Source organism: Ictidomys tridecemlineatus, chromosome 9 (assembly GCF_052094955.1).
Source record: "Ictidomys tridecemlineatus isolate mIctTri1 chromosome 9, mIctTri1.hap1, whole genome shotgun sequence".
Lineage (NCBI taxonomy): Eukaryota > Metazoa > Chordata > Mammalia > Rodentia > Sciuridae > Ictidomys > Ictidomys tridecemlineatus.
In genome coordinates, this window is record NC_135485.1 from 63,168,124 (window position 1) to 63,676,989 (window position 508,866).

Below are 508,866 nucleotides of genomic sequence, written 5' to 3' on the forward strand. Positions count from 1 at the left end.
TTTTTAACTTGCTTTGCTCTTTGAGAAAAATCTTGGAACATTTCATTTGAAATTTCTAGATTTGAACAAGAGACTATTGTACAAACTTTTAAAAAATACACCCTCCATCTCATCCCTAAAATCAATATGCCATCCTCACAGATAGATACTGGTAGGTAGGTAAAACAAAATGAAATTGCCACTTAACAGCACAAAAGTCCTCACAATGTTTAGTGTTTAACATTGTCCTGTAATGATCAGAACACCACTATATCCTTTTCTATGGTGTATATAAAGTAGCAGTTGAGAAGTCAAAGTGTATTTTTTCCTATTGAACCAAGTTTTTTAAAAATGTTTAGTTATAGATGGACACAATGCCTTTATTATTTTTTTAATGTGGTGCTAATGTTTGAACTCAGTGCCTCACACATAGTAAGCAATTCCAACTCAAGCCTCTGAACCAAATCTTGTGGAAATTTCACTCAAGCTGACCATTTTAAAGCAATACTTATTCAAAGAATTGGGGGTCTTTTCCCAAGAAATTTTTTAAAATATTTTTATTTTATTTACTTTTATGTGGTGCTGAGGATCAAACTCATGGCCTTGCACATGCAAGGCAAGCGCTCTATGGCTGAGCCATAACCCCAACCCCGTTTTTTTTTTTTGTTTTTTGTTTTTTTTTTAATGTTGCTTTTGCACAAAATGTTGAGGCCATAGTAGAATAGATGACAAGCCTATGAAGCTGAAGTTTGGGAGATTTTCAGAGAATTACATTTTTTAATTTTGCTCAAAGACTAAAATCAATTTGATGGTGTATAATACATTCACATAACTTTTAAGTAAAAATTGCTTATATGTGTTACTTTAATTACAACCAATTAAATCTTAATAATTAAGTGGTTAATGATTAAAGAAATGCCCTTAAGTTTTATGAAGATTAGAAAAAGACCTCTGCCACTATCATGAAATGATGCACTGAATAGTGATGGGTGGGTGGGCAGAGGCCTTGCTTATCCACATTAGTATTCCCAAACTCTAATATCTTAAATTATTAAAATGGCTTTAAGACTGGAATATTAAGTTGCTAACAAGATATTCTGCTTAACAACTAACACAGAACTTGGAACAATTCAGAAAGTTATATTTAACTGTGTGGGTTATCACAGGTTACTTCAATTTCAGTTTTACCCCCACCCCCCTAGTTATTCAAACTTGGTTTAGTTCTGAATAGATTTTTGTCATTTTGCACTACTGGAGATTTAATCCAGGGGCATTACCATAGAACTAAGTTCCAACCCCCTCTTAAGACCTAAAAATCAAATTGCTGAGGTTGGTCTCAAAATCCTCCTATGGTAGCCTCTCACACAGCTGGATAGCAGATGCACCATCATATCCAGCTAGAATAAAACTATCCGGTGAACTAATAGACCTTAAGGACCGAATTAAAATCTCAACTCCAAAGCCCAAGTAAAAAAGTACCTTCTCATTTCCCCTTCAGATTCTTGATAAACCACGTAAATTACGTAGTGTAGATTCTCAAAATCATACATATCAAGACTTAATTGAAGAGTTTGTATTTTGTTTAAAAAGCTTTTATTCAGTTTGATCAGGGAGTAGGACAATCTCAATGCCAACTTGACACCTAATCATAAATCTGAATATACAGGATCCACTACTCTATATTCCATACCTTACAACAAAACTTGAAATTTATCTCCCTTTCCTAAAATTGCATATTGAAAGAATAAATATTCCCTTTCAATAGCCAACCTTGATACTTGGCCGTACCAAAACAAGGCCAAGACATCATGAGTCAGCTCAGCAAGTACAAATATTGTTGGAACAAAAGTTGCACACATCCAATGTTTAAAAAAGGGGAGGGTACTGGCCTAAAAAAAACACTGGTTTAGTGTTAGACCAATTAATCTGTATGTGAACATATATGCCAGCCCTAACATGGAAGGAACCATGGGAACAGGGTTCCCTAAGTCCAATGTAAAATTCAAAGTTTGTCTGCCCAGGAATCTTTCAAAACCTAAGTATAAAAACTTCCAATGCACCAGGACTAATGACCATCACACTTAAGACCAATATTAACCTAAGCATTTCATGCACTAATTGCCCTAAAAGTGAGATTTACTAGCACTACTAATAAAGACCACATTCCTAATACCTAATATAGCTTCCGAAGATTGCCAGCAAAAATACTTCAGTGTGGTGGGGGCTGTGACCAATTTTTAATTATTCTGCCATTACCTTCAATTGTAATCTTTTAGCCAAACTTTTTATTTGTAGTACTGGGTATAGATCCCAGATGCTAGGCACGCACTCTACACCACTGAGTTAAATCCCATGTAAAATCTAGCGAAAACATGGTCTACTAGGACTAGGTTTGAGACTGGCGTCCCTAGCTATCCAGAGAAAGGATGGAAACCTCAGTTGATGGGGAAATTAGTAATCCTCAGATTACTACAAAAATGGGTGACATTGTGGTTATTTATAAAGGACCATGGTTTCTCCCTGTGGACAGTATACCCTACAAAATAAATGGTGCCATAATTATTGCTTATTTAAAATTACACATTTACAGAGCTATGTAGTACCTGACGCAGAAAAACAATCACATAAGGAAGCATTTATTTGAGGTTTAACATGAAATCATACAAATAAAATTTGTATAAACACAAATCCACATTGAGTCATAACACAGATAGCAAAGGACAAAGTAAAAACAAAGAAAACTAATTGGCGGCTATATACAGTTGGACACAGTAGTTGTGTCTTGTACACTAGAAAGTCTTTTACAAAATAATCATCTTAGATCAACAGAAGATCAGTCTTCAATGTCGTCCTGCAAGATGGGTTTCTTTAGCATCTCCTAAAAGCAAAAACAAAAGAGCAATTAGATTTGTGCCACTGTCACAAGCTTTCAAAGGTCCACTTTCATGAATTGTTTTTAAGTCCTCACTTTATTCTTTTCTTCAAATTATTAAAGATCACATGCATATTTATTGGCAAAATGCAGCTTGGGAAATTGATAAACTCACCCTGGAGTTCCCAAATGATATTATTAAATTCAAATCTGTTCAGAGAAGAATCTGGGAACACTATCTTCCCATATTCAAAGGTTGAACTTAAGGCCTACTAGAAGCATCTCTAGTAAGCCAAATAAAATGCTACCACAAATGTGAATTTCCAATAGGCTCATTATATCACAAGAAAACAGATTGCTTTGTGCATATGATCTTTAACTTATATCCCAGATTTAAAAGTTCTTGTTTTGGTTTGTAGATTTCACTATTAGCTATAAAAAGAAAAAGCAAGCATTAAATCTTAAAGAATGAACACTTAAAATGAGGCTCCACAATTGAAATACAACACTAAACAGAAGACCAAAATGATTAAGCTGTAAAAAGGCATTTATGTACTTTAACTCCTGTAAAAAACCATTTAAGTTAAGTTTAGACACTTAATCTCCAAAAAGATTAAAAAAAAGAAGCCAAAGTCTGAAGTTTTCCACTTTAATCTTTACGCTGGTACATGAAGTTGGAAGAGACCATACCACAGGACAGCGTTTTCTGGTGTATGCCTTGCGCTCTGCCCGCAACGTGCGACCCCCAGAGATAGACGTGGTCAGGGTGACACACGGCCTGCAATGAAGTTCCCGCTGGCGGGTACAAACAAGGTATAATGTCAGAGTTAGAAGATAACATTCTTGTTTTCCTTAAGTTGTACCCATTTCAGTACTTTACCTGTTAATAGTTCTAAAAAAGTTTAATTATTCCTCTAGACCTCCTGGTACACAAACAGAAAAACTCTTAAGTTTTTCTGTAATACTAAAAAAAGTGAGATAAGACTTTAAAGTTAAAGATCTATAGACACTTTAGGCAAAACAGGCTCATAAAGCAATTAACAATTTAGTAAAAACAGGCTACATAATGTTGTTTTTACTTAGTTTTCATTTGTCTATTGATCTTTAAATTAAATTAGACATTTCCACTGGTTTCTTATACTCTTATACACACCTGTTTTCTCCAATGTCCTCCTCTAGTATGGCTGGTAATTATTTTGGTGATTGCCACCCCCTCGAGAAGCCTTGCCGTAAGTGCTCTGTTGACCTATTTGGAAAAGATACAAATTTGGCTAAGTTTTTTATACAATGGTCTCTTCACAAACATTAAAAAGCTTTCAAATGTGTAAAACTTTGCATGCTAAATATGAAAATAATCTTACTGGCCAGTAGTCATAAATCATATATCCTAGTACTTTTCCAAATCACCATGATCTATTACTATAATCTCCTCATGATCATAATATACCTCACAGAAACAACTCCAAATATTAAAAAATAGATGGAAAACCCCATACACAAACAATTTCAGAATGGGAATGTACTTCAATACTGAATTTCAATACCATTGGTTTATGAAATTAAGTTAAATATTCTTACCACTGTAGTCTGCATATCCCTGTCCATATCCATAGTTCCCATAGTTATACCCAGTATAATCATATCCGCCATAGCCACTATAGTTCTGATCACCACCATAGGCACTATTGTAATTTCCATATCCTTGATCATAATAGTTATTAAATCCTTGGTTCCAGTTTTGGCCCTGACCTGAAACAATGCACAATGATTGTTAGGAAACCACTTCTGACCCCCAATTCTAACACAAAATGATGCGTTCTTGTCCCCTGCTCTGCAAATTTTAGAAGGCAGAATGGACCAAATATTGTTATTTACTGGATAGAATGTTTTTACTGTTATTAGGGGGCAGAAAGTCCAATTGTGCCAGTATCGAGTTTCTAAATATAATGAATAATCAGTTATCTTTTCCACTGAAGGTTAAGATATTAGGTCAACCTTAAGAACTTCTGAGAAAACCTATCACACCAAGTTTTGTCAAGTAATACTATTTCTCTACAAGTGATGACACTATTTGTCAAAAGTGGCCATTCTTAAACAGATGAAACCAGCTAAGCTAATTTAAATAAAAAAGCAACCCCCTTTCCCTCAACTTGTCATTTTTTTCGTTGTTGGAATAGCTTTAAAATTAATTCAACTTTGCTCTTTCTGGGCTTAGTCTTACTTAGTAGCATATAACTTAAACCCTGGAATCATTACCCAAGAATTCTCACCTCGGCCACGACCCCTGGTACCACCTCTCCCACCAGCTGCAGCACCTCTTCCTCCTTTTTGTTGTTGCTGTTGCTGCCTATATACCTCTTTGGGCTGTGCAACTTTGATTTCACACTATAAACAAATTCCAAAAAAAAAAAAATATATACAGAATTTTACTGAAGTTTTAACATTAAAGCATTTTACTCTTCTCAAATTTGTTACTTTTTTTAAAAGTCCTCAAATTTACATTCAATATATTTCAATAACTTTACCTTCCCAGAACCAATTTGATGATATCTGCTTTCTAACAATTTCTTTACTGGCTCTTCATCTGTATATGTGATAAAACAAAATCCCCTTCTTTCGTTTGTTTTTGTATCCATGGGAAGTTCAATATTTTCAATCTGCAATGAAGAGGCATGTTCAAGATCATCCAATAATAGTAAAAAGCTACCAAACTGTCTCAGAACACCAGGTAATTTCCTAAAAGACATCATTATTTTATCATTAGCCTTAAAAAAGAGTTGCTATATATGGAACATTAACAGTAAATTACCTTTTAATAGCCTTTTGTACCCAGTCCATACACTGATCACATCAAATTATCTGGGTTTTGTGCAAAAGAAATTAGATATTGGTTTTCGTTACAGCACAGAAAGCAACAATTAATTTACAGTCACTGGAAGGCAGTTGAACAGTGACATAATTCTGTCTTCATGAAAAATATTAAGTGGTCCTATACAAACTTAACCAAGGATAAACATTTATGAACACAACCAATACAAGATACTTGTAAATATCAGCGCACCTCTCCAAAGGCTCCAAAATATTCTTTAATTTGTTCTTCAGAAGTATCTGGGCTCAATCCACCCACAAAAACCTTTTTAGGGGGTTCTTTCCCTTTCAAAGCTTTGGCCCTTTTGGGGTCTATCAATTTGCCATCCAGTTTGTGTTCTTTCAGTTCCAAAACCTAGAAGACAAATTTGTTGACAGCAATTAAACCCCATAAAAACTGGGGGGGGGGGACACCAAAAGAGGCACAGTGCAGAACACATTCCTACCTTATCAACACTAGCAGCATCTTTAAAAAGCACAAATCCAAATCCTCTTGATCTTCCAGTGACTGGATCTGTTTTAATCGTACAGTCTACAACTTCCCCAAATCGAGACAAATATTCAGTCAGATCTTTCTTGCTCGTATCCCAGCTCAAGCCTCCAATAAACATTTTACTAGAAATAAAAGTTATTTTAAGTTTAGCAGTAACTTAAATGACTGCTTCACTCCTGGAAATTAATCAAATTGTGAAATAAGCATAAGAAAATTTACACTAACTTCAAGCAACTTATTCTACTTTTGCAGACACGAACAACTGACCACAAAAATCTCGAAATTGCATCTAGGGCACCCAAACAGATTACTTTCCACACGGTGTAATGCAAAGTTTAAAATGTGGCCAAGGTTCTGCCAGATTCCTCAAGCTCCGAAAATCCAACTTCCTGAACAGATCACTCACTCACAACTTTCATTAACTCTAGTTCTCAGCTGTCACGCAAACATCCTACCTAAGAACTCAAATGCCACTCATCTATTAGCGCCAAAATCAAGAGTTTCTTAACTGGCTCCGGAAAAGCTGCGAGGGGCAGTAAAAGACAATGAAGAGGCGGCGGCAGCTGCAGCATGTGGTGCAGCTAGGCCGGCCCCTCCCCCCCGGCCCCCAGAGGCGCCTGCGCACTCGGAACTCCGAAGCAGCCGCCCTCCTCCTCCAACCCCTCTGCCCTTCCCCCACCCTCCGTGGGCCTCTCGAGTCATCCTCGCCGTCTTACTTTCCTCTTCCCTCCCAGCTACTGGGGCCCAGTGGGCACGCGGAGAATCGACTCGGGGCAAGAATGGGGGCAGCACGCGGCTCCCGAGGGACGAAGGGCGCGTGCGGCGCGCTGGGGGAGGGGAGGAGAGAAGCGTGCGGTACCCGTCATCCTGCTGATTCTTGCTCGCGTTGATCTTGGATCCCTCTGCGAATTCTTCTATGTTGCTGTACTCGTTCATGTCCTCCATAGTGGCGGAGCTGTCGGCAGTGGGGTGCTGGCGCGCAGTCCTGGTCCCGGCAGCAGCGGCGGCGGAGCGTTGTATGGAGCTGGATTTAAAATGGCGGCGGAAGAGATCCGGGCGCCGCCTGCGCCCTCCCTTTATAGCCGCCCCGCCCGCCAATCGGGAGGGCTGCTGGGCGGTGACGTGGCGCTGGGTCCGGCGCGCCCCCTGCCGGGCGGAGCCGGCAGCGAGGGAAGGGAGGAGTGGGGCGAGCTGCCGTGGCGCCCTCGGCCGCCAATGGGAAATGCTACGGGAGGCTAAAGTAGCGGGAGCGGAGGGGAACAATGGCGGCGGCACATGGGAAAGCCGGGGCGGGACCTCCATCGCGGCCCTCCCGGTGAGGAACGAGGGAGGGGACGCGGGCTTGGGATAAGAGAAGAATCAGATGAGAAAAATAAAGGGGCGAAAAGTCCTGGGGGTCAGAAATCCCGAGCAGCGCCGTCGCGGGGCCACAGTCCTTCTTGCCTTGAGAGCCTTTTGTCTCTGGCGTCTGGTCCGGCCCACTCCTACCAAAGAACCATCAACCTGCCTTTTTGCGCCCTCGGTCCCCCTGTGCGGAGCTGCTGCGGCGGCTGCTCCTATCGACTAGCGCCGGGGCCGGACTGCTCCGGAAAAAGGCGGACTGCGCCCGGCGCTGGCGGCTGAGGCGGCGAGCGCGCTCGCCCACCGCGCGCACGCGTGTTTCGTTCTCGCGCTGGCTGGAACAAGCCGAACAGGAAGGGCGCGCGCGGCGGCCCCTCTGGGCGGCGGCGCAACACCAGCGCCTCTTCCGCTACCACCTCAGGTGCCCAGGCCACACGACGCGGCGGATCTCTCCCGCTGCTCGGCCGCAGCCGGGGTCCAGCACTGCCTCAGTGGCTAGCTGAGGACCCGAGGAGGGGTGGGGTCTGGTCAAATCACTGTAGATATGCAAGAGCAGAGGCAGTGGGCGGGGTGGGGGCTGGGTGCAGTAGAGGGCAAGGGGCACTCACATCCCCGGCGCGCCACTCGCGGGGCTCCTGTCTGCACGTGCCCCAGGCCTCTCCCACTCGTTCTACCAGTCTGCGGAGGGCGCGCGCGCGGCTCCCGCGTTCGCTTCTTTGTTCCCGCCCACGCGAGGCCCATTTTGACGGATCCCGTTCGAGGCAGGCTGGCGGCCAATCGGAGCTGCCGCCATTTCCTCCCCGCCTCTAGGAACCCACGAGAACCGCCCCTTTTCGTGCCCACGTGGTCTCGGCCTGCTTCGCTGCCTCGTTTAGTTCTGACCCCTGGACGGCGGTCCTCTCCACTTGCTAGTCCGCGGAGGTATCCTTTCCTGCTTGCTTCAGACCCCACGAGGTCGCCACCTCCGAGGTTGCTGCGGGGCTCTCGGAAGCCCGAGACTGTCTTGAGGCGCAGCCGGCGCCACCCTCCACCCTCCCTACCAGCATTCCGATTTCCGTGGTAACATCTGGGAGGGAAATGGTCGTGTTTTCGGTGCCCGCTGAAGTCACTGTGATCTTGTTAGATATCGAAGGTACCACAACCCCGATTGCTTTCGTGAAGGTGAGGGGCGGGGAAGTTACTTGTGCTAAAATACAATTGGAAATTTGAGTATTGCAGACTCTGCACTAGAAATCTGAAGCTTAGGAGAGGTGCAGCTTTACATCCTCTGGAATGGAGAAGGAGGAGGTTGCTTTGGATAACGGGCGTGCTTTCCTCATGGCACCATCTTCTCCGTCCTCGGTTCTTGCTCTTGGTTAGATGCAGCTGGATGGGAAGAGATGGTGGTGGTTGCAAAAAAAAAAAAAAAAAAAGGCTCAGAGGGGCAAGTCCCGTTATGCGTGTGCCTTGTCACCCGGCAGGTGAGCATCCTGATAGTTCTCTGTGGGGCCTGGCGAGGCTGCGGTCGTGATTTAGTGGTTCTTGAGATCTGGTTCCTCAAAACGGAAACACCTAAATGTCAAGATGACATTCCTGGTAGCCTTGATATCTTGGGCGGTAATGGTCGCTCTTCGTTCCTTTCCTTGGCTGCTGTTAGTGACCCAACTGCTCACTGGTATTTTATTCAACTAGGTTTTGTGGTTCACAGCACTGATTTATTGAACTACTAGACGCTTCTAGGTTCCGTGCATTTTCCTCAGAAAAACATGGAAGCTTGAAGCTTTTAGTCAAAGCATCCTCCTGTTAATCAACACTGTGCATGTAATCACAAGCTTACTCTTTTCATTATAGCAGGCTCCTTTCCTAAATGTATTCCAGTCGTCTGCCAGAATACATACTAAATGTTGTCTTAGGCCATGATTTCTCTTTAATAATTCATTTCAAATACAAGTATTAGAGATGCTTGGGAAAATGTAAGAAAAACTTTTTGATTCGAGAAACAGCAACTTGTGTTTTAAATTCTATTTCAGTTTATTTTTAAAAGAACCCGTGAAAAGTGATTTTTCTAGATGTAGGTTATATAAAATCTATACACATATAGAGCTCCAGATGTCACAACTACTTAAAAAGTTTGGAAGAATTACAGTATTTTGACATCTTAAACAAAGATTCTGAAGAAATCTAGTTGGACATTTTTTCCAAGTATTTAATCACACCAAGGACGTCAGGATTGCCCAAATGCTAATAATTGTGTTGGCTTTCTTTTTTTCTTGTGACAGAATGCCTGATTTCTTGGTTTTCAGAGAAAAAAAAAATGATTCCTAATTTTTGTGGTTATAGTATATAGCTACTTTACTTAGCTCCATTGTGGCTCTCTTACTTTCTGCTGTAATCAGGAGATCAGGGTAGTAACAGATTTTTTTTATTAAATATGTACCATTCTTGGAGACTTTATTTGTGGAATAAAATGCCTCATACAATTCAGTTTTGTAACAAAGTTACAGATACCCTTCCCTACCTTTTCTTCCCCACTGCATAACTTTATGATAGGCACTTCTTGAAAACCTTATGACAAACTTATTCTAAATCTGAGAATTAAAATATCCTAGCAACCTAAATAAGTTGATTTGAGTTTGACACTAGAACTCTGGTGGAATAGCTCACGCCTGTAATCTCAGCGGCTCAGGAGGCTAAGGCAGGAGGATCCTGAGTTCAAAGCCAGCCTGAGCAGCTCAGCAAAGGCCCTATACAACTCAGCAAGACTCTGTCTCTAAATAAAAAATAGAAATAAAAGGACTGGTGATGTGGCACAGAGGTTAAGCACCCTTGGATTAAATCCCAGGAGACCATTTTGAAACTCAAGGCAGGCTGCAAAAGAATAATACAGGAATATTTAAAGGATAGATCATTAGTAGTATTGTTAATGTTTTTGTTACATATGATTTTATCAAAACCACTATTTCCAAAAGTTTGTTCAGGAGAATGTTAGGTCCTTGGATGTTTGTGGTAATTATGCAAATAAATCCATTTAATGTACTTTTGGGAATGCTAGTCTAAATGTATTCAGCTAGATTTCTTAATTGCATGATTTCTCAGAGCCTTTGCGTGGTAATACATACGCACATACATGGTGTGTCTTGAGGATAATGGCTTTTTATAAATTTACTTGAAAAGAAACTTTAGCATAGTTTTTGCACAGTTTTTTAAAGGACATTCTGAGTTGGATCCTTAAACTTGTAAGCATGGAACTGGGAGTTGAATGATGTTTTATGTGTTGAGCATATTATTAGTCAGATTAGGTATATGAACTTGCAGCCCTGCTTCCTGTGGAATGATGGAAGAAAACTGAGTGCTGTACATATGTAGAATACATAATAACTCATTCTTAAAGATTATGATGAGTGTGTACTATTTACTAAGGCTTTAAAAAGTTGAACAGTTTGCCTGGGATTTGAACCAAAATTGTCTATTCGAGAACTCTTATTCTTTCCATTATTGAATGCAGTCTCTGTAATGAGACCACAGTGTTTGGTCTTTTTTGCTTGGCTACTTTATATATTAAATAGCACAGTTGATATGAAAACATTTCAGTCAATATGAAGTACCATAAAAGTATATATTAACAAATTTCAACTTATGTCACCTCTTGGAAATAGGTTTAGTTACAGATCCTTGGACAAAATAAAGCCTTACTTTATTTGGGTGTTTGGTTCAACAGTGAGTGTTTACTGTAAAAAATCAAGCATTGTCAGAAATTGCCTTTGAAGTACCCTTAGAAAGTGAATACTCTAGAGCTTGCCCATCTCTTTTTTTCTTTTTTTTTAATTAGAGCTTAATGGTTTACATAGTTGTTGGGTTCATCCCAGCAAACTCAGACATACATGGAAATAGACTTCAGTTTCTCTACGTAAATCAAATGCAGCTCGTTTTTCCTTTATGGATGAAATATTCCTGCTTCTTCCCTTGAGCATCAGATGAAGTAGTTATTTGGGATTTTGTGGTGATAAATGAATAATATGTCATGTCAATTATTAGCCACACACTGAACCACTCAGACTGTAAAACACACTAGGGAACTGAGACTGCCCCCTGGGAATTGACTTGGGTAGAATGGTAGACAGATTGCCAACACTGTTGTTATATTTTCCCTTTTTCTTTTTTTGCTGAGTACTTGAAAGTGTTTGTGTGTACACACACACACACACACACACACATACACAAATACAATGCCATGTAAGTACATAATGTAGTGCCAACAGTTCAGGATATCTTATGAGATGCCATAGAACCTTCCCGTTTGGGAAGTAATGGTCTCTGTTTAGTCGGTTGCTCTGTTAGGGTATGCCTTTAGCCCTAAGGTTCCAGGGAACATCAAACAGTGGTTGAACTTACCAGCTATTACATCTTTCTCCCTCGCCTCTTTTTTTTCTTTTGCCATAGTAGGGATTGAACCCAAGCCTCATTCATGCTAGGCAAGCACTCTACCATTGAACTACATCCCTAGCCTTTTTAAATTTTTATTTTCAGATAATCTCAGTGAGTTGTCCAGGTTAGCTTCAAACTTGCAATCCTCCTGCCTCAGCCGCCCAAGTATATATTTTATTTTCTAAGTCATAAAATTTTCAGATTTCTCTCTACTAATGCTATAACTGGCTAATTTCTCATAGAAGTTGATGATTGCAGGTTCTTTGTGAGAATCATTATGATTGATTGAGAGCAGAGCCAAAGTAGAACTCAACTTTATCTTTAGAGTTCCCACTGCATCCTCAAAGTCACCAGCCCTGTACCTAATGGCAGGCTATGTATCTCTAGAGTTGCTTTTTTCTGCTACTGACTCTGATCTTTACAGTGTTGATTTCCCAACATTTTTTTGGTCATCAAATACAATTGCAGCAGGCACTGCCAATATAAATTTATGTATATATATCATTGTACTATTACTAAGTTTTTAAATAAAATGAGATGACACTCTAGTCAGAATGGTAGCTATTAAGAATACAAACAGTAAGAAGTCTTGGCCTGGATGTGAGGAAAAAGCCACACTCATATGTTGCTGATGAGACTGCAAAGTGGTGCGGCCAATATAGTGACCTTATAAAAGATGAGATTACAATAATAAAAATGACTGTTGTTATAGTCTCTTATCCATTGTATCATCTTGCATGCCCCAGTGTATGCACATACTATGGTGCAACCACTTGATCTTTGTCACTGGTGATGTAATATGCATTTTCTTTGTGCATTGTGTTATTCTACTGTTTTTAGTCTATGAATGAACTCCATCAACAGTCCTTGCAGTTATCCCATTGAGAAACCTGGGACTATTTCTGAATTTGGGGAAAATGATCTCTCATTCCCTATTTTTTTTTAATTTTTTTTAGTTGTAGATGGACACAATATCTTTTATTTATTTTTTTTTTAATTTTTTTTTTAGTTGTAGTTGGACACAATGCCTTTATTTTTATGTGGTGCTAAGGATCAAACCCAGCAGCTCGCACGTACTAGGAGAGCACTCTACCCCTGAGCCACAACCCCAGACCCTTTATTTATTTATTTTTATGTGGTGCTGAGGATCGAACCCAGTGCCTCACACCTGTGAGGCAGGCGCTCTACCCCTGAGCTTCAGCCCCAGCCCCAAAAATGCTCTATATTTAGAGTTAGTACACGTAACAATAGTTGTGATAGTCTATAAAGTTGCTATGAACACTGTTAATGAATACTGAATCTTTATTCCTAAGTTTCTACAAGCCTCTGGTCATATTTTCAACTGATCAATGGTAACCTTATTTTACGTGTGTTTCTGTTTGTCTTATTTAGTATGTATTATTGATTTGTTAACAGTGAGTCACAGCCAATAGCACTGTAACTAATGCTTAAGCACAAAGCTTATCTAACATGTACTTTTTCCACAAGGTACCTCATAGCCTTCTTGAATTGGAACTCTAGATAGTTCTTTAGCACTTTGCTTCATTTGTAAGATTGTGGTGCTAATGGAGGATGGTAAGACAGTGGTTAGGAGCTGGAGTTTTAGCTTAAAGAACAAGGTGTTTGGCAAAGTTTTGAACAAGACTAAGGGGAAATACTGTTGCTATTATTACTATTGTTTTATTGGAAATATAACAGAAATGCCTGACAAACCAAAAATCTCATTTTTTTAATTTTTTGAGGTGGGTTCTACCTATGTTTCCCAGGCTGGCCTGGGCTCTAGTGATCCTTCTGCATCAGCCTCCCAATTAGCTGTGACTACCAGCCTGTGCCACCATGCAGAATCTCTTGGAGAGATCAAAGCTACATTAAAAAAATGAATGTGGTATCAAAATCAAGGGAATTGGTTCTAGTAACTTCTTGAAGTCATCTGCCCACATATGTGAGTGGGTTTGCCTTGATATTGGCATTTGATAAACTTGGGTTTGAGTCGTGGATTTACATTTGTGCCAGCAGTGAAACTGCTTTGAATGTTTCATCTGTTATAAGACATCACCTTGCAGGGATGTTAGGTGAATTCAAGGAGACAATGTGAATTCCTTTTCTTCCCTTCCATTATTAGAGTCTAAGTCCCTGGGCCAGTCAGATTCTCCCTCTGAAACTCACTGGAGACACTGACATTCTTTTTTGAGCTGCTTTTTAAAAACCTTATTCCAATTACTTGCCTCCTTGATAACCTTCCTCTTGTTCACTTGTGATTCATTACACTTAATTAGATGACAGTTATCTTTAATTACAATTTAATCTCCATAGTGGAATTTATAAGACACTTTTTTTGTCTTATCAACAACACATTTATTCATTTTGAATGTGGATGTTGAAATCAAATGTTTATTTCTAAAGACTTCAGTTTTCAAAGGAACATACATTGGGGGTTCCTTCCCATTTACCTTAGGAGGATAGGATCAGTAGAGTTATGATTTCTGAGCACCTGTGGTCTCAGGGAGCTGCCAGAACACTGAAACTTCTTAATAGTTTTGAATCTAGTCTTTGAAAGGATATTTAAGGAATAGTTCTAATACTGCAACTGCTAGAAATAGGTATGGACCATTCCAAGAAATAATAAATGCTGGTTGTTAAAAGGGTTCAAGCAAGTCTTGGGAAATCATTTTAAGAGAGTTTTAATAATGAAAACAATTTAAAAAGTCACAGTAAAACTAGCTAGCCTTTGTACCAGACTACATCATTAGTCCAAGTAAAGTAAAGCCATAATGAGATGGCAGGTCTACTTCATTCTTCACTGATTAGACCACATCTACCGGCTTTTTTTTCCCTTTCCCCTAACCCCCTCCCCACCCCAGTACTTGGGAATTGAACCCCAGGGGTGTTTTACCACTAATACATCTCCAGACCTCTTTATTTTGAGACAGGATCTTGTTAAGCATCTGAGGCTGTCTCCGTTGTTGAGGCTGGCCTTGAAATTTGATCCTCCTACCTCAGCCTCCCTATTCTTGGGATTACAGGTATACTGCACCACATTTGGCCAGGCTTTTGTTTTTCAGTGGCAAGTGACCATATTTTAGAGACAATGGTCAAATGAGGGTAAATCTGATAGAAAGGAACTAAAGACATCTACAGAGCTTGTTAAATTATCTAATCCTTATAATAATAATTTATGATAATGATTTATTAAAACATGATAATAATGTTTTGCCTATTAAACTTTTAAGGAAATAGAAAAAACTATTAATTGTATTAATAAGCTAATAGTTTTAAGAAAGTTATTAATAAACTATTAAAACTTATTGAGAAAAATTAAGTATATTACTTTAACAAGATTATTTAAAATACTAGGTTTTATTACTAACAATCATCCCCTTTTCCTTTCTATTGAGAACAGACTGGAAATGAGACTACCCTTTTTTTTTTTTTTTTTTTTTAACTTCTCAGCTTCTTGATTTACAATGAACCCTGCCCTAAGGAAGAAAGTACAGTGTTGTTTATTTATTCCTGACAAGGATACTTTTGAGTACTTGTGACTTAAGAGTAACAACACAAAGAAGGGTCAAAGAGATCCAGATATTAGAATCATTCCCAAACACATAGTTTTTGCTATTTCTTAACTAGCAGGGTGACATTTATTTTTATGCCATTTAAGTGCATTTAGATTCTACCACACTCCTGACTTAAGAGTAGCATATCCCTTGTGAATTTAATTATGTGAATCATAGTCACAGATGTGGCTAGTGCAGTCATAGCATGGTAGAGATGGAGGTTATATCACCCAGAAAGACTATTCAGCTGCCTAGCTCACCCTCCCATGACCACGGTTTCAGGAAATAAAAAGTTGTCTGGCTCTGGGAAATGTTTTTTAACTAGTTCATGAAAGATCAGTATAGGTAAATTTAAAACCTGATTTATTAAGTCTCCCTAATATTATTGCTATAGGTATCTGACACTAAACTCCTATGTGAAAAATAGGATGTTTTCCTTAATCACAGAGAAAGATGTTAAATGGGAATCTCATCCAAGAAAGTGACTTAAACTGACTTCGACCTAGTAGGGAAGCATGGCTTGACCCAAATATAATTTTTCTTCAGATTTATCATATCACAGCTGATTCACTACCTGTGTTGATGGGACTCTTTTCTCTTGAGGGTACAGTCTAGCTATTCTGATTTGAAATTTGGGTTTTACTAAATTCTAATAGCTAGAGATGACTTGACTATAATCATCAATTGCATTCAAGTTTCCCCTCATTTTTTAAAATTTTTATTTATTGATCTTTTATTTTAGGGGTACTAGAGATTGAGCCCAGAGGTGTTTTACCACTGAGGTAAATCCCTAACTCTTTTATTCATTCAAGATGGGGTCTTGCTAAGTTGCTGAGGCTGGCCACTTCCAACTTGGAATCCTCCTTCATTAGCCTCCTGAGCCACTTGGATTACAGGCATATGCCACCATACCCAGCCAAGAATGTGGTACATTATAATTATACATAATAGTAGGATTCATTGTGACATTTGTACATAAACATAACATAATATGATCAATTTTATTCCCTAGTACCTCCCCCTTTCACTTCCTTCCTCCTGTCCTCTGTTTGGTCTCCCTTCTAAATTTGTGAAATTCCCACCTCCCACCTTTTTTTCTTTCTTTCTTTCTACTTTCTACATATGAGAGAAGACAGAATGGTTGACTTTCTGAATCTGGCATTATTTCACTTAACATAATGCTTTGTAGTTCCATCCATTTTCCTGCAAATGACATAACTTTGTTCTTTATGGTAGAATAAAACTTTATTGTATAAATACATATCACATTTTTTTATCCAGAGTATGCAATTTATTGTTAAGAACAAGCCAGTTATTTTTCCTTTCCTTTTTTCCTCTGAGAATAATGAAATAATCTTCACTATTGCTTTTAAAATTTTAAGTTCTTAAATACTAAAAACATTTGCACTTCATGTTTCCCTTGGAATACTTTTTTAAGTAGTTTTATTTCATTTTATTTTTTAATTGCTTTTGTTTTTTAAATACATGACAGCAGAATGCATCACAATTCTTACTACACATATAGAACACAATTTTTTCATATCTGTATATAAAGTATGTTCACACCATTCATGTCTTCATACATGTACTTTGGATAATGATGTCCATCACATTCCTCCATCATTGTTAACCCCCTGCCCTCTCCCCTCTCCCCTCCACCCACCCCTCTGCCCTCTCTAGAGTTCGTCAATTCTTCCCGTGCTCCCTCTCCCTACCCAACTGTGAGTCACCATATTATCAGAGAAAATATTCGCCATTTGTGTTTTGGGGATTGGCTAACTTAGCATTATCTTCTCCATCTGCATTCATTTACCTGCAAATGCCATGATTTTATTCTCTTTTATTTCTGAGTAATATTCCATTTGCATAAGTGCCACATTGTTTTTATCCATTCATCTACTGAAGGACATTTAGGTTAGTTCCACGGTTTAGCTATTGTGAATTGTGCTGCTGTAAACATTGATGTGGCTGTGTCCCTGTAGTATACTGTTTTTAAATCCTTTGGGTATGGACTGAGGAGAGGGATAGCTGGGTCAAATGGTGGTTCCATTCCAAGTGAGGCCTGAACTTCCTTAATAAAACTCCTGTAGTGCAAGAATTAAAACCAAAAATCAATAAATGGAATGGACTCAAACTAAAAAGTTTTCTTCTCAGCAAAAGAAACAATCTGCAAGGTGAATAGAGAGCCTACATCTTTGGAGCAAATTTTACCCCTCACACATCAGATAGAACACTAATCTCTAGGTATATAAAGAACTCAAAAAACTAAACACCAAAAAAAAAAAAACAAATAACCCAATTAATAAATGGGCCAAGGACATAAACAGACACTTCTCAGAAGAGGATATTCAGTCAATCAACAAATATATGAAAAAATGATCATTATCTCTAGCAATTAGAAAAATGCAAATCAAAACTACTCTAAGATTCCATCTCACTCCAGTCAGAATGGCAGCTATTATGAAGACAAACAACAATAAGTGTTGGCAAGGCTATGAGGAAAAAGGCACACTCATACAATGCTGGTGGGACTGCAAATTGATGCATCCAATATGGAAAGCAGTATGGAGATTCCTTGGAAAACTTGGAATAGTTTTTTATTTTAAATAGCTGTACTTTAAGTATTATTCTTTTTTTTTTTTTTTGTACCAGGGATTAAACTCAGAGGCACTTGACCCCAGCCCTCTTTTGTATTTTTTTAGAGACAGGGTCTCACTGAGTTGCTTAGTGCCTTGCTGTTGCTGAGGCTGGCTTTGAACTCACAATTCTGAATTGTCTGTGCCCAAGCTGCGGGATTACAGGCATGCACCACTGCTCCTGGCTTTTAAGTACTATTCTTTGGAGGAAACTTTATTACCTATTTTTTTCCAAAGGAAATTTGAATAAATATTATCATTATAACGATTTTATTTTTATTGATTCCATGACTTTCTCATTGAAACAACCACTTGACCACAAAGTTCATCCACATTTTGACTTTAAACTTTTATGAGGTAACTTCTTTAATTAGATTTTCAGAAAGTAATATAAATTGCTGTTTATATAGTATCCCCTTCAGCATTTAATGGAATTTATTCATAATTCTCTGAAGGGCAAACTCTCTTTTTAATTTTCTAACGTTTTCTTACATGTATACTGCTAAACCCTAACAACCCTTTAGATGTTGGGTGCATTAAAAATACTCACTTATTTATAGAATCCTGGATTAATTGCAGCATTTGTTCATACTAGACTGTTTGAAAGTTATAAGTGGATTATAACTGAAGTTAAAGCAATTGTAATCACAGATATTTCTGGAATTATTTTTGCAGTTAAGGGCTTTGCATATGTTGGGCAAGTACTCTGCCTCTGAATCTACATCTCCAGCCCTTTTTATTTGATTTTGAGACAGGGTCTTGCTAAGTTACCCAGGCTTGCCTGGATTTTACAATCCCTCCATCTCAGCCTCCCAACTAGCTAGGATTATAGGTGTGCTCCACCACACCCACTGTTTGTGGAATTATTATTTGGTGGGGGTGGTACTGGGGATTGAACTCAGGGTCACTTGACAACTGAGTCACATCCCTAGCCCTTTTTGGTATTTTATTTAGAGACAGGGTCTCACTGAGTTGCTTAGCACCTTGCTTTTGCTCAGGCTAAACTTGCCTCTCGGCCTCCCAAACTGCTCAGATTACAGGGGTGTGCCACAACACCTGGCTTCTAGATTTGAGGGGGGGGATCTGGATGGAATATCTTTGGTTTATTAATTTTTATGTGGTGCTGAGGATGGAACCCAGTGCCTCACACATGCTAGGCAAGTGCTCTACGGATGAGCCACAACCCCAGCACCCCCACCCCCCAATAATTTTTTAAGCCTAAAATTTTTCTGTGGGTAAGGTTGGGGAGAAAGCAACAAATTTTTGTTTTGGGGTTTTTGTTTGTTTGTTTGTTCTTAATGACTAAATTTTCTTTACACAATTTTATTGCATATGGAATGGGCAATAATTATTATTATTTTGACATTATTTAATCGTAAGCTTGCATCATCTTATCAGAGGTGAATCAGTAAGATTTTAAATTTTACTATTTCACATATTTTAGAACTAGAAGATTTAATGAATTTTGCAAAGTCCACAGATAAACATTTTGGAGAGCTGAGGCCCACTGTTGTTAGTACTGTGCTTCTATGACCACACCCCATAAAATAAAACACTTTTAAATTGGTTTTCTTCTCATCTAGGGGCTTAGAGTGTCTGGGACTTAGGAAAATTATTATTATTATCTTTTTTGACAGTGCGATTGCTTTCTTAAAGGATCTTTCAGACTACATGGGCAGAAAAACACACCAAGAGTTATAAACCTTGGTGTGCTGAGTTTAAAAATGAAGAGTCAGATTTTTAAAAAAAAAAAAAAAAAATCCTGCTTAAAACAGTATTTTCTAATGTGATTACTTTTTTTTTTTAATTTTTGTTCTTATACATGACAGTAGAGGATGATTTGACTTATTTCTACAAACGTGGAGTACATCTTATTCAAAGTAGGATCCCAGTCTTATGGTTGTACATGATGTAGAGATTCGCTATATTGGCATCAGATTCACCATTTTAGGTTGGGAACCATTTTATCTAGAGGCTCCAAAGTTTTGATTCTGAGGCAGTGCTGCTTAAATTCTGGTAAGAAAGTGCCTGCTAAAGGATCAACCCCACTCCAGCTATGACACAACTCCTAAGCAGCTTATGAAATTTCTCTTGTGGACTATAAAGCTGCTCTGTGATTGCCAACTGACTGCTGCTCTCCTCAGAGGGACAGCCTTGTTGGTTTGCTTCGGGCCACTGACTAAATCTCTTGCGTGAGATTGAGTTGTGTGGTGTGGTCTTTGGACTTTGTGTGAACTCTGCAAGTAACCTTTCTCACTGTAGTGTCTTCATATATATACATATGAAATTTATGTCAGATTCATTCCACTGTCTCTCCTATTCCTATCTCGACTATCTTCCCTTCGTTCCCCTCTAACCTACTGAACTTCTATTCTCCACACCTATTGTGTGTTAGCATCCACATATCAAAACATTTGACTTTTGATTTGGGGAGATTAGCTTATTTCATTTAGCCTGATAGTTTCCAGATCCATCCATTTTATGGCATGTCGTAAAGGCACTCTTTTTTTATGGCTGAGTAATATTCTATTGTGTATATATACTACATTTTCTTTATCCATTCATCTATTGTAGGTCACCTAGGTTGATTCCATAGCCAAGCTATTGTGGATTGAGCTGCTATAAACATTGATGTGGGTATGTCACTGCATTTAAGTCCTTTCAGTATAAACAAGGAGTGGAATAGGTGGGTCAAATGATGGTTCCATTCCAAGTTTTCTGAGGAATCTTCATACTGCTTTCCAGAAAGGTTGCACCAATTTGCAATCCCACAGCAATGTATGAGTGTACCCTCTTGCCCACATCTTCTCCAACATTTATTGTTACTGTTTTCTTGATTGTTACCATTCTGACTGGAGTTAGATGAAATCTCAGTGTAGTTTTAATTTGTATTTCTCTAATTGTTAAGGATGTTGAACATTTTTTCATATATTTGTTGGTCTGTCGTATTTCTTCTTCTGTGAAGTGTCTGTTCAGTTCCTTTTGCCCATTTATTAATTGGGTTATTTGGTTTTTTGTTGTTAAACTTTTGTTTTCTTTATATATCCTGGAGATTAATGCTATATCTGAGGTGCAGGTGGCAGAGATTTTCTTCTATTCTATAGGCTTTCTCTTCATGCTCTTGATTGTTTCCTTTGCTGTGAAGAAGCTTTTAAGTTTGATACCATCCCATTTGTTGATTCTTGATTTTACTTCTTATACTTTACGAGTCTGCTTAAGAAAGTCAGTTCATAAGCCTACATGATAGAATGTTGGGCCTATATTTATGTGGATTTATCTCTGTGTCTTTTATTCTGTTCCATTGATCTTCATGTCTGTTTTGGTGCCAGTACCATGCTGTTTTTTATTATTATGGGTCTGTAGTATAATTTGAAGCAACATATTGTGATATCCAACTTGCTCTTCTCCCTAGGATTTCTTGGTTATTCTGGGTTTCTTATTTTTCCAAATGAATTTCATCACTGTTATTTCTAGTTCTCTGAAAAATGTCATTGGTATTTTGATAGGGATTACGTTGAATCTGTGTAGTGTTTTTTTTTTTTGTTTTTTTTTTTTTTTTTGGTTGGTGTTTGTTTGGTTTGGGGTTTTGGGGGGGGGGAGCGGGGGGGTACCAGGGATTGAACTCCACCACTGAGCTACATCCCTAGCCCTATTTTGTATTTTATTTAGAGACAGGGTCCCACTGAATTTATGAGGGCCTCGTGCTGGTGAAGCTAGCTCTGGAGCCACTGGGTTTACAGGCCTGCTCATGGGTGGTTTTTACTCATGATTATATTTCTGATTCTTACCACCTGGCTTGTTTATATGAGTCATTCAGCAAATATTTGAATAAATGAGTGAATGAATTTAAAAATAAGAAGCTTTCTTGAATTCAATTATAGATTCTCCCAAAGTGTAGGGTCTTCTCTGCAGTGTGTACTTGTGTTCTACACTCACAGCTTGTCTTTTTAGGCATGTTATTCCTAAAACTGTTTGGGCTATTATACCTTGATTTTATACAACATTCTGCTGTACCGTTTACCTCACCCATTGTCCCACAGTGTGTTGCACTACCTGACTGGCTTCTTAACCTTACTGTCAGTGAGGAACTGTTTTCCTTATCATCTAAATCCACTTCTCCATGATCTGCTCAAGAATTAGCATATCTTGGCACAAAGTAGATACTGAAAAATATTGTCAAATGTGCCACAGTTTGATTTGAAAAGATATATATACTATATTTGTTTATAAAAATATAAACATTTTGACTAGAGAGAGTACTAAAGGTGTAGCTCATTGGTTGAGTTTGTGCTTGGCATGAATAGGGATCTGGGTACAATTAATCTGCAGTACCAGATAATAAAATTTTGACCAAAGAAAAGTCATTTGCAGAGCATATGTTGCTGATAGATTGTTTATTAGTGAATTGTTTTACATAATACTTTCTTACAAAGAAAGAATTGTAGTGATCAGATTTTTTTTAAAAGAAAGAGAATTTTTTAATATTTATTTTTTAGGCGGACACAACATCTTTATTTGTATGTGGTGCTGAGGATCGAACCCAGCGCTGCACGCATGCCAGACGAGCACACTACTGCTTGAGCCACATCCCCAGCCCGATCACATTTTTTTTTTAAATACTTGTTATAGGGTGTCATTTTTTTCAGCAGCCATTTGTCATTTTTCAGCACTGTGCATTGGGGGTATCATTGGGAACAAGACACACTCAGTCCATGCCCTCAAAGATCTGTGCTCTAGGAACATAGTTCAGAAGTTGGTATCCTTTTTTTTTTGGTAATGGACCAAGTAGTAAATATTTTGGATTTTGCAGGCCATATTGTCTTGGTCCATATCCCCATTTCTGCCATTATGGCCTACTAAATAGCCAGAAACACTGTGTAAATAAATGAATGTAGCAGTATACCAAATTTGGCTCTAGAGTTGTAATTTACCAGCTCATGGTATAGTTCGCGTTTCTTGGTCTCTGTCTCTGTCCCACTCATAACAGCAAATTTTTGCTAAGTTCCATTGATTTATCTGTTAAAATTAGCTAAGGTGAGATTATATAGAAGAACTGGATCTCATCACACAACTGGCAAAAGCTAAAATTCTTTGTTTTACTCATTTATCCAGGACATTTTATTTCCTTACATCAAAGAAAATGTTAAAGAGTATCTGCAGACACATTGGGAAGAAGAGGAGTGCCAGCAGGATGTCAATCTTTTGAGAAAACAGGTTGGAATATTTTCTCTCACACATTCTCCTGTGTCTTATAGTTGAGGATGCCTAGAGTCTTAGAACGTTCTCTGAGCATACTGTAAAATCAATGCCCTCAATTCACAAGGGAAGAAAGTTGTAGTGACTTGCCAATTTAGGAATTCACAGTACATAATTAAGGTGCCAGATCATGGCAGATTGTTGTCTATAAAATTGTCTCTTTCAAAAGCTGTTTAAATTACATGAACATATTATTCATTAATAAAATGAAGCCCTTTCTGGGTAGAATGCAAAAGGTTTTATGCAATCTCATTGCATATTTCATTAATGTCTCCAAGTGACAGCTTCTTATCATTTTCCACTCTACTGCCTCAGGGCATGAGTCCTTACCACCCATTTTACAGTGCTCCTGCATCCTCACACCCTGACACATGCCACACTTCTTTTTTTTTTTTTTTTAAAGAGAGAGTGAGAGAGGAGAGAGAGAGAGAGAGACAGAGAGAGAGAATTTTTAATATTTATTTTTAGTTCTCGACGGACACAACATCTTTGTTGGTATGTGGTGCTGAGGATCGAACCCGGGCCGCATGCATGCCAGACGAGCGCGCTACCGCTTGAGCCACATCCCCAGCCCACATGCCACACTTCTTACCCATCTCACCCTAGGCCTGCCCTTCAGACTCACCTTGGTGGCATGTACTTCATCCTGCCTCTTCTCTTACTCAGTCCTCATTCTGTGTTCTTCTTTCACATTGTGTGCTATGCATCTTCTGTTCTCTTGATTTTCTTACCGGAATTGCTTTAGTGGCAAAGATCAACCATGAGGAGCAGCAGTAACTGGCAGTTAGTTTTCCTACACTGGATATTATAGAGTGCTCTCTATAATTCTGCTATTTAATATTACAGTTTAGGAACTATAGTCATGTTCTTTGAATCATGGGATATTTGGGTTTGTTGAATTTTCTGGATAACTCAGGGTTGATCTGAAGTATCCTCCCCCCCACCCCCCAGTGATTACCTTCTTTTCTCAACCTTGTTCTTGAAACATGCATACATAATCCCCATCCCAGACTCACATGCGCTCTTTGCTTTTTTTAAGAAACAGCGCTGGGGATTGAACCCAGGAGCGCCAGGAGCATTTTATCTCTAGGCTATATTATTTTGAGACAAGCTCTAACTGATTTGCCAAACCTGGTGTTGAACTTGTAATTATTCTGCTGGGATTAAATGTGCACCATCATGCCTGGCTTCCCTTATTAGGATTGCATTGTCACAAGGTTATTCTAAGTAGCTTTAGGGTTTTTGTAAGATGTGGGAGATTATAGTAGGCTGAATGTGAACCAATTGCATTACTTCACTAGTTTCTTTTCATTAAGTCTAGCCATAAACTAACTTATGAGATTTTCTGTTTCTACTTTAAATTAGTTATAGTACAGAGAAAATGATCAGATGCAATTGAAAATCCTGGTTTGCTGATCCTAATGAGTGAACAAAAAAAGACAGTTGTTCTTATAATTATGTGCTCATTCTCCTCACATATAGTATGCCTTTTGATTTAAATTTCAGCTTTAGCAATCTAGGACAGGTAATATAAACTTATTAATTATAATCCCATTTCTTTTAGAGGTCATTCTCTTAGGAATCATTTGCTAGGGCTTATGATGACTGGAGAAAATTTATCTGCCTGGTTTGGGGGGCTCATTTTTAATGACTTTTTTAAAAACTATGCAAGAAACAAACTTCATGTTGTTTCCAATTTAAAGGCTGAAGAAGATGCCCACCTGGATGGGGCTATTCCAATCCCTGCAGCATCTGGAAATGGGGTAGATGAACTACAACAGATAATCCAGGCCGTTGTAGATAATGTGTGCTGGCAGATGTCTCTGGACCGAAAGACCACAGCACTCAAACAACTGCAGGGCCACATGTGGAGGGCAGCATTCACAGCTGGACACATGAAAGCAGAGTATGTGCTCAAGTGACTAAAATATTTCACTAAATATGTTTCTCATTAGTCTTCTCTCTCCATTATAAGCCACATTGTTAGTAAAATGGACACATTAGCATTGTTTTAATCTAACAAATGAGCTGTTTTGTTTTTCAAAGCTGAGCTGAAAGGATTTTACTCAGCTGTATCCCAAGATGTTCATGTCTGGCTTTGTGGATGGTTGAAGTTAATTTTAGACCCAGTTTAAAACAACTTCCTAGAAAATGATGACTTCCTTGAACTAAGTCATATTGGATTCTTAGCATACGAGTGACAGCACTATTGGTCTATTTCCTCAGAACCAACAGATCACCTGCATTTTTGCCTTGTTAGAAAAAGAGAATACTGTGAATTATGAGCCCGTTATTTTGGGATTACACAAAATGTCAGCACTGCCACTTTTGCTAGCTATGCTCTTGCAAGTGTTTTCCACAGATCCTGTGAGTCTTGGTTAAGGGGTTCCTGATATTCTTTGCCTAAGGAGGCTCTAGAGTATCATATTGCTGAGAAATTCTTAATAAGAAAACCTTTGGATCCAAGACTTGTTTACCGCTACCTATATTTATTTTGTATTTCTGTCAAATGAGATGTCATTCCTTTATATGATAAACATCATGTGCCTTTTTAAAGGATATACTGGGATTTCAGGATATGCCAGTGATCTGGGAATATTCAGCTGGCTTAATCTATAAAACATTCAAAAGTGTGAAGCCAAGAGATTGTTTTCCCAGTAGTTGGCCTTTCTTTTGGTTCTTTAAAAAGAAGAATTGGTTCCACATCGCAGGTTCTTTTACTTTTCTTTTTACTTAGTTCCCAGGATATTATTTTGACCACTAAATATGGCAAAAACTGTAGAATCAATAGGAGACGTGGAATGTCGGGAATCAAAAAATCAAATACTGTCAAGTCTCTTAATTGATTTGTTCAGAATAAAGTTTTTTGTTTGTTTTTTCTGTGTAAAACTGTAGACTTTCTGAGTTCTTTAAAAAATTAATTCCATTATCTAGCTTATAGATTTGTAGCATTGAGCCCCCAGACTTTTTTTTTTTCCCTCATTGTTTTGGATGAACATATTTCTAGTTCCATGTCTTAAAGCACAGTGGACATAAATTAGCCTTTTCTTTTCATTAATTACATCAAAAATTATATTACAATGTAGTTTTAATTAGAATGTTTTGGTTTTTGCTTTTAAGTTCTTTAACAACTTTTAAAACACAGTTTATTTTGTTCTTTTGAGATATACATACATGACAGTGGAATGTATTTTGGCATATTATACATACATGGAGTATAACTTATTCTAATTAGGATCCTATTCTTGTGGTTGTACATGATATGGAGTAACCCTGGTCATGTATTCAAATACAAGGCTAGGAAAGTTATGTCCAATTAATTCTATTGTCCTTCCTATTCTCCTCCCCACTTCCTTAACAATTTAAAAACCCACTTTCTTATTTCCTTCGTTTACCTGTAATCCCTTTACATTGTCAAATTGTTCCATATAATCTGCTGTGTGATCTTGGAACTCTAGTAACATTTATTAGAACCACAGGAGTTCACACTCTATGTAGAGTTGGTTCGTAATGTTACCATTTGAGCACAAATAGAGAAGATTGTGTCATCTCTTTTCTCTGGTTTTCATCTGACTAATGATGTGTTCCTGCAGTTTAATTTTGTAGTTTTCCCTCCAGGTTCTTTGAAGATGTAGTTCCAGCAGTCAGGAAGTGGAGAGAAGATGGAATGAAGGTGTATATCTATTCTTCTGGAAGTGTGGAGGCTCAGAAACTATTATTTGGGCATTCTACAGAGGGGAATATTCTTGAGGTAGGTTACTTAGTTTGCTTTGTTTTGATACTATCAAAGCACAAAATAATAAAAGGAATGTACTACAGTATAAACTAAATCATTCAGATAATTACCTTTGTACATGCTGACAGATTGTAAAGAGAAGTAGAAAAACTTGAATACATTATAGTGAAGGGAGAAATGTTTTGTTTGGTGCTAGTTTTTTGATCAAAGTCTCAAACATTTTTGTGGGTTTACCTGCAGAGTTTATATTAAAAAGGTATATTCCTGGTCCCTGCTTCCTAGCTTTTTTTTTTTTTTTTTTTTTTGTAGTGGGGATTGAACCCAGGGACACTTAACCACTGAGCCATATCCCTTTTTATTTTTTATGTTGAGACAAGATTTCACTAAGTTGCTTAGGGCATCTCTAGGTTGCTGAGGCTGAGGCTAGCTTTGAATGTGTGGTCCTCTGTCTCAGCCTCCAAAGCTGCTGGGATTATAGGCATGTGCAACTGCTCCTGGCTCCTTCCTAGCAAATCTTAATTGGCAGGTCTGGAAGGAGGAACCTGGAATTTGCTTTTATAAACATCCACCCTAAGGATACTGATGAGGATAGTCCTTGAACCAGCTATTATATGTGTGTAAAAATAGGTATACATGAGTTAGCGTATTCAGGAATACATCCTCAATAAATCAGTTATCTTGCCAGTGTTAGGAAATCAACAACTCAAAAGAAACTAATGGAATGCTTCTTTTGATTGTTTTAAAAAAAAAAAAAAGGTAAAAAGAAAACAGTCACTTTTGTTATTGAATATATAATTTCCTCTATATGAAGTAAAATTTACTGTCTTGAAAAAAAATAAAGATGCAAGCTGGCCACGGTGGCCTGCAATCCCAGAGGTTCATGAGGCTGAGACAGGAGGATCGAGAGTTCAAAGCCAGTCTCAGCAATAGCAAGACACTAAACAATTCAGTGAGACCCCGTCTCTAAATAAAATACAAAATAGGGCTGGGGATATGTCTCAGTGGCCAAGGGCCCCTGAGTTCAATACCTGGTACCTCCCCACCCTCAAATAAATAAATAAATATGCAAAATAGGATCATGCACAATGCTAAGAAATACATAAAGACTTCATTTTTTGTTGTTGTTATTCTTTTTTTTTTTTCCCCATTGTGCTGAAATTGAGCCAAGGACCTTGTGCACACTAGGCAAGCAAATGCTTTATCACTGAGCTGCATCCCCAGCCCTAAAATAAATATTTATTGAGCCCCTGCTGTGTACAGAGAATACTTTGGCTTTGGAGGTTGTCATATTCTCACTTGAGTACTTCCCTACTTTTTTTTTTATTAGTTTCTTTGTTTTAGTTAGGTATATATATGATAGCAGAATTCATTTTGTTGTATTGTACACAATTGCAGCACAACTTTTCATTTCTCTGATTGTGCACAATATAGCATCGAAACTTATGTGCAGTCATACATGTACCTAGTATAATGTCCATCACATTCCACCATCTTTCCTGCCCCCATGACTTCTTCCCTCCCCTTCCCTCCCTCCCTTTGTACCAGAAAACTTCTAGAATTAATAAATGAATTCAGTAAAGTATCAGGATATAAAATCAATACCCATAAATCAAATGCATTGTATACATCAGTGATTAATCCTTTGAAAGAGAAATTAGAAAACTACTCCATTCACAATAGCTTCAAAAAATAAAAAATAAAATACTTGATAATCAACAAAAGAGATGAAAGACTCTGCAATGAAAAGTACAGAACACTATAGGGGACTGGGGATATAACTCAGTTAGTAGAGTGCTTGCCTTGCATGCATAAAGCCCTGGGTTCAATCCCGAGGATGGGAAAAAAAAAAAAAAACCCACAAAATACTAAAGAAAGAAATTGAACATCTTATAACAAATAATGAAATTCTTTAATAATTTAAGACTGTTTTCTGAATACAGATATAAACTTTTCTGCTCTAACTAATGAAATAGGCAATAATAAGGTGAAAGTAGATAGGACATCATAATTGGACATCATAATTATCTACTGAGTTCAATAATAAAAAAATCTTCTTTGGTTACTAAATAAATCAAACAGAGAGGAAGCATGCAAAGACCAATCTTAACATTTTTTAAAAGTTAAATCTTAATATTGCCTTAATTTGGTTTTGTGTCCTCTTTAGACTTAGATTGTGAAGAGTTCTGAAGACATTCAGAAGATTACATCATAATAGCTGAATATAAATATGGACTTACTTTAACTACTGTTGATAAAATTAGCAAGTGATAATTAGAGAAATCTTTTCATTCTAGGATCAAAAGGGTAATATTTAGAACCTTTCACAGAGGAAAATCCAGCCCAATCTAATATGTAGTTTACATATAGCGTTTTTAAAGTAGACTGTAGGACATGTATATTTTAGATAAGTTTGGAAGTGCTAATGAAAACCAATTGGATTCTTTATTTTGTTTTGTTTTAGTGCTGGGGATTGAACCCAGGGGCACTGAGCTACTACATCCCCAGTTCTTTTTTTAAAATTTTTATTTTTAGATAGGGTCTTGTTAAATTGCTGGGGCTGGCCTCAAACTTGTGAACATCCTACCTCAGCTTCTTTAATAGCTTGGATTACAGCTGTGTACTACCACATTCAGCTCATCCAAATGTTTTTTACTGTGAAATCTTTATATTTACCTTTTGGAGCCTCTATAAAGTCCTCTATTAAGTAGATTTTCAATAAATATTTACTGAATGAGTGAAGCCACTATGATTGTCATGAGATTCAGAGGGAAAGGATACTAAATAAAAGGGATTTAGTGTGTTGCAAGTGTACTTATAATAGAGTTAGTGTTTCTCCTCTCTTTGTTCAGCTTTTTGATGGTCACTTTGATACCAAAATTGGACACAAAGTAGAGAGTGAGAGTTACAAAAAGATTGCAAATAGCATTGGATGCTCAACCAACAACATCTTGTTTCTAACAGATATTACTTTAGGTGAGTAATTGGGCTTTCTTCCTCCTTCCTTCCCTTTTTTTTTTTTTTTTTTTTTTGAAGTGGAGTCTTACTGTATTGCTCAGGCAGGCCTGGAGCTCCTTGGGCTCAAGTGATCCTCCAAGTAGCTGGAACTACAAGTACATCCCACTGTGCTCAGCTCAGACATATTACACTATATACTTCAGGAGAGGAGTTGGGCCTGATAGTATCAACATATTTCTTAAGTGAGAATTCTTGAAATACAATAGTTTTATAAAAAAGAAACAGCCACATGACCCACCTTCCTCTCCATTTACCAGTCCTTCAAGGTTGTGAATGGGAATAACACTGAAAAAAACTTTATTCTCTTCATTTTTCTCCATCATGGTACCCTTTACATCACTCTATATGTACACATATACACCAATGACGTGGGAGTATAGCAGAGGGAGACTTAATGTTATTGGGATGATCATGCAGGTCAGACCATAGGTGATGGTTAGTTAAGGACAAAAGAGTCACAGTGAACCTGTACCAGATGCATTTAATAGCAATGAGATCAGTTGTACACTTGTGGAAGGGGTATAAGAGAGAGAACTATAAATAGTTGAAGCAGTTTTACCTGTCATTTTGATCAGTGAGCTGTCCCATGATGAGTAGGAGCTTCATCTCTGCCTTCCTTCAATTGGTCTCTTTTCTCGAGACACCTATCGGGTAAATCTTGGGCTTCATTGTATTGATTTACCTTTTAAAGACTTTTTTTTTAAACTTAGCATTGCCGTTCGTATTATATACAGTACATTAGCATTATACATTATTACTTTAAGGGTTTAATGTGCAAAACAGCATGTACTGTCCTTTGTTGTTAGTATAAATTATTTTAATAATAGTTTAGATCAAATTGGAAACTCAGGTTTTAGCATCTGTGTAAGAATGTGATCTAGAGAATTATAACAAACATAAGTGAAGAGGTAGGTGAAGAGTGCTTGGATAATGTAATATCTGATTCTTATTTGCAAGCCCCTTGCAAAGAAGGCATTCCCATGTGGCTACTTTTATTTATTTATTTTTGAGGGCTGGGGACAGGGTCTTGCTAAGTTTCTGAAGATGGCTTGAACTTAGGATCTTCCTGCCTCGGCCTCCTGAGTAACTGGAATTTCAAGCCTGAACCACCAGGCCTGGCTGGTTCCAGCATTTGATTGTGTAGTCATTCTTAGAGTTCATGCATCTCCTTGTGGGCTTACTTTTGCTGTTTATAATTTACTTGCATTTGAGGGCAGTCCTACATATTTGAGTTTTTCTATTCTACTTTAGATTATAAATTTCTCTGGGACTGAGATCACACCCCCAAAAGAGCAGTTCTAACAAACTGGATCTGTGGCATTAGTCTAGAGAAGGATGTTAGGGGGAGGAGGAGGCTGTTTTCTTGTCTAGGTGTCTCTACATGACTCCTGGGCCCCTTGGAGGGAGATTCAGTGGCCTGTATATAAGATTACTCTCTCTAGACCTTAGACCTTCCTGTTTGTTGTCACACAACTAAGTTACTTCTACTGGTCTGGACTTTCATAGAGGGGGCCCAAAGGAACATCCAGGTTGCTAGCAAAGGTTCTTGCAGATAATGTATATGATCTATATTCTTTGTCTTCTGCTGACACTTAATCTTTTGGTCTGATGTAATAGGTGAGAGTTTTAAGTATATAAGCAGGTGCTAATTTGCTAAACTGATCTTTTTTTTTTTTTTTTAATCTTAACTTAGCGTAGATCATTTGATGTGTTCAGAAGTTACACTGCCTTTTTCCAAAAACAGTAATTCTTAATATCTTTGTTCCTGCCTTGGACTCCCAAATTGCTGGGATTACAGATGTGTGCCACAGTGCCCAGCTCTTTAGCACTTTAGATGATAGATTTCTGCAAGCTTAGAATGAATGTCTGCTTTGTACCATCTCTCTACCCAGTGAACCACTTGTTGATGAAATATATGATTCCACTTTTGATCCCCATGCCTTTTCTCTATCCAGTTTTTTGGTTATATTGATAATACTATAGTTTCTTTATATTCTTTTTCTTAACCACTTTTTTTTTTTTTTTTGGTAGTTGTACATCTATAATTTTAGGTCTTTTCTCTTTTCACTTAAGCATTTCCTTTGGGTTGCAGTTCCATAAATTATCTTCACTTTAAAGAATAGAAGTAATCCCCAAATGGGCCTCAAAATGAAATACCTTTCTCTTAGTCCTTTAAAAGAAGGTTTTATTTCTGTCCCTCATCTTCTGCCAGCCGCACACCCCATTAGGCAGGGTAAGAATTTGGATTATCTGTAGCTGGGATGAGGCCAGGTAGCTGGCTGCCTGCCTTTCTCTTTTCTGTCACTTCTGGTCCTGTGTTTTGGTACCACATGCTCAGGCTTCCACTGCCAAGGTAGAACAGAAAACCAAATTGATATCCCAGATGGTACCTAAGTATGAAAAAAAGAATTTAACGACCTCTTCTCATTGGAGAAAAGAAAAGCGATCCAAGAGTTTTAAGTCAACAAGTATTACTTAAGTGTCTCAATATTATACCAATAGAGCCAATAGATGCTTAAGAACAAAACTTGCCCTCTGTGATCTAGTTTATGAAGCCTGAATATGAAACAGCCACTAGCTAGTGTCAATTCCCAGATGGACTATAATGTCCCAACTTAGTCAAGATCCTGGATGCCAGTCGAGATGAAAGCTTTATTTAAGGAACTCATGCTCTGCAGCCAATTAAACTGTGTTCCTTTATTCATGGCAACCCAGAGTGTGATGGCTACAAACAGCAACCTCCTCCATAGTATATGCAGCCTGTTGCTTAAATGGGTTTCCCTAAGGGACCTTGGAAATGGTGCTTTTCAGTGGAAGTTCATATCTCCAATCTAGGCTCCAGAAAGGTCTGGTGGAGTATCTTTAGGAAACTTCAAGACACAGTGGCAAGTGTTCACGTTGGCCAAGTCGTCATGTCTATCCACACGAAGCCACAGAACAAGGAAAATGTTGTGATTGAGGCCCTATGTAGGGCTAATTTCAATTTTCAGTTCCCTAGCCACCAGAGGATCTGCATCTCAAAGAAGTGGGGCTTTATCAAGCTTAACACTGATGAATTTGAAAACATGGTGACTGATAAGCAGTTGTTCTGATGACTGTAAGGTTATATATATATCTCCAGTCATGGTCTGCTGGACATGGTAAACCCTGCACTCATCAGTCTGGGAGGTAGGGGCAAGTATAAGGCAGCTGCTTTTTCTGCTGACAAGAGTGGCATCTGCGGTTTGCTTAATGATAGCATTCTTACATGAAGAATAGAGTCTTTAGCACTTGGTTTGCTCAGGGTCCCTAGGAAGGTGACAGGCCCTTTCATAACAAGAGCAGAAAGTAGACTTGTACAAGTGGACAGGGTTAAGAAATGGCTTTCCTCTTTCAGGAACAGCTTATCTCTCAACACTGCTGTCCTTTAATTAGTCCATTAACAATCTGCTACTCTTTTCCAAAAGTTGCAAAACTGCCAAAGCTTCCTGTTGTGCCAAATTTAAATTACATAGACTTTTCCAAATTTTTTTTTTAACCTGTTAACTTGACTGTCCTAAGAAGCCACATCTCTCTTACCACAGATCTTGTCCTGTTTGCCACTCTGACTTTCTCCGTTCTCCCAGATATATGTGTGTGTTTTATTTTTGCCTAGAATTCCTCCTGTCTCTGCCAGTTTTTTTTTCCCTAAAAAGTGCAGATAGTAAATACTTTAGTCTTTACAATCTGTCGCAGCCCATGTGACATTTATTCAGTTTCCCCAAATCCAGGCTGATGAGGGGATTGGAAAAAAGATAAACAGACACAAATGTAGAGAAAGCAGTAATCCTAATGGGAGAAGACTGGCCAGGAGCAGCTCCCCAAGTTTATTATATAGGTTTAAACATCAAAAGGATTTACTGTGAGAAAACTTTCAAGATAAACAAAACTAAGTTATGGGTAAAACAGCTCATTAAAGGTTGTCAGCTTGCGCTCACAATTCTCTACCTCCAGGCATTTAAACTCAAGGCCATTACCAATAAATTCTGTGAGCTGCACAGAATCCCTTTTGAAAAGGGCATTACCATCAGCTAAGCAATCTCGATCAGCACCTTTCTACCAAGAGTTCTCCAAAGGGCATCATCTCCTCTGCCTTTCAAAGAAACCTATCATTCATTCGCCACTCCAACAACAATCCATGTCACAGCTATTTTCAGCTCTCTCCTTATAATGCAAAAGTAATCAGATGATACACAGATAAATGGGTGTGGCTATGTTCCAATACAATTTTATTTACAAAAGCAGGTGGCAGCCTATCAATTGCCAGCTGTAGGTCTAGAATACAGATGATGGAATCAGACTACAATTTCAAATTTTAGCCCTATACCACCTGTTAACTCTCAGTTTCATATCTTTAGGATGGAGGTAATGATACTATCTTGGGGTTGCTATGAAGATTTCGATGAGAAGGGGAGCTCCAAGAAAGTAGGAGCTTTATTTTATTCACATATTTCTGATCCTAAATAGTACCTAGCACATAGTACATGATAAATTCATGGGATGTATTAGTGGTTATTTTTCAAATAGAAGTAAAATAGAGAAAGTAATGTAACCCAGATGTTTTAGAGATATCTCCTACAATACCTAGTTCAATTTGACTAGTCCTATTTTTACTGTATCCCTCTGCTGCCACTGCCCCCCCAACACACACACACACACAAACTCTTTCTCTCTCTCTCTCTCTCACACACACACACACACACACACATCCATGTATCTTAAGATGTTCATAGTCCAATGAAGAGCAGAATAACAAGTAGTTATAAATTTATATTGTGATAGAGGTAAACACAGAGTGTTAAGGGAGTATATGGAATGTTCTGAAAGTCAGAATATTTTGAGCTGCATTTTAATGAGCATAAATTTGCTAGGCCAAAAATATAAGCAGTTTAGTCAGGGAGCATGACATGTTGGGGCTTGGAGATGAGGGCAAGGCACTTCAACCTGATTAGATTATAGGATTCCTTTTGTGCCGTATCTATTTAATTGATAGATACTGCCAATTATCTGCCCTTTGGGAAATAGCTCAGTTGCAGGAAGGAATGGAGGAAGGTTATGGGATGGAACATGGCTCTGACCTGCATTCATAAGTAGCAAACTTAATAAAGCTCAGAAATGTAGGATACACTACCATTCTATCAAGTCCAGTTAGATCCCCCTCTCCAATTAAAATACATAACATAGTCAGCCCCAGTGTGCCCATCTTCTAGCTTCAACAAAAATCAAGGCCAAATGTTCTTCTGTTCTTACATCCCCCTGATGACTTTGATGCAAATTGTGGATGTTATAGTTTGATATTTCTGACACATACTTTGATTTTCACAGAGGCCAGTGCTGCTGAGGAAGCAGGTGTGCATGTAGCTGTGGTGGTGAGACCTGGCAATGCAGGATTGACAGATGATGAGAAAACTTCCTACAGCCTCATCACATCCTTCAGCGAACTATACCTGCCTTCCTCAGCATAGAGGAAACTTCCATAGAAGACCAAACTGTTCCTCAGAGTTGTCCCCCTAGTGTCTAGTTTTATTCTAATGGCAAAGTAACTTACTTCTATACATACATATGTATGCAAGTATATGTATGTGTATGCTCATTAATTTTCATGGGCACATAAGTGAGGGAAAAAAAAGTCTTAAGTTCAGTGAAGAAACTTATTTAAAGATGCTCTATATGTAGAAATAGTTTGAGACCCTAACAGTAACCCACATTGAGGGCAAATTGTAGTTGATAGAAGAATACAGATCAAATGTGTTATGAGTATCAAATCCTATACCAAAATGAGAACTTAGTTTTGAAAATTATTCAGAGGCCTATTTTAAATACTGGAAATACTTCAGAGACATTCTTAACAATTCATTTCCCTTGTTTAATGGCGAGTTAGAAGAGTTACAATAGCTGTATTTCATATTTGCCTCCCTTGGTACAAAAGATAAATTTGTTTCTGCTCCAAAAGAGCAAAATAAGGAAAGAAAATTTACCTGAGTCTAGATCAGTCAAGTATTTGTTACTGAAGAAGAAAATTACTAATCATGTGGCACCCATAGCCAGTACTCACCTTATCAATGAAAAACATGCAGATATAACAGCTAAAAAGGAAATGTGGTTCTTTATGTCCAACAAAATGATTCTAATTCTGCTAGTTTTACCAGTTGCCTTTCTAACTTTATCTTCACACAGTTTAAAAATATATATTAATTGCTACTTACTATTTTTTAAAATAAAGTTTTTGCTGAAATTAGTTCATAACACCCAGAAGAGCCCTAATATGTAATAGTTTCCCCTTGAATGTGAGAAATGTAAATTTTATAACAGCATTATTTATCCTGGTTCAATTCTAGTAGGATTCCATGTCAGTTTTATGTTGTGATTAATAAAAGCATTCTCTTCTTTGTTTTATAGAGGTCCCTGAACTATACCACATATTACCATAATCAAAACAAAACTCAGATTGAAGAAAAATTTTTTAAATAAGAATTTTACTTTAGTTTTGTCTTAATGTGTATGAAGCATGTTTTAATGAAGTGCCAGTGGAAAAAAATCATGGCCAGCATTTGAATTATATATATATGTGAGGTTACTATTTCATCTGGGTTCTAAAAGCTTCAGTGTATTAGTGGAGTTTCTTATATTTATGAGAGTCTTATGTTTGAAGTATATCAGATAATGCTTGAAGGAGGCAAGTATTTTTCCTAATGAATTCTGGAGAAATAATTTTAGGATGTTTCAAATAAAGAGAAGGAAGTACTCTTGCAAATATGAGAGGACAGGGGATAGAAATGATTTTACGTTGATAATTTTGATCTTCTAGTAGCTAATTTAAAGAATCTGAAGACGACAAAATGTAGTAGAAAAATAGAAATATAAATAATTTTAAAATGGAAGTTGTCGCGTTCCTGGAGACCAAAACACTCAGAGTCATTCCAGGGGAACTGGGCTGCGTGAAATAACCACACAAGAGACAGAAATACCTTTTTCTTTGGGGCTTCTGTGTCACTTCCTCTGACCTTAAGGGTTTGCAGAAAAAGAGCATGCATGCAAGCTGACTCCTTTTATTGAGGAGAAACCATTCAAATGAGGCAAGGAGTCAGGGTTTCAAGAGGCTGAGTCTAGCTTCATTATGTCTGTTGGTTGATATCTAGGAAGGCCACATCCAAGGGCAGAGTAAGAGAAGGGGACACACAAAGTGCGTTTCCATGGAACATTCAAGTCCAAACAGGGAAAAAGGGCAATATCTCAAAGGAACAGGTGAGTGAAGCTCAACCCATGGGGCTGCAGGAAGGCATGCCTACGAATGAAGACACATTTAACTGCATTTTTACTATTCTCAGGATCCAGATCGGGGCTACCCCTTCAGCTACTTAAAAGTTGCCAGATCACGGAAGTGACAGTGCTCCAACCTATTAGGAGAAGAAAACACTGGTCACATGAAATAATGGCCTCCCACAGGGAGTAATTTATAAATGATGGCAAAATCAAGAACGATAATAAAAGGATGAATTTTATATATTTTCAGGAAAAGTTCATGGATAGATGTCAGAACAGGGTATCCCTTAGTAATCATAAAGAAGGCACAATGCAAACTTCTCTTTCAAAGTGTTAGAAGCCCATAGTGGTTCCAAAGTCCCAAAATGGCTCAAAGGAGCTCATGAACAAGAAAAAAAAGGGTGAGGTCTAGAGAGTTTAGGACCCATAGAATCCAAGAATTTATTTTATCTTTTTCACCCAGTGGTGGTAAAAAGCAGCCAGTGGGGGCCCAAAGTGGAAGGGGAATGGGTGCTGGGTAGGAAAAGGGGGAGGAAAGAAATTCCTGCAACAAAGGTACTATTACAGGAACTGCCTGGGATTGTCCTTCCTTTCCCTTAGAAGGGTCAGCTAGCTGTGGTTGGCTGATGAAGTTTGCCTTTACCTTAGGCCAAAGATTTGTAAGTTCAAGGCAGGCCTTGGCAGTTTAGCAAGGCCTTAAGCAATTTAGAACCTATCTTGAATAAAAAGGGTTGGAGATGTAGCTCAGTGGTAAATGCCTCTGGGTTAAATCCCTAGTACCCTACCCCTCCCCCCAAAAAAGTAAGGAAGAAATGAGAAAATTATGCACCAGAATCTAAATTAGGAATTTAAGGGGCTCAGTATCTAGCCAGCAAAGAATTGGGGTAGAGAGGCATTTACTGTCTGTGATGAAGAAACTTCCTGAAAAACTATAATTCACACTGAGTAGAAAGATGCAATATCAGATTCAGTTTGTCAAAGTGGGATGTGAAAGGAGGGAGAATAAAGGTGAGTTGAATATTTCTTAGGTCCTAAGGAACGTTAGGGACAGTTAAGTATGTTGGAGATGGATGTTTGTAAGAACTTGAGGAATCAGTAAATTGGTTAAGAAGAATGAAAGATAACTGCAAAAGTGGGTATTGAACTAGGAGGAAAATTCATATAAAATTCCTTTCTTATGAAAGGAAGGAAAAATTCCGGAGATTCAAAAAAATGAGAACAAAGGCATTTAATTTTCTCAGCATCTTCATTTGCAGAGAATATAGGAGATAAAGAATTTTGAAAGTCATGGCACTTTCTATTCCTGGGTCTTAATATGAACCTTCTAGTAGATTTTGTTAGTTGGTATTTTAGGAAGAGAAACCTCAGACAAAGGATTCTCTAATCTTTTTTTTTTAATAATTATTAATGCATATTAATTGTACAAATTGATGGGATTCACTGTGACATTGAGTATTCTCTAATTATATCAGCATTTCTGGTGTACAAAGTTTTCCTATTTGGCCTTCTGGAAGTCTTATCTTAGTTGCTGATTATAACCCAAGTCAAGTAGAGAATTGCATAAGCAGAGATTGATCTCTATTCCTGAGACAGATTCATGACAGACTTTTCCCAGCAGATGGTGCTGTTTCTCCAGAAAACTAGGCCAGCAGATGGAGCATTAGGCGGGGAATGAGTATGGTTCATTTATTTATTGATTGATGATTGATGGACACAATTTTATTTTGTTCATTTTTTTTATGTGGTGCCTCACACATGCTCTACCACTGAGCCACAACCCCAGTCCTAAGTCATTTATTCTTAAAAGCCAACAGCATGATATTGCAAGAGTCAGACTAGTTGTGGAAAAAAATGGCAATGTTCTCAAATGAAATCCACCCACTAATATTCTTCCTCTCCTTATCCCCTAAAGTGCATTTTTAAAAACAGTGATTTGGGGTAAATAGTTTTTCCAGCTACTGTGTTTTAAAAAGGCTTGTTTTCAGATTTTTTTTTCATTCCTATCAGAGTATAAAAGTTGAATATAGAATGTGCCAAAACAATTTGCTATCCTACCACCCATGCCTTGAAGGCAAAATGATATTATTCTCAACCTAAGATTTGGGAATACTTTGCAGATTTTGCTGATATACTTGGAATAACTAATAGAAGTAAAATTCACCACTCTCCTTACAAATTAACCCCAAATCTACTGTGAAGGGTCATATTCCCCACTGCCGTAGTACATATATTCTTAGAGGAGAGGGACTGTAGCCAATAATGACAACAAAAAAACTAGATGCAAGCAAGTGCTATATTTTTTACCAGGGAATGCAAAACACATGACCTTCATCTGAATGTGAAAGACTAGATATCGAAGAAGCTAGGAGAAATCATTTCATGCAGATAGTACAGCAAAGATCTAGGGCAAAACTTGGCCTATTCAGGAATTGGGAAGCCAGTGCCTGGATGCTGTCAAAAAGTACACAAAAACCAGATGATTAGGACTGGTACCCCAGTAAAGTGTCTGAATTGTGTTTTTTGGTGGTGGTGGTGGTGGTTTTTTTTCATTTTACTTTGTTTTTATTTCAATGTTACATGCAGTTAAAAAGAAAAATAATTAACAGGATTATTAGCATTTACAATGCTTTACAAAGAAAAAGGACTTTAAAAACAATTTAGTTCAGACTTAAGAAAAAGCTCTAAATACTTATAGTAAATCTATTTCCAAATGTTCAGTTTGGACCAAAATTTAAGATAGCATTTGGTAGATATTTATTTCTATTGTCTATTTGTAGTATTTTTTATATAACCTCTGATTCTTGGGATATCCAGCCCCCATTTTCCTAATTCAGCATTGTATTCTAAGTGTGGTGGGAAGTCACCACAGGATTTGAGCAGGGGATTATAGGATCGATTTACATTTTTAAGTAATTCTTTATGAGGTGGAGAATGGATCACAGGTAAGCAAGGTCATTTATTCTTAAAAGCCAACAGGAAGACCAGTTAAGTATGCCAGAGTTGAGTAAATAAGGGGTAAGATTTTTAGAAAATAGGAGGGGGAATAGTTAGGAGAACTACCAATGGACTGTGGAATCAAGGACATTGCCACTGCTGCTCACAGTCACAAAGGTGGCCACACATTGCAATGCTGGGCCTCCAAACTCACAACTCTGCAACCTTGCATGCCAGTTGCCACTGTCTTGCTTCTCTTTATAATCTTTGTGTTTATGTTGTGTTTCAATGACAGTATCTAACTTCAGCCCAGGACTCAATGTGTAACAGTATCTGGGAAATGTTTTTAATTTTCCAATTCCTCCAATTAGCAGGTGCAATGACAATTGACAGAGCCAGTTGCTGGATCTAAGATAGGAAGCTTTTACAGCAGTAAAGATAAAGGAGGGTGGCAACTTGCCTTAGGGTGATAATGGTGAAAACAGAAGTGGGCACTTTCAGAATATGTTTCAGAAATGTCAAGGACTGCAGTTCTTGATTAATTGAATTTGAAAAGATAGGTCCTAGGTTTTTAGCTTGGATAGATGGCACCACTAAAAACCAGCAGTGTCACTGACACAATGTGAAAAGCCAATGCTGATATTGATTATAAATAAATAAATAAATAAATAACCAAACAACAATTGGATGTAAGTCTAGAGTTCAGGGCCCTGGATTGGATGGAGATCTAATTCAAGAGTTTATTGGCAAAGAAATGCTATGAAAAGCTTTGGGATCCTAAACTGAGCTTTTAAGTTCCAACATGAGAGTTTGAGCAAGGAAGGAGGACAGCAAAGGAAAAGGATTGGTATGGAGGAATGAAAACCAGGAGAATGGCACAAGTCAAAACAGGAGGGAGAACTTACATCAAGCACTGGTAAGAATTCAAGGAAGTTGAGATTACCAGTGGCCCTTGGATTAGACAAGTACAGTTTCAGGAGAGTACTGGTAATGGCAGAAAGATTAGTTCAAGTTGAAGAGAGAATATGTTGTCTACCTAAATATTTATCAATTTTGCTGGTTTTTTTCAAAGAATCAACTGTGGTTTTGTGGTTCTCTATTTTGTTTATATGTACTCTCCATTATTTTCTCCCTTCTGCTTGCTTTGAGTTTAGTTTGCTCATTTTTCTAGATCTTTAAGATGTTTAGGTAGTAGTTTTGCAATCTTTCTTAGATGAGGAAGGGTACTAGGGATTGTACTCAGGGGGTGCTGAAGATGGCTTTAAACTTTCAATCCTCTTGCCTCAGCCTGCTGAGTCAATGAGCAGGTATATACCACCACATCCCATCATTCTTTCTTCTTTTTTAACATAAGCATTATAACTCTCAATTTTCCTCTAACCACTGATTTCACCAAATCCCATAGATTTGAGTGTATTGTGTTTCTATATCTATATATTTGTCTCAAAGTATTTTCTGATTTCCTTTGTGACTTCTTGACACACTGACTATTCTAAGAGTGTATTGTTTAATTGCTATATATCTGTGAATTTTCTAAGGTTTTGTCTACTGTTGATTTCTGATTTCATTGTATCATACTTTGAGAACATCCTTTATACAGTTTTCATTTTTTTAAATGTATGACCTAACCTAAGACCTATTCTGAAGAATGTTTTTTATGCACTGGAGAATGTAATTTGCTATTGTTGGATGGAGTATTCTATACGTGTCTGTTAAGAGCTAGTTGGTTGATAATGTTACTTGAATCTTCTGTTTCCTTGTTGATGTTCTTTCTGGTTACTGTTATTCAATGTGAGGTATTGAGTTCTCCATCTATTATTGTTAAAATATTTTTCCCTTCAATTCCAGTTTCCCTTCATATAATTTGATGCTCTGTTGTAAAATATGTGTGTGTGTATGTGTGCGTGTGTGTTTAAAATTCTTATGACTTCTTGATGGGTTGGCCCTTTGATATTATAGTGTCCGTTGTCTCATATAATACTTTTGGTCTAAAAGTTTATTTTATCTAATATTAGTAGAGTGACTTCAGCTTTCTGTTTACATAGAATATCTTTTACCATCTTTTTACTTCCAATTTATTTATGTTTTTGAATCTAAAATGTGTTTCTTGAAGAGAGTGTATAATGGGTTATGTTTTAAAATTCATTCTGCCATTCTCTGTCTTTAAATTGTATTAGTTTCCTGGAGCTGCCAAGAACCACAAACTGTTTGCTTAAAGCAACAGAAACTTATCCTCTCACAGTTCTGGATGCTAGATATGTGAAATCAAGTTGTCAGGAGTCGGTTCCTTAAGAGGCACTGAGGGAGAATCTGTTCCTTGGCTCCTAGCTTCTGGTGATAGTGAATAGTCCATGGTATTTCCTGATATAGTGATGCATTAATCCAATTTCTACTTTATTTCACATGGCATTCTTCCTGCATCTGTATCTTATAACTGCTGTGCTGGATTAGGGTCCTATCCTAATCCCATGTAATATCATTTAAATTATATATACAATGATTTTCCAAATAAGATTGTATTCTGAGTTTCTGGGGATTAGGATTTCAACATATTTTGAATGGGCGGGGAAGAGGGACACCAAATTTAACCCATAACAGCAAGAATTTGTTAGGCTTTTCAGAGCCCTTATTCACCAAAACATCTCATTCTTCAGCCTTTCTTACCAAAGTTTTTGGTTCATTTATTGTTTGCCTCAGTGTTACTCATTATTCCAGGTAGCTGTAATTAAAATATTTGGGAACTGGCAGAGTTCCAAGTTAGGTAGGTTAAAGGAACATCATTTGAGCAGGTCCTCCAAGGAGCTACAAGACAGGTTACTATGGACTAAATTGTCCCTCAAAGTCATATATTGAAGTCCTACCCACAAATGTGATTACATTTGGGGACGAGGAGTTAAGTATTAGTTAAGATGAAATGAAGTCATAGGAATGGGGCCCTAATCTCATAAGATTGGTAACCTTATTAGAAGAGGAGGAGACACCAGAGTTTATTCTCTCCCATGAGGACATAGAAGGTAGCACCTACAAGCCAGAGAGTTCTTGCTGGAAATGTAATCACTTTGACCTTGGTGGACTTACCAGACTCCAGAACTGAGAAATATCTACCCAATCTATATTATTTTGTTACAACAGCCCACACAACCACAATTCTTCACAAATAAGATGCATTACTTTGCTTGCTATGGCACTCAGAACCAGAAATAGGCTGTTATCTTCAAGGCCATCACAGAATTGGTACCTAGATAAATTAAAACACCACAAAGCCCTGTTTTTTTACTGAGATTTTTTTTTAATAAGTGTTCCCTGCTTTGCTGTGTATTTTTGCTTAGTTTCCAGAATCCCATAAAAGTTGTTTCTGATTTTTTTGTTTTGGTGCTGTTGTACTTCCATTTTAACCGATATCACCCCACGTTGCTGTTTTTGTTGTTGTTTTGGTAGTGCTGGGACCCAAACCTAGGGCTTTGTGCATTTGTTAGACAAGCGCTCTACCACTAAGCTAAACCTGCAGTCTCCATGTGCTACTTTTTACAGTATGACATTGACCCTCCTCTTAAGTCTGGATGGAAATGTATGATGCTTCAACCAAAAGAAGTCAACAAACATGATGCTTTGTGACTTCCCAGGCTTGGTTATGATGCAAGAACTCTTTTTTTCAAGAGCTGGGAGTTAAACACCTACTCTCATGTTGTGGGAGAGCCCAGACTTGCCTGTGCAGAGGAGAACAAAGCCCCCCCCACCAAGTTAACAGCCAGTTTTGATCTCCAGATAAGGGAAAAAAAAAAAACTAGCCTTCAGATGCTTCCAACCTCCACTCAGCATCTTTCAGATGCCATGAAACAGACACGAGCTATCCAGGCATTGCCTGTAGTTCCTGACCCACAGAATATATGACTATCATAAATGGTGATTTTATCCCTACATTTTGTGGCAATGTAGTCAGCAGCCACAGTAACTAAAATGGGGCCAGGCAGTGGACAGGATTTTTATCCCTTTCAGCACAGAGAGGTTTTAAAGTCTTGTGCAAGAGTATGCAGTTAAGGGGCTGAGGATATTTCAAATCCTATCTAGAGCTTGGGCATTTGACATGTACTGGTTGCTGCAGACATCATAGGAAATAACCCTGTTTATAATGTGGACTTTCCTCCTCAAGACATAGAGAACTGTTTGCTAGAACAAGCAGAATAACTGTATTCTCTGAAATCTGACTATATTAGCATTGTTTCCTAAATGCCAGAAAGCGGGTGGGGAACAACTATCAGTCATCCATTTGTTTTAGTATCTGTTGAGCATTTAACTATTTGCCATGCACTGTTCTAGGTGCCAGGTAAACATACACAAAAATCTTTACCTTCATGGAACGTGCATTTTAGGGGTGGAGAGAGTCTGATAACAAAGTAAAATGTGTCAATGTCATTCCTATCACAGGACCATGTTTTAAAGATGTTTTAGAGCATAATAGAACTGTAAAGAGGAATAAATAGTGCTGGGTGTTCTTGGAGAAGTTGCATTTGGAAGTTCAGGGGCTTCCGTAAGAATGTAGGCCCAGCAGTAAATGGATGGAGCTGGAGAATATCATGCTAAGTGAAATAAGCTAGTCCCAAAAAACCAAAGGCCAAATGTTTTCTCTGATGTGTGGGTGCTAATTCACAATAAAGCAGGGGCAAGGGCTAGAGAAAAATAGTTACTTTGGATTAGGTAGAGGGGAGTGAAGGTAGGGGTAGGAATGATAGTAGAATGAATGGGACATTATTACCTTATGTACATATATGACTACATGACTGGTTTGATTCTATATTATGTGCAACCAGAAGAATGAGAAATTATACTCCATTTATGTATGATGTGTCAAAGTGCATTCTACTGTCCTGTATAATTAATTAGAACAAATTTTTAAAAAATAAAGTGTAGGTCCTTGAGTATGAGAAGAAGGTAAGAGATTTAAGTATATGGAAGAAGATTGTCTAGGGCAGAGGCCACAGCAAGTACAAAGGACCCGAGGCCAGAGCACACATGGCTGTTGAAGAAAAACAAAGAGGCAGGGGAACTGGAACAGAGAGGGAAAGGTGAAAAGCAGGTCTTGCTGAACACTGCAGGGCATTTTAATGATTCATGTTTTTAGTGAGTATAAGAGAAGCCATTGAGAATTTTTAGCAGAAGAGTAATGAACTAATGAAACTGAAATTTGAGATGAAACTCAATTCACTATTTCTGCTAGCAGTGGGGTCTGCACAAGCTGCAGGCCTCTGCAGCCAAGAAGTGTTACAGCTCTTAATGGTGGGCTGTGCCCTCCAGTGTTGGAGCAGATTCCAGCAGCTCATTGTCAGTTTCTTCTGGGTTCTTGTCTCATGGATTCTAAGAATGAAATCCAGAAACCAGAAAGAGCGAGTGTAAGAGTAGGATTTCTTCAAGTGTGCACAGAAACAAAACTCAGACTGAAGGAACAGGAGAACCTATCAGGGGTTGCCATCTGAGTGTTTAGGGGTTTATATAGCACTTAGGTCAATGCTATTGATCCAAAATTATGCTGGATAGGGTTTGTAAAAGTACTAATGCTGTTGGTTAGCCCTGAATCCCATTCAGGTTTGCCTTCCATTTTCTCCTAGCTCCTCAGGAAGCCAGTGGTTAAAGGCAGTGGATCACACATGTTCCATGGATGGAGGGAGGGGTCTGGAGACCAGCACTGCGTGGAGCACACTTCTTCAGCAGGCATCCACACTGTGTGCAGGCCAGACTGCTGTGAGGGGACAGGTTGGCTTGCCCCAGCCCACCTCAAGGTGCTCCTCAGGCCCTACCTGGTTTGATGGGCTCTTTACAGCACCCTGTGCTTCAGCCTCCTGGGCCACCACTCTGTTGTTTCAGCACTTCTCCTGCTGCTTCTTAGCAGGGACCAGTGGGCTGGCCAGGAATCTGTCACTAATTTAGCTTTCTTTTATTTCTTTTTTAATGTAAAAGGGATTGGAACCAGGGGCACTTAGGCACTGAGCCACATCCCTAGCCCTTTTTATTTTTTGAGTAAGGTCTTGCTAAATTGCTTAAGGCCTCACTAAATTGTTGAGGCTGGCCTCAAACTTGAGATACTTCTGTCTCGCTCGGCCTCCCAAGTCACTGGAATTACAGGCATGCACCACCTGGCTAATTTAGCTTTTAACAAAATCATTTTGACTTCTGTATTAAGGACGGTTGGAGGGAGCAAATGATGGAAGCAGAGAGACAGACTTTGGAGGGTTATTCTAAAACTTCAGAATGGACAGTAGTGGCTTTGACCAGATGGTGGTAATAGACAACTGTAGTCATATACTTTAAACGCAGACCAGACCAGAGTTGCTGGCAGATGTGGAGTGTGAGAGGGAAGAGAAGGGAATGAGAGAAAGGAAAAGAGCAATCTGAACAACTGACACATGAGTGTGCTTAACTTAGATGACTGGGAAGTCTGCATTTAAAGGAATAAGGTTAGATAAGCTAAACGTGAGATACCTTTTAAGTGGAGATTTCATAAAGGTGGTTGAATATACAGATCTGGCATTTAGGATAGAGGCCTGGGCTGAAGAACTTGAGAAAGGTCAGCACATGGACATATTAAAAACTAGAACACTGAATGGGGTGACCAGAGTGTGTGGGTAGACAGGAAGAGTTTCAAGGACTGAACTGTGGGTTACTCCATTATTAGGATGTCAGGGAGAAGACCCAGCAAAGGAAATTGAGGAATGGTAGTGAAACAGGGCATGATGTTCTGAAAGCCAGGTAGAGAAAATGTTTTCTCTGTTACGATGGGTTCTGTAATGATTTTTTGGAGCTTCCACTTAAGAGGAACGATGATTAAAGAAGCTGTGAATACTGTGGTGGTCACTAGGTTGTTTACAGGTGTTCCTCCCATTCTGGGCTCATGGTAGCAGTGCCACTCTTAAATATGTCCACATGTCCTAACCAAGGAAATGTAAGCAAAGTGGTATTTGTCACCTTCTACAGAAGCTTGAAGAGCCAGTGAACAGTCCCTCGCATGTTCTAGGCTATGAGCAACTGTGGAAGCATGAGGAAGCCTGGTTGGCCAGAGACAGGCAGATTTCCTGGCTGACCCTGATAGACATCTAGTATGAGAAATAAACGTGAGTTTTGTTAAGATAGCAAAACTCAACCAATCCTGAAACAAAGCCTGAAGACAAATAATAGTGTCCCAGGCTCCAATTATAACCAGCAGGATTACAAATTTAAGGATGTAAAAGTTTTCTTTATAAGGGATAAATAAAACCCAGCAGCAAATAACACAGATAATAGTTTTCCTCTCTGTCAGTTCTCCATTAAATAACTATTAACTTTTCTTCTTCAGAAACTTCCAAAAGTAGGGTTGTGGCTCAGTGGTAGAGCACTTGCCTAGCATGTGTGAGGCACTGGGTTCAAGTCTCAGCATCATATATAAGTAAATAAAATAAAGTTCACTGACAACTAAAAAGATTTTTTTTTAAAAAAAAAGTGATTTTTAAAAAAGAAACTTCCAAAACATAGTTTAGTGTATTTCCAATTTTGTTCTCTGTGCCATGCAGGAATGCTCACTTCAAATGCAGATTCCCTGGTCTGGGCCCCTTTGAATGCTGATGTTCTTCCCCTAAGAAGGCTTCATAATCTTGTTCTTTATTTAAATAATGTGTGGTTTGGTACAAAAATATTTGTGTCTTTGTCCCAAGTTCCTGGCACAGAACTCTTGGAACTCTTGGAATTTACTGAGTGATGGAAGAGGTGTCTTCTTCGGTCTTGACCCCTTTTGATCACAACAATTAATACTAATCAATTAATACTAATGAGGTGACTTAGGTGGGTGAACCTGGTTAGCCTCAGAATGTGGCTGGTCACCTGAAAAACTAGGTGCTTTGACCTCCAACCTACCAACTTCTAGGAAAGGGGTGGGGACACTGGAGGTATAGATATAAAATAAACTCTGAATGAGCTCTAGAGAGTTCCTGGATTATAAACACCAAGGCACTAGGAGGATGGGATGCTCTAAGGACATAGAAGCCCCATGCACCTTCCCCTGCTCTGCCCTGTCCTGAATTGTAACATTTATAACAAGCCAGTGAAATGTAAAGCGTTTTCCTGAGTTCTGCAAGCCATTAATAGCAAATTCTTGTACTCAATCTGGACATAAGTGGGGACAGTCTTATGCAACTGAACCCTTACACCTGTGGAGTCTGATACTAACTCCGGGTAGTTAGAGCTGTAGACACCCAGTTGGTGTCCAGAGTCAGAGAACTGGTTGTTGAAAACAACGTACCAATGTAACACTGAAGTTCAACATCATGTCTCACTGCTTACACATTTCAATATTAGAGAAGAAATGTTAGTGCAAGAGACAAGGAAATCACAATTCTGCATAAAAGAATTTTATTTAATGGCCAGATCCCAATGAATAATGTTAGCCATTGCTTGATTCTGCTCAAATGTGCTATTAGGTATATTCTTAAGAAAGTGTACAAGTGCATCACCAAAAGCTGTCTAATTTGGATTGTGGAGAGTAAAGTAAAAGTTCATAAATCTTTGTTCTTTGATAAAATTTTTAAAATATAAAAATGAAAAAAACAGAAAAGCAGTATTTAATAAACGTCACCTTGGACTATTTACAGTAAGATGCCTTTTTATAACAGAATACTCTGCTTGATTCTTTTCCTCACATTTTACTTAGAGGTATTCCCATGTCTTTATCTGAACCTTATTCATGATTTCTTCCTCTCGTGTCTCATATGAAACAGCCATCTTCTCTTTTCACTCATCTTTGAGTCTCTAATACTTCTTTTTCCTCACTAATAAATGATTAACAGTTCTATTCAACAGACAATTTATTGAGCACCTAATATGTGCCAGGCACTGTGCTAGGAGGTGGGGATACAGATGAAAAGACACCAACCCCCTTCCTCAGGAAGCTCAAGAGTTTGGGTTGAATTTTTTAAATATTTTCACATATTCCACAAAATCCTAGGCCCCTAGAAAGTACATTTGGAGATTTCTGGAAACAGTGCATTCATTGGGAATCTGTCCACTCAGCCTACTGCCTGCCTGTGGAATTTGGAATTCTGCTCTTTGTGAAGCAGAGCCTAAAACACCCACCTACAGTTGGAGTTCCCAACTCTTATCAGCTGGAAACCACATGTCGGGCAGTAATATTTTACTTTGCTTCTACAAATTCCAGATTTGAAAAGCCCTTGATCCAAAAACTACCAGATTTGAGCAATAGCTACATATTAAGAAAGTCCTCCCTGATTTGGAATAACCAGATGTTCTCAAACTCCTGTCTTAGTTCCTAAGTGTCCAGCAGGAGCTCTTGCAGTTACCTCCACAGGCTCAGACTTCTGTGCATTTCTGTATGAAATGTTCCTTTGTTTCAAACATAAATCTGTAGGTGACTTTTTTTTTTTCTTTTTTTCACGTTTGAACCAAAAGCAAGCTCAGTTCTTGCCTTTGGTCTACATCTTCTTTGTCCATGAAGTGAGACCCATGAGAGTTACTTTTAAAAGGTAAACATGAAAGAGAAAACAAAAACTGTACATGACATACCACGGAAGCAAAAACTAAACCACAGCCTCACTGCCCCCATCCAGGGCCATGCCTGGCAGACCGTGTCCCTAGAAGTATTCACAAGTGGTGATCTTTCTCAGGCACAGTCAATCAAGTCCAGATCATCCAGGTGGGCTCTCCTCTTCCAGTCTAGCATGTTCCTTTCCTGAGACCCACACAGCCGACCACTGAACAACGATGAAGAGTGCATTGGTGGAAAGGGATAGCTGTGCCTTTTCCAGGCCACACAGGGCCAGATCTCCACACAGTGTCCATCCAATTTGGTGATGCTCATCCATTCAAGAACTAGAGCCAGATTCACAGCTTCCTCGTGAGCTAGTTCCAAGCCCTTTGGACCTGAAGGCAACTTAGGGAGTTGGCATTATTCTCTTGTTCCATTTGCCTCCCCCTCCCACCCCCGCTGTGGTGGAGAGATGGTGTTGGAAAGAGGATAAGACAAGCAAGGCATACTGAGAGGAGGAGGGGACCAAGGAGTGATCATGCACAAGCTTCTGGCTCTGTCGTGCATATATTTTCAGTATAACAGGGTGAATTTTGACACATAAGGAAGGGCTTGTGCTTTTTCATTAAAGAAATAACTCGCCCTGAAAAGCTCATTTGGCAAATGTGGCCACGAACGTGTGTATGTGTGTGTGTAGGCAATGTGTCAAGAGGTGATGCCTCACGTCCTGTGAGTGTCCTACGGGCCCTTCCCCATTGCCACACCCACCTCACCAGCACAGAGAACCTGATGGGTTACACCTGGTCGGTTTGATATTCAGAAGCTTCTGACAGACTTTCTGAGAAGCTCAGGAAATTCTCCTGGTACTCAGAACACACAATCTCGTAGCGGTAGTGCCGGAACTCCACGGCAAAGGTGCCAAAGTAAGACAGGAAGCACATGACCAGGCCCCACTGGACCCTGGCTGCGTACATGTGGATGTCTTGGGCCATGAGGATGAAGTCTGGGGAGAAGCAGTCAAGGAGGGCACCCTCATCAGCCACACTCACCAGCAATCCCCTCACCAGCAAAACCGTGTGCTTCCCAGAGCTGCTAAAGGCCAATATTTGCATGAGTAATAACATAATTGTTGAACTCTTTGTGCCAGATGTGCTTCTAAAGGTGCTTTCATGAATAATCTCAATTCTCACAGCAACCCTCTTATCATTTGCAGTTTTATAACAGTAAAGAAACTGAGACCACGTGAATAAGTAACTTGGCTCAAGGCACTCAGGCGGACAGCAGTCGGTAGGGCTGGATTCACACAAGCACTCTGACTCCCAGGCCAGGTGTTCAACAACTGCACTCTACACCTGCCTGATGGAGTGTGGGATTAACAAAAGAATTACAACTCCAAGGTAAATTAGTGAATCAAAAACATAAAGCTATCTTTTTAAAAATCACTATGAACAACCAGAGGTTTATAGTTCTATCTGCAGAAATAATTTTGAACATACCAGGTTGCTAACGACCTCCATGTAAGCTGTGTTGGGCTGTGCTATGCTCTAATACTGTTGAGTGACCCCCTTTCCTCTTCTAATTTTCACCATTCTCTTCTAGACAATACTGTATAATCCCTGACGTCATAATATCACATTAAAACTTATGCCCAGGTGAAAACATGCAATTTAAAAACAAATAGATGAAAACCCTATTCCTGACTGTATCTGGTGTGTGTATGTGTGTGAGTGTGTGTACATATAAACAACTGTATATACGGAGAATAGGACCTCCAAAAAGGGTGAAAAGTTCATAGCATGTTTTAATGAAGGGCCAAGAGGCTGAGGACTGACTACATTTATTTAGAAAAATCAGAGATGTCTCTTAGAATGAGTTTTCTCTTTAGAACTTAGGCCTAGAGTTTGGGGAGATTTTCAGAAAGTAAGAATATCGAAACTATTTCAGCCAAGCTTTGTTCTCTTGATGAGGTCTGGATCCCTTCACCCAAGAACCAAGAAGTATTCTAAGTGTTCCAAAATGACATGGATCAGAATCAACTATAAGCTCAAAACAGAATCATTTAAAGTCTGCATAGTCATACTAAAGCAATAGTAACTTAAGTTAATGGAGAATGATTAAATCAAACCTCAAGTGGCCAGTTTTGACTTTTTTGATTTTATGTTTTTTTATCAGGTTGCTGGCAAGCAGCAAGTTTTTTGGTTGGTTGGTTGGTTGTGTATGTACTGGGCATTGAACCCAGGGGCACTTTATCAGTGAGCTACATCCACAGTCTGTTTTATTTTATTAAGTTACTGAGGCTGGCCTTGAACTTGCGATCCTCCTTCTTCAGCCTCACAGAGTCACTGGGATTATAGGCCTATGCCACTGTGCCTGGCAAGAAGCGAGATTTTTGGCTTGGATTTTAAGTTCTTAAGTGTCCTCTGTCTAATGTGACTGCAGAGCTTCCGAAAAACAGTGAAATGATCAAATGGCCGTTAGTGAAGGAAAAGGAAATAAAAAGCTCTAAATGTTCCACTAATTAGAGAATGTCTTTGAAAGCTAAATGTTTTCATTCTCTAGGGAGAAAATGGTGCAGTAACTGAGGGCAAGAACTGAGCCCAAGTTTATATCTTTTTTGGAGGGGCAGGGGTGGAGGCATGTTCCTGGGGAGTGAATCCAGGGCACTTAACCACTGAGCCACATTCCCATCCCTTTTTTGTATTTTATTTAGAGACAGAGTCTCACTGAGTTACTTAGGGCCATGCTAAATTGCTGAGGCTGGTTGAACTCAATTCTCCTGCCTCAGCCTCCTAAGCGGCTGGGATTACACAACCTCACTGGTGTGCAAGTTTAAATCTTGATACACTATATACTACTTGTGGGATCTTGGGAAAATTAGCCTGTGATCCCATTATTACCTTTCAAATAAGGATTAACAGGTACCTTGATACATTAAAATTTCTGAGAATTATGCTGTACACATGGTTAAGTGCCCAGTAAGCACTGGTGATTAAAGATGTATAAGTGTGTGTAATTAACCGTCTAGGAACTTTGACTCCCTTCTCTGGTTTCCTGAGGAGAAGGAGGAACTATTAGAAGGCACACTTGTGGATTTAGCTCCACCCAGGGATGACTGATCTGACTGGTGGGATTGGAACTGGTTGGCTTGTATTGGGCCAGTGCTCCATCCTAACCAGCTATCTCTGGGATTTGTCTGGGGTTCATGGAGTGAGCCATTTTCTGCCTTTCCCTGGTTTCTATGCTTGTTATTGGATGGGTAAGTTGAATTGCAGGGTGTAAGAGATGAGGCCTACAGCATTCTTTCCAAACTTCCTAGAATAAAGGCTCATTTCTTCTTCCCCATCTGTCTCCTTATGTCTGTTCTCAATTGGTTCAAACTCTGAGGGAAGGAAAGGAAATGAAGAGCATCCTAAATCCTCAAATATTTGTTTAGGAAAATTACACATGCAATGACAATCTAGTTCTTGAGTTTGTTTCCCAGAAAGGCTTATTTTCCTGAAAGATATAAACATCCTAGTCCCTTGAAATTCATTTTAGAATTAATAAATTAGATAACAAGGCTTAATTAAATCATAATAAAATTTTTTAAGATGGAGAAAAATTACCATTCTCTTTGGGTTATGTATTGTATGTTTTTCACAAAAGGAAACTTCTGTCATTAGTGAGGGAAGAATGCATGACACCACTCCTACAAATTGAAACAATCTTAAGATGGCAGAACTTGCTCTTAGTTCTCCATCTCTCTTGAGCATGAAAAACCAACCTGAGAGTTTTGGTTTTCACACTTGTTTACTTTTCTGTTTTGTTTGAAGATTCTGAGATGAAGCCAGGAGCAGTGGTACACATCTCTAATCAGAGCAGCTGGTGAGGCTAAGGCAGGCAGATGGTGAGTTCAAAGCCAGCCTCAGCAATTTAGTGAGATCATCTCCAAATAAAATATAAAAAGGGTTGGGGAATGTGGCTTTGTGGTTAAGCACACCTGGGTTCCATCACTGGTACCAAAAAAAAAAAAAAAAACAACATTCTGAGATGACGTGAGAGTTATCCCAACATCCTGGGAATGGCAACTGTCTCACAAACAACTTACCTGTGCTTTAATCTCACTAGTAAAGAACCCTTCACATTCAAAGGATACAAAGGACTACACAGAGAGTGATAGATGCTGACAGAATAACTCTCGGAATTCCAACTTTCCGTCCTTCATTCTTGATGTTGACTTTGAGTGTCAATGCAGCCTGGATCCAGCAGGTCAATGTGCCAAATCCAAAAGTCAAGGAGGTTCCCACATTATGGATTTCTTCATCCTTTGTGAGCTAGGGATGAACAGACCATGGCATGTGGGAGCCCATTTAGAAAAGAAGACAATGCAAGCTGATGAAATATTCGAGGGGAGAAAGATATCTCAATACTGAGATGAGAGATTTTAGGATTTTAGAGTCCTCCATCTCCATTGGGTCTTTGTGTCTAGTCTCAAATGGTTCAAACTCTGCAGAGAGGAAGGGAAATAAACAGTACCCAAAACCTTAAAAACATTCATTCAGGAAAACCACTTAGGAAGTGGTCATCTATTCTTTGAATCGATTTTTTTCAGAAAAGCCTTTTGGGAAAGGAAATGAAAAAACCAGACAAGTTACACACAAAAAAAGGAAATATCAAAGTTCGTACAAGCCTACATTCCCAAGTTTATTCTTCAGGCTAAGAAAATAAGACACAGGATCTGTTCTTTAGATAGGATAACCAATTCTGGTCAAGTCAAGATTGAATTGGCATAGACAACTAATCACTCTTGGGCTGTTCTTTACTTCTATAAAACTGACCTGTCTGTGTGATGGGTCCAACTCCATTCAGGAGAATTCTTTGAGTTTTGTTTTACTGTAGTAATAAGAAAAACTGCCATCTACCAGCTTGATCGTTATTTAGAGACTCATTAAAAGATAAAAGGATTGAAGATTGATAGGCAAGGCTTTTATAGAGTCAGGTTAAATGAAAGTCATCTGGGTTATTTCATTTGGGGGACAGAGATATAAAATCTTCAAATCATCCCACTTATTTAAAAAAAAAGTATATAACACTTAAATCTCTCTTTGTAATTACATGCAATTTAGTCATACATATAGGAAAATAAAATTATTGTTGAAGGGAAAGCTTTTAAACCATGCTGTAAAATATCATTGTGTTGTTTAGTATGGTTGTGAATAGCTTTTGCATCAAATGAATATTACTTCTCCTTTATAATTTTTTTCTATTGTTTTTAGCTATAGGGTTCATTCTCCCATCCAGGCCCATCCCCTTGTTTGGAAGAAACCACTTTTTCCTCATAAGTCAAAAAATATATCTTCAAAATTTGTTTAAAAATAATGATTCCTCAAATTAAATTTCCCTAGGATGTTGGTTTTCTGTGCCATATGCAATCTATTTCATTTCCTTTTTTTGCCATTTTAAATGTAAATTTAAAAATAGATAATAGTTATGTGGTTCAAACTTTTAAAATTTACAAAAAAAAAAATGGTATAGATTGAAAAGTCTCTTAGCCAGTATACATCATCCACCTGGTTTCTCCACAGGGAACTACTTTGTTGTTTGTTCCTTGTTTATTTCCTATAGATATTCCTGCAAGTGTTCTTTATATCTACTGTCATTCATTCATAATTTTGATTATTTGTGGTTCATCAAGACTGTCCCATCTCTGTGCTTCTAGGACTTTACTATAGATCCAAATGGGCACTTAACTCATCAAAACCATGGTCAAGAGAACTGATCATCACTGAGCATGTTACAACCTACCTGCACCTGCAGCACAGGCAGGCAAGTGAGGGAAAGGCCCCCACGAAGATTCTAGTAAAAATGCTCTGTGCCCTAACAATTTGGGTCTTTTTAAAAAAAAATTTTAAAAAGATGTATTTTGTTTTGGTTGTAGTTGGACACAACACCTTTGTTTTTATTTATTTATTTATTTATTTTTATGTGGTGCTGAGGTTCAAACCCAGGGCCTCGCACACACTAGGCGAGTGCTCTACTGCTGAGCCACAACCCCAAGCCCACAATTTGGATCTTAACAGGATAAAATCTCAAATACTCTCTTGATAATTCATTACCCTAACAAATATGTTCTAAAAATGCAGCTTTCTGGTTGTCTAACTTGATATGTGATGGGATTTAGAATAGTTTTAGGAATTTGTGGAACTGCCTGTCAAACAACTCATCAAGTGAAAAAATACTTATTTAGTTCCCAAGAGGAAGTCTTGGGGAATATGTGATCCTGGCTTAATGAATTAGCAGGAGTGAGAGTTAAGACAGGACATGCTCTTAGAAAATCCACTACCAAATTTTCAGTAAGAACATTTCCTGAATGCTCATTAGATTGCTGAGGGTCTTGAATACCTACACCATTTGTATTTCAAATCTAAGAAACAGGAGGAGTGTCAGGATCACTGTTTGCTCACAAGGAGAAAATCTGAAGCAATAGTATGTATGGCATAGGTTGGAGGATGGTATGGAGGGAATGGAGGCAGGAAGATCAGTCAACTACTGCAATAAATTAAGTCATTTAGGACAAGAAGTGGGTGATGGTATTGGCAAGGGAAATTATTCTTGCAGATTGTGATCTTAAGCTTCTAAATTTCTAGGAAGAAATTAGGATTAGTATATCTTTATACAAGTTATAGGTGTTCTAGAGAAATTCTGAGCTTTCAAACTGGATTCCATAGGGGCTTACTAACTTGAAATGTAAGCATTCATCAAATAGAATATGTGGTGTTTAATTATAAAAAGGCAATGATCCTAAGTTTTCTAGAAAGACACATTAGGATGCAATTTGCTATTTTTAATAAAAAGTGTGACCCACTTCCAAAATCTTTGTCTAAAACTATTAATAGCTACTTCTTACAATAGCCTTGCTGTAATTCATATGCAGAATTTTCATATGTCTCACATGTGTGACAAGAACTGGCTCAGAGGGCTGGCTGCTGGAGAGCCTGTGACAGTGAGAACCACTGTTCCTAATTGTTTTTAAGGTTGATGAAGAATTAATATGGAACACATCGTGACTAGCTGCAATAATCATACAAGTGAAGGCCTTAATGATATGAGAGGGAGGTGAAAAAGGCCAAATGAAGTACCTGAAAATTACCAAGTAAGGTCATTCCAAAGGAAGCCAGACACAGCGCCACCAATCCACTAATATTCAGCCATGGGTTTAAAACCTTTGGTTTCAGTTGTATGAAGCGCAGAACAGCTACCACAAGGGCTAGGAATAAAGCAAAATCTTAAAATTAAAAAAAAAAATGTAAATCATTCACCTACTATGAGGCAGAGTTCTCCACCCACAACGTGCACAACTCAACTTTGCATCATACTCCATCTTAAGTCTCTGAAAGGACAGGCAGTTTTACAAAGACACTTTCCATGTAGTGCTTGTGATTATTTCGATGTGTGGCAACACCACCTGGGGGAAGCCAAGAGGACTTGAAGCAGCAGTGCTGTCTATTATGGGGGTGATGCAAGGATGACAGAACTTTTAGTAGTGTTGTTCCAGAGTTTGCAAAAACAAGGTCAGCCAAGGGCAGACTGGCCTCAGAGAGCATTGCAGAGGTGTGGCACAGAAAAAATGAGATGGGGACAAAGACCTGGAATTCATTAATATCAGCCATCCTTTAGCTTACAACAGTGTTAGAAAACATGAGGCAGGAAGGTGGGGGGAGAGGTCAAGGTTACCACATCTGGGCAAACCTGTGTTCCCTGGGCCAGAAATCATCCCTGGGGATAGGAAGGAAAGTGTACAAATCCCTTCATTATTGGTTTGTTTCACTTCCCTTTGATGCTCCCAGTAGGTGCTCATTGTCAAAGGACCAAGACAATTCAAATTAGAGCAGTTAAAGTAATCACGTTCATGAAATCTGCATCCTAACACCAAAGATGGTGGGGACAGAGGTTGGTATGTACTCAAAATCAGACCTGGTACATCAAGAAGACTCAATTCTTTCAAGGGATATTAATCACCCCATCTCATTTGTTCCATGCCACACCTCTATAATGCTCTTTTAAAAGGCCACTCTATCTTTTGAAGTAACTTGGTATCTAAGAACTTGAAGAGAAAATGAGGGAAGTTACTTGTATTTCAAATCTGACTTCTAATAGTAACCTTGGGGACAGTTACCACTCAAGCCACTAGTCTAATAATCACCTTTTATTAGAGACTTAGTACAGGGATATTTTCATATAGATACAAAAAGCTGGAAGAGAATGGTTTACAAATGATGAAATGAATATAAATTGCATCTTTTAATTAATATAAATTTTATGTACATATAAGGAAATGCAGTTTCTATTGCTTAAGACAATTAATTTTGACATTAAGGTTTAGCAGGGAAGACAGAAATTCAAGAATTACCCTATTTATATTAGCAATTATGTTGGTAATTATTCACTAAAGGTTTTGCCTTGATTACAGGCCCTTATCCATAATCATTAGTTTAAAAAAAATCTTCCATACATTTGCATTTTCCAAGGATGCTAAATTTCATAGTGTCAGGCTATGAACTCAAAGAGTTGGCTTTTGGCTCCAAGTACCTCTGATCACAGAGTGGAATAATACTGGATCTTAACTGGATTTTGGAACCAAAATACAGATAAACCATGATTTGTGAAATATCAACTTATTCAGCCTTGATATAGTTTTAGTACATGTTTCACCTAATGCCCACTATGGATCAGAAAATTAATCAATTCTATTTCAGTGAACAACAGTTGCTCAAACAATTGGTTTGAGATACCTAGTTAGGAGTTACTTCAGAAGTCTATTAATAATAACTATAGTTAGAAGGTGAAAGCTACTTCTATCCTAGAAGGTGAAAAGTAAACATTGTTATTAATTTTTAGGATGAGAATAGGAGAAGGAAGTGGGGGCAGGAGTAATTCCACATACAGCATTCTGACATAACTTGGTCAGCTGATAAAGAAGTCATTAGATTAGGACTAGAGAGTTCAATGCAGGGCACCATGGGATTTACTTGCTAATTAATTCTGCATGGCTGTAAGGGAGTAATGACAAAATACCAAGGTGGCACATTTAATTTCTTTTAAAAATGATTAGTGAAACATATTACTTTGGGAACTCCCTGCTGGCCATTTAATTAATTGTAGAATAAGACCGTGCTGGAACCTTAGCCTAGGTGAAACCCAATCCCTCATATAGCTCATGTAGTTTAGTCCCTATGCCCAGGGGAAGGGATCTGATGGTCAATCTCTGAGCTAACTATTTCTTGCCAGTAAACACAGGACTTGTATTATGTCTTGGTCCCAGTAATGCTAAGCTTCCTATTTGTAACATGGGTGATAAGACACTTTTTCATGAGCAAGTGATGAAATTACATAGGAACCAGAAAGCTATGTGGAGCCAATAATTCAACCCAGCACTCTTTGTTCCAAACACCATACTTTGCCCTTTTCTCCTGTTAATTCCATTATTAATCAGCTCAGATGAGGCACAATTTCCTTTTAAAACAGATTCTACTTGAATTTTTAGAATGGCAAACTAAATGAAGAGACTGACCCTATAAATAGTCGTATTAACTTTTGGTTTAAATGAAGTCAGATTCAAACTATGAAGTCCATTGTCAACAAAGTGGTAGTTTATACCTTATTGAAAAAGACAGTTGGGGCAAGAGGACAATTTCAAAGGCATCGTTATATATGCTGACCAACTTGTACCATGTTCACCTGATGAACATGACATGCTGTTCAGTTTCATTAAAAAAAAAAAAATTTTGAGGCAAGAGGACCACAAGTCCTGGGCAACTTAGCAACATCCTATCTCAAAATAAAAGCTTTTAAAAAGGGGCTAAGGATGTAGTTCAGTGGTAGAGTACTGGTCTAACATGTTCAAGCCCAAGAATCACAGTGGGAAGAAAATTAGGTTTTACTAGATGGTTTTTAAAAGATATTAAAAATCTACTCCTTTCCTGTTTTGAGTATGTAGAATCTTTGCTATACATGTGCCCACTATTTAATTTTCCTGTCTATTTTAAGAGTATAAATAGAAAAATTGTATATTTTAAAAAATTTTTTTAATTTTGAGACCGACTAGGTTTTTAAAATTCAAAACTCTGAGTAACATCTCTTCATTACAGCTCTAAACTGGTGCCTGGCCAATTCTTTTTTGTTTTGTTTAGTTTTACTGTTTATATGCATCCATAATTCCTATTTATGACTGCGGTAGAACACGACAGTCAATATGTTTTGGCCGAAGGAGGGAGAGAGGCTGCTATTAGGTGACTGAAATCATTCAGCTATTAGCTTCATCCTCAGCAACCTCCCCGGGGGCAGGAAATAATAGTCCTCTCAAGAAATTTATCTTAGGTCTTTTTTCCCCCTAGTGGAAAGGAAAATGTGGATTCAGGACAAAGAGCATAACGAATTCTGTAAAGAAAATAATTGAGCATTCAATCTTTGATTAGCCTGTCAAAAAGATAAAAGATCTTTGCTAACTAATTTTAATAAATGCTACACTTACTCATTTTTAGATTATAAATTATAATCTATAGGGCTGCTGAGAAGCAGTCACTTATAGGCAGTGCAGGCTATTTCTTAAAGGTAGTTATGTTATCTAAAGTAATAGTCTGATGTCTAGCAGGGACAGACCTGGGGAGATGAAAGTATCCACAGTGGAACAAGAATCTTTACTAAATGGATTCTTTTTCACTTCCAGAGTTTATAAATAAATAATTGTTGGTTTGCTCCCACTGAACACTAATCTTAATCAGTTTTGTGTCTACCAGATGGTCCTTCAAATGCTGAAAGATAATAAAGACTAAACACTGGATGTTGCAATACCTCCAAGCAAGAGCTGGTAAAAGCTTAATTGCGTCTTGGTGGAGTAGAAAGAACTGAAGAATAAGATGATGACAAATGTCATCTGGAAGAGGGGAACTTGCTTGCATTGCTTTGTTTTTGGAAATGCTTTTATAATTAGTTAATCATATGTTTTATAACTGGTGAATCTCATGAGCTGTGCAAACTGGTTTATACAACAAAGACTACTGGGAAATATCAATTTGTTTAAAAAAGAAAAGAAAATAATATGTAGCCTCCCACATGTTTGTTGGTTTCGTTAAACCATAAAGGAGGACAGCTTGTGACAGCTTTTGTATAAAAGCAGGTTTCTACATTTCATGGTTAAATGAGGTAGTGTTTATAAAGCACTTAGCTTTGAGCTTGGAATAAAAATGATGGCAATTAATTATTGTTATTGTGCCCTGTGGGGTGATCAGATGAGTCAGTGCCAACCTGCAGGCCTACATACTGTGATGGCAAAGAGTGTGTGAAAGGCCCCGACTCTGTGATTCACAGTTCACTCCTGGGGCTTTGCGATCTGTTAAATGCAAACATTCCTTAGCGGGCACTGGGCACAGTGGTGCACACCTGTAATCCCAGCAGTTTGGGAGTCTGAAGCAGAAGGATTGTGAGTTCAAAGCCAGACTCAGTAACTTAGTAAGGCCTTGAGAAACAGTGAAACCCTGTCTCAAAGTGTGAAAAAGGGGCTGGGGATGTGACTCAGTGGTTAAGCACCCCTGGGTTCAAACCCTGGTACAAAAAAAAAAAAAAAGTGTATTCCTTAGCAGGCATTTGTGCCCCAGTATGAATAAGTTCACTGGATCTTTTCAGAAGAAAGTGTCAAGAGTAGAATAAAAAAGGAGTATAGGGTTCCTGATAATTCTGAGGCTGAAGGCAGTATCCAAGCAAATCGATTGTGACCAGCCCTGGTCCCACAGCTGCTGTGAGTGTCAGCCTTCTCAATACCTGTGAGAATCTGGGCCACGAAAACCCTGACTGGCATGGGCAGGAAGATAAGAGCTGCTTCTCAGCATCAGGATAGTTGACCTTCTCTTCATGGTCATGTAGTAGCCCATGCCTTCCAGACATTTCCTGCTTAGGTGAATGGGACATACTTTGAGGAAGCTTGGGTAGGGAAAGTCTCTGACAAAATTATACTTAATTCCAGGGAGAAATCTTGTTAACTTCAGAGAAGTCCCCCAGTATGCTTCTCTAGGGATGTTCTCCAAGTTTCTTTCGTTTTGAGCTGTCTGAACAAACTGATTCTGCTTGTGTTGCATGTTGAACTAAGAAGGTCCCATGATTTCCTAAATTCTAGAGATATAACCTTTCTTAGCAAACATTAAAAAAGAAAACATTAAGAGTGAGTAGATTTTTTTTTTTTTTCTGGTGAGGAGGAGAGGATTTACACAGAGATGAAGTAACTGGTCATGTCGTTCAGAGACGGGTACCACAAAGGCTGAAAACTCCCTTGGTAATGATATTTTTATCTCTTATTTGGAGTGAAAGCCTCTCCATCTAAAAGAACCTTTTCTAGAAAAACACTGTGGAAAGATTGAGCTGACATTAGTCTTCTCCCAACAATGTGACAACAGTGACAGATAGCTGACCCTTTGAAGGATATTTGGAAAGCCTGGCCTTGAGGAGATGGTGTACAAGTTGGACTTGAGCAAGGAGAGAACACGCATAGTTACCACTATCTCTGGAAGACTAACAGGCTCATGCAACACCTGCGGAACTAGGGGACGGGATATTAAGGGAAGGTCTTGGGCCCTGAAGAAAGTAGAGGAAATCAGGGTCAGGCAGGAGCACTAAAGGTTGCTTTTTGTCTTAAGCCTCTTTCCTCATTTGCCAGCTTAAAATGTATGTGGGCACAGAGGAAGGCAAGAGCCTAATGTCAGTGCTGCTCTTTAGGCTTAAGACAGGGTCTATAAACAATATTTATCACAGAACCCAAGCATCTTTTTATATTTGCCAGTGAAGGAATGAATAAGTCATTCTTTTTAAAGCAAATGTATTGCACCACATCACATTCTGAGGCAGGATTTCATGGCACATGAAAGATATTATTTCATGCAGCAAAAGAAATAAAGTTCAGAGTATGCTGAAATGATAAAGACAAACAAAAGGAGAGAAATGCAAGGCAAGCAGGAGGAAGTAAAAGGATTTATGAGGTGGGGAGAAAAAGGCTCCTAAAACAAATAGCTGGCTTGGTATATTGACATGATATGATACTAAATTATCAGCGAGGCCCACCATTGTTTTGATATAGTTTGGGGCAATGTTAAAAAAATAATAGACTGAAGTGCATCACGAATTCTTCATGCTCCTCTTACCTAGGAAGGCTGCCATGTTCATCACTTGACTAAACACACAGCTCGCAGGAGGATCATCCCCTGCAATACTTGAAAAAGATGAAATGTTTTATAATTACTCAAAATCTCTAATCCTCCCAACTTTTCCTAACATCCAACAGATCAGGTGAGAATTATAGAGTTACCTTATATAAGGTGCATGCTTCACACCAGATTTCCTGGGTAACAAACAACAGAGAGAGGCTTAGGTTAAAGCGTGGTCACTGCTGCAGTTCAGCTCTGCCACTGGCAAAGGCTTCGCTAAAAGGCTGAACAACAAACTCCCCCAGAGATAAGCTTTACCTTTCAGCTGAATTTAATGGTAATATTTTTTCGTCTTCCACAGCTATAAAGTACCTATCAGGAAAGAAAGATAAGTTGATAAAACAAAGCAATTTTTAGAAAAATAAACAAAAAATTCCAAGAATCATTTGTTTCCCAGTTAAATAGACTAAACTATTCTAAATCATACTCATTCTTTTCTGAGAAAATCCTTTTTAATAACATTTAATTCTTTGAAGTTCCAATGTTATTTTTAATATTTTCTTAATTTTCAAAACACCCCCAAGGGCTGGGCTTGTAGATTGGTGGTGAAGCGCTTGCCTTGTACGTGTGAGGGCACTGAGTTTGATCTTCAGCACCACATAAAAATAAAATAAAGGTATTGTGTCCATCTACAACTAAAAATAACATAATACTAAAAACATTTAAAAACACCCTCAAAATTTATGGCAATGATTTTAATCTGCAGCTTTTTTTTTTTTTTTTTTTTTTTTTAGGACTAGCGATAGAATCCAGGGCCTTCCATAGAATAGGCAAGTGCTATACCACTGAGCTACATCCCCAGCTCCCAAGGATTATAGTTTAGAAACTAGAAAACAAAGAAACCTTCCAACTTTGAGTAAATTGAAATTACATTTCTTAGAAATAAATATCCACCACTCTTTTTTTAATGTTATTTTTTAGTTGTAGGTGGACATAATATCTTTATTTCATTTTTATGTGGTGCTGAGGATTGAACCCAGAGCCTCACCTCACGTGTGCTAGGCAAGCACTCTACCACTGAGCTACAACCCCAGCCCCTATCCACCACTCTTAATGAATTTAAACTAAAATTTCTTAAAGTGATTTATTACTTGAAATAAGCAATTTTTGTGGTAAGCCAGGACTTCCAATGTAATGATATTCATCTTATAAACATATCAGACCTTGTCACAAATACTTGAACTATGAACAGGACTGTGAATGGAATCCAGATCATGTTAGTATCAAATTAGAAAATCTTGCAAATAATGAATTTACATGACCACTTTATAAAATGTTCATTAAAGGAACAGATGAACACAAAATCAGCATTCTTTATTACCTGCTTTGCATATTTATTACTTAATCTTATTTTAAGTAATAAAAGATGAGAAAATAAATGGGGACCTTAGTAAGATTAAATTACTAAGCATATTATCTTAACAGATTTATAAATACATCCATATAGATATGTCACATATTCTCAAAACTTTGTTTTTAGCTCACTGCATCTGAATCTTTAAGTCATCAAAAGCATACTCACACTATCCACAATCCAGCTGAAGTAAACAAAGTAAATACAAGAGGTAGAAACATCCATACACTGCATTTCTTCCCATCCATGCCTGTACCACTGAAATAAAATGAACAGGTGTTAATAATTAAGGCAAAAATTTACCTAACTCTTTCAAGATGGAAAGGAATTCAGTAGGGGGAATCTTGTGAGCAGTTAACATAGACACAGAGTCTTAGCTGTGATCTGATGCCAAATTTCTGATGAAAACTTTTGAGTACATTTAAGAATGGATAAAGGGGTTAGGACTTTTAGAAGAGCTAAGTACCAAAGGCAAATTCCAACCTACCTTTAGTGCTATTAACCTTTACAGGTTTATGGACCTAAGTGCATAAGTATGCTCCCAGGCAGACAGGTGTTATAAACAAATAGTTACTAAATAAATCAGCATCACAGGGGAAAAGAGCAAAAGCTTTGCAAATCTGAACTTTTCTTGTGACTTTACTGAGCAGCTATCACAGTAGACACAAAGATAAATGCTCTAGAAAATAATGCATTAGATTAGCTCAATGAAAAAACTGGGGAAAATACAGATGCTGGGCATTTGGGGATATAACATTTTCACAGCAAAAATACATAAATTAAAAACTCCCCTCGTCAGGCTCAATGGTGCACACCTGCAGTTCCAGCTACTCAGGAGGCAGAGGCAGGCGGATTTCCTGAGCCAAGAAGTTTGAGACCAGCTTTGGCAACACAGTGAGACCCCCATCTCAAACTAATAATTTTAAAATTCCCCGATAAAAGTAAAAACTAGAGGCTTTAGAAGTATCTAGGAAATACTGCTCTTCTGCCAGGGATGTGGGAATGGGCTGATCGTGGGCTGGCCAGCGCTGATCCTGCTTCGCTGGCAACACCTGTATAACAACATCACCTGCAAGGTAACAGAACTGGGAGTATCCAAAGCTGAAAGAAGTGGATGGTGTGCTTGGCTGAGCAGCAGCCTGGGAGAACGCAGACTCTACAGCAGAGCCATGTCCCAATGCGAACATCCTCGAGCTTACTGCATGCAGCTCCAGACCCGCTCTGCAGAGGATCCCATGACCACCTTCTACAGGCGCTGCAGAGCTCCCTTCGGACACCACTGGAGGGACTAGGGCTGGCCCACCTGCGCAGTGGACACCCAGCAGGATATGAATTGTGTGTTCTGAGACTCTTTGCTGGTGAAGTGGGAGGTCCGCCCCTTGGGATGGGAGACCAGGGTGTCAGGAAATGGTGCCTGCCTGCCAGTCTGGGAGTTGCTGTGTGGTGGTGGGGAGACCCACAGGGAAGTGTGCTTGGTTCAAAGTCCTGCACCTTCTGCTTTTACCTTCACTAGGCAGATGACATTTCCTCATACCAATGAACAGTCTACTGTTTGCACAACTTAGTACATTAAATATCCCTAAATACTTAACTGTTAATTATAAACCTGTAACCAAAACTTGTTCTGGATGTCACATTAAAATGAAGTCTAATAAAAAAAAAAAAGGTCTAGGAAAAATTATTGGTACCAAACAGAAGTAGCTAATTATCACTTTGTGATATATTTTTGCCTAAAACCATCAGACAAAATCTATTAGACATATTGGATTCCAGCATAATCCTTAAGGAAAAAAAAAACAACACTTCTAAGAAAATAATGTACCCTAGTGACCTCCACTGGTGACTTGACAAACATAATGATAATGTGATTAAATGACATTTCCAGTATTAGATTCCCCTCGGTATTCATTATTTTGAATTTTACCACAAGTTTGAACCTGCACTGCCAAATTTCTGAGTAACCTTCATGACATCTGCTTTCATGTGCTGAGACTATGGACCTTCCAAATGTAGACATCAGATAGAAGAACATCATGCCCCGTTGAGGCTGGGAAACCAATCCCTCTGCAAAGAAGTCTGAGTTCCTAGTACAGTCCTCCCACATAAGGTGGATCTTTCTGACTAGGAGACAGACACCTGAATCTAATAACAAGCCTTTAACATTTATGCCTTAGTCTCAAACATATATCTGGGCAGAAATGTTAAACAAATGGTAGAATCTAGGAGTTGGAAGGCATTTGAGGCACTTTCAATCAATCCAATTCATCCAATTCACAATTATTGATACCCTACTTGTGCTAAGCACTCTGCCAGACTGTGGAAATACTGAGTTGAGGTCTAATGAATACGATGACTTATTTATTTATTTATTACCAGTCTATGCGATATATAGAGTAGTCTCTCCTTATGTGAGGGGGATACATTTCAAGACCCCCAGTGGATGCCTGAAACCATGAATAGCACTCAACCCTATCTAATATTTTTCTAAAACATATATTTTCACTTTAAGAAAGCAGTTTATGTCTTTTATCTTGTACATCTGTGTTTAGTTTTTCATCACTGTGACCAAAATACTCAACAAGAACAACTTGTAGGAGAAAAGGTTTATTTTGGTTCCTAGTTTCAGAGGTTCAGCCCATGGTGAGCCAACTTCACTGCTCTGAGCCCAAGGTGAGGCAAGTTGAGGGGGCGGTGGAGAAGTATCGCTTATTTCTTTGTGGCCAAGAAACAGAACAAGAGGAAGGCATCAGAGATCACAGGGAAGATGAACCCTTCCAGAGCAAGCCCCCAGTGACACCTCCTCCAGTCGTGGCCCCAGTTACCATTACCTGCCTACATTATCACCCAGTTATTCCATTCAAACTAACATGAACTGATTAGGTTACAGCTCTCACAATGCAGTCACTTCACTTCCAAAAATTCCTGCATGAACACAGAAGATTTTGGGAGACACTCCTATCCAAGCCATAACAGGATCTAAATTGCCAGCATCACTATCCTTGAACTTTGGGCTATTAATAAGTAAAATAAGCATTACTTGAACACAAGCACTGAGATGCCATGATAGTTAATCTGATAACTGAGATAGCTACTATGTGACTAATGAGCAGAGAGCACATACAGAGTGGATACACTGGACAAGGGATGATTCAAGTCCTGGGCAGAATGGAGTGGGACAGCATAAGATTTCATCACATTAGTCAGAATGGCACACAATTAAAAATGTACGAAATGTTCATTTCTGGATTTTCTATTTAATATCTTCAGACCATGGTTCATATGGATAACTGGAACCATAAAAAGTAAAGTTGCAGTAAGGGAAGATACTATAGATGCTTGGTCCATGACTTTCCAATCTATGAAGAACAGTGACTGTTTTAAGCATAAACAATATGGCCAGGCAGGATCTATTCATATTTATGTCCAAAAAGTTATAGATTAATAACAAAGCTATCAATTATGCTAACAAAAATAATTCCATCCAAAGGAGTACATAAAATGGCAATGGTAATTGAGTAGATAAAACAATTATTCTAGATTTGCCACTGAAACAGGGTGCTCTGGCAAGTTGAGATAGTTACACTACAAGACTTAGAAGCTCTAGTTTCCAACCCCAGCTTTGCCAAAAACTGACCCCTTATGGCCTAGATTAGTTACATCATTTTCCTATCTCACTACACCAACATTAATGAATTTGAAGAAAGGGAGAGAGAAGTCAAAAACTGAGTTCTTCCAGGGTGGTAGTACCTTGGAGGTTAACCCAAGTCCAGTATTGTATATCTTTGCAGTAAGAGAATGCCCTAATATAATCAGAATTATCAGCCACAGAGAAAAATGGTAAACATTTTTACATTAGATTGGTGACAAAATCAGAATGCCAATATATGAAGGTAGAATGAATGAGAAACATAAGTGTCAAATACTCAGATTGTCTTCCCTTTTAGGAAGATCTATGTGGAAAATCAAAATTTGAAAGCAGGGAGGCTAGATGAAGAGAGTTAATGAGACAACTCTAAAACCATGCCAGCAAGCTACAATAATTCTCTGCACTGATTTCCTTCAAAGAGAAGCAGTCTGGTGGGACAGAAATGGTATGGTAAGGCAAAAGACCCCAACCCAATTCTGCCATTCACTAGCAATGTCATTCCATCTCGTAAGCCTTAGTCTAACTGTAGAGATAACTCTGTTTTGTGGAATTGTGCTAAGGGTTAATGATGCTGAGATTAAACACCTCCCACATAATCCGTGTTCAGTAAGTGCTGTAATTCTAACTGCAGAGCAAATCCACACTTGCCTTAGGACAAAGTTCCTACTCTACAGGACGGGCCTCAGGACAACTTGACACTTTCTTATTCTCTGGGATCCCTCTTTTCTAGCTTATCTAGAGAGGTGCAGACACCCTTCCTGATGGTAATAATCCTTTTCCCCCTCAAATGACTTCCCCTCAAATTAAAATCTTGAGGTCTTAATAGTGAAGGTTTACCTTCCTGAGACTCTACTGCTTTGCTGTTTTTCAGTACGCATGTTTTTCAGTGCTCATTTGTTTTGTTTGGCAATTACCTAAAATGGTCAATGGCTAAAAGTACACTGTTTTTCTTTTATCAGTTTAACTCTCAAGGGGTAACCTATGTCCAAATTCCGGGAAACTCACAGTTTCCCTGGCTTAATAATATGAAATATGCCTTTTCTTAACTTTGCGAGATGCCTTGGGAGGTGAAAAGGGTAAGCCTATGAATGGCTGTGTTATCAGTTTGCAATGGAACTACTTTGGTTTTCTTTAGGATTTTTAAAATGCTGGCTATGCTTTTTTTTTGTTTAAATAATTGCAAATTCACATGCAGTTGTAAGAAATAATATAGACAGATCGTGTATATCCTTCATTCTGTCTCCCCAGGGTAACATCCTGCAAAAACACAGTATTATATCATCAACTAAGAAACTGGCTTGATACAACCCTTCAACTTAAATCAGATTTCACCAATTTTATGCACACTCTTTACACGCCTGTGTGTGCACGCACATGCAAAGCCCCCTTCTTACCTTCTCTATCTTCCTACCCACTTTGCTCTGCAAAAGACCCTATGAAGTGTGAAGACCTCCAGAGACCAGAAGACCCCAGTGAAAAACTCTTATAGAAACAGTTTATGGTTCTGTCAACCTATCAATGCCCCATATGACAGATCTTGATGTTTCCATTTCTTTTTCCCTCTCAGGTAGGGCTGTGTTGATCAAAGATGAAGACTGTGTCATATCTACTTCTCTTTCCTAGTCCCAAAGATTCTATTTGTTCTGCTTTAGTCTATATTCAGCTTTTAATGTGATCGAAGAACTCAGAGTAGATAAACAACATTCATGAGCTCTCTGTTCTTAGTGCTGGAGGTTTGTGGAGGGGCCAGGAGTTAAACCCCACTGACTCCGAGCCGCTCTGGCTTGGCAAGTTCAGAGAATGCACTTGACGGGAAGTACCTCTGAAAAGAATAAATGAATTGATCTGTGAACAGTGAGGCTCTGCCTCACTGTTGTCTTGAGAATTAAAGTTGTAACTGAGAGATGGTTCTCTTCCTTCCATGCTTCCAGATACCATTAAAATAAACTGCCCCATTGCTTCCAGTCACACTGAAAGTGGTACCCAAACTTTGATTACATTTCCTAGCAAGGATAAATTCCACTCTTCCAGAGCTAAATAACCAAGGTAGCTACCAGCTAGAAGAGAACACTTTTCCTTGCCTCTTTCAGGAAAGACAGGGAGAAAGAAGGAATTTACACACTCCTAAGAGTTTTACCTTTGCATCCTGAATTGTACTTCTTTTTTTTTATTCTGTGTAATATTTACTCTTGATAATAATCTTCTAATAATTTTTCATAGTTAAAAAAAAAACAAGGATAAGTGTTCCTATGTCCTATATGGCCAATTATATCTGGAACAATGTTACCTAATGAGTTTCTGACAAAAACAGGAGAAGAGCCCAAATTGCATAAACTTTCTTGAAAGTTCTGGCACTAAGATTTTGGTTTGGCAGAATGTCTTCCAAATAGTATCATTTCTCCAAATGACTCGCAAAGCTGTTATCCAGATGGTCAGATCTTCTTAGAGAGCCAATGCTGCCAACTTTGTACATTCTACCATGTGTTCGTTTCTTCCAATAAATGTCATTCTCTAAGTTTGAGTGATCTTCACTCTCTTTTACTCAATCTGTGGTATGAGTAGGGATGCTCGGTGGGGACTCCTCCACACTCTGAGATGGTGAAAACCTTCATCCTCTATCTGTTCTAACTTCTATCTGTTTGTGACCTGGCATCCTTGAAGTTCTCATTTTTCCCACAGAGAAAAAAATGAACCATGGCAAAAGATTGTGGTGACTCCCACATTTTTATTACTCTGCAAGTCTTCTATCTGCCAACAGCCAGGAGAATATTTACAGTCTCCTGGAGGCAAAAAAGAGGTTTTCTATGTTCACATGACCTTGTTACCTAGGACCCCAAATACTTTCTGAAAAAGGGTCTTTATAAAATGAAAAGAACTATGATTATTAATGCTTTTATCATCAAATTCCAAACATAGTTCTTACAATCATATGAGATTTATCATTGACAAAAATGTCGTTATATAAACTATGAAGCTCCAAAGCCAAAACTACAGCATGCTGTTACCAATGCTGATCCTCCAAGACGAATTTTCTAATTTCTCAAGTGTTGATAAAATATCTCCAATCTACAAATAGAAAAGTAAAGCACACTCGATCATCTTTGTACCTTTTTAAACTTTTGTCAATGAGAAAAAGCTTCTAATAATAATTGTGATGTGTCACAAAGTTAATACTTTCTGGGGCTGGAAAGAATCTACTTGTTATAATTGAAGATTTGTACTACCTGGGACAGTAGAGAGAGGAGAGGCAGCTTTAGTTGTAAGACCCTGGAGCCAGATGACCAGGGCTTGGAATCCCAGCCCTGTCACTCACTAATGGCAGTTGTATGGCCTTGGTTAAGTCCACTCTGTGTCTCAGTTTCTTTCTTTCTTTTTTTTTTTTTTTTTTTTTTTTTTTTTTTTTGGCGAGGGTGGCGGTACCTGGGATTGAATCCAGGGGCACTCAACTACTGAGCCACATCCGTAGACCTTTTTGTATTTTATTTAGAGACAGGATCTTGTTGAGTTGCTTAGTTGCTAAGTTGCTGAGGCTGGCTTTGAACTCTCAATCCTCCTGCCTCAGCCTCCCAAGCCACTGGGATTATGGGTGTGTGCCATGGTGCCCAACTGTGTCTCAATTTCTTGATCAGTAAAGAGTGAATAGTAATGGTACCTACCTCATGGGGTTTTTATGAAAATTGAAAATATAATGAAAACACTCAGAATAGTGCCTAGCCTACAGATGGCCTTTCAATAAATGTTAACTATACTCACACACCATATAACGACATTTTTGTCAATGATAAATCTCATATGATTGTGGTCCCCTAAGGTTACATTGCCTAGTGACATTGTAGCCATCTTAGTTTGTGTAAGTACACTCCCCCGTGTCCCATAGGAGGAAATCACCTAATGACAGTCTTCTCAGAAGTATCCCCATTACACGGCACATGACTGTATTCTCCACTGAAAATGCTATTTGGTGTCGTCAGTTGTCTTTTTTTGTTTCGTAATTTATCAGGAAATAAGCTCCCTGGCACAGTAATTTTTCATTGTGTTCTCAGGGCCAGCTGGAATGGAGCAGAAAAGATTAACAAGCCACCCACTAATGACCAGGACTGTCACAGTATCTATGAACCAAGAGCCTTCTGGGAATCTTCGCCATGTGTGTCATGGGAAAATGTAAAGGCCTTATATTATGTTGTAATTCACTTGCAATTATAAGTGGTAATGACAAGGACTATCTGTTTTGTTTTGTTTTTCCCTAAAATGTTTACAGACTCTTGGATAGCAATAACAAGTGGAAATATGCACTACAACCAAGAAATAAGTCATACTCCTTCTGCTAACAGTTATAATTTTGTTTTCACTATATCCTAAGTTTTGGAAGGCCCAATAATCAGGTGCCCTTATATATCATCAGATATAAAACTATTCAATATGTAAGGTCGACCAATGCTCTATCCACACCCCAGCAACATTTCTCATGAGCCCTGGCAAAAAAATATATATATATATTAGTAAAGGATTTCTGTAAAATATTACCACTCCCAAAGAATACAATTTCTAATTAGAACCAATGGTGATTGGTTTTTTTTTTCCCAATCTCTTTTGATTTCTAAAAGCAATTACCTTCAGTTAATTGACAGATGACGACAGGGATCCTTTGATATTAGTGGCCCAGCAGATTCTTTTTCTTAGAATAGATGGAACAGAATGTCCCAACATCATTCACAGAATAATTCCAGAAGGAACTCCCTTCTAGTATTTAATTTAATATGATATTAAAATTTCTATGCTAAGATAAAAATACTGCTCATATATGATATCTAAAGTTGCCAACCAAAACAGTCATTTGTCTTTCTCCTAGCTACCAGAAATCTAATTTTCTTGAGGTCATCAATGTGCTCAGCCCAAGGATGCAGGTCATGATTGATTAAGGCAGGCATGGTTGTCTCATTTTTCTTTGACAGGTACCATTCCAGAGAACCTTGCAACTGGCCAATGAGATGTGAAGGAAAGTCCACTGACTTGAGCAAAACTTTGAAGGGTTTGGATCCCTGATAATGGGAAGCCTCTCCCACCTATCATCCTCCTTTCCTACTTGGGTTGATGTAGTAGAAACAAGTATTTAGTGCTATGGTAGCCATGATATATCCATGAGACAATAAGCATGAAGACCCAAAGCCAACATACAGAGGATGGCAGAGCAGACGGTGGAAAGAATGAGTCCCTCACAACATGATTAAGACACTTCACCAATTCCCAGTGTTGCTATCCTCCAAACTTCTTATAATGTAAATCAATTAAAAGTCTTTATTGCTTTATTACTATAAGCTAGTATAGCAGTAAAATCCACTCTTCCTTCTTCCATTATAAATTGCCAAATGGCCACTCAACTGTATTAGCAGCCTCCCTTGAAAATGTGTCCCTGTGAGTAATTCTCTGCAAGGATTATGAGTATAGATATATGTGATATTAGTGTTGTGTTATATAGGAAAATGTTCCTATTTTCTAGAGACACATACTGAAGTATTTAGGGATCAACTGCCATGATATAAAATTTAATTAATAACTTTTTTATCAAAAAGGTGATTTAGAAATAAAGTGGGGATGGCTATATAACATTGTGAGTACAATTAATTTATACACTTAAAATGGTTAAAATGGAAAAATTTTAAAGTATATTTCACCACAATAAAGAAGTTTTTAAAAAAACCCTATTCATCAAAAGTAAGATGAATGCTATCATAAAAAATAACAAATGTTGGCAAGGATGTGGAGAAATTAGAATTGTTATTCAGTACTGCTAGGAATGTAACATGGTGTAGCTATTGTGGAAAACGGTCAATAAGTTCCTCAAAAATTTAGAAACAGAATTATTATATGATGCAGAGATTCCACTCTGGGGTGTACAACCATAAGAATAGAAAGTGAGAACTTGAACAGATTCATGTTTATAGCAACATTATTCACAATAGCCAAAAGGTAGAAATAACCCAAGTGTCATCAATGGATGAATGGATGAACTAAATATGGCACACACATATTATGGAATATCATTCAGCCTTAAAAAGGAAGAAAATTCTGACATGTGCTACAACATGGATGAACCTTAACAACAGTATAAGGTTCTATATGTCCTTATATAGAAGGATATATGCTATATGAAATAGGCCATTCACAAAAAGATAAATATTGTATGATGCTGCTTATATAAGGTATCGAAAGTAGTCAAAATCAATAAAGACAGAAAGTAGAATGGAGGTTGCCAGGTGTTGGCTATGGGGTGGGCAATGAGGAGTTACTATTTAATGAGTACAGAGTTTTATTTTTTGCCATTGAAGTGCACAATTAAAATGGTAAAGATGCTAAATTTTATGTTAGGATATTTGGCCACCACCAAAAAAAAAAAAACACCAAAAAAGAATACACATATAGAAAATGAATATAAATAGTCTGTACCAACAAAGTCTCTTGATCCTTAAAAAAAAAAAAAAAAACTACCACCTTACCTAACTTGAAAAGCAGATCACATTCCTATTAAGTCCTACAACTAGACTTATTTGCAAAGAGAGATACAAAAGAATTTAGAAATGTGGGGCCTTGAAGGGTTGGAAAAAGCCAATGACTTCTATACCTCAAACAGTACGAGATTAGAGATGAGAATGTGGTGTTGCTCTACTAGAGTTTGGATCTGGAATGCCCCATAAAGCTCATGTGTTGAAGCTTGGTCCCCCTGCAGCAATGTCCAGAGGTGGGGCTTTCAAAAAATGACTGGATCATAAGAGCTCTGACCTCACCAGTGAGTTAGCCCACTGATAGTTAAATGGACGACTGGGAGGTAGTGAAAACTATAGGCAGGTGGGGCATGGTTGGAGAAAGTAGGTAGGTCATTGGGGGCATATTCTTGCTCTATCTTGTCCTTGGCCCTTTCCTCACTCTCTGCTTCCCATCTGCTATGATCTGGAAAGCTTTGCACTGCCATGCCCTTCTGCCAACACGTTCTGCTTAATTTCCAGCCCAAGGCCATGGAGCCAACTGACCATGAACCGAAAGCTCTGAAACATGAGCCAAAATAAGCTTTTCCTCCTTTAAGTTGTTGGTGTCAGGTATTTTGGTCACAATGATGAGAAGCTAACACACTATCCCTCCCAAGCGTGCTATTTTATAGCCTTCAATACAGCTGTCCTGCAATCAAAAGAGGGAATACGGAGGGCAAGTATGCACAGGAGTAAAGCAGGCAGAAGATCTTGAAAAGAACACTGGGGAGGGCTGGGGATGTGGCTCAAGTGGTAGCGCGCTCGCCTGGCATACGTGCAGCCCGGGTTCGATCCTCAGCACCACAAACAAACAAAGATGTTGTGTCTGCTGAAAACTAAAAAATAAATATTAAAAAATTCTCTCTCTCTCTCTCTCTCTCTCTCTCTCTCTCTCTCTCTCTCTCTCTCTCAAAAAAAAAAAAAAAAAAGAAAAGAAAAGAACACTGGGGAGATCACTGGCATGTGTACCAGCTGGAAGTGAGTAGAAGCCAGGTGAGCTCCTGAGACAGCTGTTAGCAAAGGGACCACAGCCAAGCCAATAATACCTATGGCTGCCTACTCTCTATACATTGGCACCAGCAGACAGTGGGCTGAATAGTGGGGTGTGAATAGAAGGGGAGATAACTTGCCTTTCAGTTCCAGGTGGGGAGGCCGTTAGGAACCACGTCTGACCCTCATGGCAAAGAGGGTGTGTATAACCCAGAGACCATGGGCTTTTTAGGTGGGTTATTTACCGATAGGGCTTTGTTTGTGTCCTGAAATAAAGCCAGTTTGTTCTACCGGTAGGAAATAGGGCATTCACTGATAGTTGGTGGCTAGAGAGGCTAACTATGACAAAGACTGCTATCTATGAAAAACCCATTCTCCCCTTCTTCTATTGTGATAGAAGAACAGCTAGATATATGGCTGCCTAGCTATGACACTGCCTGGCTCCTCTATGCTGGGACTTAGCCACATGATTCAGTTCAGTTCTTGCCTGAGACTAAATTCTTTTTTTTTTTTTTTAGAGAGAGAGAATTTTAATATTTATTTTTTAGTTTTCGGCAGACACAACATCTTTGTTTGTATGTGGTGCTGAGGATCGAACCCGGGCCACAAGCATGCCAGGCAAGCGCACTACCGCTTGAGCCACATCCCCAGCCCAATGACTAAATTCTTGCCAATGGAATGTGAGCAAGAGGGATGTGTGCCACTTACTAGCTTGGGACCCATGTCTCTCAAATATTTATTCCCTATGGACTGAAACAGCAATGACCAAAAGACAGAATCTATGTTGTAGATGCTAGGAAAGTAACATGGTGTAGCCATTGTGGAAAACAGTCAGGAAGTTCCTCAAAAATTTAGAATTATTATATGATGCAGAAATTCCACTATGGGGTAAACAATCCCAGCTGCCATGAGCTTCTTCTCCCATACCTACATGGAAAATATCCACCCTAAACTAGTACATGACCTAAATAAATAAATAAACAGACTTCAGTTTTAAACCACACTATTGTTGGATTTCTTGTTACAGGAGCTGAACCTTTTACTCAGGCTAATACATTCATGTATTCTACGAATTGAAGTCCAAAATATATCATCTGATAACTCACCCTATTTCTTATCAAAATAACAAAGTCTCTCTGACCATAAGCTACTTGAGAGATACCTTGATTCTTTTTGTCTCTCTCTTTAATAATTATTTTGAGACATGGTTTCACTAAGCTGCCCAGGCTGGCCTTAAACTTGCAATCCTCCTGCCTCAGTCTCCAGGGTAGCTGAGATTACAGGTGTGCCACTGCACCCAGCTGAGACATACCTTGATTCTTTTTTTTTTAAAGAGAGAGAGAGAGAATTTTTTAATATTTATTTTTTAGTTTTCGGCGGACACAACATCTTTGTTTGTATGTGGTGCTGAGGATCAAACCAGAGCCGCTCGCATGCCAGGCGAGCGCGCTACCGCTTGAGCCACATCCCCAGCCCCCACCTTGATTCTTAGATGACACTCATTTAATAGAACTCTGCCCTGGAAATCAGGTAATACTCAAGAGCCAAGGGTAACAAAGTAACTTCCCTCAGTCTGTGGAAGAATTAAGGCCAGGGAATGGCTTCCTTACTTAGCAGTGGCCAATCTTTGATACACAGAATTGTTAACAAAGATTTTATAAATAAACACATAAATCTTACCTCTAAAGATTTAGTTGTATTTTATAGCTCCTGAGTAAAATGAGTATTCACAGTATCCTTGGAGGTATAAAAAACATGGGATACCATTACTGGTTTTGTTTTACAGATGACAATGAGGTGATTGGTCTTGACATGCCTGAATCAGCAGTTCTAAAGAATCTTTTCTAGTCCTTTTGCAATATGCAATTATTTCATGTTCTTTCCTATTCCAAAGGCAAGAAACAAAACAAAAACATGTAAAGCAATCTGACCACAAGCTCACTGAAAATAAGATCCCTGAGCCTGGATGCCCTGGTCCACAGCTTTGAAACAACATCACAGCATCTGGCCCTCGGTGCCAGATCCTAGTGCCAGACCCAGCAGCGAGCCCTCAAGACGCTGTCTCTGTCCGGCTAGCTTTGACATCAACACCTCAGGCCTAGTTCAGTGTTGAGAAACAACAAACAGGAAACAAACCAGAGAGAAACAAGAAAGGCCCCACCCAAACCCCCAGAGAACAGATAGGCCAAGTAAGTCCAAGAGATCTGAGAAACAAATTTATATGGAATCTTATGTGGCTGATGGTTGAAGGCCAAGATCAAGAAATGCCAGGCTAATGCATGTGACTATCAAGCCCCAAACACTGAACCTGTATCTCCCCATCAAACAAGCTGGGAGTGTTATACCAAAGGCGATGATCAAAACGGTCATTCTTCTACACCCCACTATAATGGGGACTCAGAATGCAGCAGGACTCATGTGCACGTGTCCTTAATCCAGAGTCTCTGGCTTCATATGTAGGCACTGCTATGTGGTAGCTCTGAGATGCTGTGCAAATCACTTAACCTCACTAAGCCTCAGTTTTCTCATCTGCAGAAGGGTTATAAGAATACCTACTCTTTTAGGCTGCAATGAAGACAAGAATTAACACACATAAGACTTTTTGATGAGCACATGACAAGCACACGCAACTAGAAGCTACTATTATAAATGCATGCATTAATATCGCTGATGTCCATTCCATTTGTTGTTCAGGGAAAAAAAGGAGAAATGCAGATTTATTCCAATTTAATGATGACTAGTTAGGAATTCAATGAGGAATCTGAAAGAGAAAGTAAAACTGGCTTTCAGGGTTCTCTTGGAGAAGCAGAGTCTGATGACCTTGTTTAAAAAAAAAAAATCCTTCCAATAGTTTCTAAGAAATTACTTTATGCTGATGACTTCTCCGAAAGGACAAAAAAACACATGAAATATAGTAGACCCGAGGTTGCTTGCTGGAGTTCAGACAGATGCTGAAGAAGGCTGTACATCATCCTGCATCCTTCCCCCAGCTAGAAGAACTAATCAACAACTCAGAACCCAAACTCCCCTGAACACACAGAGCCACTACATCACCAGAATGACAAACAGCCAAACAAGGGACTTGTAAAATGCAGTTAACTGCCTGATGCCTGTTCTTCTGAAGCCAGTGAGCATTCCACACACCTGGTGAAAGGTGATCTGATGCAGTTTCTCCCTTCATACAGTACCCTGTACTAAAAACAGCTCAGAATAGACCTCATCAATGGTCGACCCTCCCTATCATCCCCAAATCCTCCCCCATTCATCACAGATGATGTGATTTTATGCTAATTTTAAGCACTCAGAAGGCCTCAGGTTATGAATAAGAGTGTGTCCACAGAATTAGGGCCTTTCTCATGCTAGGCCATTGCTACCGTTAGGCTCCATCCCCAGCCCCAATATGGTTAATTTTAGATGTCAACATAATGGGGCCAAAGCATACTCAGATAACAGACAAATTTTTATTTTTGGATGTGTCTGTGAGGGTGATTCTGGCAAGATTAGCATTAGAATGAGTATACTAAGTAAAGTCACCCAACCTCACTAAAATCTGTTCTCACCAATGCGCTGTGGCAGTGTCCAATCTGCTGAGGGTCCAAATAGAACAAAAAAAGGTCGGGGAGGGACGAACTCTCTCCTTGAGCTGGGACATTCATCTCCTGCCCTTGGAGATCAATGTTCTTATTCCAGCATTAACACCAGTGGCCTTCCCAGGTTCTCAGGCCTTCAGACTCAGACTGAGTATCACCACTGGCTCTCCTGGGTCTCCAGTGGCACTTCTAACCTCCATAACTGCCTGAGCCAATAACAAAACTCCTGTCTCCTGTTGGTTCTGTTTCTCTGGAAAATTCTGACTCATACAATCATCACTGAGATGTCTTCTCAGTTAGTTAATGAAGTCAAGTATATAGCTCTATGACACATCCTCACAGGGACTTCCAGGTGTGCTGCTAAGAGGACTGGCAATTTTCCACTCTCCTTCAAAGAGTAGGAAACATCCAGCTCCAAAGGCTGAGGCAGGAGGATTGAGAATTCAAAGCCAGCCTCAGCAACTTACGGAGGCCCTAAGCAACTCAGCGAGACCTTGTCTCCAAATAAAATAGAAAAAAAGGGCTGGGGATGTGGCTCAGTGGTAAAGCACCCCTGGGTTTAATCCCTGGTACCAAAACATAAAAAATAAAAAAATAAAGTAGGAAACATGACCAGTACACAGCATACACAGCAGCTAGCAGGAAATCAAACTCTAAACTGCTCTCTGCATTGGGCCCTGGCTGCCATGCCCCTCAGTGGCTCTCTAAAGGCTCTACTTGGTCCGGAGCTACCTCCACTGGGCATGCTCTCCCAACCATCCCTTTTCATTACCCCCTATGCCAGTTTGCCTCGTTGGCCCGTTTCTATTTCCCTCTGAAGGTAATTATACATTGATACCTCTCTCTTTTAGGTAGAAGGGAAGGGCAGGGTGTGAGTGGGGGAATCATCTCCTGTAACACCTATACAGTTACCCCGAGTTCCTCCCCTTCACTCCTTATACTGTACCTAGACCAACAGTCTCTTCTGCACTGTGGTTGGCTGCATGGTTTCTACACTGTGGGCACTGTTGTAGTAGCCCACTGCCACCTGCCACCTGCCTGTGCTTCTTGCTTTCCAGCTACAGAACCTGCACCATTCACCCTTAAAGCAGCATTACAGAACTTTGTAGGGTGCCAAGAACGCTATTTGTAGCATATGATCTGTATCCTCAAATTAGTTAAACTCTGTAATTGGTCTGTGCCTGCGGTGAATTACAGACAGATTGGTTGAGTGGGGATGCTGAACCAAGAGAACCCTCCAGAGTGTCTGAGCAGTGCTGTTCAGGGGAAAAGTTGCTTTGGTTCTCAGTATGAGTGCTAGTTTTCTGGAAAGAAATAATAGTAATAGCAATTGTTATAGTTTGGAATGGGATGTCCTCCAAAAGCTCCTATGTTAATACAGACTTATTCACAAGTGAAATGACTAGATTGTGAGGGCTATGACTTCATCAGTCCCTCCCATATTGAATGGACCAGCTGGGTGGTAACTGTAGGCCAGTGGGGAGTGGCTGGAGGAGGTGGGTCACTGGCTGCACCCTCTGGAAGGGGGCCTTGTCCCTATGCCCTGCCCCCATTACCTCTCTATTTGCTTCCTGGCTGCTATGAGCTGAGCAGTTTTCCTCTGCCACTGTCCTTGTGCCATGATATTCTACCTCGCCTTGGGCCCAGAGCAAAGGAGTCAGTCAACCAGGGACTAAACTTCTGAAACTGTGAGCCAAAATAAACTTTTCTTCCTCTAAATTGTACTTGTCAGGTATTTTGGTCACAGCAATGAGAAGCTGACTAACACAGCAATTCAAAAAATAGACAGATAAAATAGACAGATGGGATTTTATCAAGCCAAAAGCTCCTGCACAGCAATCAATTGACAGAGTACAAAGACAGAACAGGAAAAAAAATATGTGCAAACTATACATCTGTCAAGGGGTTAATATGCAGAATATAGGAGGGACTCAAAATAAAAATTAAAAAAAAACACCTCAATTTAAAAAATGGGCAATAGAGCTGGAGATACAGTTCGGTGGTAGACTGCTTGCCTACCATGGGCTCTGAGTTCAATCACCAGCACAGCATAAAATAAAATAAAAAGCAGTATACTTAAATACACCTATCTCAAAAGAAGACATACAAAATGGCCAACAGAGATATGAAAAAAATGCTTAACATTGAGGATGGGAAAAGGCTGATCAATAGGTAGGGTAGTGAGTGATAGGATAGATCAGTTCTGGTCACACAATAGGATGAAGATGGTGATGGGGTGATAATGATTGTACAGTATACTTCAAAAACCTGGAGAAAGAATTCTGCATTTCATCATGAAGAAATGACAAATGTATGGGGTGATAGATGATAATTTTAAGTTGATGTGTAAAACATAAAAATTGTTAAACATACCTATCAGTTTAAAACAAATTAAAGAATAGGGATTTGCCAAACTAATCTTGCTTTAAAAAAAATTCTCCTCCTGTGTAATGTTCTAAATCTGTTTACCATCTCACCTTTTGGCCTATAATATAGTTTTCTATGTGGAATTACTCACAAGAAAAGATTCTCCTAAGCAAACAATTAATATTACTTTATCCCCATTGTGAATACTTTTCTGCTCAAGATTAGAAGTTATGACTTTGTTATTGTGCATGAAGAAAGCTGCCTATCTAAGTGCTTAGACCTTAACTTGGGAAGACTGATGGGTGACATTACCCTGCGTAAGTCAGCTCTGCTCTTTGACTTCATACACACATTGAGGGCAGGGGCCAGCTCTTAGAAAGTTTTATTCTCTTCACATACATCAGCAAGACTTGTGGATTGTATATACACATGGGATTAAAAATTGGGAAGTAAAATTCCTAGCAATGCCACACCCTACACAGTTACTTTTAATAGTTCAATATGTATTGTCCCAGGCTTTTTTCCTCAAGTATATAAATTTACCCAAATGTGATTTTTTTGTTTGTTTGTTTTGGTTTGTTTTGTATCAGGGATTGAACCCAGAGAGACTTAACCACTGAGCCACATCACCAGCTCCTTTATTCTATTTTTTATTTTGAGGAGGTCTCACTAAGTTGCTTAGGGCCATGTTTAATGATTTAACGTTTACACGTCAAGACTCATGCTGTCCTCTTGATCTTGTTCCCCAACCTGCTCTGTCCACAGCCTCCCTTTCTCCATTAATGGTGTCTCTCATGTTAAAAGCAACAGGATCATCTTAGACCCCTCAGTTTTTTGCGCACCTTATAGTCAATGGACCAGGAAATCTTGAACCAAACTTGATCCCAAACCTAATCACTTCTCACCATAGCAGCTAGAGAGGAGATGCTTTTAAAAAACCAATCAGATTATGCTTTTTTTTTTCCCCCTTGCAGTTCTGGGCTTTGAAGACTCAGGGTCCTATATGTGCCAACCAAGCACTGAGCTAAATTCTCATTCATTCATTCATTCATTTAGAAACAGAGTCTTGCTAAGTTGCCCAGGCTGGTTCAGATTTGCAATTCTCCTGCCTCAGCCCACAGAGTAGCTGGCTTCACAGGTGTGTTGCCACCACACCTGGTGATCGTGTCATTCTTTAACACCATACCCTGCCAAGCCTCTACCTCAAAAGCACACACCCATTCCCCTCCGACTCTGCCCACTGCAGTCCTCTGGCTCTGGCCACTCCAGCCTCTTTGCAGTCCTTAACTCGAGCATTTCTTGAGCTGCACGTGTGTTGTATTACCCCTTTACAGCACTGTTGCCTCTTAGAAATGCACAAGGCTCTGTTTTGGTGAGCTTTTTTGCTGCTGTGACCAAAAGATATGACAGGAACTATTGGGGGGGGGGAATTTTTTTTGGTGGCTCATGGTTTCAGAGGTCTTAGTCCATAGATGGCTGACTCCATTCTTTAGGGCCCTGAGGTGAGGCAAAACATCATGGCAGAGAGTGTGGTGCAGGAAAGCTGCTCAGGACATTGCACCAGAAAAAAAGAGAGAGACTCCCCTCATCAGGTACAAAATAGGTAACCCAAGGCACGCCCCCAGGGACATACCTTCTCCAGCAACACCCTACCTGCCTACAGCTACCACTCAGTTCATCCCTATCAGGGAATCACTGGATTCATTAGGTTAAAACTCTCACAACCCAATCATTTCACCTCTAAACTTCCTTGCATTATCTCACACATGAGCTCTGGGGGGACACCTCATACCGAAACCATAACAGCTGTTTCCTCACCTCTGTGAGTCTTTGCCAAAATGGTCTCTCCCTGGCAGGGAGCCCTCCTGAACACACCATGTAAAATTACTCTCATCCCTTACCCCCAGGATTCCCTTGGTCACCCTGCTGTATTTTTATCCAGAGCAACATAGTCCTATATTTTATCTATTTGTTTTATTCGCTGGCTTTATTCTTTCACTAAATGTAAGTTCCACAAGGGTAAGGCCTTTCATCTTTTGTTCTCTGCTTTGTACCCAGTGTCTAGATCAAAGCCCTGCCCATAGTAAGGTGCTCCATAAATATCTGGTGAAGAGTATACAACCAGAGATATGAAAAACTGTGCTCTATATGTGTAGTATGAATTGTAATGCATCCTGTTGTCATATATAACAAATTAAAATTTGAAAAAATGAAAAAAAATCTGGATATGGCATTATGTAAAAATGTTGATGTGTAACCGATGTGATTCTGCAATCTGTATACGGGGTAAAAATGGGAGTTCATAACCCACTTGAATCTAACGTATGAAATATGATATGTCAAGAGCTTTGTAATGTTTTGAACAACCAATAAAAAAAATCTGGTAAAGAATAAATTAAAGGTGCTGCTCCAAAAAAAATGGAAAATAGATGATTTTTTAAAAGCCAGATAAAAAGCAAAAGCCTTGGTTTAAGGAAACATAAATGTGAATGCAAGTAACAAGAGTATAACGAACGTGATGATAACTATATGTACCCTAAACATAGAGACCTATGCTTACACTATAGGAAGGGTGACTAATTCCAATTATGGCGATGGAAAAGGCAAGAGAGAGTGACTTTTGAGCTGGGCCTTTGATAACGAGCACAGCTGCAAGATGCCAGAAGGGAAAGGAAGGCCACCAGCAAGAAAAATAACATGAAAAGAAAATGCAAAATATTTGTGGAGTAGAGTAAGTGGTGACCCCAGGGGGCTGACGCCTGGACATTTGTTTGAGATGGGAAGTGGGAGGTGGCTATGGGGCCTGCACAGCACACATAGGACGGGGACTTGAGGATCATGGGAGTGCCTGAGGTCCCTTTGTTGGTGACAGGGTAAAGATGGTGCTTTGGAGGGTTAAATTTGTAGTTGCTTACAGGAGTCTCCAAAAACACAAGACATCCGAAACAGGTTAGGAGGCCACAGGAAGGACTGATATCCACACGCTATACCTTGAGGGCTCTCTGGTCTGGAATGGTGGCTGTGGCCTGTTCTTATATTCTCACCAAAATCTACAACTGGCCAAACTGAAATAATATGGAGAATCCAAAACATTGACTATTGTCAAAATGACTTTTGACATAATGAGAGCAAATTCCAATAAAACATCCCAGGACATAGACTGGAAATCAGTTAGGGGTCAGCAGCACTCACAGCTTTATTTCCCACTAGGTTAAATGATAGATTTACAAAGGTAAAGAGATGGTTTCAGGCTTATTTAGGATATGAGTATTTGAAAGCATGAGATCAAAAGTGTACTGCCACGAAAGGTATGAGATAGCCAACTGCATGGCCCTTAAGCACCAGAGGAAGAGGAGGTGTTTAAAAATATCCACTGATGCTTGTGAAAAGACAGTGGCACAGAGTTTATTCGGGATTATAGCAACTGATACAAGCACCAATGGGATCTGCAGCTGGAGAGAGAGACTGGACTCAAAAGCACTGACAAGTGTGAATCAAGAGCCAAGGAACAGAATGGGCCAGCGGATGGAAAATAACGAAGAGGAGAGACCAGGGGAGAGGGAGGATTCAGACTACACCCACCTAGAGAATTCTCAGTGCAGACAGACAGGGGTGATCAGGTATCAGCTGGGGGTGGTACAGAATGTCAAGTGTCCAGGGTAGGGTATTTTTAGCAGGCACATACATACACATCTTAAATTGACTTAGTAGGGTTCTTCTTTTTTTAAACTTTTTTCTTTTTTTTTAACTTTTCTTTCTTTTTCCAATAATTTTATTTTTATGTGGTGCTGAGGATCAAACCCAGGGCCTCACATGTGTTAGGCAAGTGCTCTAACACCTAAGCCACAACCGCAGCCCAACACAGTTCTTGATAAACCTGGATTTTATAAAGCACACAGATGGGCCTAAATGGAGGTTCAAACTGAATGAAATTTGGCCAAGCAAAGAACCATTGTCCGAGGATAGGGTCTAAATAGCCTATTTTATTAAAACACAACTACCAACATGATCATAATTAGAGTGCAGAATCTAAGGTTATCCCAGAAGTATTATTTTATTCTTTTTTTATCTTTTTCAGCAAAGCCAAAAATTCTAGTTTTTTCTTTCTTCAGACATTCATTGTACATTTAGATTCTGTACGTTTCTAAAGAGATGTTTCAGGGAAACCCTGAATTTCATCCTTTAGCTATAATGACTAGTCTATATCCTTTAAATCCCAAATTACTTGCAGCTTTCTCTGGTTCCTTCAGAAAAATGTCAGGTAAGATATTGTTTTATTATTCTTTCTTTTGTGGTTGTTGTTGTTGTTTCAGACCTGGGGATGGAATCCAGTGGTGCTCTGCCATTAAACTATATTTCCAGCCCCACTTTTTAATTTTGAGACAAGGTCTTGCTAAGTTGCTGAGGTGGGCCTCAAACTTGCAATCCTCCTGCCTCAGCCTCCTACATTACTTATACGCATGTGCATCATGCTTGGTTTATTCTTTCCTTCTTATTTTATACACAATAACCCCCAAAAAGGGATTATATTTTCATTCAAGGGACAAATAAATATTCAACAAGAGTTAACACAGGCCTTCCTTGGACAGTGGGGAAGGTACAATATGAAGAAGGTAAGAACTCTGTCCTCCAGATACAGTTACAAAATCACCAAAGTAAAGGCAGAAGCTGTCCTAAAATAAATAAGCTCTACAAAGCCCAAAGCAAGCCCTGCATGATCCCACCTGAGGAAGCTGGGCAGAGATAAAGAAGAGGAGGAGACATGTAAGAAGGTTGGGGAGAAATTCACCAGGCAGCTAAGAAGAAAGGGTGTTCTGGCTAGAGGCTTGAACTTTGGACAAGAACATGATTTGATTAGGAACCAAATGAGGGCCATGTTCCCAGGGAGGATTACAGGATTGCAGAGCCGTGGACTGTTGGGGAGGTGGAAGCCATTGCAGAGTTCCTGGAGAGAGACATGGCTACTCTAAACCAGAGCAACAGCGGCTGAGACATCAGGAGATGAATTCAAGGAATGTTGTGGAGGCAGGAGGGGTGAGTAGAAAGAATGCTTGTGGCATCTCACTCTTGGAAACAGGGGAGACAGGGCCTGCAGTGCACGCCTTTCAGTAACTAGAACCCCTCTCACCAAAGGAAGCATAAAAATAAGGAGAATGCATTTCTTGGGTCAAACCATGCTTGATCCCATCTGCTATGTTGGGAACGTATGTTGGGAATATATGTTTGGAGTGAAGTCGGTTTGGGCTTGGTAAAGGAGAATGAAGTTACAGCATGGCTCGGATCTGCAGATTTTGTTCTAAAAGAGGGGTATGTAAACGAAAGTATATTCTGGGATCCAATCAATACTAAATAAAACCAAAAGGGTTTCCAAAATCTAGTTCAGTGATTTTTGCCAGTTCAAGTGGCCACAACCATAAAAATCTAATTAAAGATGGAAGGAGAGGAATGAGAAAAAAGATTTATAGAAGACTTATGAAAGCTCAGTGGTGATGAGGATAGACAGAGTGGTTAGAATAGCTCTTTAATTAAAGAATAGCATTCCATTCTTTGTCTTTTTATTGTTTAACAAAGACAAAGTGATATCCAGTCGCTTCTCTAGGGCAGAAAAAAAGCTGAACAGCTTTTGATTATGGTTATAAAGGGACAACCACAGCTATGATCAGCCTGTTTTGCCATGAGCTACAGAACAAGTCCTGAACCTGTGCTACAGGAGACCAGGTGGTCACTCCTTCCCACATGGGTGGCACATGCAGTCACTCTCTTTGTGAGCAGACAAAGTGGTAAGAGGCTCTGCCAGCTCTAAACCTGTCCTTGTCCAAGGCTTGGAAGAGCAGGGACAGGGAGAGCCTACAAAGCATATTTCTTAGGCAAAAGAATAACTTTCACAGGAAAATGCAGGGACCACTTTTGGGGTTGGGGCTGACGAGACGAGGCAACTATATTTGAATCCAAAGGAAGCATAAAAATAAGGAGAATGCATTTCTTGGGTCAACCCATGCTTGATCCCATCTGCTAAACTGGCCTGCGGCTGAGGTAGTCCAAAGTAGTACTTAGCCTTTCAAATCCACCTGCCTGGGAAGTATTTCCTAGGGAAATAATAACACTAAAAATAATCAGAGCAACAACAATGATGATGACATGTTAGTGGCAGTTGTGCCAAGAACTTTCCATGCACCCCCCCTTATTAATTCCTCACATGAACTCCATGGAGCAATGATGTCCTCACTGCCAATTTACAAGGAGAATACAAAGGTCTCCAGAGCTTTAATGTGCTCAGGGCCACACAGCGTGTAAGTGGCTGAGTCCAGCCTCTTGGATGATCCTCACTACATTCTACTAAACTTCATTATCCTTTATTACACTTACCACTTGCCAGAACCTCTCAATTAGCCATAATGCTTAGATGTTCTAATTAATTAATTTACAAAGCTTTGTTTTCAACCCTTACTGATAATCTTTCTAAAACCCATCCAAGCCCGGCTCAAGGCAACATACTAAGCACAATTATACCTTTCAGTGGTGACCAAGGATCTTTTGTTGAGACTAATGATTTTGTCTCCCTAAAAGGTCTTCCCTGTGTAATTTTTACCCATCTTTCTAGAACCAATGCCATCAGCAGCTCATCTAGGAAGGGTTTCTTCCCTCACTACCCAACCCATACTTGTTTTTTTTTTTTTAAGTATGGTTGGTTGGTTGGTTGGTTTTTGTCTTTGCAAAAATTGACCATATCTCAATTTTTAAAAAATGGATGTTGTGGTGATTTTGTGTCAACTTGGCTTATTTGAACTACATTATCTAGAACTCCATTTCCTTTCTGGTGCGTTTCTGATGGGGCTGAGCCACAGGAGACATCTTCACATGAGATTTGGAGGCAAAAGTGAAGCAACAGCCTTTGGGAAAAAAAAATACTTTGGAGTAAAAAATGCTTTGGAGGCACAGGGCCATTTTATTTTTACACTTAGAAGGCTGGACATGTGTTTTGTAGCTCAGACATATCATTGTCTATCTGCAGCTTGATTGGGGACAGCTGTGGAGCCGGCAACTGCTCTTTCTTCCCCTGGACCCTCTGGCTTCTCTGATTGGGTCAGGAGTCTACTTAGCTCCATGATGAATGGTACCCTCTTCTCTTGCAGGACTCCCATTGTCAAGGTTGGAGGCAGTGGGGACCAACCCAGCTCTAGCATCCTCATGGGTCCCTTTCATGTCATGAGCTCTGGCAACTGCTTATGGAATAAGTTTTCCTTCCCTCTCCTCACATGCTTCCTTGACATCCATCTTTCCCCTCCCAACTGTCTACCAGAAATGCATGTCAAGCCCCAACCTCAGATATGAAGACAAGACTTTCTACAGACAGTTTAACCAGCTCTATAACTGCACACATTCCAGGCCCTGTAACCAATCACATACTTGTGTATAGAAATCTCCAATGTGATCTCCCTCTCTTTGAACCTCTGCAGACACAGACAGATAGGAAGTAGTTGAAAGGCTGAATCCAATGAAAATATTACCTTTGGATGTTGATGTCTCGTTCTGATTATTTATTCATGCCTGTAAGGCAGGTTTTCAAGGAAAGAGGGAAGGAAAAGAAAGGGTAAGGAGGAAGTGAAAATAGGTCACAGGGCCAGAAAAAAATAGAAGTAATTTAAGGTAATGTAATATATGTCTATTTTGTGCCAGGCACCAAGCCTGGTGCTAGAAATACACAGATGAATAATAACCTGAGATCTCATAATCCATGGGGGAGGAGAACTCTTACAGAGCTAACTATAATGGAATAAGTGCTACATAATTGGCATGAATAAAACACTATGGAAACATGGAAGAGGAAGTCATTAATTTTGTCTGAGAGGATCAAGGAGGGCTCTGCAGATGAGGCAGCATTGACACTGGGCCTGAAGAATGTGTGGGTAATTCCCTGAGTGCAGGGGCTCTCAAACCTCAGCAGGAAGCAGAGTCACCTGCGGGACTGCTGGCCCTACCCCTGGGTTCCAATTCAGTAGGTCTGGGGAAGGGCCTGAGTGTTTGTATTTTAACAAGTTCTTGGGTGATACTACCCTACTGGTCTGGGACCCACATCTGGAGAGTCACAGCTATAGCGAAGAAAGATGCGGATGAGGGTGGCAAGCATTCTACATGGCAGGGGCATATGGAGAGAGGCATAAAAATTCATTGACCGTGTTCCCTGCTCTCCAAAGCCCTCTTTCTTGTTCTCCCCTCTCTCTTGCTAGTTCTACTTATTTTCCTCTGCCCTCTTGACCTACAATCCTGGAGGGGTCAAGTCTTACAGTGCTCCCAAGGCATGACAGTGGAGATGTCCAGAAAGCAGGAGACTTCTGAGTCTCGAGTTCAGGCAAGTGTTCAGACTGGACCTGTTGACTTGGGCATCTAAACATAGGGGCAACAGCACAGGACAGAGGGGGCAGCACCTCAGGAGAATGCGCAAAGGGAGGGGTTGTGTCAGAGGAGAGCAGACAAAAGCTGAGCAGAGCCACAGATGGGAATGAGAAACATCAGGGGCAGGGGGACATTGAGAATGTCGCCAATGGAAGTGAGCAGGAATAATCAGATGGGAGAAGGACCAGAAAGAGTTCTGTTATGGAAGCCAGAAAGGATTGGCTAACTCTCTCCAAGGCTGCAGTGAGGTCAAGGTGAGGCTAAGGGATTCACCAAGGCATACACCAGTGACAGTGACGGCCTGTATCAGTTTCAGTGGGGTTGTGGAGACCCAAGTGCCACTGCACAAATTTACAGTATGAGGAAGACAGAGTGAATGCGCACTACTTTCAAGAGAAGCCTGGCTGTGAAAGGCAAGAGATGCATTCAGAAGTAAAGGGAGTCAAAATGGCCAAGAAAGAGGTTCGTTTTCCAAAAATCAGAGATTTGAGCATATTTTATGGTCACTGGGAAATCAGTACACCAGGGCTCCAGATTCTGTAGAAGAAGCACCCAATGGACAGACCGATCATTAACCACAGCAGGGAGGAGGCAGAAGTACGAAGAGTTTCATGCCTAATAATCTCCATTTCCTCCTTGAAAGTAAAGAACAAAGACAATGGCTTCCAAGAGAGGGGAGGTAAGGATAAGAGAGAGGAGAGAGAGAAAAGGAGAGAAAAAACAATGAGGATATAGGAGCCCGAAGAGTTGGACGTACTCACTTTGAAGTTTGGAGGGGGTGAGCAGACATACAAAAACCATCCTATTTCATGTTAAGGGCCTAAATTCAGCAGAAGATCCTGATTTTTTTTTCTCTCTCAAATTTTAAAACCATAGAATGGTGGCCACAGATATTTTCATTATAATAAAGAAAGGAAGGAAGAAAAAAAAAGAGGTGACAATGTTAAAGTTAAGGCAACATTCAATGAATTTTTTAAAAAAGAAAAAAAAAGTGTTTTTGTTTTTGTTTTTGTTTTTTGAGACAGGGTCTTGCTGTGTTGCCCAAGCTGGTCTTGAACTCCTGGACTCAAGGGATCCTCCCACTTCAGCCTCCCACTTTTGGAACTTCGGGTGTGCACCAACAAACCCAGCTTAGAGAGAAATAAATATAAAAATTAATCCAAGAGCTCAGCCAGGTACAGTGGCACAGACCTGTAATCCCAGCGGCTCTGGAGGCTGAGGCAGGAGGATCTCGAGTTCAAAGCCAGCCTCAGCAACAGCAAGGCAACTAAGCAACTCAGTGAGAGTACCCTCCCCCACCAAAAAATAAAATACTCCAAGAGCTCAAATTTTAAAACCACTACCCCGACCACAGAAAATTGACACATCAAATGTCTTCAAATAATAATAATAAGCAAAATAGTGATAAAAAGAATCCATAATATATAGATAGATAGATAGATAGATAGATAGATAGATAGATAGATAGATTAGAGTGTGTATATATGTGTATACTTATTTATATATAATGTACATTACAGGTAACTGAGAGCAATACAAAATAATCCCTGCCTATAGACATGCAAATTCTTTTGTCAAGTAGAAGATCAATTGATTGCCAGTCTCACTCTCCCACAAAATAACCACTTTGGCTTCCATTTGCACATTCAGTATTGTTTATCTCTAATTCAATACTGTTGATCTATAAACTCGTTCTTTTTCAAACACTCTTTTAAACTGTTTACAAAACCTACCAGGTTCCCGTAGTGATTAATGAGTACAATAAAATCTTTAACATGTGTTCATTTTTATATCTGTATGAGTGTAATGCATTTCTCTTTTTCTGAAAATTGCCCTTTAACAATTGTAAAACTATTATGGAAAAACTAATTTTAATGTTAAAATAAATTGGAAAAATATGGTAAGGTACCCAAACTTTTTTTTGAAGATTGACTGTTTCTGATGCTGAAAACTGACAAGCATATCTCCCCAAAATGAAAACTATAGAATAATTTTATTTCTGAATACAAATAAAAGATAATAACCCTTTAATATTGATACAGTTTTACAATTATTTACAATTTTTAACATGTCTTCAGTTTTTGCTTAAACAAACTAACAAAAAAAAGACATCAATGATTATGGTTCTTAGATTTTTGTGGGTATATTTATCTATTCGTGTTTCTCTTGACTCCATCTTCTTGAAATATATTGATTGTTACGCAGCTGCCCCCCAACATGGCCATAAGTATTTTGATAATTTTTGAAAATGACCATAGTATAAGGATCATTCAGCCAAAATTGTAAAACAAAAAAAGAAAGAAAGACTATCAATGAGTCTAAAGGCCACAGAAATGTTATCTCATCAATTAAAGAAGAGAAATCAAGATAACCTACCATCTCAGGTTATCTTGATTTTAATACCAACAGATCTAGATTGTTTTAGGAGAGGTTACCACCTGCAACTTTCACTTTACTGAATTTAGGTGAAAATTTCTCTTTCAAAACCTTGGCTAAAACAACTCTATAGTTTTGCTAGGCCAGACACATTTTTAGAACCAGAACTCTGGTGGTTGTTGAGAGATTGCTATTCTAGGGCAATAAAATTCAAAATATCTGGAAAGAATAAGCCACCACAACTAAGTATAAGTTATTTCAGCAGTGTGAGGATGGTTTAGAACTTTTATTAACACATGCATTTTCAAAAAGGAAAATATCATTTATATATTAAAAAGCCATTGAGTAAAATTCTACACACATTCCATATTTTTCTAAAGCAGCCTTAAAAAAATGGGAATAGTGTACATCTGTAATCCCACTGATTTGGAAGACTGAGGCAGGAGCATTGCAAGTTCAAGGTCAACCTGGGCAATTTAGACTCTGTCTCAAAATTTAAAAAATAATAAAAAGGGCTGGGGATATAGCTCAGTAGGGAAGTATTCACCTAGTATATGCAAGGCCCAGTACCAAAACAATAAAAAATAAAATAAAAAACAACTGGGAATAACAGGCTATTTTCTGGATGTAATTTTTATAAAAATTCTATGTAAAAATCAATAGCCAGCACCCTTCTTAACCATGAAAACATAATAGAGGCATTCCTTTTAAAATCCTAAACAAATTAAAGGTGGACATATCTATTAGTATTTATTTAACAATGTTCTGGAAACTTTGGACAATGTGGTGACTCAAAAACTGGAAATAATAGGCGTGATGTTGTAAAGAAGGAGGCAAAAATCATTTGATCCCAGGTGATGCACTTGTACCAACCATACCCTCATCTCACACCTGCAAAAGGCTTAACTGAAAAGCTATTCAGTTTGACAGGAGAGCTGGGCAAAGTGGCTGGATACAAAACAAACATCTAAAAATCAATAGCGTTCCTGTGTAGTAGCCATAAAAATTACAAGATGTAATAGAAAAGAGAACCTATTCAACATGTGCAAGATGTAACATGTGGAGGGGAAACATTGCTAAAAGCTAAAAAGATGACCCAAATAAACGGAGAGGCAGCAAAATGTTGTCACTTCTGTGCAAAATACTTCAAAGTAGTGTATTTCTAAATGGGGTCCAGGGATTACTGCCTCAAAATAATCTCAGATTCTTATTAACAGACAGACTCCTGGGCTTTAGCCCTGCTTATAGAATCAGAAGGGAGGGAGAGAAAGTTTGCAAGAAACTTCTTTATCACACACTCCCTATTGTGATATGAACACACATTAAAGTTCAACACCCACAGCTTTAGGTAGGTTTCATCAAAGTCCATGAAGGGGGCTGCCCTCACCCATGTTAAGGTATTTCATTCACTTAAACATCAAGTACATACATAAAACATCATAAACTTCAGTAATAAAAATAATGTAATCTTGTACAAAAACCAACAAACAAATCAGCAGAACAGAATACATAGCCTCTAGACAAACTCAAAGTTACAGAAGTAAAATTTGTTTCTGTGTCCATTACAGCATCACCAGAAATGCTGCATTTTTTTCCATCCAATTTGGAGGGCTTGTCTGGAATGGTGTGATGGTACATGGTACAGAGGCAACTCAGGTTGGGAGGTCACCGGTACACCTCAGGGGTACAGTGAAAACCAGAACAAGGTGAGATCATGGAATTCCTAGTCAGGAGATGTGGCCCATATATAGAAAGATATAACAATTATTAATATCCAAAAGTGCTTTAAGTTGAACCCAAGGTCATGCAGGCACTGACCAAATGGGCAACACTTTGCAGCAGGTGCCAGAATGAGGAGTAGCCTCAGTTTATGTATTTAATAATATCTAAAAGGGGAAGGCCCACAAGTCTGAGATAAACTTTAAAATAGGATTTCACAGGCCAGGGTGTAGCTCAGTGGTAGAATGCTTGTCTTGCCCTGGGTTCAATCCCCAGTACCACAAAATAATAGAGTTTCTTGGCAGAAACACCATTGACATTTTGCAGTGGCTAATTCCTCATGGGGGACCGGCCGGCGCACGTAAGATGCTTAGCATCATCCAGGCTTCCACATGTTAGATGCTCATAGCATTCCACATCCCTGATGTGACAACCAAATATATCTTCTCACATTGTCAAATGTCTTATCACAACTGCTTTAAAGGAATCAACAAGGAACTATTTAATGAATATGTTGGGAAAATCAATTTCAAAATGAGGGGAAACCCATCTATGTAGATCCTCATGCACATAAATAAGGTCTGGGTGAAATAAAGAGTAAAATCTTAAGCTCAAAACTGTAACATGGTTAGGAAACTTAGGTATATATATTTAACATCTGTATAGGAAACCATTTTCTCAGTTTTTAAAAGCAAGAAGAAATCACAAAGGAAATACTGGTAGTTTTGATCACAGGAAGCTAAACCTCTGTAAAACGAACAAACTGGGAAAATATTTACAAGCAATATGAACAAGAGCAACATTCTCCACATATAACGACAGCATAATAAAAAAAACTAATAATGTGTCAAAAGGAAATGGGCAATATGTAAAATGGACTTACTGTAGAAGAAATCCAAATGTCCACAAAAATCTTGTTCAACCTCACTAACAAAGAAATTTTTAACTAATGAATTTCCATAGTTTCCATTTCTTCTCTATCCAAGAAACAAAGATCTTTTTTTTTTTTTAATGGTACTACTAAATGCAGGTAAGTAGGAAGACAAAGGGGTATTCTCTTATCCACTGATGATAAATGAGCCAAGTTCTTATACATACTTTGGAAACAATTAGCTTAATAATTCTCAGGAAACTTAGGAAATCTCCTATCCATTGACTTTTTACTCCCATCCACACAAATTTATAGTAGGTGTAGTATGTTGAATTGTGTCCCCTCCAAAATGATACAGTTCCTGTGAGTATGACCTTATCTGGGAATAAGAACTCTGCAGATGCAATTAGTTAAGGCTCTAGATCATCATGGATTTAGGTGGGCAACTAGTGTCGCACAGCAAAGGCCCATGGACAAGAAGGCAGGGACTGGAGTGATGTTCACTCGAGTAGAACAGACCAGGAACTGTCAGGAGCTGGAAGAGGCGGGGAAAGATTCTCCCCCAGAGCATTCAAAGGGATCATGGTCCTGGTTGTGGGTTTCTGGCCTCCAGAACTGTGAGCAAGTTTCTCCTACTTTATGGCAGATTTTTGGTAATGTATTGTAGCAGCAGGAAACTAAAACATGAAGAAAACAATCAGAGGCACCAACAAAGGTTTACATATAAAGATGCTCATATCTGCATTATTTATAACACAAAAATTAGGAAAAACTTGAAGCAATGAAAAACAGAGGGTTATGTAAAAATATACCCATAATATAAGATGCAATCATTGAAATGTTTTGAAGAATTTCTAATGCTTTAGGGAAAATGTTTAGAGTGTGTATACAGAAAATTCAGGACACAACAGTATGTTCAATGTGATCACCAAATGGAAATGTATTAAAACACATACTTATTTACCCTGATAAATAACATGGGTTAAAAAAGAATTACAAATAGAAGACAGCACATATAGTCAATGGTGCACTAAAAGATGCACATCTGTAGTTCCAGCTACTTGAGAGGTTGAGCCCAGGAGCTTGAGACCAGCCTGGGCAACGCAGCAAGACCCTAGCTCAAAAATAGAACAAAAGTTTTTTTTGGTTTTCTTTTTAAACATTACTTGAAGGAGTTTATTCAAAGAAATATAGAGTTGTTGTTATTATCAACATTATTCATTAAGGAATCAACTCAAAGGATACTGAAAAGACACTTGATAAAATCCAGTGCTCATCTCTTACAAAGTATCTAGGAAAACTAGGAACAGAAGGATTCTATAATGAGCCTCTCATAAACCATCAGCACTATCATTCTTTGATGTGAAAAAGACAGCTTTCCTCTTAAAAATGGGAATGAATTAATACTACATCATGATTATTAACACTGGTCTGGCTATTTTTACCCATTCAGTAAGACAAAAGACAGAAATAAGGGTCTAGTTATTAAAAACTACAGCAATAGAACTGTTATCTGCAACAAAAAGATCAAAGAACTGATTACACTGTTATTGGAAATAGTGAGTGTTCATACAAAGGGGTGGATAAAACAGGCTTCAATCATACAGGAAAAACGTAAATGTAATAGATTTATAATAGCAACAAAACCCATAAAATACCTAGGACTACCTGTAATAAGAAATAGAAGTGAGCTGGGCTCAGTGGCACATGCGCATAATCCCAGCAACTCAGGAGGCTGAGACAGGAAGATGACAAGTTCAAGGACAGCCTCAGCAATTTAGTGAGACCCTGTCTCAAAAATATAAAATATAAAAGGTCTGGGGATGTGGCTCAGTAGTAAAGCACTTCTGGGTTCATCCTTGATACAGGAAAAAAAAAGTAGAAATGGACATGAAAAAGTCCCTCAAAAGTCTGCTAAGAGACAAAAACCTGAACAAATGTTCCCAGAGGGTAAATTAGAGTGCTTTAAAGAAAACCACTGTTGGCAAACTAATCAGAGATGTCAATAAAGAAATTGAGAGGATTCATGTGGAATTTGGCAGTATTTCTACTGCTCAACTGGAATAACTGTCCTAATAGAGGCTTCCCACCACCCCCTCCCCTGTTCTGGGAATTGAATCCAGGGGTGCTCTACCACTGAGCTACAACTGCATCCCTTTTTTTATTTTGGGAGATAGTGTGTTTCTATGATGATCCTCTCACCTCAGCCTCCCAGTGCCACAGCACCCAGCCTGTTTTAAGGCACACCTAACATTGGTATCTAAGTCTCTTTCTAAAATCTATTTACTGATGAAGAAAGTTTGCTTGGGAGTTTCACAAAATAAGTCATTCAATGTCTCCTCGTGCTTTTTTAATTAATATTTCATTACCTAGGAGGCTTCACAGCCTACGGGGTATTTTTCTTAAAAAGGTGTCCCTCCCCCATCATGATTATTATTGCTTTTGCTCTTTATTTTCCTTTTTATCCTGGCTAATTTCCTCTAAGGAAATGCAAACCTCGGTAAAGCTTTGTGGTTATTTAAAAGAAGTACCCACTGAAACCTTTTTATTTGCATATCAAACTATATTTTTATATTGACATAAAACAGGCTGATTTTTTTTGTTGTGTGCTGTTTCCCATTGACAAAAATTGTATATATTTATGATATGTTTTTGATGTTTTGATATAAGTGTACACTGGAATGGATAAATCAAGTTAATTAACATATGCCTGAGAACACTTGAAATTCACCCCCTTGGCGATTTTCAAGTATTTGATATGCCCTCATTAACTCTAGTCACCCCAATGTACAATAAGTCTCTTGAACTTATTCTTCTAAGACAGGTTGATTTGGATTACAGCTGTCTGACTTTAGACAATTTGTATAATCACAGTGCATTCTAATTTATTTATTTTTGAAAAGTAGATTAATGTACCTATCTCAAATATTTGTAATGAGGATGCAGTCACCTAATTATTACCAAGCAGAGTGTTTGGCACATACTAGAAGTTTCATAAGTATGATTGTTTAATACATTATATACTTTCTGAGTTTCTATTTCATTCTTTAAATTTCCCAAGAGAGTCTGCTTATGTAACTACTTAATCCTTTTCTGTTTTGTTTTGTCTGCTACTAAGGATTGAACCCAGGGGCACTCTGCCACTGAACTACAGAGTCGCTGGGATTACAGGCATGCCCCACTGCACCTGCTTTTATCCCCCACTTGATTCAGTCTCATGTTATGGCTGAATCACAGTTGTTCACCTGTGTCTGCTACGGGAGGCTGAATGTCTTAGAGGAGGAAATGCTTCATTCACTCACCCACACACCTCCTCACCCAGTCCACTCTTCTCAAGCCAGATGCCCATCATGAAAGAAAAGAAGAAAGGGGAGAAAGGAAAGGGGGTTGATGCTGATTATAGTGACGCATGTACTATGCACTCCAGCAACAAAATTTTATTTGATTATGTCCTAATTTAATAAAATCTTAGTATTTCAGAAGATGTGCTAAGTTAGTACAGAGAGGTGAATTGATATACACAAATCAGACTAAATTAGTAAGGGGTCAAAAATAAACCATAAATCAATCTGCCCACATTTACTGAATTCCCACTAGGTACTTAAAATGATTGTGGGGGTTCTGGCTCCTAATTTTATAGTCTGCCCATGGTTTCATAGTGCAAAAATGTGGATCTACTAAAATAGGCAGTCTCATGTATCTTACAAGCCAAACCATACAGATTTATGGATCCCATAACAATAATAGTGGTCCTGTCTTGCTATACAACATTATTTTGTTTTACCATATAGAGTCCAGACTCCAGGACTTTATTTATGTGCAAGTGGGGTGGAAGTACAGCTGCCAAGAGGAAAAAACAACATTTATTTATCTACTGTACGTACAAAACTAGCACAATTTTCCCTGAATGCCAAACTGTAAAGCCTATAATAATTTTAACATTATCAAGTTAACCATCTGAATCTTCAAATCAGAAGATATTACTAAAAGTGGCGTCTAATAAGGCTCTCAGTTAAATATAACCAAATGTTATAACCAAATATGGGAAGAAGCCAACATTCAGGAAGGGGTAGTGTTTGTGAAAAAGTGGGCCTTCAAACTGCGGGCAAATGGGAAGAAGGTCCTTGACTTTCAAGGTATTCCATTTGTTCTGATAGACCCATTGTAAATCGAAAATATGGCAAGTCAAATATGCATTGAGCCAAGTGTGGCAGCACATGCCTGTAATACAAGCAATTTGGGAGGCTGAAGCAAGAGAACTGCAAGTTCAAGCCCAGCCTGGACAATTTAGAAAGACCCTGTCTCAAAATAAAAATATAAAAATGACTCAGAATATAGTTCATTTGATTGAGCACCCTTCCCTGGGTTCAATCACCAGTACTGCAAAAAAAAAAGAAAAAAAATGTATTGAATCCATCTAACCTTTTGAACATCAAGTCCACTGTATAGTTGGTTCACTCTCATAATCACATGGCTGGCTGGAAGCATCTCAAGAAGGTATCCTACAATATAGTGCTAACTCAAAGAAAAGAGCAAAACTGGCAATTCAAAGGACCCTTTCCACTGAACACATTCACTTCCTCTCCCATTATAAAATTGAAAACTCCTAGATGGAATTTTCCGAAGTAGGAAATGATCTATAAATAGATCAGGCTGGGGAGGACATTTCACGGTGGGAACCATGAGTACCAGTCACAGGACAGAACTGGATCCAGGTGAGGGTCAGCCCAAGCCTACATTCAAGAGGAACTAGAAGAAAAGTATGGATAGATAAAATGGGCTCAGAGGAGATGTGGCCTCAAATACTAAAACCAGTGGGTTGGATGAGGCTGTGAATGAGAAGATGCTCAGGGGTCTTTGTGTGGGGCAGACCTAGGACAGTGGATGAAAGATGAGGCAGGCAGCAGGATGCACCAGAGCAAGAGGTAGAGAAGCCAGTGCGGAAAATACCGCAGCTTTCCTTGAAATCATGATTAACATAATCTTAAACATCTATAATGCATGGGAATTACCAAAGTTATTTTTAATTAGCAAATGGTGGAAAAGAGAATAGGTAGCAGTCTCAGGCTGGGGCAGTTTGAACAGGCCTTCTTGGAACCTTGTGCTTTGCATCAAGGTGACCAACTCTGTCACGAAATGGATCCAAGTGAAAGACACACTAGCTGGGCTGCAGAAAATGTGAAACAGAAAGGACTTATAGTAATCCTTCCTCATCCACAGTTTCACTTTCTGCAGCTTCAGTTACCCATAGTCAACTGTGGTTGGGAAATATTAAATGGAAAATTTCAGAAATAAACAGTTCATTAATTTTAAATAACTTTTATTATGGTCAATTGTTATAACTATTCTTTTGTATTATAGCTAGTGTTGTTAGTCTCTTAACTATGCCTAATTTGTAAATTAAACAGTCACAGATTGTTTATATATATAGGGAAAAAAAACCCATCTGTGTGTGTGTGTGTGTGTGTGTGTATGGCTCAGTACTATCTTGGAACATATCCCTTGCAGATAGGGGGTGGGAGACACTAAACCATTAGTTAAGAGGGAAAGACACATACTGTAAGTACTTCATATGCATCCAATAGTTATCAGAACCTCATGAAATAAATGTTAGCTATGTATGAAGTGCACTCTGCAAACCCCCTCATGTGCTATGTCAATGACTGTATGTATATGGCACTTACTCTGTGCTAGGCACAACCACCCAGGGAGAAGGTAACTGTCACCCACTCTTACAGATGCACACAAGCAATAACCTGCCCCCCATCATGTTGCTGGGAAGGTTGGAGCCAGGATAGAACCCAAGAGGTCCAACTCCAGAATCATTTAAAAATATAGCTTCTCAGTCATTTTGATATCTAATTTATTTTCAATAACATCTCTTTGTAAAATATTTATAAATCTTCACATTACTCAGACACAGGGGAGCAGGGTGCTGTGGAATGAAGGGCCCCAGGGCAAGCCTTCCAGAGCATCCTGCTATCCAGCCCCTCTGAACCACCGGTGGCTCCCACACTGCAGCTCTGTGCCAGGTGACACGAATACAAAGATGAACACACAGTCCACCCCAGGCAGCTCACACATGATTAGGAAATGAGCAGCGGTCAGAGATGGGTCCAGGAACTAGGGAGCTCCAGAGAAGACACTAATGCAGCACTGAGGGCAGGAGGGGAAGGACTAAGGACCCTGCGCTGTCTCCAGGGATACAGAGGCAAGCAGAAGCGAGAGCATGGGTGGGACTCTAAGGCATCCATCCACTTGCAGGAGCCAGAGTTCCATGCTCAGAGCATGATGAGTCAGGCAGGGAGTGGTGGAAGACGAGCTAGGGGGGTGGGCAGCTGCCCGGCAATGGGGGCAACTATGCTGTCGCTGACAAGAGCAACTGAGGTGTTGTCTCCTGTGGCTTTTACTACAGGGAAATATGTTCATTGTAAATACCTCAGAAAGCAGAGATCATGAAAAAAAGGAAAATGAAAATATTTTAAAAATCCAGACTTTAGACAACCACCATGACATTTTCATATATAACCTTTTGTCTGTATCTATGCATAATATATCCATCTGTATATATACTTACACAACATAATAAACATTTTTCTTTGAAAATGAAATGTAAAAGGTGGTAGGTATATACGATGAAATATTATTCAGCTTTGAAAAAGGAAGGGATTTCTAGCACCTGCTATCATGTGGCTAAACCTTCAGGGGAATTATGCTAACTGAAATACCTCATCCACAAAAGAAACAAATACCATATGATTTTACTCACTTGAGGTTCCTAAAGTAGTTAAATTCACAGAGAGAAAAGCAAAATGATAGTTGCCAGGGGTTGGGAGAGAAAGGATGAGGAGTTGTTTAGTGAGTATGGAGTTTTTGTTTTACAGGGTACAGAGCTATGGAGCCTGGATGCATTACAATGCAAATATGCTCAACACTGCTGGTCTACACATTGTATAGTAGTGAACTTGACCTTATATGTATTTTACCACAATTTAAATACAATTAAATAAATAATTTTAAAGTAACTCATGTGACAAAGCTCTTTAATAGCCTTTCCATTTATTATTTTTAAATTTCTTTTTGGTAACAGGGATTGAACCCAGGGGCACTTAACCACTGAGCCACATCCCCAGTCCTTTTATATATTTTATTTAGAGACAGGGTCTCTCTGAGTTGCTTAGGGCCTAAGTTGCTGAGGCTGGCTTTGAACTTGTAATCCTCCTGCCTTAGCCTCCTGAGTTGTTGGGAATACAAGTGTGAGCCACCACGCCAGACCTATTTTTATTTTTTTTCTTTTCATGTAAGATGCATACATCTCTATCATGATTTATTTAATGTAGGAAAATTATTATTATTTAGAATGAAGAAACCTACAAATTCGGGTTGATGGGAAGGGTCCAGTAAAGAGAGAGTTACAAGACCAGAGAGAGACAGGAATATCAGTAGAGCAGAGGTCTCAGGCCTGGAGGAAGCAGAAGGAGACGGTTAGGGAGCCCAGGTGATATGCTGAAACTGGTCTGAAACAGAGGGAAATAGATACCACATCTTCTGAGTTAAGAAAATAAAGAGGCATTTGTAAGGAAGTTTGGGCAACTGAGGGAAGTAAGGAGACTAGCCATCTCAGTTAAGTTAGAGGAAGGGAGGCAGGGTATAGAAGAGGAAGAAGGATACACAACTTTGTTCAGAGCACAGGATACTGAGGTGAAACTGTCTGAGGGAATGTGAATGGGAGATTGGGAACAAGTAGCTATGGTTTAGTGGTGGTGAGTTCACTGAGGAGATCCAATGGATTCTGCGGGCATATTCATCAATGGACACTGAGGATGCTGCTGTCACCATGGACCAAGACAAGTTGGTGAGGATGGGAGATGGGGAACACGTGGAGCTAGGTCCTCTGTTCTTTAAGAGGTGAACAGAGTGACTGGAAGCTGGATGAAGAGCAGCAATAAGAAGAAATGTGGCTGGCCACCCTCAGTCTCGTTCAGCATAAGACTTCTAGAGTCGTTGCCATTTTCCTCCACAGCACCCAGACCATACACGATGCTATTTTTATCTATTTCTGGTCTGTCCTCCCAGACAGACTGTCAAGCTCCCTGAGGGCAGAAGCATTGTCTGTTTTGTTCACCACTCTGTTGTAGATAAAGGCCAGTTAGAATATTCCTGGAAGTTTACTAAAATAGCAGGAGGGTCTTCTATAGGAGGGAGCTATTTTATTGTGTTCAGTCTTTGAGGGACAGAGAATGTCAGCCAGGGCTTCACCCCAGGCTATGGGCCTTTACGTGTCCACTTCCCTGACCATCTATCTGCCCATTCACACACCTATGGTGCTATGATGGGGACGTCAGCGCTTACCTGTGGATGCTACTCAGCCAGTGGAACATGATGGAACCACCTGGGAAGCTTTAAATTAGGAAAAAAAAAAAAGTCTGGCATCTGGGTCTTGCCCCTGGAATTCAGATTTAATTGGTCTAGGGTGCAGCTTGATTTTTACTGCTCCTCAGGTGACTTCACTGTGCAGCCTTCCCCCCTGGCTTTCTTGCCACTCCTCCTAGCTTCTGGTGCTGTCCAAGGTAGCATCTCACAGAGAACTTTGTCACTCCAGTGTCTGCCCAAGCCTGCCATGCACAAGGGTCAGTGGTCTGTTAGGACAGCCCAGTGGAAGGACGCTGCACCTCAGGACAGCACAAGAAGCCAGATCACACAACTAACTGTACTGAAGAACACTACACCATCGTGTCCACTATAAAACTGTGCTGTCCAATTGCCACACAATTGCTACTAAAATTTGAATCAATCAAAATTACTGTGATCCAGTTACTCAACTCTTAGGTGGTCGTGTAGGAAGCAGTCACCAGTAATTTGTAAACAGAGGGTGTGGCTATGTCTGGTAAAACTTTATTTCAAATGCTTTGGGATCCCTGCCCTAAAATAAACACATGCCCTAAGATTTTTTAAAATTGCATAATATGACCTTTATACAAAACAGACAAAGATTCAATTGGAAAGAGAAGGCAAACGTGGCAAGCAAGCAAACCAGGAGCCAGATCAAACTGAAGTGAGACTTAGGGTACCACGTCAGATTCATATTAAGTCTGCCCGGAAAGACAGCATGTCGAGAACTAATGTAAAATATTCATGGACTCCAAGTAGAGTGGAGTCTCATCCTTCTGTGATGGCTGCAGTCATGCCAAGACTCTGGGAAATAAATTGTGCAACTTCCAAAAACTTTTTCCAGCTCTTAGACTCTTGGTAGGGAGCAGTTACCATCCAGAACAATCCTCTTTAATTTTCCATGTGAAAAAAAAAATGAGTTAAAACCTTTGTTACAGGGCTGCAGTTGTAGCTCAGTGGTACAGCACTTGCCTAGTATATGCGAGGCACTAGGTTCAATCCTCAGCACCACATAAAAATAAATAAATAAATAAAATGAAGGCATTGTGTCCATCTACAACTAAAAAAAAAAATTTTTTTTTAAATCTTTGTTACAAGTAAGAAGGGAGTTACAGTAAGAAAAAAGTTATCCTGAGCCAAGGACCATGCTTAGGACAAATACTGCCTGTTAGCTAATCAAGAGCAGGATTTCTTTTTTTTAAATTTTCTATTTGTCCTTTTTAGATATACCTGACAGTAGAATGCATTTTGACATATCATACATATATGGAGTATAAATTCCTATTTTTGTGGCTAAAAGGATGTGAAGTTACCTGGTTGTATATTCATATATGAATATAGGAAAGTTATGTCTGATTCATTCTACTGTCTTTCCCATTCCCATCTCCTCTCTGGTCCTCCCATATTCCCCCTGTCCAATCCAGTGAACCTCCACTCCCCCCACTCACCTGCCTATTGTGAGTCAGAGATGCTGATCCACATATCAAAGAGAATGTTATTAGTTCGGTCTTTGTTTTTTTGGAATTGGCTTCTTTCACTTAACATGACAGTCTCCAGTTCCATCCATACCAGCAAATGTTATAATCTCATTCTTCTTTATGGCTGAGCAATATCCTATTGTGTTTATATACACCCCATTTTCTTGATGCATTCATCTATTGAAGGGCATCTAGGTTGGTTCCATAGCTTAACTGTTGTGAACTGAGCTCAAGAGTAGCATTTCTCAACTGCTACGTTCATGGCTCTGTTAGTAGACACTGACTTTGCTCAGCAGCTTTATCTTAAAGGATCATGATGTACCCCTTTTTGATCATAACTGTATCCTTTCTGCAAATTAGTTACTGGAAATTTTTTTTCTTCTATTTTCTCAGAATCATGTACAATCAAAACATTGGTATGAAATGGCACCTAGTGTCTTTTTCATTTAAATCAATGTTTATGCCACATGTAAGAAGAAATTAAAATGGAGGTATCATAGGAAAGATAATCAGCTTTCTCAAGAATGACTGTATTAGCTGGTTGCACCCCTAAAGCTCAGGAAATAATGCCAAGAATTAATAAATTGGATGGCATCAAACCAAAAAAACTTCTGCACAGCAAAGAAAACAATTAGGAATATGAAGAGAGAACAGAATGGGAGAAATCTCTTTAGCTACTCTTTTAACAGAAGATTAATATCTAGAATATATAAAAGAACTCAAAAAACTTTACACCAAAAAATAAAATAACCCAATTAATAAATGGGCAAATGAATTAAACAGACTCTTCACTAAAGAAGAAATACAGTTACAAATAAATAAAATAATAAAATGAAGGCATTGTGTCCATCTACAACTATATATTATATAATGTTCAACATCATTAGCAATTAGGGAATGCAAATCAATACTACACTGAGATTTCATCTCCAGTCAAAATGGTAGTCATCAAGATTACAAATAATAAAAATTACTACAGAGGATATGGAAGAAAGGAATACTTTCACATAGTTGGTGGGATTATAAATTAGTGCAATCATTAAAGAAAACAGGATGGAGGTTCCTTCAAAAGACTGGGCATGGAGACTCCATATGACCCAGGTGCACCACCCCTCAATATTTATCCTAAAGAATTCAATTCAAGGTCTAGGGGTATAGTCAGTGGTAGAGTGCTGGCCTAGCACATGTGGGGCACTGGGCTTGATCCTCAGCACCACAAAAATAAAAAATAAAAGTTAAAATAAAAAGGGAATTAAAGTCAAATGGAATGAGATGAACATCATTATCCTAAGTACATGTATGAAGACACGAATGATGTGACTCTACTTTGTGTACAACAGAGACATGAAAAAATGTGCTCTATATGTGTACTATGAATTAAAAGGCATCTGCTGTCATATATAATGAATTAGAATTTTTTTAAAAAATAAAGTCAATATATTAGAGCAATATGTGCATACCCATGTTTATAGCAGAACAATTCACAAAGCCAAACTATGGAACCAGCCTAGGTGTCCATCAACAGAAGAATACAAAAAGAAAATGTGGTATAAATACACAACTAAGTTTTATTCAGCCACAAACAAAAATGAAATTATGTCATTCACAGGAAAACTGATGGAACTAGAAACCATTATGTTAAGTGAAATAAGCCAAACTAAAAGGTCAAGGGTTGTATGTTTTCTCTCATGTACAGAAGGTAAAGAGGTAAAAGGAAAAGAAAGAGGGGATGGTTCTCCTGAAAATCAAAGGGAGAGCAGTAGAGGAAAGGGACCAGAGGATAAGAAGAGGGAAGGGAAGGGGAAATACTGGGGGATGATAATGGCCAAATTATATTATATTGTGTGGATGTAAGAATATGTAGCAACTTATTAAGTATCATTACGTACAACTATAATGCACTAATAAAAATGTGGAAAGTTGAAAAAAAGAACAATCATATTAGCTGTTAATATAAAAAGGAGATAAAATGGTTCTTGTGAACTTTGTACTGTCATTGACAAGACTGGAAATTTTTCAAAATGCCATACTTTTAAAGTAGAGGACATGTAGGGACACACCACCATAAAGGTAGAGAAATGCCTCCCTTAGCCTCCTGCTGCTGCATGAAGGTATGTTTTATTTGTTAGTATTTCCATATAAATACACTTTAAGTTGCCGTAGAATTTAGAAATTACAATACATATATATCCATTAGAAACTCCAGGACAGTTACACTATAGATTTCTTAAAATTTTAATTTACAAACCCTCCTAGTTCAGTAAAAAGTAATATTTATTTTTGAATTGTTTTACAATAATATCAACATTTCTTAACTAACATCTACTCACCCATGAATCAATAGAATGAAAATAATCTGAAAGGATATTTTATTAACTAACACATTTTTAAAAATATGACACCCATTTTGGCTATGTAGTCAGTTTTAATTTATTTTTTAAGATTTCCAATCAATGCCATTTAAAATATCTCTTTGACAGCTAAGTCATCAGAAGTGTAAAAAAAAAAAAACAAGAAGAAATCTACCTCGTTAAAAATGAAATATTTGATGAACAGTAAGGCTGTGCTATTTTGGGAGACATTTATGTTTACATTCAGTTGATTACCATTATAATTCATTATAATTGCTGCAGAGTTAAATAACACCATTTAAATTACAGACTAATTTCCTCTACTGCCATAGTTAAGCACAATTACTTCTTCAGCTTTGTCTACACTTGTCTAAAAGTATTATGTGACATTCAATGTTTTTTCAAAGACAGTTCATCTGGCCCCTTCGTATTCCACAGATTGAGTCTGCATCACTGTCCACAGAGATGGGATTTTCTGTAGCTTTGAACAATATCTGAATATCTTAAGGATTTTTATATGTTAGGTAAAGCCTCTGGGGTTTCTAAGGAGGAAAGTGAGCATAATGGCAAGCTGTGGACTCATATTCTACCTAATGTAGGTGTTGGATAAGGGATCACTTATATTTAGTTTGATCTGTAAGAAAAACTGAAATCTACTTCGCAAAATGAAATGAGCTTTACTTTCTAGATTGCATTAAGAAAAAAATTTCTGGCATCAATTTTAAGACATCTCATTTTATTTGGAATTCTAAAACAATATTATTTATTTATTTACTTATTTATATATATATGTATATATATATATTTTTTTTTAAAGACAGAATTTTTTTTTAATATTTATTTTTTAGTTTTCGGCGGACACAACATCTTTGTTTGTATGTGGTGCTGAGGATCGAACCCGGGCCGCACGCATGCCAGGCGAGCACGCTATTGCTTGAGCCACATCCCCAGCCCCTTTATTTATATTTTTTACTTCTTTGATGTGGGGCTGGGAATCGAACCCAGGACCTGGCAAATGAGAGGCAAGTGCCCTACTGCTGAGTTATACCCCAAGCTGTTTTCCATTTACTTTATTAAAAATACATCATGAGGGCTAAGATGAGGGAATCGCAAGTTCAAAGCCAGCTTCAGCAACGGTGAGGCATTTAGTAACTTAGTAAGACCCTGTCTCTAAATAAAATATGAAATAGGGTTGGGGATGTGGATCAATGGTTGAGTGCCCCTGAGTTCAACCCCCGTACCAAATAAATAAATAAATAAAGTATGGAAATTTAAAAAAAAATACATCATGAGGCACTTAACAGGCAGGTAGTGGTTTCGAAAAGCAAATAACTTAGGATACAATAAAAAAGTGAGGGATTTATGAGATGGACATATCTATTTAAAAGTATTTGTCACTATTTACTACAAACTAGTATGCAAAAGTTAGTAAGTGGTTAGAAGAAAAGGAAAACACCTCTGAAGACATAATTTGCAGTTAATGTCGGGGACACTGACATTTCTTTGGGCACCATGATGTGTTTCCAAGGGCATTAACCTTCAGAGACCACAGGCTGGCAGCAGTGAGGTCTTTCCAATCTATTCCAGATCAAAAACTCCCCTCTTACCCATCAGGCTTCATATTACACAGAAAATAGCTACTGTCAGCTCCCTTCTGCACATGTGCAATGCGGCACAATGTTTTGAGTGTCACAAGTCTACAGACGACCATCTATGTGACGCTATCACATTGCAACTTAGGATGACTGAACACGTGATCAGCCATCAGACTGCCCTGGTTCAGATTCTGACTCCACCACTGACTGGGATGTAGGTACTGAGGGGTAGCAGCAGTGACTACATCAAAGGACTGTTGTGGGAAACAGGCTAATATATGCAAAGCACTCAGCCTGGTGCACTTGGTAAACGCTCATTATTGTTAGTTACTACATATGTCTTAGATCCTGAAGTGGATCCCAAGCCTAGTTTCATAGGCAATATTTGGCATCATGATTCAGTATGCACATATACACTTATATAATAACAACACAAATGATGAACATCCATATATATAGTGCTTACTGAATATGGACCAAGTTGTGCACAGTCATAATTTAAACCCAGAGGTCCAATTTCTCTAGGGCTTGTAGCCACTATTCTCCACTGCCTTGTGGCCTTGTAGGTGATATACCTGGAAGAAACAAAAGTTTTATCTAACACTGGAAACCCTCACTAACAAGAATGCACAGAGATGATTTCATTCTATCATATATTCTGTTTCAAAAGAAAAATGCTGATCCTAACTTGTTAAATTGATTTCAAGACCTAAGACACGAAGTTTGAAAAATACTATGGTGTTGTATGAAATGTTTTGATTTGTTTTTTAAGAAAATATCAACATAGATTTTTAAAAAGTTAAATATGCATTTCATTTCAGGAGTTCTACATTGTTATTGGATTTGTGGAGAGCATTTCCTAAAGTTATTCCTAAAGTTATTCAAGCATCCCTATTACCATGTGGGATGGACACTAATTTGGAAAACTTCACTGTAGGGGGTTAATATCCTCAGGACTAAGACAATGTTAGGTTTATCTTCACCTACAATTTAATTAGTATATCCAAACACAAATGTCTAAATAAGTAACTGAGGGAGAGTTCCTCCCAAAGAAGGGGAACCCCCAGGGCCTTGAGGTCTGGCCTGGAGAGAGGTATATAGGTCCCTAGACTAGGAAAGGAAGGATCACTCACCCCAGAGTCATGCAGGGAACTGTCTTATAAAACACTAAATATGTGTTTCTTGCCACAGCCAAAATAAGAGTTTAAATCAAAGCAAATTAGTTTAAAATTGAAACAACATAGTAGATGCTAAATCAAATCCACTTAATAGTTCTACTAAAGATAAGGGTAGGTTGTATTTTAAGTGGATTTATTAACCCCCCAGGCTGGGCTGGGCAAGGGGATTTGGGTTTGAAGCCCTAGGGAAAGAAACTAAGCAAGGGCCCAACAAAGAGAGGCCTTGTGGGATGGACCCTAATTTGGGAAACTTCACTGTAGGGGGTTATTATCCTCAGGACAGAGACAATGTTAGGTTTATCTTCACCTACAATTTAATTAGTATATATTTAATTAGTCATGATTTAAACCCAGAGGTCCAATTTCTCCAGGGCTCCTAGCCTTCAGCTGCTCCTTGAGCCAGAGGTACCCCCGTCAGACTTTTCACAGAGCTTCTGTTACTGCATGTGTATGGCAGAGGGGAACAGTTCTGCATAACTTCCTACTTCCTACCTTTCTTCAAATCCCCACTCTCCACCTTGAAAAAAATGAAAAGTACAGAAACCATCTCTGAGAATACATGATCTATACTGTGCAGAAGAGCATACAATGCTGAAGTTCATGAACATACACATGGGGTCAAGCATCCAAACAGTTCTGGGTGATGCTTATTTTGTGGAAATTAAAAAGGTAAAGCTGTTTTTAGAATAGAATTGAACTTCAACATAAAGCACCTTCTTCAGAGTAAATGCAAGTGCTTCCTCATAAAACAGAATAACAGTCAAATCTTAATTCCCAGCATTATCAATGCCAATTTCTACTGCCTTGTAATTAATGGATAATTGCCATCAAGTGCTATCTCTATAGGAAATGGGTAGAAGGATTTAGAGCTGTACTGTCCAGTATGATAGCCTCTAATCCTATGAATCTAGTTAAATTAATTAAAGCTAAATAAAATTCAAAGTGAAGTTTCTCAATTGCACTAGCCACATTTCAAGTGTTCAGTAGTGGTTCATGGCTATCATATCTGACACACTATAGAACATTTCCATCACCGCCGAAAGTTCTGTTGGACAGCACAGATCTAGAGAAAGCTATTTATAGACGTTAAAAAGGAAATTTCTCAGTTGATAAAAGAATTGCAGGTCCAACCTACCAGAGCTGGCTTGACTCAGAACAGTGTGGGGTTGAACTGAAGGTGACTGCCAAAGATTCCATTATTATCTCAAAATATCATCCCAACTATTCTCTCCAAAATCTTTTTGCATTAAGACTTTGCATTGCCACAAGTAATTTTTCAACATTCAAACAACATAGCAGAAAATATTTGGCAATAATGACACTTAAAGGTTCCAATAATTTCATAAGCTAGATTGAAAGTGACTAAATCAAATATATGTGTGTGTGTGTGTGTGTGTGTGTGTGTGTGTGTGTGTGTGTAACTATCAGCTTTGGAAATAAAAGTCTATAATTAAAGTAAGTAGGGACATACTTCTGTTTATGATAAGGAAAATGCAAATTGCATACCTGGGTCTAGTCCCTTTTGTTGATCTTTGATGAACTTAGAGCCAGCTTCCATAATACTTGAACTTTGTAGCATGTTTGGGTCACTTTAGCACAAATCTCATTTGGGCTTCATAAGAACCTAATCATCACTATACTACTGACTCAGAATGCTATAGATTTCCTTAGGAAGGAGAAGACTAACATGTTAAGTTATCTTGTCAGTATCTATTTTGCTAAACTGATTACTAAACTGATCCCAAATGGCTAAGATTGCAGGGGCCAACTAGCTTTACTTCCACCTGACTCCAGGCTGCCTTGCTAATCTGGCCACTGTACTGCAGAGATGTGAGCCACAGGGGAAACCAAGAGTGCAAAGTGCCCTTTCCTCTTGACAATCACAAAGCAGGTAAAGTAAGCCCCCCAAACCCTTGCAAGGTTGTTATAAACATGGTTATGGTAGTTCTTTAGCAAAGGCTAAACACAAAGTATTATTTTGTTCATAAAAACAATTACTCCACAAGGAAAACTATCTCTAACCCACAGCAACTTGTAAAAGGCATTTAATGAGAAATATATGAATTAGGCAACTGCTATTAAGATAATGCAATGCTGATTTAAATAATCCAAACAGACTGCATTCAGCTAACGGCAGATTATAATAAACATGCATTTTTCAAATACTTTAATATGTTTGCTTAATGTCATAACATCTGTCAACTCGTCATTATTGTTAGCAAAACTTCTTTACCCTTTTATTTACCATATTCAGTTGTGAACTTCCAACTTGGGGCACTTGCAAAATATTTATTATAAGCATGTAATAAATATAAATACAGAGCACACAATTAAAATTCCTATGCTTATGCCTTGAAGATTAAACTCACATTTCTAGTTCATTAAGAGATGACAACTACAGTTAATCTTGAAAACATGGTGTCTCTAGGTCACATACAAGAAAAAGTTTGGGACTTAATGCATGAGAACCAAGACTGTAGAATTCTTTGATCTGCAAACATCACAAATACAAACCTAGTAATTTTTTTCTTGAAACAGAAAACTTTAAGTAGGTCAGCTTATTAACTGCTATGATGGACTTTATACATTCACATTTGCTTAGCCTTTTGATGAACTGCAGCCCAGAATGGAGTCACAGAGTCACAGCCCTGCATTACTAAAATCTATCTTCAATTCAAGTAGAGAACTGAAGAAGCAGAAACTAATATTGCCCTTCAGGCTTTGTTATTGTAATACAGCCAAGAGCAGTTTTGTTCCGTTCTTTAACATGTCATTAGTATGCCTGCTTCCCTAACAGGAGCACACATGTTAAGCCAGAATGGGATCACTCAGGGAGAAGTGCAGCTTTCCTTCCACCTGGGCCACGTTATCACATTCTAAGTCACAATCCTGGCTCAGTCGTGATATGATCTGGCCGGAATAAACCCGACCAAAAATATCAGTGAAGTGTTTGGGATATAATAAAGTGCTGAAGAGGTAGGAGTGGGAGGAGAGGAATAAATAGGGAGAAAAGGAATGTGAATTTAAAATGGAAAAAACCTTCATCCTCCCTTTGATTCATTTAAAGACGGGAAACCACTAAACAAGGGCTCTAACGAAACATCCATCACTTTATTATTGCATTGGATAACCAAGGAGCCTCGGAAACCCACCCACCGCGGCCACCTGGAGAAACTGAAAATCCCATTTCTTCCCAAATGTGTGCGCCTAGGAAAGAGGAAAGAAAGCAAGACCATGCTTTTCAAGTGAAGGGCGGTGCACAGGGCAAAGCAAGTTAGTGCCTCCTTCCCGATGCCCTGCTTCCCTTCCCGAGACCGCCTGACTTGGCTAGCGGCGAAGTGAACGCAGAATGGCAGAGGGACCGGGAGGTCAAACTTCGGGTCGTTTTCCTTCAGGGGAGTCTACCCCATAACCGAAGGATGGGGCGCGGGGTGGAAACACCTGTCAAAGGGCCGGGCCGGGGCCGCGGCCGGCGGGCGGCGCAGGGGCTCGGCGGACGGCACTGCGGTGCCGGGGACGCGGTGCGCGGGCTCCAGCGCTCAGGGCAAGCGGCGAAGAGCCAGCAGCAACACCATCACTCGCTCGGGAGCCTGCGCCCCCGGAAACCAAGGGACGGCCCGCGCCCGCGGCGTTCTGGGGAGGGGTCCGGAGCCGAGAGGGGCCCCGCAGCCCGGCGACCCGCCGCCCCAGTCCCGCTGCAGCGCCCGCCGCCCCGGGTCTCCGCCTCCGTGCTGGGCGCGGAGCCGGGCCGGACGCCCCCTGGCTGCCAGCCGGCCCGGACGGAGGAGGGGGCGCCGCGCCTACCTGCTCCGGTGCGGCGGGGCCGCGGTCGCCTAGCGGGGCCGTGACCTGCGGCGACGGCGACGGCGACGGCGACGGCGGCGGCGGCGGCGGCGGCAGGCGCGGTGGGGAGGGCGCTTCCTTCAGGAAGGGGTGGGATCTGCCCGCCCGCGCGCTGGTCCCCTCCCGCCGCACCGCGGCCCGCCCCCGACTTATTCTGGGGTCCCCGCTTCCAGGCCTCCCCGGAGAACAGAGCCCGCCGGGTCTCGGGCTTAGACCCCCCCCCCGGGCCCCTCATAGTCACCCGGGGCTGGAGCCGGGTGTGGACGGTCGAACCTCTTCCTTCCAAAGCCTTTGTGGACGCGTTTGCCTGGCGCTCCTCACCCAACAAAAGGAAGGACAGAATCAGGGATCCTCCGCCTGGTGGTTATTTATTCCTGACCTGTTGTAACCTTCTGGCTGGCTCCCTTCTGTCCCCACACCTAGGGTTTTTGCATATAGCAACTAAAATTCATTTTCATGCTCACTGGCTGAATGTGGTTCTCCGACACTCAGTGCTCTCCCGCGGTTTTCTTTCATCCTATGGAACAAACAGGGCCAACTTCTGACCCTGTCGATGAACTGCGGCGGACTCCAAGGCCGCCCTCCCAGCGCAGGCTCGCTTTTTTCCTCGCGTGTTTCGTCCGAGTCCGTCATAAAACTGCATTCATGAGCATTTTAATAGCTTCCCCCACCCCAGACCCCGGCCTCCCAGTGGCACCATTCTAGCAGCAGCGCGGGTCAATGCCATTTTTTATTACATGCCCATGGTTAACTTAGGATCCAAACGCAGCCTTAGTGTCCTCCTTATCCAAACCTCCCCAGTCTGACCACCTTGCTTTGGAGAGTTTTCAGACCATACCGATCTTTTAAACTGTTGCCTCTCAAAGCCTGTCTCCCCGATTCAACCTACTCAGATTCTCCAATTCAACATTCTTTTCCAGAACTCTCCTGTTCCCCACCGAGATTTGAGATTATTGTCTACGTGTATGCACATTGATTTCTTATAACTGTTCTGTCCTAGCTGCTGGACTGTTACTTTCTCGAGATCAGTCGGCCTTCTACTGTTTTTCCTTACCTTAATGAATGTGACTATAACTTATCCAATTAAAACAGAAAAAAACAAAAACTTAATCCTAGTCTAGTATCTGCTGAAAATATAAGCTAAATTTTGTGGGGCTTAACGCATGAGTATTTTCCTGAGGAGAGTAACTGACTTTCATCAGATTCTCAAAGTGGTCTATGAAATCTCCCAAAGTTTAGAATTGTTTGAGGCCCATCCCTGAATCCTGTCTCTAATGATACCCCTACTCACTGTCTTCCTCTGCCCCTCATTTCTTTCTGAGATGGCTGAAAGAGCTTTTCAGCTAGACCTCCTTCCAATTTCTTGTTTTAAAACCTGTAGATCCATCAAAAAAATTGGTAGTTCCTCTCAACTGTGTCTGAACGTCAGACTCACCAGTGGGGGCTTTAAAAATATATATATAAATGCCTAGGTCCACCTCAAATGAATTGAATCAGAGTTTGGTTGGGGACCAGGTAGAGCCAGGACATGGGTATTTTGATGATGAAGCACACCCGATGTTTTAATGCTTATAACAGTCTTGTTATCCTATTCTTGGGAATAGGATCCCTAGTTTGTAAATTTACTTTTTACTTTTCCTCTTCTCTGTGGAAGGATTGAGAATCCCTGCACCATGTTTAATTTACTTGAAATTTTTCATTTTAATTTTCACTTAGAGCCAAGTTTTTGTTGTTGTTACTGTTTGTTTGTTTATTTTGTTTGAGCCACTTTTGTTAAGAAACTAACTTGAGTGTGTTTATGGACAGCAGACTCAGTGCCATTTATCAGCAGTACTAAATCACTGCCACCTTCATCTCCAAAATGTCCATCCAAATCAACCCCAAGAGTGAAATGAATTACATTCCTGACAGTGATATTGACTGCTTGAAACAGTATGTTAAAATGCTGGCCATAGAAAGTGTGGATTGTTATAAGCAGATTCTGCTAATATTATGAAAGTTCTGCTAAATTATCTAGAGCTGGAGAGAACTGAAGATAAAATATAAGTTTAACTGTGATTTTACTTTTCTTTTATTGTTTTTGGTATCCCACTCATTAAAATCAGTTGTCCACCATGTATTCATTGTGACCTTAGATATTTTAAAATTGTGTATAAGTAAGATCAAAATACCATTTCAGAACTGGTTGTCTTAAAAAAAAAAGTGCATAAGGATTCACCCCATACCTTTAAATGACCTATGAAGAGTGTTCCAAAATGCTTTAGGCTGTGAGGAAAGGGCACAGAGTTAAAGAATGAGCAAGAAAGAAACAAGACTTAAGACCTAGAGATGATGCCAGTCACAAATTTTGTTGAGTGGATGGAAATTAATATTCAGGGACATGGTTATTCTACAGGACCACAAGGAGCCATTGTGATTTCTACACCACACTACTCTATAAGTTGGCATACCCCTTCTCTGGTAACCAACACAAGGTTGCATCCATCTGAGTATGATGTCTGTTTTTCTTATGTAAGTGAAGTTGTTATGTAACTGAAATGACAAAAGAACATTTACGATTATAAAGAAATTCTATATTCCTATTCATTTTCTTTTTCTTGGGCAATCAATTTGCTGTTGTTATTTAGGATTCAAATCACTTCCCTTATTCATTTGAACAAACAGACTTGAGAAGCACTGCTTAAGAGATTCTGGAAATCCCTGTTGCTGGTCAATTGCAAGGAACTCTGTTATAATAAAAGTCCCTGTATAACAAAGTTATTGCCAACCTTTATCCAATAACCAGTAATTTCAGTAGTTTCTAATAAGCAACCATACAAAGCTTATTGAAATGGCATTTTATCTTTACCAAAATCTACCTATTAAAAAAAACCTTGCAAGAGGCAATTGGACAAAGAATAAAAATACATTTGGTAACAGGATGCTCAACGGGAGCTACTATTTTCTCCCATTTTGACAGAGTCCCCAGGTAATAGTTGCCAACTCTTCCCACATAGTAAACAAGGTGCTGAATCACCATGTGTGTTCCCTTAAACTCTCACCTACCTTAAGGAATAAAGGGGTGGAAGTTGATGCTGACCAGGCTGCTGTGGCTTAGGGAAGGTGTCAGCAAAATCATCAAAGTCGTCAGTGTTCTAAGAGCCCCTTCTCAGCACCGAGGGGTCCTTTCTCTCATCTGGTAAGAGAGACTTTAGGCAGACATCTCAGAGAACTGGGTATGTGCCCGCTGCAATTTGGAGAACACTGTGGACTGGTGTCTGGCTCACGCCTGAGAAAGCAGAGTTGGCGAAAGTCTCCTGAACACCAAGTAGGGACTGTGTGGAGGAAGTAATTTACTCCCCCAGGAGACAAATCTAAGTGTGACACAGTGTGGGGCTGACTTTGATCCTGCTCAAGAGGACCACTTGGAAAGGCAGAGAGATCTCGAAGAAAGAGGTCAGAGTTTGCCGCCAGATCCTCAGAGTAGGGATAAGAATCTGAAGCCACCAGTCAGAGGCATTAAGAACTTGCCTGTGCAAGGGAATTAATGAGATGTACCCCACCAGGAGTGGGGGTAGTGAATGGGGATCCAACAAACCCAGAGAGGCACCCACAAGAAGAGGTGGAAGCATTTGCTATGAGCCAGGGAAGCCATGTCGCCTAGAGCTATCCCAACCTTTCTACATCCTTAGCTCTCTCTTCCCCCACTTCCATCCTACAAAAGTGAGGGTAATGGAGGGGAGAAGAGCCAGACTGCAAGAAATACAGTGCCTCCCATCACCCCCATTTCCCACTGAAATTTGGAGGACTTTTTGATTCTGTGTGTTATTACACTATACCAAAAATATTAATAACTGAAATAAGATTGTATTTTTGGCTGATAGTGACCTGAGGCCTTTTTATTACTTGAAAGTTACTTGTAGAGCCTATGCGTTCATTCATCCAAGTGGCAGGAAAACAACCAGCCCCACAGAGCAGGTTGGAACAGGGCTGGTGGGAGAGAGCTAAAGCTGTGTCATGTTTATACCACGGGTCCTACTGGGTCAGTGTATCGGCTCTACAGCAATCCATATCAAACCTCTGAGGATGTCTCTTCTGGCATTTTACCTGAATTAAGTGAAATGTGTCAAGAAATCCCTTTGGTGAGTGTATATAAATTATGACTCAAGCTTTCCCATAAGCAAGTTAGCATTAAGGATACAGGATTAAAGAGCTGGGATACTCAATGTTGGTTTAACCTTCTATCATAGCTGTCTGCTGAGGTTTTCTCATCTTTAAAGGGCTCAGATTATATGATTGTCAAGGTCTCCTTCGGTCAGAAAATTCTATTTTCAAAAGGCTACAGCATGCCATAGATCAAGGACCAATTTTCCAGGCTGTGCTGCACAGGGCAAGCAGCCCTCACATCAGCATATCAGGCGTGGGAGCGGAGCAATGGTTTGGAGTGATAAGGAAGAAGCATTTTCAAAATGAGGTACTGACAAGTATCAAGGTGCCTTCCTTTGGAGGCGACTTGTGGCTAAGGGTGATGTGATTGCCTTGGCGACGGTTTCCACATTAGGTACTTGGCGACTGTAAACTGGGAATCCCCAAGCACTTTTCCTGTATTCTCTTGTGTGTTAGGTATTATCACTTTCGCTTTCCTCCTCCCCCGGAAATCAGAATTACAAAGCCATCTGAGACTGGTGTTCCAGGGGGGAAAAACCTCAAATAAAGATCAGATTCCATGTTCTAAAACCTACTGTACCTCCATTTTTTTCCCATATTAACTAAGGGACTGTTGTTTGCTACAGACTAATCCAAAAGGGTATGAACAGTTTTGATTTTAATCAATCCCTTCTTTGGACCTTTTTGCCAAAGATGCATTAAGTTTATGGAAGATATCCTTTATTTATTTGATTTAAAAACACCTTCTAAATGGGAGAGCTCAAGATTGATCATTTTTAGGGTATAGTATTCTTTTCATCAGAAATGGCTGATTTTGAGAAATTTAGGTGGTTCTTATTCAGTCTGGAAGTTCTAAGCAAGCTTCAGCCCTATAGTTTTATTGCCGCACTCTGTTGTCTGGCACACAGTCTCTATCTACCCTTTGAACTCAAGAGTTAACACCAGACAGAGTATTGAGCCTTCTTGGATCCTGCTATGCAGAACAGCTAGTGTTGGATAGGTTGGTGCCCTTTCTTCACTAGTTGCTAAATATCACCCCTGGTTGGAGGCTGTTTGAAAACACACCCCACTGTACTGGGGATTGAACCCAGGTCCTCACATGTGCTAGGCAAGCCCTCTATCATGAGCTATACTACACTGCCAGCCCACTGACATATCTTTTTGTCCTCCATAATCCTCTATCATTGCCCTTCCCTCTCTCCTCCCACCTTTAAAAAAATGAAGGTCCCCCACTTTATTTCCAAGTCTAAATCTACCAGTTCTTATTTTTTATCCTGTCCTCTCTCAGCGGGCATCGAATCCCTCCCTCTTCTTAGCCTACATATGTATGACATTTCTTCCCCCCTAAAGTCACCTTCCTTAGATCCTGCTTTCTCAGGCAAGCTCCAGTGTCGTCACTTCTCTTCAAGGAGGAATTTCTCAGGTGTAGGTTTTACTTGCTACCTCCCCTTTACCTTCAGTCTTTGCATTACTTTCAGCTCCCAGCAGTCTGGGTTCAGCACCTAGTGTGCAGGCCTGTGATCCCTGCAGCTCAGGAGGCTGAGGCAGGAGGATCAGGAGTTCAAAGTCAGCCTCAGCAACTTAGCAAGACCCTAAGCAACATAATGAGACCCTATCTCTACACAAAACACAATAAAGGGCTGGGGTTGTGGCTCAGTGGCCTTGCACACCTGGGTTCAATCCCTGGAAACAAACAAACAAAAATGGCCCTTGTAGATTCACAGTGAATGACTTCCAAGGCACTGGGTTCCCCTTCCTGCAGGGACTCCCACTCTACTTTGCTATCCTCAAAACTCACATGTGCTTTTGTTCCTGAGTGTCCTTGAATCTCCTGGATTTCCTTCCCGCTCTCTAAGTGCTTCCTGCATACTTCTTCACCGGCAGCTGCTCCTTTAGTAACATGGTCCTCCATAACTGGCACCCTGTGCTCTTCTCTAACACTGTGGTCTCTCCCTCTGTGCAAAGTTATTTTTTTTTTCCTGATGACCCCCCAAATGCTTATACATTCTGGGTCTTTCACCAGCCAGGCAGTGCCTTTTTCTCTTCCAGTGATCTCATATTCACTCAGTAATTAGGTCCTACATCTTAATCCTGCTTTGACAGAGTCTTGGGAATCTTTCTCCTTTTCACCTCTTCGCCTTAGTGGGCCTGCTTGCTTTGCTTTCTTTTCCCTTTCTTATGATTCCCCCATTTTCTCTTTTATACTTTATTTCACTTTCTTTTTGAATACATAGTTCTACATGCTGAATTAAAAGGTGAAAAAAATCCAAATATATAGAATGAGTAAGTTAATACCCTCTCATTGCCTCCAACCCCTTCCTTCTGACCTCCAATGTTAGCCTGGTATGTATCCTTTGGAAATCTTTTCATGCTTATACAAACTTATGTTCACATTTTTAACATAAAATGGGTTTGTAGCATATATGTTTGTGTGTTTGTTTCTGTCTTTTCTGACTTCTCTGAGGATGTCATAGATATCCAGTGGAGTCAATAGAGTGCTAACTCATTTTTTTGAAATCATAGTTTTATTAAGATATGATTCACATACCATGCAATAAAGGTACGATTCAATAATTTTTAGTGTATTCTCCATAATCAACTTTAGTACATTTTCATCACCTCAAATAAGTCCCATACCATTCTCTAATCCTCCCCACCCCCATCTGTCCCATAGATTTTCCTATTTTGGATATTTCATATAATTGGAGTCACATAAATGTGGGGGGTTGGGAGGGTACTGGGGAATGAACTCAGGGTTGCTCAACCACTGAGCCATATCCCCAGCCCTATTTTGTATTTTATTTAGAGACAGGGTCCCACTGAGTTGCTTAGTGCCTCACCATTGCTGAGGCTGGCCTTGAACTCATCACGATTCTCCTGTCTCAGTCTCCCTAGCCACAGGGATAGAGGAATGTACCACCATTCCCAGCTACATATATGGTGTTTTGTGTCTGGATGTTTTAACTTGTTCATCCATGTTTTAGCATGTATCAGTACTTAATTCCTTTTTTTTAACCAAATAATAGTCCATTGAATAGACATACCACATTTTATTTATCCATTCATCTGTTGATAGACATCTGGATTTTTTCCACCTTTTCGGCTACATGAACAATTCCACTGTGAACACTGAAAACTTGTGCTTATGTTTTCGTGTTCATTTCTTTGGTATATATACATAGTAGAGGAGTGGTTGGGTCATATAGCAACTCTCTATAGAATCTTTTGGAGAATTGGCAAACTCTTTTCCAAAGTGGCTATTCCATCTTTCTCCATATTCTTACCATTTGTTATTATCTATTTTAAAAACTTTTTTAAAAAAAATTATAGCTCTCCTAATGAGCAAAATAGAGTCTTGTTGTGGCATGTCCCTGGGGGCCATCTTTAAAGCCCTTTTCATGAGCTTGTTGGCCATTTGTAAATCTTTTTTGAATAAATGTCTATTAGGATCCTTTGCCCATTTTAAAATTGGGGTTATTTGACTTTTAACTATTGAGTCATCAGATTTTTTTATATTTAAATGCTTAGCATAAATATTTTCTCCCATTCTGTTGGCTTTCTTTTTATCAAGGCATCCTAACAAGCATAAGAATTTTTAATATTGATGAACCCCAAATTACCTATCGTTTGTTGTTGTTACTGATGCTTTGGTGTTATGCTTGAAGACTTTGCCTAACTCAAGGTCACCAAATTGACTCCTGTATTTTCTTCTAAGGGTTTTATAGTTTCAGCTCTTACCCAAGTCTGATTCATTGGAGTTTCTTTTATGTATGATGGGAGGGTGGGGTCCAACTTCATTATTTTGCATGTGGCTATCCAGTTGGCTTTGCACCATTTCTTAAATATTTTTCCCCTTGAACTATTTTGGCACCCTGGTTGAAATCAATTGACTGCAAATGTGAGAGTTTATTTCTGGACTCTTGATTCTGTTCCATTAATCTGTATTCTAATCTATTGAATTTATGCCAGTACCATCCTGACTTCATTACTTCAGTAAGTTTTGAAATCAGGATATTAGCTGTGGATTTTTTGTAGTTGGCCTTCATGAGGTTGAAGAAATTTCCTTCTATTCTACTTAAATGCTTTTGTCAAGAACTAATGATGGATTTTTTCAAATCTTTCTTGCGTGTCTATTGAGATGATCATATTTTTTGTCCTTTATTCTATTAATATGATATATTACACTAATTTATTTTCAGATGTTAAATCAAACTTGCATTCCTGGAATAAATCCCTGTTGGTCATGGTGTATAATCTTGTTAATATATTGCTAGATTTGATTTGTGAGTATGTTGTTGAAAGTTTTTGTATTTATATTCACAAGATATATTGGTCTGCAATTTTTTTTTCATATCTTCATCTGATTTTGATATCAGGGCTAATTCTAGCCTCCAAAAAAACTGAGCTAAGTCTGGGCATGGTGACACATGCCTGTAATCTCAGCGGCTCAGAAGGCTGAGGCAGGAGGATCGGAGTTCAAAGTCAGCCTCAGCAACTTAGCAAGGCCCTAAGCACCTTAGCTAGGCCTTGTCTCTAAAAAAGGGCTGGGGCTGTTGTTCAGGGGTTAAGTGCCCCTGGGTTTAATCTCCAGTACAAAAAAAAAAAAAAAAAAACTGGGCTAAGACAGTTTAGCACCTTAGTAATGTGTCATAATTTGGATGTATCCCATATATTTAACCATAGCCCTTTTGATAAACATTTATGTTTTTTTGATTTTTTTGCCACTATTAACAATGTACAGGATACATATACTAATGTGCTTGTGTTTTACTTCTGAAAGAAATTCTTAAACATGAGTTTTCTTATTCAAAAAGTATATATTTTTAGTATTAGTAGATGTTTCCAAATATATTTTCAAGAAAGTTTTAACAATTTACACCATTACCAATAATATATGAAGATATTGGTTTCTTTACACCTCTCCAAGACTGTTATCATTATTTAAAAAAAAATTAAATTGTCAATTTGATTCCTTCTACCTCTCTGACTACTATTTTTCTGTGGGCTAATTATGAGGAAATTTTTATGTATTAAGGATAATACTCCTTTCTCTATTATACAGCTAATACTTTTTGTGGGATACTAGAGATTGAAATCAGGGTCACTCTACCACTGAACTACATCCCCACAGGGACTCATTAACTTGCTGAGGCTGGCCTTGAACTTCTAAATCTCCTGCCTCAGTCTCCAAAATACCTGAGATTACAGGTGTGTAAATTATTTTAAGTTTGTAACTTTTCCTTTGACTTTGGTTTTGATATTTTTGACTAAAATATTTTTAATTTAGGCTCAAAGCCAGCTTCACCTTTCTTTTTCTCTCTCTTCTCAAAGTGACTTCTGGGTTTCCAGGCTTACTTGAAAAGATCTTTCAACCCTAAAGTTATTCAGATATTCTTCCAGTTTTCCTCTAATGTTTTAATTGTATGCGTGTGTGTTTTAGATTTGATTTTTCACTTTTAATTCTCTGATCTATTTTGATATTTTTATTTATGTTACAACATAGGGATCTAACTTGCTTTCCTTCCAGTTTGACAGATAATTTTACCAGCACTTTTAATGAAATAAACTACTTACTTACCATCAAATTGTCACCTTTGTCATGAATTAATTTTAATAACAATTTAGATTCATAGAATTTCTGGGCCCTCTGGGCCCCTACTACTTTACTTTAATAATTTTAATAGGGGAAATTTTTCCTTGCTGTTCTATTTCCCATCTTTCTTCTGTGTCCTTAGAAGGACATGTCTTCTGCCATATTGTAGTAAACATTTGCCTCCTCAGCCCTCTCCTAGTATGTGGTAACCATGCAGCCTGGGTGTATTGGTATTGGCTATGGCAATAGCCTCTCTAGCTACATTACTTTGTTTATGGAACAATGAGACCTAAATTGGTCCAATAAGAGTGAAACTTGGGACTTTTCATAAGTAGATGAAGAAAGAATCAAAAATCCCTGGTTTTTGTTGATAGCAATCTTGCAACCACAAGAGAAACCAGTCTGGAGATGATGCCTTTACATGGAAAAGGAAAAAGCCAAGATAATCACAAAGAAGTGAAAATGAGATCTTGATCAAATTGTACCTGAAGTCCATCCTACTTTTGGACTTTTCAGTTTTACAAACCACTAATTCCCTTCTGTGTTAAAAGTTAAAGTCAGGATATGGCAAGGGGATATAACTCAGTGGTAGAGCCCTAGCCTATCATGCAAAAGTCCCTTGGTTCAATCCCCAGCACTACCAAAAAGAAAAAGGAAAAAAAAAAGTTATTTTTCACAATAGAAAGTAATTTTAACTGATGCACATTTGGATTTTGAAAGAATTTTTTTTTTAAATTTAGGTTTTAAAAAAATTTGTTCTTTATAGTTGTAGATGAACAGCATGCCTTTTTGGGGGGAGGGGAATGCTGAGGATTAAACTCAGGGGCACTCAACCACTGAGCCACATCCCAGCCTTTTTTTGTATTTTGTTTAGAGATGGGGCTGACTGAGTTGCTTAGCGCCTCACCTTTGCTGAGGCTGGGTTTGAATTTGCGATCCTCCTGCCTCAGCCTCCAGACTCGCTGGGATTACAGGAGTGTGCCACCTCGCCCAGCAGTATGCCTTTATTGTATTTGTTTATTTGTTTATTTTTTACGTATTGCTAAGGATCAAACCCAGTGCCTCATAAGGGCTAGGCTAGTACTCTGCCACTGGGTTACAGATCCAGTCCCCTTCAAAGAATTTTATTTCTAAAAAAATATGATAATACTCTCTCATTGTTCCCAAATACTTCAATGTTACTGGTTGGCCATCATGCTATTCCAGCTGTCTGGCAGGGCCTGACCCTATCCCACTTCCTGGCCTTACTTCTAATTACTGTGGTCCCTTCTGTGCACACACATTCCTGAAGCCATCTCATGTTCATCCTCTTAGTTCCACTCCTCTACCTTCACTCCTCAAAGTGCAGCCTTCTACTGACGTCATCATACTCACACCTTAACACAATTCCTCCAGCGTGTTAACTGAAAAGCGGCCTGCGCAAGGCGATGGGGACAATGACATGAGTGAGAGATGCACGCTGCCTCGGGGAGCATCCTTCCACTGGGGGAGCAGACTCAGAGCCATTTCCGTGCATGTGAGGCAGGCACACTGCCTTCCCTCTAGCAGGTGACGAATAAGCATTTGTTGGAATGGGACTGAAGCTTGTGGTAACACAAACATCGATGCTAGACCTTAGAGATTTATTTATGCAACGATAAACAACTGAGAGGAGAAATTAGGGAAGCATATGAAATGAGTAAGACCCTTTCCAACTATAATGTGTGGGTATTTTCTTTTGCTATCTTTAGTTTCATTGTCATGGGTAATCCTGGCCTCAAAAAAGAAGTTGGGGAGGGGCAGGGTTGTGGTGTGAGGCACTGGGGTTCGATCCCTGGCACCACATAAAAATAAAAACAAATAAAATAAAGGTATTGTGCCCATCTACAACTGTTTAAATAAATAAATAAATAAATAGAAGAAGTTGAGCGAAGTCACTTTTAACATCTTAATAATATTCCATAATTTGCCAGCACCCCTCCCCCACCACCCCTGTGACCTGCAGGGACTGTGGTGGGTGGGCAGGTTGGAGGCTGCTGATTGAGGCGGGATACACAGAAACATTGTCACTAAGAAAACCGCGGGGGCCTCAGACCCGCACAATCAGGGATAGAGTGCGGCAGATGTGAAGAGGGGCCTCTGCTTTGTTCACTTCAGTACTCCATTATCCTAGCCCAGGTCTCCACACAGAAGACCAGCACTCAATTGCTGCCTCCTGGGCTTCAAAACACCCCCATCTTCTCTCACAAAGCCTCTCTCTCTTTTCTCCCCACCATTACCCCAGGCTATTTGCTTCTTTCTTGCCCTTTTCTCCTTAATCCATTCTGTCCCATCATCCCAGATGTGGAACACCCACGAAAACTTAAATATAACATAATTATATAATAATAAAACATAACCATAATAGAATGACTAAAATAATAATAATATATCTAAGGTATCACAATCATGGTCTCCAATCTATTTTAATGTACCAGCATCCATTTCCTTGAAATTCACAGAACTTGGGGTTTCATGGGTTAAAGGCTGACCACCTTTGTTGGAACCAAGGTGACCTGTGGAAGAAGGGGCAATGATGGATTCTAAACTCCCCTGGGGACATCACCTAGGACACAGTTTGTAATAAACCTCAGGCTGTGTATTTCAGGACAGGTTCCTGAGAACCAGCCCTGCAATCTCAGACCATGGTATCCACTGTGCTAACCTATCAGACTTTTTATTTTTATTTTTATTTTGGTACTGGCAATTGAATCCAGGGATGCTTAACCATTAAGCCACATCCCCAGCGCCTTTAATTTTTTTTTTTTTTAATTTTCAGACAAGGTCTCTCTGTATTACTTATGACCTCCCTAAATTGCAGAGGCTGGCTTTGAACTTGCAATCTCCTGTCTCAGCCTTCTGAGCTGCTGGGATTAGAGGTGTGCACCACTACGCCCAGCCCTGCTAGCTTTTTACATGCAGCTCAGCACTGCCTATATACCTTAATTCTTTCCCTCACCTTTGGCTCCTTCCAATGCACCAGTTGAAAGGTAGGCCTCCAGCGCTACAGTCTGCATGCTCGGCCCTGGCCTTCAGACTTCCCATCTCCACTCTCCCCTCAGAGGGCCCCTGCAGCCCACAGTGCCCTGAGACTTGGAAAGGCAGGCTGACTCCATCCTTTCTCTGAGAGGTGCTGGCTGAACCTCTCCTTGGCTGTCCTTTGTTAGCAGTTTTTGTCGCTATAGATACAGTGTTTGAGAGTAACAGAAGTGCCCTTGTTTTAGTTTTCTATGATGCTTTCCACCGTTCGGCATGCACGCCCAGTAATCAAGATTTAGTGAGACTGAGTTTAACTCCACAGCACCACTTTGAGCGTTGCCAGTAGGCAACACAACAGGCTCTCGAGTACTGGGTGGGAAGGAGGGCCCTGTGGAAGTCAATCAGGCCGATTAAATCCCACTCCACCTAACAACCTCCCGTCTGGAAACTGACAAGAGAGTTCTTGCGCCACTAGCTGACTGTGTCACCTTGGGCCAGCCAAATTCTCTGGGTCTCAGCCGTAAAATTAAAGTCGCAGATCTGAAACAATCTTCTAGCTAGCACAGACTCTGACTTTAGATCCAGGGTCACCCATTCATTCACTATCAGGCTGAGAATGTTACTGTGGTGTCCTCTGTCCTTTCCCATTTAGAGATTTACACAAATGAAACCTGATGAGAAATTACACCAAGAGCAGCCTGGGTTGATTAATTAAAGCTTCTGACATGAGATGGGGCATGATCATCAAGGATGCCAGGCAGCCAGCCGCTGTCCTTGCTGGCAGAGGGGCAGGGCTGGCTCAAGTCTTTTTAAGCTGTAATTGGTGGGGCTACTTGTGGCTTTCTGCCCTTGAATGGAGCTCTAACCAAACCATGCTTGCGGGCGTGGAGGGACACCCCTGCTCGCTCTGCATCCCTGGAGTTAGGCCAGAACCACGGGAACAGTGGCTTGTCTAGAACAGCTCTGCCCGTAATCCAGTTGCACATACATGTATAGGTCCGGCTAATATTTGAAAATCTCAACACAACTCCTTCCACCACGTGGAAACCTTCCCCTAGACAGAGCAACGAGATGCACCCACTTCAGAAAAAGAAAACCAAATCATAAATACAGATGCTCCTTGGCTTACGTAGGATGGGTTACATACTGAGCACATGGCTGTCATTAAACACACACACACACACACACACACACACACACACACACACACACATACACACACACACCACAAATTGAAAATATTGTAAGTTGAAAATGCACTTTATCCACCTAACTTAAGACAGATTCAGGCGAAGACTTGTAAAACAAGTTTCCCTTCAGTACTGTGGGATCAGAAAAAGAGGAGACCAGGGAACAGGACAATGAAGAAAGATTTGAAGTCAGGCATTGTCCAGAGAAAGTTTCATTTACCACCAGTGCCAATCGGCCTCCGAGTGAGTGCCCAGTTGTCTTCATGACCAGTGACAGTGATTGGCACATGCCTGTCTTGCCTTCAGGGATGCTTGCTACTCCTCTGACCTCCCCACATGGATGCACGAACCTTGCTGACCACCCAGAAGCACAGCCTGGAGGTAAAAGTGGGCATATCGACATCTATAGTGGTGGTGAAGGGAAGGGGCAGCCCAGGCCCAAGATGAGAAGACCTGGAAGATGGTGAAGTCGTCCACTGAGCCAGCATAGTGAGCACATGGCTGTCATTAATCACACACACACACACACACACACACACACACACACACACACACCCCACAAATGATCCAGTGGACTCCTCTTTATTTTCTTTGCCATCACTCTACTTCAACCTGTTCATAGTGGGTCTCAGCATCTACTCTCTTTTTTGGGGGATTGAACTCAGGGGCACTCAACCCCTGAGCCACATCCCCAGCCCTATTTTGTATTTTATTTAGAGACAGGGTCTCACTGAGTTGCTTAGGGCCTCGCTTTTGCCCAGGCTGGCTTTGAACTTGCAATCCTCCTGCCTCAGCCTCCTGAGCTCCTGGGGTTACATACAGGTGTGTGCCACTGTGCCCGGCTTCTCATCTACTCTTGTCTGCTCTCAATCCATTCTCCACACAGTAGCCTTGGTAATTAGAAAACACATTACAGAAACCATGCCTCTCATTAATGGTTCTCCTTTGCACTAGGAATAAAACCCAAATGTCTTCCCTTGCCAACAAAGTGTGCTGTGGCCTGGGGCCTGGATACCACTTCAGCCTCATCCAGGACCCAGTCCCTCACTCCAGCTTCTGGACCAGTCTAGATCAAGCCAAACTCTTTCCTTCCCCAGGGCCTTTGTACCATCTGTTCTCAATGCCTAAAATTTCTTCTCTTGGCTACTTATGTGGCTGACTATCTTACCAGCCAGATGTCATTTAGTTATTCCCTGCCTGCCCAATTTAATAGAAGTTCTTCCTTCTATATCATCACTATAGATATTTCCTTCATGGCATTTATCACAACCTATAATTATCTTATTTACATATTTATATATTTGTCAACTTATTTATTGTTGATTTCTCCTGTCAGAATACAAGCTCAGCAAAGTCAGGAGGCAGTATCCTTTGTTCATTGTTTTATTCAAGTGCCTAGCTCACTGTTCGGCACATAATAAACATTCAATGAATATTTGTTGACCAAAAGAATGACAGTAGGTAAGACATGCCAAGATCATGTATTTCCACACAATCACACATACACATGATGCTCTCACTCCTAATAATGCTGACTATGTGGCGGACACTGTTCAAAGTTCTTTATATGGGTTAACTCACTTCGTTCTCACGTCACTCTGTGAAGCAGGTGTTACTGTTATCCCCAGGTTACAGTGGAAGAAACAGAGTCACAGAGTGTTTAGAGTGGCAATGAACTCAGGTCACAGTGAATTGGATGGAGGGGCGTGTTAGTTTGCTAGGGCTTCTGTAATGAGATGCCAGAGCCTGGATGACTTAAACAGAAACTTATTTTCTTAGTTCTGGAGACTGGAAGCCCAAATTCAAGGTGCCCCTCCCCTTGGTTTACAGATTGCTGCCCTCTTTCTGCCTAGTCACAGGGTCGACCCTCTGGGCATGTGTGGCCCTGGTGTTTTGTCTTTTTATAGGACCCCAGTCAGATCCCATTAGGGTTCACCCTAATGGCCTCCTTTCAAGTTAATCCCATCTTTATAGGTCCTATTTCCAAAAGATTCACATTCTGAGATTTGGGGCTAGGGCTTCCTTATATGAATTCGGGTGGGGGACACAATTCAAGTCATAGCAGTGGGGTTGGCCTTGAACCTCAGAAGTCTCTCTCAGGCTTTTGTGCTTATATTCTTCATGCTATAAAATCTCTGAACAAATCATAACATATTTAGCATATTTTGAGCTTGTTGGTGTGGCAGACACTCTTATTTGCCCACTCAACCCATCCCACCATGCCCACCCCCTACCCAGCATCCTGAAGCATTTCTCTTGCCAACAACTTGACTTTGGTTTGGGGAGTCAACATGGCCAGTCCAGCACTAGGACCATCGTGATAACTTCACCCTCCTTTGCTATCTAGTGGCTTTCTCAGCCTTTCTTGCATATGGGGATGGTGACATGTGACCTGATTCTGAAGAGGTTGGGCTGGGAAATTCCACAAACACAGGAGATGGGGGGGCACGAAGAACTCCCTGATGCCACCCTTTCTCTTGCTGGGTCTTTGGGCCTGTTTGGGGGCTACAACAACCATGTTACCACTATGAGAAGAGGAGCAAGAAAAGAAAAGGCCCAAGTGCTCAGGATGGTGGACTAGAGATAAGGGGACCTGGATGGAGTCTGATCACATCAGGGAGTTGCTGAACTGAACCACCATCGCTACGTTCCACTGTCTTGTTAGAAGAGACCATTAAATCTCTCTACGCAGTTTTTTTTTTAAAGAACACCTTTATTGAAGTATAATTACCTTATCACAGACACCATAACTTCACCTGTGATAAGCTTGCAATTTTAGCAAATTTACAGAATTGAACAAATACTATGTCAGTCCAGTTTTAGAACATTAATATCACCCCCCAAACATTCCTCAGGCCAGTTTGCAGTGAATCCTTGTTCTTACAGCCCTGGTCATTCATTAATCTGCTTTCTGCCTGTACACATTAGCCTTTTCTGGACATTTCAGAAAGTACTTCATGTGTGTGTGTGTGTGTGTGTGTGTGTGTGTGTGTGTGTGTGTGTGTGTTTGCATGCGCAGCTTTCAGGACTCTTAAGTGCTACTCATAACACATGGACACACAAATAGTAAGGGAACCCACAATCAGGGGACAGCAGGGTAGAAGGAGAAATCCTGCTCAACCACATGGTATAATGGAAAGAGCCCCCAAGTCTAGTTCCAACTTTTATCTTAATCAGCCTCGTGCCTTTTACAAATTTCAAAACTTCTCTAAGCTGATTTTTCTTATCCATAAAGTGAGGGCATCTTAGCAAAATGTTTTTTAAGTTCCCTTCCAACTCTTAAGATTCTAAACCACTTATTTAAGAAATAAAAGCAGTATTTGAGATATTTTTGATAAAATTTGGTGTCATTCAGTGAAAACCTAAGACCACAGCTACCTTCTATCACTCTGAGCTGGCTAATTCTACTAAATAGGAGAATCGAAGGTGTTACAAAATATCTATCACCTGGGAGTGGAGGCACAGACCTGAAATTCCAGCTACTCAGGAGGCCAAGGCAGGAGAATTGCAAATTTGAGGTCAGCCTCAGCAATTTAGTTGTGACCCTGTCTCAAAACAAAACCAAACAAAAGGCTGGGGATGTAGCTCAGTTGTTAAGTGCCACTGGGTTCAATCTCAGTACCAGGGAGGAAAAAAGAAGAAAGAAAGAAAGAAAACAGGGGCAGGGGGTGGGAGATGCTTATCAAAGAAAGAGATCTGAATTAAGCAGGAAGATTATATGCAGAAGAAAATGGATTAATTGCTGTCAAATTTGGAACTCTTGTCAGAAGCAAGGGTGAGAAGTGCTTAGAACATGTTCTACTTATGGCACGTTTGAGTGTCAAGATATGAATGTTGTTGCCTTTGCAAAAGGAACACTATAAATGGAGTGCGTTGGGAGACCACCCATGATTGTAGAGAAGTAGGATCATGTTTTTCCTTAAAAGTTTTTGTTAGAGCGCACTTCTGTGCCAGGCTGCCTAGAGGAGCCTTCCCAGAAGAATGGTGTGGCTTGGTGGTGGGATTTAGTCATCTCTGGGCGGAGCTGGGCACCTGAGCTTCCTCTTCTGGAGCCGAGATGCTTAAGACAGCTAGTGCAACGAACAAGGGTGAAAGCCAAAGCAAGGAACCAGAGAGATGGCTTCCTCCCTTAGGTCCCGTGGCAGTCGATCCTAAAGGTTGTGTCACCGTAGCCATCCATGCCAAAGCTGGCTCCAAACAAAAAGCTGTAACAGATGTGACAATGGAAGCCTTAAATGTAGCTATGGTAGCACCTCTGTCAGAGGGAGAGGCTGAGCTCTGTCGGTACCTTTCCAAGGTTTTAGAACTCGGGAGGAGTGATGTGATTTTGAATAAGGGTGGTAAATCTCATGAAAAGGCGGTGAAGCTTTTGGCCTGTACAACTGCAGAAGAGATCTCAGAGAAATTTAAAAAGGAAGCTGAAAAAATAAAAATAAAAGCACAAAATGCAAAGTACATCCTTGAGAAGCTTTTTAATTTCTATCAATGAAGAGGTTGCTAAATAGAAAAAATATATTTAAATTCACAAAATATACTTTATATTTATATTATATTTATACATATTATATATTATATATATATATAAATTCAAATATATATACATATGTAAATTCACACCAAAAAATGGGGGTGAGGATGTGGGGAACTAGGCACACGCATACATTGCTGGTGGGACTACAAATTGGTGCAACCACTCTGGAAAACAGTATGGAGATTCCTTAGAAAACTTGGAATGGAACCACCATTTGACCCAGCTATCCCACTCCTTGGTTTATACCAAAAGGACTTAAAATCAGCATACTGTAGTGATGCAGCCACATCAATGTTTATAACAGTTCAACTCACAATAGTGAAACTATGGAACCAACCTAGATGCCCTTCAACAGATGAATGTATAAAGAAAATGTGGTATATATAAACATTGGAATATTACTCAGTCTTAAAGAAGAATGAGATTATGGCATTTGTCAGTAAATAGGTGGAACTGGAGAATATCATGCTAAGATATCAGTAAGCCAATCCCCAAAGGCCAACTGTTTTCTCTGATATGCAGAAGCTAATTCACAACAAGGGGAAGTCCCTAGGGAAGAATACAGGTACTTTGGATTAGGCAGGGGGAGTGGGTGAGGGGAGGGGGTATGAGGTTAAGATGGATAGTAGAATGAAACATACATTAATACCCTATGTAAATATATGACTACATGACCAGTGTGATCCTACATCAGGTACAACCAGAAGAACAAAAAGTTCTACTCCATTTATGTATGGTGTGTCAAAATGCATTCTACTGTCATGTATAACCAATCAGAACACATTTTAAAAAATGTATTTGCTGCTGAGTGTTGTGGTCCACACCTATAATCCCAGGACTAAAGAGGCTGAGGCAGGAGGATAGCAAATTTGAGGTCAGCCTCAGCAACTTAGTGAGATTGTCCCAAAAATAAGTACTGGGTATCAACTGACATTAATATCAGCACTATACTCTTGCCATCATCAGCTGCAGCCATAGATGAGCTGTGAATGGAAGAGCTTAATAAAAATCAGCATAGCATTCTGGGGGATTCAGTTTGCTGGATACAATTCAGAGGAAAGAATATTGCATATTTTATTATTAATTTTAAATTGTGTTAAGCATCTTTTATATCAGTAAAATTGTAAAAAAAAAATGTAAAAAAAAAAAAAGTACTGGGAACAGCTCAGTGGTAAAGGGCCTCTGATTTCAATTCCCAGTATTAAAAAAAAAAAAAAAAACCCAAGTCTATGTGTTACTGTCAATTTTAAAAGTGTGATGATGATGGTGTTTTAGCTATTGATTTAAATAAAAAAAAGATTTCTCTGGGATGATGGGACTGCTCTGTATCCTGGGTTTAACAATGGCAACCCAAATCTGTACATGTGAAAATTCATGGAACTACACACACACTGTCAAAAGCAGTTTTAGGGTATGCTAATTTAACAATTAAAATAAAAGAGTCCTTATCCTTTCGGGATACATATTGAGATATTTGTGGATGAAGTGATAGAATTTTCTGGTGTTTGCTTCCAAATAATATAGAAAGGAGGGACGTGTTGAATTGATGATTTTGTTGGAACTGGCTGTCTCATACTCTTCAGGGGCTCATTATGCTCTCTTCTCACTTTTTATAATCTGTTCAAAGATTTTCATTATAAAAGAGTTAAAAATAAAAAGCACTGGTGAGCAAAAACCGAGTTTCCTCCTGCTTGAGTGGAAAGTAGGCAGAAGTGGGAGATGGGCCTTTCAGAAAATAAGCTCATTACTGATCTCCAGACTGACGGTCTCTCTGAGGTAATAGGAGGAAGGTATCTTCTCTCTATATAACTTACCATGGCACGGTATGAGAAAGGAATTTTTCTGTGTATGATCCAGCTGAGCTCACAGTATTTTAAAAATTATCTTTGTATGGTGTCAGAATTAATAGATACCATTTGCTCAGCACCTGCTTGTGATCATCATCAAAAACAATCCTTTGAATAACAGATCTGAAATCTTTCCACCTTCCCTAGAAGACACTGTTCTCATTTTACAAAGGAGAAAAACAAGTGTTCAAGGGGGCAGGTTCTATAGGTAGTGAAGTTGAAAAGCAAATCCCATCTCATTCCAGGGACTGTGCTCCTGACTGCTGGGCACAGAGAATAGAATAGTCTCAGTGGAGACTATTCAGAGCAGGATGCCCTTGACCTGCTCTGTGTGCCCTTCTCCCTCTTCTGCCCATTTTCCTTCTAGCAGCTTGCACCTGCCACCTTCTTCAGAGGATTTCCCAAGAGCTGCTGAATTTGTTCTGTCCAAGTCCAGAGAGTCGAATATGAACAGAGTTATATCCCCAAAGCCTGCAACTGCCTGATACAGGAGTACCAAAATTCAACTCCCTCGCCTTGCCTGAGCTGACACGGAGGTGTGATTAATATTCTGGAGCTCCCCTGGGGACAGACTGGGATTCACACCTTTGCTCAGTCTTCCCACCTCCCTGGCCCACTTCTCTGCTCAGTTATGGTTTCTCCTGGGAGCATTTCCTTAATAAATCCCTTGCTCATGAACCCCAGTCTCAGGGACTGTTTCTTGAGAACCTAGCCAAAGACAACTTCTTTCTATTTACATGCAAGTTCATTGCTAGTAATTCCTTAAACCCAGGAAATATTTGTGAGTGCTTATATGTTTGTATCCATGTGAGTTTATATGTGCTTATGTATTTTTGTATGCAATATTACATATGGTCATGACTGGAAATAGGAGGGACAAATAATACCTTCATGTCAAAGGAGGGACAAATAATACCTTCCAGGAAGATCATACATTGGCACAAAGGAGTGTAAGAATGTGCTCTTCCCTGTGTACTCTTGAGTACTTTGGCAGCACCACTAAATCAGAAGGGATTTTAGAGTAATCATCCAAATACTAGCTGCTAAATGAACATTAATTTTTATCTGGTTTCTCGCTTTCTCTTTCCTAGGGATTGAATCCAGGGGTGCTCCACCACTCAGCTATACCCCAAAGCCCTTTTTATGTTTTAATTTCAAAATTTTAAAACAGGGTTTGACTAAGTTGCTGAAACTGGCCCAAACTTGAGATCCTCCTGCCTCAGCCTCCCAACTAGCTAGGATTACAGGTGTGCACCACCATACCCACTGCTTTAACTCATAACAATGGGGAAAAGCAATAAGAAAACAACCTGATAATGTGTGTTGAAGATAAAGGAGAGAATACATTTGAATAGACTTGACACTGGGCCCTCCAGTCTTAATAAAGCTTTATATTTGCAGAGAATAGAACCCAACTGTGCCCCATATCCCCTTGAGAGGGTCTTTCAGTTTGTAAAGGATTCTCCTCATGGTGCTCCATTAGCTCCAAGAGAGATTGCCGAGCTGAACTGGGTGAACTTGTAGCCAACCCACCTCTGTGACTTTTAGCTATGTGACTCTGACAAATCATTTCCCATCTCTGAGCCTCCATTTCCTAATCTGTAAAATGGGGCAAAAATAATCCATCTCACCTCATTATTAAGAGGATTAATGAAACACCATAGGAATTCAATAAATGATCATTATTACTGTTAGTGGAGCTTCACATTTCCTCCGTTGAATGTTTTTAGTAATTGCATTGAGGTTGGAGAGATTGTATGGAGGCTGGTATCACCACACATTGCTGTGGGCAGGGAACACAGGCACCCTTTACTAAGAAATACAGCAGATGGGGGTGGGGTGGGGCTCAGCGGTAGAGCCCTCGCCTAGCAAGTGGGAGGCACGGGTTTCGACCCTCAGCACCACATAAAAATAAATAAATAAAACAGAGGTATTGTGCCCATCTACAACTAAACAAAATTTTTTTAAAAGAAAAGAAATACAGCGGATGGGAGCAGTCTCTTGCTAGATGGACTTGCTCTTCCCTGGATTACACCTCTTTGCCACGGTATATGCTAATTTATCTGTTAAGGTGTCTCTCTCCATCACTAAGGAGAGAATTCTTTGTGCTCCACAATCTTATCTCCATCAATGTGTGTCTGCTTTTAGCAGCTGAAACAGCAGGTTCTCAGCAAATGCTAGTCGTTGAATAAAAGCAAAACTGTGTAAGTAAGGGGGATGTGGGCAGACGTATTCTAAAAGAATCAAGCTAAAGGGAAAGAGGAATTTACACAGAGATGTCCAAAGAAACCACATTCATAATAGAAGGAAGGAAGGAGAAAAAAAACCAGTGTGAATGTCCATAGTAGAAGAATTTGAGGATTTGAGGGTAGTGAAGCTATTTTTTTATGATACTATCATGGTAGATACATGTTATTTTTCATTTGCCAAAACCCATAGAATCTGAAAACACAAATGTTGAGCTGTCATTAAACAATGGGTTTTAGTTAAAAATAATGTTAAAAAAAGATATATCTGGGGCTGGGGATGTGGCTCAAGCGGTAGCGCGCTCGCCTGGCATGCGTGCGGCCCGGGTTCGACCCTCAGCACCACATACAAACAAAGATGTTGTGTCCGCCGAAAACTAAAAAATAAAATATTAAAAAAAAGATATATCTAATCAATTAAGGTATTATGGAACGGTGACAACTCATTAAGTCCTGTGTCAACATGGAAAAATAATGATTGGTTGTTAAATGAAAAAGAAACATTTTTATCTAATGATGATTATAATCCTGTAAATGTCATATAAATGTATACAAACAAGGACTGCAAGAAATATGGACATATGGAAACAGGTTGCTTGATTGCAGTCATGATGTTGGGGATGATTTTTTTACTTTAGAATCACTACAATTTTTGTGCATGTGAAATTAGACAATGTTGGGCTGGGGATGTGGCTCAAGCGGTAGCGCGCTCGCCTGGCATGCACGCCGCCCGGGTTCGATCCTCAGCACCACATACCAACAAAGATGTTGTGTCCGCCGAGAACTAAAAAATAAATATTAAAAATTCTCTCTCTCTCTCTCTCTCTCTCTCTCTCTCTCTCTCTCTCTCCTCTCTCACTCTCTCTTAAAAAAAAAAAAAAAGAAATTAGACAATGTTTTAAAATAAAATCGAGGAGGCAATTTTCCACAATGAAGCAATAATCAAGCTTTCAGAGATCAGTGGACCCTCAAGGTCCCTTCCAGCCCAGGGTCTGGCATCTGACAGCTAGTATAGTACTCTGAGACGACCCGAGCAGCTCAGAAGCAATTGCTTGTGCCTAACATCTGTGTTGTCAAAATATGACAGAAAAGGGCTGGGCTGTAGCTCAGTGGTAAAGTGCTTGCCTAGCACGTGGGAGGCACTGGGTTTTATCCTCAGCAGCATATAACAAATAAGTAAATAAACAAAATGAAGATATTGTGCCCATCTGCAACTAAAAAAAAAATCATAGAAAAATAGAATCAATGCAAGTTGTGAGAAGGTTGACCCCCTAACTCTAAAAGAACTTTCTAAACTTTCAATGAATATTTTCTTATATGCCAGTCACTCATCTCAGTGCCAGAGATCTCAAAATAGAACAGGACAAAACTCTCACCTTCAAGGAAGTTAGTTTCAAAACCCAATAAGGAAGAGAGACAGCAAATAAACAACAGCAGTGTACTATGATAAAGGAACAGAGAGGTCGTGGAATAGATACTGGGGATGTCAATGAAGTCAGGTTTGGTGCAAAGAATAGCACTTACTTCAAATTGCCTGAAATCAAGGAGGGATTATCAGTAGGGCAAATGTCTTGGAACCCAGACAGAAGCGCATCCAGGAACTGTGGTGAGGAACATTAGGAAATCAGAGTAGCTAGATCTCTCTCCACCCCCACCCCCGCCATCTCTCATTCCTTCTGGGATAATGGGGTCTTTCATCTCCACTTACCTTGACACATCAATTCCTTTCTCTTTCTCCAGACTAATTTCACTTCTGTTTTCCTGTGGTTCAATTTGGCTTCCTGCAAGTGGCCTCAAGCTATCTTCAGATCCAACACAGCTAATTAGAATCACTGGCTCCTAAGTCCAAATTCTTGAGAAATAGAATCTGCTTTTTTTTTTTTCTTTTCTTTTGGTGGTACTGGGGATTGAACCCACAGCCTTGTGCATGTCAGGCAAGCACTCAACCAACTGAGCTATATCCCCAGTCTGAGAAAGAGAATCTGATAGGTCAGGCTGGGGTCAGGTCCAGACATGGTTGGGGACAGGAGTCATATGCCTGCTGTTTCTTCAGCAAAGAACGTGGGGACAGACTCTCTGAGACGGGGCGTCTCCAAAGCAGGCAATTGACCAACATACTTGTATAGGAAAAAAGGGAACTAACCATGACAAGGCATGCTATGGTCAAAAAGATGTTTAAAGCTGGGCATAGTGGTACACACCTATGATCCTAGCTGCTCCGGAGGCTGAGGTAGGAGGATTGAGAATTTAAAGCCATCCCCAGCAACTTAGAGAGGCACTAAGCAACTCAGTGAGACACTGTCTCTAAAATAAAATGCAAAATAGGGCTGGGGATGTGTCTCAGTGGTTGAGGGCCCTGAGTTCATGAGGCTGGAGTGCAGACTTCAAGTATAATTAGAAGGTAGAATCAATAGACTTGACTGGATGATGGAAAGAGGGCTGGAAACCCGATCAGTCTAACACATAATTGCTCTTGTTCATTCTGTTTGTTAAGAATACTCTAAAATGTCACTGTCCTTGGAACTGCCAGGGTTTTTTCCATAGACAAACCCAGTGAATTCCCATGTATCAGCAACAGTCCCCGGCATTCATCAATAAGTCCAACTACAAGGAAAGCAGAGTAACAGGAGACAGACTGATTCCTTGGAGGAATTTGAGAAATTCATCTATAGTTTAAGCTTCTTGCTGCATAGTCCATTCCAAGATCATGTGCATATATGTGCACGCGTGTATACACACACACACACACACACACACACACACACACCCCAAATTTCATGGTATGAGGCAGCATTTTTTCCCCTGGCTCTATTTATTCTCCTTGTTTTGCATAGTGTATGGAACAAAATTCCCAATGCTATTAGTTGAAGAGAGTTACCATCAGCATATGTGATGTATTACAGTATGTGTGCATGTAAATACAGCCTATTTACAAACACAGTGATGGTGTGCGGATGCATGTTTAAAATCAAGTTTTGTGGGCTTTTATTTTTAACAGAGGAGTTGCCTGTTTACAAATCCTTATTTGTGTTTTGCTCAATTATCTCTTTCTATTTCTGCTGCCATCAGCTTAACTCCAGGTGTCTCAACTCGTGCTACATTATTACAGCAGCCTCCTAACTGACTGTTCTATCCATGGCCACCAGATTTCACATCTTACAGCATCACTTTCTAGTGACACTCCCTGCACACTGCCTTCTGCATTTCCTTATTGCTTACCAAATAAAGTCTAAATTCCATGTCTTCGTGCTATGGTTTGGACTTCATGTGTTGGAAACTTAATCCCCAGATTCACATATTAGTTATATTTGGAGGTGGGGCCTTTGGAGGTAATTAGATGAGTTTGTGAGAGTGGGGTTCAGGTAATGGCATTAAAGCATTCAAAAGAAGAGAAAGAGAGCTCTGAGCCAGCATGCTTGCTGTGTCTCACCATGTGAGGCTCTCTGCCATATTGTGGAGTCCCTCACCAGATGCCAGCACCACACTCTTGGGCTTCCCAGCCTCCAGAACTATGGGCCAAATAAACTTCTATTCTTCATAAATTACATAGTCTCAGGTATTTTATTATAGTAACAGAAAATGGACTAAGACACATAGTCTTCAACATTTTAGTATTTAGTGCCCATCAACCTTCCGAGCACCTTTACTAGTCCTCCATGCTTTAGCAAAATTGAATGACTATCTACCACATTCCTAAATACATATAGATTTTTCAGTTAGTATATGCTTCTCCTTCTGTCTGGAATAAATATCCTTTTATTTCCTTTTCTTCAACTAGCAAGCTAATCCCAGTTTTTCTGCTGCATCTTCACTAATACACTCTGCAGGAAGTGATTGTGTCTTCTTCTGCACACCCACATGCTTAGCATGTACTTCTTTGTTTTAACCTTTATTTTTTATTAATTTGTTTTTTATGTGGTGCCAAGGATCAAACTCAAAGCCTCACCAGTGCTAGGCAAGCACTCTACTACTGAGCTACAGCCCCAGCCCAGCATATGCTTTAAAAATTATATATATAAGCATCTCATCTTTCCTTACAGATGCTACTTTGTGTACTTTCATGCTGTCCTATCTTACGTGTGCTATACTGTGGCTATTACATTTACTCTTAACTGTGACCTAATATCAAAATTATGAGCAAATAAATGGTGGTTGTTGTTTAAGCCACTTCATTTTTGGAGTAGTTAGTTACACAGTGAAACAAATTGAGAAAGTCCCCAAAGTTGACCCAGATTTTCTCCAAGAGGCGGAGAAGAACTCTCTTGCCTCTGGAGACAAGAGCAACCAACTTGCTCATACGGTTTCTAAACCTTGTTGAGTTGGATACAAGAACTTCTCTGACATTTAATTTTCTTTAACAATTGACCAATGTTTCCAAACAGTTCTCAGGGCCTGCAGCTTTGCCCTCACACAGAGTAATCTCTCTAAACGTCTCAGGCACTGCCCTGGAGAGTGAAGGCCACAGCCTTGATGGCCCCTTCTTGTTTAGGAATCTTCGGAATAGTTAAGTCCCCTGAGCCCTCTTTGTCTTTCTCTGAAAAGATTCAGCAGATCTCTGTGGAAAGAAGGCTTCCTTGGCCTGCCCTGGTACACAGGGCTGTTCCCTCCAACGTCCATACCTTGAGAACTTTGAGATATCCAAAGTGCCTTATGAATCCCATGCAAACTGCATCCATCATTTCCTCACTGAGTATCTCTCCCTTGGTTTTGCTCTCTGGGCATTTCAATTCTTCTGCTTGATGCTTCCTCTGTTTGTTTCGAGTATCACTCCAGCATCTTAAATCAAGAGTTCTCTTCTGCTCCAGCAGCTCTCATAGTGCAATTTCTCCTTCTACTTCCAAAAGGCAGCAGCAGAAAGAGAGTTACCAGAGAATCCTGGGGTTGCTGGGAATCCCATAGAACATTCCCTTTCCTTCACGTGGGACTACATGTACTACACACTCTAGGGTGCAAACCAGTGTCCCCTTTGGAGCCAAAGGACCCAAACATAACTGTAACATTTGACACATGATTTAGGTTGTTTTCTGCTACAAAGAAGAGAAAGCCCTGATAATCAATAAGGAGATGTATGACTGTGTAACATGAAGGACTAAGGTAGGGTAGATCTAGGCCTGGCTAATCCAGTGACTCAACAACATCAATGTCCTCCATTCTTCTATTCCCCCTGTGTCATCCTAACTTGCTGATTTTCCTCCAGGCTAGTTCTCCACAGAGTCACCAAGTGTTCCCATAGTTCTAGGCATCTTTGACCCCAAAGGACCGTCTCATGCCTGTGTCTTTCTAAGATCTGAAGACTTTCCTAGAAGTTCCTCCTCACCCTGTCCCTCAACCCCAGCAGAGTTCCTCTCCTGCTTCATTAGTCAGAACTGGGCCATTTGCCTGCCGCTTAAACATCACTGGCTGAGAGCATCAAATCGTTATTGGCTTTGGCAGTTCAGGGATTACCACTGAGATAAGGTGAGGGACTTCCTTCCTAAGGGAAGGACACCTGGACAATCAGGATTCTGTTGGCAAGGAAGAAAGGGCACGGAGAAACTCACTGTGTCCGCAGTACAGAACCCAATGTCAGATTGGTCTGTGGATAGAAAGGCCCGATGCAATGGGGCTGTTTTGAGGATTAAATGAGACAGTGCATGCAAAAGCACATATGTTAAGTACAATTTTTAAATGAGTTTTTAAAAATAATTTCATTTTATAGAAGGAAAGACTTAGGACTGGGAAAGTTAAATGTTATCAAGTTCACCCAGGCAGTCCTCATCAAAAGTGATCTGACTTGGCCTGTGTTCTCTACAGGTGACCAGCATGCACCTTAAAATAGTCTTCAAACACTTCCCACAATCAGGCTTCCTGCAGCTCAACCACAGGACCTCCCAGGAATATAAGAATGAAATACAGGGCTGGGAATATAGCTCAGTTGGTAGAGTGCTTGCCTTGCATGCACAAAGCTCTGAGTTCAATCCACAGCAACACACACACACACACACACACACACACACACACACACACAAAATGAAATACAATGTAAATATTAAGTAGAAGCTGAAAAAAAACCCTATTCTGTAACAAAAAGCTTATTTTAAAATCATTGTTAAGATTTTGGGTTTTGTTTTTGGTGCCTGGGATTGAACTTGGGCACTGTCTGACCACTGAGCCACATCCCCAGCTCAATTTTGTATTTTATTTAGAGACAGGGTCTCACTGAGTTGCTCATTGCCTTACTTTTGCTGAGGCTGGCTTTGAACTCACGATCCTTCCACCTCGTCCTTCTGAGCTGCTTGGATTGCAAGTGTGTGCCACCGTGCCAGACGAAGAAATCATTGTTATGTTTTTTCTGACATATAATTTGTTTAATTAGTTCTACTGTTAGTTGCTACTAATTGACACTATTATTGTTGTATTGCTTAAATTATAGCATTTATGTCACAGAAAACAAATAATACAGTATATAATACTTTCAAATAAATGTTTACTTTATATATCTTCATGTGAAAGTAATAACATGTATGTGTATAATTATCATTTATAAGAGTAAGATGGAAGTTTGGGTCTGTTATACAGAGAATGGCCCTGTCAAAAAAAATTTCATCATGAACTCTTCCAGTTAGAGTCTAAGGAGACAATTAAATGTAATGTGACATGTAATTCTGTATGGGATTCTGGACTATAAGAAGGATATATGGGAAAGACTAAGAAAGCCTGAAAAATCTATGGGCTTTAGTTAATAATAATGTATCACATTGGTTCATTATTTATGATTATGTGCCATATTAATATAGATGTTAGCAATGGGGAAACTGGGTGTAGGATATATGGGAATTCTCTGTCCTTTTTTGCAAACTTTCTATAATCTAAAACTATTCTAAAATTAAAAACTTATTAACAAATAAAATAGAATCTCAAATGGAATATTGTTGAGAAATACTATTCATGATGTGTAGGAGGGAAGAAGAGACCCATGCCCAGTGTTTGCTGTGGCTAGAAGACGAAGAAGTCCACAAATAGGGATAAAATAGAAATTAAAAGGAGACTCAGAAACTATATACCAGTGTTGAAAGAACCCCTGGCAGGAGAAGTTTGGAAGTAGGACACTACTGCTTAATGTGTGTCAGGCTCACAACGGGTTCAACTCCTGTGGAGCTGCAGGAGGGGGCTGTTTAGAATGAAAGACTTAACTACTCTGGAAGTCTTTGCAAAAGAGGATGGATTCTGTGCTGGATATTAAGTCACTGATAATGAACTAATAGTGGTTTTAGGTGACATTTGATTGCATGATACACTGTGCTCAGCATTTCATACATATTATCTCCTTCATTCCTCAAAAAATCCCATGAGATAAAGGAATTGCTATAAATTCCATTTTTCAGATAAAGCTGCAGTTCAGAGTATTTAAGTGGAGTATACTACCTCCTACCTCCTCCTACTTTGGCAATGTCATTTGAATTTCCTTGTGATGAACTTGTTTTATATAGCTTTATATTTAAAAAAAATTTTTTTTTCTGGTACTAGGGATTGATCCCAGACACTTTACCACTGAGATTTTTTTTTTTTTTTTTTGATACCAGGGATTAAACTCAGGGTTACTTAACTACAGAGCCACATCTCCAGCTCTTTCTGCTTTTTTTTTTTTTAATGTATTTTGAGACAAGATCTCACTAAATACTTGGGACCTGCTAAGCTGCTGAAGCTGGCTTTAAACTTGCGATCCTCTTGTCTCAGCCTCCTGAGTTGCTGGGATTACAGGCACCACCACACCAGGCTACCACTGAGCTCTTTTTAATTTTTATGTTGAGAACAAGGTTTCACTCAGCTGCCAGGGTGGGCCTCAAATTTGTGATCTTCCTGCCTCAGCCTCCCTTGTGCACTATTTCACTTTTCTTAAAATATGTTAATAGATGTCTTTTTTAGAATTGAAAAAGAGAAAGCTGGCGAGGGTAGTTTAGCACACACCTTTAATCCCAGAGGCTCAGGAGACTAAGGTAGGAGGATCCTGAGTTCAAAGTCAGCCTCAGCAAAAGCGAGGCACTCAGCAACTCAGTGAGACCCTGTCTCTAAATAAAATACAAAATAGGGCTGGGGATGTGGCTCAGTGGTTGAGTAACTCTGAGTTCAATCCCTGGACAAAAAAAAAAAAAAATTGGAAAAGAGAGGATGGGGAACTGAATTATGCACATGGTTGAGGTTTTCTTTTGAATAGTTTTAGAAATGATTAACTTAGTTCTTGGTAAAATGTTTGTCTTGCTTCCTGTTTATGTACGGCACCCCTCCTTAAAAATCTTTGCTCCAGTCTAAGTTATTTCTTTGTGTTCTTGGTGTGGGAGTCATGATATGTTGGAAAATTTTGAAATCTAGACCATGAAATAAAATATTCTGTGTTTAAACTGTAGCACTAATGACACTGCTAACCAAACAACTATGTACCACTGCTTGCTTTCTGGCTGGACCTTGTTCTGTCATCTGTAGATTAAAATTCACAGTTAAAGAATAGTAAACCCAGACAAACAATACAGTGGTAAGATCCAGATTTCAGTTCTTAGTAAATGTGTCCGGATTTTGAGAACTGCCCTTGGGAAAAAATCCGAAGTAGGCAATATTTCCCTGGGGAACTCCCCACCTGTGTTCTGTGACCCCAGCTTCCTTTCCTTTCTGTTGATGAGGTATTCAGAGTGCTCAGCCTTTAGCACCCCAGACTCTCCCCACTACCATAACCTCTCCACAATAGCACCATCCCCCAACCCTCAGGTTCTGTTCTTCACAGCTGGTCCTAGTCCCCACAGGGGGGTTAGCATAAGGGATCAAGTAAAACAATTTATTTTAAAGCATTAATGATTGAAACTGAACTTTTGAACTGAGATGGTCTTAATCCAAATGAAGCTGTCATTGCCTGGATTTCAGGCAGTGACTAGGAGAAGTGACAGAAGCCTGGGGCCATTCTTGACATCATCCACATCATCCACAGCAAACAGCCTCCTTAAGCAACTTATTTAACTTTTTTAACCCTATCTGTAAAACAGGAACAATAATAGGATTGAAATAATGAATGTGGAGTACAAAGGAGGCTCTTTGTCAACAGTCAGACCTGTCACTAAGCTATCGCCCTGGTGACTCCTGCTGGGTTCATAATTGCACAAATGTAACCAAGTAAGCACACATTTCCAGATGCACCTTCCTAAGCTCTTCCTCTAGGATGTCAGACCTTGGACCAGCATGGTCTCATGTAAACCTACAAGTAAACCTAGAAAAGATGGCAAAAAGGGACAATGAGAAGGAGATATCCATGGGCTGGTATTCTTGGGGGCCTGAGGGTTCCTGACCAGAAGACTCTCAAAGTTGAATCTCATGAATTTCTTGTGTTAAATATGCCAAGAGGGTAAAGGGATTGGATGCACGTGCCTGTGGTCTCCACTCAGGAGGCTGAGGCAGAAGGATCCAAGCCCAGGAGCTTGAGGCCAGCCTGGGCCATATAGCAAGACCCCCTGCCTGAGGGTGTGGGAGGAAGAAAAATGGGTTAGGACCGACAGCATTGAATGAACCAGGGAACTAAGAGATTCAGCTACTGACTGCTCCTTTTTATAATACACATACACATACACACACGCAGGTATTCTGTATTTGTTTTTTTTTTTTTTTTAGGAAGTACTAGGAATTAAACCTAGGGATACTCTACCACTGAGCCACATCCCCAGCCCTTTTTATTGGAGACAGGGTCTTGCTAAATTGCTGAGGCTAGCCTCAAACTTGCAATCCTCCTGCCTCAGCCTCCAAAGTCACTAGGATTGCAGGTGTGTACCACTGTGGCCAGCTGGCATTCTGTATCTTTGTTTCCCCACAGAAATAAAATTTTGTGCTTAATTATTAACAAAAGACTGGAGGGAAAAAAACTGATATGTATCTATAGGGAATTTGTCAAACAAATGCTGGTAATCCACATAATGGTAATCCACTGGGCTGTTGTAAAAGAGATCAGCAAACCAACTATTTACTGGTACAGGAATAACTTCACTATAGATAGAACACATAAAGGTGCTCCTTTTTGAGTAAGAATGGGGAAAATAGAAATACACATATTTACCTTTGTTGTATTTATTGAAATAAATAAAAATTTATCTTTACAGAGAAAGTGGGTAGGAAAGTGAGATAAATAGAACAGAAATAGGAACCAGATTATTGAGAATTTTATCTTGTTCAGATATTTGAGCCATGAAAATGCATTAACTATTCAAAAGTTTCTATGATTGAACCTGAAATATTTCAAAGGTACTGAAGTATTGTCAAGCATTTACTATCCCATTCTCAGTGAAGTAGGTTGAGCTTAACCTGTTGAATCCGTCAGACCCAGGAGGAAACAGGCTTAGAGTGATTTGGATGAGTTTTCCCCGCCCCCATGCCATTCTTTGATCCTGAACAAGTTATTTAACTTTTTTAACCCTATCTGAAAAACAGGAACAATAATAGGATTGAAATAATGAATGTGGAGTGCAAAGGAGGCACTTAGTAAAAGTCAGCTGTTCTCACTGTCATTCTGCCACAGCTGGTCCCTGGGCTGAGAGACTGGACTCCAGGACTCTTGACTCCAATACAGTTTGTATTTCGCCAGAGCCTATGTAGGAAAAGGGCGGTTCTTTGTTGTTCATAAAAATTTCTTAGAAGAAAGGCACCGTCTAAGAGGTAAGAACAAGTTGGTTATAATAAAAGAAAAGCCTCTGAAATGAAAAGAATAGATAATTCCTCTAAAAGTTGTTCCTTCCTGTAGTCACCATAGCACTTTACAACTTAAGTGCAATGGGTGAATTAATATGGTGTCTGGGGCTTGGTTTCAAATAATATGGGAGTGGAGGAAATGGGGTAGGTGTAGATGAAAGAAATCCGCCATGAATTGCAACTCTCGAGGCTGGATGATGGAAACCCACGCACTGTTCTGTTTACTTTGTTACATGTTTAACTTTTTCCACTTAAGATGTTGACAAATTCTCCAATACTTCTTTTATTTGAGGTGGAGGGATCCAGGTCACTTCCTCTTAATCTTGTGGGCTCTGTGACTGTTTTAATCAATAGAATACAGTGGAAGTGACCTGTATTAGGTTCATGGCTCAAGTATTAAAGACTAGTAAGTTCTATAACCCCCCCGCCCCACTCCTTGGGAATCCTCTCCTGGGTGCCAGGTAAGAGGAAGCTTGATGTCCCTTGCCGGGAGACCACAAGGAGTGGGTCCTGAGACAAGGAGAGGGAAAGGGATCCAACTTCCCAGTCACCCACAAGGAGCTACATGTGTCACAGAAGCTTTCTTAGACCTCCTAGTCCAAACAAGCCACCAGTTAAATTCCACTGAGTGACCCAGTTGTTGTGACACAGAGGACAGGATTGACCAGTGAAGTGCTGCTCCGCGACCTGGCCCACGGAGAGTGAACTTATGAAATGGTTGCTGTTTTAAGCCACCAAGTTTGAGGCAGTTATATTACACAGCACTGAATTGATAATCATTGATAATTGATAATCAGGAAATGGCCACCACCACACACGTGAACACACACACACCGGGTGCAGACATACACGACCCCCTTATGCACATCTACACATGATACCACACACACATACACCAACACTGCTCTTTACCAACACATGATACCACATACACGCACAGATACCACACACACACACCATACCATGAGCACACACATGCTATGCACACTTACACATGATAGCACACACACATGTACAACATCACCCCATATACACACACATGACACCATACACATGCACACACACAATGCATGTGACTCCCCACATGCATTCGTACACACACACCAACACATGACACCATACACACACCACGCATGCACACGTATACACACCACACACACATGATACTACACACACATGTGAGCACACAAAACACACCAACACATCACACCATGCACACACACATACACACCACACATATGCCCACATACCATACACACATACATACATAACACCACACAATAAACACACACAACACCTTACACACATGCACACACACACACCACTCACCCAAAAACACACCTTTTAAAAGTAAGTGCCTCATCAAGGAAAGAAAACTTCAAACCAATATCCCTGATGAACATAGATGTAGAAATTCTTAATACTGGCTAATCATTTACAAAAACATATTAAAAAGATAGTGCACCATGATCAAGTGAGGTTCATCCCAGGCATGCAAGCTTGGTTCAACATATGGAAATCAATAAATGTAACTCATCACATCAACAGTCTTACAGACAAGAATCACATGATTGTCTCAAGAGATGCAGAAAAAGCATTTGAGGAAATTCAGCATCCATTTATGTTCAAAACATGTTCCTACTATGGATACTAGGAACATAGTCACACTGTAAAAGCTATGTACATTAAACCCAAGGCAAATATCATTCTAAACAGAGAAAAATTGAAAGCATTTCCTCTAAAACCTGGAACAAGACAGGTACACCCTCTTTCACCACTTCTATTTGGCATAGTCCTTGAAACTCCAGCCAGAGCAATTAGGAAAAAGAAAGAAATAAAAAGGGATACAAATAGGAAAAGAGCTCTTTACCAACAGCATGATCCTGGAGCATTTAGGGTGTGAGTACCAGGGACTGAACTCAGGGACACTCAACCACTGAGCCACATCCTCAGCCCCATTTTGTATTTTATTTAGAGACAGGGTCTCACTACTCAGTGAGACCTCACTTTTGCTGAGGCTGGCTTTGAACTCATGATTCTCCTGCCTTAGTCTCCCAAGCTGCTAGGATTACAGGCGTGCGCCACCACACCTGGCCCCAATGACATGATCCTATATTTAGAAGACCCAAAAAAACTCAACCAGAAAACTTCTAGAACTCATAAATGAATTCAGCAAAGTAGCAGGATACAAAGTTAACATACATAAATAAATTATGTTCCTATACATCAAAGATGAATCAGTTGAAAGAGAGATCAGGAAAATTATCCACTTCACAATAGCCTCACCGCCCCCCGAAAAACAACAAAAACAAACTTGGGAATCAATCTAACAAAAGAGGTGAAAAACCTCTACAATGAAAACTACAGAGCACTGAAAAAGGAAATTATAGAAGATGAAATACCTCCCATGTTCTTGGATAGGCAGAATTAATATTGTCAAAATAGCCATACTGCCAAAAGTGCTATACAAATTTAATGCAATTCATATTAAAATTCCAATGACATTCTTCATAAAAATAGAAAAAGCAGACATGAAATTCATTTGGGAAAATAAGAGGCCCTAACCCTACCCACCAATTAGACTAGTCCTGCTGGCTCACCTGATCCTTACCCTCTAATCAAAAAGCACCCCATGCCAACTGTCAAACCACCCCTGGCTCTATAAATATGCAGAGCTGTTCCTCAATAAACGGGCATTTGCTCCGACGACAAGCCTTGTTCGTTCTTTCAGGTATCAAACTAAAAAGCTTCTTCACAGCAAAGGAAATAATCAAGAGTGTAAAAAGAGAGCCTACAGAATGAGAGAAAATCTTTGCAATCTGCACCTCAGATAAAGCATTAATCTCCAGGATATATAAAGAACTCAAAAAAAAAAACCACCAAAAACAAAACAAAACAAAACACACACGCAAACAAACAAGTAATCCAATCAAGAAATGGGCAAAGGAATTGAACAGGCACTTCAGAGAAGAAGAAATATGAATGGTCAACAAATATGTAAAAAACTGTTCAACATCTGTAGCAATTAGAGAAAGGCAAATTAAAACTATACTGATATTCCATATCACTCCAGTCAGAATGGCAACAAACAAGAATATAAGCAAAAATAAATGTTAGTAAGGATGTGGAGGAAAGGGTACAGTCATACATTGCTGGTGGGTCTGTGAATTAATGCAACTATTCTGGAAAGCAGTAGGGAAGTTCCTCAAAAAACTAGGAATGGAATCACCATTTGACCCAGTTATCCTATTCCTCAGTATATATTACTAAGGACTTAAAATGAGCACATTGCATCAACACAGCCACATCAATGTTTATAGCAGCTCAATTCACAATAGCTAAGCTATGGAACCAAACTAGGAGCCCTATGGATAAAGAAAATGTGATATATATATATATATATATATATATATATATATATATATATGTGTGTGTGTGTGTGTGTGTGTGTGTGTGTGTGTACAATATCACTCAGCCATAAAAAAATGACTTTATGACTTTTGCCGGTAAATGGATGGATCTGGAGACTATCATGCTAAGTGAAATAAGCCAATCCCAAAAAACCAAAGGTAGAATGTCTGTCTGATGTGTGAATAATAACACACAACAAGAGCGGAGTGGGAATAGAAGTTCAGTGGGTTAGACAAAGGGGAATGAAGGGAAGGAAGGGGGATAGAAATCGAAAAAACAGTGGAATGCATTGGACATAACTTTCCTATGTTCATATATGAATACACCACAGTGAATCGCCACATCATGTACAATCACAAGAGTGGGATCCTAATTAGAATAACTTATACTCCATGTATGTATAATATGTCAAAATATACTCTTTTAAAAAATTGTTTTAGATGTTGATGGATCTTTATTTTATTCATTTATTTATATGCAGTGCTGAGAATCGAACCCAGTGCCTCACACATGCTAGGCAAGTGCTCTACTACTGAGCCCCAGCCTCAGCCCTCAAAACACACTCTTACTGTCATGTATACCTGAAAAGAACAAATAAAAATAAATAAATAAAATAAGTGACTGAATTAAATTTGAGAACTTTACACATCGGGCTACCTAAAAAGTTTCAATTTGATACTCTAAAGTATAAAATTATGAAGAACTTGGTTCTCAGTTTGACAAAAATATTTAAGTATTTGAGTCAGAGCAGCAGGATCTTTTTAGTAATTAAATTGCAATAACAGATTGTGAAATTTTTCTTTCAATTTGAGTCGTCCCACTAGTCTTCATTTGGTGTCAATTTAGTTGTTGACAAAACTATAAAGGGGTACAAAATTCTCAGATCTTCTAAGAACCTGTTACAAATAGATCCAGCCAAATCTCAACTGAACGGTTTTCGGTGGCTGCTTTTTTATAATTTCCAATGTCATCCTTTCAGTTAGAATCACGCATACTTCCTGGAGTGGATATAATCTTAATTGTTGTTTTTTGAGCAACCATTGATTTTTAAAATCCAGTATCTTCATCATTCACTTGTACAAAATGTACTTATGTTGATTTATGTGGTAATTTCATCTCGTGGAGTGATTTCTGTTTATTTTCATACATGATGTAATTAGCAAAATAATAACAAAAGAAAATGAAAGGACAAATCTTCAAGCCAGGGTTGCTGGACTTCATTAAAAACCTTCCCCAGGGGCTGGGGTAGTGGTTCAGCCGTAAAGTGCTTGCCTAGCATGGGTGAGGCCCTGGGTTTGATCCTCAGTACCACATATAAGTAAAATGAACATTAAAAAAAATAACCATCCTTGTGAGTGTGAAGTGAAAAAAAAAAATTGGAAAAAAAAAAACACCTTCCCCAGTGGGCCAGATTGGACATTGGACAGTGAACTCAAACACCAGGTTCCCCAGAGGCCTTTCCTGCTGTCCTCTATAGCAGCTCCTGCAGCTCAATCACCTTCCCCTGCTTTATGTTTTCTTCATTGTAATGAGGAAGGCATTCCATTTTCCATTTACGTGTTTGATGTCTTCTTTTCCTGTCACTGAAATGTGAGCCGAGGACAAGAACAATGACTAGCATATAGTGGATGTTCAATACATTTTTTATTCAGTGAGTGAAGATTTTTATTCTGGCTAATTCAAGATGGGAAATCATCCAAATGTATCCAAAAATGGGGAAAGTTTGAAAAGTTAGATCTTTGCAATAGGGTTGGGTTAGTGACTAAATTTCAAAATTGGATCACAAAGAATGGGGGACTTGAAAGATTTTGCCAGGCACCTCTAGGTCTGTGGGACGAGACCACCATCCTTCCAAACACTCTTCCCTTCTCCTGGGAAGAAGGGCTATATAATTGCTTACCTGTTCTGAAATGGCAAGAGGCAGTAGGGCATCGGTTGCCTGAGGGAAGGACAGTTCATTTCCTATGGCTGAGCAGGGAATTTCTCCCAGATCTGCTTAGTACCTATTGTTCTAGGGAAAGAAACATCTCACTTGCATAAGGGGCCCTGGGGCCTTCTGACAAGAGTGACCAAGATTCCTTCTAACAACTTATCCCTGAAATTCAGTTAGACTACTCTTCTGGAGTAGATTGGGAAGGCCCTAAAGTCACCATTAGGATCAGGCAGAGGGTCTTTTAGAATAAAATTACCTTGAAGTTAGGGAGAGATGGAGCTGGTGGTTAGTTGTACTGTGAGCCAAAAAGGAGAAATGGTGTCAGCAATCATCCTGGTCCAGGAGCAGGGAGATGAGTCTAACCCAGGAGAATACCTCAGAAGATAGAAGTGTGTTGGGGAGGTAGCCCTAGGAGTACTGACTTTGCGATGGCCTTGGTCAATATGACAGCTCACTCATAGGCTCAATCTAACTCTGTGCAGTAGCTAGACTCAGGTTACAATTTCTATGATGCTATGAGGATTGGATTTTCTTCCCTGGGTCCTGGATAATGAACAGGACTCAACTCCACCCCAGAAGCACCCATCTCTATCCCAGTCATCAGCAGACACTCATGGAGCTAGAGAAGGAAGCTAGACTGGACTTCCTGCCAATCTTAGCAAAAGGAGATTCAAGTACCGCACTTTTGGATCCTCTGAGCTGGAGTGTAGTACATTACACTGTAAAGTCAGAGATCCTCATCATGTGCTGCACTGGGTTGAATAGTGTGCACAAAATATTCGTGTGCACAAAATATTCACGTCCACCTGGAACTTCAGAACGTGAGTTTATTTCAAAGCAGAATGTTTGCAGATGTAATTAATTGAGGAGTTCAAACTGGACTGCAAGGATGGGGATGGGCTAAAATCCAATAATTGGTGTCCTTATAGGTCCTGTGAAGAGAGAGAGAGAGAGAGAGAGAGAGAGAGAGAGAGAGAGAGAGAGAGAGAGAGAGAGAGATAGATACACGGGGTGAAGGCCATGTGAAGACAGAAGCAGAGAATGGAGTTCTGCTGCCGTAATCCAAGGATCACCGAGAAAGGCCAAGAGCTACAAGAAGTGGAAAGAGTCAAGGAAGAATCCTTCCTTAGAACTTTCAGAGGGAAGACTTCAGGCTTCTGACCTCCAGAATTATGACCAGATTGTGGTATTTTGTTGTAACATCTCTAGGAAGCCAACACACATGCACCTATAGACCTTAATGTTGAAAAATAGATATGTAGATAGATACATGCTCACACATACATGTTTATTCACTGGAGAGAATTTGCAGAAAAGTGGCATATAACATTTACTACAGGAACATGTATAAAATGTTAATGGTGCTTATTTTTTTAAATATTTATTCTTAAGTTTTAGAAGGACACAGTATCCTTATTTTACATTTATGTGGTACTGAGGCTTGAACCCAGTGCCTCGTGTATGCTAGGCAAGTGCTCTACCACTGAGCCACAACCCCAGCCCAATGGTGCTTATTTTTAATGGTAGGCTATTGAATAGCGTTCTTTTGTTTCTTCCAAATTTTTCTAATGAGCAATTGTTACTTTAATAATCAGATCCAAATTAGGCGTTCACCTAATCAATGCTTCTGACACATCAATACCCAAATCTGTGAATCCCATGGCTTTCGTTCCCATTTGAAAAAGTACTTCTATGTGTATTTAACCTGTATTGCCCACCAAAAGTATTTGTCTTTAGTTTTTTAATGTCTTTGCTTAGTTTTCTGTTAAAAGATAATTCTCACCAAGTTAAAATACTTTCAAGTTTGCCTCGGTTCCATGGGGGTTCTGAATATTTCTCAGTTCTCCCTTTCAACCATGCCAATGTTGAAAAACAGTTGGTGGTTCTCGACTCCTTAGGAATAAATAAAAGTATCCTGATAATGGCATCAAGCAGCCCTTACTATGCACCTAGCCCTCTTTCAAGTGTGCTGCCTATATTGACCTGTGCTAGGAACCTCCTACAGCTCCAAAATGCCCACTTGGGATGATCCATGAAGCGGTAAACCTGCCTATGAGGTCCTGTTACTCCCTATTTTACAAATGAAGAAACAAAGGCACAGAAAAATCAAGAACTTGCCCAAAAGATCCAGTGCAGGGATTTGAACCCAGACTTCAAACTCCATAACCCTAAAGATCCTGTACCATTCTGCCCTGCCCCAGTAGGAGAATATGGGAAAGTTCATATAAATATGAAGTGTAACTTTTTCATTAATTTTTTAGGTGTTTATTTAAAATCTACATTATATCTTACAAATAAATGTGATAAAGAGTAAAGAAGTTTAAAGGGCTCCCCTACATTCCTAGGAAGTGAGGGTGGAATTGCTCGTGTATATCTGGTCAACCATTAGGCAAGGTCACGGTCAGAAAATCAAAAGCCTGCAGAGACAGACTGACACGGTGCACAAATCAAGGATGCCTGACTTAGAAACCTCATCCCCTTCCATTCCCCTGAGGCTCAAGTCCAGATGTCCTCACAGACACCAAGACCCTGCCCACCTTCCCGGTTCTGTGGGCTTTCTTTGTGCTTCTGGTACATTTCATCCTTTCTGACACTTTAGGGCCTTTCCTGCACTTGCTGTTCCCTCTTCAAAAGCCCTCCCTTCCCCACTGCCTTTGCCAAAGAAGCTCAAATAAAATCCCACTTCCTTAGTGAGGTTTCTTTTGACCCTCGCCCCCACCTTGGGGAACACGGTGGTTAGATCCTGCTCCACTTTTCATAATAGTCCAGGCTCTGAGGTCTCATCAGTCTTCACCATGCTTTAGGGCAAGTATCTAGCTCACCTAAAGCTGTCTCTGTAGCTTCCATCACAAAGGAATCATCTGGAAATGCTTGTTGACTGAATTCCTGACCAAGGGAAATGAAGACTCACTCTCTTCTGGGTACACATATGCTTTGGGCTTAAGTTTTACCATGAACAAAAGCAATCGACAACAGCACACAAATCAAAGCACAAAGTTAACAAAATGGTGTAAACCATATGGATGAAGCTATACTACATAGCGACCTAGTTAAAAACAAAAGTTTATTCTAATTATTTATCTTTCAAGGGAATCAGTAATTTCTTGAAGTGACTGAATTACAAGACATGGCTTGGAGTTGACAGTCCCTTTAGGAACAGAAGGAGGGCATCTTCTGGTGGATTTGCTATTGTTGCTTTGTTGTTGAGACTGAGGAACAATTGAGTCGTTTGTTGCAGCTAAGATGAAATGATTTGCAAGAGCTGATTTTAGTCTCAGTGTTTGAAAGACCTGTTGAATTTTCCCCACTAGAGGCCACAGAGGTACCAAGGAGGCCACACAGGGGCCTGACAAAGCTTGCACCTTGCAACTGCCCTCCAGCCCTCAATTTGTCTGCCTACCTTTATCCACAGTAGTGCGTGCACACTGCAGTTTCACTTCTTTCTTCGTTCTGCTGAGATAATTGCACATTTGGGGAAGGGCATCTAAAACACCGGCAAGAAAACAAGAAAAGAGAAAGGCAATTCCTTAGGGTCCTTCTATTAATTTACGTCTGTATTCTGGAATACTTTCCCTGGGGCTCCTTGTTTTCTGTATTTACTCCTCAGGATTGGAGTAATTGCATTTCTGATTTCTCTCATATGGGTGGCCAGAATTGGCTTAGTGGAACTATTTTAATACCTCAAAGGATTCTTTTATTCTGCCACGTTGGGTTTCTTTGTGTTGTTCATCCCTACTGCCCTTCTATAAGCTCTTTGTCCCCACCCTTTTTCAAATTGTCCGCTGTTTGCACACAGTTTTCTTTCCACACTGGGAATTGTTTGCTGAGATGTCTCTGTTCTGCAAGCAAATGGGAAAGAGGCTGGCTACGGTGGAACTGAGTCTTCTCTGGGTCTGAGTGAACTTGGCGACAGCTTGAGTTATAAATTAATTTCTGGGTATCTTGCAGTACACCAGAACTGTGGAGGTACACACCATACCACATGTAGAGGTTTCCACAAAGCTTTTGATCAAATCTCGAAAACTACCCCTCTTTCGGGGATCCCCTCTGTGTGACTCACTTGCTGTCCTTTTGGTGGAATTATTGGTTTTAAATGAGAAATAATTATTTTTTTAGGGTAGATTTTCCAAAGTAGCAGTTTAACTGTGGTTGTTATCCTTCCTTAAAGGGACTTTCTTATTTGGGAAAGAGAAAGAAAAAAGGGGAATTCCACTAAAAAAAAAAAAAAAAAAGTAGTCAAAGGAGAAAAGTGAGTTTGAAACACACTCATCAAAATTTAGAAGTAGATACTACAATATCAACAAATCTCAGTGCCATTTTAGATACTGGAGCATGATCATTGATTAATCTCTCTGGTTGCTTTGTCTGCGCCTATCTTTGAACATTGGTTCTATGGGAACAGTTGTCAAGGAAACCCGTATGTTGCGGCTCTTCTACGAGTTCACTCAGCGGGTCCCTGACTCTGCAGCATGGCTGTGTCGTGGGTTTTTGTTTTTTTATAGCTTATTAGAGTTTTATCTTGATTAATATGAATAATCATCAGAGTCACTTGGTGACTTGTACATTTTTACATGTAAATATTGTATATATATATATACACACACACACACACACATATATACACTATACACACACACACATACACATACACATACATATATCTTGTGAGGAGGCATTGAAAAAAGTGAGGCTGTCATTTTGTTTAGCAGCTGGGTTTAAATTGATGTGCCTTCTAACAAAATTCACTAGTATTGTGTACAAATCACCACCCTCAAAGACTTTTATGAATGCCTTTGAAATAATGACCTAACAAAAGTATGAGTCATGGGCTGGGATTGTGGCTCAGCGGTAGAGCGCTCGCCTAGCACGGGCGCGGGACCTGGGTTCGATTCTCAGTGTCACATAAAAATAAAGGCATTGTGTTGTGTCCACCTACAAAAAAAGAAAAAAAAAAGTATGAGTCATGAAAACTGCCCAGATTTCAAGTCATGAAAACTACCCAGATTTTTAACTCTGTGAAGATGAAAACTGTGGTCTAAATATTATTCATAGGCCACATTTCTCTACAGATATTAATATAAAACTCATGGATTGAAAGACTCCTCACCCTGTCAGTGTGAATCTCTAAATTGTTTGGCATAACCTTCAGATTTTTCCTGGGCTTACCCCATGACTTCTAGTGTAAGAGTTCCAAACAGATCATTTCTTATTCGTTTAGTTTGGCAAAAATCCATAAAAGTTTATTATTGACCCTATTCTGAATTTAACTATTCCCTTAAGGCATATTTTAAATGAAATCAGGAACTTGGAAAAATTGTGTTTCCAATACAGTAAGAAAGTAGCAGATCAACTTTTCTAGCCCAGTAACTTCTGATACCTGTGAGCTATTAAGTTCAAAGTCTAAATTAAATAGCTTTGTTTTAGCTTCACTCATCCATCCATTCACCCATCAATCCATACTCTATCCATCCTGTTCATCTCTGCAGCACTCACTTTGAGAAAGCCTCAGTAATAAAAATGAAAGACCCTATGGCACATGTAATTGAATTAACTACTTTCTTTGAGTTTTCTAGTGTTGTTAAGAAAGTGCCTTTCTCTGAACGCATGTGTACATGGGTACACACACACACAGTTTCTTTCTGCACCTTTTGTTAGTGGCTATTCACTCTGTGTTAACACAGCTCATCTCATGGTGACATCTACTGTATGGAGATAGTAGGATGTCATAAGAGAGGGCTGATTGTGTGCCTGTCCACCAAAGGTTTCTTCACTGGTTGGCATTTTGACATCACTATTGCAGACCTTGCCCTCAGCTCTGAAGGCTCAGAAGCATGCCTCTTGTCAGTTTTCCTTGAAGAGAGACTCACTGTAGCTTTGTTCCCAAGAGACTGAAAAGTAAATCAAAAGGTTGGGGTATTAATTACAATGAAAAAAATGCAACTGACACATCTGCTATAATACTTGGTGGGTTCTTATCCTACGAGAGAAATCAAATTATAATTCGAAAAGTGTGTGCTGAGCATGAACCAGAGCAAAGGAAATATGAGTCTCTGTATCTACTGGCATTAGATTCTGAGAGTCTGATCATCTAAGTCTATGGTAGAAATATGTAGTACCTGGGACTGCACAGGCAACCATGGGCCAGATACACTCTGCCTGTGCAGACCCCACAGATCCTCATGGCTGGCCCTGCAGTCTACAATGTCTACCTTCTCTCCTTTATCCCTTATCCCCTAGGTACACCAATACCTGATAAAGTTGTAACTACTTTACACATAAACAACCTGATTTCACCAGAGGCGATACCCTGATTAGTTTGATTGATAGTTACTGTTGGTTCCATCCTTACAAAATGCATTTCTTTCTTTTTCCATTTTTTCTACAAGTTTAAATTGATGCATTATAGCCATACAAAATGGTGAGATTTTTTGTTACATATTCATACACACAATATAATAATAAGATAATATAATTTGGCCAAAATCACTCCCCAGCATTTTACAGGATGCATATCTACAGTTTTATTCTAAGAAGTATTCCATATTTTTAGTTTGAGGAAAAGGATTTTCCTGACTACGGCTTCTGTTTAGTATTCACCCTTCAGGTCTTATTGGTTGTTTTTGTTGTTGGGTTTTTGTTGTTGTTGTTGTTTTTTGGTACCAGGGATTAAACCCAGGGACACTCAATCACTGAGCCACATCCCCAGTCCTTTTTGTATTTTATTTAGAGACAGGGTCTTGCTGAGTTGCTTAGGGCCTCACTAAATTGCTGAGGCTGGCTTTGAACTCTCAATCCTCCTGCCTCAGCCTCCTGACCTCCTGGGATTGCAGGTGTGCACCAGAGTTCGAGACTTCTTGGTTGTTTTCAAGATAATGCTTTGAGTTTCTGTTTTCAGCAGAAATCTAAATCTGTTCATACTCTGGATCTGTTCCACTTCCTGCAGCTTCTTCTAGTTGACACCCAGAGCCCTTAAAATCACCAGCCAAAGAGATAAGCATTTATGATCAAACAACATGCACTTCTATAATATACTGATGGCTACAATTGATCCCAAGCATGGCATAATGTACTCGTGGGATAGATAAGATTGCTCTGTTCAAGCCCACGAAGTATCCAAAAGTAGATACGCCACAGGCAGTGAAATGATTTAGGTAGATAAATCATAAGCTCCTTCTTATTTCCCTTAGTTCAATGCCTTTAATATGCACGTGACATTCAGGGAGTGAAAGTTTATTTTTAATTTCTCTTTAATTAAAACAAACATTTACTTATTAAACACCTATCGTATGACAGGTTTCATATTAGGCATTAAATGAAGAATTTAGAGAAATAATTTGTTTCTAATATAGCACAAAATTAGTAGATTAACTTTACTAGCTTGACAACTTTATATTTATGTCTGTGGGTTATTAGATAGGTTATGGAGATAAATACGATATAGTCCCCACCCTCAGAAAGCTTACCATCAGCTGGAAAAGGCAAAATATGCATATATTCCTCTACTACATATTTACTGAGAATTTATTATGTACCAGCCATCTAAAACCTGGGACTGTTTCCCCAGATCCCACTGTGCTGATTCAGCTCTTGTTGTGACCTCTCCCTGAGAGAGCAATTGGGCTAATTACTAAAGCGAGCATCTTGAGGAGACAGATATCAAGGACACAAAAAAGAAGGCAAGAGACCCTGGTGAGATTTTAGGAGAGGGGTGTGGATCATCAGGGATGTAGATAAACATGTTAATAGTAGCGGGGACTGGAAGTTGAGCACAGAGGATCATTGGAAGGGGGTCATTTGTGCCCAACACAATGCTCCTCTAATGGGCAGTTTTGGCCTAGGACTTCCCAGTGACCTGAATGAGAACTCAGCTGCAACCAGGCTCTTCCTACTCAGTTCCTCCTTCCACCCCGAGGAAGTGGAAGCCTGCACCATGGCTCCAAAGCTCTTCCTGGTTATTCCTGCTCCCCTGCCCTTGATCCTCACTGGCATTTCCCTAGATAAACCCTTTGTTTATCTAATTCCACCTTGGTGTCTCCCCAAATGGATACATCTTACACGGGGGAATGGAAGGATGGAAGGATTCCATGTGAGGCACCATGTGACAGATGGAGCAGGAATGAGCATGGGACTTACAAGGCTAGATGCTGAGAGCTGGAGAATAGGATATTAGAACTTAATAGATCCGGAATTGAGCGCTTTGGGTGAGAGAGTCCAGAGAATGGCCATAATTGCTGAAGGGGAAAGGAAATGAAGGTCAGTGATATTGGACAGGAACTACATGGCAAGAATGCTAGTTGCTTACTCATTATGGATAGAACCCTGCTTTTATTCAGAATAGCAATGGAGCCTGCTAAGAGAATATAATTAGCTTTCTTTGCAGTTAGAGATGAATAAAAATGTGTAAGTAAAAGTCATTGGGTGTGTGGGGGGGTGGGAGTTAAGGAAAAAATTTGAAGTGAAAATCACCAGGAAGTTGTGCTCATCTGCCATTTCTTCTCCTTTCTGCCAATTTAGACCACGAAATATTTTAAGGATGGAATCCAAGGCCAGGATGGTGGAGCAGAAAGGCAGGAGTTCCTAATAACATGAAGTTACCATTTTAGCCCTGATCTGCCTTAGCTTCTATACTAGTTTTATATAAGAGATCCCTAAATTATTAAAACTACTTACCTGTATAGTTCATGTATAGTCAAACCAATTCTAACAGAGAGAGATAAGTTGTTTGCACGGACACAAACATCTTCTAGAGGTCAGAGTGGAGAGAAAGTGTGTAAGTAAGATGGCAAAGTGTTTAGCATAAGGGGGAATGTTCTGTAGGCTATGGACGAGAATAACAAGAAGGAGAGAGGAGTTATGTGAATGTGTACGTTAGGGGAGGTCAGTCAAGAGAGAAGAGGGTTTTGAATGAGAGTGGAGAAGTGATGGTGCCATTGGAAGCATCAATGGGAAATGCCAGAAGATATACTTACCTCTTCTCTCTGGCCCCAATGACTGGAGCATTGAAGATGAGATTCCTCTACCCTTGAAGGCTGAAATAGAAGTGTTTGTTTCCAATGGGAATCTTGGAAAACAATTGGAATGGACAGAGGAGCTCTATCAAGTGAAAGGGAGCATCAGAGGGAATAGAGTATAAAAGAATATTGAAGTACAAATGTATGAAAAAATGTTCAACATCTCTAGTAATTAGAGAAACGCAAATAACAACTACTCTGAGATTTCATCTCACTCCAGTCAGAATGGCAGCTGCCAAGAATACAAATAACAATAAGTGTTGGCAAGGATGTGGGGGAAAAGGCACACTCATACATTGCTGGTGGGACTGCAAATTGGTGCAGCCAATATGGAATGCAGTATGGAGATTCCTTGGAAAACTTGGAATGGAACCACCATTTGACCCAGCTATCCCTCTCCTCGGTCTATACCCAAAGGACTTAAAAACAGCATACTGCAGGGACACAGCCACATTAATGTTTATAGCAGCACAATTCATAATAGCTAAATTGTGGAACCAACCCAGATGCCCTTCAACAGATGAATAGATAGAGAAACTTATATATATATATATATACACACAATGGAATACTACTCAGCATTAAAAGAGAATAAAATCATGGCATTTGCAGGTAAATTGGTGGAGTTAGAGAATATTATGCTAAGTGAAGTAAACCAATCCCCCCAAAACAAAGGTTGAATGTTTTCTTTCATATGAGGATGCTGACTCATAATGGTGGTGGGGGTGGGGAGCATGGGAGGAATAGATGAACTTTGGGTAGGACAAAGGGGAGAGAGGGGAAGGGAGGAGGCAAGGGAGTAGGAAAGATGGTGAAATGAGTTAGACATCATTACCCTAAGTACATGTATGAAGAAACGAATGGTGTGAAAATACTTTGTGTACAACCAGTGGCTTGAAAAATTGTGCTCTCTATGTGTAATTTGAAATGAATTGCATTCTGCCATCATGTATAACAAATTAGAATAAATAAGTAATTTAATAATAAAAAAAAAGAATATTGAAGTGAGAAGAGGGAAGAGGCTGCAGCCAGGACTGCAGGGTTGTCTGTGCAGAGATGGGAAGACTGGACAGAAGGCTTGGATGCCACTGTGATGGAGAGCCACCTTAACCGAGCCTCCTGGAGAGTCAGACCCAGGACCTGTGGAAGGCAGAGGGGAGTGGGGAGAAAGTAGCAGGGCCACTTGGGCTAGATAGGAAGATTTCCTAGAATCTTTCTGCTGTTAAGAGATAAATTTGTGCAAGGTAGCAAGAATGAGCTCTAGTGACAAATTTGATCCTGACTTGAATATGTGAATCCATGTGACTGCTCCATCAGATGTGGGAAGCAGGTTCCAAGATGAAGAACCTCAGAACCTGAAAGCTGCCTGGGGTTGGAGTGTCTGATAAATAGCATTTGCTTTACTGTGTGGGAATTGGAGATTTTTCTGCCTTCTTTGGCATTTCCTTATGATACCCCCCCACACACACACACAAATAATCAAAAAGTCAACACAAATTATGCATCTGGAATTGGAGCAAGGGGGATACCGAGTGAGATGAATAAATGAATTTCATTTATTGCAGAAAGAATCAAGAACTGATATGATAGGAATGAAACACGGTTTTTTGAAATTCGAGATTATTCCAGCCATACTTCTCCTTCCCCATCTCCTTCCCTGTCCTGAAAATCTTTCGTGAAAAACAGGATCAAATATTCTGAACCACAAGGAAGATAAGTGATCCTATTAATTATCTGTCTATTTTTCGTAACAGGCCAGAATCCTTGAAATTAGAATGACCCAAGAAAATACAGTCTGCATATTTGGATTCCCTGTGACATATTCTTTTTTGTAAACTAAATTAATTTTGCTTTTAGGATTTTTGTGGCAGTCATTCCATTTTGGAAGAGTGAGAAAACATGTGGAGTGTTGCAGAAGTTAAAGAAAGAATTACGAAAGATATTTCCCAAAAGTGCATTAAATGACATCCCATGTCTCAACCTAAGCAACTGAGAATCATCCTCCACTTCTTCATCTTCTCCTCTTCATTACACAGATCACGTTGGGGAGGCTGAATAGCCCCACTTGCAGCTAACAAATCTGAACTCTAGAATTAATGAATAGACTTCGAACTTTTCTGGTACTGTTTTTGTCTTTAATGACTTTGGACGTTTTCTTCCTATCGATTAGGATTAAATGTGTTTTCCTAAGGTCCTATTGAAAAAATCCAGAGCCTTGGGCTTCTTGTTACTGTCATTTCTTGTTCCCCACAGTCCAGCAGCTTCTCAACTCTCGCCAACCTTTACCTGTTTTCCTAGAATCCCTTCCACAGGCCCAGGTGGGCCAGGGCATGAGTACTGGATGATGCCACAGGATCTGTGGTCTCTGACTTCCATTTCTTTGTTGGGTATGATCATGGGCAGGGCAGCTCTGGAGGGATCCAGGGACTTTTTCCTCCCCAAGTCAATATGTTATCTCTTGTAAAATTTTATTAAATGAATATCAAAGTGCATCAGTCATGGGCCTGACAGAGAGAGACAGTGAGCGGAGTTTAGTAAGGCCAAGGTGCTAATTGGTGTCACCGGGAAGCAGATGCCAGAATTGGAGTTAGAAACATGACTGATTTACCTGGGGAGAGGAGGCAGGAAAGCCTTCAGTCTCTTGTGCAGATCTGATACCTGTGAAAGAAAAGAGGAGAGGAAGCAGGATTGAGAACAAGAGCTCAGACCCAATAGAGTCTTAGCCTGCACCGTGGGGAGATAGAACTAAAAACTGCCAGTTAGAGGAGTCCTCACAGTGGCCAGGCAAGAGTGGACAAAACACAGCAACAAAAATCATAAAACTGATCTTGAAGGTTGAAGGTGGTGAGTGAACTGCAGCCTTACAGATGGATGACAGGCTTCTTTTTGAAAGAAGAATCAAGAGGTATCCCTGTGCAGTTGTGCCTGGGGCTACTCACAGGCATTTGGGTAGGGTGGAAAGCAACCCCAGCTGGTCAGAGAAAGGCCATCTCCCCAGCAGCCCAAGGGACAGAGAGGCAGGATAGCAAGTGACTGTTGAGGGACAGGCCAGCTTTGGGGAGGGAAGAGGGCACAAACCCCTACACCTTACTTTCCTCCCTCCACCCACCTTTGTTCCCACCAGCCCATTGGTACCATGCACGGTGCTCAGCCTTTCTGGGCAGTGAGCCAAGTAGAGGGAAACCAAACACCGCCATCAGGCAGGGCAGCCACTAAGGGAGAGACATGCAGCTGGGAGAAGGCGTGGGGCAGGAAAGGATGTTTCTTTGCCCTGCTGGGCTTCCCCAGATGTCAGCATCCCAGAGTCATGGCCGGGCTTCTAGAGATTGCTCTCCACCCACTGAGCAGCTCCTCTTGCCAAGGTAAGGGGCTCAGGAACAAGCAACATAGAATATTGGAGGTGACTACGGGAAGAGGGCAGGGGAGGAAGTGAGATAGGAAAGGGGCAAGGGAATTAAGAGGAGGAAGTGGAGAGGGGAGAGGGGAGTGGAAGAGAGAATAGAGACACCTAGAAACAGGGATCACTCAGAACTGCCCAGGCACCGTGCTTGGTTATACTTTCCTATATCAGAGGGTGAGAGGTGATAAGGGGACTAGACTCTGAAGCCAGTGACTCTCACCAGATGAGCCATGTAACTTGTCTGTGCAGTCTAGGTGTTCCTCATCTGCCTGTCTTTTGGAGATCTTGGTCTGGTCGCTGTCCCCTGAAGCCATCGGCACGCTGCCCCCTCACCCTGAGGCATATCTCTTCTTTCAGAGGGCTCCCCTCCCTCTCAGCTCACTTTCTCCAGCTTCTGGAGGTGTTTATCTTGTGATGCTATTTCACAGACATCCAGAGCCACAGGAAACATTAGTTCTACTGCGGAAGAGTGGACAGCGCTGGGCCAATTACTTCTGGCAGCAGTTAAGATAATTTTTTAATGATACAAACAGACCTCGGCCAGTGGTGTGCAAAACAGGCCTGCTGGAGCCGAACCTGGAACTCACAGAGGGTTTCTTAACTTAGTTTGATTGAGTGAGACATTTGATTTGGGCTTCTATTAAGGGGAATAATGTATTAAATTGTTGTGTTGATGCTTGGCCTCTTTTCAGTGAGAGAACATAACTCTTTTTGTCTGTAACATTGACCATATCTCTATCCTACCACCTATTTTATAAGTTCAGGGCCAATTTCTTAAGTGAAGCCTTAGGACTTACAAAGTCACTGATTTTTCTACAACACTTGTACAAATTATTGTGAAAAAATGTGCAAATACTGTGATTGTGAGGTGGGAGATGAGGAAGTTTACTTCATTTTCATGTAAATTTGCTTTCTTCTTAAGGGTTAGGATAACACCCATTTCCCTGACATCCTTAGTTCTATGCTTCTGCCACGAGAGGAGCTAAGTAAATTCTTGTTGATGGTTAAGAAGAAAGGCAAGGTGTTCCCTAGTACTGTTTTTTGTGGGGAAGTTGACATGGTGCTGGTTCTGTAAGGCAGCCCTCTCCAGGGAGTCACTACCTCACATCTGGGGAAAAGTAATATAGCACAAGATGCAGAGAAAGACCCAGCTGAGCTGTCACTTCAAAGGGTGGAACAAGTTGGGGTGCATTGTTTGCTTTTGCTTTCCCATAGTGTTGCCTGGAATTTGGACACTTCTATATTGTAATTTTAGTCTATGAAACAGTACAGGGAAGTCCAAAAAAGACCTTCTCATTTCTAGGCCTGTATGCATTTGCTAACAGCTGCGGTAACATATACCACAGACTGGGAGACTAAAACAGCAGGAATTTAGCTTTTTTTGATTCTAGAGGTTGGAGATCAGAGCTGGTTTCTGAGGCCGGTCTTGTTGGCTTACAGATGGCATCTTCTCCCTGTGACTTCACCCAGGCTTCCCTCCTTGTCTGGGTCTCAATCTTCCCTTCTTATAAAAGGACAATAGTCAGATTGGATTAGAGCTGCTCTTGTGACCTCATTACCTTTTTAAAGGCCTTGTCTCCCAATCAAGTCACTTTGAAGGACTAGGGGTTAGGATTTCAGCACAAGAATTTAGGGGAACAAAATTCAACCTATAATACTGTCCTTGCCTGTTTCACTTTAGCATAGTCGCATTCTTGAGGTTTAGTGGATCACCTGTCTGGGGTGAAGGGCAGCTTTTTTTATCCTGATCATCTCCACGTGGCCCTGTGATGCACAGGCCCGAGAGTTAGGTGTGCCCTGAATTCTCCAGCACTTGTGCTTCTTAAAAGTCGTGGGGCTGGGGATGTGGCTCAAGCGGTAGCGCGCTCGCCTGGCATGCGTGCGGCCCGGGTTCGATCCTCACCACCACATACCAACAAAGATGTTGTGTCCGCCGAGAACTAAAAAAAAAAATTCTCTCTCTCTCTCTCTCTCTCCAAAAAAAAAAAAAAAAAAAAAGTCGTGTGAAGACATTTATAAGTTGAGGCATGCTTTTATCATGAAAGCAAATTTGCAATAACCACTTCTGTATGATCAAGAATATCTTCTAATTTATTGACTTTTGTAAGTTTGGATATCTAGGGCAACAATTTTCTAAAAGCAGGGCCTACTTGTTCTCATAAACAGTAAAACCTCAACAAAAATATTTCAAGGTCCTGCTGTGTGGTTGTCTGTCTCCTGAAAATTCAGGATACAACTGTACATAAGACAAGCATGGGGCCCTGCCTGCCTGGGGTTTTGTATCAAATCAGGAAACAAAAGATTAGACACAGCAATGATAAATCGCTGAATTGAGTGTCCTTCTGCATCTCTGAGTTGCATCCAGGCATGCTGCGTCTGCCCAGGACATATTTAGTGGTCCCATGGTGTGGGCTGAGAAAACACTAGTGAGACCCTCATGGTCCACATGGCTCTTAAATGTGATTGTATGACAGAATGCTTGCCTAGCATGCACAAGGCCCAGCACTGCCCCGAGTCGCCCTACACAAAAAGTGAGGTGTGAATTCACAGCATATTGTTTCACAGATGCAGCCCAAACTAGCTATAGTTAAGAAAAATATCTTTCTGATACAATTTTTCTCCTTCCCTCCTTTCTTCCTGTCTTCTTTCCTTCCTTCCTTTGTAATTATTTTGTCTCAAAGTAGTGTGCTAAGCAAAATTTCAGAAATTTGTGGTGTTGTTTACAGACTGGTTTGCTAGGGTTCTACAGTACTTTTGGTTTCCTTTTTGATGCAAAAGAAATGCTCAAAATGTGCTGCAATTAGTGGCCTAGAAGTCATAACAAAGGATGTTTTTCTCATTGAGAAATAACCCTAATTGTGGTATATCCATAAGCCACCAGCATTTGTCTATTTAGAGCTGAAAGCCAAGTGAGATAGGAGGTAGCAAAAAAAAAAGGATAAATATGCATATGTTCAAAAGAGTAATTGCATTTTTGCACCTATTTAAGATATGCTAATTTCTCTTTCTCCTTTCTGTTTGGCATTGCTAAATTTAAAGCACATGGGGAAATAAGTGAGGTTACAACAGAAGACATTGTATCAATCAGATTAACCAAGGCAAGTTTGTTATGGAGGTTTTAATTATCTCTGAGCTGTGTGGGCCCTCAGGCGATTTCTAACATAGAGGGTAGAACTTTGGTAGCCAAATCATTATAGCACGTGATGGTGACTGATGATGCAAGTTATTATTTCCCAGCATTATAATGTTGCAACTTCCTGGACACAGAAATGCTCATTATTAAGGACATCTTTTAGATGAAAATGTAAAAAACAATTTTAAAACAATAGGAAGCCAAAAAAAAAAAAAAAGCTACAGTGTTTATAAGTATCTAGCCATCAAATGACATGCTGGAAATATCAAACAGCTAAGCAGCTTCATGATGATATCTCTACCAACAGATCATTAAGTAAAGACAGACTTCAAAATAGGGCCAGTTTGTGGAACAGTGCTCTGACTTCAAGTCTTTCTTTTTTTGTTTGTTTGTTTTTTATTTTATAGGGATACGAAACTAGGCTAGTTGTATAGGGATACAAAGCTAGGCTAGTTTCTGGCCAAGTCTTTTGCTTGGATAAAGCAGAATCTAAGCTTGCTTGCTGTGATGGCTGTTCGGTTGTCAACCTGACCAGATTGAGGAAAAATTGAGGTACCGAGAAGTGGAGTGGTCTGCTGTTATCCTATAACTGACAATGTGGAAGAGGTTTTGGAATTGAGTTACAGAAGAATTTCAGAGAAGTTTGGAGAAGACCCCATTCAGTGTGTAGCCTTCCTGCCCATTGCCCCACTGAACCTCCATTACCTCCCTATACGAAAGTCCTTTTGTGTACCTGAATTCCCAAAAATGGTCTTTTCTGGAAGAATGATAGCTCCCTCATTGTCTCAAGATTTCAGCCTTTGAATCAACTAGATTTCCTTCCCATCAACTCTTGTCTTCTGAGTATTGGCTTTTGGGCAGTGAGTGGACAAGCTTAAGACTGATGATAAGTCCAGAAGGCTGATGGGAATGTGGACAGTAAAGGTCATGCTGATGAGGTTTCAGTTGAAAATGAGAATTCTGTTGGAAATTGGACTAGAGGCCAACAATGATGAACTGTGGCGAGGAATTTTCCTACATTTTGTCCATGCCCTAAGATTTTATGGAAAGCTTAGCTTAAAGGTGACAGAATAATTTATTCAGCAGAAGGAAATTTCAAAGCAGCACAGCATTCAGGCTGTGACATGAGTATTACAGGCTGCTTTGTTAGAGTTACAGTGAGAATCAGAAAGAAAAAGGAACAGAACAGATGTATTAGAAATATTTTGCAGGACAGAAGAAAAGAAGTACATATAAGGTTTATATATACAAATATATATATGTACTTTTTTCTGAAATATATATATTTCAGAAAAAAAGTACATATGAATTTTTGATCCAGGAGGGAGTGGTTAAAAAGTGAAGTTCTTCGCACAAGAAAAATAGAAAGATGCTTCGAGGGCATCTCAAGTATGGACAAGACTATAGCCATCACAGACTCAGAGCTATAGAATGTAAATTTGTTTCAGAGATTTTCCAAGGCTAATTCTTTTGAGAAACTAGCTCAGGACAGACATCCTGTTAATCTGAAAGCACACAAGGAATTATTTCCCCATGACCAGCTGACACTTACAGTGCTGGTTTTGCAGGCATGCAGAAGTCAAGAGTTATGGGATCGTGGAGGCTTCTATCAAGATTTCAAAGGAGAGCCCAGGAGGCTAGGCTGTGCCCTGCTCTGAATCACCCTTTGATGTATAGAACAGCGGTTTTCAGGCTGTGCCTAAGCCTGAGTTACTCCATTTTGAAGGCAGTAATTTGCCATGAGCTACTCCACTTTGAGTCCAAGTGCCAAGGTAGAATCACTCCACACTTTGCACAAAGAAACAGCCACCATCTGCCTGGCACCATCATAAGGCACGAATTGATAAACCACTTGTATGTGCCAACTTTTCAAACTGAATCAAGGAGTATCTGGACACGTGGACATCCCAAATCATGTCAAAAACACCAGACATGGAAACCTCTCAAACTTGCCAGATGAGAACCCTACACTCGAGACACATAAAAGGAAGGATGACAGACTCAATAAAAGGAGTCTGGTCATGGTAACACCTTGACCCCGTCACCCGGTCACTCATCACAGTCCTTGCCCAGGAACAAACCTCTGAATTTCCTGTCCCTATAGAGCTTCATCATAGTGTGGGTTCTCATGTCTGTTATGACCACACACAACCCACTCTAAGCTGAAAGCTCAGCTGACACTCTGAGACTGAAACTGCCATCTGTCCAGACCTTCTGCTTTGACAACTCTGTGGAACTGGTTTGTTAAAATCCTTATCTGACCACCCACAGTGACTCTTTGACTTTCTTTGGCCTTCATGTGTCTCTTTGCCCGTGCTCCTGGCACAGTATTCTGTGACTCTGTAGCCGCCTTAACCCTTTCTTGGTCTTCCTGTGACTTCTTATGTATTCATTGTGTGAAGTATGAGTGCCTTGAGGGTTATAGATATCAAAAATTAAGATTGAAATAAAAGAGCTTGTGTTTGCCAGGCTTATGACTACCAGGTGACCCACAAGTACTCAGTGAACTGCTGCTGATGAAAAGGGTGTAGCCTGAGAATTTGTTGTTATTCAATAAATTCTGACATTTTAGAAAGACACAAACATGTTCCATCCATGTTAATGACATATCACCTTATGACACAGTTGTGGTAGGGTTGGAATCCCTGCAAACAGCCCCCCACAGGACAATACAGGGAACTGTGATAGTAACATTAAAGCTGTAATGGAGACCCCAGGAAGATAAAGATTCCAGAAATATGGACACCTGCCAAGGGGAACTGCAGGCAGCAAGCAGAGCCAGCCTGAGAGAGTGGCCATGTGGACTATAACCAGCAAAGCCACAGGGGTGGGGCAGCCCAAGCCCTGGGGAGCCCATATCCCTCCTGCAGTGTGCACCAGATGCCAGATACAAAGCTGTAGAGTTGAATGTTTGCCCTGCTGGGTTTCTGTCTTGCTTCAGTCTGATCCTTTCTTGCTATTTTCCTGTTCCTGCCTTTTGAAATATGAATGTTTGCCTTCTACCTGGGCCACCATTGTGTCTTGGAAGAATATAATTTGTGGTTTTAAGTTTTTTATAGGAGATCACAACAGCTAAGAGTTTACTTTTAAAGGAGACTTTGGACTTTTGAGCAATCCTGGAATAGTTAGGAGGCTCAGGGGACTCTTGGAGACAGACTGAATGCATTCTGCATTGTGAGAGAGACATGAACCTTTGGGAGTCAAAGATAGAATGCTAAAGTTTGGATCTGGACTGTCCCCTAAAGACCTGTGTATTAAAGGCTTTGTCCCCAGCCTCTGGTGCTATTGGGAGATACTGAAACATTTAGAGGGTGGGACTTAGTGGGAGGTCCTCAGATCATTGGAGACAAGCCCTTGAAAGGTACAGTGGAACACCAGTTCCTTCCTCTAACTCTTTTGCATGCTGGCCATGAGGTGAGTGGCTTTGCTCTGTCTTACATATCCTCCATGATGTGTTTTTACAGGCCCAAAGCAACAGGGCCAACCAGTCATGGACTGAAACAACACAACTGTGAGCCACAATAAACCTTTTTTCTTTATAAGTTGATTATCTCAGGTATCTGTTACAGTAATGGATTCCTGTAGTTTCTGATCTAAAAAACGTAAGCAATCAGTGATTATACCTCTTACACATTACAAATGAAGAAGCAGAGCTTTTGCCTATTTTTCCTAAGCTGTTTGAACCCAAAAAAGTACCCATGTAAATATCCTTCAGTTGTGTTGATTCGAGCCAAAGAATCAGGTAATGTACCATAAACCAAACTAACCCAACTGGCCTGCTCTTTTCAGTATCTTAAGACTGACCTAGGCCCCTGGTTTCAAATTGGACTAAAAAAGTGGTTAAAAAGGGTCCAATATATCATTGCTTATTTTGAACATGAGTGCCTTGTCAGCTGGATGTGGGGAACCAATTCCTTAGGAGTTTTAAAATAGCAATTTGAAACCATCCACGCTAAAGTTTCTGTGTTGAGATCTTCTTTCCCCAGCTGGCCGTGGTGGACCAGGTACACATCCTCACAAGCTGACACTGAGAATTTTGACCCTGTGTGTTACAAATAGCTCGATTCAGCAGGAGCTGCAGAGAATAGTGCAAATAGTTGCACACACTGGTTGGTACATCTGGCATAAGCACTTTACGATACTAGAAACCTGTGTCCTTGAGTTCTGAGGAGGAAGTCTAAGGAGCTCTGTCAGCTGTAACAGCCATTCTTCATTCACAGGCAGCCACTGCAGGGCCAGGGAGGAACCAAAGCAGGTCTGCCCTGTCCCACCACCTCAGGTGGGAGAAGCTTGTTTACTGGAACTGGAGAGTCACCACCTGCATGGCCATTCAGTCTTGCTTTGAGATGCTGGCTATTCAGTTAGCCTCATTTACCCTCCACTAATGATCCCAACACATACCTGGAAGGCCCTGCCCATCTCTCCCAAACCCACTCCCACTAGCAATCTTGTCGCACAGCCCAGGATAACGAAGCACCCTCTATGCACCCGTGTTTTGCAATCCATATGCTGTGAACCTAAAATCCAGTTGTGAAAATATAATCACACTCCACCCTGGTGTGGCCCATCACCTTGTCCATCGATAGTACAAGGGTTGCTCGCTCTGCCCAGTCGTTAGTGCTTCTGATATAAGAGCAAGTTTTGAAAATGTTCTCAGTGACAACATGAAAGGTTGCCTGCTAGAGGACTGAAAACAGGGGACACCTAGGTAACACATGGGAGTTGTGAGGGATGTAGACAGGTGGTCCAAGGCAAAGTCATTTTTCTCCATAGTAAAATAGGTCAGGCACCGTACCCAAGGGTTCTCTCAGGGCAAAGACTTCACAGCCCCAGCTAACTCAGGCTGAGAGCTGTGTTTTCCTCTGGAGTCCTGGGTGGTAGCGATGGACAGGATGCGGCCTGACTACTTGTCCAGATGGGGACTCAGAGATATCGTGGAGGCCGAGAGGAAGAGGGAAAGAAAAAGGCTGTGTCCGAGCCAGAATGGCTACACAGACTGTCAGCTTGTTGTGTCACAGGTGCCCTAAGACCAAGACTTTCCTTCCTCTCCTTCTGATATTGCAAATTTAGAAGTCAGGAACATTCCTGGGGGTGGAGGGGAGGGCTATTAACACTAAGGTCCACAAGGGAACAGCAGAGAGAGAACAAGCAGAGGAGTTTCCAGCTCATTTTTAGCATTTCCCTGACGTAGAGGAAGAGGAAGGAAAGGATTTTTGACTAACACCCTGAGCTAAAAATGGGGGAGTCAAAAAGCAAGATTATAAAAGTTAGGATATTTCTTTCCTTCCTTTTCCTTTACGCCCCACATGAGCGGCCACTGAGAACGCAACTCATTTTCAGTCTCTTTTGTAATTGGGGACAGGAATGAAATAGAGAAATGAACCTCCCTGGTAATGCTCTTTCTTATTCACGAGCTTCAATCTCTTTCCTTTGCAAATCTTCTGTCTCAGCTTCAGTGAGCCGCCGACTGAAGCTTGAACACACTGCAGGCCTGACTTGTCCCCTAATGAAGTTGTGAGGCACAGTGAGGAGGTCTGAGCTTCAGAGGGACAGGAAAAAAGACCATACATTGAGTGAGGCACATTCACGTCTTCAAACGGAACAGTGAAGACCCCCCAAAGGGCAGAGCTGAACACGACAAATCAATCCAGTCAACTTCCATATGGAAGGTGAAGCTGAAGCTCTATAATTTAGGGCAGCAAAATCAGGCCCACACGCTGGCCCTCCCCACTTCCAGTCTGTGGCCTTCGGCACACTCTCAATTTTCAGCTTGTGTCTGGGACTTGCCACTCACCCTAAACTGAGTAGCCTGGGACTCTAAGATGCAGTAGGCACTGCATGAAGCTCAAGCTTCCAGAATCATTGGATGCACCGAAGTGCAGCTGTTCCCACTTTGTGGATGAGGACAACTGGGGCCCAGAGAGTCTTAACAGGTTAGCAAAGGGCACTTTCAATATGGTGGAGCCTAGAAACATGCTCTATAGAACACAGCATGTGAGGGCAAGTGTTAGAGTTCAAATTCAGGTCTTAAGACTCTGAGCCTAGTGCTATTTCTACTACCCCAAAGTTGTAGAGCTTTTTCCAATATATTCTGTCATTAATCATGGTGGATTATATTTTATTGCTTCATCACATTTTGTGAATAAGTGAAATATGTGTGACTTTTTTTTCTTTTTTTGAATGAGGAACATTCTATCCTTTCAGCCTCTGTCTTTGTTCTCCCATTCAGACTCAATTAGTTCTCCTTAATTTTTATCCTCCAGGTCCCAGAAAGGACAGGTACTGACTTGAGAGGTGTCTCAAATGTGAGGTCAGACATAGTCAGGACCCTGTTGCTGCCATTTTACATTAGGGCTGAGTGGATCTTAGATAGGGTCTAATTTAATTCTCTCTTTTTGCAGATAAGAAAACTGAATCCAGGAAGATTGGTTTTCTAAAGGTCACCCAGCTTCCCAGTAGCACAGCTGGGGACTTGAGCTGCACTTGAGTCGGCACCCTAATTCCAGGCCAGCTCCATGCAGCTGCCATGACACCTTGGGATATGCACTAATGGAATTGCTTCCCTTTGGCTCCTCTTGACTATATGCAGAGGTTGGTGCTTCTCAAGTAAACCTTGTAGGACCGAGGAGATTAAACACAGGACACGGGGAGATCATTCCCTTACCTTAAACTGAATTTTCCAAAACTAGCCTCAACCTCTTCAGGGCCTCCTTGAATGGGCTTAGGGTAACTCTCTTCCTTTAGATGCTGCTGAGACCTGCAGGGAGGGTTCATATGGAGGAGCCTAGAGAGATCCAAACTTTGTCTACCTCTTCCTGTTTATCATAGGTGTTGCTGTAGACAGAGACGGTGGCACTCAAGTTCAGAGGAGTGAGACTCTGAATTTATCTGTACTAACTAGGAAATATCCTCTTTTTGTGAAAAGATTTCAAATAGCTACCCCAAATGTAACTTTTTCTAATAATGGGCAAGTAAGTTTATCACTTTCAGGGGTCAAAAGTTCACATAAAACATTCCCAGTCAGGATCATTTTAGGTCATGCTGGTACAAACCCATCTTGGAATGCAACCACCAACACTCCATATGAGGTCTTAGCAATAAGTGACTGGAATATGAAGCGGCTGAGAAATGCCACAGGTGTATCCAAAGGGTCCTTACACAATGAGATCTGGTCTGGCAGCCATCAATGGCTGGAATCACTAAGCTATGGGCTAAGAAGTCTATGTCTGATGCAACAGCACAGCTGTTTTGGGATAAAAGATAGAGACTTTGATGGAACAGAGGCAAAACTGAGAGACTCAAGACTGGAGTGGGAGTAGGAGCCCATCTCATCCACCTCTGATCACAACTGATGGAGCATGGAGAAGGAGGTCCTTCATGCTCTTCTGGGTGACATGTAGGAGTAGAGGTTCCTATTTATCAGCTAGAAGCAGAGAAGTGAGAGTGTTGGTATGTGAGAAATGGGGAACAATAACATTGGGGTTTTGTATTCTGCACAGAACTAGCTGGCTTTCCCTCTGACCTTAGGCAGGTGGAATGAGAGAGATCTGGTCTCAGGGTTGTTGGTGTCCAGAGCCCAAGTCAAATGTGGTCATCAAGAAGCATCAAGTGCTTTCAAAATAACATTCTCTCTAGAACACTGGAGGCTAGGGATATAGCTCAGTTGGTAGAGTGCTTTCCTTGCATGCACAAGGCCCTAGGTTCAATCCCTCAAACCACCAAAAAATAAAAAACAAAAAACAACATGTAAGCATGTGGATGACAATACCAATGAATTCATAACTATTTATTGTAAATCACTTGTAGTTTATACATTATTAATGGCAAAATAACATGGTTAAACACCTGCTGGATAAAGAACCTCATTATGATAATTTCTGATTGGCATCATTTCTCTTTCTAAAACTTACATTTTAAGTCCTACATTGTTCCTGAAAATATCTATCTTCAAAGTACTCTTATAACAACATCGCTATAGAGCCTTCCTTTGTATACACACATCTAACACAAAGGGCAGGATTTTCCATTAATCTGACATGCTCTTTACAAGATAACTGGACAAACAAAAATTGCTTTAGTCCAGAAACTACATAATGATCACTTTATATTTTGCTGCAAAATCAATGACGGAGCATGCAAATGAAACGTTAATAGACAAAGAGTTCTAGACAACTTTCAGTTATTAAGATCTGATGACCTGGTGTGAAAAATTATTACACTTATTTAGCAGGAGTAGCTAACGTACATGCATCAGTGGCTAGGATCCATTAGAATACAAATTGGGTGTCTAAACATTTAAATGAGAGCTTCATTTGAGCTTAATTTGATGTCTGGCATGTGTGAGTTATACACCTTTAAAATGACAATAGCAAAGAGAACAAAATCAAACATCTAAGCAGGCATTGATTTATAGGTTGGGCTGAGCATATGGCTAGAGCACAAAACTAGCTTAGTAGTGAACCAATCTCATTTAAAGCAAAGGCAGTGGAGCATTAGCTAGCTGTAAACGGGGGAAAAGAGTCATTTCCATTATCCTCATTTTTTAAAGTTTTTGAATCTCTTACATTAACAATCCAAAAAAAAAAAAAAACCAAAAATAAAAAGCACACAGACACAGTAATTACAAAACAGGAACACTCTTCTGTTACTGTGAAGACCCCTCTTTTGTCTTCTACCCCACCTCTCTGCTCCTTTAGATGGTATATTTAAAAGCAATACTGGGTTAATTGGTAGAAAATAAAACAAATATTCTCTCGGATCACACTGAAAGAGTTAAATATCTATCCTGCCAGGGTTAACATCATGTACAAGCACATAACAATGTATATATGACACATTGTAGCTACAGCGAAGAAATCACATGTCCACATTCTAATGTTAAATCATGATCCTAATATTGACTAAATTTTTTTTTATCAATAGTTAGAGTTGACATCATTTTGAGAAATCAAGAAAATCCCACATCACATAGATCCCATTCCTTCCCCATCCTCCACCCCCTCCTACAAATACGACCCACGAACAAGGGAACCGCAGTGATAAGAGCCGTGAGCCGAGGCAGAGGTGTGGACGCTGTTCCAGGTTCAGCCGCTGCCATCTCCAGTCTTGGCTTTGCGAGCCTCAATCATGGCCTTGGTGGCCTGTTTTCGGTCAGTGGCCAGCCCCAGCAAGCACATGAAGTCGATGAACCAGGTGGTTGGGTTGAAATTTAAGCCAAATTCACTCGCAGAGTAATCAAAGGGAAAGGTGTGATGGTAATTGTGGAAACCTTCACCTGGAAGACAAAGAGAGCCTTTGACATAACTCCACCACTTCCTCTCTGTACTGATTTCTCTGTTGGTGGTGTATTACCGATACCCCAATAGTGTATACACTAATAGTGTCATATTTGTACATGCACATGACAAAATTTAATCAATCTCAGGACCTTTCCTTTCCTTCATTTTCTTTCTCTCCCTGATCTGTTTGACTATTTTACTGATATTATTATTATTATTATTATTATTATTTAGTGTATTTAATTAATACATTATAATTATATCAGTGGGATTGATTGTGGATATTCAAACAAGCGCATAGCATAATTGGGTAGATTATATTACCCAGTATTTCCCTCATGTCTTCCCCTCCTCTCTCCCTCTCCATCTCCCTCCCTTATTTCATGAGATCCCCTTTTTAAAAAAATTCTCTCTCTAGCTTCTGGATATGAGAGAAAAATATTCAACCCTTGACTTTCTGAGTCTGGCTTATTCATTTAGCACAATGTTCTCCAGTTCTATCCACTGACCAGTGACTAACATAATTTCTTTTTTTTTTTTTTTGCAGTGCTAGGAATCAAACCCAGGGCCTCAGGAATGCCAGGCAAGCTCTCTGCCACTGAGCCACATCCCCAGCAAATGATATTTTTCATTCTTTATGACTGAATAAAACTCCATTGTATATAATACCACATTTGTGTATATATAACACTCCTCAGTTATGGGCACCTACTTGCATAGATTTTTGTATCACCCCTTTTTTGTGAGGGTGGTACTAAAGATTGAACCCAACGGTGCTTTACGTCTGACTTCGCTATCCAGTGCTTTAATTTCTTATTTTTATTTCTTGTTTTTTTTTTTTTTTTCAGATAGGGTCTTCCTAAGTTGCTGAGGAACTTAGGAACAGTCTGAGGAACAGTCTTGCTTAACTGTTGAGGCTGGCCTTGAACTTGCAGTCCTCCTGCCTTAGCCTCCTAAGTCATCAGGATGACAAGATATGCCACTGTGCCAGGCTATCACCCATTTTTTTGAGGGTCTATCATGTATAAGACATTATGTCAGGCTCTGTGGGGAGCAAAAGACTTGGTTTCAGCCCTCAAGAACATTTTCTCAGTTGGTTAGATTCAGTGTGGACAGAAAAATAATTCCATTAGTTATCAACATAAAATCACAGGATTAATTTCCTGTGTGAATTGCGGATATGATAGTAAAGACTTCAAGCTGGACTTCTCAAGCTAAATGCTAAGTGGCTGATAACAGATCATCATTTTGACATGTTTATAAAAGAAAAAGAGTCTTTGTGGACTGGAGTGATGACAGCAAGACTTCTTGGGAGAGCCTGGAGGAGGGGAATCAGAATTATTCAGATAAGTAAATTAAGGAGTTAGATCTTTAAATATCCAAAGTCAGCTGGGTGGTGGCACATGCCTGTAATCTCTGGAGACTGAGGCAGGAGGATTGCAAGTTCAAAACCAGACTCAGCAACTTAGCAAGGCCTTAAGCAACTCCGTGAGATCCTGTCTCAAAATAAAAAATAAAATGGGGTGGGGAGGTTGCTCAGTGGTTAAGCGTCCCTGAGTTCAAACCCTGGTACCAAAAAGAAAAAAAAAAAAGTCTCAAACCTATCCATATATTATTTTCCCTCTCCCAATGAGTTGCTCTCCTCCCTTACCATTTTTTCAAAAATATGTTCATGAAAGGTATGAGGGCTTCTCCAAATTGATTTTTTTTTGTGTTTCTTTTGTTTATTTTTTAAATTGACAAAATATATATGTATCATACAAACATGTTTTGAAATATATATATTTACTGTGGAATCACTAAATTGAGCTAATTAACATGTTACCTCTCATACTTATTTTTTATGGTAAGAACACTTAAAATCTATTTTCAGCAATTTTTTAATACTTTTTTTTTTTTATATGGTGCTAAGGATCGAACCCAGGGCCTTGCACGTGCTAGACGATCGCTCTACCGCTGAGCTACAATCCCAGACCTATTTTCAGCAATTTTTAAGACACAATATATTGTTATTAACTATGGTCACCACATTGTACAATAGATCAATTATTTCTTGCATCTAACTGGAATTTTGTATATTTTAACCAATACTCCCAGCCTCCCTGTCACCCCACCCTGGTCACCACCATTCCACTCTACTTCTATGAGTTCAACTTTTTTAGATTCCACATTTGAGAACATGCAGTATTTGTCTTTCTGTGCCTGGCTTTGATTGCTTAGCACACTGTCCTCCAGGGTCATCCAGACTATCACATATGACAGGATTTCCTTTTCTGAGACTAAGAATATTCCATTGTGGATATATTCCACATTTACATAATGCATGTTCTTTATCCATTCATCCATGGATGAACACTGAGGTTGATTTTATATCTTGGCTATTGTGAACAATGTTTCAAATCAGCACAGAAATCTCTCTTTCCACATTGTCATTTCATTTCCTTTGGATACATACAGAGCTGTGGGATTCCTGAGTCAGATCAGATGGGAGTTTGATTTTCAATTTTTTGAGGAACCTCCATACTGTTTTCTACAATGGCTGCACTAACTTACAGTCCCGCCAACAGTGGGCAGTGGGCAAGGGTTTCCTCTTCTCCACATCTTCCCCAGTGCTGGTGATCTTTTGTCTTTTTGCTAATAGTCACTCTAACAGTGGAAGTGATATTCTGATTTACGTTTGCACTTCTCTGATGATTAATTAATTTTGTAAAATTACCTTAATTTTATAAAATGATTTTATTAAGATATAGTTCACATACCACACAATTCACCCTTTAAAACTATCCCACTTGAAGGCTTTTAGAATATTCACAGAGCTGTGCATCCATCACCACAGTGAATTTTATAACATTTTTATTATTCCCAGAGATATGCCCACACTTCCTTGCCGTCTCCTCAACCTCTTCCCAATCCCTCCCAGCTTACTTTCTGTCTGCATAATTTGCCTGTACTGGACATTTTATGTAAATGAAGTCATACAACATGTAGTCCTTTGTGACTGGCTTCTTTCACTTAGCATGTTCTTAACACGATCTCATAGCTGAGTAGTATTTCATTGTATGAATACACTGCATTGCATTTATCTGTTCATCAGCTGGTGGACATTTGGGCTCCTCTCCACTTTTTAGCTACTATAAATAATATTGTCAGCATTCATATACAAATTTTTGTGCAGGCACATGTTTTCATTTCTCTTGGGTACAAAATTGGGGAGTGGAGTCGCCAGGTGCTGTTTTCAGCTGTTTGAGGACTGAAAACAGACTCTCCCCTTACTTCTCGAGTGGGTACTGGTTCTCCTCTGATCCTACTGGAAGAAGGGACTCCACTTTACAATCAGTCCATCACATGGACTCATCTGTGGTTTGCAGTTTTCTTTTTTACTTTAGCTCTTTCCTTCTCTGCCCTTCACTTGGATCATTTTTGGTGTTTTTCGTGGAGTACAGTATGGAGGAGTTTCTTCCTGTTTTCAGACAGGCACTACGTATACACTCCCCGTTCTGCTGGACAATGAAATGCAACACAAGCCTTCCAAGGACCTTTATGAAGCAAACCTCCTGGGAGTCCAGCATTGGCCTGGACAGACTTAACACCAATGTCCAGCTCTGCAGGTTCCCGGCCCATCTATCCCTATATAAGATATGATGGTTCGTCTTCTCCCCACTTCTGGATGTGGTGCCCCTCATTGTGGTCCTCAGAAGATAAGGGGTGAGAGAAAAAGAAGGCGGGGGGAAGAGGGGCAGGAAACATCTCCTCTTTTAATTCCAAGACCCATTTCTACCTTATCATCCAGCTGCTAGCACAAGTTGACAAAATCTTTAGGATCCCTGAGGTCTTCACAAATAGATGACTACTAGAATGAAATAGTGGCAGAAACTCATTGCTGAGTGGCACAGAGACGGTTCCTGTCTAGCAGTAGGAATCTCCCTTTCTGAGTTGATCTCTGTGTTCAGGACACAGCTTACCAAGGAGTCTGAGTTGCTTCTGTAAAGAAGTGGTTAATATTTATGAATCACTTACTGTGTGCCAGGCACAGGGCCACGTGTGTCTTACCAGGTATCAACTCCTATTATCCTCACACCTCTGAGCTAACTGCTATGAGCATCCCCATTTTAAAATGCAAATGAACAGAAGGGACAAGTAATGCACCTAAGCCCATAAGGCTAACAATAAAAGCCACAGCACAGAAGGCTGATTTCATGCTAAGCTGCTAAGCACCATTCTAAACACTAGGTATTAACTCATCTGACTCTCCAACGAACCCAGGAGGAGGTAAGGGCTACTATTATCCTTACTTTACAGATAAGGACATCAAATGTAGGGGAGCCAGATCACTTTCCCAGGGAAAAAGTGGAGGATCCAGGACTTGACCAAACTCACATGACTCCATTAGCCTAGCTCTTAAGCATTTTGTGGTCCCTGGAGAGTCCTTGTCTCCTTTCTTCCCATCTCTCTGTTTGAAGCCTCCTTTTCCTGCCACATGATTGGACAGTCAAGGCTAGAGTGGCCAGGGAAGTTTGAGAGAAAAGTCAACTGCTGCTTCTTCTTTAGGAAAACTTCTGTAGTAAAAATAAATAACTAGGGCTGGGGATGTGGCTCAAGCGGTAGTGCGCTCGCCTGGCATGCATGCGGCCCGGGTTCGATCCTCAGCACCACATACCAACAAAGATGTTGTGTCCGCCGAGAACTAGAAAATAAATATTAAAAATTCTCTCTCTCTCTCTCCTCTCTCATTCTCTCTTTAAAAAATAAATAAATAAATAAATAAATAACTACTATTTATTGATCACCTATTATGTAGCAGGCACTGCACCAAGCAATTTATTTCTTCCTGTAAATCAGAGAAATCACATGAGTTTGCAAGAGCCAGGATTCTAAGGTCAAAGCTCAAGTTCACTCCACTCTACTCCTTCTTTTTACAGATCCCATAAAATAACTGAAATGTCATTCTCCCTGTGGACTTTCAATTCCCCTACTCACCAATGGCGCCCAGAGTGACAAGTGGGTTCTGTCGAGGGCTGACGTGCTTGTCATAGGGCCGGTTTCCATACATGTGGGCAGCACTGTTGACCAGCCAGGTGCCATTGAGGGAGATGGTGTAACGGAGGATGGTGGCCAAGAAATAGGAATTCCACAGACTCTCTCCCCAGATGTACCAGGGCACCACCGTGGGGAACACAAAGCACATGAGCACCACGGTGATCTTATAGTACCTATGAGAGAGGACACCAAGTTATTATTAGGCACCCACGGAGGTTGACGGAGGTGGGAATAGGCTGAACAAGTTCCTAGGGGGGAAAAACACACAAAGGACCTCTGCCAGTCAGCACCTTCAGCTCTTTCTGATAAGGAGAACCTTGTTGTGTTTCACCCTCTCTGCAAGGTCACAAACCCAACGGCTAGGCAGATAACAGATAACAGAGTTTTGAATGGTCGAATGCTATAGCAAGTGGTCAGTCTTATAGTGTACTTCTGAAGAATTTCAATGTTGAGTAAAACACTGAAACATTGTACTTGCCAGACCATATATCTTGGAGGTCCAATAATCCTACAAGCCACCAGTTTGAGACAGCTCCTAGAGATTTCTTTCATCAGTCAACAACCTGATAGGTTTTCTTGAATAATTTCAAGACGCTTAGTATTTCTTGAATAATTTTAGGTGAATGATTCTGTACTAAGTTTGGTAAAAAGGTAGATAAGTTTGCACTTAAAAAAAAAGTTCTCTCTCCATCAGAGATTATATTTCAAACTAGCATAAAAAAATAAACAATGAGTGTAGACACAGGTGTGGTCACATAGAAAGTAATCATTAAAAGCAAACCTTGGGCTGGCTGCAGTGGCGCATGCCTGCAATCCCAGTGGCTGAGGCAGGAGGATCGCAAGTTCAAAGCCAGCCTCAGCAAAAGTGAGGTGCTAAGCAACTCAGTGAGATCCTGTCTCTAAATAAAATACAAAATCGGTCTGGGATGTGGCTCAATGGCCAAGTGCCCCTGAGTTCAATCCCCAGTACCCCCACCCCCACCAAAAAAAAAAAAAAACCTTGGGCTGGGGATATAGCTCATTTGGTAGAGTTCTTGCCTCACATGCATAAGGCCCTGGGTTCAATCCCCAGCACCAACAAAAAAGAAAGAAAAGCAAACCTTTGCTCTTTAGATTTTTGGCCTGAGTATCTAGCAAACAATTACTAAGAACCTACTACGTGGCAGAGCTATTCTGATTCCTTTACATTGATTCATTCAATTGTAATAAAAACTCTTTGATGAAGGGATCATCATCATTCCCATTTTACAGATGAGGCAACTGAGAAAGAGAAAGCTTATACACCTGGCTTTAAGTCACAAGACTAATGACAGTAGAACTAAAATTCAAGTCCAGGCAGAATCATGACAGAGACGATCATGCCATTCTGGCAAATGAAGTGACATCCATACCTGCGCTTTGGAGATTGCTAGCTGTACCTGGGTGTTGGTTCCCATGATAATTATCCTTATTGGGCAACATATTAATTCTTCAGCACCCACTTTTCAATCACGTAGGATATAGGATGGCTGCATTTTAGTGGCAAGTGGGCACCCAGGAAGCCAGAGGGGTGAGCTATAGTTAGAGGAGCCAAGACAACAGAACGACTTGTCCTAGAGCGGGCTCCCTGGAGCCACACGCAGAAGGTTTTGGGGAGCACTCTTCAGGCATATCTGTAAAGAAGGGGGCAGAGCAGCATGGGGCTCAGGGAGAAGCTCGCTCACGATGAGTTTCTGAGGATCTGATGGGGCACTCTGGGATGGGTCACTTAGGGAGTTGTGTCAAAATGAAGATGTCCCCACAGCATTCAATCATTGGCCTCCGGGTGGCCCTGGGTGGGAGAGCTCTTGGGCAAGAGCGATTTCCAGAGAGGACTGCAGAGGCAGGTGGGCGCATGAGCTGCAGTGGGCATGGATGAGAGCAGGGGGCGGGCATGAGACCCCGCTCTGGCCAAGAGCCTGGGAACTGGGCGCCAGCAGGTGAAGAGGCAGGGGTCTGAAGGGAACACGGAAGAGGTACCAGAGCCAGGGAGTGCTTCTCCTCCTCCTTTATACCTCTGGGGAGGAGAGAGAACAGCTGAGTGCAGCCAGCAGAAGGCATTTTGCTACCCCAGCAGCTTCTTCCTCTCCCTCCACTCTCTTGGTTACAACCCAGAGCTTTTAAAGGAGCCTCTTCCTGGTCCTATTCTCACCTTGAGAAGAAGGCAAAAGAAAGCACATGCCCTGAGGGCTTGCTCTGTGTGGGGCAGTGGGCTAAGAGTGTCATGGGCCCTCTCACTGAATCCTCAAAGCAAACTGGAGACAGACACCCTCCAGCCATCAAGACCCTGAGGCTTGTGGAAGTATCACAGCTTCCCCAGCGAGAGGCCAGGCCTCCTCTGGCTCCCCACCCTGCCCCAGGCCTTCTCTGTCTGACTGCAGCTGCCCCAGAGGACTCAGGCCCTGCCCCTGCCTTCTCCCCCTGAAATATTTAAGGAGCCACCTGCAGGCCTTGGCTCTGGTTCTAGAAGCTCAACTCCACTGGGTCCCAGTGGAGGGAGAGAGCCTGGCTTCTTAAGTGTGAGAGGGGAAAAAAAAATCATAGCCTTCAACTGCTACATAACCACTTCCCTAAAAAAGATGTTCTTAAAAAACAAAACAAAACAGAAAGAACAAAAAAGCACTGTCTTCCTTCCAACAAAGCTGCAGCAGGTCAAATTACAGAACTGCTCTCCAATTGTTGTTCCTAGTAGTTGGCTGAGATTACTCCTGTAGGTTCAGGAGAATGGAAGGAGGAAGGAATGTTTAGAGGCAGGTGAGTCTGAGTAGGACACCAACCAGTGTGATGGCTCTTCCAGAGAAAACGGTTTATACCTTCTCCCTGACCATTTCCAACAGATTCTGCAAATCTTTCCCATGTAGCTGAGTAGCCCTTCCTCCCATACACCAAGATTCTCCAGCAGCTGGTCTCTATTTAATCATGGTCACAGCCTCTGTGCCTCTGAACAAGCCCTAGGGGGACTCCCCAGTTTCCTTGCTCAATAACACTCAAATCTGTACGCCTTTGCCAGATGCCACAAAGTCTTCCAGCACCCAATCCTTCCTCATTTAAAACCCTTCCTTTCTTAAACTGGTGGAAGGGAGCAGGGCTGGAGAGAGCCTGCTGGTATTCTCTTGCCTTTTTGCGATTTTTTTTCTTTTTCTTTTTCTTTTTTTTTTATGTTGTAAAGCATGGCAGGACATTTAACTACCCATTAGGCCATTTCCTAGCTGTGTGACCTTGAGCGGATTATTTAATTGTGCTGAGCCTCAGATTTCTCTTCCATAAAATGCTGTACTAACAAATTTATTAAGTGGTCACCATGTGCCAGGCTCTTCCCTACCACGGAGGTACGAAGTGAACTCAACACAAGAATCTCTCCCCTTGTGGAGGAGGGGTGTTCTGGTAGAGAGCTGTTAATCTGACATTCCGATAGGAAAGACACAAGAAACATTACAAATAAACAAGACTAAGAGCATATTCACGGTAAGTACTAAGAAGAGAAAGTAGAAAAGGAGAATATGATATATCAAGGGCAGGTACTGTAATTTGAAATAGGACATCTAGGGAAGGCCTCACAGACACTCTGTTTTTTTGGTAAAGGCTTGAAGAAAGTGAAAAGTTAGCTATGTGGCTAAGACAGGGGAAACCACAAATACAAAGGCCCTGAAGATATTCAGTGGAACAGCAGGAGGGCTGGGGCCAGAGCAGTTGAATTGGTAGGAGAGTTGCAAAAGATTAAGTGACAGGAAAAATGAATGGGGGGACCAAGAGTGGAAAGCTATATAGGAGGCCATGCAATAAGCTAGGGAAGGGAGTATGGTGGCCTGAAGCAAGAGAGTAAAGGGGAGGGGCATGGTCAGATTCTGGATGTATTTCAAAAAGAGAATGATAGTACTTGTTAATAGGCTTGATATTGGAGACAAGGGGTGGAGTTGAGGAGGACACCAGGGATGGAGATGCCATTGGCTGATTTGGGGCGAATGGAGAAGGAGGTGGTTTGAAGTGGCATAGGAGAGCTCAGCCTCAGGTATAGTAAGGGGGAGATGCTTGCTGCCCCTTCAAAACAGGAATGCCAAGGAAGGGATGTTCAGAGGTGACAGGAATAGCCACTCTCATACATTTTCTCATTTGAGTTCCACAACAGCCCCACAAAGTGATTTTTATCACCTCTCTTTTGTAGGAACTTTGGAGAGGTCCAGAAAAGGACTGAGACTTTCCCATGGCCATACCAGTACAGAGCACTGCTAAGCCTCAGAATGAGTTCTTAATCTCTGATTATCTGCTGCCTGTAAGTAAAACCTGGTTGACACATCTGGCCAACCCGGAACAGGTCACAAGAGAGATGTGAATTTACCCAATATTATTTAAGATTGCCAAAAAGTGGAACAACTCAAGGGTCCACCAATAAATGCATGGTAAACAAAATGTTGTCTATGTATATAATAGAATATTATTCAGCCATTAGGAATGAAATTTTAATGTGCACCATAACGTGGATGGACTTTGAAAACATTATTATTAGTAATATAAATCAGATACACAAGGACAAACACTATATGGTTCCATTTACAGGAGATAACTAGAATAGGCAAATTCAGAGACAGAAATGAGAACAGAAGTTAGGGCAATTGGTAGGAGGAATGAGAGGGGAAATTATTGTTTAATGGATACAGAATTTTTATAAGAATAATTAAAGTTTCATGTAGAGTACAGATGGTTATCATGGAAGTACTTAATGCCACAGAACAGCACACTCATGAATAACAGTGATAAATATCGTTATGTTTATTTTAGCACAATAAAAATAAAATTATGAAGAAATATTTTCCTCAGTAATAAAAAGAGCATAAGGGCAAAGATGGTTTCTGTTTTTCTCCAATGATACCCTGTCTTGCTACAATATTTGTGGCTTTGTTGGGAAGAAGCCTGAGTAACCAAGTTGATCCTTTAGGCTGATGGAGCAGAGGACAGAAAGGTCCTTGAATATGCTGATAAGACCCCACACTGCATGGCCAGTCTTGAGGTTGCTTTATCCGCATGCTTTACCTTGCAATGCAGAGCATTTTCCCTTGTTCAAGACAGTTGAGTCAAGATTTTCTGAGGAGTAGCCAAAATCACTGTAGAACACTAGAGTGGATACTGTGGTGGGTCACCCAGATCCTCTGTTAGGATGAAAGACCTTCATCTTCCAGTTCCTGGTAGTGTAACCTCTCGTAGAGAAAGAGCCACTGTGTCCCAGGTCCTGACTCTCCCCCATGACAGCATCCAGTGACTGACAGTTGAGGGGTGCAGTCTACTGCCTGGGCCTAGCCTCCAAAGAGTTGGCTGATGCCTCCATGGAGACTGATGAGAGCCCAGCTTCTTCCCTTGCCTGTTCCTGCTTGCACCCCTTTTTCCACAGGTGTTGGCCCTAAGAACCCTCCTCAGTTAGCTTCCTACAATCTAATATCCACCTCAGAGCCAGCTTGTGGGGTGGCCAGTCTAGTGATATGGATACCCTACTGCACCAGCCAAGTTCCTCTGGAAGCCAGACTCCAGATTCTAGCAGAAAGACTCCCACGCAGAAGGAGCTCCTAACCCTTTGTGGAATAACTAAATAAATGATACTTGGTTAATAAATGACGACTTCTCGGCTTTTCAGGAAAATGAAAACATCACAATGATTTCAGTAAGTCAAAGAGATAAAATGCCAAGATTTCAAAAAGAGAGAAAAAGAGAAAGAGAGATTGAGAGAGAAAGAGAGAGAGGGAGAACCACATAATAAATGTATAACCTACTTTTGGATTCTGTATGAGATGCTTATCTCTTGGGTTGGTTCCAAAGTAGGATTAGGTACACAAAATAAAGCCAACAATCTGATTAAAGGTCTTCTCCTCAGAACCTTACTCCCAGATTTCATTATGAGACTTCCTACTCCTCATTTAAAGGAACAATTTCTGATCATGAGCTAGGTCATTCTCCATCCTGCCAAATATGGTAACTCTAAAAGGTTTGGTTTGGAATGTTAGAAGCTCCCTGTCTTTCTGAGACTCTGGGACAGGTAAAGAATATTATTAAGGAAGAGAAAGAAAGGGATAAGGACAAGAGCAAGGGGTGGTGGATATGGATCAAGGAATTAACCATTAAGTCGGGTTTGAAACCAGAGACCCACATGTCTTAGCTAGAAACACAAAAAGCAAAAGCACTAAAACCACCTTCCAGGTAATTCAAGAGCAGCTTTCTATGGCTGGAAGGTGACACCATTTTTTTTTTCAGAGAGAGAGAGAGAGAGAGAGAGAGAGAGAGAATTTTTTAATATTTATTTTTCAGTTATCGGCGGACACAACATCTTTGTTTGTATGTGGTGCTGAGGATCGAACCTGGGCCGCACGCATGCCAGGCGAGCGCGCTACTGCTTGGGCCACATCCCCAGCCCAAGGTGACACCATTTTAGGACAGGCATGTACTACATGTTGAAACCTCTCCACTCCCACCTCCTCACAGTCCCTCATCACACCAATAACACAACTGGGAAGATGTTTCTCAGCATTTAGGTCAGGACAAGGAGTCCATTTTTACACAAAGGCCATCTCACTCAACAATGCCCAACCCAAGCTCTCCTAGGCAAACACAGATGTGGGTCCTAACCTTTCAACTTCTCCAACTCTTTGAGGACTATCCTCATTCCAATAAACTGGGTCACAACAAAAACAACAGAAATCTTGAAAAGAGGCTGAAACCAAAAAATCATTCCATATGGAAGAAAAAAATTGGGAACTTCTTTCTTCATCTTTTTTTCCCAAATCAGATGTGATAAGCACCTCAAAACTCTCATTTCTCTTTAGATGAAAAAGAAATTGCTGTTCTTGGTCTTCAAGCACTTTCCTACTGCTTGGCTGATCCTAAGCACAGCAGTCCTGAGCTGGTGGTGTGTGAGACCTTGAGAGCAAAATCTATCAGAGCATGCAGGAAGGGGAGCGACTCTGGGTAGGGGGCAGCCTGAGGAAATGTGAAAAGCAGCAAACACCTCAATGGGTGAGAAAGATGCTGCAGCCCCATAAGTGTGTTATAATGTTGAGCAATGAGCTGTCACTAGCATCTTGATTAAACATGCTTAAGTTTTGTGATTTCACTTAAAACCTCACCAGAAATTCATCTCCCTTCAATTTCTACATCTTGTAGGGGACAAGGAAAAATAATGCGGATGCTTACTAAACATTTATTTAGAGGATAAATGATATGGCCTGGCAGTTTATAAATGGATGGAATATTCTCTCCCCTCCACTGCCCCGCCCCCCAGCATCACCCACAGGGAGGTGGAATACGTGATGCGTTTAGATGCAGAGGTGAAAATGGAAGCCCATTTATGGAGAAGCTCCCTGGAGTTTTGCAGAAAATCTTCTAGACTCTTTGAATTGCTTAAATTGAAAAATGGCTTTGTCTCTTCCTGTGTGCAAGTATCTTTTGTTTTGTTTTATTTTTGAGGTTTTTTAAAAACTGTTTTAGTTGTCAATGGTTTGTTTATTTATTTATTTATTTATATGTGGTACTGAGGATTGAACCCAGGGCCTCACACATGCCAGGCAAATGCTCTACCACTGAGCCACAACTCTAGCCCTGTGCAGGTGTCTTTAAGTGAAAGCATTTATGATGGCTATGTTCTGAAAGTTGTGATCAGACTACTCCAGACACAGCTCTGACCTCAATTAGTCCTGACATCACTTCTTCCTGCTCCATGATAGGCATCCCTGTAGAAGAAAACCTTTTAATGGGACTAGCTGATGCAAAACCTGCATCTTCTAGATGCATCTTCTTTCCAGTGCAGGAAGGCAAAGTGGTAAACCACTGCTTCACAAAAGCTTCTTCTTTGGTCCCTTGCAATGCAATGGGGAAATGACATAGTTTTACTTTCTGTCTGCCTTTGGCTTTATTTATAAGCTTTTGAGGTCTGAATGCAGAGGTTATTTGCATCCACCTATCTGAGTTTATCTTTGCGCAAACAATTTGCACTAATTCACTAAGCAGTGAATCCAAAAGTAAACACAATTATTTTAGAATTTTAACACAAAAAGCATTATTTCTACCTCATTAACAAAGAAGGGCTTGAAGAAAATACCCAAGCATGCTAATTATCAAGACTGGTGTGAAGAAGGGTAGACAGCAAATTCTTTGAAGGTAGGGCTTTTCCATAGTTACTTGTATGCAAAATGATCACCCACAGAGTAGGTGCCCCATGAGCAGCCGAACTCTTGATATGCACCAAAAGGAATTGAGGGTAAGGATCATTTGTATTCAGCAAAAGCAGTCAGGTAAATCCTCCTTCCTTGCTAGAGCTTCTCTAGTTCTCAAAGTAGAAATCAAAGTTGATGAGATAGGGTGTCATTATGAGTCTCTCTATAAGATTCTAGTGTCTCTCTCTCTCTCTTTTTCTCTATCCTCCCTCTCTTTCATGTTCCTCCTTCCCTTCCTCACAACATTCGTTATTCTCAACAAACAGACCAACTCCTGATGATATGTAGCATACACAACTAAAATGACAAAATCATTTGCAAAATTATTATTACTTTTTTTTTCAAAGTGGTTGCATTTTCACTTTTTGCTGCTTAAAACTTCATTCTACTTTCACCTTCCCTCTCTGAATGAACAGATCACTGCAGGAGAAAACAGAACCACTTTTCTTAATCTGGGACCTATGAAACTGAATACAATGCATTTCCACATTCAGGGAGCACAAAACCCTCAGCTTTCGTTAGATTCTCAGAGATATTCAATCTCCAAAGGGATGAAAGCCTAACATGCGCATAGTAGGGTAACTACTTTTAAAAAGAAATTGCTATGTTGTTTAACTGTGATTTTCTTCATTTTACTTCAGAATCTGGCCTTGGATTTAAGTAAGAAAATTTAATTCAGTTTGAAGAATGGTCCTTTAAAAAACTAAAATGGTCATTTCTAATTCTTTTGGTAGTAAAATTTTAAAAAGAATGACAGTGACACTAGTTAGCAGTGTGTATGTATGTGCTCCTCTAATCAATTTCGCCTACACACCTCAGTTGGACAGGATTGTTGCCAGCTGACAGAATACAACCCTCCACCCCCATGCAAAGAAGCAATCTGAATTCCAAAACCCTATCAGCAGCCAACCAGGTGCTTTGAGGGAAAAGAGCCAATGAAGTCATTTGAACTACCTTCTTGATCAATATCCACTGCCGAGGCTGAATTGATTAGGTAGGTGGGTCATTGTTTTTGTCGATGACAAGATCGAACAGGCTGGTTGATAAAACACAACTGTTACATTTCACATGTAAAAGACACGACCCTTGTGTACAACACATGCTTCTAAAGATCACACAGTTTCCATTCCTGTCTGTGTTCAGGCTGCATTGTCCTTCCAAAGCTCTCCAGGCCTTTAAAAATCACCTCAAGTTCAAATTGATTTCTTCCAGAAAGCCTACTCTGATAGATCTGCTCTCAGCTGTGATTACTGCATTATTCAACATCCCTTCAGCACAACTATGTTGTAAAAACTCAAAAAGACAATTATTTTAGACAGCTGAGTTTTCCTGTTAGTTGAGGGTGTAACAGTGGACCCTTCACCTTCTGAATATATTCCTCATTGCTCTAAGGTTTATTTAAAATTTTTTTTTTCTCTCTTCTCTCCTCCCCCCCTCCCTAACAAGATTAGAGAGACAGTGTTATCTTTTCTTCCCCTAGTTAATTGCCCTTGAACAACCCACTACAGGAATGAAATGCCTGCTGAGGATCTGGGAAGTGAATATTTCCCAAATTAACGAGGGTATCCTAACATGGCATCAGGGTGCCCTGGGACCCCCTACTAGAATGTAACCCTTGAAGAATTTCTTTAAAACCTCCCTGTCTCTCCAGATTGGGAGAGTCACAGATCTGAAACAGGAGTGCCCTGTGTTTCCCCTTTACTATCAAAGCAATAAAATTTCTTTTTCCCTTTTCTCAAAATTGTGTCCTCATTATTAAAAATTGGCATTGATTGGCACTGGGGACAGGGACGGAGCTTTTGGTTACAAGGGTGTACATGTACAATTACTTAAAGTTTGTGTGTGTGTGTGTGTGTGTGTAAATAAATCATTGCCCATTTTTCTGCCTTCCTAATCAGAGTTTATGAAACAGAACTTGACCTGATGGTGACGAGAGTCTTAGGTTGGGTTCCTCAGAAGGTAAGGCATGAGGCAAAAGGTTATGTGCTACTATTCTATCAAAGGAGCCCAGTCCCAGAGAAACAGAAGTGGGAGGCAGGGAAGGCAGGGACAGGAGAGGATGTTATTGACATCTCAGTCTGGCAGAACCATTTTCCGTGAGTCAACATGGGCAACTATGTGTCAGAATTTTCCTTCTAGATACCAGCTGCCACTTCCCATCTCCACTGCCAACACTCCCCCACACAAACTTCTAGGTTGCAAATGGAGGTGTTATGCAGTGTTTGGGGCTCAAGAGCCCACAGAAGTCCCAGGGCAGGAGGCATACGTGGCGCAGGTGCCATAGAAGTGAGCCTACTAGAAGCACAGAGAGTGGTTCAAAACAAAGGGCCAAAAGCTCAGGAAAGAAGAGGTCAGAAGGATCTACAGAGGTGCCTAACAGGTGTCTCATACTGTGAGGGTGACTTTCAGAAACATGGGGATGTGCCCTGTATTTTATACCATCTAATGAGGTATGAAGAGTGCTGGTCTCAACTAAGTCCTATTTGACTCAGACTACTGCGGACAAGGAAATGTGGGGGACAGGGAATAGCAGGTTGGATATCAGGTATCCAAATACAACCAGAGAGAGTAAGTTCTAGTGTTCCACATAAGAGTGGAGGGACTGTAGTTCACAATATATATTCATAAAATTGTTCAGAAAATATGCATATTTTATGAAGAACTAGAAGATAGGAGATGGAAGGCTTAAACACAAAGTAATGAAAAAGAGATGGAAAAGTCAATTAACTTGATCAGTATATTGTATGTACTGAAATATCACACTGTACCCTACATTTATGTGCTGAATTGTACATGCATAAAGAACAGCATCTGGTGCATAGTAAGTTCTCGATACACAGAAACTAAAATGATAGTGTTATAGGAATCATAAAAAATAACAACTGGAATGTTAGAATTTAGAATATTGTTATTCTAAAATAAGATGTAGACTTACACTTAGCTTTTTAGACTTTTGTATTTTCAAGAGCAAAAAGATTCTCAATGAGCACCTGAAGGAAATCACCTGTGAGCAAATGTTTTGCCTATTTATATGCAAGGCAGTGTCAGCTCATAGTTACCCAGGGTAATACAGGAGGTAGGGACACAGGCAGATGTTGGTGACAATAGAAAGAGGCTTCCAGTAATAAGCCCTTCTTCTAACAACCTGGACCTACAGTTTCAATACAGCTGGTAGTAAGTAGGTGCAGGTAATAATGAGGAACGGCACACAGGGCACAAGATACATAGGCATATTTACATATTAAATAGAGCTCTTTACAGTTTTAAAAATCTTTCCCTGCCTGGGAACATGAATTAGGAGACATTTCCTATTTCTGTTCCTTTTGCTCTGGAAATACTTGACCTTTAGAATCCAAAAATCCCTTCACCACCACTTGGGATTCTGACTCTTTAACACCCTGTTCTTGCCTTTAAGTTTGGTTATTACAGTTACATGTGATGTGTTGCTCTCAACCCATTAGAGCAAATATATTGATTGGAGGTAAGTGAAATTTTTCATTATCACAAAAATCCAACTTCTTAGTTGGGGAGAATTTGAAAGTGTGTGTGTGTGTGTGTGTGTGTGTGTGTGTGTGTGTGTGTGTGTATGCACATGTGTGCATGGGAGAAGGAGGAAGGGAGAGAAAGAGGGAGAGAGGGAGAGATGGGGGGAGATATATATAAATAAATAGGCTTTCGAATTCTGTCCAACTAAGAACTATATTTTTTCTCTAAATCTCTTGATAGTAATTATTTTTGTCTTATTTGACATGGAAGACAGACCAGAGTAGGCTTAAAAGAGAAAGCCATGAACTATACACATCAGTTGAGTCCATGAGCATATTCTGACAAATCACATTATTTCAGCATGGATTCCTGTTATCTGTGTGACAGATTTGTTATTGTTTTATAGGAAAATAGGCAATGTGCAAAGTAAGTCACTTGTACAGGGAGCCAGTCCAAAGCCAATTTCTGACAAGGATTATCCTTAGCTGGTAAGTTGACAGCGATTTCTTTGATTTCTTGTTCAGTGGGAATTTGTCTCTTTCAATCTTTGTAATTTTAGTATTTTAGACTAAGAATTTGACTCTTAGAACATCTTTGGCAATGAGGTGATCTTTCTCCAGGAAGGGAATTCACCTAAGTTCCCTTTGATTTTTTTAAAAAATTTGTTTTATTGGTTCGTCTTAGTTATACATGACAGTTAATTTTTTAAAAAATTTCTGAACTGTGAAAGCATTTCTTTAAGAAAAGCAGGGAAGGAAGAAGGTGAACTTTCCATTCTCAAGTCTGAATCACATCAAACATCTAGACAGCGGTCCTCCATTGGGAGCCATCTGCCTCCTGCCAGCATGACTTTGGACATTCTCTGCAGGTTGGTCACCCCCAGTGGCATCCTGCAACTTGTCTGGGCAGCTCAACAGTTCCTGCTGTCAACCTAGGCTATCTAAGGCCGTCAGGCCAGGTGTCTGGGCACTCACTGTCCCTCTCACCACTGGTGGTACAAGTTCAATGATTCCTGTTGACAATGACAATAAAAATGATAGGTTGAAAAGAAATAAACCAAACAAGAAACATGTAAGACCTAGAGGACTGTAAACATTTAGTAAAATAGACAAAAGAGGTCTTGACAGAGGGATGGACTTGTTCCTAAAGGAAAATAGTGAGAGAGTCTTCTCCTGCCAGTTACAAAGGACCAACTTCCAATGCAGACCTTCTTCAAGGACCTCCAACTTCATCTCCTGGTGGTGAGTTCCTTTCGCTCCTAATAGAATCATCCTCCACATTATCACTTTCATATGTAGACTTGGAGGTCTCTGGCTATTTCCTAAGTGTGTACCTCTTCTTCCCAATTAAATTATAAGATTCGTAAAGGCAGGGACTATCTCTTTTTTTCCACTTTGTACCTTCCATACTCCCTAGTACAGAAATGCCTCTACTTTTAAGCTTTCCATATAAAGAAGTTCACAGGTATGAAAAACCAAGGTAGACAGAGGCATCCATGCTGCCCTGGAACAGCAGATGGAATGAGCAGCCATAAGAGTTATCCAGCCACACACTGTTGGTTAGTCAGGGCTTGATAGCTGGGCTTACACGAAGACAAAGATGTCCTATGAACATCAGCCACATCATCAGTTCAAAAAGTATAAAAGTAGCAAGTGTCTGTAACACTGCTAAAAAGAGGGGCATGATGAAGATGGAAAGAAAAGGAGAAATAGTTTTCCAAAATTGAAAGGCATGAAGGAATGCCAAGTGTTCCAGGGTGCACAGCAGGAAGAATTCTGAAGGTCAGAGAGCAAGTAATGATCAAAAGGGAAGGAACAGGGATTGACCAAATGAAAAGGGCAACCTTTTGAGGTTGCAGCTAAATGTTAGGAACAATGAATGATATCTGTTGGCTTAAACTTTGTTGATTCTGGTGAAGGCCACCAGTTTAGTAGGGAACTTAAGACTAAGTAAGCATGGTGAAAGGGCTGTGGTGACACATTTGCTATAGGCCAAGGATAATTCTATAGGCTCAGAGTTGCTGGATTCAGGGCTCATCCACATCAGCAGAGCATCAAATGCTTGGTGAGATGGCAGTTAGGGTACTTTAGGAATCAGAGGTCACGATGCAGGGAATTATCCAACAGAATGGAAGGAAAAGTACTTCTAGTTTTAAAACTTTGATGGGATCATTCAGTTTTCACTTATAAAAATGCATCTAGAAACTGATAGTTTAAACTTATCTTGTTACTTTGGACTATTTTTTTTTCAAAGGAGCCTATGAATAGCCTTGGACAATCTAAACTCTTCATGAGTGCACCAGCTCCTATTAGGGGATAGGAATTTGCCACCAGGAGGGTGGAGATCCTTTTCATATACATCTCCTTGGTATTTTCATATATATTAACTAACTTATTCTCCCAGTCATTTTGTAAGGTAAATATTATCACTTGACATCACCATTTTATTGTTGTGAAATAAAACAACAATATGTTGTTGCTTCTCTCTGAGAGAGAAGAGCAAGAATGGGATCTTCTGATTCCACAACCATGTTTTATCTCTGCATAGCTGCCTCTGTGTGTTGATCAACTGCATAAAGCAATAATCCAGCGCTAACCTAGGTTATGATTCTGCCCATACTTCTCACACTTAAAAAAATATATGGCTTGGTTTTTGAGTCCATATCTGTTATAAAATGTTCTCACAAAGTCTCACTGTATATCTTTCTTCTGATCTTCAGAATACCTCCAGGGACACAGAAGGGCCACATGGCATCAGGCAGCACTTTCTAAAGTGGTTTCAATGAATATATAACAAAGTCAAACTGTGCCCTCCCAGAAGGCAGCTTTTCAACACGCATCCTGCTGCAAATCACAAAGCATCTCCTAGTGTGGCTTCTCCGTTGAGGCCCTTTCTTGTCTCTGGACATTCTTTGTACCAATAAAGAATAAAGGACATGGCTGAGAGTTCCACCCAGGGTTAAATTTCTCCAATGCTCCTGTGGAAATTGTGCCAATAACAAAATTTCATCTCTCTCCATCTAATCATCCCTTGACACATTCAATTGGATATAACATGCAAAGATGGAGACTGAGGAATTAGAATAAATTATGTCAGAGGAAAAGCTCCTGATAGCTCTGACAGGACAGCATGCACAGAACTCGTCTAAACATTTGTTTTGGGTAATGGGACAGCTATCAACGAATTCATTACCTAAGACAATATTTTCACTTCAACTGCAACTGACAAAGGGTCTCCACAATACATGGCTGTCAGCAGTTTGCATCAGTAAGAGAGTATGTGTACATAAATTTCACAAATATGTATGAATCCCACTCTTTCAATTTTAAAAAGAGACCCAGAGTCATTTAATATTTTTATAAAATTGCTGTCACAAGGACATAAACCTCATAAATCATTTCTTGGCAAGAACTACAAGTTGGGCAGCAAAATGATGGATTTGCTTCTGGTGAGCCAGCCCATTTCTTACTTTAGATATATACATTTGTGGCTAAAAATGCCTCTTTTTTAACTTCTTCCTTTACTACTCTCTTTCCAACTTAGTATCAGCTGGGTTCTTTAGAAAAGGGGTCTTTCACGGAGCAAACAAGCATCAGAGTGGCTATTATTGTCTATGAGGGAATATATTCCAGCTCAGAGCACTGGAGAAAGTAAAAATAAGAAATCCATAAAATCCCTCAACTGTTGATGTACCTATCTAGACCAGGTTATGTGGCCACCCTACCTTCTTCCAACAATAGCAGAGTTTGTTCTTACTCTCAGGCTCTTTTCTGTGGAGTCCCATTGGATACTGTAAGAAAGGTTGGGCCCAGGGTAGAAGACCAGGACTTCCTCTGCTGCCTAGACCTGAAGGAGATGATCAGCTGCTGCTGGAGGACCAGCACAAAGCTTGGTCTTCTTCTGTGGACCATCTTTCGAAATGCAAAAGTTGTAAGCTTTGGGGGGAGGGCAAAACATCTGGGCCCTAGGACAAGGCAAAAGTCTATTGTTTCTGAAAAAGGAATAGAAGTAAGCCAAGTGTGGAATAAAGGACAGAAAGTTCTTGTACCCCAGACAGGCAAAGAGCCACTGTGCTTAAAGAAGGATTAGAAGCAAAAACCTTTCTTAGGAAATACGTTTGTGCCTAGGATCCTGCACTGACCCAAAACAGAGTTCTGCTATTGCTGGGGAGAGACAGGAAGGCTGGGAACACACATGAAGCTTGCCTAAGACTACTGCTGGACCAGGACATCAAAGACACCTCAGACTCATAAAAAGCCACCTACAAAGAAACAAGATGCAGAATTCATCTTGGGTGTAGGATCGAGAGCATAGAGAGTTACTTTGTGGTGCAGGTGTGCAGGGATAGCTGAAAGCTGAAGGTTGAATCCTTAGAAAATTTTTCTGGCACCCCAAGCTCTAAGCACATGGTAAGAGCATTTATCTAGGGCTGGGGCTGGGGCTCAGTGGTAGAGCATTTGCCTAGCATGGGTTCAATCCTCAGCACCACATAAAAATACATAAATAAAATAAATAAAATAAAGGCATTATGTCCATTTACAACTAAAAAAAATTTTAAAAAGTACTCATCTACTAAAGTCTCTGATGCACTAAAGGTAACAAGAGCAACAACTAAATCTAAACTCAACTAAACTTATTTTTTAAAATTTTTTTAATACACGACAGTGGAATGTATTATAATTCTTATTAAACATATAGAGCACAGTTTTTCATATCTTTATATACAGTATGTTCATGCCAATTCATGTCTTTGTATATGTACTTGTGTGTTGTTTTTTTTTTTGTATTACAATTCTTATTATACATATATACCACAATCTTTCATATCTCTGTTTGAATATAAAGTAAGTTGACACCCAATTCGTGTTTTCATACCTGTACTTTGGATAATGATGCCCATCACATTCCACCATCCTTGCTAATCCCCTGTCTCCTCCCTTTCCCTCCCTTCCCTCTTCCCTATCTAGAATTTATCTATTTGTCTCATGTTCTCCCTCCCTATCCCACTGTGAGTCAGCTTCCTTATATCAGAAAAAAAATGAACAGATAAAAAAAATATGGCATGTATACACAACGGAATTTTACTCAGCAATAAAAGGGAACAAAATCATGGCATTTGCAGGTAAATGGATGGCATTGGAGAAGATAATGCTAAGTGAAGTTAGCCAATCCCAAAAGAACAAATGCCGAATATAAACTCAACTAAACTTCTAATAAATTGATTCAACACTCATTCCTTGCCATCTTCCCCCACACTAATGGCCTGAAAAAAAGAAAGGTGCCCATTCTCAAGCATAAATGTTATTTACCTTAGTCTCTTTCTTCTTCTAGATATAATGTCCAGAATTTGATAAAAAGTAATCATTCACACGAAAATGCAGGTGGTGGGGGGGGACTTCAAAAACAATTGTCAAGAGATAAAACAATCAATAGCACCAGATTCAAAGATGGCTCAGATATTACAAGTATCAGATAGGACTTTAAAATAACTATTATGAACATATTAAAAGGATTTAATGGTAAAAGTGAATAACATATGTAAGCAGATAAATTTTATTACAGTGTTAAATGTAAACCTTATGAATAAAAAACAATATCAGAGATGAACTCACTGACAGACCAGACATAGCTGGAGAGAGAATTGATGAACTTGAAGCTATGTAATGGAAATTATGTAAACCAAAACATAAAGATAGAAGGGAGTGAATAAAACAATATATATGTGGGACAATATCAGATGGTATAATATGTATGTAATTGGTGTCCTAGAGGAGAGAAAATAAGGCAAAAGATGAAAAAGAAAATAGCTAAGACTTTTCCAAAATTAGTAAAAGATAAGTTGCAGATCTAACCATCTTGATTAATCCCAACTAGGAAAACTCCCTCACCATCAGCCCCCAAAATGAACATAAACACAATCAAATTACTGAAAAACGAAGATAAAGGAAATATTTTGAAAAGAGTGAGAAAAAAGAAACATTACATGTAATGGGATAATCATAAGAATCACAACAGATTTGCCAGAAGCTATGCAAAGCAAAAGATAAGGTCTTGACACTTTTAGGATGCTGAAAGAAAAAAAAACCTGCCAACCCAGAATTTTATCTCTCGTAAAAATACTTCTCAAAATTGAAGGTAAGCATCTGGGTTGTAGCTCAGTGGTAGAGTGCTTGCCTGGCATGTGTGAGGCCCAGAGTTTGATCCCCAGCACTGCATATAAATAAATAAATAAAACAAAGGCCCATCAACAACTAAAAAAAAAGGTTTGAAGAAAATGAAGTTTAATAAAGACCTTCGGATGAACAAAAGCTGAAAATTTATTACTGATGAAACTTTGCTTTAAGAAATGATAAAGGAAGTTTCTTGGGAAGAGAAAGATCTCAAATGAAAATTAGAACATACACACACACAAATTAAAGGAAGGTAAATACTAAATATATTTTTCTTTTTTAATCAATTTTCAATAATATATAGAGTATGAATATTATTGTTAAAAAAAACTACCATGATACATTTTAAAAACTTCCGAGTACACAATAAAAATTTAACTAATTTTTTTTGAAGTGGAAAGATTGCAAATTATTTTATTTTAATCTTGATGCTTATTTGCATTTCTAAATTGTCTGCAGTGAATCTATATTACATTTTGTGCTAAAATAGTATTTTATTCTTAAGTAATATTTATAATGTTCAGATTTTCAAGAGTTCTAAGCTTATAAAAGATTGCCTTACTTACCCCCCAATATATTATAAAAAATAAGAATAATAGGGCAAAAATAGAGGCTTTTTTTTCTGACTCATATGTCAATGACAATATATCTAACTTAGGCAATAAATAATGATTAAATTAAAGCCTCATAGATGCTGTTTACATTCTACTAACTGAAGGCCTGAAGCTAAAGCCATGTTCATGCCAAGAAAATATTCAGGATAAATTAGAATACTATTCCTTAGGTCTAGAAAGAGAGTCAAGACTTGATAGCTAAATATTAGTGAGAATGGTATCTATTTGTACCAAAATATCTTTTGCAAAATTTAACCTTGTTTTAACTTTTATATAAATATTTACATTTTACATTAAAACTAGCTATGTATTCTTTCCAGCTTTGATTGTAAAAGAATAATTTATAGCAAACAAACATGGAAGAAAGGAAAAAAATTACAGCAAACATATGCTAATCTTCTTTTGATTTATTTAATGAAGGCAATGAGGAGCTAGAATATTAGAAATTCAAGTCCAGAATCCAGGTACCATCTGCAAGGATTATTGCAAGGATCAGAGATAATGTGTGCAAAGACAAAACATGAGTACACAGTAAGCAGTTAATAAATGACAGTTATTCTTGGCTACTGGAGTGCACACAGGATGCATGAAGATACCTTTACCGCCACCAACAATGAAGCTAAGATAATACTTTACAAACAGCAGTTCCAGAATTCCCAGGCCCTGTTGATTTATGTTTTCCATACTTCTGAGAAGTACTTGGGTTCCAGAAATTTGAGAAGTTGTCTTCTCATTTTGCCAGGGAAATTTCTTGCCCAAAGAAATGGATGGCCCATGTGGAGAAAGAAAAATGACTGCTAATGCAGTTGATATATCTTCCCACCCACACACAGAGAAGTTCTCCTAAAGTTCCAGTAGGAAAAGTACCTTCCACAGAGGCAAACAAGTAACAGTTTGACTTGGAAATTTTTTAAAAGCTAAAACAACTGTTGAATTATTTGCCACCCTGATTTCTCCCCCACCCAAATTTTTAACCACTAAAAGGGAAATTTTGGTGTCAGTGCTGCAACCTCAATACTAAATGATCTCTGTCCTGCATCCAGAGTATAATTCAGCTGTTTGACTACAGTAGTCAAAACCTCCTTAAAAGGCCAAAAGCTTAATAAAAACATTGAACAATGTTTTACCTCTTTCATTTACTTTTAACAAAAGGGATCTAATGAAACATACTTCATACTTACTTAGTTGATTTTTTTTTTTATCAAGTTCACGGACCTGAAAGTTTTAGAATTTTAATTTTTGACAAGTATAACTAGATGAAGGGGAAATTATTCAAAGTAACAAAATTATTTCATTCCCTTTTTTTTTTTTCAGAATCAGGAGTAAGATGCTGTGGGTTGAGGAGAAGGCAGAATTGGAAAGACTGTGGGGCTCAGGCTGCTAACCTGAGACTGCCCCCTCAAAAATGAGAGTAAGATTAAAGGAGAGAATATATTTATATTCACGAGGGATGTCTGGAAAGAATAAATCAAAGCAAGACAGAGAAGTGAGAAAAGAATATAAGAGGACCCAAAACTCTCATCTCCCCACCAAAAACAAATCAAAGAAGAGCTGGCTGAGCAGTAGGCTAAATGGTTTTTGTTGTCTGATTGAGCTTGGAGAGAGGAAAAATATCATGGTATTGGGAACACAGCCCGAAGGACAAGGGGAAAAAACACTCCTGTGCAGAGAAGGGCACAAAAGGAGGAACAAAGCTCTGGCAGGTGACAAGATAAAGCCTGCAGGGACAGAAAGGCAAACAGACAAGTGCGAGTGAACCAAAAACAGATTAACAGATGACAGAACAGACAGAGGAGACTGAATAGGGAGAAGCTCAAAGAGGAGCAGGCAGGGGCAGAATGCCTAGTTCTCATTTCCAAAATGGGGAGCTCTAGAAAGAAAGAACAAGTACCTTCCAGAATCTTGTTGTCTTGTTCACTGATAATCTCCAACACCTTGAATGGTGCCAGGTATATAGTGAATGCTCACTTCATTGTTATTGAATGAATAAGTGATATATATATATAGAAAACAGAAAGCTGAACGACCTGAGAAAATGCCACATGCCTCAGGACATTTATCATTCAGTTGGCAGAAAAGACACCAAAGAGCTAGGCTCTGTTTATAGCAAAGCCAAAGGATACTCACCTTGGGGCCAAGTTTGGTTTCCCTGATGTAAAACCAGTCAAGGATCCAAATGAAACAGGCAGGTGTCACACCAAGACTGACTGAGAGGCAAAGGGGTGGTGGAGGGTGGTCAAGCTTAGAAGTTCCTGTCCACACATCTCTCCCCCAAAGACCTGATCATCTAGCCTCTCTCCTTTGAAGATTATTTCTATTGAGTTTTCCCAAAATACAAAAAACCAACCAAAGCTCTGAATATGCTCAGCTATTCAAAAACACTAATATCTAGACAAGAACTTTTCTGCTAACCTAACAACCAGTAGGAAGGGTCCCAGGGCAAATAGGCCCAGGACAGGAGATTTCCCAAAAGCCCTACATGCAAAGACAATGGATTCAGTGAAGGGAGATGGGGTCAGGTTGGTTGTATATCCACAGATGATTCTTCTCACTCCACTGCCAATCTCCAAAGTGGAACACAAGGTTGGTAAGGTAGAGAAGCAGAGGTGAGTCCGCTGCAGACTTGTCTGACAACTGTGGCTCTATGATACTCACAAAAATAGAAATAGGTTTAGGGTTTAGACTGATATGGTTACACAGAGCTTAAAAGGAAAAAAGAAAGGAGGAAATTGACCTCTATATTCTGGGTGGGCATAAGAAGCTTGGAAGTTGCCACTCCACCTGAAAAATAATAAGTAAAAAGGAGAACAAACTAAAAAACTAGCAATTCTTAGATCATTAAGAGAAATGAAGTCATAGGGCAATCTGCTGCTCCCCAAATTGGAGAGACAGATACAGAAACAGAGAAAATCACAACACATTAGGGCAAGCATCAGTGCAAACAAAACAAAACAAAACAAAACAAAACTCTGAATTTGGTTGATGAATTGCTAGAGGATAGGTGTGGACAGGGTTGAAAATCCAGGGGACCTAGTCTGGAGGAGAGGGGTCCCCTATGCTTTATATTTAGGAAAACGTAACCAAGTTTTCACAGTAAATATCACAGAAAAATCCCTTCATGCTTATAGCAGGGGGAAAAGAAAAGGAACATTTTAAAATATTCCAGAGCATTCTGTTCTTCTTGGTAAGGTCTACATTTAGGATTAACTAGTCAACTGAAGGAAAATATCCAACTGCAGGTAGCTCTAGTCTCTAGTCTCCCATATGGGAGAAAGTACATATCAAACTCCAGTTTATTCTAGCCATTTTGCCCTACTTAAAGGGGGAGGGGGAAAAAAACAACAACTGAGAAATGTACATGAAGTTTACAATCCAGAGGCATAAATTCACCAGAGACTGAGATTTAGTCATAAGGCTATAGAATGCTTCTTGTCCCCCCATTCTTTACTTCCACTCTGCTAAGGCCTATAGATAGCAGTACATCATGTCCAGATATAAAGAAAAAATTATGAGGCATACTAAAAGGCAAAAATAAAAAACACAGTTTGAAGAAATAGAACAAGTATGGTAAGGATGTTGGAATTACCACACAGGGAATTTAAAACAACTATGATTAATAACTAGAGGTTCTAATGGATAAAATATACAGCATAAAAGAACACACAGGCAGTATATGCAGAGACAGAAATACCAAGAAAGAACCAAAAAGAAATATTAGAGATTGAAAATACCATAACAGAAATGAAGAATGCCTTTGATGGGCTTATAAGTAATCTGAACTCAGTGGAAGAAAGAAATCTCTGAGATTGAAGAAATATGAATATAAACGTTGAAAACTGAAAAGCAAAGATTTAAAAAGACTGAGAAAACAATACAAAATACCCAAGAACTGTGGGACAACTACAGAAGTCATAACACACTTGTAATAGGAATGCCAGAATAAGCAGAAACAGAGAAAAGATCACAAGAAGTATTTAAAACAATAATGACTATGAATTCCCCAAAATTAATGTCAGAAACTCAACCACATATCCAGGAAACACAGAAAATGCCAAGCAGGATAGATGTAAAACAAAAAGGAAGGAAAGAAACAATCCTATACCTAGTCATAAAATTTTCAAACTACAGAAAATCAAAGATAAGGAAAAAATCTGAAAAAAACCAGAGGGGAAAACCAAAAAACTGATAGAATGGTGAGGAATAATAGATGAATACACCAGTACAGCTGAAGACTTCAACAGCCCTCTACCAGGAATGGACAGATCTATCAGAAAATTTGTAAGGACAAAGTTGAATTCAACACCACCTATCCGTGGGAAGTAACTGACAACTATCAACTACTTGGTCCAACAATAGCAGAATACCTATTGTATTTTTCTCAAGTTCACATAGAACATTCACCCAGATAGACCACATTTGGGCCATAAAACACTCCTTAGAAAATTTAAAATAATAAAAATGATACAATGTCTATTCCTAGACCACAGTAGAATGAAACTAGAAGTCAATAACAGGAAGACAACTGGAACATCCCCAAATACAAAGAAATACAATACATTTCTAAATAACATATGGGGCAAAAAAAAATCTCAAAAGACATTAAACAATTCTTTGTATTAACTGAAAATCAGAACACAACTTATCAAAATTTGTAGGGTGCAGTAAAAACAGTGCTTAGAGGGAAATTCATAGCATGAATTCATATATTAGAAAAGAAAGATCTAAAATAGATTATCTAAGCTTCCACCTTAGCAAAAAAGTTCAAACTAAATCCAAAGCAAGAAGAAGTAAAGGAATAATAAAAATTAGAGCAGAAATCAATTAAATTGCAAACAGGAAATCAATAGAATCAGCAAAACCAAAAGCTAGTTCTTTGAAAATATCAATGAAATATAAGCCTCTAGCTAGGCTCAAAGAGGACACAAATTACTAATACCAGAAATGAACAAATGATATCTAAAGATTCCATGAGCATTAATATAGAGTAACACAGGAAGACTACGAACAGGCGTATGCCTGCAAATTTGATAACCTAGATGAAATGGACCAATTCATTAAAAGGTACAATCTGCCAAAACTCACACAAGAAAAAAAAGATAACCTGAACAGACCTATGTTTACTAAGAAATTAATCAATAATTAATAACCTTCCCAAGCAGAAAGGACCAAACCCAGATGAGTTTACTAGTTCACATATTTATGTGAGATATTGGTTCTCTCTATATACCAGTCTCTTTTATAAAACAGAGGCAGAGGAAATACTTCCTAACTAATTGTATGAAGCTAGTATCATCATAAAACCAAAACCACACAAAAAAGTGAAATAGGGCTGGGGATGTGGCTCAAGCGGTAGCGCGCTCGCCTAGCATGCGTGCGGCCCGGGTTCGATCCTCAGCAGCACCACATACCAACAAAGATGTTGTGTCCGCCAAGAACTAAGAAAAAATAAATAAATGTTAAAATTCTCTCTCTCTCTCTCTGTCCCCCTCTCTCTCTCACTCTCTCTTTAAAAAAAAAAAAAAAAAAAAAAGTGAAATAAATGGTATATTCATTAGAAAAGAAGAAATAAAACTGTTTGTTCACAGATGACATGACCTATTTTGTAGAAAATCTGAAAAAAATCACAAAAGAATCAATATACAATTATAACAAGGTTGCCACTCACTACAAGGTTCATATTAAAAAGTCAACTGGCTTTCTATATACCAGCAATAAAGAAGTGGAATTTTAAACACAATACTATTTACATTAGGACCCCCCAAAATGAAACCCTTAGATATAAATCTAATAAAATATGTATAGATCTATATGAGGAAAACTATAAAATTCTGATGAAAAAAATCAAAGAAGACCTATATAAATGAGACTTATCCCATACTTATGGAGAGGAAGACTTAATATTGCCTATATGTCTGTTCTTCCTAACCTGATCCACAGATCCACTGCAATTCCAATCGAAACTAAAATTCTTCCGTAGATGCTAACAAAGTGATTCTATAGTTTACATGTGGAGGCAAAAGACCCAGAATTGTCAACACAATATTGAAAAGTAAGAACAAAGTTGGAAGACAAACATTATTTGACTTATTATAAATATCAAAACAGTGGAGTATTGCTGTAAGAATAAATTAATAGACCAATGGAACAGAATAGAGAGCCCCAAAATAAACCCACAAAAATATAGCCAAATGATCTTTAATAAAGGAACAAAATCAATACAATGGAGAAAAGACAATCTTTTTAACAAATAGTGCTAAAAAGCTGGACATTCATGTGCAAAAATATATATATATATATATGAATATAGACTCAGACCTTACACCCTGCACAGATAAGTAAATCAAAAAACTAAATGTAAAAACAAAACTACTAGATGGTAACACTGGAGAAAATCTAAATGAATTTAGATTTGGAAAATAACTTTTTAGATACAACACTAAAGACCCAGTCCACAAGAAAAAAAAAATGATGGATAAACTGGACATCATTGAAATGTAAAAGTTTTCTGCAAAAGAAACTGTCAAGAGAATGAAAAGAAGCCACAGGCTGAGGGAAAATGTTTTTATAAGACTTATCCGATTAAGGACTATTATTCATAATATACAAAGAACTCTGAAAACTCAACAATGAGAAAACAAATAACCCAATTTCAAAATGGGCCGAGGATCTTAACAGATACCTCATAAAAAGAGATAAAAGATGGAAAAGAAGTATATGAAAAGAGGTTCTACTTTATATGTCATAGGGAAAATGAAAATTAAAACAATAATGAGATACCACTATACATCCATTAGAATGACTAAAATCCAGAATATTGACAACACCAAGAACTGGTAAGGATACAGAGCAACAGAAACTCATTGCTAAGAGGAATACAAAATAATAATGACACTTAGAAGACTGTTCAGCTATTATTTACAAAACTGAACATATTCTTACCATACAATCCCGCAGTCACTTTCCATGGTATTTACCCAAAGGAAGTGAAAACCGATGTTCATATAAAAGCCTGCGCATGGATGTTTATATGCATATTACTAAGTGAAAGAAATTAAACTTCGCACTAAAGGATTCTAATTATAGGATATTCTGGAAAAGGCCACACCATCAAGAAAATAAGATAAGTAGTTGCCCAGGGGTTGTGGGAGCAGGAGGAATAAAGAAAGAGTACAAAGTACTTTTAAAGTAGTGAAAAGACTCTGCAGGACTCAAAAATCATGGCTATTTAATCCATTATAAATTTGTCCAAACCCATAGACTGTACACCTCCTAGAGTGACTCCAAATGTGTCAATGTACACTCATCAGTTGTAGCAAAAGCCTGCTCTGTGAGAGATGTTGACGATGGGGGACAGGTGGGGACAGAGGTATATGGGAATTCAGTGAACCTTCTCAATTGTGCTGTAAATTTAAATTTTCTCTTAAAAAATGAAGGTTTTTTTAATTAAAAAAAAATGAAAGTGTCCCTGAGAGAAGTGATTCTCATTCTTAAAGGGGATAAAGGACCCATAATCACAGATTAGGGGACAACTCAAACTCAATTGCCTTTCTTCCTGGAATGGCAGTATTTCTACATTTTCTTATCTTCCTAGTGCACCAGAACAGAAGCGTTTTCCCTCTTCTGAATCATTCTATCCACCTTCTCTTGTTCATCCCATCACCATGGTGACGAGACAAGGACCTTGTTTTATGTGTCTGGATTAGCTTCCTTCCTGGATACTTCAAAATGCATAGGACTGTGTCTGCTTATTATCTCGAAAAGAATTTCTTTCCTAAAGTGAGAATCAATGGAATGAGCGAAGCATTAGGAAAAACAGTCTCTGGGTTTTATCTTCATTCTGACATCTCAATAAAATCATTTAAGATTCTAGTTTCTGCACACTAAATGGAGACAGGAAGGCTACCCTCTTGCTTCACACACACACACACACACACACACACACACGCACAATGTGTAAGAGTGAGTAATTACTGTGTTAAGGCAGAACAACTAAACAATTATTGCTAAGTGCTCACCCCATATCTATTCACCTTTTCTACCTTAGGAAAAAAATCAGAATTTTATTCAAACATATTAACCATGAGAATCCATTTCCCCATCTCCCTTAAGCATAAATATGAACAGTGAGAGGTAATTGGAGAGGCTGTGCACATCTTCTGGAAAGGCTCCTTAAAGGTGACTCCACAGTGTGCCCCTTGGCCTCTCCGGCTTCCTTCTGGTTGGACCTTAGTAGTCCACTTGGACCATGACATGGCCCTGAGATGAATGCCACATGCTAAAGGTGTGCAGAAAGTTAAAAGAACCCAGCTCTCTACTGACCTGGTAGTGCTCCCCTCCAGAATTCTTTTTATTGTTATAGAAATAAACTTCTATCTTGCTGAAGCCAAACACACCTCCTGACTGCTAGACCTACTCTCCACCTTAAGGGTGTCTCATTTCCAAGTTCATCCCAACATTGGCCCACCTTAGGCCAAGGTACAGGTGGAGGCTCCCAGCCTGGCCTGCCTCCTTCTCTTGCCACCTCTATCTCTGTCCACTCTTGTGGATATCTAAGCTCACGTTTTTGAGCTTGATTCTCCAGGCTAATCCTGTCCTCTGGCCACCCTTCAGGCCTAGAGTGCACACATACCTCCTACCTACCAAGAAGACAGAACCCAGGGAGAGACTCGTGTAGGTTCCAGAAGTGAGCTCAGGACCACCTGGGCAAGGAACTCTAAGATCCTAGGAACCCAGCCATGGTCTACAAATCAGAGAAGGTTCCAGGTGCATGCTCCTTTAGTCCTGTGATCTTCACAACCTATGAGAAGAAGCTCATCCATTTAAGGCACAAGACCCAGGGCAGGGGCCCTAGTTACCAAGGTCTAAAGGTGATGCTATTTGCTTCTCTCCCTTTTACCTCCTGATGCTCGTCGTTCACAACTTGATAATACAGCCAATCGGGAAGTAGCCTCCTTAGCAGCTTGTTATATCTGGGGAAATCGTCTTTTAGGGGAAAAGTCTGGGACTACAGCTTAAACTGTGTTATTTTCCTGTTACTCTTAATGCTGGGACTATTTTCTTTCATTAGACCATATAATGGAAAGTCAATTAAGCCTGGCTTCCTGCCACTCCTGTCTGTGGCAAGTTGTCATTAGGGTGGCTAAGCACAAGTTTATCAATCAACTGCAATGTCTGTGCTTGTGTGCTGAGTGGACTTGAGGAGCCCCTCTGAGTCCTGGGTCTCGATCATTTGTGCAGTCCTGTGGATGAGGAGACTCTCCAAGAGGCACTTAGCTGGATCTGTTTGCGCCCTGTGAGGGCAGAGAGTCTGCTACAAAGTCTGAACACCCAACCTCAAAAAGGGACAGCTGCCCTCCAAGAACCAGACAGGAGCAGGTGGGAATTTGGCAAGAGAAGAACTCTATAAGGTGCCTCGCTGAAATCACTCTGGACTGTGCCTCAAATGCAGGTGGGCACCTTTCTCTGTTACTTAGGAAGCCCTCCACTCAGCCCAGGGGAATAAGGACTGAGATCTGATGTGACAATGATGCTAACAAGAAGATGCTCCCCTTCAGCTCCCACCCATCACACAATGACTTCCGTTCCTGTAAGGAACCTGTCTCTTCCACATGGCCTGACTGACAGAACCAGTAAAACTGGCTTTGTGAACAGGAAAAAATCAAACAATTGCAGTGCTTTGTGCTTCTTGGAAGCTTTCTTCATTGAGTTCAGCGATTCTACGCTTTATTTTGGATCATGGATCTCTATGTTGGATAAGTACCAAAGGCCATGAGTGCTTCTAAGTATATCTAAAAACTGCTGTATGCCTTTCAAGCAGTGAGACGCGTTAAAAATCTTTCTAGTTGGGGAGAGACTGCCTTTCCTGAGGCTAGCCAATCCTAAATCCTAAGGGACAACTATGGTCCCAGCCTGGAGCTGGTCCCTTCAATGTACAAATCAGAGCCAGGCCTCCTCAGTCTGACCCAGGAACTCAAAGAGTCAGTCTTCCTCCACCTTAATGATTTCAGGCAACCAGGGACCATTCACACAGCTCAGAGCCTGTGGAAGCTACTCAGACCACCCTGTCTTGAACTATTCCTTTTCTTTCCCCAGGAAACCACAATAAAAGCTTAACACTTTCCCCCGGCTTCTGCTTGCTGCTTTCTGACCACACGGAGGCCTCCCCATGTCACCCCTGTGTACTATGCCAAGCTGCTTTTTCCAAGTACCAGTAAATGTAATGTGATTTGTTTTACTGGGCCTCTCCTGTGTCTCCTTTTGATTTTGTACCTGACTGATCATCATATAAAAAATACACAAAACAGGATAAAGAGAGGGCCTGGGTTAATGATTTATGAGCTCCCTTCTGGTGCTCAAGTCCAGGGGTTCAGTATAGCTCTATGAAATGGCAAGTGTGTTAAACAGCCTTTGCCCCATCTTCCCCTGACCATCTCCTCATCTTCCAACTAGCTCAGAGGCTAGTTGCTCCCATAAGGCTGTCCCTCCCCTCCTGTCCCCAGCAGTTATGTTCCCAGGGTGTCCTGTACTATTCTGCAGGTTTCCTCTTACTAGGGTATAATTATAATTAATCTGTGGATTCCCTGCTCCTCTGCGAATTCTGGGAGGACAGAGGCCAATATTCTTGTAAAAAAAAAAAAAAAATATATATATATATATATATATATATATATATATTTAGTTGTAGATGAATACAATACCTTTTATTATTTTTTAAAATTTTTTATGCGTTGCTGAGGACCAAACCCAGTGTCTCATAAATGTGAGGCAAGTGCTCCACCACTGAACTACATCCCAGCCCAACAGAAGCCAATCTTTAGAGCTGTATCCTCAGCATCAATGCCCAGAAGTTAGCTCCAGGGCCTCTGCGAAACAAAGATGTGAATGGATTGTTTCTGATGGGTGCACCTCCCTTTGGTCACCTGACTGGCGATGGAAGATGTTCTCGGGTAACTATTTAGGGAACTTGCTGAAATAGCCTTTGTTCTTCAGCCTGCATTTAGAAACAGTCTTTGGATCTATGTACCACCAGTCCACACATAATGAATCAGATGTCAGCATTTTTTTTTAAAGGGAAAAGATGAAGGGAAAAAAATTCTATTTTTATGATCTAGGAAACCCAGACTATTATATCCGGCTCAGTTCTCGTTAATAAAACAAGAGAGCCTTGCCTTCTCATTTGAGCTCTTCAGATTAATCTGATTGTCCCAAAGCATTACTAATTGTATAGCAACATCATTTATTTCACAGAATTGGAAATGACATACATATCCAACACAGTGACGGTTGAATAAACTATGACATGCTTGACTGATGGATTCTCCTGCAGGCTTTGACAACAGTGTCCACAATATAATCTGAAGTTAAAAGTGAGACATAAAATCATATGCAGTGTGACTGCCATCATGCCAAATATATCAAATATATGTGTAAAAAATTAAAGGAGATGCTACAGAATATTAATAGTGGCTGTGTTTATGGACTCTGGATAATTTTTCTATTTCTCTGAAGTTTTTAGCTTTTTCTCTAATGACCTTTAAGATTTTACTCTCATGGTGAAAAACCAAAATCAACAAATCATTTAATTACTGAATGAAACTGCTCTAAATCTTTTGGCTGTTGATCCTGGGTGTGTCTGCTTGAAAAAGAGCTGTGTTGATGTACAGGGAAGACCCCTGGTGAAACCAATAGAAGCAGAGATGGAAACCTGAGGGACCCTCCAGAGCAGCAGGTGCCTGTGCAGGAACCATCATCGGTGACATGCAGGAGCTCTTGTGATGGGCCAGACACTGTCTGTGGTTTTTTTTTGTAAATCTTCATAAAAGTTGCAGGAGATTAAGTATGCCTATTATTCCCATTTGGTGATAGTGAGGATGGTTACTGGGGATTGAACCAGGGACACTTTATGACTGAGCCACATTCCCAGCCCTTTTTAGTTTTTTATTTTGTGACAAGGCCTCGCTAAATTGCTGAGATGGGCCTTGAACTTGTGATCCTCCTGCCTAAGCCTCAGGATCTCTGAGATTACAGAAGTGTACCATAATGTCCAGCTGTGACTCCCATTTTATAGATGAACTTGAGACTCAGTATTAATACATTTGCTGGGAAGTGGGGAGTACAGTTTGATCCAAGGCAGTCCACCTCCACCGTCTGCCATTTTCTCTCTACCCTCCCTCCAGCACAAGAGGAGAGAGTGCTGGGAAAACAAGCACATTCTGGGCCACTCTTACTTTCATGCAAGGATACTTGTGTCAGACAAAGGCACAGCCTCTATTTCCATTTTCAGCCTGAACAAATGCCATACAGATGAGTCCTCAGAAGACACCAATCTCTCAGTGGAGATGGTCTCTATAAACACTTACCATCTTATCACAAAGCTCTGAGCAGAGCATGGTCCAAAAGCCATCCTCTTTTTTTATACATAAATGCATTGCTTTAGAGGCCATATAGGCCCATTTATTAAATAGTCTCAGCATAGCCAACCTTGCAGACCTGGACCAACATGGATAGAGTACATTCCAACTTTCCAGCTGAGAGGTGAACAACAGGTGCCTCTGTACTTGCCAGAGCAATTACAGTCATATGCTTGTTGAAAGTAGTCACCCTCCAAATACCAACCAACTGAATACACTTGGCTCACACCATTGGGGCACACAGCTGCTTTGAGGCTCCCTGTTATGAAGTCTTATTTTCTCAGCACAGAAACCTACTAGTGAAAAGTCTTTGTGAGTGGAGGGAAGGGGAGAAAACTTCAGGAGAACAGAGCAGGACACCTGGAGAGAATCTGTCCTGTTGGAGTCAAGATTGTCAGTAAAATAAACTCTGCCTTCATCCCTCCCTGGAATCTTTCAATGGGGAAGAGAGGAAAACAGAAACAGGTTTCAGAAAATCAGCCCTGCAAGATTAGCCTGGAGGAAGGGATCCCTGGGGCTTCATATAAATCCATTATAAATGAAATTCATAATTTCAAATAAACTTTCTAACAGGGAGAACTTAATGAGCAAAAGGAAATTAATAAATAGAGGTAAATCCTGAAAATAAGACCCACTCATTAGGAAAATGCTTGAGAAGAATGCTATCCAGGTATGATTGTGCTCTCTTTGCCCGGCCCCTGAGGGACACCTCTGTGATGCGCATTCACTTACTTTCTCTGGAACTGGACCACAGGATCAGCAAGCAGGTCAGAGACGTCAAGCTTTCTCCCCTTCTCAATGACATCTGGATGCTTGCGAACCAACAGCCACCCGACGTGGGAGAAGAAGAAGCCTCTGCGGGCATTGTGAGGGTCAGCATCTGTCTCCGAGTACTTGTGGTGGGCTCGGTGGTCCCTGGCCCACTCGAAGATGTCATTCTGCAGAGAGAATGCAGAAGCCAAGTGAAGGGACTGAATGCCCGGGTGCTTCCTGGGAAGCTGCTCGGCCTCCTGGTCCTGAGGCTCATTTCCACTCTCCTCCCGTCTTCTCCCCACAGTCCCTCCACCTCAAGTTCAACCCTGCAGGGAGGTCTAGGTGGGTTTCATCAGAACAAGAGAAAATCCTCACTTAGAGGGAACCTCAGCTTGTGTGTGAGATGTGCCCATTGCAGAAGGGTTCAGGTTTGTTGGGTGAACTAGAGGGGAGACCTGGAAAAAAGTTCTGGGAGCTACTGAAGCCTCCTAAGAGATAACCTATGTAAAGAAAGAGAGATCCCATATTCAGATGAGGTTGTCAGAGGAGAGGGTTGACCTTGAGTGTGAAAGGGGTGTTGGTTCTTACACAGAACTCTCTGCCTGCCTCCCCCACTTCAATGGGCTTCTAGTGAGATGCCAGTAAGTAAAAACCCCCAAGAGGTACCTCTCCAAACCCCAGCAAAATACCAAGGCACAAATGACTTTGCTTTAGGACTATTCTAACACAGTGTAACAGAAAGAGAGGGGAGGCGACTTTGGCTCTGTGAGGCAGTACTCACCAGTGCTTCTCTACTTGGCAAGGACAGGACAGCACTCACCCAATCTCACAGAACCCAAGAAAGGAGAGGTGCCAGAGCTGGAGTGGGCATCACCCTACTGACCCTCTTGTGCTGGGAGACTCTGGGAGGCTGTTAGGTGGCTGGAAGTCCTGGGTGAGTCATCAAGGGTAAGAATGGATGCATTTAGGCTGTTCTAATTAAAGAGACCTTATCTATAGTCATGGGTCTGTGAGAGCTACAGGCTTTCAACTTAAACTCAGTTTTTCCATTTTTTTTACATAGTTTTTTTAGTTGTAGTTGGACACAAAACCTTTATTTTATGTGGTGCTGAGGATCGAACCCAGTGCTTCACACGTGCTAGGTGAGTGCTCTACCACTGAGCCACAACCACAGCCCCAGTTTTTCCAATTTTTAAAAGTCTACAAAGCTTTAGCCAGACATGGTAGTGTACACCTATAATCCCGACAGCTCAGGAGGCTGAGGCAGGAGGATCGAGAGTTCAAAGCCAGCCTCAGCAACTTAGCGAGGCCCTAAGCAACTTAGAAAAACCCTGTCTCTAAATAAAATATTTTAAAAGCCTGGGGATGTGGCTCAGTGGTTAAGCATCTGTGGGTTCAACCCCGAATACTACCCTTTCTCCCTGACCAAAAAAAAAAATCTATAATGCTTTAAAAATTTGAAAGGCAATGTGATCGAGAAGTACTATCTTTGAAAGGAAATCAATCTGAAAATAAAAATTTATATAGTATATTAGCCTTTTCTTCTTATGAAAATGGTAGAAATATCTTATACCATAATATTCAATACTTGGTAATGTTCTTAGTAGGACTCTTCCATTTCATAGATTGTTGGCTTCATGCTGTTGATAAAAAGGGAAGGAATTGCTTCATTTTCAAAGTTCCAACATCTCTTTTAATCCAAAGGAGGTTCCTGAGTGTTTGGTGTCTCAGGCTCACCCAGTGTTACTAGACGGCTACTCAACTCACTCATCCCACAGCATCAATGAAAACGTTTCAAAGTTGCTTATCCCTTGAGTAAGGGAGAGACAAACAGAGACAGAGACAGGGACAGGCAGTAGAGAATCCGTAAGAAGTATATGCTCAGCTTTGAATCTGAAGAAAGAAAAGGAATGCCTAGAAGTCTGTGTTATGCAAAAATCATGGCCTGGCATACTGTAATATATAAAGAGGTCTTTAGATTTTTGCCAGTGTATTTAAACACAGTAGTTGGGAAAAGTGAGAGCACTTTATTATTTATAGTCACAGAATTTGGAGTTGAGAAATAATTTCAAATGCCAATCCAATTACTACAACCTAACATAATTTATTCCTTTTGCATTAGCTTATTGCTTTTATTGCAGTGCCCATCTGAAAATGATAAAGGAAGAAAGGAGAACACTCTGTCCCCCTTCACAGATGGAAAAGCTAAGGTTTTCATCTAGTAAGTCAAAACAACAATGGAGCAAAAGTATCCCTTGTCCAGTTCTCAGTTCAGCTTCCTGTCAATAAGACCTTGCCCTTATACTTCAAGTGTAGGGGCAAAGTCTTTTGAAGAGCACTCTCATTTTTCTTGTTAAAAGGTTATATCAGCTCTTTAATTTCATTCCATGCAAGTTTACAGAAACTGTAAGTGAGGAGTTCCAAGAGGAATTATTCTCACAAAATTAAACATTATGCAGAAACAAAACTAAACAAACAACCAAAAAAAAAAAAAAAAAGCATGAAGATGACAAGTTGAAACAGAGGTATTTATTTTAATTCCTTTTGCCTGGATAGCTTCCTGTCAGAAGCCACTTGACTGGAATGTGGAAGGAAGCCAGGGCTGTGGCCCTAGTCCAAAGAATCAAGCACACAACTGAGCCCCAGATACTTAAAGGTATATTTTTGTAGTCCTTTGTTATTGTTTTGTTTTAAACTATAAAGCTGCATCCAGTGGGGGAAAAAAAAAAGATTCAAAGAACAAGATGTGAGTCAACAACAGGACAGAAATATAGCAGGATTCATACATTGGACCCCCGGACCTTTTTCTTCCAATTTATCTGCATTTTGCTTCTGCTCTGGAGTGACAGGGAGTGAGCGCGTGGGTGGAGGAGGAGCCTGCCTGTGAGCAGCTGTGTGTACCTATGGTGCTTGGTACAGTCACTGTGTGCTTTTGAGACAAGGAAAAGGGAAAGCAGAGTACAAAGGAGGAAGAGGGGGGCAAACAACCTTGGGAAACGGGGAGAGCCCTGTACTGGAAGCCAAGGTCTAGGCCCAGCCATCTCCGGATCATCTCTCTCCCTCTCTGTGTTTACATAGTGCTGATCATGTTGGTCTAAAACTCTGTGGGTCACCCTGTCACCCTTGCTTCACAGAAAAGTGAAAAAGAATCCAGCACAGAGAGCTGACAAATGCCCACCAAAGCACTGTTGGTCCATCCGTATTCCATCCATGCCTGACCTGTGTGCACAGTGTCATGGGGACATGGGGTTGAACCCTGCAGCAATTCCAGAAGCCTCACATTTTAACAAATTATTAAATCTGCAACTTAGAGTTTATACTTAATGATAGGTTCTGGTAGATAACAGTCTTCACTAAGCAATCCCATTGCCTTCGAAAGCAGACACTTGCCATTTGTTTGCCGATCATTCCTGAGAAATAATTGGCGGCTGAAGGGACCTACATTAGTTCTAAGAGTCCTGGGCATAGCAGAGGCACAGGCAGAAAGGCATTTTTCACTTGTAGCATGCCTCAGTTTGGACTGGCCGAATTTCAAGTATTCAGTAGCCGCATAGAGCTAGTAGCCAGCACACCGGAACTCATGGCTTAAAGTGTCTTATACTTTAGATTTTACGAATTCAGTCTTGCCTACTGTTGAGAATGGGAAATTGGCCCAAACCTTATGAAGAGCAAATGGGCAGCACACATCAGAAGGCTTGAATTGTGCATACTTTTAATCTAGCAAGTCATTCTATGGAAGTTATCTTAGGGAAATAATCATGGTCGTGTGCAAAGATTTAACCACAGAGATACTCACTGTGGTCAACATTTGGGAAAGCCCCAAATTTCCACATAATAGGATTTTGTTGAATATCTTGTGATATAGTAATTAATTAAATGCTACTTGTGTTTATGTGTGCATGAGAGAGTATACATAAAAAGTTTATCTGTATGTAGAAAATTTCTACAAAGAAATAAAAAAAAAGTCTTAGAGTTGCTTCAGTGGAGAGAAATTGAGGGGTAAGGATGAGAACAAATTACTTTATGCTTTTTCTTTCTTTTTTTAAAATATTTTTTTCATTGTAGTTGGACACAATACCTTTATTTTATTTATTTATTTTTATGTGGTGCTGAGGATTGAACCCAGGGCCTCTCATGTGCTAGGCGAGTGCTCTACTGCTGAACCACAATCTCAGCCCCATATGCTTTTTCTTATACTCTGAAATTATTAAAAAAGAGCATCGATTAGTTTTGTAGTGAAAAAAAATTAACAAAAAAGGATGTTATGAACTGACATAGAATGACGAAGGAGAAAGTGGTTCTGTAGAAAGTAGTTTTCAAGCCTTACAGATATAGAGAATGTGGTGAGGCCTGAAGTCATTCCCAGGTCCTTGAAAGACGTAGAAGAACCCATTTTTGAGAAGACACCGTAAGTGCATGGAAAGCAGGGGTGTCTGCCTTTTCCTTTTCTTTTCTTTTTCAATTTTTTTTTCCGTTGTAGATGGACACAACACCTTTGTTTTATTTATTTATTTTTATGTGGTGCTGAGGATTAAACCTCACACATGCTAAGCAGGCACTCTACCACTGAGCTACAACCCCAGCCCCGTGCCTTTTTCTTATATCTATTCCAAGGTATATGATAACGCATGCTGGAGAGGCACATGTATTACATTGACATTGAGATGTGAAAACACTTCCTTTTCTGGGTCAAATCTCTCATCTTGGAGTGTAAGACTTTTTCTATTCATAGTTTTAGTTTTCTTATATTTTGAGGAAACTTTTCTATCTATAGCCAAAGAGACTTGTATACATTGCTATAATATATAGTATGATATTGACTATTATATATAGTGTATGTATATGCATATATTTGTGTGTATATACTATGCAGGATACAGTAGAGTTTTGTATGTAAGTAGTATATATTGTATATAACTAGTTTAAATAATAATGTAACTAAACTGTATGAAATTAATATTCTAGTATATAGTATTTTACAGCTTCATAGTATAGTATTAACATCTTATCAATCTGCAGTAAAAAAGGAAAATAGTTTTCAAAATAATATGTACACTGTGGATTTTTCATAAAAACATGTGTTTAAACAGAAAAAATAAAGGCAGTGTATAATTCAACCTGTTTACAGTGGTTCTCTATGGAATATGAGACTGTGAGTGATTTTGAATTTTTTCTATTAGTTTGCATTTTCTAAATTTTTATAAGTGGGGTTTTCATTTATAATATGGGGAAAAGACATTATTTTTTGAAAAAAGTTTCTGTATTCCTGGATGAAAATGTCCCAGCTTCTTCCATCAGTCCTATCTTACAAAAACTCTGTGAAGCAGTAAGATTCTAGCAATCCAGTCAGTTACTGTATCCTTAGGTCCACCTTCTTCCATCTGGGTTCTCATAGGCACTGATCAACCAATCACACCTCGACTGATGTGGCAACAACCTTGCTTGAACCCACCCTGTATCTATGCATCCAGTAGTGATAAGACTGATAACATCCCCACATGGGGTACCTGCTGAGACTGAAGACATTGAAACTGATCCTCCATCCACAAAGCCCTGGAGTGTCACCTTGGACATAAGCAAAGGCAACTCATCTCAAAAGCTCCAGCAAAGTCTGTTATAAAACTACATCTCCCCAACTTTCCTTTTAAGTTCAAAATAAACTCTTGACTCTAGTCATCTAAACTGGAGTAGGGAAAACTGTCTTTTAATGCTCGCAGAATTTCCACTAGCGGGCAAGATGAAGGCTCAGTGAACAGTGTGTGGCTTGTCCCACAGGACAGATCTGAAACCAGAATCATTGCTTGGTTTTCCCCTGGCCTAACATGTTTGCTTCTGACCAGACACTAATACAGTTGTTGTGTCCCCTAATTCAATTTTGTGGCTGCTTAAAGTTCCAAAAGGAGAACTTAACCAGGTGGCCTCAAAACATAGCCAAAGGGAATTCCACTTTTATTCATAACACGTCTTTATTTCAAGTCAGTAGTGAAATAGAAACTAAGTCCAACATGTCAGCTTGAACAGGAAGGTTTTAAAATAGAAAGTGTGTGTATGAGAAAGAGACAGACAAACAGAGACATTTAATCAAGGGTCAAATCAGGGGAGACACTGCTGCTTCCATTGCTTAGGATCTGTAAGGTTCTTTGGAAATCCACTGTCCCTGGGGTCTGAACTGAATCCCTTCCAGGTCAGATGCCTGGACAGAGGACCATTCAAACCGTGATGAAGATTCAGTGCTTTCCCCGTGGTTGATACTGAGTCAGCACTGATTTCCTTCTACATAATGCTGACAATCTGGAAGAATAGTCCAGAAAGTCCCCTGAAGGGGCCTGGCACTGGTCTGCACCACCTGGCAAATCGTGGCTGTCTGAGGGCAAGCTGCCACCTGCTGCCTTGCCCTCCTGTGGCTCTTGGCCAGTTTTAAAAGCTGAGTGAGAGTTGAAAAGCCAGTCTAAGTGGTTTCAAAAGTTTTTGCTGATGAACTGTAAAGACTGCAAAAAAGTAAATGGATGTTCATATTTTCTCCCGTACTCTTCATTTAAATCTCTTATAATGAGAATGTATTCAAATAAGATTTTTACACTTTTTAAAGATAGATATACTTTTTATAATGGGATTGAATGGGGGGGGGGTTTCCACCACTAAGATACATCCCCAGTGCTTTTAATTTTTTTTTTTTTGAGACAGGTTTCTAAGTTGTTTAGCAAGGCTGGCCTTGAACTTGCAATCCTCCTGCCTCAGCCTCCTGAGTTGTGGGGATTACCTAAATGCACCACTGCATCAGGCTTTTTAAAAAAAATATTTATTTAGTTGTAAATGAACACACAGTGTCTTTATTTATTTTTATGTGGTGCTGAGGATCGAACCCAGTGCCTCACACATGCGAGGCAAGCACTTTACCACTGAGCTACAGCCTCAGCCCCTACATCTGGCTTTTTTAATAAACATTTTTAAAATGTCTTGGCCAGTCTTCATATGAATATTTCCAATTTGAGTTTTTGAGGGATTGTTGGTCAGTGGTGTGACCATATTCTAGTCTCCTGAGCAGTCTAGAAAACAATGACACCTCCATAGCAATGAATACACTTGGCTCCCAGATCTCAATTTTTTAAATGCTATTCCCCACTAAAAGGAACCAGAGCCCTTGAAAAATGTCTCTTTCATACTAGGGTAGGAAAAGTACATGATGGCTTGGTGTGTGCCATTGTGCCAGAAAGAAAGTACTTTAAAAAAGGATGGGTTTTATCAAAAGGTGATATAGGAGTCCATTCATAGGGTCTCTCACTGGAAAAGCAGTGTAATTTGTGCATTGAAATGAATAATGACAGTAATGGATTATAATCCACTAAATTAAAAAATCATGGGCTCATAATAAATAAACAGGAAGAATTATACATATGTCCTTACTGTATGATGCCAACAAACAAATGTCATAGGAATAAGTGATCTGGGAAGAATCACCAATATATGTTAAAATTATTGAGTAAAAGTTTGATAAAGAGAAAATATTTTCATAGGCTAATAATATTTCTACATAAATTATTCATTAATTACAAAAGGAAAAGTAGCAATCTTACAGTGGAGAAACCTGATGGATATCACCCAAGAATTTGAAGTTCTTATCATCAATAGTATGACACAGTGATATCATGCACCTCTTTTTTTGTGTGTGTGGTTCTGGGGATTGAATCCAGGGCCTTGTGTATGTGAGGCAAGCACTCTACCAATTGAGCTATATCCCTAGCCCTCATATACCTCTAGTATGATGCTAAGAAGTATACAAGATCACTAATGTAGGGAGGGTTTCCCATATTTTTTATTGGTGCATTATGATCATACACAATGGAAAAATTCATATAAGCACACAATACTAATGTAGTGTCCATGCAAAAACTCACAGAAACCAATATGAAGAAATATGAGCAAATCCAACTGAGGGACATTTTATAAAGTAACGGGCCAATACATGTCATAAGATCAAAGAAAGAGCAAGGAAGCATTCTAGATGAAAGGAATCTAGAGAAATGTTACAACTCATTGTAATGCATGATCCTGAGCTGGATCCCAGACCAGGGCCCTAGATATAGTATTATATCAACATTAAATTTCCCGACTTCGGTAAGTGTACTAGCTCTATGTGAAAGTGTCTTTGTTATTAGGAAACACACACAGAGGTACTTAAGAACAAAGGAGCATGGTATCTGTAATTTACTCTTCAATGATTCAGAAAAAAAGATGAATGCACATACATACACATATGGAGAGAATAATAAAGCAAATGAGGCATTATGCTAATATTCAGTGGAAGTGGGTGAAGAGGATAAGGAATTCTTCCTACTATTTTTTCAACTTTTCTGTAAAAAAAAATTAAATAGACATTATTTCAAAATAAAAGCTAAAACTAAAAGAAAACTTTCTAAGATGTCCTTATTTAAAATCTGAGTTTTCCCTTTCCCTCCACCCTGATTTAAGTTTTCATCAGTTTTCTTGGGTTCCTGTAATAACCTCCTGCCCCTCGATTTTCATTTCCACAATATCTTCAGATACTACTAACATACTCCTATGTTCATATTCCCCAAACACCTATCCTTCTCTTGCTCATGACTTGAAAACCTCTGCATAAAGCTTTTCTCAATAATCCAAATTTTCTCCTTCTGGGGAAATCAGAAATCTTCAGCTGGCCTCAGCATTCTTAGCTTTCCCATTTGATCTTTTGACAAATATTTGCTGACTGGTTATGGGCCAAGAGATAAAGAAGGACAGGACAAGCAAAGTTATTTATGTCTGTAAGGAGTTTGCATTATACAGAGGAGTCAACACGAAACCCAAAGTAAATGAATTAAAAATAAAATAGTTTCAGACTGAGATTAGAGCTATGAAATAAATCAATAAGACTTCCAGGGAATAACAAAGAGGAGACATTGATACAGGCAAGTCTTCCCTAATGGAACAATTTTGAGGTTGAGAACCTTTGGGAGTGGTAGTGAGGGAGGGAATGGAGAAACATCTGGGGTTCTGGGAAGCATTGGGAGCAGTCTAGGAACTCAGAGAAGGCCACTGGGTTAGTAGCATGGTGCTAGGGTGAGAGTGGCATGTGTTATAGAATAATCACGAATATATCTGATCTTTGTTCCTGGTTCTAGACACAGAGCTTGAAACCCTTGGAATTTCTTGAGAGATAGGAGAGCTTTGTTATGCTAATGAAGCATCTTAGATGAGCCTCTAGACAACCTTAGGATGGAGCAGATCACCAGAAAGACCAGTCATAGGATTAGAGTGCATACTTTGAGATGAGAGAGTGACTGGAGATTGAGTTTGATCACATAGCAAATGATTTAATCAATCACACCTTTGCAATGAAAATTCTGGACATCGAGGCTCAGTAGAGCTTAACACATTGATGAGCAGGGAGGGTGACGGGCCCTGACTCCATGGGGAGAGGGCATGATGGACTCTGAGGCAGGGACCCTTCCAGATTATGCCTCATGCAGCAATACCATTTGGCTGTTCAGGAGCTGCATCCTTCATACTAAAACTGCAGTCCTAACTACAGTACTGCCCAGAGTCCCATGAGTCATTCTAGTGAATTACTGAACCTGGGAGATTATAGTAACCCCAATTTTATATCTGGTTAATCAGAAGTATCAATAGAGTAGGGACACACTACTATTCTACCATCCTTGAAGCTGGTATCTGAGATGGGGGCAGTCGTGTAGAAGGTTCCACTTTAACTTGTGGGGTCTGATGATGACTCTGAGTGGTTAGTATCAGAACTGTACTGAAGGCCACTAAACTGGGTGAAAACAGAATCAGCATGCAACAGCCTGATGGTGCAGGGCCTTCGAGACCATAATAATGAGGTTGGATTTCATTCCAAATGCAACGCTAACCCACTGACAGGTTTGTTTGCTAGAGAGTTGTTTAATTTTCAATAAATTCCCTCTGGCTGTGGAATGAAGAAGGGCGAGCACTGAAGCAAGAATTCCAGTTTGGAAGGCTTGTTTAGTAGCCTAGCCAAGGGAGGCTCATGGCTTGAGCTAGAGGTGGTAGGGACAAGAGGCTTAAAGATCCAAGATATGAATTCACAGCAGAACTAAAGGGAGACTAACAGGCTAAAAGATTGACTGGAAAAAAAACATGTGTAACATCCAGTTTCCTGGCTGGGAAACCTAGGAGAGGAATAATCTGGGAAGAGAAGGTAGAGCAACTTCAGTTTTGTGCACACTGAGTTTGAGATCCAAAAAGATATGTCACTCAGGGTGTGAGATCTGCAAAACACCATCAGTTTACTTCCTGAATCAGACAGAGGCCACAACTACACTGTGGCTCTGGATGAAATGTGACAATCATTTCTTTCTCTCCACCTTTTCACAAATGTTTTCCCATCTACTCCTTTTTTCTTAGACAAATCCTTTTCATCTTCCAAGTTCAACTCAAAACTTCCTTTTGCATTAGGATTTCTCCAACTGCTCAGCCCATAGTCAGTTCTGCAGCACTAAGGCTCAGCATGAGGCTTTGGGCAAAGTAACTTGGCACCATCTTGTAAGGATCTGTCTTTATTGCACACAAGCCTAGCTGGCTCAATTAGATTGTAAAGTCTCATAATAAGGACTATTTCTTATATAGCTCTTGTGTTCCTCATCAGCTTACAGTGCTTTATGCACCCTTAAATTCAAAAGGAATTAACTAGCAGATTTACATCCAAAACAAGGAAAGATCCAACAGGAAGAAGATAAAAATAATCAAATGTTTCTGCCTTCTAAAAGAGTTGTAAAAAGCAAGCTTAAAAGTTTCCATTTGGCATACGAAATTCAATAAATTTTATCATTAATTAAAACTGTTGATTCAATGACTCCTACAGATATTCTATCTTAGGAACTTGATAAAGGCATTGAAACAACCATCCCTGAAACATTCCCATAACCAATGCTCTGGTTAGTATTAGAAGGAACTGGGACAGGATGATTGAAGAGCCTGAACCAGGGTGAACAGGATCCATGGTGAAAAACTGCTCAATAACTAACAAGCAGGAGGGACAGAGGCAGCTAGCAGAAGGCCCCACTGTGTCTGTGAGATCTAGTTTATTTAGCATCTTCATTAATGACTGGGAACAAGCCTTATGCATTTTGTTAATAACATTTTTGGCTGGTACTAAATTAGGAGGTTCAGCAGACATCATTGAGGCCAGAGAAATAACACAGATGGATCTAAAAAGATTAGAAATATGAATAGAAATTATCACAATGAGATTTGGCTTAGGAGAAATGCAAATGAAGGCAGCTGGGGAAGAAATCATCCAAAATGCAAAATAATCAGGAGGTTGGGAAACCTCTCCAAAGAAGCAGCAACATAACAGTGTCTGGCAGGAAAGCAGTGGAAGAGAGAATAAGCAGTGACCGGAAGTGTCATCTCAGCCCAGTGGTTGGTGGCAGGTACCGGAGAAGTAGTTTATCAAGGAACTGCCCTCTGACCACCTCCTTCAGCACCCACGAACATTTCTGCTTGACACTGGGGGGAAACTCAACTAAACTCAGACATTTAGGCTTTAGTTTCTTCAATGATCAGAAAAGGCATTAGACTCATGGCTTCTAAGGATTCCCAGCTCTAACTGTCCATGATTTTAGAAGAAGAGGGCATGGGCAGGAGAGAAAGCACATAGCAAAGGAGTTCCCTGTTCATAACCTTTTAAAGACCTTCTTTATGATCATGGGCAGAATGAATACGGGTAAGCTTAAAAGTGTCACCAAAAAGATTCCAAACTGACAGCACTATCTGTGAACTCTTATTAAACAAGCATATTTTTCTTGCAATATACAAGTGGAGCTAAATTAACATATAAAATCTAGTGATTATTTATTTGCAAAAGTACCCTCTACTTTGCCAAGAATTTCTGCCCAATGCAAACTCTCTATGTGCCTTTAAAGTAAATGATATTTTGTTTGTTTTACAAAAATTGAATTACCTAGAAACAGAAATGCAAGCATTGTATAAAGCAAGTATGATCTGCACTAAAGAGGCTCCACTCTACTTGGGGAGGGGAGGGGGATACAAGAGACCAGCCCTGCTGCTTAGTGCGTGCGAATCTGGAACTGCCTTCTGTGCTCTGGCTCTCTGAGGCTGTCACGCTTTCTTTCCCTTGAGGTGCATTTCCTTAGGTGATTTCTCTCATCTCACCTATTTTCCCTGACCTAGATTCCTAGCAAAGATGGAAGGGAGGTATCTTGGGGGAGGAGCGATTTTGTTCTCTACCTTAAAAGGTACACTTTTTATTGGTGGGAAGTGTAGTCAATCCTTGCAGGTAAGGACAGAAAAAAATAAATGCCGTGCCTCCCATATCAGGCTCAGGAGAGTTTCCTCGGTCTCTCTCCCAGCTCCTGCTCGCACCATTTCATCTGTCAGAGGCTCCTGCCCTGACTGATGGAGTCACGAAGCAGCAGGTATACAGCAACACCGCTGTGATGAACCGATAAGGGCCCCTCATCACAAGTGAAGGATGAGAGAAGCTGCTCAGAGACAAGCATTTGCTCTTTCCACTTGACTTCCAAATAAACCCCAGAGGGCACAACGCTGTGGAAAAAGACAAAGTGAGGCATGAGGGGCAAATGCCTTCCAAAACCAAACCAGGAAGGCTTCTCAGGGCATCTGGATCAGGACCATTTCTGGGGCTGCCTGTTTACACAGGAGAAGGAAACACTATGACTCGCCACGTCCACCCATCTTGAAAGGAGGAAAACAAACCATTTCTGCTATGTGGATGAAAAGCTGCACACGTGAGGCTTGGGCTTATAGTTAGGGCAGGTGGCAAACACTGAAACAGAATCTGTGAAGGGACAGCTAAATCCTGCACAGAGAACCACTTGGGGTCAAGGATTCTTGAACCTGCAATAGTGCTCCAGTGTTTTGTTCTCTTCTGCCCAACTGCCACTACGTGCTGCTGCTAACACCCAGGACATACTGGAGGGCACTGGCCTCCTTGAAAGCAAGGAGGTTAAGTCTCCCTCTTTGATTTGCATGACCCACAGAGACCCAGCCTTTGGGGATGGTCTATGATCCTGAATCTTGCAGGAAAACTCCAAGGTCTCATGACTGTGGTCTGAGGCTTTACCTGTACCAATGAAATGCTATTCCCCTGCCTAATACCCTGCAGTGCCTTACGATGGCATTTAGTCCAATATCCAAACTCCATGCTGGACTAAAAAGGCCCTGTCCCCCTCTCTGGCCTCTTCTATGATTATCTTCTCCCAAACATGGACCAGTCACACCGCCCATCTTTCTGCTCCTTGAACACATTATACCTGTCCCAGACTTCCTTTCGCTCCTCCCTCCATCTGGAATGCTCTTATCCTACTGTTCTGTCCTTTTGGTCTCAGCTCTAAGACCTCAGCAAGGTCTTCTTTGATCACGTTTGTTATGGTTTAAGACATGAGGTGTCCCCAAAAGTTCATGTGTGAGACAATGGAAGGAGGTTCAGAGGTGAAATGATGAAGCTATCACAGTCTTAACCTAATCAGTGCATGGATCCCCTGATGGGGATTAACTGGGTGGTAACTGAGGCAGGTAGGGTGTGGCTAGAGGAGGTGGGTCAGTGCGGGTGTGCCTTAGGGGTATATATTTTGTCCCTGGAGAGTGGAGCTCTCTCTCTCTCTGCTTCCTTGTGCCATCTCCTGAGCAGCTTTCCTCTACCGCTCTCTTCTGCCATGATCGTGATGTTCTGCCTGAGCAATGGAGCCTATGGACTGAGACCTCTGCAACCATGAGCCTCCAAATAAAGTTTTCCTCCTCTAAAATTGTTCTTGTCAGGTCTTTTGGTCACAGTGATGAAAAAGGTGACTGAAAATACATTCTCTAATTTCTTAAAGCACCACTTCCCTGGTGTTGTGTATCACAGAGCTGCATTTGAGCTATTGATAGCCTTCTTCTTGCTCTGGGCATATTTGTTTATTCCTTTGCTTGTGTTCATTTGCTGTTTCTCCCTCTGTAACACGCACATCCTGAGGACAGGAACCTTGTCTGTCTTGTTCTCCGGTGCCTGGATAAATATATATTCAGATGCTCTGAGAAGCATTAGGGCAGGGCAGGAAGCAGGTGGCCTCTGGAGTACGCCACCTGCATTGGAAGCCCTCTCTGTCACTTAAACCCATGTATCCGTAGACAGGTCACATAGCATCTTTTCTTTCTGTTTTCTCACCTGTCAAATGAGGAAAATCTAATTTGTAGCATGTTCTCAGATGGCTATATAAAGTACCTGATGAAGTGCTGGTATGTGGCTAGCATTCAATAATCATCTTACTCTATTCTGTTGTTGTTCTTGTATATTCTTGCCAAAGTCTATGACCCATGGCTTCATGATTCACTTAACATATTTATGTGTAAAGTTTGTTCCATTCACAAATCACACTGTAACCCTAACAGAACAAGCTGCAAGCCATTGCCTCCACATTCACAGTGAGATAAGAGCTGGACAAACTGAAAGCCGACGACTCTTCTTACATCTATTGGAGATCAAGCTCATAAGACATATGGCTGCCCCCTAAACTAGATAGAGGCAGCACAGAGGATCAGGGGAGCAGACACCCAGGAGCAAAGCCCAGAACTAGAGCCAGTGCAGGTTGGAGCACTTGAAACCATAACTGATATATTGCTGGAGGCTCACTGTGGTCAACCTAAGAGCTAAAACCCCTGAGGGTGCCCAGTCCTAGGGGACTCCAACCCTACCATGAATTGTTCTCTCTGATTTCTGAAAAACGTCCCTGGGTTTCCTGCAGGAGGAGGAGAAAAATCAACCATTCTGAATTATGGCCAGAACTCTTCATTCTCCCTAACAAGGCCTGTACTCAGAGAAACTACTTCACCAGAGCCTAACCAACTGGAGTCTTACCAAAGCCTAACTACTTAGGGGAAGGAAAATACCCAACTCAGGAACACTAAACACTAAAAGACTGAGACCTAATCATACAATGCTTCCTGTGTTAATCATCATTCTGTGACCGTGACAAAATACTTGAGAGAATCAATGTAATAAGGGGAAGATGTTTATTTTGACTCTCTGTTTCAGAGGCTCCCATCCATGGACATTGGCATTGGGACCATGGCAGCACATTACAACATGGCGGGAGCATGTGGCAGAGGAGGCCTGTTCACCTCATGGCAACCAGGAAGAAAAAATGAGATGAGGGACCAGGGTCCTAATATCTCTTTCAAGGGCACATCCCCAATGGCCTAACCTCTTCCACTAGGTCTCAACTCCTAAAGGTTCTACTACCTGCCAGCAGTGCCATGGCTAGGGCTCATGGGCTTGTATGGGATGTTCCAGATCCCTATAGAATGCTTCCCTTTCTTCCACCTTATTACCACATCATTAAGGGTCATTACCAGAGGTTGCAGTGGAAAGAATTGAAAGCTCAAGAAGAAGTTTCTAGGAAAACCAAAGACAATGAAGGTAACAGAAGGAAAATTACTTAGGTCAGAAAAATCAGGCCAACATAAAGAAAGAGCATCAGGGGACAAATGAAGATAAAATAAAAAACATATTTTTATTTTATTTCTTAACTGGTCTAAAACATAACAGTTTGCTCAAAAATAATACTAGCAACAATGCATCTGGTGATTTTAGCCTAGAATAAATAAAAATGAATGGCAACAATGGTATAAGGGTCAGGAGGGATAAATGAATTGGGTATTTGCAACACTGCAAAGTGGTATAGTATTTTTTTTTTGAGGTGCTGGTAACTGAAGCCAGGGTCTCAAGCATGCTAGGTTAAGTGCTCTATGGTATAGTATGACTTGAAAGTGTAGTGGGATTAATTGTAAAAATATATTGCAAATTCTAGGAAACCACTAATTTTTTTAAAGTGTCATTGATATGCTAAGAGAAGAGAGAAAATAGAATCATGCAAAAATCAGTAAAAATCACAAAGGACAGAAAAGAACAGAAATAGGAAATGAGAACAAGGGTAATAAATAGAAGACAGGAACGTAGTAGATATTAATCCAACTGTATCAATAGTTACTTTAAATGTGATGGTCTAAGTTAGAAGATAGAGACTTGGGCTGGGGATGTAGCTCCACAAATGAGCATGTGCTTAGCATGCATCAGGGCCTGGGATCATATCCACCCTCCAAAGAGACAAAGGCTATTCAGAGTGGATTAAAAAAAAAAAAAACTGACCCAACCATATGCTGTGTGCAAATCACACTGTAGGGCACCACATAGGAACTTCCATGTGTGAGCCAAAAGATCCCCAGCTGGAAGCTCAGGAGACCTGAGTTTCTGTCTGAGTCTATCCACCACTGACAAGTCATTAATGTTCTCTGAGTTACAAGTTCACCTGTTTGTAAAGATAAGAGGATTTAGACTGAATTCCCTAAGGTCACTTCCATCTTTAAATCTTATGTCTCATGACCCCATGAGGAAATGGGCCATTGTTGAGGAGGATGAAGCATCTAGCAGGTGTTAATTGGACTGGGTTCACAAGACAGTCAGTGCAGCCGGCAGATGTGAGTGTGCAAACACAAGAGCACAAAGCAGTCCTGATGACTGTTCCTGAAAACTGGAGGCAACTGAACAGCAAGAATCCCTCACCTGGGTCCACAAGTGACAAGGACAAAATTATAAGGAAGTTGCAAGCCATCTTTAGGTTGACTTGCATCCTATTAAAAAGGGAGAAGGACAGAACAGAACTCTGGGGGTCGTTGCAGAATGCGAGGGAGTAAAGGAGCTAGAGGGTTTTTACAGTTCCTGTCAGAAATCCTGTTCCATCATCATCTTTTCAAACTAAAAGTGCCCCCACTTTTCCTGACTCATGCCTATCTTCTCTACAGAAGAAACAGAAAAGAGACCTTCAAATGTTTAAGTCCCAATTTTAAGATTGTTCTTAATGATCAGGATCTTGTTTGCAGCATCTAGCCTCAGAGATAACTATGGCATGCCTTGACCATTTTGGCTAAAGATATGGACATTCTGATGGAGGGAAAGTGGGGAGAACCTTTGAGACATTTTAAAAATCCAGGAGAACATCAAAGGGAACTAAGTCAATAGCTGCATTAAGTTGGGGTTGGGGGTCAATGCCCTACATGGGCAGATCACCACATATTTTTTCACTCTTCCAGGTTGTTCTCCTCTGGAGATTAAGTGATCTAGACTGACTGTTCTTTCCCACTGATACCAATATACATAGTTATAGAAGCCAGCCCTATACTTACCTTAAAGACACCCTTTGCTTAGTGACATTGTCATGTAACACCAGACCCACGAAGCACTGAAATTTCCACTGAGATATTCTGGGAATTCTAATATCCCACTAGATGAAAAAGCCCCCTTGAGGGCAAGGATTTTGAGTGCTGTTCATTGTTAGATCCAGTGCCTCTACTAAGTGCTTAATAAATATTTGTTGAATGAATAAAAAAATTCAACACAAATGTGGGTCTTGAAGGAAGTGTGCATAGTCGAATATGATGATTTCTAAAAATGTTTTTCAAAGCTATTCATTTTTTTAAATTTATTTAACAACTAGTGAGCGTTTTCCATATGATAGCTATCAGAATATAGAAATGATAGATAGTATGTGGATTCTCATAAAACACAAGAGGAAGAATAATACTAATAGAACGCTATTAGAAGCTTAATGCTTTTTCCCCCCATTAATTTCATCCTCCTATCAATTATTATTATGCTCCTTTTGCAGACAAAGAACCTGGGATTTGCATAAAAGCAGACCCAACAGCACATCTAGCAAACAGTAGAGCCAAGGATCTTGGTACTTCCCTGTACCATGTATTTTCTTCCCCAAGTAAGTTAAAATCACAGCCCGATATTCTGTTATGTGATGTTTTGTTAAGGACAATTTGGTTTTCAAATATTGAGTTACAAACAAATAATTTCATTGGGAAAATAAGAATCAGAGTTTTAGGCTCTCAGTCACGAGTTATTTATCTTGGAAAAAAAATCCAAGAATAGGGATGTTTTATAACTACTTGAATGTGCAACTGGAGGTTAAAAATAATAAACTGCTTGAACAAAATAAATGAAAATATTGAGTTCAGCCCTGAATGGCATCACAGAACTAAGTCAATGAGTTTCTAAGTGATGATAAACAGAATACAACATTGAAATAAGAACATGGTTAAACTCAAAATAAAGTGCAGCATAGTTCCCTTTGCCAACAGGGAACTAAGAACATGGAACCAAGAAGTAGCCAAGCTCTCCTTTGTGTGTAGTAGGGTCTTTCCTAGGACCCTGGACTAATTTCTGACTGTGCCTGACCACTACATATCCATATCACCAACTGTGTTTCCCAAACTGATCTACGTGTTAAGTCCTGTTTGCTCTGTGAAAGCTGAATCTGTAGAGGGAATCCTAAAGCCAGGGACATGAATTCATAGCCACAAGAGAAACGCTCAGTCAGGCTCTCTTCTAGGGAAGCGGGTGGACATGCCAGCTGTGAGATGTCTGCTTCCCCCGGAACCAAAGGCAGCTTCAGGAATCACCATTCCTTCCTAATGGTGGAAATAAATGGAGCCTGGATTGATCTGCACACATATAAGAGCAGAAACTTTGAAACAAGGTGTTCCCACTTGTGCTGCCTGAATTATTAGGTGAAGAATTAGGGGCAGTGGGGGGAGAATATCTGTGATCAAATCAAAATCCAAACAGCTCAGAAAGTGCCCAAGGTGGTGGGAAATGGTCTAGGACTGGAATTGTCCTAAAGGATAGGGCCCAATCCTGGTACACTGGTGACCTCTTACACTGTGATAGGTCCCTGGAATTTTCAATGATTACATAACAACCCTGCAAATGAAATCATACTCTTTATTTTTACAAATGAATAAAGTGGAGATGAGGACTGATTCACAACCAGCAACCCTCAGAGCAGAATCCCTGAGTCTTCCAACAGCGGGTCAAAAAGCCTTTCCACCAAGGCCTTGTAGGGTAAACTCAGGACACTGATTTGTAAGAATAATGACTATGGAGTCAGATTGATCTGCGTTTGCCCACCTTGGATTTTAGCCCTATAACTTGGGTAAGTTCTCTAACTTCATTAAACTTCTATTTCCTCATCTGGCTCATGAGGCTCTTGTGAGGATCAAATGTGATACACATAGCTCATGCTCAGCACAGAACTTGGCCCCTGGTTAAGCTGGACAAGTGTTGAGGGCTTCAGGACATGCTTCTAGCAGAAATGCTAGAAAAAATGGGGACAGACTGAGAGTGCTCGGGGCCTGAGCACTGACCAGGACCAGGGTAGAGAGTGTCAGCCCACCCCTCTCCTCCTCCCACACTGCCTTCCGCACTGGGTCCCCAGGGCAGAAACCCTCTTTTCCCACCTGAAAAGCCATGGAGTTGGCAGCAGCCAAAAATATCCTCAGGGGCAGCTTGGCCTTGTAGGACCTGTGGCTCCACAAGCGATGGGCACCCGCTGTCACACCCAGAGCAGTGAGGAGGAAGCAGAAGTAGGCTGTAAGACATAGAAGAGAGAATGTCAATAATTGTCACTGAGCCCTTCAATATCCCCACATGTCTTCCCTTCCTGAATAGCAACCCATGTGAAATGACATCAGAGAAAGAATCTGCAACGTGAAGAATTAGTAACTTGAGAAGTCTTTTTTATTGATGGGTAGCTTTCCAGTACCACACAAGAGAGAAATTTCAACCTGACTTCAGCAGGTTTTAAGTGTCATTTCCCCCTCTATATCAAACAGATCTTTAATTTTCTATTGTTTCTTGCTGACCTTGATGCAAAGTCACAAATCTATGATCAGGCATATGTGACCTAGGCCTGCCTCTCACTTCTGCAGTGAGATTGATCTCTGTTCTGCCTCCTCATTGGCTCCCATGCCAGGGTGAGTGTTATGTGATCAGCATACTTCTGAGTGGCTGTGCCTATTATCATGGCACCACAGGCATTGGTTTGAAGGAAATTGGGCCAGACTTAACAGCAATGAAGTCTGACTCAAGGCCAGTGAGAATAGGGATAAGGCTCACCAGAGGGACAGCAAGACTTGTCTTCTAAAGATCCTCACTTATACCATCATGAGGGCCTGAGATAGGAAGATGGCCAACGGGGGACATTTTTCTACAGTGGGGCTTTCTGGGTGTCACACACTTAAATGTATGCCCATCTCTCACACTCATCACAAGTGTTGTTGTACTCATTTTATAGTTGAGGAGCAGCCTCTCTAAGAAGTTGATTGACAAGTTCTACATCTCAACTCAAGTCAGTCTTGTTCCCATGCCTCTGTCCAGAGACCCCCATACCACCATTGCTACTGTTGGTGATGGTGGTGATGGTGATGGAGGTGGAGGTGGTTGGTGGTGGCAATGGTGGTGGAGTTAGAGATGGTAGTGGCAATGGTGGTGGAGGTGGTGGTGAAGATGGTGGTGGTGATGGTCATAATGGTGATGGTGGTGATGGTCATAATGGTGATGGAGGTGGAGGTAGTGGTATTGTTGGAGGTAGGAGTGGTAGTGGCGGTAGTAGTGGATGTGTTGGTGATAAAGGTAGAAGTGATGGTGGTGATGGTGGTGGAGGTGGTGGTGGAGATGGCAGTGGTGATAAATGTAGTGGTGATGGAGGTGGTGGTGGTCAATGTGATAGTGGTGATGGTAGAGGATGTAGTGATGGTGGTGATGGAGGTGTAGGTGTAGGTGGTAGAGATAAAGGTGGTAGTGGCGATGGTGGTGGAGGTGGTGATAGTCGTGATTTTCTCTTTGCCTGGAGGCCTGGAGTGGAATAAGTCCATGGTAGAAAATAGAAGCACAGGGACCCAAAAATGATGACTATCGAGATAATTGTAACTACTATAGTAGTGGCAAAGCCATGTGCCCTTATAATGCTAAATATTTTACTTGATTATCTTACAACTCTATGGGGTTTGTAAAATGAGAGTTCCTAACCACTATACTAGTCTTTGCCTCCAGGAGACATCAAGTAAGTTTTATCTTCTCTTCCCCACCCCCTACTGTCATCTTGGATATTGGATCTCAATCTAATGTAAAAATGAGCTGCTTCCTTATTGGAGGGAGAGTCCTAACCCAGACCATAGGAATGTGGGCTCTACAAAATTCCTTCAAGCACTTAACATAGACAGGGCCCTCCATAAAGAACTGCCAAAGAGAAAGTGTCAGGCTGTTAAAGCCTTGAACTGTGAGAGCAGCTGTAAATAGTCCCAGGCCAAAAATGCATAAGTAGAGAGCCCACCATAGCACTTCTCTGGAAGAATTCTATGGCAACTTAGATCAATATACACAAATATATAAATATACATATTTAAAAGGAGCCCAATATTACATCTTCCAAAAGTTAAGTGTTTGACAGATCTTGTTCTCAGCCTATATTTATGTGGTTCTGAAAACAAGATTTAGTCTTTGCCCTGAGATGAATGAGTCCCTGAATATACGTTGTTTTCTGAAACAAATCATTCACAAATCATCCCTTACTTGAAAGTTTAAAAAGCAAAAACCAAACAACAGTCTGCCCACAAATCACAGAAAGTGCAGCAAATAAAAAGCTCTGATCTTTGTTATTATAATTCAACCTTAGTCAGGAGTCCATGAAATGGATAGTTATTTTCCTTGTCATCCAATGCCTTCTTGTCTCTACTAATAACTTTTTTCAGCTGTCAAGTAGTTAGGAGACAAGTAAAATCTAGAATGGAAAAATTTAATGTGTCTCTACTTTGCCAGTGGGCTGACACTGGACCTTAGATGCAATCAAATTAATTTGAAGACTCCATGAAAAGCATGGCCCCCAAATGAATCACTCCAACCTACATTTCCCAGTCAGACCACTACCACAGACTGTGGCTTTGTCTTGTCCTTTGGGGAAACTCCAAAAATTTAGGAGTTATGTACATGAATGGTGTGTCCATGCCCAAGAGCTCAAACTGAAGACTGAACTGGGCAGTAGTGGAATTTGGTTTTCCATGGTCCTTCATGAAATCCAGGCCTGACCTGGAACAGTACCCCATCTTCCTGATAATGAGAATAAACATTTGACCCAACCTTTCTCTTTCTTCTGGTTCAAAGCCCAATCCAGGGTTAACCAGGGTCACATATCACCAAGATAAGATATGCTGTTTGCAATAATAAAGAATGAGGCCAAGAAGGGAAGACACAAAGATGACAGAGGTATCCATGAGAGCCAGAGGGAGAACTATTGGCCTTGAGCTACTGATTGAAGGCTCAGGAGCTCTGCAGTTCCTCTTTGATCCTATGGGCCTCCCTAGTATATTTCTGAGCTACGATAGTCCACAAATCCTTTTTTCTTATTTAAACTAGTTTGGATTTCTGAGGCTTAAATCCTACAAACCCTCTTAGGAGGAAAGCAACCCTCCGATCATGATTCAAATGAGGATGAACCACAAAAACCCCAAGCTGATCTGAGGATTTACAAACTGTCCCTTTAACAGGACTCAGTGTTCCTGTTTTGATGGGGCCAAGTCTCTGTTCTTCTCTTCTTTGGTGTTTATGCTGATTAATATTCAAACAAAATTTCTGGTAGGGGCTGGCTAGCTGACTCTCAGGTGATAAAATCGACACAGAATTGATAACTTTGAAAACAAAAAGGTGTAATGAGCAACACTGAAACCTTTACCATCTAGCTATGCCTCTCACAGAAAGGTCAATAAAAACCAGAATCACAAGATGACCAAACACCAACAAACAAGTATAATGTCCTGGATGCAAACGAGTTACAGACTGTGGTTAGCTCAAACAAAAAAAAAAAAAAAAAGAAAGAAAAAGAAAAAGCAATGCATTAAAAAGATGTCGAGTAGCTGGAGAACTCCAGGGAGGTCTGCAGGACAGGCCTTTGCCTGCAGCCTCCAACACGGCCCTACCATTTTCCACCTCCTGGCCTTGTGCTATCTCCTCCCCGTAAGTAACCTGCTTCTTACCAAAGGAATATAGCAACACTGATCGAATGCCAGTTCCATGATTAGGTTACAAAACTCTTGCTAGCAGATTCTCTCAAGCTGTTTGTGATGAAGCAAGGCCCACACAGCAAGAAATTGGGGGTTCCTCCAACCAATCACCAGCAAGGAAATGAGGTGTTTCAGTCAGCTTTTTTGCTGATGTTACCCAAAGACCTGACAAGAACTATTTCAGAGGAAGAAAAGTTTATTTGGGGCTCATGGTTTCAGAGGTCTCAGTTCATAGAAGGCTGACTCTGTTGCTATGGGCCCAAGGTGAGGCAGAATATTGTGGCAGAAATGTATGGTAGAAAAAATCAGCTCAGGACATGACAAAATATACACTCCAAAATCACACCCACCACCCTACCTGCCTACCATTACCACCAGGTAATCCCTATCAGGGGATTGGGTTATAACTCTCATCATCTAATCATTTCACCTCTGAACCTTCGTGCATTGTCTCACACATGAGCTTTTGGGGGACACATCATATCTAAACTATACCATGAGACCCTCAGTCTCATAGTCACAAGGAACCAGATCCTGCCTACAACAAAGTGAGTGAGCTTAGAAGCAGATCCCTCCCGCATTGAGCCTTCAAATGAGACTGCAGCCCCAGCCAACACACTGCAGTCTCTTGCAACACCCTGAGGCAAAGGCCTCTGTTAAGCCAGGCTTGAATTCCTGCCCCCAAAAAGCTATGATAAAGGAGATGTGGGTTTGTTTTTAAAACAAAATTTAGAGCAAACTCCTAAACGTGGAGGTAATCTGTTTTGCAACAAGAATTAATATAAGACTGAAGCAGGAACCTTGCCTTCAGGTAAGAAAAGTGCATCTTTAAATTCTAGTTGGAGAAGAGTTTGTCATCTATAGACAGAAAGCAGACTGGTATTGCATGGTGTTAGTGGGGAGGGGGGAGTAAGAAGAGATGGGAGGGTTTGATCAGTGAGAGGGGACAAAAGTATTTTAAAACTGATTTGATGATCCATGCCCAATTCTGTGAACAGATTAAAATCCAAAGAACTATACATTTCAAATGGGTAAATTATACAGCATGTGAGTTATATAACTCAATAAAACCATTATTTAAGAAAAATTCTAGTTGTAAATGGACATAATATCTTTATTTATTTTTATGTGGTGCTGAGGATCAAACCCAGTGCCTTCACACATGCAAGACACAAGTGCTCTACCACTGAATTACAAACCCAGCCCAATAAAACTATTATTTAAAAAAAGCAAATTATTACTGAATTACTAGTCGTTTTTATTATGCATATTATTTTTCAATGTGAAAATTAAATAGATAAAACAAAACAGACAAAACCTGACAGACTGCCTAGGATGCCACTATGATCATCAACACCCCTGACACTCATGCATGGACCCTGAAATCTCCCACCATTGCCAAGAAGATCTGTTTGATCCTAGGCCTATGCCTGAATCCACCAAGATCCAAGATTCTGAGGCAGAAACACCCCAATACCCACAGTTGGGTCATAAACCCAAGCTCTAGCATCCAACATCAAGAAGAAGGAGAACCCACCGCTCCTCGGGCTTCCACAGTGGAAGCCAGAGTCTCCCATCTATCCAGATTCTCCTGTTTGGTGAGATATTGGTAAAATTATTGTTAGTGACCCCATCCCCACCCCTGCCGCCATACCATATAGCAGAAAATATTCCTAGAGAGGTAATAGAAACCAAAAATTAGAGCTCTCTAAATTCTGGACCTGTAAAGAAGGAGAGATAAGACAGCTGCTTCAAGAGCCAGGTATTAGACAGAAGGAAGCAATTATCAGTGTTCTCTAATCCTCACTTAAAATCCACGTCTCTCTAGCGTGAGAGTGAGAATTAATAAATTATAGCTACCATCGATTGAGAGCTTTTGATGTGCCTGGCCCTGCTAGAAGTTATATATAGTAACTCATTTAATACTCACCTCAGGTCGAAAGAGTAGGTAACATCATGATCTCTATTATGCAGATGAAGGAAACTATACTGAACGTGATAGAGGCAGGACACAATCTCAGGAAGAGGCCTGCTCTGAACAAACCTGTTGATTGCTGACCCCTGGAGGCGGCCTGCATTCTAGCAGGAGGAGCATGAATGTATCATTTCCTTTCAGTCAGCTCAGAACACAAGCTGAAGGTCAAAGCCCTTGTTTTACCTTCTGCCTTTACCAGCTCACATGTTTACTCTCCCTCCAACAACACCTTCACCATGATTCTGCACCTGGTTCAGCCTCAATTGGACATAAACATGAGCACCAGGCAACCCAGGATTTCATGGCACAGTTGATTGAGCTCCTAATATGTAGCAGTCCCTTGGCTCAGAGCCAGGTTTGCCTAAGGCTATACCAAAAGGGTCCTTTCCCTCCTGGAGTTAATGGCAGTTTGAAAAGTGAATTAACTGCTATGTAATAGAAATTATGGCAAGAGCCGCAGAGAAAATGAACAGAATACAATCCTTCGCGCCCTTCCTTTCCAACTTGGGCCTGGCATCATGGCTCCTGCACAGCAGGGTGATGAGAAGAAGGGCTGTTCTGCCCTCAACAAGGTCCAGACCTGGGTATACACCATCAACATCACATGCGCATCTGTGGAGTGGGCTTCAAGAGATGTGCTCTTTGGGCACTCAAAGCAATCTGAAAATTTGCCATGAAGGAGATGGGAACTCTAGATGTGCGATTGATACCAGGCTCAACAGCTGTCTGGGCCAAAGGAACAAGGAATGTCCCATGTCGTATTCGTGTGCTATTGTCCAGAAAAGGTGAAGATGAAGATTCACCAAACTCCATTTTGGGTAACCTGCATCTCTGTTACCACATTCAAAAATCTACACACAGTCAATGTGGATGAGAACTAACTGCTGATTGACAAATAAAGTTATAAAACTTAAAAAAAGAAAGAAATGAACAGAATAATAGGCAGGAGATTAAAAGGGGGATAAATTGGTTTGAGGACCAGAGAAGGCTTTGCAGAGGCAGTTCCCATACCCTCAGGATGAGAAGTTACCCAAGCAAGATTCAGGCAGAGGAACCAGCAGCTACAAAACTCTGAGACTAGAAACAGGGATCTGTTTTTAAAAAGCTTCATTACACCTGTAATCCCAGAGGCTTGAGAGGCTGAGGCAGAAGGGTCACAAGCTCAAACCTAGCCTCAGCAATGGCAAGGTGCTAAGCAATTTAGGGAGACTCTGTCTCTAAATAAAATACAAAATAGTGGTTGAGTGCCCTTCAATCCCCAGTACTCGCCCCACCCCAAAAAAGCTTGCATCTGACCACTTCCCCTGCCAACTAGCATGGTGTTACAGTTTGGATATGAGATGGCCCTTTTCAAAAGCTCCTGTGTTGATGTGGGAATGTTCAAGGGTGAAATGATTAGATTATAAGAACTGTAACCTACTCAGAGGATTAGGATTAATAATTTGAAAAGGCTAATTGGGTGGTAAAAGTAAGCAGGTGGGACATGACTGGAGGAGGTGGGTCGCTGGGGGCACACTTTGGGGATCATACATCTAGTCCCCTGGCTCCTTCCTTCTCTCTGCTTCTTGGCTGCCATGTCCTGAACAGCTTTCCTCTGCCACTCCCTTCACCATGATGCTCTGCCTCACCTTGGGCCTAGAGAATGAAGCTGGATGACCATGAACTGAAACCTCTGAGCCCCAAATAAACTTTTCCTCCACTGAATTGTTCTTGTCGAGCGTCTTGGTCACAGTGATGAAAAGCTAGCTAACACAGATGCCTATTGTTAAAAAAAAAATTAACAGAAAATAACCAGTGTTGGCATGGATGTGGAGAAATAGGAACCCTGGCACACTGCAGGTGGAACGTGAAATGATGCAGCAGATGCAGGAGTGTTTGATGTTCCTCAAAAAGCTAAACACAGAACTACCATTTGATCCAGCAACTCCACTTCTAGGTTTATACCCAAAAGAACTGAAAGCAGGGACTCCACAGATGCTGGGACATCCACATTCACAGCAGCATCATTCACATAGTCAAAGGTGGAGACAACCCCAAATGTCCACCAATGTACAAGGCACAGCACAGGCAAGAGAACATCAGACAGGAGGCTGCAGAGGAAGTCAGGACTTGCTGAAGGCCTGCTGGAGACTGTCAGTTAACCAAGGCTCTGAATTTTCTTGTTTTATGAGTAAACTGAGGACCAGAGACATTATGAGCACCTTGTGATCTCCAGGTGAAAGAGCAGGGACTCAAACATCATATCAATCCAGTCCCAGCCCTCTCAGGCTAGTGTAGAGGATCGCATGTTGTAGTCACCTAGGATCTTAAACAGGGCCTGTGGGGATCAGAGACAGGGCTGGCCGTGGGTGATTCTGATGCACACCCAGTGTTGAGGAGTCCCTGCTCTGTAATATACACTCTCAGACCCCCGGTGGTCCACCCTCTTGATTTGCAAACATGGAAATCAGAGATCCAGAGAGTTCTCTGCTGCACTCTGTAACCCACCACTGGATACCAGCCCAGGGAAAATGCTAAGTGACTCTTTCATGTGAATGGCATCCAGGTCCTGTGCTCCCTCCCCCTCCCCCAGGCCTCCACAGAAGAGCCTTTGATTCCAGGCACAGGGCCCAGGCCGTGTGCACCAGGGATCTGTCTTCCACCAAGCAAGTGGGTAGAGGCGGGGGAAGCAAGCCAAGGGGGCAGGCTCCAGGCGACAGGGCCACACCTGAGGAGCAAGGAAGAAGACCTGGTGCTTTGATGTCTGCTTTTCCAGCCAGCTCAAGTGTCTGCAAAGTCAATTCTGCACTTCTGCCAATAAAAGACTGTTTCTCCTCTCTAGTTCTCACTGGATTCTGAAGAGACAGGGAAAGGCATCCAGACCCAAAGATGAATATAGGAGAGAGAGAGAGAATACTAGTAGAGACGTGTCTATCTGCTCAGCCATATGGCATGATGCTTCACATGGACTTAGAACCGAATCCCTGTTAAGTAACTTCTCTGTGTAACAATTTCTCTAAAGCTTGATTTACCTATAAAGTGGGGGAAAAAGGTGTTGCAAAGATTAAAAAGAGGTAATGTGTGCAATTTGAACTATACCTGGCAATTGATAAGCACTGATACATATTATTGCCTCAACTATGAACATACTCCATTGTCTCTGTCAAATATCCTGTTCCAAGGTAACCCCCTCTGAAGACACCCAGGCTCTTTGTCACTCTCAGCTTGTGGTTCTCAGGGTGGGGGCAGAAAAATCTGTCTGTGACTCCCTGTCACTCCACCTGCACCTACATTTAGCAATGTCTTGAGACATCATTGGCTGCCACAACCAAAACTTGAAGGGTGCTACTGGCATCAAGTGGGTAATGGCCAGGGATGCTGCAAGCACCCTCCACAGTGCAGAAGCTCCCTGCAACAGCACATTATCCAGCTCAACATGACAATAGTTCCAGGGAGGGAATCCTGTTCTCGTTTCTCAGGAAAGCTCTCCTTGGAACCGGCCCTGGTTCATTCACCTAACATGACAGCACCCGCCCTTGCTTCTGCACACCTCTCTGGCTTCATGGGAGTGGCAGGAGCGATTTATTTCCTATAATTTAATAAATAAGTTGAAAACACAGGACTAAAATGAAAGATCAGTAGTGTTTTAGGTCACAATACTCAAACTTTAATAAGCATCTTGGTAAAATCCAGATGCTGGTCTCACACCCAGTGTTGTGGTTTGAATCTGAAATTTCCACCCACAGTTCTGCTCTAAAGGCTTGGTCACCGGCCTGTGGTACTATTAGAAGGTGGTGTAAGCTTTGGGAGGCAGAGCCTCATTGGAGGAAGTAGGTCACTGGGGCTGGAGGCATATTTTGTTCCTGCTCCCTCCTCGCTTCTCCTCCTTCTCTCTTTCTCCTTCCTGGCTGCTGTGAGGTGAGCAGCCTTGCTCTGGTCTGCACCCTCCTCATGATGTTCTCTGCCTCACCTCAGGCCCAGGATCAATGGAGCCAAGTGAACACGAACCAAAACCTCTGAAACTGTGAGCTAAAATAAATCTTTTCTCCTCTAAGTTGATTTTTCTCAAGCATTTTGTCACAGCAACAGAAAGCAGACTAACATACCCAGCGATTCTTATTCAGCTGGCTTGAGACAGTACCTACCAATCTGCCTCTGTGTGTGTGTGTGTGTGTGTGTGTGTGTGTGTGTATTACTAAAGATTGAAGGCAACGGGGCTCTACCACAGAGTTATTACAGGCAGGCACGACCACTCCTGACCAACTTCATGCTGCTGACCCAGGTCCCAGAAAGACCAGTTGACCAACCAAATCAGAAAGAAAAAACCTGAAAAGGCTCCCAGTGTCAGGCGAGGAATTCCATGGCTAGTCCCCTTGTTGGATGGTGAGGCAAAGAACCTCAATTAGACCTTATGTCAAGGTTCAAGAATGAGGTCATTTCCTCCTAGTGCTATTTGAACAATTCTCTCAAAGTCAGAACATGTCACAGGGTCTTGGAGCCTGTGGATTCAAGAGCAAAGGGTTTCTTTTTATCATTAAAACCTTTAAATTCTATTATACTTAAAATAACCAGCAGTCCTTCTTTGCCCTCCATCTCTTTCCACTAAGCCACTGCTCATGGTGCCACACTGCATGGCAGGTGTGTGCATTCTCTCAGCCCACCACGGGAACCATTAAGCAACTGCCCACATCTTCCAGGAAGATTCAAAGGAAAAGGAATGGGACAGATCAATAGCCACCCTTATTGTTTCAAACATGCTACCTGTTTTCCTCTGGTGTTGCTTTCATCTTTGGGTAGGTCCATTTAGACAGTTCTGATGTCTTGGGAAGATGCTACTTTTCCTAATTGCCTTAAAAACTAATATGACAATGAGCACGAAAATCAGAGCAGATCACTAAGAAAGACAACACTATAGCACATCTTGTGACCACTCTGCTTTTACAACAGACTGCGCAATTCAAATGAAAAAGGAGGCAAGAGTTGGGGGGTCTTTACAGGACCTCATTCAGTATACACATGACTCACTTCAGACAGGCCCCCAGTTACATCTAACATCTTACCAGTGAGTAAACACGGGGACAACAGAACATCTCTCTTGTCTGCTGTGTTTACCCATTGCAGTTAAATTAAAGAAGGAGCTATTGGTCTCAGCCCATCTTCCCTTCTAAAACAATCTCCAGGAGGCAGGGATTACATCTGTCTTTCCCTGTATTCTCAGCAGGTACCTATGCAACTAACTCAGCTAGAGAAAAATACCCAACCATGCTGACTGGCCTTGCTTTAAAGTCAGGACACCAACTTCAGCTGGGCTTCCGTATTTCCCAGCAACCACAGTGCATGTCCCTGGTCCACGTGTGGTCTCCCTCCCTTCACATCTCTCTCACACCTGCTCCTGTCATCCCGCCTCAACACCCGCTTCCCCACTTTGATAGCTGTGTTTCCAACTTCACTGAGCATATCAGAACTCCCTCAGGCCCCACCACCTCTGCCCACCTCCAGCATCTGAGCCTGGGTACCCCAGGATCTCTGTCACTCCAGATGGCTGCCCACACTACCTTTAAGACCGGCCCTGCCCTGCACATCCCGGCCACTCACCCTACTCACACATTGCCCACCCTACACACTAGCACATCCCCATGGCCGACAACCATACTATTATTTCTCTCATGTTAAAAAGTAAAATCTCAAGACCTCTCTGATGCCACTTCCCCACCCATATCCCAGTCCACTTCCCTGCTCCCCTTTGCAGCAACACCTCCGGATGGATTGGACTGCCTCTCATCACTGATGACAGCTCCGCTCTTCCACTCTCTCTCAACCCCACTCAGGCAGGTTTCTGTCCTTCTCCTCTCATCCCTGCTCCCAGTCGCACTGCTCTTAGCCAAGTCCAGAAAAGACAGGTGTGGCCTCCTGACTCATGGGCAATCTCTAGAGAGCACCGAACCCATCATTACCTGGGTGATGGGGACAACAAAGGAGAGGCACAAGTGCCCTCCAGCCTCTGCAGGAGGAGCTCCTGGGAGGGTAGAGGGAACCACATAGGCCAGGCACGGAGAAGCAAAGGCTAATGCTCCAGCAGGCGGGAGTGGCCTGGTCTGGCTCCTGAGAGGGAAAGCGATGTAAAATAAAGCGGGAGATAGGAAGGGACTCATGTGATGCTGAAGTGATGTATTTGATATTAAGGACAATAGGGTGCCTCTAAAGAATTCCATAGGATCAGATTTAGAATGACAGAGCCAGGTGCAGTGGCACATGCCTGTAATCCCAGGGGCTCAGGAGGCTGAGAAAGGAGGATCACGAGTTCAAAGCCAGCCTCAGTGAAAGCGAGGCCCTAAGCAACTCAGTGAGATCCTGTCTCTAAATAAAATTAAAAAATAGGGCTGGGGATGTGGCTCAGTGGTCCAGTGCCCTGAGTTCAATCCCTGGTACACGTTCCCCCAGCAAAATAAATAAATAAATAAATAAATAAATTTAGAATGATAGGAAAGCCTTGGGGAAGAGGAGCTAGAGTTACACAGTGGGCTGAACCTGGAGACAGGCTGGGTGTGCTCCATGGGCCCACAGACACACATACTCCCTCCCTTCTCACAATGCCCTGTGCCCCAGGAGCATGGCTGGGATAGGCTGTATCCCTTGGGCCTCCTCTGGCTTTTGTTTGGGTTATTTCCAGTACCCAGAGTCTAGATTGGAATTAGAAGACAACTGGCAAGTTTCTTATCCACTGTGGGTCACAATTTTCTTGTTAATAGAAATAACAAGGGGGTCTTGAATACCATTCTACAGTCTGGTACTGAGCTGCTTGTAGTGGAATTAGTTGAGGAGCCTTAAAATATGTGCACATGTCTGGAATTTTAATACTGACAAGATAGGATTTCCTAACTCTGATTCATAGCTTCATGTCCTGGTGTGGGAATACAAGTTCTCATTAAAGAAAAAAAGATCCCTTGATATGAAAATGAATTTCTTAAACAGAATTTGTGTTAAAAGTTAAGTTGTGTGCTGGGCGCATGGTGGTGCACACCTGTAATCCCAGCTGAGGCAGGAGCTGAGGAGGATCTGAAGTTCAAAGCCAGCCTCAACAGCAAGGCCCTAAACAATTCACTGATACCCTGTCTGTAAAAAAAAAAAAAAAAATATATATATATATATATATATATAAAATGGCTGGGGATATAGCTCAGTGGTTGATAGCCCCTGGGTTCAATCCCCAACCCCAACCCCTAACCCCCCAAAAAACAGTCAAGTTGTCACAGGATGTTGGTGTCAGCCTTGACCAATAGCATGCAAGACTAGTTGACCAAATTAAATGATTAGGGGAAAAGATGATAAGAATGGTTTTATTTTGGTTTTAAGAAATTGTCAGACCAATACTGTTCTGCCTCCAGTCTGCTCCTGAAAATGCATGGCAACTAGTGAAGTGGCCGTACACACGCAGGTTAACCATCCCTAACGGGAAAATCCAAACTCTGAATCCTCCCAAACCTGAAATCTTTGAGTGACAACATGACACTACAAGTGGAAAATTCCACACCTGCCTTCATGTGATGGGTCACACTTCAAATACTGCATATTAAAAATGTGGTACAAAATGACTTTCAGACCATGTGTGCAGGTGTATATGATAAATGGATAAATTTCAAATTGAGACTTGGGTCCCTTCCCCAGATATCTCATGATATCATATATGCAAATATATATGCAAATATTACAAGATCTGAAAAGAATTCCAAATCTAAAAGACTTCAAGTCCCAAGAATTTCCAATAAAGAATACTTGGCCTGTAGGAGACTGAGCTGCCAATTACCTGACATTTTACCCAAAACAAAAAAATAAATCAGAGGGTAGGCAGTATAGCTCAGTGAGAGAGCCCATATATGTGATGCCCTTCACGGATAACTTTTTTTGAGGAGCAAGGGGTCGGGGGAACTGGGATTGAACCCAGAGACACTTTACCACTGAGCCACATTCCCAGCCCTTTTTTATTTTTTTTACTTTAAGACGGAGCCTTGCTGACTTGCTTAGAACCTCGCAAAATTGCTTAGACCAGCCTCAAACTTGTAATCCTCTTGCCTTGGCCTCCCCAGCTGCTGGGATTACAGATGTGTGGCTCCATGCTGGGTGACAGATAACTGTTTGATAGCATATACTCGTTTAGACTGGGATCTCTCCCCTGTCCTCCGCCCCTTGCTGGCTTGCTGGTCCCTTCTGTGCTATCTTACTTCCTTCTTCAAAGCCTCTTCAAATAACACAAAACTGGTCTCTGGGAGGAGGGGTGAGACGCATTTATTAAGTACAGGAATCAGTTCCCTGGCACAACACAGGGAGAATGTCAGCCAGCCTCTGCCGCAGACATGTGAGGGGGCTCGCAGGTAGTTTGGAATCAATAGCCACCCTTATATTTCCTAGTAGGGCTTAAGGGGAGACAATAACTTATTCATTCAGAGTCTCAGTTCTCTTACCTGTAAAACAAACAAACAAAAACTATACCCAAGGGGCTGGGGGTGTGGCTCAAGCGGTAGCGCGCTCGCCTGGCATGCATTTGGCCCAGGTTCAATCCTCAGCACCACATACCAACAAAGATGTTGTGTCCGCCGAGAACTAAAAATAAATATTAGAAGAAAATTCTCTCTTTCTCTCTCTCTTTAAAACAAAACAAAGCAAAAAAACTATACCCAAGCATCACCGTGAGACCCAAATGAAAATGCATGTAAGGCGTTTATTCTATCTCTCTACAAACATTACTAGGCAGCCATTGCAAGGCTAAGGCCGGGTTAACCAGGAGGCAGAAGCTCCAGGGGCAAAGGAGGTCCCAGGTCTTTTTCCTTACCCTGGCCCTCAGTGCCCCCTTAGCGCCCCCTCAGCTTCTGTAAGGTGCATTTGAGAACAGCAAACATACTTGCAATTTCTAATTCAGGATAATTCCCGTTATCCGTCCATGTTGCTCCCATCTTACACGAGTATTGAAACTAGAATTTAGGTTAGAATTAGGGAAAACTGATCAAAATGGATAATTCACTGCACTATGGGCAGATTGAACATCCTGCTTATTAATTATTCAGTTGTGATTTCCTTTTGAGCAAAGTTTTATGTGGGAGAGAGGTGTGCATACATTGTATATTGCTATAAATATGTGCATGCTCATTAATGTCTCTGCTTCTAAATGAGAAACTGTAAGATCAAAAGTGTTGGTCCCTCTAAAGGAAGACAAAAATTAAAAACAGGACCCAAACTGGTCAATATTGAGGAAGTAGAAAAAATAATAATTTTTGCTCTCATTATCTGAATTATCTGAATAATTAGAGATCACTATCACCTTATATTTCTATAAGCAATTCATCTATTGCTATAAAGACAACTACTGGTTGAACTTCAGCAACCCAAGGTTTAAGGGAGGAGCTAGCATATACCTCTGCAGCAATTTTTTTAAATAAATAAATAAATAAACAAAACCAAACAAAACAGGAGGCCCAGACCCTCAGAGGGGCATGCTGCACCTTGGGGATTTCTTGGGGAAAGCACTAAGAACAGAAGCCCCAGACACTGCTGCTGGTTTAGGCCTGAATTAAAGTAAAAAATCAAGGGAAATTAAAGTAAAAAAAAAACCAAGCCTCCTGAGAGGTGCTGCTTCCTCTGTGCCGTTCTCCTCAGGGATTTCTTCCTTCTTCCCTCTCTTGTCTGACCTGACAAAGACTCTCACCACGGTGCTCAGTGGCAACCAAACCTTCCTCCCTTTAGCAACTGCAGGCCAAGAACTAAAATGAAAAAAACATTTGGCAGGGAGGGGTACTTGCTGCCTTCTCTTCCCCAAAATTACAAAACTCATTCTTTTCAAGGTTGTTGCAAACTCAATATTTCTGCCTTATATAGGGAGGAAAAAGTTAAAAATGTAATAGTACAGTATTCCTTCACGACACCAAAAACCTCCTTCAAGTTTCCCATTAGAGAGGGCATCGTTAAGGTGTCCAACCTAGCACAGACTCCAGCTCCAGGAGGTTTCTGCACATGTTTTCATTCCTGCAAAGTCTGTTTAAGTCACTATGGATAATCCAAAGCAGTTTTTTTTTTTTTTATTCAATGCACAATTTAGGGCTTGGTTTTCTGATTTTCACTTGACGCATACAATTCCAAGTAATTTTAATAAGTTGCCGTAGCAGAATAGAATTGTTCCTTTGCCTTTTGGCAAACATATATGAGCCCCTTCCATGTGCCATATTTTCTATAAGACACCAAGTTGGGAATGGGTACATCCCTCTCTCAGGAGGCTCACTACTAGTAAATTTCTCAAACTGGTAACTCAGCAGAGGGATTTTTTTTTAATTGATGAAACAATTAAAATTAGAAGTGTTCAAGTGTTAAAAGAACAAAACCCATATGTAGCTTCTGAAAAAAACAGGCCACCTCACTTTCCTACATAGCATCTTTCTACTAGAGCTAAACACCCCTTCCTTTATTCAGCTCCCAGGGTCCCCCACCCCTTACACACATATGCACTCAGCATCAACCCTCTGTCTAAGACCTGCCTGGCCTCCACTCTGGGGCAGAACCAGCGCAAACTTACCAATTGGGCACTGTGTCAAAAGCCCAGGATATGTTATTTCAAAAGAAAAATAATTAATAATAATGAATCCAGACTGGATTATATCTTCTTTATACTAACATGGTTGTAAAAAAAATTTTTTTAAATGTATTTTTATGGAGGAAGGGGCCCACCAAAGTAAAAGTCATAATGTAACCCAGAGTGTAACTGAATTAGACCCCTCCTTTACTTAGAAAATTGGTATTTGAAAGGGAGAGAAGCTGTCATTTATTTTTTTTAATATTTATTTTTTGTAGTTGTACACAATACTTTTATCTTATTTATTTATTCATCTGTGGTGCTGAGGACTGAACCCAGGGCCTTGCACATGCGAGGCGAGTGTTCTACCACTGAGCCGTAACCCCAGCTGGAGAAGTTATCATTTATTGTGTCTTTTTAGAAAGAGCTATCATCATTTCTAGTTGATATGGGGAAGCTCTTCTTTCACAGGGGGACAGCTAATAAATGTAGATGGGTAAGGAGAAATCAGCCCTCTGGGCCTAATGCTGGGCCACATACATTTCCCACCCTCTCTGTAGGACCCAGGTACTCATTACCCTGACTGCTGGGATTGTTGAGGCCTAATAGTTCAGAGATGAGTCTTTTCCCAGAAATCTCCTTCCATAGAAGGAAGCTGCCCAGCCTAACTGGGGCTCCTTCCCCGGGGGCAGCCTGCCTCTGACGCTTAGCTGATAAAGGGGTAAGAGACTTGGGCTTCTGACTCAGTCAGGATATCTGAAAGCACCATCCAGTTCCACAGCTGCCTGCTATATAAACTGAGGCCTCTGTTGCAAATACATTGTATTCGACTTCTCTCTCTGCCTAGTCCTGCTTCCCTTATTCTCTCACAGTTTTACCAAGCACACTCCTTGATAAATCAGTATAGAAATCTGTATTTCACAATCTGTTTCCCAGAGAGCCCAACCTAGAATCAATAATGGAATCAGGTAAGAATCATCAATAGATACTGCTTTGGGTTAAACTGTATCCCTGGCAAATTCAGAGGTTGAAGTCCTACCCTCAATCCCTATGAAGGTGACCTTGGTTGGAGATAGGATCTTTATAAAGGTAATCAAGTTTAAATGAGGTCAGGGGAGTAGAGGGTTAACTAATATGATTGGTGTCCTTATTTTTTTTTTTTTTAAAAAAAAAGGACATTTGGACACAGACACATAGAGAGGAAAGATAATGTGAAGAGACACAGTGTGACCATGGCCATCTACAAGCCATGGAAAAAATTCTGAAACAGATTCTTCCCTCATGGTCCTCAGAAGGAAGTAATCTTGCAGGCAAAGCTTAATTTTTGTAATTCTAGCTTCCAGAACACAAGACAATAAATTTCTGTTGTTTAAGCCAGACAGACTGTGGTACTTTACTGTGGCCAGCAAACTCATACCAACACTAAAACATATACTTGGGAAACATCAACACCCCAACCCCATTGCTTACCAAACGCAAAGGGAAAAAAAAGAATTTCTCAAGGGAAAATCTGACAGCTGCCACTTCACCAAGAGATGAAACATAGCATCAGAAAGAGGACAATTTGAGAGCAGGCACCTTCTGATGTGAGTATGGAGCAGACAGCAGCATCCTTGGACATTCTTGCCAAGTGTGCTTAACTTAAATCTAAACACACAGGTACACTAACTCCCCATTTAAAGAAAATAAGGGGAAAGTGGAAATGATCAAACCATCTGAAATGTGAACATTCTACAAAAAAACTGGACTATCTCAGGAAGTCAATATCAAAGGCAAGGGGCTATTTCAAAGTCAATGAGAACAAGCAACAATTGAATTGGAATGGATGAACTTGGCTGAGTCCTGGTTCAAAAAAAGTCAATTATAAAAGATATTTTTGAGGATAACTGGAGAAACCAGATTTTAGACTCTGAAGTATGACTATGTCCTCACTTTGAGAAGATACATATGGAATTCATTAGGATAAAGAGCCATAACATCTGCAACTTCCTTTCAAATAACTGTGATAAAAATTAAAAATATGGTAAAAATATTGAATCCAGTGATAGATATGGGGATGTTCATTCTTTAAAAATCAATGTGTTTAAAATGTGCATAACAAAGAGTTTGGGAAAACAATGTCACTGAAAGACAATGCACAAATACTGTATTTCATCTGTCTTTTTTTTTTTTCTTTTTGCATCACACATTAACACCGACCAGATGAACTTTAGAATTAGAACACAGATGATTGGCATGGGAAAGTACAGTTGTGGTTAACCGTCGCTCTGTGCAGGCTTTCTAGGGCCAAAGTGATTAAAGTTAAATATACACATACTTCCTTTCCTGCCCACAAATTGGCAAGCCTTAAAGTAAATGGGAAAGACAAAAGCAGATTTAAGAAAAGAAATAATGTAAAAATATTTGCATGTGACTGTTTCGTTCTTCTCTCATCCTACTTCTTAGTTTCCTGGTTTGTGAAATGAGAACAAGACAAACCTGGGAGGGTTATTTTTAGTCTTCAAGTTGAAGAATGTCAAGGTGGTACATAGATACCTAATAAATATCCTTTCAACTGCTCTTGTGCCTGTGAGTGGTAGGTCTCCAGTGGCAGCCAGAAGACCAGAAGTTAGACATTCTGGCCCCAGAGCAGACCTCCAGGCTGTGCTGGACTTGCTGCTGGCACTAAGAGCAAACTACACATTGTATTTTTTTTTCCTAATGAGCACAATAAAGGAAAATAAGAAATTTTCATCTTCTCCTATGCAAAGAAAACAGTGGGTGCTTTTTGTTTATATTTCAGATTGTGCACTCAATACCAATAGGATGAGAAGAGGTTTCCTGAGGATCAAACGCAACACAAAATTAAAATCAAGTAGGAACGGTTTCAGGGGATGGGGATGTAGCTCAGTGGTGGAGCACTTGTCTGGCATCATGCAAGGTCCTAGCTTTCATTCCCAGCACCTACCCCCTAAAAAAGTTACAGAATAAGGAGCTCAATTTTTTTTTCCAGTCATCTGTTAAGACCTTGTAATCTATGTTAAGATCTCAGAATTTCTTATTGCTTTAAAAAATAACCTTCCTGAATTTTAGAAATAAATTAATCTATTTCGCATGAACTGTAGATGACATTAGCCTCTCCTTGGAGCTAAAGGGCAAAGGCTTTCGATGTTTAGCATAAGACCTTGGATGTGAACTCCACCCGAGCCCCCCTCCCCACAGCCCTCCCTCTCAGCACTGCCGGCAACATCTTTCTGAGATAAGACCCACACCTGAGTTTATTTCCACCTCACCATCAGCTATTCACAAGCTCCTTCCTCCTGTCTTGCCAAAAAAAACCACAAAAATAACAGTAGGGGTGGCATGGGTATATTTATTTATTTATTTTTCCTTTGCCTTATTGTCACCACTTTAGCTAATCCATGAAAATTATAAGTCATGATATCTTATGAAAATTCAGCCCTGGGAAGGATCATCTGATTTTGATCCCAAACCCAAGGGGAGTACCAATTCAAGTGACATGGAAAGTCATGGAAAATAAAAGGAAAAGCTGCCTGGGGATTACTTCCTGACACTCCTGAGGCCCTCGAGTCTCTCTGTACCAGTAGGGTGGAGACTGCATCCTTCCAGAAGGTTCTGAAACAGAGGCTCATGGAACTGTGTGGTGCTTCCAGTTTATTACTAAACAATAACTGCAGATATTTTTATAGCAAGACTAATAGGGACATTTCCAACTGGGCAAACTTGAGTCACCCAGACACCAAGATTGAAAGAATATTTTTACTCTGTTAAAGACACAAGTATTTACTTTTCTTAAATAGAGCCCTGTTTTAAGAGAGATATTATACATTGCGATCTAGAACAAACATAACTATTATTGAAATAAAACGCTCATGGATGAACCCAGCCTAATTCCATCTTAAGATGGGGAGCCATCTCGTCACAAAGTCATGAAAAGTTCATTTATGTTTTACTATAAATTACTGAGTTTTATAAACTTGTTTGGAATTCCTGACTGTGCTCTGAACTCACCCATGCCTGGCTCTCCTTGACCAGATAACAACCCTCCCTAAAACCTTAGTGGTGCCTAATAAATCCTGGCTCTCCATGACCAGATAACAACCCTCTCTGAAACCTCAGCAGCGCCTCGTAAATTCTGATGTTGGGGTCTGAATTTACTCCCTACCTTGAAATATCAAGCCATGCAGATCATTAATCTACTATCTGCTCTTGTATGACACTTGCCAGAACCATGCTAGCTGTAAGTTCCCAAGACACCCACTTTGTAACTTTCTGTGCTATAAAAACCTTTTCTTCCCAGAGAGCTGGGCTGTGTTCGGGCGAGACAGCCGCTGGCCAGGTCTCTTTGTGTACACAGTATAAACTCGCTTTAATTTGGTTTAAAATTGGAGTCGGTGGTTTTTCTTTGCGTCCTTGTTCAACATTCATCAAACAGTACTTAATCCTTATTGTATGCAATGCACTACTGTTTTCTATTCTATTTTATTATGTTTTAAATATTGGTCATGATCCAAAAACTAGAACGTTTCATACCCACTGAGAGTTCATAATCTGCAGTGTCAGACTCGCTAGATGGGACAAAACCTACAATTCTTGGTAGACATTCCGGACACATACACCACCCTCTTCAGGCCTGTTCCTTCCTGCCACAAAACTGTCTTGACTGGTCAAGAGAAAAGAACACCTTTTCCTTCTCCTCTACATTTTCTAACTTCTGAAGAGCACCTTTCAAATGCAACTTGAGCTCATCCTATGGAGTGGGGCTGTCCCATCTCTAATGGATCAGGGTCTCTTTTTCTTTATAATCGACATAGGATACCATAGAGATGTGTCATAGAAAAGGCCACCCCATCTCACATCTTGAAGCTCTTGGATTCCCATACTGATGGGGAGAGATTTCCTCACCAGATTGGCCCCTCAGATTCTGAATTCATTTTCTTCTCACCCTCAGCTTCAAGTGTAACTCCAAATTGGACTATAAAACATGGGAATTGGGGGGCGACGGCGATGTGCAGTAGACAAGGTCACTGTAACACACAACTGTGGAGGAGGGCACCATCTGCGTTGCTCTGGAATAGTTCACTAAAAGATGCCAGCCTCGGGGGACACAGTGAGATTGCCTTTTGAGGTGCACCCCTGGCTACCAGCCACTGAGTTCAACATAAGTATTTCGAACGCTCCAGGAGGCAATGATCTTCACCATCTTTGAGTACACAGGCTGCACCCCTGGGATTCTGATCCACCAGTGACTGACTCCCAGAGGCAGGCGCAGATCTATGCTTTGGTTTCCTTTTGGTTCTCTTAGTAGTGGTCTTTTCCTGTCTGCCCTTAGACACCCCAGTGATGGTCAGGCAAAATTATTTTCTGTCTTTGTAGCTGTATCCCTCACCAATTGGTGTTTCCCTGGCTCTAGACAGTCTCACTTTCCTCAGCCTCCCCTCTCTGGCCTGGACCTCTCAATGAGCAAGAGCAAATTCTCATCCTCTCTGCATTATTTTCCTGTCTTAGACTCTTCTACCAGGGAGGCCATTAAAGACTCACATCCTGAATGTACAGGTCGGATATTTGTCTACGTGTTCTTTTTGTTGTTGTTGTTAAGTGAACATATTTTAGTTCTCACAATTCTTTCTTGACATTCATGTCCCCTGGTGTTATTAATTAAGGATCTCCTTGCAGACAGTAGTCAGATGGCCCATCCAAGCAGGCTTGGGTTCCCAACCCGGGTAGCATGTTAGAATCACGTGGAAACCTAAGAATGGTCTCCCATAATCTAGGAATGGTCTCCATGATCCCAGCAATTTGGGAGGCTGAGACAGGAGGATGGCAAGTTCAAAGCCAGCTTCCTTAATTTAGCAAGACTGTATCTCAAAATGAAAAATAAAAAGGGCTGGGGATGTAGCTCAGTGGTAGAGTGCCCCTAGGTTCAATCCCCAGTAACTCACATCCACCCCCCAAAAATCTGGACAGCTGTAAACCTAGGAGCCTCCCAGGCCAATTAAACCAAGAGCTCTGAGGATGGGACTCAGGAATGGTATTTTTAAAACACTCTGGATGATTACAAAGTTATGACCAAGTTGAACAATCATTGTTTATTATTCCCATTTACAACATGTTTCCATATTTAAGACATTTCAACCATTAGATCAGAGGCTCCAACTCCCAGAGTGAAGATACTTTCCCCACCCGACAGTCCAGGAAGGTCTCTTATGAAGGTCACTTCTAGAGCCAAGACTCATATCTTTAGGAAGCAGTCGTTTAAATCAAACCAAAGCCAGATATTCCCCAGCACAACACAAGTTGAGCAACTACACGAAGGACAGCTAACTTATGTACCAAAGTTGGAAGCACTGGCCCCGGGAGGATTTTATCTCTGATGGACAGACCCTCAGGACATCAGGATTAAAATGTCAAGCAAAAAGGATGATGAAGAGCCACAGGCTATAGTGACACAGCTCCCTGGAGGAATGGGGAGGGCTGCAAAGAAGCTGTGACTTCTGACCTGGGGTTTTGAGAAGGAATGAGGATTTTCCAGACTGGAGAAGGATGGAAGCTCTGCGTGGCTGAGGTAGCCATGACTCTTCACCACCAATCCATTTCACGAGTGAGAAAACCTTCTTTGAGCCTCCAAAAGCTAAAATAGCAATACTCCAATTAAAGACTAAGCCACCAGGAGGTATCCCAAGGGTTTGTGGTGGTGGAGGAGTCTGTAGAGTTGCCCTGGAAGGAATGAGAGGCTAGACCTACAATGGTGAGGACCTCCAGGGGGAGGTCGGAGGGAGCATGGAGGCTGGTCCAAGGTTGGAGGTTAGCAGGTGAATGCTGAGCACCAGACTAGGACACAGTCAGTTACCTTTTCTTGTATTTATATCTCATCTAATAAACGCAACTGTAAACTTAACAGACAAGGCATAAATCAAAAAGCAGCAACCAGCTCTGGATTTTTTCTCATCCCTACCACCACCAGCACACATTCTGCATCCCATAGGTCTAAGAAAATGCAATTGTCAATGGGATAGAAAACATTCTGGGAATTCATGAGAGGAGGTGAGAGGACATGTTTAAGAAAAATCATTTTATGTGGTAGATATATGCAATGGAGTTTTATTCAGCCATAAAGAAGTATGAAATTACGTCACTTGCAGGAAAATGATGGAATTGGACAGCATTGTGTTGAGTGAAATAAGTGACTCAGAAAGTCAAGGGTTGTACGTTTTCTTTCATATGTGAAAGACAGAATCAAAAAGGGTTGGGGATATAGTTTAGTGGTAGAGCACTAGCTTACCATGTACAAGCTACCGGGTTTGCTCCCTGGCACCTCAAACAACACAACACAAAGGGACCTAATGAATACAGAGGGAACCTAGTAGAGTTGAGGAAGGGAATAAGGGGGAAGGAGAAGGAGAGGACAAAGGGAGCTTCTAGGGAATGCAATTGATCAAATTATGTGAATGCACAAATATGTCACAATCCCACTATTGTGTATAAGCAATGCACCAATAAAAAAGGAAAAAAATAAACATATCATTATCTTGAACATGAAAGGTAGCAGAATATGTCATTCCAAAAATGTATCTTTTGCTGGGCATGGTGTTGCACACCTGTAATTCCAGAGACTCTGGAGGCTGAGGCAGAAAGATCCCAAGTTTGAGGCCAGCCTCAACAACTTAGTGAGACCCTGTATAAAAATAAAAAAATAAAAAGGACTGGGGATGTAGCTCAGTGGTAAAGTAACCCTGGCTTTAATCTCTAGTACCAAAACATGTAATATGCATAAGGATCATTTTAAGCTGAAAATAATTGGAAGAAGCAGATACAAGAAAAACTCTCTGCCCTTCCCCTATTTGCCTAAAAGTAGATAACAAATTTACTATCAGCAAGGACAGAAGCTAATCATCAGAGACAACTCTAGATCCTTTTCAGTCCAGAGAAGGCACCAGAAAATCTTTGTAATTAACCTCACCAATGTGCCCTTAACTTCCATTAGTTCCCCCATGTACTCACATTCCTACAAGTTATTTTCCTAAAAATGTACTGCTATTATCTATCTATCTATCTATCTATCTATCTATCTATCTTTCTCTCTATCTATTATTTTCAGATATTGTTGTTAGGATACTACATAAGCTCCATTGTTAACCAACCCACTGCACCACTCATCTCTCAGTGCTCCTGAGTGCATGCACCAAGTACCGTGATAATAAATGGGTTTTTGTTTCTCTTGCTAGTGTTTTTTTTTTTTCAGTCAAATGACAGGACCCCCACCAGACAATCTCCTAGCATAGAGGAAAAGAATATTTTTCCTCTCCTACAAACACAAAGAGCTCACCCTCTTAAAAGAGCTGCTACTACTAGAGAAGGCTCTTGATTATCAAAACAAGTCTAATCTTCCTGCGTGGGGTGCCTAGGAAGCCCTCAGACTCATCAACCACCAAACTAGATGCACCACCCGCTTATGAAATTTCAGTGCATTTCAATTCCCTTTATTTTTAACTTCAACTGTGACCGATGTGCCGAGGACCAACAAAGTCTGTCATTCTTAAAAGCAGAAAGCTGGAGGTGGGAGGTTTGGCACATATAGCAGAATTCTCCCTGATGACTCTCCTGCTAGCCAGCTGGTTGTAGCTGGAAGCAGCAATTATTTTGCTGTTGTCAGGAATCCAAGGTGCTGAACACAGCTGCTGGGTCAAGGCCTGGCACAGATCCAGCCTGGCCAGGTCAGCTTTGAGGAGTCTACAGGGCCATGAGCACAGAGCAGGCCATCTGGAGAGAGCGCTGGATTCCTCCCCTCCTATCACAGTCCAGGGGTAACTCTCTCTGCAGCCTTCCTGCCTCAGGGCAATGAGATACTGTGAGCCCCTCCAGGTCAGGACTCAGGCTGTGAGACCCCAGAAAGCAACCTCTATCACAGTTGCAGGAATTGAGAGCATAATCCCAATCCAGGGTGCAAAGGGCCCTTCACCCATCCTGGCTCTGCCCTTGTTGCCTAGAAGAAACAGAGCCCTTATTTTCCAAGTTTATTTGCACCCTACACAGAGCATGCCGGGTGTAATTCCCTTGAGGGTGGATTCTAGGATTTACAGCCCTGGATGGGAAGTCTTGTCACCTTCCACCTGCTGAGACAGTAGGAGCTGGACAGAACTCAGACCTCTGAAATCAGCAGCCATGCAAATACAGGACCCAAGCAGGACTTCCCGCTCCAGAGGCAGAAAATGACTCCAAGTCCCACTTTTTTCTCATTTATACAGTATACCCTTTATAAAAGGCAAGTTGTCACCTGAGTCAGACCACAGCACCTACAGAGGTTACTTCTTACAGATTGCATGTTCCCAACCCTGTGTGTTGTAATTAGGTCCCTGTCCCTCTTCTTGCTTTCCTTCATCACCTTCACCTCTGCTCACATGACATTGTCTTCCAGGGAGGAAAGGGTCTTTTCTGTCTTCCGTTACTTGCAAAATCACCTGCTACCTTTACTTATGGATCCACCCCTCGGCTGTGTCTCTGTGCTGACTACCCATGTGCTCACTATATAACGAGCCCCGTCTTCTCACCACCAAGAATCCTTGCTGAAATTTCCCTGCCTGTCAGATCCTGCTCAAACCCAGATCCTTGCTGGGCTCTGAGACAGCCCCTTTCTGATCACTGACAGCCATGTGAGCCTGGCACAGTCCCTGGGTCCCCATTCCAGACAAAGACAGGAGGTGAAAATAACCTAGGAGAAGAGCTAAGGCAAAGAAATAGAAGTTGGTTTGCTAGAGAGGGGAGTGCCTCTAACCCTCTACCCCAGTGGAAGCAAATGCTATTTTGTCACCACCAATCTAGGAGAAAGGTGAGATGGAGCAGCAGTTCCCAAACACTGGCACGAATGTCAGAGATGATAACAGCTAACATTTATTAAGCATAATACTTCAGCACCAGACAGTGTTTTAAGGACTTTTTAAATACATTTAATCATCACCACAACCCTATGAGGAGTTAAGTACTATTAAAAATTTTCCATTTGACAAGTGAGAAAACTGAGAAATAGGTTATGTAACTTGGTGTATCCAGAGATTAAATGACAGACCAGGCCAGGCTCCACACAATACACACAGCACATGCAAACACAATCGCACACCTGTCTACCTCACTCCTCACTCTGGCTTTGATCCCTTCCACATCAGCCCCCTTCACAGGGTACAGGTAAGGCTGTTAGGAGACATTGAGCATGATGGCCAAGGGCTGTCATGCTGGGTGGACTACTTGGGTTGGAGTCTTGGTCATTACCGTTTAGTGAACTTGGACAAGTTACCTTCACCTCTGCTCACATGACATTGTCTTCCAGGGAGGAAGGGTCTTTTCTGTCCTCTGTTACTTGCAAAATCATCTGCTACCTATACTTATGGATCCAACCCTGGGCTGTGTTGCTGTGCCTGTTTCCTCAGCTGTCACATGGGGGTAATAATTGTACTCACCCACCTCACAGGGTGGATGTGACGATTTATGTAATCTTGCTTATACATAAGCAAGCATAGCACTGGCTCAATAAATGTTACCTTCCTATTGTGATGCCTTCAATTTGTGGAGAGATTTTTTCAAAGGGAAAAAAATAAGGAAAAGGGAAGAAAGCATTTAGAAACAACCAGAGAATAATGTGACTTTGTTGTTGTTTTGTTTTTTTTGTTTTTTTTTTTTTTTGGTGGTGCTGGGCCTTGTATTTTGCATGCGAGGAGGCAAGCACTCTACCAACTGAGCTATATCTCCAGCCCTCTTTTTTTTTTAATATATTTTTTTAGTTGTAGTTGGCTTACTACTGTCTTTATTTTGTTTTTATGGGTGCTGAGGCTCGAACCCAGTGCCTCACACATGCTAGGCAAGCGCTCTACTACTAAGCCATAACCCCAGCCCTGTACAATTTCTCAGGTAAAAATTCATGTGGATCCCAGCTCCAGTCCCTCCCCTGTTCAGAAAGTACATGCTAATGAAACATTGCACATCTGAACTTGGAAATGAGGATCCCTCCAACCTGGGTTTCAGGCACATGACTGATTAAAGCAGATGGTGTTGGCCCAAGACCTCCACTCTCTGGCTTTGAGAACTGCCTGACGTCGTACACAGTATCCTCGGTCAAAGTACAGAAACTCAGGTATCTTTGCGGCTGCAAAGAGGCAAATAAAGGTGGGTCCATACTAGATAGTGCCCTATTTACACAGGTGCAAGGATAAAAAGAAAAATGGACACTATTATGTAAAATGGAGCCTGTGTCCAAACACTTAAATTGGGAGAAATGTGAGACTATGCCTTATGAAGGTTGTTCTTGCAATTAGGGTTGGAAAACATAGCAGAAATACTCATCAGAAGTTGCCAGCACCAGGCATGGTGGCACACACCTGTAATCCCAGCAGCTCTGGAGGCTGAGACAGGAGTATCAAAGTTCAAAGCCAGCCTCAGAAACAGTGAGGTGCTAGGGAACTCAATGAGACCCAGCCTCTAAATAAAATACAAAATAGGGCTGAGGATGTAGCTCAGTGGTCAAGTGTCCCTGAGTTCAATCCCCGTTACCCACCCCCTCAAAATGTTGCCAAGCTTATGAAGCAAGAAGGTTCCAACAAGGATTTAAAAAGGAAGCCTATGATGTTGAGATGTGGCGTTGGCTTAATGAGGAGAGAGGGGGCTTACTACTGGAAGGGAGCTGACACTTTGCTTCCCTCCTCTATCCCATTGGGGCCTTCCTCACTTACAAACAAATAGATAAATAAACCAAAACAACCCAAGGATCAGATCCAAGGTGATGAAGCTCTAGTGTCAAGGAGCTGACCAGCTAACCTGTTCTCCTACAACTACTTGAGGCTCTTGGCCATCACACATCACATTCCCTCTCTGTATCATCAGCAGGGAATTTGTGCAGATCTGAGATGCAGTTTCTGTGTCACGCCAGCTAGTGTTTAAGATCTGCTCGGCTGGGTTGGGGAAGCAGCTCAGTGGTAGAGAGCTTGCCTAACATGTGTGAGACACTGGATTTCATTCCCAGCAGGACTAAAAAAAAATAAAAAATAAAAAATAAAAAAAAATCTGCACAGCTGTCAGAAACCACATGCTGAAGATACAAGAGTTTACTTCTCTCTGTCCTTGATCAAAGACAATATACAGTGCAGACTATTCAATTGTGTTAAACTAATGTTGTAATGAGAGATAAATACATAATGTCAAAGCAACTCCTCACCCTGCCAGTGAATAATCTCTTCTTAGCTTTATTGTTGCTCGGGCCTTTAGTTTTTAAATCTATGGTTGGTATCTGTACCAAGTTGAGTTCAGTCAGCATTATTTTTATGTCAACTTTTCTATTTACTTTTATAATACACAAGTGAATCATTCCTAATAGTATCATATTTCATTTTATAGCATATTTTGTTGTTATTTTTGTTTTAATAATTTTAGGTGTTTTGTTCTATTTTTCTTCTTTTGAGTTATTTCTCTAACACACGATCTCAAATGTGTTCACCAGGCCAAAAGATGTGATGTTTTATGGCTCATTTACACTTTGCAATGTTGCTTTCTGGAAATATAGTACTAATTTATATCAGTATGAAAATACAGCTTTCTCAAAAGCCTGGTCAGATTTTGATTTTATAGTTACAATTGACCCTACCAGTTTAACTGGCATTGCATGGCCTTGGGTCTCAAATTCTTTATTAAGGGGGGCTGAATCCTTTCCCAAAGGTATGTTTCTGTATTACTTGTTGTGTGAATGACATGTTCAGATTTTTTGGACTGTTAATACTGTAAAAATAGTATTGTCCTTGTGAATTTGACTTCCTTCCCTGGGTGTTCCAGGTGTTAATTTTTTTTTCATTCATTCTGTTTATCACAAACAATTTCCTCCTAAGTCACTTTGATGAAAGAAAGTTTTGCTCAGTGGACACAGCTCCCGCTCAGGCAGAGGATCATCAATTCAGCTCAGTTCCCAGTGCCCTATTTTCTGGTGGCTGCACACTGTAATCCTCTCATAAATTTTCCTGAAGGCTGACTGATTTTTAAGTTCCCCAGCTCCCTAATGAACTGTATTCCCAATTTGTCAAATATAACCCAGCAATTATTCAATGTTGTATCATGCACTACTGAATTAAAAAAAAAATCAGGGGTACTATTTTTATGCTTGCCTTTCTGGATAGTTTCAATGTATATTGTGCCTTTTGATTAAGGTAGAATTTATATATTATTATCTCAAAGCATTTAACAATTACTGGGTCAATCTCTGAAAAGTCAATAGGAAGGGCATGATGGGGTAGAAAGAACAATTGACAGCCAGTCCGGTAAAGAGCAAGAGGGAGGAAGACTGAGCATGTGCAAAGACCCACCAGGAGAGGGATGGGAAGGAAAAAAAAATTATGGACAAGAGCAAACTTAATTATTTGAAATGCATTACCAAATGGGCATAAGCTCAATAACCAGCTAAACAAATATCTACTGTGCAAAACCATATAATACTTTTTGTAGCCATCACCACAAAATTGTTAAAAAAATCTATACAATATAAGAACAGTACAAGAAATGTAAAGTATCACACAAGTTACATGATAAAAAATGGCCAAAGGAATTGTATCTTTAAAAAAATTTATCACTGTTGCTTGGCCTTCCTCTGGCTCTGAGGACGATCCCAGCTGGGGAAGAACATATTCGAGCATGCTTCTTTCCTTTCTCCTTCGCAGCTTAAACTATAATACAGCCATTCACCATCTCTTCCACCACTCCACACCCACTCTGAAGCCCTCATCTAAACCAACTCTTGGCCACAGCTTTGGTCTCTGAAGAGCCTTATTACAGGTGGTAGAAAAATTATGCCAAAGAGCTACGTATCCTATAAAGAACTCAAAAAATTTAATTAAAAAAACAATCAATAAATGGGCAAAGGAACTGAACAAGCACTTCACAGAAGAAATACGAACAGTCAAGAAATACCTGGAAAAAATGTTCACCATTTCTAGCTATTAGAAAAAATGAAAATTAAAACTATACCAAGATTCCATCTCACTCCAGTCAGAATAGCAATTATCAAGAACACAAGGAACAATAAATGTTGGTAAGGATGTGGGGGAAAAGGTACACTTGTACATTGCTCATAGGACAGCAAATTGATGTAACCACTCTGGAAAGAAGTATGGAGATTCCTCAGAAAACTTGGAATGAAACCAACATTTGACCCAGTTATCCCACTCTTCAATATATATCCAAAGGACTTAAAATCAGTATACTATAGTAATGCAGCCACATCAATGTTTATAGCAGCTCAATTCACAATAGCTAAGCTATGGAACCAACCTAGGTGTCCTTCAACAGATGAATGGATGAAGAAAATGTGGTATACACAATGGAATATTACTCAGCCATAAGAAGAATAAAATTATGGCATTTGCTGGTGAATGGATGGAACTGGAGACTCTCATGCTAAGTGAAATAAGCCAATCCTCAAAAACAAAATGACAAATGTTCACTCTGATATGTGGATGCTAACACATGATAAGGTGGGGGAGGGAAAAATAGAAGTTTATTGGATTAGACAAAGGTGAGTGAAGGGAAGAGGGGCAGGACTAAGAAAGACAGTAAAATGAATCGGACATAACTTTCCTCTACTCATATATGAATACATGACCACAAAATGGGAAGTTATACTCCTTGTATGTATGTCAAAATATATTCTACTGTCATGTATATCTGAAAAGAATAAATAAATTTTTTTAAAAAAGAGCTCCATATCCAATTGGTAAAAAGGGACATATCTCCATTGTAGTAGACAAAACTACATTGCATTTCCAAGTTATGTTGCTAAATTATTATTATTATTATTGTTATTACGACTACTACTACTACTACTACTACTGCTACTACTACATTGGGCATTTTTTAAGCACTTAGAATATGCCATGACCCAAGATAAGCACTTTATATAACTTAATTCATTTTTTAAAAATGTTTATTTTTTTAGGTGTAGTTGGACACAATGCCTTTATTTTATTTATTTATTTTTATGAAGTGCTGAGGATGGAACCCAGGGCCTCACACATGTCAGACGAGAGCTCTACCACTGAGCCACAACCCCAGCCCAACTTAATTTATTTAATCTTTGCCAACATTATTACCCCATTTTATAGATGAGGCAAATAAAGTTAGAAACTGGGCCAAGATCACCCAGCTAATAATAACAGGATGGAAGATAAGCATGTAACGGATTGCCTCTCATAGGATGGACAAACGTTGGGATGATTTATAGTAAACTGTGATTTTTTTTTCTAACAGTGTGCTGTTTGTAACTATAACAATTTTTTTAAAGACAGTTCAATGTCATCTCTACTGCTTGCAAGTTACTTACTGGGGGGACAAATGCAAGAAAGTTCCAAACTGACTTTCCAGGCAAATTATACAAACCCTCTGTTCTGTTCTTTGCTGATCATCCCACATACAGGTCCTTTTCTTTGGCATTGGTAAGATATTTGAATTCACCCCAGGGACAGCGGTCAGACGTGCAGAAGACAGGAAAGGAGAGGATCCCAGCCTGGAAGTCAAGAGGCCTACCTTGTAGCCCCACTTCTACCGTGAACTCCTCTCTGTGGACCACAGGTTCCTCACAAGCAAACAGATATCATGAAGGGTATGGTTTCTAAGATCCAGCTTTAAATATTTAACAACTTTTGTAGCCTGGTAATGGCCTCGAACTGGTGCCGGGAGATGTGGGCGCAGCACCCCCTACCGGCAGCCTCGCAGCACTGCCTTCCAGGGTTGGTAGCACTATGCCTGCTGGATGCCTGGAGAGGTGGCCCAGCCCACAGGCTTCAAACTGACCCTAACGCTGCTCTAAGGTATATATTTCCTTGTGTATGTGCTAGGATTCAGATGGGGAAAAGTTTTAAGAAGAACCAAATGATTACAGAACAATTGAAAAGAACGTCAGATGGTGGGGATCCAGGGCAGCTAAAAAGGCTTATGCTTTTAGCTTTGTTGATAAAGAAAAGACACAATGAAAAACATTGATGTTTTTAAAGCATGGACTGACTATTCTCTTGAAGAGACCCATATATCCTCTGAAAGTGAAAAATGAATTCCTCTGTAGACCTGGGGTGGGTTCTCAGCTCCCTCCTCCCCTCCAAGCTTGCTTACCAGTGCCAAGCATCTGCCATCTGGGACTGCTCGCCTTCGCCTGCTCAAAACAAGCCCCAGGCAAGTCATCCCTCAAAATTTGACCTGCCCTTCAAGTGTCACCAGCCTCTACTCCATTCCTCCTGCTGGTATCCTATGGGAAGGAGAGGCCACAGAGGCTGGGGTTGGACATTGGTAAATTAAAATCATAGGAGTCCATTGTTTTGGACTAAGCTGTACTAGCCCCTAACAGACTAGACTAAAATATCCAAATGGAGTCACTCATGTGAGGTTCAGACCACCAAACTGAAATGAACCTGTTATCTGACTCTCCCAATAAATCAGGACAGATATGACAGCAAGATCCCTAAACAGGCCAGTTTCAATCTGCATCATAATGAAGGTTTCCTCTACTTTAATCCTGACAAAAAGCCAACCTGAGTAATCTGACGTTAACCAGTTATTTTTCTATCAATCTGTCTTCAAAGGAAACTCCCTCAGAGCAGTTTCTATCAATCTGCCTTTCAAAGAAAATAACTTTGTGATGACCATACTACTTTTTGTTCTTTATTTCTGCTTTCTTCAGTTCTTTTTATGTCTACAAAATCAACCTCCTCTGCTCATCTCATTGGAACACTTACTCTATTTTATGAAATAAATAAAATTTATTTATTGCCTAATTCTAGAATCGAAAGATAAAGCCCACTAAGATCTTTCAGCTAAATTGCTGTAATTTTGCCCTTTGACAGAATGGGTCCCCTGCAATTTTTATTTAAGCGCATTATGGAGCCAGTAACAGGTTAACATCCCATAATGTCCTCTTCAACCAGGCCCCAAGGAAAATCCAATCTACAAGAAGTCAATTTTTCACAGTAAGTTCTGGAGGGTCTCATTCGCCTGACTCCACAGAGGTACTGACTTGATCATAACTTCATTAAGAAAGGACCCTCCAGGCCTGGGATCCTGCTCTCCAAACATTGACTCCAGCCCACCCTGTGGGCTACCCTCTGGGATATTCCCCCAAAGTCAGCCTCAGGAGGCTGTTTTTTTCCTCCTCCTTCCTCTCAACTTCTGAACTCCTGCCAAATATAAGCCAATCAAACCAACAGATTCATTTTAATTCTTCCCCTCATTCTTTACCCCAAACCTACTCAGAAAAAAGTCCAGAAGCAAAGCTGGCAGAGGCAGAATCCACTGTGGAATGTTCGGAGGAGCAAAAGACTTCTAAGTGCCAGAACAGGCATCCCCCCTTGATCCTGCTGGTCTTGTGATGTCACTTTACAGATTGTAAGAAAGTGATGCTGTGTGACTTTCATAGCCTGGTCCTCAGGGGGCCTTAGAGCTTCTGCTTTGGTCTCTTGAAACACTTCCCTGATTGAATAAGAAGCCTCAAGAAAGAGAAGCAAGGCTCCCCGCCAACCACCAGCTGTGTGAACAATAGCAACTCTTAAGAGGCAGCCCAGGTGAAACCAGGAGAGGTGCTACCAGATTCAGGGGAAACCTCCCTCAGAGCAGTTTTAAAGCTCTGTTGTGGGTGATAGGCAGCAACCGAGAACTGAAACGCACACTTTGCCTCTTTTTCCATTGTGTGTGTAATAGAATACCACAATGGGACTCTTTTGGCCTCCAACTCAACTGAGGCACCACTGTGATAGATATCAGATACCCACACAGATGTGAGACAGAACCCCCTCCACAGAATTCACAAAGGACAAACCTGGTTTCATTACTCTTGGACACCTCATCCAGATGAAGGATATGAAAAGGGGTCAGAGCATGGTGTGGCAGGGATGGGTGAGGAGCTGTTCATTAGCCTTAGTATCCCCACCACATCCCTTCCCCCAAGGAAAGGCGGCAAGTTTTATATTTTTCATATCAAGTCCAGGAGGCAGCGTACATGGATCACTTGGAGAGTTTTAAGAATAATTCACTACAGCTGGGTAACAGCAGACATCACCAATCTCAGATGTGTGCTCTGAGACCTCAGTGATGGCAGGAGGAGTGGCATGCAGGAACCCAACCGCTTTTCTGGGGTTTCTTAGGAAAATGTGCCCTAGAACAAAATGTGGACACTCAGAAGAGGAAGATGGATCAGATTGGATCCCGTCTCAGGACCAACAGGAGGGGAAGAGAGACTCCAGCAACCAGAGGCTAAAGGTGGGCAGTAGATTGCTAGGGTCCTAGAAAGAAATCCCAAGGGACCACTGGGATAAAGATGCATCTTCCTATGTCCAGACAAGTTCGGGAAGGAGATGGCCAATGATGCAGGTTCTGCAGAGCCCTCAATGCCTATACCATCAGACCTTGGCCAGCCTCAGATGTGAGGGGTGGAAAACCGACATGAGGTCACATTCAAGTGTTGGAGTCTCATCTTGGGCTGAACATTCTCATTTCTAAACTGAGTCTGAGTTTGCAACACAGAGTGATGAGAGCACAGCCTGTTTCCTAAAAATGAATTTGAAAGTTACAGGCCTGCCGAGTTTTCATATCAAGTTCTTCCATTGAATTAAATGGAGAGCAAAGTGAGTAGAACTCAGCAGTAGAATATATGCTCAGCATGCCCAAGGCCCTAGGTTTTAGGTCCCAGCACAAAAAAGGGCAATGGGGAAATAGTTATTTTGATGACATTAATAATTGAGTTTGTCAAACAAGCTAGTTATATTTATTATCTGTTCTCATTGTGCAGTCTTTTCCTACAGGCAATTCCTCCTCCTTCTCTTCACTCACACTATCCTCCTGATCACACTAACCAGGAAGTTTAATCACTTACCCATCACATGAAATCTACCCAGGTACGAGAAGTCCCTAATGACTCATTACTTAGGACACAACAGTTACTGAGGCCAGAAACTTGCCTAGGCACTGAAGACCTTGGCAGCTCCATCTCCTTGACCGTGGGAAGAGGTCAGCACAGGTGTCTGTTGGCCCTTGGCCAGGCTCACTTGTCTGGAACACAAGGCTTTAATCTGGCTGCCTCAGGGTTCTCAAACACTGAAATCTGGAGGTGGGTTTTTGGACCTCATGCCCAGAAGTTGAAACAGAGAAGATGGGTTGGCAGAACCTGCACCCGGAAGGCCAGGAAGTACGATCAAGTATTTAGCATAACCAAACATGCTTCAAGAATTTAGGTGTCACTTGCTAGTTCTCAATAACTTAATGCATAATCGTAGAGATGCATAATGCATGAAGTCATGACGCAGCTGGATGCCATCTGAGGAGACAGACTGGGCAGAATGAGAGGGGAAAGAATCGAAATTCCAACAATTATTTGCAGGTGATGTGTTGCATTTACTCATTCAGTGTAAGAAAGCTGAAGTGGTAAAGTAACATCAATTTCTTTTCTGTGGGAAGAAATGTGACTCGATGAGGACACGTATTACATGAAGAGCAGGGTGCTGAGCTCCACTTCTGACCGGGGAGTGACGCCAAGAGCTGTGGAAATTTAAAACATGTCCTCACAGTCACTCCCCAGTGTTGAGATTCCCCGCCCCAGGAAAAAAACCTTGCAGCTGGCCGCCAGAAGACCTTGCAAGGTGAACCTTGAAGATTTCGTCAAAGGCACGGCCCTCAGCCTCGCTGGCACCAAGGTCTGATCTGGTGACACCATTTCTCAAGGATCCATTTCTTAGGAGCAGATCCACATTATTCAACCTCACAACCTTAACCAGAAAGATAGTTTACTAATTCACGGGGTTATTCAATAGTCCATATAATGCATTCCTTCCCTGCAGACAGACCTCTGTGGGAGGCCAAACCCTAAGTACTGATTTGCAGTGGAATCATGGCATCAAAACCAGGGAAGACATAAATGGAAAGTTCTGGTCTCGAGGCTAAGACAATCTGAAATGTCGATCTTACAAGGGTCTAATCCAGTGGTTTTTAAACTTCATGTTGGCACCCATTATAAAGTTATAAAATCATTTCATGAAGCACACCCAGATGCCATTTGTAAAAACAAAATAAGATAATGTAGAGTTGAATAGAAAGTATCAGAGTATTGCATGTAAACCCAGATAGATAGGCAGCATGAGTGGTTAGGAGGCCAGCCTCTAGATACAGGGTGATAGAGCCGAATTCTGGCTTTACCAATACCAGCCATTTAACCCTGGGCAAGCTACTGAATCTATGCTTCAGTTTCCTTGTTTGCAAAATGAGAGTAATGGGTCCTATCTAAGGGGTTGTAAAAATTATCTGCTTAATGTCTATAAAAGGCGTAGAGCAGTACCTGAGAAGTGCCATGTGAGTTTGCAGTACTCAGGAATTCTTTATGATGAGAGGCTGGGACAGGAGGATCATGAGTTCAAGGACATCCTTGGCAAAATAATAATATCCTTAAAAAAAGGTTTTGTGAAAGTGTTATCCACAACCTGAGATACTAGAACTGAGATCCCATGACAGCTGGAGTCAGACAGGCTACACAGTACCTGAGAGAAATTGGGAAACTGACTGGTTTCCATTGTCCTTGTATTTCTTCCACTGGGGAAGGAAGCTGGTACAAAAATGAGAACCAGAGGAAAATGTCCAAAAGGACATCCCAGTTGACCAGGCTAGAGCTCTCTTAGGCTGAGAAGTGCATCTTCTCCTTCTTCTGGCTTTTATTTCTGAGGAGTGCTTTTTTAAGTCAACTCAGATGAAAAGTGCTTTTGTTGAGAAGCAATGCCCTTAGTATCTCTTTCCCAGAGAAAGCTCTCATTCTCCGATGACTCTTCACCTTTTTCTTTTCTCTTTGGCTTTCTTCTGAGATCACGATGACCTATTTTGTTCCACTAGTCAAACTGAGACTTGAATTCCCTCTCTTCAGATCAGGTTCTCATCTTAAATTCTACAAGGGTATCCACAGCTCCAATCGACTATTCCATTCCACACCACAAACCCTTCCTTTGTACAGAAATATGGACCGGAAGAAGGTGACGGATGAGGTGGAAGCAAGAAACTAAGATGTTTTCAAGACCTTTGAAGAAGTTTTGATAGAGTAAACAGGGAGAGCTAACAGTATTCAAGCAGAAATGCGTGCCTACTATGTGTCCCTGACTCTGAGGGCTTGCCTTTCTTTTACGTGCTGTACAAGTGTTGTACACGTGGACCCAGTGAGTGTGCATTCCAGCACTAACAGCTCTGTAACTTCTCCAAACTTCACTTAGCTTCCTCCCAAGATTTTGTGAACACTAAATGAGATGTTTATGGAAGTACTTACTGTGATCAGTGTTCAAATAGATGCCACCCTCGCAAGGCTTCAGACAATTGCAAACTTTGCAGGTGGAAGATTATGGATGGACCCAGCCAATCATCAAGGTGCCACTGGCACCTTTGCACCTCTGTGCCTCTGTCTCTAAAGCATTTCCCACAGAACCTCATCCCCGGGTCGGCACTAGGAGGAAACATGAGACACAGGCCAAGGCTCAGTGCAGCTGGGTAAACAAGAAAACTGGCATCCACAGAGAAACTGCAGCACAGGGAGCAGGAGGGAGAGCTGATCTTTGAGACAGTTGAGCTAGTCTCAAAAAGAACAAATTCAATAAATTGCGGGAGGCAGGAAGATTACCACGGGGTAAAAATGAATTACTTGGGGATTTGAGTAGAAGCTTCTGCTCATGCAGCAGTATGAAGGAGTGTTCCCACAGAAGAGTGAAGGATTTAGAGCTGGGAGGAATTTAATCAGCTTCTCAAGCCCATTTTAACCTAAAAGAGAATGATTTAATTTCCAGAGTCTTCAATGAGAACCACAATTAGATAGGGTCAAAGCAGGTGAGAAGGACCCACTCGGTGTCCCGAAACCAGAGAGAGAGAACACTTGCCCTGGAAGAGTCGGGCATGCCCTGGTCCAAGGGTTAGGCTGATTCTGAGCAAGCCCAGCCCACGGAGGAGGAAGCTGGGTGAGAGAAACTCTGTTGTTTATACCCAACTTTCATTTGGATCAATTGGATGAGGACAAATTCAGCTGTGTTTATTTCTATTTAGCCAAACCAAGGATACCAGGATTTTATTTTTTTATTTGTTCTAATTACTTATATATGACAGTAGAATGCACTTTGACACATCATACATAAATGGAGTATAACTTCTCATTCTTCTAGTTGTTCATGGTGTAGATTTACACTGGTCATGTAGTCATATATGTACACAGGGTAATAATGTCAGATTCGTTCTACCATTCTTCCTACCCCCATACCCCTCCCCTCTACCTAATCAAAAGTAACACTATTCTTCCCTAGTCATCCCCTCTTATTGTGAATTATCATCCGAATATTAGAGAAAACATTTGGCCTTTGGGTTTGTTGGGGTTTTTGTTTTGTTTTTTGAGATTGGTTTATTTTGCTTAGCATGATATTCTCCAGCTCCATTCATTTACCAGTATATGCCATATTCTCATTCTTCTTTAAGGCTGAGTAATATTCCATTATGTATATATACCATATTTTCTTCATCCATTCATCTGTTGAAGGACACCTAGGTTGGTTTCATAGTTTAGCTATTATGAGTTGAGCTGCTATAAACATTGGTGTGGCCATATCACTGTAGTATGTTGATTTTTAAGTCCTTGGGTATAGACCCAGGAGTGGGATAGCTGGGTCAATTGATTCCATTCCAAGTTTTCTGAGGAGTCTCCATACTACTTTCCATAATGGATGCACAGGTTTGCAGTCCCTCCAGCAATGTATAAGTGTACCTTTCCCCCACATCCTTGCCAACATTTATTGTTGTTTGTATTCTTGATAATTGCCATTCTGACTGGAGTGAGATGAAATCAGGATGTTAAATTCAAGGTTAAGTAATCAACAGGCAACGGCATTTAATTTTAACATCTGCCTAGGAATTAAGACATGTGCTTCAATCCCTGGGGTAGGTGGGCAAAAAAGATACAAAGGATATTTATTATTCCAGAAAAGTGAAATTAAAGAATTAAAACTGCAGATAGTTCTAAAGAACTCTGAAGCCCAAGAAGGAGTACAAGTGAATTTATAGAGGTCATAGGAGGAAGAAAACAGAATTCAGAGTGCCAAACTGATCCTGAGACTGCAGAATTGGTCTGGGTTGGGGGACAGCAGGTCACATCCTCAGTGAAGAACATTTTTCAGTGGAAAAGGTCAGAGGAAGGAGGTGGCAGTAACTTCTGTCATTTCACCACTATTAGCAATACAAATTATTCATTATACCCTGTGAGTCACTGAAGGACATTGTTCTAAGAGGCTAACAGTCTATTCAAGGACACAAAACATGCATACAAAGAGAGAAGCAAATAATAACACCCTGGACTCCATGAATACCACCCGACACCCCTTCCAGCACTCTGCACCCACTTCCTGCTCCCTAACCCTGGCCAACTCCTGGCCACAACTTTGGTCTCTGGAGAGGCTATAGGTGGATGGCAGAAAAACTCTACTGGAAATAATCCCAAATGTCAACATCATGCAACTTTATTTGAAGGAGTCTTGAATTTTTTAAAATATTTTTTAAAATTTTTAGATGTAGATGGACACAACACAATGCCTTTATTTTTGTGTGGTGCTGAGAATCGAACCTGGGTCCCGCTCGTGCTAGGCGAGTGCTCTACCGCTGAGTCACAATCCCAGCCATGCAACTTTATTTGAAATCATCCACCTATGCCACATTCATGTTTAAAGGAGAGCTGTGATTGCAACAGGCGTATTCAGTATCTCTGAAATGCTTGGGATGAGAAGTGGTTTAGACTTCAGGTTTTTTTTCAGATTTTGTAATGTTTTTATACATATAAAAATATCTCTCAGGAGAACCAGACTCAAGTCTAAACTCAAGATTCATGTGTACATTATGCGCATAACTGGAAAATCGTTTTACACAATATTTTTATGTTCCTGTATTCTGACTGTGACGGGTTCACCTATAATCAGGTGTTGAATTTCCACACTTATAGTGTCATGTCAGCAATCAAAAGGTTTCAAATATCAGAGCATTTCATACTTCAACTTTTCAGATTAAATATGCTCAATGTGTTTTAGGAATCGCTTTCCTGAACGTCATTAAAGGACCGGTTTCTGTGTTATGTATAAAGTTGTCAGTTTTTAGCCTCACACTGATTTGGGAGAGATCCAAAATAACTTTAGGCTTTAAACCACAAAGCATATTTTATATTTATTTCAGAGGCAATATAAGTATAGTGGCTAAGAATAAGGACTCTGGAATCCAAATCCATGGGTTCAAATCCTAGATACACTTATCAGCTCTCTAACTGTGGCATTTACTCAACATTCTAAGCTTTGGTGTCCTCGTCTGTAAGTGGGAATATTAATAGGCTTATCTCACACAGTTGGAGAGAGGATAACACAACCTTGTCCAAAAAAAGTATGCAACTCAATGGATGAAATATATTCTGCCCATGGGAAAAAATGTTTGCTTTCAATAATATTCACAGGTGAGATGGCTGAGAGCAGAGTTGGTGTGGGAGGGACAGCCACTTTACAACCATGGTCTTCCTGATAGCCTTGAGATCCACCCCCAATCCTCGTGTTTATAGGCTGATAATCAAACAGACTAAAGATGAGCAAGAGCCACCTCACATTCCACAGGGAGTTAGCATATGAGCTAACAATTCACCCAATTTGTCTGTTTAAAAAGTACTTGTTCATACACACAAGAAATAAAAGGTATAAAAAGAACTTATCAGCTAGCAACCAATAAACACAATTTGTGCAGATGAAGAATGACTGGGAACAATGGCTGCCAGAGTGGTCATCCAGGCTAATAAAAGTGCTCTAGGGAAAATGTGCTGAAGGATCCAGGGAAATCATGAAGAGCCTTTAAGTGTCTTGAGGAGACAGCTTTATTTCACCAGCCTTGAGAGAGCTGCCTGTGGCACAAAAGTGGCAGCACAAGAGGTAGTTAATTACGTCTGTTTAAAAGGAAGTGTCACAAGACAGCCAAGTGTGGTGGTGCACACCTGTAATTCCATCAACTCAGGAGGCAAAGACAGGAGGATCACAAGTTCAAGGCCAACCTCAACAACTTAAGAAGACTCTGCCTCAAAATAAAAAATAAAGAGGGCCTGGGACTTAACTCAGTGGTCAAGCGTTCTGAGTTCCATCCCCAGGACCACAAAACAACAACAACAACAAACCCTAATTAATAGTTTAAAACAGTTTAACCTCACTAACAGATAACAATTGCTTGTGCTTCCTACTGTAATGAGGCTTCTGGTTAATGGAAAAAGTGATAATGAAGTAGGAACGTGGGTATGTGCGCAGTGTGTGTAAGTGCATCCACACATATTTCTACCATGGGTCTGTTGGCCCATTGTGTTATAACCAGGCACTGCAATTCATCTGTGGCCCCAGATCCTGCTGGAAACCCATGTTAGACATTGCTGATCCACAATGACACTTTCTCCCCAAGTCTAGACACCACCTCTGAATCATTTTTAATACAGTGCCCCAGTTAGCCACTACCAAGCAAATAAAGTTGAAATACAGAATGAAATATCTTTTCCTCCTTGGCCTGGGAGTATACACCCTGAAGTATTTCAAAGGAGCACATTCTCTAAAATATTTCAGACTCTCTTTTCCATGATCCATAGTTTAAAAAAAAATGCACATACACAAGGTTTTGCTGAATAACCCACCCTTTATTTATGTGATGTAGTCTAATCTCTTCTGTTTCATTTCTCAAAATAAAGCCACTTGCAAACTATTGATTCTATAACCTATAACATATGGTTGGTGACCTATAGTTTTAAAATTTTGCTACAAAGAACTACTTTTGCAAATTGCAAATGCTAAGATTATGGCAAATAAATACCAGAAGCCTGTGTTAATTTTCTCAGTTGGATTGAGCAGTGTGTTAAATGGAACCTAGATTGGGATACATTTCCCACTGAAGCCCTGAGTGTTTCAAGATGCTAACTCAAGGCAGCATCTTACCATGTCTCGGCCATGGACAAAATTGGAAAAGAGGAAAATTCCTTACTTTGGTTGAAAGAAATTTCAAAATGCCAATATGCCAGGATGGGCATGAAATACTCATGAAAACACAAATTCTGTGCTACCCTATGAGGAATCTCATTAGGACGGCTTGATTCCCACAAAAACCACCCAAAGTATTTTCAGCTTACTGAAACCACATATTCTCCCACCCCCTGGGTCACCCCTGTCTGGCTCATTGTCACTTACCAGTCTCCTCTTTAAGCCTTCCCTGATTGGCCCACGTGTACTCCACAATACTCCTTCTCCCACGCTCTGCAGGCTAATAGGTATCCCTCCTCTGGGCTAACTTCTATTGTCCCACTTGCTGAACCACCTCTTCACCTGCCCTCCTGGAGGACAAAGATGGTCAACTCCATTCTCTCAGTGCTTCATACAATGCTGGCCTCAAAGCAAGTACTCAGGCCGGACACAGCGGCGTACAACTGTAATCCCAGTGGCTTGGGAGGCTGAGGCTGAAGTTTGGCAAGTTCAAAGTCAGCTTCAGCAAAAGCGAGGTGCTAAGTAACTCAGTGATGCCCTGTCTCTCAATAAGATACAACATAGGGTTGGGGAGGTGGCTCAGTGGTCGAGTGCCCCTGAGTTCAATCCCTGGTACCCCCCACCAACACACACATACACACATACCAAAAAAAAAAAAAAAAAGAATTAGCGGAAGGGAAGGAGGAGATGACATGAGAATACCACTTTATTTTAGCATCATCTCACCCCATCCTCAAGGTGGGTGAGGCAGAACTGGAACACCCAGTAAACAGTAGGACAAATGGAAGCAATGAAGAACAGGTTGTTTTTTTTTTCCTTGAAGGAGTTAAAATTAAAACATGGGGGAAATTTCCATAGATTGGAAATTATTAGAAAAACATTTCCCCCTCATCCATAAATTGGAGTAATCCCTAAAAATAGGACCATAACAAAATCCTGAATTGTGGATTTTAACAAGAAATACTGCTCTGTTAGAGACCTATTCTAAAACAGAAGAAATCCACATAAGTCTTTGGGCAGGAAAATTACCTCCTGAAGTACATAATATTAATGAAATATAATTTTAAACCAGGAGAATTTGCACATGTTTGGGAATTTTCAGTTCTACAGGGATTAGGAAAAGCAGAAGGCAAACGGCTGGAAGCATCTCTCTAAGGCTGCCCTCTACTATATATATATATATATATATATATATATATATATATATATATATATATATATATATATATATACACACACACACATACACAAGTGCTTGTGCAGAATCCTGATACTCCAGGATGGTGTCCCAGCAAGAACGGAGGAGTGGGGGTGTGAGGATCCATGGAGAGACAGCCTTTTGAAGGCAGCCAGCTGGAATGTTCTGACCAAGAAAGGCATCATTTCACTACTTCTAGATTCAGATGATTTGAAGCTGCATAAACCAAAAGCTGTCACTATAATTCTAGAATAATTGGAGCAAATGGCTGTTTAGCACAGGAAAGCGACAGGGCTGGAGGAGATGGAAACTTCCAGCCTTTAAGCTGTTCCGGGAAGAGTAATCTTCCCCATAAATCCCAGCTGAACAGAATCTGCACACTCCTCTCATCTCCCTACCAAAGCTGGGCTTGAGAACTCCGTGCATTTCTGGCCTTTTGATCAACCCAATCCTAAAATTTTGTTTAACATGGAATGTTCACCCTGTGAGCATGCACACATTTACTCATCCCTGTCCCCCAACTGCTACATCTGTTTTCCTTTTCCTCCATTAAAAAAAAAAAAAGAAAACAGCAACACTTCAATGCTGAAAACAGACACAAGTTGAATCTACCCCACTAAATATCAAATTGTGTGTTCTCAAAAATGGCATTGCTTTGCTCCAGGGACCCAAGGGAGCACCTCCTCACCACCATCGACATATCCCCCACTTAATCAATGACCTTCTCCCCACCAAAAAACATCATTAAGGAGCCATATAATATCAGAACTACGAAGAGCCTGGCTTCTCAGCGCGTTCTGGCACTGCATACCATCAGTTTTGCCAGGAGCCTCAGCGTGCAGAATCTCCAGAACCTACAGGATTAGAGTCTGCACTTTAATGAGACCCCATGAGGTTCCATGCACCATCCAGACTTGGATCTGGGCAGCGCTTCCTAACCCTGGCTGCACATAAGAATCCCCTGGAGAGCTATTACATCCACCCAAGTCAGGCCTCACTGAGACCAACTAGGTACATACTCTGGATGTGGTGTGTAATGCAAGCAGCCTGGGGGCTTCTGTTGCACACCCCTGGCTGAGCAGTGCCACCCCTGTCCACTTTACAGATGAAGAAGTGGAACTGCAGACAGGCTACTTGCCCAAGGTCACAAAGGAAATCAGAGGTAAGGCTGAATTCAAACCCATGAAGCCACGGGGACTCCATCCATAGGAGTGTCTCTATCCTGTGCCCCTTGAAATCTGTCTCTTCTTGGGCCAAGTCACCTGTGGGGAAAGCTTTCAGGTTAAAATGTTCACAGGTTAAAATGTTCACCCAAACTACTCTTTCAGTGCCCTTCTCCACTCTCAGAGAATTATTTAATGTGGCCTGGAGGATAGCTTTAGAAAACTATGTAAGCAATAAAATTTCTGTTTGACCCACCACACGGGTATCTAATACATTCATATTTACTACGCCCAGGCATGTTCCCTGACCCCTCCCTCACTCCAGCTGATTAAGAAAGCAGCCAGTGTACATCATCTTGACAGAAACATCTGTGAGGCCAGGCACATGATGCACTCCAGGAGTCCCACCAACTTGGAAGGCTAAGGCAAGAGGACTGCAAGTTCAAGGTCAGCCTCAGCAAGTTAGCAAGACCCTTTCTCTCTCTCTCTCTCTCTTTTGAGAGAGAGAGAGAGAGAGAGAGAATTTCAATATTTATTTTTTTTAGCTTTCGGCGGACACAACATCTTTGTTGGTATGTGGTGCTGAGGATCGAACCCGGGCCGCACGCATGCCAGGCGAGCGCGCTACCGCTTGAGCCACATCCCCAGCCCATGACCCTTTCTCAAAATAAAAAATAAAAAGGACTTGGGATGTAGCTCAATGGTAAAGCACCCCTGAGTTCAATCCCCATACAAAGAAAGAAAGAAAAATCTGTGAAAACCCACCTGGGAGGGATTCAAGGATATATTCCATTTGCTTGGGAAAATGCTTATATCTGAGGGCTGAGCTGGACCTGCCAGTTTTGACGAAGGAGCCATGTTGTCTGTCAGTGGTGGAAGGAAAACAAAAGTTGGTTTTGAAATTTGCCAGGACCCTGAAGAGAGAGCTTATGAAAAAGCCTCAAATGTCAAAGTATCCTTGCTCCTCAGGGTGCTCTCACAAGATAATGCAGTTCCTTGTCAAGCACAGACGCCCCAGAAAGATGAGACCTCAGAAAGGGGCTAGGGGTGAGGAATCTATTCAAAGACAATTCTCAGAGGCCCGTGGCTTTGTGTGTGAAGGAAAACTGATCTTCCCGTTCTGCAGGAGAAAGAAGGGCAAATTGAAATGAAGGCGAAAGGATAAAGGGAAAGTCAGAATAGAAGGGGGAGGAAGAAAGCAAGAATGTGCAGTGTGCAGTTATTAAAAATAAAGTAAAAGACTCCCCTTTCCTCTTCCTGGATTTCACTATCAGAAAAATGGCTAAATCTCCTGAGATAGTTCAAATGCAAGAACTAGGAATGAAAAAGGTGAGATGCGCGTCTTTGTGTCAAAATGTTGAGCTATTCCACTGCCTGGTTACTTGGCTGTCACAGGAGGGGCCAGTTGGCTGGCCTATGGAGAGAATGGGACCCCTCCTGGGCTCCCCTAGCCCCAGGGACCCACCTCTCCTTCTCAGCAGTCTGCCCTCCTCTCCCCATGACTGGGAGGAAACCTGCTCAGGGCTGCCATTTGCAATTTCCACTTAGATGGTCTTTACATCTTAAAATGGACTGAAGCCCACCAAGGGAAATAATTTCAGCTCCTCTTCTGTTTTCAGAATCCTTCTTTATGGGGGTGGCATCCATATTAAGCTCCAAGAAGCGATTTAGAAGCAGGATTGATGGGAAGAGGGAGAACTCAGGCCAATCTGCAAACTTACAGAGCCTGGAGATGAAGCTTTTATTTTTAACACTGGGATCTATGAGGCTGACCTATATTTCACTTCATATTGACAGAAGTGACAAGGCTCGAGGGCCAGGACACAGAACCAAGCAGATGGCCCTTGAACATTTGGCATGAACTAGCAGTAGCAGTGAGACCCCAAACCCCCCTCCTCAGAGACAGCGGTGAAGCCAGAAGGTGCCAGAGTGTCTGGGCCAGGAGTGCACTCAGGTAAACTAGGGGAAAAGAGTCTGATCTCAGCTTTATCTTCAGAACTTGGAAATTAGCCCAGAGCCAGAACAAACCACACAGCTAGTAAGAAAAATGTGATATGAAAAATATCAATAGGATACTTATTTTTTAAAAAAATGAGTGCCCAAGAAAGGGGAAAATTAACCGAATGTAGAGAAAATTAGGAGAGGTGGAAGAGATGAAAGAAAGGAGTGGTCAGGATGTGGGGAGAAGGGGCACTGAGTTTCCAGACTTCTGCCCTAGAACGTGCCCCTCCATCAAAGAGACTAAAGAGGAAGCAATATGAAAATTGCCATCCGAGAGCACAGCTGAACACATCAGATCATGTTTTGAAAAATTTGTCTAATCTCTGCCATGATCCTATCCCATATTTTATTTCGCTTATTCATTTCTCAAAACCTAACCCTCTAAATCATATCTGCCTGGCCAGCCTTATGATGACAAGTCTTCACATGCACAATACAATGTTAAATTTAATTTCATGCCCGGAACACTGAAGGCTGGCACAGCCACATTATTTTTTTATTTTTATTTTTTTGTCAAACCTTCACATTTTAATCTGTCCTCTGGTCAGTGGACTGGAAACAGAGGAATCACTTCAGATCATGAGAAAGTTTAGAGCCTGGACTACCAATATTTTTTTTCTTATCAATCTGTGATCTAAATGTGAAGCATCCACATGTGTGGATGTGGCTGGTGTAGTTGTGGAAGCCCTGTGTTTCAGTGATGAGAGGCCCCGGGAGGAGCACAGGACCCTGACAGGCTGTCCACAGGCATCTCACACTAAGCATGTGCAATAGGGAAACAATATCTTTCTCCCTGAAACTCTAGATCTTTTTTTTGGGGGGGCGGGGGTGGTTCTGGGGATTGAACCCAGGGCCTTGGGCATGTGAGGCAAGCACTCTACCAACTGAGCTACGTCCCCAACCTAAAACTCCAGATCTTGAGGCTGAGTCCATCCCAAGCACCTGTATGTTCCCAAATGCTTTGGATGGGGCCAGGTGCAGAGGGTGAGTTGTTAAACTGAACTGAATAACTCTGTTTTATTATTATTATTAATTATTTAGTTTGACATAAGCACATATGTAAACTTCAAGGGAAGAAACTTCTGACAAATGGAAAATATCAGTAGGATACAAATTTTTTTAAAAAAGTACAGCCACCAGCTTCAAACACTTTTTTAAAAATATTTATTTTTTAGTTGTATGTGGACATAATGTCTTTATTTCAATTTTTTTTTAATGTGGTGCTGAGGTTTAAACCCAGTGCCTCATGTGTGCTAGGCGAGCACTCTACCACTGAGCCACAACCTCAGCCCTCAAACCCTTTTGCAGTACAGAATCCATTAATGGCTCTACTAAGATCATGTTGGGGATGATGTTCATTTGGCTGCTTCTGAGACTTCAAAAAAATAATGCTCCCGATTCTCAAGAGACTGGGTTACTAAGAACAGCCCTATGAGGTGCAAGTTGAGACATCTTGGAGGATTCTGGAGATGATGAAAGAGAATCCAGAGCAAGCTGCTGAGCCACAGATCCCTAGGACCCTCCTGCCAGTCTCTACAGGAAGAGACCAACTCCCCAGAAATTAGCTTTGCTGAATCTCACTCTAACAAGAAATTTTTGAGGCCAGCCTTGGTGGCACACACCTGTCATCCCAGTGACTCAGGAGCCTGAGATAGGAGGATCACAAGTTTGAGGCCAGCCTCAGCAACTTAGCAAGGCCCTAAGTAATTTTAGCAAAACTCTGTCTTGAAATTTAAAAAATAAAACAGGGCTGGGGATGTGACTCTGTGGTTGAGTGCCCCTGGGTTCAATTCCCAGTACCCACCCCGCCCCCAAAATGAGGTTATTGATCTTCTCTTTACCCAGAGAATCAGATTAACGAATCTCTGCATCTGTGACTCCCTTGCTCCTCTCCCCAACAGAGCCATGGCTGACAATAGGAACCAGAATGATTCTCTGCCCTTCACGCCAGGCGTCTGAGTGAAAACCTTCTTACGGCATTAAAATGTTATGTAACCTTGCAAGCTCTGCCAAACACCACCACACAGAATGAATTTTTCCTTTCTAAGCAAATTCTTCAAGTCTGACACCAGGAGAACATATCCAGAAAGTCCACACTTTTTACTAATGAGAAACTGGGAAAGCTGAACACACACTTGTGTTGCCACCTCGATGAGGGAGTGGAGGACCAGTCTATCACTACTAAACCTCTGGGACTCTCAGCTCTTAGCAGAAACACTGATTTCAACAGCATCCTGGAAGGGGGTGTCAGGGACAGTGACAGTGTGACAGAGGTCTGCAGTGCAATGGGTCCCCCAGGCTCCTGATGGGAAAATTTTCAGAGTTGCTGACTTACTGCATCAGTACCACACGCTGAGGGGCTTAAACAACAGAACCTTATTTTTTGTAGTTCTGGAGGCTAGAAGCTGAAAATCAGGGTGATGGTTACATTCCTTTAAAGGCTGAGGCTGAGAGGGAATCTGTTCTAGGCCTCCCCTCCAGCCCTTGGTGAGTGTTGGCAATCCTTGAGGTTCTTTAGTTTCTAGAAGTATCACCCTGATCCCTGCATTCATCTTCCTATGGCCTTTTCCCATGTGTGAACCTGTGTCCAGGTTTTTTAAGGAGGACATGTCATACTGGATTAAGGCTCACTCTAATGACCTCATTTTAATTGGGTGGCCTCATAAAGACTCTATCTGCAAATGTGGTCACATTCTGAAGTACTGGGGGTTAAGATTTCAACATTTGAATTTGGGTGACACAAGTCAATTCCTGACACTCACTTCCTCTCCTGAGCCCACCAGAAACACCAGTAAATAAGCTCTAAATAAGTGTGAGAGGATTTGGTTGTGGGTGCCAGGGACACCAGTTCTGAGCGTGGACCTGAAAGCAGGTGGATCATCTTTGCTGGCCGCCATCTATATTCAGGTGAATACCTGCAGAGCTCAGAAAAGAAGGGCTGACAGCCTTGCCCACTGAGAGGGAGTCCTGGGGGTATGGGACACACAGGGCTGCTCATGCCTGGCTTCAGTTGTCACAGCTACAGAGATGCCTCCCAGGCAAAACAGCAAGCACATACCCTTACAATCAGGAGGTGCACAGGGTGTCTGCATTCCTTCTGCAGTCTGACCTGGCCCTTCGCCCAGCTCCTGCCCAACACCTGCAACTGCACTCAACACTTCTGCCCATCAATCATCCACTCAGGAGCTACTGGTTCCTTCCTTCTACACCTAGAACTTTCCTTCGACTTCTTTTATCATTTATCCCGATTCTGCCTTTTATTTGAGTGAGTTCTTCACTAGAATGTACCTCCATGAGGAGGGAATTTAGTCCATTTTGTTCCCACTTGTGTTCCCAGCACCAACATGGAGTACTGGATCTCAGTAAGTATCTCGCAGAATCAGAAGGGCAGCTCCTCTGGGGCAGGAAGCAACCTTATTCATGTCATTCCAGCTCCACAGCAGCCACAATAATAAATAGAAACAATGTGCGCTTCCAAGGAGTTGTTCTGCTTCATCTCAAAAGCAAAATATAACCCTTAAGGTAACATTTCTTCTTCAAACAAGCTCCCCCTCAACAGGCAGCTCATCACCCTTACAAACCTTTCCTCAGCAACCCCCCATCCCCGAACTGACCACTGCTTCCTCTGAGCCTTCTTTGTGCTCAGCAAATGCTCCCATCCCAGCAACTGTCATCATCCTTGCCTTCTGAGGTTCTTAAGAGCAAGAACTTCCCTCTTACCTTTTTGATTAACACTCAGCTTGATATCTAGCAGGTGATCTCAGCACTGCAAAGAAAAAAAAAAGCTTCCTTTTTTTTCTTTGCAGTACTGAGATTGAACCCAGGAGTGTTCTACCTGAGCTTCAGTCCCAGCCCCCTTTTAATTTTGTGACAGGGTCTACCTAAGTTGGCTAGTCCTGGACTTTAGATCTCCTGCCTCAGGCTCCTGAGTAGCTAGAATTATAGGCATGAGCCACCATGCCCAGTCATTTCTTTTAAAGTTACAGCTCCCTTCCTGTTGACCCACACTCAAGCCTTAGACCTGTACTCTCGCTCTGCCCTCTCTGTTGGGGCCAATCAATAGCGATCTCTCCCTTCTCAGTATCTCTGAGGTTCATCTTTGCCATCCGTGTATGTATTCGTCCTTTCCCTCCATTCTGGGGACATTCTTCCTACACATTGAAGCTATTTGCCAATCTCCCTGCCTCCAGTGCCTCCCCTAATCCATCCTGTACATGGCTATCAGATTAAGCATCTCGCAGTTTTGTTTTTCAAACCAACACACAAACACTTCTCTGGTTCTGAAACCTCCAACAGTCCTCCACTGTCTACAGGATGAAACCTGAACTCCCTGCCTGGGTGGCCTTCAGAGCTGACACCCGGAGCCCCCAATCTCCCCTTTGCCAATTTTCCTTTCCATATCCAAGCCCTGAACCCTTCTTTTCCAGGCTTTATAGCAACTTCTCCTTTCCCCTGAACAAACACCCACACTCACTCCTGACTCAGTTCTTCTCTGCCACTCTCCTCCTTGCTTACTTGTTTTCTAGATCTTTCCTATTACCCAAGCCCTGCCTTTTGGTCAAGACCAGCTCAAGCCCACCATATCCATCTGGAAATCCCTCTCTGGTCATCCCAGCCCCGGAAGTAAGGCTGCACTTTAAATGCCAGTGGTGCCCATTGGCTGGACCATTCATTTGGAGGCTCGGCCACCTTGCATTGCCGTTCATTCTTGTCATACTGTCTATAACCCCAACTAGCCCGTGAGCCTTCCAAGGACAGGTCCCAGACCTGGTTTCATCCCTTTTTATAACCTCAGCACCTGACCAAGTGCCCTGAACACAGCACACACAAACAACAGGGTTGTGGATGAAAAGGAGCAACTGGACATTGGCTGCAGATCTGTCATAGAACGGGCAGACAATCGACGCCCACCATGACAGCCATGCATTTTTCCAGCATGAGAGATGCCATTGTCAGAGTCCGATGCTAGCTACTCTATAATTTATCAAATGAATGAATTAAAGGTTGGCAAGTATCCACGGGTTCTTAAAGGCTAGAGGCAGGAAGGGAGGTGTCACAGCCATTCCAACTTTTAAACACTGTTGTCACCACCTACATGAACATCAGGGGAGCCAGCAATTTTTGACATCTCCCCTGACACTTGAGAGGCTCTTCCCAGGGCTCTAAGGGCTAACCTCATCTTGTCTTCTCCCTTCTAAGGTGGTCCAATTTGTTTTAGCCAGGGTCCCTCTTCTTCCAGTTGACACTGAGATCCTGTCCACACAAAGGGAAGAATACTTGATAGCAAGTGACAGAATCAGCTGAGAGGTTGCCATGGAGACAGTGGTTTCTGGGAAATCCACCTGCTTTACTTTACATTGCTCTGCAGGCTCACCCTCACTTCTTTTACAGATCATGTAGGTCAGGGCCCCTGAAGCCTCTTTCCTTTCACCTCCCAAATTTCAGACCTCACCTAGAAACCTTACACCCCAGGGCTAAATTTAACAAAGTGAAGCCAGAACCAGCATTTCCACGTTAGCAGAACACTAATGTTACCATGGCAACCAGAGGCCACTTGCTGTGGGGGGAGGTGGTGGGCTGTGGAAGGGTCAGCTTCTCAGTTGGTTCTTCTAGATGTCAGAAGAGACAACATTGCTTACTCCACGTTTTCCTTTCATTAATTCAAAAGCAAAACATACATAGTGATACTTCAGTGAACAAAAAGGATACATCTGAGGAAAAAAAACAATCTGTTGCAGAAACAACAGAACAGAAACAAGAGAAGCCCAAGATTCTGGGACATCAGTTCCCTTCCCCCCCTTTCCTGTTTCCCCACAACTCTCTTGAGAGGTGAACAGTAGCCCCACAACCTTCTCTGTTCCTCCTTTCCTATGTTGGTTCATGGCTCACAGACCAGAGAGGGCACTGTGTGCTCCCAGACAATCACAGTGCACCAAAGACGCCCTGAGGCACTGTTCCTAGGGAGGAGGACTGTTGATAAATAATGTCCCTGCCTGATACAGGCTGAAATAGGTCTCCTTCAAAGACATATGTGGAAACCCTAACCCTCATTACCTCAGAATGTGACTATTCAGAGAAAGGGCCTTTATTCCTCAAAAGACTAAGCGTGGAACCACCATATGACCAGCTACCTATGACCATATGACCCAGCTACACCTCTCCTAGGTATTTACCCTGAAAATTAAAGGCATCTTATTATGGGATGCATGCATACCCAAGTTTATAGCAGCACAATTCACAATAGCCAAACTGTTGGAACCAGCCTAGGTGTCCATCAATGGATGAATGCTTAAAGAAAATATGGTATATATACACAACGGAGTTTTATCCAGCCATAAAGAAAAATGAAATTATGTCATTTGCAAGAAAATGGATGGAACTTAAGAACATTGTGTTAAGCAATATAAGTTTCAAATTCAGAACATTTTTTCTCCTCTGAGGAAGCTTAAAGTTAAAGGGAAAAGAAAGGTGGATGGGGGAGCTAAAAAAAAAAAAATCAAAGGGAGATCAGTAGAGTAAAGGAAGGGACTAAGAGAAGAAAAAGGAAAATACCAGAGAATGTTATCAACCATTTCTCTTGCTCTATTGTGTGTGTGTGTGTGTGTGTGAGAGAGAGAGAGAGAGAGAGAGAGAGAGAGAGAGAGTATATAACAATGATTCCTACCATTATGTACAATGATAATGCACCAATAAAAATGATGGGGGAAAAGAGTGGCTTTAAAAAGCTGACAATTTTAAAAGGGAACAACATTATGTTGGATAAAAAAGAAAATTCTAGCCGAATGCAGTGGTGCAGTGGCACATGCCTGTAATCCCAGCAGCTCAGGAGGCTGAGGCAGGAGGATTTCGAGTTCAAAGCCAGCATCAGCAACAGTGAGGCACTAAGCAACTCAGTGAGACCCTGTCTTCAAATAAAATACAAAATAAGGCTGGGGATGTGAACTCAGTGCCCCTGAGTTCAATCCTGAGTGTCCTATCCCCCACTGCCCCCGCAACAAAAAGAAAATTCTAACCAATAATTAAGAAGAATTAGGTAGTGAAAAATAAGGCTTCATCTTTCTAAAGCTACTTTCTCCTTCATGTCCGGAGTGGGCAACGGCAAGGGCTCTCATGGGTTGGCTGAGAAATAAAAACTAAGAAAATAGTACTATAAAATAACCACAGGACACAGAAATACAGTTTCAGAGCAGGGGCAGCAATAGAGGCCCAGGCGACAAGAGGGGTGTAGCTTCTAACAAAGATAGAACCCCAGCTTGCTTTATAGCCCAACAGATCAAAGGGGCTTGGTAGGTATGAGGTTTCCTTGTGGGAGGAGTCTTGTCTCTGGGCAGATGTAGGCGGAGGTAAGCAGTTCCTTTGGCTCTTAGAGGGTCACACCCACCCCCTTTGGCAGAGGTGGGTGGGAGTTCGTGTAGACAGGGCCATCTCACCACCAGGGGTAACTGATTTCCCAGATACCAGATCTTCCCATTCAGTGGCTTCAGTGCAGATCTGGGCCACGCACATTTCACGGGTGGCTTCCCGCATTAGTTGGTGAAAGGTGGAGATAAGTCATGTGAATGAAATGCATTATGTTGCAATTAAAATTACGAGAGCACTGATCATCTGGGGGTAGTCATTTTAGTGCCCTGGCTCTGGAGGCATGTCTGTGGACCTGCACGTGGAGTCTTGGTACATGTAAGAGTAAAGATCCATGAAGAAGAGTAATAAATGGTGGGGAGGGTGGGATTTGGAAAAATGAAAACATCCTTTAGGAAGATGATTTATTCCCCCCTAAATTTTGCTCCTTGTTCCCCAGGGCACTGATTTTTCCTTCAAAAGAAAATGTGAAACGAGAGGAGACTGGTATGGAGGTGGAGGTACTGGACATTAACTAGACAGCTCTGGAAGGCTCTGGCCCTGATCCCAGCTCTAACAGCAACCTGCTGAGTGGTACTGGGACCACCATTAAGCCCTCCTGGGCCTAATTTATTATTATTATTATTATTATTATTATTATTATTATTATTAATCTTTATTTTATTTTTATGTGGTGCTGAGGATCACACCCAGTGCCTCATGAATGCAAGACGAACGCTCTCCCTCTGAGCCACAATCCCAGCCCCTGTTATTATTTTTTCCTTCAAAAACTTCTTACACAGAAGCTCAATATGTGAAACAGAGGAGAAAACAGGGCAATCCAATGGGGCTGGAGCTGGGGTCTTGCTCTCCTTGCTGACCATTCCCTCTGGGTCCTAGAAGGCTCTGAGGAGCCCTCAAGCACACTGGACTGATTCTCTCCATCTTTGTTAGGAACTGCACCCCTCTTGACGCCTGGGCCCCGGTCACTGCCCCTGCTCTGAAACTATCTTTCTGTGACCTGTGGTTATTTCATAGTATTATTTTCTTAGCTTTTATTTCTCAGCCAGCCCATCCCTCCAGAGGGGAACCCTTGCCCTTGCCCATGCATGAGAAACTAGCCTTAGAAAAGATGAGCTCTTATTTTTCATTACCTTCCAAGTCCAGAGAAAGAGCTCTGACTCCAGTCCCAGTCACTGCCTTTGTGGTCTTCAGTTAGTTTAACTGTTACTGGAACTAGAAGAATCATGAAGATTTCTTCCAACTCTAACTTCTATCTTTTCATAGGATTCTCATGGTTAGGATTGATGAAATCAGCCAGATGTAACGCACAGGCCTATAATCCCAGTGACTCGGGAGGCTAGGGCAGGAGGATCACAAGTTCAAGGCCAGCCTAGGTAATTCAGTGAGACCGTTTCTCGGAATAAAATGAAAAGGTCTGGGGAAGTAACTCAGGGGTAGAGTGCGTGTCCTGCATGTATAAGACCTGGATTCAAATGCCATGATCTTGTTATTTTTTAGTGCTGAGTATTATTCCATTGTGTATAAATGCCACATTTTTTAATCCATTCATCTATTGAAGGGCATCTAGGTTGGTTCTACATTCTGGCTATTGTGAATTGTGCTGCTATAAACATTGATGTGGCTGTGTCCCTATAGTACGCTCTTTTTAGGTCTTTTGGGTATAGTTCAAGAAGGGGAATAGCTGGGTCAAATGGTGATTCCATTCCCAGCTTTCCAAGGAATCTCCATACTGCTTTCCAAATTGGCTGCAGGCAAATGGATGGCATTAGAGCAGATTATGCTAAGTGAAGCTAGCCAATCCCTAAAAAACAAATGCCGAATGTCTTCTCTGATATAAGGGGGATGACTCAAATGGGATAGGGAGGAAGAGCATGAGAAGAAGACTACCACTAAATAGGGAAGAGAGGTGGGAGGGAAAAAGAGGGAGAAGGGGAGTTGCACGGAAGATGGAAGGAGAACCTCATTGTTATATGGAATACATATATGATGTTGTAATGAGAAAAAGAAAAAAAAGTGTGTCACATTAGATTGGATAGAGAGAAAGGATGGGAGAGGAGGGGGGGAGTGGGGGGATAAGAAGGGCAGCAGAATAGAATAGACAATATGATTGATGTAGGTACATTCCATGTATGTATTATATGCCAAAATTCATTCTGCTGTCATGTATGACTAAAAAAAAGAAGAAAAAGAAAGAAAGAATTTTTTAAAAAATACCTGGACTCAATCCCCCACCCAAAAAATTAATAATAAAATAATTAATGAAATGTCATGTATCAGAACAAACTATTAAGGGAAAAGGATATTAGCCAAGTAAGGAAACTTTTCTCAAGCCCCATAAATGTTTCAACACTTTACAGAGAATTATTACTTTTATAGATTGAAATAAAATTAATACAATTTTAGAGGTTTGTGAACCTTACCTTGTGCTCCAGTACTCCAACTGGGTAAAACTGGACACACGCACCTGTTCAGCCCATTCTGTTGTTGTTTGAGGAGAGGGTTACTGGAGATTGAACTCAGGGGCACTTGACCACTGAGCCACATCCCCAGTCCTGTTTTGTATTTTATTAGAGACAGGGTCTCACTGAGCTGCCTAGCCCCTCGCTATTGTTGAGGCTGGCTTTGAACTCTCAGTCTTCCTGCCTCAGCCTGCTGAGCCACTGGGATTATAGGCATGCTCCACCACACCCGGCTTCTGCCCATTTTGATGTTTCTTGTTTTGTTTTGTGTTTTTTACAAAATATTTACTACAGTATAAAGTCATTGAAAACATTGTAAAAATGATTTTAAATGTGAAGAAATAGTCGAATATGGTAATATAAGAGAACATTCTTGTTTTTAGGAAATACACATGGAAGGATTTGATAGAAGAGTAACCCAGAGCCTCCAATTTATGCTTAAATGGTTCAAATATATATATATATGTGAGGGAGAGAAGCAAAATATAACATGGTTAATCTGGGTAAAGGGAGTATCTTGGTACATGATCGTTACTTATACCATCCTTGAAACCTTTATGTACATTTAATTGGGTTGGGGTGGGCACTAGGGATTAGATCCAGAGATGCTTTCCCACTGAGGCACATCTCCAGCTCCTTTTTTAAATTTTTTGAGACAGAATCTCACTAAGTTGTTTAAAGCCTTGCTAAATTGCTGAAGCTGGCCTTGAACTTGCAATCTTCCTGTCTCAGCTTCCCAAGTCCTTGGGATTACAGGAATGCACCACCACGCCCAGCACTAAATTTAAAATTATATAAAAATAAAAGCTCACAAAAACAAAAATTTCTCAACTACCTACAGAAATGCATTTGTTTATTTCCCTCCCAGACCCTTTCTATAAACTTCCTGTCATAACCCAACATAGAATAGAATATTTGTAACATTTTCCCCCTCATAACCTCTCCCTTTGTGTTCAGCAACTATGACTATCAGAGCAGAAGTGCCTGAAAGCCCTAAGGATTGAAGGGTCTTGGCTGACCTGACACTGCTCCAGCTCTTCTACATCCAGATTCCAGTAAGAAAGTTGTTGGATTTTTAAATATCTCATCTATCCATAGTGACAACAGAAAGTAGCCCCTTTGCACTTTCTCCCTACCCCTCCTCATCCAGTGAAATACTGGCTAAATATAGGCACAGGCGAGAATAAATATGGGCTTGAATATTCTTTCAGTGAAAAGGCAGCGTGGCCGACACCATCAGAGCCTCTCCTTGGTGCTCACCATTTCCACGTGTGCCAAAGACTTCTTACTCCCAGCTCCTCCAATTCTTTGCCTGAAAACTTTTCCCAGCACAGAATTGTTGGGATGTTAATGTCCTCAAGAGCACCCCTCAGCCAATGGTGGACAGCAGGGTGGATAAATACCTCCTCGTTCCTCATCCTCAGAGGCATTTTTCAATCTATACAACCTCCCAAATGTCCCCAGAGAGTCTGAGCCCATCTGTCCACAATGGTAACTGGTTTATTATTAATATTAACATACTCTGAGTTGACTGCTTTCTCACCTCTGTATCACTTCCCTTCCCTTCCTGAGCTCACTTCCCTAACAATAATGAGCACACAAGTTCTTCTCAGGCTCCTCTTTTGGAGAGAACCACAGGTGGTATTTCAAGAAGGAAAAGAAACCAATTTCACTTGGGACCTACCAACAGAGGTGGATGCCATACCTATTTATTTTATTCAACTTTTACAACAACTCATAAGATATAAATACCTTGTTTGTTTGCAGACAGTGGACAAGTGGCTTAGAAAAATAAATATTTGACTCAAGATAGCACAGGTTGGGGAAACTTGGAAGAGGGTAGGATTCAAACCTAGACCCATGCCTGCCTCTACACCATGCTTCCTGAATTTCTTCATTAATCTTGGCAGGCCATTACTGACCATTTTGCTTCAAAGTTCTTCAGGGACAAATGACTTTGCATTTATTCTTTTTCCAAGAGTATAAGATAATAAATAAGGGGAAAAATGGTATCTAAGGAGTTTAGTTCCATTCCTTGCACATCTGCTGCATGATCACCTGCAGCATCCTCTAAGCTGTCCCTGTCCCCAGGGAGCTTCCAGTCCAGGCAGAGAGACACCCTCACCAAGAAGGGCCCTGGAATGTGTTAGGATTTAAGGCACAGAGGTGCATTTAGGAGGCTTCTGTAGCCCAACCTGGGGTTTCAGGCAAAGCCCAGCCTGAGTCTTAAAGGATGTGTTTTAGTCAGCTTTTTCACTGCTGTAACTAATGGATTTGATGGAAACAATCGTAGAGGAGGAAAGGTTTATTTAGGGGCTGATGGTTTCAGAGGTCTCAGTCCATAGAAGGCTGGCTCCATTCCTTGGGGCTCCAGGTCAGGCAGAATATCATGGCAAAAGAGTGCAGCAGGAAAAAAAGCAGCCCACATGATGAACAAACAGCAGAGAGAGAGGAACTCTACTGGCCAGATACAAAATTCATACCCCAAAGGCACATCCCCCAATGAGCCACCTCCTCCAGCCACACCCTACCCACCTTCAGTTCTCACTCAGGTAATCCCACCGGAGGATTAATTTCACCAATCATTTCACCTCTGAATGTTCTTGCCTTGTCTCACATGAGCTTTGTGGGGGACACCTAATATCCAAACCATAACAGGATGCAAGAATATGCAGGGATGTGATCAAAGATATTGTAATGGCAAAATCAGTAGAATGCAGGAACTAATGAATGTGGGAGTTGAGACAGAGGAATAAATCCAGAGTTTTGGCTTGAGAAACCAGATAGAAGGTGGTACCACTAACCAAGATTGAGGATGCAAAAGAACCAGCAGACTGAAAGAGGCAGAGGCCATTTTTTTCACCTATCACTAGAGTGGACTGTGACAAGCATCCTCTGAGTGTGCCAGGTAATCTTTCCCAACATTCCTTTTTCAGAGTCAGTCTCTTGGGCATATGGGTAGGCACATGCCTCAGGTCTGGCCAATTATGGCATCCCACCCTTTGGCAGTAACTTGGAGCAGGCACATGGCTTAGGTCAGTTAGTTTTGACTGATTAATAAACATACCCCCACACTCAATGACTTAAAGCAATAATTTATAATTTCTCACAAGTCTGTGGGTTTGCTAGGTGAGTGGGTCTTTGGGTCTAGGGTGGTCTTCCCATCCCTGTCAAGCACAATCAGATGGGGTGCTCCCATGCTGCATTGCACAGTACCCCATGTGTCCCTCTTTACAGCATTTACACTGCTTGCTTAATCACTGGACACTCTTTGTTTCATGAGGACAGTGACTGTGCCCATTTTATTCACTGCCTCTTCATGAGGTATGGTATCTAATAGGTGCTTGGAAATTACTTGGGTGATGAATGAGGGGTTGTAAGGAATCCAGTTTCAACAAGTGTCATGGGTTTGCTTGAGACAGAGACCTCATGGACAGGGCAACATTCTGAATTTCACAGCACTGCCCTGCATCATGGGGAGAGCTGACATTTTCCATTCCTGATCAGGTGGGTGATGGCCAGCACTCCAGACTCAGGACCTCACATGGCCTACATGCCCGCTCTGGGGAGACAACAGAGGCTTTCTGACAGGCTTCCTCCTTCTGCATTCTGCAACTGCATGTGTCTTCCCCGGCTAGGTCCTCAGTGCCCAGAAATGGCCTTCAGCTCCCCCCAAAATACATACAGTGCTCTTCATTGCTACAAGGATTGCACTGTCCAGAGCCAACCCTTCCTTCTGTCTCTCTCTTCTCTCTCTCTCTGTCTCTTACTTCTTCACCTCCTTGTAAGCATCCTGCCTTTCTTTCTCTTGCTGATGCAAGGATGGGCTAGAGTGGCACATATTAGTTATTTTGTCACCCCAAATCAAATCCTCCTGCAAGTGGGAGGTGGGCAGGAGTTGAGTTATGGTTTAGCACTAATCACCTACTCAGAATACCTTCACCTCACTTTCCTCTGAGGCTTAGAAACTCCAGCCCCACAAAATATTGCAAAGTAAGAAAATGACCAGGTGTCTGAAGCAGTTTTTCAACCATAACACTATCAACATCTTGGACTTGATAATTCTTGATATGAGGACCTGTCCTTTAATTATAGGATGTTTAGTGGCATGCTGGTTTTTATCCACTAGGGGCTAGTAGCGACCTCCCCTCTGATTGTAACATTCAAAAATATCTCCAGTCATTGCTAAATTCCTCTTTGTGGGAGAGGGGTCACTGCTGGATGAGAACCACTTGTCTTAAGCCTTAATGGAATAGCACCCAGAAATGTATTCTGAGGAAATTATTAAAGATGTGCGTACAGGGGCTTGGGTTGTAGCTCAGAAGTGGAGTGCTTGCCTTGCACATGTGAGTCACTGGGTTCAATCCTCAGCACCACATAAAAATAAATAAATAAATAAATGTGTTGTGTCCATCTACAACCAAAAAAAGATGTGCATACAGATGAAGCTTCTAAGATATGGCATGTTTGACAACAGCAACATAGCAACAGCAGAATGACCTAAGTACATCAAAACCTCAGAATAAAGCGCTGCCACTAAAACAACCCATGATCCACATCAATGGGCATAAGAAGATGTTATGATATGTGGACAAGTAAAAAAAATCAGATAAAACAGGGTCATGGGACAATCGCAGAGAACAAGATCATAGTTAGGCATGGAGAAAAAATCATTTGGAAGGCTACAGTACAAAACGGTAATAAATAATAGGTAATAAGTAATAATTCTCTAAGGAGACAGAAGTAATTTTTCTTTCTTTTGCTTGCTTATATTTTCTGTCTGTCTACAAAGAACAAACATTATTTAATTTATAAGATGCAAAATAAAATCTCCAAAAAGAAAAATAACAACCCGAGGTTTGGGGCAATTGTTTCAGTATACAAACAACCTACCAACCACTTCTTCCCAGGAGAAGAATGACCCCTTCTCTTCATACTTTGCTTCTCCCAGATGTTAGAATTTATTGCCTAAAGAAAACAGACCCCAAAGTGTTCCTGTTCTGTTTTATGCCCACCCCCCTTCTCTTCCACCTACCTTAACTTCCCAGGATTCCAATCAGAGGGACTGACTAATACCAACTTTGAGACAGAAGAAATTTGCAGTTCAACTTTCAGCAGTGCTTTACAGGTTGCAATAGGGTGAAGTCCCTAAATCTATGGCTCCAACAGTCCTTGGATCCGCCTAGCCACCCACAATTCACCAATATCAGCAGCCAATATCTCTTCTGCCACAGGCCAAGAAGTTCAGACCCTCAGCTCCTTCTTCCCTCCCATAGTTTGCTAATCAGCCCCTTTGGGTCAGCCAGAATGGAGTGGGCAGAAGAGATGGAATGCAAAACCACTACTTCTGCCCATTGCCAGCGAACAGACTGCTGGGGAAAAAGTGGCAGGCACTGGTCAAGATGAGTTCAAGGATGTCCCCTGGATTCACTGGACAGTTGTCCTCCCACATGGCTCCCCTCCCCTGTTCACTCAAACCCTGGCTGGAGGCTGCCTGCAGGGATGGATTCTGAGTTGGCTGGTGCTATGGAAGCTCAGGTCTGGCATGACTCTGGGGTACTGTCTGGGAAAGCACTTCTGGAGGGAAGGGCATGAGTGTGTGTGTATTGGTGAGGGAAAGAGGGGAACAAGAATATATGGGTAGCCATATTGAATGGGGCTGGTCCTCAGCAGATGTGCCCTTACTCCCTCTAACCCTCCACCAGTACCTGGAATTGAACTAGAAGACACAGGCAAATACTCTACCACTGAGTCACCTGTCTGGCCTTTGTTATCTATTCTGAGACAGAATCTCACCACATTGCCGAGGCTGGCCTCAAACTTGCAATCCTCCTGCCTCAACCTCCTGAGTACCTGGGATTACAGGCATGTGCCACCACTGTACCCAGATTATACACATGCTCTTATGTGGATTTTGTGACCATTATCTGGGCAAAATCCCTGGTTGCTAGATGAACTGCTGGGCACTATTGGCTCTGTCTTATAGCACCATAAACAATAAGTCTCATGATGTCTCACTGGGGTCAGTAACATGATCTCCATTTTATGGATGAAGAACTAAGGTTAAATATGCTGCCAACATGTCTTGAGATTCTTTGTTATTGGTTGTTGTTTTGGTGCTGAGGATTGAGCCCAGGAACTCTAGCGTTCTATGCATGAGCTCTACCCCTGAGCTATGGCCCTAGCCCTTGAAATTCCTAATAATTGTTTAATAAGGTTGCTTTATTTTCATTTTGTACTGGGCTCTGTAAATTATGTGGCTAGTCCAGCTTTGGGGAAAGTTTCTCTATTTCTCATTCCCAGCCTCAGGGCTACCAATAGAGGCCTGGATTCATGTAATCACACTGAGGGATGTTCTCCCAGCCAGGCGGAAACAAAACAAACAAAAGCCACAAATCTGTGCAATTAACCAACAAACTCTCCCCCCACAAAAGGAAGCCCCAACCCCTGCCCTTCGAATCTTTGAAAGCTTGAGAGGATACCATTATTCTTCCTCGGACCCTAAACCCAAGGTCTTGCTGTCATCTCCAGGAGACCCCCAAGTCCAATGACATGGAACTCTTTCCCCTCTGCACTTTCTGCAAACATCTGCACCTCTTTCTTGTTGCTACTGCCACTGTTAGATGGCCTCTTTTTCTGGCCTGTCCTCTCATTCCCTGCTCACACACTGTACACACAGTCGTAAAGATGTGTGAAAGGAAGATGGAATTCTGCATTCAGGACAGGCCAAGATTTCTCCCCACCCCCATCCTAAGCAAAATGCTCATCTGACAGCTTCCAGAACCTACACCGTCTCCAGCCATAGTTCACCCCAGGGACCTGACCCAAATGGATTGCTCAAACACTGACATCATCAGATGTCTTTTGGAAGGTCCCTAGGAGGGCTGCATGCTTGGGGGGCTATTCCTGGTCAGCAGGCCCCAGGCTGTAAGCTAACCAGACCATCTCCCAGGAAGGGGAGGAGGAGGTCTGAGATTTTGTGACTTTGATGATTCCTTGATGTCCCCACAACAAAGACAAGTTCTCTTTAAAAAAAAAATTACATATAACTGAGCATTTCTATCCAAGTAGTACTTATAATAACTAGAGGGAGTAATGAAGGTTAGCTTTCTTTGGAGTCTGGGAGTGGTAGGCAGAGTGATGGCCTCCCAAAGAGGTCCCATCCTGGTCTTTGGTATCAAAATATGTTACATTTCAGGGTAAAAAAGGGAATTAAGGTTGTGGACTGGATTAAGCTTGCTCATTAGCTGACCTTAATCTGGGGAAGAATCCTCTACCATCTAGGTGGGCTCAATGGAATCACAAGGGTCCTTAGAACCGGAAGGGAAGCCGAAGGGGAGGTGGCATGATGTCCCACAAGAAGGATTTGACCTGCCATCACTGGTTTTTGAAGATGCGGGAAGGGCCACAGTCAAGGGCAGCAGGCAGCCTCTGCAAGCTGAAAATGCCAAGGAAATAGGGCTTCCCAAAAGGAATGGAGGGAGACACCTTGATTTAGCACAGTGAGACCTGTGTCCGCCATCTAATCTGTAGATCTCGAAGATAATAAATCTGTTTTGCTATAAGGCATTTTACTTCAGGATGGTTTGTTATGGCGATAAATAGAAAAGTAGCTGAGCAGAGGTGGGAAGGAGGCACTTGGGGTGTCTGCACTGCTCCCCTCACCCTGGTGGAACCATGGCACAATTGTGAGAAGAAAAGAGCAGCTTCTTTTTTCATCCTTGTCCTTTTTTTGTCCCATCATCCAAGGGGATCCTTTACTTGGGTAAAGGGTGCATAGGAACTTACCCGATAAGATCTACTGAGCCCGTTACCTCCCATGTCACCCCCTTCATCCTACCAAGACTTAATTACCCTGCCAATTAAATGCATGCTTAGCATGAGCGAGGTCTTGGGCACAATCCCCAGCAAAAAAAAGAAAAAAAAGAAGGAGGAGGAGGAGGAAAAAACTGAGCCATGCAAGTGATTATATTGACTGTAGATTTCCAAGGAATAATGGACAGTACACATAAATGGATAGTTACTCCCTATTTATTCTTTCAGGAGTTCCTGGCTTCCTCCAGACCAGCAGCACCTACTTAATCTTTTTAAAGTCACAGGCTCCACTCAGAATCTGATGGAAGAAAACGAATTACAGGTATAAAACCTCAGACTCTGTTGTAGGAGGCTCATAAAAAATAAAGGCCTGGAGCAGAAACCTGGCCCAGAACCCTGCTCCAAATGCTGGGACAGCTGAGGGTAAGTAAAAGGCTTTGTAAAGCCTGTTCTTAAAGTCATTTCCAGCTGGGTGTCATGGTGCTCACCTGTAATCCCAGAGGCTCTGGAGGCTGAGGCAGGAGGATCAAAGCCAGCCTCTCAGCAACTTAGTGAAGCTATAAGCAATCTAGTGAGACCCTGTCTCAAAATAAAAAAAATAAAAAGGGCTGAGATGTGGCTTAGAGGTTAAGTGCCCTTGAATTCAATCCCTGGTATAAATAAATAAATAAAATATGAAAAAGGACTGGAGATGTGGCTCAGTTAAGTGCCCCTGATTCTATCCCTGGTACAAAAAACAAACAAACAAAAAAGTCATTTCCTACTAGCTACTTACTTTATGCCCTGGGCCACATAAGGCTGGTCCTGTTTCCAACCTATAACACTCCAGAATTATTTTGTAAGTGCATGTTCTTTCCCACTGGTCTCTGTAATGAGAATAAGACATGAAGACAATGAAGAATCATGAAAAGGAGCTTTGAGAAATGACTCAGCCAGGGGGCTAGCTTTTTGTCAAGGTAACAACAGATCCTATAGGCAGAGAGGCACGATATCATGATGCCTTGGTAAATAATACCTGAGTTCCCCCAGAGCGGGGGTGGCCAAGCCTGCCTCTCTTCATGGGCCAAGGGGAGAGATTGACACTCATATCCTTGTTACTTTCACCTAGAGGGTGACGATGGGAACTTCATCAGAGCTCCGCCACCAGGCATGAATGGCCAATGCTATCCCAACCCACTGTCACTCAGAGGTTGCTCACATACCTAGTTCCCCGATTGCTCCTTGGTAGAAAGTCAGAGTCTTCAGGCAATGTTACCTACTGGTGTCTGGCAGGGCTCAGGAATCAGATTTCCCATATCAGTTCAGTGACTTTGGCAACTGAACACTAACTGCCACTCTGTTTCCTCTAGTGCAAAATGTGAACAAATGTCCATAATCCCTTATCCAAAATCTTGACTCAAATGTGCTTCAAAGTTTAGAACTCTCCCAGTTTTAGAAAGGTAATACTGTGCATGCACTCCACAGTCAGGTCCACGTGAGTCTGCCATCAAACACATTCACAGGAAAATTCTAAATAGGATAACAATTTATGTCAGATTTTGCCACCAAATAAATTCACTTAGTCAAGTTTTCACAAAAAATCAGTTATGAAATAACTGTTTTCCAAGTATTGCTGCTGTTCATACCATAATTAAGACGCTGTGGCCCTGTGACTACTTCACAGAGCTATTGTTGAGTGAAAAGCACTAAGTACGATGCCTGGTGCATAGTAAGCACCTAAATACTATGACATTTTTAGCCAAAAATTCCCCTGCACATTCCACATCCTATGCCCAGAATGTGCTGTTACATCTGCTAGAAATGCCTTTCTCACAATGGTTCTGCCTAATGTACGTCCACCCTGCTCCCTCCAGAGGTAACCTCGGCCATACTCCTTCTCTGGCCACCCCTGCCTACTTCTGTCCTGATGCAACAGATAATTGGCCTAGATCCATCTCTCCTTCTAGAGCAGTGGTCAACCAACAGGCCCCATGGCAGACCTGTTAGTTGGTTGGTTGGTTGGTCAGTTGGTCCATCTGTCTTACTGGACTGTGGGGTGGAACAGTTGTCCCTCCCAGACTTGTTCAGTCAACTAGCTGTGGGGTGGAACAGTTGTCCCTCCCCACCAGCTGAGGGTGATGGAGGTCTTCTTATGGGTCAGAACAATACCCTGTATATTTTCAGCACCTGGCCCAGAATAGGCCCATGTTCACAAAAGTGTAGGAAATGGAATTTAATGAGATATCTAAATCTCTTAGCCTTACTGTCTCCAAGCAGGTGCAGAAAAGCATATTCCAAAAGGGCTCCCTCAGGGCTCCTGAACTGAGCACAGACAAGAACACCAATATGCATACTCAGTGTCATCACAACAGTGTTTAGAGAACCTCTTTTGCATCTTAAAATACTTTATCTTTTTCATAAACCCAATTAATATCTACTAGAAATGGCCCTGGCCTTGGAGTTACTTGGGGGATTAATTAGCACTTTAGCTATTCAGCAAAGATTTATCTGAGTCTAAAATCTCTCCCTCCAGCCTGGAGACTGAAGACACACCTGGCTACCCAGAGCCCAGCTGGCCCTCTGCCTCCCAGAGGCCTGCTGCTCTTTCGGCCAGGGGCAGTGTGACACAGGGTCAAGGGGCTGCTTTGCTTTTAGCACTTTGATTTGCTCCTTCCCCGTGAAGATTCCAGTGGAAGAAGCAGGGCCTGGCTGTTTGGAAGGCTCTCTGCCCACTCTTTGCCTTGCCTTCACACAGCTGAGTGAGAGCAACCTGGAAGCACTCCTCTGAGGAAGGCTAAATGAGCCTCAAGATCTCAAAAAGCTCTAGCAATGGCCTGAGAACCTCTCATGCTAAATGGAAAAAAGCACTGGGAGGCACATCTTCTTCCCAGATTAGGGAAGGAGAAATTCTACAGCAGAAGAAGTGATGCTGCAATTTGACTGTGTCCCCAAAGTTCATATGTTGGAAACTTGAGCCCCAGTCATGATGTTAGGAGGCGGGGCCTAAAGGGAGGCATTTGGGTGGTGGGCACCTCCTTCAAAAGTAGATTAATGGGTTCCTTAAAAAAGGGTGAGTTCCTCCACCAACTGCTATGTGATGAAAGAACAAGAAGGCTCTTGCATGCTGATCCCTTGACCTTGCACTTCCCAGTCTCCAGAACAGTAAGCCAACACATCTGGGCTAATTATAATTTACCCATGTAAGTGCTTCTCTTGTTGCAGCACAAAATAGGCTGAAGTCAGGTTCTGCCCTGGGTGGGGGTGGTCACTGCTCTTTGCCAGCCTGCAGGCCAGAAAAACCACCTATGTCCTGTGGCCACCGTTTACAGGATGCAGGTTAGGACTAACCTCTCCCTCCACCCCTTGGTTGTAGTGAACATCTACTGCCCTTTCAGGCCCATTCCTGGGGTCTTCCTGACCATTTTCATTTGTCAGTGGGTCAGAAAAGTGACAAAGGGTGCCCTTGTATCAGTTGGCAGAAGAACCTGGATCCAAGATGCCACTGAAAGAGACAGTGTATCACAAGCAGAGCTACACTGTGTTTCCAGCTTACCAAGAAGGGGGCCGAGCTGAAAAAGTGCCTGCTCTCCTCCTAATGTTGTGAAGCCTTCCTAGACAGGGAGTCTAGGAACCAGGCAGGGTGCCATATGCCTGTAATCCCAGCGACATTTCCCTGGCATTTCAGGTGAACTAACAGTCACAGAACCATCCTGAATTTGGGATTGTACAGGAAGACACATTCCTCCTAAGCTACCAGCCCCTGGGGTGGAGTGTCACTAACACTCTGGGTAGAAGAACCACCTGCAGTTTGTTAAAATGCAGATTCCTGTATCTGGCTTCAGAAAGTCAGGTTCTGGAGGTCTGGGTGGAGTCCTGAATCTGCATGCTCAAGAAACAGCTCATTTAAACGACTCCAGTGCAGACAGCAGACCTCGCTGAGGCAAACTGACCGACAGCTGATCCCTGCTCCTGGGTTTCTATGCCTCAACACTTTTAGATACAGTTTCTCAAAGCTCTTTTCTTCAGGGACTGTGGGCAGTTAGTAAGAGAAAGGCTGCTCCCAGGTTTTCCATATAGATCATGTAGCCAGAATCCCCTCCATCAACACTTAGGTATTTATGGAAGCAGTTTCTAGAATTTACTTCAACCTAATCTGAGAGGGGAAAAAAGAGCTACTAAAGGACATTACTAGGACACTCGATGACATTTGAGTAATCACTGAAGCTTAGGAAATATCAAGGTTATAGTTCCTAATTTGGGTAACTGTACTGTGCTTATGCTCTTGTTCTTAGGAAATACACATTGAGATATTTAGAAATAAAAGGGGACAGTGCTTCCAACTCGTTCTCTAATAGTTCAGGAAAAAAACAATATATGTACACATATGTACATACATAGAGAAAAAAACTGATAAAGCAAATGAAGCAAGCTGTAAACGGTGAGACTGGGCTGAGAGTTTCTTGTACTGTTATGGGCCAGGCTATCTGGGCAATGACCAAACAGATTCCATTTTGCTCTGAGATTCCACGTCATGTAAGAAATGCTTCTCCCAGGCAAAGCCCCACCTCCGCACCCATTAACAATTGCTTAGCATAGTATGTTTGGCAACACAAAATGGCAATTCTTATACAATGTAAAAGTGTTCTGTATTTGGTTCCCATTTTTCTTGGACAAGGTACCTTGTCAGAAATTGATTGTCTAGATGTTAGTAACCATTCTTTAACTTGTACACAACTAGGGACATTTTGGCCCACTCTCTTTTCTGCTTATGATTTTAGATCTCATGATGTTGTTTATGGTTTTGAATCATAGCAACAGCCACTTATGCTTCAATACGGTTTTGGACTATAAAAGGTGTACTCAAACCCTGGGAGGGGACCGAAGGGTATAGACTTGCAGCCTACCCCTCAGCCTGCCAGCTAGTAGATCCGGTCCACCAGCTGGTGAATAAAGTTTCTGTCTCCTGCTTTAAGATCGATTCAGGGGGCTGGGGATGTGGCTCAAGCGGTAGTGCGCTCGCCTGGCATGCCTGCGGCCTGGGTTCGATCCTCAGCACCACATACAAACAAAGATGTTGTGTCCGCCAATAACTAAAAAGAAATAAATATTTAAAAAAAAAATCTCTCTCTCTCTCTCTCTCTCTCCTCTCTCTTTAAAAAAAAAAAAAAAAAAAAAAAAAAAAAAAAAAAAAAAGATCGATTCCAGGAGGCTGGGATTGTGGCTCAGCAGTAGAGTGCTTGCCTAGCATGGGCAGGACCCAGGTTCAATCCTCAGCACCACATAAAAATAAAGGCATTGTGTTGTGGCCGTCTACACCTAAAAAAAATAAATAAATGTTTTTAAAAATGTATGTATAAAAAAACATCGACAGTGATTTATTGCAGTCTCACCTTGACAGTACCATTTTTATGAGTCTAAAATTGTATATCAAGGTAAAAAATTGCAAAGAAAAAAAAATCCCAAGGTAAGCAAGGATCGGGGGTGGGTAATAGACTATTCTTTTTTGTATATGCTTGAAACTTCCTTTAATTAAAAAAAATTACCTGTACCAAGCCTCAGGTATAGTTTGAGTGACACTGGCCCTGGGCTAGCTGATGGGCCTAGACACCATTTACCTTTATGGGAAAATTAATTGTGAGTTAGGAGCACCTCCTGACTTGTGGCACTTTCCTCATCTGTCCCCTTACCTCCCAACACCACAAGGAAGTAACTTTATAATTTTATTTTTACAATGTTATTTTTTCTGATGATAAAAGTAATATCAATTCTCTCAGATGGGAAAATCTTATGCAAAGGCAATTATAAATGAAAATTACAATCACCTTTTAGACACACATTGCTTCTAACACAAAAGGAGTTTCTTCTAGGACAAGTGAGTCACCTAAAACCATAGAATTTTTTTTTTTTTTTGAGGATTGAATCCAGGGGTTTTAAACACTGAGCCACATCCACAGCCCTTTTAATTTTTTATTTTAAGACAGGGTCTCACTAGGTGGCTTACAGCCTCACTAAGTTGCTGAGGCTGGCCTTGAACCTGAAATTCTCCTGTCTCAGCCTCCCAATTGCTGGGATCACAGGTGTATGTCACTATGCCCTGCTAAACCTTAGATTGTGATTGGGCTCTAATACCTTTCCTCACACAGTATGGGGATATCAACTTAGACTGGAATATACTAATTTTCTTTTAAATTCTCATATTTAAATAGAACTGTGAATGGGATTGAAGCTAAAGATTACACAGATTATACAACAAGAGAACGAATATGCAGAGGTGATAGTAAAAATATTTGACAACCCACAAGGCACCAACCAATCAAAACAGATGTAGAGTTAAGCCCTGCAGCTGAGCCAGGCATTGAGCTTTTAGCTTCAGGATTGCTAGGGATTCCATGCATAGCAGAAAAGGCAGAAGCAACTGGTTATTTCAATATTTTAATCACTAGTAGAACCACAGTGGTGCATGCTGATTGAATACAAGCTCTGTGCCCAAGGGAATATGAGATTTAATAACTGCTTATTCCAGCTCTCCTAGGAGCACTGCCAAGCTAGTTCGTATCTACCTTATACCCAGATGGTGTGACTTAACTTGCCCCAGAGCTCCAGATGGAATTCTAGGACATCATTCTATGCCTACTCTGGCATATTTTTGAACTGAAGGAAATTGAACAGAAACAGATATATTAACAACAAACAAACAAACAAAAAATGAATGACAAAAAGAAACCCACCTCTCTACCATTCCCTTATTTTCCTAAAAGCAGGACATACATTTATAAGGGCTAGTGTCCTTCCCCTACCTTCTACCAGGAAAGACAACGGTTGACCAAAATTAGGCCCCTGTCAGCCTGGAGACCCACAAAGCCAACTTCAGGAGGCCTACTAACTAGCCTTTATCTATTTGCCTTTCTACAGTCAGATTCTTTCTTCTCTAGAAATGTACTTTGTTGCTTCTCTAAAAATGTACCCTTCTGGGCTAACTTTAGAAAGATCATCAAGCTCTAGATATTTGATATAAACTTCAGCTACAAATTAAAAAGTCTCATGGATGTTCTATAAAAACAGTACTTTGTATCCATTTTGAACCAATAAAATTCTAAAGACTTGTGAGGCCCTGGGTTTGATTCTCAGCACCACGTATAAGTAAATTAAATAAAGGTTTATTGACAACTAAAAAATATTTTTTAAAAATTTTTTTAAATGTACCCTTCTGTGCTGAAGATGCTCTATAGGTGGAATTCAAAGCCACCTCTTTGAGACCTACTCATTCCCTGTGTGTCTCCCATGTATACATATGAAGTATATAGGCCAATAAACTTCTGTTCATCATTGTTTTTAATTGGTCTTTTGGTGCAGGGCTCTGTCCCAATTAAGAACTATGAAGGGAAGAAAAAAAATTACTTTTTCCTTCTTTTGTAGGAAAGACCCTGAAGTAATGTGAATAGAGCTCAAAAATGTTACTGGCTCACCCACTTTTCAAGTTCTGCAGAGCCCAAGATATGTGTGGGCCTTATTCACACTTGCTAATAAGTATCTCCGCTTGCTTATCGTGACTCATGGGCCCACAAATGCTTTGGGAACACTTCAAGTGAGTCGCAGACTGAGAACAGAGTCAAGTTTCATTGAAACTATCTCAAAATCTTCTTATGAACATACTTGGGAGAGGAGTGAACTGGTGAACTACTCCATGAAACACTTAAGTTTCAGAAATTCATTTCTAATTTGATGCATGGAACTTTGAAAGGATAAGAGTATTTTCCATTTTCTACCCCAGCCCAGAGAACAATAGTTGCTCCTTTGAGTTACAAAAGATAGAAGAGTAGAGACCTGAGTCTTTGTTTTCTCACTCAATGTCTGGCCCAGGGCCCTAAGTAATTAATTGCTTGCTTGATAAATGCTTTTGATGAGGAGGATGCTATTAGAGATGGCCTGGCCCATTTAGCTCCCAGATTGTGTTCATAAGCCATCCTCCCTTCAGAGAACCAAGCTAAAACCAGCACAGCCCCAATAGCAAGTAGATGATGATATCCATATGCTAGCCAGTGATAGAAGAAGAAAATGCATTTAAACCTGACTTTTAAATCTCTATTCTTATCTCATTTCATTTCCAAGTTCATTGATATTTGATATTTCTTCTCCCATTTCAGAGGCACTATTAGGAATCTTCCACCCTAGGAGACCCAACCACCTCCTAGAGCAACATCCATTAAGCACTTACCTTAAGTAGGCAATTTACATGCGTATCTGACTCAAAGGTTTTACATGACTACAATACAGTTCTGCTCTGTACATCTTCCTGAATGTGCACTTTCAAAAACTGTTTCCGGTACTCTATCTAAAAGCTATTGTTCTGTTTTCCTCATCACACAATTAGCACCTTCCCTCTTGGTAATACACTTTGTTCTTAGATTGTTTGTGCAAATAAAAAGTACCTGCTGGGTGGGGTTCAGTGAGGAGACAATGGACTTTTAACTGCCCTTAAGTAAAATCTGGGATAAGAGAACAGAAATCCGGCTGTGACTTCATCAGTGAGGTTCTGCATCCCATGAAAGATGAGGAAAATGACCAATCATGAAAATCAGCATTCCAGGGAAATTGTGTCTCCAAGGTTAAGGACATTCTAAGTCACTGGCTTTCTATCTTTTTAATTCAGTTAAATTAAGCCAGGAACCCTACTCCAAAAGTGGTTAAGAATGCTCTGTGCCCAGAGTCACATTCCCCACCTTCAACACTCCCTCCACCCAACCTGTCACCCCTCATCAAAGCCCTGAGGAGCAGTAGAGAGCTCTGCAAGCTTCTCCTGAGATCAGGGCTACTCACAGGGTGCACAGGTGCAGAGGAGCATGCAGATCTCCAGGGCCCTGAGGAAAAGGTCTCTCTTTCCCCAGCCCTTCTCCCCAAACCACACAGTTCTCCTACAGGGCTGGGGAACACTGTTAAAGGTAAGGGACCAAATGCAAATTCCCTTTGAAAAAGCGTGCAGTGACTTAGACTCATTCATTCATCCCTTGATCTCTCCACCCTGCACTGCACATGTTGGGTATCATCACAGCAGAAGCTCTGTGTCAGGTTGGAGCAGAGCAGCCCTGGGGGAGCTTGGAGCCTCAGGGGAAAGCAGACATTTATGACTCACCAGGATGACCACAAGACCCCAGACAAGCATAAGGGGTCAGGAGCAGAGGGCAGAGCACATTGAAATGTAAGACATAGAAACTGAAGCCTCTCCAGACACAGGAAGTGCACCACGAGGAGAAAGGAAGGAAGAAGAGATGCAGCCTGTACCAGCAGCCATGCCTGCCTCTTCCCTCCAGCAGAGGTCCTCCCATTAGTGTCCTGCCTCAGAATTTCTCACTTTTTGAAATGAGAAATCTTCGTTATCATCTAAGCCACTGAAGCTGCATTTTGTGATACCTGCAGCCAAGAGCCAAATTTTATCCCAGCTGATAAAATCTGCTTCTCAATTTTTGTGGAAGGCAGCCCAACCCCCAGGCCCCTGTTACCAGTTCAATTGTTAAATAGACATGCTAAAGTCCCAAAGGCCATGCACAGGGTCTCCTTGTTATTTTCCCCTGTATCTATTCATGAAAATAAAATTAATTTTCTAGCCCATGAATTAAACATTGCTGCTGCCGCCAGTGGTTGAAAGACTAGCAACGGCCTTTTGTTGGTTAAGAGAAGCAGGATCCCGACATGTTCTAAAATAAGCTACAAGGAGTCAAAAGTGTAGGAGGGGAAGCAAAGGAAAAGAGACCATTAAAAGGAAAATTGCAAAATCCCACTCAAGTTTAGCTTCTCTAAATTGCCAGCTTGTGGTCACAGGGTGCTTATCTAACCATAGCATGTAGATGAGCCGTGGAGATATTGTTAAAATGCAGCTATTGATTCAATAGGGCAGAGATAGAATCTGAGATTGGCTATTTCTGAAAGCTCCCAGGTAATGCTGAGGGCTGCTGATCCAAGGACCGACCACACTTTGAGTAGCAAGACTCTTAAGGCTCAGGTGGCTCAGCTGGGGGATTCCTGGGTGTTTGCTATAAAACTCTAGGACGCTCCAGAAGAAGCCTGCAGCCTGAGGGAACCCAGAGCCCTCAAACCATTCCTTGTAAACATCAGAGCCTGCAGTATCCCTAACACCCACAGAAATGGGGAGCAGGATGTAGAAGAGAGGACCCTTTACCCCTAGAATGCAGGCTAGTGAGAACCAGCTGCTTTAAGGCCAGTTTGAGGGTGGAAGTGAGGTAGGAATTGGAACAGCCCCCCTCCGTGGGTAACTTTTAGAAGCCCCTTGGTCAACCAGCCCCAGTTTCCTGCAGACTCCCCTCAGTTCCCACCTCTTCTAGTGCAGCTCTGGACTGTGCAACCTATATGACTTGGTGGGTATTAGCTGTGCATCTATTTCTCCAGCTCACCTGCCTCAGGATGGCAATAATGAATGGGGGTAATAAATAGTGTTAAATAAGGAAACTAAATAAGGTTATCAGCTGTGCATCAGAAACACCAAAATAATTAAAATAGTTTTTTTGTTGTTTTTTTGTTTGTTTGTTTTTTGTTTGTTTGTTTTTTTTAAAGCCAGGATATCACTCTGGGAGATTCCAATTCAGTAGCATGGGTAGAGGCTCAGGCTTCTGAAAAATTTAAAACCTACTCAAGTGATTCTGATGATCGGTCATTTTTAACAACCACCAGAATGAAAAAACAAGCTGGGCACAGTGGCTCATGCCTGTAACCCCAGCAACCCAGAAGACTGAGGCAGGACAACTGCAAGTTTTAGGCCAGCCTCAGCAACTTAGCAGCAGTCCTAGCCAAAGTAGAAAAGGGAGAAAAAGAAATTAAAAGCATCCCAATTAGAAAGGAAGAGGTGTGCACACCTGTAATCCCAGACGCTCAGGAGGCTGAGGCAAGAGCGTAAGGATTCGAGGCCAGCCTGGGCAACTTGGTGAGACCCTGTCTGAAAAGATAAAAAAAGGGCTAGGGGTGTGGCTCAGTGGTAGCTTGCCTAGCACATGAAAGGCCTGAGTTCAATCCCCAGTACTGAGAGAGAGAGAGAGAGAGAGAGAGAGAGAGAGAGAGAGAGAGAGAGAGAACGCAATATTAGTGGATGTGAATACATGAATCTAGGGCCTTGCGCATGCTAAGCATGTAAGACTGCGAGACTCTCTCTTATGGCCATTGACACACACAATGAAAAAACAACAATACTTATAAGGGAGGCAACTGGCCCTGTGGAGGCCACCAATCCACTGCCAAGGGAAATAAAACCTGAAGCAAACCAGCTTTCAGCATGACCTGGGCTTTCTGACCACCAGGGGGCTTGCTTCATCCAGGGGTCTGGATCCAACAAGTCTCAGCCTGCAAAGGAAGAGCTGAACAGAGAAGCCCAGAGGAGGGAAGCCCAAAGGGAGTGAGCCAATGAAGCAGGGAGGGCTGATGTTGGCTGTGTGCGGGCTTCAGGGCCAAGCCTCTGCTTCATTCCATTCCAGCTGCAGCCCAACGCTGCTTGTTCTGTTACAATCCCCAGTGCACAGCTGAAGACACTTAGAAGAGAGGATGAGTAATTTGCTCAAGGCCACACTGGGGTGATGGGCAGGACATTGGGCGGAGACCCTTTATTTCAGATCCCATACTCTTTTTTTTTGCTGTGTCAGGAATGAACCCAGGGCCTTGCCCATTCTAGGCAAGCACTGCACCTCTGAGCTACACACCCAGCCCCAAAGTCTTCTTTATACCCCAAGGGTGGTGGCACTTCTAATGAAACATAGGACAGAGGGACAGGTAGACTGTGTGACAGAGATGACAGAATGTCAAAATAAATGCTCAAGGAAAATGCCCCCCAAACTCATTTGCTTTTGTAAATCCTTAAAAAAAAAACCATCAAGGAGGCTGGGGGTGTAGCTCGGTGTTAGACCACTTGCCTAGCATGGGTGAGACCCTGGGTTCAACCGCTAGCACTGGGAAAGAAATTAAAAAATAAATAAACTACCATGGCTATTGTCACCCTTTTGTATTATCTATCAGTGGCTTTTTCTAAGTGATCATTATAATCTTATGCAAGACACAAAACTAGATTGAGAACTAAAACATTATAGCAGAGTCATATCGAATATTAAAAGTTCTGCCTCACATTTGAATCACGAGTACTCAAGCCTCCCCACATCTCTTGGGGGATAATAAATAGTAGAGTGTCTACTCTCTGGAAAGCCCTTTAATATATGCCCCCTGTCAGTTTAGTATTACTGTTCCCATTTTACAGACGAGGAAACCAAAGCTCACAAATTATAAAGGGCAAGTCTGAAGTGGAACTAATTGGCAATGCCAAGATTCCCAGCCCTGGTTTCCACTCTGCAGCTCAATTTCTCATTTTATGATCACAGCGAAGCCTGCAGTGACCTTGACCGGTTTTGGGAAAAAACTGAGTTAATAATGTTAACCTCAATCTATATTTACACTTGCTGGAACCATTTAGCCAGCAAAAAGCACTCTATTATCTCTGGTTTTGCTCCAGTCCAGTCGGAGCAAGTTCTTAGATGTGCCCATTTATTAAAAATGCAGGAGTTGCAACAACACTGGGCCGGGATTACAGGGTTTAAAAGGAAGGGCCATTTGGTTTTTTAGTTTGGGGTTTTTGAATACTTTATTTCAGTATAACAGACTTTTTTTTTTTTTTAATGATGGCTCAAGGAGACAGAAAGGGAAAAAAAAAGTCAAAACTGAGATTCAGAAAAATAATTTGGCCCTGTTTCTACGGCAATCATTACTGGCTATGTTCCAGAATTCCCAATGACAGTGTCAAAGACCAGGTGAGGTGTCAGAGGAACAAAAAAAGATTCTTAGCTGCAAAATGGTGATCTTTTGGAAGAAAGTAGACAGAAAGAAAGAGGAGGGCATTCAGGAGAAAGTACAGAAAGGATTTTTTTCCTTTGGGGATTTTGAGAAAGAGCCTTTATTTTCAAAGCCAAAACAAGAGACGCAATGAAGCCAAGTTCTATGCCAATTTATTGGGCTGCAGAAAGGCCTTTTATTCTTCTATTAAAGAAAAAGAGCCAGTATTAGGATCAATAATAAAAATAGCAGCTCACAATTACTTAATACCAACCAAGGACTAGGAACTGTGCAAAGTGATTTATATATATCAGCTAATTTAATTCTCACAATTTCATGAGCAAGTATCATTAATACACCCAATTTACAGGTGAGAAAAAGGTTCAGAGATGTTAATTTATCCAAGGCCATGCAAGAACAGCAGGGGATTTCCATTCAGATCTACCCCTCTGTTGAGCCTTGCTCACCCTAAAACACAGGGAGACAAGACAGAAGTCCACTGCCATGCATTTGCAGGGCTCTTCAACACCCTGAAGACCTTCATGGAAAAGAAGCATAAGAAACAAACACATCAGGACTAACAAAGACATCTATTCTAAGTCGTGGATATAGGTTACCCCAATGCCTCACAGAAGACAGCTCATCTTTGGGTAGTTTTCAAAACGTGCATGTTGGACCACCCAGCTTCTCCTGACTCCCCTCCCCCATGCCACCTTTAATCTCCAATTCTCAACTCTCTTGCCATAGGCTGATGCCCACTCAGGACAGTCTAGATACAGAAGGGCCCAGAGAATCCCACATCTGCCTTCACAATAGTCACATGTACCCCAGGGGAGGATAGAAAGAGGATGGCTGATGCATTCAAAAGAGAAAGGTAAATGACTACTTGGCAACTGAAGTTGACCTTCAGGGGAAAGACATATCTCACCATGAGATACATTTAGGGGGCTCTGATGACATTTCGAGAGAAACTAGAAAAGTTCTTGATGTTTCTAGGAGTCACCAGTCAGATTCCTGGAGACAATCAGGGAAAGGTTCCATGGGGAAGCAGCCCCAGGACTTTTACCTCAAAACTGCTGGTCATCACTTCCAGCTCAATATCCAGGGCATTGTCTAACTGTCTCCTTGGCCAGGAATTCTCCAAGCTGGCACTTTTGTGACCTCAAGCTTTCAGGGGAGCTTTTTCCTCCCAGTGGAGTTTGATTTCTGTACCTGAAACTAATGAACTCATCCCTGAGGACCTGTGAAAACCAAGAGCATTCTGTTCTGACAGCCTGCCCACTGAGGAAACTGGGAGGATCCGAAGGAAAAACTACTTGCTCTGGTCCTGAGGAGGTTGGGGGGTGAGGATTAGGCTGGGCAGGAGATGGAAGGAAGTACTTAATGGATCTTTCACGGATGACATTTTTCACCATGTAAATCACTCCCCGCACACTGCACACCTAATATATCCCTTGAGTGGGGCACTCACTGCACGTATGCCTCTTGTTTTAGGCAACCTCATTTGAGGTGGAGGATAGCAAGCCTATTTCCTTGACAACTCAGGTCTCTGAAAGGATGAGCAGCTCACTGGGGCAAGAACTCGGCCTTTGGCCAGGCATGGTGGCACACACCTGTAAACCCAGCCACTTGGGAGGCTGAGGCAGGAGGATCCTGAGTTCAAAGCCAGCCTCAGCAACTTAGTGAGGCCCTGTCTCTAAATAAAATACAAAAGAGGCAGGGGGGCACTGGGGATATGGCTCAGTGGTTAAGTGCCCCTGGGTTCAATCTCCAGTACCACAAAAACAAATTCAGCCCTAATGCTACACAGAACCAGTGAGGGAGGTGTAGGTAAAGGGCATTCAGTGGGGGTAGATTTGTGGGTCAAGACACTAGGATTTTTTCTGAAAATAGCTGTGACACAACAGTCCCCTACTCCTCCTGCTTGCCTGAGAGCCTAGACATTATCACAACTGATCTTAGCTGCAATATGATTGTATGATTGTCCCTCTTTCCTGCCCCCCCCCCACATCATTCGAAATGTTTCTAAGTCACAATTTGGGGCACTGAAACTACCACATCCAACACTGCATTTTTTTTTTTTTTGAGAGGCAATGAAGGTAAGGAAAAGAAGAAGAAAGAGAGAACAAAGCTGATAGAGAGTGGCAGAGGTACAGGATGGGGTTTGGCAACATCACCCGCAAAAGGGAAACTAGATACCTGCAGTGTGTTGCCTTCTCTGAGGCAGTTAGAGGAGTTTGGGGGCCAACAGAGGGCCTGCTGGTCAAGATCTTTCAGCACAAAGATTCAGTCTTCACCACTGAGAACAGTCTGGGAAAGGGCAGAGGTAACTTGGCAAACCTAAGGAGGAGAGCCTGGTCCTTGTGGCTCCTGGAGGAATGCCCGGGTCCTGGGGTTCAGAGGTTGTAAGCAGTGGAGCCTGTGAGTCCCATGGAGCTCTAGGCATGTAAGATAATATTTTAAGTGCTCACTTCTTGAGCGTGTTCTAAACATTGAAGCTATTAAAGGTAAGGCCCAGTCCCCCAGAGGCAGGTAGGCTCTGTAGTTCAATGCCCAGCCCCACTTCTGGAAGCTGAGGGAACCAGGGCCTGGATGGAGCCTCCAGGCAGCAGAGGCTTTGGTTAGCAGTGGGAGTGTATCCATTAAGCAATGGCTGCATGTCTTACAATGTTGTCACTTACAGATAAAGGAAGACAGAGAATTAAACCACTTAAGAAGAACAATGGGGAAAACCACAAGGAATTGAGAAGGCACAATGAGGAAGCTGGATTACCAGAGCTCTGGGGGGACTTTAAAGGCTTTAGGGATTCCCTAAGACACTTGCCTCTCACCATCCCTCAACATTGTGTTCACTCTCTGAGCCACACCCCCCTTTAACAGGTACCAAGTTCTGGATGGGTTTGCTTCCAAGATAAGGGACTACAGGGCTTCAAGGGAAGGCTTAGAACCCCAGTGGCCCTATTCTCTATATATGCATCTGCAACTGGATCTATGCCGAATTAGCAGCTTTGAAGAAAGAGGTCTTCTTAATGTCTTCTTGTCTCTGCCCCTCTGGAAATAAAAGTAGGTTGTGCTTCTCCTGTCCCAGTTCTTTACAGGGAAACCAGAGCTAAAGGGCTTCTTGGATTACCGCTTCCAATTCTCAGGCCAGTGTATCAATGACTGTGCCTTTTGTCTTGGCTACTGCAGTTTTGATGAGAGAAGCCAAAACCAGTCTTGGGGCTAGGAAGGCCTGCTAGATGGTTAAGCGACTGAGATCCTGCAGCACAGGCACGGAGGTCCTGGGACCTCTGGAGAGGTGGTGCTCTGCTCCTGGGATTCCTTCCCTGTGGTAGGAGGTGTAAGAAAGGAAGATGGCCAGAAAGCCACAGGTGCACTCACAGGTGCAGAACACATCTGCACTGGCCAGGTAGAGAAAGCCTCTGGAGAGGTTGGTGCTGGGGCAGAGCGCTCTCTCCATGGGCTCGTTTGCTCACAGAGAAACTTCTGGGGCTGAAGAACTGCAAGTGGGCATTGCAAGATCACGGAGCGGGGAGGTAGAGGGGGCTTAAAGAGGCAGGAAAGGAACTGTTTTCTTCAATCTAATGCTTGAAAACCAAGACTCAATCTTGTGCCAGGTCTCTTCCGGCTTCCTTTATCTTTATTTTTATTAATTCAGCCCCGAGGTCCGTGACCCGCCAAGGAGACCAGAAGCTGAAACACTGCAGACAGAACCCTGGGACCCGCACAGCCACACTACTACCCACTGTCCTGGCTCCTTGAGCCTATACCTAGCCACTCTCTCAGCTCGCCTTGGACAGCAGGGCTGGGTCCCTCTGGCTCTCCATAAGGGGGCCAGCAAACGCTCTTTTTCAGGCTAACCGCGGGGGAAAGCAAAAGTTGGAAATGCCCGGGCGGAAATACCTGCCCGTCCGAAAGGGTGCAGAACTAGATCCCTAGGGGGCCAGGGCGCGTAGGGAAGGCGAGGGGAGAACCAGGGAGCTTCGCACCGCTTGTGGCCGAGCAGCGACCTCGCGCGCCAGGTGGGGCCCCTCCACTAAGCCTGGAGCGTTGGAGGCGCCGGCGGCACTTACCCCAGAGCAGAGTGAGCGGCATGGCTTTGGGGATGAGCACCAAGGAGTATATGGCACCCAAGTGAAGCAGGCTCATCAGGACTACGTTCCTCCAGACGATGTTCAGCCGCTGCTCACGCGCGCCAGGCCTCTCCTGGCGATCGCCGTACGCCAAGCCTTCGAGCTCAGCACGGATTTCCTCCTTGGCATCGCAGAAGGAAACCTTCCCCGCGTCAGTGGCCTGGCCTGGCATGGCTGGGGAAAGGTGGGCGCTGGCAGCAGCGACGCGCAGAGCAGCTGGCTGCGGCGGGGGCTCTTGCCTTTTAGCCGGGATTCTCCGCACCTCGCGTCCCCGCCCTCCCAGCCCTTCTCTCAGCGTAGCCTAAGGATGCCAATCCTGGCGGACGGCATCTGTTGCTGGCGTATCACCCGCGCAGCTGTCGAGCTCAACTCCGCTGCGAGGAAGAGGAGGCGGGAGCGTGGGGCGGGAGAAGGCGCGGAGCAGGGGCCGAGAGGGCGGGGTAGAGAGGGCTGGAGCACTCGCCGGGAGCCGGGGAAGAAAGACCTGCATAGCTACAGCCAATCAGCACTGCCCGTGGGGCTCTTAAAGAAAAGGCCCCCTAAGCCCGGAGTCTGGGCTCCGCTGGGAGGCCCCCTGGACCGGAGTTGGCAGCTCCTGACCGGGGTTCGGTGAGATGGGGCTCCGGGGACAGGGAGCCAGCAGCATGGCTCTCAGAGTGGCTCCCAGCACTCTTGTTGGTTTATGTGTGTCTATTTTCTCTAGACCCTAAGCATACCGTTTCTAGATGATTCCCATTTGAACCTCGTCCCCCTTCCCTCCCTCAAGCCACAGGCCAATCTTGTTGGAAATTTAAAATATTTGCTTGGAGTTTCACCGGGAGTTAAGGGCCACATTTACCATGAGAATCTTAAATTCCTGTCTGGCGATTAGTAAGGCTCCCTAGGTCCAGGAGAGGAGTGTATGGCAATCAGTCAACTCTTAGGGAGCCGCGGATGATCCAGGCACACAGCAGGGGCTCAGCGCCTGGTGGTTGATGCTAGAGGATTTGGAGCTGGCTACCAGCCAACAGTGCCTTGCTGTTGCTCAGCTCATCAGCCCTACAGCTCTGTTTATGGTAAATTCTAACTAACCAATATGTTTCTGACTGGGAAAATTTTTTGTTGCTGCCCATTTCTCCCCTCCTAGGCAGATGTGACCGCACCTGCAAGTGGACAATGGAAGAAAGGGGGCTCAGGACTGGAAGCCAGAGGCACTGAGTTATACTTTTAATTTGCTGTGACCCAGCTCAGCTTCCTGGCACAATTTTTCTTACCTGGGAAACAGAATTAGTCTCTGTTCTTCCCTCCAGCTTGCAAATTCTGTGCATTTGAGTTTGAAGGGGTGCCATTATGTTGACATTATATTGAACATGAGAAAAAGCTGATGTTTTGATTTCTCATTGTTAGGAATCCTTTCCAAGATTCAAGGAGAGAGGAAAAAAAAAATACAAAGGACTGACTTCATGAAAGGGCCACAGTGGAGAATCTTACTGTTAGCAGATCTGAGCCAGTTCCCTCATCCAGATAAAACTATGTCTAGTTTAAAACTGAAGCAAAATCTGTGGCTTGTGGAATCCGGGCCACTGAGCTACTGTTATGGTGGAGCCTCAGATGGAGCTGAAATTAGAGAATTAAAGGAAACTTGTCTGAGGACCAGATAAATGTTGGCACTGTATAATGACCAGTGAGACAATGGATCGGGGAACTGGAAGGTGTGAATTTCATCAGTTTGCTCAACCTGCACTTTATAATGAACCACTCTCCCCCCATGCCTACTCTATTCCTTCTCACTTCTACCAGACCCACCTTCCACCTGTGGCTCTTTAATACTGTCTGTTTTTTCTTTCTTGGGTGGCCTAGTTACTTGGTCAAAGACCTCTCTCTGGATTAGTGTCCTCTAACCATTCAGTCATCTGTTTGGCATTTATTAGACACTTGCTTTGAGTCAGGACTAGTGAGCACTGGGGATACACAAATGAATACAGTATGGTCCTTGCCCTAAAGGAGTTACCATAGATCCAAGACTGATCAAATAAATGTAACCTTTTGGCTATGACCTTGGAAGGGCAGAAAGTTCCAATCTATTATTTAAAAAAAAAAAACTTTTTATTATGTATCTTATATACACGGAGTCAGGGGGAGCAGCAAAATAGTTCTTTACTAGTCACGCTGAGTTTCTTATCTGTTTGATAAGCTGCTTTATCTTGAACTTATCTCAAACCAACATCTTCCTCTTTTCCAATGGATCAGATTGGGTTGGGCCAATGGTTTCAGCTGGTTGACTTCATGATGGAGAAGAGAATATTTTTGTGTGTTGGGGAGGAGAGAAGTGTCCTTTAGGTCTTCAAATTATACCTTTGAAAGGATGGCTGAAGACAAATGGCACCTCCTCATCCAGCCTCAGAGTGCAACATCTACCAGTCACAACATATACTCTTGCTAATAACTGTCCACTGTAGAACATTATGCGTCAGGGTCATTGCATATTTTCTTAGGTTCTGCTCAGGGCCTCAGAAGTGGGTGAATATTCATCTCACCCCAGGATAAATAACCCTTACCCTGCCAAACAATTACCAAAATGTGATATGAGCCATAATAGTAGTATGTTTGGGATAAAAGGAGGGAGTAGTCCTGTACTTATGCACTGAAAAAGTAGAAAGAAGGAAGTGAGGAGGGAAAGGTTCAAGGACAAAATAGTCATATTAGAAGATATGTCAGATTATAACCATTGTTACATGGGCAATTTTATTTACCAGTGCTATGTACATAGTGGACAAGTTCTTTTGTGAACTATCCAGTCCTCCTAGATATTTAGAAGTGCTTGCTATATTTAAAAGTAGAAGTGATAGAATAAAAACTTCTTATAAATAGCTTTTTTTTTTTTAAAGAGAGGGTAATTAATTCATTTGAAAGGGAGAAGGGAAGGTTATATTTGGGTAAGGATTTTTTAGAATATTTATTTAGTTGTGGAAAAATACATATAACCTAAAATTTACCATCTTATCATTCAGTAGTGTTAAGCAAGTTTGCATTTTGGTGCAACCAATCTCCAGGACATTTTCATCCTGAAAAACTGAAACTCTATACCCACTAACTAAAAATTCCCTCACTTTCTCCTCTCCCCAGCCCCAGTAACCACTATGCTACTTTCTGTATGTATTCTATTTTCTCTTATATTAGTGAAATCACACTCGATTTATCATTCTGTGACTAGCTTCATTTAGCTTAATGTCTTCAAGGCCCACCCAGGGTTGTATCTGGATCAGAATTTCATGCCTTTTTGAGGCTGAATAATTCCATTGTATGTATGTGTGGCAGGTAGCTTATCTGCTCATCTGTTGATGGATACTTGGTTTGCGTCCACCTTTTGGTCACTGTGAATAATGCTGCCATGAACATAGATGTAAAGATATCTCATTGCAATTCTGTTTTTAATTCTTTTGACGGTATGCACAGAAGTGGTATTGCTTGATCTTATGGTAATTCTGTATTTAATATTTTGAGAACTCCCCCACAGCTGCTTTGCCATTTTGCATTTCCATAGCAGTGCACAAATATTACCATTTCTTCACATCTTCACTTATACTTATTTTAGATTTCAGCCATCCTAGTGTGCAATAACATCCTATTGTGGTGTTTGATGGAATTATCTTAATAATTAGTGATGTTGAGCATCTTTTCATGTATTTTTTTGGGTCATTTGTTTATCATTTTTGGAGAAATACCTATTCAAGACCTTGTCCATTTTTTTAAGTGGTTTCTCTTTTTGCTGTGGTGGTAGTTGTTGAGTTGTGGGAGTTTGTATATATTCTAGGTATTAACCCATCAGATATACAACTTGCAAATAATTTTCTTCCATTCTGTAGGCCGTCTTTTCACTCTGCTGTGTGTTTTATTTTGGTACTAGGAACTAAACCCAGGGATGCTCTACCATTGAGCTACACTATACCTCCAGCCCTTTTTATTTTTTGAGACAGGGTCTCACTACGTTGCCCAGGCTGGCCTTGAACTTGTGATACTCTTTGCTTCGGCCTTGAGTTTCTGGGATCACAGGCCTGTGCCACCATGCCTAGCTCTACTGTGTCTTAATACAGAGAAACTTTAAATTTTTATATATTCCAAGTTATCTATTTTTACTTTTATTGCCTTTGTTATTTTGCATCCAAGAAATCATTGCTAAATCCAATGTTGTAGAGATTTTCCTCTAAGTTTTCTTTAAGTTTTGTTTTAGCTCTTTTGTTTAGGTCTCAATCTATTTTGAATTAATTTATACAAGGGGAAGGTCCAGCTTCATCCTCTTGTATGGGATATCCGTTTTCCCAGCACCATTAGTTGAAGAGACCCTCTGTCACTGTTTAGATGGTCCTGGCACCTTTGTTGAAGATCATTTATCCATATATATGAGGCTTTCTTTCTAGACTTTCTGTTCTGTTCCATTGGTCTACATGTCAGGTGCCAAACCATTTTCATTACTATACCTTTGTAATAAGTTCTGAGACCTCCAATCTTTGTTCTTCTTTCTCAAGATTGTTTTGCCTATTTGGGATCCATTGAGATTCTGTACAACTTTTAGTGTGGATTTTTCTAAATCTGTCAAATTTTTATAAAGACTGCAGTAAATCTTTACACTACTTTAGGTAGTATAGATGTCTTAATGATGAACAGAGGACAGCTTGTCTTTGGAAACAGGAATGGAATAAATTTGAAAATCTATTTTATTTAATCCAATATATTCAAAACATATCTTCTCAAGTGTAATCAATATAAAATTATTGAGATATTTTGTACCTTTATCAACCTGTGCCTTCAAAATTCAGTATGTATACTTATAACACAGCACATCATAATTCAGATTAACCACAAATCAAGGGCTCAATACCCTATGTGGCTAGTTGCTAGCACATCAGACAGCATATTTTTGAAGGGTGATTAGTTAATAGACAAATGTCAAATAAAACAACATGAGCAAAGTTTTTGCACTTGGCATTCAAGGAGATGTATGGAATGCCTGAAGTGAAAGTAAGGAATATGGGAGACAAAGCTGAAATGGCATGCAGTAGGCAGCCTGGGAGGGCCTGTGGGTGTCTGTGATGCCATATGGAAAGAGCTATAAGGTGGTAAGGGGAGCCAGCTAAAGGCTTTATGCAGCATAATAATTTGATCAAGTTTGCATTGCAGGAAGACCTCAGACTACTTTAGAAGATATGTGGGGAATGAATGGGATAGGAGTAGGGGGATGTAAGACTGAAGGTATGAGGGCCATTTAAGGACACTATGTCAACAGTCTGGTAAGGGTATGAGGTAAGGCAAAGACCAGATCCTGGAGAAGGATGTATGACAAGGTAGAAGTAGCCAGATAAGTTTATGAGCCAGGTATCCAAGGGGTGGGTGGCTGGGATATCCTGAAGACGAACAAGTAACAGCTCTCAAGTGTCAATGAATAATCACAGGATTCGAAATATAAACAATAAAAATGTAGCTCTAGGAAGTTTTGGGTCAAAACCATCATGCCTGGATTCTGACCAGCAGTAGATGCCTTGGAGTAGAAGTTACCTCGGGTAGAGAAGATACAGACAGAAGATAGCTGGAAGTAGTGGTGCACACCTACAATCCCAGCACTGTGGCAGGAGGATCACAATTTGAGGCTAGCGCCGGCAACTTAGTGAGATCCTAAGCAACTTATCAAGACACTGTCTCAAGAACAAACAACAAAAAAGAACATAAGAGTATTAGATGGTATATTATTTAAGAAAATGTGTGTGAAAGATGCTTCATGAGGTGTGTGGTTTTGTATGGTCAGGAGGGCTTCACAGGGGAGATAGCAGCAAACAAAACCCTAAAAGATAGTGTGACTTAACAGACCCCCAGTTGGATATGTGTAAGAAAAGGCTCAGATGGCAGTTAGTTTGGCAAAAATACATAGCACTTATGTATGTTTGTATCCCTCCAAAGAATGAAAATATTTTTAAAAATCATGACAAAATATTTGTGGAAAAAAGGCAGGATTTAGAGAGGGAATGAATAGAAAGAAAAGATACATTCTTGAGAAATTTGATTCTCATATGTGCATTTTTTAAGAAAATGTAGGTTTTGTCTAAAGGAGTTAAAGGCTTGTGAAAATGACCCAGGTTTGGCATTTTAAGACCTGGGTTTGAGTCTAGCTTGATCACTCTGAATTAACAAGTTTGAGAACTCTGATTTATGGATGACAGCCTTTCAGATCTTTCATTTCATCTTATGTAATATAGGAATTAAGACAGATCTTTTCTGGGAATCCTTACAGTGCAAATTACCTGATGATCTCAACCTCAGTATTTTTATGTGCAAAATGGAGACCACACCATGTTCTTTTCAGGAGTGGAATTTTGAATGGCCTTTGACTATGGAATAGTGTATTTGTATTATTTTATGTTACCACAAAGAAACAGATTGGATACAATTAGGAAACCTGCCTGGGTGCTTCTGGGGGTCCCAGGCTGTGAAAAGAAGTGCAACTACACGGTGAGCTGGTGGGGTTCAGACCTGGGAAGAATGAACTCCTGCAGGACTAGGATTTGCATGCTGTGAAGTAAAACCACCTCTGCTTCATATGGGTAACCATGAAAGGCACAAAGAATTAGCTCTACAACTTGGTGGATTTAAAGGGGAATGGAGGTCACTCTTGGGCAAGGGGCTGGACAATGAGTGCAAATGTGAAGAATCTTTGTGTTCCCAGGATGAGAAAGAGCCTCTTACAGGCTGTATATTAGAATGATACAGGAGCATAGGTGGGGAACTTAGCCTCCATGATTGCAGGGAGATGATTTTGTGATATAGCAACACCATGATTTAGCAGAAAACCAGTCTTCTCTGCTTCCTGCAGTTCCAGGAAGTTTGGTGTCCCTCTTTCTGTACTAAATGGATTGCAAACATTTCCCATTGGGAGTTTATACAGTAGTGAACAGAGACTGGGTCCTTTTAGTAAAGGCTTCTATTGCTTCAGGAGAGAGTGAGGGGTTTTCTTTAACAAAGACCCAAAACTTACTGCTTAAGACCCTTCTCATATTTCCTTATGATTCTCAATGGAGTGCAATTTGGCAGCAGGAAACTGGGCTCTGGAGATAGCCACATTTGAAAGCTCTTATTCCTGCTTCATAAGATAGAACAGAGGGTCTACTGAATGAAAAACCCATGGAAGTACTGAAACCAACCCAAACCTGTCTCTTCTGCTGCCCTTTGTGTCTTTCCAAATAATTTTGAATACTTTTTTTTTTTTTTTTAATAACAGTGTCTGGCTATGTTGCCCTGGCTGGCTTTGAACTCCTGAACCCAAGTAATCCTTTAGTCTTAGTCTCCTGAGCACCTGCACCACCGTGCCTGGCTAATCTTGAGTCTGAATCAATTATTATATATTATTGAGACTCTTCTAGAAACCAAGCACTGAACTCCACAGACAAGAGTTATATGGCTTTGAGCTTAGGGAATTCACACCAGTAGGGCAAGCTGACAAGTCATCAAATTATCACTAAAGAAAGTGGATCTCACAAACACTAATATATGCCTTAGAAGAATCACCAGTCATCCTCGCCCCTCCCTCCTGGTACTGGGGATCGAACCCAGGGATGTTCTACCACTCAGGTGTACCACCAGCTTTTTATTTTGAGACAGGGTATTGCTAAATTGCCCAGGCTGGCTTTGAAAGGCTGACCTTGAACTTGCCTTAGCCTGCTGAACCTAGCAGCAAGGATTATGAGATGCATGCCACCACACCCAGCTTAATTATCCCTTTCTAAGACCCAGTCAAGGCATATCAACATTGTTAATACCCACAACAACCCTGCCAACATCTGGCTAAAAATAAAGCTCACAAACCAAATCAAACTACCTCCATACTCTTGTTTTTCTGCCTGCTCCCAAATCTCGGTTCTCAGAGATAAACCAGTATCTATTAGTGTGACAGAAGACAGTATTGACAAAGTTTTCACCCATCAATTTTACCAGTCCTCCAGTTCCCTTCCTCTCATTAACACTCACCCCATTTTCTTTTAGAATAGTTATTTTCACTTCCAAAGGCACATAGACTTAGAAATCTGTGTTAGTGGCTATTATTATTTCTGTTTCAAATGACCTCTTTCACTTCCTGCTGTGTCAATTACAACAAGCTGCACTTAAAAGGCAAAAGCTCCTGTTGTTCTCTAGTGGGGAGGGAGAACTTGTAAACGGAGTTCAGGAATGTCAAAAGGTGACCCAGATTTGCAGCCCAAGGAAAAAAACCAAGTTCATGTAGAGTATCCTATGCCATCACTCAAATGCAGCCATTTCTAATGTGGGAACAGGTGCACAGAAAGATAAACTTCAAAGAAATATATAGTATTAATAAGAACTTACTATTTAAGGACCTCAAGGTAAAGTAAAAAATCCCAAGTTGTCACATTACAATCTCTTCAATGCTTCTCCATTCATTTCCAATCAATGGTAAAGTGTTGCAGTGATTTTCTCCAGATTGGAAATCAAATTAAGTCTAAAATAGGGTAAGATATCCAAATATAAACATGCCTGACTTGCTTCTGTCATCTTTCTTTAAAGCTCTGAAGGTAATACACAAAGGCATCACAAGAAAGGAGGTTGAACCACAGACTTCCAAAACCAGAAGTGAAATTAAAGAAATGGAGGCAGAACATGGTGACATGATCTAATAGTAAGTGCCAAAACCACTGGAACCCATTCCTTGACTCCTGGATGAGTGCTTCCACACTGACCTTCCTGAGGACACAATTTATAGTAGCTGGGATAGACTGGGCTCCCTAGATTGTCAACCCAGGCTTCCCTCCATGGCCCTGGTTCCATAGCTCCTCCCTATTGGATCTGCTGGAGCAGTTGGTTAATTTGGTCAACTTTCTTCTCCTTTTTCTCCTGCTTCTTCGCTAACCTGCCCTCCATTTGGTCCAACTGGCACTTAAAAAATTACTGTGCCCACAATACAGACAGCCAGTTTGGCTATAGCCAGTTCTAGGTTTTCCAGTTCTGGTACCCTACTACCTCCCTAGTGACACTGTGATCAGGAGGCAGGCATAAGACCCAAACAAAGCCAATTAAAGATGCCTTTTTGAGCAGTACTGGATGTTGCGAGGCTATATCGTATGTTCGAGATTCACAAGTAGTAGAGATGCGAGTTTTGGGCTGCCAAGTGCTATCTTTTCCACCAAGTAAAGAGAATCTTCTTGAAAAGAAGACAACACAAATTGCTCAATAAATGTTATCCATTATACAGACCACATTCTGCTCCTGGGAAATACTAGGTCTCTGTAAGCTAATGGAGGTAGGTAAGAAAAACCAGATACAAAAACTCAATTTTTTGTTATAGTAGCAGCTATCCTTACTTTGGGAGAAATATGGTTTTGTAGAAATAAGGTGGGCTCGCTAGGCTGAGACCTGGTTTGAATCCAGATTCCACTGCTTACCAGCAGTGCTTGGCAACCTGAATTAACTTGGCTCCGGCTGCTGTGGAGATTGATATACCAGAGTTCCCAGTTCATGTAAGCGTAAAGTTCCTTCCATTAGTGTGGTCAAGCTCTACTTAACAGGAGAGAACTTTGACACACTTAAGGCTTGTGAAAGTTGACTTGTTCTTTCCGAAAAATCCTTAAGGAAAGAAGGTAGTTGGAGAAGTTCACCTTGTTATTTCGAGATAAATTCAGAGGGAAAGGAAACTATGATGTTTAGGGCACTTTTAGGAAATGGATGCTTTTATTACTGAAATCTGCTCTTACTCCATTTTCCCTCATATTCCAGTCTTGCAGTGGACAGTTCCTTTACTGAGAGTACTAGTCATCTTTAAGATTACTGATTCAGGTTCCCTTAAGTTATACATTATATTAACGAGCCTCTTACTATTCAGAAGAAAAGCTCTGGAACATTCCTCCTCCAGTAAATTCTGTTCCTATGAGAGGCTCCCTACTGGTTAATTTTCATTGCCTACCAGGAAACACATGTATTTGGACACAAAATCTCTGTTGAACTATATAAGGCACTTTGTAAATATTTACTGCATTAAAGGAACCAAGTTAATGACAAGACTAGGATGCTACTCTCCAGAACCAGGGCGTGTAATAAACTGTAAAAATAAGAATGGCAGAGATATGTGTTCAGACATGTTTCATTAGACTTAATTTTGCATGTACAAACTAAAACCCCAGTAAGTTCTTGCAAGTTCCTATTTTCAAATACGAAGGTCTCTTCTATTTTATAAGACTCTTGAAGTCCCCTCCTTTCCAAATTCATATAGTGCAATACATAAAAAGTGGTTTTGGAAAAGTCAAATAATTGGGAAAATAAGGAACCAGAAATAAGCCTATAGTAGGCTTCTAGGCCAATGGAATGTCAGCTTAATACCATATATAGTCAATAGGAAGTATAGTTCCATTAAAATATTTCAGATATTACTAACTAATGATGTTTGTACAAAGTCATTCTAGGTGTTTCAGATGTTACAGTTTGCTAAATAAATACTTTGGCAGATCTCTGGAAACATTAAGCCTGAATGCAAAAAACACGCAACCATGGTAAATCAGTCTGTTTCCTTTTATTTTATTTTCTTAGCTTTTTCAAGATCCATTTCAACCATCCTATACCTCCTGGGAAAAACAAAGGCAAACAGCTGGCAAGTAAAATATGCTATACTTTGGGCAACTCTGCCTCATGAGTCTATGAGAGATGACTGGTTATCAAAACACTGAACAGAATAGATGGTACAAAAATATGTATGAATTAAGTGTATTGGAAAAGGTGGAAAAATAAAGCTAATTTGATTGCTTTTTCTCTGAAATATATATTTGTTGAAAGTTCTAGGGTGTTAATTCATAAGCCCAAATGGCTAAGACTGTGCATGGATAGTCTCTTTTCTTCTTATCTACTGAATAATTTGAAGATGCTGACATCTTCAGCATGTGCTGAACACAACTATGGATTAATCAGAGGCTGTATTTGGGGATGCTGCCACCACAGCAGTGGAAAGATAAAACAAAGAGGGGGGCCTGCATGGGAGCATATATAAAAATATGCATCCACTATTAGCTAAAACTTCAAAACAGTTCCAAATGAAGTCTTCCTCATGGCACAGATGGCTTTGCAGTCACTCTTAGATGAACCCAAATCTGATCAGGAGACAAGTGGTTGTCAAAAGTGTTAACCAGTCATTGTCCCCCTCTTATTTTTCAGGCAGTTGTTAGGCAATTAGTGAACTTCTGGCTGCCAGGGATTCTGATGCTTCTTCTTGTCTTCTAGGACACATGGGAATTTTCTGAATCCAAAGGAAATACAGGCTCACTGGATTCTCAGCAGCTAGGGGTACAGCAGTTGTTCCCAACTTTTTCCTGCCCCTGAACTACTGAAATGAACAATTACCTCTATCAGCTATGTATGCCATTACATAAAGATTCTCAAGGAGGGCCAACGGGTACATCCATCTCACTCAACCCAGAGTGGTATACAAAAGAGGGAAGAAGGGGCTGGGGATATACAGCTCAGTTGGTAGAGTGTTTGCCTTGCATGCACAAAGCCCTGGGTTCAATCCCCAGCACCACACACACAAAAAAAGCGGGGTACAGGGGAGAAGATGAGACATAATATGAAAAGCATCACCCCTAGCAATTCTACTACATCTCCTGGCCAACATTCAGCCCTACTCAACAGTTTCTCTTGCCTCCCTTCCCTTGTTTTAGAATCAAGTAGGTTAAAAATAATGAATAAAAGCACAAAACATAACAAGATAATCAAATAGACCTGAGATCCAGGAAGAAATGACTGGTCACTAACCATGAAATAATGATCAGGGTAGAAAATAAGAGTTACAACTTTCTAAAATCAAACAAAAATCACTTGTGTGATCCCTGAGATCTTTACGTAAGGATAGCTTTACACAGACGTTCCTGAGTAGAGGCATAATAATGTCATCCTGAGTTGAGGATATTAAAAATGGAATAATTTACAGAATCAAGTTGAAATTTTCTCTATTTTTTTTCCAAAAAGAAAACTTGTTGTCTTGTTTTTATTCAGAAAAACAAACTACTGTTTTCATAATCTATTATACTTTAGAGATAATAATTTTGGTTTCAGCTCTTCTTACCTCTACTTATTTATATCAAATTTCTCCAAGGATGTAAGACATGCAGAAGAATGGCTCCACATTAGAAAAGAAAATCAAGATAACAGCTGCTCAGATGTCATGGCTCAGTTTTTTTTTTTGCACTGACACTTTTGAAATCTTTGGGGTTTGCCAGGGCTCCACTGCTACCTCATTTTGTTTCTCATATTTGGGAACTTGTTTTTTTTTTTTGTAAAATGATGCCCATTATACCACTGTGATGTCAGGGTAAACATGTAGCCAAAACTCTAATCCTAATTATAAGGGCAATGAGTGAAAAGTATTACTAGCAATCAGCCTGGTTTTCAGATGGAACTTTGATCTGACACTACCATTTACAGTCATGTCCAGAAGGTCAAGTTGTCATTAGTGGAAATGAAGCACACCACCAAACTCTGGGGATTGAGAAGCAGGTTACCAATATAAGTCTAGACATCCCATTTCTGTGACACTAATATACAGGTATGCTATGAAGTTTCTCCTCCCCACCCCACTTTCTTTTTTTTTTTAGTTGTCAATGTACCTTTTATTTTATTTATATATTTATTTTATTTATATATGGTGCTGCAGTTCAAACCCAGTATGCCTCACACATGCTAGGCAAGCGCTCTACCACTGAGTTACAACCCCAGCCCTCCTCTGTACCTGCTTTTTTTTTTTTTTTTGGTTACCAAACAATGCTGTATAAAATCTTTTGTTGTTTTGTTGTTTTGTTTTTTGTTTTTTAAGAAGAGGGTTATTTGTCCAGTAGGGTATCCTTAACAACAAAGGGGATTCAGAGGTTCTTGCAAACTAATTCACTTGGGCTGCAAGTAAGCCTGATGAATTACTATTAACTCCTTGAAATAGCATACTTATCTACATAGTAGTCATATTTTCTAGATTTTTAATCCTCAGCTACTATTGCATAAACAATGAACATTTATATTAATTCTAATTTTCTTCCAGATTCTACAGGGACCATTATATTTTGTTTTCCATAGTATTCTTAAGACAAATTATAATAAAATCACATGATAGAAAAACTGGCTGGAAAAAATGAGATTTTTTCAGGATGACTGAAATAAAATTTTCTTTCTGAACTTAAAACTCAAAGGTCTAGGTAATTTTATAGAAAATGGGTGAGCAAATTTCTAACTGTAAAATAGGACAATTCAATCTTAAATACAAACAGAATAATGAAATATTAATAGGAAAAAGCTCAATGCATCCTACAGAAGTGTTCAGTGGCTTCCCTACAACTATTTAAAGCTAGTGATCACACTTTTATTCAGTTCAGGGTAAAATCCAAGCAAGACATAAGAAACAGATTAAACTAAATTGTGGGCAGCCATTTATTGTTTCCCTCTGCAGTGCTAAGAATGGAACCCAGGCCTTGTACATGACAGGCAAGTGCTTTATGCCTAAGCTATATCCCCAATTCAGCATATATATATATATATATATATATTTTAAAGACTACAAACACATCAGGTAGGATTACACACTTTAATCTGATCGACATGGACAAAGTAGGGAGGACATGAAAGAAATTTAGTTTTAGCTTTGCTTTATGCATAACCAGATGCAATTTTTCTAAAAAGAGTAAGGTTTAAAAACCACATTCTGTCAGAATACCTCAGAAAACCATACTATGTGTAATCCAGGAAATACACTATTTGCAGAATAGGAAAATCATAATGTGCAACAAAAGATTAAAACAAAAGAAAGCACCAGGGTTTTGAGCAGTTTTAAAGTGAGTATATCTGCAGAAATAATATAAATGTTCCTGACTGGCTGCTATGGAAACATGCTAATGAGGATTGGTCCATGTCTTACAATATTTTTCTTAACATGTTTCTTTGGAAAAGTGGCAATATCGGCTGGGAGTGAAGCTATCTTTTTAGACACCAAGCTTATTGGCTTGGGTGAGAACAACTTTGAGAACTGGCATGAAAGCAGAGGTCTCACTGAAGTTGCTGGTGCTAACTATGTGGGTATGGATGGTCAAACCTTCTGAGTAGTTTCGAGTTTCAATGCTCCTTGCAATGTTGTGTAAACCATTGATGATTGTTGGTGAAAGCTGAAATAAAGGTGAGACCAAGAGAAAGAATTAAATTAAGGAGAATTTTTCTTAAGACCCTTACTACACATTAGACCCAGATATTTAAGTGGAGCTTAGAATAAACATTTTAAAAATGTATAAAATACTTAAGCATTTCTAGAAACAGCTTCTTGGACCAAGGCACAGTTAAATTATAAAGGAGAACCATGAAAAAATGATTTATGTAAAGAAGTTATTTGTGAACTATACATATATAATAAACCAGGTATTTTCTCATAGAAAAGCTGCCAGATTTCCCCACCAAGATGAAATGCTAACACTCTCTCCACTGAAGAGCTTTTCCTAAGTACAGAATGAGATTAAAGATTCTTAAATCATGATATTTCAAAGTAAAGACCCAATTTATTAAAAATCTTATCTATAACAGAGATTCTAAACTTTTGGTTCACTTTCATGAGCAGGGCAACAGGCTTCATTGTACATTCAAGTTACTAATTCTTCACTACATTTCATAATCCTGTCATTTTTCCAGGTTTTCTGTTTTTTTTTTTGTGTGTGTGTGTGTGTGTGTGTGTGTGTGCGCGCGCGCGCGCGCCTGTGGAGACAAGGCCTCCCTATGTTGCCCAAGCTGGCCTCAAACTTCTAGGCTCAAATGATTCTCCTGCCTCAAGTCTCAGTAGCTGGGCTGTGATTGCAGTTGTGGGCATGCCACCATACCTCACCCTGTCATCTCTTAAAAACCATAAAACATGCCGTTTTATTCCATGTCCTTACTCAACATACATGTCTATATTTTCAATAGAAGACTTTTTTTTGATCACTCCCATTCCGTTTTATCTTAGCTTTCTTTGGTTTGATTATTACAACAAAAATAGTTACTTTTATTCAATGGGACTGGATATGGGAAATAGGGTAGAACACTGAAATGTAAATATATAAACGTCAAGTGCCGGTTCTTTTTTCCTCTCCCATCCTAGACTTTCATTAATAAAACAAAACAATAATGGAAAGAAAAGAATGGTAGGGATGAGAGATCAGACAGTACACTGACTATTCATTTTGAGTTATCTTCATAGCTACAGCTTACTACCCTGCTCATCTATAGCTACATTTGGCCTTGCCTTTGTATAATAGCTATTCTAGAAGAAAAGGATAAGGATTCTTAAGACTATGAAAGAAAGAATATAGATTTCGTCTCTAGAAAACAGTCTCTGGTTTCTTGATACATGGGCCATATAAAATGAATAGCAGAACATCAGTTTGTAATTCTAATCTCTCCCTTTCTCTGCCCTATCCTCTCACCCTCAATGAATAAAATTCAGGATTTAGACAGAGAAAAGCCCATTTTGTAACTGATATGACAATTTTGCCCTCAAGCATAGTAAATCAGAGTGCTGAAGAGACTTTTTTTTTTTTTTTTTTGTACCAGGCATTGAAACCAGGGGTGCTTACCCAGTCAGCCACATCCTCACCCCTTTTTATTTTCTATTTTGAGACAGGGTCTCACTAAGTTGCCTAGGGCCTTGGTAAGTTGCTGAGGCTGGCCTCAAACTTGCAATTCTCTTGCCTCAGACTCCCAAGTTGCTAGGATTACAGGTGTGCATCACCATGTCCGGCACTTATTTGTACTAGAAAATAGGAATAATTGGGTTTGTCATAAATCCTTTACCCACCCACCCCCTGCCCACAACTTACTGTTTGTTCCCTAAGTTTATCATATAGAAACTCCAAACGTTTGCTGGCATCATCTAGTTTCCTCTTGGTTTGCTATGAGAGAGGAGGAAAAAACAATGGTAATTTTCTTGGTACCAAGGGCACTTAACCACTGAACCACATTCCCACCAGCCCTTTTTATTTTTTTTAATTTTGAGAGAGGATCTCACTAAGTTGCTTAGGACCCTAAGTTGCTGAGGCTAGCTTTGAACTTGCAATCCTCCCCTGTCTCAGCCTCCAGAGCCACTGGGATTACAGATATGTGCCACCACACCCCGCCAGATGTTATATTTTAAACTTAACTTACATCTAAAGAAACTGCCCTACTCTCATTTCACTAAATCTTACACTTAACATGTTGAATGGTTTCATTTTATCAAAGAAATGGAGGCACCTATGACTGAGAAACTTAAACAAATTATTAGAAAAAATACCAGTAATCTATTTTTTTTTTAAAGAGAGAGAGAGAGAGAGAATTTTTAATATTTATTTCTCAGTTCTCGGCGGACACAACATCCTTGTTGGCATGTGGTGCTGAGGATCGAACCCAGGCCGCACGCATGCTAGACAAGCGCGCTACCGCCTGAGCCACATTCCCAGCCCCACTAGTAATCTATTAACAGTAGGGTTGTGGGAAAGAAGAGAGGATGAGATTTCTTTCTAGTGGGCAAAATGGGATACTGACTGGATTTCATGTAGACTGAAAACTCATTTGACAAGGTATGTGTATGTATAATTGCATTATTTCACAGACTTCTAGAGGCAGCAATGGGTTAGTGTACCATAGAAAAGAAGGTTTGAGTTCAGTTTTATAGTATGGGTACTAAAAGGCAAATACAGGGAACTGTGGAATCTTGTATTATTTATTTAACCTTTCAAAAATACTACTTACATTCCTATGTTTGGTACAATTAATCCTGACTTTTCAGATTCCTAAGTGGCTAGGATTATAGGTGTGTGCCACTGCACCTAGCAGGCCACACATATTCATATTTAGTGTCTGATGAAATTCCAGAAGCTGCTTTTTTCAAGATAGACAAGTGGCCAATGGCTTAGATAAATATATTCAATGCTCACTGGCAGAAATGAAAATTCATTTAAAATAGGATTGGCTTTGTGGATTTTTTTTTTGTCAATACACAGGCATCCTCTATGTAAACTAAGTAAAATTGTATATGACTTCCATATCTATAATATTAACTATCCTTAAGATCTTTGCATGTTGCTATTATATTCCATCATATGCTAAGAGGAGATTTGTAGATGAGAGGCAGTACAGCTTAAAGATTGAGAGTTATGAAATTTGGAGCCAGATTGTCTAGGTTGAAATGCTGCCTCTGACTTTATGTGTTATTTAACTGTCCTTTGCTTTAATTTCCGCATCTGTAAAATAAAAATAACAAATGTATCTACATGCATTATTGTGAGAATTAAGTATGTTTATACATAAAAAAATCTTTGTAATATAATGTAAACTATAAAAGCACTAGCTTTATTACTTTATACAAATTTTTTAGAAATGTATCTTGTAGAACTTCAAAAAATAACTAAGGAAGAACTCCATAAAAGACAACTTTAATTTTAATAATAAATACATACAGGATCTGTGGCTGAAGAGAGGCAACGCTGAATAAGATCCTCAAATGTGGTCTTTAGAATGAGGTGCTCATCTGGAATAGGTTTCTTAGTAATTTTTTCTGTTGGCAATGACTGCACATGCTGGAGGAAATAGTATCATAAAATGATCAGAATGACCAGAATTGTATTGTATACACCACGTTTTAAAGCTATGAAATAAAGAGAAACCAATGACCTTGTAGACAGACCTATTTGAAATCCAATGAAAATTTAACATGTACAATCAGGCGGGATAAGTAAAATGGAAAGTTATATACCGGTAGCTTTAAGTACTCTTCCTACAACTTGGATTCACATAGTAGATTGGATATAAGTAATCAACTAGTTAGATAATATATACTGTCCATTACTGTATATAACTTATGGGTAGTAAACCTGTGCCAGCAGGAATATAAACAAAGCACTGGAAAACACAGCTGGTTAGAGTGGCTGCCTGCTCTGGCTGGAGGCTCATTTTTGTTTATTTTGGCATTTTCCTACTCTTTGTTTTACTCCTAGAGATTATCAAAATTGCAAGATTAAGTCAAAGGTTAAAATGCAACAGACCATGATGTTGCTGAATGGATTGATAGAACAACAAAGAGGAACATTTAGGTTTTCTAAATTTTGACCAATTCATTCATTCAAAATATATTGGGTAATTATGTACAGGCACTGGCTAGATATGTATTGGTGAGTCAATTTAGAAAAGATCTCAGTCCCAGGGAGTTTACAGACCAATGGAAGGGATAGAAAGGTTAAGAATAGTTTAAGTGTATGTAAAATAGCAATTGTAGTAAAGTTAACACTTAGTGAAACAAAAAAGACATTAAAACTGGGATTTGACTAAAGGAAGTGGAAGGTTCTCTTCAGGAAATTATACTGGAATGATTCATAGAAGCTAACCAGAAGGAAAACACTCCAGATTGAAAGAATAACTTGTACAGGGAAGGATCATGACACAAGGGGCCCCAAAAGGGGCCAGTGTGGCTAGAGTAGAGAGAGCAAGAAGGAATATGAGCTGAGGCCTTCTGGATGATGTTAAATATTGAGGGTTTTATCCTGAAAACAATGGGAAGCTGTAATGTTTTAAGGAAATAGGAAACAAGGCCAAGTTAGAGATGAATCAAAGTAGATGTGGGCATACCGATTAGGAGGCTGTGGCATTGGTGAAGATGAGAGATAAGTAGCATGCAGCAGAGTGGAAATGTAGAGAAGGGATTAAAAAATATTTTAGAATAATATTAATAAGATTTGGGAGAAAGATTTGAAATAGAGGTTAAAGGGAAGAGTATAAAAGATGATTCCCAGGTCCTGGATTCAATAGAAAACATTATGGTGCCATTCACTGAAATAAGAAGAAATAAAGACTAGGTTTAAGAGGAAGAACATGAATAAGCTTTTGGACACATTGAGGTTGGATGCAGGCAGCTGGATATATGGCCTGGATGAACACTAAGTATCTCTTCCTTTTGATGATGACTGACATTCTGGTCTAGATGAAGACAGCATGAAAATCCAGGTCTAAATCAAGGTGAAGACAGCATGAAAATCCAGGTCTAAATCAAGGTGGCATTTTCCTACTCTTTGTTTTACTCCTAGAGATTATCAAAATTGCAAGATTAAGTCAAGATTAAGATTAAGCTGAGTAGGTTTTTCAAATAACATGGGTTATATATCGTAAAATACAAAAATATTCTTTATAATTTGTTTTTGATGAAAGTCTTCCCACCTTCACCAAAATATGTGTTTCATAATGCACCTTACAGTATTAAATAATTCCTTGGGCATAATATCTCTTAACTGCAAAGCATGATAGATACATACAATCTTTAAAAAAAAATTGTAGAACTAGTTTTTCTTGTTTGTCTTTTTTTTACTTGGGCAGGAGTTTTTTTTCATCTTCTTATGTTGAAATTTGGTCCAAGCTCTTTACTTTTTAATGACTAGATCAAAATTTCTTTGAGGTCAAAGTCAATTATTTGGCAGTGTGGTAGACTTTTTCTATATCTAGGACTGTGTCAACTAGTTATCTATGTAAAAAGCAAGTAAAAATGTGTATCTCTATTCACAGATAAAGCCATGTTTATTAACATTTATACATAAAACATGTGACTCATTATATTTTTATTTAATGTTTTAAAGGGAAAACCTTTGAAACTGTTTTTTTCCTTAGTAAAATCAGGTAGAGATGATTCAAACTAATTTTAAACTGTGACTACTCAGTAGATCAAGTAAAATATTGTGATTTCCAATATATACAAACATATACTCTCAAACATATATGAAACTGCAAAATAATATACACAATCTTAAAAGAAAAGGATTACAATTTTTGGTTTAAGTTCTCTACATTGAAACCAAATTTGGATATTCATTAAAAATGGTATAATCATATAAATTTAACACATTAAGGAAAATTTCCGTAAGCAGAGCCATCTTCCCATTCCACTTCCATAGATTTACTGTTACCTGGATGGTATTTCCAATTGGAGCCCCTGGAGCACCTTCAATATTGGGCTTTGAGAAAGCTGGTGGCATGCCTGTCTGACCAAGAGGTTGCTGTATACCATGGAAGTGCTGGCCACCTGCAAGATGTGGCTGTGGGAAAGAAGCTTGGTTTGACAGTGGTACTGGAGCTGAAGGTTGCTGCTGCAGCATCTGTGACTGGGGGTCACCCAAAGGATTCATGATTGGCGATGTGATGGGTACAGGAGGCGTGAAGTTTTCAGGCATCTTTTAAAAGAAAGAATAAGGATAGCATGGTTCCTAAGATTTAAACAAAGAAGTATTCCCGTGGCTAAACAATTTTTTAAAATAGTAGAATACCCTTTTCAAGTGGGAAATTTTATGTGGCATTGTAGAGTAAAACATAAAAGTAGGGCTGCAATTGTGGCTCAGTGGTAGAGCACTTGCCTAGCATGTGTGAGGCACTGGATTTGAGTCTCATCACCACTTACAAATAAATAAAATAAAGGTCCATCAACAACTAAAAACTATATTAAAAAAAACAAACAAACAAACATAAAAGTAGAGTTAATCTGGCTAAGATGGGTGGGGATCTCATCTAGATTTCTTCATCTCCCCTTTCTTCCTATACTTACACCCAATAAAGGGGAGCCAAAACCATGGCACTTTTGAAAAAGGATGTTAAGTAAGGAGAATTATATATAACAAAATGGGAATCCGATGCAAGCATGTGTGTGTGTATGTGTGTGTACATGAATGTGTATGCATATGCACATACACTAGTAGGCATTTTAATGTCATCAGGATGTAATACCCTTTTCCGAGATCACTAAGCCGATACCACTTAGCAATTCTATCATATTAAAAGTAATAGATTAAGGTTCTGATTTTAATGACCTTGTATTTTTGGATTCCTTGTTCATTTATCTCTCATTATTATATTTGGGGAAAGAGGATCACTGGGAATAGAAAAAAGTAGAAAACCGTTTGAAAAGAAAGAAAAAAAAATCTTATTTTGTGTCCAAATAGTTCCAAACAATTAATTATTCACATATAATACAGGCTGCATTATTATTCATTATTATATGAAATAGATAAGACATCCAAAATATAATTATTAAAGTCATGATTATTATGGGAACCCAAAGATTGAAGTAACTCCTAAAAAAAATAAATAATAATTTGTTTCCTACTTTTTGTGTGTGTGTGTGTGTGTGTGGTCCTGGTGACTGATCCCAGGACCTTGTGCACTGAGTTACATTCCCAGCCCCGCTCCTTTTTTAAAAATATTTTTAGTTGCAGATGGACACAATGCCTTTAAATTTTTTAATGTGATGCTGAGGATTGAATCCAGTGGCTCACATGTGCTAGGCAAGCGCTCTACCACTGAGGACCCCAGCCCTACAGTTCCAGCCCTTTTTATTGTGAGACAGGGTCTTGCTTAATTGCCCAGACTGACCTCAAACTTGCAATTTTCTTGCCTCAACCTCATAAGTACTGGGGATTACAGGCCCATGCTCCTGTGCCTACCTTGTTTGGTGGGAATTTACATCTTGCCTTCTAAAAAGGCTTTAATTTATACCACCATCATCAAAGTAAGGTTTTAATGATAGTGTTTTCTGCTTCTTGCCATTGATTAGAAGATACATGCTGAAATATGTATCTATGAAATATGCTTTAAATACATAGTAAGCTTTGCCTTTAAATGGATCAGTGAGTGTGATGTGCTCCAAGTGACTATATGATTAATATAACATCTGTAGGCCACTGGATGTCTTTTTCTAGTACCTTCTTCTTCTTGGGTACTCTATTCAAAGCTGGAGGATCATTCCAACCATTCTGAGGACCTGGAATAAATAGAGGACATTTTCCTTTAGAATTCCGAAAGAAAGAAAATGAAATTGAACCTATCATCTAATGCCTTGAAGTTCTGCCTTATCCCTGAGATAACTGAACTGTTATACAGGCTTTATGAATTGGGATCATTACGTAACACTGGATTTTCAAACTTATAACTCTAATAGTCACATGGCAAGGTATTTTGACATTATATCAATTTAAGGTGAAAGAGTTGTGCTAAATTTTAAGGAGGGTGAAGTTTTTATGTTTATACTGGTGCACAGCCTTCAAAGACCAGTTTACTATTCTCTCCTAATAAAGAAAAAAAAAAAAAAACCAACTCACTTAAGTCTGCTAAAAAAAAAAAAGTATTCTGATGTATTCAACATACAAAAAGAACAATGGTAGCAATCTCCTACTCACTGAGAGCAATTCAACATAAGCAAATCATTCATAAATGTTCAACATGATAGAAACACTACAAAAAAAACAGAGCCCAACTACATAATACCAGTAAATTTCATTATTTTATGTTGGGAACTATGTAACAAACAGAAAAAGGTATTTAAATATCTAGGCTAAGACTTTTTCTTTTTCTTAATGCCATTAAAAAAAAAAATCCAGGCTGAGCAAACAAAATGAAACTATTGTCAATTGTAGTAAATTTTCTCTAAAACCACAAAAATAAAATACAACCATACAATAACCCAAAAACACATCTGTCATATCAAAGTAAAAAAAAATGGACATCAGTAGCAGAACTCATTGGGTATTTTATAATGCCAGCATCTTTAACAAAAAAATAAGACGGAATAGAATAATTTCTAAATCACAATATAATATACTTATTTAATTGACATGCATGATATTAAGTCACAACAAAATTGCTTGGCAATCCAAATAATTCATGTTAATGCCACAGAAACTTTTTAAAAGAAAAATTCCCAATCACCACATACTCATTTGCTTTGATTTTTTAAGCAGAATTAATTTCCTACAAGTTTACCAAGAACCAAATACTCCATAAGGCTCAAAACACTTAAGAGTTAATCACAAAATATTAAATCATTGCTTAATAAATTCTTAAATGTTCAGTCACAAACAGATTAATCATTCAAATCTCTCTCCATCATTTATCTTCTTATCTGTGTCTAAAACACTGAGTTTAGTTGTCTTTGTTTATATAAGAGTCATATTTTATGATTAAAGCTATTTGTGTCATATAAATTCAATCAGTTCTAAAGTTTGATTCAATTAAGAAGACAAATAAAAAAGGGCACTAATCAGATTTGGAATATCACAATCTTTGAAGCTCACATGCATAATGGCCATTCATTAACTGTATTCAATGATTCAAAGATTTCCAAAGGTATATTTTACAACCAATTCACCTTCCAACATAGGTGCCTGGTCTTGGATAGACTGATTTTCTGTAGACAAAACGTAAAAATCACTTAAATAGAACTGTTGAAGATATTCTAAACTCTACTTCTCATTTTATAATTGTTTCTTCTTCTTCCATCAACCCCAGAAAAAGCAAACTAACTTTATAAGAGAACAAAAATTACTTTTTAAACAAGTCATGTGAAATTTTTCTATCCAATTAAGAAAATAATTATTAGTTTTTAGGTAAAGTGAATTCATTTAAGTTGTGCCAGATACAATTACTCTTGAACATCACTCTTTTTTTTTATTACTATGCTCTTTTAATAGAAAACCTTATTCCTTTATTTAAAATAACAATAGCTCCTTAATTGCTTACATTGGTTGTTTTTCTATTTGACAAATGAAGCCAAGTAATATCACTGAGAAGACACTTCCCAATATATTACTCCTAATTATACCATATGACACCAAATGTGTCCACTTTTGTATTATTCAAAGTTGTAAATCCAAATTAGAGAAAAATCTTATTTAAATGCAGATTCTAATTCACTAGGTAAAGTGGTAAAGCCTAGAGGTTCTCTTTTCTGACAGCTCCCCTGTAATATCAATGCTGTTGGTCTAACACTCTCTTCAAGTAAGAACACGTGGATCTTCAGACTACTTAGTTCAAGTCTCCTAGATCACTACACTTCAGAGAACTGAAGTTTCTATCAATAAAGAAGAGGAAAAAAGTCTATCAATAAAGAAGAGGAAAACAGATTGATACTAGCACAATAATTCCAACTGATAGATTCTTAGAATCAAGCTAGGTCCAACCTCGAATTGAAAATGTGCAGCACAGTACATCATATGCAATATAACTTATGTAGATTCAACTATCTTAATTTGGCAAGGAAGGGACCAACAGACTATAGCAATTAAAACAGTGAATTCAACTCTGTGCCATAGTGACAAAATACATGCTCCAAAAAAAACATGAGATGGGAAAGGTAATTCCATAGCCTCAATTCTTGCTATGTGGAAGGAGATTCTGGTGTTTAGTGATGGATGTTTTTCATACAATATGGTTGCTAAACATAAGGCAATTTCTTCATCTAGGGTTTAACAAAAGAAAAGAGTGACAATAACTGCCTATAAGTGATTTTCTATTTTTACTTTAAATGGCAACTTTACAATCTAACTTCCCATGCAAAATGTAACTTCATAACACTATAATTAATAGTGTTAACTCCTGGGGAGTCACTACGTGTGCATTTCAACAGACAAAACCTAATTTCCAACTACTGATGTGCTCTATCCCTATACTTCAGGCTTTTGGGCTGAGGGGAACAACATATTACAAATCTAAAAGTACCCTGGGCTTGGCTCTTTTCCCAGAGAATAGTCTCAACAACATGCCTGTTTCCTTGTCCTTTTGTGTCTGACTTATTTCACTTGGTATAATGTCTTCAAGAGCCATCCATGTGGTGTAATACAGAGACATGTGGAAAATGAGAACTATTTTTCCTCTAACCTCTAGTGGTAAGTCCTGGGTATAAACACCTGGGAGGGGATTCTGATTTCATAAATTATTAATAGTATAAAGAAGTATATGAAAACAAAACAAAACAAAAAAACAAACATAGAGCCAGGCAGGGTGGCTCACACCTATAATCCCAGCAACTCACAAATTCAAGGTCAGCCTCAGAAACTTAGTGAGGCCCTAAACAACTAAGCAAGACCCTGTCTCAAAAACTGAAAAACAAACAAAAAACCTCAAAAAATATGGGGTAGGGGTTAGGGATATAACTGAGTAGTAAAGTGCCTCTGAGTTCAATTCCCAGCGCACCCCCCCCCAAAAAGTGTATGGAGCAATTTTTATTATCCTTTGGTAAATGACACTAATGACACTAATGTCATAGTGAAATAAAGTTCAAAGTTAGAGATAAAACTGAATCAAATAAGAACAAAGACAACAAGAAAGTCAACTGGCTATGCCTGAATGAGTAACCTGAAAGGGAGAAGGTCTGTTGAACAGAATAGTTATAAAATAATCAAGCTCCCTCCACAATACAGGCCCAACCGACTCCTCCTAACTTCAAACCATGTAATATATTTAACATGTAATACAGAGACATGTGGAAAATGAGAACTATTTTTAGTTCAAATAAATGTTATTCAAATCTTTTATCAAATAATATAGTTTATGGGCTGGGGTTGTAGTTCAGTGGTAGAATGCTTGCCTAGTACGCATGAGGCACTGAGTTTGATCCTTGACATCACAAAAAAATAAATAAGATAAAGGTATTCTGTTCATCTACAACTAAAAAAAAATTTTTAAGTAAAAATAAAAAATAATACAGTTTTGCCAGGCACAGTGGTGCATGCTTGTAATTCCAATGGCTCAGGAGGTTGAGGTGGGAGGATCACAAGACAAGTTCAAAGCCAGTCTCAACAAAAGTGTGGCACTAAGCAACTCAGTGAGACCCTGTCTCTAAATAAAAAACCAAATAGAGCTGGGATTGTGGCTTAGTGAGTTCAATCTCTGGTCACCCAACCCCAAGAAATATGTATATAGTTTTGTCCTAGCTATAATTCTAACTCCTTTCAACTTTTCATTTTTATGACTTTAAGCAGATTATTTAAACATGACTTTACAAACACAATTTAGCTGACATCTACTTTACAAAAGTAGTCTTTAATAGTGAGAGGAGGTAAAACAAGCTTCATGAAGCACATGACTTGAAGACATTATACCAAGTGAAATAAGTCAGAAAATGCCAAATGTTGCACAATTCCACTTATGTCAGGTACTTAGAAGAGTGAAATACATAGAGACAGAAAGCACAAGAGCACCTATTGGAGGCTGGTAAGAATGGGAAGTTATTGCAGATAAAACAGGTACTCATTATCAGTTTACCAAATGAATGTTTTGCTTAGTACAGAATTTGTTTCTCTAAGCCCTGCGCACATAATGCTATGGTTCATTAAGAGAAGGCTTGAAAATCTGTACATCTATCATGCATTATCTATAAGTTATTATCCATTAGCCAACAATAATTTCTAAATCCTGGAGAAAAATCATGACCTAGACATTAGACCAATACAAAATTTCTAGTCACAATTATTTATATAACCTAATAAAATGTTTAGGAAATCCAAAAAGCTAGAATTGATTATTAAAAAAATATGAGACTGTTAACATGCAAGAGTAACAAAGCAGCTAGGCATACATGCTGAAAAATGCTTGTTTGTTTGGCTTTTTCTTCTCATTAGTCACTGTTTCTCAGCCAGGTTATAATACTGTGTTATTCTGTATATAATTAAGGATTAAACTCATGCCAAATGCACTTCAGCTTAAGTAAAAAAAAATATACTCAGGTACTTGGTTTTGATTATAAAGTAACAAATGCTCAGAACTGTATTGCTAGATGATTTTTGTAATTTCAACCCCAAAATTTTGATATCACTAGAGTAACTGGTATAGAAGTATGAACACAGGCTTTGAAACTGAGAGACCCAGGTTTGTATCTCAATTTGAGAGACTGTCACTATAACAATCCTGAGAACATTATGTAACTCTTAAAACTGGTTCCTTGTTTGCAATTAAAAAACAAAAACAAAAGCCAACAACAAAAACCATTCCTATTTGTTGGGGTCGTAAGAATGAAATAATAAAATATATAGCAAGTGCTAGATTATGTCCATAATTGGCTCAATAAATGTTCATACCCTTCCTTACTTCCTTGTACTACTCTTTCTCCACCCCCCTCCCTCGTACTAGGGATTGAAACCTGGGGTACTTAATCACTGTGCCAAATCCCCAGCCTTTGTTTTATATTTAATTTAGACACAGGGTCTTGTTGAGTTGCTGAGGCTAGCTTTGAAATCTTGATTCTTCTGCTTCAGCCTCCTGAGCTGCTAGGTTTAAGGTGTATGCCACTACACTTTGCACACTGCACCACTTTTTTAAGTGAGGATTTACATGAATCCATACTACTTCTTTTACTCAATAACTCTGACCATTAATCCATTATTCAGAATGGACACTGTCTTCACTTATTCAGGTTTAAAAAGATATTTTTGGAACTCTACAATGAACTGGCACCCCTCTCGAAAATATCAAACTATTGAAGTGTCTGTAGTGTATTAATGAAATTTTGTGTAGTAATGGACAATGCACATACATTAGTCCTCTCTCATTAACATTTCCATTTCCTTTGGTTTCAGTTACCCATGGTCAATCTTGGCCTAGAAATATTATATGGAACATTAATAATTCATAAATAATTGTGAAATAAATAATGCAAAAGTTTTGAATTGTGTCTCATTCTGAGTAGTCTGAAAATTTTGTGCTGTACTGCTTTGTCTGGCCCCATACAACCAGAGATGTGAATCATCCCTTTGTCTAGGGTATCCTTACTGTATATGTGACTGCCAATTAATCATTCAGTAGCCCTTCTGGTTATGAGATCAATTGTCATGGTGTTGCAGCACAAAAGTAGCAATGCTGGCAATTTTATTAGTTTATTGTTATTGTTGTTCTATTTTATTATTAGTTACATTTTTGTGTGTGCATGTGTGTGGTACTGGGATCAAACCTAGGGGCACTCTACCACTAAGCTATATCCCCAGCCAATTTTATAATTTTGATGAAGGGTCTCACTAAGATGCCCAGGTTGGCCTTGAACTTGAAATCTTCCTTCCTTTATCTCCTGAGTTGCTGGTATTACAGGCATGTGCCACTGTGTCTATAGAGTTTTAAAATTTTTTCATTTTGAGACAAGGTCTCAATAAGTTGCTGAGGCTAGCCTTCATTTGTAATTCCTCTGCCTTGGCTTCCCAAGCTGCTGGGATCACAGGCATATGCCATCATGTCCAACTTATTAGTTAATCTGTTAATCTCTCATTGTGCCTAACTTATAAAAGTTTTATCAAGGTATGTACAGGAAAAAAAAAACAATACATATGTGGTTGATACTATGGGTACTTTCAAGTATCCACGGGGGATCTTAGAATGTATTCTCTACAGCTAAGGGGAGAGGACCACTATAGTATACCGTGTGTATGATTTTTTTTATTCTCTGGATTTTATTATTACATGTCAGAGAAGGAGCAAGGAGATGTGTAAAACTGGGATCAATTATCCCTAAGACTTAAAAAGTAGTAATACTTTAAAAATACTTTATATTCAATTTTTAAGTCATATTATCAGAAAAAATATTTCCACAATAGATTTTATTTTCTGATAAATAAATTATAAATTAAAACCACTGCTTAGCATATATGATGAGAAAAGCATATGCTGGACTCCCCCAGGAGAGTTTTAAGTATTAGAGTAAAGCAGGTCTTACTGTTCAAAACTATCAGTTATAATTTAAAAGGAAAACTACTTTCAAATAATCATACCTAACTTTAAAAAGTTCTTAGTACTTGGCAGTCATTGTCCCTAAATGCTTTGACTTTATTAAAGCATTCAATTCTTGTAATAAGCATATAAGTGGGTACCATTATCATTCTTTGAGAAAACTGAGGCTTCAAGAAGGTAAATAAACAACTCACAATCACAAAACTAGAATGATCATAAAACTAGAACATAGTAAAGCTGGGAACTGGGATACAAACCTAGGCAATCAAATTCCAAGGCCATATTTCTTAACCACTTTGTAAGTGGTTCTAAATCCTATTTGATTAACTGGTTTCTTTCTTTACACACACATACTGGAGGCCCCTTTTACTATCCTTAAGTGAAAAGCACATAACAGAGGCTGGGGATGTGGCTCAAGCCGTAGTGCGTTTGCCTGGCATGCGTGCGGCCTGGGTTTGATCCTCAGCACCACATACAAACAAAGATGTTGTGTCTGCCAAAAACTAAAATAAATATTAAAAATTCTCTCTCTCTCTCTCTCTCTCTCAAAAAAAATTCTTTAAAAAAAAAAAAGCACATAACATAAACCATAAAAAAATTAACATACTCTAGGTATAATACAAATGAATGATAAAAAGAATTTATAAAATGTGCATTTCACTGCTAAACAATGATAGGTAAGCAATATGATGATTAAATCAACTAGCTTGATTTAATCATTTCCACATTGCATATATGCATCAGAATATCACACTGTACCCCACAAATATATACAATTATGACTTGTAAATCAAAAATACTATTAATAAAAATATATAGTTTGCTAAAAAATTATAAAGTTATGATCTTAATTAGAAATGTTCAGCTACAATAATACTAGTAGACAAAAAAATATGTCTACAAATTTCCAAAATGCCTGAAGAGGGCAGTATTTCCCTAATGGAGAACCACTATCTTACTGTATGACAACTAAACTGTCTTGTAGGATCTCCTTGTCAAGAGCTGTATTCTCTTAATTTTTTTCTTGGTCAAGGATACTGAGATTACTCTGCAACCCCACAAATAAACACTATTATAAAATTTGTACAAACTCATTAAGACCATATATTATTTCCTTTCCATTAATGAATTTAAGGTGCAAATAATTTTTAAAATTGAAAAACTTTTCAGGAAGAACAGAGGTCACCCTTTATTCAAGTAAAGAATTTAGTGTTAACTAAATCTGATTTCAACTATAACTTATCTTTCCAATTAATTCCTTACCACTTAACTTAAGTTCAATGGCAGATTATACACTCTTACTCTTTTGGAGCTCTAAAACTTTCCTCAATTGATAACTGAAGTTCATTATGGGAGAATCAGTTTTAGAATTTTTAGAAATCATTTTAGAATTTGTTATAAAAGCTCAACACTTCTATTACCCAGTTTACAAACAGAAATAATAGCCCCTCCACCCACCCATCTGTTCATAAAAACATCAGGGAGCCAAACCAAAGCCCTTCAAGCGCAGACCTGTTCTTTGGGACGCAGGCAGCTCACTGGCAGCAGGCAGTGTACCTGTTGTTCCAGGAGGCAGTGCATAAGCTGAAGATGATGGTGGAGCTCCTGGTCCGCCATGCTGGAAGGATGCTCCAGAGGAAGGGGGAGGAGGGAAAGAAGCAGCAGGGCTGGAGGTAGGTGAAGAGGCCTGGTGCTGTGGTGTGTATAGCTGAGACTGCCCAGAATAGGAAGAAGCAGAAGATATGTAAGGGGTGTTAGGGTAAGCGTTTGAAGCAGGAGGAGCAACAGGCTGCTGAGGTCGATACATTGCTGACCCCCCTGTTCCGAAGGAATACTGCTGGGCTGGTTGATAAACTATACCAGGGAGAAGAAACAGAAATTTTAATTAGTTACAAATTTATTCAGATAGCAACAGAAAACCAAAAATTATCATTCTATGGAAATGATTTTAATCATTACAATAAATTAAAACCCCAAATTAACACTTATGTGCTGGGGTATAACTTGGTGGTACATTGATTGCCTAGTATATATGAAACCCTGGGTTCTATCTCCAGCACAGTAAGAAAAACCCCAAACAACAACAAAAACAACTCGTGCTTTCTGAGGCTCAGATGCCCGAAATATGCTCAAAATCATTAGCTCCAGTATTTGAAAACTGCCACACCCAGATTGCTATTGATTATGAAAATCTTTGAACCGAAGAGCTAGAAGACCTTTTTCTAATTTCACTGTTTCTGTGAGAAGATTGCAGTTATACCCACTATTCATCAGATGGAACTATGCAAGATGTACTCAACCTGAGTGAGTATCAGCATTTTGGTGGTCCTGTAAGACCTCCCTGATTTTAATCCCTGACCCAGATTAGGGGGACAGATTAGGGGAATTTTAACACCATCACATTCTAGGTAACCAGGGGTACTTTTGAACCTCTATAGAGTGAATCTTGAAGTACTGTGAAGACAGTACTTCTATACTGAGTACACGAGTGAAAGGTTTTATTAAACTTGTATTCATAAGAACAACTACTTTAGCACAGAACACACTCATTAGAATTAGTTCTTACTCTTTTCTATTAAAAAAAACATGCCAATAGTAGATACATATCATTATACATTTGTCAAAGCCCATGGAAGGTACAAAATCAAGAGTACACACTAACGTAAACTACATAATTTGGGGTGATAACAAGGCACTGATGTAGGTTAGCTGATCTGCAACAAATAATCTCCTGTGGTGGGAAATGTAGATAATAGGGAGATTGTGCCTCGTGGGCACAACGTACTCTCTGCTTAATTTTGCTGTGAACCTAAAACTACTTAAAAATACAAAGTCTATAACACTAAATGAATACAACAGAAAAAAACAACAAATGCCCCTTGAAGTCAATCTTCCAAAATGCTTTGTGTTATCATTCCTAAAGGAAAAGAATGTGTGCCAAATTGTTTCTAAAATTCTATTTCTTTATACCAAAATCATGGGACACTTGACTCCCTTTAACAGGTCTTAATAATAGCTTCAGAACAGGAGGCAACTGTTCCAAAAGAGTAATACAAGAAGTTCTTCTATAATAATAGAAGCATGCTGATTCAGGATGCCTCTTAGGGAAATCATGTTTCTCTAGAACCCCTCTTCTAGACAGGAGTTCCTATTTAGGACTCCTATCAGAATGGTTCTTACTTTATTTGTCAAAATTTACTTGGCCTTGGCTTTAGTGCTTCAGAGTAAATAGTTACTACATGAAATAAGACATGTTGCTATCAAGACTTCAGGGTCACATTACTTACGCTGTGGCTGTGGATAAGGTGGTACCTGGGTGTGCATATGACCTGGAGATGTAGGAAGCTGAGTAGCAGCATTTGGATTAATATTTTCATGCATTACAAAACCTGGGGGTGGAGGATTTTCTCCCTACAAAATGAAAAAATAGTAAAAAGGAGGATTACATTTGAGACAAAGAACCTTAACAGATGGCTTTATAATCCCTGAAATGGGATTCCATATTTATTTAGAAAACTAGCCCCCACAACTTTATAGTGTAAGAAGCACTGGATTTTGCATGTACTATCTACAGGATACCATATTTTCTAAGCAATGTATTCTGAATGATTTAAAGATCAGACGATCCAAAATAATTGTAATGAATGACAAAAGATGCTAAAAGCCTCATAAAATAGTGTCAATAAATTGATGGTAAGTCACCAGGATTTTCCATCTCTACAAATTTCCATCCATTACTCCACACTCAGCAAATATAAATATAAATATTATAATTAGCTTTCTTCAGTTTCTGCAATGCTAAAAAAAATTAAAAAAAAAAGAAGAAGAAGAAAGAAAAAAAAAAGTCTTTGGTAAAAATCAGATTTAAATCACTGTTAGAGCCTTTGCTGATATTTTTTTAGCTCAGGTCAATTTAGAACTGCAAAAGTAGAGGTAGGATAAGGACATAAATTGCCTTAAATATTGTCTCTTGCATCCTAAAAGCAATAAAATGCAATAAATAGGATGCAGAATAAGGGTGGGGTAAATTGAGGAAGTTGGGTAGAAGATATAAAACCACATATATTTAGGTGAGCAGAGTCCTGCTCAAAGAGGAATAATGAAGGATATACCTGTGTGTCAGAGGGAGAGGCTGCAGGTGGATGGCTGGGAAGGGCAGTAGGAGTTTTGTTACTCCAGGTAGTAACAGTAGGGGCAATTCTAACCTGAATTGAACAAAGAAATACCAATCACAGAAAATAAAAAATGAAAACATTAAAAGAAGAAGGTAAGAAAACTCAAAAGGTATTAATAGCTAGATGCAAAGCAAAAAGTAAGAGCAGCAAGGGAACATATATTAGGCAACTGCTTTCAATTTAGCTGGGATTCCAAAAGAAAAATAATCACAACAAAACTGGGAGGGAAAGGCACGAAAAAAATCAATATGAAAACCAAATCAAAACACAGAAACAATGCCATTCAAGTATCAAGAATAAGTAGGGAAAGTGAGGTCCTATAAGTATGGTAAGAAAGACATTCTAAAAAATGAGTAAAATAGTGATTTTTGAAGCATTAATAGTACCCATGCTACTAATAATCTGTAAACATACTGCTTATAAGCTCCTTTTTTTTTTTTTTAAATTTCAGCAGAGCCACAAAATTCACCTTAGTCCCATGCAAGGCTTAAAAACCACACAATCATTGAGAATATTAAAACTAAATATTATAGATCACCCAGAATAATCCCCACCCTTTACCATTAAGAACCCAAGGCCCAGAGATGTGAAGGGGCTTGTCAAGATCCATACAACTCACTGGTCATGAAGCTTGGACCAATTCCAGGTCTCCCAAATCCCAGGATAGTGTTTTCTATACCATATCATATTGCTTACTCGGAACTCTAGTGATTTTCCATTATTTTTCAAGTCATTAAAATCCTTTTTGTCATGTAAATCTTTAGTGAAACTCCTTCTAATCTAGCCTCCCTTTTAACCTTTACCTGCCTGTAAACTTGTTTTAAAATTGTAAGCCACTGTCTTCATTCATTCAGCATATATAAGCTTCAACCCTGAAAACCACTGCTTGACTTATGGTACAATTTATTTTTATGTTCTTAAAATATAAGATGGGTAAATCAAAGTGTAACAAACATCCTCCAATGTTTTTACCTTTTCCCAGAAAGACAAATGAATCCAAAGACATAAAGAGTAAACATTCTCTCTTCCCAATGTAGAGCTTACTTACCTTACTTCAGTAACCTGAGAGGCAGTCTAGCCTAAATACAGAGTGCTTGAAAGTTGTAATCCAAACTTGGCCATTAAGCAGCCACACAATGTTAAGAAATTAAAACTCTCATGTCTTAAAACTCTGGTGGTTGCTTGACAACCAGGCTTCTCAATTTTCCTAGCCATCATCTGATCTGCCCCACTTAGGTCACAGACTTTCTAATACAATCTCCACAAGGATAGGGATTTTGTATAAATTGTTCACCAGGATACTTCCAATTACTAGAAAAATGTTAGGTACTCACAGTAGGTCTTGATAAACAAAATGAATAAAAAAATAGAGTGTTCTAGGCAGTTAATAGTTATATACAAATGTAATCTGTCCTGATTAAATAATAAAAGTTTTCTATGATTTTATATTAAACTTTGGGATAAAATATAAAAAGGTCCTGTCAATCCTATCACCAATTTGCTCTATTAGGCAGGGTATCTTTGCTATCAGTCAAGACTAATTGATACTTAAGGAAAAAACTTTTCATTTAAGGACATGAAGGCTATCTGTTGGTCTGGAAATATATAATTTTTTACATGAAACAGTAAAAAGACAATACAACCATATTTTAAATATCAGTTATTTAAATAAAAACAAAAATTATTAATCCTTTCTATGTGACCTCCAACTTCATAAACCTTCAGTAAATTCACTATTCTCTATTGTTCAAGTTGTCCAAAAGAAAAAAGTTCATATTCTGGATATTAGCTATTGTATGGATTGAGAAAATAAAGTAAACCTATGCTATTAATGGAGAAAGAATGCTTAAAAAGGCTACTTTCTAAAAATAGTTTATAAAATTAACTAAATCACTATTAGGATTAATTCTGCTACTTAAAGCTTGTTAGATGAATCAAATAGAAGTTTCAAGAACAGAGGTACATGTGTAAGGAAAGCCTAACTCAGAGAGAAACAACAAATTTCCCTAGAGGGCTTAAACCTAATTTATATCTAAATTATAATCTGTTTAAATAGATTAAAAGGATTTTCAAATGCAGATCAGAAATACCACTTTCAAGAATCTAGAAAGTATAACTGTTAACACAATATGTTATCTACTTTAATCACATCAGAACATCTTTTAACCAACAATCTGAAACTATCAATTTGAATTGAAATGCATAAATGTTCCCACTTCATCTGGACTACATTACTCACATGGGGATAATATTGTTGAGTTTGAACTCTTTGCATCTGTGGGTGGCCAGCAATTGGTCCAGGCCTGCCCTTAGATAGCTGCTGCCTCTCGTAAGGAATTTTAGGTGATTCCTGTCCTGGTATAGGCTCTCCTTGTGCTCTACAAAGTCTGTTGCGAAGCTGCACAATGTTTGGCTATAAAAAGCAATGAATGGAAGAAAACAAAACAAATAAAGTTCAGTCAACTTTATGATAGCGTGCTGATTTTCTTATTTTTGTTCACATGCCATGAATGCTACAACAGACCCTGACACTTGAGGACTCAATTCATGTTTCTAATATGACTGGCACTAAACATCCATGACATATAGTACAACTTGTAATTTAACTGAGGGAAGAAACCTATTGGCCCAGAAGATATTTTTGAAATATACTAAAATTTTAAGACATCAGGGCTGGGTTGTGGCTCAGCTGGTAGAGTGCTTATCTAGCACGTGTGAGGCGCTGGGTTTGATTCTCAGTACCACATAAAAATAAATAAATAGATAGATAAATAAAGGTATTGTGTCTAACTACAATTAAAAAATAAATATTTAAAAAAACTGTAAGGCTTCAAATTTAGATCTGTAGCTTGTACAGATCTACAATTATACACATTTACAAGTTACCCATTATATATACAGTTAACATATATATTGACCATATATATGTTCTAGGTGTTAAAAAAAAAGCAATATGCTAAAATATTCCAGAAATATTTTTAATATCTTTTTTAGAAATAATATTATTCCCTCCTCCCATGTACATATTACTTCTCAGAAACATGAAGATATTATCCATGTCCTCATCAATTACAGTATGTAGAAATAAATAACTCATATCCTGCGAACAATATATTCTCTATCTTTTTAAAACAATAGACATTTTTTTTTAATGTTAGTTCAAGAATAGTTTCAAGTTTTATTACTTGGATCAAATCAATATAGTCTTTGTTTACAGGTAACTCCCTCACCCCAACCCCTAAAAATAATTTCTGTATCCTAAGTGATGAGTTTTTCTTGTACATTCAGCAAACTTTATATTAGAAAAGAAAAAGAATAATTGAGATAGGTATTTACTCTCGTGAACGGTAATAAATCTAGCTGAGCTTCTACGCCTTGCTTTGCAATGATGTTTGCATAAAATAAATCACCTCTTATCAAGTTACAATGGTAATTTCTTGAAATGTAGATATGAAAGCAATACACTTCTAAAAAATATATATAATCCTATAAATTTGTAAAAGGTTTAAAGTGGCCATTTACTTTCAAGATATTATCAGGCATGGTGGTGCAAACCTGTAATCCCACTAACTTTGGAGATTTGAGGCCTGCCTGGGAGACTTAATGAGGCCCTGTTTCAAATAAAAAAATTTAAAAAGGGCTGGAAATGTAGTGGTAGAGTATCCTATGTTCAATGGTAGAATTATATACTACAATGATAACACAAAGTTATTGACATGTTCTTCAGAAAATGCAGGGTCTGTTGATATTTAAGAGGAAGTAACATCAATATTATGCCCATTTGCTTAAAGAATATCCTTTAAAGTCCAAAGAAAAGATTAAGAATAATGTATCAGACATGCATGTGATTATAAATCATACTAAAAATAAAACATTTACTCTTAAGACCAGATGATCTAAAGGTCTCAGATTAAGTTGATCTTAAAATAAAGGGTCTTTTATCTCAACATAACAATCAGCCCTTACTAAATAAGAGTTTTATAAACTATTGTGGAAAAGTCACCATATATTTCTGTTCTATCTAATATTCCTATTAGCAATTTAGAAGGATATGAGCTGAATCCTACAGTTAAGTATATATAAAACCAACTAGTTAATCATACCCACACAGTTACAGAGTGTACGTGTATTTTTACTTAATAAAGCTTATTGATAATTCCCTAGAACAGATAAAATACTAAAAACAAATGACAACAAACAAACAAACAGACAAAGAAAACCTCCATATATGCTCCAGAACTGTGTAAGCATGACTATCTAGTTGGTAAAGCACTTGTATGATGACATGGGCTTGATCCCTAGTACAGCAAAAAAAAAACCAACCCCCAAACCAGAAAAAAACAAAAGACAAAATAAAATTATAAACAGTACAGATGCAATAAAATGTCTGCAAGGCTCCAAATCAAGCTCCATCAAACATAAAATACAGACATAAATATCCTACTTATGGACAAGTTTCCTCAAGTCCTACCATTCTTGATCTGGATTAAACTTTCCCTTTCTGGTGTTCCCATAGCATCACAGTATTTTTACTTTTGGAATCGCATTTACTATTTTAAAGCCTTCAAGAACTTGGCAATCTGTTCATTATTCTATACCCAGTCACTTGTTGAATTAAAACAAATATTAAAAAGTCTGAGTTTCTCTGTATATCAAAGAAGGACAATAAACTAGAAGGAATAGAGTCTACCCTACCTCGAATACTTAAAAAATATTCTTGCCCATAAACAGTATCAAATTAAAACAAAATGCACAATGAATTTCATCACTAGTATTTGGGGTGACACATATGGGAATTTAAAATTTTTAACAATCTAATTTTCTGAATTAACATTTATAGCTTTTCAACATAAAAGATTCCTACAAAGAATATATTTTTTCTTTTAGTTATACGTGCACATAATACCTTTATTTTATTTATTTATATGTAGTGCTGAGGATCGAACCCTCACACATATTAGGCGAGCGCTCTATCGCTGAGCCACAACTCCAGCCCCCTACAAAGAATCTTATATGAAGAATTAGCTTTAGAAACGACAAGTTAGTCTTTTCCTCTTTCAGTCCTAAAGTACTACAAATACAAAGGGATCTATCATACCTCAAAACATTCTCTCTCTGACACAGCATGGATACATCTAAAATGATCCTTGAAGAATATCAATAGCATTTACCTATAGTTAGGTGATAGTAATTCAACTGCTCCATAACATTCACCTACTAGTATGTATATATTTAATACCAAGTGCTATCTACTGGACTCTACTCATTTATACATTAAAAGAAAGAAGATAAGTTGTTAATCCTAATTACCTGGTTGGTGTTGTCAGGAAGAAAAGCCAAGGCTGCAGCAATACTGCCCTGGGCTGCCAACAAATTGGCATACTGACTCATCTTTTCAGCCAAGAGAACTCCTACAGTATTAGTGTCCATGGCTTGCGTGAGTTGTACAGCTTTCCGCAGGATGACAACTTTCTCGATTAGATCCTAAGTGAGAAAAGGAAGGGAGTGTGAGAGATACCAAGACCATGCATATGAGAGGAAGCAGAAAACAACAGTTACTGATTTCCAAAACTTCCTGAAAGTACAGCACCTATTCAGATCCTTGTTTAAATATATAATATATGAAATAACTGCTGACCACTATGTAGGTAATTAAAATAGAAGTAAGGAGAAAGAAGGTCTTTTTTTACTCATGGACAGGGTATAGGTCACCACATTCTCCCAAACATCCTTAAGCTGCCAGATACTTGTAATCTAAAACAAACAAAACAAAGTAAAAAACAGGCAGATATTCAAAGTTCCTAGCATGCAAAAGAGGAACTATGAGTGAAAACATCTTTCCATCTATCCTCTAAAACTATTACTACTATGAAATGACTCATAGACAAGGGCACATGACCTCCAAAGGGACTTGGTATATGCTATCATTTGGATCCTGATTTGGAGCCTTGCAGACATTTTATTGTGTCTATACTGTTTATAATTTTATTTTGTCTTTTATTTTTTCTGGTTTCTTTTGCTATACTGGGAATCAAGCCCAAGTTATCCTACATGTTAAGCAAGTGCTTTCCCAACTAGATAGTCATGCCCACACAGTTCTAGAACATACAAGTCCATGTATTGAAGGCTTGGTCCCCAGGGTGGTGCTATTGAGAGGTTATAGAACCTTTAAGAGGGAGGTCTGCAGGTCATTGGGGCATGCCCTTGAAGGGGACTGTGAAAAGGGACTTTGTTTTGCTTCCTGGCTCATGCTGTAAGTGGTCTGCTCTGCCATGCATTCCTGGAGCATGTGCTACCCTTTCCAGAGGCCCAAAGCCATTGACTATCCAATTTTGGACCCAAACCTCCAGAACCATGAGTCAAAACAGTTTCTCTTTACTATCCCATATATTTCATTATAGTAATGCAAAGTTGACTAAAATATTATTGTGACTCAAGTTCCTCAAGTTGCTTTTCAATACCAATTCTTTCTGCAAGGGTAAGCCAAACTCCAGGTAGAATGCATAAGAATGTCCTACCCACTTGCCCTTTACAAGTACACAAGCTAAAAAGTATAAAAAAGGGCTTTTCTCTAAGAAGTACTTGGAAAATCTTGGTGTCCTAATTGATTTTTTGTTTCAACAGAATGATCATACTGATAAAATCTCTTTCCAGAGAGGAAAAGAAATATTATACTAAAATACAGTGAGACTCTGCTCGTTAAATTCTTTGGGGGAAATATATATATATATATATATATATATATATATTTACACAGTACCTGAGAACAGTCACCAATTTTTACTTTCTCTCTTGCCTGGTACTGGTGCTACACGGAATTCCATTTACCTATTACTTTCATTTTCCCTTAACTATGAAGATTTTCGATTGGTATTGAGGATGTCTCCTATTCCTTAGCCCATTACTTAATCCTTGCTTCTTTCCTTGCCCAAGGCAAAGGGAGTCAATGAAGGCAAAAGAATCATGAGGAAAAAGAGGCTATTTTCAGTGTTCCTGTTACCTGCTTCCCCCAATAAACTGCCAAATCACAACCTTGATTTTATAAGCAGCTGCAACCCCATTTTACTATACTATTATCTCAAACTTTGCTTCTTCAAAGATTGCATATAATTATCCAGTAAAAATTTTCTAGGGACTGCAATTGTGGCTCAGCGGTAGAGCACTTGCCTACCATGTATGAGGCACTGGGTTCAATCCTCAGCACCACATAAAAATAAAGATTAAAAAAAAAAAAAGAAAAAACTTCCAGAAGGTAAATAAGTAGGGTGAAAGCAATAATTTTATAGAACAAAAGGACTTCTAGACTATAACTTGCTCATAAGTAAGATGAAAGAAAACATCAAGAAGTAAGCACTTTTTTGTTCAAAAATACTAACCTGGCAGCCACTATGAAGTCAAACAACAACAAGTGCTGGTGAGGATGTGGAGAAAACGGTACTCTTGTACATTGCTGGTGGGACTGCAAATTGGTGCGGCCAATTTGGAAAGCAGTTTGGAGATTCCTGGGAAAGCTGGGAATGGAACCACCATTTGACCCTGCTATTGCCCTTCTTGGACTATTCCCTGAAGACCTTAAAAGAGCATGCTACAGGGATGCTGCCATATCGATGTTCACAGCAGCACAATTCACAATAGCTAGACTGTGGAACCAACCCAGATGCCCTTCAATAGATGAATGGATAAAAAAAAAGTGGCATCTATACACAATGAAGTACTATGCAGCAATAAAAAATGACAAAATCATAGAATTTGCAGGGAAATGGATGGTACTAGAGCAGATTATGCTTAGTGAAGCTAGTCAATCCCTAAAAAACAAATACCAAATGTCTTCTTTGATATAATGAGAGCAACTATGAACAGAGCAAGGAGGAAGAGCAGGAAGAAAAGACTAACATTTAACAGAGTCATGAGATGGGAGGGAAAGGGAGAGAAAAGGGAAATTGCATGGAAATGAAGGGAGACCCTCATTGCTATACAAAATTACATATAAGAGGTTGTGAGGGGAATGGGAAAATAAACAAGGAGAGTAATGAATTACAGTAGATGGGGTAGAGAGAGAAGATGGGAGGGGAGGGGAGGGGGGATAGTAGGGGATAGGAAAGGTAGCAGAATACAACAATTACTAATTGGGCATTATGTAAAATTGTGGATGTGTAACCGACATGATTCTGCAATCTGCATTTGGGGTAAAATTGGGAGTTCATAACCCACTTCAATCTAATGTATGAAATATGATATGTCAAGAGCTTTGTAATGTTGTGAACAACCAATAAAAAAAATAAAAAATTAAAAAAAAAAATACTAACCTGAAGGGACAATGGGTTGCTACCATCTTGAGCTTTAGTCCAACATGCAACTAGTTTTTCTACATTTCCTGCACAAATGTAGCACAAACATGCCTGAGTCTGCAGGAGGCTATCTCCTTCACTTTCAAGCCTGGCTCCCAAAAGATCTATAAATCAAGAGGAAAACATCATAAGATTATACCAAAGACAATCTGTATGTAGGGTTCTGAGCAGCTCAATACTTTCAGAAATTTAGATTTCACAACCAATAAGCAACAGGGAGAAATAAAGTCACTCTAAATACTCAGTAAATATTTATTTGCTAAATGAATGGAAGTGGATGACAAATTATATATAATAATCAACTTCATAAGACTCTAGTTGTAGAACTGATTTCCATTAATTATGTTAGAAAAAAATAACATGGAAACAAATACATGAACACAAAACTATTAGTGGCGCGTTTAGAATAGTCTTATCAATGGCAGCTAGATCTGCTATAAATTATTTGTGAAAATACAGTTAGTATCTTACAATTTTCATATTCACAAAAGCAAAAGATATTTCAAGATAGCAAACTGTTGTTTACTCATGTGAGCAGTCTTAAGCTTTTTTTCTTGCAAATAATATTTATTCCTTACCCCACCAATTTAGTCATGCTATATATGACAATTTTTACTGAAATATTGTAATTCCCTTTTTACTTTTCATTTTGAGATAGGATTTCATTAAGTTGTCCTTCTGGCCTCCAATTTGAAATCATCCTGCCTCAGCCTCCTGAGTAGCTGGGATGACAAACATGTGCCACTGCACCTATATTGATTAATTTTTATCACAGCTAACATTTATTAAGTGAGAGTTACTTTTGTGTAAATTGAGATCAGAAAATAATTTTTCCTATAATTATAGCTAGTAAGTAGGAAGCAAGTTTCCAATTCTGGTCTGAAATCAGACTTACTAAATAGTATTTTTAAAAATAATGGAAGAATGTAATTCCTAATAAAATTTGTCGTTAATTTCATTATAATAATTTTAATTACAATAAAATTACCATGTCATATATGTAATATAGTAAAATGTAACGTTTACTTCTTACCACACAGGGCTGAAAATTCATCTGGTTTAGCATAAGTCAATACTGCAGCTAAAGCCTCTCTCCAATTTTTAAGATCACAGGATTGAACAATCTCTTTCCAATTCTGCATCACCACTGCAGTGATGAGCTTAGGCAAGAAAAATAAAGGTAAAATTGAAAGTGTTTAGTGTATTAGTGAAAATTAAGTCTGGATAAGCAATCATCTTTCAAAACAACAACTTCATGTCAAATTAAGCAGCAGCAAAGAGAAGTATATTCTGGAGCCAAAGGACATAACAAACAGTATTATTTTCCTTAAAAACAAGAAAATCACCAACAAACATTTTACAAAGCAATGAGAAGAAAACATTTAACAGGAAGATGTGACCTGGTCTAATGTGGATTTTTGAGAGATAATTAGAAAGACAAACAGGATATAACTTCATCAAGAAGGGGAAAGTTCCATGTATGTATAATATGTCAAAATATACTCTACTGCCGGGCACAGTAGCACAAACCTATAATTCTAATGTCTCGGAGGCTAAGGCAGGAAGACCACAAGTTCAAAGCCAACCTCAACAAAAAAAATGAGGTACTAAGTAACTCAATGAGACCCCCGTCTCTAAATAAAATACAAAATAGGGCTGGGGATGTGATTCAGTGGTCAAGTGCCTGTGAGTTCAATCACCGATACCCCTCAAAAAAAAAAAAACAAAACAACAACAACAACAAAAAAAACAACTCTACTGTCATGTTTACCTAAAAAGGAAAAAGCATTCTAGGCAAAAGGAAAATCAGGTACAAAGACCCAGGGAGAAATAATCATGAAGTGAGTAAGAAACTGGAAAGCAGGCAGTATGCTAAAAGATAACAGGGAGAGAATAACATGAGCTGAGGCTGGGAGACTGATAGCAAACAATGTTAGTGGGACTAAACACTGGTACAATTTTTACAGAAAATAATTTCCACAAAAATTATATATTTTTTAAGATATTAAAAGAAATATCAAGCAGGAGTCTTAAAAATGTTTAGGCCATTTGTGCCAGAAATTCCTCTCCTAGTACTGTAGGTAATCAATCAGAAATTTGCACTAATTTTTAGGCATAACAAAGGTTTTTAATCACTGTACAAATAATGGTGGTTACCTGTATGAGGAAAACATTAGAATATGCCTAACATCCTTCCCATAAAATAATATACAGTAATTAAATTTTTTTTGTAAGAATCTTTAATGATGTGGGAAAATGCTTATAATGTGAGTGACAATATAAACAAAACCACACACATATAGCCAGGTGTAGTGGTGCATGCCTGTAATTCCAGCTACTCAGGAGGATCTTGAGTTTTAGGCCAGCTGGGCAATTTAGTGAGAACTTGTCTTGAAATTAAAAAAAAAAAAAAATTATGAAAGGGTTAGGTGGTGTAGTTCAGTGGTAAAGCACTTGTCTAGTGTATGCAAGACCCTGGGTTTAATCCGTAGCACTGAAAAAAGAAAAAAATCATACACATATATCTACCTGTCTATATGGAAAGATATAGGGAAAGCTCTGCACTAATATACTGTTAGAATTAGGTGATGCTAGAAATTTAACCTTTAAAGTTTTTTATATTAAACCTTTATACAGAATATGAAAATATGTTTACTTTTTAAATTCTACACAGAAACAACAAAAACTGGAAAAAATCACACCAATGCCAAAAACTATCTCTGGGTCAAAAAATTATGGATGGGTTTCTAAAAATTCATTACTGTGTTCTGAATCTCAATTATCCACAATAATAGAGAATTACTTATACAACCATAAATATGTTACTATTTATTTATTTTGAAAATAACATACCCTGGTAATTTTACTTTGGGATTTTGCAAAGTATTTTCTCTGGGTTCGAGCCAAGAGTTCTTGTCCACCTGCTATGGCCAATATAATGGCATCAGCCATTCGGTTATCATGTAAACAAAGGTCAACAGCACTCTCAAAATTACCCGTCAGTAAAGCCTGAGTAATTAAACCATCAATATCTGCAACAAGGAAACAATACAACCATATTAAAGAGGGCTTGTTATCAAAAATAGCTATAATAAAAAAGTACACACATCAATTTTTATACAGAGACATGAACTGAGAACACAATGCTAATTTTTTAATACTGGAGGATTAAATTTCAAACACAAACTGTTAGTATTTAAGTATTTAAGGAAGAGATCTATAGAAATATATTAAGAAGCACATAAAATAACACTATTTACAGATTACCTATGTGGATTGATAAAGATCATTTAGGTGTCAAAATGTACCATCCTTCCAAAAGCACCAATTACATATGGTAAATAGTAACCAAGTTCTTTTTCAACTCTCTACCATCTTTGACAAACATTTCTAACTTAAATTTCTGGGCCATTTGCTTTCAGGTTTTGTTTTTTTTTTTTAAATATTAAAATAAAACTAATAGGCACTTACCCCCACTGATGGAGATATTAAATGTTCCCCCAGAGGGGGGTAGAAATTCATATTCATGTTTTTCTTCTTTAATGTGCTAAAGAGATGGAAAAGGCATCATATTAGCCAAAATGAACCCATGGAAGATATTCCAGAAAAATTCTCATGTCTAAATTTACACAAAAATCTATGACTTCCTGAAGTATCAATTACCATTATATAATTATAAGTAAAATTCAAAGTCATCAGAAATAATGTTCAATAAACTCAGTGTATACATTCATTATAGATACCTGAAAAATTAATGAAACTGGTTAATCTTTGTTAGATACCTCAACTATGAGTGCCTTGAAGTACACAAAACATACATATTTTAAACTATATTATCATATTTAGATTTAAAACAACCCCACTTCAACTTATCTAATAACTCCTACATGCCAGGCCTACAGAGATGCTGGGATTATAGGTATGTACCACACACAGGGATTGTCTTGAATCTGCTGATTGCTTTGGTAGCGTTGTGAACATTTTAACAGTACTAACTGCTAAACTATGAACATGCATATCTTTTTCAATAGCTTTTATCAGTGTTTTATAGTTTTCAGTGCACAGGTCTTTCACCAACTTCATTAAATCTATTCTAACTATTTTATTTGGGGGGTGCTGTCTTAAATGACACCATGTTCTTAAATTTTTTCCTTCAGATAGTTCATTGGTATATAGAAAGGCTATTGATTTTTGCTATATTGATCTTCTATCCTGCAAATTTACTGAATTCCTGTGTTTGTTCTAAGATTTTTTTGGTGGAGTCTTTAGGGTTTTCTATATGCATGACAATATAGTTTGTAGACAGGGAAAATTAAACTTGTTCTTTAAAAAAAAAATTGAATCATGAAAAAAATCATTAGATGTCCTTAGTATGAAAGCAATATATGGGTCAGAGATGTAAAGATGCGGCTCAGTGATAGAGCACTTTCCTAGCATGCACAAGGCCTTGAGTCTGATTCTTGGTACTGTTTAAAAAAAAAAAAAAAAAAAAAAAAGCCAGGCTGGGGATATAGCTCAGTTGGTAGAGTGCTTGCCTAGAATACACAAGGCCCTAGGTTCAATCCCCAGCACAAAAAAAAAAAAAAAAAAGCCAATCTAAAAGAGATATTTTTGTATTTGGGTATATTTTTATATACTCCAATTCAATTATATGTGTCATGTTTTTTCAAAGTGGATCTGAAACAGCAGGCTAGTCTGATAAAAATACATATAGTTCTTTTACAAAATTCTTGAGACTATAGGTCGAACATCTCTAATTTAAAAATCTGAAATCCTAAATGGTCTCAAATCTGAACTTACTTATTGTAGTACTGGGTACTGAACCCAGGGTCCGTTACCATGAGCTATATCCTCAGTCCCTTTACTTTTTTATGAAGGGTCTCACAAAGTGGTCTAGGTTGACCTCAAACTTGTGACCTCCTTGCCTTCTAAGTGGCTATGATTTCAGGTATGTGTGACCATGCATGCCTGGCTGAAATCCAAAAAGATTTTAGTTAGACTTTTAGATTAGAAATGCTCAATTTTTAAGTCTACACAAATATTTTAAATCTTCCCTTTTTAAAGAAAAATGCAGTTCATCTATGAGATAAAATATCTGCCTTCTATGCTTGTGTTACCTACACAACTGAATGGAAAAACACCCAGTATTTAAAAATCAAAGGCATTTTGGAATTAGGTCATTTTAGTGCAGAGCACAGCACAGCCTCAACTAAAAAGTATAATTAATGTTGACTATAGTAAAAGAATAACTAACCCTCACTGGCTTTCACCAAGTAAAGAGAAGTATTTTAGAATCTAAAAACTCAAAATAATTGAGAAGGTAAGCCAGTCACATTAAGGAATAAATCAGAGATATAGGTCTGATTATTTTCACTAATAATTATACAGAAAAAAAATTTAACAATATTTCCCATATTGCTTTCTAAACTCAACTAACCATTATTTTACACACTTCTAAAACATACATGGCCAAAAATGTACAAGTTTTAATGTACTGACTACCTCTGACAAATAAAGGTATAAACTACTACATCTGACAAAATATCAAGATAAAAGGGAAGAGCCAGAGGTGGTGGCAGTGCATGCCTGTAATCCCAGCTACTCAGGGGGATGAGGCAGGAGGATGGCAAGTTCTAAGTCAGTCTTAGCAATTTAGTAACACCCTGTCTCAAAAGAAAAAAAATAAAAAGGGCTGGGGATGTAGCTCACTGGTAGAGCATTTGTCTAGCAAGTGCAAGGCAATTCTGAGTTCAGGAGGTAAAAAAAGATAAAAGGGCATATTTTACACCCTTGAAACAACGTTTTTCAGGTACTCAAAGTACATACTGACAATTACTGATTCGTTATACATACTATTATTACCTATTATTCGTGAATATAATCTCAAATGGTCTTTTATTTGATAATACATAATCTAGATGTACAAAATTAAAGTACAACATTTATATATCTACAATTCTTTCTAGGTATTCCCAAAATTAGTTCAAAATTTTTAGTAAAATTTTGTTCATATCATCCTTTACTTCTTTAAATAAATGCTAGGAAGTCCACTTATAAGGAAAATTTTAATAGTCATTTTGCAGTAGTTTAAATACATTGGGAAATTATTTTTATATGTAGTAAACAGTGATACAAAATATTTCACGGTCAGGATATCCCTATATCACAATGAGCAATTAAAAGTCAAAGATGAGATGAGAAACAAGAATTTGTTGGTTAGTTTTTTGAGATGAAATAAAATTTGAAACAAAGAAAATTATAGGATTAGTATATAGTGGTTAAGAAAACCTCCAGAAAAATCAAAAGAAAAAAAAAATCAGTGATACAACTCTGTGTTCAAGGACTCTTTAATTAGTTATAGAAATGATCAAGCACAACTTAAAGATACATTTATAATAAATCATGACAGTTTAATGAAATATTCTTTACTTGGACTCTGACTTCAGGACCAATTCAGAAGCCTATGCCACCAGTAGTAGGCCCTAAATAGGAAGGTGCTAACAAAAACCCTTTCACTTCGCATATAATGCAAAGTGGATTTCTGAATAAAATCTCTTTTCATTTTGGTATTCTGACAGTCATCTGACAAATTGTGTCAATCTCTCACATCAACAATGAATTTTAAACTTTCTATTCCAGAAGTCAGGTCAGAGACTTAGAATTTGGCATATTTTTGTCAGTCTAGATAAATAGATTTCTATCCTAAATACACCTCAAACAGTATACTCCAACTTATTTTCCAACAAGTAGTCAAGAAAATATTCCATTTTTTAAAGTGAGATAACAATGATCACATATTGTCCAATATAATATAAAAAAGAGTAAGTACCTCTCCCAAGACCTGCTCTTCAGCAGCAGGACTCTCCTCCCCATCACTCTGTGTTACTTGTTCAGAATCTTTAAGAGCCTTTGGTACACAAAACAATTACAGAGGAAGTTGAAGAATGTAGCATTAAAAGGTTATTAGTAACAAGGAAGACAAAAGACCCAAACAAAAACACCCAGAGCTAGTTTGATCATAAGAAGCAACATAGAGTAAATTTACTCGAAAAACATTAGAGGAAAAACAAAGAACTACCACTAACAATTACTGTTAACATCTTCCAGTTCTTTCCTACCAAACCTCATCTGGCACGAAAGATCTTTGCCTTAAGAATGAGCAGTTACTTTTTCTATTTTTCCTCTTTAACAAAATTCAAATATGCCAAAAGCTAGGAATGCTCTACCAGGTAAACTTAAGCTATTTAAGATGAAAACTATGAATTTACTAAATATCATATCTAAATTGGCATTTCTTTTTATATCACAAAGCACAAAACATAAACTTCTTTAATTACACAGTTTTTTGTTATGACTTAACCAAAATTTTAGAAAGTAATTATTTTTAAAAGACCTTCTTACCACATCAGATCCATCCATTTTGTTCAAGGCCAAAGCAATCTGAAATAAAAATAACAACTCACCTACTAAATGGAATTCTATTTCAGGGTATCCAGCAAATATTTACCTCTTCATTCTCATTGACAAAAATCCATAATAGTTTTCACCAGGGATAGTATGTTTAAGAAGACTAACATCTGGACTGGGGTTGGGACTCAGAGGTAGAGCACTTGCCTAGCATGTTTGAGGCACTGGGTTTGATACTCAGCACTTTATAAAATAAAATCAAAATATTATGTCCACCTATAACTAAAAAATAAATATTAAAAAAAACCTTTAAAAAAAAAAAAGACAGACAACTAACATCTATGCTGAATTGGTCCTAAGTGATTGATTCTAGTTTCATTTGCTTAGAGTTCTATTGTTCAGATGTCATCCTATTCTGCTGTTCAAACACAAAACAAGCCTCAAAACAAGTATGTTTTCTTCTACTTTGTTTTAAATAATTATAATTTGTTTTTAAAAATATTTCTCCAGATACTCATTATGGAAAGAATTGCTATTAGAAATATATGACAATCAAATATGATTTTCTCTTTTTTTTGCTATCAGGCATGTAATAAACTTTCATATTAATCTTTTGCAAATCTAGAAAAGTTACAACATCAACAAATTTAGGTTAACAAACTGAGTGCAGTGTCGCATGCCTGTAATCCCAAAAGTTTAGGAGGCTGAGGCAGGAGGATCGAGAGTTCAAAGACAGCCTTAGCCACAGCAAGGTGCTAAGCAACTCAGTGAGACCCTGTCTCTACATAAAAACACAAAATAGGGATGGGGATGTGGCTCAGTATTTGAATGCCACTGAATTCGATCCCCAATACCTCCTCAAAAAAGAAAGTTTAGGTTAATAATAAAGCTAACCATAAAAACTCTAAAGGAGTAAGCAAAGACATACCCACATACCATACTGGGACTGTGATATGTTAGATTTGTCTGATGCTGAGGAAGCATTAATCTGCACCTAGAGTGCATAGAATTACAGAGACACTATAACATTGACACTGCTTTTAATGTTTCCATAATATATTTTTACCATTACTGATGTTGATGTCAACAGTGTGCAATAATAATTAAGTCACTTTTTGAGAACATTACAAATCTGCAATATGATTTCCTTATTTTAAAAGAGAATTTTTTTTTAAGAATTTGAACTATTAAGCAAATAACCTGAACTTTTATTCATTCAGATTCAATACAATAAACACTCGATAAAATATTTACTATTTATTATTACACCAAATCAACACATAATTTGGTCATGTGCTAATGGCATTAACATAGCTAGGGTGGAAAATTGTGACAGCTTGATATAGTACCATTTATCTCACTTACATTGTATTGAACTTGGGAGATCTATAGTAGTGGCTAACTATTTTCTGGCAAGGCCACTGTTTACACACTGCATTAAAATTTCACATATTATTTCCAAAGTTTGATACTCACAGTGCCTTATCTATTAAGGCCCAATTGTTTCTGACAATGAACTTTTGAAGTAAAGGTGGTTCTGACAGCTTCTAAATCCAGATATAAAGTAGAGTTTACATTTAACAATATGTTTTCAAACTTTTAGTAACCAAACACAAATTTTTATTGAATGTTTAATAACTGACTAAAGATAATCTGTGTAACTTTATTAAAAAAAAGATAAACATTTTATTTAAGAATAGTCATTTAACTTTCCCCAAGTTTACCTTCTTTCCTAGATCATCTTTCCTATATCCAAGAAGCTCAAGGTATTTTCCACGAGAATCATCCTCAAAATTCACCTTTTAAGACAAGACACATCTTTGTAACAAAAACCTACATTGTTAAATACTAACTTTTATAAGAATTGATCAAATTCCAAATAAAATTATTTTAAAAACCTAAAATCTGTTATGTATAATCCTGAAGGCCCACTTATTAGAAAGAGATTCAAATAACAGTTTATACTACTAACAAATTATACTGGTTGAATATAGCTTATATTTGATGTCTAATTTTAGTGAATATAAATTAAACTCATGCCCAAGGGTCATATGAATGCATAATTCACACTATATGAAACATTCTATATCATCTCTCAAAATTCATACTTAATTACAAAATATAAATTGTACAATTTTAGAATTAAACTTTGTTGTATTCAAGACTGCTTTTCCTTGGAAAATTCAGTGTTAAAAAATAGACATTCCAGTGGAGGGAAAAATGACCAACAAGGAAATTCTATTTGTTAGTCTATTGTCAAAAATGCAATTGAGGGCAAAGGTTTTTAACCCGAGCTCTAAATTCTTCTTTAATAGGAGGATGAGAGATACTTCTAGCCTCTGTCCTCTATGTGTCTTCTCTTTTCCCATTTTCCTTAACTAGATTTACTATAGATATTAAATATTTTATTCCCCCTACAGTAAGCTTTATAATCTATTTTTAAAAAATATTGTTTTACTGTCGTCTTTTTTCCTTAAATATCTCTACTATATTGCCTTAAAAAAAAATACTGTATTAAGTTTGTCAAATTATTGAAGGAAGAACGTCTGACATAAGAATTTAGGTTGAGGCGCTGGGGATGTGGCTCAAGCGGTAGCGCGCTCGCCTGGCATGCGTGCGACCCGGGTTCCATCCTCAGCACCACATACCAACAAAGTGTTGTGTCCGCCGAGAATTAAAAAATAAATATTAAAAATTCTCTCTCTTTAAAAAAAAAAAAAAAATTTTAGGTTGAGTGCTCTTTGTGAGGTTTCTCAAATTTCATCATGAATTCCAGCAACTACACTTTACCAATTGTTTCTTTAATAGGAAGACAAATTTAGAATATAAGAGAAAGAAAAGGGAAGTATCAGGCAATTAAATTGACCAAATTACATTATGTACATTTATGAATACCTCATAATGAATCACATTATTTTGTATAATTATAAAAAGAATAGGAACAGTTAAATTTATAGATAATGAAATAAAATGGTTTTAAATATCAACTTTACCTTCAAGAAGGACCACACATTTTTCTCAAACTCGGTCTGAGAAGCATCAATTTTTTTCTGGCAGTAACTGATAAATCCTTGTGACTGCATGACCTGCTGTAGTTGATCTGATCGGTTAAGAAATTCCTTTTCTGTTACCACTTGACTAATGAACACATGTTGCTGCTGCTGCTGCTCAGCTCCCTGCTGAGAGTGAACTTTGACATTCCCAAAAGTAACCAGTTTGCCTCCAAACTGTGGAAGAATGAGTGAAATCCATTTTAACCACAATGACATGGTCAAAACATATGTATACTATAAACTTGCTGGACTAAAGAAATGTGGCCTACACATAAACCAATTTGGATAAAATTAGCTAATATATTCTCCTATGCTCCATAATTTTACTCCAGACTTCAATTATTATTATTCATCTTCAGAACCCACCTCCTGAATGAAATGTACTGTTTACTGTATGTAATATCTCAGTCGATATATTACCTTAATATGGTAAGCAGTTATTATCTGATTAATATATTAATAAAAAATATATATATATATAAAAAAAGAAACAACCAAATTTGGTTTTCACACTGAAAACTTCTGTACAAGGAAATATAGGCCCTTTTCCCCACCCACACAGTGCTGGTTCAAATAGGCACATTCTAGGAAAGCATAGGTTACAGTCTTTTTTTTTTTTTTTTTTTTGGTGGGGAGTTATATTGGGGATTGAACCCAAGGGCACTCAACTACTGAGTTACATCCCAGCCCTTTTTATTTTTTGAGACAAAGTCTCACTTTGTTGCCCAGCCTGGCCTCAAACTTGCAATTCTCTACCTCAATCTCCCAAGCAGCTGAAAATAGGTATGTGTCAGTGCACCTGGCAGATTATGTTCTTTATACAAATTTATCTTATTAAATATTTGTTATATCCCTTCCAAAATGCATATGTTACAACTTATGTCTCAATATAACAATAGGAGAGGTGGAGCCCTTATGAATGGAATTAACAAAACCTCATAAAAAGACAGGAGGAAATTAGCTAGCCTCTATTGCCTTCAGCCATGTGAAGATGTAACAATCATTCCCCAAGAGGATGCAGAAACAAGTTGCCATCCTGGAAGCAGAGTGAGCCCTTACCAATTCTGAACCTACTTGTGTCTTGATCAGAATTCAAGCCTCCAAAACTGTGAGAAATAAATTTCTATTGTTTACACATTATCTAGTTCATAGCATTTTTTTATAGCATCAGGTATGAACAAAGAAGAAAATTATCTCAACATAATAGAGGCCAAATAAGGAAAGTCGATAACTAATATTATACTCAGTGGTAAAAAATATATATAAAAGCTTCTCCTCTAAGACTAGGAACAAAGTAAGAATGCTACTTTCACCACTTTTCAAGAAAGTACTAGAGTTCTAGCCAGAGTAGAGAAATAAGAAAAAGAAATAAAAGGCATCACAATTAGAAAGAGGTAGCTGGGAATAGTGGTAAAACCCCATAATCTCAGTGACTTGGGAGGACTGCAAGTTTTGAGGACAGCCTGTGCAACTCAGTGAGACCCTGCCTCAAAATGAAAAGTGCTAAAGATGTAGTTCAGTGTACAATACCCCTGGGCTCAATCCCTTTTTTCCCAGGAGGAAAAAAAGAAGGAAAATTAACTCTGTTCATAGATGACATCTTGTATAAAAAAACCTACAGATACCACAAAATAATTAAAACCAATAAATGAATTTGGCAAAATTGAAGGAACAAAGTCAACACACAAAAATTAGCTGTTTCTATATACTAACAATCAACAATGTGAAAAGGAAATTGAGAAAACCATCCCACTTATTATAGATTAAAAAAAAGATTTAGAAATAAAGAAGATAAGTTGTACATGGCAAGTACAAAACTGAAAAAAAAAAAAAAAAGAAAGGTAGAAACAAATGATATCCTGTGTTCATGGATTGGAAAACAATATTATTAAAATGTCCATACTATCCAAAGCCATCTATAGATTCAATGCAATCCCTGTCAAAATCACAATGAGGTTGTGCGCAGTGGTGTCCAACCTATAATCCAAGCAACTAAAGAGGCTGAGTCAGAGTATCATTTCAGCCAAGAAGTTTGAGCCCCAGCCTGGACAACAAAGTGACACGGTCTCAAAAATAAATGAATAAATAAAATCCCAATGGCACTTTTTTCAGGAAGAGAAAAAAAAATTATAAAATTCACAGGGACTCTTAAAAGGATGCTGAATATCCAAAGCAATCTAAAGAAAAAACAAAGCTGGAAGCCTCAATCTTCCTGAGTTCAAAACTTATTACAAAGCTACAGTAATCCACAGTGTGGTATTGGCACAAAGACAGACATGAAAACCAGTGAATCAGATGGAAAACACAAAAATAAATTCATGCATATATGGTCAAATGATCTTAGAAAAGGGCACCAAGATCACACAATAGAGAAAGATAATCTCTTCAGTAAATATCTGGTTTATGAAAACTGGACATTCACGTTCAAAAAAACAGAGTTGGACCCTTACTTTATATCATACACAAAAATCAACTCCAAAATGGATTAAAAACCTAAATATGACACTAGGTACTATAAAATTACTAGAAGAAAACAAAGAAAAAATTTAGACAATAGATTTGCAATGATTTTTGGATATGACACCAAAAAAATAGTCAACACAAGCAAAAACAGATAAATGGGACTTTCTTATAGCAAAGGAAACTGCCTTAGTCTACTTTGTGTTACTATAAAAGAATATCTGAGTCATAGAAATTTATGAACAAGAGGACTTATTATAGCTTAAAAGAAAATATTTAGAAATAAATGTAATGAAGAAGGCATGTGTCACCACACCTCACAGTTCTGGAGGCTGGGAAGTTCAAAATCAAGGTCCTGGCATCTGGTGAGGGCCTTCATGCTGAGTCACCCCATAGCAGGAGGCAAAAGATATATAAATGGCCAACAAACAAAAAGATGCTCAACATCGCTAATCATCAGAGAAATACAACCTCATGAAACATCCACACCCATTATGATGCTACTACCAAAAAATAAATAAAAAAGCATGAAAATGGTGTTGGAGTGGATGTTGGGAAACGAGAACCTCTGCTTTTTCATTTACTTGCACGCACATGCATGCACTCTCTTTATTTATTTATTTGTTTGGTACTGGGGATTGAGCCAGGGTGCTTTATCTCTGAGCTACATTTCCCAGCTCTTTTTATTTTTGAGACTGGATATTACTAAGTTGCCCAGGCTGGCCTTGAATTTGCAGTCCTTCTGCCTTAGCCTCCTGACTAGCTGGGATTATAGATGAGTCACCACACCTGGCTCACAATTAAAAAAAAAAAAATAAAAATAAAGTAGGTTCCCACTTTCTTTTTTTTTTTGGTGGTAGTGGGTGGGGAAGTACCAGGGATTGAACTCAAGGACATCAGCCACATCCCTAGCCCTATTTCATATTTTATTTAGATATAGGGTCTCACTGAGTTGTTTAGTGCCTTGCTTTTGCTGAGGCTGGCTCTGAATTTACAATCCTCCTGCCTCAGCCCTCCTGAGCCACTGGGAATACAAGGCGTGTGTCACCGTGCCTGGCAGGTCCCCACTTTTTTCTAAGAAAATATTTTGAATGATGAACATTCCACAAATCCATCTCAACCCAAGTTTTTCCATCTGAATGATTCTATAACACTTCACTATGAAAACTCCTTTGTTTCTATGAACCATAAACCAAGATGCACCTACTGAGAAGGAAGCACCAACAGGTCTTCGGATCCATTTGGGTGGCTTCTTCAGAGGCAGCACTATACTATGTTGAGTTGTCTGCTGTGGAATTTGTAATGGAGGAAGCGGCTGTCCTGTGCCAAAAGGATCAAGATTCCCAAAAGATGATGAAAGCTTTAAAAAAAAAAAAAGTATGAATCAGTAACTTACAAACTATGATGCATTTTTTTCAAGTCATACCCAAGAAAAATTTTTGATAATTATTCAATAAATCAGCATTATTGACCAATCATCTTTGTCAAAATAATTATATGATTTGTTGTTGTTGTTGTTTTAACATTTCCTATTACCTTGTCAACTTGTTTCTGCCTTAAACCATCTGTGCTACCTCCCATGATAGAATAAACACTGATATGCCCATCAAAGGAAGCAGCTGATAAGAGAGCAGGATTTCGAGGACACCATTGAATATCAAAGCACCACTGTGTGTTGGTGGGAAGTTCATATAACACCTAGGTCAAAAATGAATAAATACATACATAAATAAAAATAAACAACAAAAGTCAGAAAACTATATAGTCACTTTATAACCCAAATACCTGAATTAATGTGGTCAACATTACTGTGGTTAAACATTTTATTTTAGAAAGTATTTTTAGCCAGGCAAATTAATTATAACATTTCTTTTAAATACAAGAATGGTTCACTATGATGGTCTAGTAAGCTAAACTAGAATGCTACTTAATATTTAAGAAAGATTTAACAAGCACTCCCCGTCTACCTTTCTTTTGGATACTAGGGATTTGAACCTAAGGGTGCTCTACTTCTGAGCTATACCTCCAGCCCTTGTTATTGTTTTGAGACAGGCTCTTGCTAAGTTGCTGAGGCTGGCCTCAAACTCATGATTCTCTTGTCTTATCCTCTTAAGGCACTGGGATTATTGGTGTGTACCATGGAGTCTGGCTAAACAAGTACATCTTTAAAAATAGAAGGTTTTTTTCTGATTTCGAAATGGTAGTGGTAGATATGTCTTAAAAATCAGAACACTTTATCATTGGTGTCTTGTCCAACTCTTCTTGCCTGGCAAAATTCAAACAATCATATTTAGGTTATTTGAAGGCCAAATTTTAAAATCAATCTTGAGAGGGAAGAATTCACTGAGAAATCTGGGTTTTAGCCAAAAGAGAAAACATATACATACTACTCCTAATGCTAAAGAATCCTACTAAATTTTAGCATTAACAACTTTCTTTAGAAGGAAAACAACATGGAAAAACTACCAAAAATGGCTGCTGCAAAATCTTGAAAACATTATATAATTGTTGCTAATTCAAAGTAAGTGTGGTAGTGACTGCTATTTATACATGCATAGGTTTTAGGCCTTAAGAAATAAGTCAAATGACCTTAACTTAGACTTCATGAGATATTTAAAATGTTAATAAGAAGACAAAAGTAAGTGAAAAAATATTCAGGTTGCTCATGTCTTTGACATGTACAGTGATTAATAAGACATGCAGTCTCATGGAACTTAAATTATTTGTCTATTACTACTTTGCAGTTAAATATGAATTTCAATTTTTAGTTTCAACATGCACTAAAAGTAGATTCCTTTAAATCCAAACACATATAACTAATCACATGCAAACATCCATTTTTAAAAATTTATGTATTTTTTTTTAGTTTTAAGTGAAAATAATATCTTTATTTTTTTATTTTTATGTGGTGCTGAGGATGGAACCCAGTGCTTCATGCATGCTAGGCGAGCACTCTACTACTGAGCCACAACCCCAGCCCCAAACATCCATTTAAATAAATTCATATACCCTATAAGAATAATGACAAAACAGTAAGTTTCATGTACTTTGAAATTACTTAGAAAGGCAAAGTGTAAAAAGAAAGATATTTATTTGGCCTACAAGTCATAGGAAGTAAAATTTATTATTGTTTTAATCTTCTTGTTTTCCCTAACTTAAATGCTTATTTATTCTTAGATATCACAATTCAAACACTTGAAACCAGAAATGCTTGTTTTATTTTAATAATACAGAATGAAACCTGTAAAAGAAATTGTGTATTTTTTTTTTTTAATTATTATTGTAGTGCTGGGGGCTAACTCCACAAACTTGTATATGCTAGACAAGCACTCTACCACTAGACTATATTATTCCATCGGAGTAACTGCAAAAGCACTTTCAATAATCTATCTGAATATAGAAAAAAATAAAAGCCTAAAAACTATAATTAGAATTTATGGTCCAAAAGAAAAAGGTAGGGAGCTGGGTGCAGTGCACAGGCCTGTAATCCCAGAGCTGGGGAGACTAAGGCAGGAGGATTGCAAGTTCAAAGCCAGCCTCAGCAACTTAGTGAGGCACTAAGGAACTCAACGAGATCCTTCTCTAAATAAAATACAAACAAAAAAATGAGCTGGAGATGTGGCTCAGTGGTTAAGTGTCTCTGAGTTCAATTCCTAGTATCAAAAAAAAAAAGGTAGGGAAACCATACAACTATTAAGAAATAAAACTGTATGGTATTTATGTAAAATTTCCTACAAATTTCCATGGGTAGGACATACAACAAATATTATATAACAAAGTATTATACTCTTGATTTATCATTCAGAAGACAGATTAAAAAACTACTGATTTCCAAAAGTCAAGATGATCTTCAAGAACGGAAAAGCAGAAAAAAAGACCCAAACCTTGAACAATTCTACAATGAAGATAATGATTTACAAGAATCACATGTGAGATAAATCAAACTAAGTATTATTTTTGGGCAGGGTGGAGGGTGGGGATGGGCAGGGGGGCAGTGTTAGGGACTGAATGTAGAGCCTCATTCACACTAGGCCAATGCTCTACCAGGGAGCCACACCCTCAGCCCACAAACTATTTCTGAATCTAAGTAATAAATAAATTTTATTGGAAATCTTTTCTAGTTGCAACAAACTATTTCAATGACTAATTTTTCTGGTTGAAAGAGCTTAGATAATATTCCTGATAAAATCTCCACTAGATTAATCTTTCACAACCACCTCTATCTACTTTCATATGTCTTTAATCATAAGAATGCACTAAAGAATCCATATAAAATTTTTATTTATCTACAAAACAGTATTCCAAGGGCTACAAAGTTAAGAAACATCTCCTCCCCATACCTCTCCTGTGTTTGGGTTAGAGCACAGAATCTTAGCATCTTTTCCACAGCTCAGTAACAATTCAGGATCTGCCATGCTCCAAGCAATTGCCAAAATCCCCCTATTAAAAAACACAAAGGAGAAAAAAAAACACAAGATGAGAAAATGTTCAATTTTGAGAAAATCAAATTATTTTGTCTAGACTTCAGAGAGTCACACACTGCTAACAGAATTGTAATTTAGTGTAATCTTTCTAGAAGGCAAGTTAGTAATGCTTATGGTCTTTGATCATTAAAAAGGCAAAGGGTATTCGATAGTGTCCCTGTATAGTAGCAAAACATAAAAACATATACTCAACAACATGGACTAAGTAATAAAAATTACAGGCTATCTTTTGAAAGTGCAGATAAAAATTGTGTTGTAGAGGAGCTGTAGGTGTAGCTCAGTGGTAGACACTTGCCTCCCAAGAATAAGGCCCTGGGTTTGATCTCCAGCACCTCAGGGGGAAAAAAAAAAAAAGGCTAGAGAAATCTATTCCTTACCATTACACAATTTCTACTATATAAGGATTTTAATATATATAAAATCTCTTTATAGTAAAAATATATATATTACTAGACATGCATAATAAAATGACCTCAAACTTGCAATCTTCCTGTTTTAGCCACCCTACCAGATGGGATTACAGGCATGAGTCACTGTGTCCAGTAAAAGGTTGCTTAACAACAACAACAACAAAAAATTTGAAAATATTTCTCATCATGGGACTAGGGTTGTGGCTCAGTGGTAGAGCACTTGCTTGCACATGTGAGGTACTGGGTTAAATCCTAAGCACCACATATAAATAAATAAAGGTACTGTGACCATATATAACTAAATAAATATTTTTTTGAAAAAAAAAAAAGAAATTATTTCTCATGAAGAAAGAAGTATTATAGATCTAAATTCCAGAGATATACTTTATAGCTCTTTGTGCTACAATAATTTTTGGAAGTTTTTACATCCAGCATATAATAAGTTTTATTTTTGGTATAAGTTCTGAAAATTCAGATTAGCATGAAGAAAATAAAAATTCCCTGTATTCCACTATCCAGAGAAAACAACAATTAATACTTAGTCTTTTCTATATTCATATCTATATTGTTTAAAGATTCTATAAGAAATTAGAATGAAGTCTGAGTATTCCTCAGCCAGGCATAGTGATGCACGCCTTTAATCTCAGCAACTCTGGAAACCGAGTCAAGAGGATCACAAGTTCAAGGCCAGCCTCAGCAACTTAGTGAGATCCTCAGCAACTTACCAAGATCCTATTTCAAAATAAAAAGTTAAAAAGGGACGGGGATATAGCTTAGTGGTAAAGCACTCTACGGTTAAATTTCCAGTATAAAAAAAAAAAAAGAAAAAAAAGTTTTAAGTATTTTTTAAAATAAAAGCACACAAAATTGGGGGCCTGAGGATGTAGCTCAATGGTAAAATGCTTGGCTACCATGCCTGAGGCCCTAGGATCAATCAATCACTAGCACCAACACCAAAAAAAAAAAAAAAAAAAAAAAAAAAAAAAATTAGTATTGCTCCATTCTCCTGAAAGCATTATAACAATTCTAAAATATCTACTTTTTTTTAACCTTTTAAATTACCTAAAATAAAGATAAGCCTTGTTATCAACATATATATTTAGTGGGTTTCTCTTTCCCCAAAAGTTTGTTTTTGTTTTGTTTTTTTTTTTTTGATACTAGGAATTGAACCCAGAGGGGCTTTGCCACTGAGCCACATCACCAGCCTTTTTAATTTTTTTTATTTTGAGACAGGATCCCACTAAGTTGTTCAGGGCTTCATTTAATTGCTGAGTCTGGCCTTGAACTTGCGATTCTCCTGCCTCAGCCTCCTGAGTTGCTGGGATTGTAGTGTATCCCACCAAGCCTGGAAAAAGGTTTTTTTGTTTTTTTTTAATATTTATTTTTTAGTTGTAGTTGAATGCAATACCTTTATTTTATTTAGTTTTATGTCGTGCTGAGGATCAAACACAGCACCTTGCACATGCTAGGCGAGTGCTCTACTACTGAGCCACAACCCCAGCCCAGGAAAATATTGTTTTTAATATAATATTCTTACAATATAAAACCTTTCATAATCAATAAAATATGGAACTGGAAAGGGAACCAATGTGTCTAAAGAATACTTTCTATTTGCAACATTTTTTAAAAGTTCAAACTTTGTAAAAGTTATATGACAGTGCGAAACTTTTATACCTGGATTCACTGATTGAGCCACATTTACTTTGTTTTTCCCTCCCTCTTTACATATATGTAGATACAGATTTGACTATTTGAAAGTTTATTGCAAATATCATGACATGTCACTTCTATACTTATTTGTTGGAATAAGAATAACATAATTACAATTCAATCATATACTCAAAATATTTATTACTTATATGCAATATTACCACATTTTCCCAATCACATCAATAATATACTTTATAATTATTTCCCCCTTTCAGAATCCACTCAATAATTTTAAGACCTATCCTGGATCCAATCCTCAGCACTACAAAAAAGATCAAAGAATTTTTAAAACACTTAAGAATGCCTCTGACTATAGAGCTGGAAGAAAAGATAAAGATCCAATAATCCTGGGGCTGCGGTTGTGGTTCAGCAGTACAGCACTCGCCTAGCATGTGCAAGGCGTTTGATCCTCAGCACCACATAAAAATAAATAGATAAAATAAAGTTATAAAAAAAAATTAAAGAAGACCCAATAATCCTAATCTGGGGCTGCAGCTGTAGCTCTGTAGTAGAAGACTTGCCTAGTATGTGTAGGGCATTGGTTTGATCCTTAGCACTACATAAAAATAAATAAACAAAATAAAGTTATTGTGTCCATGTATAAACTAAAATAATAATAATAATCTTAATCTTTCATTTATTAGAGGAAGGAAACTGAGTACTAGAGATACTGATTTGGTCCTAGCACCCACCATGGTGTTTTGCTAAATTATGGCCACTCCTTATTTTGGTGGTAGAATGTAATGTTAAGAGAATGGACTTCAGACTTCAGGTTGGAAGCAAGCACCTGAGTGGTTAAGTGATCTTAGGCAAGTTTAAAACTTGTTGATTTTTGATTTCTGACCTAGAAAATGTGACTAATAATAATATCTCCACCACAGGATATTATTATGAGGATTAATCATAATAACATGTAAAGTGCTTTGTATATTGTATACTTAGGTATTATGTGTCAGGTGCCCCCCCCATCATAATATGAAGGCAGAAAATTTTATTTGCTTTGTAGAATGAATGAATTCAACCTTAAATAACACAAGAAAAATATTAAAACTTCTCAGAATAATCTTTTTTTTTTTTTTTACTTAAAATCTAACTAAATATAACATTCAAATAGATTGACATAATCAAATCAAAAGCAGAAGGCTGAGGATGTGGCTCAATGGAAGAGTGCCTGCCTGGCATGAGACACTGGGTTTGATTCCCAATAATTCAATTAAAAAAATAAAATAAAATAAAAAAGGAGAAGCCTTGTAATTTCTCAAAATGTTTACTTTTAAATTCAAACTTAGAAATATAACTTCTAAATTGTTGCTTGACATGAAATTTCACAGAAGTTTCATCTTCAAAAGTATTATGACCTATTTAAAGATCAAATTGTAAGGCCGGGATTGTAGCTCAATGGTACAGCACTTGCCTCACATATATAGAATTTTATTTATATATATTTAATATATATAAACCCAGTGAGGCACTGGGTTCAATTCTTAGCACCTCATATAAATAAATAAATAAATAAATAAATAAATAAATAAATAAATAAATAAATAATAAAGGTCCAACAACTACTAAAAAAAAAAAAAAAAAAGATCAAATTGTATAATAAATTTCAAGGGTTTTCCCAAAGTACTGTGGCATACTAGAATTTTGATCTATTAATTATTGTTTGAAATAACTAGTAAAAAATTTGTTAACAAAGAATTCATGCTATTATGGTGCATATTTGGCTACTATATACATTTGGTAGAGAAAATCAGATGACAATTGCTTAAAATAAAAATAAACCATTTGTACTATCTATTATGAGAAAGAGATAAAGTAGATTCCCTAATTTAAAAAATAAAATTATCCAGGTGGTACACTGATATGTGTTCCATTATAATCCTAGCTCCTCAGGAGGCTGAGGTGAGAGCTTGAGGAGGAGATAGCCAAATTTTAGGCCAACATAGTAATACCCCATTTAAAAAAAAAAAATAATCAAATAATTTGAAGCAGTAACCAAGTATTTAGAACATGAAGAAATCAAGTTCCTTGAAATAGTAGCATGATACCTGGCATGGTTTTCCAGGACACGGAGTGGAGTAGAGGCAAATCGAAGATCCCACATCTGAATCACCGGCAATCTGTCATCCTCAGAAGCAAGGACCATCTGAGTAGCAACATCAGGATGCCATGCCAATCCAGAGCAATGCATCTGTGAATAGTTAAGGCTCACATTTTATCAATCACATTACTTTATAATAAGCCAAAATGAAACCCGAAGAATATTCCTTTATTGAAACAAACAGCAAAAAACATCAGCTCAGGCATAGTTTACTTCTTTTTGAAAAGCCCAATTTAAAGCTATTAAATTTTATCAGACTGTCTTAAACATATAAAGACTCAATGTTTTCACCTCATCTAGCTATTTTAAATATATAAAACAATTTTGGTTCAGAATAATTCTATATCTAAAATGAGTTGTTTTTTTTTAAATATCGTCTTTATTTTATTTATTTATTTTTATATGGTGCTGAGAATAGAACTCAGGCCCTCGCACGTTCTAGGCGAGTGCTCTACTGCTGAGCCACAACCCCAGCCCACTAAAATGAGTTTGTTTTTTTTTTTTAATGAACAACAGAAATTTATTTCTCACAATTACAAAGGCTGGAAAGTCCAAGATCAAGGGGATGGCAGATTTGTTGTCTATCAAGGCTAAAATGAGTTTTATTACAACTATTTTAACTAGAGAAAAGACTTTATATAAACACTTTCACAAAATGAAAATAAGACTTTTTTTTTAGTAGATAAGACTTTAATTAAAAAATCTATAACATCATTCTTTTAGCAGAAAAATGAAGGAAAAATTTCTTAAGCAACAAACATCATCTAAATTTCATGAGATAAATTAACGCTGTTACTGAGAATTACCCAAAGTTTAGATTCTATAAAACAATTTCTAAGATGAATAAAATGCTTACTGTATGCTTTATTCCATTCATAACTTTTCTTTTACAAGTCCAGATCCATTTGAAATAACAATTCTGAAGGAATATTCTCCTAAACAGTTTTTTGTTGTTCTTCTAAAATTATATATGCATTCTGACTTATGCAAACTTGAAAATGTCGAACAAAACAAACAAAAATAATCTCTCAATTATCTAAAGTATTTTATAGAACCTGATAACACAAAAAATTTAAAGAATTTGTAAGGTTGAGAATTTAATGTATTATATAGCAGTGTCTACTGAGCCAGTGGGACAAAGATCTTGGCTTACTATGGCAGTACCTAATCAGAGGAAGAGACAAAATCAGGAATTTGGAAATTACAAATTCACACTCTTAAAATTTCTAGCAGGAAAAATTTGTACAGTTCTATGAAAAGCTAAAGATGAATTTAAAAGTTGCTACAACACTTTGGAACTGCTACACAAATAGTATATTATGGAATAAATCCTTAGATTACCAAACTCTCTACCATTAATAATACCCAACATGATTTATTAGAAATTTTATTATATTCCAATATGACTGAATAATAAAAATATAGGATTTGACTTAACAAAAATTTGTCAACTCTGACAAAGAGTATAAGAATACCTATAGCACAAATAACTTATTTTCATCACAAATTAATCATACACTTACCCTGTTGCTATGATCACTGACTTTGATGATTGGTTCATTTTTTCTAAGATCCCATACAGTGGCCCTGCCACTGGGACTGGCTGATGCTAAAATATGCTGAACTTGTCTGTTCCATGAAATGCAGCTGATATCTTCTGGGGGCTATAAAAAATAAACTATTTTTAAAAACCATTTCCCTATTATAGTAAAATTTAATTATATGACCCTTGATTTTAAAAAACTGATTATTTAAAAATTTGATCCATCTAGTCTACAAAGTTATTTTATATTTACCCAATCTCATCATATACAATGTAGTTTATAGTTTATAGTGCTTGTTTAAAAGTGTTTCATTCAACAAGTATTTATTGAGTTCTTTATTTGTAAATGCTACAAGGTAGATAAGACTACAAAATAGACACTGTTGAATAAAGCCAACAATTAGGCAGAGAAAAAATTATCACCTGGACCACAAGAAAAATACCTTTACAAATGGTAGAATATATGCTATCATTATGCTAAAATGTTAAGGCCAAAATTGGTGTCCAGAAAATAAGAAGAAACAAGGTAAAGTAGGGGAAGACTGGACTTATCCAACTAACTTGATGATGTTTGGATGATTTTTTTTTTTTTTTAATTGTACTGAGGATTGAATCCAGGGCACTCTACCACTGAACCATCTCATATCCCTAGCCTTTTTTTATTTTGAAACTGTCTGCTAAGTTGCCAGGGCTATCCTGGAACTTGCAATCTTCCTGCCCCTGCTTCCCAAATCACTCACATTACAGGCATGCACCAGCATACCTGGTGAAAAAGTGTATTTTTAAGTAAGGTTGGCTGCTCTTAGAGTAGAAAAAATTAATAGAATAAAAATAAAACCATACCTAAGAAAATTATCAAGGATTTTTGTCCATTTTGTTTGCTATTCTATGCCTACTACAATGAAATGTGTCTAGCAAGTGGTAGGCACTGAATAAAAACTTACTGTTAAAGGACTCACTGATACTTTGAAGAAACATTTATTAGTACTTTACTGAAGCAAAATCAAAGACATTTTAACAATGATTTGTATGGAAAAAACCTTAAAACAAATAAGTTCAGAAGAACTACTTTGATTTCTTTCATCATATTGATCAAAATCAACAAAATACCTGTGTTTTGGCTCCTGGTGTCATTGGAGTTGCAAAGTTGTTTAGATCCCAAATGTAGATTTCAGATTCATTAGCACCAGAAGCTACCAGATTAGTCTGTAACCAAGGAATAATTTATAACCAAATGGCATTTGTGAATTAAGAGAATTCAGAATAACTCAGTTCAGAGCTAGAAAGATGTCAGTTTCAGCATAATTTTCTATTTAACTAAAAAAGCAAAACACATATGCATGATTCCTAAATAATTATGTACAATTCTTCACTAAAAGATCTTTAAAAAACATTTTATAAAACTACTTATAAATATGTCCACTGAAAATAAAACTAATTCTTAATACAAGGCATTACAAAAAAGAACAATTACACGGATAAACAATTAATTTTGTAACCATGTAGGGATTATTGTATGTGGCTTTATATCTCTGAAAGGAATTCTAATTGTGGGACACACACACACACACACACACACACACACACACACACACACACACAAAATGGTCACCAATAATTGCTTTCAGAAATAGCTAAATCCTTAAAACTATGACATCTTTTTCAGGATACCTCAAAGTCAGCTTCCACAGCTGGACCAGTATAGTAGTAAAATCTCTTGCTTAACTCTTCATATTTTTCTAATTCTTGTAAACTAAATTTGTTCCAGGTGGCAGTATTTCTAGGTTATTTCTGCTGCATAACTTTTAGGTCTAAAAGACCCTAAAACTGTAATATAAAGTACAAGAAGATAATGAGCTTCCTATATTTACCTTCATCCACTATTATTCACTCATAAATTCTTATATGAGCAAATGCCATATAACTATGAAAAACAGAAGACTTTTTCTTCTGTAGCTTCTTCTTCTTCTATAGCTACCTATAGAAAAGCTACCTTTTATCAAAAATCAGATGTTTATTAAAATTAAAAAAAAAATTAACTAGCCACTGATGTTTAATACAACTGAAAAAGGAATTAACTAGCTAATCTATAAAGAGTAGATACCACACACAAACTATAGAAATGAAAAAGTTTTGAGTTTCTGCATTTCTATACCCTAAGTATTCATAATATGAGAAGAGATAAACTATTTGTTTAAAAATTTTTTCTGGTTATTATAATCTAGTATTCTATTAATTCATTCATTATTAACCTATGCATTTATATAATTACTATTCAGTAATGTTTGTGAAGGCAACAGTAGAATCTTAAGTGCCTATTTGTTAAATTTGTATTATTTGGATAATTTCTAATTATTTCATAAGGTAGTAATCTTTTTGTCACAAACACAAAATTTCTTAGTTAATAAAATGGTGACTTAACCAGACAATGTAGTATCAGCCTAATGGTGACCTAGCATAAACTTTCAAAAGGCAGAATTTTCAACTCTGGGGCTCCAAATTTTTAAAACTGTCCAGAGATAGCATGACACCTTTAGACTTCCAGAATTAACCTGTTAGTCTGATACCCTCTTGGAATTAGTGTCACATACCCTGATCTCAACTCTGATCGCACCATTCTTTTTTTTTTTAGTTATAGTTGGACACAATATCTTTATTTTATTTATGTGCTTTTATGTGGTGCTGAGGATTAAACCCAGGGCCTGGCACATGCTGGGCAAGCACTCTACCACTGAGCCACAATCCCAGCCCCCACCATTCTTAAAACAAATACAATCACTCATCAACCATATATGCACATACTTTGTTTTTTAAGATACAGGGGACTTAAACCAATCAAGGCCTCACACATGGTAGGAAAGTATTCTCACTGAGCTACATTACAACTGAGCTACATACTCATTCCCTTTTTATTTTTTGAGACAGGGTCTTTATAAGTTGCTGAGGCTGCCCTAGAGCTTGCAATTCTCCTGCTTCAGGCTTCAGAGTAGCTAGTATTATAGGTGTGCATCACCATCCTCTCAGCCAGGCACACATTTTTGGGTTTTTAACTCCAAGGCTGAGGCAGAGTAGACTCATAAACTTATGCAAAATGAACAACACATTTTAAGAATTATGAATGAATGTCAAACAAAGTCAAACCTGAAAAATGTTCACATCCAATGCTCGCACTGGACCAGTATGTTTATTATTCTGGGCAATCACAACTTCCTTGTCTCCAGCTATAATTTTAGAAGGATCATAAAGAATAATATTTCCATTTTCACCACCTGCAATCAGAACTCCAGAGACATCTCCTTTGGAATCCATCTTATGAGGCCCCCAAATCAACTTGTGGTACCTTTAAAAGAAATTAAGTAAAAAACAACTCATTCTTGAAGTCAAATAAATGTAGAAAAAAATTAAAAATTACACATTTAATTTTTTTACCTTTAATAAATACTAGAAAAACATTGATTTTCTTGCATGCCTGGTCATTGTGTATAACTCTGGTAAAATAGAATTTTATTTTGTATTTATAGTCATACCTACATATTCCCTAAGTAAAAACTCTTACAGGGGCAATATAGTAGAGCAAAGTTTACTTGAGTTCTGTGTCAAATGATATGGGCTTTAGCCAGGCACAGTGGTGCATCTCTGTAATCCCAGCTATTTGAGAGGCTGAGGCAAGCAATTTAGAGACTAATTTGTGAGACTTTGTCTCAAAATAAAAAATAAAAAAGGGCTGGGGATGTGTCTCTGTGGTTAAGCCCCTCTGGGTTCAATCTCTAGTACAAAACAAAACAAAACAAAACAAAATCTCTCTCTATATATATGCTTTAAAATGATCTTACTATTTAGAAACTGCAAGATTCTGGACAAGTTACTTAATCGTCCTATGTTGCCTTTAATTCACCTATAAAATAAAGCTAACCAACCATGTTTGTGTAAAAATATTACACTCTACTTGACAATAGAACTGGACACTAACAATGTAGGCTGTTAAATAGTGAAGGTGTTAGCTAGGTATGATGGTGCATACCTATAATCCTAGCAACTTGGAGGCTGAGGCAGGAAGATTTCAAGTTTGAGGCCAGCCTCATCAACTTAGTGAGACCCTGTCAAATAAATAAATAGGGTTGTGGGTTTGTATCAGAGGTAAAGTACTCCTGGGTTTGATTCCCAGTACCACAAAACCCAGAACAATAAAGGTGTTAAGCAAGTTGCCTGAAATTTTCTAAGACAAATAATGTATTAACAGTAGAAAGATGACAAAGAGTTCTATGGTAGCAAGAAGAAAAATTGCTAGATAAAAGAGATATCCGGGGTTCCCAATCATAGTGTGAAGGCTGTGCAGAGTATGAAGTGTTCCATTAAATTCCATGATTTGAATGATATTCTGTTAACTAAGGTACAGCCTCTTCAAAACCTGCTAAAATACTGAGACAATTAAGTTCATTTAATCATTCAATTTAAAGCGTCTTTCTTTGGCATTATATTAGAGCATAAATACTTGAAAGGGTGATTTAAATACTTAGTACATCAGAAATTATGTCAACAAAATACTTTGTGAGGCATATTTCTAAATATAGATAGTAGAAAGAAGAAAATAAAAATAACCTGCCATTCAGCCAAGCTTGGTGGTACCCACCTATAATCCCAGCAACTCGGGAGGCTGAGGCAGGAGGATCACAAGTCAGAGGCCAGCCTCAGCAACTTAATGAGACCCTCAGAAACTTAGTGAGATCCTGTCTTCCAGTACCAACAAACATACAAACAAAAAAACCCTCTGCCATTCAGAGATAATCAATAATACCATAGTGATTAATATAACCACTCCTTTTTCTATTGACACCAAACATTTTTACAAACAAGTCGAATGAAAGAAATAGAAAAAAGTAATTCTATACTATGAGGAAAAAAAGAAACTAGAGCTTCTCCTTCCCATCCTACACATAATAGTCAGCAATAAAACAGTAAAGAGAACATATAAACACTTCTTTCACTTCCACAAAAATGTATTTATATACTTTTCACAAAATGTTTCATGTTATTAATGGTATTTCTTATACTTTCTAATAATTATCAACAAAGTAAGCATCAATCACAATATATAAATAATCAAATGAATAAGAATGAACCTCATACCTGTGAGAAGAGAAAGTAGCACAAGATTTCATATCCAAGGATGGATCTGAAAGATCTAATTCAAATATCTCAAGGGAAGCATTGGTACTAAATGTTGCATCCAACTGCTGAGCAGATGTTCCTATAGAAAATACATTTATGGTAACTACATGCACAAAAATAAGAGACTCAGGGCTGGGGTTGTGGCTCAGTAGTAGAATGCTTGCCTCAAACATGTGAGGCATGGAGTTTAATCCTCAACACCGCACTAAAAATAAATAAATAAATTAATTAAAGGTATTGTGTTCACCTATAATTAAAAATATTAAAATAAATAAAAGACTGAAAGAAAATGGTACAAAACAGAAATTAAAAGCTTATTTTCCAATTATCTTACACATGAATGCTACATTAGTAGCTGAAGTCTCAGCACATATACCATTAAGCAGATGCTTAAATTACTATAGCAATAAAATTCTGGCACAGGGCTGCAAGATAATGTTTGTAAGAGTGGGTAGGGCCATTAATTTTTTTAAAGTATGTAAATATTTTAAAAGCTCTCTGTAAAAATAGTCCTGTGATTGACTATATGTACATATAATCATACATGCTATACATTTTTTATATTAAAAAATGCTTGCATCAAATTTGCTCTTCATTCAATTGAATTTTTACATGTCTTCTATTATGCTTAATATTGGAGGACTAATGCTAAACATAATCCCCGTGTAGTGGAAAAGGCAATATCTATTTTAAACACATTGTGATCATTGCTATGATGTACATGGTGCTACTGGAATAAAGATGAAGGTCATAGAACTCAGCTGATAAGGAAATGGAGGTATCTTGCTGGGGATAGGGGCTTCCCAGAGGAAGCTTGAACTGAATCTTAATGGACATTTATGAATAAGCCAGATGTAGAAGAGAAGAATTGGGTTTTTCATATTATCTCCTCTTGATCTTACCTGTAGCTAGGTAAATGGGGTGGTTCTGGGCAGGGCTCCATGCCTGCATGGCTGTGCGATCTACCTCTTTTAACTTCATCCTAAAAAATTATGTAATATAAAATACAGAAACATATTATACATAGAAACATACTAGACAAACCATTACCACAGTAGTAATGTTCAAGAGCCAATAATTCAAATTGGTTTAGGTGTCACTTGTTACGAGCATTCAGAACTAAAAGATAAAACTTGTGAAACTATTTTGAGACAAATGTAGACTATTTTAATTCTTTATAGATTATAGCAGAATACCCCTATCCAAAGTGCCTGGAGATTAGAAGTATTTCAGAGTTTTTTCTTTTTTTAAATTATAGAATATTTGCATAGAATATTTGCTCAAGCTTTCCAAACCCAAAAATCTGATATCTGAAATGCTCCAAAATCTGAAATTCTTTTCAGAGTTTTGGATTAGCATGGATATTCAATCTTCTGTCCTTCCATTGAAAAATCAGTCAGGAAAAATATTCCCCCAAAAAACAATACAGGATAGTAGCTGAGGAATTAACTTTGTACACATGTGCTTCTCAAACAAGTATGGGTTACAATGTATCAGGGCTAAGAGAAGCCATATAATAAACAAGACACATCTTCCTGAAGTAGAATTACTCAATGATAAGAACAATTTTAGGCATTTATACACAACGGAATATTACTCAGCACTAAAAAATAACAAAATCATGGCATTTGCAGGGAAATGGATGGCATTAGAGCAGATTATACTAAGTGAAGTTAGCCAATCCCTAAAAAACAAATGCCAAATGTCTTCTCTGATATAAGGGAGGTGACTCAAAACAGAGTAGGGAGGAAGAGCATGAGAAGAAGATTACTCCTAAAAAGGGAAGTGAGGTGGGAGGGACTGGGAGGGAGAAGGGGAATTGCAGGGAAGATGGAAGGAGACCCTCATCTTTATACAATATACATATATAATGGTGTGAGGGGGAAGGAAGAAAAAAAAAGAGAGAAATGTGTCACAGTAGATTGGGTAGAGAGAGGGGAGGGGAGGGGAGGGGAGGGGAGGGGGGATAGGGATGGCAGCAGAATACAACAGACACAGTATTGCTGTATGTATATACGTGGCTGTATAACCAATGTGATCCTGCAATCTGTACATGTGGAAAAATGAGAATTCATACCCCATTTGAATCAAATGTATGATATGTCAAGATCATTGTACTGTATTGAGCAACTAATAAAAAACAAAAATTTTAAAAAAGAACAATTTTAAAGACTAAAAATCAACTACAGAGAAGAACACAGTAAGATCACAAATCTTAAAGATTAAAGCCAAAATTCCTAGAAAATTGGTCATTTGAAGCTAAAAACCACTTTATACATACATACATACGTGTGTGTGTACACACACACACATATACAATATACATATATACTTTTTCCCCTTTTCTGTCATTAAAGTTGCTTTGATGGAAAAATTCAGGAAGGGGCTGGGGATGTGGCTCAAGCGGTAGCGCGCTCGCCTAGCATGCGTGTGGCCCGGGTTCGATCCTCAGCAGCACCACATACCAACAAAGATGTTGTGTCCGCCGAGAACTAAGAAAAAATAAATAAATGTTAAAATTCTCTCTCTCTCTCTGTCCCCCTCTCTCTCACTCACTCTTTAAAAAAAAAATTAATACAACCACTCTGGAAATGGTTGTATTAATTTAAAAAAAAAAAAAAGAAAAATTCAGGAAGCACTGTTATTTTTTTCAAATGTTTCTTACGTTTACATAAATCCTTTCACATGGCATAGTAATCCATTCTAAAACGTACTATCATTTATGTAGTCCAATACCGATGAATACTTGAACTGTTTTTGATATTTTATAAACAATGCTGAAATAAGGCCATCTGTACATCTTATTTCATTCATGAACAGAAACAGCCATAAATTTCCAGAAGTAAAACTGTTTGGTAAAGGATCAATGCAGGTGGACATGGTGGTGCACATCTGTAATCCCAACAACTATGGAGGCAAAGGCAGGAGACTGAAAGTTCAAAGCCAGCCTCTGCAACTTAGAGAGACCCTAAGCAACTTAGCAAGACCCTGTCTCAAAATAATAAAAAGGGCCGGGGATGAAGCTAAGAGTCAAGTGTCCCTGGGTTCAATCCAGTTTAAATATATATATCAATGCAATTTTAATTTTGGTGAATATTACAAAGTGGCCCTCTATGACAACTGAACCCAGGGGCACTTAACCACTGAGCCATATCCCCAGCCCTTTTATGTGTGTATACACACACACACACACACACACACACACACACACACAATGAAATGGGGGTCTTAGTAAATTGCTTAGGGTCTTGCTAAATTGCTGAGGCTGGCTTTCAACTCACAAGCCTCCTGCTTCAGCCTCCCAAGCAATTGAGATTACAGGTGTGTACCACTCTCAAGTGGTTTGGATTATTACTGTACACTACCTGTGCCCAGCTTGTCAACTTCTGAACCACTCTGTTTTCACTAGATGTTTTGAATACAGTGTGGGAAAAAAAATGAGGGGCTGGGGTTGTGGCTCAGTGGTAAATAGCTTGCCTAGCATACGGGAGGCACTGGGTTTCATTCTCAGCACCACATAAAAATAAAGGTCCATCAACAATAAAATATTTTTTAAAAAATTAAAATAAAATCAGATTTTGCTTGGTGACCCAAACTGAATCTTTTTATTAGGTTACCTAAAGCCATTTAAAATGTATTGCTAGAAAAAAAAATGGTTTATCTTAGTCTTACCACATTTTACCATTTGGTTTTATAAAATTTTGAAGTTTTTGCTGTTGTCTGTTGTCTTTATAATCTTTCTGTATTTTTGTTCTAATGTTTCTGATCTATCTTTGTAACCATAATTTTAAATAATTTTATTTAATACCATTAATTCTCCATTTCTTTTTCTTTTACGTCATAAAATTTCTTATTTGTTTTAATTAGTTATACATGACAGTAGAATACATTTATGCACTTTATATATATCATATGTAAATGGGGTATAATTTCTCATGTTTCTGATTGTACATGTTATAGAATCACATTGGTCATGCAGTCATCATATATGTATACAATGTCTTTTTCATTCTGCTATTGTTCCTAACTTCATATCCCCTCCTATCACTCCCCTCTATCTAATCTAAAGTAACTCTATTCTTCCCTATCGCCAACCCCCTTTTGTGAATTGGCATCCACATATCAGAGAAAACATTCATCCTTTGGTTTTGGGGGATTGGCTTATTTAGCTTAGCACGATACTCTCCAATTCCATCCATTTACTGGCAAGTGCCATAACTTCATTCTTCTTCAAAACTGAGTAATACTCCACTAAATATACCACATTTTCTTTATCCATTCATCTACTGAAAGGCACCTAGGTTGGTTCCATAGTTTAGCTATTATGAATTGAGCTGCTATAAACATTGATGTAATCCCCCATTTCTTTATACAACAACTATTAACTCCTTACTAGGAGCACTAATGAAATTAGCTTGAATAACCATTCTGCCCCTCTTGCATTACAGTCATACAATAATATTATCTTTCTTAATGTTTACCTTTGTACTGCTGAATATGTTTGTACTTTTGCCGATTTATCAGCTTTAAATAATGCCCTTTGACTCCCACCCTTTACAGATATGGCAATCCACAAACTTTCTCTGCTTCTGATTTTCTATCCTCTTCTCTTTTTACTAGTTGTATAACCAAATTCCTACATTACTGGGCATTTAGCATTAACATGTTATTCTTTCTTCTGTTTTGGTCTCAGGTGTGTATATACTTCCTCAATGCTCTCCAACAGAACTTTTGTCAGTTTCCTTATTCACATTTAGAAGATGAAGTTCATCCTCTAACTGTTCCCAAGAAGGGCTTCAGACTAACAAATACGCCCTAAGTCTTACATTGTTTCTATTTGAAGATTTCACAATGATAAAATGAAAGCACAGAATATTAGATAATTTGTTCATAATAGTAAGAGAAAGAGTCAACATTTGAACTCAGAAGTTTAGCTCCAAAGACGAAACTCTTGTTTCTTCCAAAAAGTTTAGGTATTTTTTTTTTAAATTTTTATTTTTATTTTTTAGTTTTCGGCGGACACAACATCTTTGTTGGTATGTGGTGCTGAGGATCGAACCCGGGCCGCACGTATGCCAGGCCAGCGCGCTACCACTTGAGCCACATTCCCAGCCCCGGTATTTTTTCTTTTAATAACAGGAGAAATAATAACATTCAGAAGAAATAATAATACCAAAGCAACTACCATGCAAGATAAAATTAATAGAAAAAGAAATGTATTTTGGAAATTGTGTTAACTTAGGGAAAAGTGGGATTCAGAGCTTAAATTACATGGTTAAAATCAGTCTCTGGAGTCGACCCTCACTTTGGCTACTGGCTCTTCAACTTGTTAGATATGATACCATGAAAGCATTATTTTACTTCTCTGAACCCTAGTTTCTACATTTGTAAAATGGGGATAAGAGTGACTACCTCATGAAATGTTGTGAAGTCAAATGAGATAATGTATTTGAGAAGCAAACAAAATGCCTACCACACAAGTTAGTGTTTTGATATGTTAGCTATTTTTTAAAAAGTATAACTAGCATGAGATTGAGAAAACATTATACCTAAGATAATTCTGGGGAAAAAAATTCCAATTTTTTAAGAAGTAAAAAAAAGGACCTATTTTCTTTTTATGAATGTCTTATTCCTATCAGCCAAATGTTTAACTTAATCTTTAATATTAAGTTCAAGTTCCAACTCATTCATGAAAACTGTCTTGATGATTCCATCCACACTAATCTAAATAAAATCCTGTGTGCATATAAAGTAAACCACACTTTAGGCATTTTATAACAAAATGTCATTCTATTTAAATTAGATACTAATAATATCCTATGAGCACATACTTTTTATATATTTTTCAATTACCATTTTTACACTTTTATGTGCCATTTTGTCAACAATCAATGAGGTATTAGTTTTTAGATTCAAAACTGCTCAACATAGTATGTATGCAAAAAGATTTGTTTGATTTTGAATTCTGATTTTAAGGGAATACAAATATATTGATAAGCTAGAAATCCTTAATGGTTCAGAGGATCTTTTCATATTAAAATGTAGGGGAAAGTATTGTTATGGGAAAAAAAAGATAAATGACAATTCCTAAAAGTGAAAACCAAAATAGCTTTTTTTAAAAAATGAACTAGACTAATGGTATCTCCAACAGCAAAGGTACAAGGGCTAATTCTTGAGTACTTGGTTAATGTGTAAACACAGAGACAACTTCACAAGAACATATAATGGTTAAGTAGGAATTCAAAGCATTCATAAGTTTATTTCTTAGCTCTGGCACTTAATGTTCTAGAAGCAGGTCCACTTATTAATCTATACTAAATACAAGACTTCAATGCTATCTGTATAAAAATAAAAACAATGGCTTAGAGTTGTGTAAAGAACTGAATCTAATTAAACAGGAGTACCATAATCTACCTGTTATCATTCTCAAAATGAGAATGCTAAGGAAACGTGTGTATTTCCTTTTTTTAGCAATGGTCATTTAATTGTAAGTGGTTCATCTAGATACACGTGTATTTCTTTCTCTTCATTTAATTGTAAATGATTTTCTACAAAATAAGAAGTTTAGATGAAACCATATGTAATTCCCAAGTGAGATTTGCTTTAAAAAATTTGGGTAAATTTATCAATTTTATGTGTGATTAGAATTCCTACCATGCATACTTTGCTTATTTCAATACTATTTTATTATGACCATAGTTGTTATAAAACCAGAAAAAATTGTAAGGACAGTGGCTTATTTATATATACTATCTGCAAAACAATATCTATAACATAGCAGTTAAAGAGCATGCAATTTAGAGCAGACATCCTAAATTTAAAGCCCTGGACTTTTGTCATACAATTTTTAAAGCCTTGAACTTTTGTCATATAATTTTACCTATCTGTATCCTGTTCCCCTCCAAGTAATATAAGGACAATAACAGCATCTACACCACATATCATTTTGAGAATTAAGTGAGTACCTATAACAGTGCCTGCCACATAGCAAATACTCATAAAAGAGGGCTATTACAAGAGTTAAATTTAAAATGTCTATTCTAAAGTATCTTCATGAACACATCTGAAAAAAATTTATGTTCCAAGTTAGAACTCTTATTTTTCAAAAACTCTGTAATTAATTGCATGCAATTAAGTGAAAACTTTTTTTTTCTTGCTACTCCTTCACACTGCAAATGTGAAGTAATACTCAACTCAAGCAGTTATTATTCTTCAAAAATACTTACAATACTCATAGAGTTGAACCATACCCAGGAAAGTGAAAAGTTAAAGTAACGGACCCAGCACCTTTAATTCCCAAACTAGGAATACAACCCTTAGCTGGCACTGCCTTTAATAAAAATACACCTTGTGTGGGCAAAATATCTCACTCAGTATGGGGATATCTGCCACGTGTGGTAGCATACAGCTGTAATCTCTAGTAACTCAGGAGGCTGATGCAGGAGGATCGTAAATTCAAGGCAAGCTTCAGTTTCAAAATAAAAAAATTTAAAAGGGTTGGGGGGGCTGGGGATGTGGCTCAAGCGGTAGCGCGCTCGCCTGGCATGCGTGCGGCCCGGGTTCGATCCTCAGCACCACATACCAACAAAGATGTTGTGTCCACCGAGAACTAAAAAATAAATATTAAAAAAAAAAAACAAAACAAAAAAACTCTCATGTGTATCTCTGAAAAAAAAATAAAAAAATAAAAGGGTTGGGGATGTAGTTTAGTGATAGAGAGCCCTTGGGTTCAATCCCCAGTAAAATAAAAAAAATAATTAAAAAAAAGAATGGCAACATTTATTGCATAGGACTAATATAGTATTGTCAATGTTCTAGGTTTATCTCACTCAACTAAACACAAATCAAAGAAAGCAACTGTGCATTGGCTACTGAACTTAATAAATGGTGTCATACATCTTCAGGATAAGAAAACATCCTGAGCTGAAATGAACCTATGTAAGAACAGCAACATTTCTAAAAAAGTGTAAAAATCAATTTAGTAATGTCACTTTACAAGAGTTTTTTAAACTTGGCATTTGTAAACATCTGAAATTACACATTCTACATGTCTAGTGTTTTTCTAGGATGATGACCTAATGCTTTCACTATTCTCAAAAGGGAGTGTTATCCCAAAAGGTTGATAATCACTATTTTTTACAGTATACAAATTTCCTTCTTTTCTTATATATTAGTTTCACAAAAGAGCCTGCTTATATAAAATAAGCAGTATAATTTCATATCCATCTCCATTTCACACTTCCGAAATAACCATGAATGCGTGTGACAAAAATTCATAACTACAAAAACACTTCAAGTAGCCAAGTAAGAGGATCGCAAATTCGAGGCCAGCCCCGGCAATTTAGCGAGATCCTGTCTCAAAAAATAAAAAGGACTGGGTATATAGCTTAGTGGTGAGCGCTTGCAGGAGGCCCTGGGCCCTCGGTTCAAAGTCCATCCAGAAGGACTGGGGGGGGGGGGAGGGGGCACTGCAAGTTATCCAGAAGTTCTTAAAGCCTACGAACCTTTCCTACAGCTGTAATTATAGAGTAAAGAGAAATGAGGAGCACAGAAGAACCATTAAAAAGAAGGGTAAGCTTTAACCAATGAAAAATGAGGATGTAAGAAAAAACGAGGATTCTGTGATACAAGGACGACCTTCGAATTACCGATTAAATACAGTTAAAACTGCAACAAAGACAGCCAAATTTCAGTTTTCTGTAGTAGAAAGAACAGTTTAGGAGGAAGGGTTTGTAAGTTCAAAAAGACCTATGTAAAATTCACTCTCTAAATACAGAAAAGTTTATAACGCCCATAAATCTAAACAATATTCTGCTTTAATTTACAACTGCCCCACAATTTACTACAACAACTTATTAGCAAAATCATACCATACTTAATGAGGTTTCCTTAGAAGTATAGGCAGCGATTGGAGACTATTGTTTCTAAAATCATCCAATTGTGGTTAAATGATAGTAGCTTTCAGTTCAACCCCATGAACCCTTAAATTTGACAACAAGTCAAATACAAACGAAAAATGTCAACCAAACTAAAGTCAACGAAATAAAACTGAGATTTGTTTCCTTTCCTCGCCCTTGGGTACCGCACCTCTTTGTGCACTGGGTCCGAAGGTCTCCTAACCTCAAACTCCAGTTACCAACCCGGCTGAGAATGCCCGGCAGGAAACCCTGTCGTAATCCTCTGGGGAGCTTGTGCTAGACGTTGGACTCGTCGGCGGCTGTTGACGGGCACGAACACCGAAGCAGTCTCGATGCCTGACGTTGTCCCGTAGGGCCCGAAACCAAGACCAGGGGCGCGTAGTCACCGGAGACCGGGCCTCAGGCTGGCAGAGCCAGCAGAGACCGAGGCCGGGGTCCCAGCTTCCTGGGCACAACTTCAAGGCCCGATGGCCGTCGAAGAGGGCAGAAGGCAACAGGCGGACACAACTGCCCGGGACCCTCAGCGACCGGTTCTGCGTTAGCACCGCGCTGGTCAGACTCTCTCAGGATTCGCCGCCGCCCCTCCTCCCCGGCCCAGGGCCACCTCCACGTTCCGCTCCAACGTGGCAGCCGCAGCCCCTCCCTGCAGGCCGACACTTCCGGGTGCGACGCCTTGCTCCGCCCACTTCGGCGCGCGGTCGGCCACGGTACTTCCGGGAGTTGCGGCCGGTCAGGTATCAAGTCCAGTGCTGCAATTTAGGGACCCTCGTTTGCAGCACGTGTGGTTGTAGACACTTTTCTGTAAGATTGGGCGGAGGTTGTGGATGCAGTAGCCACACTACGGGTAAAGGAAAAGTCCTGCTGGTCCTTGCGGTCTGGCTTATGGCGGTGGCCCGCAGGAATGCCACGTAGTTCTGTGAGGCGCCAGCAGCCCTTGAGCTACTGCCAACGCCAAACTACGTGAAAATCGGGCTACAAGGAGCTTATTGCAGTTTGCCTGGGCTCTTTAAATTGCCTATTGTTTTTACAGTTATGTGTCTTGAGAATTGAAATTGGATGATCTTGTTATACTCAAAGATTATTTGTAGAAATAGTTGATTTAATGCTCCAAAGGGGCATACCTAAGTGGGCCGAGGTATGTTAATTTGTTAGTATCCTTAAAGTTACTATCCCATTAAGTCCAGACCCATTACAACTAGCCGTGGGCAAGTAGTAGTTTGAGCATCCCCAATCTGAAAATAAAGAACTTTTGAGCGCCTACTTGACCTCAGATTAAGGAGCTTTTCAGGTTTCAGATTAGCGATGTTCAATCAGAAAAGTCTATGCAAATATTTCCAAGTACAAAAAACTAAAATCTTTCTGGTCTCAAGCATTTCACAAGAGATGCTCCTACTTTCCTCAGACCCTTGATGTGTTACCTCAATGCACTTGAGTTTAGGGAGTAATAATTTTATAGTCAATTTTATAGTCAAACCAGAGAAAAACATTAAATATTAAAACCTGCACTCAATCTAATGTCTCCTAACTTCTACCCCCGTTCACTTTCCATTATACCTATCATCCAAAGCCAGTTCTTTAAGGAAACCTTGCCCACCTGCCATAACTGGAATGTTCTTGCACACAAAAATATAAAATATGGTCAATACTACCATATTGGAGTAGAATTTTTTTTTAATTCACTGTACTCTTCCCAACACCTTCAGTTTCCTACATGTGCGGCTCAATTTTAAAAAGTATTTTTCAACAGGTTTGAAATAGACCAGCTCAAGCATATTACTAGTTTTTCAGTGGCTAATTTTGAGTATGTTCTAAAATACTTTCCATTCTAACTTATAGCTGCAAGACTTATCTAGAGGGGTCAACAAAAAACCTGACTTAAAAAAGTGGGACCATCCAGCTAGGTGCAGTGCTGCATGCCTGTAATCCCAGCAGCTCTGGAGGCTCAGGCAGGAGGATGACCAAAGCCAGCCTTAGCAACAGAGAGGCACTAAGCAACTCAGTGAAACAGTTTCTATTAAGTACAAAATAGGACTGGGATGTGGCAGGCGCGCACACACATACACACACAAGTGGGACCATCCTTTGAGCCAAGAGAAAAAGTTTACCTTCTGAACTCTCTTCTTATTATCCGAGTCCAAAGACTCCCTGCTACTTGGAAATGTGCATTAGTATGGAAAGATTCATTGTAACTCCTACTCTCACCCTAAAAGCAATAATTGAAGCATAAATCAGTCACCTCCAAACCTTGCCTCCTCCCCCAAAATTCCAGGCCTTGTGAATAGTTGAAAAACGGGAAAAAGTGCAAAAGAAAATATCTTAAAATATTTTGAGTTCAAAGCCAGCCTCAGAGGCTGGGGATGTGGCTCAAGAGGTAGTTCGCTCGCCTGGCATGTGTGCGGCCCGGGTTCGATCCTCAGCACCACATACAAAGATGTTGTGTCTGCTGAAAACTAAAATTCTTTCTCTTAAAAAAAAAAAAAAAAAAAAGCTAGCCTCAGCAGTTAAGACCCTATCTAAAATACAAAATAAAAAGGACTGAGGGTGTGCACACGCTCAGGGGTTAAGCAACTCAGGGTAAAAAAAAAAAAATGTGATTGAGACTCAAATTTTGGTATTCATAAATAAAATTTATCAGTACACATTCACACTTGATGGTTATTGTTTATAGCTGCTTTAAGCTATACAAAGGCAGAGCTGAGTAGTTGTAATCATGATCACATGGGCCTTCAAAGCCCAATATTTACTGGAAAATGTTGTCACTCTAGTAGGGTGTGGCCTACAAATGGATTGATAAATGAACTCCAAATATGAGAAATCCAATACTATAAACTAATTTCAAAACTTTGGTATTCAGTATACAAAGGCAAAATGAATAAATATCTGTAGACTTGATATGTGTATTTATATTTGGTTTAATGTGTTTTAAATGCAGGCACAATGCAATCTAAGTCTTTGGGGAAATATATAATTATTCTGTTTCCTTAAAATTGGTCAAAAAATTAATTCTCAGCCAGGCACAGGTATGTAATCCCAGTTGTTAGGGAGGCTGAGGCAGGATTGAGAGTTCAAACGCCAGCCTCAGCAACCATAAGGTGCTAAGCAACTCAGTGAGACCTTGTCTCTAAATAAAAGACAAAATAGGGCTGGGGGTGTGGCTCAGTGGTCAAGTGCCCTGGAGTTCAATTCCTGGTACCCCCCCACAATTAATTCTGATGGGAAGGGAGGGGGGACAGGAATAGAAAGACAGTGGAATGATTGACATAACTTTGCTATGTACATACAGGAATACCCCACAGTGAATCTCTACACCCCATGAAACTGGAATCCTAATTAGAATAAAATGTAATCCGTGTTTGTATAAATAAGTCAAGTTATAGTCTACTGTCATGTATAACTAAAAAGAACATTAATTAAAAAGAAAAAGCACAGAAAAAATTAAATTCTTGATATTTATTTTAAATGCAAAAATATTACCCTGCAACTTTTTTGTAAAACTACCATTTAATTCACTATAATTAAAAACATTAGAAGCTGAAAATTAGTTTTTTAAAAATGTAAATAATTTATCAAGAGTAGTTTTAATAGCACTTGACTTCATATTATTTACAATAAGCACTGAACATCTTTCCTATGCCTTGACATAGGAACCACAAATTTTACACGTTTCCCTTTCAAGGTCATTAAGTATCTCTGAGAATTTGATGTGAAGGGTTTTTGCTGGCATCACTTCCTCTGAGGTATGTTCATCTTTTATGTCACAACCACTTCTATCACTCATGCCAAGAGGTTCACCTTCACTAAGTTCATCTGGCTTTTCTTCAACTGGCTCTTCAACAGCAGCAGTATCAAATTCCTTCCCAGCCCACTCTACTATAACACTGCATTGAAATCCTACAAGGTGGACTCAATGGAGTCCTACAGTAAGTAGGACTACTTGTATCTGGGAATCTGGGTACAAATTTCATAGTAGTGCCTTTATCTGAGTTTGCAACTTAACCAAGTAGATTAGCATTAACCAATTCATGTTGACTCCTGAAATAATGAATCCAGCTTTACTGGCAGTAAAATTTTTATTTTCAGTTTCATTGTTAATTATTTTCTTTCATTGCAACAGCTAACAACAGTGCTTGGGCCTGAATGCTAGCTAGCCAAACTGGGATCTGTTTTTGATTAGTCTTCAATTTTGACTGTAAATGGCTTTCTGTTAGTAGCACAAATTAAATTAAGATATGATGACAACTAACTATATATTCAATGCAGTTCACATTGTAGCTTCTTGCAGGCTTTGCTTTGCAGCTGACACTTTCAAATCTTCTAATCACACCCACTTTTACTTCTAGCATTATCCATTTTCATTTCTTTGCTACACTGTCACCTTTATCGACCAATTCCTTCTTTTGATTATCCATTTTTGTAAAAGAGTTCAGTCTCTGGGATACAAAAAAGCAGTAAAACTATGCACTTTGCTATCAGTGCAAGGACTGAATAAATTATTAGTAAATAATCACCATCAGACTTTAAAAGAAGTGAGTGGTCACTGATCATGATGTACATCTTTTATTTGCAAAATAATTTGTGAACTGAAGAACTAGCAGCAAAATTTATATAACTATTTTCAGTTAATACTTTGGTAACTAATACTTGTGCCTATTAAGACTACTGTACTGAAAAAGAAAATAATCATTTTACAAAAGTCAATTTTTAATCTTTTAATAGTTGACCATAAATTAATCAAGTTTTGTCCTGGATCAAATAAAAACAAAACTTGTCTCAAACAGTGCTAGTTTCAAGACTGAATTACTCAGTAAAGGTAGAACAATGTGTGGATATAATTTAAAGAACAATTCAAATTAGGATTTACACATGATCAAAAAAAATATTATTTTGAAAATTGAGACTCCCCCTTTCATTTCAATAATCTTCAAGTCTTCAAGGAGTGAAGTTCTAGAAAAAATAACCACAAGGAACAAGATGGTCAGTTGTGTAGTTTGCTCCCTAACAGCCAGTACAGTACTATGCTTACATTTTAGCAAAACAGCAGCATTCCTTCTATTAATGTTTTAGCTTTATTGTTTTTGGATGCATTTATTTCATACATCTTTTTCATATGGGCAATAAAAAAATTATCAACTTTTAGGTTTAGCATCTTTTGTATGCATTTAATGAGAAATTAAGTTATTAAGATTTCTCTTTGCAGGATGTATATGTTCTTTAAATTTGGGAAATGGGTATGATAAAAGACACAATTAATGACAAAATTGGTAATAGATTTGAGATTCTCAGCTACCACTTTCCTATTATGTTATTGGATAGTCATCCATTGGAATTATGTATGAATCATTTAAATAGCAAAAAATAAACAAATGTAAACTCTGGGAAATATAATCTCTAAGAATTTCAAGGCCTGAAAGGATTATATCATTATTTCTAAGAAAAGATGACTATTAAAAGTCCTTCTTCGGGCTGGGATGTGGCTCAAGCGGTAGCGCGCTCGCCTGGCATGCGTGCGGCCCGGGTTCGATCCTCAGCACCACATACCAACAAAGATGTTGTGTACGCCAAGAACTAAACAATAAATATTAAAAAATTCTCTCTCTCTCTCTCCTCTCTCACTCTCTCTTTAAAAAAAAAAAAAAAAAAAGTCCTTCTTCTACCCCTCCAATTTTCTTTCCTCAGTCAACCTATAAATTTTTAAAATTCTATTTTTCTTTGTAAGCTAAAATAAGAAAAGAACTTTAATTCAAAGTACAATATCTACATTATACTTAAATGTCAAACTTTTGTTCCTATTTTACTTTGTATTCTTTTTTGAAAACTACTTATTTTATAAACCTCTTACCTTATTACATATAAGTCTTCTAATCCTTGATCAAATAAATACAATAAGTGATTTTCTCTAAGAAAAACAACCTTCAATTTTAGTCCTACAAGGGAAAACATTCAAACAGGCAAATCAATGTATAGAAATTACACCATATATTTAAGTTTCATGACTATTTCTATTATGTCCTCATCCACATAAATTAATCACAACAAATCATGATGTGAACAGCAGTGGAAAAAGTTTAATCATTGGACATTTATACTTAATTTAAAGCTCTGTTCTTTTTTCTTTGCTTAGCCCTTAAAAATCCCAGCAGCTTAGGAAACTGAAGCAGGAGGATTTCAAGTTTTGAGGCCAGCCTCAGAAACTTTGTAAGACCCTCTCCTCAAAAAAAACAAAAAAAAGAAAAAAGTTGGGGAGATAGCTTAGTGGTAAAGCACCCCAGGACCATATACACAGACCTTCAGTTTTATTATGACTGAAAAAATAAATCAGAACAAAGATTATTTCAAATGTATCATTATATCTACTTTCTACAGACTATCTCATGCTACCTTGAAAGCATCTTCTCCATATCAAGCCTGATATTCTAAACTGTTTATTCTTTGCTTTTTATGTAATCTTTTTTTTTGGTACTGGAGGTTGAACCGAGGAGTACTTAACTACTAAGCCACATCCCCAACCCCATTTTATATTTTTATTTAGAGACAGTGTCTCACTGGTTTGCTTATCGCCATGCTTTTCCTAAGGCTGGTTTTGAACTTGCAACCCTCCTGTCTCAGCCCCTTAGCCACTGAGATTACAGGCATGCCCCACCATAGCTGGCTTAATATAATGCTTTTCTTATTAGACAAGTGTTCACAACTATCAGAATTAAGACTTTACAGGAAAAGAAGGAAGGTTGTTTCTATTAACGAACTTGACAGCAGTGATAAAAAAAATTCAAAAGATTACAAATATCAGGCACTAATTATTATTCTATAATAAGGGACATTCTGATTGCTTGACATGGTCTGTATTTGCTAATGAAGAGGGGCAGAAGCACATACAGAGGGGAAAGGCAGCAGCGGGAAGTTGTAGTATAGTATACTCATCATATTGAACAAAAATGAAGCTTAAGGAAAAAGGTCAAAATGCTTCACTGATTCTGTACATCTGTACCTTTACTATATTTATAGACCTATAAGTAATTAGACTATGTTCTTTACAAGACTGTAAACAAGCCGGGGACAGTGGGCGCATGCCTGTAATCCAGGTGGCTCCAGAGGGTGAGAGAGAAAGATTGAAAATTCAAGGCCAGCCTCAGCAACTGAGAGAGGTCCTGTCTTAAAATAAAACGGGCTAGAAATGTAGCACAGTGGTAAAGTGCCCCTAGTATCTCCAGTACCAAAAAATGAAAAACCTAAACTGAATGTTTAACATTTTCATTAGTACCACCTCAGCAAAATACTGGGTTAAAGAAACCAAATTTCTAGTTATAGTATAGTTCTCATCAGCTTCTTCTACCACATGCACGTAGAACAAGTAAGAGAAAAAGCTGTTTAAAAAATATGATCAAGGTAAAGTACTCTGTAAGATGAATTTGATTATGTTCTAGAAATTTTCAAAATGGAACACAGAATCATTTCAGTAGTTTATGATATATGTAGCATATACACATATGCAAGTTTTATACTACGTATATATTACTACATACGCACAAGAAATAATAAAACTTACTTATTTGGATATACATGCTCTTATACACCTAATTTACTTGAGTCAACTACTAAATCCTTTTGATGTAATAAATTTAAAGTTAAAAAAAATATATATGATATCATTGTGGGGTCCATGATGATACCCTACCACCAACTCCTGGTATTCACACCCCTGTATAATCCATTCCTATTATGTACCAGCATTGGTCTCCATGAATAACAGAAGAGGAAAGATGAAATGGTATATGCTTCCTAGATCAAGTTTTAAAAGTAAAGTTTCTATCTTGGTATTTTATTCTTATATCTTGCCCTCTGGGGGAGGCTACCTGCTATGGTTTGGAAGGCATAGTCTATGAAGAGGGTCATATGGCAAAGAACTAAATTCTTTAGACGTTAGCCAGCAAAGAAGTAGAGCGCTCAGAAGCTGCCCTATTCTCCCAAAAATTAAGACTTCAGATGACTGTCATGTCATTAGACCACACTGAGCCAAAATAACTCACTTCTATTCCCAGAATAGTGATCCACAAAAACAGTGGGATAATAAGAGTTTGTTATTTTGACCTACTAAAGTTAACTAAGAGGACAAAATCTGTATCTGTATCCAAAGAGCAAAATATTAAGTGAAAAGGTTCAGGACTGTATTTAAATTTGGTCACCAAAAAGTTTCAAACTCTAAATACTTTCTGAAGAAAAAAAAAACATAGCGAACTCAAAGATGAAAAATTCAGCAAAAATGAGTTATAGTAGGACAACAAATTGGAAAGTTCTAGTAGAATTAGCCAAGTATCTGAAGAAAAGATATGCTTAACAAGCAAAAGACTGGGCTTAGAAATTAAAATATGTCTGCTTTTATAGAGTTATTATAAGAAACAAATAGGTTTAAAAAAACAACCCTCAAGCTTAGCTCAATGCGTGGTACACAGTAACTGATCAATAAGCATTGTTATTCTTCCCTATGTAGCCAATAAACTCTACCATAAAATAGGTAATAAGATAACACCAGTCTTTACAAATCCATTTTTTACTTGGACAATCCTCCTTTTCCAAGTTGCTGCTATAGTTTCAGGACATAAAACAGAAAAATATACTACCTTCCCTGCATATCTAGACTTCTTATCCAAGATCCACATCTTTTCCCATCATCTCCTGAAAAAGAGGTATTTTTAAATTATTTTGTGCAATGGTCAATGCCTTTTACAATTAACACCATCTTTAATAAGGCTTACATATCCTCATTTAAGTATTCAATAATCACAACGGTTCATTATGTGAACAGCAGTGAAAAGATTTAATCACTGGATATGAAGTCACTAAAAGAAACATATAACCAAATGAACAAATTGAGAGCCTCAATATCACCACTAAAAAACAAAAGGCACAAAAAAGTTTTATTAAATATTTCCCTATACTGAAGTATTCTGAGACTATCTAGAGCAGTGACCTCTTCTTTCTGGCTTCTGTAAAGTGAGTTTTATTGTTTTTTTAAATAGGCTCATGATATTTAAGTAAATCTGACATTCTACTATAGAACAGTCAGTTCTCAGTAACTTGTTTACAATTAGTAATTACCACTTCCACCTAGAAAAATTAAAAGAAAAAGCTAGAAAAAAAGAACACAAGGTAGAGTACTCTAACCATAAAATGAACTTTCTTATAAATGTTCTACAAATTTTCAAAAAAGAACACAGCATCACTTCAGTAATTTATATAAATGTATTACATATACATATGCAAGATACATACTATATATATTACTACACACACACACACTACAAAGAATACACCTAATAAAGGAGATTGCTTATTTGTATATACATGCTCTCGTGTATCTAATTTTTTCTTCAAGAAAACTGTCAGAATAATGTGAGAACCACTTTGTTTCATCTTTCCTAGGAGGGCCATGACCACTGTAATCCAATTAAGCAGGAAAGAAAACAGCCCTCACTTCAGATATTTAACTGGCTCCCAAACCACCTGAATCACCATCTCTTTTTTCAGGCTCTCAACTGGTTATATTAGCTGTAAACCATTTTAAGAACACATTAGCCCAGAACTCCACTTCCATTCCCAATGTCTCAGTCCTTCCATTTTATGCCTGCTGTGGCTTTTTTGCTTTGAAGTTACCTAAAATTGGGTAGGAACATAAATGCACTCTTCAGGTAGCAATCACTCCCCCCCCACCCCGCCCCCCCCAAGTGATTTTAATTTACATAGATTTTGAGTAGTCTACCTTAATCCTGTTTTTTTTTTCTGTAAACTTTCAAATGAATAACTTTGCTGAAATTAAGTTCTTTTCTTCAGGAACACATTTAACATTATAGCAGAAACACATGTGCCAAGGACTGAAAATCACCTTATACATTGTCTTTGGACTCAAGGAACATCCTCTAGTGGGTTCCCTACAAAGTTTTGAATCCTAAAAAAAAAAAAAAAAAAAGGCAACCACCACAATGGGATAATACTTGAGGCTTATGATTTTTGTGGCAAAACTGGAAACCTCATCCACTTCAAGTGGGAATGTAACATGGTACAGTAACTTTGGAATATAGTCCTGAAGCTCCTCCAAGAAGTTAAATATAATTACTATATGACCCAGAAATCCATTCTTAAGTGTAGAAACAAAAACTTATGGGGCTGGGGATATAGCTCAGTTGATAGAGTGCTTGCCTTACATGCACAAGCCCCTGGATTCAATCCCCAGCACCAAAAAAAAAAAAAAAAAAACCAAAAAAACTTAGTCCGTGCCATGTAAAACTTGTATATTAATGTTTACAGCATCCTTACTCATAATAGCCAAAAATACTGTTAACACAAATGTACATCACTAATGGATAAATAAAATGTGGTATATCTATACAATGGGAAAAAATTCAGTGATAAAAACATAATTAAGTACTATACATGTTACAACATGGATGAACTCTGAGAACATTGTACATTAAAGAAGCCAGTAACAGTCCACAAAGAAAAGTAAATTGGTTGCCTGGAGGGACAGGAGAGAGGGGAGATACAGCTAAAAAGAATGGGGTTTCTTTTTTGGGTGATAAAAATGTTCTCATATGGGCCAGGCAAGGGTCCCATAGTCCAAGGCAATTCTGGAAGCTGAGGCAGGAGGATCACTTGAACCTCACTTGGACACCAATCTGGGCAATATAGTCAGACCCCATACTATATCAAAAGAAAAAAGTGCTCTAAAATTCAGTTCAGTGATAGTTGCTCAACTCTGAGCAAATACTAAAGTCTAACTGAACTGTATACATTAAATCTGTTAATTATATGGTACTTATCTCTTTTACTGTTACAAATATATAAGGCAACCAATTTTTTCCTTAAAGGTAATTTAAAACAATGTTACTATTTCCATTTAGCCTAATTCAGGTCTTCATTGAGTACTAGAATAGTACTCAATATTAATAATAGTCCAACAAACTGCCCCAATATTTTTACCCAGCTTCTAGTCTTTGTTGTACATCTTAAGAGCCAAAAAACATTTGCTCTGCCCATTCCCCAGATATTAATCTTTCCAAAGTTCAAACTATCTCTACGCCATAATTTTTAATAAAACATAAGCAAATCTCTATTAATTTCATTCAGATAAGAAATAAACACATTATAATGGAAAGTAGATATAAATAAATAATACCTTGATACGAATCTTTTTGGCTGGAATCTAGACCAAATAATCAAAAAGGAAAAAAAGAAGCAATCAATCTTTTAGGTCTGGAAATTTGGAATTATGTAAGCTAGATTAACACTGCTGTTTTCTAAACGTGGCCTCCAACACGATGCAGGATTAAAAAAGAGCCACTTGGTATGCTACGGCTATACTTTTCAAAGACAAAAATATTATGCCCTCATTTGGCCTATTTTCTTTCTTCCTTGGAAACTGACCATCTCAAATTCTGAAACCTACGAGTGCCCCATTTCCAACCAAAATGATGTGACTGCCCTTTCTCTAGTGCCTCCATGACTGCTACTGCACTGCACTGAAGGCTTCCCAAACCCCCAGGAAAACTTACCTTTTTTCCTTGACTCCCTCGTCGTAGCAAAGTAGCTTTCTGAAAGGGGTTCTTTGAATTAAAAAAGTCAGAGCATGCTCACTTCATACTCTTCGCTCAAGCTCCTCCGAAATCACATTTTTAACGCCAACCATGACAACATCTCCTACATTGTCTCCGAATCAGAGAACTACAAGATTAAGTAAAAGGAAAATGATTTGCAGCCCAGTAAATCATTTTACTTTTGCCCAGATTCTGTCTTCAACATGTAGGGCACCACGTTTTATTTGTCCCCATCATATCCTTTGCCATACATACCCTCCAGTTTCAGAGATCGCACCCGAAGTCCCATCCGCAAGCCTCATATTCGCCTCAATTTTGGCCCTTCCTCTCTGCTTCATATTCTCAGAACTGGCCTCACAAAACGCACGATGGCGCCGGATTGATCCCAAGTAGGAAAACAATCCAGTTACTGCTAACCCCACCACGCACCCAAAGGCCGAGAAGGAGCGGTCAAGAGCAAGTCTTAATGCCACTGACCTTTCCGATTGGCCTCTACGACACGCCATGCTCTGTGATTGGCTAGGGCGTCAACCGGTGAGCCTACAGACAGGCAGAGTGGGAGTGCCTCGCCTGTAAAGCCCGCCTTCCCTCATAAATAAAGGTCGAAGACGCGGAGTCAACGGGCGGAGCTAAATTTATCGAGATTCAAGCTGTCGTGGGAAGCCTGGAGGTGGAGCCCCATGTAACAAGATGACCCGAAGTTGCTCTGCAGTGGGCTGCAGTACCCGAGACACTGTGCTGAGCCGAGAGCGCGGCCTCTCCTTCCACCAGTGCGTGTGAGAGCAGCCGCGCCGCCATCAAGCTCGCAGCAGAGCCTGGCGAGCGTAGGCCGTGGCGGGGCGGGGCCAGGCGTTGCGTCGCGCCGTCGATGTGACGTGTGTGTCGTGGGGCGGGGAGCGGAAGTGAGAAGCGTCTGAAGTTGGGGTTCCTCACTCACTTCTTCCTCAATGTTTACTTCCAAATTGCAGATCTTTTCCCACTGCGCTTTGCCTAATGAATTTTGAGTGAGGTTACTCAAAAGGAGTGGTCTCATTTAAAGTGAGGCGATCAGAAGGGAGGACAGTTGGGAAAACTGTTGCAAGCATGCGCCCCCATTAGACTACGTGGCTTCTTGGAGAGCTTGAGTACTGATCAGTTTTGGCCTGTGCAGCCTAACCTTGCAAATTGTCGGCATTGTTGGTCGAGCTCTACAGGCCGGTACGATTCTGGGTGGTCATGTGGTCGTGTCAAAGAAATTTCATATTGCTCAAGAATGGGAGCAGAATTTCATAGTAGTCCCATCTGAACCCATTTATAGTGCAGGTTGGTGTAGGTCATTCAAATCAATGTTAAAGATACACCAAGAAGTAGAAGAGGAGGTAAAGTAGATCCTCACGGATAGAAGACGCGTACTCCTGGAGAGGTAGCCTATTAAAATATTAATAAGATGTAGAGAGCTAATGGAAGTAATTTAATAAGAAGATAAACAACATCATATCGGGCGCGGTGGTGCACACCTGTAATCCCAGCAAGTCAGGAGGCAGACGCAGGAAGATCTCAACTTGAAGGCCAATTAGTGAGGTCCTGAGCATTAACTTTGCGAGATCCTGTGGATGTGAATGTAACTCGGTGGCAGAGTGTTCAGGGGTTCAATAGTCAGTAACAAAAAAGAAAAAAAAAAGGTTCAGGGAGTGATAGATGGGTAGCGCTTAAGTAGGAACAGCAAGGAAGAAGGTAAAGAGATGGAGAGTGCAGATAAAATGTAGAGGAGTGGAAAGATAATTAGGAAATAAATAGGAATAAATGCCAGGTTAAGGAGTTTGGGCTATGTCTTTTGGATGGTCTTTTGTTGTTTTAATTGTGTGCTTTCTTGATTCTTCCTAACCTTTACTGATCAGTTGGTTCCCCTTCTCTTTTAAACTGCTATCTTCTGTTTACTTGCCTAAAGCCAGTAAACATAGACTATTTTTTTTTTTTTTGATCATGGAGCTCTCGCCATGTAAAAATCTGAGTACATGCCCTGAAATCTGTAACACATATATCACAAGGCAAATTATTTAAAATTAGAATTAGATATTACCAATTTAATTTTCTTCAGAACTCTATATCTCATTAGTCATACTCATTACTCGGCAGTATTTGCCAACCTTTTCCATGGCATTTTATGCATACAAAATGCTTCTATAATACTTTGAGAGAGAGAGAGATGACAAAACTCTTTGGAGTTCACTTATAGTAACTACTCTGGGACTCCAGGTGTCCCAAGCTACTCCATGTATTTGCCAGGTTTACCATTTGGGAAGCTTAGCATCAGGGATGGGTCTAATCATAATTTGGTAAACCAGCCTGCTTTTTAGAATGCTTCATAAACATCCATTAGGTAAGAATTCAATATAAAGTGATTTTCCTTTATTTGTAAAACAATTCTCTGTTTGCTCTTGTTCAAGTATCTTTATTTTCCTGGAACAGTAAAATGAAAATCCCAGAAATGGAATTAATTCTTCCTAGGACAGAACAAACTTTGGATAGTATTATACACTTTAGAAAGTGCTTTGGAATTCATTTGTAGTTTTATGTATATCTTATTACAGCTCTGTGAGAAGACTCAGATTGAAACATGTATCTAAGACCACACAGCTTCTAAAAAGTCATTGACACTTAAATATAAGCCTTCCAATTCCATGTTCTTTCTTAAAATAATTTAGAGTATCTCAGAGTTGTTTTACCATTCTGTTTCTAACCATTATCTGAGGAAATTTTCACCAGTCTCAATACCTAATAACTGTGTGCTTTTAAATATTAAAATATGCAAAAGTTATATGTAGGCATACACCATGTATAAGTCTGTTTCCAAGATGAATCCAACAGGAAGGTACAAAAAGATTAGTTTTGGGATTTTCTTTTCTTTCAGTGCTAGGAATTGAAGCCAGCATTCTGCCATTGAGCACCTTTTTATTTATTTATTTCTTTTTAAAATTTTTCAGGCAAGATCTTGCTAAATTGAACAGGCTGGCTTTTAACTTGCAATCCTTCTGCCTCAGCCTCCTGAGTAGCTGGGATTACAGGCATAAACTACTGCACTGGGCTAGTTTGTGATTTTCTTTGTTAATTTCAAAAGTTTCCAAACATTAATTTGGCTGGAATTAAAAAAAAAATAAGAGAAATGCAAGAATATATATATATATATATATATATATATATATATATACATATTTAAAACATAAATACATATATTTGAAATATATATATATACCTAATTTATATATATATATGTGTATATATACACACACACACACACACACACACATTTTTTTTTTAATATGTGTTCAAGGCTAGGGGGAAAAAAGATACCTTAAAAAAATGTGGGAAACAGGACAAGGAATGTACTTTTTCCATTGCTCCATGGAAATGACATCAAAATCCAGTGGAAACATAATCTCAACACATTTTTAAGAGTTAGAAATTGAGGAGTGGATTAGCTGGATTTGATGAATTTGATGGTATCTCATAAGATTGCAGTTACCTGAAGTCCTGGCTAGGGCTGAAGGATCTGTTTTCAAAAAGGCTAATTTCCATGGCCTTTGGCTGGAGGCCTAAATTTCTCCCCAAGAAATCCACTCCACAGGACTGCTTATAAAGCTACAGATAATTTCCCCAGGGCAAAAGCATTCAGTTGAAAGAAGGAAGCTTCTATGCCTTTTATAATCTGGTGTCTGATTTCTCACTGTCACTTCTGCTTTAGCAAAATTCTTTGCTAAAGTATTTCCTGGTCTTACTCAAGGAGAGGAGAATTAGAAGATAGAATTAGAATTGAAAGATAATTGAAGGGAGGAGTGCCAAAGCATTTGTGAACATGATTTAAAGTCATCACCCACATGTATTATTCAACCATTTAAAGACAATAGATTCTCTTAAAGTAGAAGAAACTGTCCTCATTAAACTAAAACACATAAGTACTTATCTGTTGAACTTCTGAATTCATAAAAAGAAATCAAAGAACTTTCAAAACAAATCAAATAAATTAAACTTACTTGACTGGATGTTATATTTATAGACAGCAGTTAAGAAATGAGTTTATATAAAAATACTACTGTAGTATTACTATAGTATCTTCATGTTAATGGCACTTTAATATGATTGCTGTAGATTTCCAGCTGATACCATACAACGCTCAAAATGGATCAGAGCTGTTAATCGTGTGGACCCCAGAAGCAAAAAGATTTGGATTCCAGGACCAGGTGCTATACTATGTTCTAAACATTTTCAAGAAAGTGATTTTGAGTCCTATGGCATAAGAAGAAAGCTGAAAAAAGGAGCTGTGCCTTCTGTTTCTCTATACAAGGTACTTAAATCCAGTTGCAAACAAAGCTAAATTTTACAGAGCCTTGAAAAAAATCAAGGCAGATCACATTTCAGCTAGAATTTGCAGAGGTGAGAACATCCCAAGTATTAAATCCTGTAATGGATTTTGAACGCTTTAAAAATTAATTTTCTTTTTGTTGTTTTTAGTCTATATGTAATAATAGCATTCTGCTTTGGAGCTTTTGAAAAAGTTTAATCACAAAAATCAACTAGTAGGTATAAGCAGTCTTAAAAATCAGGCTTTTGTTGAATAAGTGCTCATTATTGGCTCTTCCTAGTAATGTTATTGATCTTGATCAAACATATACCTAATTAATAGCATTGGTATAAGGAAGAAATATATAGAAAATGAGAGAGTTTCTGTGAATGAGTCATCCATATTGACATTACATTTTTGTTTCTTTTTATTGTTTTTATCTTTTTACCCTTTAACTGTAACCTTTCAACATGGTTTTCACTTTTTGCATAATCTGTGATAGTCTCTTCTATTCTTTTATTTTTTTTGGTTGGGGGCGTACTGAGGACTGAACTCAGGGGCATTGAGCCACTTCACCAGCCCTATTTTTATTTAGAGACAGGGTCTCACCAGTTGCTTGGTGCCCCAGGGTCGCTGAGGCTGGCTTTGAACTTGAGATTCTCCCCCGAGCCTCTGGGATTACCAGTGTGCTCCACCGTTCCTGGCTCTTAACTTCTATTCTGACATTAGTTTTGTTTTTGTTTTGGCCATGGACTTTTTTGTGTGTGGTGGTGGGGCGAGTACCAGGGATTGAACTCAGGGGTATTCGGCCACTGAGCCACATCCCCAGCCCTATTTTGTACTTTATTTAGAGACAGGGTCTCACTGAGTTGTTTAGAGCCTTGCTGTTGCTGACTCTGGCTTTGAAGTTGAATTCCTCCTGCCTCAGCCTCTTATGCTGCTGGGATTACAGGCATGTACCACCTTGCCTAGCTCTTGACTTCTATTGTGACATTAGTTTTATCTTCCTCTTAACGCATTGGAGTCTCCTTCTTTCAGTGTTGTTTATCTCATTCCCCAAGTAGTTGATGTCAAATTCATATGTTCCATGAGCTTCCTGTTAATTAATCTATGTATTTCTGCCTGCCCTGAATTCTTTCAAACCACATATACTTACTTACTTCCAATTTGATAAACTGACATCTGCTTTCATAATTTTGTATGAAATCAATAATTACTACTATTTATTGAGACCACTGATGGCCTGGCATTAGAACAGGAGATTTATGCAAATTATATTATTGTATCCTCAAGACAACCCTGTTTTATCCACATTTCACACATGAGGACACAGGTATTGTGGAGTTTAAATGACAGCTAATGAGTAAGGGAACTGGGATTCAAAGGTCAGTCCTGATTCCAAAGCCTCTGTTCCCTCCCTGCCTTCTTTTTTTCCACAAATAACTTCCTGTCCCCTCCCTTAATCCATATTATTGTTCTTTCAAAGAACTATTTAAAACTCACTTCCAGGAAGCCTTCCCAAATTACTACCACCTTTCTATAGTTAGTTACTTCAGAAACTTCAGCATCACATTAATACTTCTATATAGGTGCAAAGAATAAACAAACCACAACCTTGTGCATTGTTCTGTATACTACATATTTTAAAAATTCAGAGTTTATGACTCTTTCCTTCACATCTAACTCTCCACAGCCACCAGGTGCATGTTTTGTGTTTAGTGCTATTTTTACAGATAATCTCATGCTTGATGATTTCTAAAATAACTGTATTTTTATATTTCTGTCATAGATTCTTCAGGGTGTTCACCTTAAAGGTAAAGCAAGACAGAAAATCCTAAAACAACCACTTCCAGACAATTCTCAAGAAGTTGCTAGTGAGGACCATAACTATAGTTTAAGGAGGCCCTGGACAGGAGGTGCTGAGAAACTGGCTGAGGTGCAACAAATGTTACAAGTGTCTAAAAGAAGACTTATCTCTGTAAAAAACTACAAGATGATCAAGAAAAGAAAGGGCCTACAGTTAATTGATTCACTTGTAGAAGAAAAACTACTTTCTGAAGAAACAGAGTGTCTCCTAAGAGCACAATTTTCAGGTATCTCCCCCAGTTCCTGTAATATTTATGAAATAACTTTTTTCCTGAATACCATTAAATATTTAATTTGCCATTACTTATAAAAACATGCTTTCTACTGGGAAGTAAAAAAAAAATCCTCGTAGTTTAAACAAGAAGAATGAAAAGTAATCTTGAAGTCCTTTTATATTTCTTCCAGTTATAAAAATAGCATTTATTATAGGAAAAGCAGAGAAGTATTTAAATGATAAAATAATGCATAATACTACTACTGAGAAATGAAATCGTATGGTTTTATACAACTTTCTGAACTTTATTTGAAATACCTTTGACCTATGCTACTGCAGATTCTTTATAAACAGGTTTTTTGTTTGTTTATTTGTTGTAATGGGGATTAAATGCAGGGGCACTGAACTACATCCCCAGTTCTTTTTTTTTTTTTTTTTTTTTTCTAAATTTGAGACAGGGTCTTCCTGAATTGCTGAGGGTCTCCTTAAGTTGCTGAGACTGGCCATTGACTTGTGATGCTCCTGCCTCTGCCTCCCAAGTTACTGGGATTACAGGCATGTGCCACTGCCCCTGGTTTCTAAACAGTTTTAATTGCTACATAATTTATTACCAAAGTCCTGTTGCAATAGAGTTGACCTAGATAATTTGCAAAAGTGTCTTTGAGCTTGGAAATTATATGAGTCTCCCAATTTTTTTTTCCCTAAAATATTCTATAGATATGTAAATCCATGGAAAGACTACTTAGTCTTCTATTGAACCAGGAAGAGGGGTAAAATAAGATTTGCCAACTTATTCTTTGAAAGTAGCAGAGATTTTAGATTTATATTCTGGTGAAAGAATTATTCCTATTTCTAGAAAAATAGGGGAGAATATTCTATGTTACCCCAAGAGAGGGGAACTGAAGTAAGAATCGGAATCTCCACAGGAACAGAAGATTTTTTTTTTCCTTTTCTCTTTCACTGTTAGGCAAGATGATCTTTTCAATCTGAATAATACCCTATCCCTAGAAATGTTCTCTTCATTTAATTTTCACTCTCAGATAAATAGTAACCAGGTAAAAATAAAACAAAAATGTTCTCATACTCTAGAGGCTTAATTTGATCCAGTTACCATATTTCACTTCATAATGGTTGCAGGTATTATGTTGTTTTTCTGTTTGTTTGTTTTGTACTGGGAATTGAACTCAAGTGTGCTTTACCACTGTGCTACATTCCCAGCCCTTTTTATTTTTAATTTGAGTCTCTATAAGGTAGTTAGGGCTTCCTTAAATTGCTGAGGACTGACATTGAACTTGTGAGCCACCATGCCTGGTTCATTACAGATTTTTATCCCAAATTTTTTTTGCAAAAAAGTGGGATATTACCATTATGTGAAGCTTCAAAAAAATGTGCTGTTATTACTTAAAAATCATTTATTACTAAACTGTCTTTGGTACAAGATTAGAGCATATGGCATACTTGTGAAATATAGTATTTCATTTTCTTCCCTCTTCCTCTAAAAATTTCTTATCTGGCTGCCAATGAATAGTAAAACATGATTTAAATAGAAACTGTTTTCTTCCCTCTTTCTATTGAATGATGGAGATGAGCATGGTAAATTGGTTAGGGTGCCCTGAGCGGATATTAACTTGTGAACAAACTCAGTTTAAATGTGATTATTTGTATTCGAATTTTCATGTCCAGTCATTTTTGTATCCAAATACTGTGATATGTACTTGAAAATTTATTATCCCATTTTTTATTATAACAATAAATGTTATTTTAACAGATTTTAATTGGGAGATGTATAATTGGCGAGAAACAGCTGAGTACTCCACCGAAATGAAACAATTTGCATGTACACTCTATTTGTGTAGTAGCAAAGTCTATGATTATGTAAGAAAGATTCTTAAACTGCCTCATTCTTCTATCCTCAGAACGTAAGTAATTAATTTTTGGATGTTAAATGAAACAAATAAATTGTTCTTTTATTGAATTTTGTACATTAAGCCTATTAGTATCTATACTCCCATTAATTACTCCATTTTCTGTTTAAAAACTTCTAGGTAGTATTTGCATATTATCACAACAGCAGTGTTTTCACCCACAAGATGAGGACACATAGGCTGACAAAGGTTTTTGCGTCTCAAATATTACAGACACTCTGGGTAGTAAAATTTGAATCTTGAAATATTGAAATTTCTAGTACACTTTAGTAGTTCTAATATCTCACTATTTTGGAAAATCTTTCACAGTTCTGATTAATACAATTTATTAAAGGCAAAGCACAAAAAAAATCTGCATTTTCTGTAAGCACTGCTGTTGTTGCCACTGCAAGTTGTTCAGGGACCAGATTTTAGTAAATATCTTCTCAGGTTTTGTGCTCAGAATATATAGATACATTTATAATTGTCAGTGTGACAATTATAAATGAGGTGAATAACAATGATTCTCTAGTAATGTCTTACAAATTTAATGTTCAATCTTGGCTCTTTTTTTATCACTAGTTTAACAGACTTTCTTTTTTAAGAAATGAAGGAAGATTCTCCTACATACCAAAAAAAAAAAAAAAATTAAAAAATAGGAAATGAGAGAAAAGGAAGAAAAAAAATGAATACTTTTTTTTTCTACACAGCATATACAATTATCATTAGAGTATTTCCTATAGTCTTTTTTATGTGCATAGATTTATTAGGTTTTACATAGTTATGATCTTTTCTACATAAACTTCTGTATCACTTTATTATTTATGCCTTTTATCTGTTATTTTGAACTCTTCCTAGGTAAATTTTAATAGCTGTATAATATTAGTTGGTCCTACCCTATTTAACCCTTATCTAACCATTGGACATTCATATTATTTTGACTTTTTGGTTATAATTGCTATTTCATACATTGAGGTGAATATTTGTATAATAAAACTAACTCTGTTCCTAGTGTGAGGTTATCATATAGGCTTGGTGTTATACCTATTTACAAATGTCAATCACTTAGCAGACATATTTATAGACATTTTGTTTATATTTCTTGTCTTATACCTTTTTAAGTTCAGTCCTCTCCCATATTAATTTTACCTAAAGCATTCCTTACTGGTTTTTCATGATGGTCTGTGTAAGACCTTTCACATGACTTCTCATCTTTATTTTCTATGTTTTTCTTCCTTCCCTATAGTTCTGTACCAATACCTAGCTAGATTAAGTCTTTCCTAGTAGTTCTATTTCATGCTTTTCTTTCTTCATGGGAGTTTGGTATTTGTAGTCTTTGTTGTAACCTGGCACATTTATATTTATAATTCCACTAATGCCATTACTTATTTCTTTGGATACTTTGGCTGTAACTAAGTTACATTGTTTAGGGTTATAGTAATGCATGCTTGTTATTAAACATTCAAACAGTAAATAATTATTTAAATACTAGAAAATGAAAAACATCTCTAATCTTTCTCCTTCCCTAATCTCATAAGGTAACTACTCTTAACAGTTTGGTAAATAACCTCCCAGACTTACTTTGTGCTATGCTGGGGATTGAGCCAAGACAGGTAGGTGCTCTACCACTGAGCTACACCCCCAGCCTAGACTTTTTTTTTTCTCCAATCTATTTCTTGATAAAATTTTGCTGATACCTAGATTTTATCCTAGAAAATCTGGAAGGTCAAACATTTGTTTTTTATTACAATTCCATTTAAAAAACTATATTTTAAGACAGCTGTGCTTTAAGTAATAGATCTTTATAACCATTATATTTAATATTTATTCAATAAATATTTATTGATCAGGATCGGCCAGTGAGGCAGGAGGAAAACCAGGAGGTTGTGATGGCCTGGAAGCCAAGGGTAGAAAGTATTTCAAGGAGGGAGTAGTCCACTATGTCAAATGCTGCTGGGAGATCAGATCAGGTAAGATGAGGACAGAGAATTGACTCTTGGGTTTTGCAAACTAGAAGTCATTGATGATCTTGACAAAAGCAGTGGTGGAAAGAGGAAATGTTCACAGTCATCTTAGAGGACAGAAAAAAACAAGTTACTTGGAAAATGTGGCACCAGAAGGGTTTTCAAAACTAGGTTTTTTTGGATGGAAAAAACAAATAGATGGTTAATGTTAGATGAGGACAAACCAAGCCAGCCTTAAATTTTTTAAAATCTTGGTTAGGTAGGTACATCTCACTGATTTCTGATTGTCACCTGTCTTTCTCTAATGCTTACCTTCATCAAACATATCTCTTAATAATTTTTTTCTGTGCTGATATTGGACCCTTTTTTTAATTCTCTTTGAATTATTTATGTCCACAGCCTTCTCAGAACAGTAATTTTTCTAATTCCAGGGCTTTGGGTCTTTAAGGTAGCTTACTTTCAAAAATTCTTTGAATTATGTCATCATGTCCTTAGATTTCCTTGTTATAATAATGATACACTTAGTGTGATTTTGGTCATAGTTACACAGTGATAGAACATTTGTTCCTTAATTATATTCCTCTGTTTCTAATTTTCTTTGTTCATATTCACTGCAGTTTAACAAATTAACTTCTCATATAGATTGGATGCAGTGAGTCTCAGAAATAAACAAAATGGTGGGAAGAGCTTATAGTCTTACAGAAAAATAGATAGTATTACAGAGTTCTAGGACTCCTTTTTTCCCCAAGTAGTTTTAAGCCACCCAGCTAACTTTGTATAATCATTCCATAACGAAGCTTCTAGATATTAGTTAATTAAAAGTATGTTGATGAGAATATAAATTAAAATTGGTGGGAACTTTCTGAAGGATAGTTTCAAATGTGCACACCCAATTATGTGCACTTGAGATCCAAAATTTGATTTTAATTTCCTATTAAAGTTGAGTTAATTTATCCCAATTCATGCATAAATTATCTTTGCATCCTATTCCTACAAATTACACAAATGACATAAATAAGTGTGTTTAATATGTAATTGCACTATTTATATTGTCTAAAAAATTAAAACAACCTAAATGTTTTTTAACATGGTTTAGTTAATATTTTTTTTTTTTTTTTTAAAGAGAGAGTGAGAGGAGAGAGGGGAGAGAGAGAGAGAGAGAATTTCCAACATTTATTTTTTAGTTCTCGGCGGACACAACATCTTTGTTGGTATGTGGTGCTGAGGATCGAACCCGGGCCGCACGCACACCAGGCAAGCGCGCTACCGCTTGAGCCACATCCCCAGCCCAGTTAATATTCTTAATCATGTGATTGTAGGCTAATATTTAAAGACATGGAAAAATGACTCCCAACATTAAATGAAAAAAAAAAAATAAACCCAGTATAATTTTTGAAAACTACATCTAGGTATGCATACATATCTAGTTTCCTAGACTCCCTGAAATATTAACCGATTTTTTTTTAAATTTTTTTACACTTTTTTTAAATAATAATTTTTTTAAAAGAAGGAAAAGAATGTAATTTTTTATGTTCAGAATTTTTTTCCTCCAGTTTTGGGAGAGAAGAAAGTTTGAGAAAAATCAGTTGCCTCCTATGCTGCTGTAACTTACACTCTTGGTTTAACTCTTAGATGTACCTTCACAAAATAAATCCAGTCTACTTATCTATCTTCCTGATTTTCTTTTCTTTTCTTTTTTTTTTTAAAGAAAGAGTGAGAGAGAAAGAGAGAGAATTCTTCAATATTTATTTTTCAGTTTTCAGCGGATATAACATCTTTTGTTTGTATATGGTGCTGAGGATCAAACCCGGGCCGCACGCATGCCAGGCGAGCGCGCTACCACTTGAACCACATCCCCAGCCCTCTTCCTGATTTTCAAGACACTATTCTAGTACCTGTGGACATTAAGATACTATTTAGATTTTCATTTAGAAAACAAGCCCAACCGAACAAGGCATTTTTTTAAAATCCCATTTAAAATAAAACTTTTACAGAGAGACATGAAGTAGTTTCAATGCATACTCTTGCATATGCAGCACATTTACATCTTGATGTTCATTTGAGAATACTAATGTAAAATAATTTTAAACAGTTAAAACTTGATGACATACCTGTGAAGGGTTTCCAACATACTAATGGGCTGTAGCATTACTCTGTTTTCTCACTGTGTTACTATTTCTGTTGTATTTTAAAATATTAACAACTGATATATACTTTTGTCTCCTAAATAGTTATCAAAATGTCTTTTGCATCCTATAACTGCATCTATATCAAAACCATCTGTGCCCGAAATCAATTTATTGTATCATAATTGCCATTAGAGTATAGGTTATATTTCTTTGTATGTGAAAGTGCATGGTAGGAGTTTTATTTACAAAACTTCTAGGTTGCAACTAAACTATTTGGAAAGCCCTGTCTTGACTGAGATGGGACTGCAAGTTCTAGGTCAATCTGGGCAACTTAGTGAGACCCTATCTCAAAATAAAAAATAAGAAAGGACTGGGTGTGTAGCTCAGTTGCAGAGCACCCTTGGCTTCAATTCCCAGTACCCCCAAAATAAAATAAAATTGCACATGAGTCAAAGGAAAAATCACAACGGAAATAAATATGGCTGCTTTCTTTCTGGGAAACAAATTTTAGTAAATTATAAGAAAGAAGAATTCTGGACACTAACAATAATAGGAAGGACTGATTAGTAGCTGGGAAGTTCAGGGTACTATGAAACAGCTCCTAAGGTAATAATGCAGGTACGTTGTATAAGAACCAACACATGCAGATACCTTAAAGCTTCTTACAGTGTAATTTTGAGGCTGCAAGGAGTGAGCAAAGCACCGAAGGACTGGGTATCAGGAAAGTTGGGTTTCAAATTTGTCCATAACTAATAGCACAATACAGGCAAAGTTGCTCAACCACTCCCTTTTCCCACATTCCTAATCTGTAAAATGAGGTAGATAAACTAGATGTACTCAAAGGTTCCCCCACTTTCTTCAGTTTCTTCTTTCAGTTAAATGTACAGACAAGATTGGTTTACTATCCATATTGTAAAAAGATTGATCAGAACATGCTAGATAATTGATATGTATACTATTTGAAGAGTAAATGAGCCAGGCATGGTGGTACACACTTGTAATCCCAGTGACTTAGATGGCTGAGGCAAGAGGATTGAAAGTTCAAAGTTAATCTCAACAATTTATAGAGGCCCTAAGAAAATAGTTAGATCCTCTCTCAAAATAAAAATAAAAAAGACTGGGGAATATGGCTCAGCAGTTAAGCAACCCTGGGTTCAATCCCCAGTACCAAAAAAAAGGGAAGAAATGAGAAAAATAATGTATGTTTTCATATTAAGATCCTAGTTTGTGTTTCTTTATTATTTCATTGTATCTATGAATATCTTCTTGAAATGTATAATTTGGATACTTGACTTTTATTTCTACAGGGATTTGAGGTAACATTTAGTAACATTTAAGTCTTGTTCCTTTTTTTCTTTTTATTTCCTTATTTAAGTTTGTGTTTTAATTTTATATTTTCTAGGTAGTTATCCAAATGCAAACCCAGTCCAGGTTTCAACAGCAATATTTTTTCTTTTCTTCAACAAAGAGTAGAGAATGGAGACCAGCTATATCAGTACTGTTCACTGATCATAAAAGGTATCTCTCTCAAGGAACAACTTCAGTGGGATCCCAGCAGTAACAGTTTGCAAGGGTTTATGGACTTTGGTCTTGGGAAACTTGATGCTGATGAAACACCACTTGCCTCAGAAACCATTTTGTTAATGGCAGTGGGTATTTTTGGTCATTGGAGAACCCCTCTCGGTTACTTTTTTGTAAACAGAACATCTGGATACTTGCAAGCTCAGCTGCTTCGTCTGACTATTGGCAAACTGAGTGACATAGGGATCACAGTTCTGGCTGTTACGTCTGATGCTACAGCTCACAGTGTTCAAATGGCAAAAGCATTGGGGATACATATTGATGGAGACAACATGAAGTGTACATTTCAGCATCCTTCATCTTCTAGTCAACAGATTGCATACTTCTTTGATTCTTGCCACTTGCTGAGATTAATAAGAAATGCATTTCAGAATTTTCAAAGCATTCAATTTATTAATGGTACAGCACATTGGCAGCACCTTGTGGAATTAGTAGCTCTAGGAGAACAGGAATTATCATATATGAAGGGAATCCCAAGAAAACATGCAAATTTGAAAAATCATGTATTGAAAATGAATGGTGCTGCTCAACTCTTTAGTGAGAGTGTAGCCAGCGCATTAGAATATTTGCTGTCAGTGGGCCTTCCTCCTTTTCAAAACTGTATTGGTACTATCCATTTTTTACGTTTAATTAACAACCTGTTTGACGTTTTTAATAGCAGAAACTGTTATGGAAAGGGTCTTAAAGGACCTCTGTTACCTGAAACTTTTAGTAAAATAAATCATGTATTAATTGAAGCCAAGACTATTTTTCTTACATTATCTGACACTAGCAATAATCAGATCCTTAAAGGTAAGCGGAAATTAGGGTTCCTGGGATTTTTGCTTAATGCTGAGAGCTTAAAATGGCTCTACCAAAATTATGTTTTCCCAAAAGTCATGCCTTTCCCTTATCTCCTGACTTACAAATTCAGTCAAGACCATCTGGAATTATTTCTAAAGATGCTTAGGCAGGTATTAGTACCCAGCTCCAGCTTTACCTGCATGGCATTCCAAAAAGCTTACCAGAATTTAGAGACCAGATACAGATTTCAAGATGAAGTTTTTCTAAGTGAAGTAAGCATCTTTGACATTTCAGTTGCTCGAAGAAAAGATTTGGCCCTCTGGACAGTTCAACGTCAGTATGGTGTCAGGGTTATGAAGTCGCTTTTTCACAAAGAAGATATTTGTCAAGACTGGTCTAATTGTTCACTAAGTGAGGCATTACTAGACCTGTCAGATCAAAAGCGAAGTCTTACCTGTTGTGCTGGTTATATTGCAAGTAGGTTATCAGCTATTTTAACTTGTGAAGACTGTATCAGTGCACTGTATGCATCGGATCTTAAAGCCTCTAAAATTGGTTCACTGTTATGTGTTAAAAAGAAGAATGGTTTGCATTTTCCTTCAGAAAGTCTATGTCAGATAATAAATATTTGTGAACAAGTTCTAAGAACCCATTCAAGAATGGTAGTTTTTGAACTAGTTCCTAAACACAGGGAATTGTATCTTCAGGAGAAAATATTACATGAGCTTTCTGGGCATACTTATCTTTTTGTAGATTTAAATGAGCATCTCTTTGATGGAGAAGTTTGTGCCATCAATCATTTTGTAAAGCTACTAAAGGATATAATAATGTGTTTCTTAAGTATCAGAGCTAAAGATGTAGCTCAGTACTCTTTAAGACACCATTCAGAAAGAACTGAAAGGAAGACTTTGTCAAAGAAACACGGTCTTTACAGGATTACAAATGTTTAACTTTCACTAATACCAATAAATTTAGACATTTGCTAAGTAATGATGGATATTCATTAAAATGAGAGCTCTTAAAACATATTACCATTTTTCTTAAGAATATTTGGTCAACATTTTTTTTAAAGCTCACTCTACCATATTTTATAAATTGACCATTCTGCACAGTAGACAACTTTGCAATTTTGACTTACTGAATATTATTATAAACTCTGCTCATGTCTTGGAATGGCCCATAGCATTTGAGTTTTCCAAACTGTACAAAGTAGTAAGTCTGTCAGAACAGACCACCAACAGGTGCTATCTTTGAAGTTATTCCTATAAGAGTGATTTGAACTGATACACTTTTGACTTGTTCAAAGAGTAACAACCATTCAGAATCACCCAAACATGGGCTCCTTTGCTAACTAACTACATTTCCTTAAAGAGCTTTGGTTTATAATTCTTAAGAATGTTAGCAAAATACTTTATATTTCATATTTAAAAATGGAAGTTAAGTTGTGCTTTGAACATTAGGCTAAAGTAAAAAGCAATTACCACAAAGATCCCCTTGTCCCGGGGTACCCTAAAATAGAAAAACTTTGTCAGACAGAAGGTAAGTATGTGAACCATGAGATTGTTCTTTGTGTTATATCCAAGCAGGAAAATGCAGTCTGGGAAGAGTAAAGGTGATGTGGTTTTTACTATCCAAGTCCCTGGATTTTGAAATATTTCTTTTGAATAATATAATACTTTACCACTTGACTCCTGTTGGAAGAACCCAGTGCTCATCAGAGACTGGGAAGAAGCCTTTATTTCAACTTCTGTTCTTTCTGAGATGTGTTTTCAGGGAGACTAAAATAATCAAACATACTAATATTGATTGACTAATAGAATCATAGCATGTGATTAATAAACTAGAAAATAATGGTCTATTTAGACAATGGATATGGAAAATTTGTCTTAATTACATAATGGTATTTGTCCCTCAGAAATTTAGGAGTTTAAATCCAAAGGTGGAAAGCATGTTAAGAATAATTTTCTCCACTCTCTCACACATTTGAAAAGATAAGTAGAAAAGCATGCAGGTACCTAATTTTCACAAAAAGGAGCATGCTAATGGATAAAAGAAACAAGAACATATTACTCACTTGCCTTATAAAACATGTCTTTTTTTGTCATTGAGTGTCACAAAGTAAAGTTAATGCTAATATAAAATTTTAAATTACAAAAGATTGCTGGGTGTAGTGGTACAGTCCTGTAATTCCAGCAACTTGGAAGGCGGAGGGAAGACTATCATAAGTTTGAGGTCAACCTCAGCTTCTTAGACCCTGTCGCAAAAAATAAAAAAAGATCCGAGCGCAGTGATGCACACCTGTAATCCTAGCAGCTAGGGAGGCTAAGACAGGAGGGTGGCGAGTTCAAAGGCAGCCTCAGCAACAGCAAGGCACCAAGCAACTCAGTGAGACCCTGTCTCTAAATATAAAATACAGAATAGGCTGGGAATGTGGCTCAGTGGTCGAGTGCCCCTGAGCTCAATCCCTGGTACCACCCCCCCAAAATAAGAGTTGGAGATAGCTCAGTAGTAAAATGCCCCTAGGTTTCATCCCCAATGCCACCGGAAAAAATAATAATAATAATTACAAAGTAAAAGTTGAAATTCCCCTTAAAAAGTCTGTCTTGATGTATTTGTTTATTCTACCTCAGAGACATATGTTTTGAAATATAATCAGTGTTATATTTTATACAAGAACCTATTACTAGAAGTTTCAGTCTTATGGGGTTTTTTGTTTGAAAATCACCATTTATTTATTGCTTATATAAATGAAGTTTTATACCTGAACTTTATTTAAAGCAAGGTTCACATCTATAGTGTCTGTTACTCCTTGTTGTTACATTTGACTAATGTACTAATATATTCTGTATTTAAAGAAATTAAGTGTTTCGTGTTATTCCTTTCAGTGCTGGATAAATTGGGCAAATATTGAAGGTGAGAGAGAATGTTTCCATTACTACTTTTAGCTCATTTACTTGCTTTATATCCCTTTTACCTGATATAGCATTCTTTGCAGCAAAATATTCATATTTGATTAAGGTATTAGTTATAATTTCTACTCTGCACCTTTTTTTCCCTTCAGAGAGAAACATTCTCTTAAAAAAAATTTATCCATCCTACTTTCCAACAAATAGAGTTGGGATAACTGGATATCCACATGCAAAAGAATCAATTCAAAATGAATCAAAGAATTAAATGTCAGAGGTAAAGCTATAAAACTTAGAAGAAGGGGCTGGGGATTTAGCTCAGTTGGTAGAGTGCTTGCCTTGCATGCACAAAACCCTGGGTTCAATCCCCAGCATCACCAAAAATAAATAAATAAAACTTAGAAGAAAATAGAACTGGATTAGGTGTTTGTGTTTTAGCTAAGACACCAAAAAAAGAAAAGAAACAATAGAAATTGGACTTCATAAAAATTAAAAACATATTTACATGTTTCAAGGAGATATCAAAAATGTAAGACTGTTGTTGAGTGGTATAGCACTTGCCTCGCATATGTGGAGTACTGGGATTTAATCCTCAGCACCACATAAAAATAAATAAATATTGTGTCCATCTACAACTAAAAAAATATTTTTTAAAAAATGTGAAAGAGGACTGTGGATGTGGCTCAAGCGGTAGCTTGCTCACCTGGCATGCGTGTGGCCCGGTTTCAATCCTCAGCACCACATACAAACAAAAATGTTGTGTCCGCTGAAAGCTTAAAAAAAAAAAGTGAAAGACTGGGCCTGGGGATGTGGCTCAAGTGATAGCACACTCGCCTAGCATACGTGAGACACTGGGTTCGGTTCTCAGCACCACATAAATGTGAAATAAAGATACTATGTCCACCTAAATACTAAAGAAATAAATATTTAAAAAAAATTTTAAAGACTACGAATGGAGTGAAAAGAAATTTTGGAAACCATTTCTCATATAGGATTTGAGTCCAGAATACACTAATAACTCCTATAACTCAATAACCAAAATTTTAAAAATGGGTAAAGAATAAGTAGAAATTACCATAGGAGATAGTCAAACAGCCCCAAATGACTATGTTTGGCATCATGAGCCATCTAAGAAATGCAAATCAAATCACTGTAAAAATGTCTCTTCTAACCAACCAGGATGGCCATAATAAAGAAGACAGCAAGTTCTGGCAAGAATGGGGAAATTGTAACCTTCATTCACTGTTGGTGAGAATGCTAAATAATAAAGCTAGTACATATGCTTAGAAAAACAGCCTGGCAGCTCCTAAAACAGTTTAACAGGGTTAACTATAACCAGTGGTGCTCTTAGGCATATTAGCAAGAGAAATTAAAACATGACCACACTAAAATTTGTACACAAACTTCATAACATAATAGCCCAAAGGGAAAAAAAAATTCCTTAAAGTCTGGTGACTGCTAAGTGGGTAAATAAAAATATGCTATATCCATACAATGGGTCATACAGTAAGTGTATGTTTAACCTTATAACAAACTGCCAAAACTTTTTACAAAGTGTACCGTTTGGCATTCCGACTCCAAAGTACAAAAATTCCAATTGCTCTACCTCCTCCTCAGCACTTGGTAATGTCAGGTTTTGTTTTCTGTTTGAAATAGCTAAGGTGTGTAGTGATCTTTCATTTTTATTTGCATTATCCTGATGGCTAATGATGTGGAGTACATTTTCATCTCCCTTGTTTTTCATTTATCTCCTTAGGTAAAATGTCGGTTCAATTCTTAGGCCCATATTTTGGAAAGTTGGTTGCTTTCTCGATGTTATATATTCTAGATATTTGTTTGTTGCCCTGTCAGATGTGTTTTGCAAATATTTTTCACAGTTTATGACTATTTAAATTTTCATAATATCTTTTGAAGAGTAAATAAATTTTCATAAGTCTAATATTTTCAATTTTCTTTTAAGGATTATACTTTTTAATATTCAAGAAAATCTTTGCCTAAGCCAAAGTATCAGGATTTTCTTACAGATATTTAGTAGTTTATGTTTTACATTTAAGTCACAATCCATTTTAAGTTAACTTTGGTATATGAGTTAAGGTTCATGTTTTAATTTTGAATCCAGAACCTCAGACATGCTAGCCAGGTGGCTCTACCACTGAGCCACATCCCTAACCCTTTTTAGTTTGAGACAGTCTTGCTAAGTTGCTCAGGCTGGCCTCCAACTTGAGTTCTTCTTGCCTCAGTGTTGTGAACAGCTGAAATTATAGGTATTTGCCACCATGCCCAGCAGGTAGATTGGTATTTTGACATATAGATATCCCAACACTATTTGTTTAAAAGATTGTCCTATCCTTTCTCTGTTGAATAACCTTTGTACCCCTCTCAAAAAATTTACTATATATTTATATATGTATATGGTTGTTTTTGTACTCAATATTTTTTCACTGATTTTCACCTATGGGTCTATCATTTCACCAAGACCAGAGTATTTTTATTCTAGTCTTTTTTTTTTTTTTAGTTTTGTAGTTGTAGGTGGACACAATACCTTTATTTACTTTTATGTGGTACTGGAGATTGAACCAAGTGCTTCGAACATGCTAGGTAAGCGCTCTACCATGGAGGTACAACTGCATTCCCCCTTATGTTTTTGAAATCAGGTGGAAGTCCTCCATCTTTGTTCTGTTTTCAAAAATGCTTTAGCTATTCTAGTTGTCCTTTTCCATGTAGATTGCTGGCACACTGAATCTTTCAATCCTAAAAAAGGGCATCGTGTTATCTTTTTTCTTTGATTCTTATCAGTAATTTATATTTTTCACTATACAGACTTTATATATTTTGGGAGGAGGAGGATTTCATGCATTTTTGCTGCTGGTATAAATGGTAATTTAAAATTTCAGTTTCTAAATGTTTATTGCTGCTGTGTACAAGTATAGTTGACTTTTACACATTGATCTTGCTAACCTCACTTGGTAGTCCTAGTAGCTTTCCTTAAATTCTTTGCTTTTTCTGCATAGGCAATCATATTATGTACAAATATAGTTTCATTCATTTCTGATCTGTGGGCTATTTTTCCCCCCATGCCTTTGTACAATGACCTCTACTGCTGAACTGAAAAAGAGTGCCTTGTTCCAAGTCTCATTGTCTTTACCATGTGTACTGTGAGCTTTTGGCCTTTTTTTTTTTTTCAGTTGTAGGTGGACACAATACCTTTATTTTATTTATTTATATGTAGTGCTAAGGTTCGAATCCAGGGCCTTACAAGTGTTAGGTGAGCACTCTACCACTGAGCCATAATCCCAGCCCAGCTTTTGGCTTTTTTGTAAATACTTTTTTATCAGGTTTATTCTCGATTTTGAGAGTTGTTTTTTGATTTTTGATCATAAATGGGTATTGAATTTTCTTTCTTCTGTACCTTTTTGGGGGAGAATTTTTGAGATTGAATTATAAGCTTTAGAAGGGGGGATATGAATTCTAAGTTTTTCTATACGCACAGTCATTTTTTACATTTGAAATGAGTATTTCATTTTTTAAAATATATTGATTTCGGGGGCTGGGATGTGGCTCAAGCGGTAGCGCGCTCGCCTGGCATGCGTGCGGCCCGGGTTCGATCCTCAGCACCACATACCAACAAAGATGTTGTGTCTGCCGATAACTAAAAAATAAATATTAAAAATTCTCTCTCTCTGTCTCCTCTCTCACTCTCTCTTTAAAAAAAAATATTGATTTCTGTGAATTACATTGTTTTTAAGTGTTGGATCAACTTTTTATTTCTGGGACAGTCAGTTCTACTTGGTCATGATGTATTTTTATATATTGACATATTTCATTTGCCAACTTAAATTAGTTTCATTGAAGTCCCTGTGATCTTAACAATAAACAGTTTCTTGAATATATATTATAATTTATTGCCTTTGAGTAGAAACTAATATTTTTTAAACTGATAATGTTTAAATTCTCTCACAAAATCTACTTTTTTTTTAAAGAGAGAGTGAGAGAGGGAGAGAGAGAGAATTTTAATATTTATTTATTTTTTTATTTTATCGGCGGACACAACATCATCTGTAAGTGGTGCTGAGGATCGAACCTGGGCCGCACGCACGCCAGGAGAGCGCGCTACAGCTTGAGCCACATCTCCAGCCCACAAAATCTACTTTTGAGAAGAAAATATTTAAATTAAAAAAATTTACCATTATAAGGCTCAGTTGGTAGAGAGCTTGTCTCCCACGCACAAGGCCCTGGGTTCAATCCCCAGCACCATAGACACACAAAAAAAGCCATTATAGCTTTCATTTTATAAAGTCACTTGGATTGGGCTAGGGTTATAGTTCAGTGGTGGAACTTGCTTGGTATTGTGTAAGGCCTTGTGGGGGATGAGGATGGATACTGGTTCTTAAAAAGCTCACATTTGATCTACAATAAATGTGGATTAAAGAAGTCTTAAGTGAAAAAAAAGCCTTAAATAAATATAGAAAATAACCTCAATATTAAAGACTTCAGGTGACTGGCTTTAATTGGCAACTCCAGAATTCTATATAAAAATACGTAAGGGATACAATATAACCAAACGTAGGACTAGAGATCCTGTTTGAAGCTTCAATTACAAGACACATTAATTTTCTTAATGATGTTTTACAACAGTAAAAATAGAAAACTTTTCTAAAGGTATTTCTATTTACATGAGATTGAGAAAATGTCAGTCATCAAATATGAAAAAATGGGAAAGCTAAAGCATTACACACCTCCTCCCTCACCCAGTATGTTCTCATTGTTTTAGTACTTACTTGTAGCATTAAGATTCTGAGAGATGAGACCTACAGGTTGCTTTTAGTTCTTCAGGGATAAGGAAACAAAAGTGGTCATCATAATAACATCATACATTAAAACGCAAAGAGTAGATGGAGTTTCTGCTCTTAGAAGAAAGTGGGAAAGGGAGAAAGCACATTCTCATTTCAAAGCAATTTATGTTAATGATAATTAGGCAAAAATAATTTTTGCTTGTGTTTTCAGAAGTAATGTCAAATTTACTTGAAAGATAATTTAAAAGGTTTCTTGCAATTAAATAGTTAAAAGTGGCATTAAACTAAAGAAAGAATGCAAAACCTTTATTTTTTTACAGAATAGTATAAATGTTTATTTTTCTGTATGATTTACTTTCCTATCCTGTTTTTACAATATAGAAAAGTGTATTTGAATAGCTCTAGTAAATATAAATTTAATCTTTCTACTTTGGGATGTAAATAGAGCTAGAAAATTATATACCCAACCCTCCCCAAATAGTCTTTTAAAATTGTTGGATTAATGTGGCTATTAATCTTGTTCAGCAATTTGATGCAAATGCCTAAATACAAAAAGTTGTTTAGTAAGTACTACACAGGAAGAAAAAGGCTTATTTCTTTAAATAGCTTCTTGAAAATCAAAAACTAGTAGCATTTGATTGCACCTTCAAATTTTTACAAGCAAGACATTCTTAAGCAATGCCATCATACATAATCTACAATTGTAATCAAAATTTCACAAACATTTTCTGCACACTGTATATAAATACACATCACAATGGTGCAATTAGAATTAACACAGAATATATACAAAATGAACAAAGTTTAGGTTCAGACCAAAAACTTATTGCAATCTTTTGAAAAATAACTTCATTAGATATTATTTTATCCTCTTACACTAATTTACATTTATACAAATTTAATTAGACATACTAGATTGAGGTGCTAAGAATGTTTGCACTATCTACATTTAAAGTTACTGCACTATAATTTTATAAATCCAAATTTCAAAAGAAGGATACTTCAATGAATAACGGAATCCTCTTCTGGATTACTTAATTTCTATTGCCTATATCTTGCATGTTCATATGAACATATATACACACTTAATACATACAACTATAGAGTCCTTGTAGGAAATGTAATGATCATATACTAATAATCACTGAGGATTAAAGTACCTAACAAAACGCCTGAATTCTAACATGGTTTTTTGTTGTTGTTGTTTTGTCATAAAATCAGGAGTCCTATTAAAAGGCTCTTAAATTCATAGAGTTTTTAAATTACTGAAAATGATTTAGGTAATTTCAACAATTATCTGAAAACACACGTACCTTCAGCTTACCAAATCACTGGCTAAAAATAATGGCATATTAAACATCCCATATAAAAACAAATCCCACTATAATTTTGAATGCTTTGTTAGGCAGCCCATTTGAGTAAATCAATTAAGAGTTGTGTATTGGTTTGAAACTTTTCTGGTCAAAAGTCTACAAAGAAAACTGTAGAGATGAAAAGTCTTTCCCTAAATTCACTCTTACAGCTTCTTTATTCCTTATTTCTCCATTCAAGCCAAATTTTATACTTGATAGTTATGAGAGGATCTACATTAACCCTACATAATGTTTACTTCTATTCACACATACCTCATTTTAACAATACCCAGCAATCACTTCAACAATTTATTATTTCAAACACATACCACCTCTGAAAGACAATGGAGACATCCTTTAGTATGTTAGCCATTCCTCATTATAGAAAAACTTCCCATCCTTTGAAAATCACTTACTGTCCCTTAATATTTTGTTTTCTTTTGTTCTGTTTTTTTTTTTGAAAATATAACTTTTAATTTTAAAAGTGTGCTTGGGGACTGCTTCCCCTTCTAATTTACCAAAGTGATAATAGCATATCCCAGAATTCACCCTAAAAAAGCTAATTTTTCTTAAAAAGATAGCACTTTTCTAAACATGTCATCCAAATATGTTCCATAATTTGTTTATGTAGACATTCTGTCTATGTTTATTCTAAATCTAGAACCAAAGAATGACTGGGCAATATCAATGCTGCTTTGGTTTTTTCTACTGAACAAAGTCATACAACGCCATACATTATAAATTATATCATAGTAATTTATAAATGTTCTTTGCCAATAGAATCAGAAGGATAGAACATCTAATTCTTAAGAAACCCAAGTAAATTAAAAATCTATATAATACAATAAAGAAAAAATTTTAAAAGAAAAATTCTATTTAGAAGGGGCATAGAATTAACTAAGATTTAAAATGTACTAATTTCCTCATTTAAAATTTCTTCTCTTTCAATATTATAATTTCAGGTCTCTTAAAACAAGGACTGAATTCAAATACAGTAATTGTTAAACTATCTTCCAGACAGTCAGGCATCCTTAAAATTTCTGTACAGGTTCATTTATCAGTCTTGTGCAAGAGTTAGCAATTCATGGCACAAGGGTCACTTTTTGCTTTTCCTGCAGAGTTGATGACGCTCATCAAACATCGTCCGAATTCCTCAAGAATCATCCGCTCTGCTGCTGCCTTTGATTTTCCCTTCTTGTCTGCCTGCTCTGCCTGGGCGAGAAGGCAATTACATGTGGCTTCAGCTACTTCCTTAGTTACAAATGTAAATGGCAACCTGAAATGATTTTTGAGAGAGAAAGAGAGAGATGATGATCCGGTTGAATTACAAAAGTTACATCCTTTTGTATTGACTCTTTGACAATTCCAGGTTCTACAACAAGCACAAACACATCCTAAAGTGCTTTAAAATACTGTTCAGGAAATACAACATTTAAGGTAAAATATGTGATTACTTTGACAAGGTTATTTGGTTAACTAAAAGATGTAATTCTACCTATGTTAAGTTCCATGAGTGCAATCTTTGTTTTACTTACTACTGTTTTCCAGTGCCCAGAATAGATCCTGACGCAGACATTTTTTATGAGAATTTGCTGAATGAATGAGTAATATTGGGAGTTGAAAGCACTATCTTTTAGGCAATAATGAAAATAAAGTACTTTACCATACCCCCTTCTATTATTATTATCTCTTGGTACCAGATATTGAACTCACTCAACCACTGAGCCACATCCCCAGCCCTAAAATTAAAGCCCACTATGACAGGTTGTCACACAATTTTACCAAAATCTTTAATGTACAAAGAAGCACTTTAAATTTTAAAATCTTAATATTACAATGACATTATACAATTAGTAATATAACATAATAAAAGTGCTCATTATAAAGTCTTTGGGAACTACACAAGAAGTAAAAGGAAAGAAAGAATCCCAGGTTGGAAATAATTAGACAAAGGCTTGTTAGCATGCTGGTATAGCTTTATAGTATTTTTTGTAACAATAGTTTTTTTGTTTTGTTTTGTTTTGTTGGTATCATGGATTGAACCCAGAGGAACTTTACCACTGAGCCACATCCCCAACCCCTTTTTATATTTTATTTAGAGACAGGGCCTTGCTGAATTACTGAGACTGACTGTGAACTTGTGATCCTCCTGCCTCAGCCACCCAAGCCACTGGGATTACAGGCATGCACCACTGCACTCAGCAATAGTTTTAATTATAATATATAATTCTGTGTTTTCATTTCATATCATAAACATTTTCCCAAGTGGAAAGATTGTAAATATTTTACTGTAGCAGTATCTTTAATCTCCACATGGAGATCTGATTTAAAGATTTACTAAAAGACCAGGAAGGACCCATACCATAACAGTAACTACTAAATCCCACTTTATTCAGTCAAAAAACATTTGCAAATTATATTTCAGTTGTAAGAGAACTAAAAGCTGAACTACTTTGTACAAAGGAGCCTTCCTTGTATAAGCATTAGATCTTATTTCAACTTAAGCATTTTAAATAAAAGCCCACTTGGAAGGCTTATACCACTTAATAATTTCTCAAATAAATTCTCTAATAAGCTTTTAAATATAAACCCAAGTCCAAACTGCAAACTGTATTGGCATCAGGCCCTGATAAATGCTGGGGATAGAATAATTACATTCTGAAAGGGGTATAAAATTTTTGGTTTTCTTAGGAGATTCTAAAAATTACATACTGATCTACCTACCACTGAACTACATCCCCATCCCCCTTTATTTTTCACTTTAGAAGGGGTCTAAGTTGCTCAGGTTGGCCTCAAACTTGATATCCTCCTGCCTCAGCCTCTTGAGTTGCTAGAATTATAGGCCTAAGCCCCCTCATCTGGCTTACTGTACATTTAGAATTGTACAATATATTTGACAAGAGATTGTTCTGTTACCCTTAAATTCCTTAAAGTAAATATAGATAGAAAAGAAATTTTAAAAATCAGGTTTTCAATAACCAAAAGTATAAACTCAACTTGTCTCTCTCCAAGAGAAACTTTACTAAAAATGAATATTTGAGAAACAATATAAAAAGAGATAAAAATATTGACTTACTTTCCTCCTCCACTATTCAAAGCCGGTGTTGGTCTAGTAAGTAAGTCTGAAATCTGAGAGGATAATTTCGTCTTCGCTGCTGTTTGTTGCTGCACCCTTACTTCAGCTGCATCTGCCAAATGCATCAATGTCTTTCTTTCTGGGCTTTCTTCAAAATTCTTACAGCCAATACATTTACATATTGAGGAACACATTATTTTTGCCTAAAAAATTTATAAAAGTTTCCAAATCAAAACCAAAAAACATTACTATAAGTAGATTCCACAATCAGGTTACCAAATAATAACATTACCTAATCAACTGACATAAGATTAGATGGAAGCATCTATTTCTGTCAATGACTAAATGGGCTGAGTATGCAGGTGGCTAGGTCAGGTAGTCTAAAGTCTGAAAATGTCCAAAAATGTTGATGTTCAAATCCTTTCATGTCCATTTTCCCCCTACTATGAATATAGATTTTCCTCCTGGCATGAATAGCCCATGTTCTTCATAAGGACTATGAATGACACATTAAAATATTAAAAAGGGTCATTCAGGGGGCTGGGGTTGTGGCTCAGCAGCAGAACACTCGTCTAGCACGTGTGAGGCCCTGGGGTCGATCCTCGACACCATATAAAAATAAATAAATAAAATAAAGACATTGTGTCCAACCAGAGCTAAAAAGTAAATATTACAAAAAAAAAAAAAAAGATGGTCATTCAGAATTAAACCACCTCAATCAAATGACCATTTGTTATTTTTGTTTTTGCAGTCCTGGAGATTGAACCCCAAGCTTGTGCACACACTCTACCACTAAGCTATATCTCGGCCCATTTTATTTTTTGTTTTCTGAGACAGGGTCTCTTCAATTTGCCCAGGCTGGCCTTGAACTAACTTGTGATCCTCCTCCCTCAGCTTCCCAAGTAGCTGGGATTACAGGTAAACTCCACCACACCTGGGCATACATGCTGTTTTTTATATGTCCCTCACTGAATTCTCTTTCCTCTTCAGATTCCTAGAACGCTTCAAAATTCTATAAATTCATAATCTAGTGTGAACATCCATGTAAAAATATATATTTATATGAGAACCTATATCTGTGTACATACCAACTCAAGGTATACAGAATTCTCTTTTTAGTTTGTTTTACAAAATCATATACCTACTTTTCTGCATCTTGTTTTCCTTATACTCCAACACTTCATAAAATACTATCCTCTTCCAGTCATTTGGCAGAGCTAGAATTCATTCTGTTTAATGGTTGGGTATTAATCCCTGGTAAGATGTCATGTTTTATTAGGGAATATATTCCCCTATCAATGAGTATTTGTTTTGTTTCCAGTTCATTGGTAATACAAACAATGCATACAAAGATGGGGGGTGGGTAATAAAATTATGCTTTTATTTCCCTGAGCCAGATCTTTATAATGGTGCTCACTGGTCGAAGAATATAAGCTCCTATTGTTTGTTTGTTTGATACCAGGGATTGAACTCAGGGGCATTTGATCAGTGAGCCACATCACATCCCTAGCTCTATTTTGTATTTTATTTAGAGACAGGGTCTCACTGACTTTGCTGAGGCTGGCTCTGAACTCAAGATCCCATGTATTTTAATTTTAAGAGATATAATCAGATTGCTTTTTCCAGCTGTAACTAACACCTCTTCACATCTCATCAGCAATTAAGGCTGTCCTACATTCCCTCCAATAATGGATGTTCCAACTCTTTTTATTTTTTAGTATTTTCCAATCTGATTGGGGATAACATAAAGTGAAATCACATTGTTATTTACATTCCCCTGACTCCTAAAAAATTTGAATATCTTTTTTTAGTCTCATTTTCTTCAGTGAACCTGTATCAATTTAAATAAATAAACCTATCCTCTCTCTATAGCACTTAGCAAGGTAAATGGACCAGATTTTAAACACATTTACTCTACTCCTTTCTTACAATACACCAATAAATAAAGGAACAATGGATATATGTGTGGCTTCACTGGGTTACTCCCAATTAACAGGGTTATTTGGGACTCCAACTAAAGCAACACTTAATATGCATCTAATGATGAAGAAAGAAAATTCCTGGCCCTGGAGCAGAGAATTATCAATGATGGTAACTTGGATTCTTTTTTTTTTTTAAATTCATTAAATTGCTGATGGACTTTTACCTTACTTATTAATTTATTTAAATGTGGTGCTAAGAATCAAACCCAGTGCCTCACAGATGCTAGGAAAGCGCTCTACCACTGAGCCACAACCCCAGCTCGGATTATGTTTTACTAAGACCAAAGGTGCTCAGAAAAGAAAACTGACAATGACAAGGAATCCTCTAGACTTTGCTAATTTACCTTCCCCAACAACCAGAGCAGGGTGAGCAGGTTACAAGAAAAGACACAATCATTTAAATAACAATGGACAGCCAGGGGCTGGGGATGTGGCTGTGGCTGTGGCTCAAGCGGTAGCGAGCTCCCCTGGCATGCTTGTGGCCCTGGTTCGATCCTCAGCACGACATACCAACAAAGATGTTGTGTCTGCCAAGAGCTAAAGAATAAATATTAAAAAAATTCTCTATCTCTCTCTCTCTCTCCTCTCTCTTAAAAAAAAATAAAAAAAACAAAAAAACAAAGGACAGCCAACTCATACAATCAACTAGGCCTGAAGGCATGTGAAAGGATTATGTATGTATTGTCCACTTGGAAATCAACTGGACCAAAAAGCCAACTAAACTGAAGATTAATTTGTCAATGTAACAAAACTTCAGACAAAATTCTGACAGTACAAACTGCTACTCAACATCACTATTCATAGTGAGTCAATTAGCCACTGCTATTTTTAGTTTAGTATATTTCAAATTTTTCCATCTTTTGATAAATGACTTTGGGAATGACAAATCAGTTGTTAACATGTTATGTCTGTTTTGACACAGTTTCATTAGAGTAGGCAGGGCATGTTTCTCTCTGCTAATAATTTTCAACCATCCTACTACCTTTTCTACTTCTATTAATTCATATTTCTTAACAAATTCAACTAAATTGTTTATGCATGTTCCAATTTCATTATGCCCAGCATGTATTAATAATTCAATGTCAAATACATGAAAAGCTTTGCCCTTCGGAACCAGTTTATAAAAATTTCCATCTTCTCTCTTTTTGTGGACTTGGTTTGATAGTTTCCTCAAAAAAGAGAAATCTATTTATTTTTTATGTTAATGACAAATATAGTATTATGTATTTATAAACAGACTATTTTTACCAGGCATTCAAATAGAATGAAGGGTCAATATATCCTATACTGAATGAAAAACTGGCTTGTTTGTAAGATTTTATTTAAGAAACTTTTGAAATTGATCTTGACTTTGTACAATTTTTATATATATTGATTCAGAATTAACAAGATGTTTACTATCTTTTTTTTTTTTTCCTTTTGTGGTGGTGATACTGAAGATTGAACAGTGAGGACACTGAGCTATATCTCTAAAACCCATTTTTTGTTTCAAACGGGGACTTGTTAAGCCGCCCAGACTGGCCTTTAACTTTACTCAGCCTCCCAAGTTACTGGAACTATATGCATTCACCACCACACCCAACTTTAATTTATTTCTTGAGAGAAAATTAGACCTTCTACATAATAAGTTCAGGAAGAATTCATTACACAGAGAATACTATATACAATATCTTGCATACGACACATTTTGTATGAGAGAGGGCACTGAATTGCAGAACATACCTTACCAATGCTGAGTATAACCATTGATGGTGGTACAAGGCTAGGCTTTCTGCCAAAGCATTGAAAAAATTCTCCCTCTGAGAATGGCATTTGAAAGAATGAAAATAATAAAAGAAGAAAGGCAACTGTAGGAATAACTAATCCAATAGACTGTCAGTAGAGAGTTTCAAGCACATCAGGAGACATTATGGTAACCAAGGGTTAATCTCAGGCAAAACTAGATTGTTATGTTTAAATTTTTTAAATAATAAGTTCTATAGTATTTTGTCTAAAGCAAGAAGGGGAGGCGTTACACTGCATCTATCAAAGCAGAACAGAAACTACATCCTCCAGAGAAGATGGCTGAGTCATAAATACAAATAGCCAATTGGGTGTGACAATGAAACAGTGAAAATGGACCCAGGCACCTAACAGTGAACTGAACCTTATCCAGTAATGTCCATATTCCTCCCTTCGTATATGAATGTTTATAAAGCCAACTAAATTTTTTTTTTTTTTTTGGTACCAAGGATTGAACTTAAATCACTGAGCCACATCCCTAGTCCTTTTTATATTTTGTTTTGAGACAAGTTCTCACTGAGGTGCTTAGGGCCTTGCCAAGTTGTTGAGGCTGACTTTGAACTTGTAATCCTCCTGCCTCAGCTTCCCAAGCTGCTGCGATTACAGGTGTGTGCCACCATACCTGGCCAAACTTCTCAATATAATTTAGTTTTCGACAGAGCAATATTTTCTGAGGGGCACTGCTGGCTTTTCTGGTCAAGATAATCCTTTATTTCAGGATTTCATTCTAGAAGATAGGCTATTTTGTATTCACATATTTCCAAAAAGCCTGTGGAAGTAAGTAGTACTGTCCCTCAGTTGAGAACCACTGCTCTATCTTCTGAAGCACTTTGATATTATTATCTGTATTGAAAAATCAATACACTGGTGCTCTAATTTGCATACTTTCAGGTATAATAATCAAGAAGTTATGAAACAGTAAATCAGCTGAGACCCCAATATGTAATGATAAGCCCAAGGATCTTCCTCAAACAAGGCCCTTGGACTAACTGTGCATACTTTTGAATTATAATGGTAAGGTGATTTCCTGACATTAAAGTAAATTTTTATAGTATGTCCTTTCTAAAACTTTTCAAAAGACAGATTACTTTCTCCAACAAGCATCTCACCTCATAGCATTCACAGTAGTTTTTAAGACATCCAGATCGTTTGCAATTACATCCTTTGCTATGACGTCGATCTGATTCTCCCTCCTTTCCTTTCCCTATTTTAGGCTTAAAAGCTTCTGGATTTCTGTCAAGGCATGCCTATCAAAACAGATCAAATATCAAAATTAAGGTTAAATCACATTAGATTAAATTTAAATACTGCAAAGGAAATTAATTTTTTTTGTAAGACAACTGAGTTCTTTAAAAATGGGTAATACTGGAGATTTTTATCGGTTAAATGAAATAAAAAACAATTACCTTTATTGCTTTTTGCCTTTCATTTTCATGTTCCAAATTGTTGTAACAATTAGTACAATTGCAATTGTTGCAAAATTCGCCATTTGCAAAGCAGTCACAGTACCTGGAAGGTAAAAATCAGTATAAAATAAAAAGTCATTATTAAATAAAATTGTCAAATGCATTATATATGTAGGAAAGCCTTTTAAAAATGTACTCAGAGCTTCCTACTTACAGAATTAACCACACATTTGGATTTCAGCCATAACTGAGGCTCAATATTTAAGTCACCAACTCCTAGTCCAACTAAGTTGTTGTTAGTCCAACTAAGAACAGCTGCCAACACAAAAGATGTGACTTTATGAGCTCCCCAAATAAGTTATTTCAAAATCTTGGGGGAGGAGAAAAGAAAAGAAATATACTGGCTACATTCAATTAGTGGAACTCACTCAGCTATAGCAATGTTTCTTTGGATTCTAAGACACTCTAGAAGACCAATGCTTTTTCACTGAATTGTTTCATGTCAAAGCTTTTGATTTAATGCTAATAAACTAATCATCCAACAATTTTTAAAAACTTTTTTTAGTGTTATGGACCTTTATTTTATTCATTTATTTATATGTGGTGCTGAGAATTGAACCCAGTGCCTCACACATGTGAGGCAAGCGCTCTACCACTGAGCCACAAACCCAGCCCCTCATCCAACAATTTTTAAAAGCTCAGATTTTTAAAATAATCACCTCACTCAAGAGACCAAATACAAAAATCATAAATATCAAACTTATTAATAAGGACATAAACTGTATGCAGTTGTGTTCCTAGCCCAAATGACTTGTATTTAGCAAAGACTCTAAAAGTATTTCCTAATCAATCAATGAAAGAATTCCTTTATGCTGCTGTATGTGCTCATTCACTTTTGTGTTTACTTTCTTGTATGTAATTGGCCTGTTAAGAATTTTTAATAATCTCCATTTAATTTTAAGAGCATTTCTTGTTTTATCAAGTAAGCAAATAACAGTAAAAACACTTACAATTTCAAACACAGCGATTTTGTACAGTTGCAGGGTTTTCTTGGCCGACTGGCAGATTCTGATGGAATTATGCTATGCAGATATATTTTAAAAAAGGTATACATTTTAATCAATACATTTAATATACATTTAATCAATAACTACATACATTAGAAAATTATCCAAGCTATAAAAACCTTTTTAACATAAAATTTTAACAGATATATATATCCATCTCTATTAAAAGTTGGCTATGTTCTTCTCTATATATGGGTTGGTTTTTTTTTAGGGGGGTGGTGTGGGGCAGGCGGTACCAGGGATTAAATTTAGGGGCACTCAACCACTGAGCAACATCCCCAGCCCTATTTTGCACTTTATTTAGAGACAGAGTCTCACTGAATTGCTTAGTGCCTCACTTTTTGCTGAGGCTGGCTTTGAACTTGCGATCCTCCTATCTCAGCCTTCTGAGCCAGGGGTATTAATAGGTGTGTGCCTTGCACCTGGCTTCTTCTTATTTTTTAAAAAAGTTATCAATACCTGTTAAAGAACGCCCCCAAAATATTCTATCTTCTGGGAGAGCATAAGTGGAAAACAGGGCATGTAGCTCAGTGGTAGAGTACTTGCCTAGCATGTGCAAAGCCCTTAGGTTCAATCCTGAATACCACAAAAAGGAAAAAAAAATTAAAAAACAAAAATGGTTGAAAACAGTTCAGAACTCTTGGAATTCAATTATAAAAGGTAATGAGGAGAAAGGGGTGTGTAGAAGAGGAATGGGATGGTGGATATGAACTGGTTCCCTATCATTAACTAAATATTGCTTTTAAACTGATTGCAAAAGTAGTAATCAACAGATTATCAAACAAAAAATAACAAAAAACAAGAACCTAACATAATTTTTTAAATAGTTAACATCATTTTAAGTCATTCAGATTGAGAGAATAATAAAATGTGGCAAAATTGATAAATCTGAATAAGAGAATTTGTCAGTTCTTTTGACTATTTCTATAACTTGTCTATTTTAAGTATTTCAAAATAGAAAGTACTTTTCTCTAAAGTACTCACATGGCTTTAAGAGGAAAAATCATGGGATGTATTTTGGAATAAATATAGTTAATGTTGCATTTAAATTGATCCAACAACTTACATATTTTCAAAATACTCACCCATTGAATGGGAGTCTTGCCTGGGTCTGGATACCAGATGTTCCAGTAAAATTAGAGTTGCTTGCTATAGACACATATGAAGACTGCTGTAGCTACATGTAAAGAAAGGGAAATTTAGATCATATTTGCAAAAATGAATAATACTCTCAGGTACAATGATTACCAAGAAGCATAAATTCACCTACCAAAATAGAAAAAACATAATGGAGAATTTCATATAAAAAGCTAACACTAGGGGCACAAATAACATGAACGTTTTGCAGTACTAAATAATTAATTATTTTATTATGTCAGAATTATGGAAATTCTAAATGAATAAGCTGAAAGTAATAAAATAACACATATTGGCCAGAAAAAATGTAATGTGCCTTTATTACAAATCATAGAAAATGAGAAGTTACATGCATAACTGAGTTTCTATTTTATACCTATTTCTTTTTTCTTATTTTGTGGTACTGGGGATAAAGCCTGGGGCATCATACATATTGGGCAAGTGCTTTCCTGCTAAGCTACATCTCCAGCCCTGTTCACTTTATTTTTGAGATGTGGACTCACTAAGTTGGCCAGACTGTCCCCAAATTTGGAACTCTCCTGCCTCAATTTCCAAAGTAGGGAAGCTGAGAATATAGTTGTGTACCACTGCACCCAGCCCTCTGTTTTATACTGATTTAAAAATATAAGAAATGTTAATAATAAAAATTCTGAACTTTTTTTTTAAATCAGTGGTCACATAACCTACTCCAAAATACACTTCATATAAAGTACACTTGTAGGTTTCTATTTCCTCTATTATAATCAGAGTTGATTGATTCAATAGTTTAGAACATGGTGCTAGTTAACTTGATCCTCAAATGACAAAGTGAATTTTCTATCTGCTTCATGGAAGCAGACTCCCAACCCAAGTCAGCCAACAGAATAATACATGGCTTCAATCCTAATAATGACCAGATGACGGTGGACAGACAACTAAAGATATGTCACCTAGAAATGTATCGTGCTTGGAAAATAAACTGCAAAAGTCAGTGTCATCATATTTGTGTATGATGAAAGAACTTAATTATATACAATCTTTACTAAATTCATTTGGACTCAGCTGACTCTCAGTTCAACTTTTCTCAAATCTCCAGTCTTGCACTCTCACCAGACCTCTTGCAAATCTAAATTGTCTGACTTTTAAAATCTGACTTGTGTGTATATTTCTATTTTTTTTTTTTTTTTTTTTTTGTGTGTGTGTGTGTGGAGGGAGGGTATTGGAGATTGAACTCAGGGTCACTTGACCACTAAGCACATTCCCCAACCCTATTTTGTGTTTTATTTAGAGACACGGTCTCAGAGTTGCTTTGTGCCTTGCCAATGCTGAGGCTGCCTCAGCATCCTGAGCAGCTGTGATTATAAGCATGCACCACCATGCCTAGCCTTGTGTATATATTTCTAAATGCTGAAAATACAGAGGAAAAATACTCAGATGTTTTAACAGTTTGAGATTTTAGAAAAAGTCACTTTATACTGTTTTTGAGTAGTTTCAGAATGTCATAGTGGTAGGCATCTTAAACCCAATTATCGCTTTGAGGTCTATGAAATACAATGACTTCATTTTTTCCCACCTACCTGAGTAACGTACTGAGCTGGAAGCACTGCATAACCCACATTCCCTGTTCCTGGAGCTGGTGCCAGGACAGTACCTGGTGGCAGGTTAGTGAGGTTAGGCTGGATCTGTGGCAGTGGGGTGGCAGGCATGATAAGCCGTTGCTGTGGTTGGCTAGTAGTTACTATTTGTGAAGTTGGATTGATGGGTTTGGGGACAACCTAAAAAAAAAAGACATTTTGTAATCAGTTTATCACAAATTTTATCACAAAAATAAATTTTCAGCTTCGCAATTCAGTATCTTATACTTAAATATCAACTCTGAATTTAAAAAATAAATTATCATTTGAGAGAAACCAAGATAAGAAGTGATAACTTACTTGTTTGACAGCCTGAGCTTGGACAAATGGAACTGACATCCGCACTGGGGTTGTATTAACAACCACTGGCTTTGCTTTTTAAAAGAAGAAGGAAAATATGAATAATTTATTTACAGAAAACAACACTCAAAACTCTTGAGAATACTTAGCACTCCCCCAAGTTATTTTTCAAGTCATGAAAAATTCCATTTGCTTCCTATTTTAAGCAATCTTTAATCAGGATAGTTACCTTTCAAATTGCTTAACCCATCTACCTGAGAATTTTTATTAAAAGTGACTAGAGGCTATCCACCTATTTGTAGACATTATATTAAAAATATTTCAGTCTGTATTCAGAAGACTTAAACATTCAGTATTAAATCCAGTCAAATGAAATATTTCATATGTAAAAGAACCATCATTGATGAGCTTGGGTAACGACACTGTTCTATTCTCCTATTTCTAATTGCTGTGTTTCTATTCAAACCAGAGAAAATATCATTCTGGTAGAATTCAATATTTACAGAATAGATACTAAAAGGCAGCATAGCATAAATGTTAAAATGTGGGTTCTAAAGTCATAAGAACCAGAGGATTCAAATCCCTGTTCTGCTACTCATGACTTTAATTCTCTTTGCCTGTTTCTTAACTGAAATATGGGAGTATCTACCTTCAACAGTAAAGGATGAACTATATCAATTCATGAAAATTGATTAAAATAGTGCCGAACAAATAATAAGTATTCAATAAATGTTGTCATAGTTATTACTGTAAACATTATTACCATATAAATGGCATCATGGCCAGTATTCCAGGGAAACTAAAGTATTAGACACCTGCACTCAAGGACTTCACATTCTAGTAAAATAGATCAGGTAAATACTCAAATAAAATAAATACTACTAAAGAATATGATAAACTTCTGTGGAATTTCATAGAAGAGAAAATAGACAGAGAATGGGAATATGGAAAGCAAGAATACACAGAGGATATGAGATTGGCACTGATCAACGGGCAGGTGGCAAAAAGAGCACACAGGTATTCCATGCAGGCTCAAGAAGGAATAGTAGAGCTTTGGTCCTGGGAAGCTGCAAAGCATACTGACAACATGTTGGCAAACAGAGCAGTTTGTCTAGACTCTAGGTTAAAGTAAACAAACATACAAAAAGGGAGACCAGTTTGTCTAGACTCTAGGGTTAAAGTAAACAAACACATACAAAAAGGGAGACACTGAGGACCTTAAATGTTAAGGAAGAGATCTGTATTTTTAATTCAGTAGGCAATGAGAAGTTTCTGGACATTCTGAAGTGCAGAAAAATAATTCACAAAAAGAAACTGTATATGATAGCAAGAGTGTAAAACATAATCAAGTTGTAATAAACAAGACCAGGCAGAAGAGTGTAAAAATAGAGGGTCTGGGGTGACAGCCCTGGGAAGAAAAGGGAAAAACAGTTTTAAGGGACGTGGTGGAAGTGAAAGAAACATGACTAACCAACCACCGTGTTGTAGGAATTGAAGGTAGAGTGAAATAAAAAGTAAGTTATGGCAGAGTTTAAAAAAAAAAAAAACAGGAAAATGATGGCTATTTAAAACTGAAAACTTGAGGATGAGTTGATTTGAAGAAAGCAAAACCAGACATGGAGAAATAATATGATGACATTCAGGAGAAAGATTGGCGGGAGATCAAAAAGGTTAGTCCAGGGGCTGGGGATGTGGCTCAAGCGGTAGCGCGCTCGCCTGGCATGCGTGCGGCCCGGGTTCGATCCTCAGCACCACATACCAACAAAGATGTTGTGTCCGCCGAGAACTAAAAAATAAAAAAAGATTAAAAAATTCTCTCTCTCTCTCTCTCTCCCCCCCTCACTCTCTCTTTAAAAAAAAAAAAAAAAAAAAAAAAAGGTTAGTCCAGGACCAAAAGAATTTTTAAAACTGCCAATTGCCATTTTAACAGTCTGAAAGAGGGATTTAAGAAGATAGAAAGGGCATTTATTTGGATTTAATATATGTTAAAGTAAAGGCCTGGAGTCTGGACTGTGAAAAGTTGGAATAATGGGATCTAAACTGCTCTGAGCAATAACTAAAAAACTCTATCCAAAGATTTCTTTGGATATAGAGACTATAATGATAGTAAGAGGTTTTCATACTTTTGAAGGAGACTGGAAGGCTAAAGACAAGAGAGTCCTGGAAGAAAACTTTAAAGACATCTGATCTAAGAGAGCAGGCTGTTGCAGCAAGGTGACAAACTAGGGAGATGCAGGAAGAGTGGGAGATCTCCAGGTCTGATTAGCAGTGATGGCTGAATAACTTTGAATACACTAAAAACCAGCATTATATGCTATAAAAGAGTGAATTTTATGGTGTCGATGAAAACTGCATCTCAATAAAGTTGTTATACAAAGGGTGTATGACTATGAAATAAAGGAACAGTGACATCTGATATCTAATTTAAAGATGTTTCTGTTCTGGTTTGATTCTCCTCAGGTTATTGAAGTGTTAGTAAAGTTATAATAACCACTATAGATTGTTCTCAGCAATACTAAAATGCGTGCGTGGGACACAGGAGAATAGAGGCCCTCCACTACTTGATACTTGAAGATGACAGTTACTGTTCTGTGCAGACACGGATAACAACAACTGGAAGAATGTGGGAACTTCCTGGTGGTCGAGAGAAATAATGCAGACCGACCTGTCATATCAAATAGGGGACTGTCCCTGCCTCCTCCTCATATACATTCATGAACGTACATATATACACCAGCAGGCACACACACCCCTAGAAAACTTAAGTACTTGAAATAATATAGGTCGGTATCTGCACACTGAGTTTTAACGGAAACCTGAGGAATAAGGACTATTATATAACTAAAGTGGTCAGAAAACAGAAACACTATAAAACAGCTAGGGAAAGGGATATTATATAATTAAGTCAATAGTTCATGTTTCTCTTCCTCCTCCTCACACTGATGTACATTACTAATTACTACTGTACATTTCATAAAAGCTAACATAATCTGCTTTGTTTGTTTGTTCTTTAACAGGAACTCTAAGCAATCCTTGAGAATAGCTTCCTTCCAAACTTCCAAACCAGCAAGTGTTTGAGGTTTTTTTAATTTCTTAAGTTGATTTCCTCCTTTGCCAAGATGGTAGATTTCATTTTGAAGAGGTTAACTAAGTACTATCCTGATCCTTTTACGCTGCCTGCCAGCAAGTCAGTAATTAATACACAGAGCCTTTGGGGTTTTTAAAAAAAATTTTTTTAGATGTTGATGGGCCTTTATTTTGTTTATTTATTTATATGTAGTGCTGAGAATTGAACACAGTGCCTCACACATGCTAGGCAAGCACTCCACCACTGAGCCACAACCCCAGCTCCTGAACATTGGTTTTTATAAAGCTCTGGAGGGCAGGAGAGTATAGAAGGTGAACTTAATTCCTTTCTGCATTTAAGTAAATCCTTTATAGGAAATTATATCCTTAGAAAGAAACAATATATCTGAGGAACTACAGCAACTATTTAGTGTATCTCTAGTCATCATTTCTGTAAAATAACATATTTTATACAGCCAAATCTTTTATGGGACAGGTGAGAAAGACAAAAAGAAAAAAATAAGGTGGAAATTAGGGAAATTGAATGGATGGTTGTGTATGTGAGTGGGTTAGAAGGAGTATAAAGAAAGGAAGGGGAAAGAGGCAGAGGGAGAGAGGGGAGAACAAAGAAGCAACACTAAAGGTGGAGTGCAAAAAAGGAAGAAGCCAGGAAGCAGAGGGTAGGATAGGGATTGCCGGAAGGACAAGAGAAAAAAAGCAGAGAAGGGCAGAAAGATGGACATAAAGTTGAAAAAAAAAAAAAGGTACCAGTAAATACATCAGACTTATGAAATACAGCCCAACCCATTTCTCCACCTTCCTGGATCACTTATACCAAAGCCTTATTCTTATGAGTTAATTAAGGTTAGTACCGCATGGGAAATGGGCTCTCAGTAAACTATACGAATATAAAAACACACACACATTATATATAACCAATAGAATCTAATGACTTCTTTATATCAGCATGATATCTAAGTAGATGGGTTTGTAGCATTTCTCTTGGTCCTTGCTAAGTTTAAAGTATTGAGAGAATATAAAACTTGACACCCTTAGCCAATAAAATGCAAGTTTCATTTTTCCTCTCATTAAGAATGCTACAATAAATATTTTCTTTCAATGTCAGCTTAAAAAGGGATTAGAAAGTACAATTTGGTATGTCTAATTTGGTAGAACACATACTAAAATACTGTCTATTCCATTTTCTCCCTTCAATGATTTGAAAAATAAAAGTTTCTTTTCTTGTACAGTTTCCTATAGTTGAACTAGCTACCAGCAGTAGGTAGCTCCAAATTTCTGATCACTTAATAAATGAAAAGATGAATCAACTAATCTTTAATTCTTCTACTGACTTCTTTGTTTTATGGTGTGAGAACCCAGGACTCAGGACCTACTACATGTTAGGCAAGTGCTCTACCACTGAGCTAACATCCCCAGCCTATTTACTTCTAATAAACAGTAAGTCATCCATTAGCCATCCGTTGCATTTTTACATTGCTGGAATAAAAAGCAGCCTTCCAAAGAAAAACTTAGACCTTCAACTATTAACTATTCTGATCCTTTCATAACAATCTTTTTTACAATATTTTTTAGTTGTCAATAGACCTTTACTGTTATTTACTTATTTATATGTGGTGCTGAGAATCGAACCCAGTGACTCAAACATGCTAGGCAAGCACTCTACCATTGAGCTACAACCCCAGCCCTCTTTCATACCAATTTTTTTTTAAAGTAGACAGAAATGAGAAAGGTTACACATGTATTTGTGTATGTGTATCAGGTGTAGGAGAGTTAAACATAAACAAAGAAAACAGAAGGAAAACAAAGAAATATCTTCTAGAAAAAAAATACAACTAGAGAAATTAATGGAACATTTTAGTTACTTTTTATTAACTAGATTCAAAATAAGTATCACTCAAAATAAAATTAAATACAGTATTAAGTTCTTATTTATACCCTTGCCTATTTCAACACTATCAAGGGGCTTCATAGCTCAGAAACTGAAATAAATAATTTGGTTCCATCTAAATCTATTCCAATGGCATCAATAGTAGGTTTTTAGACCAGTATCAAAATAGACAATCACAAATAAATAATTATGATTATCTGGTAATATAGCACACCTCCAGCTACCAACTTCTAGTATAATGCAATACCACAGTTGTATACAACTATGATTTTATTTCACTGCTGATTCAAACTATCAGCTGAAATGCCACAATCAAATCAGAATTTCAGCAAGAAAAGGACCAATGTTCTTTAATAATGTTAAAAGCATCCATTACTATTTTTTTTTTTTTAAAAAAATGGTTACTAACCTTGCTGAAGAGGCTGAGTGTTTGTACTGGGATTCTGACTAACTGGTTGGGTTGAGCTACTGGCTGTTGTGGCAGTAACAAGTCGGACATAATGAAACTTGCTTCCAGGCACTTGAATCTGCTGGACATTGGGAGCAGTTGCCAGAGGAATAATTGTCTTAAACTGTGATGTGCTCACTCCTCCAACAGTGATGGTCTGCACAGCTGATTTCACTGCCTAGTAAACAATACAACACAACATGGCTATCATTAATCTGGGATTTAACTTTCCTATTCTTTTAACTTATGATGATTGCTCAAGTAATAAAGAATGCTCCTGTATTTCATCAAAAGCTGTTGAAAAGAACAACCTGTTCAAAGAGAAATGAAAAAGAATAGTAATGAATACAGGAGTGAAAACAAAATTAATGAGTTCTACCCTCCATTTCTAGTAGTCAAGTTCCTCAGTATCCAGGTCAGAAAATTTGCTATAAAGAAATTATTACTTAATTTGCAAAAACTTACACAGTCTTGTTACTATCAGGTAAAATTCACAAGGAGTATTTTTAAAACTCCCAGAATTAAGCACTATATTCAATAGAGACAAAAAGAGATATAAGTATTACCACCAAATTAACCATAATAAATTTTATGTTCTAAAGGAAAAAGAAAAGCCCATCTTATACCCTTATTAAAGTCTAGTCAATTCTGAGAGACTTATAATACCCATTCCCCATGTACCACAATACCCACTAGTAGCAAGATGCCAAATTCAGCCCAAAATTACCCCATTTTGTTTGTACAGAGAAACTAACCAGTTTTAGATAAATCAGATCTCAGTAAATACATTATTTTAATATTAATCCTTTCCTTCAGTCAGACAAAAACTGATGAGACTTCTGCAAAAGCTTAAAAAAAAAAGAGCTGAGTTAACTAGACTTCTGAGATGTACCTAATTTATGTTATGACTAATATATAACACACAGGCATCCAAAGCAAAGAACTAAGCAAAGAATTGTTGTATAGTATTGTTTTATAACGGTTTATGTCCCCACCTTTTCTACATAAAGCCCTCATGCTAAAAGACAATTGAAATATAATGAAGGAAGTCTATATTCACCATGAAGATAACTATTTATGAAAGGAGAATTCTAAAATTGTTGAACATTCTCATAAAAGCCCAGGTAAAAACAAAAAGGAGAATGTCATTTAGTTTGAAAACTCTGCAGTCAAAGGAGATTACTTTTGCAAAAAATAATTCACATGTTGTCATTAGGCAGAGGCCCTGAAAAGCAGATTTAAAATAAAAAGATAACCATACTCACAATATCAGGCAAATATGTCCAATAGGCAAATATGTAACAGTAATCAATAGTGCAAGATACAATCCTTGCCATATATACACACACACAAACCCACACACATATATGTACATATGTGTGCATATACTTATATATTTTGGCTATTTGGTATGCATTGGGGGAAGTACTAAAAATTCTACATACATTAACTGGTTTTAAATCTAGCGACTACATTGAAAGGTAAGTGTAGCACAGCACAAGTACAGGGACTGGTTTATTTTAGCTGGCACATTATCTTCTTTTTAGGGGGTGGGGGGGGTACCAGGAATTGAACTCCGGGGCACTCGACCATTGAGCCACATCCCCAGCTCTATTTTGAATTTTATTTAGAGACAAGGTCTCTAGTTGCTTAGAGCCTTGCTTTTGCTGAAGCTGGCTTTGAACACATAATCCTCCTGCCTCAGCCTCCAGAGTCCCTGGGATTATGGACATGAGCCACCACACCTAGACATATTATCTTTTTTTAAAATAAATTTTACTGTGTATATTTAAGATATACAGCATAAGGTTATGTATACAGACAGTAAAATGGTTACTAAGGTGGGACAATTAACATATTCATCATTTCACATGAATGCCCACTTTTTGTTGGGGTAAAAAAACTAAAATCTTAATTTAACAAGAATCCCAAATACAGTATAAAACCTATAGCCTTATTCTATTAGATTCCCACACTTTGTTCATCCTACATATTTGCTACACTGTATCATCTGACCTACATTTCCCTATTTCCTCTGCTATGGCTGCCAGTGGCAAACACTGTTTTATTCTCTATATTTGATTTTTCTTAGATTCTATAAAGTAAGATCATGCAATACTTCTCTATGTCTGACTTACTTCACTTGGCTTAATGCCCTCCAGTTTCATCCATGTTGTGGTAAATGGCAAGATTTTTTTTTTTTAAGGTTAAATACTATTCTAGTGTATGAGTGAAAGTGTCAGTTTCTTTTTTTTTTAATGATAATACTGCTTCCTTTTCCATTTTTATTTTTTTATTATTAGTTGTTCAAAACATTACAAAGCTCTTGACATACCATATTTCATACATTTGATTCAAGCAGAATATGAACTCCCATTTTTACTCCGTATACATATTGCAGATTCACATCAGTTACACATCCACTTTTTTACATACTGCCATACTAGTGTAGTGTCTGTTGTATTCTGCTGCCCTTCCTATCCTCTACTATCCCGCCTCCCCTCCCCTCCCCTCTTCTCTCTCTATCCCATCTACTGTAATTCATTTCTCTCGTTTTTTTTTTCCCCTTTCCCCTCACTTCCTCTTATATGTAATTTTGTATAACAATGAGGGTCTCCTTCCTTTACCATGCAATTTCCCTTCTCTCTTTCCCTCCCCCCTCTCGTCCCTGTTTAATGGTGATCTTCTTCTCATGCTCCTCCTCCCTTTTCTGTTCTTAGTTGCTCTCCTTATATCAAAGATGACATTTGGCATTTGTTTTTTGGGATTGGCTAGCTTCACTTAGCATAATCTGCTCTAGTGCCATCCATTTCCCTGCAAATTCCATGATCTTGTCATTTTTTAGTGCAGAGTAATACTCCATTGTGTATAAATGCCACATTTTTAAGTTTCAGTTTCTTTATCCATTCATCCATTGTGGACAGTTAGAACTGTAAAATACACACACACACACACACACACACACACACACCCCTTGGCTACTGTGAATGCTGCAATGAACACAAGTTGGTGATTTCATTTCCTTTGGTCATATGCCCAGAAGAGGGATTGCTGGGCTATATGGTTGTTATGGCCCCATCCCCAGCCTTGATGTGGAGTCTTGCTGTTTTCCCAGGCTGATCTCAAACTCCCATCTCAGCTTCCCAAGTAGCTGAATTTCTGGTATGCAATAACCCAAACAACTTATTTTTAAAATTTCTTTAGAAACTTTCATATGGTTTTCCAAAATGGCTACATCAATTTGCATTCCAATCACCAGTGTGTAAAGATTCCCTTCTCTCATCACCATATTTATCTTTTGACTTTTTGTTAACAGCCATTCTAAAGGGCATGAGATGGCATTTCACAGTGATTTTGATTTACATTTCCCTAACAATTAATGATGCTGATTACCTTTTATAAGTCTGCTTTTTTTGTTGTTGTTTGGTACTAGGGATTACCCAAAGGTGCTGTATCACTAAGCTGCATCTCCAGTCCTTTTCAATTTTTAAATTTTGATACAGGGTCTTGTCAAATTGCTGAGGGACTCACTAAGTTGCTGGCTGGCCTAGTGATTCTCCTGCCTCAGCCTTCTGAATACCTGAAATTATAGGTGTTTGCCACCATATCTGGCTGTTGATCATTTTTATATCTTCTTTGGAGAAAAGTCTGGTCAGACCCTTTTCCCATTTTGATAATTGAGTTATTTATTTTTCTATTATTGAGTTATATGAGGTCTTTATATATTTTAGATATTAACCTCTTATCAGATATATGACTTATAAACATTTCTTCCCAATCTATAGGCTGTCAATTCATTTTTACTAAGATTTTTAGGTTGATGGATTCCCATTTATTATTTATTAATATTTATTATTGTAGCATGATTTTTTTGGTACAATATCCCCTTGCCAAAAACAAATCATTGTCAAGGCCAATACCCAGGAGCTTTTTCCCTAGGTTCTCTTATAGGAGTTTTATAGTTTCAGCTCTTACATCTAGGTCTTTAATCCATCTTGAGTTGATTTTTTTAAATTGATTTTTGTGCACAGTGTAAGGATCCAATTTCATTTTTTTGTATGTGAAAATCTAGTTTTCCCGGCACCGTTTACTAAAAACTGTTTGCTTCCCATTGTCCTCTTGTCAAAAATTAATTGAATATACATTTGTATTTATTTCTGGACTTTCCATTCTGTTCCCCTGGTCTATGTGTCTACTTTCATGCCAATACCATACTGTTTTATTATTATAGCTTTACAATATAATTTAAAATCAGGAAGTGTGATGCCTCTGATTTCTCTTTCTCAGAATTGTTTTGGCTTTGGGATCTTCATGATTCCTTAAGAACCTCAGGATTTTTTTTAGAATTGTTTTTCATTCTGTGAAGAATGCCATTGGGATGTTGAAGGGGTTGAACTGAATCTGTAGATTGCTCTGGGTAATATGGACATTTAAACAATACTAATTCTTCCAATTTATGAACAAGAGATATTGTTCCATTTATTTGTGTCTTTTTCAATTTCTTTTATCAATGTTCTTTTTTCTCTCTTTATATTCAATTTTTAATGTATCCTAAACATGAAGTTATAACTGCAAGCTGTACATAACTGGTTTTCTTTAAGAAAAAAAATCAGAACTGAATATATTTTTAATATTATGTAAGTCTTTACATTTAGTATAATTAAATATTTGGATTTAAATCAATCAGTATACTATCTTACATTTGAACTACCTCTTCTGTTCTTTTTCTCTCCTTTCTTGCATTCTTTTGGACTAAATATTTTATTGGGGTTAGGGGTATAAATTTCCCACCATAAAGAAAGTAAAAAAGAAAAAGTTATTATTTCATTTCCCCCATATTAGCTTGTTACTTATATATTACGTTACTTTTCTTTAAATGGTTATGCTAGAAATAATATAAAATGTAGGAATATAAGTTAGTACTTCACATACTACTGAATAAAAGAAACAGAGAACACCATATCCATTTACTTTTTGCTCCAACTTTGTGCTACTATTAAATATTTTAATTTTATATAATTTAAACTTTATGAGCTATTCATTTAGGGGCTGAGATTGTGGTTCAGTGGTAGAGCACTTGCCTCAAATGTGTAAAGCACTGCATTTGATCCTTAGCACCACATAAAAAAAATAAATAAATAAAATAAAGTTATTTTGTCCATCTAAAACTAAATTTTTTTTTTAAAAAGATATTCATCTAGTTACTTCTATAAACTTACCCTTATTGCTGCATGCCTGGGATCATTTTCCTACTGCTTTAATAATTCACTACGGGATTTCCTTCAGTGTGAGTCTACTGATGAGAAAGTTTCAAAATATCTAACGCTTTCTTGATCTGTATCTGATCTGTTGATAAACTCATCTACTGAGTTCTTATATCAGTTTGGAGTTTAAAATATTCATCTGATTCCTTTTCATAGTTTCTACTTGACTGCTGAAATTGTTCATCTTGCTAAATAAATTTTTTAATACATCAATCTTAGTTATTCAAGTCTGAGTCTAATAATTCCTTTACCAGTATATCTTGGATTTGAATAATTTGGTCTAGTCTCCTGTATGACTGAAGACTGTTTACTGTTAAAAAAAAAATAAGGAGATAATTTCAGGCTCTGAATTATGCTATATGCTTCAAGAGAGAATTCACTTTGGCTTTAGGAATGTAGTTCAGAGTTAAGGGCATATTTTCCCAAGCCAATCACAAATTGAGGCCATCTCAAGTTGACTTCAATCCTTGTGAAGCCTTGTTTGTATCTAGCCCTCTTTTCCTTCATATAAAACTAGAAAACTTTGAATGTTTGTGAGGGTTCCTTCTCCTTGTTGGAGCCTAAACCCAAGATTTTGTCCACATGACCTGTAAGACAGACAGATCTGCTCAGCTCCTCAATCTTTCCATGACCATTTTCTGCTCACCTTTTCAATCTTTCAGCCACAACTTACAACTCAGCCAATGTCCTAGGGGGCCAATTCTCACTGAACATAAGTAACCTCTTTAGGTTCCCCTTAATTCAAGATGGTGGCCTCTGAAATCCTGGCTCCCCTGGTATGTCTCCAATGCCTTCAAAGAGATTATTAAAACATATTTAGGGTCTGGGATTGTAGCTCATTGGTAGAGTGCTTGCCTAGCATGAGTGAGGCACTGGGTTCAATCCTTGGCACCATGTAAAAATAAATCATATATATAAATATATATTAAAAAAATTTAATTCTGCTTTTTAGTTATTCTTGGTGAGAATGTTGGTCTGCAACATGCTAATTCTACAGCCAAAACAGAACATTCAGACTTCTGAGGTTTTAATCTAGTTTCCACAAGTTGTGGAAACGACTCTGGTTAAGTAATTAAACTACAGAAAATGTCAAAATGGTACTTTTCTGGGAGAATTTAAAAAGAGTTAAATAACATCCAGTTACTGACAATTCTGTTAAGAATGAAAGTCAAACACCTGCCATTAAGAAACACAAAAGTATTTTTTAACTAATATACTAAACATTATTAATTAATTAATACACTAAATATTATAATAATTACAGACTCACAAGAAGTTACTACACTAACCCCTATAACCTCTCCCTAGCTTCTTCCAAAAGACTAACATTTTACTAACCATTGAATATTATCAAAACCAGAAAACTGATGTTTGGTAAAACATCACTGACTAAACTATAGAACAGACTATATTCAGATTTTATCAGTTTTTATATGTGTTTTTTAAAATTTATATGGGTAATTTTGTCATTTGTATATTCATGTAATCAATACTACTATCAGAACACAAAATTCCTTATCACCAAAGAATCTCCCTTGCACTAGTCTTTATAAACATTTACATGTTTATAAAGAGTAGTGCATTACCCCTTTGGCAACCACCAAATAAGGCGAATATTTTAATATCTAAAGTACTAAGTAACACAAAGTTAATGCTTAAAACTAGTGAAGGAAGCATTAAAATGATGCTTCATTGCTTGAGAGAACTGTCACAGGTCTTCCCCTTCCTTTAATTACAGTGGCATGAAAATTCCATATGAATGCTTCTCCGAACATATTCCACTTCATGTACATTTTATTTCCAAGAGACAGATCTATTTTTTTTTCCAGTGGCACTAAGAATTGAATATTGGGCCTCACACATACTAGGAAAGAACTCTACCCCTGAAATATAACCCCAGTACCCCACCCCCCCACACACACACTTTAAAAAAATTTTTTGAGACAGAGTCTTGCTTAGTTGCCTGGGCTGGCCCTGAATTTGTGATCCTCCTGCCTCAGCCTCCCAAAGAGCTGAGATTACAGGACTGCGTAACTATGCCAGGTCTAAAATACATCTTCAACAGCTAGGTTAAAAACTGTCCCAATTTAAATTCAAAATAACTATGTTAAATATGTATTAGTGGTTGGCCTCAAATCTAAGCTATTTGGAAAGCTAAAGCAGGAGGATTGAAAGTTCAAGGTCAGCCCAGGCAACTTAGAGTCCTATCACAAAACAAAAACAAAAAGGGCTGGGGATGTCAATCAGTGGTAAAATAACCCTGGGTTCAATCACCAGTACCAAAAGTGGGGTGGGGATGTAGCTCATTGATGGATGTGATCTCCAGAACCCTCTTCCAATTACCCCACATCACAATTGAGAATTAAACCCAGGGGGTTTATCACTGAGCTACAACCAGATCTTTTTTTTTTTTTTTTTTTTTTTAGATAGGGTCTCACTAAGTTGCTGAAGCTGTACTTGGACTTGCGGATCTCAGCCTCCAGAGTGTACAGGAATATACCACTGTGCCCAGTGAAAGATTTTTTAATATACATTATTTCCTAAGCTATTTCTATTTAGAGATATAATAACTTAAGATTTCTTTGATCATTATTTTTTAATTGGCAAATGCCAAAAATCCTTAATTACAGATATACCTAAAATAAAAAGAGAAATAAAACATTCTTCTTTTACTTTAAAAATTACCAGTCTTTTTCACTTGGTAAGTTTAGGAATATAGATATAAATAAGGCTCAATCATTATCAAAATGCACTGCATTTGTAAGGACACATATCATAAAATTTTCATAAAATCTGTGACTGTTTATAGAGTTTATCACCATGACTATGTTTACATAAACTATAAGTTTATTTATAAATTTATTTAAACATTAAATAAACCTGCAGGGCATGGTGATGTACACCAGTAACCCCAGCTACTAAAGAGATTAAGGCAGAAGGATCACAAGTCCAAAGCTAGCCTTAGCAACTTATCAAGACTCTTATCTGAAAAAATGAAAAGGAATGGGGGCGGTGTAGCTTAGTGGTAGAGCACAACTGGGTTCTATCACCAGTAGTGCATTAAAAAATATGGGTTGGGTTGTGGCTCAGTAGTAAAGTACTTGCCTAGCATGTGTGAAGCCCTGGGTTCGATCCTCAGCACCACATAAAAATAAATAAATAAAATAATGATATTGTGTCCATCTACAACTAAAAAAATTAAAAATTAAAAAATAAATAATAAAATGAAATAAATAAACCTATGAAGATGCAAATGTGCAACCTTCAAAATGTCTTCAAGCTAAAAAAAGAAACAACTGAGAAAGTTTGAAGAAAAGATAAATAGATAAACATTATATGTATTACATTAGTAATGACAGAATCAAACCTTGAGATGGGCATTAGTACTTTCGACACTGACTTATTGACAGATAAAATAGGTATAACCCATTTATTTGCCATCTTTTCATGGCTATTAACCCAACTTATCTTTTATTCATAGTTATGAACTATAGTGACAAGGATGAATAATCTATTTGTGTATTTGAGTGTGTGGCTATGCTGGGGATCAAACCCAGTTTAAAAAAAAAAAAGAGGGGGATACATGAACTAAATGTATAAGTTAAATCTACCTATTTCCTAAAAGAAAATTCCTAAAAGAAAACAAAAGGCAAAAGTTTCATAACACTGGCTCAGAATGATTTCTTGGATACCATACTAAATGTGCAGAAAATAAAAGAAAAAAATAGACAAGTTGAACATGAAGTTTTAAATTTTGTGCATTATAGATGCTATACTTTTCTACCTAAAACTAAAAAAAAAAAAAAAAAAAAGAAAGAAAGAAAGAAAAACAATTGAGGGAAGACTAGCAGAGCAGAAGAGGAGAAACAGGGGTAGGAAGGAGAGGAGAGAAAGAGGAAACACTGGATATTGAAATGGAACAAATTATATTCCATGCATACATGATTATGTCAAAATGAACTCCACTAATGCTTTCATAAAAATATTTTTTAAATAATTTAAAAATTAAAGCATCATAATGCTTGTTTATTATAACTGCTATTTTACTAAATGACAATGTTAATTCTTTTTAAATTTAGAGTAATAGGTTTTCTAGGAAAATAAACTAATAAAACTGTCTCTAGAAAATAAACAATCTCATTCAAAAATGGGCAAAGAACTTGGGTAGACATCTCTCCAAATAAGAATGGCCAATAAGCACATGAAAAGATGCTTACTATCTCTAATCACTAGGGAAATGGGAATCAAAAGTACAAAATACCACCTCACACCAATTAGAATGGTTACTGTAAAAAATAATAAGTAGCAAGCACAGTGGCTCATGCCTGTAACAAAAGCATTTCAAGAGGTTGAGGCAGGAGGATTGCCAAGTTCAAGACCAGCTTGGGGAACTTAACAAGATCCTGTCTCAAAATATATTAAAAAGAGCTCAAGGAGCTGGGGCTGGGGCTCAGTGGTAGAGTGCTCGCCTAGCACATGTGAGGCTCTGGGTTCAACCCTCAGCACCACAAATACAGCCACAGCCCTCTACAACTACAACTTAAAAAAAAAAAAAAAAAGAGCTCAAGATATAACTCAGTGATACCCCTGGGTTCAATCCCTAGTACCGCCAAAAAATAACAATAAATAATGATAAGTGTTGGTAAAGGACTTAGAGAAATTGGAACCCTCCTGTAACATTGGTGGGAATACAGAATGACACAGCCACTGTGGAAAACAGTCCCTCGAAAAATTAAAAATAGAATCATCATATGATCTAGCAATTACACTTTTGGATATATACTCAAAAGAATTTTGTTAATGTTGTTGCTATCTGTTTATTTGTTTTGTAGTACTGGCAATGGAACCCATGACCTTGTGCTTGTTAGGCAAGTGCTCTACCACCAAGCTTCACTCCTAGCCCTTTTAAATTTTATTTTGAGACAGGATCTTGTTCAGTTTCCCAGGATGGCCTCAATTTTGCAATTCTCAGCCTCAGCCTGCCTCAGCCTCCCCAGTAGCTGGGTTTACAGGCACGCACCACCATCCCAAGCAAAAGGAAGGTCTTAAAGGATTGTACACCCATGTTAACAACAGCCTTATTCATAAGAGCCTAAAAAGGTAGTAGAAGTGACCCTAGGCAAATGAATGAATAAGCAAAATATGACATATAAATACAATGAAATATTAGTTGGTTCTAAAAAATGAAGAAAATTCTGATACATGACATGATGTGGATGAACCCTGAGGCATTATCATGATAAGTAAAATAAACTCACTGCAAAAAGACAAATATTGTGTCATTCCATTTATCTGAGGTACTTAGTGTAAACAAGATCATGGAAGTGGGAAAGGGAAAGGTAGAATGAAAGTTATTGTTTAATATGTAGAAAAACTGGGTGTCACAAGATGAAAAGAGTTTTGGAGGGCTGTGGCTCAGCGGTAGCGCACTTGTCTGGCATGTGTGAGGCACTGGGTTCGATCTCAGCACCACGTATAAATAAATAAAGGTCATTGAACAACTAAAAAAAAAATTACAAAAAAAAAAGTTTTGGAGATGGATGGTAGTAATGGTTGCAGAACAATATGAATATACTTAATACCACTAAATTGTATACTTAAAAAAGGATAAGATTATAAATCCGATGTCATATATATTTACCATGATAAGCTACTGAATAGAAAACCAGGTATCCACTTGCAAAATCAGTTACAAAAATCAGTCAGAATGGCTGGGGCTGCAGCTCAGTAGCAAAGCACTTGCCTAGCATGTGTGAGGCACTGGGTTTGATCCTTAGCACCATGTTAAAAAATAAATTAATTAATAATTAATAATAAAGTAAAGGCATTCTATCCATCTACAATTACAAAAAAAATTTAAATCAGTTAAGACTCAAATGATAGTCAAATAATAAAATATTAATTTTCCTAAACAATTTAATCATTTCATGAAGTTTAGAAAATAAGAATAAATGTATCTGTTCTTATACTTAATTTTCGTCTTTGAGAAGAGCTCTCACAGGATTATCCAGGTTGGTCTCCAACTTCTGGGCTCAACTGACAGATACTCCCTACTTTAGCCTCCCAAGTAACTGGAATTACACGTGCATGCAAATACACTGGGTTCTCGTACATAATTGTTATGTGTAAAAAATAAAGGAAACAGCCAGGTACAGCAGCGCATGTGTGTAATTCCAGCAGCTGGGGTGGCTGAGGCAGGAGGATCATGAGTTCAAAGCCAGTCTCAATAACTCGGTGAGACACTTAACAACTCAGTGAGATCCTATCTCATAAAAAATATTTAAAAAAGGGCTGGGATGTGGCTCAATGGTTAAGCACCCCTGGGTTCAATCCTCAATAAAATAAATAAAACCAAAGAATAATTTGTATACAAACTTCAAAGTTTCTTTTATTACTTAAGGTAAGTTCATACCTTTTTTTTTTTTTTCCTGGTGGTGCTGGGGATTGAACCCAGGCCCTTGTGCGTGGGAGGTGAGCACTCTACCAACTGAGCTTTATCCCCAGCCCAAAAATGGAGGAATATTTTTAAATAGAAGAGTAAAGAAGACTTGCCTAAGCTTGACTTAAAAATGGACATTTTAACTAATTTAAAGTGTGAAATTTCTACAAAATAAAAAACAAAGCCAACTAAGAAAAATGTCCATAATCAAATTAATTCAAAGGAATAATTTCTTTATTATACTATGTATTTTTAAAGTGTCATAAGGAAAAAAAAGGCAAACACCACAAAAGCCATCAGAATACACAGAAGTATCTAGAAGACAAAAAGATATGACTAGTTTTTAAAAATACAGATCTATGAGAGATCTTTTAATCAGTTAGAATGGCAAACACCAGAGATGGTGGATGAACAGGAGAGCACAAAAGTAGAACTTATACCTTATGTAGTCAATTGAAATTTGACAAAGGACCAAAGGCAATTAAGTGGAGAAAGAATAGTCTTTGAACAAACCATATAGGTACAACAGAACACTCACCTGTCATAGCACTCCAAAAATAGAACTCAACACAGATCTTATACATTGCACATACAGAAAATAGACCTAAGAATAAAATACAAAACTAAAAACTTCTTGAAGATAACACAGGAGAAATTTTAGGTAGTTTGGTGATGCCTTTTTAGATATACTACCCAAAGCACAACACACACACACACACACACAATTTTTTTTGTAAGTCAAACTTCATCACAATTTAAAATGTCTGCCCTGCAACACACCCCCACTACCCCCTACTGCCACCGTACACACGCACACACATAGTACTCTTTAGAGAACAAAAAGGTAAGCATAGATAGGGAGAAAATATCTACAAAATACATGTATAGTCTAAAGGTACAGGAGCCATCTGGGTCCCAGGAAACCTCCAAACTAAATGGCAGAATTGAGAGATTAGAGATATGCAATCAGCTGACTCCAATAACAAACTATAGTATATAAACAACCCAATTTGAATTAAAAAAAAAAAAAGTAAAGAAGGAGATGAACTAAGAGAAATATTAATCATTTGTAAACTATAAAATAGACATATGGGATTGGATTTCTATTCAAACACAATGTAAATATAGAAATGTGAATACAGCATAGGTTGTTATAATGTTGAAAGATAAGTGTTTGTTAAAAAAGGAGAAAAAAAAGAGCCCCAATTTTTTATACCTAAAGAAATATCTACAGATAAAATAATATAATTAACTTAAAATTAGAAACAGATATGAAAATAAGGTAAGCTCTTAATTCTAAAGGTAGATGAAAAGTACATTAGGTTAATTATAGTATTTCAGCTTAAGATATTTTAAATTTCTAGTAATAATAGTTTTAAAACCCTGGCAGCAGGACCCCACAGGTCAGCAGAATATTCAGCTCAGTGGTAAAATGCCCCTGGGTACAGTCCCCAGTACCACCAAAAAAAGCAAACAAACAAAAAATATCCACAAACCATTATTTAACAGTCAGAAATTTAATTTTCCTTCTCTTCTGTGAACTTGTATTTAATTGTACATCCTCTCAAAATTTCATCTTAATGTAACATTTTTATGCTTGAAATTCTTCTATCATGCTTCTCTAAAACAAAAATGTGTATAAAAATTGAAAACTTGTTTGGGGTTGTGGTTCAGTGGTAGAGTGCTTGCCTAGTATGCATGAGGCACCGGGTTCAATCCTCAGCACTACATAAATATAAAATAAAGATATTTGTGGGCTGGGGTTAGCGGTAGAGCACTTGCCTAGCACATGCATGACCCTGGGGTTCGATCCTTAGCATCACATAAAAATAAATAAATAAAATAAACACATTGTGTCCAACTACATTAAAAAAAAAAAGATATTGTGTCCACCCAAAACTACAAAATAAAAATTAAAAAAAATTGAACACTTAAAGTCACTGTTCTATGTTAAATAATTTCATCTATAGTAGGTTAACAATACAATTAACCAAGGCAATAAAACTATGTTACAAATGTGACTGTTACAACATAAAAAGGTTTAACGCATCTTTTATTAGATAAATGGAACTTATTTTTAAAAATTACTTTTTCTAACCATAATGAATATTAAGTACTGCCAGAGTAGAAATGATTGTTCAGGAACAATCATATTCCTATTTTTTAAATAATTTTTTTATAATTTTTTATACCTTTATTTTATTTATTTTTGATTTTTACGTGGTGCTGAGGATGAAACCCAGGGCTCGCACGTGCTAAGCGAGCGCTCTACCGATGAGCCACAACCCCAGCCCATATTCCTATTTTTAAATAAATATAAACACTGTTCTCACAGCTAAGCATATATGAACACAAGGATATTTATTGTAACAATCCACATTAATACACTGAATTTCTTCTGATTTTATACCAAAAATCAAAGTGTTAAAAAAAAAAGTGGGGGGGAATTATTAAGTATTAGGTCCTCACATGTTCCCAAGTTGCCCTAAAATTCCTGGACTCAAATGATCCGATCCTCCTATCAAAGGGCCAACACTACAGGCATGGATCACCCTGCCTGAAAATAAATTAATTTTAATTGTCTATAAACCCATCAAATTCTCCTTCAACTTAATGGAAAAAAAATATTGAAATCTATCTGAGCTACAAAAGAAATTTTAATAACTTGGAGAGTCACTAATTTTCCCTTTACTAGGAAATACATCAAAAAGGCTTTGCATATTTCATGAAGTTGGCTATGAGTTTTTCATATTTTGCCTTTACTGTATTGAGGTAATTTCTATTTCTAGTTTATTGACTGCTTTTATTACCAAAGAGCATTGGATTTTGTCAAGTTCTTATATTATTTGTATGACATTAATATAGCCAACCTGGCTCTCTTCTGGTTAAAAAAAAAAAAAAAAGATTAGCATATTTCATGCCAAGATGGGGAATACAAAAAGATATGAAATGGAATATCAAAAATTGATAATAGAGGAATGGAATACAAGTGTAGAGTTTTTTATATTCCGTTTTTCTCTCTCTCTGATTTCCTATTTTTATGATAATTTTAAGATACTTTGAAAACCATACAAATACATAAAAATTCAACAACTCACTCTTAAATAACCAATAGATAAAGAAATTTTAAAATTTCTTGAAATAAATGAAAATGGAGATACAAGACACCAAAACCCATGGTATACAACAAAAGCATTACAAAGAGGAAAATTTATAGCAATCAATACTACATTGAAAAACCAGAGGGGTTAGGGTGGTAGCTCAGTAAAAGAATAAGTACTTAGCATGAGACCCTGGATTCAATCTCTAGCACCACAAAAATTAATTAATTAATTTCAAAAAGGAAACGTCACAAATGACCTATCATTAAATCTCAAAAAATTAGAAAAAAATGAAAAAACCAAGCCCAAAATTAGTGAAAGAACTAAAGAACAGAGCAGAAATAAAAGAAATATAGACTAAAGCTGCAATAGAGAAGATGAACAAATGAAGAGCTGATTCTTTGAAAAGATGAACAAAAGTGACAAGCCTTTAGCTAGACTAAGAAAAAGAGTAAAAGAAAAAGTAAAATAAAAATAAATAAATAAAATTGGAGATGAAAAGAGGTATTGCAAGCGAAACCACAGAAATACAAAGAATCATTAGAGATTGTGAGTAAACTACACACCAACAAATTTTATAACCTAGAAGAAATAAACAAATTTCTGGACAATACATTTTTACAAGATTGAATCATGAAGGAAAAGAAAATTTGTGCAGACTACTAGCAAACATGTAATGAGATTGAAATAGTAATAAAAAGTCTTTCATCAAAAAAAAGTCCAAGATGAGATGGCTTTAGTGCCAATTTCAACCAAACATTTAAACTACAACTATTACTAACTTTCCTTAAGTTATTCCAAAATATTAAAGAGGAAATAATTCTCCCAAATTTACTCTACAAGACCAGCTTTCCTCTGATACCCAAACCAGACAAATTTAAAAAAGAAAGCTAAAAGTCAATATCCTTAAAGAACACAGATGCAAAAATCCTTAAAAAGAAAAAAAAAAAAACTAGCAAACTGAATCCAACAAAACAAGGATGCCTACTTTCCCCACTCTTATTCAACATAAGTACATAAGACTCCACCAAAAAACTATATCAATAAATGAATTCAGCAAAGTTGCAGGACACAAATCAGCATAGAAAAACCTGTAGCTATATGCTAAATGCCAATGGCGAATTACCTGAAATAGAAATCAGGCAAGCAATTACATTTCCATTAACTACAAAAGATAATAATAATAACAAAATAAAATAAAAACTACCCAGGAATAAATTTAACCAAAAGGGTGAAAGATCTCTAATAAAAGTTATAAGACTGCTGGGACACAGCTCAGTGGTAGAGTATATACATGCTTATCATGTATGAAGTTCTCCGTTCAATGCCCCAGCAGTCCCAACTCTGCAAAAAATTAAACACATTGAAGAGGGAAAGTTATTCCATGTTCATGAATTGGAAGATCTGTATTGTTAAAATGTCCACCCTACCTAAAGTGATTTACAGGCTCAATACAATCTCTATCAAAATATCAATGACATATTCTTCACAGAACTCGGAAAAAACAATGCTAAAATTTTGCATGGAACCACAAAAAGACCTTAAATGGCTAACACAATCTGGATTGAAAAGAACAAAGCAGAAAGCATGATACTATCTGACTTCAAAATATACTTAAAAAGCTAGAGTAATCAAAATAGAATGGTTGGGGTGGGGATACTCAGTGATAGAGCACTTACCTAGCACGTGCAAGGGTCTGGATTAAATTCCAAGCACCAAAAAAACAAACAAAAAAGAGCCTGGTAATGACATAAAAACAGACACACAGACCAGTGGAATAGAATGGAGAGTCTAGGACTAAACCCATGCAGCTACAGCCAACTGATCTTCCACAAAGGTGCTAAGAACATACACTAGAGAAAGCATTCTTTTAAAGGTGCTGAGAAAAACTGAATATCCAAAGGCAGAAGAATGGAACTAAATCCCTACCACTTATCATTTACAGAAACCAACTCAAAATGGTTTACAGACATACATGCTAGACCTGAAACTATAAAACTACTAGAAAAAAAAAAAGGGAAACACTTCAGGAAGTTGGGATGAGCAAGAATTTTTTGGACAAGATTCCAAAATCACACAGGAAACAATTGCAAAAATAGGCAAACAGGATTACATCGCATTAAAAAGCATCTATACAGGAAAGGAAACAACAGAATGAAGCGACAACCTACAGAATGGGAGAAAACATTTGCAAACTGTATCTGCCAAAGGATTAATATCCAGAATACATAAGGAGCTAAAAAACTGAATAGCCACAAAACAAATAACCTAATTAAAAAATGGGCAACAGACCTAAACAAACATTTCTCAAAAGCAGACATACAAATGGCCAACAGGTGTAGAAAAAAGTATCCATCAGTAATTATCAGGGAAATGCAAATCCAAACCACAATGAGATATCATCTCACTGCAGTAAGAATGGCTATTATCAAAAAGACAAAAGATAACAAGTGCTGGCAATGATATACAGAAAAGGGAACCCTGTTGCTAGAAATGCAAATTATGACAGCCAGTTAGAAAAATAGCATGGTAGTGCCTCAAAAAGTTAGAGATAGGGCTGGGGGAGTAGCCAATAGTAGAGCACTTGCTACTTATAAGAGGCCTGGGCTCAATACCCAGCAACAAACAAAAAATACACATGATCCAGCAAACCCACTACCTGGTACATATCCAAAGCAAATAAAACCAGTATGCTGAAGAGACATCTGCACTCACATGTTTATTGTAGCACTATTCACAATTACCAAGGAATAGAAATAGCCTAAGTGTCCATCAAATGATGGGCAGATAAGTAAAATGTGGTGCATTTACACAATAAAACACTATTCTGTCATAAAGTTAATGAAATCCTGTCATCTGGGACAATGTGAATGGAACTAGACATCATTTTTGTTAAGTGAAATACTTCAGAAACAAAGACAGGTATGGCATGATTTCACAAATATGTGGAATATAAAAATGTTGATCTCAGAGAAGTTGAAACTAGAATGGTAGTTATCAAGAGGTAGGGAGACTAAGGGGGAAGTGGGTATAGGGAGTTGACCAATGGATACTAAGTCATAGATAACAGTAATAGTTTCTAGTATGCTATGTCATAGCAGGGTGACTATAGACAACAAAAATGTTCTGTACATTTCAAAAAGCCAGAATAAATGATTTTTAATGTTTTCACCATAAAATGATAAACGTTTGAGTAGGTGCTTAAAATAAATATTACAAAATGTATAAATGTATTGAATAGGAAAAATTTTTCAACATATTTCAGTATATGTAACAACCCCCCCCCCCAAAAAAAAACCTTGAGACAGACAAATAGTGAATTCTAGTTAAGGAAATACTTGTGAACTATCTAGGGAGAGATATACTGGATGTAGACAATTTACTCTGGAAGACATTTTAAAAAATAAGATGATTAATGGATGGAGGGATAGATAAGCATATGATAAAGTAACTTTGGCAAAATGTTCAATCTGGAATTTAATTATGAAAGTTTCATAGAATTCTATTTCAGCTACAAGACCCAGAAGGAGGAGGCATTCAAAAAGTTATACTAGCCATAGAAACCAGAGACTTAAAAGATTTACTTAACCACATGTACATAGCTTATGCCATGAAATTCCTCACATGGCAATCAAGTACATTCTACAACCTAAATGGCTACAGACAAAGAAAACAGGGGAGATCTGTTGCAAAACCAAATTCAAAAACACTCCTGGGTGGGAGAGTAAAAAATATTATAAAATGCATATAAGGATGTCCAAGAGAACTTGCATATCCTCAAAAAAGTAAAGAGGATTTTCTCAAGATATAAGCATGTTCACCATAAAAATATTAAGAAAAAAAAACAGTACTTAGGGTTACATAAAGTGTGAATAGACCCTAAATTTTAGGAAGATTTATGTACTTTAATAAGACCAATATATTGTGAGAAAGGATTTTCTAGGATTCTAACTAACCCTCATTTCTTTAATCCAACTTTTCAGAATCTAAGCTGTGAAAATACTTAAGTTCTTTGAATTTCAGTTCTCTAAAAGCTCAACTATCCTGAACTATTTTTGATCAGATTTGGTATGAACCATCATCCTGGATTCACTCTGTGCTACATCAGCTTTTATATTCTATAAAAAAGTGATCCTACCTATAACTTTTCTTATACTCTAAGTTTCAAAACTATTAAAATTTAAAAATCCAGATGGCCATTCCAGTGATAAAATGAGAGCCAAACTCAGAGATGACCCAGATGTTGCACCTATCAGATAGGCACTTTAAAATAACTATGATTAATATGATGACAGCCTAGTGGGAAAGGCAGTCAACACATGGTGACCACAAGAGAAATTTCAGTAGAGCTAGAAACTATAAAAAAGGTGTTATTGAATATGCTAGAAATCACATATATATATATATATATATATACATACCACATCTTTATCATTATTATTATCATTTTAAGATTGAACACACAGGGCCATTTGCATGCTAGACAAGTGTTCTACCACTGAGCTAGATACCCAGGCCTTTTTAAAGTTTTATTTATTTATTTTTATTTATTTTTTAAACAGAATCTCCCTAAGTTGTCCAGGATGGCCTCAGACTTGCAATTCTCTCATCTCAGTCTCCTGAGTAACTGGGATTACAAGCATACACCACAGTATCCAATACTAAAATTAAATTTTTATAAAAATTGTCAGAATTTATCTTCTTTAAATTAGCCACTAGTAGACATGCAACTAAGAAAAGAATCAAGAAATTTAAAGATACATCAATAAAAATTATCCAAAATAAAACAGAAAAGAAAAACAAAGAAGAAAACAAGAGAAGAACAGAGAATAGAGTATCCAAGAGGATCTTTTAAATTGGTGTCCAAGTTCAGCTTGGTGGCACACACCTGTAATCCCAGTAATTCAAGAGGCGGAGGCAGAAGGATCACAAGTTTGAGAGCAGCCAGGACAACTGAGAAAGACCTTGTCTCAAAATTTGGAAAAAAAAAATAAAATAAAAGCTAAGGGTATAGCTCAGTGGTAGAGCACTTGCCTAGGGATTGATTAGTCAAAAATGTGTATCTGGCTCTAGAGTAATTACCAAAAAAACTGTTGACTATAGAGCAATCACCAAAAACAATTTTTCTTTTTTTAATATTTATTTTATTTAGTTGTAGTTGGACGCAATACCTTTATTCCATTCATTTACTTTTATGTGGTGCTGAGGATCGAATCCAGGGCCCCGAGCATGCTAGGCAAGTGCTCTACCGCTGACCGACAATCCAAGCCCAAACAATATTTTTTTAATTATAAACAATAGTTGAGATAAAACAGTATCATAAAAAATATCCAATGAACACGCCCCCCCCCCTCAAAAAAAAGAGGCAGAAAATGGGTTAAAGAAATAACAAAGCACAAGGGGCTGGGGATATCGCTCAGTTAGCAAAGTGCTTGCCTCGCATGCACAAGGCCCTGGGTTTAATCCCCAAAACCACCCAAAAAAATAAATAAATAAATAACAAAGCATAGATGGAACAAAGAGAAAAGTAGTAAGTTAGAAAAATTTAAATCTAGGGGCTGGGGCGATAGCTCAGCGGTAGAGTGCTTGCCTAGCACATGTAAGGCCCTGGGTTCGATCCTCAGCACAACATACAAATGAATAAATAGAATAAAGGTATTAAAAAAAGTTCTTAAAAATATATTTTTTTTTTTAAAGAGAGAGTGAGAGAGGAGAGAGAGAGAAAGAGAGAATTTTTAATATTTATTTTTTAGTTTTTTAGTTCTTGGCGGACACAACATCTTTGTTGGTATGTGGTGCTGGGGATCGAACCCCGGCCGCACGCATGCCAGGCGAGCGCGCTACCGCTTGAGCCACATCCCCAGCCCCTCTTAAAAATATTTAAATCTAATTATATCAATAATTACACTAAATAAAAATGGTCTAGAAAGAATTTTTACATTGGCCATGTATCTAATCACCTTACTAAATGTATATGCTAATTCTAATAGTTTAATAACAATTTAAAAATTTTTACATGTACAAACTAATTTAATGTGTGAATTATGATAGTATTTTCTTTTCCTTTGAAGCCCTATGTACTTATTTCTTTTACTTGCTTTGCATTAACTTATGCCTGCAGGAGAATTGAACAAGTATTGAAAGTAGGTATCCTCATTCCACACTGCACCATTACATAAAGTTTGATGTATTTTTCTCTGTTTTCAAATTATGAGAATGTCCTATTTGACTGTTTCAAGTATTTTTTAATCAAAATGAAGATTGGATATTATCAAGGATTTTTCTGCATTTACTGAGATTATCAAAATTTATTTTCCTTTGTCTACTAATGTTATATATTAGATGCGTAGAAATTTCCATGCTAAACCACACTGTATTTCTGAAATAAACTGAAACAAACTATGAATAAAACAATACTAACAGAAAAGAATAAGATTATAGAACAAAATCGACATTAACAGCCAGTAAGTAGAAGATAACATTGCTAAAATCTAGAGCAAAAAGAAAGTAATAAAAAAAGCAAAAAGAAAGTAGAGCAAAAAGAAAGCAGAGCTATATTTTTATTAGCTTAATAATTATTTATGTGTCTAATCAATATTTATGAAATAAGATTACGTTAGAAAAGAAATATAACAAAAGACATCTGTCCTGAAATAAGAGACAACTAAAATTTCAATTAAATTGAGAAAACACTGGACACGCTTTATTTCCCACTTTTGAACCTAGTAATATTAGATTCAAAGATGGAGAAGGAAATGAGAATGGTCTGAAATTGTAGTGAGAAACAGGGGAATCACCTACCCTTCTACCTCCCCTTTCAGGTTTGGTGGTGTAAGGTCTGAAAGAGAAAAACAGCCAACACTTAGAGATCTGCTATGAAATAAGTATACTTGAAGAGAGCCAAATATCCATTTGGTCAAGAAGAGAAAAGGGATATTCAGTAAAAAAGTGAGGATTTAAGGGATTATTCTGAGAGGACACATCAAAGGATTTCAAGAAAGGGACAGATAGAAAATGGAACAGAAGATACTGAGAGCCTTTAGGGGATTAGATAAGGGAAATAAAAGATGACCAAGAGTCTGGGTCTTGTGGTGGTACCCAATATAAAAAGGGATAAATATGGCACCCAAACAGGCTAGTAGACCAATGGTACAGAATAGAGGACACAGAGACTAACCCACAAAATTACAACTACCTTATATTAGACAAAGGTGCCAAAACCATGCACTGGAGAAAGGATTGCATCTTCAACAAATGTTGCTGGGAAAACTGGAAATCCATATTCAACAAAATGAAATTGAATCCTTCTCTCACCAGCACAAAAGTTAGCTCAAAATGGATCAAGGATCTAGGGATTAAACCAGAGACTCTAATAGAAGAAAAAGTAGGCTCTAATCTCCATCATGTGGGGCTAGGCCCCAACTTCCTTAATAAGACGCCTATAGCACAAGAATTAAAACCACGAATCAACACATGGGACAGATTTAAACTAAAAAGTTTTTTCTCAGCAAAAGAAATAATATGTGAGATGAATAGGGAGCCTATATCCTGGGAACCAATTTTTACCCCTCACTCATCAGATAGAGCTCTAATCTCTAGGGTGTATAAAGAGCTGAACAAGATAAGCACAAAAATAATAATAATAATAATCCAATAAATAAATGGGCCAACGACCTAAACAGACACTTCTCAGAAGAGGATATACAATCAATCAACAATATATACGAAAAAATATTCATCATCTCTAGCAATCAGAGAAATTAAAGTTACCATCTCACTCCAGTAAGAGTGGTAGCTATTATGAAGACAAACAATAACAAGTGCTGGCGAGGATGTGGGGGAAAAGGTACACTCATACAGTGCTGGTGGGACTGCAAATTGGTGCAGCCAATTTGGAAAGCAGTATGGAGATTTCTTGGAAATCTGGGAATGGAACCACCATTTGACACAGCTATTCCTCTTCTGGTACTATACCCAAACGACCTAAAAACAGCATATTACAGGGACACAGCCACATCAATGTTTATAGCAGCTCAATTCACAAGAGCTAAACTATGGAGCCAACCTAGATGTCCTTCAGTGGATGAATGGATAAAAAAAAAAAAATGTGGTATTTATATACAATGGAATATTAACTCAGCAATAAAAAAGAATAAGATCATGGCATTTGCAGGGAAATGGATGGCATTAGAGAAAATTATGCTAAGTGAAGTTAGCCAATCCCCAAAAAACAAATGCTGAATGTCTTCTCTGATATAAGGGGGGTGACTCAAAATGGGGTTGGGAGGGAGAGCAAGGGAGAAAAATTATCTCTAGATAGGGAATAGGGGTAGGAGGGAAAGGGAGGGAGAAGGGGAATAGCAAGGATAGTAAAAGGAGACCCTCATCATACAAAATACATGTATGAAGATGTAAAAAAAAAAAAAAAGGATGCTAAATCACTTTGAGAAGTGGTGAATGAAAATAAATTGAAATGTGTGAGAAAAAGAAAAAAAAAAGGATAAATACTGAGAGAAGTTCCAGCAGAGTCAAGGTAGACAGGGGTGGTCAGGTTGTGTGTGTGAGCAGAAAGGGAACAGTAAATGCTTGGTGTGGTTTTTTGTTGTTTTATTTTGTTTTATTTTGGGGTTTTGATGCTATCAATGGCAACAAGTACATTTCCAGAAAATCCTTACTTTTTAGTCCTCCCCTCCCCTAATACTGTAGACATAACTCACAGGAGCTGTACCACTGAACATATCCCCATCCCTTTCTATTTTTTATTTTGAGACTATAAATATTTTCAGGGTCTTGTTAATTGCTAAGCCTGACATTGATTGTGCAATCCTCTTGCCTTAGCCTCCAGAGTTGCTAGGATTACAGGTGTGTACCATCATGCCCAGCTTTAGTCTTTTTCTTAATTGACATTTGCAATTATGGCTCAGTATCATTTTTTTTAATCCATTTTTTTTAATCCATTGATGCAGAGACTTTATTCAGATTTTCCCAGTTTTACATTTGTAGGTGTGTATTCAGTTTTGATCAATTTATCCCATGTAGATTTGGCCAAGTTCATTTTTTGTGTGAAGGATTTTTTTTAAAATTGTTCTTTTAAGTTATACACGACAGAATCTATTTTGATATATCATATATACATGGAGCATAACTTCCCATTTTTGTGGTTATACGTGATGTGGAGTTACACTGGCTGTATTATATTCATATATGTAAATAGGAAAGTTACATCTGATTCATTCTACTGTCTTTCTCAACATTCAGTGACATTCTTGAATATCCTTCCTTTCACACCCTTCATGAAGTTTTTCTTACTACCTCTCTTGTCATTAATTCTCTTCTATTGGGCCTTTTAAGACACTTTATATGTTGTGGTTCAGTCCTGTTTATCTTTTCACTCTACATACAACTGAATGCTCCTTGGGTGATCTTATTTATATCCATATTTTTAGTCACTGCCTCCACTCAGCTTCCTATTAGGCAGATTCAATGACAATTGTGTCTAAGAACTAAATATGTTTTTGTCCAAATCAGCTATTCCTTCTATCTTCCCTCTCTAGACTAAGATATGTTTTCTCCTGTCTCAAAATATGGCTGAAGTAAGGCTCCAAAGCTGAGAACTACCAGCTGTAAACTCCCATTTACTCTAAAAAGAAGGACATGACATTCATGCCAGACTTACTAAAAGATAGCATCCCTATCACTTACCTTCTATTCTTAAAAAAAAAAAAAAAAAAAAATTAAGAAGAGAATTCATAAATATAGAGAATAGTAGGGCTTTACAGCAGGAGTGAACCAAGAAAATGTCTAGGAATGGGTGATAACTGGAAAAGAGGAGAAACTGACTTATGAATCATCAGCTGGCAACTAAGATTAACAAACTCTCAAGCTTATCTTGGTCTAGCCACCAGAATTAAATGCAGTCAAAGTTCTTAGGAGTACCTAACACATATCCTCAGAGTTTAGGGAATACATGAACACAGAAACTGGTCTCAGCCTGGAAAATTCTGAAAGAAAGAAAATGGATGGAGCTATCAAAATGGCAGAGGAAGGATACTAAGGACAAGCTGTCAGGCAAGCTGCACTTCTCTGGGAAATAGGTGTGCACCCAACTAGAATCTTCTTTTTAAAAATATGAATCCCAACTTATTTAGGGTGAGGCTCTCTCAATCTAGGCTACCATTAGAACTACTTAGGGAGCTTTCAAAAATTCTGATATCAGGCCAAACTCCAGAAAGAATACAACAGAATCTCTGCATGTGAGAACCAAGCATTAGTATTTATTAAAACTCCTAGGTCCAACATGTAGACAAGGTGAGAACTATATCCTATAAGCAATGAGAAGCCAAAGAAAGTCTTTATGAACAGGAAAATCCAAACATCCTTGAAAATAGTAAAATCTCCCAACTAATCTTAGGATGGCTCTCACACTATTAAAACAACATAACTCCTTGAAAGGGGCACACTTTTACATATTTGTGTAAAGCCTCAATCCAAAAAGCCCCTTCTGCTTGCTCATTCACAGCTAAGTCTTACCACTCATTAAGGTTAATATCTTTCAACAACAGACTTCTTTGCATAAGCCTTCCCTAACACACACAAACACACAAACACACACACACACCTCATCAATTCACCTGAATGTATTATAATTCTGTGGGGCAACTATTTATGTTTCAGTCTAACTTCCTGAAATTAAAAACCTTATCTTATGTTTTTCTCCAGTGCCTATAACTACGCATGGCATACAGTAAGCACTCAAATATCTGCTGATTCATTCCATTTCAGAAAAAAAAATTGTCCATATGATTATGCAGGTAGATGGCTAGTTTAATAAACTGTAAGAGACGTCGTATTTATACATTATATTCAAGTTCCATTATAATAGAAGTCAACCTCTAGACTATTAAAAAATGTAAGGCAAATGTTTAATGTTTGTTCTATTTATAAACAATTGCAAATCAAGGAAGAAGGCAGGTACAAATGGTAATACATTTCCACAGGCACAAGGGTGGCACTTTATAGAATAATGATGCTTGGCTTTCTACCTGAATAATATGACTTTAAAACATAACTTAAACTGTTTAATGTTATTATAATGACATCTATTATATAAAAATGAGTTAATTATTAAGAGTAAAATAGTAGGTACTTTATCACCTTAAAATGAAAACAAATTATGAAAATCTTTTGAATGCTTCTGAATAAAATGTATTTGTATTATGGTTACCAGCATCTACTAGCAAATTCTAGTACTCTTGAGTCCTATTATCCAAAAAAGGCTCAAATCTCCATAAGTTACTTTAACATTTTATATTTACATTGTTTCTATATATGTAATTCCCCCAAAGATAATAATTTTGCTAAATATTAACTGAATAGAAACTGAATACTTACTTATACAACAACTTCATTCAAAAGATTTTTAATATGCCCATATTCATATGGGCCACAGAAATCAATTTAACATGCAAAATGATTTCTATGTTACCCTGTATTTAAATAAGTGTTTATTTTTTCAAAAATCCCTAATTACTTAAAGGGAGATCAAAAGAGTAGAGAAAAGGGATGGGTGAGTGGGGGAGGAAAAATAGAGGGAAAGGAGAAATATGAGGAATAATACTGGCTAAATTATATTCTTATATTATGTGCACGTATGTATATTTAATAATGAACCCCACCATTGTGTATAATTATAATGTACCAATAAAAATATGGAGAAAAATCCTTGATTACTAGATAAACCCAGTATTCAGTGAGTGCCTATTACTTGCTTAGAAATATATGAAAATGGAAATATGTAAGTGACTAGTAGAAAAATAAATGCATAAACCACAACATTTGGCATTTGTGGCTTTTTTTTTTTTTTTTACCTTATTTGGCGATTTCAAAGGTGAGATGGCTATTTTATTTGGTGTCTGTGTTGTAGAATTTAAAGTTGATCCAATAACACCACTTTCTGATATTGTTATGGTCTTTGATGGAGTTCCGGGAGTAGACTGTGAAAGAACCCTACCTGCAAATGAGAGGCAGCACATCAGTTTGACTTTTTTCAATAATAGTATATAAATTTATGTGATGATCTATATCCACAAGGACTTCAGTATATGTTCACTATTTCATATGAATTACCATATGAATCTGAACACTTAACTAAATCCCTAATGCACTGTGGTGACCCTAGACAAAAACAAACAATGATTCTTAGTAATACTTAGTGCCAACTTACATAAATCTATAAAAACAATTCCACTTATATTCTCATCAATTTGGTCAAACTATAGCCATCAGAAAGTAAGCTAAGGACAATTAAGCAATGTGCCCTGTGTAACGCAGCTTCTAAAAGTCAGGACTTAATCCCAAGTCTTAAAACTTCAAACTCTGAATTCCACTATCTTCAATAGCTATCTTCCTATTGGAACTTAAATCATGAGTGTATGATTTAAATCCACACTTCAGAAACAATTACTAGACAGACTAACTTGAACATTTTCAGGTTGAACACTGTCTGATTTCAGACTGCCAAAAGGGACTAAAAAGTTTCTCCTAGCTACCCTTGCCAGATTTCATACTATGGCTTAGGGATTGGTAGTTATATTGGAATAAGATGAAATATCAGGAATTTATATTCTAGGCAAGAAACTAATTCAAAGACATGATCATCAAACATACAGAAACAGAAAAAAAATTCAGCTCAACATTAAGAAGAACTTCAAATTTCCAATTACAATGACAAACAAACTCAGAACAATTAAGGAATATGCTGTGTGACACAGCTTGCTTTAAAAAATGTCTCAACACAGATGAATTCCAAGCAGATGCTGACTAATCAAATCTACTGGCTAAAGAGGGAAGTTAAGCATCTAAGAAGTATGTTGTGAAGGTAGATAACTAAGTAATCTCTAAATTCCCCTCCAACCTTTAGATGCTATGATTGAACTTTTAGGTACAGCTAAAGATGAAGGAAAAAGGAAGAAAGGGAGGAAGAAAAGGAAAAAGAAAGAGGCTTTCTCTTTAAACAAAATAGAGGACTGATACATAACAGCTTCTGAGTTAATTTTCCTATTAAAATGCTAACATATATTGTTTCTTTTAAAGTGAATTGAGTTTTATTATCATTTATGAAGTTTAAAATATTTTAAATATAATTTTCAAAACTTTTTGCAATAATTTATTGATGTTCCCTAATAAATTTCAGTTGAATGGTCCGTTGGAGATACATATAGATACACACACACACATATTTTGGGTGCAGGGTTACCGTGATTGAACACGAAGGCACTCTACTATTGAGCTACACCTCCAGCCCTTTTAATTTTTGAGACAGGGTCTCACTAAGTTCCTCAGGCTGGCTTCAAACTTGAAATCCTCTGTCTCAGTCTCCTGAGTCACTAGTATTATAGATAATGTGCTGCTGCATCAGGAGTATATTGCTTTTTTTTTTAACCTGAATTACATCTTTATAAACCAAATGAATCTACATTAAATATTTTAAGAAAGTCAGCCTGAAGTTTGAGTCTGGCCTAAAGTAACACATTTGTCTTTCCAAAGTTATTACCTGTAGGCTAAGCCTGAATCCTCAACAACCATTATTAAAAAATTATTGTACCAAATAAAGACAGTTTCATAAAATGCTCATTGTTTAAATATCACTTTAATTTCAAATTTGTCAGGCATTACATACCTTTCAGAAAATATTCTCATAGAAAATCCTTCCTGAGTATAATATCAAAAATAGGCCACATGAAGTAACTCACTTAAAAAACAGGGACAAAAATTTATTTTAAGTAGCAAAGAAAACTAAAACTTCACTTTAAAAAAAAAATTCAGTGTATAACTACAACTCTTATGATGAACAAAACAAATAAGCTGTTGATTTAGGAAGAGAGGTCTTTCTCTTTCTTTTATTTTTGATATCGGAGACTGAACCCAGGAGTACTTAACCACTGAGCCACATCCCCAAGTTTTTTCTTTTTAATTAGTTATACACCTTTTTAGTTTTTGAGGCAGAGTCTCACTAAGTTGCTTAGGGCTTCTCTAAGTTTCTGAGAATGATCTTGAACTTATGATCCTCCTGTCTCAGCATCCTGAGTCACTGTGATTACAGGCAAATGCCTGGCAAGAGAAGTCTCTTCTGAAAATTTGTATGACAACACAATGACAAATTCAGTTACAGATATAACATGATCCCAAAGAAGGTAATTTCCGCTAAATATTTTAAGACTTCATCAAATTTCCTTAAGAACCTTTACATCCTTTAAAATTCCAGCATTTCTGATTATCTGATTTCTAAATCCCTATTTATCCTTAACTCTGAAGACATATTCAAGCAAGTATCCAAGTTACAATTTCATCTTGAAATCAATTTAGAAGACCTTTATCTTCTACTGTCAGGTGATCTCCAAGAATCAAAAGAAACAACTCCAAAAGGTCTCGGATGAAATAGGCTGGGATTGGCATATTTGAACAAGGACAAATTCTACATGAGATTAATTCACTAGTGAATATCTTAACATTGTAATGAGTTTGCTGTCATGAAGCAACCTGGTACCTTGTGAGCTCTGATAATGCAGAAGTCTGTATTTCATTTAACCATCTCCAAAGTTCTGTATGGTGATTGGTATTTACATTTTACAGAAATAAGATGAAAAAACAACATACTTATCCAAGATCACAGAGAAAATTAACAGAAGAGCCAAAAAGAAAACTCAAGTCTTCAAACAGTTGTTACCATATCTCTATACTGCCTCCATGATATTCAATAATACACATTCACTGAACTACATCTAATTGCCAGAAAGTGTACTAGGTACTGGAGAAACAGGGAGGGAGAAGGAGCAGGAAAGACACAAATTAGAAATGATCATCAATATAGTATGTGTGCACAGTACGACATTACTCTGCCTTAAAAAGGAAAGAAATTCTCTGACAACATACTCTGGTATGGATGCACTTAATGGGTATTATAGTGAGTAAATTAAGCCAGTCATAAAAAAAAAATATTATATGATTCTGTTTGTATCAGGTACATAGAGCAATTAAAACCGTAGAGATAGAAAGTAGTAGGGAGTTGCCAGAGGCTGAAGAGAGGAAGGAAGATGAGAATTACTGTTTAATGAATATAGTATTTCAGTTTTGCAAGATAAAAAAAGTTCTAGAGATGCATGGGAATGACAGTTGTACAATAATGTGAATATACTTAATGCCAATGAACTAGACACTTATAGTACATTTTTTAAAGTTCTGAAACGCTTTATCACTGAGCTATACCCCCAACCCCTTTCTATTTATTTATTTATTTTATTTTGAGACAAGGTCTTACTAAGCTGCTGAGGCTGGCCTGGAACTTGAGATTCTCCTATCTCAACCTTCCACGCAGCTTGGATTACAAGCATATGCCACCATGTCTGGCTTAAAGTTTTTAAAAAATAAGTTCATATAAAAAAAAGAACTAGACGGCAAACAAAAAACTACTATCAACAAAAATCGTAAGTGGGGCTGGGATTGTGGCTCAGCGGTAGAGCCACAACTTAGCAATCACAAGGCACTGGGTTCAATTCCTGGCATACACATACAAATAAAGATATAGAAAAAAATGAAAAAAAGAAAACTCATAAATGCTACAGGGAAACAAATAAGAAAGCCAAGTATTGTAATAGAGTGTGACTAAAAGAACAAATTAAAAGCAAGTGTGATAAGTATTTGATAGGTAACACCAGGTTTTAAGGATACGTAAGATGGCTAGAGGAAGAATAACTGATCAACCTAGGTACCCTTCAACAGATGAATGGATTAAAAAAATATGTTATATATTGCTCAGCAATAAAGACGAATAAAAGTATGGCATTTGCAGGTATATGGATGGAACTGGAAACTACCATGCTAAGTGAAATAAAACAATCCCAAAACCAAAGTCCAAATGTTCTCTCTGATAGGCAGATAACATGATAAAAGGGGGTGGGGAGACAGAAGTTCACTGGATTAAACAAAGGGGAATGAAGAGAAGGGAGGGGCAATGAGAATAGGAAAGACAGTAGAATGAATCGGACACAACTTTCCTTTTTTCATATATGATAACATGACCAGGGTAACTGCACATCATGTACAACCACAAGAATGGGAAGTTACGCTCCATGTATATATAATATGTGAAAATGCACTGTACTATCAAGTATATCTAAAAAGAATTTTGGGCTGGGGATGTGGCTCAAGTGGTAGCGCACTCACCTGGCATGCGTGCAGCCCGGGTTCGATCCTCAGCACCACATACCAACAAAGATGTTGTGTCCGCCGAAAACTAAAAACTAAATATTAAAAAAAAAAAAATTCTGTCTCACTCTCTCTCTCTCTCTCTTAAAAAAAAATAAATAAAAAGAATTTTTAAAAGAGAGAAAGATAAGAGTAATTAACTAAACCCAGGAATCAGACACTTTCTAATGCAAAAAACAAAATGGATAAATTAGCCAAAGAAAGAGCAAAAAAAGGTGTTCCATGTAAAAGGAACTGGGAGCACCAAGACCCTTAGTCCTGATAGAATATGATCATTTGGTGATTTCTCAAAATAGATAAATCAGTAGGTTTGGAGCTAATAAGATGAAAAGCACACATTAGATCAAAAATGTTTTTAATGCTAAGAAAGCACTGTTATTTGAACTTAATCTTGATGAATGAAGGCCAAGAAATAAATAAGGCCAAGAAAATTTTAAGCAAGGGTATGGCATAAACAGATTTACATTTTAGAAAACTCATTGTATACAAATATGTTTACCTTGATTAAAAGACAGAAAAGAGATGCAACTTAAATAAGAAGCTCAAAAATCGTTTAAAATAAACAACCTTAATGTACTATGAAAGAATATTAGTTGAAATACAAAAATGATAAAACCTACAGTTCAATAGAACAGTTACATTGGTGGTTTAAAATTTGGCTTATATGCTTTTTTTTTTTTTTTAAGGATTAAGGGCATGCCATGCTGAAATTTATTTATTTATTTATTTTAAAGAGAGAGTGAGAGAGGAGAGAGAGAGAGAGAGAGAATTTTTAATGTTTTATTGTTTAGTTCTCAGTAGACACAACATCTTTGTTGGTATGTGGTGCTGAGGATCGAACCTGGGCTGCACGCATGTCAGGCGAGCATGCTACCGCTTGAGCCACAGCCCCAGCCCAGTTTATATGCTTTTGCTTGTTGTGATATGATGGATTGAACCTACGGGTCCTTTACCACTGAGCTATATCCCCATCCCTTTTTATTTTTTATTTTTGAGGCAGGGCACAGCTAAGCTGCTAAGGCTGGCCTGGATCTTGTGATTTCCTGTTTCAACCTACAAAGCTGCAGTGTGTGCCACACTGCCCAGCCAGATTCCAGGTATTTTAAAAGGCTACACAAAATCAGTTAAAAGGTGAAATTATTCCCCCAAACTAAACTTTATGACAACAATCTGGTGAAATTTAACAAAATTCTATCTCTATACTAATTTTAGTGGTACTATGGTCTGTCTGCAATTAAAAGGTGAAGTTATGTCTGCAATACATCATAAATGACCCAAAAATGGACATTCAAGATAATCCATGATAGTAGTCAAGGTGAACTCTTGATATAGCCAAAAATTCATTCAGACACTCTGAAAACACTACAAATGTTGACATATAATCCCCACACACAATAAAAATTTGAAATGACTCTCAAACTCAAAATAGTTATGAGCCAGGCACAATGATATATACCTGTAATCCCAAACACTAGGGAGGCCGAGGCAGGAGAATTATAAATTCAGCCTCAGCAATTTAGCAGAGTTCTTAGAAACTTAATAAGAATCTGTCTCAAAATAAAAATTAAAAAGGGCTGAGGATGTATTTCAGTGGCCAAGTGCCTCCAGATTCAATCACCAGCACCCAAAATGGGACATAGGGGAAAAGAACATTAAAGAACACTGCAGGCAACAGTCCTTTTGTTTAACTCATTCAACCTATGCAAAACCTCCTAGGGGATTAGTGGCCATTTTTCATCAACATTTTTAAGTCTTACTTACTTTAAGCCAATTATACCCTACTTCCTGAACCAGCCCCAAATCCAATTTCTTTCCAATCTTGCCTCTGGGGCCATATTTCACACCTACTCTAGCCCTCATGACATCAGCCAGCCTCCTATGCCCTCACGACTCTCTACTGATAGCTAACAGAAAAATACTCACTGAAATTACCCTTATACTATCATCTTTCCATCCCCTTTCATACTCACTAAAGAAGTGTAGGGAGAAGCCTCCCTACATACAATTCAAATCCAGAAAAATGACAAATTACTGCCACTGACTTCAGAGTTGCCTATTGCTATATCTTTAAATTTACTAAAGACTCTAATAAGTGGTTTAAGGTGGATTTTTTTGTTGTTGTTTTGTTTTAGCTTTTTTCCCCTCTTTTTGGTTCTTAGTCCCCATAGCAAGTGGTTTGAATATTTATACTAGGATTAGTTAACAGTTAAAGTACCATCTTCAAGAATACACATGTCAAAGAATGGGTAATTAGCACTTGAAAGTCTTTAGTCAAAAGGCTACTATTCAGGTGTTACACTTTTTCATTTAAAAAAAAAAAAGCAAGAGTAATGTTAGTATAACTCTGAATTAAAGACCAATCCCTCACAATGGTTGTGTGATTCTTTCTAGAAGAACTGAGCTGCTTGCACAGCAGAGTGAGAGTTGGCCTAACCAAGCCATTATAGAAAGACAGGTAAAACACAATTAATGGTGTCTGCAAGGAAGCTATAATGATGAGTCATGGACTCCATGTTGAGTAAAGAAGAATATAAGGACAGAAAATGTGATTATTAAAGAGAAAATGGAAGAATCAAGAGATCAGAGATTTCCAAGTCAAAAATAGCTGGTTTGAGAGTACAAAGGCAGGTAGGCTAAAGAAAAGAAAAATGGAACACCTAAAGTCTAAATTTCTGAGGTGGTTCAGTTACTGGTGATAAGAAATTTTTATGAACATAATAAAGGATAACTGGGTAACATTAAGGAATATGCTGATAAAAGTAATATAGCTAAAATCCTGTTATCACTTAAGTAATTACTACCACTGTGATAATTTTCTTTTCAAAGAAAACTGCATGTAGAGAATATTAAAATGCAAAAACCAAAAAATAAAAATAAAAACTGAAATCATGAAATACTATTTCTAATATGCACTAAATGAAATCTACTTGACTTAGTACATGTGCGCTATAGACAAACTTAGTTCAAATTCCAGCTCAGCCATTTACTAGCTGAGTGCCTCCATTGCCACACAGGAAACGTCCATCATAGGTTTGGCAGAAAACTACCTAAGTCACTAGATGTAAAAAGCTAAGAATGGCAAATACTAAATACTACATAAATGTTAGCTTGTATTTCTAGAGTTTAAGACTTTGTTATTTTCATGGTAAATTTCTAAACACAAAAGAGACTAAAATGATGGACTGATTTGCAGATAAGGCATTTTGCTTGAAGCACTCAATAACATTTCCTATCAAAGTAGGTTGGTTTATAATAAGCTATACTATTGCATAAAACATTTTAAGGTGGCAGATCAGTCTTCTTTAAATCTAAAAGAAAGTAAATATACAACTTAATAAACTGTAAAGAAATATAACCTGCAATGACTGATGGTGATACTTGAGTTGTCTGTCCTGTAACTGCTTTACTATTAATTGGTTTTGCAAAGATCAGCTTCGTGATTACTGGACCACAGGTTGGTGTTCGAGGCTTCTTAGCAATCTGAAACATACAAATAACTATGAAGACCATTTATTTGTATAAAACACCTATTCAATCAAATTAGACAAAAGATAAGTATACAGTAGTAGCACATGTGAAGCTAGCCCATTTAACAAAATTTTATTTATGTAATGTTAAAAACATTTAAAATGCAGCCATTCACCAAAATATTAATATAATCCCATCCACAAGTCCATATATAATGCTTTTGCATTTTATTATAAATCTTTATATTAATCTCTTAGTATATGATGAAAAGCAAATTAATTTTGCAAATTAATGTTTAACAACAATAATGTTTAACATTATGCACAGAAATATTCTTTTTCAAATTAAATTATTCAATAGTAATAAGATGGAATAGAATAAGTTAAGAAAGTATAGTGCAAATGTTGAAGCCAATAATATATATAATTACACTGGCCCCGATGCAAAATATAAAAACATTAAAGATAATCTTATGATTAGCTTTTCAACTTTAGATCTATATATCAGTAGATAGAGAGAACTGAACAAACGAAAGTCCTAGGATACACAAAGAAACAAGTTTGGTAGAACAAAGACCATTATAAAGAAAAAGGCTCTGAAATACTGTTTATTGTAACTAAAATTCCTTGAAGGGTGGGTCTTTTATTCATTTTGATCTGAAGTTATATACTGGATTGCTGACTTGAAACTAAAATTCTCCACAAATCAAGGAAGGTAGAGGTAACCAATGTTTTATACTGAAATCATTACCATACACTAAGACATAATGTCTTCTAAAGATACAGAAGCATAAATTTACCTATGATTGAAAATAACTATAGAACTTTAGTGCATAAAGGACATTAAATATTAATTTTATCTTCTGGCAAGTAAGAACATTGAGGCCCTGAAAATACTATTTTTTATTGGAAATGATGACTCAAATGAATAAACACAACCAACATGCATGGCAGAAATAGACCAGAAATTGTAAACAGATCACAGAACTAGATAAATATGAGTTCTTTGTGCTCAAATTATAAATTAAATAACACCTTATCTGACACTCAGAATAAATTACTTTACACTTAGAACATATTACTGACACATAAAATGTGAAATATAAATCACTTTTTAAAAATGAAAATTCATTAATGTTAAAAAATACTCAGCTTGAAAAACTATGACACACCCAAATAAATTCATAATTGTACTTTAGAAAGTTGATGCATTATAGACATAAGGTAGAAATATTTCCCAAATGTTTACAGACTGAAAACTCAAAGTCAGAATTTCTTCTGTATACATGGTATTAATGATCTTGAGAAGTAGATGTTGATGTTCTTAGACATACATACCTAGCAATAAATAACCTTATCTATAAAACCCAAAAGTTTAAAATATTTCTTCCTTTTTTTATCTGAGTTTCATAATCAAATGACTGTAAGAATACTTACCAAGAAGGAAAACATATACACAATACAATAAAAAGTACACCTAATTATTCAAATGAACAATCTTTCTCACCCATGTGGTTGTATTTCTTTAGTAAAATACTGCTGAAAATATCAATTCCATTTCTGTTAATGAACCATAATTTTGTGTATTATGAATTCTAGCTACCCTAGAACAGAATTTCTTCACTAAGTAAAACAAAATATATGATTTGGGGGGGGGGGTGGTACTGAGGATTGAACCAGAGGCACTTTATCACTGAGCTATATCCCATCACCAAGACCACCCTTTTGTCCTTAATTTTAAATAGGGTCTCCCTGTTATTGCTTAGGGCCTCACTTCATTGTTGAGGGTTGCCTTTAACTTGCAATCCTCCTGCCTCAGGCCTCCACATCACTGGGATTTTAGATGTGAGCCACTGCACCCAGCTAGGATCAGTTTTTAACAAGTGTACCTGGGTTAGCAGATTAAGACAAAAATGAAAAAAAAAAAAAGAAAGAAAATTTGGAAATAAGGTAGTAAGACCATCAAATAATCCATACAAGTAATTTTTGGCAGTGTGTTTGGCATTATTTAGGAGATAATAAATAGTTAGATTGCTAGCTAGTTACTACTTTTATATCCTATGAACACAAAACAGGGAAAGTGTAAATATCTGTAACTGAGCATGACTACACCTCTCTTACTACATCTGACCTCAACTGATACTTCTTTCCTTCACTTTTGAAGATGGAACTCTTTCTTCAACTCTTACCTGCTATCCATACCCTAATAATTTCAATACTCATTAAACTTAAGACAACACTGAGGACTGCCAGGGGGAAAATCAGAGAATCATATTTTATATATATATATATATATATATATATATATAAATATATATATAAGTATAAACCCCAATATTCTGGTGTCTAAAGCAGAAAAACAGATTTGTAGTTTTTTGGGTTTTTTTCAAAGTGCTTCAGAGTTTTGTAGGTTATTTCTGAGTTGGAAATATTTAACTTGCCTAAAAGTAACTGGGTAAACATAACAATATTCTAAATAAATTTCTTCTGTTTTCTGTTATTTTTTCAATTTTATTATTATATTTTAAACTTAAGTTCTTTTTAAAATAAATAGAATTGGGTTCTATAAAAGCAACAACAATAAAATAAGTTACGAAAAATATTTTTATTGTCAGGACTTAGTAAATTATAGTAGAAAACTAGAGGATACAAGTATACCAGTTTTTGAATGATATGTATAAACTTCTCTCATAAGTGAAAAAAAATGGCATTCTGATTTATGTCATCAGTTTCTTGTAAACATTATAATAAGGATCAACACTGCTAGAAGTCTAAAACAGATAAAATAAGTTTTAAAACTGAAGACAAGAAGCTTGATGGTGATAAGATATCTCATCCAAGACATCCTTGGCAAAAATAAGAAGTAAAAAGAAGTCAAAGATAAGTGAGATGACAATGAACAAGAAGTAAAAATATATATATATATGTTTAACAGTGGCAGAAAGGAAATGGGCAATTACAAAGTTTGAGACGTCTTACAACATTCTTAAGAGCAAAGTCCATTAAATGCAAGTTTCTAATTCTTTGCTAACACAATAACTAAAACATTACTTCTAAATATCATTTGAGAGTCTAGAAAGAGCAAGTTCTCACAAACCTTCCTATTTCCTCATACACTTTCTTTACTACTTAAACTCATACCTTCTCCTTTTCTCTAAAAGGCAATTCTTTCAAATAGGGAAATATTTTCTAGTCACAGATGAATCATTTTTTAAGACTAGCAGTGGCCTTTTGGGGCATAAAAAACTGAAAACTATTAATGTATGTTCTATAACCTGAAAACTATTAATGTATGTTATTTAGGGTCCTAATCATACTAGGTACTATGTTAAAGAATCCTCAATGTTTTGAGAACCATAGAGTCCTATGTGATTCTTTATAATCAACAGCCATCTTAAGCTAAAATGAAAAACTAGAAAAGTAATCGACCTAAAATTCTACAGCTGGTAGGTAACAAAGGGCAACTCAAACCCAGTTGTTCCAACTCTAAAGCCTATGTCATCCTCCACCATATGCCACTCATTCCCACACTGCAAACATGAATGATGGCGAAGTATCTCCAAGAAGAGACACTCATTGGCCAGCATACACTACTACTGGCTACTACTACTGGGTTTCTCGGAGCAGCAAACTATTTCTAGCCTTTGACAATCTGTTAACCCAAAAACAATTTTGACAGAATGATTTTTTGATACCCTGCAGCAAGTTCAGTGTCTTTAAACCAGCAAAACATCCTTGAAACCAAACTACCACTAAAAATAAAATATATTTTCAAATGAATAAATGGCTATAAATATACTAATTTGAAATTTAGCCAAAAATTTAGTTTGTTCTAAGTTTTCTGGAAATGTTTTCCTAAGCATTAGACATACCAAACGTAAAAACAACAAAAAACTCACACAATTACTTAAAGCAACAGTCAAAAGAATTCAGTAATAGCTTTGCAATTAATAACCCTACATAAACACAACTATGAATCAGTTTAACTTTTTTTAACATGCATTTTAATTAATACGCCCCCTTTTTTTTTTTTTTTTTTTTTTTTTACCTGTACTGTTTTTAACTGTTGGGTCTGTAACACAGAGGGCTGAGTTGTAGTATTAATCAGTTGACTTCCTGGGGTCAATGCTGAGACACCAATGACAGGTTTCACCTCTGGCCTCCCTCCAATGGTAACTACTTTAATTTGCTGCGGTGGTAACTTAGCATCTCCTGACTGGGCCTGAGTTGTAACTTTCTGAGCTTGGGGTAGTTGACTATGGGGTAGAGCTAAAACAATTGGTGAACCAGACTTGCCCAAAGTTGTTAAAATTAACTTCTGTCCATCTGGTTTAAGGGTCTGATTGCCAAGTTTAAGATCAGATGTCTGTTTGTTTAAAATAATCTGATTGGCTGATATAGTCACAGGAGTCTGAGCACCAAGTTTTTGAAGGCCACTTGGAAAAGCTGGTTTCACTGTGGTATTAGAATCTGCTTTAGTAATTGTGGTATTCACTGCAACTTGGTTAGTGTGGTTACTGTACACTGTGATTGGTTCCGAGGAAATGGGCGTGGCTGTAGAGTCACCAGTAGAATTTATGTTGACAATTTCTTCCAGTTCTGTCTCCATGGGAATTGGGGATGAAACAATAACAGCCTCAATACTATCATCATCCACTAAAGTTATACCAGTGTCCATTATCTCCTCTGGAAGCAAACTATTCACCTCAGCTGGCACCACCTCCATGATCGTTCTCCTGCTAGAAAGGTGATCAGGTGCTGTAATAAAAGTTGAAAAATGATTAACTTACTAAGTTTCTAAACAGATTTAAGGAAAAATATTCAAGAAAAATGCAAATAACCAACCATTTTTAAAATTGATATAAAATTAAATGAAGAATATTCCTGATATTTATTTGGATTAAATCATTTTAACACATCCTTAGCCTTCAAGAATCTAAAATATAAGCTGCATAGGGTGCAGACCTAGAAGTAAACATTCTTACTCACCATGTGTCAATGCAAAAGTAATCATGTATTCAGGCAACAAGTAACAATCACACCAAATACCTTCCCAGTGCCCTCTAATAAACTTTTTAATCTCTGACTTGCCTGATCATCTTACTTCTTCCCACTTTCTTTATCGACTCATTGACAGACTTGAAAACTGCTGATTCAGACAGAAATAAGGATGTAAATATTAACAAATAAGAAAATATCTTCAGATTTCCAACTAGGTCCTATAGTCCCCCCATGAGAATACTATACTGTTTATATAAATCCATTAAATGCCCAAGTTAATGTTAAAGGCATTTCTAGAATAATTCATCTCAGCAAATGTAGATCAAATGGCTTATGTGGCCCAAGCCTGGTCAATTAACTTCACACTGTGGAAACTTTTATCTGGAAAGATTCTTAAATCCTCCTCAGCCATTTAAAGTGTCAAATGGGGAAGGAACTGTTTAAGAAGTACACAGCCAGTCCCCATAGAGGAAAAAAAAGGTAATAAATAATAAAAAATTTCTGACAAATCAGAACAGTGACACTATAGTCAGAGGTCATGTAAAATTTCCAATCAATAAGTGTGTTCCATTATCTTCATATAGTAAAGATAGCACATTTTATAAAAGACTAAATAGCAATGCGCTATCTACTCAAAGAACATCTAAGATCCATTAGAGCCTAATAAACAACTCATTCATTTCTTTCCTTTTTAAAAAAAGAAATCTAAAATATAAGCCTATCCCAAGATTAACACAAGTCGCACATTTTACTTATCAGCATTGGCAAATACTACTACTGCCCAAATAAACCATCAATATTTAGCACTTACTATGTAGAAGTGATGGCATAATTTATCCTGTCCACAACTCTGATATGAGTACCATTATCATCCCCATTTTACAAATGAGAAAACTTGGAAATATTAATCTTATCAAAGTCACATAGAGCTAGTGAAAGGTAGAGTCAGGATACAAACTCAGATTTTTTTTTCTTCTTTTTTTGAATTACGAGGGACTGAACTCAGGGATGCTCTACCGCTGAGCTAATTCCCAGTCCTTTTTAATATTTTTTATTTTATTTTTGAGACTGGGTCTCACTAAGGTTCCCAGGCTGGCCTTGAACTTGCAGTCCTCCTGCCTTAGCTTCCCGAGTAGCTGGAATTAATCATGTGCTGCCTAGCCTGGCCACACTTACAGGTTTACATGATACCAAAGTTAAATTATCCTAAATTTTAAGAGGGAAGGAGGAGGAATGGAAAAAAGGAAATACTAGGGAATTATATTGTTATGCAGTGTGTAAATATGTAATAAATTCCACCGTTACGTACAATTATAAAGCACCAATTAAAAAATATGTGAAAAAATTAACTTAAATGTTTACCACTAGTAGTTTAAAATGGAGAAAAAAAATAAGCCTTCTTTTTTAGAGTCAGCTCCCTATCCTGAAATCCTACGCTATACAACTGCTGCTTTATTATCCCCTTTTTGCTCATACTAAGACTTCATATTGGGGTTGGGGCTGTAGCTTGGTGGTAAAGCGCTTGCCTTGCATATGTGAGGCACTGGGTTCAATCCTCAGTGCCACATAAAAATAAATAAAGATACTGTGTGTTTATCTACAACTAAATAAATATTTTTTAAAAAGACTTCATATTCATAGAATCATAAATAGATGTTCCTCAACATCTGAAGGAGTTATGTCCCAATATATCTATCCTAAGTTGAAAATACATTATAAGTCATGACTTCAGAGTGACTCTGGAGGTTGAGGCAGGAGAATTACAAATTCAAGACCAGCCTCAGCAATTTAACTAGGCGCTAAGCAACTTAGTGAGACCCTGTCTCAAAATAAAAAATAAAACAAGTGGGGATGAAGTTCAATAGTAAAGCACCCCTGGGTTCAAAATCCAGTAACAAGAGAAAATGATACATTTAATACACCTAAACTACTGAACTCCACTTGGCAACACAGTACACTGTAGAGAACAGTTATTTTCCCTTTGGATTGTGTGGCTGACAAGGACTACAGATTGCTGCAGCTGCCCAGTGTCACAAGAGTATGGTACAATATATCACCAGCCTGAGAAAAGAACAAAATTCATAAAGTAGAAAAATTCTAAGTAGAACTGGTATTAAGTTGCAAACCCTATTATATACTTATAACATAAAACAATCATATAATATGAGCTTTATCTCTCAACATACTTGTGTGTGTGTGTGTGTGTAGTATCAGGGATTGAACCCAGGTATATTCTACCAATGAGCTACACTCCCACCATGTTTATTTTTTTGAGATGCTCTAAATTGCCCAGGCTGGCTTCAAACCTGCAATCCTCCTGTCTCAGCCGCTGGGATTACAGGCTTGTGCCATCACACCCAGTTCTAGCTTTTCTATTTTTCTTTTTTTTTTTTTTTGTGATGCTGGGGATTGAACCCAGGGCCTTGTGCTTTCGACGCAGGCATTCTACCAAATGAGCTATATCCCCAGCCCTTAAAATTTATCTTAATTGTTATCCTTATTAGTACTGTTTCCTTTCCACTGCTAAATAATATTTTACTGTATAAATATATCCCAATTTGTATATACATTCACCTGAAAATGGGATATTTGAATTGTTTCTGGTTTGGAACTATCATGAATAATACTGCTATGAACAGTCAAGTTCAAGTTTTTACAGATATACTTTTTTCTTTTCCTTCTCTTCCCTTTTGCAGCACTGGTGATAGAACCCAGGGCCTTAGGCATGCTATGCAAGCACCCTACCACTGAGGTTACGTCCCAGAGCTTAATTTCTTTCAAATAAATACTTAGAAGTGGAATTGCTGGGTCAAAGTAAGCTCCTCCACCAGACACAGGGGATCAAACCCAGGGCTTCAGAGATGTTAGGCAAGTGCTCTAACACAGAGCTATACTCCAGGCCCAATAAATATATATTTTTAAATTGTATTTTACTTTATATCACTGCCTTATAATTATAAGTAATAGCTAGATTCATTATGCTATATTTGTACAAGCACATAACATAGTTTAGTAGATTTCATTCCCCAGTACTTACCCAGCTGCTCCATATCCTTGTCAACAATTGGTACTATCAGGAGATGGGCACGATCATGCATACCTGTAATCCTAGCAGCTTACCAGGCTGTGAGGCAGAGGACTGTAAATTAGCAAGGCCCTAAGACCCTAAACAACTCAGTAAGACCCTGTCTCTAAATAAAAAACAAAAAAGGGCTGGGGATGTGGCTCAGTGGTTGGCTGCCCATGGGTTAAAAAAAAAACAAAAACAGGTAATATCAGTTTTTTGTTGGTCTTCTTAATTTTAACCATTCTAATGGATGTGATGTAACATTGCAATGTGCTTTTTTTCCTTTCCTTTTTGTTGCACTGGGGATCAAACCTAGGACCTCATGCATGCTAGGCAAGCACTCTACCATAGTTGCATATCCCCAGACCCTCACTGTAATTTTTATTTATAACTTGCAAGTTGACTAATTGGGTTTTTAGTCTTATTGAGTTGGATTAGTTCTTTAAAAATACTGCAAAATCACCAGGCATGGTGGTACACACCTGTAATCCCAATGACTGAGGCAGGACGATAGCCAGCCTCAGCAACTTAGTGAGACTTATCTCAAAAAGTAAAAAGGGCCAGGGATATAGCTCAGTGGAAGAGTGTCCTTGGGTTCAATTCCCAGTACAAACACACACACTGTATAATCATCAGTCATAATAACATGTAGTTCAAAGGAACCATTAGGGTTTGGAACTCCAAAGTAGTAGTGGCACTTCTTTAAATGAATGTTCATGTTTACACGTGACTATTCATGATCTGAAGAAACCCTTTCGGCACTTATGGGAATTCACAGTACAGGCATATAAAAATATCAACATCAATTACACATTCAGCAGTGAAGTCATAACAGTATACAACAAAGGGCTCCAAAAACAATGTCAGGTTAACTTTCTTCCCCTACTACAAACCTTTCCCAAATCCCATCAGTTGAATCTGGATGCTCCACCCAGACCTACCAAAGAGATAGGTCTGTATCCATCAGAGCCATGAAAATCTGACTCCTTCCTTTCCTTAAGGTTCTCCCATCATATTTTAGGCACAGAAGTAGAGCCTTTAGTACTCTTTAAGGATGGGGACACCACAGCCCAACCCCTATTCATCTTTCTCCTTAAAGCACCAGAAGTCAAGGAGTAAGATGAGGGAGAGAAAGATCAAAACACAGGGAGACAGTGACTCCACACTAGTAAGCAAAGCTTTGGATTTCTTTTGAGTTTCAAGCATTCACTCCTGGAGCTCAATCAAATTTCTAAGAATTTCAATCCATACTGAGTTCCCTATCCTCACTGCTGACACCATTTTCCCAGTTCTGAGGGCTTTTAACTCAGTAGCCACAGGTACAGTGCCTTTCAGCAAGGGTCATGGAGCTGAGTTCCCCATGTTCAACAACCGAAACATCATCCAGATGGCCTATTTCAGTCCTCTCAGTTAAGCCTGAAAAACATTCATTATCAGTAGCACAGTGGATTCTTACTTCCTCTGCCTCAACTGTCCTTACCCACCAGCTGGATGAGACCATTTGCCACCAGATGCTAGAGTCTTTTCATATCTCTTCTCCTAGCCCACAAGGCCCTCACCCTTCCTCTTTTAGAAAGCCATGCCTCTATCAGAACTCCATTCTCATGGCCAAAACTGTCCAGAACTAAGAGGGGTCTGAGATCTTATAACCTCTTTGCAAGCTAACAAGTAGCCAATTATTGTTTCATAAATACTAGCAGAAGACACAGTAACCTTGGGTCAGAGACAAAGGATATATTACTCACAGCATAGCAAGGGACACAAGCATCATATATGTATCACCCTTGGCCACCAAGTCTCACAGGAAAGAAATGGAAGAGTCTAGATAGATCTGCACATGCAGTGGGGTTTATATCATAACTGAAAAAATTTGAGCTTAGGGAACCCAAATCTTTTATAATGGGTTGAAACAAACCTTCCTTGTCCCCAGGGGAAGATATTATCTTTATTATACTGGATGATAAGCAAATATGCCTTTTGCTACAGTAGGAGACACTAAAAGGACTGTTACCGCCTCATTTGCAAGAACTGCAGAAATGCAAAGACCCATAGATAATTGTCTCCCAAAAGTATCTCTTATTTATCTTAGCAATGTTATGTACTTCATGTTATGTATCTCATGTTTTTGATATTTTATAAATGACTTTGTTTTCCGTTTTCTAATTGTTTGTCATGAGTATATAGAAAATTCACTTTTCTATATTGTCCAGGTATCAATACCTACTATCTATTGCTTCTGTATTTTTCTATACAGATTCCTTAAGATTCTCAACAAAGACAATCTATGTTGCCTGCAAGTAACAACTGTATTTCTCCCTTTCCAATCTGCATGTTTTTTATTTCTTTTGCTTACTACACTTGCTTGGGCTTCCAGTAAAATGTTGACTTGAAATGGGCTGGGGATGTAGCACTTGCCTGGAATGTGCAAGGCCCTGGGTTCAATTCTCAGTACAGGAAAAAAAAAAAAAATCAACACTAAAAATGATGAGGGGCTGGAGTTGTAGCTCAGTGGTGGAGGACTTGCCTAGCACCTGTGAGGCACTGGGTTCAATTCTGCATATAAATAATTTATTAATTAATAAATTAAATTAATAAATAAAACAAAGGTCATGGAAAGCATACACACACACACATACATATATATTTTTTAAAATGATGAGAGCAAGCATCCTTGCCATATTCCCAATCTTTTCTATTAGTTGTTTTCCTTTACAAAGTTGAAAAAGAACTTCTATTCCCAGTTTACTGAGTTATTTTAAAAATCATAAATGGATAATTGTCATGCTTTTTCTGCAACTACTAAGATAGGTTTTCATATGTGAATTATATTATTTATTATTATTTGCAATGATAATTATTATTATTGAACCCAGTGGTAAGCACTCTACCACGGAACTTGATCCCCAACCTCCCAGGTTTTTTTTTGTTGTTGTTTGTTTGTTTTTTGGTATTGGGGGCTAAACTCAGAAGCACTCGACCACTGAGCCACATCCTCAGCCCTATGTTGTATTTTATTCAGAGACAAGGTCTCACTGAGTTGCTTAGTGCCTCACCATTGCTGAGGCTGGCTTTGAATTTGCTATCCTCCTGCCTCAGCCTTCTCCAGCCACTGGGATTACAGGCTTGCACCACTGCGCCCAGCCCCCAGCCTCCTTTTAATTTTTATTCTGAGATGGGATCTTACGTTGCAAAGGCTGTCCTCAAACCTGCAATCCTCTAGCCTCAGCCTCCCAAGTAGCTGGAACTACATATGTGTGCTACTGAGCCTGGCTTATGGGAAGGTTTTTTAAACTATACATTCAAATTCTTTAATAGGTCCAAGGTTTTTTGGGTTATCTTCTTCTTCTTGAGTGACCTTTAATATTTGATAGTCTGTGTCTTTTAAGGTGTTTATGTATTTCCTATAAGTTGCCAAATTTACTATCATAAAGTTATATATAATATTCTTTTATTTCAAATATGTAGAAATGTTCTCTCATCATTTGTCATACTGGTAATTTGTCTTTCTTTTCTTTTTTGATTATCCTGGTTGGAGATTTATCAATTTTATTGACCTTTTCAAAGAGCTGTTTTGGGCTTCATTGATTTTTTTCAACTGTACATTTTTCACTTGACTATTATCTTTATCACCTTCCTTCTGCTTACTTTAAGGTTAATTTGTTTTGTTTTGTTTTTCCTAGAATCTTAAGATGAAAGCAGAGATCAGAATTCAGCAAACTGCAACCTAAAAGTCAAATCAGGCCTAGGGCCTATTTCTATATTGCTCTCCATCTAAGAATGGCTTTTTTACATTTTTAAATGTTTGAAGGGGAAGAACAATATGTGACAGATTTACATGGCCTGGAAAGTCTAAAATATTTGCCATCCTGGCCCTTTAAAGAAAATGTTTGTCAACCTCTGGCTTAAACTGATTTTAAACCTTTCATTTATACAATAAGTCTCTAATATTTATTTAAGTTTTTCCCGAAGCTGTTTTAAATACATTCCCTTATTCAATGTTCTTATTATGATTCATTTAGAATGTTTTCAAATATTCCTTGTGATTTTGTCTTTGATATATGGATAAAAAAATGCTATTTAATTCCCAAATATTTGGAGATTTTCTAGATATCTTATAATCTATCTAATTTAATTCATTATTGTCAGAATATAATTCTCTATATCATCATTTGAAATAAGAGATTTATTTTAAGACTCAGTGTAGGCTCTATCTTGGTGACTGTCCCATGTATTAATTCAAAAGAACATGCATTCTGTAGTTGCTGAGGATAGTGTTCTATAAATATTAATTAAGTCCAGCTGGATGATAATTTTTCATATTTTTCAATAATCATTTTTTATTGTTCTATCAATTACTAAAAGAAAGTGTCAAAATCCCAAATATGGCTCAGTTTGTGACACATACCTGTAATCCCTGACAATCTCTAAGGTAGAGGATCTCAAGTTTTGAGGCCAGCCTGGGCAACTTAGAAAGACCCTATCTCAAAATCAAAAATAAGGACTGGGGAAGTAGCTCAGAGGGAGAACACTCCTGGGTTCAATTCCCTAGTACTGGAAAGGGAAAAAAAAAAAATCCCAAATATGATGGTGGTTTTGCCTGTTTCTCCTTTGTGCATTTTTACTTCATATATCTTAAAGCTCAATTATTAGAACATGGATTTTTTTGTTTGTCTTGTTAAAAAAGACTAGGAGTTATATGAGTAGAAGTCTCTCTTTGAACTAGGAGCAGAGTTCAAACTTCTTACAAGAAAAGGTCTGATTGGTTTGGCCAGTCTCTATGTAACATAGGACTATGTAGAATTCCATAGGAATTTTCCATAGGAAAACCCATATGCCATTGAACAGAACAGATGATTATTGCCTTATGATTAGACAGCCTTATCTGTTTCAATTAGGGTCACATGCAGGGTGGGTTTAGTGGTCTATGCTAAAAGAACTCTCAAAAGGAGTTTGTGGGCATGACAGGAAAAGGGTTTGGCTATTTAGTTACATGAATCATACCCTAATTTTATCCCTTAGGAATGGAAGCTGTGTATTAGCACATGCGTCCTCATCATCATTGTGTTGAGAAACATTCAAAGAAAACAGAGGATCTTCATAGACCAAGATTGCTGAAAAGCTTTAGTTCACTTCATATGTGAGGGTTACCTGTAAAAGTATGGAGGAGGAAGAATCAACAACAATGCACACTCCATACCTCCAATAATTTTAGTTCACAACATATAAGTTCCAAAGGCAAAGTACATTCTTAGAAGCAAGAAAATGAGTTTTTCTCCCTCACAGTTGAACATGGTTGAATGGTTTAAGCCTAATGAGAGTTAAAAAGTCATTTACTTTGAAAAGTTTAAATGATTTCTAAACATCTCAACTGTATTCAAAATCTTATCAAGCTGGGTGTAGTGGCACATGCCTGTAATCCCAGAGGCTGAGGCAGGAGGATGACAAGCTCAAGGCCAGCATCAGCATTTTAGCTTGATCCTGTCTCAAAAATAAAAATGATAAGGGCTGGGGGTATAGCTCAGTAATAGTTCGCCCTGGATTAAAAACTCAGTCCAAAAAAAAATAAAAATAAAAACACACACACCCTAAAAAAATAAAATAAAATAAAATGGCACCTATGCTCATCTCCACTAGCCCAGGCACTCCATCCTACCACACTGGTATTTCAATTAGAACATCGATCATCATCTTGTTTGTTTATATTATTTATATTATTATCCCTCCCTCAATTCTTCAGAATACAAGCTACAAGGACAGTGACTTATTTGCCTTTATCATACCATACCACTATCCCCAGGGCCTAGAAAAGAGCTGGCAAATAGTAATCTGTCAATATAAATCCAAAGAATGAATAAACTAATCATGGAGAAGGGGTGTACCTAAAACTCTAGAATGTTCTGGGCTTTGAAAATAACTTGGTTCATCATAATCCAGGACTCCCCAATACTTTAACAAATCCACATCATAAGTCATACTAAAAAAACTAAGAAATTCTTTTCAAATAAGTTTTCAGATTTAGCTTTTGAACAATGTCCTCTGCAACTATATTCAATTTAAAAATACACAAGTTTTTAACTAGTTTATCATTTTAACAGATAATATTTATTGCTTCCCAACTCTGTGGAAGACAGGAAAATTAATCAAAAACCTTGCCCTGCAGGCTGGGGTTGTACCACTCAGTGGTAGAGTGCTTGCCTAGCATGTGTGAAGAACTGGGTTCAATTCTCAGCACCCCATATACATAAATAAAATAAAGGTCCATCAACAACAACAAAAAATTTTTTTAAAAATACCTGGCCCTGAAATAGCTTAGAAATTAATAGACAGACCAATAGCATGACCACAGCTATACTTTGGGCAAATTAACCTCATCTCAGTGTTCTACTATACTGGAGGCAAAGACTATCACAGTGAGCAGTCCGTGTTAAGGATAAACAAAAGGTCTGGTTTAAGGTGTTAACAATGAAAAAGTATTAAGTATAAAGTAAAACATAGGGGCTGGGATTGTGGCTCAGTGGTAGAGCGCTCACTTAGCACAAGCAGGACCACATAAAAAATAAAGGCATTGTGTTGTCATGTACTCCAAAAAAATTAATTAAAAAAATAAATAAATAAAGTAAAACATAAGCCCGATATGATGATGCACACCTGAAATGTCAGCAACTCAGGAGGCAGAAGTAAGAGGATCATAAATTTGAGGCCAGCCTCAACAACTTAGCCAGCCACTGTCTCAAAATAAAAAATAAAAAGAGCTGGGGATGTAGCTCAGTGGTAGAGCACCCCGGGCTCAATTCCCAGGACCAAATAAAATAAAATAAAATAAAATAAAGGACTGGGACATAGCTCAGTGATAGAGGTTTGCCTAGTATGTGTGAGGCCTTGGGTTCAATCCCCAGTACCACAAAATAAAAATAATAAGATATAAATACAAATGCTCTATGCTTTTACAAGTTTTAAAAAGGGTTTCTTATAGAATATAACCACTGTGGAAATACTGTTTTTATTTACAGAACAATCTAGGATGATGGCTGTTTTCATTCTTATACATAATATGACATAGTGACCTATCACTGGATTACATATGAGCAAGGAATTTGTGAGATGTTGGACAGAAATAATCTTAAGTGTTTAAAGACTACACTTTTGTATGTAGAGCTTACCACAAATACTAATTGGTTAACTGTATATACCACTTAGATTTTAGCTTTGACTTCTGAAAGCATACATCAACAATTCAAAACATAGGTTTAGAACTACATTTCTCAAATTAAACTGGGAACCGTGGACTATAAGCCATGAATTCTGACAAAGATTTGAAAGGTCTGCATTTTCATTCCGATAATGTTTTTTGTGTGTACTCTGGATCATCTGGATAACTACCTAATATTCAAAATCAATGATAAGAGTATTCTGGCAGGCTAAAGAGGCACAAAAGGGACATATAAGGTAAGTGATATTAAAGCCAAATGAAAAACCAAACCACTTAACCTATTATTTAGTGAGAAAAGCTCAGCAGTGCTCAAACTCAGAAAAGTGGTGTAGGAATTGAGTCATCATAGGATAAATAATACATAGAAAACTGCATACCTGTGTCAAGAAAGAAAGACATTAGTATATTCACTATGGAAAGTGAATTTATTTATATTCCTATGGAAAGATTTAGTTTCAGAAAAATGTCACCCATCATTCTAAGTTTAATTTGTTTTGTTGGTTTTATAATTTTGTATTTATTTTGTTAATAACTTACTTTTGGGTTTTATGTTTTATCTTGTTTTGTGGATAGAACCCAGGGATACTTTACCTTTGAGTTATGTCCCTAGTTCCTTTTTTTTTTTTTTTTTTTTTTTTGAGGCAGGTTCTCACTAAATTGCTTGTGACCTCATTAAAGTTGCTGAGGTTAGCCTTGAACTTGCAATACTCTTGTCTCAGCCTCAGGAGTTGCTGGGATTATAGGCACGCACCACCACACAGCTTACTTTTATTTCATACTTACTTTTATATACATTTTTAAGTTGTTGATGAACCTTTATTTTTTTTAAAGAGAGAGTAGGATAGAGAGAGAGAGAGAGAGAGAGAGAGAGAGAGAGAGAGAGAGAGAGAGAGAGAATTTTTAATATTTATTTTTTAGTTCTCGGCGGACACAACATCTTTGTTGGTATGTGGTGCTGAGGATCGAACCCGGGCTGCACGCATGCCAGGCGAGCGCACTACTGCTTGAGCCACATTCTCCCCTTTATTTTATTTATTTATATGCAGTGCTGAGAATCAAACCCAGTGCCTCACAAATGCTAGGTAAGCACTCTATCCCTGAGCTACCACCCCAACTCAGTTATATATTTTTTAATAAAATAATTTGGGCCAATTTTGGGAATTTACAAATTTTTTTCCTTTAAAAGAGAACTATACATTATTCATGTTTAAGATTAACACATGGACTGGGTGTGCTGGTGCATGCCTGTAATCCCAGTGGCTTGGGAGGATGAGGTAGGAGGACTACAAGTTCAAAGCCAGCCTCAGCAATTTGGCAAAGCACTAAGCAAGTCAGTGAGACTGTGTCTCTAATGAAATATTTTTTAAAAGGGCTGGGGATGTGACTTAATGGTTAAGAGCCCCTGGGTTCAATCCCCAGTATCAAAAAAAAAAAAAAAAAACACACACAAAGATTAACACATGGTGGAAAAAAAAATAGGAAGATTCAAATCAGAAAGACCCATTTCCAAATCTCAGTTCTCCTAGTTACTTATCAGATACTCCCAGGCAATAATGTCTCTGAGACTCAATTTTACTTACAAGGTCACTGGGAAGTGATAAGGTATACAAAATTCTTTTTTCTGTTTCTCTAACTGAATCAACTTCCCTGATTTCTGTATTTTTGAGGGCATTCAAAAGTCTATCAAATACCAAGGCTTAAGATCTTGTCATCCTCACATCTCTCCATAGAAATATTAATCTGTCATATATCATGCAGACTACACCTTCACAATGACTTCATCCTACTGCAAACAACAGTAGCCACATCTCCAAAGTTTGGAGTCTAGTATGGTATTTTCCCATCTCCTTTTTCCTACAATATATTCTATATAAAAGCTACAGGATTTATCTCCTTAGGTGTATTACTCTTTTTAAAAATATTTTTAGTTGTAGATGGACACAATACCTTTTATTTTTTTAATGTGGTGCTGAGAATTGAACCCAGTGTTAGGCAAGCACTCTACCGCTCACTGAGCCACAACCAGAGCCCTCCTTAGGTGTATTCCTGCAGCTGTTGCTCTTCTACTCAAAAATTTTCTGTAACTCATCAAAGCCTTTTCCACTAAGGCTCCACTCAACTATCCTTCCAACTTTACCTATAATGATTCTCCGCCCCCTAGTGCTGGGGATCAAACCCAGGTCCATGTACGTGTACATGCTATGCAAGTGCTGTACCACTGAGCTACTTCCCAAGCCCTCCAATGATTCTTTTTTTTTTTTTAGAAATTTTTTTTAATATTTATTTTTTTAGTTTTCGGTGGACACATCATCTTTATTTGTATGTGGTGCTAAGGATCGAACCCTAACTACAGGCAAGCCCGCTACCACTTGAGCCACATCCCCAGCCTCCTCCAATGATTCTTAAGTTAAAAGCTGCCTGAAGCAATGGTATTGAGATTATTTTATCCCCCATTCCTAGCATAGTATAATACCCATAATAGATACGCAAAAAAGGCTGAGTATCCCTTATCTGAAATGTTTAGGACCAGAAGTATTTCAGTCTTCAAAGCCTTCCAGATTTTGGAATATTTCCATAGACTTTTCAGGTTGAGCATCCTTATTTCAAAAATCCAAAATGTACCCAGTGCAGTGATGCGTGATCATCCATCCCAGCAAATTGGGAGGCTGAGGCAGGAGGATCCCAAGTTCAAGACAAGCCTCAACAATTTAGTGAAAGCCTCAATAATTCAGCAAGATCCTGTCTCAAAATAAATAAATAAATGAGTTGGGTATATGGCTCAGTCTGTAGAGTTACCCTGGGCTCAATATCCAGTAACACCCTCCTGAGTCCCAAATGCTCCCAAATCTGAAACTTTCTTAGCAAAGCATTTTGGAACACTTCAGATTTTACAGATTAGGATTGTTCAACCTGTAATAATGTTTGGAAAAAAGTAATGAAAATCTGTAATGCTCCTAAAAAAACAAAATGGACACCATACTACCTCTAGGAGCAAAATTTTTCCTTCATTCCTAATACTTTTTTAAAAAATATTTTTTCAGTTGTAGATGGACACAATATTTATTTATCTATTTTTTTAAAGATGGACACAATATCTTTATTTATTTTATTTATTTATTTTTTATGTGGTGCTGAGGATCAAACCCAGTGCCTCACAGGTACGAGGCAAGCGCTCTACCACTGAGCTTCAGCCCCAGCCCCCCTTCCTAATATACTTTTAATTATTAATAGACAATTGTTCCTACCACAATAATCTCAAAAATGGTCCTTAAAGAGAATCACAAAGAATCACAAAAGACAATTATCCCTGTAATTAAAAGAAAACTAATGAAAAAGCATTTTAACCTCCCTATTTTAATTATTTTTAAAATTTTTAGTCTTAATACTAAGTATCGAGGTTGGCATGAATTAAATAATTGCAACATAAAAGCTATAATTTAAAAAAACCAACCAAATTCTTACTGGATAACACAAGATCATCAAATTACTTTTTTAAATTAATAACAATCATTAAGCAAAGCTTCTTAAGTACCTCTCAGGTATTCTCCCTTAAAAAAATTTTGGTCCTTGATACTGTTGTGAATGAAAGTTCAAAGTTCAAACTATACATACACATTCACACAATTTTTTTATGTAAAGATATATAGTGTAAGCTATTGTATGACATACATATCTTTGTAGGAATAAGGAAATTTACTGCTAAGCATAAGCATTACTAGTGGGCATTTCTTAAATATTAACCTGTTTACTCCCATAAATTCCATGTTACTAACCCAACCTTCTACTACTAAAGCTGGGAAAAAGGGGGGCCCAGAATTAATGTATAAAAAAATTGATTCACATGTAACCTTTCAGTAACATTACTCTTGGGTGCAAGGACACATAGACTGCTTAGGGGGTCCTGTAGCACAATCTACAAAATAAACTATGGTCATCATAAAGTCAATCAATTTGATTCTCCTGCTCTCTAAACAAAAGGCCAAGAAGTCTAGCATTTAGAATATAACAGAGGTCTCAATTTAGCTTTATCAACAACCTACACACATATATTCAGTTCTTGCATCAAGCCGTCATAACTCTCCTTAACAACGAAGGTAAAACTCATGACCAAAACAGAGCTCCCAGGAATGTTTTTAGTTGGATTATAAAACCTAATGTAATATCTTCCATCACTTCACTCTCTAAATTCATAATATTGGATGGGGCAGGAAAGAACTTCCCTCAAAAGCATGAGTATAAAATATGACTATCTCAATTGTTATTTTTCAGTTGGCAGAGGCAAAGGGGTTATTCTATGGGTAACAGAACAATAAAAGGAGGAAATATTTGTGATTGCTACAAAACTGGTCCATGCTCAGAAATGTGGGCATCCACACGCCAAGTTATAGACAGACTTAAATGTAGAAGAAAATGTCAATGCTCTGCTTCCTCAAAGAAACATACAACCCAGTCAACTGCTGAACACCATCTAACCAACACCTGCCAGAGTGGATATTTTAAATATTATATCAGGAAATCATGATAAGTACTAGAGGTTCCTCTAGGCCTCGGCAGCAGCCTTAGATATAAGAGCAAACTCGAGCCCTCTTAACACTGAAATAATGATGTTGATGTCATTACAAGGCTACTGATTCTTTGCACTCCGGACAAGTCATTCCTTCATCCACAACGCAATTCCTCCCTCACCCATCCGTATTTCCCCCAATAAAGAGATCTCTAGACAGAGACGCCTTCGGATACCCCCCTCCTCCTCTACCTCCAGTGGCTGCCGCTTTCTCCTCCCTCGGGCTCCGAGGCGGGGGCTCCGAAGGTCCCGGGCAATTCCGAACCCGGGCACTGCTTGTTTTGCCTGTGCACTGGAGCTCTGCCCAGCCGCTTCCTTTCCCAGTTTGCCCCCAACTGGAACGCCAAGGGTACCAGGGGGCCCAGGAGGGAGCCTGGGTGGCGACGTCGCCTCTGCCGCCGCCTCTGGTATGTCAGGGGCCGGGATTGTATTTCGAAAGATCCGCCATTTTCACCTCGTCATCACCATCACAGCTCAGCAGCTTCCCCGACAGCCGAGCCCGGGCCGCCGCCGCCGCTGCCGCCAGTCACCTCCCCCTTCCTCCTCCTCCCCGCCCCGGCCCGCCCTCCCGAGCGGCGCACACCCACATATCCGGGGAAACCTCCCGCGGGCCCCGCCAACCTTCAAACGCGCACCGGCGGTACAAATGCTTACAGGCTATGCTCTGCCAGGACCTTTCACCCCAGAACCAAACACCCGGCTCCCGCGGGCCCGGCAGCAACGCCAAAGGAAGTCGCGCTACCTGCGGGGTCCCAAGTCCGGCATATTTTTGCTCAGAAAAGCAAAAGCCACGAGGAACGTAGCATAAGGACAATAAAGAACCCAAACTCTTTCATTTTCAGAAAAGCACTTGAAAGAGATGGTGAAGTGCGTTCTTTCGCTGTGTCCATCTCAGACGCTAAAAACACTAACAAGACCTTACTTAAAGTCACTTACCAACTTTGACATTTTACGCTGCCCAGGGAACTACTTTGACAGAATGAGTTATTTCCATATGCCTATCTAACCTCTCTGACACCTTTGTAAATTACAGGTACCTACCCATGAGCAGATACAATGGTCAAAATCTTTGATCTTAAAAAATAGCGTTCTGAACTACTGCCATTTCCACTTAATCTGATCATTTCAGTTCATTAACACTGACTTCTAATTTGTCACTGGTTTAGGACGTCAAACGCCACTAGATTTAAAACGTACAGATCCATCTGTGAAAACATTCATGAATGATCAGCTTCTGAAATACAGAAAATACATCTTGGCCAAATGTTTTTGGGATGTAAGTCACCAAATTAAAACCGTCTACCGCTGATACATTTGTTCAATGTAGTATAATATGCAGATTGCTTTAGAACAAGAAAAACACGGAATTACCTACCTATCCCTACAAGCTTCTCTACTTGTTTAAAAAGTAACTAAAAGAGAATATAGGTACTTTTTTAGTCATCTCAGAAATAAGGAAGCACAAGCTTCAAGTCTTGTTAGATAAGCTTTGCATTTAAAAATTTAGCTAATCTTTGCTAATTTCAGGAAAAAAAATTGCCAGGCGCGGGGGGAGCACGCCTGTAATCTCTGAGATTACAGGAGGCTGAGGCAGGAGGATGGAGAGTTCAAAACCAGCCTCTGAAACTTAGCGTGACCCTGTCTCAAAATTTAAAAATAAATAAATAAATAAAAAGAGATGGGGATGTGGTTCAGTGGTTGAATCCCTGGTACAAAAGAAAGAAAGAAAGATTTAATGAAAGATTTAAAGGCTGAATTCTACACCACTGAACTACAACATAAGCTTTAAAAGATCTATTTGAAATGAGCATGTTGAATTTGAAGGTTGTGAATAGGGTAACTGTCTTTCTAAATAAAGTTAGTCTAAGAGTAAGGAAGAAGTTGAAAGAGCCAATTCATTTTCCTACTTTGTTTGAATGACAAGGCCACATAAAAGTTGGTAAGGCTCAAGCTTACACAAGTGCTATTTACCAGTCACTCCAAGCCGCGTTTCTATATGCAGCCTGCTAGACGCTGAGAGTATACGGTGGTCCCAGTTTCTTCATCTTTAAACTTAATTTTCCCCACCGACAGTCCCGTTCACCCGCACTCTGTTGGTTGTTTACCGTTGCTTGGCCAAGCTAAGTCCCAGCCCGCTCCCTTCCCCGTGCACCTCGGGAACATTATGACATTAGGCTGGTGGGCTTCGCGAGGAAAACGGACACATACCAAGAAGAGCTCATACAAAGGGGCGTAGGAAGAACGCGGCGGCGGGCAGCAGCGAAAGGAGGGGCTGGTACAAAGTGACACAGCAGCAAAACCGGTTCCCAGAAACCCAGGGCCGACACGGCCGGCTTATTCGGCCGCGCTGTAGCTTGTCAACAGACTCGAGAACCCTTCCTCCAGTCCGCCGTGCAGGCGGCTGGCAGAGTGCTGGCGCTGCCGAGTGACAGCGCCCTCCGGGTGCCGGCGGGAAGAGGCCGAGACCAGAGGATTCACCGCCGCCTGCGGCCCGGGGATGAAGCAAGGCGGTTTCCACCAGCAGGTTCCCGCTCCCGGCACGGCCCATTGGCCCAGGCTCCCAGAGGGAGCGGTCCGGCGCTCACAGCCAGCGCGGCCACACGCTGTGGGGGCAGGAGCCCTTTCCCGCCCGCCCATAAGCCCCTATCTCGGGAGCTGACACTCACCAAAACCGGCGGCGCCGCCGCCTCCTTCTCGCGCGGCGCTCCCCGGGCTCCCAGCAGCCGCGGCGGCGGCGGCGCCTCCGAGACACAGACCCGGGTTTGTTCAAAATCACGCGCCCAGCGCCATTCCACCGCTGCATCCCATAATACGCTGGGCCCTCCCAGCCCGCGCGCCCCTCTCCGCCCGCCCCTCCACTCTGCCCGCCCCGCCCCGCCTCCCTGCCGTCTTCCTTCGCCCCACCCCTTCCGCGGTGCCTTGCCCCTCCCCTTGGCAACCCGAGCTCGCGTCATTCCGCTAGGCTCGCTGAGTACGCTTGTGCTCCACGTGACTCCAAGTGGGCGCTCTGTCAAAGCTTTCGCACGGAATGTTCCATAGGAAAGAGGCTGGCGGGGGGGTTGGGGGGGAGACCCGGTTCCCGCCTGCAGTTGGGAGAGGTTGTCTCTTCGGCGGGCTACCTTTCCTTGTTAGGAAGTCTACGCTGTAGGTGCGATTTCCAGCATCCCCCCGGCTTTTTGAGGTTCTTAGGTCAGGAGGTGATCAATATTGATAAATACTCAATCTCTTCGACTTTAGACACAGATTTTGCAAGGGTCGCTAAAAAGACCTCAGGAGGATACCCAGTTAGAACTTATTTTGAAAGAGTCTTTTTGCTCTTTCTGCAATTCAGTATTCACCTAAAACATAATCAAAATTCTTTGTCTTTACCTTTTCCTACTTTTATTTTTCCTGCTATTTATAAGATAACAAGTGTAGAGTCAGATATAAAGGCACTGAGGTTATTCAGTTAACAATTATTTGTGAGACAAGAACGACACAAGTAAACAATAGTGAAATACAGAAGTGTGTAAGTATTAAACGTGGTACAGTCTATAATTGCTAACGGAGTACTAAGAATACACAGGTCAACATGAGACTAGCTTGGGACCGCGGCGTGGTGGGGGGTGGGTGAGACATTGAAATGGAAACAGCAATCACTTTGGAATCCAGCAGCCCAGGTTGTAAATCCTGGCACCTCCATTTATTAGTGTTTAAGTTTCTTTTCCCATCTACAAAATATAAATGCAACTTCCCAGGATTCTGAAGGCTAAATAAGTGTCAAGCACACTCTCTGCCTCAAATGATTAGTTCTATTGGACCATACTATTCTGCCCAGCCTTTATAAACTCAAGGATTAGGATTTAGTAATGGCAAGTGGCATGGAATTGGGAAAGTTTGTAGTAATGCAAGGAAGGGAGAAAGTGTAATGATATACACAGATTTTGTTGGGGATCTGTAGTGTGACCCTAGTTTGTGAAACACCTTGAGAGAAATCCTCATGGTGCTAGTGTGGGACAAGTCTGGAATGAAGAAAGTACCCAGACTACATTGGGTTTTTAGGGAGACAGAGAATCCCCAAAAAGGAAGAAAATTTTCCTTATTTTTTTTTTCTTCTCCTCCTCCTTTTGTGGTACTGCAAATTTAACCCAAGGTGCTTTACCACTGAGCTACACTCCAGCCCTTTTTTATTTCTGAGACAGGGTCTTACTAAATTTCTGAGGCTGGCCTTGAACTTGCAGTTCCCCTGTCTCAGCCTTCCCAGTCACTAGGATTTTAGGTGCGTGCCACCGCAATTGGCCTAGACTGGTATAATTCTGATACCAAAAAAAAGTACCAAAAAATAATAATAATGATGGAAACTTTTCTGATTTCATTGAAGACAAAACTGAATATTAAGTTTTATCAAATCCAGCAATGTATTAATAAAATTCACTTCATGTCAAAGTACGGTTTATTCCAAGAATGTAGTTTAACATTAAAAAATCTCACGTGGGGCTGGGGATGTGGCTCAAGCGGTAGCGTGCTCGCCTGGTATGCATGCGACCCGGGTTCGATCCTCAGCACCACATACCAACAAAGATGTTGTGTCCGCCGAGAACTGAAAAATAAATATTAAAAGTTCTCTCTCTCTCTCTCTCTCTCTCTCTCTCTCTCTCTCTCTCTCCTCTCTCACTCTCTCTTTAAAAAAAAAAAAAAAAAAAAAAAAAATCTCACGTGACTTGTTAGAAAAACAAATGGAATCTCAACATCATGTACATCCACAAGACTGGCATCCCAATTAAAATAAGATATATTCCATGTTTGTATAAATTATCAAAATAGGCCAGACTCAGTGGCACAGGCTTGTAATCCCAGCAGTTTTGAAGGCTGAGGCAGGAGGATCACAAGTTCACAGCCAGCCTCAGCAATGGTAAGGCACTAAGCAACTTAGTGAGACTCTGTCTCTAAATAAAATTCAAAATAGGGCTGGGGATGTAGCTCAGTGGTCAAGTACCCCTGAGTTCAACCCCCAGAACCCCACCAAAAAAAATAAAATACTCAGATTCTACTATCATGTATAACTAAAAATAATAATAATAATAAATAATGACATTCTTTAGAAGTTCACTGTATAACATTTAACAGCTATTCTGAATTTTAAAAATTTTGTCAGAAACCTGACAAAAATGTAGAGAAATAGCAGCCATTATTTTACATTTTTTCAGTGTGACCAAGCTAAATGCAATTAAATTTTTTTAAAAAAGTATCAATACTGGAAAGAAGAGACTAAACAGTTCTAATAAAAAAAGTCATAAATAGCTGGGGATGTAACTCAGTGGTAAAGCACCCTGGGTGCAATCTCCAGTACCAAAAAAGAACAACAAATAATAGTTCAGGTTAATTGGTTGGCCTCTGGAGCCAATCTGCCAGGGTCCACATCCTGGCCCTGCAAATTAATAGCTATGAGTACCTGAGCAAGTTACTTTCCCCTTCTGTCTTAGAGACCTATCTGTAAATTGGGAATAGTGCATACATCATAAGGTTGTTGTGACAATTAAGGAGGTAAAAATGTGTAAAACACATAATGTCTGGCATGTAGTAAGCACTAAGTGGTTGAAAGCTATTAATAAACCTATAACACAGTCTAAAAGAGAATCCAGTATAATAAAATCCAGTCTAGGCCAGGCACGATGGCACACATTTGTAATCCCAGGGATTCCTGAGGCTGAAGCAAGGAGGATCATAAGTTTGAAGCCAGTCTGGACAACTTAGCAAAACCTTGTCTCAAACTAAAAAATAAAAAGGACAGGATGTAGCTCAGTGGTAGAGCACCTTGGGTTCAATCCCTAGTACCAAAAATAAATCAATAAATCTAATTTTTTCAAAGAAAGCATCTAAGTTCCTAAGAGCCTTTGCTATTCAAACATCCATATTTCAGAAGAGAATCTTTCTTTTTACATTTGCATGATGGCTCTTCCAAATGAACAAGATAAAGCAGCTCTAGCCAATGAACATGGGATATGGTAGCCACTATCCCTGATATGTAGCCACTAGCCCTGTGTAACTATCAACTCAAATGTAGCTAGTGTGGATTTAGAAGTGACTTTTTCATTTTAATTGCCATTAATTTAAATTTAAATAGCCACATGGGGCTAATGACTATAATATTAGAGCACAGAGGAATTGAAAAAAACTATTTAAAAATAAGGACAAGAGTATGGAAGTAAGAGCTGGGTAGAATTATTAGAAAACAAAACAGAATGTTATGTTATGTGTCAGATATACTGCTTGGTACAATAATATACACTCATTAATAAAGTTTTCTTAAAGTTCTTAAAATTGGTTAGTTTCTAAAAGATTAATCAGAAAGTTCCTTAGTTCATGAGTTCATTTGTCAGAAGTTCAGAATGTCTGGGTTCAAGCAATTTACCTTAATTCTTTTTATTTTATTTTTTTTTTCTTTATCTTATGGGGTTCCCCCACCACCAACAAGGGACCCATAATCCCTCATTGCCAATTTCAAAATCCAAAATGTTTTAAAAATGAAAGGTTTCTGGAAGATTATCACAAACCCATATAATAGAAAAGCCTGGCCCTATATAACATGTTATAAATAAGCTTTAGTTAAACCATTTAATGTTAATATTTACATATGTCAGTATAGAAATATGAATGAATTTAATTATGGGATTTGATACTTGACCATACCAGTTGGAAGGTGTTTTCTGAGATAATGGAAATGTTCTTTCTTTCAGATTCTTCCTGTTGCCCATGCTGATCTTGAACTCTTGGACTCAAGTGAGCCTCCTGCCTCAGCCTCCCAGGAGTAACGGGGACTACAGGCATGGGCCACTGCCCCCAGCTTATGGGAATGTTCTTTATATGGTGGTGGTGTTTTTTATTGTTTGTTTCTTTGGTTTTTGATACGTGGGATTAAACCAAGGGATGCTTTACCACTGAGTTACATCCCCAGTCCTTTTTATTTTTTATTTAGAGATAGGGTCTCACTAAATTGCTTAGGGCCTTTCTAAATTGCTGAGACTTGCCTGGAACCTGAGAACTTGAGATTCTCCTGCTGGTAAGCACCACTACACCCAGCTAGGAATGTTCTTGACCTTGATTATGGTGGTGGTTGTGCAAGGTCTAAACTCTTCAGGTAAAATTAATAATAGATTAATTTTATTAATTATACCATATTAAACTTGGTTTTAAAAGAAAAAATGAGTTTCAAAAAATTTGTGCATGTTCTTTAAAATCCAAAATATCCTCAATTTTCAAACTCAAGGGTTTTGTATAAGGAAATTGATAACACTTTGAATACAAGTTTTTTCACTTATGGTACATAGTGTGATTAATAATGTCAAATGATCCCCAAAATAAAATAAATTCAACCACGAAAATCATCTCTTAGAGGCAGAAGCTTTCATTTACTTTTCCTTTGGCAATAATATTTTTTTCCTATAATAGTTATTTTTGCTTTTCTACTTAAAATGAGAGAAGTAAAGTATTCTCTGTAATCTTCTGATGTACTAGTCCTTCCGGAGGTATAAACACCCCTGGGGTTTCCCACGTAAAGAAATATAATGCTAATATTAGTCATCCTGAGAAGAGGCATTGTCTTGAGACAGGATATGGGGACTTAAAAGAAGGGCTCAGACTGATAGAGGGGGAGTGTGTCCTCTGAGGCTTTGCTCATTTGGACTTGGACATACATTGTTTCAAGGAATGTACCCATCTTCTTCCACCCAATAGAAGGAAGAAGACATCTATTCCTAAGGATACTAGAAATTAGGCAGAGTTTTTATTGCAAAATATCTGAAAATTCTTCATGGATTATAAAGGCAGGCATTTATTTTTCTCATGAATTAGCTGGGTTCACATGTAGACTGGGTTTAGTTAGTCCAAGTTGGAACCCAGGCTGATAATTGGGTTCCCATCAGTTTCCATATATCTTAATTCTAGGGCCCAAAGTGATAGGCACTAGTTACTCAGGGCAAGCTCTTTTTCTAGTGAATCATTGGAATACAAGGGGATTAAGGCTCAGTTTATGACAGGGGTGGGGGCCAGAAAACAAGATGTAGTTCTGAAGGGCACAACCCCAAGGAACTACTCCCTTCTACTAATCCCATCTTCTACAGTTTCTACCACCTCCCAATAATGCCATCAGCTATAGATCTATCAAGGGATTAATCAGCAACAAGGTCAGAGTCCTCATAATCCAGTCACTTCCAAAGAACCTCATATCTGAATATGGCTTCATTGAAGACCAGACCTGCAACACATGAGCATTTGGGGGACATTCCAGATGCAAATCATAACATGGCCAAGCCCAGCATTAATGGGGTGGAAGGAATATATTTGTTCTACTCTAGTGAAAGGTTCTGCAAAGATATATGGCAAAGGATACACAGACATACATTTCTAGTAGAGAGGAGGAATAAGAAACTGGGAGCAATGATCCAAAACACCACAAAAGATAACTATGAAGACCCCTGGAACATAGGTCTGCATAGTCGTAGCATACTAGGAGAAGACTGGCACACTTCAACATCTTATAATCTCAATGAAAATATCTCTTTGCCACACAAAAAAATGACTCTTGGTCTTATGTAAACTGTATGCCCACACAACATTTACCTCCTACTTAATCAAATTGTGACTAAAGGCTTGGTCCCCAGGAGCCAATATTGGAAGTGTAGAACTTTTGGGACATGTGACCTAGTAGGAGATCTTTAAGTCACTATTTTTTGTTCCTCTAAGGTAAAAATTCTAGAGCTGCACACTGGCCTGGGATCTGTGAACTCAT

General features: G+C 38.7%; 9 protein-coding genes, 1 long non-coding RNA gene, 1 other non-coding gene and 3 pseudogenes across 45 annotated transcripts; 8 read left to right on the top strand and 6 right to left on the bottom strand.

The window, feature by feature from the left end:
* Positions 1–2,599: 2,599 nt before the first annotated feature.
* Positions 2,600–8,265, bottom strand: Hnrnpdl (heterogeneous nuclear ribonucleoprotein D like). Of its 5 annotated transcripts, XR_001230177.4 has the most exons (9): positions 7,072–8,251; positions 6,166–6,334; positions 5,913–6,074; positions 5,377–5,508; positions 5,122–5,236; positions 4,430–4,600; positions 4,005–4,097; positions 3,542–3,646; positions 2,600–2,857 (listed from the first exon to the last, which is right to left on the bottom strand). XR_001230177.4 is itself a non-coding variant. In XM_013364754.4 (8 exons), exons 1-7 carry the CDS (start codon positions 7,512–7,514, stop codon positions 4,027–4,029), a joined length of 1,263 nt encoding a protein of 420 aa, XP_013220208.1. In that variant the 5' UTR covers positions 7,515–8,251; the 3' UTR covers positions 2,600–3,646; positions 4,005–4,026. The 5 variants fall into 5 exon arrangements, 4 of the variants coding, with proteins under 4 accessions (XP_013220208.1, XP_005339382.1, XP_040148169.1 ...); XM_013364754.4 differs by having other exon boundaries at positions 2,600–3,646; XM_005339325.5 differs by lacking the exon at positions 3,542–3,646 and having other exon boundaries at positions 7,072–8,249.
* A 106-nt stretch (positions 8,266–8,371) lies between these two features.
* On the top strand, positions 8,372–36,568 carry Enoph1 (enolase-phosphatase 1). Its single transcript, XM_005339322.5, has 6 exons — positions 8,372–8,714; positions 23,260–23,361; positions 25,107–25,309; positions 27,022–27,154; positions 29,989–30,112; positions 35,498–36,568. The coding sequence occupies exons 1-6, from the start codon at positions 8,631–8,633 to the stop codon at positions 35,635–35,637; spliced, it is 786 nt and encodes a 261-aa protein (XP_005339379.1). The 5' UTR covers positions 8,372–8,630; the 3' UTR covers positions 35,638–36,568.
* LOC120892474 (small nucleolar RNA SNORA70) lies at positions 32,827–32,957 on the top strand. The gene has a single exon (XR_005737192.1). It is a non-coding gene; the product is annotated as a small nucleolar RNA SNORA70 (small nucleolar RNA).
* A 12,157-nt stretch (positions 36,569–48,725) lies between the features above and the next one.
* On the bottom strand, positions 48,726–114,194 carry Tmem150c (transmembrane protein 150C). 2 transcript variants are annotated; one of them, XM_078021473.1, is made up of 8 exons: positions 114,006–114,194; positions 64,623–64,712; positions 63,359–63,412; positions 63,202–63,234; positions 63,038–63,105; positions 56,990–57,117; positions 54,007–54,184; positions 48,726–50,874 (listed from the first exon to the last, which is right to left on the bottom strand). In XM_078021473.1, exons 2-8 carry the CDS (start codon positions 64,700–64,702, stop codon positions 50,666–50,668), a joined length of 750 nt encoding a protein of 249 aa, XP_077877599.1. In that variant the 5' UTR covers positions 64,703–64,712; positions 114,006–114,194; the 3' UTR covers positions 48,726–50,665. The 2 variants fall into 2 exon arrangements, with proteins under 2 accessions (XP_077877599.1, XP_077877598.1); XM_078021472.1 differs by lacking the exon at positions 114,006–114,194 and adding an exon at positions 113,726–113,861.
* Positions 64,772–72,319, top strand: LOC101976111 (DNA-directed RNA polymerase III subunit RPC10 pseudogene; annotated as a pseudogene). The gene is made up of 3 exons (XR_013425534.1): positions 64,772–64,786; positions 65,426–68,545; positions 72,144–72,319. The product of XR_013425534.1 is annotated as a DNA-directed RNA polymerase III subunit RPC10 pseudogene (transcript).
* Positions 114,195–131,471: 17,277 nt separating the features above from the next.
* LOC144366443 (UPF0235 protein C15orf40 homolog pseudogene) lies at positions 131,472–132,179 on the top strand (annotated as a pseudogene).
* Positions 132,180–155,401: 23,222 nt separating this feature from the next.
* On the bottom strand, positions 155,402–165,189 carry LOC144366741 (uncharacterized). Its single transcript, XM_078021496.1, has 6 exons — positions 164,988–165,189; positions 163,976–164,025; positions 161,326–161,385; positions 158,159–158,244; positions 155,757–155,840; positions 155,402–155,594 (listed from the first exon to the last, which is right to left on the bottom strand). The coding sequence occupies exons 1-5, from the start codon at positions 165,079–165,081 to the stop codon at positions 155,759–155,761; spliced, it is 372 nt and encodes a 123-aa protein (XP_077877622.1). The 5' UTR covers positions 165,082–165,189; the 3' UTR covers positions 155,402–155,594; positions 155,757–155,758.
* LOC144366742 (uncharacterized) lies at positions 164,453–177,846 on the top strand. Its single transcript, XR_013425849.1, has 3 exons — positions 164,453–164,729; positions 174,302–174,491; positions 177,726–177,846. It is a non-coding gene; the product is annotated as an uncharacterized LOC144366742 (long non-coding RNA).
* Positions 175,672–314,641, bottom strand: Scd5 (stearoyl-CoA desaturase 5). The gene is made up of 5 exons (XM_005339321.5): positions 314,190–314,641; positions 233,179–233,309; positions 213,838–214,043; positions 182,156–182,388; positions 175,672–177,174 (listed from the first exon to the last, which is right to left on the bottom strand). The coding sequence occupies exons 1-5, from the start codon at positions 314,419–314,421 to the stop codon at positions 176,984–176,986; spliced, it is 993 nt and encodes a 330-aa protein (XP_005339378.1). The 5' UTR covers positions 314,422–314,641; the 3' UTR covers positions 175,672–176,983.
* LOC101972048 (large ribosomal subunit protein eL31 pseudogene) lies at positions 239,242–239,631 on the top strand (annotated as a pseudogene).
* A 13,182-nt stretch (positions 314,642–327,823) lies between the features above and the next one.
* Sec31a (SEC31 homolog A, COPII component) lies at positions 327,824–404,743 on the bottom strand. Of its 20 annotated transcripts, none has more exons than XM_078021478.1 (32): positions 404,605–404,743; positions 404,086–404,254; positions 403,710–403,736; positions 401,158–401,212; positions 384,527–384,606; positions 383,583–383,703; positions 381,597–381,795; positions 379,566–379,661; positions 378,436–378,576; positions 376,860–377,002; positions 372,548–372,647; positions 369,744–369,905; positions 369,415–369,567; positions 365,688–365,921; positions 364,419–364,493; positions 362,689–362,727; positions 362,117–362,194; positions 358,759–358,834; positions 358,141–358,319; positions 356,321–356,447; positions 355,246–355,391; positions 352,250–352,423; positions 349,179–349,352; positions 346,877–346,969; positions 346,052–346,175; positions 344,277–344,618; positions 337,423–337,461; positions 335,981–336,039; positions 334,196–334,459; positions 331,706–331,825; positions 330,089–330,160; positions 327,824–328,411 (listed from the first exon to the last, which is right to left on the bottom strand). In XM_078021478.1, the coding sequence occupies exons 4-32, from the start codon at positions 401,166–401,168 to the stop codon at positions 328,232–328,234; spliced, it is 3,801 nt and encodes a 1,266-aa protein (XP_077877604.1). In that variant the 5' UTR covers positions 401,169–401,212; positions 403,710–403,736; positions 404,086–404,254; positions 404,605–404,743; the 3' UTR covers positions 327,824–328,231. The 20 variants fall into 20 exon arrangements, with proteins under 20 accessions (XP_077877604.1, XP_077877603.1, XP_077877601.1 ...); XM_078021477.1 differs by lacking the exon at positions 404,605–404,743 and adding an exon at positions 404,383–404,581; XM_078021475.1 differs by lacking the exons at positions 404,086–404,254; positions 404,605–404,743 and adding an exon at positions 404,383–404,581 and having other exon boundaries at positions 344,322–344,618.
* A 20-nt stretch (positions 404,744–404,763) lies between these two features.
* LOC101971085 (DNA transposase THAP9) lies at positions 404,764–418,840 on the top strand. 2 transcript variants are annotated; one of them, XR_013425848.1, is made up of 6 exons: positions 404,764–404,897; positions 408,253–408,448; positions 410,235–410,538; positions 412,294–412,444; positions 414,280–414,399; positions 417,925–418,840. XR_013425848.1 is itself a non-coding variant. In XM_005339318.5 (5 exons), the coding sequence occupies exons 1-5, from the start codon at positions 404,818–404,820 to the stop codon at positions 417,926–417,928; spliced, it is 735 nt and encodes a 244-aa protein (XP_005339375.3). In that variant the 5' UTR covers positions 404,764–404,817; the 3' UTR covers positions 417,929–418,840. The 2 variants fall into 2 exon arrangements, 1 of the variants encoding a protein (XP_005339375.3); XM_005339318.5 differs by lacking the exon at positions 414,280–414,399.
* On the top strand, positions 418,100–419,836 carry Thap9 (THAP domain containing 9). The gene has a single exon (XM_078020724.1). It carries the CDS (start codon positions 418,100–418,102, stop codon positions 419,834–419,836), a length of 1,737 nt encoding a protein of 578 aa, XP_077876850.1.
* Positions 419,837–426,273: 6,437 nt separating this feature from the next.
* On the bottom strand, positions 426,274–502,906 carry Lin54 (lin-54 DREAM MuvB core complex component). 9 transcript variants are annotated; one of them, XM_078021494.1, is made up of 13 exons: positions 502,766–502,906; positions 484,963–485,015; positions 480,147–480,270; positions 472,395–472,537; positions 445,685–445,901; positions 440,301–440,374; positions 439,944–440,141; positions 438,336–438,427; positions 437,194–437,265; positions 436,184–436,286; positions 435,887–436,024; positions 431,014–431,216; positions 426,274–429,213 (listed from the first exon to the last, which is right to left on the bottom strand). In XM_078021494.1, the coding sequence occupies exons 2-13, from the start codon at positions 484,981–484,983 to the stop codon at positions 429,012–429,014; spliced, it is 1,587 nt and encodes a 528-aa protein (XP_077877620.1). In that variant the 5' UTR covers positions 484,984–485,015; positions 502,766–502,906; the 3' UTR covers positions 426,274–429,011. The 9 variants fall into 9 exon arrangements, with proteins under 9 accessions (XP_077877620.1, XP_077877615.1, XP_077877617.1 ...); XM_078021489.1 differs by having other exon boundaries at positions 484,306–485,015; XM_078021491.1 differs by lacking the exon at positions 502,766–502,906 and adding an exon at positions 500,754–500,772 and having other exon boundaries at positions 484,306–485,015.
* Between the last annotated feature and the right edge of the window lie 5,960 nt (positions 502,907–508,866).

Coding starts and splice junctions, on each gene's coding strand:
- LOC101971085 (XM_005339318.5), top strand. CDS start 404,818: ATGACCCGAAGTTGCTCTGCAGTGGGCTGCAGTACCCGAGACACTGTG. Junction 404,898..408,252: donor CGCGGCCTCTCCTTCCACCA/GTGCGTGTGAGA, acceptor TGATTGCTGTAG/ATTTCCAGCTGATACCATAC. Junction 410,539..412,293: donor CCTAAGAGCACAATTTTCAG/GTATCTCCCCCA, acceptor TTATTTTAACAG/ATTTTAATTGGGAGATGTAT.
- Lin54 (XM_078021489.1), bottom strand. CDS start 484,983: ATGGAGGTGGTGCCAGCTGAGGTGAATAGTTTGCTTCCAGAGGAGATA. Junction 445,902..472,394: donor CTTTGAAATCGCCAAATAAG/GTAAAAAAAAAA, acceptor ATTGTTTACTAG/GCAGTGAAATCAGCTGTGCA. Junction 436,287..437,193: donor AAATCGCTGTGTTTGAAATT/GTAAGTGTTTTT, acceptor TTTACCTTCCAG/GTACTGTGACTGCTTTGCAA.
- Scd5 (XM_005339321.5), bottom strand. CDS start 314,421: ATGCCAGGCCAGGCCACTGACGCGGGGAAGGTTTCCTTCTGCGATGCC. Junction 182,389..213,837: donor GTGGTCCAGTTCCAGAGAAA/GTAAGTGAATGC, acceptor CCTCTCTCATAG/GTACTATAAGATCACCGTGG. Junction 177,175..182,155: donor TGTCACTCTGGGCGCCATTG/GTGAGTAGGGGA, acceptor TTTGTCTTCCAG/GTGAAGGTTTCCACAATTAC.
- Hnrnpdl (XM_013364754.4), bottom strand. CDS start 7,514: ATGGAGGTCCCGCCCCGGCTTTCCCATGTGCCGCCGCCATTGTTCCCC. Junction 5,509..5,912: donor ATTTTGGAGCCTTTGGAGAG/GTGCGCTGATAT, acceptor TCTTCATTGCAG/ATTGAAAATATTGAACTTCC. Junction 5,237..5,376: donor ATCAAATTGGTTCTGGGAAG/GTAAAGTTATTG, acceptor ATTTGTTTATAG/TGTGAAATCAAAGTTGCACA.
- Sec31a (XM_078021474.1), bottom strand. CDS start 404,416: ATGGGACTTCGGGTGCGATCTCTGAAACTGGAGG. Junction 362,728..364,418: donor AAGATGATCTAGGAAAGAAG/GTAAACTTGGGG, acceptor TTTTTATTTCAG/ATTGCTTTGGCCTTGAACAA. Junction 330,161..331,705: donor TCTCTTCAGCCACAGATCCT/GTATGTATTTAT, acceptor CCTCTCTCATAG/CAAACCAAGAGGAAACTAGA.
- Thap9 (XM_078020724.1), top strand. CDS start 418,100: ATGGACTTTGGTCTTGGGAAACTTGATGCTGATGAAACACCACTTGCC.
- LOC144366741 (XM_078021496.1), bottom strand. CDS start 165,081: ATGGCTTCAGGGGACAGCGACCAGACCAAGATCTCCAAAAGACAGGCA. Junction 164,026..164,987: donor CAAGTTACATGGCTCATCTG/GTGAGAGTCACT, acceptor TTTCTTTCACAG/GTATCAGATCTGCACAAGAG. Junction 161,386..163,975: donor TTCCTGCCTCCTCTCCCCAG/GTAAATCAGTCA, acceptor CTTCTATTTCAG/CCTTCAAGGGTAGAGGAATC.
- Tmem150c (XM_078021473.1), bottom strand. CDS start 64,702: ATGGATGGGAAGAAATGCAGTGTATGGATGTTTCTACCTCTTGTATTT. Junction 63,235..63,358: donor CCATTAAATTCAGCTGAAAG/GTAAAGCTTATC, acceptor TTTGTTACCCAG/GAAATCTGGTGTGAAGCATG. Junction 57,118..63,037: donor GAACATGGCAGCCTTCCTAG/GTAAGAGGAGCA, acceptor CTTTATTCCTAG/CCCTTGTGGTAGCTGTTCTG.
- Enoph1 (XM_005339322.5), top strand. CDS start 8,631: ATGGTCGTGTTTTCGGTGCCCGCTGAAGTCACTGTGATCTTGTTAGAT. Junction 25,310..27,021: donor GCTGGACACATGAAAGCAGA/GTATGTGCTCAA, acceptor TTTTCCCTCCAG/GTTCTTTGAAGATGTAGTTC. Junction 27,155..29,988: donor CAGAGGGGAATATTCTTGAG/GTAGGTTACTTA, acceptor CTCTTTGTTCAG/CTTTTTGATGGTCACTTTGA.